Raw genomic sequence first — 461,352 nt, 5'->3', positions numbered from 1 at the left:
ATTGGGCTGGAGGGCATAAAACTACTAAAACTGGACTACAGTGATGTCTCTTTCTGTAGTCTGAAGTGAAATACCATATTTGTGACATTGATTTTATTAAAGGCTGACATTTTAAAAGTCCACCTTTTGCTCTTTTCCCACAGTCCCCACTGTGAATTTGGATTATTTCATGACTGTTGAGAGAGTTGCTGGACATTTTGATCTTGCATCAATAAATCTTTCAGCACTACCGAACCCATTCTGTAATCAACTCAAAAAATCTTTATCCAGAATGAGGATCTCACTCCAAGGAAATACATGCAAATTAATTAACTAAGATTGTGTGGGAATGTCACCTAATCTCGACACTGTGGTTGTCAGTCTCACTAATACTGGGTCAGACTGGTGGATTCAGAAGACTTTTGTGGTTTTGCACTTTTTTGGCCCTTTAAGAACAATCTACAAATACACTTTATACGACTGTAAATGTTTTTCCACAGCATACATGCTTTGGAAAGCATATGGCAAGATGCTGGTAAAACCACTCAAATCTAAAAGAAGTTTTTATCACAATAATGACCTATACCTCAAGTTTCCAGATTTTAAGAATTCCTACCTGCTAGTTTCAGGTTAATTTAAATAAACATAGGCAATCCATCACAGTAAACAACTCACATGTCTATCTTAGCCTGAAAGTTTTTGGAAGTCTTTTCAATGGGAAAGTTGGATTTGGTTGAAAGACTTGCATTGAATTTCCAGTCTGTTAAGTTAGTTGCTCTTTCTGTGACGGAGCCTCTTCACTGTGTCCTGCAGTGACACTTTTTAAAGCTTTTTGATGTTGAGTTGCTCTTAGAGTTAAGTAACAGGGCTTTTTTTCCTTCTGACTCTCATATGATCTCTATTGCTGCAATGAAACAGTTTCCCTGGCGCCCTCATTATACGCTTCAAAATGACTTTTCATTGAGAAAAAAAACCCAGCAGATGAAGTATCCACCCCACTATGAACATGGAAAGACTGCTCTTGCGCTTGCTCTAAATTTCATCAGACTTTCCCTAAAAAGTCAACATGCAGTTGAGGCACTATTATACATTTGGAAAGTCCATATCTCTTTCTTGGGGTTGTTTTTACTGCACTGTAGCTACAAAAATGCTTGAGATGCTTTTTGAGTTCTGCTGAGCTGTGAGAGTGCCAACGTGAGTATTTAGAAAGTGATGCTCAGCCGGACAGCTCTGATTAGCATGCTAATTGTTAGCTCTCCCCTCTGCATCTGAGCAGCTTAGCCGACGATAGCAAAACACATGTAAATTTAAAGGCTTATCTGGTTGCTTGTTGTCAGCATTGATGCTCCTCCTCCTGCTACTGCTTCCTATAGCCAGAGGCTGTTCCATGCCTTGGAGGCATTAAATCAACACTTTTGTCTTATAGGCATAACAGCAAAAATTGTCCACACATTTAGACTCATATATCTCACAGCTGAGGAACACTGTTCTTTTTTGTCTCTCTCGGGCAGATGAAAGGACAATGATATCTCTGTGGTATTAGGGTTTTCATCACGCTAGGTTCTTGTACTTGACACACTGTCAGGGTGTTTGACACGTCTTCCGGTCAGGATATGGTTATGAATAATAAACCCTGCAGACGGGTGCAGCGATGGCTTTCAGTGCCTCTGTAGGTTCTCATGCAGCACAACAGGCGACATGATTTAAAGGAAACGTATTATGCTCATTTCAGATTCATAATTATAATTTGGGTTATCACTTCAAAAGGTTTACATGTTCTAATGTACAGAAAACACATCACTTTCCATCACTTTACCATCTATTGCTGCAGATCCTCTTTTTTTTTAAAGTGCCATAAAAATAAAGTATTATATCTATATGTTTTTTTGTGGAGGTTTTCAGTACAAAGCCCAGTCTAAGTTCTTACCATTTTTTTTCCAATTGAAGCAAAGCACCACAAAGTCAACGATTTCATTTTTTTCTTTCTTTGCTCATTTGAACCAATTCGGATCAGTGAAGTGATTTGTGATACCACCTCTAATTTGCTGCACACTGCCAGTCAGAGCCTAAACTGAGTTTCTTCCCGAAATCCACGGAAAAGTGTCTCTGCAATTCCTGCCTTGGATAATGGCGGAGCTGTAGGGGGTCATTAAAAATGTAAGCCTCACTCATCTAGCTCCAAAACAGTTCAGGATTCAGCATACACTTTTAAGTCTGCTCTCAAGTTTAAAATATGATTATGAAATACCTCAATTATTTAAACTTTGTGTGCTTTGAAGTCTCATCAAACCAAACTCCTCTTGTCACTTTTGCAGCAGTGAGGAGAGTCTTGACAGTAAAGGTGACCTGAAGGCTATTGTTCTCTCAGTGAAGTCAGATTAAAGCTTCATGTATATAGGATGGAGGTGACCTAGCCTGAGGCATAATCATCTGTGTGCATCCCCAAAGTGATTGTTATCCAACTGGGTCCATGTGCGAGGTATAATAACCAATATTTCACACGAATTTTCAACTGAGCCACTAAGAGGAGCAGCAGTTAAACTGATGAAAACTCTTCCCTGGTGTATTTGAGCTTAAAGCCCTGCACTACTATAGGCAGCTAACGAGAATGGTGAAAAAACCTTTGCTTATGCTGCCACAAACAATCAACCATTCTTCTTAGAGCTGCTGCAGGAGCTGACTGAATCCATAATATACAACATTCTGTTGTGGTATACCATTATAACCATATCCCTTTTTATGTTTTAGCCTAAATAGAAATAGTCTGTTGTTCTCACACAGTTGTTGTATGCAAGTGTCTGTCAGTGAGACTGTGAGCATGTAGCATGCATGCCATAAGTTCTATCAGTCCCTTACTTTTTCATGCACACCAACCCCAGAGGACCGTCAGATGTGAGGAGGGGAGCAGGAGGCAAAGACAAAGCGTAGCCTAGAGGCAAAGCCAAGCCTGCCTCAGTAAAGAAGGATGGAAAAGGCTCCTTCGTATTTTTCTCATGCTTCCAGCTTGGTAGCATGAGCATGCATAGTGTGGATGTGCTGAGCATGGTATGGGTGATTTATCAGCTCGGGAAGACAAGCTGGTTGGTGCTTTGAAGACCACAACTCCTGAGGCTTCTGATGGGCATGAAACGTATAGTATATATATGTGTCTTGAAAGAGATGTGTCTGTTCCATGTACACAGAGCACAACAACGTGGTTTAGGAAATAAAAATCCCATACTTTTTTTTTCACTCTAGATTGTGAAACAATGTTCTATGCTCCTGTAGAAGCCACAAGTCTGTGCGCTATCAACTGTGCTTTAGGAAAAACATTTATAATCGCAATGTCTAGGAGAAATACCACATAACCCACAATACTAAGGTGTAATAGCGATGTCTGTGATTAGTGGTGGCCGCTGTTACCATGGAAATGTTTATCCCAACCTTGAAAATTGTGTTGGCTGCGATCAAGTCATTCAGCAACACATTATGTTTACCACATAACTCTTATTTCCCTTTCTAACATGCTGCAGTTTTTAGAGATGAGGAAAATAATTGTTGGAAAGGGATCATTTTCAGTGGTTAATGGGATACATAGTTCCTTCAATCTTAAATATACACACACACATATATATATATATACACAAAGTCTTCTGTTTTGTGACTTGCTCTATTGCTAAGCCTCGATGTAGATGATACACACTTATCAACAGATAATTTGAATAATCTCTTCAGTGCTATATTGAGTTGATTTACTAAGAGCACATAAATATGTGACAGTCCAGTGGTGTGATCTATTCCCATCCTGCCAGATGCATCAGACATATCATATTTATCTCTCCACTACTGGCAGCATCTAGGTTTTTGGTACGAGTATGTAATTTATGTTGTTGTATGTATGGGGGAAATAGTGAGATGAAATTTTGAGTTGCAGCCTCGATGCCTCATGTGCACAAGAATATGTTTCTTTCTCTTTTCTCAAGCATAGGCTGTTGGTGCATGATAAGAAAGCGCAGACTGGGAGAGTAATGATTTTTCTTCCATCTCATGTTTCTCGTCTTTTATATTTGACCCTTAAAAATGTCACTGCAGCCCAAGAAACTCTCAGTCATTTCAGCCCACAGAATATGGATTTTCCTTATGGGGAGACATCTTACTTCCACATCCCGCTGAGTAACGATCAGGTTAGGTGGATTTCCATTGAAGAAAGCGGGTGTTGCTTTCAGATAACACATGTGCTGACTTAAACTTGCTACTGGATTTCACCTTGTTCCCTGCCTACGACCACACCCTTCCCTTCAGAGGGATCTTTCTCGTTGATGTTCAGTGTGTGCTTTTCTTACATCACATTGTGTTTTTCTCTAAATGTCGAATGCATACTTACAAAGGGATACAAATGGACAGCAAGAAGAGACCGGACTGAGAAGATAAAAGGCAGAGAAATACAGAGATAGAGAGATAATGTGATGTTCACATATATAACTCCTTGATAAATTCCCTGGGGTGGTGTGTTTGGGCTCACTTGTTTTTTGTCACTGCCCTTAACTTGCAGGTACACCCCTTTTACTGCACTTTCAATAGGAAATGGTGTCCGGGTTAATGCGAGTAGCATATCATGTGCTAGGTGGAAGGCGGCACAAGACTCTCTTTTCTCTTGTGTCACGCCAAAGGCAGAAATTCCCTCTAGTTGATTATTTAATAAAAATACATTATATAAAATTATGTCTATGTTGCTGTTTCATCTTTCGACTGTAGCAGAGAGGAACTATTTTTTTAAGAAGTACTGTACACTTAAACTTTGGCTGCACTCTGGTGGTTCCCAATTTGAGATCAGGCAGGGGGTCCATTGTTTTTCCTCAGGACACGTCTGCTAATGGACACTGATTGTTGGAACATTAAACCTGGATCTTTCAGGAAAGAGAAAAGACTGTCTGTCCACAAGGTGACTGGTGTGGGATTAGCAGTAGAAAACAGGATGGCAGGGGTAAATGGAAAAGAAAGAGATTATAGAAGCATTTTATCAAAGTGGGCTTTAAAAAGATTTATTGTAGAAATTATAATTTCACCTTAAAATTATAAAAGAGGGTGTTTCAGAGTCCTGGGACTTACGAGACTTCATCAACTTTGGTCTTGAGCCAAGGCTCAGCTTGGACAGCCTGTCCCCACTGTCCCCACTGTGCCACAACAGTTAAAACTATTTTACTGTTGTATGAAAACATAGACAACCCTTTAATTTACAGGCCATTAAGTAATATGAAAAAATTGTTAAGTAAGAGTAAAGTAAAATCAGCTAAATCATTATAACGTCAAGTTGTAGAATTACCTAGTAATTATAGGGAGAATAGAGGGGTTTGGTAAGTAATTATATGGTTATTATTATAATAACATGTATATAGCCCAAATTTACAGGGTAAAACAGTCATATGCAGTCTGCCATCAAGATGCTATAGAGACATTTCAACGACTGGGTTCCATTTTAAATCCTGTCCATACTACAATACAATTCACATTCTCTGGGCCTCTGGTGTACACAGGAAGCATTCCGTTGTTAGTTGCAGATTGTTGAATAATAGCTTGTCTTCTACACATGTAAGCAGTCATCTTAAAATCCTGACTTTTACTGCACAACAGCTGGGTTAACAACCCTTATAATTGATTATCCAAAGTAGTTGAGTGTTGTTGTTGTCTTCCAGAAGGTATGTTATAGGAGCCTGACGAATGAGTGAAGGCCACATTGTGACAGAAAGACCCAATCAGCATGCAGTTGTGAATTTCCACATAATCATTTCCAAACGTCTCATTTTCTGCCATTCCACACTAAAACGAAGCCCCAGAGTTTTTAAACTAAAATGAAGAATTTTCAAGTTTTCTCTTTAGCAGCTCTAAAACTCTGGAGTGATGTGGATGCCTGGTGAATCCATAGCGGAGTTGATACATTTCACTCAAAAACATCTTAGTGTGGATGCAGCCTGTCATTCCCCTTTCTCATAGGGAGCGGGACGTTTCACAAGCCTGTAATTATAACGCCCACAGCAGTCATTTCAGACAGTGATGTTACACGATACAGCTAATTTTTCCACAACAGAAACGCCGAGCAAAATGGGCACAGAGGCAAATAAACATGGTTAATTGGTGCTGAATGCTGACACTAGAGGACACTTACTCTGCACTGAAGCACTGGGTACAGCAGCAGTAAACATGAGAGGGCTCCCATTCAGTGTGGTGCAGACAAGATGTGCAGTCAGGAATGGCACTGAATGCTGAATGAATATGTAGTTCATGTGAAACACACACACCCAAAAGTGAATCATTGTATACATTTGTGTCTGAGTGAAATTAACTTTTTATCTTACCCCATTATCAAGCCAAAAATTGTATTTGGTACTTGTGATCCCTATCTGCATCAGCTGTTCTTCGATTTAGTCTCAACAGCAAATGGTCCGGCATCCTGAATTACAAAACTAAGATAGAGGACATTGTAAACAGTGCCTGCAGACTGGTGTTCTTGTTTTGTTCCTGTCTGGCAGCACCTTGATTTCAGCAGAAATCCTGTAGTGGGTCCTGTATCAAAACATAAACAGTAAAAGGTTAGGTTTTGGTGAGATGCCTACAAATTTAAACAAAGAAACGTTGTATTTTAGATCAACATCTTAAAAGTTTTGTAACAAAGATATACTTATATTTCAGATTTTATGTTTGTTGAACATCATACTCACCAAGTAAATAATTTAAAAACCTATTTTTAGTTTTTTCAAAGAGGATGAAAATGCCTTTGAATAAACTGTGCAGCCTGAGCTGCAGCTCTGAGGATCTGTTATCAGTAGCATGTGGGAAACAAGATTGTTTTTGACAGCTTTTGTGTGATTTGAACAAATGGGTTCACCACTGTACATTTTTCCTCTCTTCTACTCCACTTTTTTCTCAGCACAGACAAAAACTTGCCATTCCTCTCTATCACACCGAACCAATTGGTAATTTTGAGAGAATATAGAAAATCAGGAGCTGAAATAGGAAAGGATGAAGCACATTGAGTTTAACTGTGGCAACACCTGGAAAGTAAATTACAAAGCTTCAGCACAAAATATGTCAGTGATGCCACTGAAGAACCCAGATTGGTGAGATATACCAGGTAGAGGGGGATTTTTTGTCCTCCATGAGAAATCATGATGTTGCCAGCACCATTTCTCTGTGGTAGATGCCTCCACCGTTCTCTGCCCTCACCTAAGATGAACTGTCTCCATAGATGCCTCGAAGTGGGTTTTTCATGTTGATGGGAGGTGGTCAACGATTTCTCTTGAATACCAAGTTACATATTTTTCACAGCAGATACTTTGACTGCTATAGCAGAAAGTGCAGTGACACATTTTGTGGCTCTTATGTGTCCCAGTAAAGCAGGTCAGTGACTAAGCTTGCAGTGCCAGGAACCTGGATCTGGTTAACCCGAAAGGAATTAAGGCCTGACTGGACTTTTTTTTCCCACCTCTGCTCCTCTTCTTTTGGCTGTGAACGTGAATAAACACAATATGTTGTTCTCTGTAAATGTCTAGGACAAATGAGTGAGGGCCAAAGACGTGATGTAGTGTTTTATGGATGGGCACAGAGAGGGAAATGTACAGTATCTTTGTATCCATATGATGAATGATGAACAGCCCCTGGTACATGGGTGTAATCGCTAACGATGGTATGCAATGGAAATTTAGCATCAGCATTCATCTAAAGACACAGGGAGTCCTTGGAATTCATTGAAATGTTGGGTGATTCCAACCAATTTTAAGCAGCATCTGTTCTCCTTTTGATCTTGACTGTCATTCAACAGACAAGTCAGAAAGTATGAAGCTCACAGAGGATCTCTGGAGGCGGAGGTCAGAAGATGCCCAATTGCAGTGAAAGTTATCTTCACCAAGGAGGTTATGATTTCACCCCTGTCCATTTGTTTGTTGGTTTGTCAGCAAGATAACAGAAAATCAACAACGGATTACCATACAACTTGGTGCTAGGATGCAGTATTGGTCAGGGAACAACCCATTCAAATCTGGTGTGGATCTGGGATTTTATTTTCATTGTGAGACAGGCATTTTTTTTACAATTTCCCCAGGAATAACTCATGGATCTTCGTAAAAAAATCAGGGACATATAGGGAACTGATATCTGAGTTTGTGAAATGTGTTTTGATAGAATTTAAGGGGACTGTTGGGCCTTGGTGTGGACGTATGTGCTCTACTTTTAGTTTCCCATGTAGAAGCAAAGTCACACAGTAACTATGTGTTCTCCCCTCTGTGCTACAATCACTCACCTTTTACACAAGGTCACCAGTTTCCTTACAAAATCCCTTGAAGCCTGTGTCCTGGTGTGCAGAACTTTTATAGCTATTGATTGGTTGTGTTTGATGCCATCGCTGCATCCGTTGATAATACTGAGTATCCCACTGCAGCAGCACTGCAGCCCGCCGACTAAAACATTGCAGAAGGTGAGTTGCAAGAACCTGGGAGCCTGTGCTATGCACTTGGCTGCTCTTTGCACTGTGAGTAATTGATTAGTGGTAATGGATACAAATTCAACCTGAATGGAAGATATTGGCAGAAAATATTTTGCAAAGGAACCTACAAGCATAAGACAGAGTAAAAAAGCAGATGGGCAACAAGGGCAACCTACATGTGCTCGGCAAAAAAGTTAACTTCATTTTGGATCCTGTGAGTTCTTGAGAAGAGGTATGTGATGAGTGATAATGACAATTGATAATGATGTAATAACCACAGTCATCTAGGGAGTGTATGACAAAAACCGACAATAACAATCTGTGACATAGCTTAAAGCCATGTTACTGTTACAAAGCCAGTTCAGAACAAGTTTTTACATTTAAGAATGTTGACCATACATGCTATAATATGGATGGAGAGACAAACCTGAACAACATGGCTCCCAAGGCGTGTGGGTAGACCCCATGGCTGAGTCCAACATGTCCTCAACTTATTTCCTTGTTTGGCTGCCTTTTCGCTACTCTGTATTCCTCTCTATTTTCTGCCTTGTGAGCTCCCTCAATGGTGTGTTGCTGTTGCACACTTGAATGCAAATCAGCTCTATGAAACCAGAGAAGTTTCCAAGCTCTGTTTCTGATTCACGAGTTACACACCTCAAGGCAGGTTATTGTACGCTGCACTACAAATTGACGATGCATGCATGTTGTATAGACAGAAATAGAGCCATATACCTGCAGGATCAATGTATGAGATGAGCTTGTCAACTGTTTTCCAATTTTATTAAATTTTTGGAGCATGTGTATTTCTGACACATGCATATTATTTATTAGCTTTGTATCTGTGAAAATATGTAAAAAACTGTTAAAGTATAAATCTTTGTGTTTCTGTATCCTCAGCACAGAAGCTTCGGAGGTATGCAGTGACTGGTTGCACCAAAATTGGTTGTTTCCAGCCAGTACAGCATGGGTCATGTATTTGTGGTTTTGGAAGAAGGCTGGCTTTAAGCAGAATTTACACAACAAGAGATTTTTAGACATTTCCTCTGTGTGTATGTACAGTACATTATTATACAGTAAAATGTATTTGAAATGGCGTTTATTATGAAGCAGTGACAAAAAATTTAATGTATTTGTGAAAAAATAGACTAAATCTCTCATTGATGTAGTATTTATCCAGTTTTTACATATTTTAGTGTTCATATTTTGAGAAAATTATTATGTTTTTTTCTAGATTTTCTCCAACATTCATAAGAAGATTTTTTCAGAGTGTATATAAATATTTTCTCAGCTTCCTATTGGTGAATTTATATCGTCCTCTGTTTTAGTGAGGTTATATTTACTATGAGATAACTGTAACATCACACCACAGGGATTTTTATTTATGACACCAAACCTGGGACAAGAATCTTCTTTGAAGTTTTGTCCACTGGCAGCATCGTCAGATGGCTGCATCATGTTTATTCTTTTTGTTGTCCAATGAAATGTGTTTAACGTCATGCTGTACGTGCCTTGTGTGTGTTATTATTTGTCATTAAAGTACCTGCTGGATTCTTCACATCAGAGCCTGTCCACTCAAATTGTTATCACTCAGCTCCAGCTGATGGTTAGTGTTGGCAGTGTGAATTGATAGAGTTCTTGATCAAGAGGATTCACTAGACTGCGATTGAGTCATGTCGTGAATGCTAAACAGGGATATTTATCATGGATAGTGGGTGAGACATACGAGAACAGCTCAAACAGCCTTAATATGCACTTTGTTTGTTCAAGTGGAAATTAAAAGTGTGGACAAGTGCTTTCTTTGGGAGACAGAGGACACAAGAAGATCAAGTGTTTTCTTACACGCTCCTGACAGTTTAAAGAGCTGGGGGATAGGAGTGGGGTCAACAGGATTTTCAGGTGATTGACACATTTTTCCTGGAAGTCAAAGGATCTTAAGATTCTGGGGGATATAGATATTTTAAAGAATTAGCACAGGATGCCATCAGGCTATATCCAATCCCAAATTACAGCCATACATCCAGTTTAATAGATATGAGCTCACGTCTGATGTGTACTGGACGCACACCACTGACAGTGCTCTAACGTTACTACAGATATTCTAGTGCAGTTTAGTTCACATTACAATTTTCTCAAATGAGTGGAAAGTTTCTATCAAAAAGATTAAAAATGTCCTTCATTCCACAAGCTGTAAAGTTTTCAAACATGCACAAAAGGTGCAATGTAAGAAGTGTAGACACCATAGCTCCATAAATGTTAAAATTTGCAGAAACTAAAGCTGCTAACCAGAGCTGTACTGTTATGAATTTGTTATTATGTTAATTATGACAATTCATGAAAGACATTTTTAGAATTTTTAATCAAATTCAACACTGCGTTTCCTTGGGCCCTGAACAATACACATCTCAAGTGTGAATATGGTTCTCAAGATATGACAGACAGACAGATAGAGATTTGTGGAATTAAAAGATAGATGTATTGACAGCAACTGGATGAATTGAAATTTGATTCCAATATTCTCAGTCCCCAAAGGATGAACTCTATAGGCATTAATGAGTCTCTGACTTTTCCTTATGCAGCTCCACCAGTTAAAAGTTTTCACTAATCCAATGAAATGCCTCAAACATCTGTTGGACTGATTCCAATGAAACATGAAACCTGGTTCAAAAATTCATGTTGTCCTCAGGATGATTTAAATCACAAGGTAACCACTACCAGCCTCAGTTAAACTTTCATAAAAGAGATTTACAGCAGTTAATATGGTTAACATGTAGCTGCTATAAATCAACATGGTGGCATTGTTATTGTGAGCATGTTCCAGATATCAGCTAGTACAGCTGGTACCTACTGTTGGAGTTTTAGAACACCCACATTTTTATTGAAATGTTTTCATTTCAAATGATGACTCACAAACTGTGTGCCAGCCTCAGACAATACTTAACTGCAGTAGAACTGTGCGCTTCTATCAAGTGCGACACAGTAGTGTGAACTTTTGTATGTTTTCAGTTATAGAGTGTATTCAGCTGGTGAATGAGTCAAATAATTAGATTCAATTTAGGAGTAAAAATTTTCTAAATATTTGTTATTTACATGTTTTAATTTCACAATGAAACATCACACATTGTATATTTTAGAAACTACTAGAAAAATGGGGGTGTTCTAAGACCTTTGACCATTTGTGTACAAGCCACCTGAGCCACTGGCATAGCTAGACTCATGATGTTATGTTGTGTATTTAATGCTTTAATGAAAGCATCCAACCTCTCCAGATGGACCATGTTTACCAAACGTTTCACAACCTGTTGCATCTACTTGAACATTTTTGTACCTATATCTTTTCATATTTATGAACCTTATCAGGTAATTTAGTTAATATTCCATATCCTGGCTCATAGTCGGTGGCTTATTGACTCCTTTTTCCTATGAACATGACACATAGGTACGTTTTCTCAGATGGCTATTGTAAATGTTTTTGAAATCTCATTATTTCATTAATCAGTATCTCTATGCAGTGATATTATCTATCTGACATCCTTGAACTCAGGTAAATCCCAGAGCTAATCTGCACCTTTTAAACTCACCTTCACTCTCAGAGTGTGGCCAGTGGGGCAGTCCCAGAAGCTGACTGCAAAGTTGGCTGCTACCTCAGTAAATCTGGAGCTACACACACAGGTTGCAGGAATATATTTGAATGCATTTTAATCGGGGGCTGAATATTCATCAAATACCTGTAATCAAATACCTGTAATCAAATACCTGTAAAACACTACGATCGGGTCAGGAGCAGACATGCTGGACTATAAGCCGTGGTCTGGTGCAGTATCTGCAGCAACATGTCTGTGATTATGTGCAAATCATCATGAGACGCCCACAAGAAGAGTGGCATTGTTAGCAATGCTCTGTTATGTTCACCACTTCACCCAGTTAGTAGAGAAACAATGTGAAACCTTTCAATAAAGAAAAGAAATGAGTCTGGATGTGACTTTTTCCCATGCAAATTGGGCCGTCTTTGCATTTCAGCCACCCACATTTGCATTTATAGTGTTTCACTGAGCTTGTTTAGCTGTGTTTAATCATCAGGGATATTTTCTAAGAGGAGGTTCATTAAGCCCTTGTGAAGTCTCGTATCAGTACAGTTGAATTTTTATCACTGCAAACAAGAGGAAAAAACATCTCAAGCCTCAGAGTTTTGATGAGGACAAGTTCAAGCAGCTCCATCAGATGTCCAAACCAGAGACTGAGAGTGAGATTTATGACAGTCGTTTGGCTGATACAACTGTGGACACGCTGGATGTAAATAACAGCTGGAATGATTCATTTACCCCAAAAAGTGACGCGTGGAGCCGAGTGTGTGCGGAATGACAAGTAGGCTGGTGGATATGTGGAGTCACATTTCATTATCGGTGGAATTACTCTCTCCTCTGTTTTTACGAGTGCGATAAAGACCAGCCGCGAGGTTGCTGAACTTATCCACCGCTCTTCTGCTCTGCCATACTTTGCAATCAGACGACTAAATGACATTAGAGTATTTGCCCAGTGTTTAGTATATCTGAGAATAACACTGCAAACAGTAGCACATGAGGATTTTCTTTAAATTATTTGTAGCTTTTGTTCTGAATTATAGATCTTAATGACAGTGGCTTTATGCCGAGTCCATGGAGATGTGCACACTGTCCTAAAAGTCTTTTGATTAAATTAATCCAGCAGAACAAACAATTCTCCTCCTTCAACACTACAGGTCTGTACATGCAGTTTATTCAACCGAAAACATCAACACAGTTAATAATTAAATAAGAAAATAATTTTTTTTGTTCACACTTTATCTGAAGGAATTCATACTGGAGATGAATCTAATTTCTAAATCCTGTATATCTTTCAACTGTTTATTCCATCACCTCAACATTCTCCCTGTCACAGTTTCCTGCTCTCACTATCCCACCTTGCTTTCCAAGATATATACAATCACCATTGTCCCGCTGCTGTAGAATTCATGTCTCTCAGCTTGTTAAAAGTCAAAAGACTTTTTAAATTGAAATTAACTCCAGAAAGTGTTCATTATAATCATTACTATTATTATTTCCTTTGAGTAACTTAACATGCAGATCTTTTTTCTTACTTTTTTATTGTCAGATTTATTATGTTGTAAACCATTTCCACCAGTTATTTGTAAATTATATAGTTTGTTATCCAGGTCCCATACATGCGTCCATATTTCATTCTATCACTCTTTAAAAAAAAGTTACACCATTTTTATTCTTTGAATGGTTTGAGGTTAATAAATTATAAAAATTGACTAAACTACAGAACAAAGTCAGGGAATTAAGAAAAACAACAGGGACAATACGGCTGTGAATCATATAGCTCACCAATTACCATCCAATAATTGAATGCATACTTATTTAAGTGTGGAGTTAGTGTAGTAAAAGATGTACGCACAAGGAAAGAAGACAATGTCCTAGATAGTTCCTGCCTTTGGGAACAAAAAAGCGATGGGGCAACTTTCACATTAAACATATCAGTACAAAAGCTGAGGCTGTTACTCATATCTTTCTGTAAACAAAGCTCCTTTGTCAAGTAATGGAAGACACAGTACAATTTTATGCATGTCATCAGAGTTTAGATCCGGCATCCCACCAAACCCTGCACCAATAGGCTGGAGCCCATTCCAAAAGATTTCTTCAGCATTTGTGGAGAAAATGTAATTAGTGTCAATGTAATTATTATTGAGCATTCTGTTATATTAATTCCTTTCCCAACAACTGTTTTAGCACTTTTTCTCTCTCAAAACTAGTATTACTCTCAGCCTAAAATCCCTGTTGTTTTCATGCAAGAGTCCATCCTCTGGGTTTCATTTCATTTGCCTATGATTTGAGTGTCAATCATCCTGAGGTCCAGAGAACACTTTGTGTGTGAGAAAGAAGTTGGGCCGACATTAAAGTATTTCTATTTTATAGAATGTAATAAAAGCAGAGCTGTAGCCGAGACAGCAAAGTTAGAGCAATCTGATGAGGATCTCTCCTTTCGGAAACATATTGATGCGTCTTAGTTCATCTTTGGCAGCTATCCATGAAGAAGCTCTGGCTCTGAAACTAATGCACACCTGTGGGAATAAATCAATGCTGGCAATGACAGCTGCTCATTTGTTATGGGATTGAATTTTTGGGAAATAATACTGTGATCACTCATCTTTCAAAAAGCTGGGCACTGAACGATTCAGTGATCCTCACACTTCTTTAGTTTTTACACCAAGTGCTCTGAGGGATTCCCTTTTTTACAGACTGCTTTGATTTGCAGTGCAACTACAATATTTTTGTTTGAAGAGCAAAGATCAGCATAAGCAGGCAATCAGAAGCAAGCAATCAGAGAAAACTATAGCTCTGTTGGCTTTAGAGACATGCACTTTTCTTTGAACCTCCACTCTGATATGATGTACATCCTGCAGCATATCACTGTCACGCCACTAACCTGATTCTAAAGCCTTTCACCGCCTGATCAACAACAACAACAGGTGAGGTCACAACAGCTCATGAAGCGGCACATTAGCAATGTGCTTTGTGTGCAACGCCACAGACAACAACAAAGGATTTATGAATGTGTCTTTGGTTTGGATTGTTAGAAATCATTTTTGTCAATCTTTATTCCAGAGGGGAAAACTAAAGAACAGTGATCAAACAAGTGATGCAATGAAGGGGACATTTCTCAGTATGCAAAGAGGAATAAATGATGACATTTCTGAGAATAAAGGCAATAAGAGCTCAATAAATGATGACAACATCCCTGAAAGATACATTATTTTATTTTGAGAGAATGTGTAAGCATCATGAAAGATGCTTAATCTTTACTCAAGAGCTTTGATTTGTTGCCTTTGGTTAATTTTTCTGAATTATTTTGACTCTTTGTCTTAGATTCATTTCAGCAAACAAAATTAATCTACAGCATATTTTTGTATTTGTGATGAATGGGACGACTTCCTGTTACAGCCTCTCTTTGTGGTGTTATTTGGATTAATATATGCCTTTTTAAAAGTCCTCCTATTGTTGCCTCGGATGTTTGACCTTCACTTTGTTGATAGATGTCTGTGCAGGAGGCTGTTTCTCTGCACTCAACTTTCATCTGAGTTTACACTGTCACTGTAAAGGCAGAATGTATGACATCATGAGTTATTTCAATTTGTTTGTTAATCGCTATGCAACCTATGTAAGTGGGATGTGGTGACCTGATCCTTTCGGTGCACTTTTCTGTCAAGTAAGAGACATTCAAAATAACCAATTTTCATATTCTTAGATGTGGTTCTTCATTGGCATCATACCTTCTTTCTTCATGCACATTTTATCACATGTATATAATCATTTTCAGATCTTGGCAGTTTATTTATTAAACTGAGTGAAGCCTCTTGAGTTATTAGAGAAACAAGCAGAGAAAACCTTATGAGATATCCTTTGTACGAAGGACAGTGTCAGAGAAAATCTGATTCTTACATGATGCTGCTTTATTGAATGTTTTTACTGGTCCACTAAAGTTCAGGTCCAGGTCCAATTGTTTTGAAGAGGAAGAGACATCATTCAGATCTGGTAAAAAACTCCCAATCCATGAAAAGTGAAGGAATCCAAACAAGGAGAAGCTGACTGCAAATATATTAGCAGCAACTCACATAATCCCACACTCTCATGCTATTTTCATTTGTCTCACATGTCTGGAGGTCTAAGATTTTTAAATGTCTCACCCACTGCACCTCACAGTGTGTCTTTTGGTTCAGGGTTTAGTTGGGCCTCGTTCACAAATTCATGTCACCTGTAAAACATGATTATCAATGGCTGCGATAGAACCAGCGTCTTCTGCAGTTTGTCACCAAAGGAACACAGTATGTGTCATTTTAATGGCCACATTAAAATGCTATTGCGAAACAGAGCTAATATGACTCTGTTTATTGTCTGCACCATCCAATCAGCTCAGACGCAGCCTTTGTTTGCTGTGATGAGATGTAATTGAAGATGTAATACCTGTTGTGTTTGCTCAATATCATCTCTTGTCTTCTGTCAGCAGAAGTGACAAGGAGCCAGGTAAACGCACTCATTCCCCTTGCTGGGCTGCTCTGCAGCTTTTTTGTTGACGACTCTGGCAGGTGAATATTAATGTCTCTAACATAGATGTCCCCAGCAATTGAAGAACACAATATCAGCACGTCCTGGACATGTGCATCATGGCACTGAAATGTCATTAATTGTGATAACATGGACAACAACATTACAGAACAGTCATGTAAACAGCATTTACGACATTGACATATAGCAGTTACCAACTGCCTGGCGATGCACACCCTGTGTAAACAAGATGGAAAAATAAGTTGTAGCTTTTGCAAAATTGGAAAGAAAACACTCAAATGTATACATATATATATATATGCACTGCATTGGGCAGCTGTGGTTCAGGTGTAGAGCGGGTTGTCCACCAACTAGAAGGTTGGCAGTTAGATGTCAGAAGTATGTGAGAGATCTATGATAGAGAAAGTAATGTACATAGATGGACTGTATAAATGTGTATGTGTGTGTGAGAATGGGTGAACGAACTGTGCTGTGAAGCAAATGAATGGTCATCAAGACTAGAAAAGCCCCTACATATGTAATACACACCTCAGCTTATCCTCTTACACTTTATTAGGTTGGCATTTTAAAACTGGCGGAATAATATTGGAAGTAATGGAGTAGTTGATGCAATGACATGGGTTTTAATCAAACTATGCTCGGTCACATGTAAATGGGAATATGGATGGAATATTCTATTAGTGACTCATGTAAACATATTCAAAATAAAGTCTCATTCTGAATAAGGTCAACAATTGGAATATTGGCGTTCATGTAAATGAAGTCATTGACAAGCTACGTAGACTTGCAGCTGAATTCTTTGACATGTAGTTCCATGTTCAGTGACTGTGTGTGTTTTTTTCTGTCTTCTTACTTTTCTTTCAGGTGACAACTGTTCAACAAGTTGTTTACTACTTAGGATGCTTTGAAAAAAGTAATAGAAAGCTTTATTTTCCAGTGACTTTTCAAAATTGGCATCTTTGACAGTGATCAAATTCCTCCCCCTGGGAACAGACCTCATCCAAGTTATTTTTACATGGTGTTTCAAGTCTTAGAGCTTTCTCCATAAATATTTTCCTCTCCCCATGGGTGCTAGCAGAAAACATCACTTCACATGAACAAGTTCAACTCTTAAGACACTCTGGGCGTGCCAGGGGGAAATACAAATACCAGTGGCAACTGTTATGTATAGGACACCCACAACAGCAAAATAACCTAGATTGTTGTGATTTATATGGAAATCAGCACAAGATGTGGACATGAAATGAAATTGGAACCTTGGTGCTGATATGAGGTTTCAATTACTTTTGTTTTGGTTTAGTGAGGCTGAAGCACAAATGGATACCTTCTCTCTTCTCTGAGCGGACAGAAGAAAATGATAAAAGGTAAAAAAAACATGTCTCACTTGGTTTCTTTATTTCTGATGCTTTGTATTGCAAGACTCCCTAATAGAGATGCGCATAACTTTTCAAGTGCATGTGATTGTTTTTCATTAATTCTCATTCAAATATACTTTTTGTTGAAAATAACATAGAAAAAGATTAATGGTATTCAGCTCCACTTGGCCGTGGTATGTTCAAAACAAGCTCATTTATTTAATCTTCATAGCAAAAGATAATGAAATAAGAGTCAACCGAATCATCTTAACCTTGTTGTTGTACTTTCAAGGCCAACGTGAACCCTTCCAGACATAATGCATCATTCCCAAAAGACTCGACTCATTAGATCATTATGGGATTTTAATAAATGCTCACTGCAAGGATGTTTGTGGGACTGTAGGATTCTGGATGAAATCTTGAGTCAGCTAAGGTCGTGTTACAACCAGCCTCATGTCTTATTTACAAATATCCCTGCAGAGTAATGCAATAAACTGGATAATGGACATGGAACAAGGATTCACACACAAATACAGACAAAACCCACAAAGAAATTTGAAACATTAATCAGGATGAGGTTTAGGCATTGCTCTTTGACTATGTCCACCTGCTGAAACATACAACACAATAGGCTCGACATGAGCAGTTGCAAGGGATAGATTAAACAGTGTGTTTGTCTGCCCTAATGAGCAGCATATGTTAGCTTGTTCTTTGATCTTTTCAAAGAATTTCAATGATTTTTACAATATATGGTGCAATTTAAAAACATCCCCTCTTCTTAATTTCCATCTCGTCTACATGGATCAGCTGAGGAAGAGGTTCTGTATGTCTTTGTCAAAGCCATCTACAACCATTTTTGCTAGAAATTAAATTCACATTCTACTGTATGAATCACTGGCTGGAACCTTTTTCAAATGAATGAATGAAGCCACATTTATTTATTCAGGTTTTAATCCAATATATATGTATACAGTAAGTGTGAACTTTTTCCGTATTAATTCATCCCAGGATCTTATTATGAACCAAGATACTAATTGGGCGGCTGTGTTAAAGCAGGTCGTCCTCTTACCAGAAAGTCAGCAAGCAGTTAAATCCCAGTCTCCCCCTCTTGTGTGCTGAAGTGTCCTTGGCCAAGATACTGAACCCCAAATTGCCCCTGACGGCTGTGCTGGAAGTGTGTGATTAATGTGTGATAAAGAAAGAGCTGCACATAGATGGACTGTTATATGTGTGTGTGTGTGCATGTGTGAATGGCAAAACTGTACTTTGAAATCGGTCAAAGTGGTCAAGACTAGAAAAGTTCTATATGAATACAGACCATTACTACGAGAGGACACCATACTGAACCATTGATAGGAAGTTTTTGCACTGTAACTTGATAAAGAACCTTGTTTGTTCTTTATTAACACCTTTGTATATTTATGAAACAAACTGGTTCTCAAAAGACTTGCGACTTATGTCTGTTCGTCACTTTACTTTTTTGTACAGTGATCTCAAACTCTTTACTGAATCATAAATTTGTTGATCTTTCAAATTAATTCTAAAATGTTAGTCACAACTTGTATATTGGCAATATAACTGTAAACTGTAACTAGAAATGTGAGCATCAAAGAGAAGTCAAAGAAACTAAAGAGTGTGTTCATGTAATTATTATGGGCCAAGGACAGTTGTGTACTCAGGAGAAGTGATGGTGATTAAAAAGCTTTGGAAACCATTTCCAGGCTGACAGTCTATTAATAAGCAGAGCAATGTAAGCTTAATATGATCATTTCTATGGTTTTTCATTCAACCTCTCAGCCCTCTCCTAAAGACTGATTATATTCTCACTCCATCATGAGGCACGTCATGTTAAGAGATGCAACTTTTACTTGGGTGACATGATAATTATCTACTGCAGCAACCAACCAGTGCTGAGAGGCCTATTCTTGTCTGCAGGTTAATTTTCCAGTGTTTTTTCAGAGCAATGAAACTCAAAAGACAGAGACAGAGAGAGCGAAAAAGAGAGAGGGAGATCAAAAAGGAAAAAAAAATAGTATTCATCTGATTGCCTACATACTATGGCACAGACACTCTGAGTGGTTGTGGATGTCTCTCATAAAAGGGATATAACGTTAGGGCTTTGGGGAGATAGGGGGTGAGTTTTCACAATACAATAAGAATATATGTCAAAGAAACTTCAGTATCGTCTGTTGACGTGTCAGCCGAGATATAAATTGTGTTTTGTTACGTGAACGTAAACTGGTTCTGGCAGCTTTTTCCTGCCCCCTTTCCTATAAGGAAATTACAGTTTCACAGAGATACAGCACACACTATAGCTATAGCTTCCTTGTTTCAGAGAGAACTAGCAAACATCACAATGCCCCGAGCTCTGAAATCTGGGCAGATGTCACAGTGAAGTGAAAACTAAAGCTTGAGAGTAAAGGTTTTACTGTGGATTTGAGGGAGAAGTTTCAAGGCGTCTCTTGATTGTATAGGCCTAATCCACAATGAGATGAATTTGAAATTAATTTTGAGCTCAGCAGGATTATTGACAGATACCACTGAGTCATTACAGTATTTGAGCAAAATCACTTTTCTTGGGAACTTCCAATAAATGATCTGAAATGGAACAGTGTGCAGCAGCCCTGCAAGGCTACCGCTGGATCAATTAAAGAAACCACAGAGAAGTCCCAACTGATCCCCTGGGCAAAACACACAAGAAGGTACAAAACATGCTTGATTAGGATTAACGACTGTGAGAGAGCGACAGAGAACACATGTGAAGAACATTAATGTCAATATCTGGCATTTCTGGAACAAAACAAGCCTCTTATATATGAAGGAATGTGCAAATACAGTAATGGAAATAACACTGGTATGGATCATATGGGCAAGTTGTACTGTGCATGTAGTTTTTTTTGCAGCATGTTTGTTGTGTTAACAGGTTTTCATAATGAGCAGTGCAAATGCTCTCTGCCATCCTTTCTAAAGGAGCTCAAATTACGGCAAGTCACATTACGCTTGGTCATTTTAAAAGAGGTGCAGTTAATTTTAGTATAGTCCTCAAATAGAGTACTTGACATGGAGTTAAAATTTACAACATGATGTGCTATTACTTGTGTTTTATTAATAACACCTCTCAAAGGAAGGTCACAAGTTTACACCATTTAAATCAAAAGCGCAAACGCATGACAGTTGGCATGTAACACACACCAACAGTCTCACTTATAGACTGCATATAAAGGTGGATGACATCTCCACATCCTCATACTGTCCAGAAATTAAGATAGAATATCTCGGGTATATTTTGTTAATTTGGAGCCAGAGTCTGCTCAGTAGTGTTCAGGGGATGGAGCTGCAGTAGGTCCTGTTGATACATGCATCAATCACAATTCTCAGTCAACCTTGTTTTATATGTTTTCAAATAACTACTTAAAAACAAACCTACCAGAGAAATTAACACTTCAACATCCATCATTTTGATAAGAATTACCTATAATAAAAGAAACCATCTTTGAGATACATTTATTTAATGTGTAGTTTTTGGTCCATGTCCCACCAATTAACATGGAGGAGGTGGGATTTATAACCTATACCTCAGCCAGCCATTAGGTGGTGATCGAGACACTTTTTCATTTTGTCCATCTTTATATACAGTGTATTATTTCACCAAGAAAGGACTGTCGACCATATTTAGTTTTTTATTTTAAGGAATCAATGAATTATCATCCATTATTTTCCTCCTGTTGTTTAAATAATGGTGTTCTTCTGCTGCAATCTGTTGCCTTAATGGTCCCACTCCAACATCAACTAATCCCAACACTATTTTAAGGCTTGTGCCTCAGGCGGCTGCATCATTGCCAGAGCTTTGGCCCTGGACACACTTTGCACAGCACCTTTATTTCAGGCTCTGACCCTAAAAGAATCCAAATGCGTGCAGTCAAAATCACATCACAGGTGAGTCCAACAGCCTGAAGCCCATGCAGGCCTGTTCTGATATAGCCCGATAGAGCGGATGCTGGAGCATATTCAGAATGTGCGGTGTATTCAGTGAGTGAACACAGATCAAGATGTATGTGGCAGAACCTGCAGAATTCGATCCAATGCTCTGACTATGAATAAGCAGCCAACCATCCAATCAGCTATGTGCTGTGTACACAGAGGAGAAGAAGGAGTGGGAATCAATCCTAATTGAGTCCTCTGCATGAGCCATTTCTTGATTTAATTAAGATCCGCTGACGGGAAGTTTTCTGTTTGTCTTTTTTTTAAATGTTGTTGTTAGCTGTGGAGTTACTGTGGGGATCCCTAGATGCGGAATCAATAAGGGAAGAAAACACTGAGGGCTAATATAAAACCAAATCACATAGTCAGTATATATATATATATATAGATATATACATCTATATATCTATATATATGCGAAATATACTGAAAAATACTGTAGAGGCTTATATTTAGAGAGCATTTTTGTGACTGCGGCTTTTAGCCAGGAGGAGAACTTTTTCAACTTTGTAAGGCACAGGGTTAGCAGTGAACCCTAGGATCATGGGATGTTTTGTCCCCATTATCACTTTTCACCCTCAGGAAGGCCCCGCTGGGATCAATCAAGTCCCAGAGTGTTTCCCATAGGTAATCATGTTTTGTGAAATGGCAGGTTTTAATGCTTTTTTATCTTTTATCTTTACCAAATTATAGTCGGTATCAAAGGGTACTCATTTTCTTTGTACATTCAATGGTATTTCTGGTAATCAATCTACAGCTGGATTAATCTTTAGGTTGTGATATAAATAACTCCTATAAGGGATTTCAAATCTTTTACCTACCAAGTGAAAATGATCTTTCACCAGCTTCAATGTCTGTATCTGTTGAATATGTCTCAAATGTAAGTATTTACAGCATCTCCGGTACCCGTTTCATAGTAAAAGCACTATGGTGTTTCTGTTGACTGAATCCATTGCATTTTTTATTGTGATTGTATGTTCCTGGCATTTAGTTGAGCACATAGGACTACTTTTATTAGAAGAAAAACGGTAGTCATGTGAGAAACCTCATGTAGCAACCACACCCTCGTTGTTAACAACAGACGGCTGTGTGGCTCAGGTGGATGCTTCAGTGTCTCACTACAGAGGCTAAAAAGCTTTATTCTCATCCAAACAAGCTCATTTTTTAAGCTTTTTTATTACAGGCACCTATTTTTCATCATTTTTTAGTGATCATGTAACTCTCATTTCAATCAAAAGCCCCTGAAGGTCATGACACAGGCTCCAGCAGTTTCCTGTGATGTCTGATGGAGGCTGATTCAATTAGCAGATTACAGTCCACCTCCTGCCGTGTGTCTGTGTTTGTTTATGAGGCAACACGCAAATGTTCTTTGCCTCAGGCATGTTCGTTTTGTGTCTCATGACGGTAACTGTGTGTTTACCCATGAAGGAGAGACGCCACACTGTGACACGTTGGGAACCAACCATCGGGTGCCATAAGGTGAATGTCACCTTGATGCTGACGATAGAGACAGGATAGTAAGGAGGTGGAAATTACAGTGAATCATTCCAGCAGTTATATGCCCCTTCATGCTGATTGAAAAGCCAAAGGATGACTCTCAAGCCATCCCAAATGCCTTCCTTTCACCATCATAATCAGGAAGAGGCTTTTTATTATGTATGTCCATGTTGTTGTTAGCCCCATGAGAATTATGGTTGCTACTTTGCAGCGTCTGTTTTTTTTTACCCTGAAATTAATAATGTGGTAACACAACCTGTCACGCCTTAAATGGAGTAATGCGATCTCCTCTGCCTTCTACAACCAAGGGGAGTATGACCTGAATAAATTGCTTTGAATAACATGTTGTGGCGTGTATAGCTACTTTATTCCAGTGCTACCAAAGGTGAAAAGCTCCAAGGCTTATTTCCATGGTAATAAGGTTTGTTTAAGGTGTTGGGACCAGACTTTCTCATCGCAAAGCAGCAAGAGAGTGAAGTTCTTTTTGACTTTCCTTCTTTTTATGTAACTGTATTAATGACAGTGATAATGATGATGATGATGATGATGATGATGATGATTTATTCCAACTCCATCTGATGAGATATGACCATGTGACTTAACATTAAAATCACAATTCACCTTATCTATATATATATATGTGTATATGGTCTGTTCAAAGCCATATTTACTTCTGCCAATTTTAGTTTTCAGTCTCTTTAACATCGTATAACATTGTTTATCAACTTGTTTATTGATTTCTCAAAAATAATTCATAGAGCTTGAAGAAAAAAATATATTTTAGAAACAAATAGCTATGTGTGTATACTTTGGGGCGGATCCAAATAATTGGCGGAGGTATTTAGGGACTGGCTTATGCACAAGGGCTTGTTCATGTTAGAATCATATATCTGTGCTTTGATGGTAAAAGTCTGTCTTCACTGGTATGGAGGAGGTCAGAGACAGTGTTGTTGACTCAGTTATACAATCATATTCTACATTTTCAGTTTATGTCTCACACAGCTACTGTTACTGAAGCATTAAATTAATTAGTGCAGCCTCTGTGTAACTTATTTTAGTAAACTCTCAACTAACTCCAACTACTACAAAAACTACATCCTTTTGAGGCCACTTCAACAGGTGTCCTGCCATCCCTCAATATATCAAAACGTGATCATGTATGTCCCACTCACAATTCACAATTCTCTCTTAGAAACAAGGGTGAAATTAAAAAAATTACCCATAGTTCATAGTTGTTATAAGGGATGGGTCCATAACATAGAATTTGTATGTCAAATTCTGCTGCGTGCCTTTCCACTTGATGCATGGTTTCATTCCATTAACAAAAACCAAGCAAACACAAAAAGAAAGATCAATATGTTACTAACATTTCATCACCGTTAAAGATCAGATATTAATTTAACCAACCACGACCATTTTAATGAAATGTATATTCTTTTTTATTTTAATGAAAATGCACAGATATTCTATGGTTTAGTTTTATAAAAAATACAAATTTTTTTCTTCCACAGAGACATACATAACAGCGATATTTGACAGATTTTAAAAGACTGCATACTACATCTTATAATCAACTAACTTTACATGGTAGCAAATGCCTTTGAGGTTTAAATACTTTTAAATAGACTAAATTCAAAACAGATCTGCAATGAAAACACATCTATACTACAGGAAATCACTGCAGATAAAATGAACATGCAAAAGCCATCAAGAGTCTTTGGCTGGCAGACCCACACAGCAAATAAGGCATACCAGTCTGAGCAGCAGCAATGGAGAAGTGTGTTTTCCAGAATGGTATTAAGTCGTTGGTGTCCATGCTCAATTCAGCCAAGAATCCAGAGCCACAAATTAGAAAAGTTCAAGTAATGACGATACCATAGTCCAGTTTGACAAAAGAAAACATGAAAATGGAGATCCTTGTATCACACATGGTGGTGTTTTAGCCATAAAGCAATGTCTATGAGTCATCGTCAGTTTTTATGACATGAAAGAGGGTGACATTAAATATAACCTGGTGTCCGTTATTCCAGGCGTACAGTGCTCTCTCTCTGGGGTTGTAGTCAAGCATAGAGATATGAAAGTACTGGTTGTGGAAGGGAATGTCTATGTACTCGTACGTTGAAGTCTTGGTAGAGTAGGCGTAGTAAACCTTCGCTCCTGACAGGTGGGAGTTGGTGATATACAGTGTCCCACAGATCATGAATGACTCCCCCGCGTTTCTTTTGGAGTACTCCGTGTTCCAAGTCTTCAGGACCTGCAGGGTATCAGGGTCGATCTGAGAGACAACGACATTTCCCGCGTTCTGATTGGTCGCATACACGACCCACATTCCCAGTTCATCCGCCATGACATCAATGTCTGAGTACCCACCCCACGTGTATGGGTACATGTTGTGGAAGCCGGCGAACTCCAGAGCTCGCTGGGCCAGCACGTTTCCTGTCTCGAAGCTGTACTTGACAATAATGTTGCTCTGGTACTTGTTGTAGTAAAGCGATCCGTTGTACACCATGTGATTGGTTCCTTCCCATTTGAATGGGAGGCTGTAGGTTCGAGAAACGACACCCGCTACAAAGTCCTCCATTGTCTTATACTCACGCACAATCTTGCTGTTTGTGAAACTGTCCATGTACCAGACCTGCATCAGAGAGGATAAAAGGAACAAAGCTCATATGTGATACTTATGTGATACTGCCTCCTCTGAAAGCACAATGTAGATATTGTGCAAAGTCGCTGCTTTTTAATAACTCACCCTGTTGTTTCTGGTCGATGCTAGAGGATCAGTCATCCATGCCCCAAACCGGGTTCCAGATGTCTTCATTGTAACAGGTCCAGTGATTTTCATTAATTTCCCACATGCTGTTAATAAAGAAATGCCGCGATAAGATGTGCTGTGGTGGTTTTTGTCTCTAACTAGATTTCTCAAGCCAATTTCATGCATGTGCCACCAGAGAGTCTGTCCTCTCTGCATACTAACATAGTTCTGGCAGCAAGCAGCTCTATTTAACTTGAAGCAAAATATTAGCATTGCTGCTTGTGAACTTAACTTTCCTATATGTAAATCCTATAAGCCTTGACTCAGCCTTGTCCACACTGCTGGGGATATTTTTGAGCAAATGTTTTCACCTGTTTTCAAAACAAAAGCTCTGTCCACATGATCTTCGTTTTACAAAATATATCATACTCAACATAAATAATAGAGAAGAACATTATGAGGATGCTCAGTTATGTTATATTCTCATCTCAACCGATACGTAGCCATCATTGTTTCCGGCAAATGCTCACTACATAAATCAACAGTTGGTATGTTCAAAGTAAACTGTGACGTCATAACTCTGTTTTACATGTACACACAGATAATTAGAAACCCGATTTTTAAAATCTGCAATTTGGAAGGCGTATGTGAAAATCTCTGTTGAAGTGACTTAAAATGTCTTTTGCATGTGAAGAGGACCAAATGCAGAGTAAAAAGTTTGTTTTGCAAAACTTTTGCATTTGTATGGACAGGGTCTTAAAAATGGAACAAGCTTCATGTGTGTGCTGACCAAAATCAAAGTCTTGAGTTATGAGCAGAAACTTTGGTAAACTGCAATAGATTTGGTTTAGGCTAATGGAAATGTTCATTAGTCTTTAATTACAGTAAAATGAAAATATGGTCACGCAGCACTGTTCATTAATCTGTGTAAAATAATTGGCTGAATTATACAAAATACACCAGACTGTCCATCTTTACTGTTCAAAAATTTGTTCTAGGGGTTTTTCTTCATCTTATTTTCGCTGTGTGATCATATCGAACCCCTTTTTTCTGTGGGAAACACATGATGAATAACCTAATGACAGCTGCTGTGATAACAAATGTTTAAAGCAACAAACAGCCTCCTGATTAGGTAAAGGCTGATACTTTCAGCAGCTTTCTTGTCATTGAGATTTAGGCATGTTGTCCTGTTTGAACAGCGAAAGGTTGTCAATGCACCAAATGCAGTCCACGAGAACAGAGACTTTTCTTCACCTGCACAAGGTGAATTTAGGTGAAAACATACTGCTATTAAACATTTATTTTGCAGTGTGATGTTAAGGCAATATAACAAAGAAAAGCACTGGGCTTTAAAGGGGCTTCTGGATGGTGCCTCAGAATCCACAAAGACGTTTTTGTGCGCGCATGCTTCAAACTGCGAGAGAGGAACTGTCAAGCTCTACAATATAATACTTTTTATTTGCATTTTCCCCTTGGTTATTTTCCTCTGCGGCAGAAAACAACAGTATACCATTAGGACAAAAAACTGTTACTATGACAACAATATGACTGTGACAATTCATGATATCATGCAAATATTATTGTCCTAGAGTCCTAGTGCAATTATAAGAGTGTAGAAAACAATGCACCATGCATTAATAGAATACTAGAATATATCAATTAACTCAGATAAAGGTAAAATCGGTTATTTTAATAATTGCCTGTGTTGTTCACTATACTCACTTAGTTTGCCCATGCAGCTGCGGAGCCTGCTGTCCAATCGCAGGACTCGCTGATAAAGTTCGTCATAGTCATAGGCCCCGAGCTCCTCCTGGATGCCTGTCAGCACGGCCGACAGGTTCCTGATCTCCTCCTTGAACTGGGAGATGAGCGCAGCATCCATCTTGTACTGCTCCAGCACGGGGATCAAAGGCTTCAACTCGTCCATCTTGTCCTTAAGCTCCTGCCAAGCGACGATGACAGCGGCAGAGATGGAAAACAGAGAGAGGTGAAAGAAAAGCAGAGAGGTGTGGTGGTACACTGTCAAACAATGATACACTGCAAATGCAATATTCAGATTTGTTGGTGGTAACCATGGCTGTTATTGTCCCTGCCATGCTAATGTTTTTCCCTGCTCAGTCATTGTTGTCAGCTCATTCATTGCAGAAAAAGTAGTGTTTAAGTAGTGTTTCACCATTTAAAACACAATAAAAAAAAGTTGTGTATTTGTGTCTAGGTATCTTTTTGGTAAGATATTGTCAATGTTAAATCTAAATATTACATTCGGACCAAAATGTTAAATGTTAAACCTAGAAGTTGAATCAAAATTCAAATGTTAAATCCTGAATCAAGTCAACTCACTAAATTAAAACATAGACTACTTCTTGTGCTGAAATAAGTAAAATCTAAATAGAATGTCCACTGAGCATTTGACCAAAGCAGGCTGTGATAAACCATGGCTGTACAGTACCTGAAAGTTCCTGGCTATGATGGATTTCCTGTCGTCCTCAATCTGTCTGAACTTGGTCCTCAGGCCCTTCATCTGGTTCTCCATCTTCATGACATATTGGAAATCCCTCTGAGTCCGCAGGTTCAGCACCTCAATGGACTGAGACATATTCTGCACCTAGAATAAAACAAGCCATGATATAAAAAAAAATATGACGAACACATTGGATGTTTAATAGTTAAGTGTGAGTAGATGATGGCTTCCCTTTCTCTCCTTCCTTTCACTGCAGCTTATTGAAAAGCACTTAGTTGGCTTCTCCCTGGTGAACCTGTGTGTGTCTACTTGAATGTGCAGTAGGCTATTGTTAAAAAAGAACAAACATGACAAAGCCTTGCAGCAGTGTTGTAAATTAAATGTTTACGTTAAAAAAACTGGTACTAGAGTGAATTTGACACTTGAAAAGAACAATACATTTTAGAAGAAATTTTATTTTTTAGTTATTCCCATTATTAAAAGGAGAGTGTGTGTGTGCTTGTATGTGCTGCAAAATTCACCTTACCTTCTCTAATAGCTGGCGAAGCTGTCTGCTCTTGGCATCTCTGGAGCACAGATTCTGTTCTGGTGCCACCACTGTGCAGATACAGCGCCCGTCAGCATCTTGGGCCGAGCTGTACACTTGCCAGCCCTCCTTTGGACCGATAGTCTGCAAGTGCAATCGAACACACAATTAGTTTGGATCTATGTTGAACTTTATATGTCATTGATTTCATATTTGTGTGATACTTGTGCTCTTTTGAAAGCTGTGAATCTCAAGTAATTTTAAGCATAGCAACACAGTGGTGTGCAGCTATGCACACACAGCATCAAATTATCATCATGCACCATTTCAAGGTTAATGATATAGTAAAATAATAATTTGTTTGTAAATTGTCTAGGTCTGATTTTAGAAACTATGCCTACAGACCGACACCAATGCATAGACAAAGTTGTGCCCCGGGGTTCTGTGTTGGGTCCACATTGTTTTTTGTGATATTTTAGTCACATTTCAGCTATCAATCACACAGTAAATTTGACTGTGATGCATATAATGATGTGGTTATTAAATCCATGCTAAATTGCCTTTGTTTCTCATGTTGGATGATTTTAAGCTGAACACAGATAAACACTGAGTTTCTCACTCAGGCTAACCCACTAATTAGTTGTATCCTCAGGTGAGTATGTTAGCTACTGCTTTACCTTTATTACAAACATTTAGGCACCTGGATTTCTGGCAAGTTCTGTCTCAAAGCACATAGGGAATACACTTGACAAAAAGTAGCAGGGAAAACTTGCTGTAACATACAGAAAGAAGACTTGTTTTGGAAAACATTACAAAGAGTCAAGCCTCAGCTCTGGATTGTGGGCATAATTTATAAACAAGTGCCCCTCTGCTTGAATTGTAACAGGCAGCTATTGCATATCTCATTGCAAATAGCCTCTCACTACCTCAAGAGGCCATGGTTATTTTTGATCTCAAGATTGGCTGATACACCATGAACATCTATCTTTTCACTTATAGATATAGTGTAGATTACCTCTCATATATACTGTCCTTTTTTAAATTATGTATTTTAACATAATTATACCAAATGTGATTTTATAATAGTCTTGAAAGGCTGAATTGAAACAATCTTTCTGAAACTGTTGTTTAACTTTCATAATATACACCACAGATGGTGGTGTAGTTGGCACAGCGAGAAAGTTCCTGGTTCAAATTCTGGCTAGGGTCTTTCTGTGTGGAGTTTACATGTTCCCCCCATGTTGTCATTGGTTGACTGCAGATTGGGGTAAGGTTAACTGCAGATTCTAAATTGAACGCAGGTCTGAATGGTTCTTTGTCTCTGTATTTTGGTTGTGCGATACGCTGACAACCTGTCGGGTGTACCCCTTCCCTCGCCAAATGTCAGCTGGGATTGGCCTCAGCTCGCCCCGCAAACCTCAAAGGAAAAGCGGTATATGAAATATTTACCATGTGAGAACTGTGAGATTCTCTTTAAATAATATTCAGTGTCTGTCCAGTCAGAATCAAAGTTCTCCCTTATCGCATAGTGCACTCCAAAACAAGTGTTGTGAGTGTTTTAGAACTTTGAAAACTAAAGATGTGAACTTTGAGTTACTTTAAGTGACTTCAAATGCTTTTGCTCAATTATTCATAGGACATGTGGCCACACGCTTTTCCCAGCAACAGAGAGATTTAACTGACACTTCAATCAAGCAAAAACAGACAAACTAGCCCGGGGAGGCTGTTGTATTCATATAAATATTTATGTACTTTGCCACTGAGCACTTGCTGGTAAACCATGTCATCCACTGCAAAAATCTGAGTGGCATATCAGAAGGAAAGCAGGTAAATGTAAAGTAGGGGGGAGTTAATGAAGTTGAAGAGGTGGTGATGTGGGTACATTAAACAGAAGATGATAAAAGAATAAACAAGTAGAAGACAAAGAAAAAGAAAGAGGATGTGACTGGAAGGGAGACGGAGCTATGAGCATCTGCATGCAGGCAGACATATCACTGCAGAGAAGTACAGGGACAGCAAGTATAACAACAAGCAGCATGTACTTGAGAAAAAGTATTAGGAGTAAAGTCCATCTCAGTTATATTAATATCCTTTTTTAAATTATTTTATGGCTTTAATTATTCTATGCTTTTCTAAAGGCCTCTCTTTAAATGCAATTTTAATGCCTTCTCAAAGTATTTTACTGCAATTCAATGCCATTGTAAAGCACTTTGAATTGCTTTGTGTCTGAACATCGCTTTATAAATAAAGTTTCCTCGACTTATTAATGCACAAAAGCACAGACATAAAGAGTGTAACCAGTTCTATACAAGCACTGGCAGCCATGATCGGATTTATTAATGTTAAGACTGGTTTATACCTTTTCATGTTTTAGCCTTGTACGTAAACTGCTGTAGTGTTTAACTGATCTTATATAGAGTATTTAATTTGTAAATCTGTGTTTGTAGATGAGGTGAAGACTTATTTTTCAATTTATTCTCTCTATGTTAGATAGAAGAACGATCAGGCTCCAAGGCTACAATGGTTTCACAAAGCTGCGCACCAACGTCTGGTCATTAATCATCCCCACAAAATAGCATCTAGCAGCTCAAAGCTTTCCCCAGCCACCCAACAGGGTTCCGCTCTCTGCACACGCATCACACACACACACACACACACACACACACACACACACACACACACACACACACACACACACACACACACACACACACACTCAAGTGGTTACATACTGATACACAAACATACAAACCAGTTGCCAAGTTACTGATTCTTGATCTCCCAGTCTCTCTTTGCCAAGGTTTGACTCATGGCTTTTTGAGGGCTGATATATAGCACTCATCAATATTTCGTTGGAATGAAGTTGCCAACAAACAATATTTTTGAGCCACTGCTCAATATGTTTACAGTCAAAACCAGAAAGGAGCAGTAAAACGCTTCATCAAAGACACGACCCTGTGGTGCTGAGGCTGCATTTTTTTCATGGTCCACATGAATAAAACAAAATAACTGCCCAATCAGCACTGAGATGCATTAACCTTTTACCACAGCTGATCCTCTCAGTATCCCTTTGGCTTACAATCACTCATGTGCTATAACAATAATATGTATATTCGGTTTTTTTAATTGTGGTGGTTGATAATCTGTATTAGAAGGCAATTGTGAAAGATGTAGTGATCCCAAGCGACAGCAACATCAGGAAGAAGGAAATGAGAACCTTGAAAGATATCAGGCTGATAGATAAGCTAGAGAAAATGTGAAGAGTGAAGAAAAACGTAGTGTCAGTGGTAATCTGAGTGCTTGGGGCTGTAACCCCACTGCACAGAACCCTCAGGGTCCGTGGTCACTGTAGAAGGGCCGAGCTTGAGGGAGGAAACACAAGACCACCCACATGTGGCCAGTGGGGAACTTATGTAATATATCTGTATAATTTGCACCCCCAGCTTTTAAATCACTTGCTTTTTAGGAAGAAGGACTCAGATGGCTGCACCACAAAGCAAAGACTTGCCAAATAAAGTTTAGGGCAGTTTAAAAACTTAGCCCTGCAATATCGAAACTCACCTCCTGGGGAGTTTTACAAAGTAATCTAAAAGGCATTTCACGCTCCTGTAACAAACTGAGACGGATTGGCTCGATCTTATATTGTAAATGAAACGTGCTACTCTGTCCTCCTTCTATCTCCAAATGTTTCAGCCCCCGCCTGCCCCCCAAATAAATGAGGATGCAACCAGAAGTTAAAGTGGGCCACAACAATCTAGAGAAGCATCCTGCCACCTTCCAATGCTAAGAAAATAAATCTGAGTGTCTGAGCAGAGAGAGACAGATGAGCACACACACACTCACTGAGGCAGGAGAGAAGCCCTAGACCGTCACACATAGTGATGGCCCTTTTATGTTCATTGCTGCAGAAGAAGCAACAGCTGTGTATCCAGGAGCACAGAAATGATTTCGATTTATGAGGTTATTATAAAGAGCAGATGAGAGAAATAAAAAAATCACATGGAAACATGAATGCTTTTAGGCAGATTCAGAAACAGTTTCCAGGTAACAAAACTGACTATCATACAAAAGTGGATTAATTTGACATGTACAAAATAAAAATATATACAAACTGGTGTTACACTGTGACATAGTTCCCCTGAATGTCAATTACAAATTGATTTTGTAGCTCCTTCTATCAACAGCAGCCGAATCAGACCAAACCAATCTCTGAGGCCACGCCTCTCCTGAAAGCAGGCTGGTGAAAGTTATCCATTTAATCAAATGTTAAATATGCCTGTACTGACAATTGTCCCAAAGCTTGCATTCTGCCACTTCAGAAACACAACAAACTGAAACAAGACAAATAATCATTACAAACATTTACTACACCTCCCCTCACACATGGTTGCTTCCAGTGACATCACTGCTGATGTCACTGAAGGTATAAATACAGGAAGTTTCCAACCTCTTCCTCCATTACATCCTGCAACACATGGTCTGAAAGGTGAGTAACAAAGAAACAATACATAATTCAAAACTGAACCAACAAACATGAAACTAAACTTTTTTTATTTAACTATGTCTGTGAAGTGTAACCAAAAATATTAACACAAACAAACCTGTTTCTGAAAGCTGTAAATTGAGGTGATGTGGTTGAATGATTAACAAGCAAAGTTCTATAAAGTGGATTCTACCTTGAGGAACAAATGGGGGGGATCTTTGTCAGTCATTAACAGACACAAGACTTCTAGTCCCTATAACAGTGGAAGTATATGAGGCAACCAGATTGAAAAGTAAAATACCTCAAACTTTTCCTGTGTGACGGTTTTAATCTGATGCATGATGTTTTGACCTTGGTGAACATTTCTTTGGTGCCCAAGGAACAAAGACAAAATGACTTTCAATGTGAATGCCTGTGTTAAATGTGAATTAAAATTGTTTAATTTCTAATGTTCATGGTGGGACCACTTTTTTATGAGCGGGGGGGGGGGGGGGTGATGACTGTCTCAAAGAAGGCCTCTCCCTGCAGGAGCCCGAGGGGAGGAGTTTGGTCATAAGCTAAATTCACCTCACCTGGTGACTGCTGTATATAAGCTGGTGGCATTCAGCTAGTCTCCCTCTCCCCCATGGCTTCCACAGCATTTGGTTTCTGTTGTAATTAGATTCCTACATTTAAATGTTCATTTCTTTAAATAAACTTATTTTTTGTTTAAACTCCTGTGTGGCCTTCCCTACTTTGTCCAGCCTTGAGCCGGGTTGTGACACATGCTTGATACATTTACAGTAATGTTTATTATTATTGAGGTATTAACACAATGTGACCTGAAATGCTCAGTCTTCTAATCTTGTCTCCAGGCAAAGCTGTGTTTTTTGGTGTCCTCCATTTGTCGTGTTCACTGCAAAACTAGTTCTTTAATACGCCTCACTTCCACAGTTTTGTTGTAAGGAGATAATAGAATATAAAGCATAAAATAAATGTTGGGTTACAGTAAGGATTTGGTTCGTAGTGCTACTCATGTATAGATGTATAGCTTTAATAAATAGGCTATAGTGGTCTATTCTCTATAGCCTTGACATTTTTGTATTTTTCTTGAAAAATTCAGAGCAAATGAGATTTACATATCTGCTTATATTTGTATATATAAAAAGAGATGTTTATATGTATTACTACTCTCTGCAACCCTCACAATGTGATTTATGGATCATAAGAATATACTTTCACTGTAAATGACAGAGATTTACTTACTTCATGTCATAGTCCTAAATCTGAATTTGGATTGGATGCATTTGTTGTAGATTGGATTAATATGGTACAAGATATTGAATTTTCCATTTGTTTTCTCTCTGTGGCCTGTGAAAACAACATGCATAACAAGTACACATGTTTGTTTGTGGGATCATTGCAAATGTCATTCAGATGTCTTACCAAACAAGTATTTCCATCCATTGCATTAGAAGTTAATGTGATATGTGTTACATGAATGTCCCTTGAAGGATGTTATTGAAATGACCTTTGATAAGAAAAATGGGCACCACTTCTGTTCTAGACACATTTGTAAAATAAATTTAGAGTTGACACTTAACAAAATAGAATAGTTTGTTGGACTTCCAATGTGTCATTGAAGATGTTGCACTACAATAGTACATTGGAGTTGTGTTAAAATTCTATAAAACATGTTCTGGCAATTGAACTGTGTTATCAGGCTGTTAGTGTGATGTAGGGAAAGGTGTTGGGGTTGATGCGGAGGTTGAACAGATCAATATTGGATTAATAGGTCAATATTGGTATAATACAGTTAATACTGAGTTGATAAATGATGGCAGGGAGAAGTATCTCGTGTCCTAAACAAAATTGCATCCTTCACCCTCATCAGGGAGTGTTGACGAGGATGGTTGGGGGTGTGTTAGAATCAATCATTCTGAGGAAGATGTTCTGGGTGGCTTACTACTACTTCTACAGCAGTAGTTTTTACTAAACTTGTATAACATGTCTGTGAAATCACAGCACTTATGACTCAATGGAAGATTTTTTCTTCACTCAAAGTAGTTGGTGTCTGGCATAGGAAATAATTCTGTTAAGTGCTACTGGGATCTCTTTTATGCACTGCCAGGATTCACCATTCCTCCCTGCTGTGTGTAGCCTTGGTCTTCTGATCTAATTTATTTTTCCAGCCTCAATGTCTGATTCCATTAGCTACACTGCAGCAGTATGAGCAACTCCCTGGAGGGAAACCACAGGTGACAAGCTGGAGTTTAGGAAATAAAAAAAATAAAAGAATGAAAAAGTGTAAGAAATCAATATTTTATGAATAACACCTATGAAAGAAGCCAATAACCTCAACAGCATCATCTGAAGCTGCAGAGAGGCCACGCATGATCTAGTCTCACTGTATAATAGTGTGGCAATGACTGCCCACTTTTACAACTGCTTTTAGAAAAGCTATTGTAATTTCAATTTTTTCCATTGATGTTTAAGGAAATTTCAAGAGTTTTAAGGTTGGAACCAAGCTGACCAGCTGCAGGATGATTTGTGACCTTAATACATTTGATATGGAGCAAAAAGCTACAAGAATGTTTAGATAATTACCTCAAGAGTGAATAAACTATGCATCCCATAAACCATTGTAAATGTCCCTTTCCACTGCAAAAATCTCACACGCAACATGTAAGAAGAAATCTTGGATTCTTTGTGGTAAATGTAATCTAGCTCTCACAACATGAGATCTCTAACTTGGTGGGTGCAACGCTTTTTGCTGTTTGCTTGGGACTAATGAGCTAACACAAGCTACCGTGTGTTTGTGTTCTTGTCCAGAACGTTTTTTCCATCCACGCAGACAGTCAGACTTCAGTTTCAGCTGCAGCTGTTGCATCACTGCAGTGCTTTCTATCACAGGATAACTTTTCTTTCTTTCTTTAGTCTGTGTACCTGTCACCCGGAACCTGTTGGACGTGAGGGTGACCGTTGCATGTGCATGCACCATAGATTCATTAATGGGAAATGCTAAGCTTTATTGCAGTGTTGCATAGAAGTAACTCGCAAAAGTCACACCTTCTTTCACTACCTGTCAATTTCATTATAATGCACCAGAACTGGTAATTAAGTCCATTTCACCATGCTGTTTAGAATCTGCCTTGTGCTCTTTGTTTTCATAGAAAATGTTCATACATGCTTAAGAAATGTGTTAATTAGTCCTGTATCTGTGTCAATCTGCTATTTATCCTGGATCTGCAGGTTAAACTTTAATTTTGAGATGTTAAAATGTGAAAAAAAACCCTTTAGAAAACAAAACCAAGTGCCAGTGATGCCAACAAAGCTAAATCTCACATCACAAAACTGCCTGCCACTGACAAAGACCTAAACAGATGCTATATATCCAGTCATCTATCAACCTGTCCAAACAAAAAGCCACTAGGGTATTGGAAGCAAGTGAAGTGGAATGCGCATGTCAGTACTGTAACTGATGATGATATGGCTTAAATGAGTTAACATTTTAGCTCGAATGGCAGGGGAAGATGAACTTGCATGTGCAGCCAGCTCTGCAACCAGACTGATGCAGACGTCTAGGACAACAATGACAAATGGTAACACCTCTTAACTCAGCAGCAGCAATCCGGGCAGCACTAATCCAGATACTGAGAAGGTCCCAGACAAAGATACTGAGGCTGGAGGAAAGGGGGGGTAGAAAAAGAGAGAGCCATCTTTTCTTTCAGATGTGACTGTGATGAAAGGCCTGCAGGGAGATTAATTTCCAAGAGGTGTGCCACTTTCTTGCCTTTTTTGACCCTGGCGAAGAAAAGATTGAATAGATAATTGTGCAGGAGCTCGGCACATTCTGCCCCCACACTGTCTTTGAATGAGCTCCGGCATTATCTTGTTCACACCCTTGTGCTTCTTCTCAGGGGTGTGTGCTCCGATGAGCCTCGAGACTCAACAAAACAACACGTCAGTCACAGGCATCATGGAGGATGATAATCAAACAGTCATCGAACATTATCTGTGGAGTAAAGCCAGTGGATGAACATGCATACACAGGCAGAATACTAAAAGGCTACGACAGTGTTTATACTGAAGATAAAGCTTTACTGAGTATATTTACCACTATTGCTTGTTGTCAACAATCAGTGTTTTAAGTAAATTGCAGAGACATTTCATGACATTATTCTGTCAACCCTGATAATGTGGATCCACTCTACATTAAAAACAATGTCCAGCAAGACAAACTAGTGCCCATAGTCTGTTCTATACCTGCCTGTTTGGAATAGGCTGTTTGCTTGGACTGTGGTGATACTGGCTGCAGCTTTCTATGGCAGCCACTGCTCAGTTGTCTTTGGTGTTGTACTGTTGTGTTCGTCCATATTACATGTCAGTTGTTTTGGCGAGCAACCCAATTTTCAGACCCATGTTCACAAACTCTGTAATTCAGCTCATTATAAAGTATTGCAACAATAAAATGTACGTTGTGCTTTTACGTTGAAGACAACTTGCTAAAGAGGAAGTTATTCTATGAATGTTGTTGCCATGATGCAGATCAGAACCCCTGTCACCCATGAATGTCTGTGTCTAATTACCAAATGATTTAGAGGGGACAGATATTATTGCCGGCCACTTTTGGTCTGCTGGTTGCTGTGGCAGAGGGGTACAGTGGTCGTCCTCAGTCGGCAGTTCAATCCCAGTCTTCCCCATCTACATGCTGAAGTGTCCTTGGGCAAGATGCTGAACCCCGAATTGCCCCTTCATAGCAAAAGAAGTGCTGCTAATGCACTGTGTGAATGTGCGTGTGAATTGGTGAATGGCAAACTGTACTGTACAGCACTTTGAGTGGTAATCAAGACTAGGAAAGCACTATATAAATACAAACCATTTACCACCACTGTAGGTTATCTGAGGATATACAAGAGCACATGGTAACCATGTGTAACAGCAGGCAGAACCAAAGGAGGTTGCAGTGTCAGGAGTGTGTCAGTGGCTGTCAGATGTTTCTGAAAGCAAAGTTATCAGTAAACTTTGTTGGGTGACGGCCATCACTACAACAAATCTATTCAACTACCGTAAAAGGAAGTATCTGAAGGAAACATTCACAGAGTGTTTGAATTACCACATTCAACTGTCTCACAAGGTCAACACAGAGACACTGATGCTCAATGAAATATTGTGTTTGAAACTGAGTAAACAAAAATATTTTGGAGAGATCACAATTCAGAACATGAATCATGATTGTGTTAATGGTTATTGGTTTATATGGGGTAAATTGGTGTAGCCAAAAACACCACAAATTTACAATGTCTTTTATAAAAATTCAACCAGCTTCATTTTAAGCTTTACCCCTTTGGCATACATTAAACCAGAAGAGGCCCTGTACTTTTAATCTGTACTTATTATTTTCGTAATTGATAATAGAGCAGCCTACTGGGATGAGCACTCTCCTTTAATCGATGCTCACTTCAATCTGTGTTATCAATGTGCGCATGTCTTCTCCTCAGGGTATGTGATTTTAAATTAGGAGCATGATCATTAGTACTGCATTAGAAACTCAAATGTATAAAAAGGACGCTGCTGCCACATTAACGTCACAGGATCCATAGACATCGACGAGGTCACATGTTACAAACTGTTGCAGCAGACGCAGTTCTCCTGATTATTTCTTGCTCTTTAGTAACCTTTGAATTTTGTCCTATGCTCAGCAGTGCTTTCAGCATGCTCTGATATTAAAGCTGCAGCAACAAGAACCCACTGCTGAGACTAAAGCAGGAAAAATTTGATTATGCATAACTTGTGTTGGCTCTGGTTCAGTTTCACCTCTGCAACAATTGCAGTTATAAGATCTACTTGGATAAAAGCTATATCATCTGAATGCAGCTCTAAAGTCTAAGACACCGTCACATTAACATGCTCAGTGCATTCCAGGAGCTTCTTTGAAGTTACATTGCAATTTATTTGCTGTAACTATATACCTTTACTTCAGTTAATGACTTGAGATCACCTTCCAGAAAATGTGCCTCAGTGTGTCACTTCAAATAACAGCAGGATAAATGGGTATGGGCTGCAAATATACAGAACTTAGTTGGTAGTAGTTTGTGGACTTTTTACTGATGTTACCACTGCAGAGGGCTGGTGTGCTGGTGGATGGCTGCAGTATAGGTCATAAATTCTACCTTCTCCATGTTAGTGAATGGTACATGGACCAAAGAGCTCACTCCTTTTTCAGTAACTGTCCAGAGTCAGTTGACCACCCTGAGTCACAAAGTCCCTATAAACTGCGGTGGCTACACACAATCTGGATCTATACTAAGGCTTCTTAAAGAGCAGCTGTCCTCTACTTTAAAAGAACCTTTCTATAACAGTAAAATAACTTGCATTTAACCTTTTACAATCATGTAGCTCTAAATGAATAACTGCAGAAGAGAGAAGGCAAAAATGCAGTAGAGGAATAGATATCGGCTAATTGAAGTAAAATCACTAGTCATGAGCAGAAGCATATTTTTCCCATCTCTGTTTCATGTGTTATTCATTTTGACAATGTGACAGGCTCAGTTTTGTACCTTTCCTCTTTTTTGTTGTTTTTCATGAAGTTACTATTTTCCCTGTCAGACTGATGACATGAAAGTCTGGCAGTGATTTTTTCTGTGTGTTTGTGGCACCAAATGTGGTTGTTTTGAGCGTTTAATAATTTTTTTGTTTTTGGATAGCGACAGTCGTGGCAGAATGGAAATGTACGAGACCGAGTTGACATTTTTCAAATTTTCCATCCAATTATAATTATCTTTACAACCTGCATTTATGCCTGCAGTATACAGAGGTCAATGCAAAATCAAATAGGTTGAGACATCATGAGTCATGATCTCATGGCGTTTTTATAGCAAATAACTAATTATAACCAGAAGTTAAAAACAGTTAAAACCAATTAAAACCAGATTAACTTCCAGAAGTTAGAAGTCATTGGAAAAGTCAACAATGGAACAAACAAATATAAGTTAGCATGGGACTAATGGCCTATACTGCAACTAGTCACCAGGGGGTAATCCAGATGTTTTGCCAGTGAAGCAGGAATGTAAGTTTGCATTTTGTAGTATACCTTTTCTTGAATCAAATTTTTAACTTCAAGGGAACTCATATCACACTGTAATTAAACCCTGCTCTACCTACTTCATCATCCGTCTCAGCCTGCTATTTAAAGCTACTTAATAAATGATATTGCATTTTATCTACGCTATGAGAACTTAACAAGCATATAGGTTGTAATGATCTCCCAGGTTGATTGAGTACAGTATAAATTTATTGAGACCACAAATGTCTACCATCCCTCTCAGGACCAGCCTTTCAGCTCTCTCACTGATATGTGTCTGCTGTGAACGCCTGGGCTGTAATTACAGTAATCATATGGGGAACCGAGAGAGAGAGGCCCCTAACTATGCCCCTGGTAGTTTTAAACGTCATGTCTCAACTCCTGTAATTATGCTTATTAACTGAGCTGCATTCACTCAGAGGAGTGAACAGAGCTGGAAAGTCATTTTAAAGTCATGATAATCACACATAAAAAGACAGCAATTTCAAGCATTTCATCATTATACATAATAATAATAATAGTGCTTGTTTTTATTGGATTTATTTTTGGAGCACAATGTGCAGAAACGGCATAACGGCTCAAAGTGAAAGCAGAAAATTGTGCCTAAGTGACTGGTGGTTATCTGTCACAGTCAGTACGTAGACATCTTATTACTCGTGAACGGGATGAATTCCCTTCTCTGACAAAAGTAAGCTTGACTCAAAAAAATATGCCCACATACAACTGACACATCCCAGACCACAAACTCCAAGAAAGTGACAGAAAACTCATCACGTAGGCTCAGACAGTCAAGGAGGACAGAGCATATATTCGCCCTGCTGCTGGTGGTGGTGGTCTGAGTGAACACATTTCACCATCAATGGAATTTCTGTCTTTATTTCCATTCCATCAGCTCTGATCAAACCTCTCACTGCTTCACACATGAAACATGCAGTGTCTCGGCTGTAATGACTTTGCTGGCCATCCTGTTGGAACATTTGCTTTGTTTGTGTTGACACACAGTTAGAGGGTGTCATCTTTCATTAAGCCCCTGCTGATGTGAAATATGAAACCTAAAGACATTTTTTTTTTCTCATCACAAAATATTTGTGTGGCTGTGTAGGTAAGTGCCCGCAGCATCACATCTTTTAATATGGCTTCTGTGCCAAGGCAGATTTGCCCACCAAGCCTGGGTGTGTGGTCCACATAAATGCTAATGCAGTGCTGAAATGGATGATAAACAATAACTTCATAGAATATGGTTTGGTGTTCTCATGCGATTAATGGTCAACAGAATGCCATTTAATTAAGCAAGAGCAAGTTAACATGTCACCGGCAGGTCCTCTGCAGCTGTGTTCACATTTCTAACCATGTTATGATCAAGTGTGATCAAAGTCCAATTATCTGACCTGAGACCTCTCTTTCTTTTAAAACTTGAACTCAGTGAATTGGTAGAGCTGCCACCTGCAACACAAATGGATTGGACTGCGGGTGTGAGTGCATGTGGTCATGTGGGCATGTGTATGCCTGCCTGCCACCTACTCACATTACAAGCCATCACGAAGCCAACACTGAGCTCCATCCCACTGGTGCTGCAGCTGAATCCCCAAGATTAAACTATCCATAAACATTCACAATATTCACAAACTTGTTTTGCTCAGTGAAGCTCACACATGTTATTTGTTGTTGAGCCAAAAAGGCTAGAAGAATACATATTACAAGGAATCAAGGTTCATGGTAGGTTTTCTATTTTTCATTTTATTTTATATCCTGCCTTTGAAGATTTATAAGATTTATGATGGCATTTTACTCCCAAAGTAAAAGCAATCGATAAATACAGGAAGTATTTATTTGGTCTTTTATTTATAACATAGTAATTTATTGCTGTGTGCATGGATGGGGGTTGTTTTTATTAGAGGCACTTTGTGTTACATTGTGTTTGCATGAAAAGTGCAATACAAACAAAGTGATTGATTGACTGATTGATTGATGGACTCTAAGAAAAGGCAAAAGGCACCTCTTTGCTGTGTACCAGATGGATTCTAGATTCCTTTCTATTCTATGGAGTTGTGTGTGATTAAATATACATGACCCTGTTTGCTGCATAAAGAAACGACAAACGTAAACTGGTTGTTTTAGCATAGCTGAAATAATTTAAGTCACTCTTTAAAGCTACGGTTGGTAATAAAAGCTAGCAAAAGCAAGCTACACTTTGAAAAATGCAACAGATATATCCCACCTCTCTCATCAGCTCTCTTGCTGAAGTTAAGCCTGAACCGGCTCTGTCTGACAACTGCTAAAAGAGACATCAGCTTTTTTTCTTTCTTTCTTTCTTTTTTTATTTATTTGAATGTGAACATACAAGAGTTATAATGGATAAGTAAAATTAGTGTTATTCTACTTAAAATTGAGCCTAATATTAAAATTAGACGAAGATGTGTCTATATAATTTTAAGTGGCAATGCTGTTACATCAGCCTCCTGAAGTCTATTAAGTCTCTCCTCCAATCAAAATGTCTTCCAGGTGCAGAATATAATGTGTCATCATAAAACACAAATTCCAGTCATCATTTTGATTATGATGAGTGTAACACAGTGCCGTAAGCAACCACTGTGTAATTACTAGGCTGGCACAGACCATAAGGGAAAACTTTGCACTATGCAAATATGTATTTTTTTTTTCCATAAAGGCTCACGAGGGATCAGTTGAGGTGGTATCTGCCAAACTCAGATAATTCCACCCTGTCGATGGAGGGAAATCCATACCATTAGTCCTCAGTTTAACCACTTTATTCAGCTTGATGATAGATTGTTTCAATGGTGCTAAACTGAGCCGGAGTGGGAGGGGGGGACGCAGCAATAACGCATAAACCTAAATGCCAAGAGGCTGCGGCTGTCTCCCTTTACTGAAATGAGCAAAGCCTTGTGTACAAGGCCTGACAGTCAGTGAGTGACAGCTTAATAATTTCCAGCTTAGTGTAATACCATGAAAGGTTTGCCTTTCCAGATAATTTTTAAACACTGAAGCAGAAAAAGGCCTTTGGGGGCCGAGCTACCAATTTGCATGCAGCCCTCACCCGAGCAATATCCCACATTCCTCAATGGCCGCGTCCGCATTCATTGACATAATTGCAAACAGATGAAAGACAGAATGTGAACAGAACGATAGTAATCAGAGGTATAGCACTGCAGGAGCCCATTTATAAATCATAACACAAATAACACAGACAAGAGATCAGAGCTCTATAATGATGAAAACATGTCAAATATAGAGATGATTGTGTACACTGATGCTGAATCTACCTTTCATTTCTATACCAATCAGACAAATAATAAAATCATCTGAAATAATTCATCTTTCCATTATCTATACAGATCCCATTAGGTGAGAGGCAGGACACACTCTGGACAGGTCACCAGTCCATCCCAGGGCCGACATACAAAGACAAACAACCATTCACACTCACATTCACACCTACGATCATTTTACATTCTGCAAGTCTCTGGACTGTGGGATTAAGCTGGGTCACTCGCAGAAAACCCACGCAAACACGGGGAAAACATGCAAACTACACACAGAAGCAGGAAGCTTCTTGCTGTGAGGCAATCCTTTGAACTACTGCACCATCGTTCTGTGCATCTGACATAATGTGAAACAGACAAAGCAGAAAATCCTCACGTTTAGGGAGCTGTAAACAGGAGAGACTTCATACTACTACTTGCCATTAGTTCACCTTCTACCCATGAACGAATTGATCAATTATCTGATTGTTTCGCGGCTACAACTGGATCAATGATATCACCCCTAGGAACGAAGCACTGTGTGCTGTTGAGCAGGGCGAGACGACATGGTCATATAATGACAAATATTTTATTTTTAAATTGAGAGACTTGTTTTTTTTGCTCCTGAGTGAAGGCTGTGGGCTTAAAATATTCTGCATGAAAAGGAACTGAACATTTATAAGATCTGAGGTCAATCAATTTTGATTCATACCTCCTCATTGTGCAAAATGCATAAGCAGCATATCGCTATACTATCAATTTAATCTTTGTTACATTACTATTGATTAAACTCATAATGTGGATATGGTTTTATCTGCACTTTTGTGAGTGTATGTGATATTGTCCTGTTCATATTTTCTACTCATGTGTCACTACTGTCCGTGTTATTTTTAATGTTGAGATTATCTTATTTTCATGCTTTAGCGAAAACGAATTCCGTCAACTTGGTTGAGTGATCACTAATAAATGTCCAGCCCCACTGATGAGCATACTCTTCCTTTTATGATGATCTACACAGAATCACTTCTAAACCTGCATGTGAGAGGATGGACAGCTTTTACATCCTTCTCTATAAGCTGCTGCAAAGCCACAGACTTATGTGAAGTTTCAGCACTAGAGAGCGGACAGCTCCACCACCAGATCCCCGCTGATTTATCCATGAATTATGAGACGTGAGCCCAGTTGTCAGCTTCACTCTCTGTTGTTCCATCCGCCGCTCAGTGCAAAGCCACAAGTCAATACACATTCAAGTCCACATCCCCTCAAATCTACTTAAAGTTTAAGCACAAAGACAAAACCTGCAGATATAAAATGCAGAAATGAGGGGGGGTTGAAGAGGTTATATCACAGCTAATGCTCAAAATATTTTCATCCGTCACAAATGGAGGCATCTTTTAGACAGAAATGCCTTTGTGGCTGTATGTACTTGCATTCTCATGAACAGTCAAACCAATTTAAATGGGAAAGAAAATAGATGAATAAAAAAGGGGGATTAGTCACAATAATTCAGCATAAACCAGCATTTGCTGCATTAGAATTAAGGCAGAGAACATCTATGGGTGCTGGTTGCATGTTGTGATGATTGTGATGCAGGACTAAACAGTTGCAAAACTGCAAAATTATTTTTTAACTAAGAGGAAAAACATGTTCTTAAATCTAGTTACTAGAAGTGCATTATAAAAAGTCAGACGTTTAAGGATTGCTGCTTTTTGAAGGGATACTGGTTATGGTTCAAAGTTTAAATTAATAGTTAAGTGTAAAAGCTAAATTAATTAAGCCTACCCCGAATTGTAGTGTTTCCTGTGGACGTGTAAATTCTCTTGAATCTAATCTGATTGACTTCCATTATCTCTGCGGGTAAATTAGACAAAATTAAATTGTAGGACTTTTGAGTGATGTTCGGCACGAACGCCTATTTGCATGAGAAACTATACGTCCTCAGCTGAAGCCCGGGCTGAAACCGAACTAGAGGCATAAAAACAGGAAAACAAACTCACCATGGAGGGATATAATCCGAAGACTGTGAGGGAGAGGACGGGGTACAGAACGCTCAACAGGAGCCGCATGCTGACGGGCTCCGGCCACTTCTCTCCGAGGCGCAGTCCTTCAACACTAACATACACACACAGCTCCTTTTTCTCCTTTATAGTTCAACCTCAGCGAGTCTCTGTCGAACCGCAGAGAGAGTCCTCAGGCGGGCACAGCGACCACACGTTCACCGGCATCACAACCACCGCTGCCCGGTGCTCCGACTGGCTGACTGACTGACTGACTGACTGAGGGGAGAGCCGGGAGGAAAAGTTTGGAGAGAGGTGGAGATAAAATATTCTAATCAGCCACATCCAGCAGACTGCAGGGGAGGGTCACATGACTGATCTATGTATGTATGTATGTATATAGCTATAGATCTGTCTATATATCTATCTATCTGTTTATCTATCTATCTATAACTATCTATATCTGTTTATCTGTCTGCCTCTCTGTCACTCTACAACTCTATCCATCTCTCTCCCTTTCTCAATCCATCTATCTACCTCTGTACCCCTCTCTCTTTCTTACTCTCTGTCTGTCTGTCCATCTGCATCACTATCACTCCTTCCATTGCTCTCTCTCTCGCCCTTTCTCTCTCAATCCATCAAAATATCTCTTTATCCCTCTCTCTGAAACTATATCCATCTCTCTCTCTCTCTGTATCTGTCTGTCATTACCCCCGCCCTTCTCTTTCTCTATATATATCCATCTACCTATCAATCTGAAACACTTTGGTGACCTTCACATTCACCTTCAGAATTTGTCCATCCAAATAATCCTGTTGATATACCCACACCTCTAAATAGTGAAGACTAGAACTGGTGTGTTTTCACTGGCTTCATTCACACAGTGCACTGTTCCTTTAGATCACAAGGGGGAAGAAGCAGAGGTGAAAGAATCTAAACACATAAACAAAAACCCATCATATAAAAAAGACAGGTGGTTCACATACCTTCAGGAGGGGAGGGATTATGACTGTTTCAGAGTGTGAGCTGAGAGCTTTCTGTTTACATGAGGACTGAGCACTGTGGCTACACCTTTGTACAGTATCATGCATATCTCATGCCTGAGATTTACATGGCTCTGTCCATGCATGTAGCAGTGGTTGGAAGAGGAGGTGTCGGTTCCAGGCTGGGGTGACGATGCAGCAGCTGCTAGAAAAGCAGTAGTAGCTGTAGCGATGCTGATGCTCGACACTTTGGTCATCAGCTGTGTGTGACGCTGTGCCCTGGAGTCTTGAGTTGTGTCAATTTATTTATACAGTCAAATATCACAAATCACACTTTCAAGGGGTTTTACTGCCTTCACAGCATCAGGACCCCTCTGTCCTCAGGCCTCTTTTATCATGTCTTTTCCATTTAGCTGTCTTATTTCCGTTGCTGTTGAGGTGCTTGATTAAGGCACTAGGCTGTCACTGAATTCTTGTCATTCTTTTTTTCAAGTCTCTTTTTCTGTTATTGCAGCTAAGCAGTTCTCACTTCCTGTTCCCTATATTGAAAACACAGGGTTGTGAAACTTTAACAACATTGAATTGGCAGATTATTTGTCTCGATAGCTATATTTAACGTACAGATAAAACATAATCATAGTTTAACATCGTACTTTAGAGGTCGGCTCTAATCCATGCTATCCAGAGGATGAATCCTGATGAGTCTTCTAACGATGCTTTCACTTTTCATTTGTTTCAGCATATGTTGAATGGATTGTTTGGGTACAGTCGTTGACTGTAAGTCTCAAGATGCCTTGTTTTTCTTTTCATCAGGCACCTTCATGTAGAGAAGACCTTTGTAGGAAATTCATGGCTTCACTCAAGTCGCTCAGTTTGCTTTAGATGAAATTAAGTATTATGTCAATATTGCTTAAATGTCCATTGTGTAGGATTTTGGGGAATTGTTTGCAGAAATGGAATAAAATATTCAAATATTTTTTTTCATTTGTGCATAATCACTTGAAAATAATATGCTTTCTATTTTAGTTTTCTTTCTGTCTATTTGGAGTGGATCCATCTCCACAGAATCGGCCATATTGCAGCACCATGCTACAGTAGCTCAGAATGGACAAACCAAACTTGAGAGGGCCTTTTTCTATTTTCATGTAACCTAAAGGCTGCTGTAGGTTCTCCTACAAGCTCGGAGGGGAGGAGAGACGAGGTATACTTAACTGTTAGTTAGTTCAATAATCCTGAAACACCAAAAAGTCTGAGTAAATGTTACTATCAAAGAGTGAGTATATTCTCTGTATAGAAAAATGCTAGAAAAGTTAAAAAGATGCTAGAAAAGTTGAGAATATCTGTGTGGAAATTGTTGCAGACTGAGATGGTAGCCAGGCTTTCTCTTCTCTGTTTGTGGAACTCAATGTCCTCATATCTCTTCATAGCTCGTCTCCATTGTAAGATCAGTTCTTGAATTTAGTGATGCGAGCCACAGTTAGATGCAGAACTTTATCATAACACTCGCCTGTAGGTAACTTTAACCATTGGTGTAGGATAGAAACTTTATTTCAAAACAACTCTATTACAAGTATTTGACAGTACGTCTTCTCATGTTCTCTTAACCCACACGTACTTGCTGTATTTGGTGTTTGTTGCATTTTCTTACACTCTTTCTTATACCCATTTTACTCACAGCAGCAAAGTTATGGGTCTTTTACTTTAGTTGAGAGTTCATGCACTATATCTGCTATGTTTTAAGCAGTGTGCTGTTTTCAGGTGGCGTGCTGTGTTCAGACTGCAGCACAGCGCTCCCTCTGTGGCAGATAGGAAAAAATCTCCTGTCATACTTTAAAGCTAGAGGGAATGAAACAGCTTTTCAATACATCACTTTAAGCACTGCCTACCAATGAGATCCTCAGACTCATTCTGCTTTAAAGTTTAAAGGAAACTTTGGAACTCGAAAGGAAATAGGCTTACATCCATGTTTACATGTTAATTAGACAAGCATGGCCTCTAGTTTTTGGTGAACTGATGAAAGGAATTATTTAAATCCAAACTATAAAATAGATTTGGGAATGATGCCACGTCTTAACAGTAGTATGATGGAGCAGGTTTAATGGAGCTACTTCAGATGGGTAAGTTAAGGGAATTCAAATTAAATAGATTTTCTAGGAGACTAGAAAATCTAGGAGACTAATGGGCTTATTTCTATATTCTTTCAGAAGATTGTGTTTGAGGACTCCAGGCTGCGCTGCTTGTCATGTGTAATGCATTTAACATTCATTCATTGACAAGTTAAAGGAAATATCCTAAAAATAAATGAGTGCAGAAACATGGCAGATGCAGATGCCTCCACATGGGGCATGTAGAGGTCACTGAATGTTTTGATGTGAAAAAACATTTTTTCAAACCTATGCTGTGGTCTTCACAGGCACCAGACCTCAAACCAGTTGAACACCATTTAGGACCGACGTGCAAGACGGCACTCTCCACCATCACCATCAAAACACCAAATGTGTCACCACAAGGGTTGTAACAAAAAAACTGAGGAGAGTGTTAGGTGTGTCTCAATTCATGGGCCTCATCCTTTAGAGGTTGCATTTGAAGACCGATTGAGTCACAGTGGTAAGACCAGGCTATACCATTTCGAAAGCTCCTACTAATGCAGCCAATATATGCATTCTTTTAACCCTGAGATACGAAGGCTCCAACGGATGGGTCCTTCCTGGCCCAACACATGCCAGGGATTCATTGCGCTTCGTTGACAAAATATTTTTAGAATCGGTAAGAGGTAGTATCATACTTCAACTCAACCAGACAGCTAACAGGAAACATATTAAAATTCCAAGGACAATTAAAAACAAATCCTATTGTCCAACTCCAGCTCTGTTGCTACGGGACAACAATAAGGGTAGGACAAGTTGTTGACACCAATAACAGAAATCGTCTCTTGATCATTTTGGTTTGCCCCTTCACAGTCTATGGGGCACGTAAAGGAGGCGGTCTTCATGGGCTGCATTGACCACATCCTCCGAAGGATTGATCTGAGACACAGAGAGAGACATATAAGTTTAAAAAAAAAATAATTTTTAGAAAAAAGGAAATAATCAACTTAAAAAGCAAAGATAAATCAAAAGTGCACAATGTAAAAAGTCTTTACAACAAAAAGATTCACAAAGGTAAAGCAGAAAAAGTCTTAATACATTAAGTCTTATAGAAAGTTCAAAATTGGAGCTAAATTATATTTATCTATATTAATTACAATCTTTTAGAATAATGGTGTTTATCATTCCAGTCACATCAAGAGATTGGTAGAATCAATGCCAAAGAGCACTGAAGCTGTTCTGGTGAGTCATGATGGCAACAACAGCTTCCTAAGATACACTATGTTTGTGTTTCACCCACATGTCCAGCTATGTGTAACACCTTTGCATTATTTAACACTCCATTACAAGCCATTTAAGAGACAGTGCTATCTTGCTAATTGTAAACATCTGTCTCATCTCTGCTTGTTCACACCTTGAAAGGGCCCCAACTCTTACCAGGTATCCTCGACAGCAGTCCCTCTGTAGCGGACTCATAAAAGAGCTGAGATCTATAATGTGTCCATTATTTAAAGAAGCACAGGGTATTAAATGGCAGCAGGTTTCACATTATAAGACGTAAGCTGTTTCTTAAAGGTTAATGCATTACTGAGGGATAAACGTGTGTGTGCGTGAGTGTGTGTTGCATGTGTATGTTCATCTGCATTCATTTGCCCATGAGGACGTCTAATGAGTTGTCTGGGGAGAAGTGTCATAAGGGAGTCAATCGGGGTCTTGGTAAACAAGAATTAGCAATACCAACCGCAGTGTTGTCTTCCAATTCCGTTGCTCTAAACTCGACCCCCTGGAGCTTTAAATAAGCATGAAGGACTTGCCCTGTAATGATATGTGTCTCAAAACTTGTAAGAACACACAGCTGAGAGGAAGCACAAGCGTCGGTCCAAACAAGCTTGGTGTCAACGCAGCCTTTGCTTCGTGAGTTTCTGCCCCTACACTTGTCACGTATGGTAATGAGCTGTGCGACACTGAAAAACCTTTACATATCCCCGAGGTATCAGTATCTGCAAAGCATGGCCCTCATCTGCATTCAGCTTATTTAAGGAGAGGCGTCTATGACCTCACCATCTCCCGACACATCACAGTTACTGAAGGACCACTTCAGCAGGATGATCTGGGTCACTGACATAATGCTTCACAAACACAGACTGTCAGTTGACAAGATATTCTGTGAGTTGTGTTGATTTTTGCAGGAAACTGCTGATGCATCAGATGTTCTTGTGACTGTGTCAAACTGCCATTAAAGCAGTCAGTAAAACTCTTTTAGGTGGTTTAGCTGCTTATTAAAAGGCAGGTTTCATTGCACATTTTACCACACATTGTAAATCCCCCAAACACACTACCATCTAAAAGGTGCAGCAGTTAGTCACAGTGGTGACACAAAATAGTATAAATCAGAAACATATCCTGCCTATCCTGTGTAATACTGCACCAGCACATATTTAATCAGAATATATCTCATTTAAAAAATGAACTAAATGTATGGGCAATCAGTAAGAGATGGAAGGGAGGTGATATGAATGAGAGTCTATGTTGCGCTTTGACCCCTTGTGATGTTATCAACGTTGAATGGGGTTGTGGCTGTGTAGTAGAGGAAACTCTAGAAACCACAGGTGGTGGTTGTTGGGATCTAGAGAATGTTGAGGACTGAGATGAGTGAACTCTGGATGTGGAGGGTGGAGATGATTTAGGATGACGGTCGCAGTGAATCATACCTACGCTGGTTTAGTTGGTATGAACACACACACACACACACACACATTCTTGTATGTCTATCTTAGTGAGGACACTGATTGGCATAATGCATTTGCCACCAACTTACCCTTAAGTTAACCATCACAACTAAATGCCTAACCTAAACCTAAAATCAAGTGTTAAGCCTCACATAACCCCTTGAAAAAAATGTCCTCACTTTCAAAAACTGTCGTCACTGTTCTGTTCAAAATGGTCCTCACAAAAATTACACACAAACACACGAGAAAAAGTGATTATCTGCTGTCAGGCTCTCTAACATGGAACATAAAAATATGTTGGTTATGACAATTTTGCAAAAATGAAGCTTGACTTGAGTGTCTCTTCTCGATACCCCTTTTGAGAAAAAAGTGCTACAAGCCGCAAGCAGTGGAGCACTTAACCAAAGAAGCCCAGAGGGCCACTTAAACTTTGAGCTGGAGATTCCAGATATGCACTTGAATCATTCCAAAGTTTCCATCCTCTGCTGTGACATGAAGCATGGCATTATCCCAGCTGGGTTCAAGCACAACCTGGTAAACGGATGTTTATGAAGACGCACTTCTGCGCTGGAGCTCAAGTGTAGAATTCCACTTAACAAAGATGGACATGCATGCACATACGCTCCCACACATACACACCATGAAAGACTGAGACAATTGCACAAAGCTAAAACAAACATGAAACTTTCGAGTTATTATATCCATGCAGTTTTTATTAATTAATTTGATGATAAGGTTTATTGTTATATGAGAATGTGTCAGTGCTCTGGTAATTTTTTATTTTTAGATAAATTAACTTCATTACATTCAGGATCCCCTCCTACTGCTGTTACAACCTTTAATCAATGAGTGACAGATATTAAGCTACCACGCATATCTCCAAAAAAGTGATATTTAAGTGTTTGTCCTGTGAGAGCTTGACATTACATTAAGCAGATTTCAGTTTTGAATAAAAATTGTTCCATTGCTGCTCACTCTGCTCTTCTCTTCACTGAAGCATTTTGCTCTAGAATTGCCTTCCTGTCCATTTGCTCAGCTCATTAAAAAAAAAGACACCTTGCTGCTGCAGTTTCGTCCTTCCTCTGTCATTCCCTGCACTGCACTTTCCCTTTTCCATTCTCACCTTTGCTCTTTTCTGGCATTAGTTGCCCAGCAACATAAAGTGGTATTTGCCGGTACATAAAAAAACAGTGGGGAAGAAAGAGCGCATTCACTGTGAGGGGCCCTTTGTCATTTTGCCGAGCTCCTTGGTCTGAAAAGCACTTGGGTCTGTGAGTGGACCTGGGATTAAACAGTTCCTGATGCTGGTTAATGGTGTCCTGTGGAGGTTGTCAACACACGTGGTTATGTAGCATTTTTTTTCAATGGATGATTCCCTGTAGTTTTTTATTATCCTTATTATTCTATTGCACAGTGACTTGGATGCACATTATAAAGGAGTGATTTCTGAGGACTGCTGACGTCAGTAGTGGGTATCAACAGCTGGTGTTAGCAATCTGCTGTAAAAGATTTTAAAGCATCGTTAAATTGAAGAGGTAGAAGACTGGAGGCTGCCCCCACCAAAACATTTGAAGACATCCAAAAACAGGAGCTGCAAGATTTGGTCAGAATATGTGTAAGACCTGAAAGAACACACACACCCACACTGCTGTTTTTATTTCTGACTGACAAGATATGTTTCAACCATGTATATAAAGATGAACATTGTGAATCCACTTGTTTATGCAATCCAGAAATAAAGCCCGGGTATGAGTTTATTTGGAGCCAGAGTCTGCACAGTAGCATTCGGGGTATGGCGCTGGAGTATTGAGATCCCACCAAAACACATGCTTGCCCACTGGGAATAGACCTGCTCATACTCATATCTGACAGTACTTATGGACAATAGCATAATCACGAGCACACAGCAAATAGTGCTGTGCAACTATACAATGCAGCAACAGAGCAAATCACCAAGTTAGATATCTATTATGTAGAGAACAATATGACACTGTTGCAGGACAAATTAGAATATGACAGGCCACCACAGTCTAAGTAATTAATGGGAAACACTGCTTTGACATGGCAAGATAGGGCATCAGCCTTGGTGGAGGTATGCACTCTCAGAGTGTCTATATTTGGACTTGATATTGTTATATTAACTAAGTACCATGTTCCATCAGCTAACAAGGATGGCGAGGAGTTTATGACCCATAATGCAGCCAGGGGGCTTCACTTCTGGGGAGCCGTCAAGTCGTCCATCTTTATATACAATCTATGGTTTGAACTGCTAATAGGAGAGTTCACTACAAAGTCCCACAAGCATGGTGCAGCTTTGTGCCACTTGGGTGTGGTTTCAAAAAGCACATGCTGGCTCTGCCAACCCTGATCTGATCGTTAGCCTTGTTCTGTTCCTGACACATGGAACAATGACAAAGACTCACAAGATTACAACTTGCAAGCTTTTACGTCATCCAGCACACTCTCTGCTTCTCACTCATCACTAGAGATTTCAGCTGTCTTCATCGATAAACATAAATAAAACTCAAACAGCAAGACACAAACATTGGTTTTATCTCTTCAAAGAACCAACCAGCACACAGTGGATAAAAACATTATGATGGCAACTGAACAGGAGTGAAATAAATAAATAAGTATTTTTCAATGAAAAACGGTCACTTGTCAGAGAAGAGAAAGCACCAGTCTAATTGAAAATTTGGTTTCAGGGTTTTGACACTGTACGTGATTTGACTGAAAAAGGCACCCAATGACATAGAGGCATAAAATAATCTCTTTGACACAGCGTTACTCCTTCAAATGAAGCTCAACTATTTTCAACAACACTGATCCCAGTGTGCACGGCTAATAACAATGTACAGCACACCAGTTTGGCACTTATGTAATTGCCTCTTGTATGTTGGAAGTTCAGTGGCCTCTGGAAAACTACTCTCCTTTTGTTTCAACCAAAAATAGATCTCTTTATCATCCTCCACAGCAAACTACAACTAAACTTAACAGTCACATTTGATATCTTGGAGCAGAGATGTCAAACTCAAGGCCCGTGGGCCACTTCCGGGCCGTGGTACAATTATAACAGGCCCGCGATAAAATATCATATTTCTATCTTAACTGGCTCGTCTGTGCGCAATGCCTGGCTAGATGCACAGAGTGAGCGCTCCTCTCCACTCACTTGCCAAGTATTTGATGATATTAAATTATTTCTCCAGCGTTCCACTGATCCCAGTGCCTGCCCCGTCAAGTTCACCTTGTCTCTCAGGCGTATCTCTTTCTCCATTTACTTCCGACTTTCTCTCTTCATCTCATTCTGCACTAAGTATCCACACAATTGAGACAATGCACAATTTAATCAGTTAGTGCTGTAGTCATTACTAAACCATTATGGACTTTTTGCAGTTTATATTAAAACTGGATTTTTGTATCTGGCTGTATTTATCCTGATCTTATAGTGATTGCACTTATGAATTTATTTTATTTGTTAATCTTATGTATTTGTTTTTTAATTGAAAAATGTATTAGCTGATTAGCTGAGCTACATGCAATGCAACAGCTCTGCAGCATCTTCAACCATTACTACTAGATTCTGTTGACATACAGGTGTTAATGGCATGTTTTGTTTAAATAAATTATTATATTTAAAAATTGTCAATGTAACACAACCTTCAGACAGCTACAGCCTCCAAGCTCCAGTCTGCAAGTTTGGACGGAAAATTTGTATTCGCAGTAAATCATTCCAAATTATTTTATTCCAAATTATTTATCATATAGGCCAATTTTATTGCACTCATCTGTATTTATCTTTGTATGTTTGTATGTACGTCTGCCTGAATGAATTCAATTTTTTGTCCTGTGATCTGCTTTGTTGCCAAAGACAAATTTCAAGTGGACAATAAAGTTTTCTATTCAAATCTACTGTCTGCCTTAACTGAACAACAGCAGCTTCATAGTCTTTGTATTCAGAGGTTCAGCCAAAGTTTTTGAAAGCAGTAACAACATTTATTCAAGCTACTTTTAGCCATCACTGACTCCATCTAACAACTGAAAACCTGACTCACAGGCAACAATTAATGTTCCAGTACTGGCCCATATATCAGTCAAACACTAATGTATATTGAGCATCACATCTGAATCCAGTAAAGACAGCGAGAAGCACAACCCCCGCTCACCGGCAGCAAGTTTCATTTGCTTGTTTGTGCCATCAGCTGCAGTCTTGCACTTTCACCTGCACATCTAATCAAAACCTAGATGCAAAACGTTGAGGCCTGCTCTCCGGGGATAGTTTGATGTCCTCCTGGGAAAACAGAAGAAATTATTAAGAGAAGTAAATAGAAAGAGGTTGCGACTGCAGAGTAAATGACAACATTTCATCCCACAGTGACACCTGCATTACACTGATCATCACCGGCTGATCAAACCTCAAAGCCTGAGATTATTCTAGGATATTTTTTAGGGCTGATACTGACATTTGCACAAAACGCCTTCATCTTCATGCAGAGACTATAACTGTTGAGCATCAAATTGTTATGAGCTGCCTCTCTTCATGTTAATCAAAACTTTCATCTCTGTTGAATTTTCTGCTCTAAAAATAACCGTTGTTCTGGCTCTGATGTTTTGCGGTTTGGCAGGAAATTTTTTTTACAGGTTTTAAGCTTTTTGGGTCCATGCTTGCACAGTATAGTGGATATGTGAGTCTTTAATTTGAACAGTAATGGCAGCTGGACTTTGTAACTTTCTAAATTTGGCATCATATACATTTTTGAACAGAGAATCAGCCGAGTTTCCTAGTTGTCATGAATTAATTTGTTTTCTCCTTGTTCATTCCTGACTCAGAGGAAAAGCTTCTGAAACTGCAATTAGACCAGGTCAAAACCTTAAAACGCTGAAAATATGCGATAAAATATATGAAAAATAAAGTTTTCCTGAGTTAATGCAGGACTCCTGCTGTTACCCCACAGATGGTTAAGCACATTTACTGTGAAGAATTTTCATACTGTGAGGAGGCAGATCTTTCCTCACACTTTTGAGGTTGTTTGAATGATACCAGAATGTATTTAAAGTAAGTCTGATATTGTGATTTTACAATGTGATTATTTTCAATGACTTGAAATTTCAGGAGACTCAAACTAGGACCTGGGATTAAAACCAGAAACCTCCTTGCTGTAACCTCATGCAGCTTGATGTGGCCACAATTTTGGAATAGTTCTAACAAAAAATGTCTTATCCCTCTGGCATTTGTCTTTTTGATTTAAGATTATTTTACTACTAGGGCTGATTTTGCATTGCATTGTCTCAAAGAAGTCAAAGACCTGCTTTGGTTTGAAATGAGTCACACCTTGTTTGCGTAGTAAAAATACCACAGGTGTCATTTCAAATCACATATGTGCTGTAGGAGGATAGAGACAAACAACAGTTACTAATGGGGGTGGGGATTAGCAAAGACCAATCACATTTCTGATGCTGCAGAGAGAAAACTGAGTTAATATAAATATTTAGTTCTGTCCTGTTCATTCTTGGGTTGGACACAGTGTGAGCTTGGATCAAGAGAGCAGCACATCCCTCCATTATCTCAAAGCCTGTGGCACACACTCTATTTCTAATGATGAGTATGTGTGATTAATGTGAGGGGCAGATGAGGACCAAAGTTCTGTGACTCCTTCTTTGACCAAGCCACACCATAGTAAAATTAGCCCTGAAACAAACCATTAAAGTGTCAGCTTGGCCAACTCATGGTCAAACACTCGATGATGATGATGATGATAGTGAATTCATCATTGCCCTGAGTGTTATAATTTTCTAGTCACATTAAAAAATCCTTTAGCTTTAATTGCAGATACATAGTCTCTGCTCTGATCTTCACTTACTGGAATTTATTGTGAATAAATACAGTTACATTGAGAGACACAGAGCGTTCCTTCTCTTTAATCAACAAGGCCTGAAGTGATCAGGCTGTTGAAAATGTGATGAAATGAAACTCCACAATGTGTGGAAGCAGCTCCATGGCCTCACTTTTCAACTTTCAATGGATATAAAATACAAAGTGATTCTCGTAGCACTTGAAGCCACAATTTGTTTTCCTTATCAAATTGCAGCATGTCTCGGATAAATTACTTGCCATTTAACAGAGTGACGCTGAATGGGATTAGATTACATCATGTCATTTAATGACATATTCTGGCTTTTAAAAAACAGTTTCAGAGGAACTGTTTATGTGGCACTATCACCAAATTGCAATAACTCAAAGGTGTCTAAACCTGAACAAAGCAATCCATATGTGAGGTTAAGCCCTTAATCATTCAAACTTAATTTTCAAACCTTTTTTCATTCTTTATCTGGCGTCCCCACTTTTGAACAATTCTTGTAGCTGCTAACAAGCTTCTAGCACTTCTCCTCTGGGATTATGGACCTCTATCTAACTTTTGTGAAGATCTTCATGGTCTTTATGGTTGGTATCATCCTCTCCATCACTCTGGTCTTTAGTTCCCTCTATAAATATCTTGATGGGTTTTGCTTCTCGACTTTCTAGATTTAGTGTCCTCTTTTCTCTGTCATTTTGTCAAGATGGCCTGTCCCACTGACTGAAAAACAACCCCTGAAACATTACATTTCCATCACTGCTTGACCCAAGGGGGAGGCTGTCATTGGGGTTTTAAAGCTTCACCTTTCTTTCGCCAAACAAAAGGCTGTTTTAATAATAACAAATCAGTGGGCACTGCATCAGTTTTCTCAAGATATGATTGATGAAAAAATTCTGTATCATGGTAGAAATTACAAAGACCATTCAGAATGTGTTAGATATTAAAATTAAAAAAAAAAGTTAAATAGTAATGAATCATTTTGGAATGGCATTTTCAGTCAAACCATAGAAATTGTAAAACAAGGTATAATGAACACCTCTAACAAAATGCCTTTAGTCCTCTGTCACTTGTTTCTGTCATTCATGAACCATATTGGCAAAATAAAAATTCACTATAAATTAAAATTTGGCATTGGTATAAAGAATTCTGGGCTAAACGATACAATCGAGATGTACTGTACAATCAGGCAGCATACAGACCACACTGTGTGGCCTTGGAGAGCTTCGTCAATGCAAAGGATTAGACCAGTGATGTGTGACATCATCAATTTTCACTTCAAAAAAGGGATTTAGCTCAAATAAGCACTCCATGGCCTGGTAAAATAGAGGAGCACGACGACTGCCTCTAAATGTGGACTCTGACCGGTATGTCAGAATTCATGGATTTAATATGGAGTTTTATCATGTAAGTAAGATGTATGAGTTTTGGGGAAGCAGACTGGAGCTGCAGTGTAATAATGTGCTATTTATTACCGTATGTTGTTATTTCAGAATGTTGTGCTGAGGTAACCTTTGCAGATCAACACAATTTCAATAACGGTAAAAAAAAACTTAATGGGAACCAGAAATGCTAATAATGTTCAACGAGGCGGGGGGGGGGGGGGGGGGGGCAGTGCGGACATAATGTAAGAGCTTCAAAATAATGACAGCTCTTTGCTGGGGCATCGTCTGTTTCCAAATGAAAATGCCAATCTCTCAGGTGGAATATTTCCCCTCTCTGAATGTGACGGGACTTCAAATGGCCGTTATGTGAACACGGCTGTAGAGGAGACATTGGTTAAATATCAAATCCATCAGAGGCAGGTTGATGGTTGTGACCTTGTGTAGAACCTTCTTCCCCACTTGTCTCGGAGGTGACCAATTTCTCATATCTGTGACAGCAGAGCAGCATCAGTTAAGGTGGGAACAAGGATGAATTACTCTTTGATTCTTTCCCTTTCTTTTCAGCTGTCTGAATCACCTTCATGTCTATTTTATTTGTGGCCAAAGTCATTGTGTAATGTATTTGTATAACCGAAGACGATCAGGCCTTATCTGCAATACTTTATTTTGTGAATGGCTGTTGTCCCCTCCATTTAAAAAAATCTCTGTCCACACGACCATCCTTTCACAAAATGTCCCTAGACGATGATACAAAAATGACTACAGACATTTAAGTAGGTCTGTAGGTGGCAAAAAATTATCCGTGAAAATACCAGAGAAGAACATAGGGAGCATGCTCAGTAAGATTACTGTGCTCCTCAGAAGGTACCATGTATCAAGTTGAGGTTGTTCCTATAAGAGTTTGTGTGGTTTGAAGTCAGAGTGTGGGGGAAAAAAGCACAGACACACACAGACTAACAAAATTCCAATTTGCATAAAGAGCAAAGACAAAATATTAGTTGTGAAGTACATACATAATTTTATCATAAAAATATCTGCATTGGTAAAAATGCCCATGTGAGGGATAGACATTTAGTGACACAAAAATGATATTTGACAGGTTCACATTAAAAGCTTCTATTTTAGAGCTGATTATTGTCAAATTATGTTAATAGGTGATGACATCAGCAACTCATTTATCAAATTTCACAGACTTTCCAAGTTGTTGTTTCAACTTTAGATGGTACATTTTCACAGTCAGGAACTTTTTTTACAAATAATATTGTTCCAATCCAATTAATGATGGAATTCGTTGGTTCTGGCTCGTGCTAATTACCCAAGGCAACAGTGGGCATGCAAGAAGGAAGCTGTGACGATTTATCATTTCCCAATCGCTCTGTTTCACATGTGCACACGGAAATGATTGTGAGTTTTTGAAAATCTGCACTTTGGAAGGTATTTGTAAAAATCTGTTTCAGTCAAGTGTGTGGACGTGAAGCCCAAATGCTGAGGGAAGTTCATTTAACACATATAGTGTGGACAGGGCCTCTGCCACCGAGCAGCATAGCTATATGAGAGGAATCCTCAACACCTACAAATGAAAGAATCCTTCAGACTGGGGCGCAAATTATAACAGTTGAAGCAGATGTTAATGTGCAGAATGTGAACATATATAAGACTCATAACTCATTAACAAGCTTGTAAACATTGACATGAAAGTGTGTAAGATTACTGAGCTGGAAAACAGGGATGTTAAAATGTAAAATCAAACAAACCAGAAATAAGTTTCACTGCTCAGAAAGAATTTACTGATGAAATCTTAAAACCAAGAGAGCAACAAAATTGGGAAATGGAATGTCCACACACACACACACACACACACACACACACACACACACACACACAGACAGTGATTATTGCTCATCCCACCAGCCGCAGCATTTTCACAGAACACTTGCTTCACACAATCAATTCAATTATAATAATGGCAGCAACAATTCAAAGAATAAAGAGAGAGAGACTATGGGATGGAAAAACACAAAGTTGGTGAAGTGTAGTAAAAAAATAAAAGTGGGGGCAGAAAGAAAGAAGGAAGGGGAGAAGTGCTCAGTGCATGATGGGAGTTTCCCCAGCAGTCTAGACCTATAACAGTATGACTAAGGGATGGTTCCGGACTCATCTGATCCAGAACTAACTGGTTCCACAGGAGAGGAGCCTGGTAGCTAAATGCTCTCCCATTCTACTCTTACAGATTCAAGGACCCACAAGAGGACCTGTGTTGTGGGAGCAAAGTGATCAGTTTGGACAATAAGGTGTTATGAGCTCTTTGATACGTGAAGGGGCCTGATTGTTTGGGGTTTTGTATGTGAGGACAGGAATTCTATTCTGAATTTTACAGGGAGCCAATCAGTTGTGCAGCGAGTGACACGCGGTGTCCGTAACAAGCTTGCCATTTTAACCAAAGCACTATTATTACACTTTGTCAGTTTATGCTGCTTTTCCCCACAGTCAGATTTGTTGGATGTTATCCCCATTCCAACTTGATTTATTGAACGTGAACATGGACAGCTATCCCCTGCTTGTGTTGCCCACTACTCTTCCCCCTCCTCTGCTTCCATCTCCCCCAGGATCTGCTCTCACCACCTTCAAGTGAAGAAATGGCTTTTGAAAAGTATACCTGTTAAATGTTTTAACAGGTGCTGCGAAGATCTATTCTGCACCATCTCCCCGCCCTGTGAGATTTGCCTCCCTTGTCCTTGGCTTGTAAACACAATCTTCACGCTTGTCCCTTTACCTGCTATTTAAGAGCGCAGCGGCTCACTGGCTCCCGGGTGGATGTGCACGATAGGATTTATTGGTTGGGAGGTCACAGAGCCTGCTGTCCTGCTCAGGATTCATTCCCCTGCGCGGCCTCGATACACCTCACCCACCGGATGGGAGAGAGTGTAGAGTGGGGGGCTCATCTGAACTTATTCAAATCAGAGCGTGTCTTTGAAGCACAGCGAGGCGTGAGCTTTGTTTCGGGCCCTGGTGGATTGTGCTGTTGACACTCTCAGGTTTTCTAATGAGAGGAAGCTTGGCATGTGCCTCAGGGCCCGTTCACAATCACTTGGAGTGCGTCTCTGATCACCCCCTCACGCTTCTATATCCCCACTCTTAAACGTGGCCTTGAAGTCCTCTGGAGGATATTGAAAGGCAAACACAGAACAGGGCTGTGTACACTAGCTAGTGGTTCACAAGTACCACAGGAGAGTAATTTTTTCTGCTGAATCATTCATGACCAAGGATGTTTTGCGGGTGACTGATGCCTGGAGTCCACTTTGTCTACGACAGAGGATTCAGAAAACCCCTTCACACTCACTGCTGACAGTCACAATCTATCTTATTATTACCCCTGCAGCCACTGGGATATTAATATTACTTGACAGTGTTCTGCAGAAAAAGACGATATCATCTATTAACAATCAGGTAACTATAATTGTTTAAGTATACCCTTGAAAAACCTTGGGAAATATTCTCAGTCTACCATTAACATTAGCTAGAGCTAGAGGAGATGTTAGCTCAGCTCAGCACAGAGACTGACAGAGGGGGCAGAAACTATTAATCTGTGCAAATGTCTCAAGTGTAAAAACGATAGTTGTGGTTTTATGAGAGGTCATATCAGCAGAGACTCAAGAAGTCATCGTGGTGGTGCAGCGAAGAATATTTGTCACATATCAATCTGCTGAGACCAGCTGGTCAGCGTCGTTTAGCACAAAGACTGGAATCTCTTTCCAGTCTTTAAAGTAAGGCGTCTTTTTTTATTTGATGCAAATGGAGTTTACGCTAGAACGTTCTGCCTCCAGGACACAACTTCTCCTTACCAAGTTTTTATGTAAACTAACCTTCAGACATTTCGATGAGAGCATCACAACATTAAATACTGTTTAAAAAGTTCAGTATAGGTGGTGTACGACGGCTCTGGTTTTGATTGTTCATCTCTGTGAAGCTTTGGCTTCATTTCTGGTTAGTGGCAGAAAGTGGAGACAAGATGTCCATCTTTATTTAAAGTCTATAGTCCAGTCCTCCCCACCTGTACTAATTCATATACCGGACTGGATGATGCACAACCTCCAATAATCAAAATGTTATTATAACATTTTGATTATTGGAGGTGAAATTAGTGAAATGTACCACATGTGTAATGTGCATGTTAAATATAACAAGAACACCAACTACACAAAAGCTATTGATCTGGAATGGAATGTGAATGGATATTGATCAAAATTCAGTGAGCAACAGATTCTCATAAACGCTCACGATTCAACTCAATCTTCTCTTCAATACAGTTTCTTATCTGAAGGTTTATGCTTTCAGAAAACTAAATATCATTTCCATTTAAAACTGAACCTCAGCATGTTGCAAATTGCTGATGTACTGAGGGAGTAAAATGTTGTACTGAAAAATGCATATCCACTTAAATCCATGAAAATCCCACATACTTTTGTGTTTGATGTTTGCTCCATCCTGTTGCAGCTGAAGCTTCCAGTATGTGATGAGAATATTTAAAAAACAAAAGCAGTGTCTTTGACAGCAGGACATTTCAACTTGTTACGAATATTGTCAGAAGTATATAAATAACTGCTCTACCTCCTTTTCAGTTGTCTGTTCAGGGTGACATTAAAGCTGTTCTCTGATCAGAGGACAGAGAGTGACAAGAGTCTGAATAGCAGATATTCTGTACAGTCCCACAGCAGAAACATGGCAGTTATGTACACATGTAATTGTAAGTTGTTATGGAAGGAAATCATCTCTCTGGCTCACAATACAGCATCATCAGGCTGCAGGGGGTCCTTCTTGGCATCTCAGAAATGGCTTATTAAATCCACACAGCTTTTGGTAAAGTATTGTTGTGACTGTGACATAGTTGTCAAGTCAAGGGAGTTAAGAAGCGAAGTTCCCATGTTTCCCAGCCATGCGGTCAGTGTATTGAGCAGGTTTCCCAGGCTCCCTTTTCTGAGAAGTGTGTGGAGCCTAAGCCTTGTGGATCGTGCTTTGATTGCCACCAGCTCCATTTGTGCTGACCATGCGCTCTGCCTGCATGTTTAATGCACTCGGCCAGACCTATAGGAATAGTAAAGATGACAGATGCTGATAAGCCATCTGTCATGCAGAGAGGGTCCCTGCTGTATGTGTTCTGCAGCAAAGGTGATCTAAAAAGTATATGGAAGATATAAAACGTGGCGCTAGGAGATGGATACTGTACATCAGTGCATATGAGAGGGCTTTTTATTTTATGTTTTATTGAGTGTGTGTGTGTGCGTGTGCGTGTGCGTGTGCGTGTGCCTTCATGCGTGCATGCATGCGCGCCCATTATAGAAGTTAAAACTCTACTAGAAGTTTGAATAAGACATTAAAAAGCCACTCGTTGCATTGTGACAAACATCCTGTGTGTCTCCAGCTACTCTCAGGCTCCGGCCAGCAGCATCACAATTTGATATCGATTGTCACCAGAGAAGTTAGATTGGATTAAAGCTGAGTGGGAGCCTCCTCTCGGCTGCTGCTGGGCCTCATGTGAACCAGAGCAGCTGCAGCCATCGACTGATCCTGGCCACTATTGTGACTGAGACTGTGACAACTCCCAAGTCTTAGAAATATATTCAATTAAAGCCCTTTTAACTAAATTGCATTTATTTGTGGAACATCATGAAGAGCATTATTCTTGTTCTTCTTGAAAATGAAATTATGATAATTGAGCAACAGAAACATTTAATTAATTTTTCCATATGCCCAGTGAGACATAAACCCCCAGACGTTAAGCGCTCTTGGCTGTGTGTATTGTATTTGCTGACATTTAGGCTGTTTTTCCAGCCTCTCTTTTTCACTAATTGGAAAAACACTATTATGTTGTATGTTAGAATAATGAAGAATACAATATATATTACGTCATAGTTTGGGGGAGATTGTAGAAAGGTCCATCCATCATCCATACTGCTTATCGTAGGAGGGTCCCGGGGGGGCAGGCACGTATGTAGATGCCTGTCAGGGCCCCAACCCTCTGAAATAGTTTACCTGAGGAACTTACAACAAACACACTTTTACTGAATGGCTTCTACTAAATTGTTTTTTTTATGATTTTGTAAAATTACTTTTGACATGAGATTAAAAGAAACCTGCTTGCTGTAGGTCAAGGTGATTTAAAGTGAGTTTAAACCTTCTTTAGTGTCTCCAAATGGAAGATTGCAGCTCCCCTGTCTCAGATGAGTATCTCAGCTTCTCTTAAAGGCCAATGTGTGACTCTGAAGTCATTCTGTGCTCCATGGCTGCTGCGTAATCTCTTCACATCCTCTGATCCAGAGGAACCAAGGAGCAATTTGCCGTCCACTTTTATGTTGGTGTAACATGGCATTTTTCTAAAAATTAAATATTCCCTGGATGTCATCGTCCCTGTAATTATTTACATACTGCACACCAATAGCAACAGTAACTGTAATGTATAAACTGCATATATAAAAGTGTAGTTGTTTAAAGCCAGTGTGACCTGGATGGTAGCCACACAGGGACAGCAATGTAATAAAAATGTAAATCTCTCGACGTGTGAATCTCATCGTGGGTTTCTGCCTCTTGACATTTTAAAGTAGGGGTTGCTTTTTGTTGTTGACGGACAGTTGTGGTATTTCTTCTCCGATCCTCTCAGCTGTCATGTCATACAGGGCAGTGATGGTCTGATGTTTTAAGCTGTGTCTCATCGGGCATTAAAACTTCTTTATTTTGTCCAATTGCAGCGTTGTTGCTTTAGTGAAAGTAAAAAGGTGGCAATCATGAAAATCCTCAGAGCATCTCTGTTTTCAGCATTCGTGGTCTCCGCCCCCTATATTGACCGCTCAGAGTGTGTCCTCCAAAGGACATTGGGACACAGCTTTGGTTGGTGGTTGTTTTGGCCTAAAATGTGAAGAACACCACGAAGGACCACACAGTGTTTACAACAGCAAATGTAAATGCTCTTAAAAGTGGATATTCAAATGGCTATTGTGTTTTGTCAGTTAGGAACCAAAGTGACACTTATTAATATGGTAATATGGGAGATTATTACTATGATCTCTCACAACAGCTCATGTAATGTTGATTGCTTCATTTAAATAAAGAGAGCGTCTTGAATGTGTAAAAAGCCATTAAGGATGTGAGTAATCTCCTGAGACAAACACAGTATTTGTCAAAGGACTCAAAAGTGAGTTGAAAGCATAAAAAGACTGCGGGAGCTGAATACTCCTCTGAAGCCACGGGGAGTGTTTCTTGATGTTTTTCCTTGTGTGTGGTTCCACATGAGTATTCGCTTTGGTTGGCCTCTCCACAAAGACCTCCTCCCCATAGAAAGGCAGATAAAAAGAGAATACAAAGCCCACTTCTTCTGCCGCTCCGCACACACTTGTCAGTTGTTATTATGTGGATTCCTTTTGCGCTCTTCGAGGAGAAAGTAAAAGGTTTCACCGTGGTCAGTGATTGTTGAAGTGACGCGGGCCTACGTTGACATTTGTTTCAAGGAGACAGGAAGAACGAATAGTGAATAATTAATTTGTCTTGTTTTTTTGCTTTTCTCCCTTAATTTTTAAAGAGACAGAAAATTACAATGATGTGGCTGCAACAATGTGTATTGTTGAAATGGAATTTAAAACACAGGATAAATTCATTGACATAGTTTAAAGAAGTAAAGGAACAGTTTAGGCTTTCTTGCCAAAACTCAATTGTTCAGATCTAATATCTGAAGAGTATGATCACATGGCGACAGCTGCTTACCTCAGCTTAGCTTGGGAGAAGGACTGGATCCAATAATTCATTATTATTATGCACCAGACTATCTTGTCTGGGAGCAGATATACAACCTGCTGATACGGAATGTGTTTGTTTGTGTACGTGCATGTGTGTGTGTGTGTGTGTGTATGCGTGTGTTTGTGTGAGTGTGCTTGCGTGTGTGTGTGTGTGTAAAAGTTTAACACAATGTGAAATCTGTATCACATTTTCACTTTCAGAACAAATCCATTGAAATTTTACAGCAAACCGTGTTTACCTCAACTGGGCTGGTTGTTGCTAATTATTTCTAACTCTGATCCTTTTACAACTATGCTGCAGCTTCTCTTTCCTCTTTGAATTTTAAGGAAGAAAATGACTAATCAATATTCTGTCCTCCTGAGCTCATATGTGGTGTTTTTGTTTTGTTGAATTCACCAAGGTCAATTTTCATTTAAGTATTTATTAAGCAGGATGAGCTCTGCACTTTGAAACCTCCTTCAAAGAGAAGAGCCTCTTCTACCATTTGCAATTAATGGTCCTTTGCGTGACTCAATCGTCTGAGACGAACATGAGCAGGACCTTTTAGGGACCAACCACCGGTAAACCTGCAACAAACCATTGAATTGTCCTATACAAAGGTTTTTTGTATGGTTTTAAAGAGCCATATGTGTATCAGTGACCTCTAGTGGTGCTGCTCCAGTTTTAATGCTAAGCGTTTAGGCTACATTGTCGCTGTGTCACAATTTCATATGCTCTGGTCTACGCAGAATTTCCATGATTCTTGTCACCAGCTTGTCCCACACTCATATCGCTGTCGCCTAGCAACAGAGCTGCAGTTGGACACAACAAGAACGTTTTATGCACAGGATGTAAGCATCAGACATTTTGATCTCATTGCAGTCGCCATTATCTATTTGAGTCAGTTAGTAAATAAAGTGCAATTAATTCTGGGATAGGTTGGCCTGAGAAGGATCCTCCTGATGAATGGACGTATTTTCTGAAAGGGGACGGCCTCGTCACGCCACTGTGATACAATCGTCCCCTGAATTGGTACTATTTACTGAACACGTGTCAGAGTGGTATCACACCCCCCTCATAGCCGAAGAAAATTACCATACATTTCAAATTATACAATGCTCTCTCATACACATCTCTGCTTTATACGCTGCAAACAAAGCAAACACTTACAGGCCTAGTTCTACTTTAACTATTGTAATTCAGGTTTTGCAGAAAAGACTTTTGTCATTGAAAATAATTCACAGTTGTCTCTGTCACACACATGCTGAGATTACTGGAGTGAGCCTCAGTGTTTCCCTCTATTCTCATTTAAAACAAAACTTTGGTGAATGGCTGTGTGTGAGTGAGTGTGGTTTTTGAACAGACATGTATTACACTCAGATACAGTAGATATATATATATATATATATATATATATGGCACCAGTGACAGAGTAGAGTGATTTTTTTCTATTCTTCCTCTTATAAGGAAAAGAAGACATTTTTGTCATCATTCTTTATGTTTCCATTCATGTACCCAGAATGAAAAGCAAATAACTGTAAGATTGTACTTTATTGGATTCAAGAGAGATGGAACAGCACTGGCCCAGAGACTCGAATTAACACATCCTCAATTTTAAAGCATTTGAAATTTACAGTAGTTTGATCTACCGCCCCAACGTCATCTCACACAAACCATAGAGACATTAAGTTCACTGAATCCAGTTTTTAATATTTAAATGAACTATAAAAAGCACATTAAAACATTTTCTCATTTTAGTTACAAAAATGGGTCACCTAAAGGGCTTCTCATTGCATTCATAGAAGGATTTGAACAGTGGATGTTTAACAGGTAATGTATTTTTCTCTCTCTTTAAAAAAAAAAATAAATCCCCACCCAAAATATATAAACTTAATTGTTTAACCAAGGTATATACAGGGCATAGCATCCTTGCATTTTAAAGGTTATCAAGAAAGTTTGAGGTATACAACCAAAATAAAAAGCCTGTCAGAAAACAAAACAGAAAAAAACAACAAATAGAATTAAATAAAGGAAAGGATGAATGCCATGGTTGCTTCCTACTAGCATAGGATCGCAACATTAGTGGGAGATGTTGCCGTACGCATGCTGGTGTGATACTTCCGGTTGTTTCGCCTCTGGTCACAAGGGCGAAACAGCAAATATCCTCAAGCTTTGGACTGTTAATATATACAAAGGGCATACAGTCTAATTTAGCAGTGGGGAATTGTTTGAATGCTCACTTTATTTCCTTCGTGACAGGTATACACAGTTATGTGTTGAACAATAACAAATACCTTTAGAAATATATTTGATTGTGTGATGTCTTTAACTTACACTGTAAATCTTTGAGCCAACATTGAAATTAAAGAGCCAGAAGCAGAATCTGATACACATGCAAGTTTTGAAAGTGGATTCAGAAATAACAGTATTGTACAAAATAATAATTACAGTTTTTTTTTATAATTATCAAAATACACCTTCTTTCTTAGCACCTCTTTATACTTTTGTGTGTTTTGAACAAGCACCATTGTAGTCGTTTTCATACAGCACCGGGAGATCCAGAGAGGAGGTCCGTGTCCCCTCGTGTCGCCTGACCCCCTCTCTTGGTTACCTCCGATTCACCCTCCTCTGCCACGCGTTCTGATGTCCTTCACCTTTTCTCCGTAACGTGGTTAAGTCATGTGGTTCGAGCCCTACAAGGGCAACAAGTATTTTCCTGGGTTTACACGTACATACATGGAAAGACATGTTTGCTACACCATCTCTTATTCAAAACTTGCATGTGGCATAGAAAAGGGTGGGGGGCTAGAAATGGGGTTTGGTGGTACCCAAAACGTCTCAACTTGACTTTCTTTGCTGACCCCATCAAGTCCTTTTTTTTCCTCTTTTTTTCATTTTTATTTAGCCAAGGAAGCAGACGGGCCCAACTTCAAACCCAAACTTCTGGTTAGGGTCCCCAAAGTCAGTCAACATGACATCGACGATCGGAACCTGATCGATTTTGGGAGTATTAATCTCCATCACAGTCTTTCCGTAGCCCTTCCTCGTCTGCAACAACAGAGACACAGAGGGAGAAAGCAAACAATGAGAAGAGCACATCCAGGAAAAAATACACAAACTCACATTTCTGACTACACAAAACTGTGAACTGCTGGTCTTTACGTCAGTCCTTTCCATAACAGAAGCTTTCAAATCACAGCACTTCACTGCTCCTTGATGCAAAACTAATGTGATTTCATTGAAGGAATAACACTTCTGATAAGAAAGTTGCAAATCGATGAGACACTTACAACTATTCAACTTTTATTTGAAATACCACAGGGACAAATGTGTCTCTTTTCTTGATTTCTAAATGCATTTCTTTTTTTCTTAAAACCTCCCAATAACGAGGTTAACTCATCCAAAAAATATAACCTGAAACAAACCTGACAGCAAAAAGTGTAGACAGTAACAAACTCATTCACTTTGAACAATGCTGGAAACAGTCTGAGCTCAATCCCTCCCTGCTCTTCTAGACAAACAGGATCTATGAACGGGGCTTACCGCGCATCCGTCTGAGATGGCCTTGATGTAAGGGTTGTTGTCGTAGGACATCTCCTCGTCGTTGGCGCCCAGGAAACGCAGCGCCTTGTTGTAGCTGTTGCTGGTGGCGTCGTGCCACGCCACAGACTGGTGGCAGCTGTAGGTGAAGTTTTGCCTGGCTGAGGCCGTCAGTAGTCTGAGGAAGGTCATCTGCACCATGTTGATTGAGTTTCCGTCTGCGTCAACATAGGAAAGCTGAAAGAGAGACAGAGAGTAAAAATATGAAGCAAACATCCACATTGGAGAAATAAAAGAAACAGATGTCAAATACGAAGGATGAGTGAGACCTCATAATAAAATATGTGTATGTAACAAAGCAATGATTTCATAAACGTAAAGTAATTTAGCCAGTTATCATATATAGTGACCATCTGATTCACACAGCTTTTGCAAGGCAACACCAGTCACTTTGTCACGGTTACTTAAAACATTACTAAAGGAACTGTCAGCACAACCGTCCTCTCGGCTCACAATTACTAAAACAGTCAGGTCTAATGACGTCTGATTCAAGCGTCTCGTCAACCTTCACACAGCAGAGCAGCAGGAGGAGACACTGGCACATTAGGACTTACACAGAAGAATAAATTAGTCTTAGTAATTAGTTCTTTCATTCTATCATGGTCAACGTTATCTCATTACTACATTCAATTTAGAGTCTTCTTTAAAATGTTAATGCACAATGAAGAGGACAGGACATACTGATGTGTGAGAGTTTGAACAACAGAAAAACTGTTAAAGTATGTGTGAGTATTGGAGTGCAGCTCGTTACGCAATTTTCTCTTTGAACCCAAATGAGCCCGAGGGACAAATAACCAAGTTTGACCTGAACTCGACAGTTCGAACCGAACCCAGTGTTCTTGCCGATTACAGGCAGTGCAGCTCAAAACATCAAGTAGATTTAGATGTTATGATAGCCCAGCCAATGTAACCGATCCCAAATATAATTTCAAAATCTTTGTCCACACCCTGCCCAGACCTTCTCGACCGGTCGGGGGTTCTGTGTTGGATATGCACACTCTAGTTTGTGTATTAGTATGTACACTTGCACTTTGCAGTAGTTTGACAACTTGATTCTCAGTTGAATAAATCTTGACTTTCCCACCCTGTTCAGTTCTCCTACAATGTTTGATACTGGATAACCAAGATCTCTACATCTCTGATGACCCTGATATTGACACCAACTTTATGTGAACCTTGTGTGTACGTGTGCATTGAAAGCACCCTCAGTTCAGAGAATGGAGAGGAGGAGAGCTGTACTGTTCATCCCACAAAGCTGTATGACGTCCTTCTTTTTACATCAGCGTGACAACTGTCTGATGGAGCACGACAAACATGCATCTTTCATTCCCGACAGAAAGAAGCAGCAGCACATGTTTGCAGAGAAACTGTTCAAGGGCAGAGTGAGGGCTGACTGCCGGAACGCTGAACTGCTGAGGTATTCTGCTCCAATCCTCTGCAATGTTTTATTTAATGCTTTGTTCTTTATATGGAACGGTCTAAGAATTGTAATGTGCCTGCAATGACTGAAAATGGGGCAGTGGTTCAAAAGGAGGTGGATTATTTAACTAAAAACCAATCGTGCACTGAAACTCTCTCTGTTCTGGCTCTGTCTATAATGAATGTGTGAACACACTCAAACCATTAGGTGGCTCTTCATGGGGAGCAACTTTGTGTCACTCCCCCACAATTTCATGGGTGGTGCTGCCATTTGATACTATTAGAAGCTGTTTGGCATTTTGCAGAGTCCCTGCACAGGTATAGGAGAGAGCAGGAAATATAGGGGTGGAGGGTTTGGGGGTCCATCATTTACTAGACCTCTGAATGAAGGAGAAGGAGGATGAGAGAGGGAGAAAAAAAAGATGACTTACTATTTTTCCACGCTTAAATTCACTGAACCATGACCCAGGAAGTTCTTTGGGCCATGAAGATATTCTGACCTGTAGAAACAAAGCAAGGATATTAGTGGCAGACATTTTTTATTATGAATCATGCACCAAATATGAAAACACTTGTTTTTTTTAAAGCGCAGCCTCAAGGGAACCATACAAATTTTGCTTTTGGTTGTTGTTGTTGCAACAAAGCAAATGTCATCAAGCTCAGCTCTGAAGCAAATAATCCCTTTGTCTTCTCTGTGATGAGTTCTTTTAGAAAGAGGCAGTTATGTATCTAGTGTATGCAAACCCAGAGTCACTTACTCCATTGGACTTCTTATCTGGATAGATGCAGCTTTCGCCCCCGGCGGTGAAGTTACAGTAGACTTTGAAGGAATCCCCCGAGCAGCCTTGGTTTGGATCAATCCAGTATTCGCCTGAGGAGAACCAAGAAACACTCAAACACCCTGTTCTACTGATGTCACAGAAAATGGCTTTAAGCTTCATGTCAAAGAGAAGTGTGTTGGATTCCTTGATCTGATGTGGATTTTTCTGCTGAAAAGTAATTTATTATTATTATTATACCCGAAACAATGAGCAACAAATTTTGAATTGCTTTGAGAAAACAAACTTAACCAATCCATAATTATGTACCAGCTTTTGCTTACCAGCTTCATTGCTTTGCTTTGCCTGTTGCAGGACTAAGCAATCAGAAGTTTTAAAAACTACACATAATACTGAGTGTCAACAGTTGGCAGATATTTACGAAAATGGACATTTAAAATCATGTGTTTTTGTTGACAGCACAGTGACACTAGCATCCGTGCTGGTCACCAAAAGCTCTTGAATTTGGAATGTTCTACACTATTTTTCATCCTGAGATGGTTGTAATCTTTTTGTTGTTTTTTCACTCTGAGTGACTTTTATGGACATTTTCCCCGCTGTATTCTCACATGGGCTCACTCAGACATTTTACAGACATTTTACCAGGGGGCTGGCAGTTAAAGTCCAGAGAATACAGCTCCTATATTTGTGTTCTCATATCCAGCCCCTCTGGAAAATGTCTAAACTTTAGTGTATGTATGATCAAGCCCCTCCCCACTGACTTTATGATTTATACCAGAAAGAAACAAAAATGTTTTCATACTAATAAACAAGCTAAAACCTCTCCTGTTTTGATTCAACTTACCATCAGGGAACTCTGGGTGGCACAGCTGCAGATCTTTGCATGTTCTGGCGGGGTTGTTTTGCGTGCCCATGGGGTACTTCATGCGTTCAATGTCCTGTTTGAGGTTGTTGAGTGAGCCAAAGATGTCCTCCATGCCCTCACCGTAGTCCATGATGGTGCCTGCAGCGTCTGACTGCATGTCAGTCGAGCGCTTTGTCTTCTTAGGTGACTGGATGGGCAGCGGCTGAATCACCTCACCAGGTGGGCCCTACAGAATCGTGATGCAAAATAATGTTTAAGATCTGATACAAGATGAGACTGAGGAGAGGGAAAGTTTGCACAGTGATACTATGACGAGTAATGAATACTCACAGGAGGACCAGGAGGACCAACTGTACCAGTGTCTCCTTTTTGACCAGCAGGACCCTGGGTGAGACATGAATGAAAATATTATGCGGGGTGGATTTCACATCAACCCGTATTATCACAGTAACAGAACACCTTCAAAAAGACAATGATTCTACTCACGGAGGAACCCTTGGCTCCCTTGGGACCTTGAGGACCCTGCATTAGACAGGACAAAAGCACAGCAATTTAGCAAAGTCATTTTATCAGTGGAGTGGAATCTAAATGAGTGAGAGAATGAGGAAAAGACTCACAGGTAGACCAGGGGGACCCGGGGGGCCGAGAGGACCGGCAGATCCACCGATACCCTATTGCACAATGAGACAAAATCTGGAGTCAAATATACATCAGAGAAACATTGGAGACAAAAGATTATTATGATGCTTGAATAAAAAGAGATATGATGGCAGGGGACAGAACAGATGAATTATTTATTCATTGAGATAGAGAGAATGTCATTTTAGCCATTAAAGAAAGGCTTGAGGCTCTGCCCTTGTTTCCTTGAACTCAGCAGTTCATACTCTCATGGTTAGATTTTGTCAGAAAATAAAGTTAAACTAGAATTATCACCTCGTGGTTGTTTGCCCCCGCGAACAAGTCAAGATGCAGTTTACATTTACGTCTTCTCCAGATAAGATGTTAGACAAATATAAGCAGACAAAATTAGAAACAATAAAATAGATAAGATCCATGAAATAGGATGAGTATAAATCAAAAGCTGGGTCACCCTTAGTCACCCTTAGTCACCCTTAGTCAAGCTGTGATCTGGTAGTAACCAGCAGGGCTCCGTTATCGAGAGGGTACACAGCAGGTCAATAAATCTAAAAAGTATTTGGGAGGGAGACCGTTTAAGGCCATAAAAGAGAGAAATGAAAATAAAACAGGGAGGCAGTGTAGGGAGGCAAGAACAATGATGATCATGATCATGACTTTTTGTCCCTCCAGTAAGATGAGTGTTTTGTGTCACCAATTTTCAAAAACTGGTGTGTGAGGTCACAGTCACCTTTGACCTTTGACCACCAAAATGTAATCAGTTCATCCTTGCATCAGATTTGTAGAAAATCTTTCTGAAATATCTTACAACAAACAGAGGGACGGACAATCCGAAAACATAAATGGAGGCATAACAACAGACTGCCTACTTTAACTGCTTGAAAACTTTTTGAAACCCTTTTGGTGCTCTGACAAAAAGTGACATTACAGTTTCATGAGGATTAATCCCAAAATACTTCATCCAGCCAATCACCTTAAATCATTGTGTCAGGGCAGGCTGAGGACACAGCAGGACAGAGATTCACTCATTCTGCAATGTTTATTTAAAAATGGATGAAGGCTGTCATCAGTGCTCTGTCGAGACTGAGGTTTAACCTTCTTTCAACACTGTCATGTAGTAGTAGCTGTTATAGCACTGCTCACTGGACAACAGGGAATATTTAAAGAAAAAGGTTGGACACCTGCCGACAGTGGAAAAATAGAAATAATTACAATTCGATCCACTAAGTTTCTCAAAAATAAACAATAAAAAAATAAATAAGTAAGGAAGTGAATAGTTCAGAACAAGATACCTCAGAGCCATGTTTTTAAGCTTCATCTGCATTAGAGCAATTTGAATGAATAATCCCCTCTGTCAAAAGCTAGAACAAACAGAATGTTTGCTTTCTGTGAATATGCTGAGGGAGCAGATGTGCACTGCACTGCACAACTCAATTGCACCACATGGGGTTCAGTCAACAGCAAATGACCATAGCAAGACCAAGTAAAAAGGCAAAGGAGCTGAAAAGATGGCAAGAGGTGGAGGGACAGTGTGGGAATGGAGTCATCAATCACTTACACCGTCGCCCTTGCCACCAGGGGACCCTTGGGGTCCGGGCAAACCTCGGTCTCCTTTCTCTCCTTGCTCTCCTGGGGGTCCGATCAAACCAATCAAACCTGGGTGACCCTGCAGGATGGAAACAAATGTAAACACACAGAGAAGAAAGAGGATTACAGCAATGTCCCTTTGTGCAGTCAAACTCTAAAGCCTCTGCGTAGAGTCTGACAAGGTCACAGCTAAAAATGAAACGGAAGCTATAAACTGGGACATTTCATTACAATACAAATCCTTAGGCTTTATCATTGAAATGTTCAGTAAAAGAAAAAGTAAAACAAAAACATTCTAAAGAAATGCAAAATGGACTTCACTTTAGTAACGTTGTACATTCACACTTGCAAACATACACACGCATGCAATCTCAACTGCGATCAGAAGCAGCTTTGGGTCTTGTGTCTTTGGGCCCTGTAGCTCGTGGACAGGAGGAGTCAGGGATTGAACTCCCAAACAACTCTAACTCCATGGCCACAGCCGCCTCTATTCACATCACAAAGATGATGACTTTGAAAAAGGAAAGCTCCAACCATGCCCGGTGGTTTGACAGAATTAAAAACATCCAACACGGGGGCTGTATTGTGTGCTGTTAAACTGTTCTCTTTCAAGCCATCATGTCAGTGTGTGGGAGGCAATTTAGATAGAGTAATGTGTGCTGTCTGAATGTCCTGTGCAGTTATATTTCACCTGCAAATTTGACAAAGGCAGCAAAAAAAGATTAGACCATTTAAAAAGTTATTATCACAATTGTGCTGCATATCCAGTCCTGTTCAGAAACTAATTCTGTTTCCTAAATGTTAAAATGAGCCTGCATTGGTATTAACTCTGCTTGGTAATTCCAAAAGATGCGTTATGTAACAGAGGCTGTGTGCAAGTCCAGAGAAGACTCTGTAGAAGCTTGACTCAAGATCAGTATCCAAAGGTTCCAGTCACTGTTCTCAGGTGTATCTTTCAGCCCATGTGGAACTTGGGGAATAGTAAGAAGAAAAAAGGTCTACCCTCACCTTTTCACCCTTAGATCCAGGATCACCTTTGAGACCAGGGAGACCGGGAGGACCCTGAACAACAACAACATCAGAAGTTAAAATCAGTTTTGCAGAGGAAAGGCAGCAAGGAAAGTGTGAGGCAAAGACAAAGAAAAAAAGCTGGAAATAGTAAACAAGACAATAAAGACAAGGAAACGGAAAGAGAGGAAGACAATGAAAGTGTCAAAATGAGATGGAGAAAAACAGAAAAGAAGAAACATATATACACACATGAATAAGTAGGACATTTGTTTATGATTGTTTATTTGTCCAACAGCAACATTTTCAGTACACTGACACTGTAGGTTTAAAGAAGTTTAAACTAAAGACTGGGAGAAGGAATCTGCTCCTAAAGAGAACAATTTGAGTTGGATAGATAAATACTGAGAGAGAGAGAAAGAGAGAGAGATTATGCGTACTAACCATGGGACCAGGTGGGCCATCTTGTCCTGGGGAGCCGGGTAGTCCTTGTTCACCCTGTAAAGAGCCGTTCAGTTGTAGTGAGCATTATAGCCTGCTGTATTTTCTCCGGCTTCCCATTGATTTTCTGTGCTCAGCACAATGATTAATAGCCCAAAGTGGGGAAAAAAGTGTGCTGGAATAAACAAGTGAAACTAAATTATAAGCCAAATGGGAGTATTGATTATTCCATGAAGTCCATCATCATGCCTTAGCAGGACCTTCTATGTGTGCACACACTGTGTGTACTTCAGTTTCAGCGTGTGTGAGAGTGCAGCTAAATGTATATGTAGCATTTAAGAGGGAATGATCAGACTTACAACAGGGCCAGGGATTCCACGTAGACCCTCTGGACCAGGCTTTCCTGAAGGTCCCTGGGGCCCAACTGGTCCCGTTTTACCTGCTGGACCCTCTGAACCAGCCTCTCCCTGTATGTGGATAAACAAGTGTCATGAGAGAATGATAAAGGCTAAACAAAATCCTAGGAGTCCAATGGTGTTGAAATAATACGAATAAATCTGTAATTTTAACAGTAGAATTCACTTAATGTGTAGTATTAACAAGTTCGGATCAAAGATGCTGATATTTTACTAACATTTTGAGAAATTCATGTCTCTCACTGTGGCAGGAAACATTCAGTAATGGAGGACATTGTACAAGACATCCCTGAAGTTATGAATGTCTTTAACAAAAACTTTGGTTAAATAGGATTAAAAACTTAAAAACTTTAATAAGATCCTGCGCAGGAAACAGTCAAACCTGCTGTAAATAATAATCATTTGCAATGTGTGGTAACTGCACAGAATTAAACATCAGTTCCAACTTCTGAAATCTGCAGCATTTTAGAGCCTCTCGGCAGCTCTGAATGTTTTTATCAGAATTCAGCAGCGGGCTCCTCTTAGCTTTAATTTATGCTGAGACAGTTTGCTGTATGCAGATCGAGTAAATGGGACAAGCAAACAAGAACCAAATGAGACAACGAGTTCCTGCTCATCCACATTAGAAGTTCATGAAAAAAATCAGCATGGCCACAAGACAAACAGTGTGCCAGTGCTGACCAACTGTAATCTGAAAAATGTCAATATTCACACGGACCAGAGAGATCATGGAAAGATGATTATCATGTTTGAGGCGCAATGTGTTTACAGGTCTAAATGCTTTCACATTAAGCAGATACTATATTTTGGCATATAGCTGCTTATTATAATTTTGAAATTAATCATCTGAATTAATTTTGCCTGTGCACAAAGCAGCATAAAAAAATGCATAGTTTTAGAAACTGAAGAAAACTGGAGATTTGTGTAGAACAAGACGGAACTATGGAGAAAATTTCCCTGAGCTCTCATTCCCACTAAAATAGAATTGCACAGTCACTCTGAAGACCCGAGGGCTTGACATAAAGAGCGTCATCTCCTTTTTGTCGGCCTTGAAATTAAGCTACACTGCATGCACGAAACAAATGAATCTTCATTTTACTCAAATAGGCTGCGTCCATAAATTTCCATCTAATCTATGGTGGAAGTGAAATGACTTTTCAGGTTTTTTTTGCTTTTAATTAAAGAGGGGTAACAATGTGAGGGTGTCGGTGGTGGGGGCAGCAGAAGGGAGTCGCTGCCTTTAACTGTGCAAAGGATGAATTGATTATGTTACCTTAGCGCCCTTCTCTCCTTGCCTGCCCTCTGCACCTGCAGTTCCTGGAGGTCCCTGAGGAGAATGACAGGACACTGAGTTAGCATTTCAACACAAATCAAATAAGACAAAACTGTAGAAGTGAATGTTCATCTTGACCTTTGTCTGCATCTCAGAGACTCCCGGGATGTAAATAAGCAGAGATCTATTCATTATGGATTTGTTTATATGTTGGTTTGTTTCATGCAGAGCTGCCAGGTCATCTCCACAGCATTTCAATTTACTTTAGTTTAAAGATTTCAGTTTGAACAATTGTCTTGTCTGATAAATACATGGTGTGTGCTGTCTTTGAAAAAGAAAGATAATCCATTGTCCTTGAGCATGTATGACTTCACTTATGTCAAGATCTATATGAATGAATAGGACATGCCTTTGTCTGCCAACAAAAACATACACACACACACACACACACACACACACACACACATACACACACACACACACACACACACACACACACAGCCTTCATCAGTCACACCCGGAGCTGGCAGGTCATCTTTTCTCTCTGGTCAGGATCTTTCAGGCCTACAATGATTTCTTTCAACTCCAACTCTACTTGTCCCTCTTCAAACCCGCTCTCCATCCAAACTCCACTTGTGATCCTCGGCCAGTGTGCTGCTGACTGAGAGCCCCTAATGTGAGCGCACCGTCTGTCTTTGAGCTTTCATCTTCTCCTGATACGTGCCTCTTACAGGTGGTGAAAAGGCAGCCTCTTGATCAGCACAATTGCAACACGATATACAGCTGCTAGTGGGGCAGGTGTTTTCTTCAGGCTGCCAGACCATCTTTCTTTTGGCTCTGCAGCATCAACAGTATGAGACACTGTTCATTAATGCTCTCAATTGCATTAAACTGCTCCCAGTTACTGAGAAAAGATAAATAGGGTACCAAAACTTAACAAAAGACGCGACCTGAACCAAAAATAAAAAGAATTATAGCTGGATGAGAGGAATAATCTTTTCAATATTCCCTTTATTAAAGAAGCAAGGTTGAATACATTTCCAGTATCAAGGCATTTATCAAATCAAATGAAACTAAATCTGCTGCCACGCTAAAAAATGACTAGTTCAGAATCAGGACGTGAGCAGGAGAAAATTAAGGACTGGAGCAAGTTCAACAAAATACTGAGAGGACACACAAAGCGACCAGCCCTAAACAATCCAAACTGTGTGATTATGTATTCAGGGAAGCAGCCTGTGGGAGATCATAAAGGCCTCATTTTTTTCCTAAGTGGGTTAAGAGCCATGTGTGATAAAATAGCCCTTTTCCTAATCATAATCCCGAGGCCATTTAGCTGGAACATATGCTGATACCATGCTAAATGCTCCGAATGCAAAATTCATTAGAAGAACGACAAACCCTGGTTTCAGAATGCATGACATGTTCCCCTCCCATTAGACCGTGCTGCTGAATCTTCCTTTGAAACACAGCCGCTCACTTCATATTTTCTTTGAAATTCAGGAGAATAGCTGCTCATCTTTATGTGGACTGAGCTTTCATATCATATTGAAGAAATGTTAATGTTTCATCTCAGATGCATTAAAAAAGAGCAGCTGCTTTGATATCTCAGTGTCTCTGTGTCTCAGTGATCATCAACTGTACGGTGAAGACACATCAAAGACACATCAGCTTTTAATGTGTTAAAAGTTTTATGTCCTGTTTTAACACTTGTAACCTTGATAAGTTTGCTCAAAGTAGAAGTAATGGCTGACCGACTATAACCACTTGGTTGCTTTGTTTGTTTGCCAGCAGGTATTAAAAACCACGGAACCAAATTCTAAAACACTCGCTGGACAAGTGGGGTTTGGACCAAGAAAGCCCCCATTAGTTTTTTGGGCACATCTGGACAAAGGGATGGATCCTGGAACGTTTAACAACTTCCTTTGGGACTTATAACCAATGCCTGTTTGCAATTTGGTGCTATCATTGGAGGATTATTAGGCCTTGGCAGAGGTATGCACTCTACCAGTGCCATTCTAGCTTCAATTTTTTGTTAGTCGCTCCTAAAGCCAGCTGTTCTCTTCGCATAACCTCTTAACAACTTAACCACGTCCATGTTATGCCTTTGTTGTGCTCCAGCTGTCAGTCAAGGAGCCATGGATCAATAGTGTGTCAGACTTGCTATATTTCTCTCCCCACTGCTGAGAACCTAAATGAGTTTGGAACCTACGGCCCTTTTTACCCCAGCTAGTTTTTGGTAAGTCTTTTCTATTTCTTGCTAGGTAAAAAAACAGATTAATGATTTTTTTACATCCTGACGTTCATCTCTCGGTCGGCTTTGAGACAGCTTTTCTTTCGCCTTAACCCGTTAAATCTCCATATTTGCCTCACTCTGTTTTTAACAAAAATGAATCTCTCCTGCTTCACTGGCAAGATCGAGTTGTTGTAGAGGAGTTACTGTGTGGTGCAATATTGGTCCCCTGGCTGAGTGTGCAATGCCAACAGACAGACACACACTCTTCATTTTTTTTTAAAATAGGGCTACAACATTTCACATGAACTTATCGAGCTGTGGTTTCAACATGACAAAAGCTTTGGTCAAAAAGAGAGTTCATGTCAAAACAACTCAAACAACTACAAATAATGAAATGCCAACAAAGACCATCAAACTGGGCAATTCTGGCTTATAGCTGGAAGCAAATGGTGATGCATGCACACAAATACTAAAATAAAATAGGATTTAATACTTACTCTCTTGCCTGGTGGTCCAGGTGGGCCAGCTTCTCCTGATGGACCTGGAGGTCCCTGAAAACAAGCAAGGACAAGCAAGATTAATACAAAAGAGTTCAGCCCAAACCCAAAGATGGATAAGACGCTGCACTGCCTTAAATAACTGTGCTCCCAGGGACACTGTCATAGAATTATCTCTGAGCTAATTGAAGCAATCAAAGGATTTTTCAAACCATTTGCATTAGTAAATATTGAGAAAATTAAAAAGGCAAGGAAGAGTTTTTAGGCTGACTACATGATTGTGTGTAGTGAATAATCACAGTATATACGTATATGTTTTCTTGTCAAAGAGAAAGTAATGAAACTGATCATATGTTAATTTGCCTTCTAAACACTATTTTCCATTTTAGAGTTTTAGCATGCAATCAGATTTCACAAACACCAACTCAAATATGTAACATTCATGGGGTAAACATTAGATTTTCTGTTTTTCTTTAGCTAATTTAAATTCATTAATGTTAATGAGAATCCCTTATTCTGATCCACATTAGCTTCTATGAAAGCAGTTGCTAATCTTCCCGATGTCGGGGAGTTTTGATTCTCTGCACTTTACACAGGGTCAGCACATTACCATTTGGCTATTATTTCTAATTATACTTAATGAATCTGCAAAGCAAATAGTAAAAGTCCATTTACTTCACACCCAAGAGAATGAGGTAAATATCATAAATTAAAATGCTGTAGTGTAAATTATTTACTCACTAAATATAATTACAGCTTTTACTGAAGATAAACTGGTTGTGGACGACTACATTTTAAAATAAACCAAAAAAGGAGATATTCATACCTGTTCATACAGAAAGACAACCGATTCTTAAGATAATTGGATTACTGTTTATGTCTTTGTAAAACATCCCTCAAATTAAGTGTGATAAGTACATGATATACTCTCATTGAATCATTTGTTCAGTCTAAACTGAAAAAAATTACAACTTACCGGCTGACCGGACTCCCCATCCTCTCCCTTCTCTCCTGGTTCCCCATCAGTGCCCTGCAACAGAGAGATGTGCCAGTTAGACTATGACACTGGAAAAATAACTGGTTTAATTCATGGATTTAACACAAAGACCTCCACAATTTACTGCATATGGGTATTTTATGGGGTAACAATTGGTTAAAGATTTACTTACAGCAACTCCTGCCTCTCCAGGAGGGCCAGGGTCTCCAGGGAATCCAACGGGACCCTTTAAGAGAAATGAGATGCATGAGTGTAGCAAAAGAAATGCAAGGCACCGCTGCCAAGAATTAATCTCCCTGGGTCCAGGCATTAAGAGCACGGTTAGTAATTTAGACAGTGATTTAGTCCTGGTGTACCTGGTAACAGCCACTGAGGGCAATTTGATGGACTTAATGATGATGTTGCAAATCCATGAGAAAAGGTTTCACTGCATTCCATTACCATGCAGGCATAAATATCATCTCCTGCAATAAAAAGGCTTTTTAGCCCTCAAATATGTTCTAAGATAAAAAATGCTGCCTGCCTCCAGGGTGTGTGTGGGAGTGGGGGACAATTCCTTTAAAGCTGTATGTTTTAGTTTGTGTGACTGAAAACCTCCTTTGCAAATTTAGCAGACTTACAGGGTTGCCCTTTGGACCATCGTCTCCAGGAGGTCCTTTGGCACCAGCGGGTCCAGCTGCTCCAGGGGGGCCAGCCTCTCCTTTCTCTCCTCTCTCACCTTTGGGTCCCTGTGGTGGACGGGACATATTTATTACACAAATACCACCGAGGGCAGCCTTTTTTAGTCTCAGATTAACAGAGTAGGGGACAAAAGCAGACATGTGGTCAGATCTCAGTGTGTGTCCCAAAACAAGAATGATGTGAAATGAGCCTAAAAGTCAACAGGTGTTTTTCAGTGCGACAAGCTCTTATGATGTTCCTGTTTTGTTGACAGAGCTGATACAAACACACAGCTTTGTCTTCAAAAGCAATGAATCCATAATACCCAATTACAATGAATATTTGGACATATTTTCATATTAATCTGTCAAAAACTTTGATTTCTTCTTGACCTCTGTAGCCTAATTGGTGCTGATAAAATTTAGATATCTTCCTGTTTTATATGATTGTCCTTGTGGCATGAAATAATGAATGATGTTTTGAATAGGAAATTGTGTTGTATTGCACCGCAGCAACAGGGGTAGTTTTTTCTACTGATTCCATTGTTCGCAAATCCTCCGTATGGCTTTAAATATTATAACTCAAATATAAAAAATATAACAGCAACAATTAACTTAAATAAAGCCAAAAATAGTTCAAAGTAAATCTAATTCAATTAATTTATTCTCTTAGTTATGTTTGTTCCAAAACTAAATGTAAATGTAGCACAAACCCAGAAATCCTATCACAAATGAAATTGTTGCTGTGCTCACGATGGAAACTAAAATGGCAAACTGACATTGGAGATGTAACCGACACCAGCAGTTTGACAGGGAACAAGCAGGGTGCAATGTAAAAGTCTGTAATCAGGCTCTGTTGCCACTCGGCCATCTTCTACAATCTACTGTTGTACATCAATAATGATAAATGAGGTTGCAGCGCTTGTCAAGCCATGAGCGATGGGTGCTTAGTAAAAGTTTAGAGAAAAAATACATAAGGCCAATCAAAGTGTCATGAATTTCTTTCTGGCAATAACAGATGCAAGCATGTGGATATGATAAATCATTAAAAAAAAATAATTAATCAATCTATAATTAACTATGACATATAAGAGAAATTGCAAAACTTGAAGTTTACTACTGCCTCAGTGGATCTATCAAAACAGGCCAAATTACAGCTAAAGGCTCAGCAAAGCGGGTGTCTGATGTGTTGCTGCCAACTTGCTTCACGGTGTCTGCAATCATTGTTCGTTAGGACACAAGCACCAGTCACTTCCCCCTGGTAATTATGTCTTAAGAGTCTGGGAAGACATTCAATTTGGCAGGCCATGTGGACAGCCTCAATATGATGACCTTTCTCAGTGATGAATACACAGTGTCACTGTCTCGTTAAATTGGATTTTGTTCTATATTTGCCTAAAACTATCCATTAAGAAACTGTTTTCCTGGGGATAACCTGATGTAGCTGATACTGTGACCTATCTTACTGTAGCAAACATAAATTCTGCCAACCTTAGTGGTGTGCACATTAAGGTGAAGAGAAATTACTTTTCAAAATGTTTTTTCAGCTACAGCTACTAGGGTTGAATGCTAAAGACTGAGAATATATGAGGAAGATGCAACAGATGTAAAAAAAAAAAAAGAAGAAATTCCAGTGCATGAATACATAAAGAAAGTAAAGCATAGAACACAAATATTTAGCTTTACACATTAGTAACACAAGAACAGAGCTTACTTACCCCAGTTCCAGGCTCTCCAGGTGTTCCTGGGTTTCCAGCCTCACCTTGTTCACCCTGTGGTTAAAAATATGTCAGTGTCCGGACAGATTAACCATCAACCTCACACACACAGAGCTTCCACACTCAGGCAAAGCATTTAAAGTCACATCTACTACAAGAAATCTCCTTACACACCACTACAGGAAACAGAGAAAACCAAGTCTTAAACTGTAGTTGATTACAAGGCTGTTAAAAGTTACAGTAACTCCAAGTGCCCTCTTAAAGTGTTGGTAGCTTTTCATGTTTCATATTCCACAGTCATTTTAACAGCATTAAGTATTTATGGTGCAGCCGTCTGCCAAATGGCTGTAAAATGGACGAATCTTGTTGGAAGTGTTGTAAAACAGACATTAATAGTGTCAATGCACTAACTCAGACAAAATGCCTGAGCGTGTGAAATGATTAGACTGCAGGTAGTAACAGAAACAGAGAGCAGGATGGGGTTGGCCAGCAGTATTTCAGTCCCAGTGCCCGGCATCATGCTAGGCAGGCAGAACACCCTGGGTGTACTGTTGTGCAATGGCACTTACCTTCTCACCGACAGATCCCATGGGACCCACGCCGCCTGGAGGACCTTGTGGACCCTGTGGCGGGAAATAAGCAAAGAGATTAGTCATTGCCTTGGAGAGGACAAATCATTATATCCAGGGTTTTCAAAATAAGATAGGTGAGGTAAAGCCATTAAACATGTGACAATAATTATGTCATAGTCCTACATGAAACTGATTGTATTTGTACAATTTGTGAATACACATTTTTATCAATTAGCCATACATACATCAGCTCCACTAGGACCCTGAGGACCTCTGGGACCAGGGGGACCAGGAGGGCCCTGCAGAAAAGAGACACAGTGTTATTTAAAGTGCATTACACTATTATAAGAGGACGCTCATGAAGCAGATGTGTCTCTTACCATAGGGCCAACATCACCGTTCTCTCCCTTCTCACCAGGGGGTCCAGGAAGCCCCTGAGGATGAGAGAAACAAACAAGCAGTCATCAAAAAAGAAAATAATCATGTTACAAGTACAAGGTGCTGTTGCATGGATAAGCAATGGCGTTATTAATGATCTGAATTTGTTTGTGCTGTTAAGTGCGTTCACAGCAGCTGTTCCTGTTTTGAGATCTAATTGGAGACTGGATTTGATTGCTGGAATAAATTTGTAGCGCAGCACTGAAATATTAAATATTGCATATCTGTTAGTCAGAATGTGCATAAATGAATCATCTGAATCTATATTTTAACTGCAGTGTAGTCCTATTATCTGTATCTATATTTAGTGAGCCTGTGCTGAGCAAGGTCAACAACACGTCTAATTGCAGATGAAGCATAGACCCTCAAATCAGTCACTCTCCAGTGAATAAACAACACAACTCGACACTATTAGTATCATAAGCAGTACAGCTTAGTGGCGACACAAGACAAAAGTTCCATCCTTTCAGCAAACATGTTAAATGTTGCAAAGAACTGCATCAAAATATTTGACTTTCTGCAATAGGTGCTTTACATGACGGACTCTGTGATATACAGGTATCAGGTATCTCTACACCAGAGTGTGAGCACAACAGGGAGTTTAATCTTCTGTATTAATACTCAGACAAAACTGAGATGATGTTATTCAGCCATTCTGCACCCAGCTCAGCAAACATGTAGCACAACACTCCTTGTCTGTTTGCTCTCCTTGTTGCAGTCAGTGACTTCTTCATTTTCACTGCGAGGTGCAGACATTTGGCAGACCCTGCTCACCGATGCATGTTAAATAAGCAGTTTGGCCAGGGCCTCATACGTGCGTTTGATCCCTGACATTTCAACTGGTAATTGCTGTGATTAAATTGCTGTAGTGTGCTGCAGTTTGTCATTAGTGTAAGGTGGAAGGTTATGGGGGAAGAGATTAAAATCAATTCATTCCTCTATGCACTGAAACCAACCTCAAATACTCACAATGCAGAGAAAAAAGACAAGTGTGTTTGTCCATCGAGCTACGTCTAAATGTGTGTTTTTGCTCATGTTTGCAACTATTTTCTGTGCTACAAAGTATGTGTAGCTTGCTGATTCCGCCCGTGCTGAGAAATCACATCTGTGTAAAGGTTGCCTGTAGTCTGAGATCGTTAGCTGTGCTACTAATTATGCAGCGCTATAAATGTGTTCGACAAGGAACTGACTATCAGAGCAGGTCAGTCCAAGCAATTAATGGAATAGCAATGGGAAGTGTATTACTTCCAATTAAAAGTCCATTGAACACAATCGCTCAGAGATAGAACAGCACCTTGGTATGACGAGCGGTCGTCTATGTAATTTCACCACAACAATGACCTCAATCACTGCAGTGAACTTCTAAAGTGTTTAGCTTAAGGAGCTGATCACTACTAAACAGATGATTACTAAAATATTGACTCAAACTAAGGGGAGGTCTTACCTTAGTATCGTTACACTGCTAAAACCTTTATAAAACATAGTTGTACAGTAGACTAGTTTGCTAGTGCATTACTGGATATTTTGTCCAACATAAATGCTGCATATCAAAAAGCAAATTATAGCAGTGAAGAAAAGCCTCATTCTGAAGCAGTATATACTCTGACAAAGGGTCATTGGAGTGTGTGTGTGAATTCTCCACAAGGCATGTCAACATTTTGATGTTGAGCCATATCCCAGGAGGTGACAGAGGAAGGGGGATGCGAGCGGGGGGGTTGGTAATCACTGAAGGTCAAAGCAAGGTCCCGATACAATGCACATTACAGATCCTATTAAAGCAGGGTATACTGAGTAGGCATCTGCATGAGTGTAGGTTTGTGTGTCTGCCTGCGTTGAATGTATGAATGTTTTTCATCAGTTGTCGATGTTACTTTGACTATGGGCAACATTAAAACCTTTGAGGCTAAGAATAAATTACATAAGGATGAATGCTTAACTTCTTTACTTTTGGTTTATCAGGGTCCACAGCAATTTAAGTCAGCTATATGTCTCGTGCCTCCTACAGCAAAAACCGGATGCGTGGCAACAGGATAGAACAGATTTTGAACCACAATATTGAGAGTATCAAATGACTTAGAAGTGTTGCCCTGGATTCATGTTTTCCTGCCGTGTGCTATTCCTCATCTGAAGAGTCAATTTTAGCAGCTACATGTAGCTCCACACGAAATGTCTTTTTATTATTATCTTGATAAAGCCAGGACTGGGGCTTATAGAGAACGCGGTATTGTTATATCTTAGTGATGAGTTTCTCATCCCCTGTGACTGCTATGAGACCACAGAAGAAGACACGCTATCAGTAAACCAGTTACAATATGGTTGCAGCATAGTGGGAGCAAGTATGAGAAAACCTTTGGAGCTTTGACTCTCCTCAAAACCAGATAGAAAATATGATGGTGGCACATGTGGTCACAGTGGGGCCAGTGGGTGCCTTCCCAACACCTGTATATCGCTACAGAAAACCAACTGATCTTTTTGATTTTCATATGCTGCTGATTTTTGTTGGAAATAAATGTGTGTGAAACAGACATTACATGTTTTTATAAATTATGCTACATTAGCTGGTCTCCCTCTAGACTGTTACATGATATATAAATCATCTAAATTATTTATTTGGTCTCATTTCATATTATTGACATTAAAGGACCAGTGTGTATGATTTGGTGAACACGTGAAGAGCACTAACCTGCAGACCGATGGGACCAGGTGGTCCAGGGAAACCTCTGGAGCCTTCATCTCCTTTCTGTCCAAACATACCCTGCTGACCTCTGGGACCAGGCTCTCCATCAGCTCCCTGAGGAAACACAAACACACATTTACTTGAGAAGTGAGTGAAAATGTATTCAATCTCAGTTATCCGCAGTGTCTCCTATTAAGAAATACAATCAACTGCCCATTTTCCTGTCTGTCTTTCTGCCAGGATTGTCCATGCAGTACAGGACAGTTGTAGAGTACTTACAGCAGGACCTGGGGCACCAATGGGACCTTGGAGACCAGCTGGGCCGGGAGGACCCTGAACAAAAGCAGGGGGAAAAAAAGTTGATCCCACAACATCCCATAATGGTCACATAAAAGTAAGAGCAATCATGTATCGCTTTGAGATGTGTAAGCAAAACACATCAGTGACTTTAATTACTGCAACACAGAAATGAATGGGCACTGCTTCCCATAACACACCTGTTCTCCCTTGTCAGCTTTGCTTCCTTTCTGACCGGGCTCTCCAACCTCTCCCTAGGAAAGAGAAACACACACAGTCAACCATCTCAGATCAGCTTTGCTTCATCTAAATGTCAACAGCTTATGTAAAATCACAGAAAAGCCTAATTTAAACAACAACCATTATCTGCACATATATGGAAAATTCTGTTTTTTATCATTTAGTTTTTTCCATAGCAAACCACTGCAGTGACATATGTATGGAATAGAAACCTGAAGGGACATAATGATTGCAGGAAACGAGCAACAGTATTTTACTTTTACATCTCTTCTGACAGATTTTAAATTTTGCACTAGCACATTTGGTGATGAGGTAGGAAACAGTTCAGAGAAGAGAGAAACATATTTCCATACAGATGGTCTGAGTGAGAACATGAGGATGAAGACTGATTGGTAAAATTGTTCAGTCCCAAAATGCATCCCAGTCTGGGGATGGAGAAGGAGTAACTGAATCGACAGGACAAGATGGGTGGTGGTGAGACAAAACATGTAATCTGACATGGGTACCCTTCACCCAGGACATCACATACATCACATGATTTTCAGTGGGAAAACTAGCAGCTTTTTCTTTCTCTTTTGTATCTGTAGATTTAAAAAACTACAAACAAATAATAGGGACCTGGGCAGAAAATAGATGGAGGAGTTGTAGGACATGGGATTGGGGGTAAAAAGTAACGTGTGTGTGTATATATATATATATATATATATATATATATATACTGAATATAGTGGGCAGGACCCTTGGGAGGAGGTTAACCACCACACCCAGCCTGAATTGCATTTTGTACATTTGCCTTATCCTGAGTGTGGTTGACCGACCTTGTCACCGTCTTCTCCAGGTGGACCCTGAGGTCCAGCGGGCCCAGGCAGACCAACGGGACCCTGGACACCATCACGACCAGCCGGACCTTGAGGCCCTTTCTCACCCTAAAGGAACAACAATATCTTTTGAAATTATATTTTGAACATACAAACAGCAGAGGTGAAGTTCAAAGGAAGGAAAGGGGCAAAAAGAAACCTGTGTGGGAAGGAAAAAAAAATACTTACAGGTGCTCCCTTCTCACCAGCAGGACCTGGAGGACCCTGAGGGCCAGGTCTACCAGACAAGCCAATGGGACCAGCTTGACCAGCAGAACCTCTCTCACCAGGAGAACCCTGTGTGAGACAGAAAGAGACGTGATGAGTAATAAAATTAATCCCTAAAAGGCAGAAGGCAGGTTTTTCTTTATTGTGGAGACGACACATATCTCATGTTTTGTAAGGCTGTCTGTAAATATAATCCCTGTATGCTGGACAACAACCATTAGACATATGCAAAGCTAGAGCCAGCTGAGTTCTTCCACTAATGGATCAACAAACAGAGACAAACCAATTCCAGAGGAATAATTAAAAAACAGCAGGGGCCACACACAGTAACAGGTGGCTTTTAAGTTCTATTAAAGCAGTGTTTCTCCTTGGAAGCAGCCGGCATTATCTGCTGCCGGCAAACTGACGTCCCGGTTTCTCTCGCGCTACTGCTGCTGGAAATGCATTTCAGAAAGAAAGAAAGAGGCTGCTGCTGCTGTGTATCAGTACTCACAAACAGAATTCACCAATATCCATAAAACATCATGGAGAATGACACTCAGCATTTTTTATATCTGCTGCACTAAGTCAACTCTCTGTTTACCTGCATGCACACTACTTTTATCTCCTCCAAGGAGACAACCTTACCTGCAAACCGTAAAAGCAAAACCAAAGTACAAATATAGACAGTTGGGTTTTTTATTTAGCTTGTGCAGTTCCTGTTCTAAACCTGCCTGTTTGGAATGAAGCTTTTTCTTTTTGAAACTGTAAAAAAGACCATGGTTTCAAATACAGACAGTTTTCTTGTATTAGTAGTTCTGACATAAAGACTATGATAAAGAAAATTCACAAAACTATCCTTAACAGAATGTGAGTTTTAGATGTTTAAATGTGCCTTTTAACTGATATTAATAACCTTTACCTATATTTGATTTTGTTGTTTAATGTACAATTAAAACCTCAGGCTAGTTGTTTTTTTTCCTGAAAGATGTTTCATGCAAAGACTTATTTTTAGATGCTGATATTTTGCAGTTGTTATTACTTCAGTCGCTGACAAAACACGTAGGTGGTTGAAAAGCGAATAAAGCAAACACCTGTTCTGATTAGGGATTAAGAAATAACTGTTGTGACAGCAACAGTCTGAGACATCATGGCAACCACACAATATGTTTTATAAAGAATCTCCCTGTGACGATCTGAGGTGCTTAGTGCCAGGATGCGACCTCCTGGGACTGATGAGGGATGTGTTGGAGCGACGCCCGGGATGACTAGACACTGTGACTCACCATATGGATTTTCTCCCAGTTGTGTGTGTGTGTGTGTGTGTGTGTGTGTTTGTTTGGGTCTGTGTGCCAGGAGGCAATGAAGCACACAGTGTTGATACCCAGCCACTCTCGCACATCGCTTTGGAGTCGCTGTGTGCAGTGGGACGAGATGATATGAAATGATGAATAAAAAATTGTAAATTACCTGCAGCCGACGTGACTACAATAGCTTAATGACTTTATATAAGTGTTACACGTGTACTTAGTTCACTTGCTACAATTGAATTAATTTACTGTGTTTGATTTACTAATGTCGGTTTTCTTTGTCTCTGCATCAGATCTGATTCCTACTGAAGAAAAATCACAAGACTTGTCTTCCTGTATAGCTACAGTTGTGATGTCCTCAAGCAAAACACCTAGTCTATCTGCTGCAGTGGGATACGCACTGGACATCTGAAGAATGTGAGAGTGAGTGTAAATTCAAGAGTTGGCAACACTGGCCATCGGAAAAAGAGCATACATCTCATCCAATTTTACCCCAGGCAATAAAGGCTCAAACACATAAATAACTTTCTGTTTGTTGTTTTGCCTGAAACAGACAAAAACCTCCCTGCAAACATACAGATGACTAAGCAGTTACTTTTTTATCTTTTCTTTTTAAGGGGGAATTGCAGACTGAAATAGATTCTTACAGCCATTTAAATTCCTCTTTTAAATCTTTTTTAAATCTATATAAACTGTCCTCTGCTTCTTGGCACATGCAGGGGTCACAAAAACATGAAATATGCAAGCATCCGCAATAAGAAATAACACAAATCTAAAAATCCAATACATCGAGGAAATACATTTTTTTTGTGAATTTCCCAAAGGTGCTTTGAATTCAGATATCAGTGTACTTACAACAGGACCGGGTGGACCCTGGGGCCCCTCTCCTCCCTTCAGACCAGCAGGGCCCTGAGGAAAAAGGACAATAAAGACGTGAGTACTTTCTTGACAGAGCTGTAAATATGTTATATGTGCCTATGCAGCCCTGCATTTCAACAGCTCCATCATCAGGCACCAATCCTGTATTCCTTTGCTGTTTTGTCACTTGAGCCAAACACCACCTGTAAGCACTTCCCTAGGAAATATCATTGCCTTGTCACTTCCATCCTGAGAGACCACCAGCATTAATCAGAGGCCATAAAACATAATACAAGGAAAAACCTGCATGCATGATCAGTAACAATCCCTTCACACATATCAATCCTTTCTTGTGGATACTATAGCTGGAGAGTGGGGAATTTTATTGCACATAAGTGGTGGGTACAAATGATTGTGTTTATGTGGAATTCATACAGTGTTTATATTTTCTGCACATGCTAACTTATGGTTTTCATGCAGCTGTCTGGACAGTGTGTTTCATGCATGTGACATTTCCTGTTTGTCAATAACACAAAGAGTGTGTGAATGTGTGTATGTGTGTTGCTCCCTTGTGGGCCACAAAAGAGTGCATGGCAGTATGGGTAATGAGTCTCTGCTGGCTGTGTGCTGGAGTAAATTACAACGGCAGGAAACAATCAGTGGTGCTGCTGCCCTGCAGAGTCTGACTGACCTTGAGGATCCAGGCTCCACGCATCACTCCCTGTCCCCACAGTAGAGCCGCCACAGTCTATTTGCTAATGTGTCCTATTTAATAATTTATTAAGTAAATAATGCATACCAAGGAAAAACTAATATCTTTGCTGACCCTAAAAAATAATAGCACTGAAATATGGAAAACAATTCAAGTCCTTGACCTAAACTCAGGAAAGATTTAAGACTTTGTATCCAGACAACTGCTTGCTTCCATAACAGTGGCCCATGATGCATTGCTGCTGTTAAAACAGTGGTGTGAGTGGCGTTAGAGCGATGCAGAGGCACGCCTATTCATTTGTAAGATGTCGCTTCAGATTTCTCCTCCACCAGATAGATTACTGGGAGCGAATTCCAAGGCTGATGTCTCTCATGAAGTGAGTGGCTCTACAGAGTTCCTGGCTCATGTGTAATGTAGCAAACTTCTGTCATTTTCTATTAGCAGACGCATATTAAGGGAAGCAATGATGAAGAAGTGGAGGTGGAGGGGAGGGCTTACCGTGGCACCAGGTAGACCGCGCTCTCCAGGGAAGCCTCGAAGGCCAGGGGGACCATCTTTACCTGTGGATCCCTGTGGTCCAGGGTCTCCCTGAACACACAGTCACACATAGTCAGGGTTAGTATGGTTCACAACATGGTGCATCATACAATATCACAATACTTATAATGAGCATGTTTTCTTTCATGAGTGATTCAAATTACAGTGCATGAAAAAATGTTTGCCGCTGTACAACAGGAAAAAAAATTTTCTAAATATCTGAGGAGCAAAATTTTCTCCAAGATAGATAAGATAAGATTACATTCAAATATGGAAAATTCAAAGGAGGATGTGCAGATAAAGAGACTAGCATCCACAACCTCATGAAAAAAAAGTACTTGTGCCTTTACTGTGTGATAAATGTGACAGAGTTTCAGCTGTTGTCCTTTTTTGACATAGGAGGAATGACTTGTGAAAGCCAAACAGTCAAAGCCAGTGTACTTGTCCAGTAAGGTGTGAGAAGTGTGTTTGGATGAAGGGGGAAACTTTTGTCTTATCTGCTTCCTCCCTGAAATCTTCTCTACCGAGGTAAAATTACAGTATGTGTTCATTTTCATTAGAGTAAAATCTGCTTTATAAGAATTTTCTTTATTATCTATCTCCTGCTGTAACGCTGTTACCTTTGGTCACCTTATATAGAAACTTGAATCTCAAGCTGTCGATCCACTGACTGAAGCTCACAAAGGTACTTTCTACACAACGGCACATTTTAGTTTCACTTTCACTTTCACTTTGTTCAAATTCAGTCTTTGCAACAGCAAATTCAGAAACTAGAACTTTTCTCTTTTAGAGTATCTCGTTGTTTTGTTTAAAACACATACTCAAATTGAATGTGATGTTTTTGCTTGTGAAATGATAAATTGGTCTTGACATGATGTCACATGACAGCTAATTCTTAAAAACTGCAGTACACCCAACTTCAGAAATGTTTACCTCCTCTGAGCCCCCCTGGCGAAATGTGTATATGAACACATGTTCCAGCATTTATGTATTAAACATGAAGTACTACTATGCACAGCTGGTAGCTGAACAAGAAAGGGCTCTAAAAAATAAGAATACAGATTGAAAAGCAAATGACAAGCAAATATTATATACACTGATGGCTTTGTACATCACACCAGCAACAGATGTGTACTTGTTTTGTAGCTGACATGCATCTTAATGGGCCATTAGCTGCAATTAGTTTGAAGTATGTAGGCTTTCCGTGGAATCATTAGCACCATCTACACAGTCAATACACAAGCCTTAACACTGATTATACATTCACATGATCAGCCACAACATGAAGCAGATAGATGATGGCCTTTTACACATATTGTGTGATTGGAGACAGGTTTTAATTTGTTTAAGACGTGTGAATAAAAGCTCAAATGCACAAAGGTTCAGGGGCGACTCCAAAAATATATGGACAGAAACCTTTCTGACTGCTTGCTACAATAATACAAAGATGTCAGCTTCTGAATCTGTTTGCACGCTCCTCCATCTTCCTACACCTCACAGACTCAACTCTAAAACTCAAAGGAACCATGCCAACAATTTGCTGCAAGGTAACTTTATTCAGTTCTTGGTTTTGTTTTCTACACAACATTTCTAAAACCAAGACATTTGACTTCACAAAAAGTTACTCCTGAGTTCTTTCTCTTTTCTTTTCTGTTGGCAGGCTGACTTTATCTGTAAACAGGGAGGCACAGAAGAGTTGGCTTGAGAGGTATAAGAGGATTTGGGCTCTGCTGCCAAGACCTCAACAAAGTGTCCCTGGCATACTGATGCACGGGCCTGAGCAGAGCGGGGAGGGAAGTGGGTCTGTGAGTGGCGGAGGGTTTAGAGTTAGCCGATGGACTTGATTAAACTGTCTGCTTGGGGAAGAAGGGGAGAAAATGAGGATCTGAAGGAGGGGATGGGGAGCAGGGGCATGCTGAGTGCTCCTGGGAGTCAGGGTGGTGGTTTGGAGCTGCCCATACTTCTAGAAAATGGCTACTGTCTGCTCCTAATGGGCACTCAATTGCTGGGCAGATAGACCCGCAGAGGGAGGGAGGGAATGAAGCCAGATGCTCCCTGAATCTCAGCTACTGTATCTTCCGCATTCGCTTGCCAGAGTGAGAGTGATGGCGAGACTGGGTGAATTCAACGTTACAGATTTATTCCTGCTTTCTCCCTGTTTTATTTAAGCAATCCAGTAGTCTACTTAGCTTTGCATGCCCTCAAGAAACGTAACTGCTTGTGAATGCAGCAGGCTACCTCTGCTAAATCAAATCATCTACAATAATTGCAACTGCATAAGTTACATTTTCAGCCTGCCTATATTCTGTTGATCTCTATATCAACCTCACTGGCTCTCTCTCTTATGTGTAACTAACACAAATTTATTATGGCACATGAGAAAAGCAGAGCTTGCCCTTTGTTAACGAATTACGATGTGTATCTGTTATGCAGTGAGGGAGAGAAGGGGAGAGAAAGTGTATGTTGTGCTACTATGATAAAATAAATGAGCATTTATTTCAGATTAATATTTTTTTACAGCTAACTACTGTTCAGTACAGAAAATGTATATGATTGGTTTAAGCCCTAAAAAGTAAATGTTGGCCAGTTTTGTTTTTTCTACCTTTGCTCCCTCCTTGCCAGCAGCACCTGGAAGACCCTGTTCTCCTGGTGGACCTGGGGGTCCAGGGTGGCCTCTCTCTCCAACAGGACCGGTCTCTCCAGTGGGTCCCTGGGAGGATATCACACAGTTTTATATTATTTAGAGTTCAACATAACAGTATTATATGAATCAAACATAACAATATTATTTGAATCATACATAAAATGTTCATGTAATCCTTCTTATTAAAATGGAACATTACCTGGGGTCCAACAACACCTCCTGGGCCTGGTGGACCAGTTTTGCCTTGGAAACCCTGAGAGAGAGATGACGAAGTCTCACTGACAGAGTTTATAACAACAACAGAAACACACAATGTATCTAATAAAGCCAAAAATAAAGAAACCATATCGATTCTTCTGGAATTTGTTTCAGCCGATAAGCAGGGATTTAGGTTGTGTGTGTTTCCTTGATGTAGGATCAAGAGGCTTTTTCAGGTTATGTTCTCAAATCAAGGACAGATCCTGTTATATTACAATGCTGGGTAATAAACAGCTGCAGGTACTGCAGGTGTTCATTATCTAAAAACTGCAATCATTAGAAAGTTGCTGAAAGAAATAGGAAATGTAGAGATGAGACAAAGATCCTCAGGTGGAATCAAACCAGACGTTAAGGCGATGCATATTCATGTTGTTTACTGTACCTGACCAGGGACAAGAACATACAACATCTAACAAGATTCCTTTAATCATAGTGTTAATGAGACAAAAACAACCCAGAGCAAAAAGCCTAGTATCCAGATACCTGACACCTGAGATGATAATGATGCTCAGAGTGAGCATGTGAATGTGTAATTAGGCATCTGCTAGCTACCTCATAAGCCACAACTTCATAAGCCAGTGGTATTATCATTGTGCCACTGTGAACCTAGATTTAGTCATTGCTGAATTTCAGAGAGGTGGCACACTGTATATACTCTGATCAGGCAATACCTTTTTAATATTGTAGGTTTAATAATGCCATTTCAAAATGACGTCATCGTGTCATTTATACCATATTGATTGTGTTTCAGTTTTTATTGGTTGCAAAAGTAAATGCATGATACTACGTTACGTAATTTTCTGATTTCATAACAAGTCCCTACTATATAATCATACACTGTTTTTGGTTCTATATAAGCTTTAGGCGGTGTCTATAGTCCTCTATGTCATTTTCAGGACTGTGGAAGAGTTAACACAGAGATGGGTGAAAACAATACCCTGCTTGCTCGACTCTGCTATTAATAATAACGATATTAATAATAATCGTCCTTTAAGAGTTAGCACAGTGCTCTTCAGGGGAAAACACAGAAGTTGAACGATAAACTTCTACTACAAGTTTACTGATTTGCATTACAGTATTTCCAGTGGATATGTTGTGATTCAAAAAGCAGAACAGGACAAAGAAAAAGGATATAAGACTCAACACTAAAGCACAAATCAGATGAACTTCTGTCTTCTGGGAGAGGAACAATTCAATCTGCATTAGTTTAAGTCTTTTTCCAATTACAGTATCTATCCAATGTTTTCAACAAATGTGAACCCAGCATGAAGCTCAGAGGTTCACTGAATCAATGCAGCAAGAGTCTACAGGTGAAACAAAGAAAGACTGGTAACCTTAACAGAGATCTCATAATGTAATCGAGACCGTCACAAGCTGCTAAATGCTGGTGTATTTCCGGGCATGTTAGTGATGACGATGACAGACAGTGATTAGCATTGAGCTAAAGCTCTGTGGGCAGAGTGTCCTTTGTACAGTGACTTTTCATTTTGATTTCCAAATGATCCTTGGATCCCTCGGTCACCCTCATTTTATTTGTAACTTGTTATCCCACAGCCAATCAAAGTTTTTAAATCCCAGCTCTGAGAAGGCCGATCCTGACTGCCTTATTACTCCAAGCTTATTGATCAGGGCATGTTGTGATTTATGTTGATGCAACCCTCAGGTCGTTCAGTTACGGCATCGACCCTGACTCAGAGACAGAAACTCAAATCTTTATCTGCACTTCCTCAAATGCAATGTGTGTTGCCAGGGCTTTGAGCATCTTTATTGCCGTGATCAATTCTCATATTGCATGCTTGTGAAGCCTGCTCATCAGACCATAAATCTACAGCCATAAACACCTTAATGAAGACTCTTCCGTTGTTACTTGTACAGCAGCAGAGGGAGGGAAGCACTCGTGTGTGTGGTGTATTACGTTATCTATAGGAAAGAGGCAAGTGGTAAGGGAAGCTTTAATGATAGAGGCGATGATCTGTCAAGCTTTTAGTGGAATTTATTTCCCTCTGAGCCTCATCAAACCATGGTGCACCGATGCATACCAAGTGAGGGGGAATCGAATCCAAGAGCATGAGATTGCAACTAGATGTGTGATCAAACCCTGCTTTGTTTTTTCTTTTGTTGTTGATGAATTTTGTGTCTTTTGGATACTGCGTTTATGCAATATCGGGGCAGATTTAACGCAGCAATTTCTCTTTAAGCTCAGAACTGCCTCTTGAAAAAATCCTCCAGGCTATCATAAAATAATTAGTTAGTGTTGTTATTGCTCAGATATTGTAGAGGAGGAAGTGTCACTTCAACCACGTCCAGGAAGTGTCACTTCAACCTTGTTGCAACTGGACAAAAAGTACAGTTTCCTGTCAGTGGATATTAGCAAACTTGCCAATTACCACTGACAGAAAAAAGATGTTTCCCCAGCTTCCTGAAGTCCATCAGTGTCTGAACCATCTGGCTCTCCTCAGACAGGTGTGTGCATGTGCATGTTTTTGTGTGAATGTCTCAGACAATGTTCTGTATCTTCAGACTTTTGCTTTGACAGGTCTGCCCCTTTGGTGTCCTATTGAGATGTTGTATCACTGATAAAAATCTCCTGAATACAAGAGCAATAGAGAAAGGAAGTGGAGGAGTAGTGTGTCTGTGTTGGTGTGTGTTGGACTCTGCAGAGCTAGAGATCTTTTGGGATTAAACTGAGCAACTTAAAAAAGTTTTTTATACTGTCTTGTCATGTCACAATTTAACACATTTCATTATTAAACATCTTTTTTTGACATTCTTAGAACATTTTTTCTAAAACCTCTAAAGGAGGAGATACATTCCTATATTTGCAACTGCTGTGAAAATGTAATGGACCTGTCCGAGAGTGAAAAATGAAGTAACATTGAGTTCTTAAGTAGATGTGAGGTCCTATGTTTCCAGACTTGGTGAGAGGTTAGAGGCAGAGGCCACACAGGATACTCACCGTTTCTCCTCGCTGGCCAGGGTGTCCGGGCAGCCCATCTTTTCCAGCTGGTCCCTGTTGTGTAGAAATTGAAAGTCACTTTTAACATGCTACCCAGTACATTCACTATCATCACACGATGGCACTACAAAATTGGCCCTGGTGTTGGACTAAAGGTTTATTTTTCTGAGCAATGAGATTTTATTGTTGCAATTTTGTGCAAATGCTTTGGGCGCAATATACAGTACAAACATAATTATAGTTAGACTAGCGGAACACTAATGGAAAAATAACAGGCTCTGCTTCTTTTTTTTAATAAGAATCAGATCACTGGTTGAAGAGCCAGCTATGAATCTAAACTTGAATCGATAGGTGGAAATTACCACTTGTCGACCGCTTCAATTGGAGAGTGAGAAAATGGGTTCTGCTTCAATAACTGTTAATGATCCCTGCACAGATTTATGGATATTGCTATATATTACTGCACCCGATGAACTACTCAGATTGAATCGATCGTGACTTATAAGGTTTGCAAATGAGCCTAATTTGCTATTAATACAGTAAAGGAAGTGAGAGTGTAGACATTGTGCCTCAGGAATGAGCTTCAAATGGCATAATTTCACTGCTGGTGGTTTTACGTCGAGCTTTCGATGGCTTATATTGGTGGAGGAGAAAAACTCACAGGGGGGCCCTTTGGTCCAGGGAAGCCCACAGGTCCCTGAGGTCCTTGAGGTCCCTGCAATCAGCACAGACACAGATAGATGAGAGATGCACAAGGGAAAAAACTACACAAAATGATTAGAAGCTGAATGGACATCATGTGGATGTTGAGACTTTTTCCAGAAGAGAAAATGAAAGTTATTCAGTGCAGAAAATGAACCAAAATTATAAGGGTGAGCGAGTCACTGTTCATCATCCCACAGAGTCTATGCTAGTAACTCTAAGTCATTACAGGGAGCACAGTGGAGTGGCACAATGCATAAAAGAAAAGGTTTCATCCATAATCGTGCTGCAGAGTAAATTGTGGAATCATAAGGTCTCTCTGTCTTTTTATTAGTCCAACTTGGTTTAATCTTAGAGTTATCAAATGCCGGAGGAGTGGTATTTTTTGAAAGGGAAAATTTCAGTCTTTAGTAAGCAAATAAACTGCTCTGTGAGATAAAGGTCAGCTTCCTTCAAATCCACAGGTTAATATCAAAGGGCAAAGGGCTGTGATTAAGTGATATAAGCCAAATAATAGGGATCACTGGAAGTTATTCCCTTGTACATTGCATTAATGACCCAGAATGATCTATTGTATTCTAACATACTGATAATAATAACAATACATTTATAGGTCACGTAAATTCCTCAAATTAGAAAACTTGTGACATTGGAGTTTTGAGATGGCCAGTTACATATGTGATAGCAAAGCGATTGAAGAGATAGAAAACAAGTGAAAACAAGGAAAGTAGAAACCAATAAAATAAGTAAACCTTATTAAAGTAAATGATGGGTCACCTTACCATCACTGAGTTTCTTTGCTTGTCTTGCTTTTATCCCTGTTATGTATTTTATCTAACAGAAGGGAGGATGTTCTCTGACAGACTCCCTGTCGAGCTCTGTCAGAGTCGTAATAAAATCTGCTTCTCTGTGTGTAGCGTTAACACAAACTGAGCTCATGCTGCAGCTGACTGTTTTGTTTCATGTCTTCCTTAGATTTTCTTTGTTGCCCAGCAAAAAAATCTAATTGCTCTAAAACTCCACTGGAAATACAACGGGTATTAAATAAGCTAGCACCGCTGGAAGGCTTTTACTGTGAAGCAACTGCAGAGATTGTTAATTTTGCTACTGAGTTCGCCACACAGGGTTTCCACACTACGAAGAAACCATCCTATAAATCTAACTCTGGACCATTTTCTTTTGTCTTTCGTTTGATCATCAGTTCAAAACGCTGCAGATGAGAAATGTACTTAATTAAAACTCTGAGGACTGAGGCCGAAGGGAAAGAACAGTTATACTGCTCTCTGTAAGATGAAGATAGGAACATGAAATTTAAGCAAAAGTTTTCCTCCTAAAAAAACTTCGGCAGCTAAAAGATTTTCCTTATTGACCAGTCAGAACTCACAGTTCTCATTATCTTTCAAATCTGGAGGGTTTGACCAGAATAAAAGCTCAGAGATTGAACAGACTCCACAGCACTGACATCTTCATAGTAGAACGTGTGTTAACATGGACTTACTCTCTCACCGGGCGGTCCTGGAGGACCATCGTTGCCTGATGTGCCCTGAAACACACAAGAATATATCATCAGTGTATATTTACCTTCAATTTCACATTATGCATATTTGGCGAGGGCCTGGGTGGAAGCAGTAGAAGGTCAGATATATGTCACAATTTTCAATTTAAGTTTCATTATTACCTTGAATACAGTGTTTCACTAATGCAACCCAGTGATAAGCCTGAAATCAGTGTGACAGTTGTGTTTTACTGAGTTTAGTATTTATACCTTGGGACCTGGTTTTCCTGTTGGACCCCTGGCTCCTCGTCCACCGCGAGGACCCTACAGAGAAAAAAATAAAGACAAACACAAAACCTTACAGCAGTGTTATATAATGAAGTCAAACTGTAACACTGTCAGTATGAATATCATTCAAGTGGAACAACAATAAAAGAGGACTTAACACTATTCAATTACTTCATTAATAATATAATCATGGCAGGAGCAGTACATACCGTTGGACCTCTTTGCCCTCTTGGACCAGCTTTACCTGCAACACCCTATTGGATTCAGAAAAAAGGAAATACATTCAGGAACTCTCACAAACTCATACACTTCTTGTCTCGATCATTGAAGTAATTGTTGGAAAAATGTGCAAATTTCCTCAGGACAACAAAAAGTCCCAGAGTTGTGTCTTCACAGCTACAATAAGCACTCTTTTTGAATGGAAGTAATATTTCCACTGCTTGGCTGACGACAGCAGCAGAAACAGCCTTCAAATATATACAGTGACAATATTTCTACAATCACTGCAAAATGGTTTTCTGCTTCTGAGTCGACACCAGACAAAATCTGATTAGGAAAAATGTATTTCATAGTGATTTATTTTGAGTGAGCTAATGTTCTTCAAAGTGTCCATTACTACTCTGTTGTACTTAGTTGCCGATGATCAATAGTTTTAGTCAAACCTGTACCTTGAATAATTTCTCAGCACTCAACGCTGATTTTTCCAAGCCTAGAAATCAGGGTACTTCATGAAGGCATGATTGTGTCCATGCCTTTTGTTTTGTTCTTCATGGGAATATATTTTCTTTTCTGGGAGAATATGATGGAGTGGTGACTGTCATACACAAACAGGCACAGTGTGTGTGTGTGTGTGTGTGTGTGTGTGTGTGTGTGTGTGTGTGTGTGTGTGTGTGTGTGTGTGTGTGTGTTTGTGTGTGTGTCTTTACTTACCCTGGCTCCTTTCTCTCCATTGGCTCCAGGGAAACCAGGGAAGCCGCTCGAGCCCTGTCAATAAGAGAGGGAGATATGGAGGGAAATGAGAAAATCAAGCAAGAGGCTGGGTGGGTCACAGCATGCATGATAATGAGCGTTGTCCTGTATTTATCTGCACTATTGTTGAACGGATGGATGTCATCTCCAGTCACTTTCACACATTCAACACAATGTAAAATCCCTTTGAATTTAGAAAAAGCTTTGTCATATAAAACCAAATTCAACACTTTCCTTGAAATGATATTTCCTGCCTTCCAAAGGCAGTACATCAAATTCCCAAACCTTTCCCATCCTGATATCTCTACAAATGATTAACAAGCTTGCCAAACAGGCAATCTCTCTCTCTCTTTCTCTCTCTCTCTCACACTCACTCACTCATTCACACACACACACATACACACACACACACACACACACACGAGGATTTTAAAACAAAACACTTGGCACAGGGCTGCTGTAAACACAAGATAAGGTGATGTTTTCTCTTTAGCCAAACATAGGGTTTAAAAAAAGGGCTTACCTACTGTGCAGCACCTCATCAAATGTTGCATTTGGAACATTGAGTAAGACTCAAATCAGTAACTTTCTCCAGACTCTTCTGTTATGTCTAATAAACTATTGTTTCTATAAATGAGTAAATATTTAACATTTTTATCATCATGTTTTGAGATTACGAGTTGATTTGAAATGCCCTTAGAAAAACCCAAAATTCAGATAATCAACTCTTCGTACCACAATTGATTGATTAATGTTTTTTCCTCACTGTACAATTTGTACTTAAACTTTATATGGTAAAATCTAGTGTTGTTAAAAGCCATTTACACACAATTATTACACTGTCCAGTCATTTTTGTCTGTTGTGTCTAGTAATAAAAAAAACAGACTGATGTAGATTTCCTCACCTTTGGTCCTTGTCTTCCTGGATAACCTGGTAATCCTGGGACACCAAGTTTACCCTGAGAAACACAAACAACACATGTCAGCACAAAAAGGAAAATAGAAAACATCCTTAGTAATTTAGCTATATTCCCTTTTCCCTTAAAATCATTATTTTTCAAAATCAGAATCAGAATGATAGAAGATATATAATGATGCTGATTATCCATGCTCAAAATCAATCTATTTTGCAGTGTCTTTTCCTTTAATGTGCCTCAGAAATGTGGTACTTTTGTAAATATCTAATTAACATGTCTGCATGTATGAAAATTAGCCCTGAAGTAAATCAAATGGTTTCCATATATTATGAGTCAAAGAGATGCTAACCTGACTAATCCAAATCTCTATATTTATGAAGGGTCACAAAATATCATATATGCAAGATGAGCTATTCACCTGGAATAATAAAAAGGATAGACTCCAACTAAGGCTATTAAATCTAAAGTAGGAAAGAGGAAGGCTAATGATAATCCTAGTTCAGATCAGCAACACAGTTTCTCTGTGGCTCCTTTTCGAGCTGATAACATCAGGTCGTCCTCTTCAGCTGCAATTACTGTATACTCAGTGAAGGTTAAAAAGTCAAACAGAAGAAGAATCAATTTCTTAGAAATCCCTTCTAAGATGGACTCTGTTGGTGGTACACCTGCATTCTAACATTTATTTCATACCCAGGAGAGCGAGTGATTGATTAATGATGTGGTGTGCAGAAAATCTCAGATGTGTATGTAGAAAGAAATTGTCCTGCCATGTATTCACATGTGCCAGAAATGAGATGTTAAGAAACATCTTTTAAGTATCTACAACAGAAACGTACAACATATCTACACAAAAGAAACTGTACCTCCACTGTCTGAAACTGTACAACTAACTCTCACACACCCTAAAAGCCACACATTAAAATTCCTTTAAGTGCCAAACTCTGAGTAATCAGAATATACCTTGAACACTTTATTTTAACTCTGCAGCAGTTGCTACTCAGTGACTTTACGCAGTCACAAGCCAAAAGGATGACTGCACTGTTATGGAAGAACATGGCCCCTCTGTTGCAATGTGGATAAAGGAATTAACAGCCTGTCTAACTTTGGAGAGACTAACTTATATTGTAAAAACAATAAAGAAGAACTTCCCTCTTTAGGACTGATATTTTGAAAATTCATAATTTTGAATGAATTTCTGTGTTGCTACGGTTGCAGGTAACATACTCACTTTTTGTTGACTTATTAATGCTGATATTTAATGAGTTAAATTCAACAAAAGGAAAACACAATAACACACACAAATGTATTACCTTTTCTCCGGCAGAACCAAGAGGCCCTGCTTCTCCATTGGGTCCAGATCGACCTTTAGGACCCTCAGGACCGTCCTCTCCACGGGGCCCAAGCATGCCAAGCTCACCCTGTAGCACAAACAGGGAAAGAACGTCGAGTTGACATTACTGTTTTCATGCGTATTCATGAGACTGTTGATGTTATTTCACTCAAGCTCCTCACCCGGTCTCCTTTGATTCCCATGTCTCCCTTGAAACCTGGGAAACCGTCCTCGCCCTAAAATCAGACAAAGAAGAAGTTTACGCATTTGCAAGTAACTGTTTGTGTATTTCATTCCATTGTTATTTCAAATCATTTGTTAATTTCATTCTCTTCACAGGGATACAGACATTATAAAATCTAATGACATGTTGCGTTTGTTGAGCATCTGTTAAAAATTCAGCCTGATCATGTTCCCTCTGTGGATCACAGGGCCGATGCTGCCCCCTGCTGGTCAAACAGTAAAATAGCATGTGCGAGGACTTCCTATTTAGCTGTTGTTCGATGAGTTGTGTTGTACTAAATCAAGATGATCTACATTTAGCACCAGCATTAGTCTTAGTTGGGATTTGGATCATACTGATATAATTAAATAGATAAAATTGTGTTAAATGCAAATTTAAATTTTTTAAGTAAAACCACAAAAGTCTGTAGCTCTGACAAACAAAATCAAACTGATGCTGAAGGCCACTGTACAAGTTCAGCCAAATCTTTCTTTTCTTTGACATGTTGTGTTTCTAGTCTGTCACCTGTCCATGTTTTAGACCCTATCTTATGCATAATGCAGCACGGAGCATGTCTGTTTCCAGCAGCTCGCTTCACGAAGACTATACACATATGCGCACACACACAGAGACACCTGAGCTTAAGCACATCCTTTATTCATAACAAACCCTTTCTCCTCAAGGTTTTAGCTTTTGAACCTCTTGCTATAAATAATTCAATAAAACGCATATATGAATACCTGTCACTGCAGTCAGAACAACACCCCTCAGTCAGATAATTGATTTTAAACAGCGGCATAACTGTTTAGATCTTACATAAATGTCCGGCATATTAAAAGGGAGCTTGGATTACACTCTACATGGTGACACACACACAAGAACACTTCAAAAGCGCTCAAGATGGATCGCAGTGTTGTTTGAAGTCCTGATTGCAGCTTTACAAACTTCAAAAACTGATTGAGGGTCACGCTAAGAAAGAAAGTCTCCACTGAAGATTACTATCGACTGACCTCGGCATGGGGCTTTCAGCCACTCTCCCCAGCTCAAAGGGTTCAAAACAAAGTTGGGAGTGCAAGTAGTGGCCACAGCAACAGAAAGAACAACTGAGACATGAATATACTGCTAATGTACCCAAACTTTATTTTACCGTTTCAACCTTTTTTACAAAGTTCGACAAATACTGTCTGAATTGCAATTAAATGTTGTCTTTGACAGAAAATAACCATTTGAAGTTAGTCTGATTTACTCTGCTAATTCAACTTTATCAAAGAGCACAAGACACAGATCTCAAGTAGATTTATAATATTAAAGGCTGGGAAGTACAAAGTTAACAAATCAGAATAAAACATCTGCTATGTTTGTACAGTTACATTTTGATTTAAAGTAAATTGTTTCCAGAAAAGAAATATTTGTTGACAACTGCAGAACTCTCTGTCAACAAGCTTCTTTTAATTTGCAAGGACATTAATATGCATACAATTCATGGCCTCTTTCGGCTCATTGGCTAAAGCCAAGTGAAAGTGGGCTAAATTAAGAAATAATGGCTTTACCTTCTCTCCCTTTCCCCCCTTGAGACCACGGACACCATCAGCTCCCTTTTGAAAAAGAAACATTACAACCATGAGAAAGAAGATACAGTTATATGTGACATTGTAAAACAGAACTTCCTCAAAGTCACATTTGTTAATCAAATGCCAACGTGGTCAAATAAAATCGTACCTTCACACCACGAGGGCCGGGATAACCGATTGGACCCTGTGGACCATGTGGACCCTGGAGAAAAGAAACAAATTATCAGAATATAGATGTAGGTTTAATTTACTTCAGCTACTGTAACTGAGATGAGTACTCTTTACTCTTTTTTGTTCTTTTTAACTGCAATTATGTTTTACCTCGGATGAATGGCAATGAAAAGGTTATTTATTGTTCCGAATACGAATAAGTGATACAGGTAATTGGATTTATCAAAACAAACATGGTTTATCTTTGGAGTGAGACTAGTTGCATTTTATAAATTATTTATATCTGTATATAATGAATTATTTAAAACGTCATGTTTACTTGAATAAAAAAATACTTAACCTAAGTCGAGAAACCTCAGCTGTACAGCACACGTTAAATAAACGTACCTGTGCTCCCTTCTCACCAGCTGGCCCCTCCTTACCAGGATGACCCTGTAAAAATAATAAGTCACACAGTGGTTTAAGGTGGTTGTTGCAAGAGAAGCTTTTACACTGAACATAATGATGCAAACAAATCTGAAACAGTTTATGATGTAGAAGAATCAAACAACCAGTGCAGCATTTAAATATAGGAATATCTGCATTCAGATGTGATAAATCAAATATAGCAACTATGGTCAAAATCTTAAATATTCTATCTGATCCATCAACAAGACAGGATTTCTCATAATGCTTTGAGTGAGAGACAGGTCAGTATGTTCCCACTGCACAAATTCAGGTCACAAAGGATGTTGCGCACATTTTCACACAAACAGTGGATACATCACTGCAGTTTTATAGGAGGATGAGTGATGTAAAGGAAAAGGAAAGGAAATTAGACTTTCTCTGTGGCAGTTTGAGACACTTGTGTGGTGGCCAGTGTTGAGTGATGAAGTAGGTGAACAGCTCCATACACCCCTCTTCCTCTACACACACACACATATATACATGTATGGAATATATATGTATAGCTGCAAACACCTGGCACTTCCACTCTGAGGGGCCTGAGGGGACCTGAGGGGTGTCTGCCTATTGAACCCCACCACCTCTGACACTGAGGGCAGGGGGAGGAATGACAAGACAAACTACAGGTCGGGAATAACATCACCCCTGAAGGGTACAGACAAGCTTCTTGTTGACACTAATATTCATGGTCTAAAATTCCTTATTCCTTCCACATATAAACTGATGTTATTAAAATCAAATTATTCAACTGAAACAATGTCATTGGTATAATTGAAATATTTTATTTCACTGTTATGTTGAAGATACTCAGATATGTCTGTCCATAAATGAAGTCACTAACTTACCCATGCGATTCTTGATTCTGACCTTAACTTTTATTTTCTTTAATTCAAGGATACTGCAGCCCTTTGTTTACAGCCAATGGGATCATTGTAATTCCAAATACAGTGGCCTGCCTCAAATATCCAGCTTGTACAAAGTCATGCTGCCAGGGCTCTCACAAAAACAAGACAATATCCTCATATTCTAACTGCTTTTGGCTTCCAATCACTGGCAATAACTGACTTTCAGAGTATATTTTCAGTTGTAAAATCAGATAGATATTGCACCATCCTACACTGCAGACCTTCCCCCTATCACCCACTCATAGCCTGAGATCTGATGACCAGCTGTTTGACTGTAGAGTAAATAATGTCACGTAGTACCTGACCTTATATATTTTATGTTAATAGCTCAATGGGTATATCATAGGCCGTCCAAGTGAAAATATCAATGTCATACAGGTCTGATCTGTGATAAGACCTGTGGGTTAACAATGGTTACCTCCATTAACCTCCACCATTTTACATATTCACTCAACATTATACCACTTCCTGTGCAAGTGTGGGAACCTCTGTGAGCAAAGTGGTGCCACTTGTTTGTTAAACTCTTACTGTGTGTACATGGAAAATAAGAGTACTCACAGGAGGCCCATCAGCTCCAGGTAATCCAGGCAAGCCCGATCTGCCGTGAGGTCCCTACACGAGGAGAAAATGATGAAGAACAAAGGTCAGAGGTCAGGAGGCATAGTCAGAAATGTATTTCAACTAGATTCCAATGGAACTTTAATATTGATCTAAATTCTTATGGAAAACCAAATAAAAGGAACACACTTTTTCTCCGGGTGGTCCAATGGGGCCTTGTGGTCCGGGAAGACCCTGTAAAGAAGAGACAGATAGATATACATGAGAGCCTGTTGCCATAGCAACAACAAGCATGCTCAAACACGTGCATGTACACGCACACACAAAGGCTGGATAAACGTAAGTTTGTTGGAGCTGTAAATAGTTGAGCTTGTGAAGGAATGTTAAGCTGGTGTGTTTGTGTGTGTGATGGGTCAGAAGGTGTATTATCATCTAGCATACTTACACCTAAATATTTGTGCACAGGTTCTTTGTATACATTTCTGGGTGGCTACCTGATGAGTGCCAGTGTGTGTGTGTGTCGTAGTGTAATTTGAGCCACTGAAACTTGCTCTAGCATGTACCACAGCTTCGCTGGAATTCCACCAACATGAATAGGATGCTTTCAAATGATCAACCCTGAAACCCCCCTCAAGAAAAAAAAACCTCAAAAAATATTTCAGAAAGGTGTGTGTGTGTTTGTGTATTTTTAGAAGTGGCTGCTGAAAAAGAGAGGGAAGAGTGGGCACCGAGCAAGAAGGAGCAAATGTTTTGACAGTTCAACTTGTAATTTGGTGTCTAAAAATGTAACACTTAAAAATGTGAGGATGGAGCTTTAACTGTGTATTTACTCATTATTCATTCTAGTATATTTGAGATCATAAACAATCCAATGTAAATGAGCTTTTCTTTGTGGAAGTTGTGGTAATACAATGCACGAAAACCAGGCTGTAAATGGCCACTGCACTGTGTTTACACATCATGTGCAGTGCATGTATTTATACTACACACGTTGTGTCTGTCATGGGGAGCTGTGACAGTGCATGATTTCTTGTTTCAGATTCAGATTTAGATTGCCTTTATTGTCATTGAACGTGATTCATAGAAATTTTGATTGCTATGCCCCGTGGTACAACAACAAAACAACAAGTAATGACACAACAACATGCAATGACACAGAATATATACAATAAATACAGTATGTACAGTATATTTACCTGTGTTCCTGGGGTTCCTTGCTGCCCAGGTGGGCCTGGTTCTCCTTGTGGTCCCTAAAAAATAAGATAGACACTGTGAAAACAGGAAAATAAACACAGTCCCTGAGTAAACCTCTGTCTCAAGTACACCCCCCCTTGTCAACAATGAGCTGGAGTCCATCCAGTCTGCCCAGCGACAGCATACAAGACTGTGGCACTAGATTATGCTTGTATTTGCTGTGCACAGTCACAAGTGGCCTTAAAAACTCTACTTGTAAGAAGATAAGTAACACTGATTAAAACTTATTAAAACAGATATATGCAGTATTTAATTTCCACATTATGTTTCCTTTATAACAAATGTAAAATGAATGGAGGTACAGTGTAGCAGTGAATACTCAACATGTTTAGCATCCTCAATCTCAGTCATTCCAGGAGCTTAAGTAGTCCCAGTAGTGCTAGTGGATTTTATAGTAACCTGTTGAGGAAGTGATGTAACCCCTCTAACCTGCCTCATCTTTTCCTGCCTCTTAACTAACTGTGCTGTGAACCCTTAGTGTTCTATTTCAGTAAGTGACGCATCATGTACTTAGCTGTCAGGGTACAGAATAAAGATCTCTCCCTCATAAGTCGGATTTCTGAGTGTAAAACATCAGAGCAAAATAGAAGCTATGTTAACACACCATCTGAGGGACATTAAAAGGATGTGTTCATTCTTTTATGGTATCGAACTGCACTACAGTTATGATAGGGACATAATGATTGTAATGAATGGATAAAGGCCATTGATAAATGTGTCTGATGGTAAATCAGGATTCATTTCAGGAGCTGTTGTAAATTTTAAACCTCCCTTGTCATTAAACTGTATTTATCTAAGGCCTCCTAAAGCGGTTTTAGCAGACTAATCTAAACTGTTCAAGCCTACACAAACAGAGATGTATGACTCAAGGAGTGCGCTGATCTGGAGCAATATTTCAGACAGTTTACTGGCAGGACGTTCCTACCATGTTTCCTTTGGAACCTGGAGGCCCGTCAACTCCAGCAACACCCTGAGAGGGACAGATTAGAGAAGACTCATGTTAACCGTATATCAATTACAGGAAGTGATGTCAAAAAAGGGAAAGGTGAAGTTGATGGTACGTACAGGAGATCCAGGAGGTCCTGGAGAACCACGAGGTCCCAGCAAACCTCTTGGACCCTTTGAAGAGTGAGGAGAAATGATGTGAAACAAAATGCAAATCACTCTATGCTAATTACATTTTCAATGTGCCACTTCTGTCCCCTAGTGGACACTTCTGTCTATGAGAGATCACATATTCCTTGAGAACAAGATTTAAGAGGATCTTGTTGCAGCTTGTCGGAATCCTATACATTCAGGAGGTGTGATGATATAACACTATCAGAAGCCTTACACTCTCGCCTGCTAATCCTCTGGGCCCGATCTCTCCGTCCTCGCCCTGAGGGAAGAAAATGATGCCAGTCAGAGAAACATTTATAGAACTTGGCTTCATTCAACACTTTCAACACGTTAAATATCAGCTATCACCATGGAGAATTCAAAGTTTTAAAATCTCTTATTAGTGAGGGTTTAATCTCATCAATCAATTTAAACATAGTTGACCGTAGTAGCAGCTTAGTTGTGGGGGTGGGGGTGTGTGGGTATAGTTATTTTAAGGCAGAGGAAAGGTTAATCAGAAACCACCCTCCTCCCCAGTTCATAGTCTCCACAAGTTGCTTGTGGATGTTAAGTAAAAAGAGGAAGCTCTTACTCTCTGTCCATCCTCTCCAGAGGAACCTGGGGGTCCCATTGGTCCTGGCTCTCCCTGAGATGGAAAGAGTGGAAGAAAAGAAAAGAGAGAACATGAGAGAAAGTGATAGATATGGGATTAATCATCACTGATTTTCACTGACACTGCTCCTCTGGGGGATATTAAGTTAAAACCTTTTGTTTCTCCACTCTTCTATTTGTTCTTGCTGTATTATATTGTATATTGTATTGTATTATGTAGCTCTCAAATCTGAAGAGCCATTTAAACTAATATATCATATTTGCCTATGTAATGAGGATGGCTAATGAATAATGTATAATTTATGGGGTGGCATACAGTTCACCTGGTAGAGCTGCTGCCCTTTGCTGCGTATCAAATGTATTTGTTAAGTGATTTGTAAGAAGAAAGGAAACCTATATTTATGATATGTTATTTATATGAAAGGAGCAGGTAGTATAACATGTTTCTTCTTCTTGCTCCTTTTTTATTCATGTAATATTTAAAAGTGAATAAGTGTATTGTTTGATTATTTTTGGTTAACTTGAAATTAACAAAATAAACTAAACTGAAACTAAAACCATGGTGAAATAATGAGATACATTATATTCATTTAGAGTTACCAGAGCAGTGCACCAGACTTGTTTTGTTTTCCCCTGCCCTTCAGTGATGTAATTTCTACTTTATAAATATTGTGGTTTATTCCACAGACAAAGCCTCTGTGCAACTTCCTCACAAAATCATTCTAGTAGTCTGATTACTGCAGGCACTTTAGAGGAATTAGATAAATTAAACATCTTGTTAAATTACTCCCCTCGTGACATTGCAGTAATTTGCTCATCCCACTATTTAAGAGGTGACTCCACTGCAGCCAAAACATCCCAATCCTTTTTCCATCTAAAAAAGACAACCAAAATAAACTAAGAGGACAAATCTGCAATAACTAGAGGATTTTGCATTGATGCAAGATTTGTTTACAAGACTTATTGTTAAGGATTTCATTTAAATCTGACAGAGTGAAATGCTGGCATCCACCACCCTGTACTCACCCTGTGTCCCTTTTCACCAGGCAGTCCAGGGAGTCCATCGAAGCCTCTGTCACCCTGTGATGAAGAAGAGCAGATGGTGTCACTAATGCATCACAGCATCATACTCATCATGCACATCATTTGAATTCAATGACAAAAATGAAAGGAGGTGTGCTGATATTTGTTACCTTGGAACCTGACTCTCCAGGCATCCCCCGAGCACCATCAGCTCCAGCACGACCCTTAAAAAGAAAAAAGTTAAACATACATCAAGATCAATGTATTTTTACAACCTTGAAATTCAAGAAAATCCATGCATGTTAACTATAAAGACTTTTTTGCCTTTTTTTTCTATAAAACTGTTAGAAGGTCAAATTATAATGTTCCATTATTTCAGATTCTCCATTTTATTAAAAAAGTGACATTCTAATGCAATGGCCCTGTCCTGCTGCTCTTCCTGTGGTCCAGGTGGTTTGTTGCATGTGCAAAATCTTATTAGTAATAAGAAAAATTAAATAATACTTTAAGCAGTAAACAAATGGAGAATATAGAGCCTGAAGCAGTAAACGTTTAGTTGGACTGAAATAGCAAGAAGTCAGAAGCAAAAATTTAGCAAACACAAATAACTGACGTCACTTAAGAAGAAAAGGGAATCAGTTTTTAGTATTAAACCTTTTCAACATTTAAATCAGCTGACAACTAACCCATGAATCATGGTTGAATTACTAATGTGCCTATGAATGGTTTATGTTCATTAACCACTTGGGTCTCCACTGTGACACTGAATGCGGCCCACATCCGTTTTCCAGCTTTGGCATTTTCAGACAGATTAGCTGCCCGGCCATTGATCCAAGCACTGGAGGCAGCGCAGGTCTTTAAGCACATATCACACAATTGTTTGTTGAACTGGACGTAAGCCTCTCAGCATTTGAGCAGTGGCCACAAGCACAAACAACCAGACTACAACAAACACAGAGGCACGTGAACACACACACACACAAACACATGTCATTGGGTTCACTCACCCTCTTGCCAGCTTTGCCCACTTGTCCTGGGGACCCCTGGATGCCACGGGGACCCTGCAAAGACACAAGGATCACTGAGTAAACTACACACAAAAAATTGGACTTTGGCCTACAGCAGCTGGTGAGGGATATTTTCATGTATGAGAGCAGTGGGAACACTCACCTGAGGACCATGGTCTCCACTTTCACCTTTCAGTCCAGGACTACCAGGTAGACCCTAAACGGAGAGAAAACACACCAAATACATTTCCTTAAATTTGTAAAACATGCACTTTAATGAGTAAAAATACTGTCATGGAAACAGCAGATGGCGATATTTAGCTAAATATGCAGATTTTGTTCATCGAAAGAGAAAAAGGATCCACACATTCCTTTTGCTAAGAATGCATGAACTACCTGAGAAGAGAGTCGGAGACATGATGAACTTCTCAGTAATCACTAAGATTGTTTTTTTAAATACTGGATTGTGTGCAGCTGGATGGTAAAGGTTTGTTTCTAACATATCACGTTATCCTGATAAGGATCATCAGAGAAATGCAGGCACATTAACTCCCCTGGGAGCCTTTTGGCATATATTTAAAGTCTAAAAGTGTGATCCTAAATTGTTGGTATAGGCGATGTGGGGCACACTGTGTTCTATAATCTGTCTCCAGACAGGCATGGGTTCGAGCTGGTGATTTGGCAGTTACAGACGTTTTAGAGTCATAAAGTTTGAAACGCTGACATTTCAACATGTAAAAACATACATATTCAGCCACAAATAATTAAAATAGCTTCCACTATTCTTTGCATCTGATTATTGCCATATATTTTGAGATCAATATACTTGGCCCTTTAGCTTGTAAAGAGCAGAATGGGAAGTTCTCCATGCCTTTACCTGCATATAAATAAAGGATCGTGCATCAACAAGCCCCAGAGAGAAGAGGGGATGGGAGGGGAATGAGGGACAGAATTACATTTTCTTGGCAGCTGGTAGCACCGAGCAGACAGGCAGTGTGGCCACTGACCACTAGGTGTTGATGCAACAGCACATTACAAAACAAATCATATGCTTTTCTTAAGTTTGTCCAAAAAATGTAAAGAAATAAGTAGAAATATACTGAAAGTCATTTTACACTTGTGAAAGCATTGCTGTTTCTAGAAAGTCACCAGAAAATATACACCACAGCATAAAGCTTTGATTGAAGTTATCTTCAATTTGATCAAATTGGAATTTGTGTGCATGTGACAACTTTAATTTTAAATTGGATACACAATAGATTGGAAAGTAAACATGAGCTGAAAAAGTTAAGTACCCAAATTTACAAGCAACCACAAAAAAAGAGAGGGACTCACCACTGGTCCTGATCTTCCTGTCAAACCCATCGGCCCTGGGGGTCCCCTCATAGCCAGCTGCAGGCCAGACACAGGCAAGAACAAGGTCAGATTCCACTCAGTCAAAAATCTATATACTGTACATAGAGCACACACATGTTTGAACCAAGTTTGCACATATTTTATACTTTGATTTCATCCTTCAGATTTATATAGATTGATTTGTTGTATTTGGTCTTGAGTGATGCATATTTGAACAGGAGTACATAACATAATTAAATTCAAATCAGTAAAATGAATCATCGCTTTAAGGAGGTGTTCTCTGTTTGACTTCATTTTATTGTATATGAGCAGCAGGAGTAACAATCTCTGTATGTGCATTTTATAAAGACTTTTCATTCTAAATGAAATGCATATCTGATCACATAACAAATACTTTAACAGCAGAGCAAAATATGCATGACAGTAACTATTTTCCATTCTGTGTATTATCTATATAATGTATTTGGTTCATTTCCATGTTGTATATATTCTCTAATTGCTGTTTTATAATGTTGTCTTCTGATGCAGTAGACCCTCATCTCTTGGTTCACTGTGGTGTCTGAGGGGGTAATTAATGTGGGATCTCGTGCAGAACCTGACAGCTTCTCAAAATACCAAGTCCAGATTTTATCTTTTCTCCTCTCCCACATGCACAGAGCGACTTCCTACACCTGTCGGTTTAGCCCACCCGCAGGTCGAAAGCCGCAGGAGTATTTTTAACAGGCTCTCCTGTCCATCTGTTCAAAGTGGCCTTTTTATGTTGCTGCTCTTCAGCCTGCTCGGCATGTCTTCTTTTAGCCTCGCAAGGCCAACTAAACTCAGTGTGTCTCCTCCCCTCCCCACCAAAATGCTGTCTCCCTCAACCTTCCCCTCCTTTCCCCCTAAAGCCCTAGTGTAGGGAGCTGTGCAGGGGTGGGGGGGTTTGCTTCGTGGGGGCTTGTTTAATGTCCTTGTGTACTTACTCTGGCCTGGGAGAGGATGGCCTGGGCTTGGGCTTCTTGGGCCGACACCACTGGACCCTTCTCACCGTCCCCACCAAAACGGAACTGTTGAACACAAACACACAAACAACACGTGACTCAATCTGTTTGTCATCACTAGTAAATACCCCAAAAATTATGCAAAATATATTTTTATTCCCGACCACTTACTGGTAACATCAGCATGGTACCAGGAGGTCCAGGCAAACCATCAGCACCAGGCAGTCCAGCACGACCAGGAGGACCCTGTAACACAGAAGAGACAGAAAGATCAACTTTAAGATTTACTGGGACTCAGAGAAGAAAAGAAACTTTAAAAGGAATGAAGACAATTTTCTCTTCCTCACATGAGTCTTCAATATTCATTAAAAATAAAAATCCATCTCAAATGTATTGTAAGTAATGTGGATATCATCATATCAAAATTTATGAATTTCAGTAAACCAGTTAATCTATATTAGTGACATTGTTTAAATTAGAGCCCTTTCTCTAGGCTTTGTCCCACCTTTTTAAGACAAGATTTAATCCGGATGGAATTCAAATTATGTCAAACGTTATGGAAATCAGTGCAGAGAAAATGTACAAACACATCTATCCAGACCTTGTGGAAAAAGTACCTGATGCTGTGCTATGCTCCTACGCAGTTTACAGTGGCAGTGATGTGGAGGGAAATACAAACAGAGCCACACACACTTTCACAGTACACACACAGCTGGGGCATTAAATGTGCGCTGTTTGTTAGGTTCATTAATATGTGCTCCTCCTCCTGCAGCACATAGACTGAGCCTGTCCATCTGTAAACCACGCTACTGTCTACAGTCCAAAACCAACATCCCTTTCCATGAATTCTGGTGCCCATGTTTGAGTATGTCTGTGTGTGTGTGTGTGTGTGTCTGTGTGTGTGTGTGTGTGCGTGTGCATGTGTGTGTGCATGTGTGTGAGAGAAAGAGGGAGTGTGTTGCAGATCTGCGGAACAGAGATGGATACTTCTTCTGAAGGAAAACCCAGGGTAAATATTCTCCAGCTTCTAACCTTCCACAGTTTGACCCTAATAACTTACCTGTTGAGATTAATTCTGGTCTTAATGTGTAAACTAGCATCTCATTTCCATCTACCATTTTAATGGTTGGCTCAGTTTCACCGCATCATGTGAAGCACAAATATTGTTGCTTAGTTTACTACTGTTTAAAATACTAAGCACAGTGATTTGTAGTGACAGTTAAACTGTTACGGTTTGTTTGGATCTTTATAGCAGCAGCATGTGATCCACATAAATTATAAAAAATGTATATTTTATAGATTAACCCTTTAAAGTAAGTCACAAACATTAACACTTAATGATCCATTATGGCCTATTAGATCATTGGTTGTGGTGTTGCATACAAACTCAGGACATTAGGCTGGTATGATCTCAATAGATTGAATGTGGATTGTGAACTCCGACATATATTTTAACCTAAAAGACATTTCAAGGTGCAGCAATGGACGATGATGTTAAAGTTATGATGCTGGTTTATTTTCATGAAGTAAACGAAGGTTAAGTTCCCATGAGGCATGAGTACGAATTGAGGTACTAGTAAGTAGTAATATGTCTCTCTCGTAGTTGTGTATTCAGGGTATAAGCCATCTCTGCACCATCAATCACTATATAAACAGTTAAAACACACACAAAAAAGGTGGCTTTTTAGAAGACGTAAAGTTCAACTTACCCTGTCACCGGGATCTCCAGCAGTGCCTGGGGGTCCCTGTAGGCCTGAGGGACCTGGAAGACCCTGGAAAGATGACGCTTAGTCAGCACACCACCGAGACGCCAGTACGTTTAAACCCAGACTTAGATGGTGAATTATTGATGCTCAGGAGCTAAATCAATATACTCACAGCTGGGCCAGGGGGTCCTGGTGGTCCTTCAATCAGCATGCCCTTTAAAAAAAAATTAAATTGTTTCACACCACAACTACTGGTCTATACAGCGAAAGATGAGTCAATAGTCAAATAAAATAAAATTCTGATGCAATTTTTAAGTGTTTAATCAGTGTTTTCTATCACTGCAGACATGTTGACATGTACAGTGGGAAAAGCAAAGTGTATGAATATTATAATTAATTACTGGGACTCTTAATTAGGACAGAGCAATTCTTGATTTTATCTGTAATATCCTGACCTGAGTCATTTGCCAATTATAACAACATTAAGAAAAAAAACCTCATTCTGTAAACATAATATTTTTATAACAAGAAAAAAAAATGACATAAACATCAGCATTGACTCTTGGTCTTACAGGTTCAATCACTGCTGGCTCGCCCTTCTCTCCCTTCTGGCCGTAGGCTCCTGCGGCACCAGCGACCTGCAGTTACAGAGCGAGCACAGAGGTGGCATTCTTCACACAGCAGTCACACAGTTCACAGGTGAATGAATGGCAGCGATGAGCAATGGCGACTGGGGGGGGAGGGCAGCTCAGCCAGTGAAAAGAATGTGTGGGAACGCTTGAACAACTTCTTTACAGAGATCAATCAATATCACATACTTAGTTGGAACTACTGCAGCTTTGTCAGAGGCAGAAAAGTGGGAGAAGAGTTGCACAAAAAGTGAGATGACAATACGGAACAAAACAGGCAACATTGAGTTAGTCACATTGAGAAAGTATGGACCTCTACATTGTGCTGTGCTTGAAATGGAGCAGTGCTGTCATTGGATTACCATTGTGCAGTGTGGCTGAAGGTGACCAGATAAAACAACACCAGCAGGTTATTACTGCCATGCAAACCCCGCAAAAAAAGGAACTAATTAATTAGACAAAGAGAGGAAATAAGAGATACTATAACGCAGAGTGAAGTTTCTGTTATATGTGCACCACAAAATTGACAAAAATGGCTGAGAACACCTCAGGTTTCATCAGAAGTATCTGTCTCATGTGTTGATGTGGGCTTTTAGAGTGGAGTGGCATTGGAGGAGGTGAAGTGAGCTGGGATGGGTTAGATGCTGCTTCTCAGTGAGACAGCAGGCGGATGATGAATGAGAGAGTGTGTGTGTAGAGGGGTCCTAAAATCAAACAATACCCGAAGGCACAAAATGGTGTATGATGAAGCTCGGACAGTGGGTAAATTTAAACATTGCTGGGGTCAAATGGCTAAAGATAAAGACAAAGTGTGGAGATGGATGTGTGTGAGATATCTCCACTAACTGGATGACAAACTGTGATGAGCTGTGAGGACAGGGTTCAAAAGTTTGGGCATGAAAGAGAGGGAAAGGAATCTATAACAGCTTCATTACAACCCTGTGTTTATGTGTGTGCACTCACTGTGGAGGCAGCTGCCTATGAGTTATGGGATAAGTGTTGTGTATGCAAGGAGCCTTATGTTATGTTGTCAAAATGGAGCTATAGATGGAGGGGGTAGGGCTTGTTTGCTATGTTTGAGCTGCAGGTTGGGCCGACATACACTGATTAAAGAATGTGTATGGCGATAATAGGTTGCAAGAGACAAGAAAATAATGTGTTAATCATTCCTGTGCTTCTCTGCCAGAATGAAAACTACCAAATTAAAAATCAGTTATCACCAGATGCATGCACTGTAGCTATGACAACTGTCAGTCATTACATCAGAAATCACACACAATGCATTTACTGACTACACACGTATCCCATGACAAGCAACCCACTAAGAAGGCGTGCACTGGAGGACGGAGTGAGTCCCTGACCAAGCCCTTCATGCACACACCCCTCGGTCAGCAGAGTCGGGGTGTGATACTTACGGTGCTCTCAGAAACGTCGGTTTCAGCGGCAACCCCGGGCCCCACCTCCTCCTTGTAGGCTGTTGTGGGCTGGGGCCGGGCCATGCCGTACTCATCATATGCCCCGTAATCATACAACCTGTTGTCAACACCGCCCAAGTCATACTCCTTTAGGTCATATTCCTTAAAGTCGTATGCTTCCGCACCAGTGTCCAAGTTGTCCCCCGTCTCTGGGACAGCAGTAGGCTCGGCGGCATTGGGAGCAGCGTCGGTGACATACGCACCGACAACATCCTCCTCCGCAGCCTTTCAGGCGTTACCCAAGCAAAGAAGGGGGGAGGAATGGTGAGCAACCAAGGAGAAAGGGATGTTAATTAAGCAATTGAGGTAAACAGTGTACTTTAAGTTGTTATTAAAGCAGATTGCAAATGAATCAGCAAATTATTCAGAAAACAAAGCAGGAACACTTTATTTATTCCAAGTATAAAGAGAAAAGTTGATCACCTGTTAGTGATGCATGATTGTAACTTGAATATTTGAATTGAGCAGCTTTTTTATCTCAATCATGTTACTTATAGTATGTACCTGTTTTAAGAATCCTGCAACACCAGCTTAGTCAATACACAATGGAATAAATGAAGTGTTACTGTATGACTGACTCTGATGATCAAAAGACGTGATGTTATTTTAGCTTTCTTATATCCTGATACAGACAGCAAAGAAAGGCTGAAAGACACGTCTGGAACAGCAGCATCTGCACAAACATCACATCAATCATCAGATTGTTGCAGCTGTGCAGATACACAGAGTGCATAAATTTGAATTTGTTGGTTGACAAATCAATTTCTGGAGCCACTTTCCCCTGTTACACTCTGTATTTGGCACAAGTGTTGCAACCACAATTTTGCCTTCCGTTCCAAACTGATCGTTCTGGATTTAGCTTTAGAGTGCGACAAAATGGATGCAATTACACAGTTACTATTGGCAGGATTTCCACTTCCCATCTCACCAAATCATGTATTTAGAATTTACTGTGTAATCACATCCACTTTGTCAAATGCAGTAAAAAGTGTATGTTTGTAGCAGATGAGATTTCAGCCTCATTGATCATAGTCCTTTTACAGGTAATTAGCAGAACTACTGATCAAAACCAAACTCCTGTGATGGACAACAGGGCATATTTCATTATAAAATCCTGTACCATTTACTGTCATTGACTTGATTAAGAGACACTGCCATGAACAGTGTCTTTTAATCCTGGATGAGGCTGCAAGTCTTGTCAACTCTCCTCTCTTTGTGTGGGTAATAAATGCAGACTGGTGTGACTGGGACAATAACTCTGAGCAAATGGCTCTGGTTCTAAAACACATTTTTGGCTCCTAGTAAATAAACATACACTATGCATGGCAGAAACTGCTTGTTCATCTCTCTTTTCTAATACAATCCATCCACGGAGCCCATAGTGTTTCATCTCTACACTAATCGCTGTTGCTTCAGCGGAACAATTCAAGACTAATGTTAACTTGAAAATTAATCAAATCTGCAGCCTCGGCCAAAATTGAGTGTCAACATAAAGCTACAAATGAGCTCCACAGTGTCCATTGCATTATTTTCTAAGCATGCAACAGTGCGTCTGCTGTGGAAGAAGTGAGTTGCAGCTTTAAAACTTAAATAAAAACTCCTCCTGTCCACACCAAAATCAAGTCAAAAGACACATCGATTCACTTGAATGGACGTGTCTTTGACATTTCATACCAGATGCTTCCTTGGTTAAACTCTTCCTTGCTCACATTTCCCCCAAAAAACCCACTGGTTTTTTAAATGTAGATGAGAATAAAGATGGAAATTACCTCGTAGGGTCCACTCGTGCCATAGGGGGACTGAGTTTGAGAACCATCTACAGTTCCGTAGTCAATGTCTGTATTGTAATCTCCTTCTACATTGTTTAGCTGAGTCATGTTGAAAAAAGGAAAGAAGAATAAAGCGAGGGTTAACACAAAGGCTCAAATCAAGGTTATTTGCCAGGGTTCCTCTCAAGCTGGATACAGATTGTGCTACTTCTACACAAAGGAGGTTAGGGAGCTCTACGTTGGCCATCAAAAGATTTTCCTTTCAGAGTTCAGGACGGGAAGATCTTGATGGGATTTGATCTTTTCTGAACGTAAACGTTTACCCTAAAATCGCCTCTGGGTCGTGCCGGCGCTGTGGCCTGGTAGCCAGGCATCTGTCGTTTCTTCTTAGCGGCAAACTTTTTTGTCTTGGATTTTTTGGCAGCCAAGAACTTTAAGGGCCTGGCCTTAGTTTTACTGAGGGACTTTCTGGTCCTCTTCTTTTTCATGGAGACACTACGTTTCTTTCTCTGGAAGAGGTTTCGGCGACAAAGAACACCAAGACAAACATGGAACATTCAAAAGTGGAAATGACGGTTTCAAAGGCACAGTCTGCGACTTTTGCACAGAATCTTTACCCTTCCAACTGACAAAGAACCACATGTTCCATTTGCCGGCAGCAGCCCATGTACAGTGGTTGGTCTGCATGGTGTCCTTTCACATGGACACCATGTTAACCAACTACAAGGGCTGCAACTGGAGCACTGGTCATATTAACTCTACCTTCAGATTACATGACAGTTGGGTGGAAAGGGTGTTGTACAAGAGTCGAGGACTGAGCCTTTCATGTGACACACAGGAGACTTTTAGGGAGATACTGTATATGCTAATCAATCTGGGACTGACACAAACACAAAACACAGAGGATTTGCCTTTCAGCAAAACTTTAGAGCAGCAATGGAGGTTAGATTTGCTTTTGTAAAATGTCAAGTATAATATTGTTGGTATCTATAATATATAGGAACAGTTTAAAGACATGCTGAAATGCAAAAACACACTCAGAGCAAATGGCATTCCCAGTGAGAGAAAGCAGCAGCCTCATAAAAACAGACACAAGGACTGACACAAGTATGTTTACAGGCACACACCAGAGTCTACTGTAGCTCTGTGTTACCGATAGGTCATCAGAGAAAGCATAATCAGCTCAGGACAGTAAAACATCAAACTTCAGCCTGATTCTTTGATCATCATAATTAGAAAATCTGAAGGAATTATTCTCGTAAAGCAGATTACACCCAGTAAATCGGTGTGCACATGAACACTGAGACATGGACAACACAAAAGACACACTCGGGGATGGGATGGACAAAAAAGGGAAAACAACTTTTTTTTTTCTTTTCTTTTCCTTTTTTCATTTACCTGCGGTTCAGAATACTCATCGGTTGGAATGATGTCTGTGGCTCCCTCAGAGTAATCATAGAACTGAGAGTAATCTAAATCATCAGTAGTGTACTGGAGAGGTTCAGAGACAGAGAGAGGAGAGAGAGTGGGATGAAGAGAGGTCTTGGTGTTAGCATCAGCATTAGCATCAAGGATGCAGAAGAAGTAGATGATACTTCTATCATCCTTCAAGCAGTTTTAAGTTTGAATTTAGCTTGAGCAATAAAAAAAAAAAAAACATAATTGCATATTTAGAGGCTGAATAAACAGTGCAGTGTTAATAATATTATATTCATAGCATCATACAAAATGCTACAAGCTGCACAGTGTAATGCAATTAGGTATTCAAAAGCATAATTAATAAAACATTAACATATTATGGTTCATTGATGATGACAATGAAAAAACATCATCATAACCCTCAAATAATCCAAACCAAGTGCGACTAATTAGATTATGGTCCTTATATGCTGAACAAACAAGTAAACACACGCTGAAACCGGACATGTGGGGCCTCGCCTACAAACATTTGAACAGATGGGAAGTTTAAAAGCTCATAAAACAAAGGAAAACAACATGGAAACCTCAAATAACCAGCTGCATTTCAGGGATATCGTAATGGAACTTTCTCACTGCAACATGTAAATTATACACCTCAGGGTGTTTAAGATTAAAGGTTTCTGATCTAAACAAAGAAGGCAAAAACTAAACTATTGAATATAGTAGCAAGCATGAAGTTTACCTTTCTGAAATGCTGAACATGATACCATGCTTATCTGATTTAAGTCACAGTTCATGGTATCAAGTAACATCTGTGCTATCAAACTATCAAATTAAGCTGTATCTCAGTTAAACTGGCCCTGAAGCTGGATAAGGAACAACAGAACTATTTCACAGCTTGTCAGTGTTTCAGCGAGCCCATCATAATCATGTAAATGATCCATGGACAAATATATATGAAGCAGAATTAACTTGAAGCACTTAGTCAGACAAGTTTACATGTGTGATCAATTAAAGTTAAGGCACTTTATGTATGTGTCCTTAGCTGCTTCTTGCACAACAATAAGAACTGTGAGCAAACAGTTGGGGTTAATAGAATTTGATGCTGTGTCCTTAGGCTGTAAATAGATAACTTAGGGACAGAGGAAGAGATGAGAAGAACAGAATGAGTAGCCCTCTCAGCTCCTTTTAATATAACTTTTTAAATTCAAATCTTGTGCTGTTATTATAACATAATCACACTCTTGAGCACTCGCACTGCAATCAGTAAATCATTATGTCATCAGGGTGAAACTTTGAAGTGTGAAGACACACTTAATCTCACAGGTCACAATGGGTCACAGCTGCTGTGCTGCTCTCTGTACATCTGGACACACCTCCAGTCCAGCACATCACTGCAGGCGTTTTACCTCCACCTACCTACTTGATGGAAAACACCTGCTATGACATCATGTGATTCAGGGTGTGGCCAGATGTGTACCATGTGTAGAAGTTTATATTATTGATTTAGTGTGTATTAAAGCTTTAGAGGTGGTGGTACAATACACAGCATATGACAATACTGAAATAATGTTCTTTGTTGTGTTGTCTACTTGTGTATTACACTGAATAGGATACTATAAAATTAGATGGAATCAATCAGTTCATATTGATAAACAGGACTCACACAAGTATTTTCTTACCATACCTGATAGGTATTCTATGTAATTCTCCTTATACTGTATAAAATATTTAAAACTACTGTATAGATGTCAGTTAAAACATGTTCAGCTACACTAGGATCATACGTAAAGCCTGAGGTGTATTCATGGAACAGACTGAGAGTAAATCCTGCCCTAAGACGACAAAGGCACAATGATGCTTACAAAAAAAAACATAAATTATCCCTGGAGCAAGCTTCCCAAGGTATCATTACTTAGTTACATGCTACAGCCATTTCTCTGTAAATACATTGAACCACCTATAAGGGTTTCATCCAAATTCAGACTAAACACACAGTCTTATATGTGTGAATAAAACCAAGTAAAAAGCATCAACAGGCCCTGGATTTAACTGAAGCCCTTCAATATCTCCTCCTAGAGAATCTCAATAAATCAGGACACTTCAACTGGTGCAATACCCCCTCCCACCCTCCCTGGTTGGCTGACCTCTTCCTCTGGCTCCTGGGCCTGCAGGGATTCACCGTGGGGAGTGTCACAGTCTGGGCTGTAATGTTCACAGTAGTCGTACGCTGCTTTGGAATCAGCCACAATCAGAAGTTGCTGGATGTCACCCTGCAGAAAAGAGAAAAAGAAACATGAGTTGGTTCTTCGGTGTTTCCCACATGTAAACTCACATGCCAGTTTAAAAGATCACACATCAGACATCCCCTTTGAAGAATTTATTCCCATGAATATTACTATGACTAACAGCTCCTTCCATGTTGATGAAACAAGTGACAGACAAGACAGGGCTACGCAGACATACTGAGAAGAGTGTCATGTTTCATCTTGCTCGCCCAGTCACACATGCTGGGTCAAGTGGCATAAATGTAAATCTTAAATTACAGATACAATCTCTTTCGGCCCCATACACTTACAGAGTCTGGCAGAGTAAATTCCCCCCTTGTATGATTAAACACCTTCACACTGAGTCCTTCACATACTGCTGGGAGGAAAATTATTATTATCAGCATAGAGGTTTACCTCCGGAAACAAACATGTGTCATCACCTGTCGCAAAACAATCTAATTCTTACTATTAACAATCGGTGAGACATATTATTAGCTTATATTTCTTATCACAGACATAAAGTATCATGACAGTATGTTTGACATGCATGAAGAAATGGAAATAATTTTGTAAGTATTTCATGTTTTGTTTTCTTGTTTCAAGAGTAACTTATCTGTTGTCTTTATGTTTGAATAATGATTTAACTTTTCAGTGAGTTCAGAATTTACTCCCATATTTACATTATACTTCAACTATAAAGTCTGCTGCCATAGAACACAACTTTGTTCTAACTCTTTAACAAACACATGCTGAATCACTGGCAAAAATAAAAATATTGTTTCAAAGTCACTCAAGCGCTGAATCAAATTGATTGTGAGCAGCTTTCAATTTGAAGGCTTATCCCACAAGCCCACATGGTAACCGATGGTGTCTGGACCAATTAGTGTCAAAGGGGATTGTTCTAAAATTAAGCCATCTCTAAAAATGTAACAATGCATTATGGTTTTGTCTGAAAACCATTAAAATAGCACATCTCAGACATGGTTTGAGAAAAGTCACTCAAACCATATTTAGTGGGGACAGGACACCACAGTGTTCGACACCATTGCAGCTCGGTCTAGCCTTGTTATCAACAGCCAAAGCACACAGCTCACTGCAGGACAGCAAAACATATTGTAGAAAGCATCTGGATTTTTCTTTGCACTCTATAATTGCTTGAACCATGTTTCTTCCTTCTCATACATTGCATAGACAGCTGAGGGGGCTTGTGTGAGGTGGGTGAACAGGCATGTCCTTGGTGAGGCTGTTTGGCAGGGGAGCTTTCTGAGATGCCTGAGGTAAAATCCTGATGCACTTGTGTCAGCGGGGGCACCATACGTTAAAGAGCAGAAGAGAAGACTGGCAGTGAAACGAGAGTGAACAAAAGCAGGCTGCAACTTGTCAAGAGAATGTGGTGTATGTCTGTGTGGTGTATGTCTGTGTGTGTGTCTGTGTGTGTGTGTGTGTGTGTGTGTGTGTGTGTGTGTGTGTGTGTGTGTGTGTGTGTGTGTCAGTACTCCCTGTTTAAAACAACTAGATCTATGGATCCTCAACATGCAGCTCAGTATAAACATTTATGTGTTAATGCTTGTCCCATGAAACCTGGTCCTTGAAACCTTCTCTGTGTAACCATCCTTCAACATCTCCATGTATTTTGGCTGGGTGGACACTCCTTACAAGAGAACTTGATTTTTTCCGACTGTCTGACAATGACACAAACAAAACGTATTTGCACACAACCTTAAAATGGAATAATTACAACTTCAATCGTCTATGCTTTGTCAGGATTTCTGGCCTGTTCCTGCATATCTGATCTTATCTCATTGTTATGCAGCCCTCTGATTTGGGTTGCCAGTTAGTAAGTTTTTTACACTGCAGGTATAACACCATATATAACATCAGTAGCGAGAGTCAGTAGCGAGAGTCCCAGTGTAACCAGCTCACTCCTTCTGTCTGAAAGCTTCTACAACAACTGTGGGTAATAACGGTTTGTAATATAATAATGGTCGTAATTCATAAAGTGAAAATGAAAGTGAGCTAAGCTAGCGGAGAAGTTGAAATTCACAGAATGTATAAATTCCCCAAAAAGTTTTGCATGGTACAAAGAACGAAACCAAGAAAATTGCCATAAAAAGCAAGAATGAACAGCAAAACGAGAAGGGAAAAGTGTGGGTGTGTGTGTGTGCTCAACAGAGAAAGAGAGAGAGATCAAGCCTTGCCTTGACTCAAGCTGACATGTATTACCTCATGTGTCACCCAAAGACCAACACTGAACGCTTGAACCCTGCCTAGAGTCAGCTCTAATTAGTCCACGTCTGAGAGCCACCCGTCTGCACACAAATAGGCTGCAGAGACATGGTGCTCAACTCCCACATCACATCAGATCAGCACAAGCAGGAAATCTCTGGCTGTTTCGTGGGGGACATTAGCAACATGGCCGACGCACATGGAAAGACAGATGATCACCGATATCATCTTGTCAGGATAACTTATAGTATTTGCAACGTTAATGTGACAAAAAAATATGTTTGGAACAAGCTGAGTGAGACACTGATGTCAACTCAGTAAGGTGATGCCAAGAAGCATCCAGCGACAGACAGGCAGAGCTTTACAGAGAGCAGCTTGGATGGTAAAATGTGTTTTACGCTGTGAAACACCTGGGAAGAGTTATGCCTAGGCTCTGAACCTGTCTTCCATTCTGGACAGCTGAGATAGAAGCCTCTGGCAACTCGGAGCGAAGCCAGATCTCTGAAATATGCCCCTCCTACCTACAGCACAGCATCGCAGAAACAGGCCCATGAGGCTGTGTGTTAATGACCGTGGTGTCAGAGGTCAACGAGAAGAGAGAGGCTGAAAGAGAGGAGCTGGGTCAAGATCAACAGCTGAGACTTGTAGAAATCTATACCTGCTATATTCACTGTGTTGTGATTCTTGGTCGTGTTCACGGCCAGTGGAGCTCAAAAAGTGTTTGAACATTTGAAAGACAAGCAAGTGCATGACAATTATTAATGTACTGACTATAATATTCAGTGGTGATATGGAAAAACAAGATAAAGTAATGTTATGCATTAGTACAATTTCGTGTTGTATCATTTTGAGTGATTTTTAAAGTTTTCCGTTTTTTACTGGAAAGCTGGCTGGAGTAGTATCTGCACATTACTGCTCTGTGATGTTGTGCAAACAGGGTCAGAGAAACCTCAGAAACATAAATATGAATATAAATGGAAGAGGTCAAAACATTTCCTACATGAAGACGACATCCATCCTTTGAATGTTTTGATTGCTCTTTTGTCTTACATGGTGTAATTACAGGATGAGTGCACAGCAACACTAGTTGAATCAAAACGCAGCTAGTCGTCACCCTGGATCCTTTGACATACCTTTGCCTAGGGGAAACATACCTTTAGTCCGGCCATAGCTAACTGTAATTAGACAGCCTCACACAACAATTAGCCACTCCCCCAATGTCTATACAGTAGAGCTGAGCAGAGGAGAGCAAAAAAAAGGAGGAATAGGCTTGAACTCCCGACAGCTGGAGGACCGAGCCTCCAAGACATGACATTAAAAGAGCAATTAGCAAGTTCAGCATTTAAGCAGTGCAATAACCACTGTTCTATAACAAGAGGAAATTATAATGCAGGAAAACACAGATCTGACTACAGTAGAACATGAATAAGTTTAGCAAACTTGGAAAGTGGAAGTGAAAATGTTGGAAAATTGTGTTCAGCATTATACACTGGCAGACTATTACTGTAACTGTATGTGTAACTTTTTAGGCAGTAAAAAAACTGTACACTTCAAATATTACTCCATCTCCAATACCCAGCATTACCACAAACAAATGCCCCTTTTTAAACAAGATGCACCATCTGGCAGAACTAACACCATGTCACAGACACCACAGCACCATTTAGTCCTTCAGCCAAGTCTAACTTAGCCCTGATGAGTGTTTGCTACCCAGAAATAGAGAGACCATGCAGGTATGAATGTGTGAGTGTGCTCAGTTCAGACAGGTAATGTCGACCAAGCATGAATAGACAGTCTTATGGCTTTGACAGGGCAGGGAGGCCTCAGGATGGGGAGGGGTGGAGAGGGAGGAGGAGGAGGTGGTGGTGGTGAGGAAGGGGGAGAATATGCAGGGAGGGGAGGAGATGAGGAAATGAGGAAGGCCTAACAGGGCAATGAAAGACTCCCATTCATCCAAACCCAGATCCCTTTGCAACGGTGGTCGCCCTCCAACCTGGGACAGGTACGGCATGAATAGACGTTTATGAAAAATGCAGGTCAACTAGTGAAAACAAATGTCAGAGTTTGGATATCAGAGAAAATAGCAGTAATATTTGATCATAATAAAAGTCATGATTAAATCCACACTTTCAAAGTAATACTCACCACTAAGAAAGTTAAACTAGCGCACTGTACAATATTGCTTGCATTCCTCTCATTTTCTTATAGGGAAATCACTATAAAGAAAGTCTGCCAAGTTCCCATAACCTTTCAGCAAAACTAACATTTTGGACCCATTTATTTTCTCATTCTAACCACTGGCCTGAATGCACAAGGCCGAGGTATTTCCTTCCCCTGTATATCCCAGCATGCATCAGTCCCTGTGGATCTCAGAGGAGAGCAGGGGACAGAGAACAGACAGGAGAGCTGTTCCAAAAACCACACAGTGAAGACCCTGTTAAGCCGACTTATGGCTCCTATTTTCAGCACTTTCACTGGCCAAACTCTGACTGGACACACTGTTTCATATGAACGCTAGTTCCTAACCAGGAGATATGAAAACAAATCTGTGTATAAAACTGACAATAGTCCCTACTCATTTATAATCGAGTAATATGACACAGTGATCTCATTCAGACCACAAGCAGATTTCAGCAACATCCAGATATCTGCACTTGATTTAATATTTTGTAGATTAAAAATTAAATCATGTTTTGTCAGTTTACCGCTGACTGAAACTTAAAAAAGTGCCTTTTCTGGGGTAAAGAAAACTACAATTCATACAATTTAGTTGAAACGAACTTGTGAAAACATCATGAGGATTATTCTGCATTCAATTTCTGACAATAGTTCCCTTTCACCTAAATCTTACACACTGGACCTTTATAATGATAATATTAAAGGTTGTATATAAATCTTACTCAGCAAATACCTGGATGCCAAAAAACAATTGAAAGCATAGCCTGAGGTAAGACAGAGCGACTAATGCCAAAAAAAGAGTATACAAAAGACGTGCACTAACATGCAGGATGCTCTGTCCCTGTAGCGATGACAAGGCATGCCAAAAGATATTTATACATGCATATATCTCTCTTAAACAATGGCAGCAGCATCAGTCATTCATCATTATAATGACCAGCCATTCCTACTGCCCATAAACAATCCAGCACTCTCTCACAAGCAAACGCAGCCCCCATACAGCCTTCCAGTGACCTTTACCTCCCACCACACACCACGACTGTCATGTCAATTCAGCCATTGTGTGTCATTTTGCACATCCTTTGAGTACCTTCAGTTTGTCTCATAAATTCCTGTTTTGCTGCTAAAATGTCGACCTTAAGTGTCTTACTTATCCAGAGCCAAGTATCATATGCTTACATCAGAAGATCATAACCATTTTTAATAATGTTTTATTCATTTCAGTAAAAAACAAATACAACATAACTGCTATTGCACTTATTGCTATTACTGGTGGGCAGTAACAACTGACAACTTTCTAGTCAAAAGCAGGGATTAAAAAACTGTCTGAGTATAGTACACTTCTCTCTGTCAGTGAAATACAACATGGCTGCCCGAAACAAGTTAGAAATCCATCCATTGGTTGGCCACTTCAACCACTTCACTTGCAAATCATCAGATTATAAATCAATCCAAAAGAAGCCTGCAATATCGTAGGTAAACCTCACCAATGTAAACCTCCAACAGTGAGCTGTTGGCCAGGAAAGGGGGCTCATGTGCCTCTAAGTGTCTCTAATTACAGGGTGAAAACAAGCTTCAACAAAGGATCTGAGAAGTTTAGCAAAAGCCTATGTGTGCTTTGTAGCAAAAATCAAACAAGCAATGATAATGTACAAAAGATGGCATAGAAGTTCAAATGCTTACACGTGAGGTAGGAATCACAAAATATCACAAAATGCAGTCAGGAAACCAGATGATGATGACTTTAAATAACATCCCAGAAACCATTACATCACCATCTGTTCACTGTTAGAGTCTGCTGGGACTTTATGGGAAGACACTGCACCTCAGCTGATGAGTGGAGGTAAGAATCCAAGTCACATTTCCATAGGCCCTCATTTTCAAGACACACAGCCACAACACAACAATTCACAACATTCATGCCATGAGTCTGTGATAAACTCTGGTCACTCATCATTTTTAAGCTCTAAGTAGCGCATGCTTTCAATTGAGGTTGATTTTAAAAAGCTACCCAAGCAGCAACCTCCACACATAATATGAACTTCTCACAGGTTGAAAAAGTGAGAGCAACACACTGACCAAGTTACAACAAGGAAGGCTAAACACGTCTGTGCGTCATTCTGCGCTGTAATATCTGTGATATATGTGTCATATCTATAAGATGCACACAAAATCAAAAGACCTGAGGAGCTCCAGATTCTCCCTGGTTTCTATCATCTCCACATTCCTTTTTGGCAGAATCAAAGGGAACAAAAGCTGCCTCCATGGGAATTCAACTGTAAACCCAGGGTCAAAGAGTTTGAAGCAATATTTGGGGGTTGTTTGAGGGTGAAATCTGGACATAATAAATGCTATTATTTTGAATGAGGAGATGTACACAAAGAGACAAGCTATATAACACACGAAGACTAAAATTCACATCAGATTAAAACACAGCTTGTTAGGAATGCCTTTTAGTTGTAGAGGTCCAGCAATGATACCAAATACACAGCTCATCCTATGTAATCAGTCTCAAATGATATGTCCTCACAATCTACAGCCGACGACTTTACCTGGAAAACATCCTCGTCCAGGATCCTGGTGCCGAACACAGTGATGCCGCTGGTGTCAATGGAAGCATGGTCACTCCTGAGGAGAGGCTTGACGATCTTCTTCTTGCAGTCGACGATGATAGTGACCGTCTTCTTCTCGACGCTGATGGCCACGCGGTGCCACCTGGTCAAGGACACAGTGAGGAGAGGTGAGCAATTAAAAAAAGAGGCCACTGGGTCCTTCAGTGCATCACAGGAAGAACTTCACCAGAACAGAGCTGGAAGAGTTAATACTGTTTCAAGTTGTTTTCAGAAATTCAAATCAAATCGCACACTTACAACAAAGGAACGGGTCTGCTAACACTGAATAATCCTGAAACACTAGTTACTGTGGTGCACATGAGGCACTGCACCTGCACAATGCAAGTCTTTGATAATGATGTCATCTCAATAGCAAGTTAATAACATGTTGTTTGAGCGTTTGATTATAATGGCACCTTATCAGCACTTCTAATGGGATTACAATCTGCATTTCATACAAGACAAATCACCTGAATAAGAAAGAAACTGTGCAATGATGGGATTTGTTACAGGAGGAAACACTAAAAGAAACGAGCGACAGAGTTATGAATGACACATTTGGATCAACAACACCCATGGACGCAAAGGGTTAATCGAGGTCACACGTGAGTCTGACACCTCCCTCGAATCTGGACCATTTGCCACTGCACTTAAACAAGGACTATTGCATACCAGGCAGCAGTGGACCACATTCTTGCCCCCACACTTTGGCCCTGTTTAACACGGGATTACACTCATTAAACTCCAAACTTAATCCTCCTTCTGGGTTACTCGGCATGACAGACGTGGTGAACATTGTGGAAAGTGTGTGTCAGGATCCAGGAAGGCCTGCCTTGCCAGAGCAGGAGACACACAGTCAAAACATTGTTCTGAGGTGGAAGATGAGACCTGGCACCGCTGTAGCCCAAGATGGCTGCATGGGAAGCGAGTATCACAGATCTGATACTTCTTTAATTTCTCTATGTGCGTTATGTTGTTATCAGAGGAGGGAAATGCCCGATTCCCTTGAACACAGCTGAATCATAGAGAGACATTCCAGGGCAGGCAGTGAAGCTTAGAGGAAAACAAGCATTCAAAACTCTATGGGCTTAGCGCTACAGCAGGAAGGATTACTTGTCACTTCATACTGTAAGGCAGAAAAGCAAATGCTGACTTCAATAGGTTTGACGAATATCTCAAACTTTTGAAGCGCATTACGATCAGAAGTCCTATTTGAAAAAGGAAATGTAAGACGGCTCTTTCCGAAAAACATATTTCAAGAGTTTATAAACCCAACTGTATACAGTGTAAGAGTTAACGAGAAACCCTCCCAGACGCTTTAAAGAGAGGGATTATGCTCTTTTTCACCTCATCAATGTCATCTTTGTGCCTCCTTTCAAGCTCGGCGTTTGCTTCTTAGTAACAATACATCCACAGGGACTGCACACGGTACGAAGCCTGAGCTGAAGATTTAGACAAGGCCTGGAGCTGGAACTCATCCAGACTAAGAGGTGATAAAAATCCTCTCTGCCTCTTCAAGAGTGTGTCACAAAAACTACACAAAACAGGCAACGAAACTAACACAAGCTGGTAACACATTCTCTTTGTCATAACCTGTACATATTGCAGTAATTTATGACATGGCCTTTCTTCCATCATCGTTATGACTTATGACAAACTATTCTCTCTTAGCATATTCATTAAGTGAGAAAACCGTCAATAATACTGAACCATAAAATACTAATTCACATGTTGCATTTTTTCATCTGTGTATTTATTCCCCTCATGTCAGCTAAGCTGAAACTCTGGATGAGAATTCTGGGATTTGTGAACTTGGGAGCAGATAATCAGGTTTATGCTAAAAGGTTAGCAGCGCTGTTTCTGGTTGGGTGAGGTAATCCAAGGGGGTAAAAAGGAAGTTTAGGACCGCCCCCTTTTCCTCCTCCTTCCTTTCCCCCCCTTTTCTAAAATAACAGAGGCAGTGAGTTCATGGATGAGGTCAGGTTGCCCATAGCAGTCCCTGCTGTGCCCCAATAATCCAGTGTCTCCCTGTCTCTGACCTGTCTCTGTGCCCGCGGACCCCTGATGAGATGGATAATCCGGTGATGAGCACCTGTGGTGCAACAATGGGAAGATCTGGGTTGTTTTCTTGCTTTTATCAAGAAGAAGGAGTCAGTGGTAATAAGACAATATCTGATTATTTGAAAGTTTCAGTTGATTTAGTTGGTTAACAAGTATTTGCCACTGAAATCCACCTCTCAGAACAAATTCAATGAGAATAAAGAACAATCCATGCTGGTTTTCCATTGACAACCAATACACAGATCAATCACATATCAAAATATATGATCAATAAGAGGACTACTGTCAGTTTTCAGACCATCTGTCTATGCAGGGTGACTTTCTATCATGTCATTTAGTGCTGCAGATTGGCACAGCCTGGCACAGCCTTGGTGCGCTCATTTCTGCACCATTTACCATTTCAAACACTCTCATTCACCAACGATGATTTTACTTCGCTGCCTGCATGCTACAACACCCTTTCCCTCTGAATCAGCTTCAGCCCTGAGCCTGAGACTGCGTGGGTGTGTTATGAGTATGTGAGTACACAAGTGCACATCTGAGTTCTGACGTACTTTCCGTCAGCAAGGTTGAGACTGCGGAACAGGGGGTAGTCCTCGGGAGCTGGTTTACCAGTCTGATCCTCATAAAGGAAGACAGGTGAGCGTCCCACCTCCACGCCCAGCTGCTGCACTCCCTGCCTGTTGTAGATGGACAGCAAGAAGGACTGGAGGCCGGACTTGGGGCGTACTGTGGTCAGGATGGAGAAGTCCTCAGGAAAGACACTTCCTGCTAAGACAGGAGACAAGAGGAAGAGTGGAAAAGATACGTGAATAGGATGGAGTTATTGCGACAGAGGACACTCAACTGACTAGTTAAAACTGTACTGTTATGTCATGTTTTGGCTACAGCACATTCAAGTTCATGAAATTAGGGTGGACCAAATTAAATTAAGATAAAATTTTTGCATGTCTTCATTTGAGGCTTGTTAAGTCTAATGTAAAAGCATTACGATAATCTACCTATAGAAATCAGTTACATGAAAATCATAACTTTAAATGTTTCTTGTGTGTACAGGTGTTATTCACAGAGCAGAGACCCCCTGTCAAAAAAAACCTCTGAAACACATTCAAACCACATGATAGTTGAACCAAATTAAAGGTCAACAGGTTTCTCTTACCGGGGAATAACTGCGTGGTGGGGGCACTGATCTGGACCTGCTTGGCAACTCTGTAAGCTGAGTCCGGCTGTGATGCTCTTCGGTTTGTGCAAAATCCTGATGTTTTCGTCACTCCTTCAGGGTAATTTTGAAAATCTAATACTTTTAGGACGTCCACTGGTTCTGCTGTTCAGGGAGCAAAAATATAACATCAGTTAGGTCACGGTACCGACTTTTGTGGGTGTGCTTCGTTCATCAAAGTAATCAGCACATACTGTTTCAAGTTTATATATCATTGATGGGAATTAATATGGAGGTGCATGCCTTTCTCACACAATAGTAAACCATGACAGTGATTTCTTTACAGAACAGAAAAGACAGAATCTATCATCATGTCCATCCCATACCAGTAACAATGATGGCTTCCCTGGAAGTGGTCCAGGCCTGTTGTAGGAGTCATGTGAAATGAATCTGCTGTTATTCAAATTAATTTTTTTTCCCAAATAGATTGTGTATTTCTTTGCCTTGAGCAAATATAAATGAATCTACATTTACATAAAGGAGACCCATGGGAAAAGATTATAATGATGCCTCTCAAAAAACCCTCTCAGTGTCATACATTCGCCTGGTGAACATGATCAGGCCATTCCATTGGACAGAGCATTCAGACCCATATCTGACTAATACAGTACACAATGGCAGACTGTTAAAACTCACTAATCTGTTTTTGTAAGGTAAGCAAGCATGCCAATGGGCCTGAAAGCATCAATGCACCTTTGATGGCTGATGGCTCTAAAGCCACTGTTTTGGTTCGCATCTAGAGGTCAAATTACGATAAAAGCTTCTTTAAATTCTTTAATAAAGGGGAGCCTTAAAAAATGTTGATCTCAAAACACTCTGGTCAAAATTCCAGCTGTGGCAAGGAAAAAAAAGCCTGTTTCATTCTGTTCTGAGAAGCATTTGGTTTGGGGAGAGGTCCCTGTTTCAACATGAATGTAATCTGAATATGAAGTTGCTGCAAGCATTGCTCATTGAATAGTTTGTACAAGATCAAAACATAATTAGTGTTGATTACACTGCTGTTTGGGCACAATATTCAGACTAATGCACTTCATGATAAATTCAGTGTCATACTAAACACTGAGCTGTATGCAGCCAAGCAGCGAAAATGGCAATCAAGCTCAGTTAGAGTAACTGAGGGTCCTCACATACTGTCAACCCACCACAATCCAACTCTCTCCCATTTCAGCGGAGCACAGAGGAGACAAAGACAAGCAACATTGAAAAAGACACAAATACACTGTTGCTCTGTAGGAATGACTAAAGTCAACTTGGCCTTTTTTTGGAGCTTGTGAGGATGAATCGGCTACTTACTTTGGAGAGTGAACTGAGAACCTCATTGTGAGTTCCTGTGGAGCTGCTTTCAGTTCAAACTCCAGGACTCATGGGTTCCAGATGTGGCCATTTGGCCAGGCTATGACCCTCACACCAAGGCGCTGAGAAAACGTCAATACTGGCCAATCCATTAAGGTGACCAAATGAGTGTGCACAGGTTTTAAAGGAGTGCATCTGATGTGCTGGTGTGAGTTTGCCCTCAGGGCTACGCAAACAGACCACATACAGTGGATACCAGCAGAACTGAGGTGGCACGGAAGGATGGACCGCCCCAAGTCTGGAGCAGAGAGGATATTCGAGCCAACCCTTAAATCATCTGAGACTGCCTCTAATGCTTAGTTAGTGGATCATTAAAATATCTTTATGCAGAAGCATGGAGGAAGGAGGAGCAGTACGATACATTACCATAATACACAGAAGGAATAATCTGATAGCATCTCCGTCGTGTTCACAGGTGTAACCAGTGTGTTCCAAGAGATAACATAACACCATTCTTAGGACAGAGGCCAAAAACAGTCTCAGCATTCTTTATCAAACAGTGTAAGAGCATACTGATATCATAAACCCCTCCTGCTGTGTCATCTTTAGACTTTACATCTTTACACAAAGGTGAAACTGGCTGGTAAATGGAGGAGGACCTTTTCACCTGTAGCTCCCTGAGACTCTAAAAATATCTTCAGCCAGAAAGTCTCTCTATATATGTGAATTTAAATATATATACCCCCCCTGTCTCCCTCTCTCCGTCTTTTAACTTCCACCATGCTGGCCACTAAAACAAGACGGCTTTATGCTACTGTCATTCCAAGGAAACTTCACCGAGACCTACCCATGTTTTTCAAAGCATTTTTTCCCTCTACTCTTCCCCTCCCTGTATTTACTCTCATTAACTCCCTTTACTGTATCCTTCCATATGAATATGTGTATGTTTATTCAAAATCTAAAAAAGGTCATGTAATCACAATCTCGAAAGTCTTTTCTGATCCTCCCAATTTAAGAATTTGCGTTTGATTTTGCAGTTATTGGACAGTTTTGTTGTCACACAAGTTGTGGCTTTGTGTTGCGGAGTCAAATGATCCAACAACGACTATAAATATGTGACAGCTTCAGCAGGACAAAGGTCCAGCAAGGCGCTGATTAGCTGATGTTCTTGGTTAAGCACATTGGGGAGAGGACTCTGAAAACGCTAGCTTTGTCTGCTGGAATGCACATCTGAGCCTGCGCCCGGGGGGGCTGAGAAAACGTGTCTGTACACTGCTAGATGCAGAGGGCACCCTGCAGAAACAGCTTTCGACTGCCATAAAGAGCTCAGGAGAAACTGACTGAGACCCTGGAAAACAGAGCCTGCAGCACAATACTTTCAAAAATAGAGGCAGGAGTTGATGAGTTTGGAAAGGTGAGATTTACAATCTGAAGTACTTCAGTCCAGTATCTCCGCAGGTTGTAATCCTAACTCCTTGTAAGTGACACAAATTGATATGTGCTGTGTAAACAACAGCAATGAATCTCTATTAACTTGCTATAACATCACTATTTATTTGGTTAAGGTTGAGACATTTAACCATCAATGTGCTTATGAAACATTTCAAAACACAGGATTAAATAAAAAATATAAGACTGAATTTACATCCTGCAGTCATTCATTACCTAAAACTGTTTCCTAAATATTTTCCTGTACCTGTGTGTATAACAATAAATCCCTACAGATTTGTCTATATGATAAGATGTGAGGCCTGTGTAATTCTGAACCCTGTGAGGGGTAGCCATTATGGCTGCAGGCTAGGCCCATACACTGGGCCTGCCCTTTGAAGGCTCTAAAATCATAGGGAAGTGCAACAAGGACCATCATCAAATAACTGCTCAGTACTTAGGAGAGGAAGCATTCCCACCACTCACACAGCACTGCACTCCGCTCATTTAGTTCACCAAACAAGTGCAAAGTTGAGGGTAAGAGCTGTGGGCACCCAGTGGGCTGGGGGGGAGGGGGGGGGAGGGTGTCAGCCTTTGGGCTTCAGTGTGGACCAGGGCACTGTGGAGATAGGGTGAACCTGCCTGACCACTCAGCCCTCTGTTGACACACACAGGGCTCTGCCTTATATGCACTGACAGTGAAGAGAGCCAGAGGCCTTTGCAAAAAATGTGCTTTACCTCTTCAAACTAAAGCTGCACACTGACAGAACATCCTCATGTCTGCAAAAACTTCTATGTACCTCATAATCTCCAGTTAACCCCCGTCTATGGACAATGGACACTCACTGCAATCACTTCTGAAGAGACAGCTGCTTTCTGAGAGCGCTGACAACCAAGTTTTAGCACAACTCAGTGTCCCTACGACCATCTCATTGCATGTCAGTGTGAGAAACCCCATGGTTTTCAGTGCAACCCAGGCTAAGTTCAGGGTCTGACAAACGTCCAGTGTCTTCTCGCTGAGGAAATCCACCCTGCTAACCGTGTCCACATCCACCCAGCGGACCACACTTCAAACAAAGAGCTTCTTCTCAGCCTACAAGTGAATCTTAGAAACGCAGGGATCACTGCTGAGTTCTAGTTCTGATCTCTGCAGAGCACATACCAGCGGTTTAGGATCAATTTAATTTGTCGAAGTGTTTCATCTTCGACCCTCTCCATTCATGTGTAAAAGTAAATTGGGTATTAATGAATAGTGCTTTGGCCAGAGACAAAATATGTGCACCTCAAGCATTTAGCCCTGAGAGTGTGCACTGACTAAATTGCCTCACGAATAGAGTTTGTGCGTCCACTTCACTACAGTATAGTGTGAGCTGGGTACAGCTTTACTGTAGCCAAGCTTTGTATCTGGTGCTCAAACGCACAAGTACGTGGAGCTGCCTAGAAATAACTACTTTGGCTGAGGAACATACGTGTATGTTTGACTGCAAATAAAGTATGACGTCGCTGTGTCCAGGTAAATAAATTAATCCCTCAATCTCCATCATCTGTTACCGAGTTTCCAGCCAGGTCGCCGCTGCGTCCCCTTTGGAGCAGATAGTTCATAAGAGAAGTTTTGGCCCCTAATATTCTTACCTGCTGTGACAATAGCAGCCTGTAGAACCAGGGTTAACGTGATGAATGCGGTTACAGTGGAATCCATATGCCAGCTTTTCGTTTTCCACCTTGTGGACCACCTTTGCATCTCCATGATCGGGCGCCCACAAGTGAATAAAACTTTTCGGGCGACTTCAGGTGAATCTCAGTGGCGTCCCTTCCAAAATCCCAAACGACGATGGAAACTGTCCTACAAAAAAGCCATATGTGGGGAGTTTCAGCCTCTTCTCTCAGCCACGAGGCCCCCGATCCTCCTTCCCAGTGCCCAGCCTTCACAGTGAAGGTAGTCGGGCTTTAACCAGAACGCGCAGAGTGCAGTCGGTACACTTGGTGCGTCCGCGGACAGGAGGGCTGGGCAAGCTCCGCAAACCAGAGCCACGATTACAGAGGAATGACAAGGGAACCAGCCCCCGATTAGCAAATCACGGGGCTGGAAAGTCTCTTTCGGGTCCACCCATTCGCTCTGTAATGCGCCCCCAGGTCTCTCCCGGGTGCGTCTGAGGGAAGAGGGGGGTGAAATAGCAGGGACAAAGTTTGAGGCGACCTGGGGACGGTGAGATGGCAGAGAGGCGCATGCAAGGTGTTTCTGTAACACTGATCGTAGATTTAGTCCTCTGCTCTTAAACTAGATGACTGTTACTTGCAGTATAGATATAGTATTTACTCATCAGAATGTTTTTTAGTCAGCATACATTTTCTGTCAGAAACAGCTGAGCAGAGTTCAAATGCAGATGTTTCATTCATGCAGGACATTCAGGGATGCCTGAGTGATTCACACAGTGCTGTGAACTTCACTTTCACCATATCTAAACCTATAGCTTAACACTAGTGCTCTCCATCACCATCATCATAGTATTTTCTAAATATATTTTTTAATGAATAATGAATTTGATCCCTATGGTATTAGACTGTGTCCTGGTGCAGTGGAGCTGTTCTTCCATAATAATAATGATAATGTGGGAATCTATTTCAATATTATGACTGTTTCTATTTTAAAGAATTCACACATTTAGCTCAACACAACTGAACATATTGTGTTATTGACAGTGCAAGTCTGGAATTGGTTTTGTCTTCTTTTACTTGCCAAAAACCAAATAATAAAGTTGTATTGTATTGTGTTGTATTGAAAATACTTGGAAGAAATATCACCATACAAGGAGATAAAATGAAGATAAATGAATGCATACAACATACTTACTGACTTTATCAGTGAGCTGTGGTATACTGTACAATGGCATATCCCTACTATACAGTTACAACATTGTTACAAAAATACCTGTAAAACATCTTATTTTGCTTTATAATTATATAGTTATTATTTTTTTCAATAGCTCTACAGGTTCACTGTGCTTTAAAAATCCATCTGCACTCAGGACACATGGGGTCATGTGCAAACAGTGTGAGATAACTCCACTTGTTCTCAGTAGTTTTCTGCTACTGTGAATATCCTGAAACAAGACACGCACAAACAAACTTTTGAACCATAAAAAGGCTGATTGCAAGGGGATGAAGGATTCCAGGGCTCCTCATCTACTGGCCTTTCAGAGGCAGGGGTCACTCCAGAGGACAGTCAGCTCCTTGTATCTCTGTGCTCACTCTAGTGAAAGCATGGATCCAGACCAGGCTCCGTCTGTCAGCCAGTTCATCCTTCCTCAGCCAGCCAGACTCAGCCTGTTTCCAGACAAACTGTATCAGATGCTCATCATGGATGCCCAGCGGCAGAAAGCCAAGCTGGTTTTCATGCTCTCATCCTCATAGTTCAGAAAGATTCATTCATGAATTGGGCTCCAGTGTCTTCCAGTGGTTCTTGTAGAGGTCATTTTAAAATGAGTAAAAGCTGATGTTGATTCCTCGGAAATTATGCAAGATAATGAATTAAGCAGTGCTTAGCATTCCTCTGACTTTACCTGACTTTTTCAATTTATAGAATCATTGACAGACTTTACTTGAGATGGCTGAGGGTGCAAAGGAGATATTGGTCATCAATAAGTGATGCAACTAAAGGATGGTAGGCAGCAGCAGCATGGAGCCTCAGGGATGTTAAGGCACACATAAGATTAAATTTGATTTCCTGTCAGACGGAGGACATCTGGACAAAGCAACTCTTCTCTCACACTATATTCTCTGAGAACTAACTATACAGTGTAGGCAATTACAACTAACTGTTAGTTGTACAGTCACAGACTATTTCTGCATATTTGCATTGCCCATGTACAAGTTAATTCACATTTGCATTGCTGATGTTTGTCTGATGACCCAAGTCTCATACACCAACGTACATACAATGATTTGTTCTTTTTTTTACAGATATAGAAATTAAGTTTTGTGACAACCAGTCAGGTTTCAGGTCAAATCGCTGATGATTTGTTATCATTAACAACCTAAACATTAACCAAACATATCGAGTCTGATGTTCTCCTGTGATTGCTGAGAACATGTGCATGTAAGTGTTAGCAGCTGTGACTTTAACAATAAGCCCTCATCCGCAATTTTTCCCACCCCCACAGATGAGACGGACCTAAAACTAACAGATAACAAAACCAACTAACTGTTGCCAGACAAGTGATGAATCATCTCTGGTCATGTTGCCAACTCAGCAGACACATTTTTGATTCTGCACTGTAATGCATGGCAGGTCCTTTATTTGGAGACCATTGTGCAAAGCCTTGATTGAGGCATCCGTTGTTGAGTATCAAGTCTTCAGCTCTACAAAAGTGTCGGTTTTGTGCTTCTGTCAGTATCTAGATGTTGGGACAGAGGTGTTTATCTTTCCTGTCCCATGTTGTTGGGGCATGAAAAAGCACAAACTGACAGTTTCTTAGTCCTTATATGTTCATAAACGATGCATACAGATTGAACTGACAGCCTTTGCTACAACATTCAGCATCATCGAACAGACTGGGGAGGGTCTGGCACCATGTAGTTCCGAGAGCACCTCCTCTTTTTGCCTTCTTCATCTGGGATGGAAATAAATGGCTGTTCAGCACGTTGATCAAAGCATGAAGCTCTCCAGAATGACTAGGATGTGATTCTCCTTTTCCTTATGGTTAGACTTCAGGATGACCTCAGTACCCAATGTGTTATTAATGCCATCTGATTTCTCAAACTTTACTGCTTTCTCCAACCATGCATAGATCAAACTCATCACATGTCATTATGTCCAGAGCTGATATTGATGTTTATGAGTTTTTTTTAATCGAATAGTGATATATTGGTTGATAATAATTTTCCTTTTAAAACCTCTAACAATTTTTTTTTGATAAGTCTCCCTTCATGTTTTTTTAAACTATTGTGACTATTCTATTGTTGAAAAATAAACCTCTAGTGGACATAATTGGTATTTGTATCCTTCAGTTTCTTGTTATATATGTGCAACAAGCTTGCATTGGTAGCCTGGCAGATTTATCAGCCACTTTCTTTTCAAACTACTTTCACTATGAGTGAAAACTGAAGAATAGCAGCCTGTACTGAGGTTATCCTCAAACAGATTAAGAGGGATTTAAAGCTGCAGTGTTTGGGTACTTTTTCTGTGTTATCTGACGGAAATCGGGTAAGCAGAAATCAAGTGTCCGAGGAGCAGCCATACAACACACTCAACCTTACACAGTGCACAGAGCTACATTATTAGGCTGTATGAGGAAAACTAGTCAACCAAGATTAACCAAACAACAACGCAGGAAAATATGAGCTGTTGCCGTTTTTAATTCACAAATGAGGGGAGCATTTTAACACAACAACACACAGGACCCACAGATTGTGCTACAAAAAGACAGCTGGTTCTTGGTTATCATTTAAGCAGAAATGTTAAAATGAGAAGAACTGTTCTCCTTGCAGTGAGTTTTACCCGACATGGTATCGAAACACAAGCACTTTTCACAGGCACACTCGAGCCAACCACCAGCCACTGTCTGTCAGTGTTTACACACTACACAGGAGCATAAAGAGCTCTTTCTTCACACTCACTCCAGCCCTCTGTCTAAGACAAGCAAGAGAAAGCTCCCTGACTTTGCTGACATTATTTTTGGCCACCACAGTTTTGTGGCATGAATATGCTTTATAATCTTGCATCACTTGGTGAGTTTAGTCATCGTGACACTGAAATGCCTCAGTTCAAATCCTAACCTGGTATTGGCTAATTTGAGGTAATCTGTGGAAAACCTGGGCATCATTTGTTTTGTGGTTTCTGTGCCATGGTTTGGTTTTTTTTTGAGGAATATATTTTTGCCATTCAAATGACACTTGAGTGACAACTATGTATTTCAGTGTGGTCTACCCTGTGGCACACCAGAATTATCATCTGGCTAAATTCTGTCTCCATTTTCAGAGGGCTCATGTAGGAGAAATATTACATTAACAGACGTGCGCATCAGCTGCAGACCTGATGCTTGCCGTATCAGAATGTCATGCTTTGACTACTTCCACTTATGTGTTACACATAATTTACATAAGTAATTTATTGTACAGCAATCTGTGACTTCTGTGACTCTGATTTTCTAAATCAGGCTATTTTCGAAACATTCTTTAGTATTTAACCAAATAAAGCCAATATTACCAGAAACATGAACACGGTGAACAGCAACAGTGTGATCAGAACTACCTAAAATGATGGAAACTATCTTTGAGTAACATTCATTTGATATTTACTTTTACTTTTTGATCCATGCCCCATCCATTAACATGGGAGAGGTGGGATTTATGACCTATACTGCCAACCACCATGTGGCAATTAAGGCGCTTTGGCTTCACTTTTGGGGGGAAGTAACGTCATCCATCGACTTAAATAATCAGATCTAATGATGTAGATCTATGATTGTAGCTTCTACATGAGACAGCTTCTCCCAGCAGTTTTATGTTCTTCACACTGACTTGAATTCACAGGACTGTCTCAACCATGCCAAAAACCTATGTCACGAGCTGAAGTCAGTATGGTCTGGGCTACAGGTGTTTGTAATGGGAGGCAGCCTGATGCTTCAGAGCATGAGAGAAAGGAAGCAGCCAGACATGCAACAAAGCATTTAAATATCTAAAAAGTCAGGAATGTCCTTCTGTCTGAGCACATCATAGCTGAGAGGCATCTATGATGGCTTCAGCCAGTAAAAGTGTCTTTTGAAGGCTGCTGTGAGAGATGATGTTGTAATTACACTCTTATTGATGCTGTATGAGGCACATGAGCCACATTGTGCAATACTGGCTTCAAATATTTTTGAAAAAATGCTGTGGTGCACACACTGCCCAGTAACTCTATATGATAGCTTCATGGACAGTTTGACTGCTAAACCAATTTCCCTCCAATAATAGAACAATTCATCACGAACTGCAGAGCTCTGCTTTCAGCCAATCATCAAAGTGCTGAAGGTAATATGTGTTTGAACCACCTGGCCGGGGCGGATCTCCAGGGAGCCCTCAGGACGAAATGTTAAGTTAGTAGAATTGCATGACCTTGGTATGTGAGGCTGCAGCTGTTAAAAAACAAACAGCAGACATAATCTGCAGCAAATACACTGTACAGACTCTGTTGCAGCATCCTTATTAGAGGTGTCGAGCTGAAAGTGCATGGTTCATACTGAGAGCAGAGTCAGTTCTGACACAGAGGAAAAGGTTAGTGAAGGTTATGGAAAAATGAGCTTAGGTGGCTGCAGCAGGGGAGAAGAAAGCAGGGCAAAATGTTGGCTGAATGGGACGATAGAGGGGCTACTGTGATATGAAGGTGGGTGGCCTCAACTCGCTTTAGCTTTCTTTGTGTGTGTGTGTGTGTGTGTGTGTGTGTGTGTGTGTGTCTGTCAGTCAACAAAGCCTACCTTTGGGGACTCACACCCAGTGAAATAGTAACGGCTGGTCCAATAGGTAAAAAGCTTATCCATGTAGGTGTATGTATTTTCCCCCAAATCGTTTGTGTGTGTGTGTTAGTCTATAGTGTTGAGGACAAATTTTGGTTCAAATCCGTCATTGTGAGGACATTTTAGCCATTACTCACAACTTAAAAGAGCTGTTTGACTCTACTTTTTGGGATTTCAGGGTTATGGTTAGAATTAGGTTTTGCATAGGGTAGTGGTTTGGTTTAGGTATGTAGTTGTGATGGTTAAGGTTAAGGTTAAGGAAAGGAGCTAGGGAATGCATTACGTCACTGAACGCCAATTTTCCTGACATTTGCTGGAGTTCACATATGAAGAAGGCAGCAGGAGACTGTCTGAATCATGCGTTCACAACAGTAAAACGTCCTGAACATTCAGGCGAGTAATGGCGTCAGAATTATAGATAAACGTGTGTGTGCATGCGTGTGTGTGTTGGTGCTCTGGTATGGTCAATAACAGTGCCAGTCTTCATGACTTCTGAACATGCAGATTTATGATTTAAAGACTGAAGTTTCCACATCAGCAGAAAGTCACAAACTATAACTCCTTTGATTCAACACTAACACTGAGACCTCAATGGAAACTATCAAGCTTTAAATAGCCCTAATAATAAATTACCATCAGTCTATAGCTACAAACACGTGAAGGTTTACAAGGTCATGTGTTGATAGATGTGACCCATACCTGGAAAGTATATTGACAATTTCACATTGAGACTAAATTTATAGTATCAATATACTACAGATGATATGCAGTGTCAATGTTTCTCCTTTAAATCCCCTAAATATCACACATGGGAGACCATCTGTGCTAAATACGTATTGAACACAGCATGTACTGTATAATTTGTAATATTTTTACACACTGAATACTGTTATAATGCAATTATAAAACATTCATGTTACCAATATAGAGCAGAGGTTTGCTATTTTCAGCCAGTACTGACTAAAACTTTCTTTCTCACATTTCCTGGTTTGCTGTGTGGACAGTGGAGGCCAGGCCTCACTCACAGAGCACCTTTTCATACGTGTCCATGTCTCCCTCCCACCCTGTCAGTGAGTTGTGGAGCACTGTCCTGGAGCAGCGTGCACTGTGCACCCACTGGAGCAGCACTGAGCGAATGTGTGTCACTATTCATATTGCAAAATGACAGGGTGTGTTTGCTTCTGCAGGGATCTGATGTGGTAGAGTTTGAAGAACGTCTGCCTGTCTGTAATTGTAAGGGAGTGTTACCAAAGTTTTTTTCATCATCTCATGGTCCTTGTTCATGTTCTCTTGTAGTGATTGCATGTCCTGTATCCTACATGGCGGTTCCTTAGTGCTGAGTAATTTTCACCACATAGCTCCCAATGGCACAGAAGTACAGACAAACTTATACCGATTCCTTTTAGTCATACGGAAAACACATCCTTCTCATCGTCAAATTCTGCAGGTCCCTATTACCAATTCAACAGACCTCTCCAAATCAGGGGTTGTGAAATAAAATGCTCTCGTCTGTCAATTATAATATAAAACCCACCCTAATTTAGATAAAAAAGGTTGTGATTGACCAAAACGTGAATAAATGCAAGCTAGCAGCCAGAGGATTGGTCTGGTTTCCAGGCTATTTCCAAACTAAAATACAAAAGCTCTAGCTCATAAAATTGCATTTATTCAAGAAGCCTAATAGAGCTGGGTTAGGCTTCTTCCATATGAAGTCATGTATTGATGTCTCAGATAGGGTCCTTAGTTGGTACACTCTGACATCAGTCAGTACACTCACATGTAGTACACTGTGAACATGGTGATTTGTTTGAATTGCTCTTCTTAAGAGGGGGAAAACAACACTTAATCTTTACAGTGCTGACTCTGATTTACAGCTCTTTCCTTATTCCAAAGACAGAAGACAAACAATTTACAAATCTGGACATTTAAAATGTTGATTTGGAACCGCTTGTAGCCCAAAAGGTTTGCTGTTCAGCATCTTATTAGACTGGGATGTTTTAACACCTGAACGCACCAAATATTTTCATACAATGATGATACATTTTTGACATGAAGTATAAGTGACAGTGAGCTTTCATTGTGATTGATCATCCACTGTATGTCAAGCCCAAGCCTCTTACATATATCTGCAAGTCGGTGCACGTACAATACACTCATGCCCTGTAAGCAGTAGCTGCTTGGAAGACAGAGAAAATCACTGGCTAGTTTTATAATTCATCACTGTTAATAATAACAATTTCTTACTATTGTCCTTTTTTATGTATGTTCACATTATTATCTGGTGTAGGAGGGGACTGTTGTCCTTGAGTCTCACTCAACCATAACTCATCAGCAGAAACCTATATACATGTATGTCATGTGGAGTTTATGAACAGGCGTGTGTCTAACCTTCTGCTAACTTAGCCAAACATTCTTCATTTTTTAAATATATTATGTAACTAGAAAACACAAGGAAATCTGCTCAAGAAGCATGACAAGAAGTAATCCAACCTAATCATGTGTAAAATCAGTCAGTCTGGAAAAAGCATAAATTATCAGATAAAACTGTGCCTCAAAAATAAAGTACAAATAGTTACCATTAAAATGTGTATTACGATATATAAATAATGTAATAATAGAACCTAAATACTTTTTCTAAAATGAATTCTTACTAAGTAAGAAGAACTGACATTGCTCCAGTTATGAACAATTAGAGAATCCCCTGAACTTGAGCAAGTCTTTGCACAACTTAATTACATGACAACTGGGGAGTTGCTCTTATTACTTCAGACCACAAACTAATTTAATTTTAAATTCCTGTTTGCGTAATCACATCTAGTTTTGGCAAAGAAAATCATTAACTCACTGTCAGGGGACTAATTAAAAAAAAAGCTGTCCTGCTCCCGTTGAGTACAGCTGCCCCATTTGACCTTCGACCCCTCAGGGAGTTTGGTGAAGAGGTCAACACATAGCTCAAGACGAGTCATGTAGCACTCACCTCCAGCCAGAACTGTGTTCTTCCTTTACCTCGTCAGGCTGAGGCAGGTTAGCCCTCCCCCCTCCAGGCCAGAGGTTTCCAGTACAGAGCCTGTGTTCAGGTATGCTGCGGAAAAACATGTCGGAATATTTCAGCAGTTTTTTTGCACCTGTCATTAGCAGAAGTACTTAAGATGTAAGCTGATAATCATGGAAGCCTTCTGGTTTCCATTTTAATCATTTTGAGATACTCTGGTGTGGAACATTTGCAGAAACAGTCACTGCAGACAAGGAACATATTAAATAAATTGTTTGAATTGTTATTGGTTACTCCTGCAATAACAGGTGAAACCAGCCAGGTCCTCTGTACATGCTATCTTAGCTTGCCCATGTAGCCTAATGAGCTAGTGTTCATGAGTGACAGCTGTGTTGTTCAGTGTCAACATGGACCACACACTGTCGCCTGTAGCATCTTTGGTATCAGTGTTACTTTTGGTAGAGAAGTTACTGCTTATGTTACTGCGCACATTCAACCAATGGCTATCACAGTTAGCGACAGTTAGCTGTTAGCTCATGTTACACTGGTGAGATTAGCAGAACTGAGGAAACCACTAAGCAGATAAACGACGGAGGCAGATTACAGAGGAACTAAAGTCTTAACTATTGCACTGTAACAGTGAACTGTGTCTTCAGTATAATACAGGTATAGATTCAAACTAAACCTTAGCCTCTGTGTAATTTAATGTTTGCTAATTTATTAGTTTGACAGTGAAGTAAAACCATTTCCAGTCACCTTTACTAAAGGATAAATCAATGTCAGAATTATGTGCTATCACCATTTAAAACCATTCATTTTTCAGCAAAATGTTATTGAAGTACCAAAAGTAAAACTGCATATTTTTAAATGCTATATTTTAAAATCATATTTCTGGATATTAGAGCTAGTATATTAATGTGTTGGCAGAAATGTAATGCTGTATAATTTCAACCACTTTACGCTGAACTAATTTCAACCCCTTTATTTACCATTGCTAAGTTTAATAAATATAAATGTATTGTTTTTTTAAACTGTAACTTAGTTGTCAAATAAATAAATATAGTGAAACACGTAATATTTCTATTGGGAAGTAAAAATCTAGCAGATAGAGAAAATACATTTTTACTCGTATTATTATTATTGTTATTAAGTTGATAACAAATATGAGTGTCTCGATGATTTCTCAGGCTTTCTCTGAATAAGGAATGGCAGCGAGCCAAGAGATGTGGTGGAGACCAGCAGTTGAGACATGGGAGAAAGTGCTTCAGAATGGTAAGACCTTTAATTCTAACCTCGGAGAACTACAAACCCCAAAATTACAGACCTCTCTATATTACTAACATAATTCTTTGTGGAATGTGGATTGTGGATGGGACTGCAGGGCGCAGGTGGTTGTAGGTAAAAGGTGAACCCTAACCCTAAAGAAAGTCATTATCTCATTGGGAGAACTGATGATCATTGAAGTATCTTTAGTAGTGAGTCAATGTACAATGTAGACTGAGTTTATTAGGAACACATCGCTAAAACTGATGCAGTCTGTAATAAATCCTCCTCTCTGAAGGTTGTGATGATGGTGGTGTGAGCAGAGCTTAGTCTGGAATCACTTGTGAATGTGAATGGTCTCCGTATGTGCAGCCTTTTGTTGCTGATGACATTTCATTCTCAGAGGGTATATTTTATGGCTAACCCATCAGAAAATGTGGAGTTTTTCTTTATCTTTATTCTTGTACAGAGATCTCTCTTGTTTAATATGAGATTGACACAAAAGCAGTCAGAGTCCCTTGGAGATCCAGTTAGAAATAATCGGAAGGCGAGAGAAATGCTGTGGAGCCATGAAGGTGTTGACAGTAAATAAACTAGAATTAATCGTTGAGTTACATAAAACGTTCTCTCATAGGGCCCAAACAAGACCAAAAAGCATAACTCTTACATGCATCCACTGCTGTTAGGCCGGCTCTGCATAAAAGCTACTTCAAAGGATCTTTAGTGTTGCCAGAAAACAATATTCCTCCAAAAGAAATAAGGAGATGCCTGTTGTAGTCCATCTGTCATGGTCTCCATGTGCTCCCATCAAAAGGAGGTGCCTGTGCATTAGAAAGACAGTTTGGAGAGGGCAGTCTGGCTGAACAACAAAAAGAATAGAACATATAAGAATCCTCAGAAATATTGTACAGAGCAGCATCTCTTAACTTTTATTTTACTTATTTAATGCCAAAAGAAGGTAAAATATTTAAAGAATCCAGTGAAATATCAACGCTTCAACACAACTGACTGACACAAAACCATCAGATGGATTCCTGTGAATTGTTTATGTTATAACTATTATTTAACTGAGTGACCATAACACTTTTCCTTTTGACATGCTTGTTTCCCTTAGGACAAACTGTCAAAATTCTGACGTTGCCCTGACTTTTCATCCTGCACTGTCATCAGGTCAACATTTCTCCAGTTATGCCAAATACTAAATACTAATGACATTCCTGCAGCTTATGCTGTATTTTGTGTTTGGTGCTGATTGTCACACTGAGATGCAAGCATTAACCTCAAAGCAGCACTGAACCTAACACTGGACTCACACGTATACATTGTGTTAAGCTGTGGTTACGCTTGACGGACTGGTTGTTGCACAGCAAGTATAAACTACCCTCAAAGCTTGATGGTGAGTGTGCCCAACGTTTGGTGCCGGCACGATCGCCAACAACAATCACAGTTTCATGCTCAGGACACACAACATAGATAACTTTCAAGCTAACATGCCATGCAAGCTATACAATTCTAAAAAGAAGTACATGGGAATTAAAACCCACAGCCAGACAAACACAACAGGTTCACCAGCTGCCACCTTTTTAAAATAGATCAATACTTTATTGATCCTGAGGGAAATTTAGTTATTTCATGTTATTGCTCATCACATGATTTGATTGACCAGCGCCAGAGCATCAGTTTGTTTGAACTTGATTTGATTGAACAGCGCCTGAGCATCAGTTTGTTTGAACATGATTTGATTGGTTGATGCCTAGAACATATTAATGTCAGTTCAGCATAATAGACTCACAGAGACCCTGTGAAAATCTTGAAGGAAAATGTGAGGGGTGATTGAAAAGTTTCCTCTTGGTTTCCTCTTCACATGTACTGTACTTGTTTACACCAGATAAGTCATATCCCAGGTTATATGATGGACTGAATCATAATGACAATGATTGGTTAAAGCCATAACCATCAGACTAGACTGAGGACATGTAAAAGTGTCAAAACAAGATGTTGAGAGGGCAGGAATTGTTTGAAGTGACATTTTACTGTGTGAGTGATTTAAGTTAAAGTGGAATAATAATTAGCTGGATAGAATTTTATGGAGTCTTGGTTAATTCAAATCATCTGTCATGTTTTGTTTTCATTTGACTGCTAGTGGATGAACTGCAAAACATCTACAGTGTAAAACTAATTTCACTCATCCTGTAACTTTGACCCTGAGCTATTATACCCTGCAAATCCTTAGATGGTATCTCTCTGTGGTCACTGGGTTTCACTGTTGAGGTCTGCAGGCAACATTCCTCACATTCTGCCTCAACCTGGGATTCCTGACCTCCCCTCAACCTCAGCAGTCTTCTTCCACGGTGGGCAACACCGTGTTTTATCCTCTGCACACTTCTTACCTTTCTTCATGGAGCCTGCTCCTCTGTGCCCAGGAGACCGGATGCTTAAACATGAGAACTGGTTTGAGACTGTCCAATGGGAGTGCAGGACCTCATTACCATTAGCCATAGAGAGCAGCTAAGAGCAGATACCTTATTACTCGGCTTCACACACTGATTTAATAATAGGATGCAGGGATGATTTGACTTCTGAACTTGTGCTTGCGAAATGTGTTACCCTTAGCACCAAAAGGAAGCTTGAGGTGATGTCTAGGTGACCATAGCCACAACCTGCACCACTGTGGGATGACTGATGTCTATATTTTGTGCGTGTTTGGGTTGATGCTGAACCCACATATCATGTGAACCGAACAGGCTGAACTTGGCCATTTCCTCAACATCACCATTTATCAAATGCTTTCTGGTAAGCTCTGATAAAACAGAGACTAACCACAGTTAGTTGTTATTTCTGACTTAGCCTGGACTCTGATCAGCTGCGGGGACGCCCAAGAATTAGAGGTTAGCTCTATACATGAATCCACCACATGCCATGATTATCAGACTCTGTCTCATCCAGAATGTGCAGCTTTAAGTTTGCACATCTCTGAGACCTTTTCGAAGCATTGTTTCGTCTAAATCAAAAACAGAAATTATCTTTTATTCCCTGATGGTCTCTGAGTCATTTCATGTAAAAAAGAATGACTTTGTGAATGTAACTGAGTACACATAATAACATGAAAAATGACCAATAAATCAAAATCTACAGAATCTGTCCATAATATATTGCATAATAACAATGACATTGTCAGCTTGATACAAGCTATATGGAACATCTGTTGGCCATATGAATCTTCAGTACTCAGATGGCTTTGTTGGCTGTTATCCACAGAGACATGAATTAAACACAATACAAACAGCATGCAGTGTCTGTTGCTGGTTGAAATATATCTGATACCTACAGTTTGGTTGGCAAGCATGCACCAGGGAAAAAAATATGCAGTGAAACAAGAGACGTAGCTGAAAAAACATGATTTATGTTGAGAAAATAAACAGACGACAGTTTGATGATTCTATTGTGCTGATGCTATATTGATCCTTTTTTATTGGTTGCTTATTTTTTTCAAGCACAATGCGACAGAGTGCAATTGAAACATATCTGATGAATAAATCCAGATATATGAGATACAAAAATTACAGATCTGCAGGGAGCCTCTGTGTTCCTGGCACATAATATAAAAATAAATCAAATAAACCAATACATATTGCCCCCCCCCACATCCTTCGCACCCCAAGCCTCCTTCTCTGAGTCAGTTAAATATCATTGGTATCACTTAATTTTATTCATCATCAATTATTCATCATTAATTTATTTCATCTGCCTTAGAGGATATTGCCTACTGTGTAAAAAAAACACTTAAATTGCAAGATTGTTCTGTAAGTTCTTCCGTTAATGGCTCATCTTTCAGGAGAGTCCCTGAATTAGTGAAAGTCCAAGTGAAAGTCACAACCTACTTTGTGCAAACATATAAATAGGCTGTCCAAACAATTAGCTTGGCTTGTATGTGTCTGTAATCATGAATGCTCTCTGAATGGTTGCTCAGAGAGAGAGAGGAGAGCACAGACTTGAAGCCCAAGTCACCAACGGAATTCCACACCAATCCGAGAGATGGACTATGTCAAACACTCACATATGCACAGTGTTTAACAGATAGACAGGAAGAGGAAGGGATTCGGCTTCTGCATGCAAATGCAGTTAAAGGAATAGGCGCAACATTTTGGGAAATGTGCTTCTTGTCTTCTCCAGAGTAAGATGAGCGGATAGATTCTTAATTCACTTCAGCCTTTTCTGTAGTTTATTGCACACTCTCAAAGTTTACATTTGAAATTTCTGTCTCGTATGTTACAGTCATCTTGCTTGAACTATGAGCTCCAATGCCCCCAACAATTTCCTGTGGTACTGCTCGGTTTTGTCGATTTCTTCCCTATCGGTCAGCTTTCAGAAGACTTGCACAAATACGGACAACATGGAGGTTTTTCGAAGTAATTTCCCTGCAGGCCACACTGGAAATACACACTTTACCAATGCTCCATTCAGCGCTCCAACCATGAAAGAGTCAATTTAATGCCTCAGGAGCTGGACATGAGCTGGGTTTACTGGGCATATTAGCCTTCCCTGTGTGCCCAGGCTGGGAAAGCCAAAGGCCATGGAGTCCGAGGAGATTCTCCAAATGACATCACACGTGCTGCAAATCTATGAAGGACTTTTCAAGCAATTTTGTTTTTATTGGTAAATCCCTGAAAATCACAAACAGGAAGAGATGTAGTTGTAGTTGCCAAGATTTTTTTCATCTGAGGCCTTGAACCTAGCTTGAAAGTTTTCCTGTGGACAACATCAGAGAGCAGATGAAACATTGGGGAGACGTGAGCAGAATTTGAGTGTTGACCTTATTTTTTGTAAGCAGCCATTCCGAACAAACAAGTGGGAAGGTGTGGACACTTTAACACATACCAAAGCAAGTTCAATGTATAACCAAGGTATCATGTCGGAAAGGTTCATAAAAGCTGTCCTAGATCCCACCTCCCGTCCAGGTTCTCCTATCAGGAAGAGACGGCACTAAAGTAGTGGCTTTTTAAGATGAATTGAATTATTCACTGTAACTGTTTATACCATGGTCTGTATATAAAGCTGGATATTGGATCTCCACTTCCTCCAAAATGTCACTGATTATCATTGAGCCAGCACATTAGTGATCAGGGAATGGAGCCACAGTAGCCAGGTCCCATTGATACATCCACTTGACCAATCGTGGGTCAGTCTCCCCATTTTTATCATATGGCATAACAAATTTAAACCAAACTTACCATAAAAATTAAAACTTGAACAAACTAAAATGACAGAAACAATCTTAGAGAAAAATGTAGTTTGGTTCAGGTCTCAGTCGCTACATGGAGGTGAAGAGATATATGATCTTAACTGCAGCCAGCCCCCAGGAGACATTCGAGACACTTTGTCGGAAATGTACAAATACCATATACTCTTCTTTAAAAGATCATGGGAACTTCAATTATTTATTCTCTTACTGAGAGTTAGATTATCTATTTATCCTGCAAAGAAGCCTCCATTATCCTGTCTTGATCTTGAGTACGATCTTCTAATTTAATAAACAAAGTGTCAGAGTATCCCTACAGGATGCAGTACCGCTGATTGCCAGTAGAGGCAGGCTCTAAAACCTCTAGTAGAATAAGTGATAGGCTATGGTCGTAAAGTCCAAAAAAATGTCCTCAACACTTTTCTTTGAACGCGATGCAAAACAGCATGAGGAAAGATGTGAAGGAGAATTCAAAAGGAGTTAAACTGCACCATAGGGTTTTTTTTTTTTTCAACCAACTTCATTTATAGCACATGGAAGATAAGCTCAGTGACAAACTACAGTTCAAATCGGGTTCCTTATCCAAGTAAAACCTCCTAAGAAAGGATGTTCTCAAAGGATATCCATAGAAAGTTAAAAGAAAATAATCAAACAAAAAGGACTGAAAAGTTGAAATCATAATAACATGAAGAATATATGAGTAGAGAAGGTTGACTCAATAATAATGAGATTACAGACTTTGCTGTCATGGCTTCTTTGATCTATAAAAACATTTGTTTAATTATTTTATTTTGGTGTCTGCGCTAGAGATTTAGTGAAACAACATTCACATTAACAGTTTTTTGTTTTGATGATGATTGATATTCTACAATATGCTTGTTCTTCAACATGACTCCTGACTGGACACACATGAAAGAAGATATCTAAATTTATGGTGTTGGAGCTCAGCCAACCACACAAAGATTACCATAAATTCTGGATCGTGTCACGAGAATAAATCCAATGCTTTGTTGTTTCTATATTTACGAGGGTCTGCTGTAGAGAAACTACAAAAGTACTGCTTTAAATGGTGTAAAAACTGTGGGGAGGCGTTACATCCTTTCCTATTTATAAAGGATGGTCCAGTGCATCCTATTTCGAAGGAGATAAGAAAAGGACTGAGGCCCCCTCTCTCTTATCCTGGCTCCATCCTCACCTGCCCAGATATGGGTTTCCTAGAAATAGTGAGTGTTGAGGTATTACTGATAACACATACATAAAAACCTCATGGTGTTCATTCAGAAACATGGGAGTGACCTGGAGGAACAAGGTATTTAGCTGAATGAGCACTATTGTCAGATTTTAAAAAATGACGACCTGTTTGTGTGTCTCTAAATGCCACCTTAATGGAGAAAGCTGGGTAACATTGTGTGTTAACCTTTCTCTAACGACTCCATTTGTTTTTCTAATGAATTATCAAAAATCCTGCAGACTAGGATGAGAATCCGTTGCCAATTGATTTAAGCTTCTCTGGATGAGAGCATCCGCTCAATGAGTATAATACAAATATCAATATTCATCATGGTGACTGCTGTGTATTTTATAATGTCTCTTTGACAGAAGCAAAGACCTTTTTCTGCCTCTTTTGTTACCTCGTCTTGCCAATGGAGGTGGTAACATAACTTCTTCTCTGTTTTCAGTTTGTACTCATCTCCTGTCTGCTGTGGTCCAACTCCTCTTCCCTCAGCTCTTTTTGTTGGACTGAGACATGCACTGGGAGTGGCATTTTAATAAGAATGAGATTTATTGTCGTTAGTGTCAACCTTTCCAGGTATGGTAGTCAAATCTGAATGTTTTGCAGCAGCTTTATCCCCCCCAAAGCCTCCTATCAGCCCATCTGATAGAAACTGAGTCACTTGTCCATTCACACTCAGCTCATTTCTTCCCAAACAGCATCTCTCTCTCCTTTTTCCTCTCCCTAAGTCTGATGTGTTACGTTGGAGGGAGGAGGATCGAGTGTCCAGCGTTCCTCCCATCACCTGTGAAATTTCAGAGCCAGGCCATGGTGAAAGGGGGTATTGTGTCCCCCTGAGGAGGAATGCCCTTGCGTCGTTCCTCAAAGAAAAGGCTTCATTTGGCCAGGAATTTGGAGGCATCTCGAGAAGTGTAGGGGGGATTTTCTCGGGGGTTGGGATGGTCAGCTGAAGGCCTTTTTAAAGGCTAGACAGAAGGTCAGGCCTTACCCCTAAACTGGTTCTCATTAAATGTGATTATGATCGATTAGTATTGAACAACAAAAAATAAGGAAACTATTTTGTGATTCCTTTTAATATACTTTACATCAAATCTAAATGAACATTCTTTTTACGTCATTGAAATCTGACTTATAAGGGACATTTTCAAATTAGTCTTTAGACATAATACTCTTAATTTGGGTTAACGTATGGCTGTTTGTGTAACACTATGTTATGATTGGAGAGGGAAAAGTACATTTCATATCCTACATGCAGGAGTTGGAAATATCACATTGATCACTACTGCAGCAGCTGTTATTACATATGGTTACGCTGACACCTGCTGGTGACAAATAGCAACTAGCCTGTCCATGTGTTGGACGGCTGTTTATTGGAAAGCTTTATATTGGTTCACAAGATTATATTGCTTGATGAAAAAATGTGCATGAGAATAATTAGCACTACAATTTATTCACATTTCATGTGTCACTATGCAGTAATTAGGTAATTTAAGCTAACATTTAATATGATGCCATAGAAATGTGTCATAGGAGACTATAGGTTGACTTTACAGTTCCAAAAGCTAAATCTAAATACTTTGTTGTAGCACTCAACACCCTCCACCATGAACAGGACTGTTTTCAGGAGTTGTCAAATTGTACTGACAGTTTGATTTATCACTCCGGTGATTTTTTTGGGGGGATTTTCAGTAACATACTATAAAGATTTACATTAATATATCATGAATTTAAGAAAATTAGTATGAACAGTCTTCAACAGATAATAACTTAGCAAGACAATTGATTTCTGTCAGGTGTGTACAAACCATCACAATATTGAAATTAAGTTACTTTTCTTAAATAAACAAAAGATTAAACTGATCAGAAAATGGAGACCACCGCTTGCTGGTAGAATAGATTGTTAAATTTAATGTGCAGAACTGCAGTTTTTAGGGATGTGGTAACAACTATAAAGATGTAAAATGTTTCATCCACTCTGAAAACATCAAACTCTCTGACCCTCTGGTCTCTGCACGGGTTAATGCTCCCGTCCTCCAGTCCATTGGGGGGCGGTATAGCTCGATGTTACATGTAATTTCAAAGGAAGAAGAGGTAAAAAGCGGTAGTGTACATGTTCACGGGTTGATGCTACAGGAGGTACGTGTTGGAATATCTTTGTTTGGCGCTGGTTTTTCTGCGTAAACGAGTCTTATTTGCGTCATTTAACGGCTTTGGCTTCATTCAGTCAATAACGAACAACAGCGGTTCATAGAAGTGGTGCATTTACGTCACTTAGCCATGAGCTAAGGTTGCAGCTAGCCCCCTGCAGTTTACCACCATCTTTCATACGAAGAGATTAAAATTAAATGTTGCCTCGCCTGTTTAAAAACACACAGAAATGACACATAATATCTGGTGTTATTTAAGGCATCAGCAGGGTTTATCCTTGAATTCGTCTGTATTTGTTTCTGTTGTACTGGTCACCCTGCACCATGAGAAGCTTTTAAACGTGTGTTTACACTGTCTTACTCAACAAGAGGTAACAGGGGCTGATGTCCTGCGGTGAAATGGACACGAATGAGGACCTGGCCCCGACCACGGTCAGTAAAACTCTGCTCATCCGCCACTTACCATCTGAGCTCAGCCAGGAGGACAAGGAAGATCTGCTGAAGTATTTTGGGGCTGAATCCGTCAGGGTGTTCTCCAACAGGGGTCGTCTGGTAGGTGGTGCTTCACTCACACCTTACTAGTGTTTTCACATGGTAACAGTCAGTGGATTTTCTGTCCATGCTGAGGTTTATGACATTTTTCACTCTCCACAGAAACATACTGCCTTTGCAACATTTCGAAGTGAGAAGTCAGCAGAAGAGGTGAGTTTTTAGTCAAAAGCAATTGCAGTTTAAGTTACTGAAAGTCATGTATGTTTTGGATTTATAGACACAAGCTAATGGTAATTTCAGCATGAAAGGTTTGGTAATAACTATCCATCACATCTCCTTCAGGCTCTTATCAGGCTCCATCAGTTAGAGGTCCTTGATCAGACGCTTGTTGCTGAGTTTGCCAAAGGCCAAGATCATGTGACAGTATTAAAGGATCCACCAGTGTCAGACAGGTGGGTTGCTTGAATTGTATGTAAAACCAATGCTCAGTAGAGCACATATCTCCGCCAAGGCCGACACTGGCCTCTGTTGTAGTGGTCTAAATATCACAGAGCAGAACCAACAACTCTCTTTTTCTTTCTACAGTGGGAAAGGAGTTAAAGAAGAGAAGAAGAAAAAACAGGATTCCCGAAAGCCAAATATTCCCCTTATAGAAACTGGCATTGCACCAAGCCTTGGGTAAGTGTTGGATATATGTCATTATTCAGCTTTTGGTACAGATGATGTGTGATGTGATTTGTGGTTTTAACCTTTGTTGATTCAAATGATGAGTTAGTGAAATTTAGACACTTAAGTGGATCATCTAGTCCGTGTGTTACTATGTCATCCTCTAGTGCATTACTCTTCAAACATCGTAGGATTTGTTCTCACCCTGCCTCAGGTTGTAAAAATATATATTTTATTACATTGTGATTTGGGAACAAGCAGTTCCCCTGGTGATAACTGGTGAATGTCATTCCCCACTCAAATTAGACTTCATACTATTAAATATGCACGTGTGACACATGCTTCCCAAAGTGCTGTCCGTTCAGGCGGGTAGAAGCTGCTTGGAGGCCAACTGACAGTAAACCTGGGTGAGAATCTGAGAGCAGCGGCATCATGTCCAATTAGATGGTCAGGCTGCCACTGAGAGTCTGACAGAGTGTCAGTTCTGCCAGTTGGTGGGACCAGGTGGTCTCTGATAGCTTTTACTTCAGTACTGTCTGCAACCCAATCTCACCTCCCTTCATATTAAACAGCATCGTATTCTAATGCTAGTTATAGTATGCTGGTTGTGGAAATGTGTCAGTTGATAAAAGTCAATGTATTATGTCTGTATTTATTTCTTAGTAAAGGCTGCATTCACTAGTTTTATTATTATTCACCTGATATTCCTCAGTTTGCTATATATAGTTTTTGTAACATGTTTCTATGTGAAACACATTTAATTAGGAAAGGTGTCCTCACTTGGTTCCATACAGGTGTATGGAAAAAAATAGTTCTTGTTTCATATTGCAGTTGCGAAATCTTGCATCTTATCACTAAAATGTTTTTATTCTGATGAGAATATAGTGTGGAATTATACAAAAATTCAATGCTGGTGTCCAAAAGTAACACTGTTTTTAATGACCTCCAAAATATGCATATTAAATGTTTTTAACAGTGTCAGTGATTCTTAGGAACAATATAATTTCGTCTTCACCATGCTGATGACTAATGTCAGCAGCACTGCAGCAAAAATGTGTTTTGTTAACACACCAAACAAAAGATTTTTAATCTTCAGTGCCTATTTGTAAAATCTGCAGTATGTAAACTTTGTGAAAATGTACTGAAGCACTGCAGAAGCTCTGCTGCTGAAAACAATCCTCTGTAGAGGCCACACAACATTTCCAGAAGTAAGCAGCCAACAATGGAAAAGCTGAGGCACTTCTGCTAATGCTACCATTAGTGTTACTGATTTACTCTGGGATGGTCGATGTAGGTAAAATCACTCTGATGTCAGATGTAGAAGCAAATTAAGTTTCTGGAAAATAAATTCACAGGGATTCAATAAATGTTGATAAATTGATAATAACTCCTATATAATCAAAAATAAGTCCTGCTCATTAATGTATTTCTTGGTAACAAATCAATTCCTAATGTGTATAAAACACATGATGCAGCACCTTCTACAGATTGTTCAACCCTATAAGGCAAATTGTGATTTGTTAATATTGACAAATAGTTGATTGACGTTAATGATTGACATTCATTAACAAGACATAACTACCATAGCCCCACGTCAATCATTTCAAAACCCTGGACCATACAAAAACCCCAATGTTGATGTGACACATTCACTTTTAAAGGTTTTGGACTACCGCTTTGACTGCAGCTGAGACAAATATTTGAAATTGCAGTTAAAATTATGGACATTGATTTTATTTCTACTTCTTAATATTCCTTTTTAAAACTGTGATGTATTTATCAAATTTTTTTTCACCTCATATAAAAATGAATGTATTATTTCGGAGTTATCACTGTTTAGTCTAAAGCCCAATTCGTGTCGAAGCTACGCTGCAGCTCATGGGAAGACGTGTACCCTATGCAGAGCCCTGCACCTCCCCGAAAATGTAACTACGTGTTGAGGTGATGCAGACCAAATGGACTGTGATTGGCCCTCTTGGTAGCATCGCATTTCCTGCAGACTAGCCGCCATTTCCAAATGAGTTGAGTTTAACTAACACGGACGATGTCTTTCTATTCTTCCTTGCACTTCTTTAAGAAAAGTAATTGCTCTTTGAAATCTATCAGCTCCAACTCCAATACGATCCACTTAGTAACATTCCTCGTTGTTCTGAAATAAACAAAGAGAAGCAATGACTAATATTTCTGATTGTTGTTTTCAGTCCCAGCAGCAACTCACAGAACTCACACACTCTGCCCTCACCTTTCCTTATTAAGCTGCAGTATTAAGATTTATCCTCTCAGTCTTGCCTTATAAAAGTTAGCATTATGTGTGGACCAGCCTTATTGCTGACGTGGCAGGCCGGTCCCAATGTCCCTTAATGGCTGGATTTTATATTTTGTTGGCTGAGTGCTTGTCATAAAGAATAAGTTAGCCAGCTAAAGCACATATTCATGTAACACATTCATGTGTCTCCATTACTTTGACTTATTTTGTGTGATATTAAGCGAAGGGGTTGTTGTGTTCAAGGCAGCGAGTTCTGGCTGCAGAATCTGCTTTTAAGTAATTCTGTCTTTTCTCTCCTCCAGGTTGAAATTCCAACCCAATCCCACTTTGAAATATTTATACCCACCACCTTCCAACGACATTCTGACAAATATATCACACACCCTCGTGAGCGTGCCAAAGTTTTACGTTCAAGTGAGTTACTGTAGCTTCTCTCATATCTTATTTTTTATCCAGTACCATTACTCCTTTGATATGCAGATGTTGGCCATCTGTGTGTATGTATTTGTATCTTTCTGTCTTTTTTTTTTCTATACTCTCCCTGTATTCATACTTGCCTTTTATTGGAAAGTGGGAGTCTGTACAGAAGAAATGCAGATTCGACAGCATGTATAGCCTTCAGATTGATGATGTAAAATGGAAATACAATTCTGGATTAAGTGCCCCAGAGATTTTTGAACTGCATCCAACCTCCTAAAGATCAAACAGCAAACATTTGCCTTTTAAATTTCAATTTGGGGAAGCAAGTATTAATAATAAACCATAAGTGGGAGGCATGAGTTATGGGTTTAACATTTCCTTGGGAGCTGCGCTGCCTGCATTTTTATTGCTGCTGCTTCCAGCAGCAGCATCTTGGTGGTGCTGGTGTGTTGCTGATGAGCCCTCGGTATCTCACCTCAGCCTTAATCTCACCTTGATCCATGTATTTTAAATGAAAATGCAGAAGCCTTGCAATCTGTTTTACATGTGGAGCCTGGGTTGTAGGCAGCAGTGTATTTATATTACCAGCTCTTGGTAAGAGTTTTGAGGTGCAACCGCTGCTGTTCTAATGCTCTTATCTCCAATTATAAAGGTGCTTCATCTGATGAACAAAATGAATTTACCATGTCCGTTTGGCCCAGTCACTCCCAGACCCCCCATGGTAAGCTTGAACACATGATCTTTAGATGAAGAAAAAGAATAGGATGATGACCTGATTAGTTTGGGAAGTTTTTGACATAGAACAAGAAAAGCTGTGTCAGACACTAGTATTCAAATGTATACAAATTTGTCCTCAGAAATCAGCAGCTTATTGATTTCAATACTGAGTTTGTTGTATGTGAAAACATAACTGTTGAGCATAAATGAGCATGTTTACCACGTGAACAAAAGAAATTGCAGATATATCAGGATGGAGAGGACATCTTGAGGAACATGTCAACTTGGAGAGCCAATGAAATTTTAGGCCTTTTGGTTACTATGGCTGACGCCAGGCTTAACAAAACAGGCTAACAAAAATATGTGATCTTTGCAGCAGCAATTTATATGTTGTGTCCTTACCCCCTGCATACTGAACCACCCCTCACTTAAACACTCCTGGGATATCGCATCTGACTGGAGAATGTTCTGCTCCTGCTCATATGTGAAAGGAAAACTCCTGACAAAGACATTTTTAATTTCATCTCTCTCTCTTCAACTTTCCTGAAAAGAAAATACATTCTTGCACTGTGTTACATGTTGGTCCATAGTTTTTTGCAGAAAGTGTCACAAATTCCTTGCTCAAACAAACATGAACAGAGGAACATTCCAGCTTCAATAGTCGTCTAATATCCAACTGCACATACAGTATGTTGTTCTGCAAGGTGGCACTTAAACATCCCAGCAATGGAAAAAACGAGCAAAAAAACACTTCACACTTTAATTCCTTGGCAGTTAATATGATGATAAAAACAAATCGATGTTCGTGAAAGACTTGCTTTACAAAAGACACAAAGCCTTTCACTTCAGTCTTTTACAGACATATTTTTTGCTACTTTATTATCCGAGTGATGATTCAACAGTAAAATCATATTGTTCCATTTTCAAGGAAAGCCTGAAGGCAGACATAATGAGTCATCTAAAATGGGAGGGGACACTTTGTGAGACTATTTAACGAGAGCTTGATTTTCACCACTTCTTAGTAAAAAAATCAATCAATGTTCTTCCCTACAGGACATGAAGTGTTAGAGTTACTTGATGAGTTTATCATCAGACAATTATTTTGCAATAGTTTTAATTGTTTCAATAGTTTTTCATGCAAAAATGCCAAAAATGTTTTCAACTTTTTAAAGTTGAAGATTTGCTGTTTTTCATCTATGTATAAAATTATTACACTGAACTTAATTATTATTAACATAATGGGGAGCTAAAGCCTTTTAAACCATACTAATAATCACAGTTATTCTTTTTTTTGTTGTTGCTGTGGGTAATAGTTGACCCATTGGAATAAGTTTCAGAATATTGTGATTTAATTTAAACCTAATATCGATTACCACAACTGAGATCATAAATGAATCCTGGCTTCGACCTGCACTCACCAGGGACCTGGTGCAGAGATGCACATGAAAGCATTTGAACCCTGAGGTATTTGTAAGGTAATCCATCTTGTGTTGTCTGCAGCCGTTTGAGCTGCTGCCTCCAGCACCACCTATCCCCATGCCCCCTCCCTACCCTCCTGACTACCCCCCTTTACCAGAGGAGGAGATGGAGCTGTCCAGTGAAGAGGAGTCAGAGTACGATAGCGGAGACGACGAAGACAAGGAGAGGTGAGGCGCAGATAACCAGCAAAGTCCAGTTAGACAAGTGTAGCCTCTCGGCGATGCCCAGGGCTGTTATTTCAGGCTAACAACACCAGGCTCCAACTGTATTTGTATACTACATTACGCAGAGATGCCCTTTCAGTTGAGACCAGGACATACAAACTACATGTATATGACCACCAGTGAAATGTAATAAAAAACAGTTAAGATGTTTGGTGACTTTGCCTCAAAATGAGATGAAAAAACACTTTTTCACATCAGCTTGAACGTTGCACAACATTTTATTTCACAGAACAAACAATAACAGTACGTATCGTACTCGTTACTGCGTTACTGACTTTTCTATTCAGGATTCATTTACCTGTAATAATGTTGCTGCAAACAGAAGTGGCTTGAAGGAGATGTCTTTAAATTTCAATTGGTGTGCAGGTTTTGTTTCTTTTCTTCATTCCAAGGTAGACTTTTTCCCTTATTCCTTATGCTTGCTTTATTTCAGGATTGTTCGTCTGATGGGCCTGGTCAACCAAGCATGCAAGAGACCCATGAGACCAAAAACAGCCTCAAAGAGAAAGAAGCCTAAGATCAAGGATCTACTCTATGCTCCAAAACAAGACTCTCAGAGGTACAGCAAAGGCACTCATGCATGTCACAGTCCTCACGCAAAGCTCATCTTGAGACAGTATTCATAGGCTGCTAAAAAAGGACAGAAACCCTCTAGACAATAACTCTTCCTCATAAAGACAGCCTTGTATGCTGTTATTGTTTCAGTTCCACAGTAACACACACACACACACACACACACACACAAAGTCACTCTTCCTTAATGACAGGCCACAAACTCTGTTTCTAAACTATAAATACACTAACATACACACCTCAGTGTCTCCTGGCTTCTTGTTTGTGGACTGGGAAATATCTCCAGCTGACCAGAGCAAAATATCTCAACCCTTAAGCCGCTCAGGAGCCAGGTTTTATTGTGGGCACATTTTAGAGGCTGCTGTAGAGGGGGAGTGCTGATTGTCTCCGCTCTCCTCAGTGCTCCGGTGCTGCAGCCCTCCGATGTGTTTGAGCAGCCCCACCCTGCTGGGCCCAGGAAAATTGAATTCCACATTTCGGTTCCAGAGGTAGCATCCACAGTGGAAGGAAGTGGACCGGGTCAAGAGGTGCCGTCTGATGAGGATGGAGGTAAGTGCTCCCTCAGACTCACTTCCTTCAGTTTACAATTAGTCAATTCATCGTTTACCCGTTGATTAACTCATTCCACAGTTCTAACTAATTGTCAGTGATGCATTGTGGTTTCAATTTGAGGACTGTTGATAAAAATATGTTATTCACTCTTTACACATAGGCTATCACTCCTGTCACAGTCAGTATTTAGAAGAGCTCTTGAGGTGTGTGTTCGGACAGGTGAGCTCACTCTGGGAGGAGAGAAGGCTAATTACTGAGATTGCTTTTTTCACTTGCCTTGTGTGGGTTTCGAAAAACCACATACATGTTCATCTAAGTCCACACCATTCATCTATTATTATTATAAGAATGTTATTGCTTATAATTTATATATATACATGTATATACATGAAGAATGTTTCCAACACCTTGTTGAATCTAGAACTATCTAGAACCCAGTACTAGTAAGGTGTACCTAATAAAGTGGCTGGTGAGTATATATATGTCATATATGGAAGCATATACATAATGTATCTCACTTACTGTCACTATGTTATAGGTAAGAGTTGTATAATAAATAATTCTTTTCTGCTGCAAGAACACAGTTGATGATGGTTTTCCGGGGGTCCCCCACAAAACATACAAAACGTGTACTCTTTAGTTTGACCCATGTCCCAATCTCTAACATGGAGGAGGCATTGTTCATTACTTTTAATGCAACCAGTCAGCAGGGGGTGATTGAGTTGCTTTGGCTTCACTTTTGGGGGAGCTGTCATGTCGTCCACCTTTATATACAGTCAATTGTCTTGCCACGGTAAAAACAATAAACTAAAAAAATGTTATCTTTTCTCTCTCTCTATCTTTTTTTGAAGCTGGTAGCTTCCCCTTAACCTGCATGTGTTCCTGCAGTCATGTGGGATGAAAGCGTGCTGTGTGCGTGTGCCAGAACTGGGCTCACTAATCAGACACCCCCCCCCCTCCCCCACCCTCAGGGCCAGCTACCACCACAGATGGAAAGTAATCGTGTGGGAGACACTGTGATAATAATATCCACTATCTCCCGTCCTCAAATGAAGTGCATCAGTGGAAACAAATTTAGTCACTTTCAGTCACAAATATAACAAAGCTGTGACTCTCACAATTGGCCAGAATAATTGGTCAAAATAAATCAGGCTGATACTGTAATCTACAAACACATCGGCAGGGGGACTCTGTATAAAAAAGTTCTGTCGACTTTTGTTGGAGCAGGAGAGGCACTGTAGGAATTTGATTGTTACTGTACATTATGTTTATTATCACACTGAAGCAGGAGTTGGTTTGATACTCCTATTGTCATAACTTAAAGCCCTTACCATGGGTGGAGTTGGAGCAGAGTGTTAACACAGCAGTATATCACAGCAGAAACCTGCACCAAAAAGGCTTTACCATTATCTGTATGAGGAAATGTCACTGGGAGCACAGCCTGTGTTACTTGTCAGCTGTGCAGTTCCCCGTTCGCCTTATCTCGCTTCTCTCTAACTACAACTTCACTCCCTGGCAAGCCCCTGAGAAGTAAAATAGATCTCAAAGTCAAACACAAAAGATTTCCTAAAGGCAGGGAGAAAGATAAACTATGACAGGTGGCTTTTTGGATTAGTCTTGTTTTGCAGAAGTGAGGGTGTGGGATCCGATAAACAAGCTATTTAAATGAAAAGGGGAGGTGGGGGGTAGATAAGGAGGAGGATAATTTCGAAAGCTGTGGTCTAGTTCTCTGCAGAGAGTGTATCAGGAAAGCTCCACAACACTTCTTGCTCCACTGCACACACACATACACCTTATGTGGATGACAAGCTTTTTTTTTCCACCACTCCTTGGATTTGTACGGGCTCACTGCTCTTCGTAATTCCATCTACAGCGTGTGTGTGTGTGTGTATGAGCATGCGCTCCTCGAAAGTCTGTCAGAGTTCTCCGTCACCCTGCCTTTCAAACTTGTACACAAGTAATTGATCAGTTGATCAGTAATCAACAAGTTAATTCATTTTGATCATCGAGTAATCGCTTTGAGTTTTTTTTATTATTATTATTTTCTGGTTTCTTTGCTCCTCTAATGAAAGTAATTAATATCTTTTTAGCCATGGCCATAGCATTTAAGGAGGCCATCCTTGAGATTCACAAACGCAGATTAAAGTTGTCTTTTTTACTATTTTATGGACCAAACAACCAATTGATTAATCACGAAATGAGCAGCCCTAAAACAAGAAAAAAAGGAGAGGTGTTTGAGGATGCTTGTAATTTGATGTTGACTGTATGTGTAGTGCAGCTAATGTTGACTTTTAAGTAACACTTTTCTCTATTTATCATATTAAAGCCAGATGATGTAATGATTATATTCATCTTATTCAGTTTTGAATGATGCCATGCTTGGAAATTTTAAACACTGACATATTGAACTAATTATAACCAAGAGGATTTGCTTCCTCTCCACCATCCTGTAAACATAGTGGAAGTGATTATTTTACCATCTGCTATTTTTAAACACTTTGAAAACTTCCATCTGTATTTGTGCTGCAGATAGACGGTCCTCATCTTGTTGTGTAACATAAGAAATCCACTGGATTTCCCACTCAACCAACTCAACTGTACTTAAAATATAATGAATCGTTTTGTTTCTGTTTGTGATCTTAGCTGCTCATAAAGCATCTTTAACCTCAGAAGTGGACGAGATGGAGGTCGCTCCCTCTCTCAGCGAGGAGCTGGAGGTCACTGAAGGTTTTGGGAAGCTCTACCCCAGCACCCAGGAGTCCCAGCAGCAGGAGGAGCAGAGCGACGACGATCAGGACCTCACCTCGGGTGTCATCTCCAGAAAGGAGCTGGAGAAAGGACGGCTGTCAAGAGACGGTAAATATAAACAGGACTCTGCTTAGACTTAGAAAAAAGTTGGAGTTCTACTCATATTTACATTTGTACGAGAGGTTGGGCTGTTCCTGCTGCCCTCGCTCCTCTCGCTGCTGTGAGCGCAATGCATGATGGTTAAAGTGCACTTTGATGTATGGTATAAAAAAGTTACATTGTATATAATAGGGATTATTGAGTGATTTCAGACACAGGCCATGCTCAGACAGACCAGGGTGAACTACTTTAGGTGGACATTTTTTACCTCACTGTTCTGTACAAAAGCTACAAACACAGAATGACAGAGGGTCATTTTCAAACAGTGGAGACGTGCACAGAGCTGGATCGACAGCTGTTTGTGTAGGAGAGCTGGATAAGTTGAAGTGCCGCTACATGTCACACCTCTAAGTTCTGTGCGAGCACACACTGTCTGCATCACATCGCCTTTGTTGAGTTAACTGTAAACAAGCAGGGGGTACATAATGGAGGATCTCTTGACAGCAGCTTTGCACAATAAAGTTTGAACCAGCCACCCTGATAATCAGAAATACATTACAAAGTGATTTTCTTTGAGTTGTCTCTTCCGGTTTGATTTGCAGAATAGAATGAATGACATTTGAACAAATGTTGTCTTGTATTGAAGAGGCTGAACAATGAAACATACAGCAGCTAAATAGGCACAAGCACGTACTGTATACCCCAGGAGATGATGAAGTGCAAAACAAGGGTAAAAGGAGAGGGAATATGTAACATGTGTCAGGTGACCAGAGACAGAACTTCTGGATGTGTGCAGTTTGGTAAAACTAAAGAGTAATCTGTTGTGTTACTTTTTGTCCTTCCTCCTGAACACATTGTTGATATGTCCAGATATGTTTTCCATACAAATAATGTTACACATCAGCTGAGACCGATACGCCCAAGTCACATCTAAAATTAAACTGCAGAGATCAATAATCACCTCATCGGCTTTAACGTCTTCAGTCTCTCTTCTTTAAAACACTGAGCTCTGAGTTTACCTGTGTGCACTGTAGCTATACGCAGCTCTGTGATCCTTTGTACTTGTTTTTGACACACATCTTTTTTTCCTCTCCTTTTTTCTCTTTTTATATCAGAGATGAAACGGATGTCTGTGTTTAAAAATTATGAACCTGGCGAGCCGACCTGCCGACTGTACGTGAAGAACATCCCAAAGCAAGTGGATGAGAAAGTAGGTGCCTTTATAGAACTTGACCCACTTATCTTTAAGTTGTTAGTTATTTATTGCTTAAATCCATTATGTGTATTCCGATTTTTGTGTTTTTTTGGAAATCAGATATAAATGTCAAGATCCGTGGCATCAACAATGTAATTATAATAATGTATGCGTTATTTACCTTCCAGGAGTTGAAGTACATATACGGGAGATACATCAACCCTTTGTCAGAAGACGAGAGAAAAATGTACGTAATCAGATATCCAGATGATCACGACTTTTCTTTCTTTTTTTATCAATATGCTTTGCGTGTCTCTTTGCTCCATTTTCTCTTCCGGAGCTATTTCTGACTCGAGCAATTTGTCGCCTCCTCTTGAGAGATGTTAGTAATTCATGCTGACTGTGTGTTGTGTTATTAATAAGTATCTAACCTGACGTCTAGATCATGAGGGACATTTATGTTTGCGCATCAGCACTACTTCAAATGAATCGTCCACCTGAGTCATCAAACGGCGCTTATGTTGGGAGAAGGCCAGACTCTGAACTCAGATGTCGGTGATAAACAGGAGGGTGTAGCTCTGCCAGAGAAACAGCTTGTCCTCTGCTAACCTGACTCTAAATTGTGTCTTTTTGACCCTTTCAGAGTTACTGCAATTTATTTTATTTTCATAAAACATTATATGCAAACAAATGTTTGTCGAAATCATAACCTTGACAATACCAGTTCCTATCCTAACCCAAAAATCAGTTTATGTGTCATCCAAACACAAAGGCAGACCGCACAGAGCTATAACACTTACAATTAATGCTTGGATACATCTTCGCTTCAAAGGTTAGTAGTTTTTGGTTCAGTGTGGAAAACAAATAAATGTGAAGGAACATTATAACAAGCTTCAACCTTTTTGTGCACATGCTTCACGCCTCTGTTTTCTACAGCTGAGTGTCCTCTCACATCTGCAGCCAAAAACAAACCTGTGGTATTTGTTATCTCGCCTGCTCCACCAGTAATAGACACACACTGGTGATGTTGCAAAGTAGTTTTTGTGTCTGCTACTTCTGCACATACTGCACAATTTTGACACTCTTTTTGTTCAGTGTTATTTATAATTTAGCAGAAAACTATAGCGCTCAAAGTATTACCCCTAAGAGAATCTGTACGCCCTGGCTCCACATTAACCCTGTTAAATTAAGGAATATATATATATATATATATACTTTTTTTTCCCCCTCTGTGTTCCAAACCCCACCTAAAATAATTGTTTTTTCTCATCCAACACAGTAGCTTTTTAAAAATCGTCTCCAGAGTGGATAAATCTTAAAAATGCCGTCTTGCTGTTTCAGTGCTGGTGATAAAAAGCTAAAGGCTCAGTGAGGAGGGGGTTGGAGGTTGTGCAGGAGCAGAGTTAACAGGGTCTTTCCATCACAGCTTATCTTTTATGTTTATGTACAGACATTCAGGTGAAATTACAGTTATAAAATATACATTTTTCTATTTTATTTGTTCCGTTCTGAAAAGTTTAAATGAGAAATATGTTGTGAATATTGGTGTGTTGTTTTTAAAGATGCACAGTTTTTTTCTTGGCAAAGAAAAAAAGATTTACCTGGAATCACTAAGTAAATCCACTTTAAGTTGAGTATTTTTCATTATTTAAATGAAAAATAATCAAAAAACTGACAATATGCTGACTATCTGCACAGCCCTCAAAGACACGTACTTTTACCTCAGTAATCCTATGAACAATATGTTTTGTGGTTCTGGTCTTGGGGTTACATTTTTCTTCAGTTTAGTAATTTACATTTATCACTGCCTATTTGCCGTACCTCCAAGTTCTTGCCCTGTACATGTGATTGAAGCTGCTAGATGCCTGAAATTCCTTCGGGATTAATTAAGTATCTATCTGTGGATCTGTTGTGTTGAATCAGTGATGATGATGATGATGATGTGTCCGTGTCCCTGCTTCGCTGTTCTTCCTCAGGTTTGACATTGTGTTAATGAAGGAGGGGAGGATGAAAGGGCAGGCCTTCGTAGGACTCCCCAGCGAGTGGAGCGCAGAGAAAGCCCTGCGGGAAACCAACGGCTACATTCTTTTTGACAAACCCCTGGTGGTTGTATCCTTTTATCCCTCGGGTTGAAACTCGGAATAAGGTTTGGGTTTTTTCAGTGTGTTGAGTTGCAGACATACATATATATTAGTCAGGTGTTGATTTGTAAAATATAAATAATGTCTTCTAAAGATATGTAATTGACACTCGGGGCCAAAGATGATGTATCAGAGAGAAAAACTGCTAAATTACATGCATGCATCGTTTCCTCTCAATCGCTCACAGGAAGGAATCAGTTCGAAACCATTACCAGTAACTGTTACATAGAGAGGTAAATTCAGAATACAGACATTAAATGGTTTCTGAGAAACTATCATCCTGGGGTTAGATTTCCTGAGAAAAGCTTTGACAGCTGTGCAGGTACCACCATAATGTGCGTTCTGCTTTGTGCAAGACCCAATTTAGATCCCCTGTCATGATTTGCTCAGTGTCGGCCTGACACTGCTGTGCATCCTCAGTTAGCTGGAAGATAAAAAACTGCTAGTTTAAAGTTTAAAGGTTTTATCAACAAACAGCTCTTCAGCGGCAGAGCCTGACACTTCTGACCCCCCCCACCCCCTCTTCTTCAACCTCTGGCATGGAAGGGCACTTTCTTTATTCTGTGTGAACAACAGTTGCTGTCATTGGAAAAAGGTCAGACTCTTACAGGGTCCGTTTTGGCCAGTAGTCTTGTGGCATTTATGAGCAAACAGCTGCAACCATTTGTCAAGTTAAGTTCATGTGAGGTGGCGAATGTCGAAAAGAAAGAGGGCCCCTGTGGCTCAAAGCTGCTGCGGGAGTAAAACATGACTTTATACGAGTATAAATGATCAGACTCTGAAGCGGCGCTGAAAGAAAAACTGGTGTGCGGTTGGGGTTTGTAGTTTCTGTAATACCTCTGGTGTATTACATCTATAGAAAGAAAGGTACATTTATAAATGGGAGCAAATAATTTTTTAATGAAACCTCATGTCTTCCAACTACATCATCGTCATTACACACGCATACAATGTATAATAAAAACAATATCTTGATTTCAATTAACATTTCTCAAAAACAAAGTTACAAAGTGCTTTACAAAAGTAAAATACACATATAAACATAAAAACAAATAAAACTGTTATAAAAGAATAAAAACACTAAATATGTGACAGAAATATAAGCATGACCTCCCGATACAATAATAAAAGTAAACATAGATTCAGGGAATGCACAGATAAAACTACGTTTTAAGTTTGATTTCAAAAGAGCGTGCCAGTCAGCCAAAGCTAAGTTATCCAGGTAGTCCAGCAATGAGCAGTTTGTCCAGTAGTAGTACACACACCTTTACAACAGAAACATTGTATGAAGTCGAGGCTTCTTGTCTGTTTCTTTGTGTGTGTCCCTCTCATGAGTGTTCTCTGTTGATGGGTTGCTGCCCACCTTTGATCACAGGGTTTTTAAATGTATATAAATGTCACATTGCAGAGGCATCTCAAAAGATTGACGTATGTAAGCATGGGCCCTGTAAGGTCTAAGATGGTTTGAAACATTCGACCAATACAAGTTTATTTTATATTTATTTATTTTTAATTTGGAAAAATGGGATATTAAAACCAGCATCAATGTGTTTCATCAAAAAACAGTCCTATGATTTAGACCTTAACTATAAATCCACAGCAGTTTGCCAGATCTGCACGACCAAAACAAGACAACCCGGAGACCAAGAGAGGTCAGAAACAGCGATGAACTCAACGGGTGAGTGAGACGTAGATTTTTGAAAACAGCAAAACGATGAAAAAAAAAAAATAATTCTACTGTACCTCTGTGTATCTGTATGTGAACAAAACCAGGCCTGATAATCATTGTAATGGTGTTTTCTTTTACGTTTGTGTTTACGCTTTATGTATTCAAGAAACCAAGGCTTGATATTGTGGCCCTGCAGGAGCATTTGTATCCTTATTGTGGCATATCCTTTGGAAGATAAAAACAATCAGAAGGCAATGTGGGCAGTTTTTTGTAGTCATCACGCACAGTTGGATTTCAAACAGCAGTCTAAATTTAAGGACTCAGTGCCGAGCTTTGTTCCTGATTCTATTCTATTGTGTTGTTGTCTTGTTTTGTTTACCTGTGCTATTTTAGGATTCTGTATAAACTTGTCTTTACAATGTTCTTGTTTGACTGAATTTCAGGTGATGGTCGTCAGCCCGTCGTCCACTTCTTCTTTTGTTATTTAATAAAGTATTTTATTAAAATAACTTGTACCGTGTTTTCTTTCCGTCAAACAGATGTCACAATTTATGTGTGTATATGACACACAACCATGACTGATTATCGTTAGTCTTCAAAATACAGACTGGGTAAAGGTAGAGCTGTAGATTAGCTGCGTGGCAGATGCTGGGCTGTCAATACAATGGTAAACCCACATTACTGAGGAGACGACAAACAAACCAAACTCACTGCAGTGTGTGGGAAATAACTGGGACTGGGTTCCTTTGCATTTTCAATCCCTGTCTGGCCCCGTATGTGTGATTGTATAGAGTAAACCTCAGGGGGTCGACTCCCCACTCAGCACCAGCCACATCTGACTGCTTGTCAGTCAGAGCACCAGGGTCTGTGATTTTTCAGGATCACTTACATCTACTGATGGCTTGATGACATTGTAAGTATCAACAGCGCATTACGCAATGGCCACATTTGTCTTTATAAGAAAATCCTATCACCGTGTGTCATCTCCTGACAAACCATTAGTCTGTTTCTCTGGGCGTCTGAAGCTCAGGAGCCAGAGCGGGTCATCCACTATCCAGAAAGTCAGTGGTTTGACACAAAGTGTCCTTGTGCAAGATACTGAGCCCAAATTGCCCCTGATGTTTGATGTGTGATCTCCACGAAGGAGCACTGAATGAATGTGTGACTCGAAATATCAGCTCTAAAGTGCTTTGAGTGGTCATCAAAACTATAAAAGTGCTGTAAAAATACAGAGCATTTACTCTTCTAAAGCTGGAGTGACGATGCTTGCTTGCAACAGTACTATCTTGCAGAGGCTTTTATTTTGGAAGTAAATATGACAGATTTACAGTGCATAGACACTGTGTGGAAACCCTCAGAAACACAAAGGACAGAGAACAAGATAAAGACGAGCCTGCCCCTGATTTTGTATTTTTGCAAATCCTGTTGGCTCATAGAGGTCATGACCAAAGCAGCGAACATGAAGGAATTATTTATGAAACAAATGGCCTGACTGTTAACTATCACTACTACTATTACTAATCACTACTACTCCTGTCTACTATTATTACTTAATTACTAAAATACTACTATTCCCCTTCTCTTTCCCTGTGTGCCCTGTCTTTATTTACTGTATCGTCAAAAACTAAATTATACAACAGAAACACAATATATAATGTGTAGGTCAGTAGGATCTGCAAGGTAAGTCTATTTTATATATGAATTATTTATAATGACATTTTGGGGGAATTTGAATTTCAGTTGAAGTAGTGGGGCTCAGGGGCTTTTAAAAAAAGTTTGATTATGGAAACCCACTTTAGCTCAAATTACAAAGACATTTCTCCAGATTTCACACATCAGCACATTTATCTCATTATGCATCAGACTTTACAGCTTCTCTGAATCAAAATCCTTTTTTCAAGTTTGACCAAATTGCATTCATGTTTGAGTTACTTCTCATCTGAGGGATCTGTGGCTGCAAAACCAAACTAACTTCTAGGTGTCAAGACTCGTGATGGAGCTGCAGCACTTTGGATCCCATTCAGAAAACTCTGTGAATATTACCACCCTAAAATATTGTTTGTGAATTCAGCCATGACACCACAGGACATTCTTGATAAAGCACAAGCATCAGCCCAGTTTGTTCAGATGTTCATATCTGACTTAATTTTTAAGAAATATGTTGGAAAATCGATTTAATTACTTATATTAATTGTCCTGAATATTCCTCCTCTGCAAATCATGAGTTCTGTGCAGATGAATACGTCATGCATCACACTGTTTGATGACATCTGGCCTCTAATGTGGCGATGATGTCGTTGATTTGACGTTGCTTTAATATGCAGATGCAACAATGACGGGTTAATGAGCTGCGATTGACCTCGGCATCCTCAAGAGGGGGAAATCACTGTAATTAAACAATTATCTGAGCGTCCTTTAATTGCAAGTTGAGGGCTGAACGTGAGTCAGCGTTTATTTCACATCTCATAAACCTCATCATTAACCTTTCAGAGGTGCAGCTTTAATTCACTGATTTACCACGACGGTTCACAGAATTAGTCGGATTCAGGTTTGGGGAAACATCCATTACAGATTTTTATTTTTGTGCAAAATATGTTTGTAGTTCATTAAGTCGCAGCCCTTCTCCTGAGCTCGGCCTCTCTCTGGTTACCATCCAGACACACCGGGTTATTAATCACATGTGCTCGTCTGCTCCGACCTGCAGCGCATACGTCAACGCCAGTGTGAGGGAGGAGTTCCCATCTGTGCCCCACTTTGCCCGCCATCTCAACGATGACAAATGTGCCCCCCGCAGTGGAAATATTGAGAGTTACCGGGACATTTATCAGGTAACATTTGAGCAATATGAAAGATAACCTTTTGTAAGTGGACGCAGATAAAGATGTATGTTCCGCCTTTTCCCTGCACCGACTCTGTCTCTCTAATACCCAGATGTAAAATCATGGAAATACGTTTCTTATTTTGGGTTCTTGCAGGTGTGTGGACTGTTTAGTGGATGGAGTTGGACTTTGCCGGCTTTAAAACACATGTGGCCCCATTTCCTGTCTCCACATTCAACATTAATTTCTGCCTTTATGCAGGATTACATGTACAAATTGAGTGTAACGTTTACTCATAATGCTGTGGAAACTTTTTCTAAAAAATGCCAGTAAAACTCATGGCAACATCAACATGCCTCAGGCCATAAGGTCTCTCCAGACACTTCCAGTGACAACACCTATGTGTGAGTTTGCCTCTGGGCTTCAGTGCAACGTGGAAACTGAATTTTAATGCCTCCACAAGCTGGTGTAACTCACTGTCAGTCAGTCTGTTCCCTGTGCCACTGAGACACTGTCGCTGTGAACCTTGTTGTGCTGGTTGCTTTGGGTTTAGACGTGTTGGTGAGGTACTGTGGTCACGTCGGGGAGAAAGGCTTTATCGGATACACAGCGATCAACTTGACCACTTCAAGCAAATGTCCATACACAGAGATGCTGGCTATCGAGAATTGTGAGAATCAAATTTTGTTAGATGCCAGAGTATAGAGGGATCTGCAGCAGCTACTGTCAGTACAGTAATAAACAGTCAGGTGCGGAAGGCATCAGCTAACACCTGCATGAATGTGATTAGACTATGATGCATGAATGAAACATGTTTGATTTTATTTCATCAGATGAGTCATAGTTTTTTTTTTTAATTATTTAAAATGATTTCTCTGTCTGGTGGGTGGGGTTGCATCGTGAAAACAAAATGTAATGTTAGTGTTTCATCCCGTCTCACTGATCAGTGGAAGAGCTTTATTAAATGAAGGAACACTGTGTATAAAGATGGATGACATGTCCGCTCCCCAAAAGTGAGGCCAAGGGTCTCTATCACCCTCCGTTGGTTGGTTGTAGTCTTTATATACGGTCTATGGTTGTAGTATAGGTCTCAAATCCTGCCTCTTCTATGTTAGTTGATAAGACATTCTCAGTGAAGTAAACTGAATGTAATCAATATTCATTTTATCATTTTTACCAAATATTTCTAGCAGAAATATTAGATTTTAGTTAAGAGCATTGTAGCCACCAGAGGGAGTAATATCAATATATTTAAAGGAAGCACACAAGATCTAAAATGACAAAAACGAAAATCTACAATCAACCAATAAGGATCGAACGAAGTACAATTCACTATTTACATGGAATACAAGCAACAATATGTAACTTTTACTGATCAACAGCGCCCTCTACAGTATCACATGCTTATTAATTCGGTCTGGCTGTGTGCAGTGGTTTTCAAGTTAGAAAAAATAATCTGTTAATTACTGCGTAATGCCATTCACTGAATTAAAACACAACTATTTGGTTGATATTACCCATGATCCCTGGCTTCCTGAAAGTATCTGGCTCATTATTAGAGAGAAATATATGCGAGGTAAGATGTGTGAGCAACGCAATGCAACGGAACCACAAAACAGTTTGGCAAAGCTTGACGTCACCCCATTAAAGTGAAAGAGCACCAAGTGGTTAACACGTCCAACGTAAATTGAGCTAACACGCTACTGGCTGTAGCTCTGTGTGTAGCATACAGACGTGAGAGGTAAATCAATCTCGTAATTTAGCTCCTCTCATAAGACAGTAAAGATAATTTGATCACCACGGTCTGAACATTTAATGAGTGGATCAGTCGGCACAGAGTGATGATGAACAAAGAAAAACACAGATGTCACATCCTGTACTCTGAGGCTGGGACGCAATCAAGGTGCATTTTTCTTGAAAGGCTTTAAATCTCCGGCTGCACACTGACATCAATAAACAGCAAAGCTTTTGTACACGTTCACCTTTAAATGATGAATATCCTGTGGGGGTGGTTTACTACACATTGATCATGGCCGGGGCCACAGAGGTCGCTGACAGGTAGGATTGTATTCACTGCGTGTCATCAGTGTGTCGGTCGAGTCTGCACTCAAATACACATTCAAGACTGCAGTTTGTCTGAGGCTCACTGACGGGGAATCAGTGATAAACTTTCAGCCCCTCTTAAGAAATGCTGCTGCAGATGTGCCTCGGTGCTTTGCAGCTGCTTTGACCGCCTGCTGAGACGTTTATTGATGCTATTTATGCAATTCATCAGAGGCTAAATTAAATCATAGGCAAACAGAACAAGCTGTCTGTCCGGACACATCAGATCACGGTATATACAGCACATGAGCTCTTTCTGACACACTGATGAATTGACCTGTGTTTGAACTGAAGCCGAAGCCAGTATGAGCAATTAATGTCGCAGAGTTTTCACAGAATTTCTTTCCTGTCCAGACGAACTTAACTCTGAGCTTTTGCTGACTTTGAGTTGGGGGGGACACAGTGCTTAGTCAACTCCAGAGTGTGTATATGGTCGTCAGTCTTACAAGTCCTTCCGAGAGCAAATGTGTCAATTCTAAGGTATGCTTATTCATTATGAAGAGGGTGATGACTTGACCATTCATATTTCATGCTTTTAAACCCTGCAAGTTTCATGAAGTTGTCCGAATGAGTAGCATTTAAAACTGAAGTGAAGTAATGTGCTTGAATAATTTAACCGAATGTCTTTGATAAGAAATGTCACCAAGGTCATCAGTTTTATTTAAGCTCAGAAGTTTATTTATTAATCTTAATTGCATATATAGCTTCTTTATATGTGGAGCTGTATGCATGGAAATGTAATTGGTACATATTGAATGACATGAAATAATCCAGCTCTCCCATTAGAGCTCTTAATGTTGACTCTTTTTCATCGGAGACTAGTCTCTTCAGAGTTTATGCAGTGGACACAGTGAGAAATCTCTGTCAGTGCTGTAAAGCCTCTATCGGTATGTAAAACAACGCCTGCTGTAAAGTGCTTGTCCCCGCTGCGAGTTGCTTCCTCCCTTTTCTGACATTACACCTCCTTTCTCATAGCTCTACCCTGTGCTGTCCGAGGTGCCAACTAAATCTCAGCCTCATCTTGTCCGCCGTAACCTTGTTTATTCCCAACAGTGGCATTAGCAAAGCTGTAAAAGTATTTATGGGGGTACAAATGTGGGACAGCCAATCTAAGGTAAATCTATAAATCCTGGCTGCTGATTTCTCAGGGCCAGGAGGTGCAGGCCGGTGATCAGTGGAGGTAGAAAGTATTCCCCTGATGACTCTGTGTGACTAACGCACGGAGGCCGAGCAGCATGCCAAAGAGCGCTATGGTGACACTGTTGTGCTTTTAATATGGCCAAGCTGGCCTTCGCCTCTGAAGTGAGACGCCGCCTGGCTATCCATCTACCATGAGCTGGTATCATTAGCCAACACCCAACAGGGACCTGACTCAGCAGTCGGTGGGTGTTTGTGTGTGTGTCACATTTTGTCCTTGGCTTATTTAGAGATTGTAGCTACAAAGACCAACAATTATTTTTAAAAAGCGTGCTGCAGAGTACAAACATATGTACGAGTTCTGTGATTTGCTCTGCAGTAAGTGGGACTTACTGCTCCGACAAAACCACAGCCACCACCACATTTCAACATTTTTTGAAGTGTTTATGGCTGACGTGTTTGCCTAGAGCCACCAACTCACACATCGAGCAGACACGGCGAGACATTAGAATTAGTTTGCAGTCATGTTTTTAGGCCACTTGACAAATGTAAATTCAATATTCCCTCTTTGAACTTTGCTCTCCACCAACTCTTAGAACATCTAGGTCCTGCAAGGCTGCAGGACGCTCCACCCCAGGGTGCTTTGTAAGCTATATTGTGTTGTATGTGTCTATGGGGGGTGAGGACAGTAGCTCAATCTCTTCCTGCAGAAAGTTCAGACATCATGAAAACAGCAAAAGTACTGGACTTATAGTTTTCTGTGTGTTGATCGTAGCACATTCACAACTTCAGCAAAGAATCAAGAAAATACCCCATTTATTATTTAATATGGTTGTATTGTCTTTTGCTAAGGAACCAAGAAACTAGCAGAATTATGCAGCTCATTAGCAGGACAGCTAACCTAGAAAACTATTGCAGCTAGATGACTGGCCCTTATTCATATATAATAAGCTGATGCACATAACATGAATAAAATATTAATATAAAATATTCTTTTGCTAGGTTTCAGTGGTTAGGTGAGGCCTCGTAACAAGAAAGCATTTGTCACCAAGTTTTACGGCCTTTGTCTTTTAGCATGTTTGTTTGACATCGAAAAGAAAAGGGAACTCTAAATTGGTCGGAATGCAGTTGTTTGTATCACTGCAGTGACTGAGTGCCACATTCCCCAGGGCTTTTCTCTGCCTTCTCTGGAGCCCTGTGGGTATAGATGGAGATATCAATAATAACTGGTAAAGCTAAAGGGTGACAAGGGAAACTTGGAGTGAAGTGAAGCGCTCAAGGTAACAGACAAATGTTAGGAGTGTAAGCCCCAGCAGATACAGCAAGGAATCAGTGTTGTAATGAGAAAAACTTCAGGCACTTGTTTACAATTACACTTGATTTTAACATGAGGCCTGTTAAGGCAAAAATAAAGTATAGATAAAATAATTGAAATATTTTTAAAAATTGCATCCTTTAAAAAGAATTTATAACATTTGGACTTCATTACATGTTTAAAGGCAGCTTTACAAAGACAGTACCAGTGTTTGCTAGAAAACTGTGTAGAGGCATTGATCCATCTTATGGCAGAAGAAAGTTAAAGACTACATCGCCCCAACTTCAGTCAGACTCGTCTCCTCTTTCAACCTTGTGCTCTTCTTGGTATCGTGCAGGGAGGCAGCTTCCATCAGCTCCCATCTCTAATAAGATTTACAGAGAGTGTAGCAGAGAGAGCAGGGTGATATGTCTTGGGAGCTCTATCCTCAATATTGGCAAGGAAATCAATGTGGTGAGTAAACCTTACCAGCACAGTTTGCAATCAGCTGCTAGGCTAAAAGTAATCACTGAATTGAAATAATCCTGAAGGGCTTCCCCACTGTAGCAGAGTTAATAACACATGAGTCATCCAGACCTACACCTTGAATTAGATATTAATCCTTGTATCAAGAATAATTACCAGGAACGGTCAGGAAACTGTGACCTTGCAGAGCCAGTCTCTCTAGTTGACTAATTTCAACATTCAACAGATGCCTCATTCCTGGATGTGTTTTCAGTGACGCAATTTGCTCTGGGATAATGCTGTATCTTTCACTGCTTAATTATTTGCCCTGCACTGTCAGGGAACGGTCCCTTGGCAGCCAGGAACCTCATCATCAACATTTTCTCACTTGTTTACATTAATCCCATCTAGATACCCACTCATTCCCATGGCAGCTCCTCGTAATTCTGCTCTATTGTCATGGTTTTGATAGACAGTCGGCTAAACGCCTGCTAATTAGCCGTGAATATGAGCTGCGTGCTGTTCTGGAAGTTCTTTTCTAATGCGCCGTAATAGAAGTCAGGTCATTTGTTAATACTACAAGGGCAGATTGAAAGGCCTTATGTGTACACACTCCCATTAAGCTCTCACATAAGTCCTGGCTCTTTGCCGTTTTATTATTTAGGAGCTATAGCCAGCAAAGCAGGACACTCTGTGGGGAGGACCGGTTGCACATCACTTCAGGGATGTGATGAGCCGTCTGGTGCTGCTCTCGAGTCCGTCTCGGTTTGGGGGGAGATAAAGGATACTCTCCAGTGAAGTCTGTCTGCCAGTCAACTGCCAGACAGCTAGGTCAGGTTTTTGTCGATGCCTCAGCCATTTGTGTTTATGAGAGGTGAAGTGGAGTTCTGTTTGTCTGGATTGTGAGCTCTCTCTCGTCTGCCTCCGCAAAGGTAGTTGAAAAGTAAACATTCCGTTTTTTCCATGTCGTAGTGCCAGAGGTGTCTGATATAATTCATCACTCAAACGTATTAACTCACTGATGATAACTAACTGTTCTTGTTTCTGAAGACCAAAGTTGTCAAACATTACCATTGGCGAGATATTATCTTTGAAGAACCTAGAATTCCAGGAGCTTCTCTGGTGTAAGGTGGTGTAAAGATTGACAACTTAACCTCACCTAGTGGCTGGGTGCAGTACAGGTCATAAATACTGCTTCCCTCATGTTAGTGGTTTGGACATGGACCAAACTAAAAAGTCAACACATTTTCTTCAAGGAGTATTCAGTGGGACCTTGCAAATCACACTCCAAATGCTCCAGATGGCTGTGTTTATATCTGTAATAATTGTTTTTTTTCTGGAGCTTGTACTTGATTAATGCTAATGCAGTGTATGTATAAGAATAGTTCATGATATCACTTCAGTAAGAAAACAGGGAGACACTGACTGTGTTTGGGATCTGTTGTATGCATGCAATCTGTCCTCTCATGTTAAATCTTATAGAGACTTATATCAGTTGTGATAGCAGACTCTAGAAGGGCTTTGTAAAAAAAGTGGAAATATTGTCCTGTGTCATCATTCATAGGTGATACAGTTTGACATTCTCTTGTCAGTTGTGTGAAAGTTGAAATCATGTCTCCAGGAGCACAAGCTTTCATATGTCAGGAGACCTGCAAGAGGAAGTGACCTGCACATGCATTGTTGAAGCTTTGAGGCGTTCTTCAAAAACATGTGAAAACATAAATTCTGTCAAAATACCTGCTGCATTGTTATATTCAAATTTATGTTCAACTGAAAACTTCCCCCCCGATGGAGAGGCTGTTGTTGACTTTGATTTTCAGTACACTCATATTGTGGCTCCAGGGCTGCAGCAGGTTGAGATTTTGTTACATTGCACTGACCAACGAAGAACTTCTACCAGAAACTCTGTGTACTCCTACAGGCAAGGAAGAAATAGTTGGTATGTAGTGGTCGTCTTTCACTGACTGCGGATACAGACTGTGTGTGTTTGAAAGACAGAGATGTCAGCCTCAGCTCCCACCTGCTTCCTCCTTTGATATTGACACAGGGCTCCCATTAGTTAAATGCAGTCTCTGGGTCTGACCATCAAGCATTCCTCTCATCGCTCGCGGCTCCTACATGTGAGTGGGAGTCCTCTCCTTGGCCCTGGGTCTGTAAAGCAGCAGTAATGATCATGGAGAGCCGGGGCAGCACATCCATCAGTTGCACCGCTGAACTAACGGCACATCAGACGAGCGGGCGTTCCTCACCCCCTGTCTGCCGCGTGTTTGATAGCGGTTGTGTGTTTACATAGATGCTGCTGTGCGGAGCCGTGGATGCATGGTGGGGCCTCACTGCATGGTGCTCTCGGCAGTAGGTCCCAGTGTGATGTACAATAATGACCTGTCAGAAATGTGGGCCTCTGAAAACAGGGATAATCCACAGAGGCTATCTGACTAAATGAATTCTAACAGGAGCCAAGCCGACCCCCTGAGACCCCTGAAAAGCATTATCTATTTCACTGGTCTCTTATCAAAATGGACACAGAGACAGAAGTGCACCAAAATAGCACAGCTTGGCTAGAGGAGGAGGATTTCTGTTGTGGATGCTGCTGTCATTTCATACATGATTATAATTCCTATACATATTTGTTTTGCTTCCATAATTGCTCCATTTTTCTACACAGTTTTTTGTAAAGTCAATACCTCAAAGAAGAATTACTTTATTTTTTAACATTTAATAGAATTTATATTACATTATTATCGAAGGCAGGATTTGTATTGTTCAATCTCAAGCCTCATTATCCAGATGAAGTGAGTCTATATACATGGTATCACCTTCCTTTCATTGCATAAAGATGACTAGTTGCTGTCAGGGGAGCAGTCGTAGCGAAGCTGTTTGCTATAACAAATAATTGATTAAAATTAAAGCTGCATCAGGCAAAAGAAATTCAAGTCAAAGTCAAAATGCATCTCAATGAATTCTGAAGTGGAGCTGAAAGAGCATCACACCCAATCTCACTGAGACACAGAAGCCTCTTACTTAAACCACATATTCAGTAAAGAAAAAATAATATGCTTGAGTCATGTGCCCAACTTTAATTTAACAGAATCATTTGTTTTTGTCACTCTAACATCAAACTGTGATGGAATCTGAACCTTTTTCTGACTATACACTGCTGAACATATATAACAAATATTGTGTTGTTGGATTTGTTAGTTTGAGTTGTGATCATTAGACTGTAAAAATGAAACTGCCAAATGGAAATCTCTGTTTACATCAGTTATCTAAGTACTAATTACAACGTGGCTATATGGGATTTTGACTGTATAAAAAGATGGATGACATGACAGCTCCCCAAAGTGAAGTCAAACCATGTTGATTGCCCACTGGTGGCTGGCTGCTCAAAGATGCTGCTCAAAGATTGTTTCTGTCATTTTTGGTATAGTTGTTATCACACCGATAACCGATAAGTTTGGTTTAATTAGTATTTGATGACAGATGTGGTTGTGATTGGTCAAACTCTACTCTTGGCTTCCTTTGGAGGAAGTGGAGACGGGTCGTCCATCTTTATATACAGTCTTTGGTACAAACCCAAGCAGTACAAATAGCCACACATTCAGTGACATGATAAAAAACAACACTGCTACATCTTAGCACAAACACGCCAACAGAAACATTGGCAGAAAAGTAGGAACATTAGTTGAAAGTGTCACAAAATGTTTTTTAAGTGTCCAAACCTGTCTTCAAGCCTGACTCACCAACACTTGCTGAACCTGTTGGTGAAATCCTTGAAAAAAGAGAGGTTTAGGTCTTCAGGGCAAGAAGAGTAGACAGTGTGCAAACATAACATTGAAAGATTTCTTTGTGATTAAGTCCTTCACATATTTAAAAAAATAGAAATGATCTGCAGTCGCTCTCAGTCTCCTGTGAAGTGGATATTACCTTTAAGACGCAGCCGTTGGCTGTGTCAGCTGTGCCTTCCTCTCAGATATAAGTGACGTGGAGTCTGAAGCCTCAGTCTGCCAAAATTACTTTCTGATGGAATCTTCACCCTCATAATAATCCCATTCAGTCCAATAATCATCCCACATATATGGCTCTGAGTGTGAGTGAACCTAAACTGTCACCGTTCAATTAGACACAGATTTTGATCTCCCCGGAGGCACGGCACGTCAAGCTGAGTGATACAGCCATCACCCTTGAAGGTGAAAACCGTCCGCTGCGTGAATGGAGACCTATTGTCTGGAGGACTGACAAGGGTTGATGCAACAGGCTGAAGTGAGTTAAGGCCCTCTCACACACACACACACACTCTTGCACTGACACACTCCCTCTCTTCTTACCACTCGTCCGCCCTCCGTCCCCAGAGAGGATATTTTTCATGCTTTCAAACCACCCGGCAGTGACAAGCCTCTGACAACCGCTTCTTACTGTGACACCTTTGTGGGTCCAGAGGAGGCCTCCGCCGCAGCGCCTCCTTTGACGGGCATTCTTGAGAGATAACACATTATACCGCTATAACGTCACGTTTGATTGATTGATTTGCACCAGGCAAACTTTTAGGAGTGATTGATGCCATGGAAGATTTATTAATCTTTTAAGGAGCCCCACTGCAAATCTATGGAGGCTGGATTGAAGTGTAAGTCTGAAGTGGAGGAACTACTCCTCCAAAAAGTTTTAGTTCCCATTAGCAAATCTTAAAGTCTGATATTATTAATACATGTGCAGCAATATTAACACTGACAAAGGAAGATGGTGGAAAATAAATGAAATGTGTGTGTACCTTAAAATAGCAGCTTAGTTAAAATGAATTTGATTGTTCTCTGACTTGTAGTCGGGAGAATGTTTCCTCTTTCATTCTCGCTCTTCACAGCTGTTCTTGTTCAATGTAACTTCAGTGAGTACGACCTCTCCTGTGAGAAGCGAAACATTTGTGTGACACGATGTGGCAAAAGCAAATAAGCTCTGAGAATGAAAGTCACAAGACTCAGGTCTTCACACTGTCCCGAGCTCCCAGGTAGCAATGGACATGACAATCATCCAGACACAGCTCTTGGAGACGACTGTGAAATTACCTGATCTGTGTTTGCCTGCGGATGGTCTTGTAGACGCATGCACAACAATTCAGCAGCTTTAACCACTTCAGTGGTCCTTTTTTCCAGAGAACAGGTGAAAACTCATGGGTTTACTCGTGCGAGTTATGCCACACAAACATTCATTTTGCGTTTGGTGTGAATACATGATTAGAAGTCATTAAAAGCCAGCGTTTACCTTCAATGTTCCGCACGGAAATATAAAATACCAAGAATTCAAATCAGAGTTTGGTGCATTTGTTACAACAGCAGTTCTTCAGGTTCAGGAAGCTTGGGATCATGGGTAATATCCATTGCTCTGTTGTGTTCCAGTCTGTTTAATAACCACATTTGGCTGCAGAGGATACTGATAATATTTTAGGAAAAATATGTTTTTTTTTATCAGTAGAATAAGATGTTTATAACAAAGGCATACAAATATCATACTCCATAAAACATATTGCCACAATCCCTTTAATCTTATATACAGTTGTCACAAGTAAAGCTTGATTAATATAGTTATGACCATTATTCTAAGAACACTCTCCTTTTCCTGTGTTTAAAAAACCAAACACTTTCCCTTCCTTCGGAAAGGTTTCATCCAGATGATATGAATCTACAGAGAAGATAATGGAGATTCTTGAAGTCCTCCCTGAAAGAGTCAGATTAGATTGACAAGCAAGATTAGATGACAACATAGAGTGCATTGTTTTTGGCGCTTTTTTCTCCATCGCAGACTCACACACTGTCCTGTCAGGTTTATTGTGTGACACCAGTAATTCTTGGCTGACTGACAGATGATGATATGATCCATGGTTCATTTGCGCAGTAAAGACTTGGACGAGACCTGTTTTACTTGTTGGAGACTAACTGCAGTTTGAACTGTTTTTTTAAGGGCTGATTAACTTAGTAGAAAAAAATCACTTAAAATCTTGTTATAAAGGTCTGACTGGTCTACATGTCTGATCTCCTGCTACGTTATGAACCATCTAGAGAGAGCAGAGTCTATCCTGAAGTGTTAAGGAATATTAAAAAAAATACATAAAATGAATGTAACTAATATATAAAGTCTAAAGACAGGAATAAATATATGCAGTGTGATTATATGTACAGTGAATGTTATTTTGTAAATTTTTTATTCTATACGTAACCCCTTTAAAATGTATTTTGAAGGGCTTCCTTTTTTCTTTTACAATCTGTCATAATGCCTTTGATAGTTCATATAAAGCACTTTGCATTGTTGTTGAATTGTGCGATAAAGCCCTTTGAGACAAATTGTGATTTGTGAATAAGGGCTATACAAATTCAATTTGATTGATTAATTGAAATAAACATACACATGCAATATTAACAAATAACCCACAATACAACACTTCCTGTAGGCTCCAGTAAAGAGAATATCAGATGGCATGTGTCCTCTGTTTTAATAAGACTCCAACATTATCAAGTGTTTCTTGCAGTTTAAAAAGAAAGATTTTGCTACTATTGTGTATTAATGAAAATGGCAGCTATGACATGATGCATGAGAGAAGACGACCACTTCACTGTCATGTATGTGTGGCACTGTTGCCAGTCGATATAATCACATCAGAACTTATTTATATGATTGTAATTATGTTTGTCAATATTTTCACCATTCTGGCTTTTGTCGTTTCTTTTTCAGATTCCCTGCTCCCTACATCTTTGAGCCTTTTTAACGAATGTCCCTGTCCATGGAGCAGCTGCACACTGGAGTGCTACTGTTTGTGTCAGAGGGCAGCGGCTCGCCTTCACAAAGAGAGCCACGTCGGTTTCAGCCGACTGCAGCTGTGGCACTCGCCGTGTGTGGCTGGGAGCCTGGGATACCTGCCTCGCACGCAACAACCTCGCTTAAACAGAATCCATCCCTCCCCCTCCTCCCCCAATCCCTGCACAGGGACAGTGTCTCAAGGTCAGTCAACACATGCACACACCTATTCCCCCCCTCTCACTTTTCCCACCTATGACAACCCTTTCCGTGAAATCTGGAATTGGTATGGCCGTGAAGTCTGCATTTGAACAAGGGCGAAATGCCAGCATGACGTCCCAATTTGTTGTCATGGCAACCTAGTGACTTGGAAAAAATACCCAGTGCAAAATAATAAGAAAAGAATAAAGCAAAAATACTACAGTAAGTCCCGTGTTTTACCCAAAATGTGGCATGAAGGGACCATGTGGTGGAGAATCTGGAAGAAGAGAGAAAAAGCTCCGAGCAGCTGCTGACAGCTGGTGTCTTTGGGGGAATCAAGTGGAAGGGAGCATGTTCCTGGACCACAAAATGTGAAGCAAGCACGCTGACATTTTCTCCCAAACCAGCATTTGATGACTTTTACCCCAGACAGAGGACACTGCAGACATTTTGGGTGAGTCCTTGTCTTCCCCCACCTCACCCACGACCAAACCTCCCTCCCGCCGCCCTGCCTCAACATATTGCACCTGTTCAATTATTTAGCTGCTGCTCTGTGGTTCGGTCCTGAGCCGCAGTGAAAGCTGTACCTGCCGATTAGAGCTGGGCTTGTCACTGGAGCTGGCCAGATATCAGCGTCTTGTCGTTGTCTGAGAGAGAGAGAGAGAGACGCCTTTGGCCACATTACGAAGGAGGAAATGTCATTACCTTGTTGCAGGCTTGTCATTTCCAGCCTTTGGTCTCTTGGAGGAAGCCAGGATTTGTATGCATGTGAAGGTGTGTGTGTGTGTGTGTGTGTGTGTGTATGTGTGTGTGTGTGTGCAACACACCCAACCTAAATGAAAAAGACCTACACACACTTCAGAGGGGAATTCAAGCTTCACAGCGGTAAACTGAAAGGTTTTAAACGCAAACCCCTAAAAATCTAAAGTTCTTTTTGCAGAAACATAGTGATTTTAAATAGCATCGAAGATCATTATTTTGACAAGTGTAATAATAATAATTGCATGAAATGTATTGTTACATAAAAAAACTGTTGAAATAAGTACACACACCTGCCACTTATTTCTGGTGCTTATTTCTTTACTATTGTAACAGAACTCTTCAACTGTGTGTCATGTGACCATTAAATTACTTGAAGGTGGATAGTAAGCCTGACATTGAAGACCACCTGGATACATGCAACTCAATAATGTATTGATAAGTGTAAATACAGAACATTGTAGTAAATAGTTGATGTGTATTTTATTATCACATATCATTTACATTTTGATATGTATTCTTTGTGCCTGGAGATAATGTATGTTGTGATTTGGTGTTGTACAAATATGAATTCAATATAAAATACTTCTCTTTTTCCTGACTGAATCACAATTTAAAATAAATATCTAGATTGTATGAGAAAACATGTCAAAATGAGGTTGACAAAATAGCAAGTGATACGTATAACAAAGAAATAAAAATAGGCAATGATGAATATAATAAGAGAATATGAAAAAATACAGATATGTACAATATGTTATAGAAATGCTGGCATTCCACGGTTATTTGCTATAGTTTGATAAATACTATCTTAATGGACTTTTAACTTGAGTGCAATGATCTGATTGTAAATTAAGCTGAAATCATAAAGAGACCATCTTTTTTCCCCACTGGGGGGCACTGTTGAAGCAAATACAAGCCTCTAACAGCTAATCTGCCTTCACTGTCCAAGGGACGGTTCAACCGGAGCCAGAGTCAGAGCTCTGCCTTGGTCCTTTTAATGGGGGGGGGTTGTATCTTCTTAAACTACTGTTTGTAGCAGGAACTGCTGCAGTGGTAAGGTCTCCATTTTCCCAGCCCTTCTGTGTTTGGCTGGGGCCAAGGGCTTAAAGAAAGGATTGGAGAAGAGTTAGAAAGAACCCTGTAAGCGTGTGTGTGTGTGTGTGTGTGCGTGCGTGCGTGCGTGCGTGCGTGTGTGTGTGTGTGTGCAGATGCTTGAGTGTGATTTAACCTAAGAATATTCCACTTTCATTCCTTTCCCCGGAGATCCCACGAAAACCAAATTCGACAGTTTGTTTCTTGCTGGACCGTGTTGACTGTGCGAATGTCTGTCCTCAATTTCAGGCATAGATATGCAAATCACACGGGAGTTATTAATCAGAGTGTCACAGGGATTATGCAAATGATTAAGAAAGAGGGACGAGAGACAGACAGGAAAGAGAAGAGAGTCTGGACGTCAGCAAACTTGTGTTGGCATTCACCAGAGGCAGATAGTTTTGTTTGAGAGGGTCGGATCTCGGCTGTGATCGTCGTCCCCTCGCTCTCGCCCGACGCAGACAGTCCTGGTGAAAAGGTCGTCTTCACGTCGGGGCGGAGGGAGCGGAGGCCTGTCAGGGTAATGATGAGCCTGTTGTTTCACAGGGGGAGAGCCAGACGACACGTTAATGCTGATTTCCCCTTTGAATAACTCGTACGGCAGATGTTGGTGTGACAGCTTGCACCCACATTAGGAGCCTGTGTAAACATTAATTCACGATTACAAATACGAATGCATCTAGATCAGAGTGGTTTATTGTCATCAGAATACTTTCAGAGGAGTTCATCTTGATCACAGATTTCATAAAACGTCCTGGCATGCAGCAGGAAATCAGTTCAAACCCTGTATGACATGTATTATTAAACAGCTCTGGAAACGTGTCAGTTAATATCAGTAACATTGGTTCCTATGGCAATAAGCCATCACAGGTTTTCAATACAGGTGCACGCTGCCCTTTTCATATGCCCACATGTTTGCTGGGAGCATTCCATTAATGATGGCATTCATGTTCCATTAAAGTGGCTGTAATCATGTTATCGTCTAACTCTGGAGTTCCCCGATAGATTCATGGACCATTTTATCATCTATCAGCTCATTGTTTTGGTTTTCTAGCCACTTTTCTGTTTCAGTCCTGCTGCACTTACTGTGTTGTTTTCAACTGCAGATGTTTTCTGTGAAAAAGCTCCTATCAACCACTGTGCCTCACTTTTCCATTGGTCAAAAAACCCACTAACACCCATTAACAGCCAACTTCTGCCTGCAATGGGAATGGATACATTCGTCATTCACTTCTAGGTCAAATGACTCTGGGAGTAGACAAGGTTTTTAATCTGCTCCGGCTCCGATCGGCAGTGATGGAAATCAGACACCGGGGTGAAAACACTAATTTGGCAAGACAGCGAGATGAGAGAGCTTCTCAGATTTTCGGTACATTTGTGACGAAGATCAGAGGAAAAACCGGAAACAAAAATGTTAACTCCTCCAGTCAATCACCATCTTAGCAGGTTTACCCATGTTTCAAAGTTTAAGAGACTAGCTGCTGAACATGTAGGTGGGGACCAAAATCTGAGCAAAATGGAGAGACAGCTTCACTTGAATGATGAGGTGTAAACTGCTAATGTTAAAAATAAAAATAATATTTTAAATGTGTGTACATTTCAGCCAATGGACAAGCCACTGAGAAACATGGACGATGAAAATATTAACAAGTAATGAATGTTAATGTTCTGTTTCTGCTGGAAGTGGACATGAACAGCTGTTTGCCAAAGCAGCTTAAAAGGTGCTAATAGGGTCAATGTGGTTTTAACAGCTAGTTTAAGTTAGAGGCCAAATAACTTTGTGCTATTTTCTTTAAGTCTGTACAACATATAAGACATAGGAATTTCACATTCTGTATATTTGTTAATATTTTCAATCAGTAACAGAATATGTGAAAAGGTGGTGCACCCAATGGCTCATCTGGCTGCAGGGGTCGCAGGTCACTGTCTTCCCAGCTCTCTATTCCCATCACTTAAAGAAAGGTCTAATGTTTAAAAAATATCTTAGAGAATATGTGAAGAGGTGAAGGAAGAAATTATTGACATTTTTTCCATAAAAAAAAAAAAAGATTATTCCCTTGTGATGAACATGAGTTTTAGCTGCCAAGCATCGTTCTGTGTGTGTTTTACACAAGTGCCACAGGATCCCTGGTGTTGAAACCATCACTGCTGTTTAAAGCCCATTTCTACTTGTCCCTAATCTACCTGTGGGACTTTACAGATTGGAAATAGATCACACGAAGAAAGCTTGGTTACCTGCAGTGATTTCTTTTCCTCCCGCCCCAGTGGACGATTATTGGCAGGTTTTGGGGCCCTGCCGCGAAGGGTGAACGAATGCATTTCTGCAGATGACTGTGAGGCAGGGAAAGATTGAATTCTCACTCCCTTCTGTGTGTGTGTGTGTGTGCGTGTGTGGGAAACGGGCGAGTCTCCTAGAAATAGGCAGTGATAGATGAGGTACATGGAAGAAGACAGCTACTCCTGCTCTGCAGCCTAGCTGAATCAGGAAACTGTCTGCCAACGAAATACCCCTCTCCTCCTCCTCCTCTTCTCACACTCTCATTATAATTTTCTCCCTTTCCTCTCGGCCTCCTCTCTTCCTTTGCTTACGAATCAATCGTTTTGTTAGTGCTTACTAGACAGCAGATCTTAAGTCATTATGAGATTGTGCTTTATATCACTGCTTAATGAGCACTATACACCCACTGCAAGGATTTCCAGGCAGCAGCTAATGGTCAAAAAAGCTCCACTTTCTCTTCCTTGCTTTTTCAAGTGTGTTTCTGGGTTCATTTCAAATGTTTACATGCCGAAGATGATGCAACTTCATGCAACTTCAGGAACTTCTGTCAAGATAACATGACCAGTTTCAAATGCTGATAAATACAACTACATGTGTTCTGTCTCTGCAGAGCTCTCCATTCGTCTGAGTGGCTGTGAAACTAACTTAAGGAACTGTCGACCCTTGGAGAATTTCACTAGTGTGAGTTTGGCGTTTGAGTTTTTCCTGCTCGCACACAAAGACGGGATATTGTGAAAGCACTCCAACAGATTTCCCCTACAAGTGACCAGTTTCTTGGGTGAATGGCCGAGAGAGCAAGGTCCATTGCCAGGCCAAGTGCAGCTAATGATGGGTGACAGCCATCTTTGAACCCTGACCTTTACAAAGGGCTCCTTGTTGAAGGCCACTCCTCCAAAGTAAATGTTGTTGTTCCATCCTTTCAGCCTCGGCTCCGCTCAGGCCTCTCCACTCCAGCCTCTGGGTGCTTCTTTATTCATTGCTTGGATAAATGTACATGACCCCTTAAAATAACAGAAGCTGCCCCACAGGGCACACTTGAGCGATGTGACATTCCGACTAACCTGAGATGACTTTTAAAAAATACGTGGATACGTGGAGGACAGTAGTACGGTGGAGGGGAAAGATGGTGGATGTGCAGGGGGGGAAGAAATGGACAAAATCAAATCAGTGTAAGCAGATAGGTTAAGCAGAAAGGTTAGAGATAAAATATGAGTCTGAAAACAAACATGACGTAAGTGCTTTTCCTTTTTGCTGCTGTTGGATGGAGGATTTTGACTTGACATGCCTATTGCTCTGTCTGGAAGAAGCTCACACACACACACACACATACACACACACACACAGTATTTGAGACGTACACTCTTTTGCACACATACACTCATCATTCCATAAAACACCTAAATGCAGCATTTTGAATTTGCAATGCAGCCGAGGCAGGTCCTCCATCAAACACACAGGCACAGAGCACTCATCATGGATTCTGTATTTAATCAGGGGCTGTTAATACTCTACAAACAGTCTCTGTTAAATTCGAAGCAGAGCTCCTAATTAGCCTATCGTGCAGTCATAATCACTTCAGAAATAAATTAAGCCGAAGGTATTTCACTGAGCTAATGACCTGCATTGGTCCTCACAGCCGCCCTCTTCCGCTGAGCTGTCATGTTCAAAGAGGAGAAATAAATAGCTCTCACTTTGTTCCTCACTTCTTGATCTGTGGGTAAATATAAAATACTTCATCTGAGTGTGCAGCAGACAACTAACTCCAGCCAGCGTGTGTTCACGTGCTGTTTAGACTTTTAAACCTTTTTATTTTTAAGACCTGTCGATATCATGTGTAGTAGCTCTTTTGTGGAATACTTTCAAATTTATGTGATTGAGTTTAGATTAGTAAGACTTTCAATGTTTTCTTTAGCATTCACACTAAATGGTAATGTCTTGTTAATAAGCTGCTCAAGACAGTAGACAGTTGGGTTTTTATTTCTGTTTTCACATACCATGTGTTGTTTTTATGCATCAAATAGTTTTAACTTGTTATATTAACTACTGTTATTTGCTGCCATTGCAGAGCACTTTCTAATGTGGCTTTTGTAACATGCTCTATAAATAAAGATGACAATTATGATGATGATGATTTTCAAGTCATTTCTGATTATATTGTTTGCCTTTATTATTTTTGCCTCCCTGGACCAAATAAAGATACTATTATAATGCTTTAATTACTCTTATCATATTTTATGTTGATGAGTAAGATGTATTCAGATTGTCTACTTAAAATAAAAAATAATAATGCCACAGTGTAATAAGACTCTTTTTCAAAAAAGACCTCTATTAAATATCACCAGTGAAATTACCAGTGAAACATGTATTATTTTCAATATTATCATTTGATATGAACATTTTAATAGCATTATAATGCTGGCCAAACTCAACTACATTACACTGGTTGTTATAAGTGTATTTTGATAATGAGTATATTAATATGCAAAGTAACAAGTGGTAACCAGTACAGTCAGACAGTCAGATAAAGGTGAGAACAAATAAATTCAAATATCTAGGTTAAGTAACACAACCCAGGTCCAGTACACAAGTAACCAGTCCTAGTTTTTAATGGAACAAAAATTTAATGTATGTCTTGTTTTTAAATTACTGATTGTTAGACTACAACAGTTTCTGGTAAGGTACTTTGGATTGCACAGCAGAGGTTTCACTGCACAGGTGAAACCCATGTCATCAATGATGGCTCCATTCCATTAAGTGTTCCAGTGAAGCCGGTGAGGGAGTGATCCCCCACAGCTGCAGCAGCCTGCACCTGCCTCAGCTGAATGGAACCGGGCCCGTGGTGTCTGCTGGGCCGGAGAAAGGCGGAGACTTCCACGTGCTCTGGTGTCACGGAGGTCCACGCTGTCTTCTTGTCTGTGGACGCGGGTGCAGAGGACATGTTGTCCTCTGTCAACATGTGAGTCCCCAACCAGCTGTCTGCTGGGTTTGATCTCTCCTGAAACAACGTTGGGACTAGTTTCACCTTAACTGGTGCTAAATGAGCTTCGAGCTAGCGCAGGAAATATGGCGCGTGTGAAGTGTGTGGTGTTGTGTGTGTGTGTGCGCGTTTGTGGTTTTGTGTGTGTTTGTGGTGTTGTGTGTGTGTGGTGTTGTTGAGTCTGTGAGGTGTGTGTGTTTGTGGTGTTGTGTGTGTTTGTGGTGTTGTGTGTGTGTGGTGTTGTTGAGTCTGTGAGGTGTGTGTGTTTGTGGTGTTGTGTGTGTTTGTGGTGTTGTTGAGTCTGTGACGTGTGTTTGTGGTGTTGTGTGTGATTGTGGTGTTGTGTGCATGTGTGGTGTTGTTGAGTCTGTGAGGTGTGTGTGTTTGTGGTGTTGTGTGTGTTTGTGGTGTTGTTGAGTCTGTGAGGTGTGTTTGTGGTGTTGTGTGTGTTTGTGGTGTTGTGTGGTGTTGTGTGCATGTGTGGTGTTGAGTCTGTGAGGTGTGTTTGTGGTGTTGTGTGTGATTGTGGTGTTGTGTGCATGTGTGGTGTTGTTGAGTCTGTGAGGTGTGTGTGTGTGGTGTTGTAAAGCACTTTGTTACTTGTATTGAAATACAAATAAAATGATTATTATTTGTATTGTCTGTGAGGTTTATATTGTTTATGGTAAATAAAAAAACCTTGTTGCTTGTATTGAAGTGCTAAACAATTGTATTATTATTATATCACTGTGTTTTTGTACTGCATTTAATGCTTCATTCTAGGTATTTGTTGTACATTGTTTCCAAGCAGAAGTAGAGAAGGAAGCAGCTGAAGGACTTCCAGTGGTTTTGTAACACCAGCCAGCTAACAGGTAATTATAGCAGTTAGTTCTTACTCACTTGACCTCTGTTAAACATTTTTAAAATCTATATTTTATGGCTTGACTGTTTAGTTTGGAAACTTTCCACTTTAATGTCACAAAACATTTTTAAAGAAATTGTACATTGCATTTAGATAGAAGGGGCAATTGATTTCAGCTCAGTTATTGCTATCCTCATGTAATCTAATGTCATTATTCTTGAGTAATCAGTTAATAGTTCAATCGATGAAATGCCTTCTAAAGTTTGAGATTGAACCAGTGGCATTTTGCACCATAAACAAAATTGTTGCCAAGTCATTTTGGCTTCTGTCTAAACAATTGATCAACTTCTTTTGCTGGGCTTAACTTGTCAGCAAATATTTATATTAATAAATGCGCTGAAATATTTGTGTCAGTTGACTGATTGGGATAACTTACCAGAGTTTGTTTGTTAACATTATCAGAAAGCTTGGCCACTCCACACGACTTTTCGCAGCCCTGCATTTGGGATGAAGCCATGTGAACTAATTGATTAATGTGAAATGAATTTGTTGCAGAACCAGTTCAATCATTCTACACTTGCATCCAAAGCAAAGAACTTTGGAGCTGAGAGCCAGTAATGATGAAGTGACAACAGTCATGATGCGCAGACACATTTTAGAAGGAACATCAGAGTAATGCATGTTAGCTTTGGCCTGAGCTGAATGAATCTGATGGTTTGAAATCCTCGCCCCACCTTCCCTCTCCGTTCGATCATGCATAACACACACCTGCAGCAGAAAAAGCTTTGATTAGTGAGAAGTTGGAATGCCTCTGTAGTTGTGCTCTGCTGCTGGCATCAACTGTAAAGTATTATGGCCAGAAAGCTTGTTCACAAACGAAACACTGCAGCTTTGACGGTGGCTTTCTGTAGAAGATGTGATATATTCCAAGCAATTTAATTTGCTCCATGGTGGGATCACTGCGCACTGTAATGTTGTGGACGGGAAATGCTGATGTATTTATCACTCAGATTTGGGACCAAACAATCCATCCCCAGTATCAAGTGAAAGATGAATTGTCTGCTTCAGTTACACATAATGTGTTTCTACACAATCACTGTTTTCTGAAGCACAGTTCAAGGAGACACTTATTGTGATGAGATATCCCCAGCTTCACTTGCTGTTAAAAAATTCAACACTTTGTGTTATTTATTTAAAAATGTATGATTCTAACAGTATAACTGGCATCTTATTTTCAAATCCAGTGGTTTCGTGTGACACACTAACCTGGATGTACGGTTTACTCCAATTCTGCTAATTCATCATTTGCAAAAAATCATGAGCAGTGCAGTGTTGAAAACATTGTCCAGTTACAATTTGCTGGTGGTTCACATCAGTAATCACAATTTGACGTTCCAGACCTAATCTAAAGTTGTATGTTGGTTTGAGTCCCTGCACACTACTGTCAGAGCCACAAGTGAATTGAATGTTTCTACAAATCCAATATAGTGAGAGATCTCTGTGTTCGCTTCATAACCCTTTTGGGAATTATTCAAACTGATCTTTCTTTGTATCAGATCAATAAATTAAGCGAACAGACTTTATTATTATTATCACTCGGTATCGGCAGATACTAATAGTAAAAGACTCAGATCTGGGTCAGAAAACTTCAGGAAATGACCCATCATGAATAATAAGTAAAAATGTGTGTGTATGTGTGGCAGGGTGTGCTGCATGGGGGAGGACATCTATGATGGATGACGTTCCACCCTACTTGCCGTGGACATGCAGTCTGAAAGATGGGTTCATATCAGGTAGGAAGGGTCAACTAAAAGATGCTGTCGTGTTGCATCATGGAAAGGGAATGTTGGTGGAGATTCACTCATATTTGGGATTTTTGCATTTGACCATTTTTAAAATGTGTCCCCACCCTTTGCAATAATTAATAATGGAGTTCTCTTAATTAGAATGTTGCAACAGACAGTTCAATGAAAGTAAATTCTGCTTTTTTATGTCCTGTAAATTACAGATATTGTAATTTGGCTAATTTGTCAGTAAAAAACATGCAGTGAACTTTCTGTAGGTTAAAAGTTCTCAGATAGAGAATTTGTACATGTGTATTACATCACCTGAAAGCCTTTTATTTCACAGTGAAACTCACATAACGTGAATATAGTGCGTCAAACTTTTCTCATGTAATTGTGTCTTTCTGTCAGTCAATGAATAGAGGGAACACACATCCACTGAGCTGAGAGCTGCACAACTGTTAATGCACGACGTGTTGTCGGGAGCAGTTGAGATGAAATACATCCGGCTGGAGGCCTCCACCTAGACATGGTAAAGTCACTTTTCATTCTTTGCGCACGCACGCTCCCCTTTACATACTGGTTGCATAAAAAGATAATTAAATTTTACACTAAGGGTTTTTATCAGCACTTGCCACTGACCCCCACTGCCATTATGGTGCTGATGATAATCAGTCTCAAATCAATTAGGCAGTAATTGCTGAGTCAATGGGGGAGGCTGGTTAAATATTGATAAGTGTCTAAAAGGCCCATCAGGTTCTATTGACAGCTCAGGGAGACAGACAGCACTGGTTTAGCTGAGGTGGGAGGGGGGACTGATGGAGAGAGCGCTCCCAGGCTCTGGTCATATTCTCGACTCGAGCTGGCAACTCTGGTAATCAATGCAAACCCGCTCTCATAACCTTCATATTATTTTTGGTCTTAAATAAGAGAAGAGAAAAAAGTCTGCTGCTCCAAAAGAACTAAATTACAGGCTGTTTTCACGTGTTGTTGGTGACTTAAGTATTTCCAATGCAGGGCCGATTGCACAGTGACAGAAAAACTGTATAGCAATACAATTTTCCATGTTTTTTTTTCCTCGCATGAGTGATGCAATAGCAACTCCAAGGCCAATTCTGAGCGCATTCTTTGCAATTAAGACGTCATCTCTTGTGCAAATCCTTGTGCTTGTTGGAAGAGCATTCTCCTCGGTGGATCAGTGGTTTATAGCTTCAGATTGGACCGAACTGAGCACATCTATACAACTGCTATGCAAATGTTCTCCTTACTACCATAGAAAAAAAGCAGAGACGCAAAGGCTCCATTTTGAAGCTGTGTGTGTGTGTGTGTGTGTGTGTGTGTGTGTGTGTGTGTGTGTGTGTGTGTGTGTGTGTGTGTGTGTGTGTGTGTGTGTGTGTCTGTGTGTGTGTGTGTCTGTGTGTGTGTGTGTGTGTACACACACATACAGTATACATACAGTATACATACAGTATATGTGTGGATGGATCCTGAGGGAAATTTAGTTGCAAAGAAAAGCAGCACATTTGGAACATGGTGTCATCTTCAGGAAGGATTCAATATTCTATTGTTCTTCTGGACAGTTTTATTGAGAATTAAATTTGCTACCGAGCTTTGACAAGCATGTAAAAATGCAAGACAGTTTTAAGATGGCTGAAACATTTCTCCTCTGTGGTTTTGTCATTCTTACCATTTTCAAATCTCACATTATAGGTTGATGTTGGCGGTATGGCGTCAAGTAATATATTGTGCATGATTTCCTTTTTTCTTTCAGAGGCCACACGTTTCACATATGCAGGTCTCTCTGCACAGTGCGGCGTCAGCACTGGAGAATGTTCTGGCTGCTCCTCTAATCATTCAGGTATAGGGGAAAGAAAACAGTCTGGTTTGTTTGTATTTCTTCAAACCACTCACCATAGTCTTGGGCTGTGCTAAGCCCAGAATGCAGCAACACTGCCCAGGAAAATAGTGTTGGTGGGCTGGTGTTGGTGGAACATTTGTCATTAAAATAGTTTATTCCCTGAAAAGAAAACTGCACAAAAATATTAGCTAAAAGATGTTTGTTGACTGTGTGATTGCAGAATCCAGATATTTGTCAAAACTTCCAATTTTCAGTGTATAGGTTGTTTTCTGCAGTGAAATCGATTTTGTAAGCGTAATGAGCAGATAGCAGAAAGCGAGGAGAATGATAGGCTTACTCTCAAGTTTACGAGTGGGGAGTGAGACTAAGGCTATGTCTGCACAAACGCATTTCATTTTAAAAGAAAAATCTCAGTCCATTCTTCCATTTTTTATTTGCCAACAGTAATGTAAAATGCAGGATATTAATTATCCTTACCAGTGCTAGTATTGTCAGGTTCACTGTCTCTTTCAGAATAAACCACAGCCTGTGCCACTTGGAGTCTGACTTATATTGAATCTGAAGTTTAAGAGGGGAGATGAGCAAGGACTTTGCCCTAATTATCATGCTGGCTTAACATGCTGTGTCGGTTAAATGGTGTTTGCAAAAGGTGCAACCTCTGACTGCTTATTCCAGCTACTTCCTGACACTCCCAATCAGCTTGATTGATTGGATCCTTAGCCACTCCCTAACTCCGATTGGCAGTTTGATGACAAGAGGGGAGGAGAATAGCAAAGGGAGAGAGGGACTTTTATGGTCCTCATCTAATCCAAAGTTAGTTTTTGTTCTTAAAATGTGTGTGTGTGTGTCAGTGCCCCTGTTGGTCTGCAATAAACGTGTCATCAGAAAAATATTCATCCATAATAATCTGTCAGGACGCTTTTCTTCAGCTTTCCAAAACTGTCACATTTATCAAGATTAGGCAACTGCTGGAGCCCAGTTCTCCCGTAAAATGAATCAATCTCAGTGAATGGCTGCAACAACTTATGCCGACTGTCCAAGTGACTCGTGGTATAACCAACTCTGACAAACATCCCTGGCTCATAGCGAACCACTGATTGGACAGCTTAGTGATCCATCTTCTGAAGAAAACTCTGACAGCCATGTTTGCATCCATCTGCATTTGTTTCTCATAGGCAGTTAACAGCATTAGCCTTTTGAGAAGGGCTGTTAGCCCATGGTTTCCCATAAATCCTTGTCATTTAACATCCTAAATCAAAATGACGAGCGATCAGGCTGGTTTCAAGCTTCTGCACGGTCTTTGATGCTGACCCTTCCTTTTTGTCTTTGAGTTTTTTAAATGGCTGCCATTGTCATTAAAACTCCTTTTATAAGATTTATATACAGTAGTGCAGCTACAAAGTAATTCTCTGCAATGTGCTCCCAATTGGTGACACAGTGTGCATTGCCTTTGGTGGGGGCTTTGCAGGTTGTTTTACATGGTATCTGTTCTTGATTAATTTCTTTGAATCACATTCATTTGATGGAGCACGCTGCTGACTCATCTTCATCCTTCATTCTTTTAAGATGTGTTGTTTTCACATCATATCCTCTCGGTGATAAACAGGATCTTGATCATTTCTTTGTCTCGGTAACAGTGTCCCAATGGAGTAAATAGTTTGTAATCAGAGAATTAAAGGAGCATTTAATCTTAAAGGGCTTTTCGTGTGGAATCTCTTTGATGTGAGCTAATTCAATATGAACGTAACCTGAGGGCACTTTAGATGGAGATTGGGGTTGTGATAAGATGTGCCTTTGGAATACTAGCGCAGTGTTGGCACACCCAGTGAAGACTAATCGTGTAAAAGAAATCGTTGCTTTTAAAGCCTCTCAAGAATATGAATAAGATGAATTAACAGCAGCAGATTACATGCCACCGCAGGAGCTGTTCTTAGGTGTTACATGAATCAGAGGTCTGTCTTTGGAAATATTTATTCGAGGTCTTATTGTTTTACTTTGGAAATTGGCAGTGTAATACTTTTTTCTAGCAGTTTGGTTCAGATCCAAATAGAAAAATCTTGGAAAATTCGTTTACAACAACTCCCTTCCATTATGTCAAGCAGAATAAATCTTAAACTAGGCAGCTAACTCGTGCTTGTTAGTGATTGTACCTGGCTTGATGCTGGGTGAATGCTTGTGACCGTATGCGCCACTAAAATGAAACTTCATGCTCAACAGATCTCTCACTAGGTAGAAAAACATTTTCAAAATGCAAGCAAATGATAACTCAGAGCCCCTTCACGTTTTCAGTCCACGGTTGAAAAAAAAATTAATATAATATCTTGATTAACAACAACTCAACTATCATTTTGCCAGAGTGTGAAAGTAGTCGCATTTGAGGATGAAATTGTTGCTTTTACTATAGAAATTTAAAATTGATGCTTGCAGTTCAAAAAACTTGCACTTGACTGTCTTTTGTAGCTCTACTTTAATGCACTGAATCACATTTTGTTGAAAATATTTCATGAATTGCTCCTGCCTTTCAAAGTGGAATGAGCAGGAGAGGGCACTGCAGAAATATTGATGTGTAAATAAGGAGATGATGTTTCACATATTACTTTCTAAACAGAGGCAGATAAAGATCTTATACATTACATATGCTGTAGATCCAGCATCATGTTTTCACTAGCAACATTTATATTAGAACAAATTCGGCCACTTTTTCACAGTTTTTTTATTTGTAACATTTTATGGAAAAGAGAAGTCGATTGAACAAATCTTTGAAGGTCAGCACCACATCTACTAGTTGGTTAAACTAACAATTAATGATTGGGTAACAAGCAATGTAAAGTGGGACAAATGACATGTGATGTTTTTGCAAGGTTGTATAAACTCAAACAAACTGGTATACAACATCTACTGGAGCAGTGCATTACCACGTTCAGCTCATGCATGTGGACAGAGACCTGCAGGGGAAGAAGGCTGCTGGTGCTAGCTCTGCTAACTGAGTTCAATTCCTACCAATGTGTTTTAACTCTCCTAAAAGACATAGACAGGATCAGTGTGACTCATATGACGACATTAAAGGAGGAGGAAAAGAGGAAAGGCGACATGAGATGAAACTGGAAGCTGATTTACTTCTTCAACACTGGCCATTTGGTACAATTCTAATTAATCCACTGACTCTCCATGGAGCTGCTGTTAGCACCACGGCCGCTCACACAAACTTACTTGGCCAAGGACACCAGCTAAGAGGAATTTAATCAATTTGATGATAACATTTGTCTTTACACCTCTTGCGGCTATTCCCATGTTCACCATTCGAGGTGACAGTACTTTTCCTTCCAAAGGATCTTGGTTTTTTTTCTCCTGGCAAGGTGCAAAGTAAAGTAAGACCTACAGACAGTGCACATTGTAAAAGCCCTTTTTTTAGTAAAACTATGAACCTGCTGCCTGCTGCAGCCTCTTTGTGACATAAAAGACTGATAACCACCCACATTTATAGATGACATGTTATTTTACCTTTTCATATCTGTCTGTAGCCAGAAAACAGACAGACAAGACAGTGATGTGTTATACAACCCAGATGTACAAGCAATACTGATGATGAGAGACTGAATATGTGAGAGGAGTCTCTCTGTGGACTGCAAGACAGGGGCAGAGTGGGTGTAGAGAGCATGTTTATACTCGGTTACTTGTAGTGGGCATGTCCTGTATTCCTGTTAACCCGTTTTTAACATCTCTGGAGTTCAGTGCATGTCTGAAAGCAGCTTTAATGGGTGTGTCTTGTAGTAAAAGTAAATTTAAAATTAAAGTAATGCTCTTATAGGTTGTATTTGTATCGTTTAGATGTATCTTTTTAGACATACGTACATACAGGACCTCATAGAGTATCTAAAACATATATTTATGCATTAAATACATGTATGTATATATACATTTCTAATTGGAGAAGATGTTTTAAAAGGAACAAGATCTTGAAAGGTATAAATCAAAACAGCATAAAATGAGAAATTTTCTTTCTTTGTTTTTCAATAAAACGGTCATAAAAATCTTTCTCTCTCCAGCTGTCTGTGTCTCACTGCATGTAACTTTTCCCTTGTACGGCCTATATTCACTTTTCTTAGGTATTTTTGAGCAAACTAAGCAAATGTGTTTTTCTTTTTCAAAGTTTTGTTTTTGCTCAGTTAAATCTTTAACAGAATAGAGCCACATTTGGCTTCCATGCAGCTTTAAGTGTAATAAATCCTGTTAGGGATAATGATACATGTCTCTTGAGTGATAGTTAATCTGTGACTGGCAAGAGATGCAGCTTTTTGGGAGCCTTAATGCTATTTATGAAATTGCAGTTTATATTTTATCATTGCCTCATTTCACACACAGAAAATGCAATGCAAGATGATGCGAGTGCAGCTTCTCCGGGACGACCGGAGACCGGGCATTCAGAAGTTACCTCATGCTGTAGCATAAAAGCCAGTGTGTGGCCCATATGTTCGCCACCACATGTATGGGCGGTGGTGATATTCACAGAGGGGTGGGGGTGTTGGGCAGGAGTAGGAAGCTGTTTTAATCAAACAGCCCCTCCAGCTGTGTCTTATACAACCGTGAAGGAGAGGAGACTCCTTGCCTGTCAACTCTTCTTTATTGTATTTTGCACTTGTGCTGGGCTTTAACAAGGCTGTAGAGAAAGCTGAGCTCAGGGCTGCATTATTGCCGCACTGTGTAATCAAGGGAGCTGACAGAGAGCTTTCTTTGCCGTCACAAGTTGCCTCATGCCATGCTGCGTGCACTCGACTGCGCACATATGAGACTGATGTGGTGAATCAGGCGTGTGCTCCTGTGTGGTATCATGCATGCAGCTGTTTCCTCCATCCTACCACCTGATATTCATGCAGGCAGCAGTATCTTGGAATATGTTTAGAAAATTTTACAAACTACAGTCGAACATGTTTTGACAAAGATTGTGTGTCATCATATGCAATTGTTGGCAGCAGCGGTGCAGTAAAATTGAGAAAACAAGGATGAATTACAGCACAAAAGCATGGATAACAAGTAATAACCTTCAGAAGAGTAGCTTGCTGTACAGCAGATTCACACTGGAAGTTATCCTGACATTCACATTAAACCCAGCAGTCACTGCGGCAGAGAACAGAGACACGAAAGAAAAATGGGGGTTGTCATGAATATTTATATTTACGTTTGTTTTGAGTCTGGTGGTCTCATTCAATGGCACGAAAGTGTGATTGACAGCCAGAAAGCAATGGCGCGCCAATCAATCAACCACTTGAATGAGCGGTATTCCCAAAACCATATGCTGCCGACGTGTAGGACACTGCACTGCCTCTTGGACACAACACCATCCTGTATTTTTTATAATTTCATTTCAATGTCTGACAAGTTAGACCAAGCAGGCGCTTGTTGAAAGGGCTGAATATTCATTGAAAATGTTAATGTTTCATTTTATGTAAATTAGGCAGTGGGCCAAGAGGCTGCAGATTCATAAACACCTGTTTGCTTTTGATGTTTTGCCACAAACTCGCTGCATTATTAGTCTGCAAAGTGAAGGCTCTGCTTATAACTGAGGGACATGCAGTGGGTGTGAGTCAGACTGTCTCTGTTGATTTAATGGATCTATAGTCGGCACATTACAAGCGTGATGAAATAATTAACTGATCTTTATGGGAGAGTTTCTTGAGTGGAGGGAATTCTTCTGTCTCCACAGAGAAGTGAACGTCTGTCCCATGAAATATTCAAAAAGCTGTTTTTCCTTGGGATAGTAGTTCATCATCTATATATAGCTTCCTTTTTATCACTCTTCCTGGATCATGGATGATTTCTGATTCTGGCGTTGCATTTTTTTTTAGACGTGAATGATGAGAAGAATTGTAGAGAATAAAAAATTAATCTGCCTACTTAGTCATTGTGTGTGTGAGAGTGAGAGAGAGTAAGTACCCATAAATAACCAGTGAACTGTAGCTAAACATAGTACAGGCAGAGGCAAAGGCAGCCAAATTGTGATTTCAGAGTAACTTGAAAGTGGATGGGTATAGAAAGGGAGCCGGGCCTGGAATGATTAGGAGCGCAAGAGGTTGAAGCAGTGAAGATGGAAATATTAGCCAGTGTTGTTAATACCTGAGGGCCGGACGTAAAATGAATAAAAAGGAAGTAACAGGAACTGAGTGCTAAGGTCATTAACGCCTGCAGATTGGGGTTGAGGGTGTTTCTCTGAGCTGAAATTTTCCATATATTCTCTACCTAATAATTTCACAAACATCTGTAGAATGCATGTCTTCATATCTCCATTCATTTTATGGGCTTCACACTTGGCCTCTGTATTCTTAGTGGTCCTGGAAGCACTGTGCAGATTTGGTGTGATTTGGACATGTGATGCGTTCAATACACATACAAATTGAATAAACAGGCGACCAGCGCACTGTAGCAGTCAGTGGGGAGGGGGCAGGGGGCAGTCTGCAGACAGAGTGGAACTTGTCTTCTCTTACGTCCTCCAGATAAACTACAACAGCGATTGTCAACTGGGTCACACCACGGCCAGATCATTTTGATAATTTTTATTTCCCCATATTGGATTGACAAAGACATTCATGGGAGTTTCTGGTTCTGATCTCCGTCATGGCAACAATATTTATAGAATCCTCTCTTGCAAGTTGTCTTCAATGTGATTGACACTGTAACACTTTATATTGAGCTTAATTAGAGAGCTTTTATTTAGATTTTTAAATTAAGATTGTGTTGGTCACTGAACAGACCTCTCAAATAGCTGCCATGCAATGTGTGAAAATAGAAGTTAAGTGAATCATTCAGATGTATATTAACCACATGTTTTGGATTTTATGAAAAATATTGACAACAAAATCTTTATTCCAAATAAACCGGGTAGGATGAAGTCCTCTGCACCACAGACTGTTTATTAAAAGCTCACAACATCCAGCACGCAAACAATAAAGGGACAGTATATTGCAGAACTGTTTGAGGAGGACTCACTAATGACAAGGAATAATTCTGAAGTAGCTCCTGAGCATTAACACGGGTCAAGCAAACAGACAGGCTTAGAATGGGGACTGCACTAGTTTTTGAAAAGACAAAATGTGGAACCACTCTTACTTGATGCTTATTGAGCTTAATATCAATGTAAACATAATGCCTGCACCCAGAGTACTGTGTTTCATAGAGGAGGGAGATTATTGAGGTCTTCTTTTTATCTTGTCTTAAATTATCATTCTTGCAAGGGATTGGGATGGATGGAACAAGGAACCTTCAAAGAGCTTGGGAGGCTTTGATGAGTTCACCCCATCTCCTCACGGATCATCAGGGCCGTGGCCTTTACTTGCTTTAAAGAAGACAGTCCTTCCTTGAACTGGTATTTAGCTGTTGGCGGAGAGCTTGAGCCAAATGAAGAACTTGGATTGAAGAAATGAAATCATGACATGTGATTTCGCTGTATGACTTTTGACGCTTCAGTGCATTTCATGGTCTGGCTCTCTGAGGTACTAAGACATTGGCATTGTCTTTTACTAAAGTAGAAGCCTCTAGAGTTTATTTTCATATTTATGAACCATCAGGCTGTTGCCGGTCTTAAGCTGCAATTTTGTGAAATAACATATTAGTACGAACATAATTATACAACACAAGCTAATTCACACGGTGAGTGTTTCATTTTGGATAGCATATGGTGCTTCAGCAGGTAGTTATTATTATTATTATTATTATCATTATTATCATTATTATCAGACAATGACAAACCTTGATTCAGTTATCTAAAATGTTATCGTTGGTTTGCCAAAGCTGCAAAATGTCAATTTGCAAAAATGCTCAGAATAAACTAAGTCATGGTCAGCTTTCATCTCATTGGCTAATGTAACTGCTGAGCCCAACTAGTGTTACTCCTGCACTATATTTAAATAATGTGATCGAATGTGAGACAATCCAGACAAAATGTAAAAAAAAAAATGACTTGACCACATTAATCTCAGATGTGCTGTAATACTGAAAAGAAATAACTCTGACAGAATTTGTCACGATTTGTAGTTATGCTTAAATATGATAAATTATGTCAGTTTCCCGTTGGACCTTACTCAATTGTAGTGGGTACTGAACTTAGGGGTACAGACCAAATTATTATGGTGTCAACAAGAGGTGGTAAACATTAAAACAAAAAGTGTCAAAAATCAGTAACAGAGAGAGACTAACACGATAACACAGTAAGTCAGGATGATGGTGAGCATACGACACAGCCTCCATATACCAGAACAGAATCACTTGCATGCGAATGGTACCTATCCCTGGTTAAAAACTCTAAAATGGAAAGAGGAACGGCCTTGAGCATGGACGGACGTTTGAGTTGAGATGAGAGAAACTACAGGGAGCTTGCTGCACAGCCAGGCACCAGAGGAGACCAAAGCAAAGCTCTCTGCTGCTGGTAACAGAGTCCCAGGAGACATGTGTTTAATGTGGAATTTTAAATATGGATTTACATCCACACAGCAGCATTACAGCAGCATACATGTGCAGTACAGTGTGTTCAGTAAATTTAGTAGAAATTAAGTTGCTACAACTTTTGTGTTGTTTCTCTGTAAAGACAAGAGCAACTTGTGCAGGTTTATTAAAAATGCGTCAATTAAATCAAATGTTATTCAAGGGAGCTCTCCATGATATGAGTTCTATGTGAGCGGACAGAGTCAGTGCACCTCAACAAAAGCCTGAATGTCTTTTAGAATAAATAAAAAAAAACAATTGAACACAAATTTTTTCATTAAAAAAACGTGTCTAAGAAATGAGTCAGGGTGGTACAGTGTTATTGAGCTCATTTAAGTTCAACCTCACTTTCCCTGAGCTGTTAAGACTATTTACTTTTGAATATTACCTTTAGAGCATTTCCATGTATTTGAGTGCAGTGACACATCAGCTGTATTACTGCCTCCACTTCCTCCACTTGCTGCAGTCTTTTTATCAACTACTCTTCTGATTTTAAAATGGAAGTATTTCCAAACAACTGATCTAAGATAAATCAGTGCTGCAGCCATTGTAAATGCTTTGTAATTAGTTATTTCACTATTTCAGCACGACTGTTTGAACAGTTTGAACCTCTTACACAGATTCCTTTCTAAATGTGTAATGACCTGCTGCCTCAGTAAATCATGTGCTAATTTTATGCAGTTTGTGAACGAGTTTGAAAGAACGGTGCAGTAGATAACTATGAATCTGTCCCTTGGGGTATGATGGGTCTTTCCCTTGGAAACAGCCTCTGATACCCAGGAAGAGGAAAACTGGGGTACTGAGCCAAGGCCACAGAAAGTCCACATGCAAGGTAGAGTGCGGCTCGAACCATAATTTCCTCTCTGACCCAGACCAGAACCCGACAGTCATAGTTTTTTTTGTGTCCAAACTTGACCTGAACCCTATTTTTTCTAACATTAAAGGCACATGCAGCATAAAAAAAATCAAGTTGATATCTTGTGACCAAACCCAAATATCATTACAGAATGTTTGTCCGCACCAAGCTTGATCACTTATACTGTGACATTACAGTTATGGAAAGGTGATATCTATAAAGATTAGAGCAGAGGTGTCACTACAATCAGTTCTCAATCAAAGTTTCAAAATCAAATCAAAATTTCAGACCTCAAACTCATGTTTTTTACGGCTGCAGCTTAGTGTTACAATCATCACTCTGTGCATATTTACATTAATCCCTGAGAAAATCTAAGCTGCCTGTCACCACTGTGTGACACACTGACATACGAGTTCTGACAGAATGAGTGGGCAAAGAAAAGTGTAGCTCTACTCAAGATTTCCCTGCAGGCCCTCAGCCCCAGGTAACACTGCTCTCCTGCTTAATTGCCCCTACAGTTAAGAGTCATTGTCTCAGGTCCAGGAAGGAGCTCCGGTCTTGATTTGCTTTGAGCAACCCCTCAGACCGTCACGTTCTCCAGACAAGGCTATATTAGACTTTAATTAATTCTGTGGCTAGCAATACTCAAAGGTAATGGTGATGCAGGTATGCGGCTCACAGCGCAGGTCTGCAGCGCTGTAATGAATAATATGGCCAGAGTTCAGACTAGAGATCCGTCTGGGACGCGGCAGGAGCTATACGAGTTTACCTGCGTTTAATAGATGCTGCCAGAAAGATTTATACCTTTTCCCATGACTTTTAGATCATGAGCTATTAGTTTGTTTTTTTCCCCTTATTGTGTTGTGCGTCTAAACTGTGAATGCCTAGTGGGGAGATCTGTGGCCTGACAGCAAGAAATTACTGGACCTGGTTCTGACTTTGTGGAGCATGTTTCCCTTCTGTGGTTTTGAACATGTTTTGATTCTAAAAGCATCACAAAGGATTATCACATCTCCACTAATTGAAACACTAACACAGCACTCTGGTTGCCCAGATTACATCCTGCTATTGGAAATGAACACTTTCCTCCCACAAGAAACGATGAATCACAACTTCAGAGGATAATCCAAACGTTAAACAGCAAAGTCAAAGCTGGGCTCACCACCGCTGCATGTTTTGCCTCTTTGGTCACAGATCAACAGGGATGGTAAACATGAGTGTTCTGCGGAATTTACTGATGTCAGCTAACAGGATTACTGGCTCTTAGATAAAATTAGTAAATAAATAAAAATCAAAGTTACTTCTTCCACTTCCTCCCAGCATTTAGAAAAAACAGCATACAAAGTTGCCTCATGCATGTTTTTGTCACACAAGCTGTTTTTTCCTGTTTAGTCTGCGTGACACCCTTGTGATAGCAGTGATCACAGTTTTCTGTGATGACTTTGGATATTTCAGAAGTTAAAGTTGGGTTGTCTTCTATGTTCATGCTTTTAGCAGATCACAATGTGTGTCCCACTCATGGGTTTAATCCATGATGAAAATATGTTTGAGCATTTAAATATTGACCATACATGGTGGGTTAAGGGTTAGGGTTGCTGTCAAAATAATTTTCTAGATCACGGATCCTGGCTACATCTACGTTGTAGATAACCTCAGACATGCAGAAAACAAACGTTCCCAGGGGGGCTGATGCGTCTGTCTGTGTGTCACTATTTTGATCATCTTTTAGAGACTTTGTGACACCATTTCTCACTATTTTAAGTTTTTACAAACCAAACTATCAATCAGAGTTGGAAAAATCAGCAGAATAATACACAATGAAAATAATAATTAATTGTAAATGGATACAAATTAGTGAAAACAAGCTCCACCAACAGTAGAAATCCTGCTTTACATAATGCATCCTAATAATCTCATGAAATCATTGTGTAAAACATATTTATTTTTACTGCATGGTGATATTCTGTCAGTATCACATGCTTTAACTGAAACAGTTGCAGTAGTAATAATGCAGTAGTAAGTATTAATGTTGATCTTTTTTTGCTGTAAATGTTTTGACTTGTAATCACAGGAAAATCACATTTTCCTAATAACCAGGGAAAGCTCTGATCTCTTTAACGTTCCTGTCAGCTATGAAGGTTTGACAGGGAGCCAGCATGCACAGCCCCTCCTAAATGGAGTTCAGCCATCACTAATGTTTTAATATGATTTATACCTTTTCTTTCTGCTCATGTCAAAAAGCCTGTAGCACTGTTGCTAATACAGGAGATTAATATGACAACAATGGTTCTCATGGTCATTCAAGCAGCCCATCTTAATCTACAGACCCATATAAACTGTAGCTAACTAATATTTAACAGTTTACATTTGAATTCCTAGGCATTCTTCATACAGGTTTCCTTGTACATCAGAGCAGAGCTTCTCCCCCCCCCCCCCCCCAGAGTGAACTGCTTGTTTGTTTTCAGGAATATGATTCCTCAACTCGGGTACAAACTCTGGAGAAGTTCTTTAGGTTCGACATATTATATTCTCTAGCATTCAGGTAAGAAAATGCTGAATATCAGTAAATTCCTGTGATTGGGAACACAGTTTAAATCAGATTCTCAGTCAGCAGGAAGCCACCTCTGTACAGTCTGAAGGTCGCGGGGAATGTCTGAGATCAGCAGTGCTGGCAAGCTTAGGTAGGGCACAACAGTGTGTAATCAGAAAGGATTAAATTGAAAACACATTTTGATTCACCTTCATCGAGGTAATATCTGCTCCTTTCAACACACGCTGAGGACGTGAGGCATCAGCTGCCCTACACACACCTCTCCCCCTTTCCTTCAGAAAATAAAAACACCAGTCCCACACATAAACAGGATCTTCATATGCAATTATTAGCATGCACACAAACACAGGCTCACATACATGGGCAGCGTAATCGTGCCGAGGTTCATTCCTCCTGTTACAAAGATAGTGTTATTGATGTGATGGGTCACATTGCAATTTAGAGGCAATTAAAATGTAATGAATGTGCTCAAATGAATCGTGTGTCTGGAGGGCATTTGCAGTGTATGGTAGGGATGATGTGTGAGTGTGAGTGTGCTACAGCAGTTCATGTAGCTTTCAACCAGAATAACAACAAACAAAATGTTCCTTTTACATGGCAGTCCTTTTATTGTTTTAATAGGTATGCCAGTATGTAAATCTTTTGAGTTTACATTCAGTGGAGTTGCAGCTGCACCGACTCGTGTGAACCGAAAATACTCATTACTCCTGATTTCTCCCCCCTCCTTTTCATCCAATCAGACACAGGTAGAACTGGCGTGAAATCGAATGCTGTCGTGAGCCGACAGTTACTGACCCTCTTTCTTGTCCCTTATCTTGACTCCTACAGAGGACTAAACACTCTGTGACAAATCCATTTCGAACAATTTCTCTTTCCATGTGGAACAGCTGAGCACTCTCAACTATCAATTAAGGACTTGCAGAAATTCACTTTGCTTCTCACCAAGCAGAATCCTTTTCAGGTCAGTTCATTGTGGATGATCATGGTTACAGTTGTTGTTTGTATGGGGATTCTTGACCTCTAATTTAGTTGTTAAGCACACTCTTATCATGCTGGAGTGATTCATTTTTTTTTGTGAAAATACAGTTTTTTTTATTATTATTGATAATAATGCAACCTACCCAGAGTGTGCCCTGCCTCTCACCCAATGTCAGATGGGATTGGCTCCAACTCCCACCATGACCCTCAAAGGATAAACTCTGTAGAAATGGGTGGATGGATAATAATAGTAATAATAATTATAAAAGTTTATATAAAGTCTCTTCTCTGGAGTCATAGATACATCTAACTTTGGTGACCTCTGAATGTTTTAACCATATGAAAACCGAATGTATAATACTTTCATCAGTATTTAAATGAAATAGATTTGTATGCTGAAAGTGTGCAAATGACTAGTATTATTCTGTCATATGATTACTGCTATAATGCAGGTTTATATCAACCCAGCAGGAGTAGGAAACATATTTTTGTCCTGCACAGATGTGTTTCCCCAGAGGGACAATGCCTGTTGTCATAAAGGAGGAACTTATAGCTGTATCACTCATTTTCATGTTCATTAGATCTCCCTAACCTTACAAACCTAACCAGGTTTTACTTCCTAACTGCTCTCCTAGGTGTTTTTAATTAGTGAGGAATCCTTGTTATGTGAGGCAGATGGCACAATCCTCCGTCTTTTGTTAAAGTCACACTAATTAGGATTCCTCGAGAAGATGCGTCCAACCAGAATCCTTAACAAGGGAGCCTGCTTAGCCAAGTAATGAGAAACCTGATGTCTCCACGACAGTGCTCACCTTGAAACTTGAAAATAGGAACAAGTCAGTTTTTCAGCACAGACCTTTTGTCGTTTGTGCGTGTTGGAGGTAAATGTGGAACTGTGGTTGGAGGAGGTCTGTAAGCCTTACAAAGTCAGTGGTTATACTGCGTCTCTGCTAAACCACTGATTGGTTACCCATATGTCAGATATTAGATTCAATTAAAGCAAGTGCACAAGAAGAGTGTCTGCTGGTCTTTGTTTGAATAGCACACTGAACCCTCCCCACCACCACCCCACATGTCACTTCTCTCCAGGCCTTCCAGCACTTTGAAGGAAGGGCTTTGAGGAACATTTGTAAAGGCTCTCATCTGAGTCCAGCTACCTTCGTCTAAACAAGCACAGATGGTGAATTCATGAAAACATGGACCCAAAATGTATCAGTTAATTTTGGCTCGCTCTCCTGAATAAGGTCTGAAAGAAAATAATTGCTGGTGTTGGGTGTTAAGATTCTAAAGCGTAGTCTTATCACTTATAATATACAAGGTCAAACAGACTAATAGTGTGTGTGTGTGTGTGTGTGTGTATTTGTAATTTATACTGTTGTGTAATTTTTGTGTTTTATAACTGAATTTTAATGATTTTCTCATTTGAGAAGTTGTTTAATTACATTTTCTTGCTGCTTCTACAGTTGCCAATATTCCACAAAGCCTCTTATAGTTTACATTTTGCAGAAGAAAGTAGCAGTACTTAGATGAAGCAGGCTTTGTAGTTGCAGCCTGTGTACATTTCTGTCCTGCAGCTTTTGCATCCATGCCCTGACACCCACCATGTCGGCTGGCAGTGTGTGAAGAAGTGGTTGCTTTCGCACTGATAACGGGAGGACTGGAGCATGTAACAGGGCACATGCTAAAACATCAGTGCACTAACAAGCCTTTGCAGGTGACTGAACTGTGTAAGTTGTTCCTCAAAGGTACCCTGTGGAGGTTTCATGTAAACAGTTAGGCTTACTTGTGCCGTTGCTCACCAAATGCATTAAATGTACTGTATCTCTGAGGGCCTCACACATGAAGGAAGTTTCTTCCTCAGACATTTTCAAAGGCACGTTTTGTTTGCCACATCATTTTTTTGGGTCGCGGGCCAACCAACTGTCGATGAGCTGTATGTTACACAGCTTGACTGCACTACACATTTGCAAGTTGTGTTGCACCATTTGCATGCTCACAAGGTACAAACGTCAAGGTTACAGCTTTGTACTTTTATTATTTATAGACGTATGTTTCTTCTCCCCACTGCTGAACTGTGAAGTAAGGAGATGAGAAACTGTCATAATCACAGACAGAAAAGTGGAGAATTCCGCCATTCTGATACTTATTGGTTGCTTACCTCAGGAAAGGACAATATGTATAAATCACTAGACTTTCCTAGTGTGAAATCAATAACGGTTCAATACCGCCTCATCTCCCCTGTGTACTGATGGCCAGAGCTGGCTTTACAGAAACAAACAAAACTGTGCTGAGAAAGACAACTCTATAGTCTGAGCTTCCTTCTTCAATTATGTGCCATGACTTAAACAACAAAGAGATACCTGTACAAAGCTGATTCATTTTCCATTTGGGGGGTTAGAGTGCTTTGCGTTCAGCATCTCTTTATCCAGCTTCAGTGGCTTTTTTAAAAGGGCTAATGTGGACATAATAATTAGAGAGAATAATGTATCACTTAATTCAGTTTGCTTTTTAAGATGAAATTAATAATAGGAAGCTAAATGGAATTTTCTACCTGAATTATTTTCATAAATCTTTATAATGAAGTTCACTCCCCTGTTGGCTCTAAATGTCATACCTTGAACTCAGGAACATGGTGCCTTTCTCTCAAACCAATTAATCTTTAGGATGAACTCTTTCCCTTTTCCAATAACAAGCTCTCTATTGTAGTCAGTTGCCTCTCTGACAGAGTTTCCCTGCCTGTCTGTAATATCATCTTAATCTTACAAGATGACGTACAGTATCTCTGCTTGCATATCATGCAGACAGTCCCCAAAGAAACGGACAAACAAAAATGATAGGAAAGTATTTTTACTGCTTGAATTCCCACTGTTTGTAAAATAAAAGCACAACACTGCTGTATTGTACCCACCCATTAAAATCACACAAAAATAGATCATTGTAAATTTTATAGATTTAGTCCCCTGAAAGTGAGTCCCTCTGTATTGAAACAAACCCTTTTATCAAAGAAGTTCTCTAAAATTAAAAACATAAGAGAACTAATAAAAATAGACAAACATTGTTATCAAAAGCCTGAACACATTCTGCTTTTATATCATGTAGCCTCAATCCCACCTTCTGTGCTGATAATGGCAGGGTGTCTGCAGCTAAGACTTTATAAGAATTCGTTAACAAGAAGTACGAGACCAATTTCAAAAAAGATTTGAAACACAATTACACAAATTCCTCTGAAAAAGTCACAAATACTAATGGAGTTCCTGTGGTCCATTTGTCTCAAATCATTTGATGTATATGAAGTTGATGACATGAGGAAACAGCAGTAGTTCAGCTGACAGTCGACAGTCCAGCCAGTGCAGAGGAAAAAGAACAGCATGTTTGAGGCGACTGTCTGGGCTGCAGCGTGGCGGGGATGCTGCTGACTGAGGAGATCAGAGTTTTTGTTTCAAACACAGAATGCATAAAACAATTTATTTTCATTGATCTTGTGCCCAGGGATGGAACCAGCCTGAATTGGGCAGGTACAATAAGAAGATGTTGTGGGAGAAGCATATGAAGCATAGACTGTAAATAAAGATCTACAACTTTGTCCTGTTGTACAAAAATGGAGCTTAAATATCCTCAACAAGGGGGGTGCCATCTTGCATTTTTAACATTGTTTGATTCCAGAGTCTGCTCAGTAGGGATCATGGAACAATCGAGCAGTCACAAGTCAGTCTAAGCTGTCATTCATGAAGTTTCCCCCAGTTTTTACAGCAACGAATAAGAACATTTTGCTCTAATTCTCAGTTTGATAGGACTGCCTGAAATGACAGATTCATCTTTGAGATAAATGAATTTGACATGTACTTTGACTTTTTAGTTTGGTCCATGTCCTATCTACTAAAATTGCAACGGGAGGATTTATGACCTATACTGCAGCTAGCCACTAGGGGACGATCAAGAGGCTGTCTTGTCATCCGTATTTCATAATATTGACTTAATGAAGTCATCCTGAATGAGCATCCTGCATTAATTTGAGTCTGGTTAATACTGAGGAGATGTGGTTTGGACGTGAAGGAAATACATGTGTACATATGAAAATGGATCCATACTTATGTTGGATTCTTGTGTTGTTAAAGTCTGAACCAGAGTCTGAAGTCTGATTGAGTCACTGCGAAAAAAACTTTAAAAAGTCAACGGTGGTAGGAAGGAAAAGTTGTGGAAGTCAAGCGAGGCACACTGATGTGAGCACATCACATGTCAGTGTTGCCAGAATAATGTGAAGGAGTGCATTCTGAGTGCTGCACATCTGACACATTCAACAGCAATCACAGTTTTCACTTGTGTTGCTGTGCATCTGTCTTCTGGCTCATTTCTTCCTGCCTCTTGACATTGTTGCCACACCTACAGCAAATGCTACTTGCATCAGAGCACCTCAAAATCCCTTTAAAATCAATTCTTTAAGCCAACAACTCTTAGTATAGATGAGGTTCTATTTGTTCTTGTTATTTTAATGTTACAAAGAGCTTACTGCAATAGGTTCTGTAATAGGCTGATGAAGATTTGGAGTTTAGTGCGTCATTGACCTTTTAAAGCTGGAAATCCTCCAATGTTTCACTCTGCTTCAGCGTTTCAGCAGAGTTCATTATATGAAATTATAGACTCCTCTTTGACTTTATATGGAATCAACTGTCTTTGACTTACCTAGTCTCAATGAGTCCTCATTCACAAAAATGTTTTATTTGCAAAAGGGGAGGTTACTTAATCGCTTGACTCTTAGAATTTCTTGAAGCACCACAAAAAGCAAAGGTGAGTGTTTTGTTCAATTTCCTGTTCGTCTGTCTTGCAGTGTTGTGGAGCGAGCACTGAATTCAAATCCCTGCAGATAATGAGAGCATTAGGGAGACGAGTATGAGGACGCCTCACCTTGAAGTACCACTTGCATTTCCTCCTGAGCCAATTTATTTTGAGGTAATTCAGGTTGAAAGAAGTTGGTGGCATTTACAATCATATTGTAAAGGGAGAAAACAGCAGGATGCGTCTCACCTCTCTGAACTATTGTTTTTTTTTTTTAACTTGAGCACAAATTAAATGCAGTAACAAGAGGCCGGTGCAAAGACAGCCTGCCCTGCCCTTAGTTCAGCCACAATGAATAGCTTGGGCCCCCACCACATTCGTCATATTGATTTTTCTCTAATGATATGCACAAGAAAGTAATTTCCTTGTCTCTGCATTGTCAGCGGTGACTAATCAGATTTTCCTGAGACGACCGATTCCGTACCTCAAGGAAATGCTTGGCTACAGATTCTGGTCATCCAAGTGACACAGACATCACCTAACTGCTTGTACAGGTGCAATCTCTCTCAGCATGCAGGCAGGAATACTAAGTGTATACTACCCACCCTGTGTCCTTCGTTTTCTTTAAAGCCACATGTGCACCAAAGGCATTATGATACGGTAAATGGGCTGCATTTATATAACAGCCATTAAAAGTGTTTTACTCTACAGGTCACTTTGGTGCTATACATGCAGCTCTGCACTAAAACACACACAATCACAAACTTTCATGGTGCATCATCATCGGCAATTTCATGCTCAGTGTGTTGTTCACTACTCCGCTACTTGATTATCCTCAGCCGCCACAGAGATATGACCAGTGTACATAATCCTGCTCTCTTTAGAAAAGTTAAATAAATTCACGTCCATATATTTCCTCATGTGCCAACTGAAACATTTACTTAGAGGGGAAAACTAACTCCACTGTGCTCCAACTCCAAGGTTGTTGTTTCCAACCTCAATCACCAACTCGAGACAAAGCAGATCACAAAGCAAACTGACCTCAGTTCATTACTACACATTTCTTTTTACAATGACCCATCAGCAGGGAGGCTGGAGTCAGTTTATGGCATAGTTTTCATTGACCAATAAACAGCATAAAAGGCAAAACCTCCAATAGTTTATGTATTGTTTGTGGGATTTTCATATGCTTGTCTTCGATATTTAACCTTGGCCAAGTGAAATTTGAATATCTAATCAATCATGCCATATTAAAGTTGAATGCTAATCGCCATCGGCTCATTACTATTTCACGAGGCGGCTCCATTTATGAAATGTCATTCAAAATAGTGTACCCACAAGCCAATCGATATGAGCCGTCTTTCCGTCTGAATGTTTCATTTGCTGTAAATACAGAAAGGGAGAGATATGGATTAGGGGGGAGGAAGTTGGACGCCCACATGCGGTTTCTGTGCGGAGAGGGGGCACAGTGAAGAGGCATTGATCAGCGATGGGCCTCACTATACAGTTTCCTGGTGGTCTGGTCTAAAGCTAAAGACGGAGGCCTACTGGGGCCAAGACGCTGTGGAGACAAGTCATGACCTTTGAGGTTGGTCTGAGACCAGGCTATTGATAGAGGAGCAGATCTATATCTTCACCACTGGAAGTTGTCATACTCCAATAACTGATATCAATCTGTGTACAACATTGTGCAGACAGAGAGCGGTGCCACAGCATCACTGGAATACAGTCTAATGTAGCAGAAGCTTATATGTAACATGTAGAAACAAACTGATTTGATGAAACATTTCATACATTTTATTTCTTCTCTTTGTTGGAAACAAATGTACTTTGATTTGGTAGCTTTGTATGTAGACATCAAATGTGCATTTTCAGTTTGATGACTCACAATTTAATCTGTTCTCTGAAAGAACAGAGAGAAGATAAATAAGTCAATGTGTGGATGCAGTGTTTGCAAAGTGAATTACAATGAATTTTCCACTCTTCAGGCTTTTCTTAATGACTATCATTTTTTTTATATGAGAACCATGTTATGTTCTATATGTACAAATGCATAAACAAGACATAGTTTCAGCTACTGGAAAATCTTACTTTATTAACCAACTTGCATATGATTGAAACAAGTGGCTGTGAGGCTTCACATAATAGACAAAATGTGGAGCTCCTGCATTTCAGAACATTTTCCTATGTTGGGGTGTTGCTGACCCTTCCTACAGAACAAGCCCCTGGAGCGAGGGTTGTCATGAGGTGAGAAATGTGTTCAGTATCGGCAGCAATAGACAGATATTGGAATTTATTAATAAAGTAATGGAAACGAAAAACCTCTCCATCATTTAATATGTTCAAATGACAATAAATAAATAAATAAAGTATAGATTAGCAATGCTGGTTCTATAATTTTTAAAATGTGCATCAGGATATGTCAGTAATAGGAAAACAGCAAAGTTAACAGAGCGATTACCTGCTTTGCTTTGGTCACAGCCCTGGAGAGACTAACTTGTCTCTTTAGACCTTTATTTTCCCCTTGATAAAATCAAAAGTAAATTATTTCCTCTTGAAGCCAATGCATTGAATATGGACTGTACATGACATTGCACAGCTTTTAGTTAAATGGAACTTTAACAGAAACAGACTCTTAAGCAAAACACAAACATACCTAAATATAAACCCAAATTAGAAATTGATTTAAATATAAACACTTTTGACAAAGCTAATTCATTGGTTTGTGCTGGATCCCCCAAAAATCTTTGATGTAACTTTTTCTGATAAGCCTTTTTTGACTAAATGAGTGAACGGTTATCTGCTGCTCCACAAACCCATCACGGCTCTCAAATCAGGCCATTGTTTTCATTTCAAAAAGAAAATATCAGATACTGGAGCCTTTACCATGTGGCTTCACTTCAGAGACATCGTGAAATTACAAAAGAGTAATTAGCCTAAACCAAAGTATTCATAATTTCTCTGAAAGAAATAAAAAAAAAATGATTGCATGCTTGGTGTTCTCTCAGATTGGTAATAACTAGTATCCTCTGTGATGGAAAAGACCAGAGTCCCATGTTGTTGTGTTTCAGATAACAGACCTTTGTCTTAGTGCTATCACTCTTCAGCGCATGCTGAATCTCTGTGCACAGCTGGGAAAGGGAGGAGGAAGTACAGTGTGTTTACCAAACAGGCTGTTTCATACGCGTCTCTAAACTCACCACCCACTTCCTGCATGCTGGCTAGCACTCCTCCTTCTCTTTGTAGTCCTGGCTTTGGTGATTTTTTTTTTTTCTGAAAGACACACACTCCCCACTGCCAAGGGCATAAACAATTATCAATCAGCTCTAATCCACTGTTCCGCATAAATAAGAGTTTCTCATGCAGTTTGCAGTTTGTGCTGTCACTTTTTTATGACTTATAAAATTTGACTTGGCAGACAGAGCCCGATGTGATGCATGACAAGTAACTTACATCGGGGCCTCGAATCCATTGCAAAGCTGACACAAATGGCCTGTCATTTCACTGCATATGCAGTAGTTGTGGTTGCATCAGTGTTTGTGTATGTGATAAATGTGACCCCCAGAATATTATTCTTGTCAGGGGGAGGAGACCTCTCAAACTGCATTTGGACTTGGGCTGTCAATGAATGTTCTACATTCAATTCAATCATATATGTGTGCGTGTGCGTTGGAATTGTAAAATGATGTTCAAAATGAGAAACAGATTGCTTTAGATTGTTTAAAGAAATATTCAGTAGTGAGAAAAAAGCTTGCTGTCTAGCCTGTTCTTGTTTGAGCCCACTGCACTGAACACACTGCATGACAGGAGATGCACAACAGTACCTTCAGTGATTAAAAGTGTGTAATGTAGGTGAAGCTGACAAAAAGTAAAAATAATTCAACAGATAGCAGAGTTGGTTACATACAAATGAACTCAGTCATAAAAATCTTTTGTTTGAAATTACATTTTTTAGTAATCAGATCAAAATGGAACAAACCTTGTATGCAGGGTCCAAAATCAGCACCCACTACTCGCCTAAAGAGATTAAAATATACAAAGGTTTGCTCCTGTTGAAAGGCTGCTGAAATAATCCTACTTAACTACACAGCAGTGATGTTTCACAATTCTTTGACCCTCAGTGTCCAACTTTGCTTTAGCTTAGCACAAGTGATGTGATGATTGTTTTATTGCTGGTAACATTTCTCTGTGGCAGCGCAATCAAACCAATCATCTCATCACTTTGGTGAGTGGCTGATGCAGGGATTTAATGAAAAGAGGTGGTTACGACGCACCTCTCATTCCTCTCGGTCACATTTACACAGGTGCATTTAAGATGGTGAGGCTAGGGATTGGATAAACAACTGGAAAACAACTGGCCTATATGAATTCACATAATTAGCATGTGTTTGTTCACTGCCATACACAGAGGGAACATGGATTAGTGATGGAATATAGAGCACAGAGAGGAAAGAGACAACGTGACCTTGTTGAGAAAAAGACAAAATAATCTAAAGTGAAGTCAGTGATGAAATTGTGATCTCAACATTATTGGCAGCTCAAATTAATAAGTGATAAATTGTCCTTTAAATGAGTCTGTTCTAAGATCTGCATTTGTTGGGTTTTCCTGTACTTTGTGCAGTTGCCTAATATTCATGAGATAAGACAGGGACATAACTAACAGGGCCATTCTTTACTCGAAAGGTACTTTACCTAAAAAGGTCAGACAAGAGGCTTTACTTTAGATGAGGCCAAGGTCACTATGGGTGAGGGCTCACTTAGGCGGAGTGATTGTTTTGGTTTAAGTCAACTACCACCGAATGTCCAGCTTCACCTTCTGTAAACATGGAAAAACTAATTTATGATCATTCATCCACCCTCACGTGTACTTACTGGCTGAGTCAAAAGTGCTTTTGCTGGTAAATTTGTTTGGTTTAACAGCCATTGACATATTGGTTCATTTGTGGACCCTGGTTTTATGCAATAGCAAAACTTCTCTACTGGAACCAAGACTAATGGGATAACTTCAGGGTCATCATTTGATTAAGGCTGTCTCACCTGCCTGCTACCCTGTTCAGTGACAGGGCGACTGTTGGGCACATTAGACCTTTAAATGAGAGATCACTGCAGTCAGACACCCCCATCCCAATGTTAGCAGGCCGATCTATAACACAAGAAGCAGCATGTGCACTTATTCATTCCTGCACCAAAGATTTCTTCCTGCAAGACCCTAACTAATTGGAATGCTGCCGACACATATCACTTTTTTATAATTTCAATCCCACAGCTGTGGTAAAACTGCTCATGTCATTAGTGTGCCAACTTTATGACTAGTTGTTCTTTTTTAACATCCTCAGAGTGGCTGCCAGTTATGAGAGAGAAGTGAATTGTCCTACAACTTCTGTTTTTGGAGAAACTAGTCACATTGTTGTAACGACATTTACACTACACTCAGGAGTGAATCACTCGTTTCGGGCAGTAAACAAAGTCGGACTTTAAGACCCAGGAGGTTGTTGAGGACACAGATGTGCTGTATTCCCACATGTTCACTTCATAGATAAAGGCGTTATGTGCAGCATGTGCCATTTTGGATATGCCACAGAGGGGAGCATGCAGCTGTAGAAACAGTGTATAATTGCCTCCCTGTACCATCCTACAGTCAGAATCTATGAAACACCCAAAGGCAACTGCTTGTGTGCATAACTCTGAGACACTGCAAGTGAAAGTGATTAGACTGCGAAGGCCACAGTGCACTGGAGGACATTTGTTTAACATGCATGTTGTTTGGTTTGTTTTTACCGTATGGGCTCATCAATAATTCAGGGCGACTTAACCAGCAATTACAGCGATGAAGACATCAAAATGCAAAACAGTGCTGTGAGCTTTCTCATCCAATAAGAATTGTCTGCAAAGGGATGAGTACAGACTGGACAGACCTTTAATTAGTGGGCTTTGTATCTCAGCCAGGACCAGCAGATTGGCTGCCTGCTCTTTCTTGTCATCATAGCCATAGAAACCAAGAACTGGAAACACGAACAGTTGAATTATGTGTAATTTAGTCTCGTTAGCAAACACTTGAATGACAAATCTCTCCCTACCAACTTTACACAGAGATGGATAAATCTGTGAAACTACGTTCTTTACAAATAGGATGATTTTTTTTCATTTTGTGCTGGGAGGTCCTTCTGTGGAGCATAAACGACTTTGTTGGCCAAATAAAAGCATTAAAAACATCAAACTACAAGCAAATACTAAAAGTTACAAGCAATTTGTGATGATTATTTTCCATCTTAATGTTCTTCAGGGAAAGAAAGTTGAGAAAAGATACTTTTTCCAGTTTTAATGGCATTTCTTCAACTCATGCGTTTCTACCATAGACTATATATAAAGACGTTTCTCCCCTGCTTGTTGTCTTGGGTTGTATCCACTGTTTTTTAAAAGTATTCCTGTTGGAAAAATCAGTGTTGATTTGCCTTTAACAGCTTCCAAATTGGGTTTGTGAAATGCACATTAAAAAGACGTGATTTTATATTTCTCCTGAGCATCGGGCTCGCTGTTCTACAGGCAACTTAACCTGCTGCATTTTATTTTATGAATTACATTTTGAAGCTACATTTGCTGTAGTAAAGTCCACATAGGAGTTAGTTCAAATGTCATATACAGTACTACTGTCAAAGGGATACCTACACATCAACACAAGTAACATTGGCTTAATGTAGTCGAGCTGTGGTTGTGTGTCTCTGTAAACTTAATATGCCTAAACTAATGCTGATGTATTATTTCTCCAGTTTTGTTAGTTTAGAAGAACAATATGTGATGATATCTCTCAGACAGCTGTGGACAACTCTCCTCAGACTCACCAGGCATAGAAACCAGCTGCTTCAGAGAGCAGGACAGTCATGTAGGTGTTTGGCCACCAAATGCTGACTAATGTAGTGTAACATATAAAGCATCTTGTTCAGAGACTATTTTATTTCGGACTCTTTGGTTCTTTCTCTACTGACTGTCCCAGTCTGTGAAGCAGCTGTTCTTTCTGCTTGGAGAAACTGCAGCATGTAAAGCAGGTTTATTAAAGACGACAAGCACTCTTCATAACATACCATCACCAGTTAACACGATACAAAGCAACCGAATTCATTCAATGACATTTACATGTGTGTATAAAATGATGTGCATGTAGCTCAAGGGATTGTGTATGTTAGGTTGGTGCTACATCCATTCATCCGTCCGAGCCTCTCTTTTGAATGCAATATCTCAGAAATGTTACAAGGGAATTTCTTTACATTTGGTACAAAGTTTCATTCAGACTCAAAAGGAATTATATTTTAGAGGTCAAAGGTCACTCTGACAAAATGTTTAGAGAACATGATTTATCAGGAATAAATTTTAATCTCTAAAGAAAATGTATGTCACATTGTTTGTGGGTGCGATACAGAGTCTAGATCATTGACAAAAATGAACAAAAATGTCTAATCTTAAAATTATTACATTTTCTAAACAGGTCAACTTTATTCTCATCATCATAATCTTCTGCAAAAACACTTTTCTGGCCATTATTCAACCCCTTGACTTAAACAAACAACAAACAGTGTTTCCTGCAACTTGACTGGTTGTCGCAGGCAAACAACAGCGAGTTGGTGATTCTAAATTATCAAGTGCTGGTTTATTTGCTCATACATAAACATTTGTCCATGTTGAGAGAAGGTGAAGCTGGGCACTCGTTGGCAGTCGACTTAAACCAAAACAATCACTTCGCCTAAGTGAGCCCTCACCCATAGCGACCTTGGCCTCATTTAAAGTAAATCCTCTTGTCTGACCTTTTTGGGTGACCCCTCTCGAGTAAAGAATGTCCCTGTCAGTGCTGGTTTTCATGGACCACTGAAAATATTTTAGCATCTTTGGTCAGGAAGCAAGAAAATTCTTCTCTCATGAATATTAGGCAACCGCACAAAGAAAAACCTTAACAAATGCTGATCTTTTTTTATTTGTTCATAGTTTTTTTTAGTTTTTGTTCAAAATGTTTTTGTGCCTTTTCTCAGCAGACACACACACACACACACACACACACACACACACACACACACACACACACACACACATTCTTGTACATCTATCTTAGTTTGGACACTCATTGGTATAATGCATTCACTAGCCCCTTACCCCACACAACTAAATACCTAACTCTAACCTAAAACTAATTCTAACCCGAAAATCAAGTCTTAACCCTCAAAATTGTTGAAAGTGGGTCAGAGGTGAGGACCAGCCAAACTATCCTCACTTTCCCAAATTGTTCTCACTCCATAAGTTCTTGTTCTGAAACTGTCCTCTCAAAGATATCTGTACACACACACACACACACACACAGACAACCCAGTGTTCAGTCCCACACAAAAAGTGGTTAAAGCATGTCCTTCACACCAAATAACATCTTGACATCTGTGGCGCTGTAAATCTTTTTACACAGAACAGTGAAGTATTTTTTACCTTGTGATTTAGTCCTACGAGACGTCTGTGTCTCCACAGTAAAACCTTGACGACTGCAGCTTTAGGATTTGAAAAGTTTGAAATATTCTTGAAGCACTTTCTGCAGCAAAGCGAACATGTTATTGTTCTGTTGAAGCTCCGTGTCTAAACAAAACGTTGGAATCTTGAACCTGTCATCAAATTCTTGTAATTTATGAAAGTTTAATGAGGATCTGTCCCGGCTGTTAGGACTTGTGGAATATGTCATCCGCTAATGAGGACGGGTTCTGACACAGTTCAGTGTGGAATACCTGACACGCTGCTTCTATGTGATCATGAGCTCTAATACCTCCTTTAATCAACACAGCCTGGTCGAAGGTATTCTGAGGGCATTTGTCTCACCTCGCCAGCGACACTCGCTGGCAGATGCTTTGCATATCAGGCCTGGTGGATCAATATGTTATTAGAGAACAACCTCTCGGAGGCATGTCAATTAATTCTGGGCTGTCAGCTGCCCCCCTCACATTGTCCAGTGGGGCTGATGGAGAACAATGGGTGTCTTTTTAACTCGCTGCCTGTGGAGGATTTGCGACCTTAGCTGCTTCAAAGGTTCAGCCACAAACCCTGAGCACTGGATAGTAAGGATTCGTTTTCCAGCGATCACCTGGGGTCACTTATATTAAATGATGTCAAAACTCCATTACAGGTGATTTTTATGTTGGAAAACATCTCGTCATTCTGTATTTAAAAATGAATGCCAACAATATATCACCGCAGTCATATTCACCATATATTTGATTTGAACTCTCTCTGTTTGGGCTTTCACTGTTTATTAGAACTTAACATTCATTTGAACATGTGTGGGGTTTATGTTTGACTAATGACCATTTGCAACTTACAGTCAAGAAGGGCATCAGACCATCCACCAGGAGGAGCTCACTGTCAGCTTGACCTATTCCATGCTTTCCTGATCAGTATAGTAGGCCCATAATGTTGGGTTGTTTTGCTACTAAAATGCAGGACATCAGCAAGAAAAACCTGAGTGGACAATCAAGACAGGAAGCATCAGAGAAGCGGCGAAGTGTTTTGTGTTCTATTATACAAATTTGACACAACATGAAATTTGTTCAAACTTGTTTTTTTGGAACAAGTGACAGCCCTGTTGAAGTATTTGCCCCTCTTAATGCTCAGTGATGGAACGTCTCAATGCTGCATGTTCTGCTACATTCTGTTCAGACCGTCCTCCTAACATTTCATCAAGGCTGCATGTGAGTCATGCTGGACAAATGTTTGTTCAACCGAAGTAGAGCCAATAAACATTTATTGTGTAGCTTATGATAAACTTAAGTAAAACAGAAAGACAGCACGACCTGTACTGCACTGGCTCTTAACCGTTATAGCTTGTGATGCCTTAAATAGAGCCTGTATCAGTTTGTATCACAGCAGTCTGTGGATGTCTTCATTAGGTTATATTTCTTCTTTGACTGCTGAAACTAAAGACTTTGCAGCACTTCCTTGCTCTGCCATAGAAAGCTTCAGTCACACGCACTATCACTTGACATGCTCTGATGATCTGTAGAATACATGGCGCAGATCGTGTCTGAGGTGTTGTTTTCAAATCATGTTCTGTCTATTTTGTTCTTAACTTAACAAATAGGACACAGGTCGATTGTGTGGGAGATTCCAGGCTTAAAGGTTGATTGAACCAAAGCAGAGACAATAAAGCAGTTCCTGTTGATATTTTATTATATAACTTACAATAAACCATAGTAAAACAAAAAGACAACACAACCTGCATAGCACTGGTTCACAACCGTTATAGCTTGTGATCCCTCAATTAGAGCCTGTATTAGTTTGCAGCCCTCAGTCATAGAGGTCTTGTCTATGAGTTGTTTGCCAGAGAATAGTTTTTCCTACCCACCATGATTTATTTCAGCAGATTCATTAGCATGATGAGGTAAAAATGATCCAGTAAATTACAAGAAAATGCAGATCAGTCTGAAAATAAGAAATCCATCTGTGCTGAAGTATATATTGTTTCCTGCTTTCCTTTGCTCATCATCTTGTGACCTCTGATATGTTGCAGGGGTCCAGAACCCCAGGTGGCGAACTGCTGCTGTTAAATTTAGAGCACTGAATGTAGAAACTCATTGTATGGGTGTTGATAATTATTATTAGTCTAGGAAACAGCAGGCCAATACTTTTCACTGAAGGTCTACTTCAGCTACATCTCCCAGTGTTACAGAGTTTGATCTGTCACCAGTGGATCAATAGTCGCTGATCTACAACAACTTGTAACAAAGTTGTTGGTATTGATATATCAATACAATTGGTATTGAGATTAAATACCTAGTGTTTGTTACAAGAACCTTTCACAAAAAGTTTGAACGACACCCTGAGGATCTGCTTTACAGTCACATCGGTTGCTGCAGCCACAACATCGGTCTTTTCTCTGTCTCAAACTTTTTATTTTCCTCTGCAAGTTTTACTTTTTTTTTCTTTGGCTTATGACTCTGGATACTTTCCAAAACAGACAATACTCAATTTCCTGGCAAATAAAGCACAGCAGTGTTTGTCTTAAGATGCAGTGAAACATGTTTCAGAGGGACGATGTAAAGGCCATAGTCTGAAGGCTGTGCTGTTTTCCACCACTGTTTACCTAGAAACGTTAAATATAGAGGACATTTATTCATCTGAGGGAGATGGGAAACTATACATCTTGAATATCTTCACCATAAAGAGATCGGCCCATGTGTAGCCTCCACTGTCTCACAGATGGACACAAGTGTTTGCAATGAAAAAAACCTTGATGACTCACGACACCTTTATAGAAGACTCTTTTCACATAGATGTCTTCACACACTTTGAATCAGTGCCGTCTCGCGAGCCACCACACCATCAATATGTTGACGCTCTCCTTGTGCCGGCTGTTACAGTTACCTCAGAATTTAACATCACACAGCGCAGGGACCAAGGGACCCCCGCTTCTTGAAGTAAAACCTCCAAGACAGCCGGCCCAGCCATTTTCTAAGACTGACCCCGAAAGTCCAGCACTCTCCACGGATTTCTCTCCAGACAGCTGAAGTAAAGTCATTCTGCCGGCACCATAGGACGAAGAGGGAGAGAGTATATTATTTAGAAAATGTGACTGATGGCTTTCCTGCCTGCTCTGCCTTGAAGAGAGAGATGCTGTTGATAGATGAGCCAATACACTCCAAGCTCTTTCTTCTTTATGTTTGCTGTGTGTGTTGTGTGATTCACTTTTCTCCCACGGAGGTGATATTTCACCCTTTTGCTGTGACACATCGCTGCAGTGCCAGTCTGTGGATGTCTTCATTAGGTTATATTTCTCTCTCTACATTTTTTTAGATTTTTTCTTTGACTGCTGAACTAAAGACTGTGTCACAGCCCTTTGCTCTGCTATAGAAAGCTTCAGTCACGCACACTGTATCACTTGACAAGCTCTGAACTGTAGAAAACAGAGTCGTGTCTGAGGTGTTGTATTTAAAACAGGACGCGTTGATTGAGCAATGTGAAGACGAAGTTACTTCATTAAAATGATGCAAGCATCAGAGGAAGGAAAATGTTTATGTGCAGAATAGCTGCAAGTATCATTAACCTATTAACCCTTTCTTTGCTGGGAATATACTGTATGTATCATAATGGAAACCTCTGCCTGGAAACGTTCATCCTCTTAAAAACACATTTAGCATTAATATCTCATTTAATATCTCTGATGATCCAAGTCTCATACACCACCTTTCCCCTCTGCCTGAACCTGAACACAGCGCAGTTTGACAAAAGGTTGGACTACCTGATCTATAGAACTATTGCATTTAGGGCGCAAACCTCCACCAAGACCCAACATTTGATTTGTTAGAGATTCACAGTGTTGTAATTTGATACATCAGTTTTATCCAAAGTTTAATTCTGTCTATTTAAAGGCTTGATTAACTGATTACTTATTTTTCCTGCCTTTATTGTCTTCCACAACTACGCCTCCATCTTCTAGCCCTATTCCCTTTATTCCAATTTGTTCTGGCATCTTAACCACCACTCCTCTGTGGCTGACTGCTGCTTTTTTTCCCTCTTTTCTTTCCTCTTTGCCCCCTCCCCTTTCCTCTCATTCATTTCCCACCACCTCCCTTACTCAGCTCCTCTTTACACCTTTGTGACCAGACTGCCAACCTCTAGGGATGCTACTTCCTGTTGATATGCAGAGCGCCTCTCTTTCCAATCAGTACCTCTGAAAGGTTGTTACTAATGGTCCCCAAGGAGAGGAATCAACCTTGAATACATACAAGGCCTCTGCCGGCATTCGGGAGCAGCACTGGCCACTGGAAGTGTCACATCTTGTTTTCCCCCTTGTCTCTGCCAAGGTTCAGTTGCAAAATAATTCCTGTGAAATAGAAATGCAGCCAAGTCATCTGGCTTTTATTGTCCCCTTGGAGCACATAGCACCTGTATTTACTATATCCGAGGATGCAGTGCAGCGTAATCACAAGGATCTGCTACATGAAGATATCACCGTAATTTTAAAGGAAGTCTAATGCAAGACTGTTAAACAGACCATCAAATTATTGTCTCACTTCTGTCTCATGCACCGTGCTGCTGTGTGTTGTAGCGAGCCACTGATAGCCCTGCCTATTTTTATCAGCAAGAATGAGCAGACTGCACAATTTACTGCGATGGGCAGACACAGTCTTGAGCTTCTGAGAATAGCTTGATTATTCTACTGGGAGAAGTGCACGGACGCAGAGAGGCATTCCATATGTTACACTTAACAACCAATGAAGCTGCGATTCAGAGACTTGGGGCAGAAAGAGCTGACAGCGCTCGTCCACACCCCTGGCTTTCTCCAGAACAGCAGAGGCAGGCAATAATCTAACTATAATTAAGGGGTATAAACCATGTCATGCAGCCATTAGACCAAATAGCTGGCAACCAATCAGCTATGACATTAATGGTAGAAACGAACTACAGCTTTATAATTCAGCTTGTTGTAAGACGGAAAATATGTTATAAGAATTCTAGAACTCTGAGTCAATCAACAGTTAAATATCGAAAAATATATTTTAACTCGCGCCCTGTTTTGTTTTCAGTTTAGTCAGACAATCACACTCACTCAAACACTGACATCAACATAATCAGTCCTTTAATTTGTGGTTATAAATAAGGTTATGATAAAATACTTTTCCACAATATGTCTTGTTCGAAGATGTACAACCTTCAAATCATTTCAAAGCTTGGCTTGCCTCCTGAGAACACTGTGATTGTTGACGTTGCTGTCAAGGCGACCGTTTTCATCAGCACCACATCATTGAACAGATAGAACTGTCGTATTAACTCACACTGGACTTTATTGACCTTCTTAGAAATAGATTGTATTGATAAAAAGCATCGAATGTAACGTGCACGTACAAGTGCGAAGTTTAACACATGATTAAACTGTTCTTTTTCTGCTCATCAGAATAACCTGTTTATTATTATTAATTCTCCTGTCTCAGCTAACAGGGAATTTATTTGGTCAAATAAATCAAATAAACTAATGCAACAATAAGACACATGATTAAGTGAGAATTAAGACATTCTCTGATGGATTAGGAACTGATGGAACATTTAAAAAGATGTGAAGAGATTTTCAAAGATTCTAAAGTGAAGTGAACACATGTTCAGGTTTTTTGAGCCGTGATATTTCCAACAAGCAGACTCTTCATGTGGCAAAAACAAGGGCATATCAGGTCTGAACCATAGGTTGTTAAGATGGACATGACAGCTTCCCAAAAGTGAAGCCAAAGTATCTCAATTTCCCCCAGGTGACGCTATTGTTCTTACACCTCACCTCCACCATGTTATTAAATGGGAAGAGGAAACATCAAGATTGATAGCTGAGACTGACCCGTAATTGGTCAAGCGTGTATTTGTGGAAACTAAGGATGGCCATCACGCTGTTGAGTTTACAAAGTTTAAAAATTCGTTGTTTTTACCCAGTTTACAGATGTGTCCGATGACACTGTGTGTGAGTCTGTGTGTTTCTGCATGAGAAAGAGAGCAGGAGGAGTCAGGACGAGATAAATGATTGAATGAATACATAATGCATCTTCACATGCCAATTAAGTTGGCGTCGTCCAACCTTGGTGGGACTTCAATAACGTGGCTCCGCTCCATGATCACTAATGCGCCGACAATGGCTCCAAATAACGTCTTCTGTGCAAGATGGCAGCATCCATATCTGGTTCCCAGTTCTTGTTTTGCACTTGGTTCTGCATCAGAACTTGGCAGTGAAAGTAGATTCCTTATATAGCTCCTGAGAACATTTCCCATTAGCATCATCAAAACATCAAGTGATTTCTTGCTTCTGCTTGCTGAAGAATGAAGCTGCACAAAAGTTTGTGCGCAGCAGTGTGGCAGCTGAGAGGTGCAGTGAAGGGCAAGAACAACATCAAAAGAAATGAAACAGAACTGCTGTCATGGTACGAACATCACACACTCCCATCCTCCGTCAGTGGATGTGATATTAAATCACTTTTAATTTAAACATGTCACTCACAGCCTTAAACGCGACACTTTATGGAAACTCTAAAGTACTGAGTATTCTTTTTTATTCCTTATTATAGTATTATTTTCCAGTTTATTGATCATCTAGGTTGTGTGGAGTTTCAGCTTTGGACCTTCATAGTGTTTGTTATTGAACAGGAGAGAATGTCCACACAAAGCACCACATTTCCCATCTTCTATTTCTGCAAACATTTTGATTCTTGATAAAATGAATGGGTTCTATTTAATAGATATAAACCAGAAGGTTTATTCAGCTGTTGTACGTATCAGCAGCATCATATTTTCAAAATAATGTACTTTCTTAGTATTTCTATAGTAACTGTAACTGTTGAGTTGTTGTGAATATATATATACATGTTTTCATATGAATAGTGTGCTGAGGTAATTTTATTCATAATGTTATCGATACCTCTATTCATAATAGAATAGAAACAACTTGAATAGGTGTACTGCAGAAGTACAGTAGGAATCTTTCCTACTGTTTCAAATGTCTTACAGTAGTCCACAAAAAAAAATCTGAACTGTTTTATTAGAAACATGAAGCCTTAAGCAATACTAAGCATTTTTTAATAATGAAAGTCGTACTATGCATCTTTGTTGCCAGCAGAACAGACTTGCTTTACATTCACCTATTTCGATGAATTGATTTTACACGGTTTGGCATTGTCTTTGTTCATAATGGGCCACTTGGAAGGATGGCATGTTTACTCAGCAAATGATCAGACAAGAAATTACTCTTAATGGGAACTATGGATCCTTCCCAGCCTCGATCTTCTCATGCTCCCAGTTTAAAGATCTGCTCCTATAGACAAGTGTCTGACAGCAGCAGAATTTACATTAGGTTGGACCGTAGCCAGAGAATTAAAAGGATGAGCTTTGTGTGTGGATATACATGTCATACTGTTCACTGTAACACCAATTGATGTTGTTATATCAAGCTCTAATGTAATTACATAATTTTATACACATCTTACTAAGCATAATTAAATTCAATTGCTGCACTTTTTTTGTTTGATTGTTGTTTGCAAGAAGCCTTTTTCTTTTTTGATTTACGCTTCAACAGGCTTTTTCATTCAAGGTGCATAAGCATATTGAAACTTTATTTCAGTGATATTAGATGTTTCATTTATTGCCCATTCCACATTGAGTTTGTACAAATTGTGGAGGACAGTCTGAGATCTCTCTGAATGCTTGTCATCCACTCTGCATTTTCAGTTCATTCGTTCATTTTTAACACACCGCTATTTCTTTCAGAGTGATCCTGTTCAATAATGAAATGGGTGGGAGGAAGGACAGCGCCCTGGACAGGTCAGTAGTTCATCACAGGTTCAGCACATTCACACTCACTTCCACAGCCAGAAGAGAAACCAGAGAAATTCACTTTCCAATTCACCTGAGAAAACCGGCACCTAGAGGATGCAAACACAAAACAATGCAAACGCATAACAAAAACATAAAATACAACTGGCATGCCATTTCAAACAGCATCTTCCACAGCCAGATGGATAGATTCCCCTCCACCCATGATTTCCTTTGTGTTATGTAAATTACTCCCTGGATGTAGGATTAGTTTAAACAGCCGTCCTGTCTTACAACTAACTCAAAGAAGGCAGTTAAATGAGCAGGAGACGAGAGACAGATGTGTACAGCTGTTGTTGTGGCCATGAAGTTAATGCCAGTGTTTGCAGGGGGAGAAAAACATGCAGGCGTGAGGGAAGTGAAGGCTGTGTTTGTTGACAGGACAGGTAAGCTCAGGAGGCATCATCTATTCCTTTATTAATCTGTGAGCGACTGCACCATGTTAATGAAAAACACACACCTGGCATGGCCATAACTCAAAAGTGGAGCATTACAGTTCCTTATCCATCAGCACTCATGTGTCTCACCTCTGGACATGATATTAGACAACATGTTGTCTCACCTCTTAAAGTAAGTAGAGCAAGTAGGTGAAGGCAAATTTTTGCTCGTCTCAGCCCTGTGCTCTTGGAATGAGTTGTGCGTGACCAATGCAAAAAACAAAAAGAAAACAAAAATCTCCAGGTGAAAAGCGATGCCAAACGGTTTGAATGTGTGGATGTGAGACAAAATGAGAAGGTGATCATGGATGCTCACCACTAGGCCTTATTCACTGATCAAGCAGACTTGGGGTTTGCTGCTGTATAGAGATTAAGAAAATGGAAAACGGCACCTAATTTATGTAACTAGAATTAAATAGAAAATTAAGGAGACAATATCATCACAACACAATGTGATTATGTGATGTGTTTATAAAAACATGTTATAGATAAATGAAAAGGTGTTTCCAGGTCTACAAGAAGTAGGTCAGACTGAGACGGAGCTGTCGGACTACAGAGAATAAATTACTTTACGCATTCTGTGCATGCTACAATTACAGCTTGTGCCGTCGGTCATGGTGTGACTCAGGATGTTGCAACAGTGGGCAAGTGAAAAGGAGTAGGTTATTGTGAGGAAGAAGTCCAGTAACTGGTTGAATATTGGAGCAGCCTCACTCGCTGCACTAACACAGCAGACGGCTTTGTGTGACAGTTGACATTCTTTTATTCTTCTTTTGCAATGTGCTGTAGGAACAGAAATGACAGCACTCTGATAAATACAGTAGAATTTGTAGTAAAACTAAATATATTGTTGTATGTATAATGTTAATAGCTAAACTTTGTTTAATTCTTGCGAATACGAGAGAGATAAGGATTCAACTTGTTGCTAATTGTTTAAATTGGAGTATTGTAAGGACTGAATTTCCTGAGGTGTTGAATATTTTATAACTTTGGTTTTGTTAGTGATAATGTGATTTGTTAAATTGTGTGAAAGGCTAGATAGATGTATTCAGAACTAATAATACTCTTATCACACATCTTTCTGTTCATGATATTCAGGAATTCAGTGCTGCAATATTTTACATGCTGAACGTGAAGTTCAGCTGCTTCCAGTGATTGGAGAAGATACATAAAATGGTAAAGGGTAGGTTGGAGGGAGAAGTCACAGTCTAGGTTTCTCTGTCTTCTTCTTTGCCACCTCCCATCTCCCACAGTTGTCACCTGGAAGCTTTCCGTCAGCCCCCCTCACTCTAGAAGCCAGAGATGAGAGTTGTTCAGAGAAATGGCCTCGGGCGCAGGCCTCTACGAACGCTCAGCTCAACAGCTTGGCTGCTTCAAGGGAGTCTCTCTTTGGACTTCAAAAGCTTTCTACGAATGGGAACCGAGTTGGCTTCCCACCATAGGCTGCCTCCATACAGACCCTTTTTAGTTGCTTGGCTTAAAATCAATATGAAAGGGAAGAACCTCAAGCACACTTGGGATGAAGTGCAGAAAAGGAACAGGATTTTCAACAGACAAAAAGTGAGATTGCTCAGTACCTTTAACAACTGATATTTCAAGTTAAATGAAATTTGGGATAATATCAAACCTCAGGGGAGGCTACATCGAATCAAAGCCTGACAGAGAGCTAACAGTCTGGCAGAACAGTACTGATCTCTGTTAGGCATTGTGCATTGAAACTAGAGCCAGACCAATACTGTATGTGGAGCTGATGACGATTGTAAGGAGTAAAAGTTCTGATATCAATGAACCGTTGTTTATATGTATGTACTACATATACAATCCTATAATTGATTGTAAAAGTGAAACACTGAGGATTGTTGGTTATTAACCTTCCATCAATATATTTAACAAAGTTAGGGACTTTAGAATGTTTTCATACCAGCACATATCAGACAACATATTTGCAGATACCAGTTTTATTCTCCGACTAACATATCATTCAGCATCTAACCTGTATGTGCTTTGTGGGATTTCGACAACTGCACAATCCAGAGAAAAACCACAGACAAATAATATTTGGGCAGTGTAGGAATTAAATATGAATTTGTTGTATTACAGTGCTCCTGTCAGTTTTAGTTTGTCACTTTCATCATATTTGCGTCACATACATGTCTGAATCAGCCTGGAAACTGTCTTGAAATTTTATCCTGATGGATGATACTGTTTCAATTTATGACAGGCTAATAACTGCAAAACAAACAAGAGAACACGCTAGGACACCGACACACACACACAAATACTGCAGGTACCTGTAAAACACAAATGACAGGATTCAAATATTAGAGCTTCAGCAAGGCCTGATAAACAAAGTACTCACACTCCCACACTTACTGCAGCACACTGATACACACTGCACCTTAAAATTCAGCCCTGGTAATTCGCTTTAATGTTGTGATTGATTGATGTTTTCATTGAATGTTGCCATTTTAATGGAACTGATATTTTAACCTGCATTAGTATATTCCTACTTTTTTTAAAATTTAAAATGTGGCATGTGGTGACGCTGTTCACTCCGAACTTTTGTTGACTCCAACAAATCAAACCGGCCTCCAGATGTTGCTTTGGAAACGTGAGCGCTCAGACAGGCCAAGGAGCATCTCACTTGGCAGACCAACGAAATGGTAACAGCAGTAGAGTTGACACAGTGTTTTATTATAGTCCTGCGCGATCATCAGGATCATTCATCTGCACATTCAAACTCTTTACTCTCTCATTTGTCAACCCAGTTGTCTGGCTCCGGGCTTCAGCTGGGCTTTTGCAAACTAGCGTGTTGTCTTTGATGTATGATGCTATGATAAGCATGTGTGCAGAAAATATGGATCCGTGTTCATGATATGATTTTAAATATACAGTCTTTGATGTAGATGCAAACAAACAGGTGGTCTGACTGGTGAAAGTTGAGATGTGGATCTATTTTTTCTTGCTAAAACTGATGGATTTTACAGCACCTGGTAAAAGGCTGGATCAGGCGGCTCTGAAATGTTGTGTCTAAAGACATTCACGTGACATCGAGTGAAATGGAATCTCTAAAAACAACGCTCTGTGAACAGATCTAGATGTCTGTCTTTGAGCTACTAGATACATTTGACAGTTCTGGATTTTGGTTTTCTGTAACTCGTCTCTGATCATCGACCTCAAATGTAACAACTCCAGTGACTTCCCACAAGTTGCAACAGACCTGTTGCACTCACACTTGCCACTGCCATCCCACATTGCGTTTTTATTGTTGCTTCTTTAATCCTCCTCCTTCTTTCTTGCATTTGATGTCAGACTAGAGTGCCCGTAGGGTTTGATGCTGCAATTCTCAGTCCTTGAAGAATTACAACTCCAGAACCTCTGAAATCTATCTACAGACCTGTAGAAAAATAAATATTGGTATATTTGTATTGGATTATCGTTCTTGTGCTCTCCAAAAGGGTAAACTGTCCAAAGTGTACTCCTAACTTAGGCTCATTTGAAGCTGGACCTTGCTCTTGCTCCCTGTGACCAAAAACATGAAATATTCTGTCAAGTAACATTGATGATTGTGGCTGTTAGACTGGGTTTTTATATGCTATAAACACTCTAAGGTTAACATTGTGGTCCTGAAGTAAATATTCAAAAACTAGAGTGGCAACCAGAAGAGCTCATAACTCAGCCAAGGAACAATAGTCCTCTTAAATTAAATCAAGCTGCACCACATTACACACTCATTGATATCATTTCCCTAAATATGCCTGATATTTTTCATCTAGATCTATGTAGATTGAATTACTCTCTGGGAAATTGATGTAAAAGTTAAATACATCCCATCTTTTTTAAGAAACTTCTGGATCTGCCAATTGATTCAGATCTGCAGACAAGATATAATGGGTTCTTTCCTGACCCATATTCACATCCTTACACACAAGTACCAAAAGCAAATGGCATTTCCATCTGGCTCAGTAAGATGGAGAACATGGTGATCATTAAACCTGTTTAGTATCAGTGTGTTAGCATTGTTATTGTAAGCATTTTAGCGCAAAGCAGCTTCACTGAGCAGCTACCGTGGCTGTAGATTCTTAGTCTTTGTTGATAGAACTTTTACTTACGTGCTAATAAATGTTGCAATGCTGGGGTCTGATGTGTCCTCCCTGTAATATTAGCACAATTTTCTAAAGGCATTTAAACTTGTTTGTATGATCCCTTTTCTTTCTTTCATTTGTGTTTTTACTCAGTGACATTCAAGTCGACGCCTGGCAATAGTAGATATTGCTGCATTCCACTGAATGAATATATTCCTTTTAATAAAATTATTTAAAATTACCATCACAAATCATATCTCGGTGGCAATGTTCTTTTTTTAATTCAGATTATGCTGCATGGTTATGTTGATATACCACACAATATTAACATGCTCCATGCTCTTTCAGCCCATCAGAGAAATCTCATAACTTAAGACTTCCAAAAGCAGTTTACCAGACGCTGAAGGTCAGCGCAGTAATCTTGTCCTATCGTCTTATATTTTTGCACAGACCCAGCGAGAAACATTTTGAATATTTATGATGGAGATTTAAAATGGCAAAGTGAGTTTTGCAAGGCTGAAAGAGCAATAAACACAAAGAAAAAGTCATATTGCTGATTTTTAAGAACTCATAAAACAAGCTACAAATAAACATTCACTAAATCTAAAGCATAAAAAGTTGTGTTTTGTCTCGCTGCATTGTTTCACTGGTGGCTGAGTGTTCTTGACAACTGCAGCTTGAGTTCAGGGGGTGGGGTGGTCTGACTGGTACCTTAAGGATTATCGAGTGGAGAGTGTGATTCCCTGGTTCACCCTCTTTTAGTGTAAGTTCGTTGAAAGTCAGTATGTGACCCATTTTTTAAATTATTACAATTTCTTCTCCTTCTGGACTTGTCAGTATGCTAGTAATGTTGATCAAGTCCAGTGCTCTTCTACCTTTTGTCCTACATGACCCAAAAAGTTGTTATCTCAAATTTCACATCAAACATGACATATTCACCATATCTGTTGCTGAATCTGCAATGTGTTAATGTTCAGAGGAGCTGTCACGTTTTCCCTGCACACAGCACCTATATGTTGCAGTAGCATCTTCAATTTAGTTATCTCATCAAGTTTCAAGCACTGTCATTTCTAAAATTAAAGATGATTGTATTTGATGTTTATTATTATAAAAGGTGCCCACTATGAAGGGTTCTAATCAACCTTACACATCATTACCAGATTATTTTGATATATCTATAAATAAAGTGTAATATGATTCAGTTGAAGAAAACTTATTTTTATTTTCAAGCCTCTGAAAAGGTGAACTTTGGAATCGCTTCTGACCACATTTATTTTGCATCACCCTGTTATGCGATACGACGTTGTGGTTGTTTGTGTTTTAGCTTTACTCTTGGATTCAGGATCGTCAGAGCTCCAAGGACCCAGGCTTTTTTTCAGAACTTCCTTGATTTTGAATTCTTGACAGGGATCTCTGTAAACCCCCAAATCATACACATGCTAGTTGAAACTCTATTTCATTCCAAGACAACCAAACTCAGGTACAATTAAAAAAATAAAATAAAAATAATAACAAGACAGCTTTGGAGAAAGGGAGAGAATGGGGCTGTTAAGAAGAGGAATACTTTTATTTGTATATGACTTATGTTAGAACCTTGTCAGCTGAATGCTCACTGTGGCCACAACACAATCAACATATGAATAGAAGCAAAGTCACAACAATAGAAGCTTCCTTTTTCTCTTTGACACATTCTCTGCACCTTCTAACAATTGCAACCCATAAAATCACTGAATCAGGCCACTGTGGTGACGCAGCATGCCACTCGGGGTAGAACTGTTTACATACAATCCACCACAACTATAGTGTACTTCTTTGTTATCTGCTTCCACAGGCAGTGTGAATTATGAAACAAGTTCAAGCTGCCACTCTCACCCTTGATTCAAAAGGAATCTGTGGCTTGCTCTCATCTAAGGAAAAGCTTTATTTCCCTGACACGCACTGTTGCACCCACACTGTGACCTCACTGTGATTGGTCCAATGGGAACATATGCCCAGACAAATCCCCCACAGCTTGACAGCAGGATATTTTCAGAGTTGATGGAGCTATTGATCCCGCACACATTAAAATGATGTCGGCAGCGGTGAATGCCAATGCTGGAGAGGTCCATTAATCAGGAAATCGATGGCCTTGTCAATAGGCTGCCCCGGCTCTTGACAATAGATGACAGTTTGGAGGTGGAGCTAAGGTTTAGCTGAGCAGAAAGCATTTCTCTGCTGGAAGTCCGACCTGTGTCACTGCTCAAACTCTGTCCTGTGCTCCTCCACCCCCAGGCATGACTCAATCATTTACTAAATCCTTTTAGGGACCACTCAGCCCTGCAACTCATTGAAGGCCAAAAGTGTGAGCGGGTCATCATGAGTCATGAGCTGTTGGGATATGACTTAAGTTCACCGTCAGCTTTCCTCCACTTGCGCCCCAGAGACAGTTGCCTCCGTGACTGAAATGCACCTGTAAGTGAAACATGGCTCACAACTGTTAAAGTAAAACATCAGCTGTGTGGTACAGAGCGGTATGATGTTCACTCCATTTTCCTGCAGCAGTGAGAGATAGATCACCTTTAAGAAGCAGCAGCACATGTTGCATCTGAGGCCATTTTCTCTTGCTGCTCACCTGGAACCATTGCAAGTCATCACCGGTACTCAAAAGATAAAAGATATTTATATTTTGGCATTGCACAGCAACGCTGCTTGTGTGTTTGAGAAAACAAGTACACCTTAAGTACGTCTGACTTTCCACACATGCACAACAAAAAGTAAAAAGCCTGCTGAGTGCAGTCCTGTATATTTGTTTGCACACCTGTGGCATTGCTCCAGAAGTGGCCAAAGAGCACCATTTCGGTCCATGCTGAAATATTTCAAACATCGTATTAACATGAATGAAACCCTGTAACTGTGTTGGCCTTCGTCGCGTCCATCAAGTTGACATTTTTCTTTTCCAGGGAACGTCTTGACAACCATTAAATCAGCTGTCATGACATTTGGCACATGTCCATCTGGATGAAATAGATTCACCTTTGTGATCTCACACATTGCATTAAACTGAAACATTATATAGAATGTCAGTCTCCGATGTGAATATACAAAACATTAAAAGGCTTAAATGAAATGTTTTGGTTTAGTTGTCTCAATTGTGAAATACTCTTTCTTCTCTTTCATAATTACCACCCACATTTTTTGGATACCACTCCCCCGGCAGGAGAATAAAGGGAATCTTCACTCAGCAGAACTACCATCACTTAATATCAAAGTCAACTTCATTCAATTGAAATATTCTTTAATTTTTTTACAGGACTCCTCACTATGTTGGAGTCTCAGAGTCGTCCTTTGTTTCTCTAATGAAACTCCAAATGACCAGTTGAATCAGAGAACGCAGCGCCACTTCTAATGTCTTAAAATAGACCAAAGAGTAACAGGCTTATTAAAATCTAAACTGGGTCACTAGATGAAAGACAAATGTACCTACATACAATGGTACAAAAGTCTAAGAAATCCACCATAAAACAATCAAGGCGAGCAGATGTGTTCAGCCAAAGTGCTTGAAAAGCACAACTAGGAAATTACAATGCCACTCCACATGGGCCTGCAGGTGCCATTCAATCGCAGCTTTCCAGTTGTCAAGTAATTGCTGAGAGCAACTTGACTTTTCTTTTTTGAATCCATGCCTTTTCCCATCAACCATTACATGAATGGCAGTGAAAGAACTCCCCACTCATGTCTAGACCAGAAATTGGCAGCCAATCTGGCATGAGTCCCCTTCTTTGTGAACCTGTCTTTTTGCAAAAGCGGGCGACTTGAAACATTCCTTTTTAGCTGTTTTCCCCCTCCTCTTTTCGATAAGTGAATTGGATTGTAGAGACCTGGATATAATTTGACTTTAGACATAACCAATTTATCCCACACCCCAGTGCAATCCGGGACCCTGTAATGAAAAGCGGAGCTGAGAGTCAGGATTGGCAGAGAGTGACACCGGCTTCGGTTGGCTCAAATTAGAAATGCCAAAAGAAAGGAAGAAACTGTCAAATGGAAATGTGTCAGACATTTTACAGGTCTAATACTCTTGTAGGCTCGAGGGTTGAGGTTTCAGTTCAGCAGTCTTTCAAAAAGTGTGATGTGAGCCTCGCTGAGTGCACACGTACACAAAGATAGGAGGCATTTCAGGACGCACACCTGTCACAACTGTCCATTCTTGGCCCGTTCTCATAGATGCCCTGAAGTCAGGAAATGTTCCTTCTGTGATGTTTTTGAAATGTGCCTGATGTCAACACCTTAGTTTGATATCATTACTCATTACTTAACTTCACATTTTCCTTTACTCTCTCAAACATGCCCCCTGCTATGTCTGAGGTGTGGTTGAGAAATACTGCTGAGCTATTTAAGTTAATCTTTCTGCTGTGTGCGATTCTCCAGGGAGCTCGAAAAATATCCAGCTGGAGTGTCTGTAATATCTTTTTCTGGAGTTGGCTGTTACCGATGATTTGAGTCTCCAATCGATCAGTTTTCTATAAATCACATTGAACATGTTGCAGTTCAATATGGGAAACATCTGTCACCAGGTCACTTAAGTGATAAAATGGCTTTAATGTTACATAAAACGTCAAAGGAGACGGTGATATCATATGATTTACAGTATGACTACATGCTATTAAGAGCGAAGTGCAGTTAGGTGTCGTGCTACGCCTCTTTTGGGTCTAATGGTGAACATCAAAAACACAAAGTCACCCCCTGCCTCCCCCAGTCAGAAGCCTTGTACAATTACACACTTTGTTATCAACTCAGTGTTATTTTATCTAATGGGGATGAATCAGTGTCAGAGTCTCTCTTGACAGCTCCCCTCTCCACCACTTTTCCTCCTCCTCATATCCTCAGAAATTTAACCTGAAAACAGAAAGTTTCACTGATTACGCCAAATGACTGAAAGTTGTTATCGAGCAGGCGTCCTGGTGAGAGCAGCTGCTCAGCTGTCGCATTAATCCATGTTGCTTATGCAAATGTACACCCTTTTGAAAGGTTCTCCACAAGTATGATGTTATTTAGGCTGCCAATCATTGTTTATATAATTACGCCATTACATGTTCCAGTGGAGTTTTGATGAATGACACCTAGATCAGCAGCAGAATGTGAAACTGACAGCATGAAACACTGTACATGAAAAGAAGGAGGAAAACTTTTCTTGCTTTGCAGTAAAAACCTGTGTTGTTATTAGTAATGAGAGTGACGCGTCTGTCCTATCAATATAACATAGATTCTCTGCCATCTAATATTGGTTGAGATGGCTAACTGTTTCTAATGTGGGAAAAATCCCAATCAGGTCGGTTGGATGAAACACATTTTTATGTCAGTGTTGTGTTCACATGTCGCAGGGTTTTTGGTGATTAATGAGCAGATGATGCAGCTCAGAGGAGATTTTGCATGAGACATGAGAACAAAGCTGCAGGTTCAATTGTTGTATTGATGAGGCGGGCGGAGGCAGTCAACAGCTGATTGTGAGTTTAAATAAGTGCACTTGTCAAGGACCCGGGCCGCATCTCTGCTGAGTTAAGGGTATCATCCACTTTCTGAAAATTCCATCATCACCTGGTAGCACCCCGATGGTTAAAGCAGAGACTTTGGACACCAAAGAGAGTCGTCTTTGAGCTAACTCAGCTTTCAATTAGCTTCTGCTCCTTCTTCCCTCTCCCTGCAGTTGTCCGCTTTGTAACGGTTTGTATCGGTTAAGGAAGCTGCTGGATTATGACCGCTTTAAGGCACTGTGTGTCTTTGTTGTATTCTGACTCAGAGCTGGACGTCTGGTGTTTTCAAATAGCTTCACATTCAAACGTTATAATACAGTTCAGAGTTCAGCTTCACAGTTCTTGTCGACTGCAACTCTATCCTTATAAAGTTATGATGAGGTCAAATGACAGTCAATACACTCTTACACAGAAGATTATACAAGCTGCTTCAGACCCACCGCACAAAGAAGCACAACCCCAATGAACCATTTCTCAGTGCAGGTTCTTTTCAACAAGTTGAAAATGCCTTTAATCTAATTTTGCTTTACATTGTAACATTTAAATATCCAAAAACAAATCCAGTTTGGCTGTGATGTCAATAGCAAATATCATGTTTCCTCCAACTCACGAGGTGACCAAGCAACAATAAAGGGCCTTTAAAGGTGTAGTGTTTTGTTATCTAATATGCTCAACTTGGAGCAAAATATTGTGGTTGACTCGGTCTCAGCTCATCCTGACAGCGGATGAGATCCCTGCTGTGTGTTTCTGTCTCCTGCTGTGTTCGGCGGGTGAGATCTTTGCCCACAGGACAACGTAAGCTCGGCGTCTGCCCCGTGCTAACACCCCGTACATTCATCCTGTTTGTTTGTCAGGCTTTTACACGGACTCCAAGGTTGCTGCAGCCATCCATTCTTTAAGACGCTGCTTGTCGCTTTGATAGATGAGCCGCTGGATGCTTGGTTGTCTGAGTCTTTGACTGTCATGCACTATATATCCACGACTCCATCCAGTCTAGCGCACTGGCCCTCCAGGTCACTGCTTGTTGGGGCTGTGGAAAAGCGTTCATTTACAACAGGCTCCATGTGTTCAGCATCACAGTGGTCCTCCATCAGGATGAAGTTAACCCTGCAGTGAGGAGGGCTGGTGTTTCTAAGTGTTTGCACAGCATCTAGAACAACAAAGAGTAAACACACATGTAGGTGAAACATCTTTGCCCATCTTGCGGAGGAAAAAAAATAATGATGGCATATTGACATGAATTATGCACTTTTTATTATCTGCTGGCCTTAGCTAATGATTATTTCCATGATCGAATCAAATAATTGTTTTCAATTAGTTCTCTTGTAAATAAAATGGAAAATATCCATTATGATTTCCCAGAACACAATGGTGGCTTATTTTATTCAACCATCTGTCCAAAAAACTTTGTTTTATATTCAGTTTACTAACATCAAATATTAATGGCAATAAGAGAAGGGAGAAAAAAGAACAATTCAGTGTTTTGCCTGACAATGAAAACAACCAATCATTTTTTGTCCATCTTCTAATCAGACATTCAACCAATATCACTTGCATCTGGCCAAAATAATATCACTAATTTGGAAAATGTCATTAATTTGGTTTCAACCTAATGACAGAAATAAATATATATATCCTTGGAAAAAGGTCAGTTTTCATTTCATCCTGCAAGTTGATAGTTATCGTGATGGAAGAAACCCATTTTACTGCTGCTCAGTCAATTACACAATAATGACCACAATTCCAGCTCTGCCTCACAACACTTCAACTGCTAGATGTAATAAAAATGGGAACCATTTACATTTTGATCTGTTTACATCTTTAGTTGCACATGTGCTATCTGATCTAACTGGAGTTCCTAGTTTACCTGTTGTTCGACTGTAAATGATGACTCAGTATCAGAAGATTTGGGGTCTGACAGCCAAACTTTAAATTTCTCAATGGACTCTTATTACTACACATTTTTTTCTTCACTCTCTAACCAATGCTGCAAAGGGAATTACAACTGACATTTTGTCCGAGGCACTAAAGAAGTTTAAATCAAGTTATTTAACCCAGATTGTCAAAACATCTGTCCTGTATACAATGTTTATGCCACCACGACCAACATTGTTTTCCTGTGCCAGTGTTTGATACTGATATTTGCACAGGGTCTGATATTTTTCCCATTTGATTTAACCTCCAGTTCTGAAGAAATGCTTACACTAAAAATGTAATCTCAAAAAATTGAATTTGCATTTAACTACAGGATGTTCCTTCCATGTCAGTGCTGTGAGCTGGTGCACCGTCAGTGCAGCCTGCTCAGAGGTGGATTGGATTGATGGCCTTTATGTACTGCGACTAATGGAGTGGGAGATCAGTGGTCAGTAAATGTGAGTTACTCCAATCAAGTGCAAGGCTTTCTAAGCCTGACTGCTGCATCCTCCAGAGCCATAAAAGCTGTTGTTTTATTTCTCTCTCATCACCCACTGACCTGTCTACACCGCCTGGTGTCAGTATTGGGTGCAGATATTTCCAGTGGAGGTCAGAGGATGGATGGATGTACAGTAGGCTGAGGGGGAGGGCGATGTTTGGATTGTTAAGTGAACCAATGACTTACAGAGGCGCCGCTGGTTGCATGGATACATAGCTATGAATTATTGACGGCTTTAACTGGGGAATTTGGATCACATGTGGGAGTCTGTTTTCATGTTTTATTTCCAAGAAAAGAGCAGTGTGCTTTGAATGCTGTGACTGCTGTTGATGCTGAGCAGCATGTGAATGCATGTGCTCCATGGTGTGCTCACGCTCTTTTATTGAGCTCTTCAAATCAGCCCTTGATAGTGGTATCATTTACAAATTTAAAGCTGATTCACAGGCACAGCATGACGCCTCTCCCGAAGAATGAAAACTGGAGCACTCATTTGATACAGAGATTGACTGCTGAACGACCAAAATAATTGCTAACCATAACCTCTATGGCAATTTCTATCATCGCTAAGAATAGTTGGTATTCTCCATGTGCTGTGTGTACACTGTTATCTGATTTGGATGAATATTTTAAGAAAATTCAGTGACCATCAGCTGGCATGGTTGTTTGCCATGTTCCAGTAAATGTCAGTGAGCATGTTGGGAAAATATGGGCTTGTGTACTTTTAACCAAGCATAAAGATAACTTAGCGTCTGTGTGTATAAGCTGCTCAACAACCCGTATTCTTGAGAAATCTATATCGAGATCAGTCAGGTGAACAGAACACAGAACATCGAGGCAGATTGCTTAGAGAGAGGCTTGTTCTGACTAAATAGCAGCAGCCTGCTGAGTGACTGTTGCTCTAATAAAATCTTTATATAGAGAGAAAGTTTGTGAACCTTCAAATCCATGGTGATCCTTGATTCATGTCCCTAAAACAGTTCACTCTGATACTGGAGCCTTTTGTAGTTCTGGCTACACTCAGTAATTAGAGAGAAGCATTGCATTCTCGATTGTATTAACGTTCATTTTAACACAGGTTATCATTTGTCTCGTCTTTAAAGACACCTTCACAGCCATGAAGACTCAAGAAAATCCTTGCACACCAAGCATGCAAACATCCACGCTTCTTCAAAAGTTTTACTTCTGTGCCACCGACGTCACACTTGAAGGCAATGTGGATTTTCCTACTCTTAAAACTCTTCCATACATATTTTAATACAGTCAGGGGCAAGGCGCCACAGATAAATCCCTTTGTATAAGTCTGATAAAGTATCTGCCCCAGCTGTCAACCTATTTTCATGACAGTTGTGTGGTTCCCAGGGCAAGCATTATATCATTCCAATCAATCAAATCTGACATGCTTTCACTGGAAATGAAGTCAAGTCCTTGAATGGCTTTAGTCATGTCATGGAAAACATGCACTGGTTTAGACGTTGCCTGCATGTTTAGCCTCTAAAGTGAAATCTTGCTCTCAGGAAACAATATGCTGTATGAGGATTTCAGAAGCTGTTGATTTTTCAGTTTATTTTAAGAACTATATAATTTTCAATCGAGATTCTCAAGTGGACTTTTACCTGATTGATGCTGAATTATCACAAACACACGGGGAAAGGCTGTACTGTGGATATTTCCGCTGCTGTGTGTTTCTGTGTGTGTGTGTGTTTTACATTTGCCAGTAATTTCAACTCAAGTATATTGCTACTGTAGTCTAGTTTTGGAGACATTTCCCTGAAACATGCATGTTCTAGAAGCCATTTCATGAAAACTGTGATACAAATTGTGCATTTTATTTGCAGACATTTCTAAATCCTCCGATATATTGCATCGTGACATGGTGTCATTCAGTTATGCTTTTTTTTTTTTAAGTTTTGAACCTAGTGCTGATGTTTCTGGAAAAGAAACATGTGGACTGTCCTGAGCCAAATAGCTGCTAGTGAATTTTAGATTTGGCCTTCCCAGTTGACACACTGAATCTAAATCTTTAAGGGATAAAAATACTTTGACTATTTGTCAAAAAAAAGAGCGTGCACACATTATCCCTCCTTGTTGAGGGAATGGGGAGAACAGAACTTGCTAAGACTCAAGATTCAAAGAAATTATTGTCAAATACACAGAGAACACACGTTTCCCTATGAATTGAAATTCTTGTGCTGTCCTTTCTGGGCTAACTAATCATTCCAGCATCAGAATCACTTCTTCAAGTTTGTTGACCAGCTATCCTTGTCTATCTGCCTCCTAATTAAAATGCTTTACTCAATACAACATAGGGAAAATCTGGGCTCACCTTACATGGTGCAGGCCCTTTGCATGCAGTGAAACATTATGGTTCAAAATGTGCTGGTGAATCTGGTCTTAAATGAGTCACTAATGTTTCCTCTTGGTCTCTTCCTATCTACATTAACTCAATCATAGTTTTGAAAGTTTTGAGGACAGATTCTGCCACTTGAAGCAAAAAAACGGCCGAAGAGCACATTCCGTAAAAACCCTTTCACTGCTGATGATTGAACTTTCTGAGGATGACAGACTTAAACGTGCTCTGAGAGAAGGAACCACAGAGAAGTGATAGATTGTGCCCACACTCAGAGATCTCAATTTTAGACAGGCTGCACTCAAGCTGATGTGAATGATTGGATCAACGTATGTCTCAGCGAGTTTTTCTACAGTAAAACAAGGGAGGTAAAAACATCACTCTGTTCTTTTGGACACTGAGTTCCACTGAGCAGATAAAGGTAACAAGAGCCCTACGAAAACTGGCAGTGTATTGAGTCGTTAGGCCTATCAGTCACTGTTGCTGTTGCAGTGTTGCTCTTTCTAATCACGTGTTTTGATTGTTTTTCTTTATGTGGCACCTAACATTGATATTATCCAATGCGATGAAATTCCTGTTTTTACAGCAGCCATTAGCAGTACACACACTGAGCTCTATTTAAACCATCTAAGCTCGTGGAGCAGGTTCATTTAGGATGTGTCCAAATCCACTTGTGGTAGTTTAAAGTTGCGACACCACGTACATAGCTTAACGGGTGTACTCCAATGAGAGTGCAAGATAAGTTAGCACCTTGTTGGACTGATGTTAAAAGTTTTTCCAGGTAGTGAGAGCCATCTTCTCTGCAGACAAAAGCAGATGTGTAACAATCAGAATATACACTCTTTGTTCACCCGCCTGTGTTGGTGCATATAACAATCCTATTAATGAGCCTTAAAATAACTTGAGACCAGTTGGGTTTTGCTCAATTTGTCTTTACTGCCTCAAGATATCAATGCACCAACAATAAGACTGACAACACCTCATTTTAGCACCAACACAACCATCAGTACTCAGATGGGCACAAATGCAACTGCTATTTAAACATCAGTTTGTAACTAGCAAAGTCTTTGCACTATGCCTATGGAGAGGTGGGTGAAGTGTTTGAGTCCGCAAAACACTTTAGGTGTCTCAGAGGTAATGAATTTTCATTTTTCGGTGAACTACCCCTTTAAGAGGAAGAGAGAAGTCCCTTTCTCAGACTCTTTGCATTGAAATGTTGGATTATATCAAGTCTTCCTGCAGCGTCATTCCTTCTAACAAAGATGAGCTACATCTGCATTAATGCTGTCTTTCCTCTGAGAGCTAATGAAAAAAACATAATCATAAAGCTGCTGGCGAGCTCTAGCAGCGCTGTGTAAGTCAACAGATAGCTCATATTAAACCAACGGGGGGGTGCTGTTCAGGCTGACCTCCCGAGACAAGGATTGATTGGCTGGCGTTGTCACCAGACCTATACTCATCACAGATTAAACCTTGAGGTGCACGCGGGTAATTACCCAGAATCCTTGGTCATCAAGCTATGTAAATCTCTCGCCAGCTCATTAGCAGGGTTTATTTGAAGAACACTTTTTCTCCCCATCTTCTGTTTTTCCCCAGCTTCTCTGCCAAATTTTGCACCTTTGTGTGAAGCTTTGCTGAGATGTTTATTTCCTGTGAGAGTGTTACAGGAAACTGACAATGAAAAAAATGATGCATTGATTCTAAAAACAAACTCACGATTGGTGAAAACCATATAAAGGAGGTGGTTGAAATGAATATTTACTTTGCAAAGATCCATCTTTATAATGGAGAGGGGGGCAACGGGAGAAATATTAAATATAAGACTCATCTGATTTACTTTTGCCAATCATTGAGGAATATCTAATTTCATTTTGCTCATGTGTCTGTATCATATGCAGGCGCAACTGTCTCATCAATATTATCAACCTCAGATAATTAGTCGCCATTCTGTGTAACGAAAGCTGCAGGCCCGGTGGAAATGACTTTATTGATGAGCAAAGCAACACTATTGACTTTTCCAGTAAGGCAGGAATTAAAAAGCAGCATTTCTGTTGTAGTCATGAGATCCGCCCCGTGTCAGCTTACCTTCGGTTTTAACCTCTCAATGCAATTAAACATCAAATTAAATGAGACAGCCTCTTAAATTTTCAGCTGTTGTCAGCTAAATATAGTCACACTTCCTGAGATAGAAAGAGAAAAACATAAATCTGTGTAAGTCTACTTCATAATATATTCATTATCACTTATAAGTGACAGCTGCTCAAGTGAGAACAATTTTCACTGCGATGACTTGGGAAATGCAAGAAAACCTGTTTATCAAAGAGAATAGAGTCACAAGCTAGACAAGCAAGTTTCATGAAGGTAGGAAATGGAAAAGGGTTGTAAAACTGAATATTTGCAAAGAGAGAAACCAGCTTGAAAAGAGAGCTGAGATCAAATCAGCACGTAAACATTACATATTCATTCCAGCCATCATCCTTTCAATATATATTTTCAGACCGAAGACTACATAACTTTCCAACAAGTTAATGAGGGTTAGTAAAGAGTAAATCACCCTTAAATTAAATTCAAATGAATCCTACAGTTAATGTAATCCATGTCCTATGTGTCCTCATCCATCCTACTAATATTTCACATGTACTCCGCACTAGTTGCGCTTCTGCACCTCTGCGGTTCGTCCTAAAATTTTGATGGACAGAGGTCATGCATGTTGAATAAGTGCCAGTGGACAGACGGACCCCGGTGAGTTCACAGAAGAGGCAGCACGTCATTTCACACACTGTGGAAGCTGCTGCCTCATATACACACCAAGCCAGAGCCATTATGGAAATACATTTTGTCTGTGCTTGCTGCATTTTTATGTAGTGAGACAAAAAATGACATTTATATTTTCTCTTCTCCTTTAGAGGCGTCTGGTGTGTGTGTGTGTGTGTGTGCGCTCTACTGTTATAACATCCTCTGGCATGTTGTGACTGCATGAGTAAATAGTACGTTCCTGTTTGTTGGACTGTGTGACTGTGCACGTATGAGTTAATGAATGTAATGGACTGCCTGCACTTGAATTAAGCACTGTGTGTGTGTTTGTCCTTTTTACTTCAAATATACTTTCTATTACATACTGTGTGGTAGTGGAACAGAATCAGTGGTGGTCTGTGATCTAGGCACCCCCCCCCATCTCTGCTGACCTGACCACATCAGGACACCCCCCCTCCTGTTACGTCTGACTGATTTGCAAGGCACGACTGTCCTTCAACAATTGGTTGCTTCTGCGACTGGAAGCATTTATTTCCTCAGCACATCAAGCTGCCACCGGCTTCAGCCGGGGCTGTAATTCTGCTGACCACCGGACAAAAAATGCACCAGGCTGCAAGAGGAAGCAAAAAAAAAAAAGAAGTAAAGAAGTCATGTCAAACGTCTCTTTTTCTCCCTGAGCAATTTGGCAGCGGATGCACATGTATGCAGAAACAATGAATGAATAAAGAGGGATAATGCATTTCATGTATTCTGCTTGAAGCTAAAGAGGCAAGTGCAACTCCACCTGGCTCACTTCTTTCAAATGCTAGCCCTATTCAAATCGGATAGCGCCTTCACGTTTACCTGGTAACATTTAATTCAGTCTCTGCAGTGTATGCAGTTCACATCATATACCTCACCTATGTGCAGAGTGGTTGGGGAGGATTATTCATGCTTTCTGCCAAACTTCAAAATGTCTTCCACCAGCGGGATGGTGGACCACAACACTGTCTGTCGGGCGTCCCCTCCAGCCATGCCAGGCTCCATGCTCAGCCAGCACTGACGCCGTCGTATGGTTTCAGTTTAAAAGTGATGAGTGCATAGAAAAGAAAAGTGGAAAGAGTCCGTCCTCTGTCCAAGTTCTGCCCCGAACAGAGGTATGTCAGTTCGCCACCCGCTTCTGTTGAGTTCCTCGGGTGTCTCAGTTGTCTGCCGTCAAGTTATTGTCTGAGCATCAGCCTTCCCTACCACCTCACTCCACCCATAATCCTACACCTCACCCCTCCTCCAAAACAAACACAATCTAATGAACAAACCTCCTATTGGGTCATAACAGCAGGCCTCACAATAGTTAAACTTTACATTTTACAAAAGAAGATTTTCACTAGTCTGTAGCATGTAACATGACATCATTCCAGTCACTAAGTGATTACAAGGCCAGTTTCTGAGAATTTGGGTTTCCTCACTGAATAACACGCAAACCAAAGGATGAGAGTCCAGACACAAAGCTGAACTACATGAACAGTTTATCAACAAGATCACATACAGACTCATACCTTTCACTCCCGACCATGTAGCAAGTTATCAAGTGCAGAAGCATTAAGCTGTGAAAGCTTCTCTTTCATTCGGAGTTGAAGCTGATAATGAAGGCTGCTGTGGCAGACAGCAGAACAGGAGCTGTCTGCTTTGTTTAGTCAGGATTAGAATAAAAAACTGCCTGAGTCTGCTGGTTTGCTGCTCGAGTGTTGCTGCATCTGTTTGAAAGGACAGATAATAAGATTTAACTTTTCTCCCTGTTTAAAATTTGTTTGTTTATTTTACATTTCAAGGTTTCCTTTGGGTCTTAGGAGTTTAACTATACATAAGGAAAGGACGTTTTGCCCCTTTTTCTCTTCTAATCTTTAACAGGCTGCATTTCATATACAGTAAACAGGCACAGTGTGTAGGGAGCAGATTCAGTTCATGTCATTCACTAAACCCTGAGATAATATGGAGATAACGACGTAGCTGGCAGAAAAGTTTGCTGATGATTTGATGGGAGAATAAAGAACACCCACACCACACAGCAACAGCAAGTGTTTGGCACAACCAAGGTGACCAGATGCCTTTTGCAAAACTTGTTTAAAAGTTTTTTTCTCAGTATGAATTTCACTCTGCAGTGGGTAACAGATTTTTTGACAATTTCAATATCCAGAATGACACAACAACAAACGGAGGACATTCTCTCATGTTTGCTGCTCTACACAGGACAATTATATTTGAGCTGTATTAGTTGGCCGCTATGTTGCTGCTGAGTGTATCCTGCTCTGCTCGTGGGCTGTTATTTGCTAACCACCCGGACAGTACACTTTTACAGCCAAAGGTTGCACAAAGACAACAAACCATGAACCAAATGTCAAATATAAATATCAAAATGGACTTAAAAAGGCCAGGAAAATACTTAAAACATGAGCCGGCGAGGCTTGCTGCCTGGGCGTTAGCAGGGGACAACATGCTAATGAAGCTGAGAGAGGGGTCACTATGTGGAGCAGGACCCCTTTCCGCTCACATCTTAGTGACTCTAATCCTGGCACAAATCAAATCCCATTGCCATAGTGAACCTGGATAATTGCAGACCGGTTCTGATAAGCCCTTGTAATAGAACTCTGTCAATCAATTCATGCCATATACCCTCTCTCTCTCCTGGGGGGGTTCACTTAGATTGAATGAAGAAATCCAGGAGCCGCTGACATTTAGGTCCACTGCGCCGCTGATCGTGGGAAGACTGTTCTGGATTAATTTCATTAACTGAGAGAAAGTAAAAGCAAATTTGCCGTATGAAAAGCAATTATGGCGCCGCTGACTGGAGCTTTTATGCTTCGGTAAAGGTCCTCCTCTCATCGTCTGACTGAGTGGAGGAGAGTTCCCATGATTTACTGCCTGAGGTGTTTATCATGCAGGCTAAACGCTGGTGTCATGGTGGGTATTTATACAGCCTCAAGGTCATTGTGATCCAAATTAAACAATTTCCTGACAATTCATCAGATTCGTACCTGATGATATTCAAACAGCACAACAAAAATGGGACATTTAGTTAAACAGAACCAGAGCGTTTTGGCTATGAAAAGTGTGTATTACCAAAGGTAGGATTGGTAAGTTGTTAAAAGACAATAGTTTGAAAAAAAGAAAAAAAAATGTATACAAAGGGTAAAGAAACAGTGTGATCTCTCATTTTATATGTTGATACATACAGGATCAACTGTGATGGGAAAATAGAAAGAAAGACAGTGTAAAGCATTCACGTTGCACAGAAAGCTGCAGCTTTACTACTGAAACTGAGTTTGTAGACTCAATTCTAATCTATTTCCACAAGCTGTTAAAAATAGAATATCTGGTGTATTCATGCATGTGGATGAGTAAAGATGATTAAAGAATGCTGACAGGAAAGAATGAATAAGTGAACCAAGAGTGGAAGCAGTTTGACATAACTGATAAGGTATTACATCACACTTATTTAAAAATGTCTGGAAATATTTTCAAGCAATGGAAATATGGTGTGCAGCACAACTGTTGTAAAAATGATATTTCTATTTTAGAATAAATGGCAGTGCATTGTGTCTGCAAATGAAAATAGATGACGTATGAATAGCACCCTGTAGTGCAGCTGTTCCGAAATGAACAGCAGTAACCATTTTACAATCAAAATCTGACACCTGAACACTGTTGCAAAGTATGAATCCCCGCTGAAGAAACCAAGTGGCTGTTGCAAGCAAGAGACATGGGCAGAAACCAGGTCAACAGCAATGAGCATTTCACTGAATAATCCTCAGGATGTTTTTGTGTTTGTTTCATCTAAATTGTATGAATTGAAAAAGCAGAAAAGGCTGTTTTGTATTTAAACACTTTATATTTACATCAAGGGGACCCTCTACAAAGGCCACCATGTTTTTTACATTAGTCCAGACTGGACAAACTAAACACCTTTGACTTTTTATGACAACTGAAGCTACCACAGGTTCTTCTTCATGTTTGGAAGGAGAGGGTGAGGTGAGGGGTGTTCAGCTGCAACATGCAACTTCAACACTAGATATCACTAAATTCTACACACTGTACCTTTAATTTATCAGTCAACTTTAACTATTAGTATTGCAACAGCTTGATGTAATGGTGTAATTTTAAGGTCAAAGTTACCATGGTGATGAGTCAATGTCTGTGAGGTGTGTTGTGGTGTGGAGAATCATCTGCTGCTTTACTGATACTGAAAACAGACATGCACCAAGGGAGTGGTTGGATCTTTGTATGCCTGCATCTGTTGAAGACACTCCTGTGTCTACCAAGGCAGATGGTACATTCCAGTTTAAATGGGTGGCTTGCAGATTATAGTGATGAGTTTTCACTATTAATTTGGTGAATGTCACATCCACTAACATGGAGGAGGCAATGTGTACAACCTGTACTGCAGCCATCCACCAGGGGGCAATCAAGATGCTTCGGCCTCACTTTTTGGGAGGGTTCTTTATATGTAGTCTATGGTGTCTCACATCTGTATCAGGAGCAGGTCCTCTTAAACAGAATCTGTCATGTTATACGGCCATGTTATTCTGCATTCTCCTCCATGCATGGAAGTGGAAAGGCTATATTTGGTTGTAATATGTAACCTGACCACTGATTTCCTTTTTTTAAATTACTTTATTAATTGCTCACTTTTCAAACTTTCATCTCATTTATCAATCATTATAAAACACCTCCTCACCTCTTCTTACCTGTGACATGTTTCCTCATAGCTTTTTAGTTGTCTTTTTTGCATTTGATTTTTTTTTTTGCACAATTTTCACAATTCTCATAGCATGGTGCTAAAGCATTGGATGTCTTGGTCTAAGTAAGAGAGATTAGCTAAGAGCAGAGTCCAGAGGGACATTGTTGAAAACAGACTCTTGTTGTGTATATACTAAGTTTATAGGATATATGTTTTGGTATGACAAAAACTTTGATTTATAGTTGCTTCATTCCTGCTGCTCAGGCATCCACCAGCTCGTGTCATGTTTGAAAACATGTCTAACGTGTGTAAACTTTGAAGTGAAAAACATAATCATAGGATTATTTCCCCAACTACTGTATGTCAGCAGCTGAGCCACTACAGATTTCTTACGTGGTTTTCAGTGTCTTTGGAAAGGAGGGTCACTTCAAGCTCATGAAATCAGTTTACTCTCCACGACCAGCACAAAACAATAGAGAGCGTAACAAAACTGTGACTTTTGAGATGGTCCAGCATCTTGCAGTTCAAAAATACTTTGAGTAGGATTTTAAGAATGCCTTGTACATGGCTGACTGAAAACCATGTTACCATCACCAGCTGATCTGAAATGTATGTCTTTGGATTTAAACAACTTATCAGTATTCCATTGATGGCCAAAAAAGGGGTTAGGGTTTGCTAAGGAAGAAGAATGTAGAATGCAGACAGCTCAACCTTTGCAAGAAAGAGTATTTATTTGAATCTGCAGTATCTAAACTTCAAGTAAAGCACTTCTAACATGAACCTGCGACCCTGGTCATATAACCTGTGACCACGGACCACACACACACACATTTGTCCTTTTGCTTCTGGAAAAATTAACAGTTACAGGGCAGCAGAGCACTGCACTTTGAACAGATCCACAACAAAACCATGAAGTAAAACATCTCAAAAGAGTGCTGAAAATCAATCATGGCCTTTATATCCACTGCTTCAACTCCAATGTATCCTGCTGCTTGAGTGCCATGGGCTGCTCTCTCTTTTCTTTTCCATGCACATTCCCCGTCGAGGTGATAGAATAGGCTGTCTGCATGGTAGAGGTCAGTCCTTACCCACCTGTGTTTCTGTCCCAACAACTCTGGGAACTCTCGCTGGTCCAAACGAACACTGGATAAAAACATGCTGGTCACACGGAGAGAAAAGGGGACCAGAGACTTTCGAATGTCTCTCTGCGGTTGCAATGTGTTCAGGAAAAATGTGCTCTGTTTGAAAACAAGAAGAGGCTGTGCAAATGTTTTTAGAGGAATGAGAAGCAGACAGGTCACGTCAACCTGAGAGAAAGAGAGGAATAGTGTTAACTTTATTCATCGCACACACTCTCAAGACTGTGCATACAAATATGCATCACCAGAAAAGCACCAAAACAAAAAGCATGACCATGCACAAGATCATAGCACATTCAAAACTGTGTACACACTAGGGATGTGGTCATTTTACAAGTTAAAGTATTTGTTTAATGGCACACACACATGCACATGGCGGATGCAACTGAATGCTGTTAAAGGGCTGCAGTAAATGGACAAAAAATTGCACAAGGTAAAGTGACCCTACTTACCTACAGGGGATCACAAGCAGAATCACACAATTCGCTTATTATATTTCATGTCATTTTAAGTACACATATTCTGAGCAGCAGCAAAACTGCGGCAGGATGCACCAACATTTGCACTATATATGACAGTGTATATGCTGTTTGGTTGTAACTATAGACTGTATATGAAGATTGCCGATATGACAACCCCTCAAAATTTCAGCCAAAGGTCATAAACCCTGCCATGTTATTGGATGGGACGTGAACCAAACTGAAAAGTCATAGTACATGTCAATCAAAGTTTTTCAAAAATATGGTTTCTGCCATATAGATGCTTGTTAGTATACATGTTTCTGTTAAGTTTGGTTTTCATCAGTTACGAGGTGATATTTTGCCTTCATTGTTGGGTAGTGAGAGGAAGTGGAGATGTGTCGTCCATCGTTATCTACCGTCTATGTTTGTAACCATCTCGGAGGTCAACCACACTTTTCCAAATTTCCCCAGGTTTTATTATTATATGTGCAGTGTGCTACCAGTGAACATTAAACAAATACATGATTTAAAATTTTAAAAAGTGTTTGTAATGTGGAGAAACTCTGAAATGTCTAGGTGTAGCAGCCAGTGAAGCCACTGACTCCATGTTACATTGGAAAGGAAAGTTCTTGGTCTTTTGACAACACCGGTTACACTCCACTAGAATCTTATTGTTTTGTTATTTTTAATTTTTAACCACAGTGCTGGAAACATGCCGCCAGAGCAAATTGGACTTTAAGCTTTATGTAATAAAACAGCAGCAGAATATTTCACAGGGGTAAATAGGAATTAGGGTCCAATGAAAGGGCCCTTGAGGCCAAACTCTGCCAGGTTGCTGGTCTCAGCAAAGGCTTTCCTCGCCAAGCCTGTCTCATTAGTAACACAGGGAAATGTCAGAGTAAGTAACACAAGGAAAATGTGACTACTACTTCACACTTTGTTCTAGTATTCACGTTAGGCTTTTTCTGTTAATTTGCCCTCTCTGTGAGTGTGTGTGTTTGGTGGGGAGGAGTTGAAAAGGGTCACAGAGGACGAGACTCACACTCGTCCCTCTTATGTGTGCGTACAGTATGTTTGTGTGTGGCTACTCAGTCATGCAGACATATGTGCATAACCATACACAGTCAGTGTCGTGTCAGCCACCGCCTTTTGACCATACTGTGTAATATCCCTCTGGTTGGGTTAGATTTTATTTTATTATCATAATATGACCAAATATGACATGCATTACACTTAGCTTTACACGTACCTCATAACACCTACACACATGTAATGCCTTTGTGTCCATTGTAAATAGCAGGCATGTGGTCAGAAGTTTGGTCAGGTCTTGAAAGTGCAAGTACTGTAGATGTTTGACATTACTTTGCTGAATCCTTTGACACCTTATATCATCCCTGCAGTGTGTGTGTGAGAGAGAGATAAGGCAGATAAGCACATATAAGCAATGTACCATTCTGCAGCCTTGCAGCTTTACAGAATCAGAAGAATCGCGTAGGAGAAACCAACACAAGTCGGAGACACTCCTGCAATGTTGTGTGGGATAAAAATGAAGGAAGGACAGATGAAAAAGTCGTTGACAATCATTGTAGAAATGTTGCATCACTCTCTCTGTGTTGTAATTGTGCAACACAATGAAGGGAGATGAGAATTCCAAGTGGTCCTTGGTGAATAATGACGGAGTGATAAAGCGATGCACTATCAGTCTGGCAGAGGCTGAAATGAGATGTGGTGAGAACAGGACAAAGACGAACCTCCATGAGGAGACACGGTAAGAAACTTAAATGAGGTCTTATTTAGCACCGCCTTCTGATGCATCTCTTATGTGGCTTGACAGGTGCACTGGACAGTGTTTTGAGTCAACTGCATGAATAATCACAACCTGTCAGGCCATAGGGGAGGAAGGAAAGCCCTTTGAAATGAAACTTGATAGAGATAGTTCCAGTGCTGTTTGTGTACTGATAAGACTCCAAGGGTATCTCAGGTCTACTGCAAATGCAATAAATCTACTGAGCAGTAAGCAGCAGGAGAAAGTGCTTCAATATTTCCATGTTCTCAGTGTGAAGCCCATAATGACAAACAATAAGTAAATGACACAAGGTCATAACTGCTGGAATATAAACGTTTTCAACACCTTAACCTCCTGATCATTATTGCTAGCTTATCGTTCAACAAGAACTGGAACAATGTGTTACATAATTGATTACGTCAGTTAACTAAATACAGAAATGATTGTTAAATGGGTCTAAGCTTCACACTTTTAGGTAACTTTTGTAATAACATAAAAGATGTCTGCTTTGCACAGCTGCATGATAACGTACTGCGTTAATTTCCCAGCTACTGCTACTGCCATAGATTAAATCAAAATCTGTGGGAAAGGCTGATGCCTTTAAATTATTTCCCCTTTTTCATTCAGGGAGTTTTCCATTTGTATTGAAATACTTTTATATTTATTATTTAAATGTTTATCAAGTAATTTAAGTAATTAATAGTTAATCGATGGCCAAACATAACAAATAGCTGATTCAGCATGGATTTTTCAGTAATGACTTTATAAAGGCTTTATTGCAGGACAAGAAAGGAGGTGAACGTTGTGTTTGAAATAATTTGGAACTGGTAAAATGTGCAGAAGAGAAGGAAAAGATGTGCATGTCTCATATTACGTAACAAAATAAAACATCAAGTAGCTGCTTAACAAAGTAAAAAATGTTCATTGCATTCTTTGATTTCAGTGTTTTTGAGCTGTTTGGCTTGTTGCAAGGTCCCGAGGAGATGCTTTGAGAGAGGACAACAAGCCAGATTTAGAGGCCAGGGACCACAGTCCAATGAAAACACTACATTAATCCCATTCAGCGAATGGCTGCTGCACACAGCTACGACCAAGAGACACATATTCAAATCCTCTTAGAATTAATGCCTATCACAAAGCAGCATTAAAACAGGTCAGCATGCACCCTAGAAAATTGGACTCTTCAACAATCAAATGTCAAAAGCATAGAACGCTGTCAAGGCAAATTCACAGATTTTTTTTTTGGAACGGAAAGAGCAATACATTCTAGCAACTGATTATTACAGAGATATGAATGGCAGTAATCTGCCATTTCTGAGTGGTATCATTAGTGTTCATTGCTCATTAGCTATGAGAGCAGCTGACAATAATACGAGCTGATTTCTGACAATGACTCATGGGGCTTTTGAAAAAGTTGTGAATCCAGGTGGAAACTTCCTGAAAAATAAAGGACAAAAACATGCATTTTACATCATAAGCAAGACCCTCTCACCCTCTGTTTTGAACTGATTCCTCAAGTTCAGTTTGAAATTTGTTGTGTAATGTATTTTTTGAAAGAGTTGTTCTCTTGCTTTCTACTTTACTGTTTGCATCTCCATGTGCAGACAGCTTTGTTAAAATACAACCTTTAATACGAAAAGATTGACCATTCCTGAAATCGATTATACATCTCTATATATCTCCATATTTCCTGAGGTGTGCAAATGTCATGTTGAGAAAAAGACCAAAAGAGGGGAGGGTTTCACATGTCTGTGGGGAATTCAAAGATTAATTGAAGAAACAGTGTCAGCAGTTGTTTTGGAAAAAGTCAGTGTGAAGGTATTTTTTAATTTATTTTTGCTTTTTTATTATTCAGATCTACTAAACATTGTTTTTCAACATAACTGTTACAATGTCTCAGCTCAGTGACCATCAGCTGTCACCATAGCAACATAAGGGTGTAAAAATTGTCCAACTGTTGGGAGGTGAGGCTTAACTTTTAATCCAGGCATGATCACTGGGTCATGATTGGAAGAAAACAGTCACTTGACACATATAGTTGTGAGACAATAAAATGGTTGGGGGGAGACAGTGAGGCAAAGGTTAAAAAACCTGCATATACCTGTTAATTTTAGTATGAAAGCGCTATAAGTCTTTTAGGGTTGAAATATATACCCTGCCAGAGACGGCCTGGTTAACATTACACTGTTAACTTATTCATATTTTCATTAAATACTTCCGCTTAGAATATCTGAAGATGTCCAGAGAGCTTTTCCAGAGTCAGCAGCTGTATCTGAAACTCACACCTGAGAGAGTAGTTGGTTAGGAGTAATGTTTGTCTGTCTGATGATGGGATCACTACCTGAAGGCAGGTGTGTTCGTGAATATTAACACGTTGAGTAAATTGCTGAAATTATTTAGCTTTAGAGCTAAACTTAGGGTTGTTTTCACTACAATAAGCTTAAAGGGAGTTTCAAAGGCAGAGCTGGTCCACAGGAACATACACACACACACACACACACACACACAGACACACACACACGTGGCACCTGCAAAAGGAAAGGATGAGGAATTGGAACAGACGAGAAATAGAGGAAACACGTAAGAGGAAGAATATCTCAAACTAACCTTTATGATACCTTCTAGTGAAAAGTGAGGAACTGTTATTTCCATCCGTCCATTATCTGCATCCACATCTCCTGTCACATTTCATCTACACATTACATTAATGTGGCTATTAATGCAGGTTCAAGGCTCGTCCCGTTTCATGAAGTTTTTTTAAAATGACTTCTGATGTCATTGTCAATGTCCATTGTCTTTTATCATCTTAACCAGCAGAGAACAAAAGGTCACATCTTTGCAGGTGGTGGTAGGTGATTGTGAGTGTGTGTGTGTGCACACATGTGGGAGGTGGGAGGATTAAAGGCACAGTCTGTTAAAACTCAGAGGAGTAAAAAAAAAAAAAAAAAAACAACCTTCTGCTAATCCATGAGAGCAGATGATGTGATGTTGCAAAGTCACTTTAATCAGTTATAATGAAGTTTGAACAGAAAGGATGTCGCTCGAGCATCCACCGCCTCCCCAGCTGTGTCTCCCAGCTCGTATCAACAGGACCTCAATGAGGACCTGCTGCTGATTTATCCAGTGAGAGATTTAACTTTCACTTTGGTCACTGAGGCTAGTCTCCGTGAACGAAAAGAGGTAATTAACGGTATTTCTCCACAAGAGGAAGCAGGTATCCTACTTTGAGAAGATATATTGCCTCTGGCTGTCTTCACCTAACACTTTCAACTGGATTAGGAAGAAATCATGATCAAAGGTGGGGGGATTATATTGGACATTTGGCCCTGATGGGTAGGTGCAACATGTGGACCTTGACGTACCTATACTTCACAGCCAGGATTGACCTAGTTTTAGGAGGTCGGATAAGGAGAGAGCCATTGAGGGAGGAAGTCAGAAGTAGCAACAATTGTGTTAGAAATTTGGAAAGATGCCTTGAGACATGGGTTACTCATGACCTCTGTGGGATCATGTCTGTGTGTGTCAATATGACACGCATAGAGCGTTAATCAAATTAGTGCAAACATTCCGCTTCAAGATGCCAATACCATGGATATATAAAGAATCATTGAACTGTGGCCCTGCAAGACCCCAGGTGTGTGTCAGTCTCCCTAAATAATGTGAGTGGCTGACATGTCAGGTCAGCATAACGGAATTTAATCGTCCTCAGTGTCGGACACAGATAGAAGGCTTTTACTGTAATTCAAAATCAAAGGAATAGCTTTGTTCTGTGTCCGAAGCTTAGAGAAAGATTTCCCCCGTAAAGCTCTGGAAACATTAAAACAATGTTTCAACTGTACCATCTCCAAATTAAAATGTTTCTGTCCTTCCTATCCTCTCATCCCTGTGTATGGAGAGGGATTAACTTGGCAGAGAAGATTTTGACCATAACTCACCTCAGCCAAACCCCATTCCATCACCAAAGGACAGGTCAAGAACAAAAAACACTGTTGTTGATTTCCATCAAGTAATGTACATTTTTATTGCATATGATGAGTATGTGCCTCAGTTAAATAAATATAAATTAATAGTTGACCGTAAATGAGAAAAATGCAAAAAAGTAACTCCCAAAGTAATTCAGCAGAAAATAGCAGGATGGAAGGCTGTGAAAGAGTAGTTTCCTCATACAAGATTTTATTAGTTATATTAAAATCAAGGGCGGAAGTTTTTCCATGAAAAATGACAAACCAGGATTTAATAATAACAAACACTTAGCTAAATGTCAGATATAAAACCAAGAGTCTTAGTTGTTGTCAATCTTGGAACTGAAGTTCTCAAAGCATTAGTTTGACATTTTGGAAAATACCATTCGCTACCTTGCTTATTGTTAGCATGAGAAGATTGACACCACTGTAAAATATGGAGAATAAGCATAAAGCTGCTGCCATAAGCCAGTTATCTTCTGGCAGTCTTTCCATAAAGACTGGAAATGGGAAACAGCTATCCTGGCTCTGTCTAAAATCTAACTGAAATCAGCACCACTATGGCTTGCAGTTTCACATCTTGTATACTTGCTGCACTGTCCTCTGATGTGGACTTTCTGAAGTCTTTTCACACTGAGGTTACCAGGGAAACAACACAAACTTTTAACCTTTGGCAAGAAAGAGAAAAAAGCATGTTTCTTAAGACTTCCAATGAGACTTTCTTTAAGTATTCGGTTATCAAGCACTTACTTAAGAGTTTTGGAAGGCCAGCCTAAATAGATTTGTTAATGGATGTGAAACGAGGAGAAAGGCATGTGCACCCCCCCACGACTGCAGTCACGCCTGAAGGCAGCCGAATAGTTAACCACGATTGTGGCTGGTACCATGACCATGGTGGATGAGAGGTAGTTCATCACAATACAATATTTAACAGTCCACTGAAGACTGAGGCCTTTGTGTGTCCAAACAACTCACAGGGCATTTGCCGCAAAGTGTGGCACCACAACATCAATAAAATATGTGTCGGTTTTCTTGCTTAAAATAATTCCTCCTCTTCCTACTGCATTAGGAAACCCTTTCCTAAAGCAGTTTTGGGGGATGTGGGCCAAAATCCAAAGTCCTCACTTTGTGCAAAAATATATTCACAAGTTGGTTCAGGAGTTAATAAGCATCTCACAGAAAGTTTATCAGATCAAGCAGGTATAAGTTACAGCCTTTTCTCTCAGTACTTCCACATTATGTTTCGCTGTTGAGCTGCTGTAGAAGAATAGGGACAATAAGAGAAAAACAAAGACTGTGACAGGGAGATGTCCACTTGATATGTCTAACTGGGATATTTTAAAGCCTTGTTTGGGGATCATCTTCAGAATTTATAGTTTTTCACAGAGCAAGGACTGTTCACGTTGTTGCCAATCATGCACATTGTAATTGCATTTTTATGGGGACATTTACATCACCTGTACCTCCACCATGCTTCACATCAAGGAAGGCTGCCAGCAAAAAGTCCTCCAACCTAAATGACCATATAGGTGGCATGTCCCTGCCTTTGGATTTGACCATATATTGTCCATGAAAGTGGACAACACATCTTCACGTCCTTGCACTATCCAGAAATAGGAATGCTACCAGAAACACCCAACTTTCTCCTTTGCTCCTGTAAAAATAGTTATGGCCACTGTTGTTTGTGCCAGTAAAACCTAAGTGGGTTGTGATAATCTGCTGCACAGACAGCCTTTGTTCTCATGTCCCTGCCAGACGTACCACTCCCTTTTATTCAGGCCACAGATTTTAACTCCTCTCTTAAACCAGACAGACAGTTATATGCACGCTGTCTTGTGAATGTTTCCATCTGGTCACATCACAATGAAGGCCAAATTGATGAATTGCTGCAGTGATCCTTTTCTTTTTTAAATCTCTGCTGAGAAGCTCATACTTCTGGGTCACCTTGCTGTCCATTGCGTGTGTTGCTTGGTTACAAAGTTTGACCAGATGATCCATTTTTAAAATAATTGCTGGCTCTTTACTTCTAATGTGCCCTAGACTTCACTTGTGATGTGTGTGAATTGAGAAGGTGCAGAACAGTGGGTGTGATTCAGGACAGCAGGTTGTGAAATTAGTAAATACAAGAGCATTTCAGTGGCCAGTAAACTGTGAATTAGCAAAGTGATTTTTGGTTGCTCATTGTCTCAGGATAGTCCATCAAATGTGATAAAATCCTCCTTTCTTAAAAATAAACAAATGGGATGAGAAAAACGCATAAAAATCCACAGCACAAACTTGTTTTCCTCCCCTGTTTATCCATTGCCCGTCCTCTCCATGGTTTCTTTGTGACTGGCATGTGTCGTGATGTGAAGAAAAATGTCATTGGAGAGTCTGTTCTTCACCTCTCTGTTTACCAGCCTCCTGTCATTAGGACACTGCTCATGAAAGCAATGACGGATACGAAGGGGAGAAACTCTCTGAAATGGAAGATTGAGTTTTCCCTCCTCCCCCGTTACCCTTTTGTTTGCCTTCCATTCCTCAAAAGTCAGCGTAATATCCATCTGGCTCTCTCCCACCTCTGCTGCACCTCCTTCCATCTCACGGCTTAAAAGACAGAACAAGAAATGATTATCTTTGCCCAGAGATAATGGGCCACGACTCCAGTGTAAACTCATTTGGAAAGCAGATGCTCATACATCATATTTCACTCACCAGAATACAAAACTGATTATTCTGACACCAGCTCAACCATGAGTGGCAAACTTAGTTTGAGGACTTCCTACTTTGTTGATAAACCGACACACCAAAGCATTTCCCACTTCAAGTGCTGTGCAATCTCAGTGGATCTGTGAGGACAGGACATTACACATTACACTTCACCTTCCACAGAAGTATGGCTTTCTCAATTCAAAACGTCACATATAGCAGTGGCTGTTTCCGTACAGATTCCTATAACTGACATTTTTTAAAACCTGCCTCACAAAATAATCATTCAGTCTTTATGCACCCAGGTCAAACTGAAACTTAATAAATTGAAATGATTTAGACTTCGAGGAGCTTTTTACTGGGAAAATGGAACCTGATGTAATACTTTAAAGAAAATGTGTTTTTAATACTAGATGTAGACTAACTATAGTACATCCATGCTTAAAGAGGTACTGTTATCCCCACTTACAATGATGGATATGTGTAGCCTGATTGTAGCATCAAAGATATTGGGTGAAAATTACTGTCTCATGCCCAGTGTGAGCTGCAGTTTGCTTTGGAATTTAAAATCTCAAAATTAATTAAACAGAGCTGGTACAGTTCATCCTTAGAGATTAGAAATGAGGCAATTTAAAACAAAGTTTCCCGATTTGCACATTCAATTATTTAATACTTTATTTTCATCATAAGCTCCACAGGTGCACATATTTAAAGTTATATTTTTTTCAAACAAATTAAATGTTCCGTTTACCAGATATGAGCATTTGAATAAAACAGAATCCTGGAGGTAATGATCTGATTATCTCTACTACTATCTGACTATGTTTGGTGTCCCAGGGGAAGATTAAACAAACAAATGTGATCTCCTTTCCTTCTTTAATTGCAAATCATATTTGCTGTCAGTGGCATGACAGACATTTTTTTTTACAAACTCTGCAATCTATACTATTGGATGAGAGTGTTGGAAGAATGATTGGATGTAGATAACTGGGCAGTTTCAGGGGGGTGTATGCACATACATGCACAAAGTTGTGTGAGTAGGCTAGCTTATGCAGGTGTAACACCTTGGATCATGACCTTGGTTACATTGCATGTTGATTCTATCACTAGCAGCCTCTTAAGGATTTTTTATTCCTCTGAAGTTTTGTAATTATTGTGTGATTTTGGCATATTTATCCATATAAATCACTTAATCTTAATTATCATTGCTTATGTTATTTAACGTTACTTGGTTCCTGTGACTAAGGAGAAGGTTGCTGGCTTACTAAGGGAGGATCTGTGGGGGGAGGTGGACTGCTATTAATACAAAGAAAAGGATGAATATGTAACACGATAATCCTGGACCACCATATGTGCAGATTATTGAATAGGTTTTTGGTTATTAAAAAACAGACACAGATACCACTGCCACTGAATAAATGAAATGTATTGTTTTTTTTAAAATGTTTTTATTGTTTAATATATGCAAAAAATAACCACACAAAAAACAGGAAAATTAAACAGGCATATATATAATATATATATAATATATATAATATATATGCACCGATATTATTAGCTTAAATGTAGAGCATTTCTGTACATTGGAAGGTTTTATAATAGTATCCATGTTTTCATAAGTCTTAACTCAGTGGTCATGGGTATTTTCATGGATATTATCCCCCTGTGAACTTTTGGCCAGAGAATCCTCTCAGTGCTGAGTATCTCTTGTCATTGACAGTGAAGACACAGTGGATGTTGGAGCGATGCCTGCTTGCTTGCTGTAAAGGCAGCTGTGAAGGCTTGTTTGAACTGGGGCTGTCTGTTGTGTCATTCAGACCAAGTTGATGAGCAGCATGGTTTACTTGAGAAGTTACAGGATTCAGAGAGCTTCTCTGTCGCCTCTGACCACACCTAGCATCAGTGCTTGGTGTAACTGTGTGGGCAGATGCGTGGTGTCCTCTGTTGCACAACCAACGGTGACGTCATGATGTGCTCATGTAACCTCTACATCAATGCAGAAAGATGAGAGGTAAAAGCAGTGGAAGACAGAAAAGTGAGATGCTCAGCTGCTGTTAAGTTGATGTTGTCTCTGAGTCCTCCGCCATCGAGGTAGTTTGTCTGATACACCCAGCAGCGTCTCCTTTAAAACAGTCTTTGCCTGGCAATTGACAAAATGACATGATTTTATGACAGTATCACAATTGATGAGGGAACACAATACAGAAAGCTCAGTCAGGAGAGACTATTAGAAAATAACAATGACTTGCACAGTGGAATAGACGATGGTGCCTACAACCTATGAATTGGGTGCTTTGGATCCAGTATACCGATTCGAGGGGGTGGTGAAAAGAGAGAATGAGCTGTTTTGAGCCTTGAGCCTGAATGTGATGTAGGACAAGACTGACTGAACTTTTAGCTTAGCTTCATTAATAAAGTGCACAAAATATAAAAAGTTGTCTCTTTTTTAGCTTATAAAAATGTGCATTTAACAAGACAAATCATATTAACTGTAGCTGTCACTCATTTGTGGTGTCATTTATTTACACTACAGGATTCTAAGTTATAGCTTAAGGCTGTTTAGTGAGACACTTACTCTAACAGGCATTCATCAACTGTATGTTTGAAATGTCGACACGCTGCGCTACTACACTGGAGCAAATCTGTCATGGATCAAAAGTAATATCTTCAGAAAGCCTAAAACTGACTTAATGAAGCATTTAAAAAATGTAAACTCAAACACCTAATGCAAAGAATGCATGGAGTCTGTTGACTTCTTTAGACAAATATGCGTGGAAATGTGTTTTGATATGAATTTATTTCCACTGCAGCTCATGGGCATGTAAAGTTATAGCGTGAATACTGTCACATTGCGGCTGCAAGGGCTTTGCTAAGAGCTTTGTCCTCAGACTGAGAGCACTCTTATCCTGGGGAAATATGCATCCACAGAGGGACTTATTCAAAAAAGGCCAAACACGGAAGGTCATATACGTGTCGGCAAATCCAGCGGTATTATCAAATGCAGAAGAGTGGTGTTTGTGGAGGCTGTAGGGTACACACATTCAGTACATGACATCTTAACACAATGCACCAAGACCATATATAAAGGATCATGGCTTTGGTCCACATCGCTTTAACAGTGTCCAACTCAAGAGAAAAGAGGTCCAGCTACATTTTGATGCAAATGATTGATTTCTAAACAGAACAAAACCTCAAACTTGTTAAAGATGGGAATTTATTCTGTGGTACAGCTAATGCATGATTGAACAACAGAGAAATGAGAAGCATTTCACACGTTTCAACAGGACAAACCTTGTTTTAACTTCCCTTTGAAATTGAAATTGTCCTCAAGTTTCAAATTTCAGTAAGTATCAACAGTTATTACACTGCAGCTATATTGTATTATTTTAGTTCTACTTTTGAATAAAATAATTAAATCTTGTGATTGTGCATTTTTTTATGGCAGCGGCTGACAGACATTTGAGAGTTGGTTTTCAGGGACAAGCACTGTTTTGTAGTCTGCTACTGACTGGAGCACATCACAGCCTTGTATAACCTCTGTATATTGACACAGAGTTTTTGTTGACAAGTACATATAGGTCCTTATTCTTCTGGTACTACGACAGTTCGTCTTTGTGCCAAGCGCTGCTCCCATGGTGCATAGGAGGAAGGAGAAGCACAAACAAGTGAGAGGTTAATTCAGATGAGGCAGTGCAAAGAGAGTTGTTTGTATTTCTCCCACTTAGAAGTTGAGCTGAGAATAGACACTTTGACCACACAAAAATGACAAGAGCTCTTGAAAATTAGCATTTAAAATTGAAATAGATAAACACTATCTTAAGTTTTTTATGTTCTTCTCTTTTGTTCACTACATTTCAAATTTAAAAAAACACACCTTAACATCTCCACAGCTGAACAGCTTTAAAGGGATAGCTCACCAAAAAACTTTAATTCCCCCATTATCTACTCACCACTATGCTGATGGAGGTGGGTGAAGTGTTTAAGTTCACAAAACACTTCTGGAGTCTCAGGGGTAAACAGCGTTGCAACCAAACCCAATACAATTTATTTCAGGTGTTTTTTCTGTTGTTTTATTACGTCTGAAGAAGAAGTGGTCCTGATTGGCTTCAATTTTATTGGATTTGGCTGCAGCACTGTTTACCCCTGAGACTCCAAAAGTGTTTTGTGGACTCAAACACTTCACCCACCCCTCCATCGGCTCAGAGGTGAGTAGATAATGAGTGAATTTTCATTTTCGATGAACTATCCCTTTAACTCCTCCCTCTCTTTACCTCTCATTGTCTTTTTTATCATCTCACTCTCTTGAGTTGCAATGATTGGCTGAGTAGATTGATTGTGAGATGATTCACAACACATGTAACTGCTCTGTGAGTTTCCAGGGCCTTTAAACCAGTAAAGGATGTAAATTGCTTCAGTTTAAGTGGAAGTGTCAACATTGAACAGTCCTCACTGATTTATTTGTTAGAGGTGCAGATCTGGGGAGGAATCGTGGTCCTTCTGTAAGGGAAGCAACCATCTACTTTAATTACTGACTTTTTGGTCAGTCTGAGGAGGGAGCTGATCATAAATCACACCCTTTGCTGTAATTAATGTTTCCTCTATTTTTGTCAAATGCTTGTTTTGACTGTTGTTATCTTTCAAAAACTCAATAAAATATGAATTATTAAAAAAGTTATAAATTACAGCCTTGTTTATAGATACATTTGAGTCAACTTCCAATAGTGAAAGATGAAAATCACCCTAAATCAACACAGTGCAAGACAAACACTGTAAATACTGTAAATAGTGTCTGTTTTTCATTAAGCTTCACTGTAACTGAGACCAAACCTGGATAGGAAAAGTATCACGACCGATGTGAATGATTCATGGTAATTATTTAAGTCTGTGTGTCACTGCTTTAATTGTGCCGCGGTAATGTGCAGGAGTCACACTTCCTCTTTAGCATTCTAGTAATATTCGAATCATCATTATCATGATGTTTCTGAGTTGCCACTTTCTTCCCAAGATACATATCCTCACTAATTGTAATGTCTTCCAGGATGACAGCACTTTTATCTGCAAGGCAAAGGTGCAGTGAACTGAACAGCATAATAATGATGTTGAGAATATACCAATTTATTCTCTGTAACCAGGCATCCAGCATTCAGGGAGGTTCTTCAGTGGGGTTTATAGACTCAATATATATAATATTAATGACATCCAAGGTTTTACTGACAGTGTCCTACAGATAAACTGACCTGCTTCCATGTTTTAGTGTGATAAGGTGTAAACGGTGCAAAAAACTGTCTTCTTGTTTTATAAATGACATACAAACCGTTTTCCTGGTGCTGGTGAAGATAATTTCTACATACTGTAACACACATTTGTCTTTAGAACACACACCTCTGCTGCACCAGACTGTGTCAGGAGAGGTTACAACAAGCTAATAAGGTTTTAATAGTTTTTAAAAACACAGTGTTAAAGAACATCACCAGACAGACGAGTACTCAAGTCATTTTTTTGTGTAATCTCCAAAATATGAAACTAAATTATTGTGGTTCTTTCGCGGATGTGTGCATTCAGGTAATTTAATGAAGTGGTCAGTGTGCCAGGCTGACTGGCAACAATAGTACTTCATCCCTTTAAAGATAAAGTTTAGAGGGTGTTGTCCAGGTCTCAGTTCAGACGTCCTTGTCTCTGTCTGCGTGGTATTAAGGGGAATCATGTGCTCTTTGCTGCCTTTGTAGTCACCGCCTAATTTCTCCTTAACTCCCCGTCCTCCAGAGGGATTCCATTAACTATTTCATTTCATCTACTGGGACGCCATGGTGTGGACATTTTCACACTAGGTTATAAACTTGTGACAACACCAGTGTTATTGATTACACTGGACATTTAACAAAAAAAGTACTGTGTAGACACAGTGTCTGTAAAAGATTTACTGAGTGAGATCCGTAATGTTAGATGTGACTGTGAGCATCTTCCCTCTTCTAATGCACATGACGTTGTGTGCAGTGTTTGATTAGTCAGACTGTGATGGTCCACTTCTCATAATAATATGAAAGCTCTTTAAGGAGTTTTGTGCTGTTGCTTTATTGTAAAGTGACCAACTCTGTCTCTCTCTCTAAAACAAACTGACCTGTCTGACAGTGAACCCTGAAAACATCCAACGTTTAATTATCCTCTAACACCAAATTCTCATTATCCTTGACAGTCAACTCTCCCTTCATCATATGATAAGACTCCGATACACTGTGATGTGACTCTGCTGTAGAGTGACTACCAGAGGGGGCTGGCCTGTATCAGACAGAAAAGTCAAAACAACTATTTTAACTGATTAGCTCACTACTCTACTTTGTAACTACATCGTCACACTGCACAGGCTGCATCCATACCAAACCAATCTCTGTCTACACAAGTGTTTGTAATCCCTGTCCATAATAACACACCTGAAATGCATATGGAAAGAAAACTCACAGAAATTGTTCTTTGACGATGTACACAAGAAGCATTTGGTTGTCAGTTGCCAAATTTTCACATATTGTAATAGCTAATCGAGAGTGAAAGACTTGGTAGAAAGCATAAATCATGATGAAAAGAAGTGAGTGGCCCACAGAGTTTTAAAGAGGATACTGTGAATATAGCTGCACTTCATCCAAACATTTGAAAAGCATCTATTTGCAACATGTCTTTGCATCATGGAAAAGCTCCGTCAGGTAAACTTTCAGAGCGTGTAGGTTAAGGGCCCAGGCAAGCAAATGCATATGTGTGTGTGTGTGTGTGTGGTCACGGCGGAGCTCTTTTGCCCCTACCGTCTTTTGCCAGAGGATTAACTCAGACACTGAATCACTTTGCCTGACACTGAGCGAGAACTGAATTTGAAGAAAAGACGACTGGATGATTGAAAGGACAGAGAGACTTGCAGAAAATTGGCGGTAAAATGATACAGAAGCCATTGAACTTGGTGTCCCTTGAAAGTGTTGTGAACCAGCTGGAAAGAAATGAATGTGATAGGTCGTACAAACACTGACAGATGGTCCGGCTATGAGATGATGGAATTGTTATTAGGAAAGGTAATATTCCCCACCAATCCCCCTATGATGGAGTCCACGAGGGAATAATTTAAGTGATAGTCACTTATCTAATCTGTACTATATATTTTTCATGCATGGCTAACAGCTGTTAAGCAGAGCAGGGCTTACTGCGGGACAGCCCAGTCACAACAGTTTCCTCTCCTGATGTTTAGAATAGGCTCTGCACTTTCTAACTTTAACTGCAACCCCAAGGTCGCACACCAAGGACCTCTCTTGTCAGTCTCACTGTTGGAAGGGTAGAAAAAATAATTGTGGATTGAGAGTTGTTATGAATAAGAAATGATAAATTCATGAAAGATTTAGCTCTGTCTATGCTGAGATTTTAGGTTCTGACTTTGTGTCGCTTGCAATGTACCGTGGCCTCAGTGATGACTTCAGGTTGGTGGCTGATTCACTGAGACCTTTTCTTTTTGCGCCGTAAGCAGATGTCGTGGCTCGTCAGTGGGCAAGCGAGACAAGCTGACGAAGTGAAGGTGTTTGTCTGACTCATAGCTGAAAGGAAGCCTTTGTCTTTGAAAGTACATTTCTCATACATGATGTATGACATCAGCATCCTCAGTTGGATGAAGACATGACTAAGCTCTGACATCATCCTTCTGGTCCTCAGGTCAGGGTTTCTGTCAATAATACTGATCATAGTTTAAAGTGTAAGATCAGTTAAAGATTCACACTCGAGTTTCAATACGCTGTATTTTTGGATTAACATCAAATGTCATTCTGGATTAAAATTCAGTTTTATTGGTGAAACAATTACCACTATAGATTTAATTATACTCTCAGATCAGTTCCAAAATGACAGTTTTTTTAATGACCTTGCTCAGCTAAGTTTTGGCAGCTACAGATCCCTAAATACTGAAGATATTCTGGAGGGAGGTAATGTTTAAGAACATTTGCTATCAATGTCAAGGAACGAGCCGAACTAGCTGCCAAACTATTTTTTTTTTTTTTTCAAAAGGAGAAAAACCTGTTTTTGACTGTAGTTGAGAAAGTTCTGTGTGTTCCCATACATCTGACTGATGATGGATGTGGCTTTTCATTCATGTTGAGTCATATTGTACAAAGTGTAAAATCTGGGATGACATTCTTACTTGGGCTAATTATCCAACACTAGTGCAAGTTCAAATTCCAGCTCACAGCAGGTCCAGTAATAGAAGCAGGTCCCAGTGTTCTTTTCTAGTGAAACACACACATTATAATTATTTATTTTATGGAGAGCTGATTTGACAAGTTAGATTCTGGGGAGGTAAACTAAAGTCTCCAGGATAACATTGTTGATAAGCACCACAATGCACCAGGCTTCCGGCAGGAACGTTGCTACAGGGTAAAGGGAAACCATGCATGTTGACATAGTCGGCTGCATTCTGTGTTTACTTTCCATCAGACTCTAAAAAAAGGGTATGAAGCAGGAGGATCACACTGACCCACACTCAGTTCGTGCCTGCCCTCATTTCTACAGTTGAGCTAAGTTAGCACGCACGTATGATAATGAAAATATGCCTTGTGGAAATAAACTGAAATCATCCTTTGAATCAATTATCAAAACTGTTTTGGTTTATAATTTTCCAGCTATTACAAATTCATATTTCTTGTACTAATATGATAGAAATAGAGACACACTTTCTGACAGATAACTAATGATGAGATTAATAATTTGCTACATTCAGTTTAGTTAAAGGCTTCCAGAAGTTTATGTAAATCCATCAGATGTACATTACTGTTACAGATCAGATTTTCCTCTATTAAATGTATGAATTCTATTCATCCCAGCTGACATGACAGTGCATGTTGTAGGAATGACACTTGTTCAGTGAACCTAACAGTGCTGAGCATTCACCTTCTAAGCAGGTGTTTATTTTCTTTAATTCTAATCATGTGGAAATGAAGTGAACAGAATTGAATAAACAAAGCCTTGAGCCAAAGCGTGGATTCTATTTACAGTGGATAATTGGTATGGGTATGTCTAGACTCTAGCCTATTAGATACAGCTTAGCCGACCACGCCGCCGCTGATACCATTGCTCGTATTAATCTGAGCAAATAATGAAAAGGAGAATGAAAAATGCACCTGAGGCAAATCTTTGGATTTTCTCAGAGAATAATAAGCGAAAAACAAAGATGACAAGCACACTGCAGTGATGCATCAAGGAAGGCATGAGGGTCATGCGCTGAAATTCATCACATCTGTTAAAAGATAGATGGATCCCTCATCTTTCTCTCTCATCTCTGTCTCTGTTTGTGAGAAGGACATACAGAGCCTGGCATACTGTATATACACAAGAGTCTGTGTGCTCCTCCATAAGAGACGCTTTGTTATTGGACATCCATCTGTCCTATTTACACCCACTTCTGCCTATAATCTTCCCATATGGTCCCTATATCTTTTATTTGTACACAAAAAATTAGATGAGTGCAGCAGTGCTGCAGACTCTCAAATGAATTACTCAGATACCCTCGAGCTGAGGTCCTGTGAAATCCTCATGAGTGTCTTTATTTTGGCAATAAACAGATAGTACAGTGAAAACCTGTCAACATCCAACCACCTCACTTCGTGTGTGGTTAAACATCTTCTAAGTGATGGTTTATAAAAGCCCCTCCTTCAAATAGTAAATTGTCTTATCATAGCCTTGCAACCGTGACGAGGCGTGGCTTTTTTTTTTCACTTCTTCTAAACGTCCACAGTAGAAGCTGGCGTGAAAGTCCAGTCGTCTTATAGAAAAGGGAAACGTGCTGCTGTCTTCAAACAGTGATACATATTCTGGCATTCTCTATTTGAAGACGTTCATAGTGTTGACCTTTGTTGTTCAACAGAAATCATTTTAACACAGCTGAGAGAGAAGTTGGCTCCTCTCTCCCCTCCATGTGAACAATCACCATAGGCATGGGCATTGTTGAGTTTTTAAATGTACCACTACTCTTACCTCCCACACTGCTTTTTTTAATAAATTGAGATCAGAATTAACATCATTTTATTTGTTTATCTTCTCTATTTAACTTACTATTCTGGAGTAGCGAACTGCATCAGCATTGTTTTGAACAAGTCATTGTGACAGAGGGTACTCAGGTTTCCTGCAGCCTCCAAAAGACTAAATCCAAACCTTTTTGTGAACCATTTCTGATTGAATATATGAAGGCAAGAAAGCAATCACCTCATTTGTTCTTTATTTTTAATCATAAGGGTTATATAATGCAGTTAAGTTCTTGTGTGGGCTGCTCACATTCATTAGATAAGAAAGATGACTTGTTGCATGTGTGGCAGAGAGATTTCTCCATTCTGGATTGGAAACCTAAACTGTATATAAAGAACCGTGAAAATGCATCATGGAAAATGTTTGAATCAGAAACCGAGTTGGTTTTGTGAAGAACTGCTAAACAAAGATTACGATTTTGATGACAGAGCCCCATGGAACCATCTCATGGAGTAATTAGCTAGCTGACATTGAGTCTCCCAGCAACAGACAAAATCAATGGTTACCACTGAGTAAAGAGAGGCTTGCTTTTTACACAGACCCCTTGTTCCAAAGATCATTATGAATCTAAGTGATCAATATGCCCCATTATTACTATGACCTGCATCGTATGCTGAGCTGGAAAGTCAAACAGGCGTAGCAGCAGTAAGCAACAATTACATATTCTGCTCGTGCCTTAATGTTCCACTGGCCTTGTGTTACTGACCTCTTGCATATTGTCCTCCTCCTGTGAACTGAGAACAGTTTTCTGTTCCCACTTTTTGTTTTTTTTCATCTCATGTCAAACACTCTCCAGCAGTTTCTCTGCTGAAGGTGAGAAGTGTGTGAAAGCTTGAAGGCTGTCACAGCCTCAGCCTGGACCTCCCTGAGGGCAAACCCCAGTGCAGGGTGACGAGGCTTCACTGCCATCACAGTGAGTGTGGGAGTCCGTTTATTGACCCTGCATATCTCACATGTTGGGTTTTCCCTTTTTTTTTTTTTAAAGGTGTGGCTTTAAGTCTCGCCTGCCAGCAGAAAGGCTGAGTAAACATTTGCCTGCAGGAGAGGTTTATAATGGATCAATTGTCTAAGAGCCATAATTAGCTGTAGATGGACTGATAGCATGAGGGTAAATGATCACAGTTAATCTATTTTATTTTTCTGTTTCTGATTTCCTAATTAGAACATTAAAACTACACAAATACACTGATAGTGCTTTTCAGTATGATATTGCAGAAGAACTTCTGCAAAACACCATCTATCACGATCTGGAAAAATATATGAAAAAAATGTTTATTTGACTCTTATGTCCTCTTCATTTAAATATTGAATTCTCCTCTAAAGCAGCATTTTCATGATAGCAGAGGAAGGACACTTCAGAACAGCACAGGCCTAATGGCTCTGAGGGTCCGGTAACATAAGCAGTCACTTGAAGGGGATGAGGAAGCTGTTTTTAATGATCCCCAGAGACGACTGGTATATTTACCATAATCGCCAGCCTGAGGGAGCATCAACTTCTAATCACCTCCATCTCCCCTCCCTGCTGCAGATAGAGATCAGTGCTCATTATAAACCTCATAAAGCACCCGGCTTTAAGATGATTGTCTCTCGCTCTCTACAGAGTGGCTTATACATACTGTAGGGAACAGCGCTTTGTGGCTTTGTGAGCTTAAATAATGTTTTTCACACAATTTGTTTCCGGAGACACGATGTGATGATAATGAAAAAAACATTCACATTAAATGTAAAAGAATAAGCAAAAGGCCTCTATCATGAGGATGCTGCATCATGTCGTTGGTGCATTGAACATTTTGAGTTTTACCACCAGGGGCAGTGTGTTTAAATTCTCCTAAGCCGTTTTCAGAGAATTAGCTACTGTCTTTACCAGCAGTTTGCTTTTCACACATGCACAACACAGCGGGGGGGTTCTCTGCACAGACACGTTCACAACAGCATCAAATCGTCCGCGTTATTCAGGCGAGAGGTGGAGCAGCCGGGTGCTGCGGACAGAGGCAGGAAGTGATGTATTAACTCAGCTGCTGAGATCATGTTTACATCACCCTGACACCGCTGTCGGCTGTTTTCACGACAAACTCTCTTGACATGTTAGTCTGTGTCTTCTACATATGGCACCGCTTTTTCACCAGGAGATTTTTGATCGGCCTCTTTATGTTCTCTTCATGCAGTGACTACACACCCGTCAAAACGGATGTCATAATGATTAATAACATACTTGCTTGAAAAGTGGATTTTAGTTTTTGGAGTTTGAGAGCTATTTCTAAAATGGTCATTTTTCCTTCTGCATTTCAACGTTTGCATTCAGGCCTTCACTTGGTGGCATGAGTCATCCATCATGAGTCTGGGGCGTCATTATGTCATTTCCATCTGCCTTACAACAGTGAACAAATCTCAGCCATTTCACTGTCTGCTCTGATGGACCTCTTGTACTTTTACTGCCTCACTTAAGTGCCCAATCAGTGGGACTCCACTTTACATAATTTCATATCTTTGTAGTTACTGTATCACACTTGTGTCATTAATTTCATCTTGACCTCTTGTTATGCACATACACTATTATCTAGATACGTTAGTAAACTGCTGTGTATCGTGTGCTCGGGGCATTTCATCATGTGACAGTTTTTTATGGGGATGAAGTGGAATATTACCAGGTCAGGGCCAGTCGTCACAACACGATGTGGCCAAATTAAGTATCTTCAGAGAATAGTAATTGGGTTATACTTAGGTTTGTACAATGAGGAGAACATATCACTTCCTGGGGGGAAAATTGTTGGTCCACCATATTGGCAGATCAAGTGAATTAATCCCTTCTTTATTCTTAATCCCTTTCCTTATCATAAGATTATGGAAATCCAGATCCCTCCCTCCTCTCAGATGCTAAATTGCACCCATGATATAACTCCTGGCTTAAAGAGAAAAAGAGAATGAAATAGAAAAAATTATGAAAACAACAACCCGCGCCTTCAGCTCTCACAGATCCTAGTTCAAGAGCTCTTTTGTTCTGAATTGTCCTTCAGTAATATGTGATTCCTCCACTTGAGCCTAGTCCACTGTGCCATGCATCATGTCAGGGGCCACTCAGGCTTTGGTATTCAGTCATTGACAATCTGCTTAAACAGAAGCAAATTGGGTAAAAAATGGCTTTCACATGATGCACTCTCACTCCTGTGTGCAGGGGAGAGGTAAGAGCAGGGTTATTTTCTCAGCAGAGGGTTCGCTCTGACACTACACAAGCCCCTCTCACTGCGTGTGTGTGTGCCTATGTGTCTGTGTGTATGCTAGTTTTTGTCTCCCCTTTAGTACTGTTTTCATAATTGTCAGTACCAGTAGACCTTGTGGGGACTGGTCTTAATGAGGCAGAACATATTTTCTGAGGTCCTGGTCTTCGGAAATATTAATGTTGTATCATTTTAATGTTAACTATAGTAGGGCTGCAGCTAACAAATATTTAGTTTTAGTAAAGAACAATGAAATGGGCAAACAGTGTGATATGTAAAAACTGTTGAAAGAACCTGGAACCAGAAACCCTTTGGCTTTTTTGCTTAATTAATTAATTAATTAATTGACAGTCATCAGAACTGTTTGTGATTAATTTTGTGTTAACCAAGTAAAAAAATATAATGCCTGTAACTAGAGCACATATACATTACATTTCTGGCTGAAAGTCATTCGGTTGTGTTTGTGTCTCTTGGGTTTAATTTGTTACTAAGTATTTATTTATATTTATTTATTTAAATTTATAAATTCAGTCTAATAAGACACTGTTCTTCTTTGTGTTGGAATCAATGTTGTGTTCTTACAGTATGTGATAGAGAGCCGCAAAAAACAACACTCTCATTGTTTGCTTTGCAGGAGGAAAATGCGGACAAGATCCTGTTGGGATGCTGAACTGAAATATCTGCAGAACATGACATGTACACATGTAAGTACATTTTTGCAGTATAGGCCAGCAGGAGCATGTGTCACATGTTATCCTTACAACTATGAAGAAAAACACATTCTAAGATTCACATTCGTCTAAGATTGATTGATTTAAAATCCATTAAGATAAAAGTGCACATCACCACCAGTGTCTTTTACTGCTGGTTCCTTGTCGACACTGTGATGACAAGGAAAACACACGTGTCAGATCATATGAGCACATCCTCTGGCACCGCTTGTCTCAGGTTAAGTCAGACATTAATTAAGTGTTTGACTCTTTGCAGAGGGCAAACAGCGGTAAGCTGCAGTACCTGCCGCTGGTGGCACAGGGCAGCTCTGTGAAAATGCTGCATCATTAGCACATTATTAGTGTTTCCAAATGTCACGCAGCCACGGCGGAGACAACTAGTCACTGGGAAACAGCCTTCATGCACGAGCCAGGATCTTAATGTGTGTCAGAGTCCGCTGTGACCTCCTCAGAAAGTCAACTGGAGATCATGATTAACCTTGGAGAGGATGGCTGGAGGGGTGTGTCTCTGTATGCATGTGTGTGCCTGTACTTCTGTGTTTGTCTTTCTTATTTGTATGCACAATGAGACAGCGATTGGGAGGCACCCAGAGAGGGAATAAAAAGAAATAGAGTGTGCTCATAAATCAAGTCAATCCAGCCAGTCGCCGCCCCAGCTGCAATTTTTTTTCTCCTCCGTGTTTCCCGACATTTGACTCTTCCATCTTCGGCTCTTTTAATCTCATCAACCTCAACAAGTGCAGGAGGGAGGCTGGAGGAGGGGTGTGTGGCAGGGGGAGGGCTCAGCGGCGGTCCATCCACTGTGTCAGATGGGGTCTGTCGATATCTCTCATCAAACAGGAGCTGATCAAAGGTCCGCCTGTGCCCATGCAGGCAGAAGGATTAAGCCACATCATGCACAACCTCCTTGACAAAAAAAAAAGCCTCTCCACACGAATAAAGAGATTAAGTCAACAGTGAAATCAAATTCAAGGCGAATCATAAAAATGGGCCCGGCTGTATTCTCTGCACCTGGAAAAGTCTGTGAGTGTGATGCGTTTGAAGGCTTTGTTACACTTTGATCGTGACAAGCTGGTGTTTCATCAATTGAACGACTTTAGCGGATACATTTGATTGTTTTAAGCTATTGTTCCAATTTAACAGCTGACACGAGTTCTTCTCACACACTAAGCAGGGTTCAGTTTCACATATTATACACATATTTCAGTCTAATACAATTTACAGTAAGCACAGAATAGAACACGTTCACTATCAACATTAACAAGCAGCCGCCATTCATGATTTTTTTTTTCTCACTCAAACTCACTCACCACCAAAACTATGTGGGTGTAAACACTGTTTAATTTACTTTCAAACCTTAAACAAAACACATAATAACTGTAAATCAGGAAGTTGCTACTTCCACATCTTTACTCGGATGTACAAAACCTTTTGTTTGGCTTGTTGTCATTCCCCTATGAGCTCAATGAAAAGCTGCTTTTCCTAATATTTTCCTGACAGTCTCCCGCTACTTTCTTCACATGTGAAAGTCAAAGTACTGAAAATGTCTGGACCTATAGTTGTCCTGTCTGGAAACAGCTAAAGAACAGGTGACGACAGAGGGAAGGTGAGGCTGAATCACTGTGTTCTCCCAGTCACAGACTGGTTTACCACCCCTCCCAGGATGGAGTCACTCCTCCCTCCACCTCACTCTCCACAGCTCCAGAGAGGAACACTTCTTCTCGAGTAGGGGAGACAGTTTACGATTTGGGACACAGCAAATGCTGGATGTGTGGACATACATCTGCAGGAGACTGTCAAGATGGATCAGGTTGCAAAATCATTGTCTCCCAGGTGGACTGAGGAGAGGACAGAAGGTGTGATGAGAACTCGTGTCCCAATGTAGCAGACGGGGCCGACTGGTGCTGTGGTTTTTCTTCATCTGTAGTTGAACTTAGAGTGGGATTCATTTAGGGTCGTCAAACCTGTTGAGGTTTTCTGTTGCATTTCTGTCACCATACTGAAAGGCAGCAAAACCCATGCCGTAAAGAAGTGCCTGTCATTTTCATAAATCTTAACGTGTAATGCTGCCTGTTGTTTGTGTGTTTTAGGTCAGTGTGTGGTTGGGAGGCAAATGTTCTGTGTTGTGCTCACAGAGTTGATCAGCTGTGTGAAAAATGAACCTATACCTATATTGATGGTTTTATAGCTTTGAAAAAATTATATTACACAACTTACATGGTTTAAATACATCTTGTCATTATTGCAGTAATGCAGTTAAAAAAATAAAACCTTTCATGCATCAACAAGGTTTAAAGAGACTTTAATATAGGCAATCATCCTTGGAGCACCTCCTTAAACAAAAGACTGTGGCTCTCTGAGGACCAATCAAAACATTATCTTTACAGGGCCAATCAGCAGCAGGAATTAGTGCGGCTTTGATCTGAGGACCAGGCTTTGCCTCTTCTACAGACTATGAATTGCCAATCATGCTGCTGTAAAGTGAAATCTAATGCTGTAACACAGGGCCTCTCAAGGAGCAGCCAGGTCACAATATGCAAGCGATTTAAGAGACTCACAAGACCAAAACATACTGGCCATTCGGGAACCAGTGCCTGATTGGTACTGGATTTCGGTACCAAACCATAACTGTGCAGATACATAAATATTAGTTAAGTTGTAAAGTTGAAGTGCAAACCCCCACAACCATCCCAGACACATCATAAATATGAATGTAGATGTTCTAGTCTTCAATCGATCTTTTAAAATCATGGAGCTTTTGGCAATAAGCTAGTGACATGGGGTTTCAAACCATGGTCTTGTTGCAGTCTCCCTTACATAGCCAACCATATAATTTCAGCGGGTTTTCACTAAATTCTAGTTGATGTGGACTAAAGTAATCAGCTGTTTTCGTGGGGGGCCTCCATTCAGCTCAGGGCTCCAGGCACCTGTTTGCTTTTTCTGTCCTGTTGCAATGCCCCTGAAAGAAGCCATGGATTCATGTTTGTTTTCTGTGTTATTTTAGATTAGGATCAAGCTCATCAGAGGCATCTTGAAAGATAATAATTTGATACTGACCAGGGTCACAGCTGTACTCACAGAGAGACAGCACTCATTGGATGAGATGTAGCTTTGAAGCTGTTTCTCTTTGACACAATACTGTACATAAAAGCAGAGAGTGTGCTTCTTTGAGTCTGTTGATGAAGAACAGATCTTCCTAATTTGCAATGCTCACTGTCATGTTTCTTATTATATTGAATTCATCAGAAAGCTAATGGAAAAATCACAGCCTTCATATCTACAGAGTTAATACAAGGGTTAGCAACTCTGCTTTTGTTATATGTCTTGTTAATTAGTGCAGTATCCCATGTAGCACCCAGAGATCCCAGCGGCTCACTGTTGATGCTCAGGTCAAAACTATGTTTTAAAACACCCACGCACATTCAAGAAGAAACAGACAAAGAGTCTTCATAATTGTCTTTAAATTGTGAGACTTTTATTTAAAGATCCCCAAAAAGCAAACTACTCTGTGAGGCTGCACTTAGATACTGCACCGCTTTAAGCTAAATGCAAATATCTGCATTGAAAATGGTAACTTGCTGTTATAGTTTTCCATGTTAGGTCCTGCTCACACTTGGTCGTCAGTTTAAGGGGATAAACCTTCATATTACTTATTATTCACTGCTCCTATTAAACTGTTTGGAATGTGTTGTTTCCTACATGGGGATGTCAGACAGTGCTATATTTACCCAAGTTGTGAATATCTGCAGTAACAAGTAAGGTTAAAAAAATGTTTAGCCACAGCCAGAGGCTCCTCTAAGCAGCAGCTGCCTTGCAATGTGAACATTGAAATAACTGATGCCCACAAAGCAGGAAAAAGCTATTATAAGACAGCAAAGTGTTTTCAGGCTGTTTCCTCTGTTCGTAATGTAATTAGAAAATGGCAGTTAACAGGAACAGGGGAGGTCAATTTAAGGTCTGGAAGACCAAGAAAATGTTCAGAGAGAACAGCGTGTAGGACTGTTTGAAAGACAAATCAAAATCCCATTGAGTGTAAAGGACTTTCAGGAAGATTTAGCAGATTGGAGAGTTGGTGCACGGTTCTACTTTGCAGCCACACCTGCACGGATATGACCTTTGTGGGAAGGGAGCAGTGTCCTGACCAGAAATTCAGCATTGTAAAGTTTGCAAAGAAATAGGAAAAGAACCTGGATGCATAAAGCAATAAGATCCTGTTGACTGGTTAAATAAAATTTTAACTTTTTTGTCAGTAATAAGCAAAGGGTGCAGAATTCATGAACAAAAGGTGGATTGATTGTGGGCTTTTGGGCTTGTGTTGCATTCAGGAGAAGAGGGGAGAATTGATTCAATTAAATACCAGCAATTTTGAATAACTGGGAGCAAGCATCACACCATCTGTAAGACAGAATAAAGAGGATGGCTTCCACAAAAGTCTTTATTATTCTGATTCTGATTCTGATTCTGAAAAGGATAATGATTGTGAACACAAAATCCGAGTGGACGACCTTGAGAGATGCAAGCTGAAGCTCTGCAATGGCTCTCAGTTTCCCATCCTAAACATCATTACAAATCTGTGGACAGACTTCAAAAGAGCAGGTCATGCAAGATGGCCAAAGAATCTCACCAAACTCAGAGCTTTTTATAGGTGAAAATCCCCTTAACAAGAACTGAAGTGCTTCTAACTGCATCAAAAAGTGTGGTACTTGCCATAGAAAGTGTTATGGAGCACTAACGGGGGGTCCAAACTTTGGTTTCAGTCTTTATTATTTTCAACCTACTTAGACCTAAGTCGCTGAAATAAAAATGTCCTTTAATACCGAAGTATTGTTTGAAAAAACATCGTTTTTAGAGCTGAGAGAATTTCCAACTCACAAAAAATTTAATTTCTAAAAGACTAAAAAAATCAAGAAAAAAATCATAGTAATTTGACAGTTTAACCATCTTGCTTTCATTGTAAATGGCTTTTCCCTAAACATAGTGAATATTTTTTTCAAAAACCAAATCATCTTCCTCCTCCTCATCCTCATTAAACATTAATGACTGAGTCTTAGTCAGCAGGAACGTTGTCTGGCTCTAAATTTTCTTTGTTGTTATTTTCATCATTGTTTTCATTGTCAGCCATTTTCTGAAATGCTACTTTAAAAACAATTTTGGCAGGCTAAATGTGCTAACAAGCAAACTACTTTTCCCACAATGCATCTTGGATTTCCAATTTCAGTGAATTCGGATGTATTTTATCAGTTACGTGTCTTGAAACCATTGTGGATAAGAAAAGGGAGAAGCACACAAACGCCGTACCTGGTCTTAATGGTATATACATGGATAGGTTCCATCTGGTCTTAATGGGTAAAACTGTAAAAGATAGAAATAAAAAAGTAATCTTACTTAATAGAATAATAACATAATAATAATAATACACATATTTAACTTTATGCCTCTTGGTAATCAGTTGTTCTTCTACCTACTTAATTATTCATTGGAACAGAAATTTTGAGCAGGGGTGGCCAAACTTTTTCCTGCCACTGTATTCCGATTCTTCTCGGGTATCTTTTTCAGCAGCACTTTACCATTTTTTTCCCTCTGATTTTATCTTTTTTCACTCATCTTTCTATTTTGGCCTCGCCATGCAATTACAGCACCCATTAATGTCTCCATTCTCTCCCCTGCCCTCCATAAAATGCCCCAGATCAGTGTCAGATGGGGAGGAGGACTGAAATAGTCTCCCTGAGACATGCATGTAATACACCAGACTTGGTGGATGATTCAATATTTATTCACAAATGTTGGAAAGTAGAGGATTAAAGACTAATAACATTTCTTTTTTAACCTACACACAGGCTAAGGTTAGCGGCACTAGAGCCACTTTATAAGAATTTAACAGATAAAGCAGATCAATGTATTATTTAAGAGAAAGAGGATATGAAGAGATAAAAATGTCTACCAAACTCATTTTATGTAGGTACCAGTAAACATCTTTTATTTAGCATTCATTGACCACAACAGGCACAAAAATAATTAACCTGAAAAGCCTGTTTGCATCTTCATTCCTTATCTTGCATGATATTGTTTTGGAATCTCTTTTCTCTCAGTAGCATCATGCTTAATAGTTTTGACCTTCAAAGGCACCTTAGCATAAAGAATGTGCACATGAAGGGATTCTTACATGAGACAACAGCACTCGCTGAGGTGTTTGCATGATATTGGCATGTTATAAAACTGAGTGATCACCCTGTTGTGATGTGTGAGCGACGGCTCACTGGCGGACAGTTGCCAAAGAGACTGCAGTCGGTGATAGTGATGCACGGCATCGATGCTTGACACAGAATATAAAAAAGGACTCAGCACCGGTGGCAATGTGTCAGGCTTGCCCCAGTACACACCGTCTGGGGTTATGATCCATTCAGACCACAGTGGAGACTGGTGTGTCCTCGACTGAGAGGATTGTATAAATGCTGTCACATAAAACTGTGATAAAGTTCTTTCATGTCATGCCCAGATAGAGTAGCGTCAAGGCGAAATTCTAAAGAGGAGACACCTTAAAGAGCCATAAATAACTTAAAAAGAGAGCTTTTTAAATACAGAACGTATATTAAATTGTGAAAAAACCAGCTCACTTAATACACCGTCTACAGAAGCCTCTGTGCATTCAGACAGCAGGCCTACATGAATACCAAATGAATGATCTAACAGTGCGAGGATAACAACTCCACAGGGAGAGGAAATATCAACCCACGAGCTGCACTAACCTCAGAATCCACAGGATTAGACATTATTAAACTTAAAGACGACTACAGCCTGAGACGTAGACGGCACACCCTGGTTTACATGCACAGTCTGAGCACACTGCCTCTGAAAGCAACAGTAAAGTGCTCCACAAGCCTGCTGTTATAAACCATGTAATTTCAGTGAAGGCGATGAAGCATGTGAAACACGCAGTATCCAACGTTATGTCGTTGAATGAGGAGGAACATGTTCCCCAAGCTCATGACGGCTGTGGATAAGGACATCAACTACAATCCTGCCGTGTAGCGCTGATCAGCCTGTCGGGAGACTCTTTCTGAATGAAAAAGGCTCATCGTGTAAGTCCAACCTTCTTGAAGGGAGGCTGACACTAATGAGCAGTCATTCATCACTGTAATAAAACCAGCAGGAAGATTATTCCTGTAAGTCTCAGTGCTCCGGCTGAATGACTGGTCATCAGCATGAGGTATGCTCGACTCTCAGGTGGCGTTATGGGCTGCATTGCATTCTCATGACTATACATCAGTCACTAGGTGCTTTGATCGGGTCTTTAATTTCAGGTTGGTAGATTGCCGATTCTATTTTTAGACTAGAAGACAACCTCTGTTTTCTAATGTATGGCTGTGCAATACACTGCTTAAAATTCTATATGTACTGAGTATATATAGGTTGAGATGCAATTAAAGTAATAATAATACTAATAAAAAAATGATCATGTGTGATTTGTATTCTAACATGACCTTGAATAAATATAAAACTGAGTTGAATACAAATTGTTTAGCTGTTGATGCGTATCGTGAAAAGAGAATGGGATGTTTAAACATTTAAAAAATACAAGTAAAAAGTGTTTATTCACTTATTGGATTTTAGTATTGTTTTGAGTTATTTGAGTAAAGAAAATGTGATGAAATTCAGTTGCTTTTATTTCAGAATAACTGGCTTGTCTCACACAGTGTTCATGTGGCTGCCGTGAACTTGACAGCAACAATTAGCTGAAAATGAAACCCGGAGATGTTTAACATGAGTCACTGCAACTGATAATCTAGTGAATGTGTTTGAACTATGTTAACTGCTCTCTGGTTCACTTGCTGATGCTAACAGGCTGCGAGTTGATATTACACTACCCGAGTATAAATTAATAAATCAACAAATTCAGTTTGACAATCAAAGCAGCATGAGGATTCTAAAATAAAAATACATTTAGATACAGTTCCAACCCACTGGTGTCAGTATCCGATCATAAGTTAAAGTGCTCTCAGCAACAAGTCTAGTCAAATATGGTGGAAAGTTATTGAACCTCACTGAATGTCGACTTTGATGTTAGACTCTCAGGGAAGCGGTGATGTGAATGTTGTGGCCAATTTGGAAAGAAAAGAACAAATATCACTGCTACATTTGGATGCCATTTGTGTGTATTGAGAGCACATCTGTTCGAGCTATATTCAAACTGTTTCTTTGTATCCCCACTACTAAGCTCCCTAATTTAACCAAATGAAAATGTTAAGTAGGGGACCAAACCTAAGCTGCAGCTCACCACTGATATAAGATTTATCAGAAAATACAGATAAACAGATATTTATGATTCCTGACAGGAGCGACTTTTCAATGACAGCCTGTTCCAGCATGTGCATCCTCAAACTGGTGAACTGCACATTCATGCACATGAGAATTCAATGGACTTTCAAACATTTCCTCCTCAAAGTGGCTCCTCTCCACTTCTGTCACACAAACCTAGTGGGATGCAGGGAAAGAGCCGTTGTGCTGCCCTCAGGTGAAGGCCCCTCTCTGCTGCTTGTCTCTCACTGTGAGAAGCAAAGCGTTCATAGTTTTTGGCCATTGCTTTTCTTTCCGTTTCATGGAAATGCCATTTTGTTTTAAGTTCTTTGTTTTGGATACACAAAAAGACTAGATGGAAATGAGGGTTCAGATAAATGGTGGAGCCTAGTTGCTGTGCCTCAGGGAGTGTTTTCAAACACAAACCCATTGAAATAAATGTCATTTTTTTACTGCTTTTATTGGCAAACAAACCACTCCCTGATGAGCCTATTAAAGCATGTATTTTCTCATGTAAGGTTGAACTGAATATTTTTCTTCCTACTCTTTTCCTGTTTTGCTGTTGATGAATACAAAATCTCATTGTTGTCGATACCTTCTTGTTTTGTTGTCTCTGCTGCCTTCCTTTTGAAGTCCAAAAACTCTGCAGGGAAGCGGGAACTTTTTTTTTTCTGTAATAAATCCAGTTGGGACGGGAAAAAAACTTATTTTTCCTTAATCAATCTGCTTGCTGATCTTTTTGTGCCGGGGCCAGTGAATCCAATCAGAATGCAACCCTTAAGCCCTCAGATTCCACCAACAAAAGTTGATGGTCTCCCAGCTTGTAAGCTGCCTATCAGATAATAAGGGGGGACTTGGATACCAGGCGGTGTGCTACAGTGATGGTGGCCCTGGTGTTTTCACCTGACGTCCGCCGTGTGTTCGCCGGGGCTCTGTCTCACTGTTCTCTCCAGGGAAATCTCACAAGAGCAGCTGTCCTTATCAGTGTGCCGGCTCCCCGCTCACTGCCTGCCTGGGCCGCATTCTCCATGACAGCAGCACTGAGGTATCCGTAATCTGCCAAGACTTCAACAAAATTAAACCGCCACCCAGGCCACCAGGGGAGTGGCAATGGGGAAAGATTTCCTGCTCACTGTGATACGGCAACAGAGGCCAGAGACATTAATATGGCTTTGCATCTGCAAGAAATAAGCACTGCTAAGCGTACAAATCTGAATCTCTAAGAGCTCCTACTGATGCTTTAAAGGGTCAATTCACTTAAAATATGATATACTTCTTTGTATCACTGCTTTCTTTTCTATCCAGATATTTATGATTGGCTCTGTCACCTCACTATAATGAAGCTGTGCAATGTGGTTTGTTTTGCTCTCGATCAAAACAATAAGGACAGTGTCATTGAGAACAGTTTTACTAAGACACAGCATGGGTTAGTGAGCTGGTTTACACTGATGAAGTGGCAAATATCTCTTAACCTAAACTCAGCATTGATATGATTGATGTTCAAACCTGCGAAATTATGAAAAGTAAGCGACATCGACGCAGAATATAAAATCAAAATGGTAACACATTATAATTAGCTGCACCAATGCAAGCTGCTAACAAGTAGTTCTTTGACAACTAGTGCACTTGAGAACATCCATCCATGAGGGTCACGGGGGAGCTGGAGCTAATCCCAGCTGATGTGGGCTGAAAGGCAGGGTAGACCCTGAACAGGTCACCAGCTTATCACAGTGCCAATAGAGACAAACAGCCCTTCACACTCAGAGTCACACTCACGGTCAATTTATAGTGTCACACACAAAGACACACAAAGCATATTCAAAAAGGTGAGATCACCACAGAGCAGGGCACCAGTGCTGTTATAATATTTCACATGTTTTATATAATGTTTTATATATAATTGAATTCAGTGAAAAAAAATTCACCAAGTCAGGAATTTTGTAAGTAATTAACCCAACAATGCAGGTTGTTTAATGAACTACATTTTATTATGAGCCCATATTTGTAAAGATAATTAAAAGACGCACCCAAAGGGTTGAGAGGAGGGGTAGCTGTTAACACTACTGCAAAGTTTAAAGGTGTAAAAAAAAAGAAGAAGATACAATGCTGGCAGTGAATGCAGAACCGCAAGGTGCTGTGGAAAAAAATCCATGTTGTGGCCCGCTACATGATTTGTCACCGCTGAAGAGCTTGTGCCATTTTCAAGCTTTTTCTGAAGCATTTTGTTCCGCTCTTATGCTGCTGTTAAGCCTCCTCACCATGTCGTCAACATTATGAGTGGTTCAGGCTAAAATATAGTCAGTTACTGCACACGAAACCAAATTCACTCCTTGTGTGAAGTATCTCGGGAAAGCGCTGCAGCTCAATGAGCGCTAAAACAAGCAGAGGGAAGAGAGGCGTGAGGATTAGATAAAGTCTGGCACATACTGAGATGATAATAAGCAAAGCAAGAAAGTGAGGCGAAAGAGAGAAAGACAGGGAGAAACACAAACAGAGAGGGGGTGGTTATAAAATGATTAAGGGGCATGCTATATAGAATTTCATGATTTAAAAAACACAAACAGGTCTGTCAGCTGGCTCTGCTTCACCATCTGTTCTCAGCTGCCAAAATGTACGGGGAGAGATTTCTGATGCTTCGCCGTCTTAAACTCTAAATATAAATCATTTTTGATTCAGCATTACTGGAATTATAGTTCGGCCATAGATAGTTGTCATTTTTGTAGACATGCAAACAAACATGTACATTTATATGTATTGTAAGTGCTGGATTTTGTGCCTTAAAGTATCAAGTATGTAGTGTCTTCTGGTAGTGCTGGCACCCAGCACATGGAGGCTCCATTCTCACACAGCCATTAGTTGTGCATCTCCTCCAATTGTCTGTCTCCTCATCTCACTCATACTAGACTGTCTATAAAAGCAAAATGCCCCCAGAATATCTCAGAATAATAAACAACAGCATGCAGTGTCTTCATAGGTTGTTGTGTTCATCATAAACAACCTGAACAGCTTCAGTCCTCCATGACTCTTTAAAGCTGCTCTCAGACAGAAACTGAACTCCGGATAATCTCCTGACACTCTACTGAGGGGCTATACAAGAGCACGCAGCAGGAGGTCCTCCTGAGGATTCACCTCTAAGCAGTGGGTGTGTTGATGTTTTTAAAATGCAACAGATGCAAAAAGGAAAAACAGAAAGAATTAAAATATCTCAGGATGAAAAAGCAGGGTCATGCACGTACAACACTGCCAAAGAAGAGTTTTTGGTGATAAGGGCCAAGGCCAGTATAGATTTTATGAAACAAACATTGATATGCCCCCACAGCATGACAAAGCCATTGGATCCCATCACTGCAGGGGTCAAGCATTCAGGCCTGTACCATTCTCTTTGTGTATGTCAGACTTTCATTCTTCCACTTGTGGAGAACATGGTGAACGATGACTCATCTGGCCACATCACTTGTGCCAGAGAATTTTACACCACTCAACTCTCATTATGCATAATTCTTTGTAATGAGGGGTTCATGTTCTGCAGCCCTATTATAATATCCCTCGGTATGTGATCATGGACAGACTTGACACAGTCTGATGACGTCCTGCATTGACATCATCCGACACCTGAGGAAGATTTGCACTTCTGTTTTAGTGAACGAGCATCACACTCATCAGCTGTGCGATGCTGTTGACCACAGTGTCTGACTGTTTACTGGAGTCGTTCCCACAGAACTAAACACAGACGTCACTTTAGTCACTGACTCTGAAGGACCAGCCAGCTGAGCATCTTTGCTGCCATCTGTGCCCCAACAATGAATCCTCATTCAAAGTCACTTTCATCGTCTCCTCCATCTTGATACAAAATCAGAATCAACTGGGCCTGCCCAGTATTTTTATTCATACCACAGAGACTAAGTGGCCGTTCACTGCCAATCTATGCCTTGTAGTGCGTCTGTGTGAAAGCATCTGCATTTGTCATGTTGGTCAAACCATTTATTGAGACTTTGTTCCCTTTAATTCATCACCTGTCTGTATTGTACAGTGGCCGAAACGTCTCACACAAGCCTGTGACGGAAAAATGCAAAAGTGACAGCTGCAAAGCCTCACCGCAACTACAAAAGCTACAACACAAATGCAAAAGTGACAAAACAGCCACAGAAACCACAACACAAGCATAGAACCCACACGCAACCACAAAAAGATGATGCTTGTCTGTGTGAGATATTACAGCACAGGTGTTTCTGTTGTGTGGCATTTGCATTTGTGTTTTCACTTTTTCATTGGTGTTGTCGGTAAATACACTTGTGTGGGACGTCTCCGCCAGAGTAGAATTGAAATCATAAAAGGTTAGTGTTAACATACATGCTGACACCACCACTGAGTAAAGAGTTAACAGTGCACATGTTGTAAATATGCTGCTGGTATTTTTGCTTCATGGAGCCTCTGGCCCCCTCTTGTCCGGAGCCTGTGAGTCTGGACACACAGACTGAAGGCCAAAGTGCTCCTGAGGCACTAATGCTGCACTCACGCACGCACGCACACACACAAACACAAACACACACACACACACACACACGCACACACACGCACACGCTAAAAAAAGGGACATTTCTTTTCAAAACCCCCCGACATGTAAAGTGCACTTGACTTGATCACATATACTGCTTACTGCATGAGGGGGGAACCCGATATCCCCTCACAGTATTATTCAAAACTATTGATTTTTAACTTTTCATAAGAGGAAGGTGCATTATAGTAATATGATGCCCACTCATCTCTGTGCTATGATGAATGGTCGTGGATAGCTCCTCAATCACTAGAGCTTTTGCACTTGTATGTGCACAGCCTCAAAGGTAATTATCCGAAAATGTGTTTATTTAAAACTCCACATGTAGCATTTTAACATGAATGACTTATTACCATACTTGTTGTGATCCATCAGTTTCAAAGGGACCCTGAATCAGACTCATTACTCATCGTTGGACACTAGGTCAGCTTTATAGCACGGAACAAGAAACGCAGATTCAGAGTGGCTGACAAAAAATATCAAATGGTATTTTTGGGAAAGTCTTGATCCAGCTTTTCACCAGTTCTGCGATTGAAAATACGTGTTTTATTTGTATTGTCCACATTCACGAGGGGGGTGGCTAAGTGATATATGATTACATGATGTGAATGTGGACAGGAAATGTTCACAAATATTGAAAATGAGATTGTCCTCTTGTGCAAAGACAAGAAACTGATTAACTTAAGTTAGGGACAACCCCGAAAACCTAAAAGAAACATGTTCCATTATTTGGACAATGGGTTCCATATGTTTACATGTATATGAGGAGTAAATATGGCAGGAGAAAAACCTGCATAGATTATCTTTAACCCTCTTGGTGTAAACTGAGTAAAGGTCTTTTTGTACAAAATAAACCAACTCCATCATTAACTCTGCTCTGCACACTTAGTGCATTAAAATAAATCTATTAATCCCTGAAATAAGGCATTTTAGAACAATTGTGGACATGGACCTTAACAATGCTGCTATTAAAATGGTTCAAACATTCATGTTTTATTGGAGAGGAAATCCATTCACCTTAGTTGTTAGGCCTCAGGGAAACACACAATGCACTTCGGCGAAGAACGTTGAATGTAAGCATAGCTTGTGGTTGTTGACAACTAATATCCTCAAAGCACCTTCTGCAGAAAGTAAGACAGGTCTATTTCTGCTCCATCCTGAGAAAATGTTTCCCAATCTTGTCCATCAGCTATCAGCATATTTCTTAAAAAAACAAGAATTGCATGCTCAGTCATTATCATCTACATAATCAAACTCTCAATATTTAAGGGAAAGGCTCTTACTCAGCAGTATTAGTGTATATACGAAGTTACAATGGCGAGAGTGACTGTTCCTATGATATTACATGGGCTGTTCCGATGCTGTTTTACCTTCATAGTCCTCCTGGATGATTACAGCAGCAGCACAGTGGGAGATGAAATAAAGCTGTATGGCTGTCTCTATAGCCGGCATCAGATGACTTAATCAGGCCATAAAGAAGGCCTCACTTACAGATGCTGTGTTGCCCCTGTGCTTCGCATTTCATCAGCCCCAGGGAAGGGTGAAATATGCTTCCTCTGAAGGTAATGTGCCCTATCTCTGTCCAGGCGTTGACAAATTTATCGCCCCCTTGACTATTTACAATCCATCCGAGCCGTGATGATCTGGCTTGTGTTATTTAAGCTGCAGAGGTACTGCGATGTTGGTAATACTGCTGTTGTGAGGTGCCAACAAAAGGGGCTCCGCAAGAAAAGAGGGGGGAAAGTAAAAATATACGTGTTTGTTTCATGTGTGAGGTTTTGTTTTTCCTACCTGAGCCACTTTAGCCTGTTCACCATGACATGATTAAAATAAACCGAAAGCGACACGCGTTAAAGAGCTGAATTCAAAGAGGTATTGCAGCTTGCATCCTAAAAGTAAATGTATTCCAGTCAGTCTGCCGTACGTATCAAAGCAGTCAAGGTGGGATAATCTCGTGCTTCTGCCACACTGTCATGGTCTTCTAGAGCCAACTTCTGCAGGGCAATGCTGCAAAGACGCTACAGTGTGCTGTTGGTGGGCATTTCAAATGTCGAGGTGTAAAGCATATCATCTAGAGGTCTTTCTTACTAAGCGGCACTCACAGAATGAATTTAAAGTTATTAGAAAATGGAGCGTTACCTGCAGTTAATAAAGCTGATCATCCAAAACACTGTTTCAAATCTGCAATATGATTTAAAAATTGAATAGAAATGTCTTCATGTGCTAATTGTGTGACTAGCACAGTTATATAGACCAGGTTCTCCAGACAGCAATGCAAACCTAATATTTCTCTCAAAGCTAATGAGCTACTTACGTTTAATGAGGCTAATTAGCCACATTCCAAACTACTATAGGAAACAGTATTTACATATTGATTCACCAGTGCACTACAGTATACAACCATAATCAATAAAAGCCTGTTTGTACTTGCTAAATTATGAATGATCTGTTAATAGCCAACAACATTCTCTTATAATTAAGCGCTGTGCAAGTGTTCAACTTGCTTATGAATGTGCTCAAAACAGTAGAGAAAAGCTCCAAGTCACAGGGCATGTTGTCTTTTATTTTGGAATCAACCACTGCACTGGTTGCAGTTTTCACAACTTAAACTTTGAAAGTCACCTACAGTAATTGAGCCGTGGTGAGTGAAGACCGGATGCAGTACTTAGTCCACAGAACCCTGAAGCTGCTGCACACAGAGCTGCTCACCTCTTTATTCAAAGTTCGGGGAAGCATGTGTCAGTAAACAGAACCCTAGAGAATCAGTTGTTGTTGCTGTTGTCGGGAACATACTAGTTGTCGTGAACATGCTGTTGTTGGATTGACGGCCCTCGCATTGTTGAGTCACAGCTGCTGCTGCTGCAGAGCGCTGGTCGCTTCTCTGATATTGAGCATATCACATGTTTAAATCACACCAGATTCGATACTGCACTTCCTTGTTGTTCTTAAGATCACACATGCAAAGTGTAAAGCCGATAAGATGAACAGTTCTTGAGATTCACGAGCTACATAGAGACAGAGATATCTGCGATCAGCGGATAGATATCTTTAATTGGACAGATTGGCTCTAAATGGCCTGGTCGCACGTAGACAAATGTGAAGAGAATATCGTGGGTCAAAGTTCACCAACTTTAAACTCAATATGAAGCCATGCTGCCATTTGCCTCGGCACCGGAAGCGAATGTGTTATTTGTCCCCTCGCTCGCACCGATTGAAGTGAACAGGAAGCAATTGTTGGCCAATTAAACATTTGTGTAGTTGCCCTATTAGTTGGACATGGAATCATCCCAACAGTATCATTCAACACACAAACCTGCAGGACAAACGCATGTGTGAGAAATAAAACAAAACGATGCACCTCATCCACTGTGCACACTCATGAGCGAGTGTGCTCTGTTACGCTGAACAGCTCCAGTTTGCATGTTAACAAGATCCAGCCTGCTGGACAGACCATAAAAAGCAGCTGACAGAGGCTGAATGGCTATTTGAGCAATTCTACTGCACATTTAACATGGACACAGTGCCGTGAGATGGCATAATCGCAACACCCCCTCACCACACACGCACACATGCAGCCATATTCATGTCTTAACATTGAGTCATGAATATTTACTTTGGCCTCCAGGGGCCTATTTGAGCACTTGATAAAAATCCAGATGTTTTCACGGGATAAGAGAAAGTGTTTACCTGCTGGTGGCACTAAATCAAAAACCAGCAGAATCTCTGGGCACCATCGACATCTGCACAAAAGTTTATCATGATCCCAAGCTGTAGTTGTTGACATATTTCAGTGAAGAACAAAGTGGTACAATATTCAATATGTGTGTACAGCAACTAATGTTTTTCATGGTACTGTCTGAAATACACTGGACAATAAACACCTGCTGAGACAGAACAAAGGATGTGTTGGAGGGAAAGTGTGACAAAAGCATAAATGGAGTAAAGCCTTTAGCTACTTTAGGAAATAAAGTTGACTTGTTATCGATGGCTCAGATCTTTATCATGACCTCCTGATCTCCCACTGTGGCCAGCTTTGAGTGTATGCTTTTGGAGAGTGAGGAGGTCAGAGCCTACACCAGTTCCAGCTAATGAGATCTGTTAAATCTGGAAAAATCTGGTACTTTACAGCAGTGACTATTGAAGAAGTCTCAATTCAAGACACAAGACATTAACCTTTGTCAGGTGGATGAGACGTGCACAGACTACAGGGACTTCTTCTAGTTGGCCCTTTGTGTCTGTTACAACTGTACTCTTGTATCTTTAAAGCTTTTAAACTTTTCATTCTTTCATATGACAGAAAGCCAGATGGACATCCGTCATGTGGTCATACTGCCACGATTAAGACACGAGGACAACACGGCTGCAACAATAGCTACATGGCCTCCACTAACAATTTGGCAAGCTAGCAGGTGGGTACTGTAATGCTAGAGAGGAAAAGAGATAAGAAAGAGACAAAAGAAAAGATGAGACCAGAGGGAATATGAACATTTTCCCAATTTAATACAGTCAAGTCATCAGAAGTAAAAACTACATTCAAACACCTTTGTCATTACAGCGTCAAAATAAAAGTTTAGAGGTCCAACATATATTTTTGACATATTTTAAAGGTTGTTTTTTATCACCAATTAAACAATGTTGTAAATCTCTGAGTACTACCCACACCTGATTCTTCTTACTGCCCCTTGAGGGAATCCCCACAGCCTTTCACTTTATTCAGATAAGCACACCTTCCAACATCTACCCTTCAGGGTCTTGGGGACTGAGCCTGCTTAGAGTTGTGATAATTGTATTATTCCTTTGTCGATATTATCATTATCAGGCCATTTTAAGAATAAGTTAGGATTAGCTTTTTCTTTTCAAGTTCTCTACTCTAATTTGTTCAGCTAATGTCAGCAGTGAAGCCAGGCTGATACCAAGGTCTATGAGTATTACGGGTCTACGGAGAGCTTAATAATTAATGCAAATAAATAGTATTTGATACAATGAGCAATTTATTGCTTCTGCCTCACTGAATCTGAGCAGTTTGTTTGGTGGAATGAAATCATCTGTTGGTTTTGTAACAAAAAGAATCTTGTGATTCGCTGAAATACTTTCAGGGAAGGTCAAATGCATTGTGGGGAATTAAGTTTGATTATGCGCGCTCTTAGTCTTCATTTTTAAATAACATTTCTGACAATGGCTGAATTTTCAAGAGAGGGCAGCAACATTGAAGCGACATTTCATTGATGGTAAAAAATTCCGACCCAGACAATGTTCCTGCTGACCTGCTGATCAAGGCTCAGTTGGTAAGAGACATATTTGAGAAGGAGGAGGAGGAAGGTTTGAACTTCAACTGAGCTGAAGGGTTATAGGACTTTAACCACAGAGTGTATCTCTGCTCTGTGTTTAACTCTGTAGGAGATTTGCTATTTGGGGTGCATGGATGGCACTCCAGTGAAATTCTCATTCATCACCTCAGAAACCCAGAGTTTGCAGTGAGCAGTGTTTGTGTGTGGGAAGCCAGTCAGAGATGTTGCCCTGCACAGTCAGGCTAGAATTGGGGGAGAGTGTCAACCTCTCCATGTGGCACATTCTGTTACCAATGATGGTCCTTAGTGGCAGGTGAAAAGGAGCAGCTCTCAACACCTTGTGTGGTGGGGATAGCATGTTGCTGTCTACGCCATGCCAACAGTAGCGTTAGGACTTTGCAGTGCAGAGTAGCTGTGCGTTCCAAACTGGGGAGTTTCGGATGAAAAAAGCACAACATTGCCTCCACTGGGCTGAGTGCCAATTACATTTTCCTTCCTCTACTATCCAGGCCCAACATAATAGGCACAAGGATAGCTAACATGTTCCACTGTGCACACACGCCTGTCAAACTGCCACAAGAAATAAAATAAATACATTGAAAAATCAATGACTGGACCTCAGTAGAATCCACCAGTGTTTTTAACATCCTCTCTCATTGTGGGTTCCCAACATCCTTCGCCTCATCCCTGTGTCAATACAATTCTCTTCCACTTGTCCTGCTCGCCAACTTCTCTCAGCAGTGGCTTAGAAATTATGATTGCTTGTTGTACTGTGACTTTCTCAGCCACTGCCTCTCAGTCACCTACACACTTTACGTCCTCGATTGTAGCTTGAGGTCCCCTGCCTCCCTCACACTCTCCATCTACACCCCCACGCACACAATTCTCTGCTTCTTCTTGCTCTTCCTCTCCATCCTCCACTCACTTCAGTGCCTTTGTGATCGGAGTGACAGGCTTTACAATATGTCGCTGCGGATCTACCTCACCTTTAATATTTCAATAAAATGCCAATGCAGGGTGATGCAGGACCCCGGGGACTGACTGCTGTAAACCTGCCTCTCTTTTTCTCTTCTTCTCCAGGATTCATTCTCTCTAATCTCCCCTTTTCATTCAAGACAAAAGACTAAACAAACAGCCTGAACCAGTAATTATCATAGATAATACAGGGGAGAGATGAAGCCATGTTCAGTCATACCAGAGGACAAAGCTTAGTATAGAGCCCACCACCTGAGTGTTGTTTAGAATGCTTATGAAGAGGGGTAGAAAATTAGAAACATATTTGTTTGAAAATGAAACAGCACCGAGGACCTTTGAGAACCTTTCATAGTTTGGGTCTCAAGCGTTGAGAATTGTGTAAAGAAGCCTGTAATTGGAGGTGATGAATTTCTTAATAATTATTTAATATAGTTCAAAGCACCAATCTGCAAAGAAACCTGGACTGGATCAAAGAATTTATACCAACATACATTGTCTCAAATAAGTCTAGCTCCTGAATGGTTAGTGCCATCATTAGGTTCAGAGTAAAATAACTGTTGGATATAGCGACATAAAATCTGATAAGCCCTCACAACTGCAAGAACGGGTTAGAGTTTTCATTTATTCAGTGAACTATCACAATGTCTGTTGTGGTTTAGCACAAAACTGTTTACAGTTATTGATCCCAGACACTAAGCATAAAGATGCTGACATGCTAACATAGGGTAAGTATAGCAAACCCTTATCTGCTTAAAGGTTCAGTGTGTAAGATTTAGGTGAAATGATTTTTTGGCAGAAATTGAATATACAATAATTCTAGTGATGTTTTCACTGGTGTGTAATTATCTAAATTGTATGATTTTTTGTTTCTTTATCATATAATGGGCTCTTTATATCTAAAAACTTTCATGTTTGGAAGTGGAGGGTGAAATGAGGAGTATTCAGCTGCAACAAGTAACTTCACCTCTAAATTCTACACACTGAACCTTTAACAACAGCGTGTTATGCCTTGTTTTTTTCCGTGTCCGTAATTCTATCTCATGTAAGAACTCCATCCCCTAGTGTTCAATGCTTGGAAATGCATTTCTTATTGGATGGATAGAGGTGCCACTGTAGCTATGAGAGCTAATTTTGTCGACTTTTCACCACCTGGTTTTGTTTTGAATATGTGCCTGGAGCAATATCGGAACAAGAAAACGTTTATTTAGGATTGCTGGTTAAAGCACATTAGTAATGTTGATTATTATATAATAAGAAGGTAACACATTTATTTAATTTTAATTTTGTTTTTGCAAAATAACATTGAAATTCACACAGTTAACCTGACTTGACCAATTTAATGTAAATATACAATTGCACAGTTTGGCTATCACACAATATTGAATAAAATAGAATAAGTGCATCCGGTCAGTCCAAAATCCAAAGCGAAATATCGAGTTTCCAATGTACATGGAGGCAGATGCTGGAATGAAAAATACCAGAGGGAGTTTTGCCAGGCATCAGGGGTCGTATTAGGGATGATTACACTTCAGTTGGAAATTGGCCAAGAACACAACGTAATTATTACATCAAACAAAAGTTGTAATACTCCAACTCAGTCTAGAAACCCTCAAGTAGTAAGTCATAGGCAGAGCAACCTATTAGCCCAGTGTCATAGACTAAATCCTCTCCACCGTCACACTTCACATATTCTTGAATTAAAGCCAGTTACACAACAAAATGAATATTTATCAAGGTCTTTCCTGAGGCATATTAAAGCTAAATGTGGGTAAATCCCCTTTAGTGAACTGCTGATAACAGATTATATCACCAATAGATGACTGAACACTGTGACTAAATAGCAAATTTATTTTTCCATCATTATCTTCCATCAGCATGTCTGATTACTGGGTAACTACACAGCTTTCTCTTTTGTTTGCCTGATACATGACCATATTTTCTGAAATACGACTAATTATGTCAGTTTAAAATTTTGAAACGTATTTGTTTAATGACTGAAAAAAGATTCCATGTCCTTTAACTGTAAGATTTGTCTCTTGCACATTAACCACAGTTAAAGGCCTCTTCATTCAGGATCAGTCCAGAGACGTCACTAGGACACAATAACCTACCAGAGATGTGTGTGTGTGAGAGGGGGAGAGACAGGCAGGGTATGTGAGCGAGACAATGCATCTCCAATATTAGACCATGGCCTGGGGATAATGGTTAGCACTAAGGCCTTTGAATTCTTAATTCAGAAGACAAGAGGCACAGATTAATCATTGAGCAAATCTATTTTAGCGATAGTTCAAGTATGTTTGATAGGTGTTATCAGGGGGTACAATGTTAATACATTAGACTGCAGAAGCCACCAACCGGATCACTTTAGCAGTCTAAAGCATCCAATGGGCTTTGATGGTTGTGGAGATAACAAAAGCATGTGTTTGTAGTGGAATAAGAGTGGAAATATGTGCACATATCAATGATCATAAATCATTTGTTATTATGTATCATTATTAAACTTGCTCACTTTTAAAGGAAAACATCCAGAAACCAATGTTAGAGCATTTTTCAGTAGCTAAATTAATGAAAAATTTGATTCTGCTTATGGATCAAGGATCATTGAGCTGTGTAAAGTTCCTTCCAATGCATACCCAGTGTTTCTGCTGAGCTGGAGACAGACGGAGCTGGAGGCCTAATGTGAACCCATCTGTCTATCCGTCCCATTCTCAAGAACGTGATAATTCTTGAACACCTTGAGGGGAATTTCTTCAAATTTGCTGCAAACTCACTCTGATGAACTGATTGCAATTTGGTCGTCCATATTTCCTGCAACTTGCAGGGAGTAAAGGAACAAAAGCAGGTAGCCACAGTGAACTGTTAAGATGGAGCAAGCTAACCTACTCTGTCACTGTTATATGCTGTTGTGGAATAAGTTGTGCTGTGTGCAGCATTATATCAGATTGCAGTTGTTGATGGCATGATGTCACACAACCAGTACACTGACCCGTCTGTGCTGTAAAGTTCTACCTGTCGCTGTTGTGTTGTATTTTTAATAAGGTTGCAGCTGTATTTGTAAGACTTGCCAGCCATCAAGGTTTGCAACTTTAACTTTATTTTGTTATTTCCAAGACGATGTAACAAGTGCAAGTATTATAGTCATTACTTTGTGCACCAGTGAAGCAGTAGCAGCTTTGTTAAAGCAGCAGTTGTATTGTGTCTTTGTGTGTTTGTACCAAATAACTCATTAACCAAGGGATGGAATTTCACCAAACTTGGTGGGAATATCACTTGGAGGGGTATCTCACCATGATTACCTTTTGGAGTTGATCGTTCAAAGGTCAAGTTAAACTATATGGTCCAAAACTCATTTTCAAAGATGTATCCACAAATAATTTGGTTAGGGGTTACATTGGTTATATCCCAAAGCTTATATAGATCAGAAAAATGATTCCCTTCCATACTATATAATATGTTTATCTATATATATATATATTTATACTGTATGTATATATCATACATCCATTGAGACTACAGACATGACCTACAGATTATATTTATTCCTATAGATTAAAAAATAATAATGCCACAATGAAGTTAGAAAATTACATCATATAGTGTAGTAATGCATTCACTTTTCCATTATTATATTTAGATTAATCTGTCATTCGTCAGCTTTTGTTACAAATGACGTTATGGTGATGTCATTATGAAAAAGCCTTACTATTATATAAAAATGTTAGGATTGTCAGGGGTATATACAGCTCATCCTACTATCGAGCCAACAGTCAGCATTCCCTCCAATATTGTGTTGTGACAAAGGCTGACTTAGTTTTTTTTTACTGTCGAACTGAATTTAAATGTAAGACAGACTGTGTTTTTCTCCACCAACTAGTAGTTGAGACCCCCTTGCTATAGACATGCAGTGAGTCCAGAGTCTTTGGATTACTCAGGAGGAATAAGGCGATATCTCTGTCGCCTTCAGTTCATTCAGACGTGAGCTCGATCAATGCTCTGGCTCTGTGTGGACTGGGACTAGTGTTCCAAGGCGTCACTGTGCTCGTTTGTACAGACTACTCTCCAACCCCCTTCTCCCACCACTGCGATCACACTTCTGAGACCTTTCAAAGGAGAGCTACCTAAGTTAAAAGACTCACTGATTCAGGATAATGATATGCTACTACTTCTCCGTCAGTTCTTCTGTGTAGCTGTTTGTAGCTTGTCCTTTTTATTTCACAGTCGCTCCCAGCATCATTGTACTCTCTCTTCCACTGTTTCTGTGTGTGTGACCTCAATGACAAGATAAGGAGCAGCTAGATCACCAGCCACAGTCAGTCAATTGTTCAGTGATCAAGCATCGAGATGACATCATTATGCACTGAAGTATTAGCTGAGCGCGGTGCTATCTGCCCAGTCCCACATTCCTGTCACCTGTCCCCCACCCCCTTTTTTGCATATTCATCGGTGGTGTAATCTCCTCGGCGTGTACCCAAGGGAATCAGGGGGGATAACCTAAAGAGTTCATCTGTACCCATGTTTATCTGGGCCGCAGCATGGTGCGGTGGGTGGTGGGGTGCAAGGTGGGTGAGCCGGGGCTCAACTGAGTGTGTGCACACATAATTTATGCAGCTTATACAGAGAAGGGGGGAGATAGACATGACCTTGCTTGGAGTCGGAGCTGAAGCTCTCTCTTCCAACATGTGAGATTACTGCAGGCGTGATGATACTGCACAACAAATGTCACTTTACAACATGTGAAGATTCTATCAGCGTTTCTGTTCATGGCTGCAATCTTGCTTTTTATGTCCGGTTCTGCTTTTAGAAAAGATCTGTGACATTTTTACGTCGACGACAACATTTTTATGCCGTTTGTAGCCGATTGACACATAATGATTCTACCTGATAGTACAACCTAAAGGAAGGTTGTACCGTTGCTCTTCTCCACCACAAAAAGATGTGAGACTTTCTCTTTGGTGAAGCAACATCGTCAATCCAGAATGAGTATTAATGCTGGTAGTAAGTCTCTTCATCTTTACTTAGTTTTTGAAAATTAAAAGAAGGACAGACCTGAAACGATGGATCACATAGTTCAAATATCACTCATAATGAACAGAGTATTTTATGAAAGAACAGGCCAGTAATTAAATATCTCCAACATTTGCATGAGAACACACCCTAACCACATCTTTGAAACTACTCAAGAGCTTCCAATGGGGCCGCTAACGCTTGCAGCGCTCGCACATGGTTTTTGCAGAGCAACCATGTTTACAGCTGCTCCCTTTGCCCTTTGGTTCACTTTGATAATTCAACCCAAAATCAATTGTGTGCTTGACCGTGATGAGTTTTTAATCCATGTCAAAACAAGGGCATGTGGCGTAAATGTTGCTTTGAGTCGTTGTGGTTGAAACCTTGTGCGTGAGTTCAAAGTGTCATGATTGCAAACGGGACCTTGCATTGATCTGTTTGTAGTTGTAAGCGACAAGACTTCCAGGCCACTTCAAAACATGTCAAACGTGTGTTGCATGACAAGCTTTGGAGTAATGCGTGTGAACAGTCGAGTATATGAAGTATTTCCAGGCTGTGTGTGTGTGTGTTTTTACTGTCTCCTCCTGCTGCATTCAGATCATCTGCTAATTCACTTTGCACTCATCACATTATGTTCTTTTTCTTATTGTAACATTCGCTCAAGTCTTATTAAAAACATTAAACCACAATGCGATTTGACATGAATGTGTGTGATGGCTTGTTAATGCAGATTAACACCCTCCTTCTTGTAGATTTTAGGAGAAATGTGTGAAGTGGAAAAAAAATTTACCTGCTTTTTATTAAGGCCGAAGCAATCACCCAGTTCCTTATGAAACACATTGGATACGCTGCATTATGTGCAGTTGTTTATGTGACAGTTCTGTCACAGCTGTCAAATATGGGCCATGTAAAAGCCCGACAAATGAAAACGCAGGCAGCGCCTTTCCTCAGACAAGATTTCTGTGGTAGTAGGTAGATGGTGACATGTTTATCCTTCATTTATGGATGAACTGTGTGTCTGAGTGTGTTTCATTCACCTATCCCACTGAGAAACTGTGTGAGGAGTGTGTGACCTTAGGAGGAGGATATTAAGCAGGATCACAGACCAGACGTCCTTGTTGCATGATTTGATTGCATTTGATTTGAGGTAGTACTACTACCTCAAACAACTAGTAACTAGTAAGACTTGTCTGTCAGTGAGTATGATTACACTGGCACATAAGAAACACATTTTTTTACATTACTTATCCAGATTACTCACCACCATCTGTCAAGCAGTGTCTTCTTCTCTGACTTCTTTCTGTACTGATGTTAAAGAGATTGTTCACCCAAAAATGCAAATTCACTCATTACTCGTGGGGGGAGTGTTTGAGTCCACAAAACACTTTTGGAGTTTCAGGGTTAAACAGCATTGGTGACCACTTCTTCAAACAGAAAAAAAACACATATGCCTTCATACTGCTCCTGTGGTGTCATCAAGTGTCTGTAAGCTCCGACATAAAACTTTTCAAATTACAATTGAACATGTAAATACATTATTAGCTTTACATAAAGGCACTTTAATAAAAATTTCACCACTCACTTCTTTTGAGGTTTTTTTTGAAGGGTTTTGTATAATATTTTACGTCCTGTCCACACTTTTGTAGATATTTTGCAAAACAAACTTTGGACCTCTGGTCCACACAGAAACAGCATTTCAAGTCACTAGAACTGAGATCTTCCAAAGATCATTCCTATAAAAACGTGTTGAAAATCATGATTGACAGCTGACATAGACTTCTGATTGGTTGGATTGTGTGAACGTATTAGCAGGGTCTCTGTACTCTGGCTCCCTCCCCTGAAGGCATGTGTTCGTATCCAGGATATTTTGGCTTTATTTCTGGATAGTGGGAGGAAGTAGAGAGAAGTTTTCCATCTTTATAAATGGTCTATTGTCCCCACTGTGCATAGAAAGTTTTAAAATAAACTATATTTGGTTTTATTTAACATTGGAAGGCATGATGGGACAGACTTTTAAAAGTAAACTGGTTAGTACCAAGACTGGGTTGTCTGGTTCAGGAATGGAAATAAATATTCTGACAAATATCAAAAACACAACTGCTGTGCGTCTCACATCCCCTGCTTCTGCTTTCCTTTAAAAGACAGAGATTCCCAGCGGGGGATTCAATGTGATGCCAAGTCATGTTCCTGAGACCCTTTTACCATTCTAAATGGCTTCTCAGCCTTGTTTATATACCACTGTCCCTCTGGCAGCACCTGCCCATGTCCACACACCACGTCAGTCTAATAAGACATGCATAAACATCCTGCTATTATTCAGCAGTGTGGGACTGACTGCATGTAAGCATGTTCCTGATTTATATTCACAGTCACACTCGCAGCCCTCAGGCTTTTCTATAATTTCGGTCAAATGGGTTGCCAGTGTGGTCCTGCGGTTAGGGAGGCCACAGCTTTGATCTGTGCAGCAGCGAGTGTTTCTGCCTGTTGACTGTTCACAGTAGGTCGCTGTATTTGGGAGTGAATGGAACTGTTAGAGGTTTGTTCATTGCAATTTTACACCTTAGTTGAAACAATGAAATAGACTGTATGTCATCGCTGATGTCAGTGGGGATCACCTGATGTGGCCCCTTTGAGCATGGAGCCAAATGTTTCACTCAGATATCTGTTTGTATTTGCAAAGCAGTTCATTTTCACGAATGTGAAACAAAGGAAAACAGATATTCTTCACAGATTGAATGAGAAAACAGCAGCAAGATTTCATTCCTTATTTTCTTACATACGCAGTAAATACTGAAGTATCAGCAATTTAAAACAATTGTCTTTTATTGTGCACATCTGAAGCTGTGAGAATTCCCTTTTAATTCACCAACTTTAATACATCTAACGTGCACTTTCCTGATGGTTAGTCAGAGAACAGTTTTTGAACTGGTGTCCAGTTGAGGTCCATTATCTGCCTGAAGCTGTTGATATTTATATACTTAATTACAATTGAAAATTATTCCATCAAAGCAAAAGAGAAACAACCACATCATTTCTAGGGTTCTTTCTCCTGTACTTCTATTATTGTCATTGTAAGAAAGCCTCTAAGACAAAGTGAGTTGAGAACCAAATCCTCCATTGAAACTAATTAAGGTTTTGTGTGGAAGCTTCTTTAGGCAAATTATTCAAATTTTCAATTATAAAATAAATCTTCCACTGCCCCTTCAGGGAGAAGTGGGAACATAACATCAGTCTCAAAGCCAGAATTGCTGTGCCCAGCAGCACCACATCAAAATCACAGCTTAAGGTGATTGGACACTAATTTGACATTTTGCCCATCGAAGGCAGCTGGTCTCTAAAGCCCCATTCAGACCTGAAGGCCGTCTTTTAAAAAACACATAAAGTGTATGTACACAAAAGACTGAAAATGAAGTACGCAAAACATTATTCAGATTTATAAAACTGTGCACACGCACACCTGAAGGCAAAGTCCCCTTTGTAAATAGCATACCACCTGGAAGCGTGTGTATGTGGATCTGCCTTTAAGGTTTGTATGGAACATTTATGTTGCACGAGCACAAATAATGCTGATGGTTTTAATGTTTATGATAAAGTGGATCAATGATTTGGCTTCAAGTCACCTCCTGACGTCTGCCTTGCCACTTTCCTGTCTCCAAAATGTTTGTACGCATGGGTTAGAGTTTGCGTAATGGTGCACATATTCTCACGTCCAGTTTGTTTTGATAGATCCCAACGTTTGTGTGAGAAGTGGTGTACGCACAAAATGGGGTCTGAAAGAAGCGTACGCAATGGATATTAATGAGGCCCCAGGTATTAACATCTATCCTGAGAGATCCGATAACTAGTGGACCGCTCGTCTGTTCACACATGATGTTAAAATGCGTACTGAGTGTGTCTCCTGAGACTGCTTGTGATCCCTGCTCTACATGCATATCCGTCTTTTCTGTTCACGAAGACCAAATGATGTTGTTTTCCCCAGTCTAAGAAGGCACATGTGTGAGAGAGAGAGAGAGAGAGAGACAGCAGTGGAGTCAGGGGGTGGAACGTCATGATTGACAGCTAAGACCGACTTGAAAACAAGAGGAAGTGGAGACTAAACATCAATCTTTATATACAGTCTATGGTGTAGACTAGGACTTGCTGATTGTTTGCAAACCTAGAGCCAATAACGACGATCAGAACCTCAGCCTCACTCTGTTTTCTGATCAGTGACTGATTTAAACAATAAACCATCACAAACACAATGTGCCTTTATTCATTCTCAAGCACTCATGAAATGAACAGATCATTTCAATACCCCATTATAAATATTCAATCTCTGCTGGTTCCAATACAAGTCCATCCTCACACTGGCCGAGTGAACCAGGAGCATAAAGAAATCTGAAAGGCCGTAGATGTATGCGGACAAAGGAGCGGATTATCCATATAGACCCAGGTTCTTTAGGCCATATTAAATCAGCTGATGTTCTGTATCCAGTGGTTGAAGCTGCTCACAGCGCCACAGGCAGCTCATAATGGTGTGAGCTTTCTGGCTGAAACCTCCGGTCTGACAGGGCTTTAATAAGCTGCAGGCTGACACTTAGACTGAGGCGAAGGAATTCCAGCTCGTTCCTCGCTTTCTGTGACGAGTGAGAGTGCGGCTTAGTTATGGAAAGGGCTGCAGGAACATCACCAGCTGAGGTGAAATCATAAGATTTTAAATGAGATGTCAAAATTCATGCCAGTGACAGCAGAGTCTAGAGACAGAGCCAGAGCTTTGAGATTTGTAATATGTAGTAGAGTAGTTACACACAATAGCTGTAGAATTAGAAATAATGATTGTGTTTTATTTTCAGCGGTCATGCTATGTGATAAATCTAGTTTATTGGAGGAGAATAGTGCCACCCCATTTTACAATGGTGCTCATACACAGTGATAATAGCCTCAAGCAAATCCAATCTCATGATAGGGAGATAAATAAAATAGTAGATTTACATTCAAGTCACCTGAAAGTATCAGAACGGCCATTATTACTTGAGTCTCGACAATAAGAATTCAGGCAAACTATTAAAGTTTCCGTGACTAACATTAAAAGAAATGGAACAAATCAAAAGTTTTCACTTAATTGCATTTAGACAAAGGCTGTGAATCCAGCAGGAAATGACCTGGCTGTGTGCATCTCATGAGCGGGACATGTTTCATATCCTCCCCTGAAGAGAACATTTGAACGGTCGAGGTTTATCAACAACTGCTTTTATTCATCAAAAATGTACAGCTTTTTTCTATCCAGGATCGTGAAAGAACTTATTACTTAGGCCATCTCTCAGAGCGCTGGAGTGAATCTACTGTACATCAATGAAAAGTGCTGCAGCATCACATTTTTTAATATGCTTGTAAGCAGTCTGATATGCTGGGTCTCCAGGCGAGGGGCGTCCTGAGACTTCATGCACAGTGACCTAGTCTACAGAGCTGTAACTGGTGCACAGATATTGTTTCTGTAGTTCCCCTTTCCCCACCTCTGTGTCTAAAAAGTTGCATCTTGTTGACAAGACCTCTAAGTCTCAAAACCACTGTGGTTGAGGAAAAGGTTTATCCTGCAAAATATCTGCATGAGTGTGGATAGCTCATATAACAGATTCATTCAGAAAGAAACACCCCCTACCTTTTAAATATTATTCCTATCAGCCGTCCGTTTGACTGAGCTACTTGCCATGCAAAAGAATGCCACTGCCTGTTCCAGATTAGAGCCCTATCGCACTGCGTTTCCATTGCGTAATATACCCTGTATCACTCACAGGTTACATCGTGCTCAGAGAATATGGAGCCGTGCATTTTAAACGCAGACAGATAAGCCAGCTGTAAGAATGCAGGTGTGATCCCTTTAGTGGCAGGAGTTAAAGAATCTGTAGCAAACCTTAAGTAATGTTTCATGATCTCAGTTTACTGACACAGCTACAAATGAAGTAAAACCACATCAAGTCTTTAAATGTTGGAGAATGACCAGAGACACATCCGAGTCACACAGGTTGCCATGGTGAACAGATTTAACCTTGTTGTTCCAAGCCCTGCTCACTGGCACCAGTGTTTTAAAGTAGTCTGGCTAATTAGATCTCGAGTAGCAATGATGGACATTATTTGCTGTCAGTAATAACAGTCCATGTGTTTACAATGCACTTATGTAACCAGATTACAGTCAGTTTACTCCTCTTCTCTTCAACATCACATAAATTAAAACTGTTAGGAAAATAAAAATTGCCTGATTTCCACAGCTGGATTTTTCCTGGAGAATGCTGATTTCTCAGCCATGTCCACAGGCAGCTGTGTTCCCAATCAGCTTTTTACACTGGACAAAGACAAGAGACAGCAGCCGTGTGGAAATATTCTAGTTTGAAGCAATGGAAAGACATTGAATACCCACTCCTAGGTCAGTACTGCAGTATTTCACTGATGTTTTAAGGCTCATTATCAAGACAGTGTTCTCTTTTACTTCTTGGAAAATCCAATATGTAATAACTGTCCAACAAGGTGCAAACTCAACTGAACAACTATGTGAATAATGGGGAATAGCACTCTCATTGGTTTATTGCATGTTACGCCCATCACACACTCTTGATTCATTAAGCGTACAACCCTTTTTATCATGTGTCTGGTGTAGTGACCTTTTTCTTTGGTGTTAAAAAGATGTGAACATGTTATTAATGCACGTAATTCCATTTGCATTAGACCATGTGGTTAGATTGTTAAAATAGAGCCCACTATGTTGAACTAGAATGGGCACTTCCATAGAAAAGCGTGGGGTTTGATTCCCCCCCGTGACCATCCATCCTGAAAAATTATTCCAGTCAATCCATTCCAACCACTTGGTGCCCTGGTATCTCTGAGCTTTTTCTGTGTGTGACCTTATTTGATAGCCGACCCACGTGATTGATTTGACATGAAAGGCTGAGAACTGAGGCTTTATCTTTGGTTGTATGTTAATGAGACATCCAGACTCACAAACTCAGGGTGTCTACAACAGAGGTGATGCTCAGGTATCATCCCTCTTCTTCACTGGTAGAAATCCTTGTGTTCCAAATCTTTGCATGTTAGTTGGTCATGTGGTCAGTGTTGCCTGCGTGAAAAAGATCACTCACTTATTTGTCTGCTTCCAACTCAGGTTCTGTGTTTGAATATCTCACCAGATCTCACTTGGAGGTCTATTGCAGCCAAGACCATAGTTTTGCAAAATCACCCTCGATTAGGGAACTGTCAATTATGCTCAATAGTTATTTTACATTAGAGGACTGATCTTTAAGTAGATATACCAGTTATAAAACGGAAATATGATTATCTCAGTAATGTGTCCAGTTTTACTTCTCATAGAAAATCTAATGTGTGTCGTAAGTGTACCCAGGTGCCCTGGTGATGTGCAGGATGTTTAATACCAGTTTCATTGTTCAGAAGTTGGTTAGTGAATCATCTGCTAACAATGCTTAAAAAACTGTTCTACAGACAAATAAAGTCAATTTATTCATCAGGAAGAAGATAGGAACTCCTTATGTTAGAGGCTAAATAACTAACCCCACCCCAAATCTTTTTTTAACTTCAAATACTCACCCCTAAAGGCTTAAAAGGTGGCTGCGAGAGAGCCTGGCAGTTTCATTCTTCATAGAGAACAGCAGCTGTGGTCAGCTTGACTTCCTGTCAACTGGATCACTCTTGCAGCAACATTTAAAGACCATGGTCTACTGTGTATTTAATTCCAAAATAGGACACTCTTAGGCACTGGAAGCCCAAAAAAGAGTCAGTGGAAGAAAGAGATTGATTAGTGCTGTGAAAGCCCAAAACCCAGGGACGTATTAGTGCACATTACAATAATTAAGACATCAAATGTTTTAACTAAGACATAATGTTGTCTTCCAGCTTGGTTGTAGTTCAAGTTAGATTCCCTGATAGTAAGTAGTGGCTTTTACCCAAATAAACAGTTGCCAGCACAGCCAGGCTGGTTGTGGATAACAGTTATTAGTCTCAATTTGTACAATAAAGTAAGTGAAACAGATTATTCACCGTCCTGGAGCATCTAATTCAAAATGCATTTTAACACTCTTGTATGAATGAATCATGCACAAACCTTTGGTCCAGAAAGTTATCCAAATCAAAATGTGGCCACACCACCTCATCAGCTTTTTACTTATAACCAATGAGTAATTCCTTGTCGTGGATATGCCCACTGTGAGAATAAAATCATACAAATACAGATGAATGCTCTTAAAGCCTACGTCACACTACACAATTTTAAGCCCAATTTCCCAGTTACCGGTGACTTTGGCAAATCGTCGACAAAAGACCCTAAACCTAGTCGCCATCGCTATGTGTGAACTCTTTAAAGACGCAATTAGAGAGGATGCTGTCACAAATTATGATCAGAGTTCCTACCTGCTGGAAATTATGTAGATTGGAAATCATAGGAGAGTTTGAAGGTGGAGGAGGTGTATGCAGTTATTGCAGATTTATTTACACCACATGTGGCATGAAATGTAATCGGGTAAATCAAGCAATAACCATTTGTGAGACTTTTGGGTTTCAGCTTAGGCTCGGCTAGTTTTCTGTCAGTACGCTCTCTACTATGACAAGTCCACTGAACAGTTTCACCTCTTCCAGCTTGAGTTGTCTTTCTGTTAGCAGGATGAGAGAAGAGCTGGAGGCTCGGTCGGATTCATGTTGTCTCCTCTCGTGTAGTTAGGAGATGAGTCATGGGTTTCTCGTGGAGATTGTGGAGCGTATGCCTTACGACTGCAAGACTTCTGTCATGTAGAGTGAACAGCGATCTGGTGACTATGAAAGTCGTTCAGTGTGAACTTGACTTTAGCAATTTACTGTCTAATAGGTCTAATATAGAAACAAGTGTCGGCTCATTAACTACAGTATTATAGGTCTAAGATTCTCCATATGTTCCAATGGGGTCGTGTGAGGCAAACACGCAGTGTCAAATAAATATTGGCTCACTAGGGAGACATGTCTGTACACAGTGTTTTGATCCATCAGCTTGAACTGCCACAGAAATGTAGCCATTGAAATGTTGTGTCCCTATACTGCTGATAATGTTAGCCTGCACATAAAGAGCAATGGTGTTGGACAAGACTGAACAGAGGTGAGCTAGCACTGATGCTAACAGACACAAGTGATCTACAGCACAGCATACAACTCCAAACATTAATTTTCTATCAGTAATACCTGCCATCTGTTCTGGGTTCACACCAGAGACACAGATGAATTAAACACATTTGGAGGTGGCTCAGCATTCAGAGTGAGAGCTGCCAGACACATAACTCCCCAAGCTTTCCAGATACAAAAGATAAAGAATCGCTTGCTTGCCACATAGGTCATTGGCACAGACGCAGCCCTTTGTTAAAGACACTCCTCCCATAGGAAGTGCACTATGTTCGGCCCACAGGACTCTGCCTGAGTGCAGAGGAGTTAGAACAAAGAAGTGTAAGCTGACATTTTCCTTTGTTATTAAGACTCGGTTTTAGGAAACACAGCAGAAAATTACCAGCTTTAGGGAATTACTTAGTGGGCTGGATATAAAAACCTTGGCAATGGCTCTTTTGTTTTAGACTTTTCAACAAATGAAACCATCACAAAACCACAAGTTTTACCATCTTTGATAATTATTTTCAGTATGTTCAGTATTTAATATGCTCTGCAATTCATGAGTGGATAGACTGTGTATCAAACATATTTTCACACAACAGAATTTAGGCTAAATCGACTGACACATGCACAAACAAGTAGTTTTTCATGAAATCAAAACCCTTATTTTCTGTTGACATTTCTTTCTGTGGCTGCTATTGTTATGTCTGGGCCACACTGGGTGTGCAACAGCTGTGTCGCTGATCTGCTGCGTCTCTTAGGCGTCTGCTGTTAACACAGTGAGTGTATCTGCTTCAGAGCTGCTACATGAGGTTCCTGGTATGAGAACTGTGTTTCCTTGTACTTGCTGTAGATACAATCCCAATATTTCCTACTGCTGCCAGTTCACATTAAGTGCATTCAGCTAACAATACGCAGGGAGGAGACACAGGAAATGCAGTGCATTTGTCAAGGTGAACACTGTTAATATCAATAGGCATAATTATACATAGATACATAACTCATTAGCCGCGTTACTAGAGGGGAGAAGGAAAGTAACTTTTCAAATCTTTGGATAACCCGTGTCTTCTGACACTTCAACAGCGATGATCTGAACTCATTGCTTCCAATCCAACAGGTGCTCTGCCCTTTGGGACAAATGCATGCACAGTGTGTTGCAACAATAAAATCACAAGCTCACAGTAGCACGCCAATGATTAGTTGGACCCAATTATATTCATATTTATCGCCACAAAAATATTTATAGCTAAAACATGTATAATCTTTTTCAATAATCAGCTATACTCTGAAAGGAACTTTTGTTGCACTGCCAGTAACACAATGTCAAAGATTAGAATTGTGCATCCATATGGTTTTAGAATAATCTGAAAAATGAGTTACTGGGAAAAATAGCTGGAACGCCTTCTCAAGTTGGAACAACAACTCTATAACGTTGTTTTACAGTCCGCTCTAAAAAGTAGCTTTTAATTTGAACTTGTCAAATCACTTTGTTCACTTGCAAACTGCATGCCCATTTCTCACAGATGTTGACAGAGATGATTTCTCACTTTTACCCAAAAAAAACATTTTATGATCAATGTATATACCTGATCCTTTTTCATTGCTCCTCGTTACTATGCAACTGTTGGAAAGAGATGTAAAGGTGTTGTTTAAATGCCCTAAACACATAAAAACAACAACACAACTTTAAAGCAGTCATACACACAGATGGAAAAAAAAACAACTTCACGACTATGAATCACGAATGCACAGTTATATTGGGTCATGTTTGGCATCACAAATTTGCAGAGTTTCCGTCACTGCTGATTGGTCACAATGAAAACCCTAGATTCACTTGATTGGATCCATTCCCATTGCAGACAAAAACAGATGTCAGTCTTTAATGTGACCCAACGCTGTTTCAAATTTCAGGGGACTCCCGGACCCATTAGATATTTCGGTAGGTCAAGTGTTTCAGTTTATAGTATCTAAACCTATTTGGCTCCACCTGTTCCTGCATCCTGACCCTTGGTGACTCTTCACAGGTCACTTCACATCTCATCTGAGATAAACCAGACCGCTACACTTGCTCTGTTTGCTGCGGCTGCTGAGGCAAAGGGACAGGAAATCATTGCCATCAAAACAAGTCTGGCAAAGGTCAGTCAAATCAGGGAAATTAAATTAGTCACCTTGAAGAAAGGCAGAGGGCCAGTAACAGATGTGGGGGATAGAACGGGAGGAATAGACGAGCAGTGAACTGCACGTGATGGAATGGATTTTGTGTGTGGTTGTGTGTGTGTGTGTTCAGGTGTGTGATTGGGTCATTCCCATTTCTCAATGAAGATGACAATAAGTGAAATGATTCAAATGATGAAATGTAGCTGTTTGGTTGTATTTGGAAGAGGATAAAAAAATGTCAGCCCATCTCTTTTTTATCTTTCGCACATCACTGTGCAGAACTTATGCATTTCTACAGCCGGTTTATTTGATTTAAATGCTCTGATCCAGCCAACGCTTCGTAACGTCTCTGCTCTGGTTCCAAAGAAAAAGGGGCTCAAACCAAGCCCCTGCAGCTAAAGGCTGGACAATTTTGACGTGGGGATATCTTTTATTAGCAGTTGCATTAAATTTGCACACAGTTTGCAATCTCGTCCCACAGAAAGGTCTTGTTCAAGCTATCACAGGGAAATATGAGGAAAGGCTGAAAAGGTCGCAACTGGCAAATTTGTTCCTATTGTAGGAGACACAGAGGAGCTGCTGGGTCTTAGAGGGGGATTCATTAGACGTGCAATTCATTTGGTTGTTAGCGAGGTCTAATTATGTCAGATACACAAAGGCAGCGGCTTTATTCATAGAGTCATCAAGCATTCTGGCACTAGTCAGACATTGTAGGAAATATAAAATTACACCCAACATAGTGAATCAGTGGGGAATTGGATCATGTACAATATAACCATTCTATGAAAGTTTGCTTGCTGACAGAGCCTGGTTCATTTGGTTTCCTCTGAACAATGTTATCCTTTAAAGAGGGAGAATATAATGCAGCACTGGACATTTAGTTTCAAATCTTCAGTATGTTAGTGTTAAATGTACCAAAATAAAAGTTAAAGTAAATTAAAATACATCTTAGTTAAACACTCTTTGGATTAATTATTTCCCCCACATCTCATTGGTGCACACAGTCCTATCTATTTCAGACCAATGAGCAAAGCACAAACAAAACAACAAGTTGTGAAATTAACAAAACTGTTTGAAACGTTGTCTTCATGTCGGAGCTCAGAAAACATTGTATTTTTATCAGTTAATTAGCACAGTGTCACACAAGCATTTCGTATTTGCTTTATCCTGAACTGTAGACAAGTCCAAAAAGCCTGCAGTTTATAAAGCCGTATTAACTTTATATGGAAATTTAATGGGTTTAAGAAAAATAAAGTTTGTGAATCTGATATTTATTATTTATGGTTAGGACAATGTGTTCCTCTGTTTTAATCACCAACACAGGAGGACAGTATGATGACATTATTTTCACAGTTCAGTGTAGATTAAATTGGATTTAACGACTTCACTTGAGAGACCACGTTTTATTTTGAGTTTTTAGGAAATCTGCTGTATCAGAGAGAAAAGGAGCTCGAGCTTTTCTTATTTAAATAAAGGATTTCTTGACAAAACAGGCTGGAGCTCCAGTTTGCGTAATCATCAGTCTGTATTCACCGACAGTCGGATATGATGGTGTTTTTTTTATGAATGCTGGTGCTGACAGCTGCATTATGACCCAGAGTAGGAAATGAAATGCAATTGCTCTGAAGCAAGATTTTAAACATTTAAGAACAGCTTGCATCACACTTCCTGCTCTTGAATATCGCTCTGTTTGATTTGAGGAGACTTATTAAAACTCCAAACATTCCCTGATGCTACAGATTGAATCTTTTGACAAGAAAAGGAGCCATTTTGAGCTGTTAATGAAAGTCAGCGTACATCTGACCAATGTGCACATGCAACAATCATCTGAAGTAAAGGAGTTACTATTTAATGTCCCAAAATGCAATGGGCCTTTGTGTTGACAAACTCTGGGGATAACTGCTGACTGCCTTGATAGATCTGTCTGCAAGCAACTCTTTTTTTATACCATGCAGCCATTTTAACCTTTGTTATTGTAAAAATATTAATCACTGAGGTTTAAATATTAAAAAGTTCTCACTAAAGAATAAGAAACATCAGCACAGGTAATAAAGTCCACCACTGTTAAAGTCGCTGACATGAGCGACTCACTATCAGACTATCAAGATACCACATCACTGGTTATTCTGACTTCCCTGGTCCTGTTCACCACCTACAGCAATATTTCTGAAAAGAGAGAATGCCAGCACGAGTTCACATTGATTTATCGCAAAAACAAAGGGTCACTGAGAGTGTGCTGAAGCCCCGTTGTCCGTAATTTACCTCCATGTTATGCCAAGGTAATGCTGTAAAAGAAGGGGATGCTTCAGGAGGGACCCATTCCCCACGCAGTTAGAAAAAGCTCCATCCAACTGAGTGTTTTCTTATTATGCTCGAAAGAACAGAGAAAAAGAGAGGAGTGAAGCCCGGCCGATTATTTACAGCTTATTAGCCAGATGCAGTGGGGCATTACTTAACTCCACTGCTGCGCCGCCTGCCATCCTGACTGTGTCCAGGGACCGCGCAGCAAAATCCTGTCATCTACAGCACATTGTATGTCTTTGCACTTTTCTTCCAGGCAATGTGGCAAACTCTTTACTGACTCTCCAGGGACGGAGAATGACCAACTTTAACTAAATGTCCTGTGCAGTGGCCCAGAGTAGCCATTTAGGAAGGCAGCGTAATGCCCCCTTCGGCGCAGACCACCTCGCCAATTAGAGTTCAGGACAGAGGTATTTCTGCAGAGCACCGCTCCAGATAGATGATGTCATTGTTTGGAGAATGAACACAAAGCAAAAATGAGGAGTCATGGCTCACTGGATCTCCAAGTGCAACTTTTAAAAAGCTCCAAGTAAAAGTAGCAGAAGTTAAACTCTGAGTAAAGAGATGAGGCAGTGCCTGTTGTTTATATCACATTTAACACGTAGCCTTAAATCCAACAGACGACTGCTGCGAAGTTTCTCTGTGTGATAACCAGTAACACTTTGTTTATCCAGCCTGAGGACACTGGCTGTATTCGCCGGGGGCCACATAGTCGCCATGACAGGTTCAGATAAAGGCATCGAAACCAACTAGGGCAAAACTTCACATTTTATTTTGGGTCATCTTTATGTAATGCGATTTTCACATTTCCACACACATGTAGGCTCATGTTTACTATACATGTATTAAATTGATTATGTTTGGAAAAAAGCAAAAAGTAGGGAAAAAATGAAAATGGATGAATAAATATTTTAAATCAATGTAAGTTCTGTCTCCCTTCAGGCTCTAAATGTGAAGTCCATTGTACGACTTTTGAAAAACTGAAACACCTAAGGCTAAAAACTACAGGTGAATAATTCAAAACTGTATATTTGTATTTAAATTAATATATATCACCATTTAACTTTCCCACTTGATACCTTCATTGAGACAATTATTTTTTAGACCCTATGTTTTCTGAAATTGTTTGTTAAAATGTGCATATGTCTAATTAAACCTTCACTGATTTGCATATATTTAGAGAAGAGGAATCTGAAAATTGGATAAAAAATTCCGTTGACGTTGTCGAGCCAAAGGTTTTAACTGAGGGGATTTTCGATCATATTATCAAAGTCAACAGCCTTAAAAAAATCCATACTCATGATATTTTTATGACTAAAATGTTCCATAAATCAGGCTATTAATGATTTATGAACAAACCCCCTCAGTGAAAACCTCCAGAATATAGACAGAAATAAAAGTGGAGAGTTTGGGGAATGTAAGCGAAGCTGAAGTGGAGATTTCGGACTCATTTTGAGAAACGCAGTCCTCAAAGATTTGACTTAATTTAATGAAAGCCTTGCGAAAGATAATTTTTGAATTCACAGCCACTTTTCCCCGTCCCACCTCCGCTGCATCTCGTTGCTAAGCAGATGCCAGAATTTAGATTTTCTGGCTCCAAACAGTGAATACTGATGTAAGGGAAGTTTTCCAAGATTTAAAATGCACAATGGACGGTTTTACAGATAGTGTCCAATGTTGAAAATAAATTAGGGAAAACAGAAGCAGCTCAAATCGAAGAGAAAACATTTTAGGAGTAGAGGCACTGTTACCCGCTGCAAACCATTTATGCAGAATTTCTACAGTGTAAATAAAAAGGAGAAATGTGAGGCTTGATTTAGAGGAAAATATTCCAAAACATGTTTTAAAAAAAACCATGCATGGTGCAGGAGTTATTTGTGCAGAGGCCACATTCAAGCACACTTGAATTATTCATCACTCTAAGCTAAAGAGACCTGACACTAAAGCTGCACAAAATCCACCTCAGCTCTGTGCGATCACGCTCTACAGCGACCACTTCTATTCATCATATCTGAATCTGACTGTGGCATGAATTCCTCTCCTTCCACGCTTTAATTTCACAATTCTGTTTGAGCTGGAGGGAGGTCGAGGACAGATCGATGTGTGCAATTAGACACACAGAGCCTAGCAATTAGCAGTTGCGCTAATGTGCCTGAATGGATTTTCTGATTTGGTTGGGGGGGAAGCAATACTACACAACTAAATCTCCTGCCACCTGTCCTCAGTTGGTATCTCCAGCTCTGACAGTGTGGTCAGAGCAGCCTGAAGCACTGCAGTCGTACGTCTCTGTGCACTGTGTGATTATTCCTACAAACCCAGAACAAGATTTTACTTTGAAGACTTTTAAAGTTTTATTTCTTGCTTTCATAGAAAAAGGGTTGACAGTGGCTTTAACCTGAATCCTCCAAAGGATTCAAGTGGAATCTGTTTTGTATTCTTGATATTTATCTCTGCTGTATAAACTTTATAAAATAACATTCCGTTGAATAAAATAGAATGATAACGTAATAAGGAAATAATGTTAGATACCAATGTGCACATTGCACACTTGTGCTAGTGAGAGACTTTGTTTTTGGACTTTCTGGTTTGCCTTTGTGAATCTTTCTGTCTCTCTACAGACTTTTATGTTACAGACTTGTTTGCGTTTTGATTTACTAATTCCTATTTTACTTTGAGCTGTCTTTCCCTGTGTTTTTCTTTCACATAACTTCCTGTCTAACTCACTGTCTGCACCTGTCCTTATGTGTCTCTTCTGAGTTCAGTTTGCTCAGCCTCTTTTTGGATATATAGTCTCTGTGCTCAGTTTGCACAGCTCCTCCTTGATGTCTCCTGTTCTGTTGCATTACCTGAGTTTCAGTTTTTGGATCTCCCAAATACTGCGATCCTGTTAGATTTTCAAATATATATATATTTTTCCCGGCACTTCCTGTTCTACATATCTGCATTTGGGTCCAGCTCTACAATAAACATGAGTGGTAACTGGAGTGTTATGGAACACAAGAAGTCTCTGTTAAAATCTTTCACACCCTATTAACTGAGCAGTGGAAACAAGTTTTTGAAACAGAGTACAAAACAAACAGCCACTCCAAGCTGCACCCCCTCCCTTTCGCCTATGTCCTGTTTAAAGAAAAGCAAATCCTCTCTTAGCTTCAGTTTCTACCCGACAAATATAATCTTGTTTGCTCTGTGTGGTCTGCAGCAACTCTTGAGGGAAATATCCGGCTCCATAGCAGCTAGCTCTAGTCTCTGTGTGACTTTAAAGAAGGACATGACAGCTCCCCAAAAGTAAAGCCCAAAATGTCTTGATTGCCACCTGGTGGCTGGCTGCAGTACTGGTCATAAATCCCACCTCCTCCATGTTAGTGGATGGGACATTGCCCAAGCAAGGCTATATTTCTAAACAGTGGGAGGAGGTGGAGAAACCTCGTCCATTTAGACGTTAAACTGGGAACCAAAAAGGTCACTGGCTATATAACCAAAACATTGAGCTGAAAGACTCAATAAAGTGCTATAGAATGGATGCTGGTAATTATCTGGAGGTTCGTCTCTGCAGTGGAGACATTTCACCTTTTTACATCCAATCATTTCATCCATTCTTAAGATGAAATTAAAGACATTTCAAGCTGCTATTGAGGTTTGCTGTGTTAGTGTCAGTAGCTCCTAAAGGCAGAGAGTCCGGTTTGATTGGAGATAAATGTATCTGACTGCCTGATACCTGTGTGCCAGTATCACTGACCCCATCCTGTAATGTCCATACCAGTGTCTGTCTATCAGTTCAGATAGACCCTCCACTGACACACACTCTTCCCCTGTCTGGCCTTGCGTGGAAGATGCACAGTACTTTAATAGAAAGTGAATGCAGCCTTCTGTCCCTCTGAAAGGACATTGATTTTTTTACTTTGCAGCACCCAAGGTCAGCGCGTAGAACAAGCCTGAAGGATCTTGTCACCTCAGAAGTACAGGCCTTCCTCTCAGTCTGTTTATTGGAGGGAGAATAACACAAATGAAGTAGAGAACACAGCCGTCTGACTTATTGTGACCTTGCATAATGGCAGAGCAACAAATAACGAAATGTCTAAACTGTGAAGTGTTTTGAATTTAAAAGAAGGCTGAACAGTGTGTTAAGTTGTTACACGTATCACCTCATTTCATGGCTCCTGCTGGAAGCGATGCATGTCATTGTTTTCAGATCGCTCCATGCCTATTTGTCTAACCCTAAATTTAGCATTCCTTTGGCTGTGTGTGATATCATATTTTATTTGTTAAAAAAGGCAACGCAGATGCACACACACACACACACTGCCTCGGAGGCAGTGAATAAGTAATGGGCCTAATCACGGCAGGTGACAACTCCTCCAAATGAATTGTTTCCCAGTGAATGACTTCAACTTGGCCCAAAGTACATAAGCAGAATTAGAACTGGCAGCAGAACACAGGAGGCAACGCTGCATCAAAGGAGGAATGAAGAGGATGCAAATCGTCCAAACACAGACATTACTCATTAAGTGGTTCTGTTGTTGGTTTGTTGTCATGGAAATTCCCCCGACACATACAGTACCGCGCTGTGTATGAATCACGCTTAGAAAACCAGTTGTTTTCCTTCATGTTTTTGAGAGTCAAATAAAAAACTGTTGAAAAAAATCCCAGATGCCAGTGTATCACAGCACTAACATACAGGCTGCATCCACACTGATACTAATACTAATGGACAGTATTTATAATGTGCTTTTACAGTATTATCAATCACTTAAATCTTTAGAGTACTAGTTCCATTCACACCCTGTTTCTCTACTCAGCGCTTCTTCTATTATCCTTCATTCATAGTCTGCAGGCATAGCCGTGAGGGCCAATGTGGGGCTGCTTCATTTTAGTTTTAAAATGCGTCACTGTTTCTACTTTTATGCCTGCTGCCCACACAACCCTTTTTCAGTGCGTAAAATGGAGACATTTGGAAACATCGCTGACCCTGTTTTAGATAGAAAACTCTGATACTGCATTGTAGTACGGACAGGAAAGAAGGAGTCATTACTTCCTGATTGGTTCTAATCAGTTGCAACTCGACCACCAGAGGTGGAGGCAAAAGGCTGTAACCACTTCACACAAAAAAGTCCCTGCTCTTACTTTTCACCATTGTTGTTTCTCGATCTTAGTCATTTCTGTAACCAAGCAGGACAAACAATCGGCAACACCATCATGCACATGCCCACTGTACGTGACTGGTGGACGTGGATTGTTTTGGTTTTAAATCACCATTTCAAAATCACAATGCATTAGTCGGGATAAAGCCACAGAGACAAGCAACCATTCACACCTACAGGCATTTTAGAGTCTCCAATTAACCTAAGCTGCATGTCCTTGGACTGTGGGAGAAAGCTAGAGTACCCAGGGAAAACCCATGCAGTCAAACTCCAGAAAGTAACTGGTAGCCCAGCAGGTTCAATCCTGAAATCTTCTTACCGTGAGGTGACAGTGCTGACCACTGTGCTTCCTGTAAATGTACGTAAATGTAAATGCCTTAGTAGCCTGCGTTAAACCATCTGCTTCATTCAAAGGGTCTTTTCCAGATCGAAAGACCTCGTCATTAGAAAGAGTGTCAAAGCTTCTGGAGGCGTTACACAAAATGCTGTCCTCCTCGGCATATCCATTGATCCTCTCATGATAAACACAGTATGCATTTGCATGAAATTAGCTGAATGTTCAGCCTGTCTTCTGCCCTCTGCCTCGTGTTGCATGCCTGCTTTGCACCACAAATGAATTACTTTCCGTTTGCATTAAAAGAATGGAGGCAGGATTGATTTCTCAGTGGATGGTGTGGACCACTGATGAGTCATAGTCATTGTCCTGACTCCTGATGTTACTGTAGACGAAGCAGGAGAGTCGAATTCTCACGTACAAGGCAGCATTACCAGATAATCTAGAAATAACTGGTCACTGAACAGAAATATGCAGCTTCAAAGTTTTATCTGGGTCAGCTGGTTTATCTGAAATGAACAAATTGGAAATTACTGGTCTACAGGTTATGTTCACAGCTGCAGGTGGAGCAGTTCTCGGAACATTTAAATTCCAGCTAAAGAAAACTTTGTGAAAGAGTTGTGCAGTACAACCTAAAATGATAGAAATTGTCTTTGAAAAAAAAAATATAGTGAAGGTTTTAGTTTGGTTCATGTCGCATTCACTAACATGGATGAAGCAGGATTCATGGCCTATATTACTGCCAGCCACCAGGTGGCGAATGAGACACTTTGGCTTCACTTTTGATGAGCGGTCATGTCTTCCATCTTTATATACAGTCTATGGTTCTATACGTCACAAATTAATCTATTTTTTGTTTTACCTATTAACAAATACAAATGTAATACACCATATCAATATATTATAATTATTTTTCACCTTTGGGGAGTACCAGGCTAGCTGTTTCCCCCTGTTTTCAGTCTCTATGCTAAGCTAAGCTATCCATAGAGACTTATCTGACTTCTGGCAGAAAAGCGAATAATTGCATTTCCATAAATGTCAAACTATTCCTCTGGAGACTTAATGTGTCTTACAGATCGTTTACATTATCTATATCGATAAATGAACCTATATTTCATTAATTGGTCATTATGGGCCATATTTTGCATTTGTAGAATAAGTAAAACATTGTTTTCAAGCAGCATAGCTACCTCAGCATGTGGGGTTTTTATTTGTTGAATACAATGGGACTACTCCAGTATCTCCTCATTTAGGTTGTTATCAAATAGCCCCCATTAACAAACACACAATATTTTCATTTTACAAATTGCACAGTAGTTTTGTCAGGGAGTCTGCATAATACCCCCCTGACGCCACTATAATGGCTGTCATATGCAGGTTGTACTTAGTAATTTAATCTAATTGCAGTGTAATGTCAGTGATACTGGGAGAAGTGAGGCTGCAGGGAAAGGGATGTAATTAATGAATTGATCACCAGGGCGCTGGATTGACAGGCCAAGATCCTGTGAAGTGATGGTTAGGGTGTGTATGTGCATGTGTGTGTGTGTGTGTGTGTGTGTGTGTGTGTGTGTGTGTGTGTGTGTGTGTGTGTGTGTGTGTGTGTGTGTGTGTGTGTGTGTGTGTGTGTGTGTGTGTGGTGGTTTGGGAGGAATGAAAACGCCCTGGGCAGGAAATTTAGCACTGGCCATTGTTAAAACCTCTCCTCTGATTGTACTGGCACACGCTGTGCTTATATAGAGATGTCAAAGCATGAAACTAGATAACACTCTTTTGGAAAAGGTAAATCCACACAGATCTGTGTGTGAAACAGCTTTGGATGAGTTGAATCATGTTTGCTGCTGATGAATAAAGAGGTGGAGGAAGAGATGGAGAGTGTGTTATGACACACACAGATGTGGCCTCTTTCTCTGGGAGAGAGATATCAAAGTAGGAGGCTATCGATCCCCGGGAACAATCAATATGAAGCCAGCGCACCTTAGTATTTGTTGCTCTGCAGTGTGCTTGACTCTTAAATGGCTGATCATGACACAAAATACCCAAAACTGAAGGCAGAGTGTGCATGTGATGAAAATGTATTCTGTACAGGATGTGTCACATGGCCACTGTGGGCTGAAGTTTCTTGAAGAGGCCTGTGCGTGATGTTTGTGCAGGTTAATATGCATGTGTGTATCTATGCATGGAAGGTTGGGTTGTTTTCTCTGTGTGTGTGTGTGTGTGTGTGTGTGTGTGTGCGTGTGTGCGTGTGTGTGCCTCAGAAGATGACAGGTCCACGGTAGCACTGACAGGACGCAGGCATTTCCCATGAGGCCGTGCATGCTGACAGCATCTGGCCAAGAAGAACAACAGCTGCTGATGGGCTTCCAGTACATGTAGCCCACATAGTGTCCCTCCTTCACCTCTCCACCCATCTTTACATCCGCATTCACTTATTTTTTAATTCACTTTCTTCCTTTCTTTTAATCTCCCACTCTCTTTCTGTCTATCTGTATTCACACACACACACCAGGAATTCTATGATTCAGTCTTTACACACAACCTTTGGAGCTGGAGTGAGGGGAGGAGGAGGGTAAAGAAAGCCAGTTATCGATTTTTACGCGACACCGCTCATTGTCCAAAGTGAGAGGGCTTCCACTCGTCCAGCCACGCTCGACCAACCCTCACCTCCCAAGCTCTCTTCACCATCTCTGTGGTTTTACTCAACATGTTTCAGCCACAAAAGGGGCACTGGCAATCACACACTGGTGCACACACGAGTACGCTCAGACACTCCTCTGCCTTGGACCTAATAATCAGTCCTGTGTGTGACTATGATTTTGATGTGCAAACAGAAACTGGCCAAGTTTAATTAAAGAGGATGAGCTGTGTGTATCCGTGCAATTATGTGTGTGTGTGGGGGGGGGTTCCTGCACTTATCTGGGAGAGAGGAAATATGTTCGAAGGAAGTAATTTAAGGTCAGTGTTTAGGACTGTGTGGTCTTGTAATGTGTGAATGTACAATGCGTGGAGAAAAAGCACAGTGGTGTAATTGTACATGTATGAATGATTCCATAACTTATGGTTTATGACCATTGTGAGGTTTTAGTGCCCAGCCATTTGATTTGATTGATTCATTTTACTTTGCAGTTGTTGCAATGAAGGACAAGGTCATTGTTTCATGTAATATTTTAGCATTTGAGAAACCTTCAAGCTAGTAGATCTACAACTCAAACTATTCTTCTTGGATTGTACTATCTCTCTGGTACCTGAAAAAACCCTTCAGGTTTACTCACTGAAAGGATAAAGGTAAATGGTGGGAGCTGGGTGGTGTTGGCTACGTCTGGCTCTGGCATCAGTTCTACCTTAAGCTTGAGAGGAGGAGGCGAGGACGACACGGCCAACAGCTGCTTGTCTGTCTGTTCTGTCCATGCAGCTACAACAACGCCTGCAGTCCCTCCAAGTGCGTGGAATCACAATTTGAATCCCCCAGCCTGCGTTTCACATTCAGGTCTTCTATCTTTTTGTAGATTCCTATCCCTCCTTTACTCTTCATCCAATTTTTGCTTCTGACCAAATGCTCGTGGGTGGCCAGCTTTGATATTTGGCTGGATTACACCACATCTTTTAGATAATGTTTGGTTTCATTGTGTTTCTCGGTTCAACATAAATAAAACATATCCAGAAGGGAAAACTGCAGCTTTGAATGTAAAGTCAGTGTTTACTACTACAAAGGAATGACTCATTTTCCCTTGATGGTTGCTAGTTCCATCGCTGAGACTGGAAACGTTCCAGCTCATGCGAAATTATTTCCTGCTTTGTTCCTTGTATAGTATGAAAAGAACGAATAATTAGATGAATGTACACTTTCCCAGGAGTGGCGTGCTTTAGATACAAATTTAGAAGAAGCATGTAAATGTGCATGCACACATACCCACCACAAACCCTTGTTTTGAAAGTTAGCCTCCTCCTCTTCTGGCTGCACTTGGTTGCTGTTGAGCTTCCTCCTCCCCTCTAGCTTAATTGATGTTAGCTCTATAGCTGCTCTCAGACATGCACTTGAACTCTGGATAATCTCCCAGCATTCTTCGGAGGGGATGTATGCAAGAACACCGTTTCTCTGGCCAGGCCGCAGGTAAAACCTCAGGAGAATGTCTGAATAAGCTCATATCAAGATGAAAAAGCAGAGTCACACATGTAGAAAACACAGACAACGATGTCAAGAGAACCTTTGGTGAAAGAGCCAATGTTGATATACTGTAAACAAAAACATGTGATCTCCACAGCAGAATGTATGCATTAGGGTTACGTCCTGCCTCTGCCTGCTGCACCACCCCTCACCTGCGGAGATTTGTGTTGTTGAGAATGTGTTTGAGAGTAGAACGTCCTGCTTCCCGGATCCCATTTTGCACTCATTCTTCGGAGTTCGTGTCTGAAAACGTTGAATGAGAATTTGTATGTGCTGCAGGCGTTGCTGCTGTCAGTTGTTGATTCCAACACGCTGGATCTTTTGATGAATTGCGCTGCTGTTTTCTTGTGCTGCTGTGTGACTGGTTACAGCAATGCTGTCATGAGAAAAAATTGACCAGATCCACTATTAATCACATGCAGCGTCAAAGTATTATTGGGATATTCACATAACCAAAAGTAATCAAATTAAACTTTATAAAAATTTTAATTTTTAGTTATAGTTTTGAGTGTGCAGGTGCTTTACCATTTGACAGGGAGTGCTGCATCACTCTCTGCACCCCTACTTCCTTCTGCCTTGCAAACCACCCCTGCCTCTTGTTGTATTTCTCCCCTCAGACCACTGCCTCTTCTCTTTTTTCACCCTCATAAATGGGATGTAGCTCCTGCTCATTTGTCCAGTATCTGCTGCCAAACATCTCTGAAACAGAGTGGAGAGGCTCCCACAGGACTGTCCACAAGAGAGGGAGCAGAGACACAAGCAGCTGTGTTCTGCCTGCCATAACTTGAGGAAAGATGGATCAGCTGTAGAGGTGCTAATAGATCATTACAACCAGAAATTCTGCAAATTCTGTGAATTTCTCACCAATTGTACTTAAAATGTAAAACCCTTTATATCCTGTTTTCATACCAATTATCTGATCATGTTGGTTTATGTGACCTTAATTTTTCACAGTGCTATAAACAAGAAACCAGTTTGCTCTTAACCAAGTGCAACAGGTAACAACTAAAAGCTTTAATCTTGTACGTCATCATGTGACTACTCACGTATACTGGGCATGCTTGTGCCAGGGTAAACAGATTGCTTGAATAATAGTTCACATATAAGCAGTTGTATCACTGCAGAATGAAACTGTACAAAAGCTGTTAGCAAGGCATCAATCAATCAAATTCATTGTGTGTAGCCCATATTCACAAATCACAATTTGTCTCATAGGGTTTAACGAGGTGCGACAAACTCTGTTCTTAACCTCAACAAGAGTGAGAGAAAACTACCAGAGAAACTCTATTCAAAGCAAATCAAGTTAAATATACTTTATTGTCCCATAGGGGAGATTTGTCTAGGGCCAAAGTGCTACAGCAGCTGCAGAGCAGTATATTTTACAGCAGAATACGACAAAATAACAGTACACAATGACATATCATGTCAGACCCAGAAAAATAAAAGCACTTAAAATGATAAAACACTAAACAGATATAACTCATAAAAGATGAAAAACCAAAACTGGCATTAAAACTTAAAAACCAAACTGTGTGTGCAGAGGTTATTGAGATACATGGCCGAAGATGTTTCCTTAGTGTGTGGTGTGATAGATGTTTGGATGAATGAGAGCTTCAGGCGCTTGGTTTTACATTTACAGGCTCTGTAACGTCTGCCTGAAGGTAACTGGTCAAACAACTTGGAAACCTCAGAGTACAGAGTGAGGGATCCCTCCCCCAGGACGACAGAAGTGCAATAGATGCCGCGTATGACTGAACACATCAACAAAATAACAGTATTCACAACATTAATTAGAAGAAACAGTTTGTAACATCATGGAGAAGTGTGTCACTGCTTGTAATTGATGGTAGTCGAGGCTCATGCCGGCTGTTTTCTTCCTGAAGAGGGTCATGTGATAAGAGCCTGACGAAATAGCGAAGGTTTCATCGGGACTGAAAAGATCCAATCAGCAAGCAGTTGTGAGTGTTTTCAAACCAAAGTAAATTATATGGATGTAGCCTCAGGGTTTTTGTACAGAGCAGTTATATGAAGGCTTGTGAGGTCAGTGGTTTAACAGATGTACTTTATGATTTCTTAGCATTTATAATGGGTAACAGATTGAAAAGCTAAATGGCACCTTAACCACCCTGATATTAAAGAAAGAAAGAAAAAAAAAACTTTCAAGGTTTCTTAGGAAACTCTCAAGTGTTACAGAACAGAGTACAGAGGGTTTAGTGAAAATGGAAAACTTACTGTGAAAGTTATTTAGCAAAGGTCAGAGACACATTAGAGCTAAAAGTACAAAACCCAGCTGATTTCAATTTGATTCATGTTACATCTATTTTATACCACATTGTTGCAGTACAATCAAATGAGAAATCATGATAAGACATCTGTTTATTTCTGTTTTGGAACATTTCATCAATGTCTCAATTCTAAATAATATAATAATAATTCCATAGAAATATTGTATCTGTACTGTCAAATTCCAGTGTAAGCCTTTGTTGTTCTCAAACACAAAACTGCACTATCTGATTTGCACTGTGTCTAATATTTTGCTCATGACGACATCATGTCTGACTTGATTCTCCAATAGAAAATCCGAATTAGCAAGAGCTCCATTTATTATGATGTGAAAATCCAGCAACGCCATTTCTGTCACAACTCACTAATTGGTTTGGGTTTGATTTGTCGTAAATTACCCTCACATGACACATTTGTCCAAACACTTAAAAAAAGGAAACTGAGAGAAAAATAATACAGTGTGAAAAATGTCCACATGTACAACAGAGGTGATTAAAAACAATCCACAAGCAGCAAATGAAGGAAACAAAGTGCTCTGGTTAGAAGTGGAGCATGACACAGGATAGAAACACTGAAATAACTTATTTCTACTGTGGTTGTGGCCTGACCTGAATTAAGATAGCACACAGTGTTCAATATGTTTCAACCACTCCCACTCTTGCCATTTCTGTATATTATTTTTTTCTCATAAGATGGTCCAAACATTTTAAATCCCAAAGGCACCCTGATCTTTGAATTGAAACTGTATTGCTCCTCTGTTAATCTCCAGTATAACACCTGCTTATAGACTGGTACCATTTAGACATTTATACACGATGACACGCTACAAGTAACATTATGAACCATCGGAGTGAATTAAACTGTTCGATACTGAAATGTATTATTTATAATCAAAGATCCAACAAATCGTCTGATATTGTACAATCTGTCCACAGCCTTGTCCTGGTATGAAACAACATAATAACAGTAAATATTGGTAAAGTCCATCTTTAATTTATCAAGTATATATATGACATTTTCAGTCAACTGACATTAAGACCCTTTCAAATTTTTAAAAATGGGAGGTAGTTTTAAAGGTTTGTACATGTGGCTCTGATATAAGGTTCAAGCCAGGTGTTTCCCATCATACATTGCAATATACACCACTTCCTTGGTTCCAATGCTGTCTTCTCATATCACTTCTTTGCAGATGATATTCAATTGAACCTTTCGCTCCTGCCAGATGACCCCATGCCCTTCTCTCTGACAAATCCACATAAAGAACACCTCCTTCAAGTAAAACCTCTTAAGACTGAACTCTAAGTCATCTCTGCAAGTCATTCTCAACAGCTCAACATCAAAATCACCTCTTTATCTCTTACACCCACAAAGGTCACGGGAAACCTGGGTGAGATGTTTGGTGACCAGCTGTCCTCTGATCATATTTCATCCGTCTCAGAGTTGTGTTGCTTAACTTTATACAACATAAGAAAGATCAGGCCTTACCTTGCTCAGTATGTCACCTCGCTCTTGATACAAGACATAGTTATCTACTACTTACCTATGGCAGACCTCCCTTCACTGACCACCCATGATCACCAGAATAGAATTAGAGCCACTAAAGTTTGTCCACAGAGAGACTTTGAGTTTGCACCTTTATATTGAACTCTTGTGAAAATCTTTTCAAATCAGGACAAAACATCACAATTGTATTTACCAGAAAGAAAACTGAAAACATTGTTTTTCATTCAGAAAACCAGAGCAGATGTGTGTACTGAAGTGAATGCACCACACTTTCATAACTTAGCAGCTAGGTTTGACTGCACTTTGTCTTATTGAACAGTTGATTTATATGTCAAGCCCTCCTGCTGTACTGAAGTCTGTCGGTTGTGAGTTGTTTTGGAAAAAAATAGTTTGATTAATGAGTAAATGTACTGCAATTAGTAAGAGCTCATATTTACTACATTCCCCCTGACATTGAACGCAGCAGCTGAACCCCTGCGTCACTGTTCTTTGTTTGTGGGACTTGTAGTCTTTTATAACGCGTTCCTCTCGTGTTGTTGGCCACGTTAAACTACAAATCCCAGGTTCATGCGTACGGAAGTAGCGGAACTAAACAGAGCAGGAGTTAGCGGCTTCGTGGAGAAGATGTCTCATGTCGTGAAGAAGAGAAAATTGGACAAAAGCCGCCAGGACCGTCTTTACTTCGACAGCTACACAGATGTGACCATCCACGAGGAGATGATCGCCGACTACCAGCGGACCAACACGTACCGGACAGCGATCCAGAGGAACAGCGAGCTGATCCGGGGGAAGGTTGTGCTGGACGTCGGTGCGGGAACCGGCGTTTTGAGCATCTTCTGCGCACAGGCCGGAGCCAAGAAGGTGTTCGCAGTGGAGGCGTGCTCTATCGCCGAGCAGGCTGCGAGGATAGTCCGCCAAAACAACCTGCAGGACCGCGTGGAGGTGATCCGGGGTACGGTGGAGACGGTGGAGCTGCCGGAGCCGGTGGATGTGATCGTGAGCGAGTGGATGGGCTACGCTCTCCTCCACGAGTCCATGCTCAACTCGGTGCTGTACGCGCGGGACAAGTGGCTGAAGCCCGGCGGCCTCATCCTGCCGAGCAGAGCCGAGCTGTACATCGCACCGGTCAGCGATCCGGTGGTGGAGGACCGGCTAAACTTCTGGTACACGGTCGAAGAGCAGTACGGCGTGGACATGTCCTGCATGAGCGAATTCGCCCAGAGGTGCATCATGAACTCTGAGATAACGATGAACACGGTGTCGGGGCAGGACGTGCTCTCGCACCCGGCGCGCTTCGCCGAGCTCGACCTGCACTCAGTGACCGCGGAGGAGCTGCGGTCGGTGCGGGGCCAGTTCAGGTGCGAGTCGTTCGGCTCGGCGTCGGTGGGCGCCTTCTGCGTGTACTTCACGGTGACCTTCCCGTGTCAGGACAACAAGCCGCCGGCGCTGGTGCTCTCCACGTCCCCGTTCATGCCGGAGACGCACTGGAAGCAGGCGGTGCTGTACCTGGACGCTCCGGTGGAGGTGGTGCAGGACACGGTGGTGGCAGGAGAGGTCCGCATGTATCCCTCGGAGGAAAGTTCCAGACACATATGCATCCACGTGGACTACACTTTAGGAGCAGAGAAGAGGCAGAGCAAGACCTTCTCCATCTCGGACTGGAGCTCTGAGGCTCAGTCATAAGACTGTAGTTCACTGATTAGTCACGTGTCTCTGGGTTCACAGATGAGGGTGACCAGTGTGGTCATCTGTTATTACTGTCATGTAAAACTGTTGGATCACATCTGATGCAGGTAGATGTACGGAGGCTGACATCCTGACCCACAGGCTTCATCCATACCACTACGTCTTCATTTGAAAACACATCAACTCTGCTGCTGATCCGTCCACACTACTCCACACGGAACAGTTTGGAAATGCTGCAATACAAGCTGACCCTGTTGTGTGTGATATGCGTTGGTTCACATGGACGGGGATTAAAACTGCTTGTGTGGACAGAGGTTGTTTTCAAATGGAAATGTAGTGGTATGGATGGATCCACAGACACATGCAGCAGCTACTGTCATCTAACCTGTGAACTGCATTCAAGCTTTAATGTTGTGTTTCTGCCTAATAAATAATTTGACACCAAAAGTTCTCAACACCTTTTCTATGCATTTTTATAAACTTCACTCACCCACAGATGTTTGCATTCCTCATACGACCATTTTCATGTCACAACACTGCAGACGTGCAGGGGCTGAGCATCTTTGTATTCACCTCACGGCACAAACAGCATTGGAAAACCGCATTTTAATCGTCACATTTGAGACTAAAACGTCGGAGTGGATGGAGATGGGTGCGGAGCCACTGAATAAATTCAGCGCCACGCCATAGACATCTGACATTGTAATAAATTCATTCATGCACATGGTGTGGAATCTGATCAAAACACTGCATTCGGATTAGGATTACAACCATACATTGACTCGGAGCAGCTGCAGTCAGGAAGCATCGTACAGGAGGTGCCTGACTCTGGCTGCTGTTCAGCTTCTGTTTTTTTTATTTCAGAACCAAATTGGATCATTGGTTTAGTTTAGAACACACACGCACACAAACACTTATCTATTGACGGAAACCACTGATGTAAATTAAAACGAAAAACTTTCTGGTGGTGTGTTAGTGTTTCCTCTCCAGCCATAGTGGGCACTGCGTTGCTGTATGCCAGGCAGCAGTAATTAACCAGATATCTTTCTTTTTTTTTAATAAAAGTAAAAAGTTCAGTTTAATGGCCACATTTAATGATGAATCACTGATAATTGGCCAAAATGTGGAATCTGGTCCCCAATCAGACGCTGATTCATACCAGAGTCATTGCACTGTGTGTTTGGGTGTCTCGGCTGCATCATATTGTTTTGTTATAGAGAAAGTGAAAGAGAAATGTTTTTTTTGCCAGCTGTGTTCATTATGGAACAAGTGGGAACAAAGTTGTAATAAATACTTTCACTTTTTCATGTGTCACGACTCTTGGCTTGTGAAATGCAGGAAGAGCCTCAGGTGTGTTTTAACATTACTGCAGTAATTTTTCACAATGCATCCATAACCTGCTCCATGCAGGTAAAACCTTCACATTAAAGCACAGAACTACTGTGCCGTCAGTTAGCTGCTCTTTTAATGTGGCTCTGAACACTATGTTAGTCTTTATTAGGAGGATTATGACTTTAGAAAGTTCTGTTTTCTATTTATATCTGAAGGATTGTTGACAAAACTTCAGAATAAGCTGCCAATAGTTGTATTTTCAAACGACTGATACGGAGTATTTTTATAAATATTATAATTAAATTAAATGTTTTAATATATTTTTATTTATTGAACAATAGTTCCCATCACATTTCTTTGCAGAAAAACACAAATATAATTACAAAAATGTATTTCATGAATGCAGATTTCTTAGTGTCAATTTAAATGCAGGCTTAAAATATCTTAATTATTCATATGAATGAATTTTGTGTCTGTATGATTAAACATTTATTAATACCAATACTAACAAATTATGCAGTCTGAAATTATATTTTTAGACACATACAATGCCATACAATTGTTTTTTTCTGGTGACATATGACAATACTCCCAGGTCAAACCAAAGAGTGTGTAGTTAAACCTTTTGTGTAACGTATAGTTGCTGTGGTCTGTGCTGATTCAGGCACTGAGTTGGAAGCACGAGTTGAGGCTCAGGATTAAAGCATAAAGCACCTTTTATTCGGTGTAATTACACAGCAGTTAATAAACACCCACAGATTCTTCAATGTGTTGAACTGAGGCGCCATCATCACTTGAAATACGGTCTCCATTTATTTCAGTGTCATCAGTTGGATCGTGAAGCCGCTCTCTAATGAACGCATTGGAAATTAATCACAAGCTATCGTGTTCATTAATCAGAGCCATTGTCAGTCAGGTTTCTAAAGAGTGAATCATGACCCAGTCCCATCTGAATAGATTTAAAGTTCCACTGGTTGTTTTGTTCTGTGACCATACAGGCATTTCTTCTCATTGTAGACAGATTGTCAAATGTTAGGAGCTGTGAACAGCTATTGGCTGAAAAACTACATGTCATTTTCTTTATTTATATTTTTGTATTTCAAGTGAATACAGCTTTAAAAGAGACCTTCAGAAACAACTTGAAATTCAAACATTTTGAGGCTATGAAGAGTAAAAAGAAAAACTCTGATTCACATCTAAAAATTCATCAGAAATGTGACAATAATACACACACTGCTTGCTGCCTTTTTACAACACGTACATTCACTTACACTTGTTGCATTCAATGTCAGTGGGGAGATGGTAAATATGAGCTTCTACAAATTAATTAATGTAATTGTATTTACATTTACATTTTTTTTTTTTAACAAAAGCAACTTACAATTGAGGGATAACAGTAATGCTTCATTACATTGGGAGAGCATGAAGTAAGAACTAAGAGCCAAATCTGTAAATTACCACAAAAGGGCAGGAGATCATGGGAAGAAATGCACAGTAAGTACTAGTGAGGCGTGTCAAGGCGTAGTGGTGTGATGAGTCAGATAGATAGAGAGGGACGTCGCTGCTCTGATAGCATTTGGTAGCTCGCTCCACCACCGAGGAACAACAAACATGAACAGTCTGGACTGTGATTGTCTTGTGTGCAGGGATGGCAACAACAGATGACGTTCCTTGGAGGAATGCAGTGAATGAGTAGGAGTCTGTATGATTGAGTTCAGAGGAAATAAACTGGATAAGTATGTTAATGATGATGATGATAAATAGAGAAAATGAGGGTAAAGTTGTTAAGATATCATATCAAAGCCCTGCGAACAATCTACAATGAATTGTTTTCTAGACCCTAAATTTCCATTGTAGAAGAGTTGACATTTATTTGCCAGAGGAAAGTGGCAGGAGGCTGCGGGTCATCACGACCAAAAGCCACAAAAACAGGGTTTTTTCCCAGCTGCTGCTGGGCTCATCAATAAGTCACTGTGCTGCACTCATGTCCTCGCCTGTGACACAACTTCCCGTCGCCAATAACAGAGTAACTGTACTTTTCACAATCCATTCTCTAGTGTTTATTCACAACATATTGCACATCCCTTCCCTGGTGTTTATAATATGTGTATATTTAATTTTGTTTCCTATATTTCTATATATATATATATATGTGTTTTATATTTATACTTGCACAAACACACAACAACAAATTCCTTATATGTGTAAACCTACTTGTCAAAAACCCTGATTCTGATTGTGAAACACAAAATCCTTCATATGAGTAGGTAATACAGAGAAAGAAAGAGGGAGCACATTAACAGAAGAAACGTAACCTTGTTCTGTAGTAACTCAGGGTTCCTAATAAGCTGTCCCTAAGTGGAGCATTTATACCTCACAGATAATCAATGAAGTCAGATTTCTAACCGTAGGTTTTGTGTATGATCTGTGTTGAACATAGTAAAGAAGACAGTGGATAAGAAAACAAAGTCTTTACTACAAGTGATCCAACATGGGAGCACCCCACTTTTGTCACGTCCAGCTCTGGGCTCCAGGGTCTGCATTTGTTTCATAGATGGTTGTGCTAGACATGACTCTTAGCCTCACTGCAGCAGCAGACATTCAACATGATGGATGATGTGATTTATCAGATCAAATGTTCAGCATGGTTATTTTTTTAATGAAATATGATACAAATGAACCAAATCATGTTGAAACATGGGTTTGATCATTTTCCTATTTCTCTCTAATGTGGCCACATCTGACCAAGTTCGTATCACTATTGTCAAACGCCAAACCTCATGTCCTTGTTGGGAAAGGGAAATGTGGAGTTTCTTTTTGTTGGCACTTCTGTGTCTGAGAAAAAACTATTAAATGCACACTCTGCAGCAGAGACTGAATCTCTTCTCAGCTTCTGCATGTCCCTGAAAGTAGAAAAGCCCTGCAGGCAGAGCAATGGACAGTGTCCTGAGAATGGAAGTGTCAAGTGCAGCGCAGGCAGCCACTGTTAAACCCAGAATCACACTCTTGCATGCATGGCCACGCCCGGCTGCTAAACACTAAACTAATTGTGATCCATTCCTGCCTGGAATGATTTGGAAACCATTAGAAACAAGTGTTGAAACTTGAAATGGGATTATTTGCCTTGTATTGCACAGCAATTTAGGAGCCAATCAATAGACAATATGCTTAATCTTACTGATTTCAAGACTGATTGTTCAGAGGACGGCTGAAGAGACAGAGACGCCACAGTCCAGGACTGTCTGAACAATGTCACAACAAGTGCACTTGTCCTCATCTTTACATTAACAGAGACAGTTAGTGAGAAATCAAATATAAAAATTACACTTTGTGAATTTGAAATTGTTTCCAATTGAGCTGCTCTAAGATCTTTCTAGTCAAAGCTCTTAAACACATGAAACCACATCCTTCCAATTCTTTTAGTATCAATATTAAAATAAAGGGTGGCTGTGGTTTGATCCCCAGTTCCTCCACTTCAGAATGCAGAGATACGGAACCTCTAATTACCCTTGAGTGCCGGCAGTGTGTGACTGGTATGTGATAGTAAACACGTGTGAATGAGTGACTGTGACTTTTAGTGTAAAGTGATTTGAATGATCAGTAAGAGTAGGAAAAGCTCTCCTGTACGCAGTCGATCCTGAATTTAATGAGGTCACCCTGTTGTTACGCCCCAGCTGACAGACCAAAGTAAAGTGTGCAAAGTTCCTTTTGAAAGGTTTTACATATTAACTGAGAATATAAAAATAGAATTGCAACTTAGTCAGTCTTAACATAATCAGTTACTGGAGAACATTTTTACAAACCTTCTCGATTCGTCTAAATGTCCTCATGCCCGAAGAACTGTGCAGTTCAGTCCGGCTGCTCCATGATGTTTGACGTCCACAGTCCCTCCAGTCCTGTCTCTCAGCTGGGTTAGACCATAGACTGTTCATAAAAGGGTTAGACACTATAGCTGAGCTCAGCTCTTTGGACATCACAGTACCATCTGCTCCGACCAGAGTTACACTCATTCTCCTCTTCGTTTTTACACTGAAACATTCACTTGAAAATATGAGCATCCCAGTGAATCTCATCCAAGTCAATAAGAGACCAAAACATTAATGCACGCAACATAATCAGGCAAAGACAACAGTCACATGCTGTCAAAAACTGTGTACAATATTTATTCAAGTGCATAAACTTTTTTTATGTTAATAGTTTTTTGTATACAAATATATGACAGGGACTAAACATTAGAAAGCTACATAGAAAACTGACCATCAATCCTAATGTATCAATTAACTTTAATCATAAAACCAATTTTCCAAATACGATCTCCCAAAGATCCAGGGTGTGGATGTGTGTATTTACAATATATTATTAATGAGTAACCAGTACAATGTAGTGATAAATGAAGTGATGTTAAAAGTACAATATTTTCCTCTTATATGTGGAGTTGAAGTAGAAAGTAGCAAAGTACAAGTACTACTAAATGTCTAAGTGGATTTCCAGAACATCACTGGAGACAGATGCGACGACAAAAACCTCAGGTCAGAGGTCAAAGGAAGACAGGACGTGCGGTTGCATGTTTTTTTTGTGGTGGTATTGACTTGGCCTTGAGTTGTCAGCCTATTAAAGATGAGAACTCAGTTTCCAGCTGCTCACATCTGTGTTGACCAGTCCGTGCCATTCAGTTCCAAAACACAGAGACACCGTTGTTCCATTTAAAAATAACAGCTTTGACATGACTGTAACACAACTGTATGAAAACAATACCATATTGAAGACATGGAAATATGTAAACCAGTTGTCACACCTTTAAATGCAGGACACACTGTTTAAATCATTCAGCACCTCACTGTCACCTGAGTAAAATGAAATAGTTCCCCCCTGTGACAAACATCATGAATAATGCATTCTGAAACTAAAAGTGTGAATCTCTATCATGCTATTTGGTTTGATTGGAGATGATTCTCAACGCTGGTGAGTTTCCATTTAAATTCCTGTAATCTTTCAATGACCAGATTAACTTTCATCCCTCCATGGTTTTTGTAGCACAAAGGCTAAAATGTATTCCTCATATAAAAACTGGAAAATCATTGTTTGTGTTTCTGCCGAGCTGAAACCTGACTGGACTCTGGCAGCGCACAGTTTCTAATCATGGCCGCTCATTCATCCTCCTATGCTAATGACACCAGGAATAAGCCAATAGGATTCAATTCCCACCATTGGTTACAGTAACCGATATTCCTGTCAGCATATCCTGTGAGGACAAATTAGGAACACGGTATTGACAAAAGCTAATTTGTGGACCAACCCCCAGAGATGTGGACTTCATTTCTCTGGGACTCAGCTGGACGGACCATTTGTCATCATTATCACCAGCAACAGGAACTGACCCGTGCGCCTACTGTAAAAAAAATACTGAAATAACTCTGTCCTACTACATATCCCTGTGTTTTTCTCACAGTAATAGAAAGTACACTTATTTAAATGAGACAATGCATTTATTCTAGTCTCTAGCAGCAAATCTCAAGCTGAGAGAGTCACCGCCTATCACGATTGCATCCAACTGAAAGCACTAAGGTGTGACTTCATGGGCGGACACACACCGCGCAATGAGGACAAATCTGGATGGCGCCTGAAAGTAAATCCCAAATCGCTCGCAGGGCCACGTAAATCTGACTGGGTTGCCCCGATTCACAATCAGCCTGAGGCAGACGGCCCTGTGCTTGTGACCAAAGTATAAATCCACCAAAACTGTGCAGCCACATCCCCCCTCCCTCCTCCTCCCTTCCGCTAATCCCTTTTCAATCATGCACTTTTTGGATTACGCTCCCATGTAATTCTTCTCAGGTATTGTTTTATAACTTAATATGATATTTCAATTTGGGCGAGTTGGGTTATGGGTTCAGGACACCATGCAGGATTGGATAAGCTGCAGAGGTCTGCACGTGGCAGATTGGAGCCGAGGTTAGTGCCAGGCAGAGAGGAGGGAAGCGTGATAAACCTCAGAGTCTAAACGGAGCAGATGCATAAAGGTGGCGATATTGACCTGATTCCGTCCTTCTCGAGGCATCCCATAATGCATTGTGAACTCCTGCGTTTGTCCTGACTCTATCCAGGTGTCTCGTCTCCCAGGAGAAGTCTGGAGGCTTTGTGTGGTCAGACACTTTATGAAAGAAGTAAAGATAGCAGGTCTGAAGCTGCCATCTTGATTCACCTTGTCCATATCATGGCAGTAGCAGGAAATAGAAAGTTACGTAGGAGTGACTGCATAGACAAACACATTCCTTTCAGTTTTCTCTTTGCAGGTTTCACCTTGTCTGAAAAAATCACTGTCAACAAAAGACAGCAGTGCAGACTTTTTCTCTGAGATGTAGAGATTCATAATGCTCAATGCAATATTATCACTTTGTGACTTAAAGGTCAATAATAGTAATATTAGTTTTACTCATCACCGTCACTGTCTCTAGAAGCTTGTAGTAGCTGATGTCTGTTCCTGTCTGACGTCATATCACACTCTTTACTCCTCAACTTTAATTTTTTCACCTCAGCTCACTCTTGAGAATTTGATTTAACACTCAGAACTTCACTTTATAAAGATCAGTTTATAAAATATAGTCCATGTAGATTAAAACGACCCAACAGTTTATAAAAAGTGACCCTCACAATATCATTTAACTTTAACTTCAATAATAGAATAATGAAGGTTTTTCAGTGCAGCAAAAACAGTTCTGAGTAAATTTCCTCATTGCCTTCTATGGTCTTATATAACCTGAAATAGGAAACATATTCTCACCTTTTCATCTTATATGGTATATCATCATATAAGTCCAACATTAATCTATAATAATACTCCATAAGTTAAAGTTTTAAATGTATAACTTTCAAGTTAAGCATGCGACTCCCTCTTCTGCGCTATGCACCATGCACAAGCTTGAGTACGCTCACTGAGCACTTTATTAGGAACACACCTCTTTATTCATGCAAATATCCGATCAGCCAATCATGTGACAGCAGTGCAACAAATAAAATGCTGCAGATATAATTCACTTACTGTTCAAATCAAACATCATATTAATGAAAATTTGATCTCAGTGATTTTCACCCTGACATGATAATTGGTGTCAAACGGGTTTAAAAATCTGCTGATCTCCTGTGATTTTCACACAGAACAGTCTCTAGAGTTTTACACTCAGAATCGAGCCAGAAAAAAAAGGATAAACCCTCCGGGGAGCAGCCGTGGATGGAAACATCTAGTTGATGAGAGAGGTCAGAGGAGACTGGTCAGATTGGTTGGAGCAGACAGAAAGGCTACAGTAATTCAGATAACCACTCTATAGATGTGGTGAGCAGAAAAGTATCTCAGATTGAACAATGCTGTCCAAGCTTGAGGTTGATGGTCTATAACTGCAGAGACCATGTCAGGTTCCACTCAAACATCTGAGGCCGCAGTGGCACAGACTCACAAACACTGGACATTACGTAGAGCGTAGATACTAAGGTCAGAATTTGACATCAGCAGCATTAATCAATGGTCCCAGGCGGTGATGATGTGAGGAGTATTTTCTTTCCACACTTGGGGCCTTTTATACGATTAGTTATGGTTTGAATGCCAAAGTTTATCTGAGGTTTGTTGCTGACCGTGTTCATCCCTTTCCAAAATGTACCATCTTCAAACGACTACTTCCTGCAAGATAATGCTCTGTACCGCACAGCTAAAGTCATCTCGAACTGGTTTCACGTCAGTGAGTTCAGCCCTGATGTGAATCCACCTCTGAGATGATGTTGAACAGGAGTGACACAGTGTGAATGTGCAGCAGAAATGATGTGATGAAATCATGAATTTCAAAGGAAAGGACTGTTTGATAGGAAAAGGAAGGACCGGCCAGGGTTTGTGGAGTTCCTAACAAAGTGCTTGCTGAGTGCACAATAGTTCTTTATGAATATCCTGCCCTCCCCTCCTCCAACTAACACAAACCTCCAGATGAACAAAATATTACTTTCCTTTGAACGTGCATAAAAATCCAATACCTCTGTGCCGGTCGTCACCAGACATTGATGTGCAGAATTCAATTTTCTAGAAACCATCAGAAGATATGACACAAAGGGAAAGAAGGGTTGAGGTGAGATATTGGAACATGAGGCCACGTGATTATTGGTCTCCTAAGTTAAGAGCCATGTATTGAACCCACTGATGGATTTGAAGCCACATGGTCATCTTGTGGGTGTGTGGATGTGTGTGTGCTATCATCCCAACACATCCTCCTTTCATTGTCCTTACTGACCTCTTTGAAGCAGAAATGTTAATGTACACAAGCTGTCCATTGAAGCACTTCAGTCTTCTATCAGCTCCTGTTTTCATTTACAGAATCATGTGTGGACGCAGTCTACCCGAGCTCCGTGTGTTTTATGCCTCTGAAGAAAAGACAGGAAAGAGCTTAACCGTGTGCAGACGGGCTTCAGAAATGTGCTGTGAGGGAACATATTATACAGCGCCGTTGCGGTGAGTCAATAAGTGGGAATTAAATGTGCTCGTTGGTAGCTTTCCACTGCGCTCTCCTCTCTCTCGCCACTGAGTGAATTTTAAAAAAAAAGAGGTTCATGTCAGCAAAAGTTGCCCCTGGGCTCAGAGAGAAGAGAGAGGGAGAGCGAGGCGGCTGCATGAAGGGCTGTCTTCACCGTGTCCTCAGACTCCGAGCCACAAATAAACTGCAAGTAACGACTGATCTGTCCCATAAAGCAAAAAAAAAACATATTCACTGAAAAAAAAGAAAATTGTGTAGCAACTTAAAAATGACTTCAGTTGGAAACAAATGAATCAAGATTTATCAAACTATATATTAAGACAATTGTTCACTTTAGTTCTGAATAACTTAGGTGATTTGTGTGGTATCTATTGAAGGAATTATTCAAGATGGTGGACAATTTTATTTAGTCAGTGCATTGTATTCCACATCTGCAGGGATTGACAGAGTTGACTGATTGATACAAATGACTCAACTAAACCTGTTTAGTTTTTGAGATTTTTGACTGCTTCATATTTTTAGCAGCTTTTACTGCTTTAAAGAACAACTGAGCAGCTAGCAAGGTATTTTACACAACAGATTACATGCATCAGATATTTAGCCTCTTCTGTTTGACTTTACTGATTCACTCACTCCTATTGTGGACAGCTACACACAAAGAATATTCCAGTTCAAATGCAGCAACAGCGCGGTTCTAAAAGTCAACTTCATCTTCTTGATTAATAATATTTTAACCATCCAATGTAGACTTACCCACGATGTTATGTGCTCCTGTAGAAGCCACAAGTCTGTTTGATATCAACTGTGTTTTAGGAAAAACTTGTTGTATTCGCAATGTCAAGTAGAAGCACTGCACTACCAATCCTAAGGTGTACTAGGATGTATCTGATGGTTGGACTTTATTGTTACCATGGAAATATTTACCACAACCACGGCTGTTACATCACATTTACCGCAGGGACACCATCATTTCCCACGATTGCAGTTGGGAATGAAGCACTGTACCACATGAATGAGAACACACTATATTCTATATGAAATGCTACATACATACATACATACAAGACACAAGCTAAAATATACAACACTATATCTACAACAAGATTCAATTAAAGAAGCACACTGGAAGCTGTTTAAAAGGGTTCTGGGATACGTAGTTCCTTCACTCTACATACATTGTGCACACTGTGCATGCAATTTATTTTTATTACTTGCACCTTTACTTCCTGTTTCCAGACTTGCAACTCTTTTTTTAAGGATTTTCTGAAATGTCAATGGAGAAATTTAATAGGAAATGTAATTCCGAAACTTTAACTGACCAGTAGCTTTGTGTAGCAGGTTTAAAAGTCCAAGTATTTATGTCAAATAAATTGGGGATCAGTGTAGCTGTGTTGTGCAGCAGTCTCTTTGTGCCATAAAGCAGTGTAACTCATGTCCCACCAATGGCCACTCATGATGCTGCTGCTGCTGCTGCTGGTCAGATCTGAGTGATATTTCTACAGTGAAACGTGCAACAGAAAGAAAAGGAAACAAACAGCTGATCCCTGCAGTGAACACAAATGCATTGGAGCAGTTGGAGACAGTTGGAGGTGCATATGGTGATGTGTGCCCTCAGCTGCACCTCACAGGCTCCAGCTCAGGAATAAACTTGAGGTGAAAGTCAGTTGTCAGTGGCTCTCTGCATCAGTGTGTGTGAGAGCTGAGTCTGGTCACTGTGCGTCTCCGAGCCTCTTTCCGCTGGAGCCACTTTGGATCTGTATTGTCCTCCTTTATATCATCGCTTCATTTTATCGCACTGTTCTAAGTAAATTGTTCTTGGAGGGATTTTTCTCCTGTCGTCTCCACTCGTGTGTCCGAGTCGAAGTGACGTTGCGTGGGTACACCGGGAGCAGCTCATCCATTCCCCGGGAGCTCCGGAGACAAGTGGGTCGCTTCTACACGGCGGAGTCTCCGGTTCCTGTAAGATGTCCCGATTCAAAGCGGATTTATTTGGCTGCTATGACCTGCGCCCCTCGACGGCGTGAAGCACTGGAGACTGAGGTGAGAGGCTCAGGCTGCACATTTCCTCTAGATGGTGGCTGCTGGGGGGCGCGTAAAGTTTTGAAGCTCGGCTGCGACGCGCGCCGAGTGGGTGGTCAAAATTGTGCGTCGTGATTAGATAAAGTGAGACGAGTATTCTGACAACAGACAAACACAGACGCGTTTCCTCATTTTCTTGGGGTAATCGTTCAATACATCCATTCAGCGCCCATATCACCTTTTGCATACGCGGGTTCCTCTCAAGCGAACCGTTTGGTGCGATAACAAAAAAGAAATCAGGTGTATATCTCATTGGTGATGTCTCTGAAGGCTGTGAGGGAAAACCTGCATCACATTTTCTGGACTAAAACTTAATTTTGTTCTATTTTACGCACAACTCAGCCGCATACAGGAGAAAATGAAGGCGCATGGCTGCGCTCTGAGCGCACAGGTCCAAGCGATCTGTATGTCCACATCCAGTGTGTCCTGTTGTAATGGATCAGTCATTCTGCGTGCACATAATAGCACACATGCACAATTCATTGTTGTTTGTAAATAGCACGGGGCACAGCGTTCCTGTCATCCATTCTCCTCCTCATCTTGAAAACAACCTCAATGCTTAAAATAAGAAATAGGAACGTTTCTTTTTTTTCTTTCTTTCAGTACAGTGCGGGGGCGGATGGCTGGGGGCCTCTCTGGCCTCTACATGCTGCTGCGCAAACATCGACACATTCAGCTGGTCAACCTGCTGCGTGGTTGACCTGTGCGCAAAGTGCCATGACCTGACTTCTGCACTACCCCCACCCGCCTTTTAGCCCACTGTTAGTGGGATTCAATTAAAGTGGGGGGGGGGGGTGTTGTGGCCGTACAAGTCCCATAAAACACCTTTTTATTATGAATGTAACATTGTATTTAATGTAGGATCATTTGGAAACACGTTTTCATGTCCCTCTGATAAAAACATGGCTTTAAAACAGTGGATCTGAGACTTACAGGATGGAAAATGATCATAAATGGACTAGGGTATAAGGCTGTTCTCCTGTAGATATTTAATTAATGCGCAATTAAGCATGGTTAATTTAATGCTTCATTTTTTGAGAATGTCACCTACACTTGCGCACTGGAGAGACGCCTCCTTCCTCTTAACATAATGAATATTATTTTATTGAGACAATTAGAGGACATCCACTCTCTCTTCATTTGTACCTACGTGGTGCTTAAATTTGATTTTATTATAAGAATCAGCAGAAGTTATGCGCGTATACAGAAACACAATTAACACTTTTCCTAAAACACTTGTAATAATTCCATTCTGTCTTAATGCAATCATCCCTGTGAGACCATCCACACCCCATATCTCACTCGGGTGAACTCCACTTCAACTACATGCGATTCGCCTCCCTCCTGAGCTTGCACCGGGTCCCGAAAGAGGACGGTACATGCGTCTATGTGTGTGCGTGTGCGTGTGTGTGTAAGAGAGCTGGAGACGGACTGGACGGATAGATGGGAGGGGGAGGAAACCATAGGTGTGCGTGAAACAAGCTGAGTGTGCGTCTCATCTAATAAGAGCCTCGGAGCGCATTTTCTTCCCCCCCTCTCCGCGTCATCTCCGTCTGGGCGGTCGGTGCACGGTGAGCCGTGGCCGGGGAGGAGACGTGCGTGCGGCCAGGAGGAGACGCGCTGATGCGAGCGGATATTCTCAGCAGCTGAGCGCAATTGGTGTGATTCCTGTCCCCGGTCCCTGTTGGAGTGGCTCGGTACGGTTCACAGGAGAGTAAGAAGGAGCAAGAGTTGTTTGGAGGCGAGGAGATTCAAGACAGGGTGGAGGAAAGAGGAGGGACGCGCACGGCAGCAGGTAAAAGTTTGTTTTGCAGCAGCGGTGGAGGTTTTGTTTTGCTGCGGACATCACTGTGCCTTTAGATTGACGCTGCGTGATGGAATGACACTTGGAGAGAGAGCATGATGGACACTTCGGCACCTTGGCTCCCGCGCAGAGAAACCTCCCGTTTCCAGCAGACGCGGTGCTGACTGAGCCCTCAGGACGGTGATCAGTCATTTGTTTTGTGTTCCATCAAGTGGCAGGGATATCCTCCTCACCACCCTCACCCCCAGCCTCATCGTTTTCTCCCGACGAAGAGCGAGAGATGGTGCGCGCAGCGATTCCTCAGAGACTGACGTGCGCACTCATCACATTCGCGCTGGGGAGCGCGTCTTAAAGAAGAGCCTCTTCCTCCATTCATGTTCATTCTGCTGTTGTGAACTTGTTGAGCTGTGTCAAAGAGCAGCGAGAGGACGCGGGGGGGGGGGGGCGACTGAAGAAATGTAAGTTTCGCCTTTCCATTGTAAAGTGAACTTTTTTTTGCGTAAAATCTTCTCTCATGCTTTAAAGTGCCTGCTACCAGTTACTCAGCTCTGGCCCGGATGCATTCATATTCCAAGACTTCCGAAACTTATTATTACTATTATTAAAAATATTCACTTGGCCACCTTGAATGCGTCCATTTCCTCTGGCCATTTCTGAAGGCGGCCCCTTTGTGGAACATGTACCTAATGCTGCCAATCCATCACGAATAATTACATTAGTGTCACTCTGCAGCCAATTGACCTACCTTTAATACCTCATTATATGAGCAGCCTCTTACAGATGCTTGTTGTAGTCTCAATATGCTCTGCTGCCTGATTCCAGTGCTCCTTTGATTCACAGCGAGTCAGACTTTATTTCACAGTGGTCTGTGGCTCCTTCGCTCCCATATTATTAGTTATGATATTATTCATAATGATACTTTTAATCTGCACCACACACATGACTTCACCTTGGCCTTGCACTGGATAATACCCAATGATTACTCTCTTAAAGTGTTGCTCATAAGCGTTTGAGTTGCCCCCTGGGTTCATGTGCTGAATTGATGAACATACTGTGTATTTGAAGTAGTACTTGGATACTGCAGCTGCTCCACAGGAGTAACTGAATGTACACGTGTTGCTGATAGTGAATAGTGATTATTGCAACTCAATAATAATTTGTGAGTTTTCAATGACAGCTATAATGAGTCATTCTGTGTGTGGTTAAAGCAGCTGTCGCTTTAAACCTCCGACCTATTCCCAGTGTTTCCAGCCTCGGAGAGAGAAGAGCTACCTAGCTGAGCACATTCTTTGCAGCTAAAGTGGACATTTTCAGTCTCCACACATGTCACTGTGGTTGCAGAATAATGTGCTAGCAGCCTTTTAGGAAAAGTGTCTTCAATAATGCATAAGGAGCTCCTGCATGTGTCGCAAAGAGAGCATGCTTGGTGGCGAGGGAAGAGGGAGGGAGGGAGGGTGGTGGTGGAGGAGGAGGAGGCGAGAATCTTGTCTCACTGTCTCATTGGGTGCCCTCTGTGGAGTAACTGACGCCTGAGGGTGTTCAGCTCGACTCAGGGGCAGCGTCGCCACAGTCACCCCTGTCAAACGTGCTGCTCTCGCACACACAAGCGTGCATGTGGCGGCTTTGGCTGCTCAGAGAGGAGGAGGCGGCGTCAGACAGTTGGAGTGATAGAGGACTGTGGCAGTTGCAGCTGGTTGGAGGCAGGTTGAGCACGTCCCGACCACTCTGGGACCTCACCGTGTCCTCGGAGGCCTGACCTGTGTGGATGTGAGGAGAGGCTGCAGACACATTCCTGGCAAAGGAATGATTACCTCAGCAGCAGTTGGTCAAGCAACAGCAAATCTGATATTTTCTTTTTGAATTGTCTGGACAGAAAAGCCCAAACTCCAAACTAATAATTCCTTCAGGGTTAGAAACCCAGCTTGAATTTTCATTACATGCAGGTTTCACAGATCACTGAGTATTTATCACATTGCAGGTGGGAAACAAACCCAGGTACAATCCCGGATAAAAGCCAGAAACAGGCAAACTATTAGTCTAACCCTCGAGCAGAGCCGCAGCTTTGATTCCTCCTGAATCTGCCCACCGTTCCCCAACACAGTCGGTTAACCAGCTGTCAGCGCTCCACACATTCACTACCTGTCATCATTATTAAAAGATCATAAGCCTGCCGATTCAGGGCGGCGACATTTTAAGGAGCGGGAAAGAGCTCTAAGTGATGGGCTGACTCAGAGGCAAGCCCCAGGGATGCATTATAGGCACGCTCGCACTACGATGGGAACGCTGGCTGTCATGTTTGCAGGACCATGCTCCACTCGCCATATGTTTATTCATGAGGACAGCGGCCCGATTGGCAGGTTGTTAACAGGCAAGATTAGGGATTCTGGGAAGAGAAATCTGGTGAGTGGAGCACGGAGAGTGAGCAGGAGGCTTGTTTTCTTTTAATTTTCTTCTTTTGTGAAGCCCAGCCAGATTCTATCTTTATCCATCTTTCATCTGCTTCTGACTGTCTGCCCTCCTGTCTTTCTGCCCCATACTCTCTCCTGCGCGCTTGTTTCTCTTTTAGAGAGGCACTGGTGGAGAATATGAAACAGGTAGAGTCAGAAAAGATGAAAGTAGGTAGAGATAGGTCAGAGGGGTCAGAAATTGCCCTTGAAAGTGCATAAAATGCATACAATTAGGGGGAAATAGCCAAGACATGAGGAGTAAACATGTAATTATGCAGCTTTACTCTGGGATGAGCACATCTTTTAAAGCTGAGGTGGTGAAAGCTGAACTGGTATGTAGTTAATAAAGGCAGGTGTGAAAGTACTGCCCCCTGTGGGCCACCATAGATGATCCCTGAGAGATTATGACTTAACACTTGGGTTAGTGGGCCTTTTTGATCACAGAAGTAAAAGAAAATATTGGCACCACACAGCCAGCAGCAGGAGAAAGTGCTGAACCCACACAAACCTCAGGTCAACAAAAAAATACAACAATCAATATGAGCAAAAAAATCAAAACTGAAAAGAGGAACAGTGGGAGGAGAAGAAGTGGCTGACAGAGGAAGGAAACCACTTGAAATGAAGATGTGTTTAGAAGTGAGAAAAAGTAGCTGTAAGACTTAGGAGCGGGGCATAAAATGACGCGTGTTTATTCGTTAGTCGGAAGATATGCATGATTTACAAGCGACTCCCTCCGTGGCAGAGAGCTGCTCCGGGGACACACGTGTAACATTTCCCCCATGGTTTGGAGAAACACTCAGTCACGCTCGAGTGGCCCCGGGGATGAAATGGAAGTGGACACCAGGGGCTGTTTTTCCGGCTTGGGCCCTGTGCTGGCGAAAGGTTTGGGCATAATGGGTGGTTTGGTGGGAGGAGGGTGGTTTTTGGTGGGAGGAGGGGGGAGGGTTTGGGCGGGTGGGCGGGTTGGTGACCTCAGTGGAAGGATGGTTCCTGCAGTAGATTCTAAAAAATCAGTTTGTGACTTTACTTGGTTGTTTGAGCTTCGCTGTGCAGAACGACATGCGTGCACAATTTCTGTTGTTGAATGTGATTTTAACGTATGGATGTACCAGCAGGACTGTGTGACATCACCACTTGTTGGAACCAGTCATGGAACAACTTATGAAACCTTCAGAGTGAAGCAGGAGACATCCTGTGTTCAGTAATTAAACTTATGAGATGTTTCCAACAACAAATAACATTAGGCTCATTTTATTTAATTTATTCATTTATTTATTTCAAGCATGTTAAATATAAAAAAAATATGTTCACGTGGAAATAAGTTTTAAAAGAACTTTCTTTGTCCCACCACTTTTTTTTTTGCTTCAACAATAATCTTTGTTGTTAGTGTGAGATGTATGTTTCTCAGTCACATGAAACAAGAATCACACATTAAACGAGGCAATCAGAATAAAAACAAACCTACGTTCAAAACACATCACAAGTCCCCTCTAATATATAATATTTAACTCCTTTGATTGTGATACAATGATATTTACATTAATCCTAAAACAAGCTCTCAAGGTATTTGTCTTTCATATGACACAACCCCTGGGTACAGTCTGCATCTGCTGATTGTTTTCTTTTTGTTCTCTGGTCAACAAAATGTTTCAGTTTATGGCTTTTAATTGATTAAAATGGGAGTTTATCTGTTCTCTGTTAGTAGTTTCATGTATTATCTTCTGGGTCTTTTTTGAAGGATGAGAATGGACAAAGTGAATAAATGAAATACATGAAACTAAAATCATTTGATAATTACATATATGGTGGATCTCACTGGACAAGATTGATGATTGAAAGCAGACAATTTCATATATACAGTAAATCCACACAAGTAAAACTTACATTTCTCCACTTTTTGTGTGTTTCATATAAGTTAACTTTTCATTTTTTAAGAATATTTGATAAATAAATGTCACAGCGACTGAACATGTGAATCTACCCACTTTTTCTCGGGCCCCCCCCCCCATCCAGCGACCTCCCACAGTTACTGTAAGTGTTTATCCTCTGTGCCTGTACATGCGTATATTCCCATAAATGGAAGGATTTCAGACTTCCTGCCTCCCTCTGATGTCCTCAAACCTTGATCGATGGTCGGAGGAAGCGAGCTGCCCTAAAATAAACCCCCTCTTTTTTTTCCTCTCCTCGCTTAAAATGCACGTCTACACTTCTTCTTCCATCTGCTCTCCCTTCCCCTCTCCGTCACCTCGACTCCACGGGGCGACGGAGGGTTATGAGCAGGGAGTAATGAGAGGAAGGGGGCTGCTATGTCCAGGACGGCGAGGTGATAATGACCCGCGCTTTTGTGATCTCTGTTGCTTGTTAAGGAATCCTTGCCGGCGCTTGTTGTCTCATTACCCATGACTCCAGCCTCCCTTTATCCAGAGGTTGCATGTCAAGCACGCTCACACACACACACACACACTTTTGCGGCCATCCCTTACACTTCTCCTTAACACGGTAATATTATGTCTCTTAATGGGAACAGGAAGCTCAGTGCCAAGAGTTCCTCTGGATAATTGGCTCCTTCCTCACCTGCTGACATCTCCCCCATTGACATTCTTACATTTTACATTTAAGGTGCTTCATTTCTCTCCCCCGCTCACCTCGTCCTCCTCCCTCCTCCGTCCTCTGACTCAATACGCAATACTCGCTCTTGTATTTCTTTTTTCTTGTACTGATTTTACATTGCCGCTCTCAATCATCCTCTGCAAAAAATGTAATCCAAGTTTCCAGACGTATCTGTGGATAACACTCATTTTGATTGATGTGACGGGTTTTTCTTTTGCGCTAGAATGAATGGTATTAAATTCTGAACTTATATGCAATAGTGTATGCAATCATTCTTCTTCAGTTTGCAGGGTTTTGGAGAATATTTTTCAACTTCTCGTGTAATACCAAGTTTTTCTGCCATCATCTTTTTTCCAGCAGCGTTAAATTATGATTTTTTTTTCATATGCATTTGCTGCTTTTCCAGAACCTAGCAGATCTTTGCTTTTCCTTAATATTATGATTTACGTTCTATCAGACTGAACTAACTCAGTTAAAAAAAATATGATCTATTATGCCTGGTAAAACCATAGGTCAAATTTAGGCTACATTTTGAACGGGCAAATTCAAATACATCAACGTGAAACTGAGCAAACTGTGAGCGGGGTCTCTTCGTATTTACACCAAACCCTCACATCTGTACTGTTTATCACTGGCTCTCTGTAATGACGTCAATCATCTGGAGGGTGTGTGGTTGTTTTTGTCTTCAGGCCACAGCCAGACTGTTAAATGTGAACACAACTGTATGTGTACAACTGTATGCTATTCCTTCTACTGTCACCTCGTCAGTCTGTCACAGCATGTGCTCATCCTCCTCAGGCTGAAACGCAAACTTCATATACAGCTGTACGGGCTATATGCAAATACACACCACCCCCTACTCTTCTTTTAATTTCATGTAATGCTGCTATTCTAACTGTGTGGTAATAAGTACCACCATTCTGTCCCTCCTGTGTCCAACCGTTGACTCTGGTCTCCATTAGTCGCCTGCTGCTTAAAGCCGAAAAACCTGCCCTCTTCTATTTTTGTTAGTACTCTATTAGGATGATGATGATGAAAGACAAGGATACAATCTCAGTGTGTACAATTTAATGTGGATCCAAAGAGAAATCCGGCTCTAGGGAATTTAAATGTGGTTTCTTGAGGGGACTGTTGGGTCTTGGTGGAGGTTTCTCATCTAAGGGCCAATCTAGAGTTTTCCTTGTTGTTGGTTAGAAGGATTACACAGAAACTGATTTCATTTGAACTTTGTGGAAGGGTTAACTATGGACCAGGAAAGAAACCATTAACTTTTTGAGTGGTGTGTTGAGTGGGATGTTCAGCTGCAACATGTAACTTCAACACTAGATATCAGAAAATTCTACACACTGAACCTTTAAATTGTGAGAAAATGCATTTTTTTTACATTTTGGTGAATTTCTCAAGGAGCCACTTGAAAATGTTTATATGGATCCAGATAATGATCTGGATGTATCTGATCTCAATGAATGTATTTACAATGATAAAGTGGTGGGGGGTGCTCTCCTTGTGCTTCTAGTTACTTACGTCTGACGCACAAAACCTTGTATCTCTGGTTTGATGGTAACAGTCTGTGTTCACTGTTCAGGACATGTTTAAAGGTCAGAGACGTGTTATAATGATGAGCTGATTCATAGGTTAACCTTCAGTGTTGGACTTTACTGTAGTGGACAGACACTTAAAGCAGTATGGTTTTACACTACAGAACACAAATAATGAGAGTAAAGTAAAGAAAAAAAATCAGAAAAGAAGAAATTGTACCAAAGACCTGAGGGGGAAGAGAAAATATCGTCTTCAGTGTGATCCTTCCAGGATAACAGACGATCTGTCATTACACACAAATATTTACATGAAAAATCCTGCATGATGTTTTTTCAGATATGAGAGACAGATGGTGAATCAAATACACTCTCCATCTGTTTTCTTTGTATTAATCTTAAGAACATTACTATCAAGGAACATGCTGGTTGGAAACCATCTGATTTAAAATACATCTTAAAGTCCATTCAAAAAACTGAACAGAGCAATAAAGACCCGTGAAAGAAGACTCAGTGATTGAGTTTCAGATTAATACACATGAAATGAGGTGTAGGAGTAAATGTTATCATGTTTAATACTGCAGCTGTTTCAATACTAAAACTTGAAAGAAAAGGAAGCAAGGCCATGGCCCACAACGGTTGGCAGTTATAAATGGATGCTTTGCGTTCTGGGAAGTAAATCACTGTATGTGATGTAGTGCAGTGACTCCTGCTGTGGACAGAGCCACCATTTAAACAGATGAAAGTTGAAAACAGTCACAAGATATTTATGTTAAACGGCAAAGTGGGGCTGTGCAAAGTAAAGTGGCCACTGTATTCTGTGAAATTGAAACTCCGGTGTTGATATTTTCAGTTGTTCAGTGGAAATGAAATGAAAGCAGCTGTCAACATTATTTTTTATGAACTCTGGATCAGATCAGTGTGTGTGATGTTAAAGGTGTCGCCTGTATAGATGTACTCACAGACTCTTCATGGCTGTTCCCATCAACTGAGTCTTTAATTCAGGATGATTTGTCTATAGTGTTGTTCAGCTCATTGTTTTAACTCTAACAGGAGATTAATTAGGTGAGCACAAGGGTTGCACCACATCTGCAGGTTTACCCGATCAGCTTTCGACTTCACTTGATGCTAGAAATCTAAATATTTTGGGCAAAGATGACCACACTTTATTTATTTCCTCTTTCCATATGCTCGTTATCATTTCAACACATGCAGTGTGGGGTGTTTGAGGTGTGCAGGGTGTGATCAGTGGGCAGAGAGGGAGGTGGGGCAAGCTGTAACACTGTATGCCTGACACCGCTGAGTGAGATGAGGGTTTGGTGTGAAAGCAGCAAGATCCAATTTACCCCGATTGGCATCGCTTCCAGATTTTCTCTGGTGTGATGCACAACAAACACCGACATGGTAGCTCATCCCAACACCGTCCCAACACCCATCCAGCTCACACATGCACATTTCACCCTCGCCGTGGTGCCAGCTTCTGTGTCCGTACTGTTAATATTCACTCACCCCCTCTCTCCTTCCTCTGTTTCTCGTTTCTCTGCAGCTGCATCGCCACACAGGACGAGGACCATGACTGACGGCCAGGCGAGCTGAAGGGACTTGTCACTCATCTTCCTATCAACGTGTCAGGGGGGGACAATCTCCTGCTCACCTCCCCTCCTCTTCTTTCACCTACTCCTCCACCGTCCTCCCTCCCTTAGTCCTCTCCTCTTATCTTCTCAATGGGCTGGTGACCTCAGCATCATTGTAGTTATCCACCACTCCAGAAAAAACCCCAAGGGCGAGACGTAGCGAAAAAGAACTTCAGAAGACAACTGAACCGACCCTCGCTCCACCTGAAGGGAGACTGGCATGCCTCCTCCCTCCAGCTGAGTGAGCTGTACTGAGCGGAAATAGAAGAAGAGGGATCCCTTCTCCGTCTACCTTATAGCGGGAGATACAGCTTCTCAAGAAGGAGCTGCGAGAGGACCAGTCATGCGTTTCCATATTGCGTTGACGCTGCAGGCGCTGTGGACTGGTGTTTGCCAGGCAGCCATGCAGCACTATCCTGCAGCGTGGGGCCACTACGATGTGTGCAAGTCCCAGATTTATACAGACGAAGGCCTAACCTGGGACTACATGGCCTGCCAGCCAGAGGCGACAGACATGACCCAGTACCTGAAGGTTACTCTGGATCCTCCCAACATCACCTGCGGAGACCCTCCGGAGACATACTGCGCCCTGGTGAGTACAAGCAATATTGACCATGCTGTGATTTTAAACTAAAACTATCTCTGTCCAGACAACCATTTTGGCTCCATATTGGTTTTACTCCCCAGCCATACTAACACGCCATAAAACATATATTACATGACCACTCACGTACACTGGGCATGTGCGTACCACTGGACACGGGACTTGTGTCACAGACTGCTCAAACAATAGATTGTCTCTTCAGAGGAAAAAGCCGGCTGAATTGTTTTACCCAATCAGCAAGCGGTTGTGAGCATCTACGTTATTGTTACTAAACATTTCTGTTTCTGTTCGTCCAGACTAAAATGTTTCTAAATTCCTCTGTTTTAGCGGCTCTAGAAATCTGGAGTAGTGTGGATAGGAGCAGCATCAGTATCAGTAGCAGAGTTGATGTGTTTTCAAGTAGTATGGATGTTGCACAAATCTTTCCATTAAAAAGAACAAAGTGCAACTACTTAAAAAAATAACAAGGCAGCTTTCTTATATGTGTCTGTATCGTGTATCTACTCAAGCTGACAGACACTTTCAAAGCCTGTGTGGCTCAGATACGTGGCTCCAGATGAAGAAGGAGGTTTGTGCCCATTGACGTCATGTTCTGCTGTTTAGAGAGCTGCCTCCCTGTGTGTGTGTGCACAGCAAATGCCGTCTTATGTGCTGTTGATGCAGCTTACTCTCAGAAAAACACAGTATAATGTGACTTAAACAATGAAAAACAACACGTATTGCTCCCACAGAAATACACCAGCGTCAGTCGCTGTGACTTTCAAAGTGAGAAGAAATCCCTATGTGTCTTTTGCCAGAGCCGGATGAGTGAGTGGCCCGAAAATTCTAATATTGCACAGGATGACTAAAAATACAAACCCCAGTTTGTATAAGAACATAGGTGGAGCACTATATGTGCAAATACACAAGGTTGGTTAAGTACCTTTCCCGTTTTCCCAGTTAAGTACCTGTTTCCACACTCAAATACATTAGCCAGATATAATATGTCATAATATTCAGTTGCAGCGCTCATCATTGATAGTTTTTTACTCTAAGAAGTTATTGGTGGAATCCAGGGTTCTTTGCTTCGCAGTCATTTCCTCCTTATTTAAGCTTTTTTGGATTTGAGATTAAATATGTTGTACAGTACTCAGCTACATTCTCTGTGCTTCTGTTAACCACTAGCAGTTATTTCTGGAGCAGACTCTGGTTGTAAATGTGCAGGATGACAGCGTTGGTGTCTGGGATATTCTGGCTTTATTTCTGGATAGTGGGAGAAACTGAACGTGTCGTCCATCTTTATTTAGTATGTAAGGGCTCTATATGGATTTCTTTGACTTTGGTCCAAAGGGAAAAACCTCAGCAATGATCAGATGAATTGCCAAGAAAACTTTTTCAGACTTTCATGATCCTCAGAGGATGAATCCTATCAACATTAGAGCTTGTACGACTTTTCCTCTATAGCACCATCATTACTTCAACATTTGTGGTCACCTGTTGGATTTATTTGCAATAAATCTTTTGATTTGTCCAAAACTGACTAAAACAGTTACATCAGCCTCAGCTGTGACTTGTATGTGGTACAAAGTGGTGAGCATAAGTCAGAATACTAACAATGTCACATAAAACTGTGAGCATGTTGGCAAGTTGACATTAGCATTTAGGTCAAAGCACTACTTCCTTAACAGAGCCTCATACAACTGCCAACATGGCTGCAGACTCTTCTTCTCTTGTTTCTGAACAAACTAAACATAATGCAATACTGTGCAACAGAGATGGGATTTTTTTTTTTCATTCACATTAATGGAATGAATCAGAGTTAAAGAGTCTTAATTTCCTTTTTTCAAATGATACAATTTAACCAATCAGCTTACTTAAAAATGTGTCGTGCTTAACGCTGTATTATGACCAGAACACTTAAAATCGAATGAGTCTTTTTCAAATAATGAACTGATTAGCTCTTCCTCTGTTTAATTGAGTGCAAGCCTTGTTGAATCGCAGAGCAAATTTGCCATGATTGACTTGAGTTGATAAAAAGGCTCCACATGGTTGCGCGCTGGTAAAATCTTAATGCATCCGAAGTGCTGTTTTGTTGAATGAGAGGGATTTAAAATTTAAACAGCGCAATAAAAAGCAGTGATTGGTTGAGTGGATTGCTCTTTGAAGTTTGCGCTGATGCTGTTGATTCTGCAAATTACATCGCAATCATGAAAATCACAAATATCTGGTGGAGCTGAAAAGAACATGAGCACGAGACGCATATCAGGTCAAGTATTTAATTATCAAACCGCCACGCTTCTTACTCCGGGTCCCTCTCACTTTGAAACTCGCAGCTGGTCGCCTCCGATTAACACTAAATGACGAGTCCATTTTGGGCCTTCGTGTGTTAGCGAGTCATCAAAGATTCTCTCAGAACAAACGCACCCCTCGCTCCGACAGCTTCGAGAGCGCTTCAGATAAACTATGAGACGTTCCAGGAAAAAAAAGTAGTAACTTGAGGAGTATAAATAGACAGTTGCATCAGCAGAAAGTCAGCTGAGAGCAGAGAGGGATTAACAAAACACAGATGACAAAGACAGCGACTAAATGATCAAGAGAGAAGTGAGAGGGAGCGAGCGTGGGGGGAGACAGACTCAGAGGACTCAGTGCAAAGCAAACTGTGACTGAGGAACTAATATCTCCTGCATGGGGCGGGATGGAGGCTCCGAAATGTGAATTATTCAGCATGTTTTGTAGCTAATGTGTTTTATTCATAGGACACATTATCCAGCCCGACGTCTCTCAGGCACTTTTGAGGGAAAAAAACACTTACTCCCATGATCGGGAACTGTTGGTTTGAGGCACATTGAGTTGGGGTTGGAGTTGAGGGACGATCGTCCCCCGTGACCTCTGATTGATCCACATTTAAACCCGAAACGTTTCTGCTTTTTTTGCTTTGCAGCGACCGTGTTGTGGGTAAACTGGCTGAATTGTGGGGGAGCGGTGATCAGCCGTGTCTGATTCTTCACTGGAGCAGCTCTATTTCTGGACGCACGGCTAAAACAAGTGTATTATTAATATTATTGCCAGCATTTTAACAGTCTGATGATCGCTTATTGAATTAGTGGCAGTTTGTCACGCACCGCCACCCACATGTCTCCGGCAGTCAATGTGATAGGAGTGCTTCAATTAAAGAGGCAGCGGTTAGATCCCACATAACCATTTCCTCTCTCTATTGTACTCAACTCATCACAAATCATACAACCATCAGTGAAATATGACCCCTGCCGCTTACCATAGAGGCTAATTGGTTTATGTTTACCCCTGGCAGTAACATGGCTCTAAATCAACATGGAATAATTACCATTGATATTCCAGCTACTCCGGCTGCCAGTATGCTGCTACAATGCCAATAGTGGTTTGTATCGTAAGTCAGATCATTGCAAATTCAGGGCAATTATCATTAGGCCGCGTTATCGGAGAATTTCATCTCTCTGGTAATTGATTTTACGCCCGCAGAGGCGGGTGCATCTTAAAGTCGGTGTCTGCTTCCTGGAGTGCTGAAGGTAACGGACACCAACGCCTGACGAGAGGAGACGGAGACAGAGGGAGATGCAGCAGCTCCAGGGCGTGGTGCTTATATGAGCATGGTTAGCTCAGGTTGCGGCCTTCGTTCCAGGGTCACATATAGAGGAAGACAGCTTCACACACACACACACACACACACACACACACACACACACCCTCTCCAGTAAAGACTTTTCATTCTGCTTAGAGCCCAGTGACCTTTTCTATAGCAATAAGCTGGCATTCACTGAACTTTGGCACACGAATCTGCCATCATATGAGATTTCACTGTCCCCTCCAGTTAGACTCAGACTGGCCTTTAGAAACATGGACAGGTTGCACACACTCAACACCGCTGAGTGAAAAACTGAGTCTGTTGTAGACACAGTGCCACAGCAGACATCTTGACTTGGCACAGCAGGAGACATCCTGGATGTTCTTGATAAAATTAACAACAGCCACTCCTTAACTTCATAATTTATAACTTTGCTCTGTTTCTATTGTGACTTGTCAAAGTGTCTATGAACGAGACCCCTGTGGTTTAAACCAAAACAACATCATTTACATGTGTTGGTTCTTGTTTGATGCACATGGCATTAAACATAGAAGAACAACCTTTCTAGTTTTAACTCCATAATTAATACTACATTTAAAAACCATGCGTGTGTGTGTCCTCTCGCCTTCCCATGCAAGCACGCGATGTCTCTATTAGTGCCATCAATTTACAACCAGGAAATGCTGATGAATGCTGAAACCTGAGTCCCGGCAGGCCGGTGCATTTCATAGCCAATCAAATCTAAATGAGGAAACGAAGCAGATTATTAAAAAGGCTGTGCAGCATGTGGTTGTGTTTTTCTTTTTTTAGTACCAATGAGGGGTCATGATAAGAGAAGGTAGATCACCAGTGCGGTCGTAATTCCTCTGCTTTGCTAATAAGAAAAGTAATGTGATATACTGAATTACTGTAAAAAGTGGACGCTGGGCTCTGCCCTAACCATGTGATATTTATTGTTCCATTACAGCTGCAGTGTGAAACATGTTTCCATATTCTCTCTGAAACTTACATTGGTACTCTGCGTACCCATGTTTGAGACTGGGTTTGACTGAAACAGTTATGATGACGTCATTGAAGTCATACTATATATGGTTCATTCATGCAGAAAGTATTGTGTAGTATATATGTTTGATGGATGGTATAGTGTGCTACGCAGTGAGGTAAATAATACACAGGATATTTCGCAGTGAGATGCATCAAAGATAAATTGACTGAGCTCAACAATCAAACAACCATTCCCTTCTGTCTTTGCACATCAATGGGAATAAACTATAGAAAAAAGCTAATTGTTCTGAGGCAAATTTTGGCACACCTGATTATTCACATTAAGCATCATGCCACCTAGTAAATAAATAATAAGCTTAAAAAAAACATGCCTTGGAAAAAGAACGATGGAATCAGCATCAAGTGAGGATGATATGATACTATTTCCAGTTTGCTTGATGGGAATTTGAAACACCAGAGCAGAGAACATGGTGATTTTCACAGCTCTGTTCACGAGCTTAAGTTGTTCAAAGGCTGCTTCAGGACGTATTTGAGACAATATTAGACAGTTTGAACAACTGCTGCAACATCTGGCACAGCTGTTCTGCTACTTCTTCTGCTTCTGAATGTGATGTTGTCAACAACATGCTGTCTTATTGGTTGCATGTGTACATGTCGTTAACCGTACAAGAAAAATAACACATCTAATGCGAAGAAGCCTTTAGGTTTTAATAAGTGTGACGTAATTTCAACTCTGTCTCTCCAGCGGAAAAGATTTTATTTCTATATCTTTTCATTTATATTCAAATTATTTATATTCTCTATTTTTAAATGTATGTTCACAGTAAGTGGATGTTTTAGTTCGAACTGTTGAAACTGATAAAAATACCGGGGATAGATTTGAGGAGTTTTTTTGTCTGCATCCTTATTTCACTCACTCACCCGGCCCAGGGCACTGATAGGGGGGGGGCAGTGTGGTAAAAAGGATAAAGGTGTTATATTTTGATAGATGACGCTCTATAATACGTATGTGCTCTAAATTGGCGTTGTTTTATCTGTTATGTACAGAAATGTTATTAGTGTTCAAATACTTGTACCCTTTGAACCCCCCCACCCCCTGTGCTTACCTGAGCAGATGGTACATTCCAGTTGAAAAGAATCTGAGACAGGAGTGGAGTGGCTCACATCTCTGCAGGGGGGAGAGAAGCAGGAGCTCATAGTGAAGGACTGTTCTTTTTCACTGATTTTGCTTCAAGTTTAAGGTGTTTTTCTTGAACTTTGGCTGTTTAATCATTCCTGTTATTAGAGGGTTCAGTTTTCATCAGCCCTGTCAAATATTTCCAGCAGTCAGACCACTCTCCTGGTGGTATTTGAGAGAATTGATGCAAGCACCAGTACATGATTCTGTTGGTGTCTTGTTGATGGTGCCATGAGCTCCCTCTTATTGTGATATACATATATCTGACCTTTTTTCTAAGCTGATCCTGATTAGAGGTTTTCAGACCCCCCCCCCACCCCCCCCACACTCACACACTGACGCCTCTCAACAGGCTCCATGCTGATATTTCCTTGAGAAACAGTGCGCTGTCAGCAGCAATATGTCTCATCTCATATTGTAACACTCAGTCGATGTAAGGGTTAGAGGAGATGAGAGGGAAAGAAAAGAGACGGCGGCTTGTTCTCAGGGCTTCACTGCGTCTGTGACATTCTGTCTCTTGAACTTGTTTATCCTGCCTCGTTTTTTTTCATGAGTGGGGGGGCAGATTAGAAAAATGAGCAGAGAGACAGCTCTTCAAATCTGTGCTTTGACTCAAGAAAAGGTCACTTTTCAGGAACATAGTAGCAATTAACCAGCATTGAAAAACGAATTGCTCATTCAGCAGAACGGTTTAACATCAGAGGACTGAGTCGACCTGATCCATTTTATGTGTTTTCTCTCATCTTTGTCAGAACAAACCAAATCAAAGCTTGCTTAGAATGTGTGGTAATTAGTAATTCACAAGTTCCTGCAGCACAAATCATTGTTTTTAGTTTGATTAGTGATATCTGGCATTATTATTTCTTACAAATTACATCACTCCCTGCCAGGCAGTGTTTGAGACGCGGCTGACTTTTCACACATGGCCTCAATCTGTGCTCAAGGGAGTAAAGTCTTTTCTTTGATGTAATTTAATTAATCAGTCTAATCAGCCCTCTGCAAACATTTTCAATTTGAAGTTAAGTGAGTAAACAAAGCACTTTACAGTAAATTCATGATTGCACTTGACAGGAAACACTTTGAGTAGAACAACTGTCGTCATGCAGAAGCCAAAAAGTACACTATCTACAAGGTTAAAGCTTGTAAGTCACATTACCACCAATTCTACCACTAAATATTTACTCTCTCTCTCTCTCTCTCTGTATATATATATATATATATATGCACTACATATTGCTGTGATTATCAGTCAATGCAGATGGAATTTGAAATATTAATGGAATCATTTATTTTATTTTTCAGTAAAAAAAACACTTTAAAATGAGGATTTAAAGCTTTTGAAGGTAAAGAAATAAAATCAGTTCAATGACAAATATGAAAAATGCTCATAGCCATGACACATGCATGTCAGACACATGCACATGCTTCACTCTGCCCCATAACCCCATAAGAGTTTAAAAGCTCTTTCAGATGAAAAGCCACACTGCTCCCTAAACCAAGCAACCAACAAATCACTGTCATTCTTCAGAATAAATGTGAGAAAATGTTTCTTGTACAACTTAATATGGTTAAAGCCAAGTAGAGATATTTAACAACCCTTAAATCATCCAACTTGACTGTTTTAGTTCTGAGACTAACACCAATCAGAGTCTCCTGTGGAAGACTTTGAATCCTGCAGCCTGTTCACCTTTTTCTCATGTTCTCCTAATCTGAACTCAGTAACATAACAAGCTTTCAGTTTGTAGCTTGATACATTCAGCTGAAACGCTACCACTGCAGAGAGAATAGGTTGAATATTGTCTAACACAGCACAGAGCTGTCGGACAGTCGGCATCTATCCGGCCCGTGTGAAGGTTATACGCGCTGCAGTCACAGGAGGCTCTCATCATATTCACTCCGACCCATCCTGCCATAAAGTTTGCATGAGCGTCGGGCACTGTCTGAATTTTTATCATTTTTCTTATTTCCTCCAACCACTCGGCTCCTCCAGGCCTTCAAGTGCCAAGACAAACACAGACTTGTCAAGCAGCCCAGACCGGGCTCAAGAGAAGTCCATTAAACAGGTGTTGGCAGAAAAACTCACACTTCCTGTTATGGGCATGTTGTGGCTCAGCATGGTTCACAGTCTGTGGAAGACTGAGTGAGGAAACACCCATCCTTCTTCTCGTCTGTGTGTGTGTGTGCCACATTCACTGAATGATTTTCTATGTCCCAGAAGATGTATTTTATTACTGTGATCAGGTGTGCTTGACCCGGTCAAAGTGAACTAATAACTAATTTAATAACTAATAATTTGCGAAAAGCAAATAATGTCCAGTAAACAAATATGAAGCCACAGAAACTAATTTGTTCATGTATTTCAAAGACACATTTATATAAATTAGGTTAAGTTTGACTTCATTACCCACACAGAACGATGCTCAGTGAGATGTGAACTTCTTCCTTGTGCCTCCATACTCACAAATATTTTTGCCATGGTGATTGCCATAAATCACATGATCAGAGCTGAGATTGCGTACACGCCCTTCTAATCAGATCCATAACTAACACACAGTTAAAGGACTGCTCATCTCATCTAACACAGGGTTGGCCAGTCCTCATCCTAAAAGCATGTTTTCCTGGAACTTAAGGTCAAACATGTTTTTGCAATTTGAAAACTCTCACCTCTGACATCTTTTGTCAAAGTATTTAAGCTAAGCAGCTAATTACGTTGTGACATACGGAAACTGTGAGATCAGACTAAGCAACAACAAGGGAATTCAAATTGCGCTTTCTAGACGAAAGGGAAGAACTAGGAACAAAACATCTGTTGTTGTCATTAATGTGTCGACACATTAACCCTAAGATGGTTAATTAGCTGTAGTGATGCTGACAGAAGTTGAACGTTGAGGCTACTTGTTTTCGTTGTCGCATTTTTTTACCAAGAGAAACCAGATTCATTTTATTCTGTTGTCTCAACAGTCAGCCAACATGTCTATGGTTCTTCTAACTAAGTGGGAGATTGAAAGACTGAGCCTTGATTTGATTTGATTTATTTGCACAATGAAACAAAACAATGGGAATAGAACAAAGATAAAGAAAAAAAAAGAATGTTCAGGCGAGATGAAAGAAACCCCTTGAGGCCTATGGTAGGAATCTCACCTCAGTAAGAATTATACACAAATACAGAAATCATGCAATCGTTGATGTTTTTTTCTGCTCTGCTTCTTGTAATTACAATTTAAATGATATGAAGTCAAAGTTGCACATGGCAGGACCATAGAATGAGATGGGCGACATGACATGACCCAAAAGTGTATTGATCGCCACCATCTGCAGTATAAATCTTAAGTCTTCTCCATGTTAACAAATGGGACATTGACCATACTAAAAAGTCTAAATACTTTTTCAAAGATGCTTTCTGTCAATTCAAGTAGTTCTTATCACACATTTTTGTTCAAATGCCCATTTTTCCAGTTAGTATGGTTTTGATGAAACGTCATGAACGTCATAACAGAAAATGTGTGAATGGGATCTCGCTGCTGCAGCTCCATCCCGATTGCTACTGCACAGACTCTGGCAAGATAGCAGCATTCATGCTCAAGACATGTTATCTTCATCTCTGAATAGTGGGAGGAAGTGGTGACGCATCTTCCATCTTTATATACAAGTGTATGGGAGGAACCAGCTCTACACTGATACAAGAGTAATCCTGATTCCTACCATTTTCAGCCTTTACCATCTCCACATCATTATGTGGCTTTGTTTTTCTTTTTTAACAGTGTGAATGGAAATGAGGGTGCTGCTTGAAGAGAAAAGCAAACAAACAGTAAGACGTGTTCACTCCCAGGGAGAAAAGTTTTTTAAAAGTGAAGTTGGAGAGAAGTTGGTATGCAGACAACATCAGGTGTTTCTCTGTGATGTTGCGCTGCGCGAGCGTGCGACTCGTCTATCTGGGCTCCATCAAGGTGTTCAGTGTTGTCTCACCGTTTACACTGCCATAACAAGATAACAGGGGGCCACCTTGACTCCCGCCTCCCACAGGGTGTTTGTGTTGACTTTTTATTTTCAAAGTTTGGAGGAAAAACATCCTTTTCTTTGCCATGAAGTGTGCAGAGGAGAGGCTGGAGGATGGAAAAGCCTTCGCGTTGCTCAAAGCTAAAACTTGGAAACTATTCTCTTGCACACTTGAGACAGAAATCATAAGAAGAGCTAATGTTTCATTTAGGGAAACAACAACACATTTGAGTCTCTTTCAGATTTGGTTGCCAGATACAGAGAGAATGAATTTCCAGTAAATCCTTATAAAATATACGTCAGAGATGGAATAATCTCTCATACCCTCTGAATATCTTGAAGGCTATCGCTATTAACTAGCAGTCACCCAGAAATAAAGTATCGCTTGGTGGTTAAACGCTCAGTGCACTCATTGGATTTGAGGACTCATTATAGCAACCAACCATATGGGCCTTTCTATGACACAGGGATTTTTCTCTCTCTCCCTCACGTATAGACTATTATTCAGCAAATGACTTTTACCCCTTTTCTCTTCTATTGGGCTCTAATTCCTCAGTGTGGTAACGTGGGCTTTTGTTGCATTTCACAGTTCATCACTCATGGAAAATTATAGTTTGTCCATGTGGCTCTGAGAATAGATGGCGACGCAGCAGTGGGCCGCTGGAGAAATCTGTTGACTTTTAATTGATCTCTGAACCTCTGGCGCAGATTCCCAGAGCCAACTTGCTCCAACGCTCATCTTCACAATATCCCCCTCCCTCTCTGGGACGTGGCTAATAAATGGTAAGCACACCAAACAGGCAGGCTGACACAGACAAGCTTACAGAGCCCAAAAGCATTGCACTCATATTTACAGGCACTCGTGATTTCATTTGTGTGTGTTGGGGCCTTTTTAATGTTAATTGCAGCAGATAAGTGGGAGTATTCTGAATATAGCAATCCCACTAATCCCATCCCTCATTTTTATCCATGGTGGGGGGTCAGATGCTCTCACAACCGTGGCACATGCTCCTCTCCTTAGCATTTCAAAGCAGCAGCAGTACCTCATGTCCTTTATCAGCAAGATAAATACCTTTTTTTTTTTTTTTTTTCCTCTAACGCGCGTGTTTGTGCATGCTTGCCTCAGTGTCCATTTCTATTTGTGTCTATATCTACATGCACACCACAGACTTTCATGGATTCTGAGCTCACATCTTACTGTTTCAGATGACTGTTCACATCTATTTTAGGATGCAAGCAACTGTGCAGGGCCAAACCCATGTGAACTGCTGTGCTGGTGTTAAAAAAAAAAAGTAAAGGATGTGCAAAGTAACAGTTTCTTAATACCATTTAATTCAAAACTGCAATTATACTGATTGCTCTGATCGTTGTCTCAGGTGAGCAACGTTGACTCACTGTCATGGCAACACTGACAAATCCACACTTGCAGCGTTGAGATACAAATCACACGTATGCCACACACCCTGGGATCAGGATTGTGTGACAAGTTCATGTCGTCCTGACTGGAAGTGAAAAATGCAGTTAGAGGTGGTTGCCATTTTAAACGCATAACAAACCTTTGGGTGCATCATGTTCAACGTCGTGGAAGTAGATAGCAGTGTGGAGGCTGGTGACTATATTGCAGAGATTACTTTTCATTTCTTATCTCTTTAAACTCATTGTTGGATCACTGCTTGAACAGAGATGAGTGGAATTCGTCTCTGAGTAGAAGCCAATAAATAAATACTGTAATGCCACGATGCAAAAATGTACCTTGTCAGACTGAGGCCAGATGTAAGTCGGTTACTAAACCTTTCCTTAAACACACCTGATTTTTTTTTTATCAAGATCCATGAATCATAGCTTGGAAAAATGGTGAAAGTGTCAAAAATACACAATAAGGTTTTCCCTGATGTACCACATCCTTTCACACAGTGTTCGTGTGTGATCTTACAAACAAACCAACAATCCTACCTCCTTAGTGGAGGTAATCAAATGATAGCAGTAGTTGATTCAATGCATCAGTGAGTGATTCTTTTATGAGTGAGAGAGAAATGACTCTTTGACAGATGTTTAACGTTGCCTTTGTGGTCTCGCTGCCTTTTCCTCTGGAGCATTCCTCCTCTCTCAGAAAGCTTTTAGGCCCATTCTGTCATCCCTCTTGTTTGAGAGGAAGTGTGAGGCCGTCAACCTGACAGCCTTCGAGAAAGACTCCTGGATTACCTTGACTGACAGCTCCCAAACCCTGAGATCTGTTGTGTCTGGCCTGCACAGAGCAGTGGGCAAACTCCCAAATCAATACTATCACTGATGGAAATTGAACGCCGCATCTGAACATGAGTACCCCCTCATGAACTTCAGGAGAGCATTTTTCCGCTGCTCATCTCAGGTAGTTGTACAGACAGCTGCTGAGAGGGTGTAACATTGTGTTGGGACGTGCACCTTTTTTCTTGTAGGATCCAAAATAAAAGTCAAGGAGACGAGAGGCCACAGATGGAAAAGTCTTTAAAGCACAGCGTCGGCAGTGATAACTACAATTTCCTGCAAGATCAGCTTGATCCTCGCACCGAGATGTAATTTGACATTTGCTGCCATGTATAATTTTGGATGACTACTCATCGACAGTGGATTAGTACTTCAAAAAGACGGCACACGTTCAAAACAAGTCAAAGGGAGTGAAATTTGAGCTAGAAACACTCAAACTCACAACTATATAGCTTTATGAGCTGCCAGAGACTTTTTTCCACCTTTAGGGAGAACTCGAAAAATGGCTGTTCCACACACCATCCTACACATGACAGAGTTGCTTCGTAAGCTAACATCTGCCCCGCAGAGGGTCAGACTCACCGCACAGGACGAAGGCCCGGAGAAAGTGCTGGCTTAATTAAAGAAGGGGAATAACCAGTGCAGCTATTTACTTCTAATTCTGACATAAATCTGTAGTTATCGCACTGGTGAGACTGTCCTCTCCCCAATTTAGGAAGCACCCGAGAGCTTTTCCTTAATAAGCAATCCTCCTGATTAAGCAGAGGCAAGAGTTACAGGCTCTTTCTGTGGGAGAGAAAAAGGACAGGAGGAGCTGAATTTAACTAGAGGGGAGGTGGTTAGCAGAGTGCAGTCATGGATATTGAGATGGTTAGCATTTTATTAACACGAGTCAGGACAGAGGAGAGCAAATTGGTAAATTGGGTGTAGACTTGCAGTGTCTGCAGGACTTTGGCCTGAGGGTGCTGGGATACAGACACTTGGCATTTCAACCTCTCCATCTCCCGAGCCATCCACTCGGGCGATACTGTCAGCCTCAGTCCATTTCTCCACTAATTGGCGAGTTGTTTTATTTCCTGTGGCTGCTAAACTAGTTTCAGTCATTATCGTTTGGGCCTCACTCTGGAACGAGAGGACAGGCACTAAAAAACATCCCCCCACAAGGTGCCAGGCACTCGTCGGAGAAGCACAATGGGACAAGGGTGCAAACGGTAATCTGTTCATTATGTTCGCAAGGACAGCAAGCGATTGAGAAGCTTGGCGTGGAAATGCATTTTACATCCCCTCTGTCTGAGCATCAGAGGCTCTAAATGAAATGATTTAGTTAGAGGTGCCAGACATTAGCTGTTACTCTGGGACAGACATTGTTGTCACGTTGAAGGCTCTCTTTCAACGACGTTCAGCGCGGCTTCAGACTATTCCCACACCGTAAACACGGGGGCAAAACGCCAAGCTGCAGACTGTGGCAGGGAGCGTTGGCGTTTGATATGAGTCTGCTACCCCTTCCTCGACTGAATTCCCTTGGATCACATCAAGGGCTTTCTTCTTCTCGTGTTATTATCTGGCTTGCTGTCTTGCCATCACCCTTGCTGCTTTAGTGAATAGCAGATTAAATACTGAGAGGCAGACGATTACAGATCCGTTGTCAATTGCACAAATACTCGATTTTTATATGGATGATACATTTCTTTCCATCCTGCCTTGTGCAGTGTGGTGTTTTCATATCTCGCCTATCAGCACATGCAGGGTTCTTCATCCTCATGTTGTGTTGTTGCCTGCATGAATCCTAACACTGCCTTGGTGCATCGCAGTGGAGTTTTTATGTGAAAAAGATTGAAGAGGCAATTAAAGTCTTTCTTTCAACTAAACCTGAAAGTGTGTCGCAGGTTTTTCTCCCAATTTGACCCCTCGTGCTCTTTCACATTTTCCACATGGTGTAATCCAGGTGATAATCCAAGTGATACCTGCTCTCAGTTGGGTTTAGTAGCTGTGTCTAGTTCTACCTTGTTGGTAAACCCTCTGGTTGGTCATGTTTGGTAATCCTCTCAGAAAGATGCCTCCGATCCTGACCAGATTCCATCTCCTCTCAGTAACACACACGATGCTAAAAATCTCCTTCCTTGACAAGTGTGGCATGTTTTCCCAGAGAACCCCTTCCCCATTAAATCTGATTTTATTTTTTTTAACCAGAGATTTGGGTTATAACAATATCCTGCAGCTGGTGACACAGAGGAGTTTAATCTCCAGTTCTTCGTCAAGAGGCAGAGTTTCAGATGTGTGTGGTAAGAAATAATCCACTTAGGTTTTATAGACACGGCTGCTATCAGCTGATGACTCCTGCCCTTCAAATAGCTGAATAGCAACTGGTTAAACCTGCCTGGTATCAGATTTGTTATATGCTTTTATTTTCCAAGACTTTGGACGTGGATAGTTTTGTTTTTCCCCCCTCGAGGAACTTGACATTTGTGAGTCAAGGACATTGTGATTTATTTTGTTCTTTGGTTAGACATGTAGAAAAATATGCTTATTTTCTTTCTCACTGAGAGTCACCACTCATTTAGCTTAGCATAAGCACTGAAAGCAATTTCTTTAATGTTACACATAGCATCATATTAAGCAGACAGTTGGGATCGACATGCATCTTCTCATCTATCATTCAATCTTTAACCACTTCCTAAACTGGCTGCACAAAAATCATACCAGTGCAGCTTCGCTGGAAATCTGACACTAATTTTCAAATTTGCTCTGCAGCGACTGGGCATTTACTTTCAGTCCCACCAGAATAAAAGAGTTCCTGCTAATTATACTAATTAGCTCCCCTAATGTAGCCCCCCCATCCTCCACCCTCTTTTTCCTCATTCAGAGCGTGGTTAACTTAAACAGAGAAAATTATCTTTCAGTGCAGTTTCAATGGTTAACTGTTGAATATGTCATTACACGTCCTGTAGCCTACCTGTTTCAAAATAAAAGCTCTTCAGCATTTCTGGTGACCGAATCTATTCTGAGTATGATCTTATTCTGGTAGTCAGAAAATGCTCTTTAAATGGCACCGTCTTTTTCAGACTCATCTGGTTAATATCAGAGATTGGTGTCTCAGTGACTATGGGATGGATTGCCATCAATTTGTGTGCTAGTTCTGTATAAGTTGGAAAATTTGTACTCAGACAAGCTGTGAACGCACATAATTTTAATCAGTTTTATCTTTTACTGGATGCCTCGCTAAAGAGCACAATTACAAGACAGTTGTTTTACTTAAACAATTCAAAGACATCCTCATTTTCACATCTTGGAATGCAAACCAGTCTTTATCCTCTTCCTCTTACATTGTGTCTAATGCACTTCATACTGTGTACGAGTTCACAAAGAGGGAACACAACCATATTTAGATCAGATGAAATGACCATGTTTCCTTCTTTTACCCTGTTGTTCATGATCTAATAGAGAAACCTGGCTCCAGCCTCTGATTTACAGCTACTGCCTCTTTTGAACCTACGGAAGTGCTTTTGGGGAACGGATCATAAAAGCCAGTGTGTGTCTATATGTGAGTTGGTGACTGCGTCTCTCTGTGTATCCGGGCGCCATGTGGCAGTGAGCGACTCAGCTTTGCTCTGCCAAGAGATAAGAACACGGGGTAAACCGCTCGCTGCGCCAGCCTACTGGATTTCACCTACCAATGGTCTCCGTTGGAAGTTGTAGAGCTGCTCTATTTCCAATGTGACGGTTCTCACCGAGCTCCTTATTGACTTCATATGCTGTACACGCTCAGTGTGAGAACCTGAAATAGATTATTAATGACAAAGAACTTGTGAGAGAGAGTGAGAGAGAAAGAGACGAAAAAAGCTGTTAAATCCTGTGAGCGCTGGTGAGTGTAAGGTTGTAAGCATTGCATGGATGACAGGTTCACATGATGATTAGGAATATTTTCATGTAATAGGCTCTTCTAATTGTTTCCATTATGGAAGTACTTTAATTTTAAGCACTTTATATTATTATTCCAACACAGAGATGCTGTTTAATCTCGTGTGTTACTGCAGAGTAGTGCACAATGAAATAAAAGGGCGACTGGCTCCTGAAGCCGAGGTGTTAGACTGTTGTGCTGACTGGACGCATGCCTTAACAGAAGACTTCTGCCAGTGAAATGTTGGCAGCAGTCAGCCAACAGGTCTGCAACATGAGGGCAGTGCCTGCTGGGAAGTGTAGGCGGAGTCTGGCATGCGGTTAGCGGCTTGCAGGCCTTTGTCTCACCAGTGCTTGCCCTTGTTACGCTGCCTTTTTAGCTTGTTTCCAAGTGTGCAGAGCTGAGATAATTCAATCTGACAGCCATGACTGTGATTTAGACTCTTTTTGTGTCATTCCAGTGGTTATTCCATTGAAACCAGATTTATCTAAACTGAGGTTTAATGTAATACATTACAGCACATTTTTTTTATGCCCTAAATATTAGTATTGTCTTCAGTTTTGCATTGATTACATGTCATCAACACTCCAACTGTGTTAAATCCTCCGGAGGATCTCCTGCTGTTAAATGACCTTAGACGGATTATTATCCAGAGTTTTAACTCAGGGGCTGCCAGGGCAAACTTGGGAGAATGTCCACACTAACTGACTCAGACATTCCTGTTCTTACATCTCAGGTTCAGCGCATGTGTGAAAGCAGCATTTTAGTTTTTGTTAAAGGGCGGCAGGTGAGAAGTGGAGGTCTGACTGCAGAAGCAGGCTAGTTGGCTAAAAAGGAAATTGGCATCTTCATAAGTTGGTTCCAACCTGTCTGATTTCTGGTGTGTCAGCTTTGGATTCAACTGTTTTTCCCTTTTGTGTTTTGAAGGCACATTTTTCACGGCGTTGGTGGCAACATATCCACTTTTCAAAAGTCCATATCTTGTCCCTCCTCGCTTTTAATGGCGCAGGTTGATTTTCTCACTGGAGTCTTGTTGTCCTCTCACCATCCCGCTACCAGTGCACAAGTGGGAGAAGATGTGAGGAGGTAAAAGTGTTGATACTCTCCTGAGCTGCCCTCAGTTTTTACTGTCTGCTCAGAGCAGTGTGCAGCAGTGAGCGCTCTAAAGACAGGCTGGGCTCCCATGTGAATACCTGCAGACAGTACTCAGGGCTAAATTAAAGGTAATGCCAACTTTACCTGCTGTTTAACATTTATAGTTGTATAATGCTTTCATCCAGTTAAATGCATATAAATATTTGTTTGGTCTATATATGCTGTAAACAATGTGTATTAGTGCTGAGATAACTTATTTTGAAAGTCTGTTCTATTAGAGTTTGTGAAGCCTGCTGTGTAACTGCTAAGGATGATTTTTTGTGGTCGAGGAAGCGAGACCTCCAGCAAATCTGATGATGATCACACTTTGTTTCACTGATGCAGCTCATTATTTGATTGCTTTACCTCCCTCACCCCAGTCGTGTAAAATACAAAAAAAGTATTGCATAGGCATTTTACTTTTTAAAATTCATCACTTCCTCTCCACGATTTACTGCTTGTGATTTGCAAAGTGTTCTGTTGCATTTGTAGGAAGCTCCAGCTTCAGGAGCATGAGAGTGGGTCGTGGTATCGCAACTTCCTGTCAGGAACATAAAGAAGGAGATTGCACATTTATGAAACTGTATCCTGTTTATGAATATACTCATTAACCACCACATTTTTTTGAAGATATTCTTTGGGCATAAACCTTTTTTTTCAAAGGACAGCGTAAGCATGACAGAGGGGGAGATAAAGTGGGGAAGACATGCAGCTAAGGGCCGGGTTGGAAGTGAACCTGTGACTGACAGACTCTGTAGCCTAAAACCAGTTGCATTTTCTGTGGCTCATAGGTTTATTTGAAGATTATGTATAGGACAATAAACTGCAATTTCAAGTGTAACTACACTGACACTTACTGTTATGCCCACCTCCGCCAAGGTCCAACAGCCCCCTTTCAAACCACATTCAAATCCACTTAATCTGTATTTTTACGAAGATCTGCAACAAATTTCCCCTAAATTGTTGTAAATGTTGCCCAATTGTTGGGACTCATTTGCACATGCAAAAAATGTTGTGCAATGAGTAGAAATTATTCATATAAATTCATGGGTACGAGCCCCGGTTGAAACTTAACACGGGCGAGCAGCAGGTGAGAACTAAAGAGTGTTTTCTATGTAAAAATAAAAAATGTTAATGATTGTGCAGTTTTTGTAACATCTAAAACAAAGGCTTTGTTTATTGTGAAAGCCTATGATGCAGCCTTTGACCCCAAATGTTAATGGGTCCAAGCGGGTCCGAAGATGACTTGAAGGTAATTGTTGGTATTGAAATATGTCTGGTGCGATGCTTTGCAGTTGCAGGTTTGCAAAAGTGGAATTATACAATGGGTTCTTTCTTGGCCCACGTCCCGTCCTTCAATAAAGATTCATGGAAATCATTTCATTGAATGTTGTGTAATCTCCCCGACAGACAGACAAATAAACAAACCAAAAGGGGTAAAACTCAAACATCTTCGACAGCGATAATATAATCTGTCGAGTCTGACAGGGACTTTTTTGCCCCCTTTGGCGCAATGGAAACCTGCCACAGTGGATGACGTGTTGACTCCTTCTGACAAATCTTTGTTAACTCTATGTGCCGCGCAGATGGATTATTCCTGCTTTTACATCTACACTTAAATGTGTCGAGCTTAAAGCATCTGTCCAGTCATAACAAACCTAGTTGTTCCTCTCTAACCACCGTGCCCTCTCCCTGAAACAATTATGGTCAATATGAAAATAAGAACTTGCTGTGTTTTCAGCTCCTTCCCAGAACCATTGTTTACCTTTGTTATTTAATTGCTTGCGGCTTAGTTCTTGCTTTTGCCTTTTTTTGGAACAGTTATAAGTTATCGCTTATGAATATTCAGAGCTGGAAATATCTACTACATAAAGGCCTGGCAGAATGACGATATACATTTGAGTGACAGCCACTAAACAGACCCTCTCCTCCCAAACCTTGTCTTTCCAAATCCCTTCTGGACACCGCCTGGCTGCCTCCAGCATAACAATTTAAATCCCACCTGATAATACCTCTTGTCACACTGACAGCTGTCATCAAGTCAGCCGTGTTCACTGTTTAGTTTGCTTTTCAAATTAGCAAGTGGATATTCTCGCCGTGGTCTTTGTTTTTCCTCTTCAGAAAGAGGAGAAATACACCCTGAGGGAATGCAACCAGGCACGCAGCGAGTTTTGTTCATGTTGTTGAGAACTGACAGGCAGCTTGATTTGACATTTACTTTGGTTTGCTGCAGCAATTATTGAAGTTCAGAGTTTTTGCACTTTGGATTTGTCTGGTAGGTGCTGGTGGTGCTACATTCACGTTTGTTGTAAACTGTGCACCTCACAAGCTGCATGCATCTGGATTTTATCAGGTCCATTATAGAGACTATAAAGCTTTCAATCTCATTTTGAAACAATGTGAGGTACATAGTTGTAAAAGTTTTATTTCTAGATTGCTGCGCTTCCCCGTATCCAGGCTTCAATTTAGGCATAACAGGCTGAATAATTTGCAATATCTGATTTGTAGAGATGCTTTGTACTCCTGCATTCTAGTCCAGGTGTCAGCTGACGTACAGGCTATTTCATCAATGCCTCTGCTACATAAATGTAGTTACAGGGAAGTGTCATTCCTCAGCAGCGTGTGGACTAATCATTATGTTGAATTACACCAGCATTATGCCAGTGATTGTGGGCCATAAAGCACAGCATAAGTGGAGCCTGTGGAATCATCAGCTAATGTTCTGAAAGCAACAAACACTAATATTAAATCGGCTGACAGAGCTGCAGGGTTGAGGCAGGGCCATCCAGTAATCACTCACCTCCTGCCCGCGATTACCTGCCGGAAGCCGCGAACCGTGACTTGCGGTGGTTGCCGTATGCAGAGCATGTAGGTGAAGGTTAAGTGGTTGTACAGTGTGTCACCTGGTGTGGTGATGGTTCAGTAACCAGGCAGAACTGAGCTTTTTTGGAAGGGAGCTGGGTGTGAAGCAGACTGCGGTGAAGAGCAGACGAGCCTGAATTATTGAGATGCAGCCTGGCCGCTGATCACACCCTCTCTGCTCCCCGGGTAGAGAGATCCTCCTGCTGTGAGGAGATTCAGGTTGAGGTAAACACACCAGGGTCTCTCAGTAACACGTCCACGTCCACCTCGCTGTTTCTCTGCATGTCTTTGTTGTTGGTCAGAGTTTCCAAGCTAAAAACTATTCAACGGCAATAACGCAAAGCAAATTTTTTGCACAATGGTGGTGTAAAGTCAAGCTTCAGGTAGAGCTACAAATGGCCAGACACAGCTCTGAGAGTAGATGGTGAACAGGTTCAGTGCAGCAAATGAGAAACAGGTGAACATTTGCAGTTTGTGTTTGCACATATGATCCTGCTGCCAAACTTGTGCACAACACCAAAGCTTTGCTTCACGCAGCACATATTATACTCTACAGTTTTAAATGATTTCTTCTTTCAAAGCAACACAATGCAAGATTCGGTCTCGGCTATACTTGGGCTCGCCCCACAGGTGAGATGCGTGATTTACTGTCACACACCTCTCTCTCCCTCTCTCTGAACTGCCCTGTGAGTGGTCTAAGTCTCCGATGACAGACTGGAGACAGAGCATAGAGGAGTGCAGAATTCTTGTTTTCCCTCAGACCACTTGATATACATTATGTTGAAAGGTTGTTATGGGATTATTCTTACTGGATAACAACAGAAATGTTACAGAGCCCAGCTTTAACGTAAACCAAGCTCAGCACACAGAAGTCCCACCTGGTGAAGCTCCCCTCTCAGGGTCTCCTTCGTTTTATCTGTATTCTTTCCCCCACATCTGAATTTCTCCTGAGCACGAGTACACGACCTTTGTTACCCAGCCTAGAACAACACGCCTTCCCTTGCTGCACAGCTAAGCCTTCAGAATCCAATCAGGGCGCGTGTGCGACCTCTTTCAACATTACAAGACAAACTGAGGGAGAAAAGTGAGAAGGAAGCAGCTCCTGACAACATACTAATTATCTCCTGTCATTTTGAAAGACGTTCAATGATAGTCTGTGTTTTTTGTGGTGTATTGTACCATGCACATATAGACGTGATTCTATTCAAACATACTCAGACCATAAAGCCTATTAAATAAAGAAGCAGGATTTGTGCTCATCTTCCTGGGAAATGTGATTGGAGGCAGTTGAACAACACCTCCACCCCCTCTCTAACAGTTACCACTGTAGGTGTTCTGATCACATTTGTTCCAGTGCAGCTACAATAAAGTCTTATAACACTCATCCTTTTCATAATAGACTTGCTGTACTTTGTGTGACTACCCTTTTGTGTTTGTGCAGAACATACATCAGCTGTTTACAATGGACCTCAAGGTCTTTACACTAAACTGAAGATAGGTAATGCACCATCTATGCACCATAGCCTTTATTCGTCACACATGAAAATGCACTCTGTGTTACATGGCTGCTTTTATGTTCTTCTGCAGTACTCACACCCACAGGTCAGAGGGCAACAAACATGCACTCAGAGATTCTCACCTTCTCATAAAGAAAGCTTTGGGAGAAACTCCACTTTCATCAAATTCCAAAACCTCTCCTAAACTTTACCTTTATATCATGATGATGAAACGGTATTACACTGTTGTTAAGCCTACAAAGCTTCAGCCTCCATAATGGCAAATTGCGATGGAGTAAAAGGACCATGTTGAATTTTGAGATTTTGAGAGTACATAAGAACAAAGTCACAATTTTGATAATGTGTCATTTTATGAGGGAATATCAGAGTTTCATCCTGTCGTCTGTGGTTCAATGAGGAATGTAGAGCATATTTAGTATAAGTTTCACAGATGGAAATGTTTGGTAGTGTTGGACATCTGCGTGAAATTCAAAGAGGAAATTCAACCAGAGACTGGTTCAAGACTTAAGACCTAAGTTGTAAACTATGGTTCTTCTTGCTGGCCATGGTCCCTGCAGTTCTCCTTGCTGCATAGCTCCTCAAAAAATATTTTTTCCCTATTATTCTCTTCGAATTACGCATTTCTTATCAATTACAACTTCATGTAGAATTTCATGCGAGTTTCTTCATGTAGAAAATAGATAATACATAAAACACTATGTGACCAATTTGCAAAAATGGTGTCACATATGTTTGACAGTTTTCACATTCACCGATAACATGAAAATCTCGAAACAAACTCAACCACTCAGTTCACTCAAGTGAACCAGATTCCTATTGAAAGACAGTGCTGTTACCGTTAACAGCTGCCACTGTGAACTTCCGACTGTAACAAGCTGTTTGAAGTGAAATTGACACTCACACTCTCAATTATGTTCAATTTCAACACAGCACCACACTCTGCTTTCAGGGTTTATTGATATTTAGGAGGTTTATTAATTCAGGTGAATTTGATTCCATATTCCCATTAAGAAGTTAAAACTGGAGGGGGGTTTGGCAAAGCTGTTCTGTCTCTCTGCCAACAGACTCTCTCCGAGGGTTTGAGTCTGGAACTCCAGGCAGACACACACACACACACACACACACACACAGTGTAGAGCCAGTGAAATGAAAGCTCATCACTGTGTGTGTCTGTGCAAGCATGCAGCCATCGGGCTTCATTTTGTAGATTAGAGTAACATAACAACCCAATTTATTAAATGAATTATCAATGAATGTTCCATTTACCTATTTTGTCTCACTAATTGCTAAAAGACAAGAAAGACTCAATCAAAATTCCTGGAAACCTGAGAAACTTTCAGACGAAGTAGAAGAAGAGAGAAAAAAAAGAAATGTACCTATGAGTCAGTGTCTGGGCTTTGTAATAGTTGACAGCCTCCACAATGCCAATCTGCCCTCAATTGCCAAAACTATACAGACACCAAAACATTTCAGCTGTATTTGATAGTTCAAGATAGAAAGTGCAATATGTTCATCAAAATGCCTAAAAACTACCAGGTCTATGTTATGTTTTGTTGACTTGTGTACTTAAAGTATCACAAATGTTTCCAATATATCTCCAGTTTTCTTCAAGGTAATGGAATGTTTCGTTTTGAATTGCATATAACCTGTGGCTTTGCTCGTCTCTGCTCTTCCAGAGCAAGCAACATATAATACAATACTTCTGTATAAGCACCAATTTGGAATGACATCAACTGCATTTTAAGAAAAACTTGTTATTTCTGATGTCAAGGAGAACACTACCCACAATCCCCGGATGTAATAGGGATGTCCCACAAACGTAAAAATCCTGTTTACTACCAATCGGCTTGTTCCATGTTACTTTATATTTAATGGAACAGCAGTGATTTCCCTTTCTAATGTGCTGTGTTTAATTTAGAGATGAGGAAAAGAAAGTACAAAGGGGTGAAAATTCCTACAATATTAAAGAGGCACACTGAAAGTTTTTTTTTTTTTTTTTTCTTTGCTGTGAATCAAATGTTTTGTCTTCATTATTTATCTTGCTGCCGGTCGGCCTGATCCCCATCTTAAAACTCTTTTTTTGTCAAAATGACAATGTAGAAAATTAATGATACATTTTCTTTCTGAACTAGAGCCATTATAAAAGTGGGAAGTCACTGTTTATCTCTATCCGACAGTTGGTCACAGGTCAAAACTAACAAATCGGTGCATTCTTTTACCCTAAAGCATCACCACACACACACACACACACACACACACACACACACACACACACACACACACTCAGGCGTTAGATATGTTTTCAAATCCAGGCAGTGGGCTGATAATGCTACAGAGATTAGATCTATAAGGAAGACTGAATTACAGCCGCCTAATGCTGTTGAGTCAGAGGAAAGGGGGAAGTTTGATACTCCGCAGTGGTATGCATTAACTTTATTTTTTCCACCTCCGCTCCACTGATGCCTTATTTACGCTGAAATCAAACGCCTGTTTGAGTGCTATTGACATTGTTGATCCCTGTTGCGTCATAAAAAGCTGCTGTTATTTGCTCTGCACTGCTCAGCACTTCTGATAATGTGTCTCGTTTGTAGATGCACCGAAACATGCAATAGGTGTGTTTAACCAAACAGTGAACTGTGTTTACTCTTCTATGCATCATTGAAGCCATACATATTTCCCTTCAGCACCCGGCGCTCGCCTCACCTCTCCCTTTTTTCCCCCTCGCCACCGCTTCCCCGCCAGCACATTCATTCTCAAAACTAGGCCAGCAGAACAGGGTAGGCACGGAGCAGTTTGCCGGTGTAGTTGAAATGAGAGATAAAGGCTGAAGTCAAACAGGCGGTGGCGAAGCAGAGCATTGACGCCAATTTCCCATGCCGCATCCAAGAGCTGTCGAGGCGTTCGCTTCCTGCCATGTTTAGCGCAGTGACAAAGCATTGTAACACCTCCGCCCGTGGCTTCCACAACTGTCACGTCAGATGAAATCAACTTTAGGGAGAGGAAAAAAGGAGGAGGGGGTGGAGAGAGAGAGACACAGGAGTAAGAGAGAGATCTTTTTCTGCTTGGCGAGTTTAAGATGTTGTTGGTGGGGCTCCAAACACAGACGCTGCAGCCCCGGTTTCACTACTTATTGTTGTCAGTCACAGGTAGAGACATCCAGCTCCGGCTTGGGGTGATTGGACGTGTGGGTGGTACAGAGTAGCTGCGGATCACCAGTGTTAAAGATAAATTCAGCACAACCAAATTTTACTTTGTATATACCTGTATATATATTTTTTTTTTTATATGATTTGGGGCACAGTGCCATTCCAGTGTAATTCATAAATTACAAATTAGGTTTTTAATTAAAAGATAATGCTAACAAACAGCAGCTCTTCATTAATGACTTCTGAATCTCCCACAATGTGAGCACAGTGATTTGCTACTAGAAAGACTAAAGAAACATTTTATGGCATTAATTGACTCAGTTAATCATTACCTTGTTTTCCAAATAAAAATCTTTATGGTTCATTATATATGTGTACATGGCTGAAGTAGCATTAGGGTTTAACCTGTGATTGCAGCTTTAAAACCAGGGGACTGTTGGTGTCGTGGCTCTAGAAGAGGAAAGTGATGAATCAGATTCTCTGTGTATAATTCCACACATGAACGATAAGAGGCTCCAGGTGCTTCTGCCTTTTATGATGTGAAATCTTACTTTAATAAACTTTTCAAAACTTATTTTGTGGGTACAAACAAACCGGGTTCTCCTCTGTCTATCTGGCACATCGCCTGTTATTTCAGCTATTTTAAGCTTTAATCTTTTGGCTACTTATGAGCACAGCCTGTGTGCAGCGATCACAAGATCAACTACTGCCTCTAATCCTGCTTTAAAGTGGGTTGCAGCCCCAAACCGGTGTGTTTCCGCAGCATACACACACACACAGCGCTGTGTGGTCTCATTAGTTTGAATCTCTTGGTTTAATTAATCACTAACAGAGTGCTTAATTCATCTATAATTTCAGCAGAGCAGAGTTGATTATTGCAGTATCTCCCTCAAGCCCTGTTAAAGTTTTTTGATTTCCATTTCTTTTTCTTTTTTTTTCTTTTTTTCACCCCAGCCCTCACTTTCCTCTCATCTCATATAATGGCGTCTCATCAAGAGCTCACAATCAGCTGGTGGAGAACCCTTGACTCCCTTTTTTGAAGGGTTGTGATTACGATGGCAACGGAAACTTGAAGTTATTGTGGTTGGAATCAAGTGGATCTACTTGTGATTCACTGTTGCTGGCTGCAGACTGTCACAGCCAGATCCTTTTATCGGTTTTGATTTTACGAACCGAGGCCAAGCTTGACAGGTTATGAAGAGGAAGAGAGTTGTTTTAAGACACGACAATGTGCATCACAATGTGGTTCATTGATGCCGGTGGTGCAGAAATGTTCTCTTCACCTGTGTTGATGCTCCGGAGCTATAGAATTATTTATTGTCATTAGTGAGTCTTACTCAAACAGTTCTACAATATACTGTCAGTTTTCATTATTTGTGTGCTGGACGTTATTTTTATGAACAGTGTATGGTGCATAGTGAAGTTAGAAAACTTAATGCACATCCTACCTGGTTTATCTGCAGTAAAGATTTTTCAAGTCAATTTTTTCCATGAGATAAAGCTGATGTTGCTTCATGACCATTCATGTGTGTGGCTTTCATATTAGTTTGAACTATTGGCTCCTCTGGTTACTTTCTCATACATTACATGTCAACTAATTTAGAGGTCTGTTAACCGTCGGCACAATCTTCATAAATAGCAGACGGAGGTCAGCACCCCTAAATAAATGTCTGTGTCGGTCCGATATGGTAAAATTGAATAATCAAATCATCAATATTATCTGGCATCGTTAACCCAGTTGCCAACTACTTCCTTGCTCCCATTGACTGCTACAGAGCGCTGGTTACATGTTTATTCAAATTGTATTGATATTGACAATATATTGTGTCCAAATCGCACCAAAATCGACACTGCACGTTCTTGGGCAATTTACAATAGACATGCAAGTGTGAAACTGATACGATGATGATAGGCGTTCCACATACAAACAGACTGACAGTCAGATGGTTGTGGACCTGGTGGGTACATGAAGTTGGAGAGTTTTATATTTCATATTTTGATTTGTCATTCATGGTTTTTTTTGATGACTGTCTTTGTATTGGTGAGTATTTTTTTCTGTATCTTAAACTAAAATAATTTTTCACACTGATACCACTTAAGAAAAGTTTGAAGTTGTGACTGCGAGGGACAAAATAGTACTCTGTGGTTACAGCTGCTGCTGATACGTGGTATGAAGCCTTTTTAAAAATAAAAGAAAGGTTTAAGAGTTTCATTAATTTTTGTAAATATACTAAGCTGTCATAGGAATAGTGCTAAGTCAATTCCTGTGTGTGTGTCCTTATTTATATTCAGCTTTTTGTGCAACTTGCCTTTAAAATGTGTGTTTGAGTGTCGTGAGCTCAAAGAGAGGAAAAGGCCTGCGCTCTTTTTTCCCAGGAGTCGTCTGCCAATCATTTTCTCAGATTCAGTGGAAACAGAAAGGAAAAATGTAGGGAGCGAAGGAGACAGAGGAAGAAGAATAAAGGGGGAAAAAGGAAAAGAAGAAAGTCTCCCTGTAGAATGACTAAATAGACCTTCAGTGATCTGACAGAGAGGCCTGGAGCTGAATCCCAACTATGCTGCGCTCAGTTAAATATCTACACAGGGAACACCAAGCTTTAGCACACTATTGATTTTAATCATCTCTTAAAAGCTCAGATGTTTAAAAAATAAAATAAAATAAGAGGCCCTAAAGACTGGAGTAAAAGAAATAGAAATCCTTTAAATCCAGAATTTTCTTTATTTTTATATTTTTTTTACATTTCCACTCCTCTTAGCTCCTGTGTAGACCCCTTTGAGATAATAATAGGTTGCTAAATTCCCCCCATGCCCTGGTCGCTGCAGACCAAGTCACAGAAGGGCTCATTTACAGGAGTAGATTCTGTACTCGTGTACTTGCAGCGCTCTGTTGGGCCACTAATGAGGGGTGAAGCTTGATGACGGGAGCTTGATTGAAAAGGCTTCACCACGAGTAAAATGTGATGGCACTTAAATGACTGTAAGAGCTCTCAGAGGAAAAAGCACGTGATGGAAACGATGCTGCTCCGCTTGTATGTCAGTGGCAGCGCACCAGATAAAACCTGATTACTCCTCATCATATTTATTTTCATTACTGCTCATTTTTACAATAAAAACTGTGGCAAATTTCCAAAAACTTGTATCTGTCGATTGACTTGAGACGTGGAGCAGCCATTTTCAGAGCGAGGGATCTAAATACTGGTTAAAATAAGAAGGATTAAATTAAAATTTCAGCCTGATGAGGCTAGATGGAAAAGAGAGGGAACATCAAGGCCGTCCGGAGACATGAATGTATGTACATAATGTATGTATTTTGAAAACCTGGCTTGTACAGCACATTGTGTTCTTCAATAAAGCTTAGTAAATAAAATGTATTCATACAAATCCGAATGTATTGTTTGGAATTTTAGTGTGGAACAGGAGAACTTCAGGGGCCAATCAGATTTCAGCTGGAGCCAGTGGCCCCCTGGCCCTTCTCCTGGATTTGCCCCTGAGAGGAGAAATGGTGTCTCTGTTTAAATATCTGTGGAAATTTTGCACTGGATAAATTAAACATTACACCTGTTGGTGGCGCTAGATTGAAATAAGGGGACTATTTAAACGATTATGATTTATCCTCTGGAGCATTTCTGCACAGAATATTATTGCTATTCATTTGAGTAGGGGTTGATGTTCAGTATTTAAGTCTGGACCAAAGTAGTTGACCAGGCAGCAACCCTTCCATCAATACAGTCAATAAAGGTTAAAAATATTTGTTGGAATAAAAATAGCTCTATATAGACTGTTATAAAATCACAACTGCTGTTTATATCCACCTTTTATGCCTGTTGGAGGTGTTAGGAGTGGAGGTAGTGTCATCCCTGCAGGAGGTTTAGGTTTGTATCCATGTAGGAGACGCTTCTTGCTGTTGATGTTTGCCTCTTAGCTTGGTCAAGGTGACACTGATGAATGTGTCTCTGGAGAGCTGCTACACAGGATCTGTGGCATTAAATACCATTAAAAATACTAGCCGATGGAGAGATGATATGTGTGTGTGGGGGAGGAAGGAGCGGCAATGAGAGCATCATGATGTCAGCTCCTGAGGGATTTCTCAGCTGAAAGATCAGGGGTGATCGTGACCACAGGCCGGTCTTAATGTGCAGTGAAAAATGCCAAAGTCTTCCAGTTATCCGATGGGACACTTTGATTGAGAGATGTAGCTCTGCAACAGCCAGCGGATCGATTATACCCTGGTGTATCGGCTCATTGTAGAATGACGACTTCATAAAAGATAAATGGCACTTGTCGGGACGATGGTAGAAAATAACAGTGATCCGTTCCTGATTTGGTAAAGCAGCAGTGTAGCCAACATAGAAAACATAAAAAAATATAATAAGATAATGTACCAGACAAGTCGAAACATTTGGCAGAATGGACGAATGGTTGATGCCGTTTTCTGGCATTAGACAAAAGAAATAAATATTAGTGCAACTACGACTGCAACACTGTTACAGATGGTTCAGAATTGCATTGTTGGATGCATTTGTTTTTCTTCATTTATAGTTTTTTATAGAAAGATTCATAGTTAAAATGGGAAAAGACTCAATTTCATTTCTCTATCCGAGGTTTGAAAACGTTGATAACAAGAATCCCTGCCAATCCCCTGTTTTTTATTATATGTATGTACAGTATATATCGATATGTTTATGTGTGTATATATATATATATCAGTATTGGAAATTTTTACTCCCTAATATTGATATCGGCATCAGCCTCAAGAAATCCATATCGGTGAGGGAGGGTCTAATGTCTTTTCATGAAACACAACTTACTTTTCCCTTCAAAAACAATGATTGTCTAGATAATGATGCAGTGGATGTATGTTTTGTGCTGCGTGAACAAGTGTCCTTAACTCAAATTTAACTGCGATTGTACTGTACCATTATTCTGTCAAGTTAACTGCCTGTGTTAAAAGAATACTTACAGCCATCAAACAACTTTGGCTGTAACTCTTGATGTGTGTACTCGCCCTGCTCTCGCAAATATACCATCTCCTAAGCAGGGGATATCGTCCTGTCCTCCAGACCGTATCACAGTGGCACCCGTTGGGGCTTGCCACATAAAAGATAATGGAATATAAAATTGTTTTTATATTCCACCAATGCGCAGACGCTGGGTACTGAAGGCTTTCCTCGCTATTGTTTTAGGGCTCATGAATCTTCTAAATCTTCGCCAGTGATCACGACGATCGCAACACAAGAACATTTACACATTGTCGCGCCTCATAACCTCCCCTCGGTCGACTGGACGGCCCACACTGCGGTGCTTAAGGTGGCTGAACGGTGCAGCTCGCTGCCTTTAGACCATAGTTGGATTTCCCCCGTGGTGCCACTAAATGGCATAAATTATGTGTTGGACTGTGAGTTGTTGGACTGCGAGTTGTCAGACCACGGTCCACTTCAAGCTGAGAGCGGGTGGAGCATCAATGCACATTTAAAGGGGTGTATTTGTGGGTGTGTGGCAGTTTCGGAAGTCCATATTATTCATTAGTTTTTAATATAATCTGTGACAGACAGTACATGTCCAGGTGCTGGTTGCTATAGTTTGACAGAGGCAGGCTAGCAGTGCCCCTGTGTCCAGTTTTAATGCTTCACTAAGCTATAGCTGCTGGCTCCCGTTATGAATATATTGTACAGATCTGAGAACTAATGATGCACTGATCATATCGATACCGATCATTTTTTTTGGCTTGCATTGTTAGCAGCTAGTATAGCAGTGAAAATGCCTCCTGATTATCAGCTGATAATTATCGATTGATCAGAAATTATTATTTATTGTAAAACTCATAATCTCTGTTCAACACTAAACCTTTTTTTTTATCCAATAATTATCACACCGTGTCCTCTCCTTTAATCTGTTTGAACTAAAGGTAATTAGTTGTTTAAATATTTTTTCAAAATCTTTGAAAATATATGCTAACCCTACCTGACTCAGACACAACTGGCAATAGAACCTGGTGTGTGTGGTCCCCTGTTACCTTGTTGACCATGGTCCAGGCTGCTCGACCTCCGGCCGACCCTGAGCCATATGAAAATATGATTGTAATCCTTGTGAGGATTTGGCCTGTGTGTCTATTACCACTGTAATCTGTCACACTGGCATCCAATATTCCTTCCACGTCCAGGTTAAGCCCCTCTCTCTGTCTGCTCCACCCATCACCATGGGAGCGGGAGAGAGAAAGAGAGAGCGGTAGAGGGGGTCCAGTGAAGGTGTTGGCAAGACTGGAAAGAGAGAAAGAGGGGGAGGGAGAGAGAGAGGTTTTGAAATTGAGAGAGCACTGCTTCAATCAAGGCACTGGCTCGAGGTGAAGAAATCTATCGTGGAACACAAGGTCTCATTAATGCAGCAGGGATAGCTTTAACCCCCACCTCCATCCTACACACAAACACACACACCTTGCTGAATAAAGAGGTGGAAACATGGCAGAGAAATGGATGTAAGAAAACAGATGGTGTATTTCTGGGCAGGAATCCACACTGTTGATGCAATGAAATGTTCACACACAGTTGGAACCAGAGTTTTCTTTGGAATAATTCTAACAATAAATGTTTATTTCCATTTATTTCTGGATGTTTATTCTGGGCCCTGGTTTTATATGTTTCATATCATGTCACCCATGGGCCTCTTCTCTCAGGATCTCATCACTCTCACAACTTGCACCCTCCTTGGCTCTACTGCAATACTTAATGTGATACTCAGTAACACAGTAGGCACAGCACAGTTTTAAAACCAGAGGAATCATCTGGCATGTAGATGTTGTCATGAAACTGTTAATTTAAATTAAGATTCAATCTCACCTTTTTTGTACTATAGATAATGGCAGATCTGCACAGCAGAAGTGTATGAGAGGCCCTGAGGCTCAAAGTGTGATAGGAACAGATGAATATATCAGATGGGTTGAGTCTTGGCATTTGAAACAGTCTTAATGTGGACAAACACTTTTATTTAAGATTTTCTCTGCAGTTATAAAAACACTGCATACAAATATACATACAAAATAATAAAAAGTATTAGTTTCCAATATCAAATCACATGTATACATGAATTTCTTCTAATGTATCTTGTCTGATCCCTTTTGAAATGAAATGTTTTAGGATAAGAACTAAAGAAAGAGAAGAGGGAAAGGTAGAAGGAGGACAAAGATGCAGGGCGGTTCTGTTCACTATCTGGGTTACAAGTCCAAGACATCTGTCACACAAGCTGATGGGTTTGATTTGTGGGGGCCCATCTATCTCGATGGCTTGTCGGCAGTCAGGAAATTTATATTCCCCCAAGTCTCATCCTCCATCAGCGGTTACGGTGTGATAGGGCCAAGGCTGTCAGCCGCCTCGGTCATATCTTATTTTAAAACTAGGCACAGTCATAACATCAGTAACTTATCTGCTCCACACTTCTGCTGTATAAGTACAGTATATGGAGCTCAACTGTGACCGCTGCTTTGGTATCAAAGAGAGAAACCCCTCCCCAAAACACAGATTTTTATTCAGAGTTTTTTGTAAGGGTGAAACTCCTTGTCATGTTGAACAAAGAGCCACAATAAGAAAACATTCAGTGCGTTTTTTTGCCTGGGATGAACAGTTTTATTCACATATTCAAGTGGAGTAATAAATCATAAAAACATGAGAATTTCATGGTTGATGAAGTTCAGTTTCTTTGTTAAAAAATAGTGCAGCAGAGGAGCTTGACTGATAAATGATCAGTAACATGGGGCCGTCACAGAGGCACAATCAAAGATCACACAACTGCAGCTGTAGTGATTCCTTGATTTACATGTTTGAGAGCAAAATTGCCTCGGAGCTCTGACACATTGTTTCAACACTTCCCTGTGACCTAAACGCTACAGATATCGGTGGATTACGGCTATTTGTTGCTGCATTGTTGATTTTTTTATTCCTCTCTCTCACCAGCAGGTAAAATTAGCCTGAACACTTTGACAATAAAGGGGACAACGCCACAGGAATTTAGAGCAGCTTCCTGATGATTTGTGAAATCCACCCACACACAAACACATAACATGCTGGTGCACATGGACACATCTCTCTCTCACAATGCTAATAATGGGATTAAGCCATGGTGTGTTTTGGGTGTGTTGTCAGCATCTCTATTAACGCCGATTTAGCGTGACCCATCAGCTCTTGCAACCTCAGCCCTGTAACCCCCTCCTCATCCTGGTCACTTCTCATCACACTAGGATTAATAGAAACAACATTTGTCATGCTGTAATTGCCGTGCCGGGTGCTGTCAGTGATTTTAATGTGTGTCAAACCGTCAGCCCTCAGCACTGCCCCCACAGTAAAACAGGAAAATCTCAGTTTCATGAGGCCGTATACTCAGCATTTCATCTCCTTTTCTCCTCTGGGCTGACCGGTGAGGTTATTGATCTTCATAAAGGCAGTATTTTGTCATTAGGCGAGAAGCGGAGGAGACAGTAATGAAAGCTTTTTAACCTGTGTGTTCGGGGGCAGCTCCGGACAACTGGCTAAGGTTGCCAGGTGCTACACACAGCAGATTTTCAGCGCCCCAGCCGCAGGGATCGATAGGGATACATCTTTGTCTGATTACAGAGATGTGCTGGTGAGGGCAGCACTTTGTGTGTGTGTGTGTGTGTGTGTGTGTGTGTGTGTGTGTGTGTGTGTGTGTGTGTGTGTGTGTGTTGCAGTGATAGCTGCATCATTGGATCTCCCTGATTTAGACACAAAGGTACAAAAGGTTTCACCACAGACATGATACAGTTTCTCACATAGAGACGTACTAAGATTTATTATCTTGTTTACAGAAGCACTTTTTGGGACGGTCACACTGGTGCACTGTGGGTAAATGCTTCCCCACTTTGCTGGAACATTACCTGCTATACTTTGTTGAAATTGTACAATACCGAATTGCAAGGTTCTTTGAACACTTCCATTTGCTGCTATTTTATTCTTCAACTCCATCACATTTTCACATTTGCGTAATAGTTTTTTGCAGAAATATGTGAATTACACAAATATGAAATAAAAAAGATTAATGTACCCCACAGTGAATAAAGATATTTAAAAAGTATTACAATGCAACATATGTATATATGTATATATATATAAATATCAGTAATACAAATCCAATAATATCTCTCATAATGTAACCCAAACAGGTGGCATTCTGTTGGATTACTTTAAGTGTTAATAGTGTTTGGGTGGAGGACTTTAAAGGACTAATCCACCTCTGTTTATATAGTGAGTGATACAGAGAGTGAAGCAAATATTACACAAGAAGAGACAGAATGTTTGGAAATGAATCATCTCCTCCTTCTCAAAAAATAGAACATTGGGTCATTTGAGGCAGTTTTAATTAAATTATAAATCTCTCCAACAATACTTAATAACATTTTAAGCACACTTACTCAGTTCAAAATTGAATGTCTGTTTTTTCTGCTGCTCCTCAGTTAGTGTTATGCACTAAACATACAGAATAATTACCAATAATTAAAGGGACAGAAATAAATCTAGTTCCATTCAGGCAGAGCCCTCTACTGTCTGTGAAATACAGTTTTAGGTCTCCCTCGAGGAATGCGTGCTGAAACTGCAGCAACACAGTCAGCCATCCTGCATGCCAAGTGTGTTTTTAGAGACTCTCCACACCCCCGAAGCAGGCATAACTGTCGCATATGAGATATTACACATCTGTCTGTGGATACACCGTGCACCAGATGCTGCAGTAAGTAGCACACCTAACCTCCCGCCACGAGATGGTACACGAAAACCCAGGTGGAATTTTCAGCTGCCTTCTTCCTCCTTCCCGTTTTCTCCTCCCAGCCGCTGCTGTCCAGTACTGGGAGACGCCTGTGGGGGATGGTCCAGACAGGATATTAATGGGGCCCTCCAGCAGTCAGAAAGCCTGACAGAGCCTTGTTTCATTGTCACCTTGCCTTGGAGGACGTGGAAAAACTTGAAAAGCTTATGAGCCCGAATGAAGCTGTCTCTCCCTCGAATTTACTCGATCTCTGCCTCACCGCTTCATTAGACTGTCTTACATCAGAGGCCCGGCTCCTCTCCCTGTTTCCCTAGCACCACTTCAACACACACACTGACACACACACACACACAAACACACACACACACACACCGGCACAGGGTGACATCTCCCACCTAATCAAGTAGTGGATTATCTTGTCCTGATAAATTGGAGCTTGTAGCACTTGAAAGGTCCTTGTGGAGGAGTGCCTCCTCCCCCTGGCAGCTAGATCGAGTCCCCAGGGAGGAAGGAGCGAACATCGCCTCGTAATGATTTGTGGTAAATCGGACAGATGTTTTTGGGCAGACCTCTTTCAAGCAAGAAAAAAAAAAAACACAAGTCAAATTTTGTTTTGACAAAGAGAAAATGCATGAAAGTAAATGAGAGATATGGTGCCATGCTAATCTGCTTTTAAAATGACTTAATTTATTGTTACTGCTCACCAAAACTAACTTTTCCTTACTTCCTTTCTTGTTTTTTTTTCAGGAGAATCCTTACATGTGTAATAATGAATGTGATGCCAGCACTGACGAGCTCGCCCACCCTCCAGAGCTCATGTTTGACATCGAGGGCCGCAACCCCACCACCTTCTGGCAGTCCACATCCTGGAAGAAGTACCCAAAGGCCCTCCTGGTCAACCTCACGCTCTCTTGGAACAAGACCATCGAGCTGACTGATGACATCGTCCTCACCTTTGAGTCAGGCCGGCCCGAACAGATGGTCCTTGAAAAGTCGCTGGATTATGGCCGAACCTGGCAGCCCTACCAGTTCTATGCCACTGACTGCCTTGATGCCTTCACCATGGAGCCCAAGACGGTGCAGGACTTGACCCAGCACACCCTGCTGGACATCATCTGCACTGAGGACTACTCGCGAGGTTATGTGTGGAAGAATGACAAAACTGTACGCTTTGAGATCAAGGACCGTTTTGCGCTGTTCGCTGGGCCCCGGCTCCACAACATGGCATCGCTTTACGGCCAACTGGACACGACCAAGAACCTGAGGGACTTCTTTACCATCACGGACCTGAGAATCCGCCTGCTCCGGCCTGCCACAGGAGCTACGATGGTGGATGAGAACAACCTGTCCAGATACTTCTATGCCATCTCTGACATCAAAGTGCAGGGAAGGTAAGACCTTCATTTATCTGTTCACGTCTTTCCAAATGGTTAAAATGGACTGTTCACTGCCTCGAGCTCTCAGAGGTCCTGAGGGTGCTTGCCAATTGGTTCTTGTCACTGGATTAATGGAAAATTTGCAAGGGGAATTTTCACCAATCAACTTAAGTGGGATCATTAACGCCCAAACAAGACACTTTTGGCCCTTGGGTGTCTTAACAGATTAGTCCATCCATGGATGTAATGATAACTCTATAGGCTGACACTTCAGCAGTTTTCCTGTGGTGTTACTGCAGCGACAGTACAGCCACACAGTAGTAGGAGAAAAATGCGTTTACCGTTACCATTCTTTCCAATTAGGCAGCGGATCCATAATGATGTGCAGAGTTCATCAGCTGTCAGCATGTCTTAATTAACCAAGCTTGCTGAAGCACTCTACATTTTGACGTCAAATTCATTCAGCTGTCTTCTAGCCTGTAAAAGACATTAGGCATAGCATTTCATACGGCAGGTCACTGCACGTTGTAATTAGTGTTTGATTTACAGAATCCACACAGGGTCATGCAACATGAGAACAAGATGCCATTGTGCTGTTAGGGGAGAGGCCCATGAAAGCTTACCTCGCTTCTCGAAAAATACTACGAGAGCCACAGGGGCATACGCTCAAGTGGATCTGTTTTACACTGTGTGGTTTTTCAATTTAACAGATGTGAATATGGTTGTATGGGGTGAAGGAATGAAGATTTAATTACTCTTGTTTTGCTCTTCACACATGAGAGGGTCGCAGTGCAGGGGTGCAGAGTGGCGGAACGTCACAACAATATGAGGATGAGAGTAGAGGTGTTGAAGCCGGGATGCCAGGCCTTGGCTTGGGAAGAAGAAATAGAAACATCACTACTATGCTGCTCATCTGCAGCAAACATGAATTGTTGTAACCAGTGTGGAAGAATAAATCAAAGGTCACTCAGCTGAATAAGAGAGTGAGCATCAGGTAAAAAATGCTACACTGGCTAATAAACAGTGGTGCTGTAATAACATGTTTGCTATGTACATATTGTCAAATGCTTTGAAACTTCACTTACTTATAAAACGCACTCTAAAACAACCATTTAAAACACTAGGATTTCTGAAAAGCTGACAGAATTACCAATGTCCCTGTTTGTGCTACAGAGAACCAAGATGTATTTCATATGACACACGTTTTATTGGTTCTAAAGGGAGAAGCATGTAAATAGCATCCAGTCTTAAAGGTATATATGTTGCATCCAATCCAAATGGGTTAATGAACCCCTGATTTTCTGATTTCCCTAATGTTATATATATATATATATATATATATATATATATACACATTAAAATTAAGTCTTACTGCAGGTGCCCTTGAACAATGGGGCTATGATAATAAATGTCTCGCTCCGAAAATTGAATTTTTGACTTTTCTCGTGATTGAGAAGGTCATTGAGCAAAAATAACTGGAGGGAATTTACTAACACAAAAGAGCTGTATTGGACATCCATTCAACACCCGCTGAAATGAAGGGCCTGTCATAAGCGCAGATTATTTATTCTATCTGACTAATCATGACCGCACTCATACATCCCTGTGGGGCTGTAGATTTGAGCAATGGCTGTGCGCCACCATCGGGCCGCGGTCGTTTACCAGCCCGCTGCGTTTAGAGTGACGCTCGCCTGAGAAATGTTCCCCACTGTTTACCAAAGGTAACACACAGTTCAGCCATAATGAGATACACTCTACACAGAGAGGCTTCACTCTCCTTCCCCCTCCCTCCCATGGCAAATCACTGCTCAGTCCCTTTCTCCATGCATCGTATACAAGACATAAGCTCCTTAACCCCCAGAATACAGTTCTGTGAGACTCGGTGGGAGCGATTTTGCAGGGGCAGTGAGGTTGAATCTGGCATATTTCATTGCGCTGGACTCGGCCGTCATTGGCCCGGATCAGGAGCGAGGGGGGATGTGGTGGGAAATACAGTAGGAGGTTTTCTTTTTCTTGCCACAACAGTGTGGGAAACAAGGAAAGGAACGTAAGCTCTTTGCTGAAGTAGGTCAACCTAGAAAAGATAGAGAGGGAAGGAGCACAACTCTGCAGAAGTGGTCGTCTTTGCATCTGTTACATGCGGCTAAAGTTGTTACAGGGAAGCCAGAAGTGTCATGCATGACCATTCCATTGTGCTTGATTACAGGGAAGGCCTGGACCAAAGTCGCTGGGGGGAAAAAAATCAATGCAAAGAATTTCAAATCAAACCAAGCATGGAGCTGTGAGATGGATGTGAACAGTGCATACTGCACGCTGACTTTAATGAATCTGACACGCTCACTGTTCCATTGTAGCAGCCAGGCTAAATGGGTTTGTGGAGAGAGAAAGCGTGGAGAGTTGGGAAGATTTTCTAATTATCGACTGTATGACTTTGGCATAATTGCTCCGCCTCTGTTTTTTCCTGTGCTTTACTGTAACCACAACCAGCAATTTCACCAACTGTCACTCCCCCTTTTCTCCTCCTCCCCCCCTATTCTTCCTCCCACCTTGTGATCAATACAGTGTAATTAAAGTTGGAGAAGATTCAGGCTAAAAGATCTCATTATGACACGTTCTGGTTTTCTTCCTTTTGGGCTCTGGTCCCCTACTTCCTGTTGTTGTCAGTTTTTCCTCTGCAGAGTAGGGTCGTTTCTGGGTCCTTGAATTATAAGAGAAGACCCAGCGCCACACCAAACCTGTACAGCTATTTGAGGGATAAACACCTTTCATATGCAAATACACTACCCACCACAAAACAAAAAAAACAATTGCGAGAACTCTAGGTGGGACTTTTGGCACTTTGTAATTGCCAAAATGAACCAGAAAAGCTCTTTTGTTGACTGAAGTTGTAAACTAGCTCTGAATCTGGCAACAGATTCTACTTATTTCTATTTGTGGAATATTTCCAACCCCATCTCCTGCTGTCAGTGCATTAATAAAAATGTACACCCCATATCGTGAACAAAATGTCTAGCTTGTTCTTACCTGTTTGGGTGCAGAAAACAGAGGATAGGGAAAGGAAAAGTTTGTTTTCGACAGTTTACAGCAGCGCAATTTGTGATTCAATTTCCAAAGGATATATATATGCCGCAGGACATTATCAGGGAAGAACAGAAACAATCTCAAGGATTCACAATCCCTTTGACTGCAGGGTAGACAGGGGAGGGGGAGAATCAGTTGGTAGACCTTTTTCCTCTGGTCTAGATTCTGGCCTCACAGAAAAAAGCTACCTCATTGACTCTGAATCCCCATACTGACAATAAACCCCCACATCTTGTGATAATACTCTTGGTCTGGTTTTAATTGTTTCATTGGGACTGCTACTATATGCTTGAGCTCACATACAGCATAACTTTCCATTTTCAAAACTCATTTGGGTGAGGAACAGTCTTGCCTTTTTTCTTTAGGCCTTGAAATCCGAGAATTTGTGGAAGTAAATATTGCAGTTGTGAGTTAGACCCTCCCCTCTTCTTTTGATCACACACAATGAAGACAGTCCTTAAAAAATGATTCATTTATTTTCAGGTTTCAAGGTTGAGTTTCTGCACTCAACCGTGTCTCTCAAACTCACCATCAATGGATTAAACTCATTGAATCTATCTCATTTATCAGTGTGTGCTTCGGAAACAAATATTTATATATTAATGTTTTACTGACATTGTAAATATGTTTGAGTTGAATCACACATAAGTTATAATCCTCTCATTTGAAGTGGACATGATGATAAATTGTGTCCAACTGACCCTGGACTGGAGATGGACGTTTATCAGCAGCAGGATGCGGCTCATTAAACAAACTGCCTTTATGCATCAAAGCCATTTGGGGAGTGTTACACAGTATGAAGCCTTCAGCGTCTCCAGAGCTGCGTCAAAACTGATCAGCTGAATAGCATCAGTTGTGTTTGAAGACTGTTTTGAAAAGTGAGGTACACTAAAGGTGTGGAGTTAGAAAGAAGCAAGCTTACCAGACCGCCCCCTGAAGATGGCTCCAGGGTGCACAGGCATTACATACCCCAGCCTGCGACTGCCGAACTGTCGGCCACCAAGTTGCATGGTGGATAATATATTTTCAAGAAATTAGACTTCTCTGCTATTTATCTCCTGCTGCATTGATTCTGCTAATTTTTGATGTTAGAGGACTGAAAAGCTCTACCTCTGTAGTGCTTCCATTAACATCCCAATGCGCATAGAGTCCTCACTTAATCTGTGAATCTGGATGTTACATCGGGGAAAATGTTTCCATCGGTGAACCACTGTATGGATTGAGATCAGTCTTCCAAAACCAATGAATTGTATGTGAAAACTGATTGAAGTATTGACTAAAGCTGAGGTGAAATCCATCCGTAGCGATCAGATGTGTATTTATTTATCCATTTGGCACATTACACTGCGTAACTGCAATAAGAGGACTGTGTATTTGGGAGGTTGTGCCAAATGCAGCGCAACACATTACACTAACACTGGGGATGAATTTTAAGCACTGAAGCGCTGCCGCTACTCTTTAGATATTTGGATCAAGTCCACACGAGTACAAATCAATAATATTCACAAGTGTGATAAAGGGGAGCTCTTATCTGAGGCGTACAAAATATACCATATGTAGGAGATTAGACACTTCATCTGTCCCACGGTGCAGGGGTCACGCTATTAGTGTATTCTAATTGCTGTGTACTTTAGTGCATGTGTGCTTTGGATACAGCTGTTTCAACTACAGATCAGCAGTTTGGTGAGTGATGGCTCTATCGGCTCTCCCCTAAGGGAGGAACAAACAAGAAGTCAATCTGCTTTTTCTCCCCGCTCCCTCTCCCACCATAGTGCTTGGCTTGCTCTTAGGCCTGCCTCTAGTTGACACATAATCTATTTGTGCTAATTTCATGTTTCTTGCTGCCCACTTCCCCCCTGAATAAGTCATTCCACTTGTCTACCCTCCTTAGTCTCTCTCTGTGCCACCATAAGCATCTATTCACCTCACCTTGCGCTGTGCTCTGCATTTCAGCCTCTTTTTTTGTTTTTGGAATCAGCAGTCTGCATTAGTCATAGTGTGGGAGAATGCCGTGTTTGTAGGATGGGCCTTGTGATTGGGCCAGATAACTTGGACCATCTGTTAATAGCCATACCACATGTTCGTTTAATGGCTGTAAGTGACCCTCACCCTTTTGTTAACCGAGCAACACTGAGTTAAGTGAGGTTTCTCTAATGTACATCTGCGTCATTTACTCTGAGTGTTCTTGAGTACAAGAAAATGTGCTTAAAGTAGCAAAGGTAAAGATACTCAATTTGTAATCCATTTAGTAACCATCAAATAAGTATCCCCTGTGAAATGTAGTTGAAGTGTAAAAAGCTTGAACAGATACACACAAATAAAGTTACCTCACATGTAAGTGTACTTGACAAGAGTACTTGAGTAAATGTTCTTTCAAGTCAAAGTGGAATCTTAGGGTAGTTTCTCAATGGTTGACCTAAAGACTGTCTCTGAATATGAAGTCTGAATGAAGGTTCATGGTCACCAGCTGATACTTAGCATCTTCGTTTCAGGATGTTATTCTGCAGCTGACGTCACAGAGGTCCTTCTGCCTTTGACTAGTTCTGCACCTTCATTCATCTCAGTATGACACCGGTTCTCAGCTGATGTGTATGTACTTGTTACTGACAGAACTCAGTTGGCCTCAAACACAACCCAACAACCTGCAGCTGCCTGTCTATGCCCTTTGTCTCTTGCCTTTTCCTTCCTCTTGACTTCTGTCCATGTCACTTCTCCACCCCTCTGCCTTTGATTCCCTTCTCTCTCCTCTCCCCCCTCCCCCCAACCCCCGGTTCGTCTCTCTCCGACACCGTCCCTGCCTACGTCTGCCAGGTAGAGGACCTCAAAGGAAATTTTTATCACTCATGGCAGTTTTATAGTTTTATAAGCTTGGACAATGGCATCTTAAAGGTTTTTGGGCAGAAGCTACTAGGAGCAGGGATGAGCAGGCAAACATAGAAACATCCCTGTATGAAAGAAACCATAATGTGGTATATTAGGTCCCTCAGTTCTTGTAGAGCCTCAAGACAAAGCCACCTGCAGCCTCCTTCTATGAGGCTACAGTGATGTTACCAAACAGTCATTTACTCAAACATATACTCATCTAGAGCCAGCTGTGGTGGGCGTGTTTCTGTAAGAGGCAGTATTAATATAGAAGTTGACCCCTTCTACCCAATTAATTGGATATTCCCAGCAGCAAAAACCTCCCCAAGCAATACATGTGTGAACCGTGAAGGTAAGAAAAAAAAGAGGTGGGGGTGGATTTAAAAACTGCGGTAGTGTATAGGCAGAGGCAGAATATGAGGTACATTGCGTTGGCAGCAGCAGCAGAAGTGCAGTGCACCGTATCTAGAGGCCACAGCTGCCTGTGCACAGTCATCTGCATATGGCTGCTGGCAACATTGACCCGTCGTTGCCACGTCTGTGTCCTTTATGGCAAAGGACAAAAACAGGGATATAAGTGGATGGCAAGACGAAAATATTCTGTGTGGTGATGTTTTTGCTGTCAATCAAGCCTTGGTTCAGATGATTAATTAGCTTTTATCAGGGAGCGTTGACATGTTTGAAACCACGCTAGCGGCATAGACATATTACCACTGTATAGCCATTGTTAAAATCAGCAGGACACTGCACTTTGGAGAAAATGAAATGTATTGCTTGATTCACAAAGTGCCAATTAAAATCTGCTTTTGAGAATAAAGACATAGTATTAGAAGAATAAAGTCACAATATTATGAGATAGTCCAAATACACTATGAAATTCACATTAAGTTACAACTTTATTCTTTTAATATTCAGACTTTGTTTTAGAATTTTACTATTTTATCCTTTTTATATTATGTTTTTTCTTAATTATGCCCCAATAATTATCAAACATGTTTGATATTAAAGAGTTAAAAACCAGGATTATTAAATCTCTACTTTGAGCAAAACCTAAGAGAGAGAATAGTTTGAGCTTTTTAAATGGCGAGACAAGCTACAGTATGAGTTCAGTGGACAGCTGAGTTGTTAAAGGTATGTCTCCTCAACCATTTTATCACCCAGACTAATTTCTTCTGCTTTCATTTTATATCACTGTAACCTTTTTGACCGAGCAAGATGTTGTACAACACGTCTCCATCATGCTTTTTTTGTCGGCATCTTCTTCCTCATGATATTGAAAAATATCCTGTAGTGTGTGATGTGCCATTTATTTCAAATCTTGTAGTGTGTGCATGTTTGAGATTAGAGAGAAGAATATCTGCAAATATTTAAAAACATCTTATCCCGAGATCTGAAGTTCATCTTAAGAGAAAATGGGCATTTCATTATGTTTACTCAGTATTGTCTTAAAATGAATTTCAACTAAATTTGAGCTGAGCCTGACAGGTTTACTCCTTGAAGTTAAAACTGCAAGCTGATAATTTGGAGAATTTAGTTTCACAAGTGCTCAGACTTATGATAGTCAGCGTAAGGTGTGATACATGTACATACACTTGCTTTAGTGCAGCTGAGATTCATATATATCTCAGAGAAAAAAACGATCACATCAGTGCCACTCAGACGCTTTTTACTGTGGAAGGAAAAGTGAAAGAAAAACAAACAGCATATCCAAGGTTCGAATGAATAGTTCTTTATGACGCAAAACAAGGTGTCCTTTGTTCTGCGTCTTGTCATTATGAGAAAAAATATGTTCTTGAACAAAACTTTATTCTCAGTGTTCAAGGACATCTGTCTGAACGGCACATTTCATCCACTGTGTCCATCTTAAGAAGGTGAACAGAAGTGTGAGTGACCCTGACTGTTTCCAAAGTAACTTTCTCCAGGCAAAGACTCTCCTCGCTGCGGTTTTAAACCTCCCGTCTTTCCTCCACACTGCCGACAGCTCTCACATACAAATAGCAGGATGAAAGAAGGATGGATTTTCACTGCTTAGTCTCTGTTTGCTGAATTGACCCTTTCCATAGACAATCCAGCTTAAACCTATTGTGCTGTACTTTCACAAGGGCCCTGATATTTCTTATTTTCATTATTATTCATGACACAAACAGCAGGGTGTTGACTTTTAGTTGTTTTCTGCCTGAATGAAGTCACTGCAGATGAGGCAGTGATTTAAGGAAGGCTGCCTATAGAAACCTGTTTAGGTGCAGGTTGTGTGATAAATGGCAGTGAGGCAATCTTTGCTTTCCAGGCAGATAAAACTTTGAAATGACTGGTGATTTAAGAAACTGATTGCTGAGGTGAAAAATAGCAAATTTCACCTGATCGATTAGTTTGTATGAAAGCTGATTCAGCCGTTTGGTTTCCTGTTGTTTTTGCTCAGGACAGCTTTGCTTAATGTCCCCCATTTTCATGGCAAAGACAAAACAGTTCATAAAAGAAGTGGCTAACCTTACAGATAGGTCCAGTGGGAGGTCAAAGATCAAAAGGTCAAACTTATAGTGAGCGCCCTCCACTGGATCACGGGACAAACTACTCCCCCCATGTTCAAATGTATGTTTGAATGTTCAAATAAAGACAGCTTAACTAACTCCTACTTAGTTCCACCAAACATTAAGCATATTTCTATTGTACTTTTCATTTGAACTTTTTCAGCAATTTTTGGATTTCATAATCTGTCTATCTAAAGCTTCTAGATTGGTGACATCATGCACCGTCAATTTACCAACTTAGCATTCACTCTGCATTTTCCCCATGAAATGCATTTTCAAGCTCTGAGAAAAACGTCTTTATGAAAGTATTTTTTTAAGTCAAAATAATGATGCAGTTGCATCACAAAATACTTAGTAAGCTGTTATAAGTCATTTATTTTGCTGTGTTATGTATTGTGTGCATCACTGTATGAGTGATGAGTTATGTTCTACTCATAAAGCAAAGCTGTTGGCAAACAGTAGAGCAAATATTATAAATCCCTTTATTTTCATCTCTGTTTGCCCTTTTCTGTCTTTGTCACACATCATCGCCAACTGGTGCTCACCAGAACTGCTTGAAACTGGTAGCAGGATTGAGGAGAAAGAAAGTATTTTTGCATAATCCTGACAGCAATAATAACATAACCTCCTGGGCTGATGTAATAAAAAATACTGCAAAACATTACCAGTGGTCAGAAATCCCACAAGGTGATTATAGTACTAACATATATACAGAATATTCCAATTTCAAAAACTCAAAATTCTTACACATCACCTGTGGTGTCTTGTTTGAGGTCTCCCAGCGACGATGAACATAAAAATGTAATCCTGGGAACAGTGTTAGAGGTAGAGAACAGCTCAAGTGTAAGATAAAATCAAGTCTCTGAAAGCTTTATGTACAAATAAAATCAAATGATAAGCCGCCATGTCACTGAAATTGAACCCACAGAATGTGTACTAGCCAATCCCTCACTATTTATCACAGACCAGAGGAATGGACTGGGTCCAGAGATATGAGGAAGATTCTATCTGCAGAGCAGAGGACATGAGGCCTCGCCTCAACAAATCCCTCTCCCCTTCTCAGGGATGAGGCAACACTAATTTTTCTGCTCAGAGAATGAAGGTTACACTTCAGTTTGATACAATATCGCTTGTTTTCCTATTGAGCGCTGCAGTGCTGCATAATGCAGATCTTATATTTTGAGCATTGATTTCCCTCCCGATGGGTTTACTATCATTAGCAGCCGGCACAGGCAACAAATTGGATTTATTTCTCGGACTGGAAGAGTGCACTGTGATGTGCCCTGCGTGACCACACAACTTGTACTTTGCTGGTATATGTTGTGTGGGATTGTGACGACCACAAGCTCAACATTTGCAACACATGAGGAGAACGTTGTGTCAGAGTAACAGTTTAAGGCAAAACATGTTTTATCAACAGAAAGATATCATTACATTAAACTAGTGTGGAGGCCTGGCTGAAAAAGGCCATCAGACCCAGATACCTCCCCCTGACTACCCCCTGAACTGGTGGAGAGAGAGGCTTCCACTCCAGCCTCCTTTAATCCCCCTCTGCATTATTACTGTCATCACATTCACCTGTGGGAGAACATGAGGGAGGAAAAGGAGGAGGTGAAGAACACAAGGGGGAGTTCGTCACATGGAATCAGTGGCAACATATGCAGAATATCCACAGTCTTGTATTTGTGTCTGGGTATACTTGTGCATATAATGTATGTGTGGACTTCAGATACACCCCCAGCCCCACACTCATGCACGCAGGCAGGTAGGTCTCATCTTATATCAATCCCAATCAAAGATAAGTCAAACGTTTACCACAGAGTTCTCTCAAAATCACAACCGTCTGTAGTTCCACTTAGCCGTCACGCAAGCTGATTTCTCTCAAAGCCTTTTTGTGTCCAGGTTAGGAGGGGCAGGATTCCTCTATTGTGTAGAAAAGGGGTCTCAGACACAGAGATGGTCCATATCTGAGGCATTTGTCTCTTTCTTACTGTCGACGGAGCACATTCAACATTCATGTGGTGACCCATTTCATTAATGGAGGAGCCTTTTCCAACTCCCCCACCCCCGTCTTGTCGGCCGCATAATGGGCCCTTCTGTCAGGGTCTGGTGACGAATCCCCTCTTTGACCTCTCCTTCACTTACAGCCCCCCCCACCTCTCTGAAGACTTGGTATCTATCAGTGAGTGTGGGGGGGGACAACACTTGCATATATAGTTAGTGGTATCAGGAAAAAAAACAACTCTCTCCTGTAAAGGTTGCTGCACTCTAGAAAATAATCAGTCTGATTTTAGACACAATTTGCGCCTTTAGCCTCCCTGATCTCAGATCCCAGTCTTTGCATTCTGAAGGTTATAAGATTCAAATTTTGTTAAATCTGTCATTATGTCTCTTGTCTCCCACGTTTTTTAAATTGGTCAAGAGTTGAAAATCCTCTAGTGTGCAGCAGACCTTAGAGTGCGTTCAAACACTATATTATATCCTGCTGCAATTTATCTGGAACTGTCAGTGGAATCATTTGATTTTAAAAGGCAGCCTGTGTATCAAATGAAACCAGTGTATTTATTCAGATTTAATTGAGATATGATTCAATGTGTAATAAATACAGAGATGAATTGGAGGCCAGGGGCTTAAATAGAAAACAAATCTGCAGGTGGAAAATAAACACATCACAAAGTGATATGATGAGAATCTTTTTGCAGATTTATGGATAGATAATTATCAGTGCAGGTCTTTTTCACAGCAGACATTTTGACTTGTCTCAGTAAGAGAGGACCAGGTTTGTGATAACATTAACAAGTTTAACTCTAATTAATTTCATTATTGCTGTGAATGTCTGTCTGGGTGGGTGTAGGTGTGGGTGTGTGAGAGAGAGAGAGAGAGTTAGAGATTGTTACCAGTGTCAAAAAACCCTCCATGAACAGTTCCTTAGTAAAACCACATTTAAATTCACTAGATTCTGATTTTACTTGGATCTGCACCAACCAATGCACACACTGATAAATATTAGTCTGCTAAACACATGCCTGATTGCAATGTTAAAGAAAACTCCTGGAACTGCCTCCTGATCCACAGCCGATAAAATAATAATAATGATGTTTAATGGGTTCTTCCTTGAGCCACACCCTACACAAAAAAAATGTATGTATATCTAAGTTCAATGTTTTCAATGTGTGTTATAACGCTGTGTTTCAGAAGGTGCAGCATAAGCGTCTAGACTGCCAAATTAGAGAAAAAGAAATTTGTTCACTCAGATGTTTCCATCACTGCTGTTGGGAGACCGAGCCGGCGGTCCACTGCAGTCATTTGACCTTAGAGTGAATGCTGAATGTATCTATTCCCTTTGCAGACAAAAGCCAGATGTCAGTAAGTGTTAGTGGGTTTTTTAACCAGTAGAAAAAGGGCTAAAGTTGTGTTACCCTCGCACACCCTCTCCTTTGCTTTGTTACTCTTTCACCCAGATTCACTCTCAGGTAGAGAAAATTTGATACAACGTGAATTGGCACTCTAACATCATTTGGTCTGTAAACACACACACACACACACACACACACACACACACACACACACACACACACACACATCGACAGGACTGACGTGGTAAGGTCCTGAACCTCCCCAAGCGAGATATTTGATTCTGAAGACGACAGGGAGTGATGAATAAAAACTGCTTGATAATGGGATCATTGAGTCATGAAAATCGATTCTAACTGAGTTATCTTTTGCGGAGGCCAATGAATGCAGGCGCTCATTATGCGTGGCCATCGGATGGTGCTTTAGCCTTCAAGCAGAACAGGAGTGTACAATAGAGCTGCGACCAACAAAAGAGGAGAAGAATAACAATCAAACAAAGAAAAAGTGCTGTATTGAATTTTCCAGATCTTTGCTCCTTTAGCAGGTAATGTGACTTACTGGAGCACAATGACTCAGTGGTGATATGGGGGCGATGGCTGAGATGATGGTGATTATGATGTAGGCTGATGGTGATTAGTGGGTCTGGGCAGAGTTTGACTCTCTAAGCTGACCACAAATCAGCAGCAATGGCCGTGTACATCTGCTCCCCCGCTGCTTCTCCAGCACCGAGCTTACTGACTGAGTGGACGTGAGCGTACTGACAGTGTTTAAGAGCTGAACTCTGAGCTACTATAAGTTATATCAGTCACATCTGGTCCATTCACTACCTGACACCAGTGGTTATTGCTGCCAACAATGACAATGTCTTGATAATAAAATGTGACATTAATCAGTAAGTGGTGGCAGGAAACTGGTATAAAGTGAAATGTTTTTCTTTTCTCTACTTCCAGCTGTTCCACTTCCCACATTGTGTCATTTACCAGTTACACACACAGTGGCTACAGCCTTCTGAACTCTGACTTCTACAGGCCTCTTTCATGTCCTGCAGGTCCCTTGTGCATGTATACTATGTAAAGCTAGGGTTGGTAATCCTGGAACGAGCAGGCCATACTTTGAAAATATGCAACTGATACATCCCAGCCCCTACCATCGACCTCTTTGTCAAAGCAACACCCCCAGAACACATGAACGTGCTCTGCCTGACAACTGCTAGAAGCTGACTTCTTTGTGCCTCACTCGCTAACTCACCCTGCTTCAGTGCTGTATGTCTCCTGGCTTGTGAAAACTCTGGTCACACACAGTAACAGGGCAGTGTGCAGGCAGACAGGTTGGTTACTGAGAGGTACGCAGACCAATCATTTCAGTCTGTCCAAATTAAATGATTGGTCTGTGTTTATTACAGTTCTTCAAGGCCATAGAACTGATGACTTATTGTACTGAAGGCTGTCAGTTTCATCAAATAAGAGCAAATACAACCGTTGAATCCATTTGACTTGACAAACATTTAAAGGTCAAAACAGCCATAAATTGTTGAAGAAGTTGTGTTTGATAGGATGTACATTTTAAGGCTGTTAACTTTAACTTGTGTATCGTTCATGTTTGAAAAGAAAAAGTCCTCAAGTTGAAATTATTTTGGAATTTGAATCATACACCTTAGAGCAAGAAGGAAGGTCGTACAGAGGAGATTTAACTGAACCTTCCTATGTGTTCTTTATGCATGTTAAGGCTGCTGTATTTGTGCACATTGTTATATACAATGTACATTGTGATATATATATATATCTCACTTCTCAGCATCCAGAAGCTGCCCTCCTTTATGTCTGCTGTGTTATCACTGACCCATTAAGCTCTAATGAGCCACTGATTACTTAAACATTGCTTAAACACTGCTGTCAGCACTCAGCTAAGAGGTCAGGGATTTACAAACAATGAATATGGAAATCTTTGTGGGTTTTTTACTTCATAAATATGGGTATAGACTTAATGTCTGTGCTGTAGAAAAACAGACCAGACTGCTGTTAATGCTCAGTGGGTCTTGTGGCTTGTGTTGTGGTTGTGTGGTGCTGAATGGACAGCTCCCTTATCCATTACATCTCTGCTATAGAAATGGTCTGCCGGTGCACATATGTATATTTGTGGCATCTTCAGATGCTCATATCACTGCTCTCTATGCAACATAAGCTAGAAGGTTGTATGAATAAATATACAATAATAAATGATGAAATTACTAAAATTGTGTTATAAATCCAAAATTTGAGATTTATTTTGCTAAGTAAACACGTACAACTAATTCAAAACGTTTCTAAATATCGAAAAATGAACAAAATATATCTTAATACTCTTTATACTATTTCTCTGCTCCTCTCCAACCACTCTTTCAACACTTTTTCAATCCCACTCAACAGAAATGAATCACGTTATCATACATGAACAACATTATATGGTAGAAGAGGCCTTGGCTACCTTCTTCCAAAAGAATGAATGATCTATTCTCGTTTTTATTTTAGATTGATTTCAACTCAATCATGCAAACAAAAGAAATGCCACCAACACCTGATGTTACCAAATGTTGCATCGCACTGTGTAACGAGGCGAAAAAGATGCCGTAGCTTTCTCGTAATATTTTAGCTATTACATATTTAAATTTTTTAAAAAGCAAACAACAATCTCCCAGGGTCTGCAGGACATCCGTTTTCAAAGGGTTTAGGTGCCCTCTACACACATAACTTTTACTTTCTAGAAAGATTGTTTGTTTCCATCTCTTAGTTCATTGTAATATAGCTGCTTGTAAAAAGCCTTGATAAGGGAGAAGGCAATAGCCAAATACAATTCAAATATAATTCCTGTGTTGCAGTGACCATTCTGCAGTGACAGATCAGTTTTAGGGACCATTTGTATAAATGGTTCATTCCAACCTCATATATTCTGCAGTTTTAAATTGGAACATCTCTTTTAACCCTAATATGCAATTCTATATAGCTGTGCAACCTCTCCGTCATTTTCTCAGCTCAAAGATTTGATGTGACTCCAAATTAAATGTAGAAAAACGCTATCTCACTCAGTGGAGTCTGAAAAACGGCTGCATTGTCACTTTTTTATTATAGATGCCTTGTTTGTGTTTGGCTTCTGTTGTTTTGTGTTGCTGAACAGATATCTTTCTCAAAGTTCACTGTTTGTGTCTTTTTTTAAATTTCAGCAGTATGTTTTTTATGTCACTTAATATATAAAATTTATAAATGTATAATACATGATATTGTGTATTATATATATGTGTGTGTGTGTGTGTGTGTGCAGTGTCTGTGTGACAGTAGTTGGTACTGAAACACTGATAAGAACGACCTTTTTCTTATCTCTCTCGCTCTCCTTCCTTATCTCTCTGTATGTTTCCTTCTTCGTTACTTCTGTCTCTTTCTCTCACTCTTTCTTTCGGTGCTTTTTTTACTTTAGTTCAGTATGCATTAGTGGTGTAAATGTCAGTTGAACAATATTGCTAAGCTTCACGGATAGATTTAGGTTTACGCTTAGATTTAGGTTAGGGTTAGGCTAGGGGTTTTGGTTAGGCATTTAGTTTTGATGGTTAAGGTTAGGTAAGGGGATATAAAATGCATTAGGTCATGAGTGTCCATCTGGTTGTGACATCCAGTTTCACATTCTGCTGCTATATCTTTTCCACATCTCCTCATAGATGTATCATCATCCAGCTTTGTGAAGATCAGGAGTAACAAATCATGTTTCTGAAAGTTTTCCTCTCTGATATTATTATGTTTGTCACATTTTAAGACAACCTATGTCTCTGTCTCTACCTCAGCTGTCATGCAGTGAACACAGACTCTTTCCTCTGTTGGTGGCCAGGACTTGTTGTGTTGTTCTTCCTCTATGGGTAGACTGTGGTCACTGAGTCTGTATCTGCTCTGTATCTACAGTTCTTTTCTGTAAAACTCAACCTCTCTCTGTCTCTCTCTCTCTCTCACGCACACAAACACACACACACACACACCTGCATGCCCTCCTTCTTAAAATCTCATGCCTTCTCATTAATCACCGGAGGCCCGCAGCCCCTCATTTGCTTCAGCTGAAACATTGGCCTCTGTGGTCTTTATGCTTTCAACCCAACAGTGAACACTGTAACCACCGTGATAACCCTCAGCTGCAGATTTAGAGGGAAAGTAGATGCTAAATGCACTAAGAGTTAACCCCTGCTCTAGCTGGGAAACTGCCAAAAGTTTCTGTAATTACACCTGCTCTTTGGGTCCCTGGTTTCAGATCCTGGCCCTTAGAGAATGTAGTCATGGGAAATCTCTGCACCAGATTGTGGGATTAAGTAACAGAGGAGAGCATTGTCAAAGTGACAGTAGCAAGAAGCACCAAGGTGACCGAAGACATTTGGAATGTAGTGACTTTTATTGTTTTCCTCATTTCCTTCTGAATAAATCTCCTGGTTGTCCCTGACACTGTTTGTTTTACACCAGTGACACCAGAATCTACTGTTTTGTTCCTTCAGTGTTTCCACCATTTATCTAGACTGTGACATATTCTAATTTGTCCCACCACTGTTTTATAATGAAGGAGACATTTCTACACGTCTCATTATAACATAAGAGATATCGAGCTAGGTGGGTGCAGCGCTATTTGTCCTGGACGTGCTCACACTGCCGCACTGCTGCTTATTGGTCCATAATATTTTACCGTCCACACAGACAGTCAGACCTCATAGTTTTCAATCCAGTTTCTCCTCTCATTTGAGGACCCGTATTTCCCTTTTAGTCTGTTTACCTGTCACTAAGATTTGTTTGCGGGTGATAGTGACCTTCATGCACGTGTACGTGCACCCCGCCATTGATTTAATTAATTCTGTGGGAAACGTCTTTTTCCTCATGTAAATTTTCAACATGATACTCTTTTATTGCTGCAAGGACAATAATAAAACAACAAGGTAGTAACAACAGAGAACAGACACTTATTTGTACATAAATTGCAGAGGTTTGATCCTACTGCAGTGCACATGCCATTTCTCTCTCCCTCCCTCTCTCTCTCCCCCTCACACACACAAAGAGGTCAAATAAAGTCTAACCTCTCTAAGTCTGCAGACGAGCTACCGACCCAAACTGATCAATCCTGCAGGATCTCCACGGAGCGTCTTCCTTTAAGGACTCCAATCATTGTTGTCACTTATGAAATGACAAGATCGCTTATTGTCACTTCTCCACCTGGCCTCGCCGCAGCGTCCTCGCCCACCATGGAGTTCAATCTCTTACTCCTCCGCAGTGCATTTCTCTGTCACCAGCAGTCTTGCGCTAAGAGCGGTATCAGCGAGGCCCTGCTTGTCGATTCTATTGAACTGGCTTGGCATGTCAGAGGCAGTAAAGAACTCTTGATTGACTCCTGCTTGGATAGCATGTCCAACTCCATACATTAGTAATGCTGAGGATTCGATAGATGGATGGCTTGGGTGGATGGGTGCTGGCAGGCAGCGCATTTACCTCAGCGCAGGGAACCAAAGATGAACAGAACTGGCGGGGTGATGAAACATGTGGTGTGTTGGCAGTGTGATAAAGATACATACTCATTGTTGTGACCTATTACTAAGATCTTATTATATTTCCAACTCAACAGAAACAAGACCCATTCATCAACTCAACAAAACAATCATCCAAATAATTAGAAGTGCTGCAGTTGCTAAGCTAACTGCCATATTTCACTTCTACTGTTACTCCGAGCTTTAATCGACTACTTTTCCAATATGTCCTTTTCCAGCTTAACAGTCACGACTGTAGCTGCTGTAGAGACTCTGCATGTGGTTATTTGTTCATATACGTTGCATCTTTATACAAACTGTGATGAAAGCTGTTGTTTGCCAGCGCTGCCATTCTGGCCTCGAATCATCTCCTGCAACATCTTCCTATCCTGTTTGCCAACTGTATGAATAAATAAAAACGTCACTGAAGGTGAGAGGACTGGTGGCTCCAAAATGTAAATAGAAAAATACATCCAGCACAAACACAGCACGACTCTTCTCAGTGGTTTTCTTCCTTTTTCTCTTTCTTACCGATCCAACATGTAAAAGTTTTAATTCATGAGGGGCTTCTATCGTGGATGCTTAACACTCAGGAACAGCCTGTGTAAGGGGTGTGCATGTACAGATGTGTATGAAGTACTCAAACAATTTTACTTTACTTTACTACATACCTTAAGTATTAAAAGTAAAAGTACTTGCTGAATATAGCCTATTCAGTAATGCAATGGTGTACGACATCATCATGGCTGAGTCTCAGTGTCTTAATCCTTTTAGGTCTTTCTTCACCAACGAGTGCTTCAGGTGTTCTTTGCTCTCATTGAAGGAGGCGGGGTCTGTACTATATCTGACCTCTAACATTAAACTGTATATGTAAAGTCTGTAATATCTCTCCATGCAGTGTCTCACTGAAACTATTCCCTCACGATAACTAACTGAACCAAAAGCTGACAGTTAAGAGAAAACTAACACCAAGAGTCTGCCTCCACTTTTCTCTAAGTGTCTGCTGTGTAGTGAGAGCAGGAGAAGGAGGGATGGAGGAAGAAGGATATAATTACTTTTTTTTTGTGGGGGGGGGGGGGGGGGGTGGAATGGAGTGTACATCCCAGGAGGGCTTGTGCTGAGATCTCACTCCTTCCCCCACAATGCACTGCGGCCGAGGAGGAAAGAGGTAGAGGAGGAGGTAATTAGCAGGCAACACGTTAGCAGACAGGCCGATCTGTTTTAAACCAATATATAAATGGCAGCTGCAAGAAAGTCAGTGGGGAAGAACCCAGTGGTGTGCATATCGTTACACTGTGTGTGTTTGTGTGTGTAAACGTGAACACATGAGTGTGTGTTTGGGGAGATCAGATGGGACAAATATATTGTACTTAAAATTACGGGTGTTGTGTAATTATTATCCATTCAGCAAATCACCTGCGTACGCACACACAAATAAAAATACATGCTCTCACACATACACACACACACACACACACATACATGCTCACTCGCACCTCAAGGTCTTTTTCTAGCCCACTCCTATGTTTCTGTTTCTTCACATATAATTAAGCCTTATGTTCTCCGCCCGCCCCTTTCAACCCCTGGTGTGTTGTCGCTCATTTACAGCAGACACAAGCTAAAAAAAAACAGTTATTAACCAAGTGTTTGACCCAATTGGCTTGTGTATGAAAACACCTGGGCGCAAGATTGAAATTTAATTGCTTCACTTAGTTAACCCACTTAAGGACCATGTTGAGTTTAGTCCGCTCAATTTGTCGAGATCAGCAGCTTTGTGCGTCAGGGATGTTTCAGGCTTGGATAGCAGCTAATTGCTATTAATTAGCAGCTGATATGTTTAGCTTTGACGTCACAATGAGCTATGGAGCGATGCCGGGAAGCTGAGTGGAATCACGTCGATAATGGTTGACCTGATGTTAAAGAAAAGGGGCGTTTTCACGAGGCTTTAAGTTGTCTTGTTTTTATCTGCTTCTGCTGGCATCATCAGTGGTGAGGCACAATATGTCCCGTCAATCAGAATCCCATTACTGCAGAGGTCATAGACGCAGAGCTCCAGGTAAGCCGAGTCCCTGCGGACCGCTCTGCTTGCATTTCCACCAGGATAAAGAATAATAATAAATTTACGATGACAATATCGCCTGGCTCCCACACTTTAAGGAAAACTTCAAACTCTTGTCAGGTAGAAGAATATGTTTGCTCCTTTTGCTCAGATAAAATAGAATCAGAACTTCAGTCAAGGTTTCTTTTTCTTTTTTTGCTTTCTGCTACTCTGGCAATTTAAGCTAATAGCCTCATGGGTAATTTTATGAATACATATCAGGACGTTTAGCTCACAGGCAGTGACTGGCACACTCAATAATGCCTTGAGCAATATCACTTTGAGAGCACCACACAAAAACAAAGATGCTTTAGCCCCCATGAATATTTATGAGTCGGAGATACTGGAGCAGAGTTTAAAATGACTGACTAAAAGGTGGATGGAGGAAAGAGATATGAGGAGAATGATACAAAGACTGATGGAAAGTCAGAGGGAGACAACCCACCAAGCAGGCCCCACAGGAAACAGAGGCGCAACATAGTCGGAATGGGAAACCTTGGAGGAAAATTCCTATGAAGATGCTGTTAAATACACGTTTACTTGGCTCGGTCTCGGGGAGCCTCCCCTGATTTCCACGGCTGATTGGCAGCACAACAGCGCTGGTGGGCATGAGACCCTGCGGGCTCACTGGAGGTCTCCCTCATTATGTCGACGCTGCTATCGTTTCTGGAAGGTGATTAAAATGTTGGCGATGTTAAAAGAAGCTGAAGGTTAAACCGCAAAGGGCTCCGTGTGAAGTCATTTCACAGCCACATCCCCTACCCGCTTCTCCTTCACACATACACACACTAACAAGCCAGACTTTATAACCCAGATAGAAAGTCTGTGGAACAGGGCCGTGTGGGACTTGATTCTAATCTTGTCTTGATTTGAGCCGCTCATGGGTTCAACTGAAACCACTTTTAACTCGATCAGCCCCTCTAGGTCTCAGTGTTGACTGGAGGGTAGTATAATTGCTGATGTAGTTTCTTTAGAAAGTCACACTTGAGTCACTGGGAGCATCCAGAAAAATGTGTTATTATTATAGTGTTATCATCATTATTACTGTTACATGTTTCGATTTTTGTGTGAGAACATTATTATATCTTGGCAGTAATATTAGCAGCACTGTGTACCGCTACGACAGCTTCATCATTGTGGCTTAGGAAATCCCATTGCTCAGCAATACAGGGTTGTCACCAGGGTATGTAATCCAAATCAGTTTGTATCTAAAACTTGATTTAGAATTTCAATTAACTTGAATTTATTGTTGACTATCAAATTACTGTTGCTACAACCTGAAACTGAAATGTGCAGCAAAAAACAAAGAAGAATTCCTTGGACATAAAACAACTCAATGATTAGTTGTGACTTGTGAGGTACACACTATAGACTGTATATAAATATAAACAACATAACAGCTCTAGATTGCTGCCTGTTAGTTGGCTGCGGTATAGGTCATAAATCCTTCCTCCTCCATGTTAGTTAATGGGACATGGGCCAAATTAAGAAATTATTTATTTCAAAGATTTCTACAATTTTAGGTAGTTCATACAAATGTTTGTTCAAGTGCATATGTATGGAGAAATTATGAAGCCTCATAAGAATGTTAAATACTTTGTACTTAGTTTGCAGAACAAGGAGAGACAAAGGTTTGAGTCAAAGATTTGATGACCTCCGAGCTTTCAGAGTCCAGGTATTTTATTCACCTGCAACGGGAACTAAAATCAAACCAGCTAACAGACTCTAACTAACCCAGTCAGCACTCAGCTTTAGAATTTGGGGCAAACAGCAGCTAAGTACTTTGAGTATCAAGGTCAAGAAGCTAATGATTTTATTAAATTGAGGATCAAGCTAAGCTGAGGTGAAGCAGGGTAAATAAAGTGAAAGAGGCCAGCTGTCACCGGAGTTTTTCACTGAGATGGTAGCAAACACCAGTGTCAGGCTATCTCTGTCATCTCCCTCCCTAACACCCTCCCTCTGTCCCCCTCTGTCCCCCTCCATCCACCTCAAGAACGACTTTCACCTGGCTCCCAGTTCAGAAGATTAAAAAAAGAGCTGAATAAAAGGGCACTTTCAGATTTGGTCTGCCTCTTGGCATTTTTCTTGAAATAAACAAACAGCCACTGCGTCATTTATCTGAGATGAGTCATGCCTGTTGGAACGCAGATTTCCAGCCTTTTTTGAAGTTGAAGTTGGCAGCAGCGTTGGATCATGACTCAGGGGGGACTCAACAATAAGGTTATCTTTGGGAATCAATCAACCTGGTGCTGATGCTGTGGGCACCACATTTCCACTGGTCATAAAACCCACTTACATCTGGATATTGTCTGCAATGGGAATGGATACAATCAGCATTCAGTCTCAGGTCAAATGACTCCTCAGTAGACATTTTTTCTACTTTATTTTGGCAGTCTAGACACCAGCGTGACTTCATGACATTCATTGAACGTCCGTGTGTTTCGTTGTAAATAGCCCTGAACATTTATGTACTTATTGTTTTTTACATCCTGGGAAAAAAAACGTAATGTCGTACATACTAGGGGAAAAAAAGGGGAAACTCTTCTACTGGCTATGGGAGCGGGATCAAGTGCCTTCTTTAATGGGTTTACTGGTGTTTAAAAAAACATGGATAGCTGCTAATATTGGTGTAAAATAGGTATGAGATGTCAAACAATTACTGAATTCAGCCAGATTATCGTAGTTTGACACCAGCACATCAGGAAATAGGCAAAGCAATAGACGAAAAAAATAAGAAGACATTCTGCTTATAATCCTTATCTAATATTAAACAGTTTATAAACCCACTAAGCTTTCTAAAAATGCATTTTACCAAGGGTCTACCTCACAAAAATATATTACACTCAGTCAGGTCTAGTAACTCAAAGTTCTCTGTATTCCTCAGAGTACATTATGCAGCATGAGGATCATAAATTCATTTAACAGATAGATTCCCCCCCTAATACTCATCTGGCAACAGCAAAAAATGAACTTGCTGAGTTTATTGTTATATGAAGGATCTGGTGAGCTGGATGTGAGTGAGGATTTAGTGCACCTTCAGGGAGCCCCTCTTTTCCAGACTGAATATATGCTTCTGAGCTCTCATCTCATATTAATTTGTCTTGGAGAACGTGCTGTTGCTCCCTGCCGCCCTCTGGCAAACAGAGCTGTTCTTCGCCTTGCAGAGGTACAAGCCTCAATGCCTCCATTCTACCAGTACTTCCACAATTTAAGACGGGCTTGTATTTTTCTCAGCCTCCCCTTACACCTCTTTGTCCCTCTCCCCCTCTTGCGATCTTCCTTCAGCCATTGACTGTGACCTTACCACAATTATGCATTCTCCAGTGGGACAATTAAAACTGAGCTACCTTCCAGAGTGGAGAGGGGAGGCAGAAAAAAAGGGAGAAAATAATGATGCCAGACTTGCTCTTGCGATCGCCTGCCTCCTTTTGAACTGGCTCCTCTTGAAGTGAAAGAAGCAGCCAGCCGTTCAGACTGTGTTCCACTGCTCAAGGACGCGCTGCCCTTCAGCCGCATTGTCCAACAAAATAAAAAGCTGTCTGTTTTACATTCCGTGCTGGAAAAATTCACTCATGTTCGTGTGCTTGTGCTCTTTTAACTCCTCCCTTTCTTGTCCCCCCTCCCGACTGCCCCTCTCCCTCTTTGACAGGTGCAAGTGCAACCTTCATGCCATCAGCTGCGTATATGACAAAGACAAGTTGAGCTGCGAGTGTGAACACAACACCACTGGGCCTGACTGTGGTCGCTGCAAGAGGAATTACCAGGGGCGAGCGTGGAGTGCTGGCTCCTACCTGCCGATCCCTAAGGGCACAGCTAATATCTGTGAGTGCACACACACACACAAACATACACAATTGTGTCTAGATGACTTCAGAGGACATTAAAGTCTTACTTTAACTTAAAACATAACCATCACTTGCCTAACCTTAACCTAAACCTGACATTACCTTACCCTAAATTATAAATTCATGATTAACGTTATGGGAATTTACCACACACAAACCTTAACAATGAACAATTCATGCCTCACCCTAACCTTAACAGAACCAGCATTCATTCAAGTTACCCCTAATAAAATATATAATAATATATAACGAGGACCTCAGCAAATGCGTTTTGCCTCATTAGGACCAAACTTTGGTCCCCATGAGGTCTACTAGTCCTGACAAGGTCAGTGTTTATGCTGAAAAAGGTCCTAAATAGGCAACAAAAATTATACACACACATGCACACACACAAACAGACTTATTATAAGAATGGGTTAACTGGAATACTTTGGGTCCTACAGAAACAAATGCAACATCCTGACAAAATTAAAAATAAAGATTTTCTATGAATGTTTGACTTTGACAAAGACACTTGCATATAGAAGTGATCACACTTGAATCTTAATCAGCATCTTTTCTATATTTGAGTTGTGTTCTGTGGAAACCTATGTATCCAAATCCTACACAAGAAGGAAAGTAATATAGCCGACAGGTTTATGTTATTACAGGTCAATTCATGAGAAATATGGAAAAACTGCATATGCAAAGGGAATAATGGTGGAAGCTCATAAGCACCTGTAGTGAAAGCATACACTTAAAGGCAGAGTCAATATATACGACAAAACTGCACAGAATTTTCTAAAAGCATTAAGAAAGTTTTTATTAAAAGATAAAATAACAACAACTGGACCTATGATATACTCTGTTGATCTGTGAACTTATATCCAAAATGATTCCAACAATTTTCAAACTGAGAAATCCGGGATGCTTCACTGTACCGTTGCTGTAAAAACTCCGGGCCAAACAAGGTATGATGAAGGCAAAACACACAGTTAGCCATTTAACCACTCGGCAGTTTTTTCCTTCACCTTTCCTTTGCATTGGTCACTAGTACTGGATCATGTTTATTTATTGCCATTTGAGGTCACCAAAACTCTCCCTGTAAAGCACAAGAGGACCAAGAAGATTATGGGAAGAGAAATTGTGGCGAAGACACCAATTCCCATGATCCCACACTGCTTCACGACTTCATCAAACTAGGTTTTTTGTTATTGTTTTAATGGAGAGACTCCTACTGGCCTACATGCTGTACCTTTAACACTTTCTTGCACCTTGATGTGATCAAATTGCTCTATTGCTCTGGGCTGCAGCACCATTTTAAGAGAAACGTACAATATTATTATTGCAATACTACTATACTACTACAGGGCTCCAGAGTGTGACCATTTAAATCTGTGAAGTGTGACGAAAAATGTTCCGTTGTTGCACCAGTGCACCAAACGTTTAGCTGGTGTGTCTCTGTATTTGTTCAAGTCATCTCATCTCCTCCGCAGAGTTTACACTCACACACACAGGCCTCGGGCTGGTCCCGCCCCCACTTGCTCACACACTGACACATATGAAGCAGAGATGATGGAGGGGAGGAGGTGAACTATTTGGTAAATGTAACTTTTTTAATTTATTATATCAGTTATTTTTATGCACTCATTTCTTAATACAGAGGTAAATTCTTTACCCTAATAAATCATTAGAACCCTACACACAAACCCCGCTGTTAGTGCAGTTGTCAGATTGTGGGAATTATAAGTGTTAGACACATCGAAGACCTTGATCGACAGCCAGTGTGAAGGAGAACAACTTAAGAAAAGAGAGAAACTGGTAAAAATGGATGATAACAAGGGTTTTGCATGAATAGGAATACAGGTGTGCCTTGCAATTCTTTCTTGCCCTTCAGTGTGCCTTAGGCAGATCAAGTTTTAAAACCACTACTCTAATTTATTAGCATCATATAGCTGGTGCAGTACGTTGTTATATCTGTGAGTCTTCCTCTGTGACTCCTGTGTCAACAGAAGCTGCAGCAGCAGCAGCGCGTGCATTTGTCTGACTTCACTCTTCGTTATTATCGTCACCTCCTTCTCAAAACATCCACTACGTCAAGTCAGTGCACTGACTGAAAAGACCGGGCGTATGTGCAGCATCAAGGTTTCATTTCACCATGTCAATTTTAAGATTTTCTAAGTCGCATTCAGCTGGGAAAGGGACTTTTAGACCGTAATGTCAATTTCAATCCTGATTTATACAAACTCAGAATGTAAAAACTTGTATTAAAATAACTATCATGGACAGTGTAGCAGTTTTTAATCATACCAGCTACAGTAGTAGTAGGAATGCTGAAGGAGTAGTAATGAATACTACATGAAAGTGCCAAGTTTGAGTAGGTCCGTGTAAATATTGAAAGGACTGTTGATTGAAAGATGTGAGATTGCGGGCCCTATTTTAAGTGAGCCTGCAATGTAGTTACATGACCAAAAGAACCGGGTGAGGTGGAATATAAATCAGTTCCAGTAGTGTTTAATAACTTCACTCTCAGCCAGTGAGATCATTTTTCTCATCACTTTGAAGACACTGAGACACAGTGACACGTCTCTTCTTGTATTTGAACATCCCTCCTGTCTGCGCCTTTCCTCCCTCTTGTGCACCTTGTTCTCTGAGCATGGCGACAAGGTACCACGCAGACGTAATAACGAACTCAAATCCTTTCAAGGTGAGGAAATGTCCTCACTGCCAGAGTTCTGCTTGCAACGGTCACTGGACTGCCATGACAACAGGGTCAATAGCTCTATCAACACATGGTGCCCTAATTGCTAAGCTTTAAAAGTAATTGGCTGCTAAATGTTTCAAAGGCACGTGTCACTTCGAGATTGGTTTATGTGAAAAAGAGCTTGTATGTGACTCAGGGTTGAGGTTGAGGTGGAGTTTTCTTTCAGAGTGACGAGGTGACCATGCAAGTGAAGAAGATAAAGAGGCTCAAGAAAGCAAAAAATATACCAGGCAGAACACACTGGCTGCACTCAGACCCAACTGGAAAAATAAAATGAAACAAATTAGTTGACCAAGGAGCACAAGTCTTAAGGATGAGCACAAAATCATTTCTGTCATGAAAAAAAAACTTTGAAGTAGGGGTGTGTGTGTGTGTGTGTGTGTGTGTGTGTGTGTGTGTGTGTGTGTGTGTGTGTGTGTGTGTGTGTGTGTGTGTGTGTGTGTGTGTGTGTGTGCCCGGAGCAAGTTGAAGTTTACAGACACACACACATAGACACACAGGCCCCGGGGCTCCGACCCCACTCACTCCGCTACACAGTGAGATTAGAGGCGTTCACGTGAAACAGCCGGTCAGTGACTTTGTTGAAGAACAGAAGAAACAAACCGTGAAAACACAGAGTTTCCTCTATGATCCACAGCTGCTCAATGATCAGATGCCCCGACATGTATATTCGACTTGGAACGTGGTCATTTTCACCGTGTTGTAACTACAATGGCAACAAAAGCTTTTCCAAAACTCTGGTTTAGTGTGAATGTCAGGAGTAAAGAAGACCTAAGTTATGCATTTTAAAACATTTTAAAAAGATTACCGTGGATGTAGCCTGAAAGAGATTTTAAATAAGAAAAGGAAAATGTGTTTTGCATGATGCCAGATTTTTTGGATTATGGTATATACTAATCAACTTGCCTTTTTTTAAGCCATTGGAAATGATAAATATACTGTATTATGGTCTGAGTTTTTTTTTAAACATTTGTAAAGGTTTTTTGTCTTTTCTCAAAAGCAGAAAAAGCAACAGCTGTCCTGCTGAATGAAGCAAACAAGGACACAGTGTCACCCAGTAGTGTCTACATCTGGTATTTTTGTAGTTCTGTGTAAGCATTGATCCAACTCTGTAGCCTCACATATAGACTTTGCAACACTCGTTGAAGTAGTTGAAGTAGTCGAAGTAGTAATGTAGTAAGTGTGTGGGTATATACATCGTTCACATTCAACATAAAAACATTCAACTCGGTCATCTGAGTCGTCTTGTTGTGTCTCACCACATTATTACAGGCTTTATAGTGGCCAGCATTCTTGCCATACAACCGGTGAGTGATGCACAGCAGGGCCATGAGTTCTGAGTGCCCATGCATTACTTCACCCCCCCCCCCTTCAGTTTCATCATGCCCTGCCTCCTTATTGCATCCACTGTGATTTTTTGCTACTGGTGCTCGAGGACTCTTGGCCACCGGCTGATGACTTATTCTCCCTCCCGGAGGAGCCGCGTTATGAGAGTTAGGGAGGGTTAGTGAAATGGCCATCCCCAGAGCTCAGGTTGACAGCACATTATTAAAAAAGGTGACACACACACACACAGGTGCTCATCCAGACCTGCATGCTCACACATACATTTGTAATGACACTAGGACACACACACTCCCTCTGCAAGTGATGAGAAAACAGTCTTAGTATAAACTGCATTATTATACTTTGTCTTTTGGGGGGGGGGGCAAATCCATAATTTAATAACTCTACAAAAAATCTATAGGAATGCAAGGCTGTCCCTCCAGAATAGAAAGAATTGCACAAGCCTGACAGAAAAATGCACTTTGTGCTGTGTAATTTTCAAACTCAGTCAATTCCCGATCCAAAAGTCTCCTTCTCCTCAGTGTTTTCCCCCCGAACCCAGAGGAGCATATGGCAGCTCCGCAGAGACAAATTTGTCAAAGATGAAAATTTAATTAAGATTTAATTTCTTTTTACTATGCCCATCAAGTCGTCTGATGCGATATTGAGATCGATGAATCATCATCTGGAGAGGGGGGTGATATGTCGTTTTACAGCGGTGCCGTGTTGGGAGCAGAAGAAGAGGAAGAAGCGGGGTTTAAAAAATGATAAAGAAAGAAAAGGATGGCAGAGATAGAAGGAGGAGAAGTGGGCATCACTCTCTGTCACAGCTAACTCAGCCGTCTGGGGTGGCTCTGTCTCTCTCGTTTTCCCTCTCTCGCCCCACCTCCCCCTCACCCCCTCACTCACGCTCGCTTCCTCCCAATGTGGAGACAAAAGGAGAGGGATCAGTTTGAGAATTAACCATGGCAGTTCATTTCACTGTAGGGCTGAGGCTGAAAGAGATATGGGCTGACGATGGATGAGAAGAGGGCATCTGAAAAGTTTGTTTCAATGGTGAAAATGCACAGTTAACCTTTGCTGTATTTTGAAATAAATACAACAAGATACACAGTGAAAAAATTTTTTCAAATTTTTTTTTTACTATAAATTGCATAGCATTGTGGTTTATGTAGAGAGACAAACTGCAGTAACCTACTTGTTAAGGCATTCGCAGAAGTGCTATGTTACTAAAACAGTCTTTAAGTTGTAAACTAGATTTTGGAGAATTTGACTTTTTAGTTTTTCGTTTACAAAGACTGGCCTGTAGCTTGGCTCAAGTGCTGGATGTCTTCTAGCAATGGCAACAACAAAGTTAGTCAAGTCCAGGTATCTCACACTTCCTCCTCAGTTTGTACTTCAACTTCGTCTTCAACTCAAACGTCAGACTTCGCTACAGAACTCATTTTGGCAGTCCATCAGAGTGCATACTTCAACTCTTTAAACATTTTATGATGTATCTTAAAGCTGCTTTTAAAGTCTGGAAATAGCTTTTTCTTATTTTCTCATTTTTACAATTTTGATCCCAAAATATCTTAACCACGAGCACAAACTTAAAATCACAGTAATGAGCCTCACTGTTATAATGTGTCACATGTTGTAACATTACTGATGGCCGTACTGTCTCAGGTACAGTACGCCCTTTAACAAATGCACTGTTTACTCCTGTTGGGCCGAGTTCAGAAGTCTCCCCATTATAAAAGTTGTATTTGTATATAATTATATAGTTAAATATGAGTTTAAATATTTGTGTATTGTGTTGGTAAAATTTGAAAAAGATAATCCTTTATTTGTCTCACACCAGGGGAATTCTCCAAAACAATCAACTGCCTTTTGGATAATGTTAGATAAACACATTAGACCTTTTTTTTTAATCACTGGGCTCACTCATAATAATTTGAATATAAATTATGAAACCACATTTAAATTCCTTAGTCCCCTAAAAAGGCATTGTTCACCCAGATCAGTGAATAATGAGTAATCAAGGAAAATGTTGAAGAAAGTGGAAAGAAGTTCCTGATGTGGATCTCCTTAACGCAGGTTGTAAAAGTTTGAACCCAGTTATAATAAACTAAAATGATATTTTTTGATGGTCTTCAGTAATCACTGCTACTGTCCTGTCTATCTCAGTCACACTAATCAGAGGAGAGCAGAAATAAACTTCCCTGCTGGAAATGGCTCAGAGGATCACAACCTGTTCAAACAATTTTGAGCTGCCCAATCAAATAAAAAGTCTGTCAACACTGTTATTGACATTACTGACACACATTGTTGGGTTTGGTCTTGTTGACAGTGAGAAATTAATAGAATAATAGCAGCATCATGCTTGAAAAGGTGAAAGTCTTGGGACACACACGACCCCTGCAACAAGCTCATCCAGAAACAAGGAGCTTCATCATGTGATGCATTTTTATTCCTTACAAACTGTAATATAATGTAAAGTAATTGCTAATTATGTCCAATTGGTGGTGTGTTCTTTTGTAAACTGAAAACTTGGATTCGCTGCATGCTCTACATACATTATTCATTTCAAATCGCACTGCAACTTTTATAGCTACTCCTCCAGCTGAAGACACATCCTGACTCCATCCAGGATAAACATCAGTGCAGGTGACAAAGCTATTGCCAGTAAAAGACAAGCTGAGATTGTGCAAAAGGAAAGAAAGAAGCTATTTGATGGCTGTGACGTTTCTTGACATGGCGGCAAGAGCTGGCAAGAAAAGTGTGTGAATCAATAACCTGGTTCTCTGCAATAATTGGTGTTAAAGTGAGATCCGATCTTCGTCTGAGCATTGACAAACACAGCCTGCTCGAGCCGACAACACAAAGAATATGATCTTTCCTGTCTTTATTGAACATGAGCCATTAAACATTCACTGCGCTGTTGGAAAAAGTAAGCAAACCCTTGGATTTAATAACTGGTCGAACCTCCTTTGGCAGCAATAACTTCAGTGGATCCAGGCCTGTACAATGTTCAGGGGGGAAGTTCGGAGCATCCATCCAACATCTCTATCCATTCCAGGGAGAAATTGTCCTCATTAGTTCTGTTTGTATCTCGATAAGAAGAATAGATTTCCTTGTCAGGGCAGGATTAGGAAACACTTGCTCAGATTTAGCCGGAGCCAGCCGGAGAGTTTATGGATCTCCTGTGATCAAAGTGGTGAAAGGCATGGACATGCTGTGGATTTCACTGTAATGATTCATCGCCTGCCTGAAGAGAAGATCCACATCAGCCCTCATCCTCCTCTTCCATCCCACTGAAAGCTCCCAGTACCTCCTGCAGATGAAAAATGCACTGTCTAATCAGCAGGTGATAGTCACAAACACAAATTGCATTTTTGCGCAGTTTATGTTAAATTGACACAATTCTAGATTTGTTCCCCCTACGATGGGACGCTTATTTCACTGTTGTAAAATACACTGAGCCTGACCATGCACTAAGATGTACACACATGCATTTGTTGACAAGCTGATGGAGAAGAAACCTCAGAGGCCAAAGAACCATATCAACTGGCAAGTTAGAGATTTTACATAGAATATGACAGGCTTGTTTGGCCAACCTGCAGCTAACCTGGCTTCTGAAATTTAAATGATTTAACGTCACTTGATCCCCTTTTCCACTGGTCAGAAAATCCATTAACAAAACTAACATCTGGCTTTTGTCTGTAATGGGAGTGGATACAATAAGTTATTTTCAGCTCCGCCACCGTTTGGCATTCATGGAAACATCAGTGCACTTGGTGGTAACAGATTTACCCATGTTTTGAAAAACTATATCCGCAAATATTGGTATAAGACAAGTATTACGCAGCGCAAGGTCAGGCAAGCAGAACAGCACAAGACATAGAAAACAAGCAGCTGTTATGACAATGTCAACAACAATATGCTCCGATATTTACTCTTCTTCCGTTTCTTACTCTTATAGCTAGCTGCTAGCACAGACTCTGGTTGTTAGAGTTTGACCAGAGTTACGTTACACAGATCCAGGCATCCAGGGGGCACTGTGGTAATGACAGACATGCCATTCTCAAATTTATATTATTAGTTTGTGTTCCAGCAAAGCTATAAATTGTTGCTTTAATGCACGACCATCAGATGCTTCAGTCCTTTAGTCTAAATGTGAGTTTGTGGGCCCGGAAATGTGACCAAACACACACACACATACACACGTATATATCACCTCACAATCATCTGCACATATACAAATATAGACCTTTTCTGATTAATCATCCCTCATGCAGAGGAAGTATATTCATATTTCAATGGGAAGAGCAAATCCCAAAGGAACTGGTCTCATTATTTTGTGAGTGAATACAAACAACCACTAGTGCATATACATATATATATATATATATATATATATATTCTAATATATGTTTCTTATATATGTTCCCTTTACGGCGTGAGTGACAGAGATACAGATTTCATAGGAATTTGTTTGTAATCGATAAAATATATCGATGGAGCAATGAAAATGTTAAATGAGTCCTGGGTGCAACTAATGCATCACCCGTGGTTTTACTGATGATGAACTAAAGCATCTATGTAAACACATTACTGGAGTTAAACTGGTGAAAATATTCCTAAATGTTCCATTTATTTTAAGCATCACTTGATTTAAAAGAAAATATTTGTTTTGAGAGACATTGCCCTTTAAATATAATTACAGTGAGCCTTGTGCTACTGCTTCGTCTTTATGGTTCTTCACACCTAAACATTTATACATTCTTTATATGTGCACATATCTCCACTTCTCTGCTTTTATTCCTTTTTCCACGGCGGCTTGAATTTACATTTTATCTCATTTCTCCTCCTTTTGTTCTCTGTAAAAGTCACTGCCTGTTGTTTTGCATCCTCTTACTCTGGTGCTCCTTCTGCCCTCCTTCCATACCACCATTTTTTTCCTTTCCCTTCTTCTTCCTCTTCTACCCTGCCTCCGCCTGTTCTCGCTCCATCTCTTGGTTTTGTTTCATGCTCACATTCTCTCTCTCCCTCATAACACCCCCATCCACCCCAGAGACCGAGCTTGTTTACTCTGTCTTTCCCACATCTCGGCTCTCTGCAGCTGTGACGGTAATCTTTCTTTCAAATATTTGTTTCTTCCATCTCCAGATTTTTCTCTCCCCCTCCTCCCTCGCCCCAACATTTCTGCCACCTCCGACGTACCCGCCTCATTCCATCCCTGAAACCTCAAACTGTGCTCCTTCCAACTCGGCTCCAGGGCACTTTAAGACTTGCCACCTTCAATTCAGATCTACACATTGAGCGCAAGCGAGCGAGCCAGGGCACTCCGGCAAGGCGAGCCGTAATTTTTCTCTGGAGGAATTCAATCAAGTTGCATACCGTGCGCTTGTGTTTTGGCTGCCTTTTCTGAAGCTAACCAGTTAGCAATGCCTGTCACTGTCACTGGGTTGCACGCGGCCAAAGAGCTGCAGATGATGATGGATTGCTGTAAAATGACGGTCGCCAGGGAAAGTAATTACCAACTTTGCCTGCAGTGGAAATTCAGTAGATAAGCCCTTTTTCAGAGTAGTCCAGGTAAAGCACCAAGGAAAACAGGTGAGACACATTGAAGGTCAACACAGAATGGATAGTGACCGACACAATGTAATATCACCCATAACACACACACACACACACACACAGACACACACACACACAAACTGATTTCCACTACGGTAGCTGAATGTGCTCTCAACTTTCTTTCTGTACATGTGGGGACACACTGAGGCTGAATAAATGACTGAGTAGCGCGTTCAGAGAGGAAATGGGATGTATTCCCATAGATCCATCGGAGAATATTTCATTATGGCTCTCTGATAACCCATTAGCAAGGTTACAGTGATGGTCAGCGGTGGTTGACAGCATAACTGGAACCGAGCCAGTGAAGTATGAACATGCAGCAGTGGGAATTCTGGCCGCGCTGCTCTGTGAAGTGACATTTATTGTACATCAGTCGCTGCATCCATGACTCAGGCCCTCTACTGTATTTTAATGGTCAAATTTGTGTGTGTGGCATGTGCTGACCCCACAAGCACACATATCATGTTCAGTGAATTGCACGCCCCTCGCAGATCATGTTCACCACCCAGTGGCTCGCAAACCATGATCCCTGCACGACTCATAAAAATCAATGGAGCACACCGACATATAAGCGGCTCCTAATGCTCTTCCTGTGCGATAGGACAAAATTAGATTGCAGCCGTGTCGCATAATGGCGAGGGCAAGGCAGGTGAACGGGATTGGAAATCATGGTGATTGAAAATTAATCGAATGACCCAACATGGAGTCCTGGACATCTGCTAGAACCCCACAGGTAGTTCATAAAGCAGCGGATAATTACAACGGACGTAACTGGTGTCCCAGATCACGACTCAGAAGAAATGGTTATCCGACCTCCAATTCAACAAAGTGACATTTTTCAAAGGAACACTTTCTTAAATTAACACTTGTTTGCACACAACATGATTTATATAACAACTGCATTATATTCACATGAGGAAAATGAGGGTCTATATATTACAATGCATAGTGAAAAGTAGATCAACACACCACATGGAAAGGGTAAGTATATCCAGCAACAATTTTTCAATAATTTAAAAAGTAATTTTTTTATAATGTTGATATGAACTGGATCTTATTTTAGGTGTACACCCTCCCAGTGTCACTCATGGGTCATGTGCAGTCAAAACATTGCAGCACTTCCTGACTTCTCTGTATAAACACTGTCACAAACCCTGTGAGGAATATTCTTCATGAACTGTGATGGACACTAACAGAATTCTGCACTGTTATATATCTCTGGTTATATATCCTTCTCTATTTGCTTGATAGTTAGTTCCAGACGAGATGTAAATGGTGCCTGTGTATTATTCCTCTATCAGCCACTTAACTGGACCCTTTTTAAGCTCTGCCTTAAGTTCTTTTTTTTCATTTCTATAAAGTGCAGTTCCAGGGCTAAAACACTTCCAGTCTCACATTATTAACTTTGAGGAACTTCGTAATTGCATGTTTGGTTCAGCAGTCCATCTACACATAGGCTGCTGTCACCTTTGGACTTTTCAGTTCAGTCTGAAACAAAATAACAGGTAAGTACAGAACAGATGTGAAAAAGACCATAGTTCGCAGGTCGTGTGCAAGTAGATCAAGACAATCAGCTAACCCTGTTACCCTTGGTTACTGTTGCCACACCTGTCAAGCTTTGTACTTTCTGAGTTTAAAGTAAAAACGAGGCGGGGTGGATGGTTCCTAGGGTCTGTTAGTGGTTATTACATATAAAATACATGTTCTTCTTTCTGTAGTGACTTTTTGTTTGTAGTTGTGAGCTCGTTACCTGAATTAATTGCATTTACACATTAAATGAGCTTTCACAAAGATATGTATGCTTTTAGTTAGTGATCAGACTATGAAAAAATTCATCATGATTTTTTTTCAGATGCTCTTTCTTTCATTATTAAAAACTTTATCTAAAGCCATAGGTAATCTGTATGTGAACTGTTTTTAGTTTCTACTATCTAGTTTTAACTGTGTCCGAATTGTGACACCGACTCTGCCAGATCAAACTGCACTTGGTGATTAAGGTGAATGTGATTCAGATTGTCCTTGTCCTTGTCCTTCCTGTCTCCTGGTTAGCATCTGCTCAGCCCCTTGAGGTTTGACATCCATTATGCTCTGCCTCCGCGTGTCAGCGCCTCCTGTACTTCACAGCTCTCAGACAGGTCACAGATTTGGCTCCTAAATACAGCTGGCAGGCAGAGATCAGAGGGAGAGTGATTGAATGACAGGAGTTTGATCAAAGTCCACGTGCACTGTCATACACTCACACACACACACACACTCAGGAAATCCTCAGGTTCCCCTTGAGCACTTGGAGATATTGCGTGATAGCTCCATTAGATGAAAGGCCACACAGATGCCTGCTCGCCTCCTCGGCTTCCTCCGCTGTAGGTTGGTGGTGAGCTGGTGACGAGACAGATGTAAGCAAAGGAAGAGAGAGCTCTTTTTTATTCTTGCAGAAGAAATATCTTCTTCTGCAGTTTACATCAGTGCATATCTTCTGCTGCCCAGCAGGCTTCCCCTCCCATAGCGAGGGGGTTGTTTGTTTTTCTGGGTAGACTGCCGTATTGAGGGCAGGAGGTAGAGGGAATGGGAGGGTGGGCTTGATTAGAAAAGGTGGAGCTGGCGTCGATGTCCTGGAAGAAAATTCCTCTGAAAACGAATGCTTAACCAAAAATACAAGTGTCTAAAATCGCCACAAATGTGAATGAATGTGCTATTCACATTTACTGACCAAATATTAACCAAATCAAGATGTTGGTAGTTGGATCAGTTGGAAAAATGATTGGCGCGAGGAGCCTGTGAACATTTCAGTCTCCTCAAACAGTCCGCCAGCAGCCTGGTGTGGGAGAGATCTGGTCACCATGGGGATGAGACAGACTGTATTATCTGCTCAGTGGCTGTCTGGCACAAGGGATTGCTTGATGGAGGGACAGGCAGGCAGCAGGATAAGACATGTCTTCCTTTGGCATCAGAGGCAGAGTTTGCCATCTATGATGCTATTTGATATGTGTGTTTGCATTCTGCATTATGTGTCTTTGGCAGCAGATTTTTGAAAGACTGATGTGCTGGGAGCCATCTTAAAGCAGTATGCAACTTTACTAAAACACTAGTGTAGTGCCCGTTCTAAACCTGCCTGTCTGGAACAGGCTGTTTCTGTCCTGTGTTAATGCTCCAGAGCATCCTCAGAATTATTCTTTGTCATAAGTGAGTCCTCAAACACTTCTACAATATACTGTCACTTTTTATTATTTGCATGCATCAAGTTGTGTGCAGAGCTTAATCTACACAGTCTATGGTGCAGAGGGAAGTTAGAATGTGTTCACCCTACCTGGTTTGTCTGCAATGAATCTGTCGTACATCCATGATCAAGATAATGACTTTTTTTGCACCAATTTTATAGTCAATGTCTTTCATTGAATTAAATCAAATTTGCTTTCTTACTGTTCACTAGTTTGACTTGTCGTGAGCCCAGAATGAGTTTGAGAAATGTTTACTATTTGTTGTGCTCTTAGATATCAAGTCAGACATAGGAAAGCAGGACATTAAAAGTGTGAAGCTTGAATAATGGTAAACGCTAACACGACCACTCAGTTTATACATTATTCCAGGTGTCTCCAGATCATCCTGATGGATCGGGATCAGCAGTTTACTTCTGGGGGAAATGTTGCAGTAACACAGTTGTATGCCTATAATTTAATTCTTCTTCTCTTCCTCTCTTGCAGGTATTCCTAATAACATTGGTCCAGTTAGTAAGTAAACAGTTACAAAGGATCTATATGAATGCTTGGTGCTTTGCTTTGCCTATTGTGCCACCCTGCACCTTACATTCTCCTTACCTCTGTGCCAAGTGTTCATTTCTGATTCCAATAATCCTACGAAGAATCGCTCAATGGTTGAATAACTTTTTTTTTCTTTTGTGGTGGAGTGTGGGAAGGAGGTGTAAGTACTAGCTGGGTATATATTTTCACGATATGGACGTATTAATTTACTTTATCCAGACTCAACTCAACCAGATAACACTTGCCTGGGACTGCATGCCGAATGTCATTTGTTATTTTTCCCTCTCTCCCAATGCATTATAAATAAATGGCATCTAGACTTTATTAAAGTGCCAGGACCTCTCTGGCAGTATAATGTCACAGGAGGTCATTTTAATATAAACCGAGAGCGCCTCGGCTGGTATTATCTTCGTCAACCAGTAGCCCCCGAGGAGGAGGAGGAAGAAGAGAGGTGCCATGACTCAGGTTACCACTGCCTGGAAGGCTGTGTGGTGCAGGAACCGCACGACTGTATTGAACAAGTCAAAGTGCATTCACAGCCTGGCTCCACTCTCCTCAGCTGCTCCCACTGAGTCTGTTCGCTTCCCAGGGGCACCACATTGATCAGGCATGTGCCCCCTCCCCGTCCAATCCTGGACCCACATAGAGCAGCTGGTTAAAAAGAGGTTTCTGATAAACTTGCCCAGTGATAAACTTACCTGTTAAGTGGTGATAAACGCCGAAGCTGCCTGTAGTTGAAGCTGTCGGCTCTCGATCCATTCTAACACTTTAGAGAGTCATGGACATCCTCTGGTTTCATCCAAACATTAGCCATAAGATTTGTGTTTTTAATGAAATAGTTGTGGATTTAGACATGCAGTACGTTTTTAAAACATACATCATCAAATCAGTTCCCCTTTCTGTCAGAGTCACAACAATTGTAATCCACAGACTTACAAGTTCATTTCCATTTAGCTTAACTTCTGTAAAATATCTGGTGTCTTGCTGGGACTTAGTTAAGAGGATTGATCATTATCTGTGCATTAAGTATAGAGCTGGAACCAGGAAACTGTTAGTTCAGCTTATCATAAAGGCTCACACTGAGACTTTAAATTAATGTCGGTCCTGTGATATGCTGGCGACCTGTCCAGCGTGTACACTGTCTCACACCCAATCTTAGCTGGGATTGGATCCAGCTCCCTCTGCAACCCTTAAAGAACAAGTGGTAATGGATGCAGATAATCTAAAGCTCACAACTAAACTCATCACATCTTGTTTATTTAATCTAAAGAAGAACCAAAGTGTGAAAAGAGACAAGCTGTGTCAGTATCTCCCTGTTCATCTCCCTGAGGATAGTTTTGATCGTCCCCTCTAACTCTCAGCAAAAAAAGGAGCAAGTGTATCTCCCAACACATCAAACTGTTTTTTAAGCATGTGTGCTAATGTTGATATTTTCAAAAACAATGCTAGTGCCTTACTTTCACTCAACATCTAGTTTATGCTCAGGTGTTTTACCAAGGGACACTTTGGAATCACACATACACACACACTCTCATCTTGTTTTCACCATTTAAGGGCTAAGATGACCGCTGGGCAAGTTTCCCACAACGTGCTGTGACAGACGGGGGGTGGAAACAGATTGTTCCCAGGTGGTTTTTAATCAGGCTTTAGAGCGGTGGACGACACAGGAAGTGAACACTGGTTTTGAAGTCTGATGCTTTATCGAGAATCAGAAATGGACACGTGGCCGAGAAGACAAAACCCCCCCTCCTCCTCCCCCTGATGTTCCCCAACTGCTTGCCTCCACCACCACTTCCTTACACTTAAGGAATTATGTCTCTACCACAAGCATGGCCTGAGTTTATTGTGTGTGTGTGTATGACTGTGTGTGCATGCTCTTCATACATGCTGTATGTACATGCATACATATTCACATGATTCCTCTTCGTCCCATGAAAATACCAGGCCAGATCATGTCCAAAGGCTGTCCTTCAATTCCTGTTTATGAGGAGAGTGTGCATGCTGATAATTCTGTGTGTGTGTGTGTTGGGTGAGGGGGGTTAGCGATGTAGAAAGGACACTCCAACAAACCAACGTCTTCACTTATCATCCTGAATGGCCCACAGGGATTTAGAGTTCCCACAAGTGGCTGTACTGTCACACCAGTCTCACTGAAGAGGGTGAGGATGTTTGCCGTGCAAACACAAGCCGAGTTCAAGTCCACGTTCTTAAAAAACTAAGATTAAAGTGCATAAAAAAAGGTTAGGACGTCCTTGAGGTTGTTTAATGGACGAATTGTAAAGCAAAAATAAAAAAACACTGCACTTTCCATGTTGTTGTTTGAAGGTAATTGAATTCCTTATTGACTTTTCTCATTTCTATTCCGTTTATTAAACCAGGCAGAATTGTCTAATGTGGACCATTAAAGTGAAATTAATATTTTAAAAAACAACACAAAGCAGCCCTGGCTCTGTAAGATTGCATTTCATTATGGGTATGACATTGATTAAAATCCGTCACCACTCATCTATTTTGCCTTACCTGAATATTCTCCATATCAAAATAATTAATGAAAGCCAGATGTGTGTTACATCCAATCAATAGCCGACATGGAATCATTAAAATTAAGTTACTTTACCAATTAGACTTCATAGATCCAGGCAGTGCTGTTCATGCTTAATTCACACGTTGAATGTTCTATTGTTTTTGATGACAACAAAAGAAATACATACATGTTTAACACTTTAACAGTGTTGCAGCTGTGAGCCGTGAGTGTGAGCGGTGATGTGGTGTGGCCTCTCTCTTAAGCTCTCTATTTGTTGCTGTAAATAAAAAGGTTCAAAACTATTTTTCTATGTGTAAAATGAATTATCTCTAAAAAAACCCTCCTTACGAGCCGTCATTTTCAGGCTGATAGGCGTCTTGCCAAGACACCGCTGGATGTTAATTACCCGCGATTGCATGATTAATGAAGTCAGTGGCAAAAGGACAGAAAGATCAAGTGAAGAGATGAAGGGGCAGGATGAGAAAACTTATCCATATTCCTCCCTCTGCTTGAGTCCTCTCCATTTCCAACCGCAAAGTATTTCCCTGACACGGAAATACCGACTTGTATGTAATTATGAGGTTATGCTGCCCACAGCAGTCCGTCATTCCAAGTCCCAACACCTGCCATTATTTATTCATTGTTATTCCTCCACAAGAAATACACTGTAATTAGATATTGATTACATAGTCGATGTGATGAATTAAACAAAATGCCCCCTAAAGTCTTAATTTGCCATACATAGTTTAGACCCGCTTGCATAAATCATGACTTCAATACTAAGTTTAAAAGGGGTTTTATCTCTTTTCTTTTTTCCTTCAGTTTTTCACTCATCATCGTCATTGCCATTAACATGCACATACACAGCAAGCCCATGTGCGTCACACAAATTACATACAACGTCTCTCCAGTGTCCTTTTACTGACTCTTTGGATGCATTCTCTTTGCTCGTCCATGTCAGCCCTGCCCCATTATGTACTTGATGTTCCCTCAGTTAGTGATTTGAGCCATGCTGGACATGTTCATGTCTCCAGTTGTGTGTGTCCACTACCACGTAGTCACCCTCCCCACCCCCTTTAGACTTACATGCAAAGTGCATCACACAAGCGCACATGAATAACTCCTGGTTTCTCTCAATTGCACGCAGTTCGGCCGAATGTGTCATCCCTAGGTGTCGCTAACCGAAAAGAAGGTAGGCATCAAAGATTATGCAACAAATATGTTTTTTCACAGATTCACAGATTGTGTTCATATAGAAAGAAAAAAACAACTCTGGTGGCAAAGAGTATTTGTGGGTAGCATCTTCCCCCTTTTTAATCTTGGTTGTAGTATTGTCCTGTCTGGCACATGATGAAGGAATATTTGGGCGACTTCAGTGGATGCTTGTGTATTAACGGGGCGCTCACGTTGTCACATCCTGTAATGGCGTGCATTATCTTCTGTACATTGACACGCATAAGCACTAGATTTGAATTAGGTGTAGAGACATTCAAACCTGTCTGAGCGCATCAGGAGGAGAAGCAGGAGACGGTTTTAAGCAGAGTGATGTCAGGTTAGCTTCATCCATCTTGCGGATGTGATGTGCAGCCACATCGCCAACAACTAGCGCACAACCACTCGGCTCTGTGTTCCCATGGCCACAGCCAAGCGCACTTGGTGAATGTATCAGGAGCTTATGTCACCCGGTACAATGGTAGAGGCTAAGCCTGTTATTTCTTTTTTCCCACTGTTTGTTTTATGTCCGGAAAGGAATGGAGGGATTGATTACCCACGCTCCTGTGCACAAATTTATAGGGTGAAAATTCTTGGCCGGCCTCCCCTGAGGTGGAGAGTAGCTTGTCAGGAGACAGTTTCTGTCTGGGGAAACACACAGAGGCTTTTGAATTATACAAAGCACTTGTTAATGAAATGAAGCATAAAAGAGGAACCAAAACATTTGAATTGTTCGTCATCTGAGGCATTTGTAGCAGATGCTGCTACATGCAGCCAACTTCACTTGGCAATGTCACTCTTTATTTCCCAGTACCATCATTCATTATTATTGCGTATGTTTCTTTCTTTTTTCTTTCTTTCTTTTTTATAGTTACATCTATTATTAAACACGATGCTCAATATTCTTAATTCTCTGACATTACATGTTTTGTGTTGAATTGCAATATCATGTTTTTTATGTTGATGTTGTTTGTTTGTTCTTTAATTTGTCTAGTAGCTCCTCAAGTTGCATTGTCCACTGCCCCTTCTGTCCACGTTGCAAACAGCAAGCGAGGTAGGAGCTCTGGAATTCATTGAACATATTGCCCCCACCCCAAAGATGATCCCTGAGCCTTCTCACTGTGTGAACTGATGTTTCTGTTTAACTGTAAGCCCCCTAACCCTGAAGCAACAACCCAATGCAACAGTATTCTGCATCTGAATCTTCAGCTCAATGATGGACTGACGGTTCTCTATGTCGAGGGCACGCAGAGGATCCATTCATCTATGGAATCGTTTCTAAACACTATAAAAGGCCCCTGGAATCATATCTTTATCAAGGCAGATGAAGTGGGTGCTTTGAGCCCACAACTATTTTTGGGGAATGTGTTTCTAAGACTCAAGACTTCTTATTCCCTGTGCGTGCATGATTTATGACCTCAGCCTATTTCTGGAAACGAGAGATTATTTGTCTTGTGAGACTGAGGTATCTAATGTAGATAGCTTACAGTCGGACAAGACTTTCTGCTTTAGGTGAAAGGTAGAGTGGACTAGACGTGCTGCTCCTTCATTTCCAAGCCTTGTCGGGCTGTTAGTGGCCAGACCTGACCTCAATACAGATCCTTAATAACCACAATCCCTTGGACGAAAGCCCCATCTATTCTGGATCCCTGAGTGGGCTTTGTGTCCAAGCGGCTGCCAGTGAGGCTTAAGGGTCACATCTGTCTGTGCCATGACACATGGTGTCAGTGGTCACTCAGCGTGGCAGACTGATCCTCACTTGGAGAGAGCTGAGCTGGGGCTGCCCCCTCCCATCCTGCATCCCTTAGGGCAGGCCTGTCAGTGACTATCATGGGCTGCAGCTTGAGGTTTAGCAGTCCAACTACAACTCTATATTTCTAATTTAGCATGACATAACACTGCATAGCGGGCAATGACACACTCTCCCAACTGCAACTCACCACACGCTCACTTGCCTTACTGACCGCTGTCCCAAGAAGTTGCAACAAGCCTTTAAAAACAACTCTGTAGCTACTTTAAACTCTTCAGTTTGACAAGTTATGGGTTTCTTGGACTTGAAACTTATCAGGCATTTCATTCAATGGGTTTGTCACATGAATCAGCATTAAGAGTTTCATCTCATCCTCTCTCATCACTTCAAACCAGATGATCAGCTCAGTAACACAGAAAAAAACAAGGTTTTCCCACAGCCTATTCCCTGAGCTGAAAGATCCATTTCATTCATGGTTTGACCCGCCTTACGCTGTGTGGTGCTCCCGATGTGACCGTGTCTCTGTGCCATCATTTCGGAGTCTCCCTTGCCTCGTGTTGTGGTGTGTATGAAGTGATGTGACCCGTTAGTCCTACTAACGCTATGCTTTTATGTGATGTCTTTTTCTAACTCTGGCTGTGTCCATGCCAGATTAATCATGAACTGCCCTCCCCCTCTCATCCCTTACCCAACATCTCCTCCCTCACGACGCAGCCTCCATTTTAAACCTTGCATGCCATGGTGCCTCGCTCAAGTTCTTGCTAACCCTACCGCCGTAGCACTCCCAGCAACAACAGCAGCAGTTTCTACACTCCCTACCGCGTCTCTCTGTCTCTGTTCTCCCCCCTTCAAACCTCCCTCTCTCTTTGCAAGACTGCGAATGCTTCGGCCACTCCAACCGATGCAGCTACATCGAGGTGCTAAACACCGTCATTTGCGTGAGCTGTAAACACAACACTAGGGGCCAGCACTGCCAGCTATGCAAGCTGGGCTACTACCGCAATGCCTCTGCAGAACTGGACGATGAAAATGTGTGCATAGGTCAGTCCCCACTCGGGCCCCTTTCACCGCCATCCTGCTTTCACATGAACACTTTCGCCACCTCACCTCCTGTCTATGATTTGTCACCAGAGAAAGTGTTGCATCTCATCCCCCATCGCTCCATCATCTGTGCGTCCCTCCCACTGCCATGTCTTTCAGTGGTCTCCACATCGTCCTCTTCTGCCTCTTCAGCTTTCGCACGATGGTGTCACTCATTAACCTTCCTGTCAGAATGAGTGTTTAATAGAGGACTCTTGTCTCTCAGCTTTAGTCAGACACACAGGAACTTGAAAATGTGATTTTTAGTCTTTCTCTCAGGTATGGATATGAACATCTGCAGAATGAATTTGGGATTGATGCAGTATTTTGTAGTTAGCTTGTACTTACTCTACTCTGTAGCTGGATTCTAGCTTCTAGCTGGGATCTAATACAATGAGCTGAGTATTGATTTAAAGCCAGAATGAGTCTGATTAGCAGATAGAATAAAGTATGTGCACAGACTAATGAAAACACCTAAACTATGGAAAACATGCAAAGAGTGGGACCTGCAGGAAACAGTTCTGTTACCAATACTAACTATTTAACAGATTCCATCTCTTTTGTTTGATTCATACCAGAATTGAAAAGTGTCTCAAACAGAAACCTGCTGTTTCTTTCCTTTTTGTCTTATATCTCTAAAAAATGTCATTATTTAAGTATTTTTAAGTATCATTTGTGAGCACAATATTACTATTTGGATCATTTAAATGCTGATATACAATTAAGATCATTATTTAAATTTACCTTTTAACATCTTTTAGTCTTAAAAGACACATACACATAGGTAACTAATCCGTTATTGGTACAATCAATTCAATTAATTTTATTCTAGTTGTTGGCGTCAATTAAAGGTTAAACACCATTTTCATCAGGTGTTTCAGTTATTTTGTCCATGACCTTTATGCAGGCATTCATCGTCTGTCTTTCTTATGTGGGAAAATTGCATTTCCACATAGCTCCTGAGGCAATAGATTGGTTCTCCGTTGGATTCTTTAGCTGGCATGTGGAGTGCGAGCTCGGAGCACTCAGTGCCATGTGCATTTGTGAGTCCTTGGGGGTGTGGAGGTGGGGTGAGGGCGGTGTTCTGACAGGCGACAGGAGTTCTGAGAGAAATGTCGCTGGGAAGTCACACCGCCACAGTCCGAGGTGCCACACAAGTGCACATGTCATATACATGAAGTGGCCTCGGGAGCAGCAGCTGAAACCCATCGCAAGGCGTTAGAAGTCACCGAGGCGTTACCTCGTGCCAAACTCGCCGTCACCCTGCCTCTCTGTCACTGACCCCAACCACCAACCCCCCCTCCGTTTGTCACTCGCCTCTCTCTGCTCGCCTGACCCCTGGATGCCACTGGGGCGCAGCCACGTGCAGCCAGTGCTGCCGCAGAAGGTGCGATGTGATGGTCAGGGGCTGTCAAAATAGGTGTCACTTAACTGCAGAGTGCTTCAGTCGCCATGGAAAGCTGGAAGGTCAGTTGAGCGCAGGTAACTAGAGACTTGATAGGTTGGTTTTTTGAGTAGCTTTTTTAAAGGATATCCAAACTAATCAGTGAAGAACGATAAATAGTAAAGAGGCATTAGAAGGTTATATCAAATTCTTAGACGGGAAGTAAGAAGGATAACAACAATGCCCATTTCAATGTTCTGCATTCTCATTCCTATAAAAGCTTCACTCTTGTCTTTGTGTCATTTGCCACCATTGATCTGACACGTGCTCATCACATTTCCTCTCTTCTTTCCATCTTTCTCTCTGTCTGTATGAATGAATCCAATTTCAGGAAACGCATGTGCAGATTAGCTCATTATATCCACCATAATTCAAAGCAACTGATAAATGCTTGGCATATTTGCTCATTGCACGATGTATATATCTACATAAGAGTAAAATAAATTCTGTACAGACTGAAATGATTACAATGTGTTCATGCATCTAGAATCAACCTCATTCTTGTCTCATTCTGTCTCCATTAAGGTTGAAATGGTAGCATTTATTAAATCTATTCACATTTTTTACCAGTTAAAAGCTTCTAGTCGAGTTGAGGACTGTGGTCCGTGCTGTGTGGAGGAAAGTCAAAGCACCGCCCTGTTTCCAGCCTCTGTGTGTATGTGTGTCTTGTTTTTCCAGAGTGTAATTGTAATCCCTCTGGCTCAGTCAGTGATCGCTGTAATGGCACAGGATTTTGTATATGTAAGGAGGGTACTACAGGGCCCAAGTGTCAGGAGTGTCTACCCGGCTATTTGTGGGACGATGGCTGCAAATGTAAGTAGAACCACAAAAAACCCTCCCCACGCAGCTCCCGCCTGTGCTCTCCCCCCTCAGCACTGTATCTCTCTGCTCTCCTTCTCATCTATTATCTCTCTGTGTGACTCCTGAGCTTCACCTGGACGTGTGTGCTGCATATGCGCAGGATTGCCTTTACAAACAGACCCACAACATGAACTAACCCAATCCACTCAGCCATTGGATTCACTAACTGACCCTGCTTTATTATCAATATCAACAGCTGTGATATAGAGCAAAGGAGAAAAACAACGGCCTGGTGGGACGTGCATGCTGCTCAGTTATTCAGCCATGTCGCTCATCAGCAACACAACAGCTGAGTCAATATTGACCGCTGGACACGCATCATGTGATCTTTTTGAGTAGCCATCACCCGCTCGCTATAGTCCACAGCAGGACAATGTCATCCAACGCCAACATTTGTTTGAAGGGGAATGCAGGTCATTTTGAGTTTCACTCCATTTATTAGTCTACCTTCTACATTCCCCCCTGGTCATTGTGCAATGCATGCAATGCCTGGTCTAGTTTGTTTTTTGCTTTCTTCAAATGTCACCAATTTGTCATTGTTTCCTTTAAACTTCAATGACAAACCTCCAGGAAATAAAATGCACGTGTCAAGACGAGGTGTTTACTTCCCCTCTGACAAGTTAGAGAAAGAACCCCTTGACTTGTGAAGATGTGAAACCAGCGTCACAAACACTGGTTATACTTTATGTAAGGGGCAGATCCATGGGTGGGGCCAGGGGGGCAGCTGAAATCTGATTGGTCCCTGAAGTCCCTCTGTCCTATCTTTTTTTTAAATAAACAAATCACTTGCTAAGAATGCAATGTTGTGGCAACATTGCATTTATTGTGTATTTATAAGCAGCATGTATTGTTGATGATACATGCTGCTTATAGATGCACTGTATGAATGTGTGTGTGAATGGGGGAATGGGAAACAGTACTGTAAAGCACTTTGAGTGGTAGAAAGAAAAGTCCTATATAAATACAAACCATTTACCATATGACAATTGATTAAGAATGTTTATTTTTTGGCTGTTTTGAAGAACATAATGTGCTTGAGCAAGGAACACTTTTTCTAAATATGTTCAATAATGTGTGGGTTTCTTTGAAGCTAAAGAGCTAATGGTAAACAATGAATGACTTACATGTGCACCTAACCATTACTTTACCATATGTCGGACCTTTGTGTAAAATGTGGCCCCTTCGTGGCACTTTCTTGATCCTCGAAATGCCACTATTGCACGAGCAGTTTAAGTATAAATTGCTCAGATTCTTTGCTCACTTGTGCTGGTTGAAAAGACTTGCAGAACGTATTGCCAGATAAGCTGATAATTGCTGCTAATTGACCAACCATGATTAGGTTGATTGAGATCTACAGAGCTTTTCCACAAGGTGGTGACACCTATGTGCCTGCCCCCTGTAGCTCAACATTAATCTTTGTCCTGGCGAACAAAGGCGTCCTGAATAAAACCCTGTAAAGTGGCATAAAGCTGCGGGATTCATCTCTAGTTTTATTTCTAAGCTTAGCCTGAAGAATGAAAAAGAGAGGAAATACTTGGCCTTGGGCTCAATGGACTGTCTTTTCTTTTATTCACAATGATCCAAATCTGCAGCTTTTTATTGTGATTATTGAAAATCTAAAGAGCAACCATACTTTTGTTTGAGGATTTCTACGTGGTAGAAATTTGCACCTAACTTTAATGAATTAGCTCCTAGAGAAATCCGAGTAATTGTGAAGTTACTTAATCAACTGATCTGAAGCTGCTTCAATCAGACAGTTGTTTATATAGAACTGAATATTGATTATAGAATATTGATTCAATAATTAATCAAAAGCAAATTCAAAAGCTGCTGTTATTCTCTGGTGTTCCATCATACACAGACAAAAACAAACAGCAAAGACACAACTTCTCTCATCTAATAGCGACAGACACCACAGCTTCATCAAAGACTAAATTACAGCATTATTATAGTCATCTAGAATTCATCGGCTTGATGAAATATAACATCATCAACCATTGAAACCCTCTTGTTTTTTAAATGAACTGAAAGCAGCTCCACATCATGATGTAAATTCAGCACAAAATGAATAATCAGTTTATTTTTACGGCACCTGACAGAGATGGGTGTTTATAAAAATGCACCAATATATTCAGCGCATGTGGTGTGAATACACAGTCAGCATATGCTTCAGCGGGTGTGAAGACATAGGTTTGAACAGCTCACATCTCACGTCACCTTATCATGAATGAAGGGTATGTACAAACTCCAAGGAATTAGCATGTGAAACGCTGAGAATGTCAACCCAGATACGAACTATAATTCAATAAGTAACAAATGGAGGAAAATTATTTGTTTTTATACAAAGATGAGTCAACAGATGGAAGTGTGAGACCACCTGTGGTGACATCTATGGCTACATTCACTACTAATTTAAGTTTGAAAACGGCATTTTCCACCTAAAGCAATTTCTGTCCACACAAAAGTTTGGGCTCGATATTGTATAGGGGCTTGGGATACGTTTTAATCCCTCTTTACACTAACATGCCTGAAAACGCATATCACATAACCACCCACATGCTGAGCATTGCTTGAAATATTACTTGTGTTGTGTGATTGTAAAACGCAGAATTTAAAAAAGGATCAGCAACACTTGTAATTGATTATGTTGTCTTCACTGGTAGCTGAGGCTAATGCCAGTTGATTTCTCCCAGAAAGGGACTCATGTGATAGAAACCTGACGAATCAATGAGGGCGACATCATTACCGAAAAGACCCAATCAGCAAGTGGTTGAGAGTGTCTACATCATTGTCTACTGAGGCTGTGTTGAAGAGAAAATAATTTTCGCCCATGACGTGGATTTCCTAAAATGTCATTTTTGTTAAAAGTCCACTTTCCTCATGAATTCCAAAAAATTACCTCCAAGTGGACCCGAAGTTTGCTTTCAACACCTTAAAGTGTTTCCCGAGAAGATTCTCCGGCTGAGTTGTTCCACGGCTGAAGAAGTTTTGAAAACTTTGCAGTCTCGACCTTCCCTTGCTGCTGTCGTGTTCATTCGCATGGTCAAGACTCTTCTCTGCATGCAGAGTGAAGGATGCAATTAAAACGCAGATCTCTTGTCAAACAGATCACATCCCAGACAGGGACCTAGTCCATCAGTCCCCCTCTCTAAATATTATCACTTATACCAAAAGCAAACGCAACAAAGCTTGTCATTTATATGGGCTCTGTTTACATGTGGAGAGATTGTTAATGTGAGATAAAGGTGCAGAGCCCTCAGGATAATTATTCTTAGTCTGAATGACTGTTCAGGCATTTAACAGCAATGGTCCCCACTCCTCAAAAGAGCTAGAGCCAATCAAACATGAGGACTAGGTCATTCCACATGATGCATAGGGTTGCATTTATCCCTTCAAAGTGCCACAACATCTTTAATCTTACTGAGGTGACATCTCTGACACATCTTGTTTGCGGTGCTCATTTCTAAATAATCAATATCTCGGTTTCAGCAGCCGACATAGAGCTGCAGGGGTCTTCTGTTACCTGAGCTGTCCTTTAGAGTCTGGCAGTGTTGAGCATCATGCAGATAGTCTCTCTAGTTCTTGAGGAAATAGGACTTTCAAATTGTTAGTGTACTTCGGCTTAGCCTACTTTCTGGAACACAGTGAACCAGTTCAAAATTGAGGCTAAATGCAACCTGAGGAGAACGTCCATGCTGCTGAAGGTAGCGATCCCTCACTGCTATTGTTAGCCAATGGTGTTATCCTCTAAATGTCACCCCGAGCATGGTGGGAATCAAACCAAGTGCAGGTCAGAGTCTCATTGTGGGACATCACCTTTATTCTGGGGTGAGGTGGAACGGTGCACTGCAAAGCTGCCATTATCTGGTATCTCTGATCAAAGCAGGGGCAAATCCAAGCTAACAGTAAACAGGGAATGACTTAAATGTGCACTTTCAGGGATCAGTGCATGGTTGGACATATAATTTACCCCTCTGAGTAAATTGGGGCCCCTTTATGCCCCTTGATTTAGAAAATCTCTAGGACCACCACTGGATCAAACTGTCACAGCTTGAACATGTCTTCTGTGTCCCTCAGCCTCTTGCTGGTTGCACATTTCAAGCTAATGATGAATTTTCGAATAAAGAAAGAATGCAAAGACCATTGTCCAGTTAAAGGAGTTTCTGACCCACATCAAAGCCTTAATTAACGCACTTGATTCTTCTTTGTTATCTTGAAGGAGACATTTTATGACTCAGCTTTATCTGTTGCCTCATCAGACTTTCCACAGAGAGAAGCTTATTTATTGAGTCGTTACTTTAGTTTTTGCACAGTGGTCAAATGGCTGGTGAAATTGATATGTCAGCTGGAAGAGGGAAATAAGGGAACAAAGTTTTAGTTGTGCGTAGTAAATGGTGAGCTGTGGCCTGAAGCGAGAACTTACTGAGCCAAACAGCAGCACCCTGTTTTCTGCAACTAACCAGACGTGGCACAAATAGGATTCGCAGAGTCAATGTTTCTTAACGAGCCTCCTATCAAAGTCCTATTTGGCTACTCCTGGGAGACAGCATGCATCCAATTCTGGGTATTAGGAGAAGGGCCTGCTATTTGTTGTTGTGATATTTATGTCCCATAGAGTTCATAGATTGCTCACCACATTGTTTTCCACTCCCATAAAGGGCTGAAAATGGGCAGAAGTGGCCTCAGTGTTTATCACTGTTTATTTGTCTCTGCTGGTTATTAGTTTGTGCGGCGCTGCTTTGTTTGCCTCCAGCTTGCTTGACAGCTTGCCTCCGCCGGGAATAGAGTGGCCTCGGTGTCCCAGCTCTAAATATACACCAATTTTCACCTGACGTTTAGTTTGTCGAAAGTCAGTGCTTCTTTTTTTATTTTGGGGGGGGGACCTCACAGGTGAAATTAAGTTTTCTTTATTAGAAAATGGGAATTATTGAACTGTACTCATGTTACAGACAGAATGATGACATGAAAAGATGGGTTGAAATTGTTAGTGGTATGTACAAGGGGTTTTACAGAAAACTGTATCTGTTTAAATGTTCAGTTGCATGTCATAATGAGGAAATGTGCACACTCTAAAAATCTGACAAGGTGGTACTAAATTCATGTTTAAAACATAGAGGGCTCAAACTAGAATACGAGGTGTGATAGAAGAGCCCTCTGAGGACACTGTGTGTGCTGGTTTCGTGATTTTTCATGTCATCATTTTATTCTGATGGGATGAGTTTGTCTTTGTAGACAGTCCCTGAAAATAAAAAATGCTTGTAGAAACAAATTTGCACAAACATAGCCTGACTAACAATGAATATATATTATATTATATATGTATATATTATATATTATAATATATATAATTTAAACGTGTTGTAATTTGCTGTATGTATCTGGTACTTTTTCTAAATTTCTAAATTGAGTTTAAGGAATCATTTAAAATTTTGAGAGTTCAAACTGATACCACCCTCACGTGTGTTCTAATCCAGAAGCTGCAGCTAGGGGGCAGCACCTCTAATTCTCACTGACTAACACATTGTCTCTTGTTTTCCAGGTGTCACAGTTTTGATTGTATATAAAGATGGATGAGACGACATCCCCAAAAGTAAAGCCAAAGTGTCTCGATGGTCACCTAGTGGCTGGCTGCAGTATAGTTCATGAATCCTGCCTCCTCCATGTTGGTACATGTACCACATTAAAAAGTCAAAGTACATGTGAAAGAAAGTTTATTTCAGGTAGTTATTATCACAGTGATGTTTGTCCAATAGTTAATCATTTCCGGTAAGTATGATTTTAATTAGTTAAATATAATTTATAAAAACAGGTTGAAACATCATGATTGACAGCTGAGACTGATCTTGATTGGTTGAGCGTGCGTAACGGCAGGACCAGGCTACCGTGACTCAATTCCTAACTCTAGATTCAAATATGCTAGATGGCTACATTCGTATCCGGAATCATTTGGCTTCATTTTTGGATATTAAGAAGAAGTAAATCTGTGTCGTCCATTCTTATATACAGTCACTGTTTTTCACAGTTTTTATTTCGTTTATTTACATTTTTTTGGAACATATGATTTAAATAAATAAAATGTATTCTGTTACCTGGTGAGCATTGATGTGCTGCTGCAGTAGGGGGATTTTATTTCCTGTGGACAGAGCCAGGCTAGTTGTTTCCCCCCTGTATTTAGTCTTAATGCTAAACTAAGCTAAAATGCCTCCGACCCCAGCTTCTTATTTAGCTCACAGGTGTGAGAATGAATCAGTCTGAATGTCACAACCTCAGGATTACAGTGAAGAGGCAGATGTTGAACTTTTCCTTTAGGACTTTGTAATAGAAGAGAATAAAGTGTGGTGGCACTTTACTTGAAGAAAACCTGTGAATATGAAAATCAGTGCATGTGACAGTTCCCAGTTTCTTCACAGTGACTATTTTAGTTTGAACTCTAATTAAATGCTTCTGATACATTTCAAGTAAAGCGTCACCCACAATTAATCTGCCTGTTTGACGCTCACCCCTTTCTCCTGTCTTCACATTGCTCTCCGCCACAGCCCGGGTGTGCGACAACGAGCTCCTGCGCTGCCAAAATGGCGGCGTGTGTGTCAACAACGTCCGCTGCAACTGCCCCGCAACCTACTCAGGTCTGCTGTGTGAGAAGCCCCGCTGCAATTCAGAGCTGGGGGGCTGCAGGGGCCCCGATTCAGGCCAGGCACCGCTGAAGCCTCCTTCGGCCCTCAGGCTGCTGCTGCTGCTGGTGCTGGGCTCGGTGCTGCTGCGAGAGGCTGCCATGCCCTAAAGAGACCCATGACCTGGTGGGAGCGATATAGTCCCCAACCCCTCCACCTCAACCCCACTTCCCCCAGCCTCCCTTTACAAATAATCAACAACCATTAAACGAGAACAACCATGAGCTTTCTGGACTGTACCGTACCGAGCTTTCTCCGCCGCCAGGCTCAGCGGACACTTGCGCTGACGAAAAGGGAATGTGCCAGACCGACAAGTGCAAAGACTTTTCATTTCATTTTCAAAGATAATATAGAAATGAACTAATATACTTCTAAAGATGCCAGATATTATTATAAAAAAATTATAGTGAGACCGAGAGTTTGCCTGAAAAGAGTAAAATGAGCAGAGAACAATTAACACCACCCTCACCCCCCCACCACCACCACCACCTCTCCAACCCACCTCCTCTAAGCCGTACCAGGTTCTTGAGCTCCTTCCAGTTCGAGGAGGGGACAACTGAGGCGACGGACTAGCAGTTCGCTTCTTCTGTTATTGCCACGGCAACAAAAGGTGCGACCAATCAGCTTCAGCACGGGCCGGCAGTGGACGCCAATCTCCTCTCACCCTCACTCCTTCCAGGGATGATGCTTCTGCGAGTTGGCCTCCGAACTATGACCGTGATGCTTCAGACGATTCTGAGAGAGCAGGAAACACGGGACGCATTCTTTGCTGTCAGTGCATTGTGGATAGAAGGAAATCTGTCCGGACTGCCACTCTGTGACACAAAAAAAAAAACCTCGCCCCCCCCCACCGTCGAGCCCCCTCTAGCTTTCTGTCTCTCCTTCAACTCTAACTCATCCTCCCTCCTGTTCATCCCCCCTCTGATGCCCAGCCCCCTCACCATGCTGCCACTGACCTGTGCTTTCGTGAACGTTACTCTGTAAACCCTTGTTGGTTGAAAGAATTCTTTTGTCCGATGTTAGTGATGCACATGTGTAAGAAGCCCCCTGCCCCTGCCCTCCTCTCCCCTCTAAAAAAAAGATAGTCCAGTAAAAGGTGTCTTGATTCTTTTTCCGACCTTAGAGCCGCCACGCTCCCTGCGATCATGGTCCGAGGGTAGTTTTCACCTGAGCAGACATGAAGTGCATAGAAAAAACATCAGTGTATTTGCAAGTTCTTTTCTCCACAGAGCGAACAAAAAAATGAGTCATGTAGTCCTTTTGTATCTTTGCCGAACTGTGATTGAAAAACGGCAACCTTCAGTGTATCTATTTAAGACGTCCACATGCAGAAGCAGTCGTTTAAGGTTATTTCCTTTTTTCTTTTTTTCTCCCCATTTCTTTCATCCCCTGACTTTATTTGTTATAATTTCTTTTTCGTTGTGCAGTTGATTTTCCTTTGTATTGGCAACGTGCTGGCATCAAAGAATATCAGTTTACATATACAGTATAAATAAAGTGTAATAAAATCCCACCAAAGGACATTATAAATGTTTTGTTCTTGCTTTAACACGAGAATTTAAGTGAATAAAAGTTTAAAAACAAAACAGTGTGGGTCATGTGTCGGTCACAGGTAGGTACTCTACTTTATTCACTCGATTCAAGTCTTATGATTTTCTGTATCTGCTCATTGATTTTTTCTTTGCTTATGTTTTAATTCTTGGATCAATGTACAATCATTTCCTTTAGGATTTTCTCACACAGTTTATTATCATTTACAGTTTTGCCAGTGAACATAAATAATAATAATGGAATTTGAATATTAACCCAGCAAATGATAAAGGAATAATTATACTTCTCTCAAATCTAATTATAATTTTTACAAATGGCATAAAAAGTATAGTATATACATTCACAAAGGCTCAACAGGCTCCTTATGAAACCAGATTTAAATTCACTAGATCTGGATTTTAATTTGAATCTGCACAAAATTACTCACATGCCTGATTTTTTTCCCATTAAGATCAATGATTTATTTTCTGAAAAAATTCATAAAAATGTCAAAAAAAAGTTCACAATGTTAAAGAAAGTGAAAATGATTTCTAGATCCACACCAAAATGTATTTGGTTCTTCCCTGACCCATACCCCCAGGTTTTGTGGAAATCCTTTCAGTAGTTTTGATCTAATCATGCTCACAAACAAACTGGTGAAAATATTTGCACTATTAAACATCAGATGGAAATGTAGTGGAATTAGCTCATCTTTTGTCATTAACTCAATTTAAATATAATTAATACGTTTTACTGATTTCAAGTAAATGGTAAACAATTAATGATGAGAACTGCTCATTAAATTAAAGTTATTAAGGAAACATGATCAATATATTAAGTTCAACTAAATAACATTTTAATTATTGAAAAGCACAAGTCAAGCAAATGAAATTTAAATGTACTCATTTATTTCCTCTGCATTTTTTTAAAATAAAGTGTTTGTGATTGTGATGATAAGGTAAACCACCGGCAGTGTGTGCAGTGATTCATGTCGTCCTGATGAGTAAAGCTATCTGCTATTAATGATATTAGACCAGACAATGGAAATTTACATTTACGGCCTCTGACACTTGTTCTCCCATGACTTTCCAAAGTGGAAAGATACAATGACACTGACTAGAAATCTTAGATTGTGTCTATACTGTGTTGTATTGTCATCACATTGTGTTATAATGTGCTGCTGCTGAGACGCTGGCACGTGAGATAAACTTATATGAGATCAGTGGAACCAAACCCCCTCCGCAACAAGGCCACGCTGACAAAGTGACGGCTTAAAAGTCTGCAGTGATATTTCCGTGCTATTTATCTTGAATTCAATCTGGTGAAGATTTGTTTCAATGCTGCGCATTGTCAGAGGTACTGAATTAAATATTTACGACTATCGATGTCTCCCAGAGAGCCTGTGTTCAAAGTTTATATAGTGGGTCTTGTCAGACACTCAACAGTTCATCCATAACCTGAAATATTCAGGCCCAACTTCAGCTGAACAGACTTCTGCTGCTCTCAAAGTTTGACTCTGAGAGAGGGAAAAGAAGTTCCAGCAAATAACTGTTCATTTGGAATAAAGGGATGAGAGTAAATCAAAACTGCTGTATTATTAAGAACAATATTAAGCAGAGAAAACTAATAGACTTTTTTTCAAACTCTCAGTTTCGTACATATTCATTTTCTTATTTCTTTAAGGAAATGAACTAAAAGGATGACAGGATTGAACGACAGAGTTCTGTTTCCTTGCCAATCCGCTCCGAGATGCCAAATAAATTCTTCACATATTCTTGTGTTGTGTCTGATCCAAAGCCACCAGATCGCATTCAAATCCCAAGAAGATATTTTGCTCTTCATATTTTTAGAAAACCTCAGTGAACATTTAACTATTAATGAAAATAAGGGACTCTCTTTATTGTGCTGGGACAAATTCTAACAATAAATTCCTTCCCCTTCACTATTTTATATTCCATCTATTTTAAATGGGCTCATTTTTGTGATTTCTGCTACTTTGCTGTTGAAAATTAGTCTGAATAAAAAAGAAAAAAAAACTCTATTATATACTATATTATTGTGGTATATCAATTATCTGATGCTTAACTTAGCTTATTAATTCTACTTTTTCCTTATTTGTTTATAAGATCTTTGATTTTTGCTCATCTAATTAACAAGCAAAATATTATAAATGAGCCAGAAAATACCTTAATCATATGCATTAAATGTATATATAATATCTATGCATAATTCATGGATTAAAAAAGATCATTATAGTTTCTGACATTAAAATTAATTTAAAACTTGATATACAATGAACACTGTGTCACATTTAAGACCAGTTTAAAGATGTAGATGACGACTGGAGAAAACAAAGTAAAACAACAGCTCTCAGTGTCGGACTCAAAGTCACTAGTTTGTCAAGGTCCCCTACAGCGGGCCTAATTTTAACTGCATGTTCGGCCCAGGTGTCAACGCACCACGCTGCGTGGAGAATTAAAATAGAGTTGATGCCGTGTGGGGAGAGGACTTCATCCTAGATACCTCACCTCCAGCAGCTGTCGGCTGACCCGCGAAACAACACAGCCGCTGGATTATCTCCCTGTAAATTTGTGCTGTGTGGAAATGACAGATGAAAAGTATTTAAAAGGCCAGTGTGTGTTATTTTTTAAATTCCACCCGTAGCGAAAAAACAGTGCAGACTTTATTTGTCAGGGTGCAATGACTCAACAAAAGCGTTTCAGCTACGAGGGAAACATTTAACTGAAAGTCTCTTGTTATATCACACATCTGTGTCACTCACAGGCCACAGTAGCTGAAGGGCACAGCTCCATCCTTTGTCTGACACATTAAAAAAAGGGATTGTAAAGTCAGAACTTCTACAGAAATCAACAGCTGCACACTTTGAGGTGGAGCGTGTGTTTGCTCATCAACCCCTCTGAGCCGTAAACACACTCCTGCAGTGAATTTTGGGAATTTTCCTATTTGTTTTAGGGTCAAGTCGCCATCTGATGCTGCCCTCATTTAAATGTCAGAGATTTTTATCCATCCACCTCTGTTACATTATTTAGTTTTGGAGTCACCTTGATTCCTTATTTTCTTCTATATAAAAAGGTATTTTGCATGGACACCATTATCCTTTATCTATCCTGAGTCAGAGATTATAAGGACATGTATCGTGCATGTTAGTTATTTGTGTAAATTAAAGTTACAAAGCCCAAAGTCCGCAGTAATCAACTAATTCCTGCAGCATTTTTAATTTTCTGAAGAATATATTCATTATAAAGTTTCCAACACACTGAACTCTGAGGTGTGTAGTCTGTATCATCTGATCCTGTGTGGGAGGAACAAGTGGAAACAAGCCCGAGCAGACTCGCAGTAGGTCAGGTTGAGCGGTATTGACCTTGCCCCAGCACTCTCATTCCCGCTATGGTTGTGATGTGTTTGTTTGTGTGATGATCAATGCACTTATTGAACCGCACACAGCACTTATCGATCAGTGTTTCTTTTTTCTGACAGTGGGTGCTGAGTGGCCGGGGCTTTTTTTCCCCCTGAATTCTCTTTGCTCTGAAACCAGACATACAGTATTAATGGATGCTAAAGCTGCTGCTCAGCCAGGGGCCTGCACACAGCGCCGCTCAAACACAAATACTCCTTTTGATAATGTTAAAGTTTTTTTCCTGTGGCCCACATCTTTCCTTTTAAATCACTCCGGCATTAGCAGGATAATCTCGGTGCTTGGCTAACTAATGAATACTTTCAAGGCTCCATTTTTCAAAGGTTCAGATTCCTTTGGAGACCGGGACACCTGAGAGTTTCCACAGAAATGGTGCTGGGGTAATATGTCTCCCTGCAGGAGATTAAGAGTCACACATTTTCACATGCAGGTGCAACATATTGGTGTTGTATCTTTTTCCTGCAGGGTTTGGAACTGCTATTGTGATGTTTACAGAAGAAACCTTTTGACTATTATCGTTGTCGATGTTGCAGTGTAGATGTTTTGTAGGTGTTTAAATCCAGGACCATATCTATGCAGACCTGAAAAAAAAAGTGTCATTATCTGATGCACGTGATGTTGGTATAGTGTTTTCTCTGCGCTGGGACCCGTCATATCAGTGAGACAGCACACAGGAGACAAAGTGAGGGAGAAGCCAGACTTGAGGGGGGTGACATCTTGTCGAAGTGGAAGACGCCGTGCCGTTGTGCAGAGTTGAGCCATCGGGAATCGAACTTTACCCGTCATACTTTTTTTCCCAGCTACGTCAAAACACTTGACGGATGACGGTTCTCCAGCTGTGTGCGGAGAAATGTTCAAATGAAGAGCAGAATCCCATCGTGGTTGAAGGATGTCAAACACGGAACCATCATCAGCCTCCGTTGTGTGGGCAGAGCTCGGCGGCGGAAACCCTCTCACAGGCCGTTGCTGCACCTGTAACTGGAAACTGCAGCCCTGTCTAACTGGTAATCATGAGAATGGAATTACAACAGGACTGAGGAATGATCCCATTCATGAGGGCAGCGTGCTGAGCTGTCTGAGACGCTCTGGTAATGTTATAGCTGCACATACAAAGTGGAGAGGACAACAAACCATGAACTTGGGTTAAATCAGATAAATATTAATGACGACTGGAGCATTTGATATTATGATGAATACTTACAGCTCCGTCTCTGGAGACATGGTAAATAAATATAGACGGTTTTCATGGGTCGATCAATCTCCTCTCTAGACTTTGCTATACAATAACAGACACCATAGTTTGTGCAGTGAGATGTGATACGCATTTACCTCCCCATTTCCTGCACAGTTGTTTTAATTGATACTTATGATTTATTACAGTTCAGCTGAAAACAGAGTCCAGTTCCACCAATGTGCCAATAAGCTGAGTCACTGAAAATGATTCTCTGATTGTCTGTATAGTGACGTTTCCTAATAATCTTCATGTTTTTTTTATAAAGGCACCACGTACACATGCATGAGTATATACATGTATACACATATAAAGGATTAGATATAATAATTAATCATTACATTTTCATGCAAATATCACAGCATAAGCTCTGACTTGTCTCAGTAGATAAAATGAATATGTCACTAATAACATGATGTGGTTCTAGTCTCAAGGTGTTTTCACACAGTTTGTTTGCTTTGGTCTCAAACAGTTCACAGTTCAGGAGTGATTTCTCCTTGCTTCAGGTTTTCTTTTCACTGCAAGAAAAAACCTGAGCGAGAATCTTAATCCGCCATCAACCACCCTGTGGTGGTTCAGGACGGTGGTCTGCACCGGCAGCTACTGTGTTCACATCTGCCCAAATAAATTGCAACATGATGGATATTCAACAATTACAGTTCCTAATTCAGGAGCCGCCTCCTTTAGAAAATGCAGCAGATGCGGCCCACTAAGTAGGTGGCCTTGGTAGATCGAGCAGAAGGCGAAGGTCAAAACAGAATGAGACGGACTATAGAAGATTTCTGTGATTTACATAACTAGCTTGTCCTGCACTTACTGCTGTCATGTTGCAACAGAGCTGCTGTCGGACATGACACTTTTGAAGCCCCTTGGTTTTTAAACACATGAACCATTTACTCCACTGCTTCTCCTGCATGTTGAAATGTTAGGTGGCCGCTCACAGATATCGCTCCCATCAATAGTTGATAAATAATTATTAATCAGACTAATCACAGCCGTACACAGTGTACTCTGGTGGTGTGGCAGTGTTTCTATTGCAGTTCAAACATCTCAAAGGTGAAACAAAGTTCAGCCATTACCTTTAAAAAAATAAACACCTGCTAGACTTTTTGTTTCTTGAACTGGAGAACTGTTCATACTCCAGAAACTTAATGTCAGTAACCAAAACTTCACTCCCCTGGAGAAAACAAATGCTGGGATGCTGTTACTGCAGTGAGTTCAATCTTTTCTTTTTAATTAAATTATTCCTTTTCTTTGTTTTGGTAATCGTGACTATGACCAATGATATACAGCACATAATTACTTGTTCTCTTGGGTTAGTTTGACTTCAGTGACTCTTCCTAATGAAACAGGAAGGTTTATCAATACATTTGTATTTCATTGTGACTTCAATGCAGTGCACTGGAGCAGTTGTTGCATCAGGTCTGAACGACCATCATGATTCCTGGTGATGAGGGCCACCTGTGTGTGTGTGTGTGTGTGTGTGTGTGTGTGTGTGTGTGTGTGTGTGTGTGTGTGTGTAAGTGTGTGTAATCAGGCAAAGGTGGATACACCTGTGAGGGCAGAGCCTTTAAAAGGCCTCACACTGATTCCACTTCTTCATAGTGTCACAGTGAGAGTGTGTTGATTTCATGTGGGTGTGGGGAATAACAAAAATGTTGAGAAAGATTTGTTTTGCTGAAGATTGAGATGTTTTGTTTTAGATTCAGTGAGAACTGCACGTCACTGGTGTTTCTGCTTTTAGGAGCAGAACATAAGGATTCAGACTGTGAAGCTTTGTGAGAACAGATGAGGTGAATCAGCCTCATCATCATCACACTTCACTCATTCCTCATGTCAATGTTAAAAATAAAGCAAATGTGGAAGTGGTGGGAATTTAATTAACAGCTTTTTCTACATGCTCACTGCTATGTGAGCACAACACACTGGCCATTTTCCGTGTGTGTGTGTGTTGTTGAAAAACAAGTTTTTTCACATATTCTTTCCTCTATTTAAAAAAATGATCTCAGTCCACACAACCTTTCTACAAAATATCTCTGTCCCAACGAGAACATAACATTTTTTAAAAACAGAAGAGAAAATGCCCCTGAAGGAGCTTACGTATGTTTACTCACTGCAACTTGGTATCAGTTTTACAAATTTGAACACAAACTAAAAATGAGATAAAATATTATACAACAAAATGCAAGTTTTTTCTTGGTTTCTTTTTAGTCTTTATGTCCACATGTGCCATGATTCCAGAGTAAAATAACAAGCATGTCGCCACCATATAGATAATTGTTTCCCTTGAGTTCGGAACATGATATAGTGCTGTTCTGATTATTTATTCCACTCCTCCTTAAAATGTTGTTTTTGTGTGGACGAGAAGCTTTAACGTTGAAAAATTCCATTTTTGTCAAACATCTAAATTAGTGTGGACGGGGTGGAAATAATCAAGATGTTACCCTCACTCAGAGTGTATTTCTATTGGTGCAACAGGTTTTCTTTCACATAAAGTCAAGTCACATGGACGTTCACGGTCTGTGTTGCACTAATAAGACCAGCGACAGCTGTCTCATCAGAAATAGAAGATTCAGTGCCGTGCCGATGGCAAAACACCTGCTGTGCAAGAGGAGCGTCACACACGAGGCTCACAGTGTTTGGCTTTTGTTCTCGACACTGACGAAAGACAGCAGCTCCTGGACTCGCTGTTGAATTGCAAATTAAAAATCAGTCACTGAAGCGAACTTGTCAGTCATAGTAATAGTTGCATATGTAGGGCAGAGTTTGCAAAATAATCCCCTGTTTTATTGTTTTTTATTTTCTGATTCTTTCAGAGGAAAATGAGGCCACACTTGGCAGATTCTGACATTTTCATTTGAAGTTTCTTTGACTGTATAGAGCAGGAGACGGAGGTTAGAGAATTAGCATTGCTCCAGTATTGTTCACCTTCAAAGAGGCAGGCTAATTCCTGCTAGCTTTGATGTTTTCTGCAGGTACACCATGTAGAGCATAATGTGAGTAAAAGGATGATGGCCTCTGGGAGAGACTGGCGCCTCATGCTGCCTGCAAACTAAAAATAAGGGCCAAGATGGTCATCTGTGCCGTCCTGAGCCAACATTCCTGCATCTTCCCGTTTTATTTGGGAAAACAAAAGGGCATCTTTGGTGCTGTAAATAGTATGTTGGCATCCCTGCAGCTCTAATGAGGATGAGATAATCAGACGCACTGTGGTCCAGCCATGCTAATGGGAATATCTCTGCAAAGACTCTGGCAACTAATCAAACAAAAGCCGTTTATTGGACGGTCGAGAGACAGACAGGGCTGAAAGTTCCTCGGCCTGGCAACTGGACCAGTGGGTAACCTCCAGGGTTTGGATCGCACAGTGTCGGCTGGCAGCTCGGAAGCTACAACCGGGGATCATGAATGAATCCCTCCCTTGTTGCTTCTCATCTACAGGAACTAAAAGTGCCCTTTAGCAAGCCACATTCAATCTGTGTCAGTGCATCTAACGTTAGCATCAACACTGAACAACAGGACAGCTTCATGAGACATGCGGAGAGATACTGAGCATGAGGACTGAGCGACATTGCTCCAAAATAAAAATATTAATATGTTAGATGTTCATCTCGGAGCCACGTTGAAGGATGTGTTTCCAACAAAGTCACGTTATCTTTGAACATCTGGAACACATCATGAAAAAAAGAATAAGGAGAGAACACATACAACCTTTTTGTTTCCTGAAACTCGCGTCTGGTCTCCACTGATGAGCGAATGCAGTTGATACCCTGGTTTGTTGCCTGGGAAAAGCTTCATTAAGGAGCTGGAGAAAATACCTGCTTTGCTTCCACGTATCCCCAAGGACACAAACAGGTGTGTGAGAGACAATAATTATGCATGGCATGTTTGCACAGCTTTGGTTTGGTGTGACTGCACTGAGCCTATACTGTGGTGACGGTTATCATTTCCTGTCTCAAGGAGAAAAACAACGAGTATAAAACCAATGTAAAGGCTTGTGTATTGGAGACAATAGGACAAAAGTTATATAAAAAGTTCTGGCCTGATCTGACAAAGCCCTTACTACTTATCAATGAGACCATTATTCAAAAGGCCTTATTATAAAATGGGTAGTGTTGTTCCTGATTGCCTGAGCCATGTTCGAAGATGTCGTGAAATACTGACAGTGGACTGAGTGTGGCTGATTGTTGGAAAGAGACGGATGGAAAAGAATTCAATTAATGAGAGGAACTGAAATGCTTGAAAAGCCAAGAAATGACATCAAGGCAATGACCACCACTGTAATGTTGAGTCTTTAAACAGCCCGTCTGTGTTGCCTGGTAACCATTCTGCTCAATCTAGCTGAATTGTATTCTTCTAATGATTATTTGTTGGCTTCTCCAATTTGCTGTGTTTATTTTATAAAACGATGAAAGGTATATGTAGCAATTGCATTATGCCTTTTTCGGCCCCGTGAATCAGGGTCTCACAGATCTTATTCCTTTTTCAGTACACAGAATTTTAAACCTTCAGACTTTCTGACCAGACTCTGGAGTTGTGAAATTGAAGGGGGGGGGGGGGGTTGTGAGGGTTTTTCTTTTCATAAAATAAAGCTCACTGATTGCCATTGATTTTAAATGTGTGCACATCACCCCAATCAGACAATGCTCACTTTGTTATACAGTTATAAGAGAGATGTCCATGGTTTTGAAACAACAGTGGTGACAGTCGTCGCTCTGAAACAGCCATGAAACGGCCACGTATCTCAGCCAATCATTTTGTTCATTTGCTTTTTTCTTTAGATATACATACAGCTTAAACAAGGGTGGGTATATAACTGCAGAGGCTAAGGACCCTTGGGACACTGGGTCTGTTTTTGTACTGAGCCAAGTATTGTGACATTGTTATGCTGATGAAGATGAGAGAAATGTACAGCATGTTAATGCAGTAGGAAGATGATGTGTGGAGATGGATTTTATGTGTATAAGATAATTAATTCAAGAGATGTCTTTGAAAAAATTATTTAACCTCCAAAGTGTCATTCTCAAAAAACTTGACTGTGTCGCCTAATGTGCCAAAGATGGTTCTATAAATTCACAACAACCTTGAACACAGATAGCAATGGCTGTTTGAAATAACAACACATTTATATAGCTGCTGCTGATCTGTGGGAACTGCAGAGCAAAAACATTTGAGCAATGAGCACTCAGCACCAAAGGTTAGAAAAACAACACAACAAATCAGTCTCATTACCACTTGAAAGAATTCAGGACAGTGAGAAATTGTGGGAACATTTGCATATGACCTTGTGGAGTGATTTTGGTGTGAGACGGAGAGGTGCTTCTCCGTGCACACGTCTAATCAGACAGTTTGATTAAAGCCGTGCAAACCCCCTGTTGCAGGAGAGCTTTTCAGCTCACGAGTGTGAGCGTGCATGTTCTTTTACAGATCACTTATCATGGATGTCAGACCAGTCTGTGCAACATACTGCAGGTATCTGTCAGTATCTAGTCTTTAAGCTAAAACAAAGCTTTATTGCATTATTTCCCCCACCATGTTTTTAGTCTTATCTCTTTATCTTGTCTTTGGAGCAATTTGTACACTGAATATTATTTGGCACTAATCTGTTGCTAAAATACTAAAATAATGTGTGCATGTGAGGTGTGTCTGGGCCTTCACTCGTACATTTAAACATAAACTTTGTACAAATAGTAACTTTATTTTTATTTTTTGAGATAAATAGGAATTAATTGTTGCCTCCAATTTTTGTGTATGAAGAAGAAAGTCTGTACATTTAACTGTCACTGCTGCTTTGATTATCCCACAATGTCTTCTAATTAACTTCCCTTTCTGTCACACTCATGATCCCTCTGTCTTTCTCTTCATCTTACTGTTTTATCTCAGATTGCCTATCTTTGGTAACTTGGCTCAAGTTCTTCTCATCACCTAAAGAATTCCTCTGCAAAGTGAAAAATGACATTTTGGGTCGGGGACTTCAAGGATGGTCAAGTTAATGAATGGCCACCAGATGGCCCTTATTAGGCTAATGTGTTCCCCCTCTCTGCAGCCCCAGCTCTCGCCTGGGGACTTAACTTGCTGGCAGCCTGTGTGTGTGTGTGTGTGTGTGTGTGTGTGTGTGTGTGTGTGTGTGTTGTCTGTTGAGTTAAATCAGGTTAACCTGAGGGGATGGAAGGACGCAGCGTCTCCCCTTAAACTCGGCTGCTCTGTGTTTTTTGATGGGGTCAACTGTCCACTGTGGGAGACACTGGTGTCCCGGGCACTCCAGAACCCTGCTGACCCTCAGCCCTCCCGCTCTGTCAGCCTGAACACGGCTGCCACTGCACTGAACTCTGAAGTTTACAGGCAAAAAATTGGATTTGCAGCGCTGCTCGGTCTCCTCCAATCTGACAGCGTGTTAATTGCCTCATTTATATCCCCGCTCATCAAAATGAATAATTGTTGTAATGCATACATCTACCACAAAGACCTTTGTTAAACTCCAGAATTATGCTACACATGGTAATTAATTGAGTTTAATTTATTAGATGGCGTCAGTGTTTGCTGCCGCCGGGTCTTTGTGTTTCTGTCGGTGAGTGTTGTAGCTACGAGGCGAGAGAGCAGAGCTGTCAGCTCAGTTTCAAATGAGGGCTGTTGCTGATCAACAAGTTACTGGAGGCCTCCTCCTCCTCTCACCAGCTGCTGTGATGCTGCATTATGTAGTAATCCCTCCATACAAGTCCCATCTCTCTTTTAGGAGCAGAATCTGATGAGTTAGACAAACAATGTCTTCTGGTGGAAATTTCAACTTCAAATGTTTGTAACTAGTTTTCTTGAATAATTGAGTGGTTGAGAAGTAGCAAGAATAAAAACAAGTCTAAACTAATGAACTTTAGAAATATCTATTATCAAACTACCAATAGGGAGGCTACTGCCTGTTATTTGGTGAAAACACAAACCCGAAGCAAATGACCGATCTTTGACCATCATGATGTGGAACATCTTTACATGTAGGTGTTAAAAGCCTCTTTTTAAAATCTATATGTATGGCCACAGAAGTGTCAGTATAATTGCATTGTCACTCGCCTTGTGGGCCTGGCACAGGAAAGAGTCGGAGCCCTGAAGATCCTGGTCCTCTTCTACTGCAGTGGGTGGGAAAGTGTTTGAATCTAGTTTACTGGTTTGAACATGTTTTGTCAGAGTGGAGTTTCAGCAGTGACCTCATGAACTGATGTCAGCATAACGTGATTCATCTGACACTTGGTTTGGTGACACATTAAAGCTAAGTCTGCAGGAGAAGGTCAGAGCTACGGCCATATTGGACTTTGGAGTGCAGCCTGTAGCTGCTGGAGGCAAGAAGTACCAGCATAAACTTGATCTGTATCAAAAATATATTTTTATTTATATTTCACTAGTTTAGATTTGTGGTGGCTGAAAATGCACGTTGTGGTGTAGTGCCTCATGGTTCACTCACATGACAATGACAAAGGAAAGGGCGCACTGTTAACAGAACTAGTTTTCCATGTTTTCCCTGCTATCATTAATCAGATTGCACATTTTTAACTAAATCGTTAAAAACAAGAAAACAAGTTAAATGAGAATTCTGTTTGGTGAATTCATGTTTGGTATTAAATGCACTAGTGTAGATAACAGATCTGACTGAAGCATGGTTGCCCCAGCAGCCTAAATAGGGCAACAACATCATTATCCATCATGTGGAAAATCTAAAACTGTAATAAGGGAGTAGGGTGACCTCAGGCACGACTGGAACCCCTCTCAGTGTGCTGTGTTGCCATGAGTGGAGGTTGAGACACAACTGCTGACGCCACCACATTTCCAGGAATGACAAATGGAAGCTGAATACATCTGGAGGTGCTTCAGGGGACACTGGGGAATGGGCACATAGAGAATGGCACCATTTCCAGTCGAGGTTTGAAGGGAGAGAGAGAGAGAGGCAAAGCGAAGACTCAAAGACCCTAGAATAGAAGCTCTGCCTCCCACATCTCCATCATCCCTCTGCCACACAGGAGGAGGAAGGGTGTCCATAAATGAGACCAGACACACAGAGCTGTGTGACCGCTATAGCCAAACTATGAGGCTAAAGCCAAACTATGAGGCTAAAGCTTGATTAAATGTTTTACTTGAGTCAAATGTTTGAGTACTTCCTCAACTATTGTCTATTTAAGTCACATATTTTGATCTATTTAAAGATTGATTTATAGCTCATTACATTAAAGCTAATTTAAGTTAATGAAATAAAAAATGCAAATGCATTAACATTTAAGAACATTGTTAATGTGTGGAGCTGCATGCATTGAAGTTTATTCACTTCGATCATCCACAAATGTGGGATTTGCCCTGTGAGGCCGTTCTTTTGCACACACACACACAAGCACACTGTAAACTGCTATTTTTATGCATAACACAAACAGTCCAGGTACATAATGGATGTGATGCAGCACCTGAAATAAACATATCTCACGTTAAACTATACTGTATAAATAACTATGACATCAGTGCCAATAGAAGAGCAGACATTGAGGCAGTTAACATGGAGAATTAGAAATGTGATAGTCCTGTAGATAAGTGATGTGTCTGCAGCAGGAGTTTCAGCAGCGAGGAACCAGTAACAAGGTTCATGCTGCCGGAAAATCCTCCCAGTCCCACTTGAATAATAGGAGGCACAGAGGGCTGAAGCAGCTGGAAGAGTGGGACAAATGAAATATAACCGGGACAGTAGCTCATCATACACACTGATGGCTTCCCTCATCTCCTCTGCCAAATTGGAGTGGATCAGTGTGAGCTGCAGAAACCACAGGGGAGGGGAGATTTCCAGGATCTCCTGGATGTGTAAGAAATACCTCTGCTGGGCTATAATTTCACCAGGACACACTAAAGAACGTTGCATTTTAAAACTAAACTCCAGTTTTAAAAAAGGTGCACTTGAAGTTCACTTCGCCGAATGAAAGCTGATGTTCCTAGTTTTTCATTTTCACATATACTGTATGTGTTCTGTATTTGTGTCCCAAGGTGCCTCGAAGCAATGTAACATTTAAATTGAGGAAAATATTCAAATAAACCACAGCACGTTTTTTAAGGCTGCACTATTGCATGAAGTGGAAACACTGCAGGTGTTCATTTAGCTCCATAATCTTCTTTTGAAACTTGCACATATAAATATTGTTCTCCAGGTTTGAAGTCATGAGTTTGTGATGATGGGTGAATTTAAATGACACAGCTTCAAAGTTCAAACTGAAACCTTCAGCTGAAATGAAGACTGAACAAAATATAATGTGAATTAATATGACTCATCTGAATCTTACCTGCAATCACCAGACTGTTCAGATAGGACACACCTTCACACCATTTAGTGATCATTTAAGACATGACTTTTATATATCATGAACAACTATTCTATTGATCCAAAATGTATTTATTTTTTATATATTATTGTGGTTTCTCTTTGAAAAGACGCCAATGATGTGGAACATGCACGTATGCAGGCTCCATTCTTCTTCAGTAAATGACTGCATGCATTGTCTGCTGTCAATCTCTTGTGCGTGTTATTTCAATCCAGTGCAGGAAAAGCAGAGTGTGTCTCTTTTTTTTGTTGTGACTGGGTGTGTTGAGAAGTAACTTATGAATGTACATCACTTTGGTGAACAAAGCAGAATGATGCCAGCTATATAATTAGAATTAGCTCTAAGTCTGATATGATGATAATCTTATAGTTTGTTCAAAAATAACTTGACTGATTCTCTCTTCTCTTCTCAGGTTTTAATGTGCATGAATATCTGTTGCCTCTCACCTGATGTCTGATGGATGAAATGTCATTCTGTGTTAAGTATATGGAACAGCATAATAAAATATGTGAACGCATTGTGTTTTTAAAACCACTACATTGTTCCACAAACTCATATCTATACACCAGTGTCCACTGATGCTGTATAATATATTTATTTCTGGTGTAATGTCAAGAGTATTGTATCATTTTGTGGTATACGGCTGTCATGTAGCCATGGTTACGGATGTGTCGGTCCATTGTAACCATTCAACTACAGAAACGCAGGATGCTTTGTTTCTTCAAGTTATCTGTTTCCAGATTTCTTCAAAGTACATTAAAATATTTGACATCACACACTTTCTGTCCCACATTTATTTAAATGTTGATCTGAGTATTTATTTACAGCGCTGAATGAATAGAACTGCTTCACATTAGACACTGTTATGATTTTCTTTCTTCATTTTTTCAAGGACACTGTTTGTTTCCATGCATTTACATTTAAATACAAGCCTCCGCTGGGCACTGCGCTCAGTGCCGGCTCTTTACCTGACAACCCTGAAGGCATGTTAGGAGGGACAGCCTTGTAGAGAACTGAGACGTGCACATGCAGAACATATTAAATATTGCAAATGGTTAAATAAAACGTGGCTGACTGAGGCTTTTGGCAAAATAAATGATGTATTTTTAACTGTTTTCTAATGCTGATTATTATTATTATTATTATTAAAGGCAATGTTTGTGCCTCCATCTGTTACTGCTGTGTGGTTCACTCCATCTGCACAGCCTGCATGTGTTTGTGTTATGTATGTGTGGATAAATCGAGGCTCTGAAAAGTGCACTAGAGTATGCATGAGTGTGTGTGCTTTCATATCCTGCTGATGCCAGTTGGAATAAATGCAATCACTCTGCACACACTTTGCTCCTGAACAATGCCAAGCCATGTCAACATGCACACACAACCATGGAGGACACACGTTCCCTTGAATCTACGCTGCATGAATACATAACACAACTAAAGGCCGGAATGCTATAGTTGCAAGTGGTGGAGAAAGATGCCTGTAACAGTCCAAACAAGTGTGTGTGGTTTATGGTGATGAGCTGTCAGATTGGGTTCTGTCGACAGCACCTCAGTGTTTATGCAGCGCTGGTAGTCTCCAGGAAAACAGGGGGGAAGAGAGTGCTGCTTGATATTTACACACAGCAGCCACACCGTCTGGCAACGATGATGGC

General features: G+C 40.5%; 5 protein-coding genes across 28 annotated transcripts; 3 read left to right on the top strand and 2 right to left on the bottom strand.

The window, feature by feature from the left end:
• Positions 1 to 24,779: 24,779 nt before the first annotated feature.
• Positions 24,780 to 46,382, bottom strand: olfm3a (olfactomedin 3a). The gene is made up of 6 exons (XM_020087344.2): positions 45,909 to 46,382; positions 29,106 to 29,249; positions 28,568 to 28,723; positions 27,841 to 28,060; positions 26,116 to 26,222; positions 24,780 to 26,001 (listed from the first exon to the last, which is right to left on the bottom strand). The coding sequence occupies exons 1-6, from the start codon at positions 45,975 to 45,977 to the stop codon at positions 25,324 to 25,326; spliced, it is 1,374 nt and encodes a 457-aa protein (XP_019942903.1). The 5' UTR covers positions 45,978 to 46,382; the 3' UTR covers positions 24,780 to 25,323.
• A 22,012-nt stretch (positions 46,383 to 68,394) lies between these two features.
• col11a1a (collagen, type XI, alpha 1a) lies at positions 68,395 to 140,622 on the bottom strand. 10 transcript variants are annotated; one of them, XM_020087721.2, is made up of 67 exons: positions 140,217 to 140,622; positions 135,804 to 135,965; positions 135,199 to 135,415; positions 132,524 to 132,686; positions 125,445 to 125,570; positions 123,277 to 123,369; positions 121,879 to 121,977; positions 120,050 to 120,334; positions 118,578 to 118,643; positions 118,178 to 118,219; positions 118,009 to 118,071; positions 116,471 to 116,545; positions 116,282 to 116,365; positions 115,299 to 115,355; positions 114,127 to 114,180; positions 113,964 to 114,017; positions 113,127 to 113,180; positions 112,960 to 113,013; positions 111,914 to 111,967; positions 111,557 to 111,601; positions 111,289 to 111,342; positions 111,149 to 111,193; positions 110,166 to 110,219; positions 109,159 to 109,203; positions 108,970 to 109,023; positions 107,450 to 107,494; positions 107,040 to 107,093; positions 106,871 to 106,915; positions 105,280 to 105,333; positions 105,078 to 105,185; positions 103,756 to 103,809; positions 102,812 to 102,865; positions 102,091 to 102,135; positions 101,864 to 101,917; positions 101,597 to 101,641; positions 100,058 to 100,111; positions 99,397 to 99,450; positions 96,382 to 96,435; positions 96,141 to 96,248; positions 93,500 to 93,589; positions 92,287 to 92,340; positions 90,104 to 90,211; positions 89,876 to 89,983; positions 89,018 to 89,071; positions 88,800 to 88,853; positions 88,527 to 88,634; positions 85,786 to 85,839; positions 85,651 to 85,704; positions 85,403 to 85,456; positions 84,834 to 84,887; positions 83,077 to 83,184; positions 82,629 to 82,682; positions 82,436 to 82,489; positions 81,460 to 81,513; positions 78,730 to 78,783; positions 77,400 to 77,507; positions 77,044 to 77,097; positions 76,600 to 76,653; positions 75,563 to 75,670; positions 73,986 to 74,039; positions 73,855 to 73,890; positions 73,699 to 73,752; positions 73,348 to 73,594; positions 72,483 to 72,595; positions 72,156 to 72,224; positions 70,249 to 70,482; positions 68,395 to 69,753 (listed from the first exon to the last, which is right to left on the bottom strand). In XM_020087721.2, the coding sequence occupies exons 1-67, from the start codon at positions 140,329 to 140,331 to the stop codon at positions 69,607 to 69,609; spliced, it is 5,436 nt and encodes a 1,811-aa protein (XP_019943280.2). In that variant the 5' UTR covers positions 140,332 to 140,622; the 3' UTR covers positions 68,395 to 69,606. The 10 variants fall into 10 exon arrangements, with proteins under 10 accessions (XP_019943280.2, XP_019943281.2, XP_019943278.2 ...); XM_020087722.2 differs by having other exon boundaries at positions 135,199 to 135,412; XM_020087719.2 differs by having other exon boundaries at positions 135,804 to 135,968; positions 140,217 to 140,621.
• A 9,632-nt stretch (positions 140,623 to 150,254) lies between these two features.
• On the top strand, positions 150,255 to 174,696 carry rnpc3 (RNA-binding region (RNP1, RRM) containing 3). Of its 3 annotated transcripts, none has more exons than XM_069512946.1 (16): positions 150,255 to 150,338; positions 159,319 to 159,501; positions 159,604 to 159,651; positions 159,784 to 159,893; positions 160,027 to 160,119; positions 162,676 to 162,787; positions 163,446 to 163,514; positions 165,011 to 165,156; positions 165,647 to 165,772; positions 166,187 to 166,335; positions 168,982 to 169,194; positions 170,301 to 170,395; positions 170,569 to 170,627; positions 172,357 to 172,489; positions 174,122 to 174,199; positions 174,357 to 174,696. In XM_069512946.1, the coding sequence occupies exons 2-15, from the start codon at positions 159,334 to 159,336 to the stop codon at positions 174,188 to 174,190; spliced, it is 1,590 nt and encodes a 529-aa protein (XP_069369047.1). In that variant the 5' UTR covers positions 150,255 to 150,338; positions 159,319 to 159,333; the 3' UTR covers positions 174,191 to 174,199; positions 174,357 to 174,696. The 3 variants fall into 3 exon arrangements, with proteins under 3 accessions (XP_069369047.1, XP_069369048.1, XP_069369046.1); XM_069512947.1 differs by lacking the exon at positions 150,255 to 150,338 and adding an exon at positions 158,802 to 158,938 and having other exon boundaries at positions 174,634 to 174,696; XM_069512945.1 differs by lacking the exon at positions 150,255 to 150,338 and adding an exon at positions 158,802 to 158,938.
• A 21,150-nt stretch (positions 174,697 to 195,846) lies between these two features.
• ntng1a (netrin g1a) lies at positions 195,847 to 445,754 on the top strand. 13 transcript variants are annotated; one of them, XM_069512898.1, is made up of 14 exons: positions 195,875 to 196,077; positions 196,889 to 196,949; positions 198,643 to 198,732; positions 199,135 to 199,255; positions 234,466 to 234,519; positions 280,754 to 280,823; positions 355,506 to 356,185; positions 391,269 to 391,912; positions 414,985 to 415,157; positions 428,570 to 428,596; positions 432,298 to 432,342; positions 434,986 to 435,153; positions 437,315 to 437,449; positions 444,034 to 445,754. In XM_069512898.1, the coding sequence occupies exons 7-14, from the start codon at positions 355,937 to 355,939 to the stop codon at positions 444,276 to 444,278; spliced, it is 1,686 nt and encodes a 561-aa protein (XP_069368999.1). In that variant the 5' UTR covers positions 195,875 to 196,077; positions 196,889 to 196,949; positions 198,643 to 198,732; positions 199,135 to 199,255; positions 234,466 to 234,519; positions 280,754 to 280,823; positions 355,506 to 355,936; the 3' UTR covers positions 444,279 to 445,754. The 13 variants fall into 13 exon arrangements, 7 of the variants coding, with proteins under 7 accessions (XP_069368999.1, XP_069368996.1, XP_069368997.1 ...); XM_069512895.1 differs by lacking the exons at positions 434,986 to 435,153; positions 437,315 to 437,449 and adding an exon at positions 433,357 to 433,416 and having other exon boundaries at positions 195,879 to 196,077; XM_069512896.1 differs by lacking the exons at positions 434,986 to 435,153; positions 437,315 to 437,449 and having other exon boundaries at positions 195,879 to 196,077.
• On the top strand, positions 332,389 to 334,089 carry prmt6 (protein arginine methyltransferase 6). The gene has a single exon (XM_020087526.2). It carries the CDS (start codon positions 332,524 to 332,526, stop codon positions 333,637 to 333,639), a length of 1,116 nt encoding a protein of 371 aa, XP_019943085.1. The 5' UTR covers positions 332,389 to 332,523; the 3' UTR covers positions 333,640 to 334,089.
• Positions 445,755 to 461,352: the final 15,598 nt, after the last annotated feature.

Source organism: Paralichthys olivaceus, chromosome 17 (assembly GCF_024713975.1).
Source record: "Paralichthys olivaceus isolate ysfri-2021 chromosome 17, ASM2471397v2, whole genome shotgun sequence".
In the NCBI taxonomy this organism is placed as follows: domain Eukaryota; kingdom Metazoa; phylum Chordata; class Actinopteri; order Pleuronectiformes; family Paralichthyidae; genus Paralichthys; species Paralichthys olivaceus.
Note: the sequence above shows the minus strand (reverse complement) of the source record. Positions and strands in the feature narration are given on the sequence as shown.

What these genes read in the sequence shown, in the direction of transcription:
- olfm3a (XM_020087344.2), bottom strand. Translation starts at nt 45,977, where the DNA reads ATGCGGCTCCTGTTGAGCGTTCTGTACCCCGTCCTCTCCCTCACAGTC. An exon ending in TCGGATTATATCCCTCCATG is followed by an intron (nt 29,250 to 45,908) that starts GTGAGTTTGTTT and finishes TTGCACTTGCAG; the next exon opens with ACTATCGGTCCAAAGGAGGG. An exon ending in CAGCTGCATGGGCAAACTAA is followed by an intron (nt 26,223 to 27,840) that starts GTGAGTATAGTG and finishes CTTTATTAACAG; the next exon opens with CATGTGGGAAATTAATGAAA.
- col11a1a (XM_020087719.2), bottom strand. Translation starts at nt 140,331, where the DNA reads ATGGAGATGCAAAGGTGGTCCACAAGGTGGAAAACGAAAAGCTGGCAT. An exon ending in TGGGCAAAGCTGGCAAGAGG is followed by an intron (nt 113,181 to 113,963) that starts GTGAGTGAACCC and finishes TTTCTTTTTAAG; the next exon opens with GGTCGTGCTGGAGCTGATGG. An exon ending in CTGGAGAGTCAGGTTCCAAG is followed by an intron (nt 113,014 to 113,126) that starts GTAACAAATATC and finishes TCTTCATCACAG; the next exon opens with GGTGACAGAGGCTTCGATGG.
- rnpc3 (XM_069512946.1), top strand. Translation starts at nt 159,334, where the DNA reads ATGTCCTGCGGTGAAATGGACACGAATGAGGACCTGGCCCCGACCACG. An exon ending in TCTCCAACAGGGGTCGTCTG is followed by an intron (nt 159,502 to 159,603) that starts GTAGGTGGTGCT and finishes CACTCTCCACAG; the next exon opens with AAACATACTGCCTTTGCAAC. An exon ending in GGCATTGCACCAAGCCTTGG is followed by an intron (nt 160,120 to 162,675) that starts GTAAGTGTTGGA and finishes TCTCTCCTCCAG; the next exon opens with GTTGAAATTCCAACCCAATC.
- prmt6 (XM_020087526.2), top strand. Translation starts at nt 332,524, where the DNA reads ATGCGTACGGAAGTAGCGGAACTAAACAGAGCAGGAGTTAGCGGCTTC.
- ntng1a (XM_069512898.1), top strand. Translation starts at nt 355,937, where the DNA reads ATGCGTTTCCATATTGCGTTGACGCTGCAGGCGCTGTGGACTGGTGTT. An exon ending in CGGAGACATACTGCGCCCTG is followed by an intron (nt 356,186 to 391,268) that starts GTGAGTACAAGC and finishes TTTTTTTTTCAG; the next exon opens with GAGAATCCTTACATGTGTAA. An exon ending in GACATCAAAGTGCAGGGAAG is followed by an intron (nt 391,913 to 414,984) that starts GTAAGACCTTCA and finishes CCTCTTTGACAG; the next exon opens with GTGCAAGTGCAACCTTCATG.